A 576,716-nucleotide genomic window follows, 5' to 3' on the forward strand; every position below is an offset into this window, starting at 1 on the left:
CTTATTAATTATCTATTTTATGTATTATAGTGTATATATGTCAATCCCAATCTTCCAATTTATCCATCCCCTCTCCCATAGAGTTTTATTCTCAAAGTGTATCAGTGTGACCTTTCCTGAACAGTCATTAGCCATCACATGCATGCACGATGCGTGCTACGTCGCTCAGTCATGTACGACTCTTGTGACCCCATGGACTGTTGCCAGCCAGGCTCTTCTGTCCATGGGATTCCCCAGGCAAAAATACCAGAATGGGTTGTCATTTCCTCCTCCAGGGGATCTTCCCAACCCAGGGATGAAACCTGTGTCTTTTCTGTCTCCTGCATTGGCAGGTAGGTTCTTTACCTCTTGCGTCACCTGGGAAGCCCCTAAGCCATCACACTACGACTAAAAATGGAAGAGAAAATACATGGGAACATGAACCATTATTCAAGAAGAAAAAACTGACTACCCTTCTGGTTCCAGTTACTAGGGGGTCTTTGCCCTGCTGAGCTCACTGTGTCTGCTCCCAGAGTACGACTCCCAGAGGACTCAGCCTACCGACCCTCTAACTGTTGGTCTTTGGGACCCACTTCACTTCTTTCCATCTGTTGCCTCCCACCAACTCTCTGCCACCTCGGTCCTCAGTCCACAGCTGGGGGTGGGGGTGCAAGGCAGTAGGACCATCCCTGAAACAATGTGTGCAAGTCAGATGGTGATCGCAGCCATGAAATTCAAAGACACTCGCTTCTGGGAAGGAGAGCTATGACAAAACTTGGCAGCATATTAAAAAGCAAAGACATCATTTTGCTGACAAAGGTCCATATAGTCAAGGCTGTGGTTTTTCCAGTAGTCATGTGCAGATGTGAGAGTTGGACCATAAAAAAAGGCTAAGCGCTGAAGAACTGATGTTTCCAAATTGTGGTGTTGAGAGTCCCTTGGACTGCAAGGAGATCAAACCAGTCAATCATAAAGGAAATCAGTCCTGAATATTCATTGGAAGGACTGATGTTGAAGCTGAAGCTCCAGTATTTTGGCCACCTGATGGGAAGAGCCAACTCACTGGAAAAGACCCTGATGCTGGGAAAGATTGAAGGCAAAAGGAGAAGGGGGCGGCAGAAGATGAGACAGTTAAACAGCATCACTGACTCAATGGACGTGAGTTTGAGCAAACTCCAGGAGATAGTGGGGGACAGGGAAGCCTGGTGGTTTGCAGTCCCTGGGGTTGCAAAGAGTTGGACACAACTCAGCGACTGAGCAACAGCATGACTTACCTTTGTTCAGATATTGACAGGACACAAAGCTCATTCACTACACTACCTGTTCTACTTAGCCCACCAGTAACGGTGGTGATGGTGGTGGTTTAGTTGCTAAGTCGTGTCTGACTCTTGCGATCCCATGGACAGAGGAGATTGGCAGGCTACAGTCCATGGGATTCTCCAGGCAAGAATACTGGAGTGGGTTGCCATTTCCTTATCCAGGGGATCTTCCCAACCCAGGAATCAAAGCCAGGTCTCCTGCATTATAGGAGGACTCTTTACCAACTGAGCTACAAGGGAAGCCCACCGGTAACAGTGGTTCCTACCATTTTAACTTCTTTTTCCTGGAGGATTGGCTGAAGGAATTGATTGACAAAGCAGTTGAGTTAGTTACAAATGGGTTAAAGTTTGTGATCTCTGTAGTTCCGCCTTTGGGTGAACAGGTCCACTAGTTAAGGAAGCAAGATAGGATCTTGAAAGTCTCGAACTATTTATATCTGCGCTTTTCTTTTTCCGGCTTCCTTTGCAACTCCTCCCTTCAGAGAAGGCATCTGAGTTGCTGGAGGCACAGTAGGAAAGCAAATGCAGAGGAAACAATCAATAGCCCCTTGGGCTGGACTCAGCAGGAAAAAGCTAGGGAAGCAGCAGAGTCACACTGAGAGACTCAGGAAAGAGGATGCAGAAAGAAGGCTCCCCCTTAGGTATGCCCAGACCATGGGAGAGTCCACCAGGGCTGGGGCAGGAGGGAAGAATGGGGCTGGGGGTGACCTGCGCAGAGGTGGTGGAGCAGAGGTGCAGAGCAGGTCAGTCCCCGGGAGACCCTGCTTGCAAGTATTGGCCCTCCCCTACTCACCCTCAGTTGACAGTGTGAAGCATCTGGTATTGAGGGGGGGCCACCAGTAGTTTTCTGGGGCTGCCAAAACAGATGACCACCAACTGGGTATCTTCAAACAAAACAGATTGTCTCACAGTTCTAGAGGCCAGGAGTCTGAGGTCAAGGTGTCGGCAGGGCTGTGGCCTCTACCTCAGGCTCTGGGGAGGATGCTTCCTGGCCTCTTCTACATGCTGGCTTCCTCAGTGGTCCTAGGCTTGCAGCTGCGTCGCCCACACCAACCTCTGCCTCCATCATCACAAGGCCCCGTCCTTGGTGGACATCTCTAAACCTCTCCTTAGAAGAACACCAGTCATTGGTTAAGGCCCACCCCCTTTCAGCATGACTTCATGTTTACTTTCATTTTTTTAACGTGTTTTTATTTTATTTTTTGGCCTCATCGAGAGGCATGTGGGAATCGAAGTTCCCTAACCAGGGACTGAAACTGTACCCCCTGCCTTGAAAGCATGGAGTCTCAAATATTTATTTTTATTTATTTATTTATTTGTTTGGCTGTACTGGATATTAGTTGTGGCATGCAGGCTGTTAGTTGCGTGGGATCTAGTTCCCTGACAAGGGATCAGACTCGCGGCCTCCTGCACTGGGAGCATGGAGTCTTAACCACTGGACCACCTGACCTCATTTAGAAAAAAAAATTTTTAAGACTTAAAAATTGAAATATTTTTGATGTACAATATTATATAAGTTACAAGTGTACAATGTAGTGGTTTGCAATGTTTTAAGTTTATACTCCACTTGCAGTTATTATGAAACATAGGCTACATTCCTTGTGGTGTATAATATATCCTTATAACTTATTTGTTACATAATAGTTTGTATCTCTTAAGCCTCTGGGGCTTCCCAAGTGGCGCAGTGGTAAAGAATCTGCCTGCTAGGAGATGCAAGAGACGTTGGTTCGATCCCTGGCTTGGGAAGATTTCCTGGAGAAGGAAATGGTAACTCACTACAGAATTCTTGACTGGAAAATTCCATGGACAGAGGGACCTGGTGGGCTACAGTCCATAGAGTCTCAAAGAGTCAGACATGACTGAGCAACGGAGCACGTACCATATCAAACCCCTACCCCTTGTTGCCCCTCCCCCTTCCCTCTTCCCACTGATAACTACTAGTTTGTTCTCTATGTCTGTGAGTATGCTTCTTTTTTTGTTATATTCACTAACTTGTTGTATTTTTTAGATTCCACACATAAGTGATGCTATATCATAGTATGACTTCCTGTTAACTTGAATGTATCTGCAAAGAGCCTATTTGCAAATGAGGTCACATTCACAGGTTCTGGGGGCTGGGACTAGGTCATGCATTTTAGGGGAGGGAGGGACACAATTTAATCTACACCAGGGCCCTTCAGGGCCCTGCTGAAGCTAAAACTCCAATACTTTGGCCACCTGATGCAAAGAACTGACTCATTTGAAAAGGCCCTGATGCTGGGAAAGATTGAAGGCAGGAGGAGAAGGGGATGACAGAGGATGAGATGGTTGGATGGCATCACCGACTCAATGGACCTGAGTTACAGCAAGCTCTGGGAGTTGGTGACAGACAGGAAAGCCTGGCGTGCTGCAGTCCATGGGGTTGCAAAGACCTGGACACAATTGAGAGACTGAACTGAACTGATGGTCCTTCAGGGAGAAGATGACAAATGCCAGTGTCCTAGGGCACCCAATCTAGCAGGCTAGGCTTGTGTGAATAGCAACGAGGAGGCCAGTGTGGCTGGAGCAAAATGGGCCCGGATGAGAGAAGCTGGGAATGAAACTGGAGGAAAAACACACGTAGATCAAAGAGCACTTTGTAGGCCCCTGGTTAATCCTCTGGGTTTTCTCTGACCTACTTGGAGGCCAGTGGGGGAATTTATTGGAAGGACTGATGCTGAAGCTGAAACCCCAACACTTTGGCCACATGATGCAAAGAGCCAACTCGTTGGAAAAGACCCTGATGCTGGGAAGAATTGAAGGCCAAAGGAGAAAAGGGTAACAGAGGATGAGATGGCTGGATGGTATCACTGACTCAACGGACATGAGTTTGAGCAAACTCTGAGAGATGGTGAAGGACAGGGAAGCCTGGTGTTCTGCAGTCCATGGGGTCGCAAAGAGTCAGTCATTGAACAACAAGGCAAAATCTTACTAAGTTTTAAAACCATCCATCTTGTGGCTCTAATGAGGATAGACTGTCAGAGGTGAGGAGACAAGTATGAGACAAGTATGAGGAAACTAAACCAAGATCCAGGTGAGAAATGGCAGCTTCTGGATGAGGGCAGAAGCCCTGGAGGTTGTTAGACATGTTCAGAGCCTGTTTCTATGTTCAAGGTAGGATTCACTCACAGAGTCCACGTCGGGTATGTAAGGAAGGGAATCAAGGACCATTCCGGGGGCTTTCCTGGTGGTCTGGTGGTTAAGACTCTATACTTCCCCTGCAGAGGGTGCGAGTTTGACCCCTGGTTGAGGAACTAATATCCCACATGCCTCAATACACGGCTGAGGGGAAAAAAAAAGAAAAGAACGATTCCAAGAGATACTATACTGCTTTGGGAGACATCCCCTATGTTCTCTTTGCTGCAAGTAATAATAAACCCTTCTTTCTCCTGATTAAGAAAAAAAAAGAATGAGTTCATGATTCTTGCCTTGAACAATTGGAAGGATGGAGTAGCTATCAAGTGAGATGAGGAAATGCAAGAAAGAAGAAGGCTCCAAGAAATGAAAGCTTAGCTTGATCTTGACCCTTGTAAGTGTAAGATGCCCATTTGACTTCCATATAGGCATATATGGGTCTCCAGTTCTGGGCAAAGGTCTGGGCTGGACATATACATTTAGCAATGGCTAGTGTATAGTTTCATTTGTTTCTTTTTCAGCCATGCCTTGAAGGATCTTAGTTCCCTGACCATATATCAAACCCTTGCCCCCTGCAGTGAAAGCCTGGACCCCTAACCACTGTACCACCAGGGAAATTCCTGTATATTTTCATTTACAGTTCTAAGTACAGACGTAGCACCCAAGTTGTAAGTGTAGAGAGACAAGAGAAGAAAGCTGAGGTCTGGGCCTTGGGCAATCCAAGGTTTGGAGATGGGGAGACTGAAAAGGAAAGCAGTTCCCAGATTTCCCCCCAGTTTAAATGTTTGTATTTGTTATATTTAACTCTTTAAATAATTGAAATTGTATTTTGTGCGGGGTGAGAAATAACATTCCACACTGATTTCTACCTCCCTGCCCCCTAGAAAGTCACAGTAAATAACTTTCATCTGGAAGGACTCTTCCAGGTCTAATCCCCCAGCTTAATAATTATGGATGGGCCATTCCGCCATGCATCCATGTCTTCACTGGCAAATTGCAGTACTGGACCAAAGTAATTCAAGATGACCCATTCAAATCTGTTCTCAGAAATGCAGTGCAGCTTATTTACCAACCTCAAAGGAGTGCCATGCAGTTAGTGAAATGCCAGGCATCAGCAGGCTTCCAAGCACCTGCTAGACCCTAAGTGATGCTCTGCTCCCAGGAAAAAGGCTGGTATGGAAAGGGAACAAATATTTGTGCAATAGACCAATTGTTACAGATGGTTCAGACATTCTTATCTTTTATGAATAAGTAAAAGTTCTGATTTTGAGTTAAGATGTGAATAAAGAATGCTCTTTATAAGATGCTCTTTTTAATGAGCTTCAAAAGTCGACTTGTGATCCTCCATAAGGGATGGGTTGACAAAGGGGGATATCAACCAGAATCTCAATAATCTGGCTAATGTATCCCTTGTGCATTTCCTCAGTGCAAGAAACCATCCTATAGATGTTAACTGCACCTTATTCTTTTGGATGATTTATTGCATTTATATAATTCCTTTAGAATTTTTGTGCTTTTGATTGATTTCATTAGAAACACAAAATATTTTACTACAGAAAATACCTTCTAAGATTTTTTACATTTCTTTAACTTTTGGTTTTTTTTATATGAAGGCTCTTATGAATGTACATTAATGACAAGGAGATGCAACTTGGATTATTGATTTCTGAGGTTTATATTGAAGGTGCCATGATTTTAAACATCAGTTTGCCACATTAGAATGCATATAGCATTTATCTGAAAAGGTGATAATTATCTGAAACAAGGAAATGCTGAAGGGTATCTGGTTAAGAGTCAGGCACGACTTAAGCAACCTTGCACACATCTGGTCAAACCAATGAAGCATTTGTAATCTGAAGATTCCATATCCCCGAATCAGATCTTTGTCAACAAATAATGGTAACACAAAGATATCTGTGAAATTATTTATAAATTAGCCAAGTTAAGAGTGAGCCAAATGGTCCTATAAAGACTATAACCTTTTAGATAAGCACTATTAAATAATGAACTGTAAAACAGAGAGAAACATAATATATAGATGGGTAATGATTATAATGAACATTCTTAATAGTCTTGGCATCCATCAGAAAACCTATAACTTCTATGACATAGTGAAGAGACTGTTTTGGACTCAAACCAAAATACTTTAATTAAATGGTAATATTTTACCAGATAAAAACCAAGAATGAACTACTTTTTATTGCTGTGAGGTATAAACAGAATTCATAAGAAGGGATTTTGAGGAATGTGCAATTAAATCTCACTCGGGGGAAAGAGCTTCATTGGCTGGAAGCAGTTTCTGCATTTGTGAATTTGAAGGTGAACCAATACACTTTTTGGAAGAGAAATTTCCTTTTCCAGAAAGAGCCAGGACCTCTTTTTGTTGTGCCACCAAATATACAAAAATAAGAGATGAGTTATTTCAAACATTTGTTCAATTGAAGTTTTTTAGAAAAATGTTTTCATGCTGCATAGTTTGGCATTTAGTTGAGAAATCAATCTGCTAAGTTTCACTGCTCAGAATCCTCTAAAAATAACGTGATTTGGGAAAGTGTAACTGATTAATGAACATGAACTTGCAAAGACAAACAACTGATACTTGATTCTCATGAAATTGAACATCAGATAGTTGGAGGGAAAACAACAACATTTATAAGTTTCATATCTTCTTTAAAAAAATTCATTTATTTATTTACTGGGCTGTGCTGGGTCTTAGTCATGGCATGTGGGATCTAGACCCCAGATTAGGGATTGAACCTGAACCCCTGGCATTGGAAGCATGGAGTCAGCCATGGGACCACCAGGCAAGTTCCTGTAGATTTTGTGTATTCTATGAATATAAATATATATATATATATATATTTACTGTTTATTTCCAATTAGAAATATGTTAGTTACCTAGAGCTGAATTTAGTCCATGAAGATTTATCCAATATGTGTTCAAATATTAAAATACTTAGAATTGTATATGTCATTGTTTCAGGGTTCATGTTTATATGAACATTTGGTGATTCTGGGGAAGAGAGAAAGAGCAAAAGGGGCAGGGTCTCTGTCTCTTGGTCCCCCCTCCCTCGCCTCCAGCCCTAAATTATTCTGTAACTTGATGGCTACTGCAGGTGAGGTCATTTTTCATATGACTTTTAATGAATTGGCTGTTTCACGCACAGCTGTTTTCATGTCATGAGACAGTGGAGTGAAAGGTTCAAGGCTGAGGGAGGTCCCATTCACTCATCAGCAGAGAGTCATGCAGAAAGCCTTGTCCTTGGCAGGAAAAAGAGAAGCAGCTTGATTTCAAAGTTCTCACTCAGCAGAGAGAGTAAGCCTCTAAGTCAGCACCCCTTGGATGACCTTTCCCTCATGCAGTAGTGTGTCACCCTTTTCTGAATCTTGGACCCCCTTTGAAAACCCAAGCATTATGGAGCCACCTAATGTGAACAGTCAACTCACTAGAAAAGATCCTGATGCTGGGAAAGTTTGAGGGCAGAAGGAAAGGGGGGCGACAGAGGATGAGATGGTTGGATGGCGTCATCAACTCAGTAAGTTTGAGTTTGAGCAGACTCCAGGAGATGGTGAAGGACAGGGAAGCCTGGTATGCTGCACTCTGGGGGGGTCTGAAAGACTTGGACACCACTTAGTGACTGCACAATGACTACAAGAAAGTGTGTATGTCAGGCACTCACACAGACACACTCACGCAGGCATGCATGCACACACACATGCACATTCGCATTTTCTTCATATAGTATCTGGGGCTCTGTGACATCAGAATCAGGTGTTGCCAGGCTTCCCTGGTGTTCAGTGGTTCAGAATCGCCTTGCAGTGCAAGGGACACCATTTTCATCCTTGGCTGGGGAAGATTCCACACGCCATAGAGCAACTAAGTCCGTGTGCCACAACCACAGCAAAGCCCACAGGCCACAGCTACTGAAGCCCACGTGCCTAGAGCCCGTGCTCCACCGGAGAAGCCCCTGCAAGGAGAAGCCCGTGCACAGCAACACATTGCAGCCCCTGCTCACCACAGCTAGAGAAAGACTGCATGTAGCAAGAAGGACCCACCACGGCCAAAAATAAGTAAATAAATATTTTTTTTAAACCACAAGCATCAGATGTTTCCTTAGATGTTGAAGAAAAGCATTTGTTCCTGGCTTAAAATGTGAACCACACTCTTGAAATCACTTTTTAAAATAAACAAGTATGGGACTTTCTTGATAGTCCTGTGGCTAAGACTCCAGGCTCCAATGCAGGAGGCCCTGGTTTGATCCCTTGTCAGGGAACTAGATTCCATGTGCTGCAATTAAGACAGAGTGTGGCCAAATAAATAAATAAAACATTTAAAATACACGAGTGCTGTGCACAAGCCCAATTAAAGGACCTGTCCTTGACTCACAGATGTGGAAAACAGACTTCTGGTTGTGGATGAGTTTGGGCTTAGCAGATGCAGTCTATTATATATAGAACTGGATAAAAAACAAGGTCCTACTGTATAGCACAGGGAACTATATTCAATATTCTGTGATTAAACCATAATGAAAAGAATATGAAAAAGAATATATATGTGTAATTGAATCACTTTGCTATGCTGCAGAAATTAACACAACACTGTAAATCAACCATACCCCTATAAAATTAAAAAAAGGACCTGTGCTTAATGATGTTACAAAGTCTAGACCAGCATCTAGTCTGAATTAATAGGTGGTTTCATACCATTACTTGTATCTTGCCCTTCTGTAATCAACATTTATTCTGTGGCCCTGTGATTCTAGGAACACTCACCAGGGAATGGGGAAGCTGATGAGAGAGGCCAGTTCCCCATTGCTGAGCCTCAGTTTCCTCATCGAGAACAAAGACAAAATTTGGATTAGTCAGCAGTTCTTGAAGTGAGGTCTGGGGACCCTTATTGGGGTCTGTGGGGTTAAAACCATTTTTGCAACAAACTAGGATATGATTTGGTTAAACTCCAGGAGTTGGTGACAGACAGGGAGGCCTGGTGTGCTGTGATTCATGGGGTTGCAAAGAGTCGGACACGACTGAGCAACTGAACTGAACTGAGGATGTGATTTGCCTTTTTTCAGTCCCATCCAATGGGCAGTATGCAGTGGAGTTTTCCCAGAGGTTATGTGACCTGTGATGATGCTATTGTCCTGACATCTAAAGGAATGTGCATTTGTAGATTCTTTGAATTCAAATTTTCTTTTAATATTTTGATTATCTATTTGGCTGTGATCTTCCATCTTCATTGCGGCGTGTGGGATATACTTTCCTGACGAGGGATTGAACCCTGGCCCCCCTTATTGGGAGCATGGCATCTTCACCACTGGACCACAAGGGAAGTCCCATATTTGTGTATCCTTATGTTTCAAAGACACTGGATACAATTCATATTGGAGAGAAAAAACCTATCTAAACAAAAGTTCTTAGCATCACTCTAGTAGTTTCCTGGGACTGTTGCAACAAAGGACCACAAACTGGATGGCTTAAAATGACAGATATTTATTATCTTGCCACTCTGGAGTCTAAAAGTCCAGTATGAAGGTATTGGCCAGGTTGATTCCCTTTGAGAGCTGTGACAGAGACTGTTCCATGCTTCCCTCCAGCTCTGGTGACTGCCAGCAATCCCTGTAATCCTTGGCTTGCAGATAGAGCATGAGCCATCGGCCTCCATCCCCCTGACATTCTCCCTGAACATCTGCATTTTCACATGGCCATCTTCTTATAAGGACATGGGTCATATTGTACCAAGTACACACCCTACTCCAGTATGTTGTTCAGTCACTAAGTTGTCTGACTCTTTGTGACTCCAAGGACTGCAGCATTCCAGGCTTCCCTGTCCTTCACTATCTCCCAGAGTTTGTTCAAATTCATGTCTGTTGAATCGGTGATTCTATCTAACCATCTTATCCTCTGTCATTCCCTTCTCCTCCTGCCCTCAATCTTTCCTAGCATCAGGGTTTTTTCAATGAGTAGGCTCTTCACATCAGGTATACAAAGTATTGGAGCTTCAGCTTCAGCATCAGTCCTTCCAATGAATGTTCAGGGTTGATTTCCTTTAGGATTGATCAGTTTGATTTCCTTGCTGTCCAAGGGACTTTCAATAGTCTTCTCCAGTATGACAATTAGAAAGCATCAATTCTTTGGCACTCAGCCTTCTTTATGGTCCAACTCTCACATCTGTACATGACTACAGGAAAAACCAAAGCTTGGACTTTTCAGACCTTTGTCAGCAAAGCGAGGTCTCATCTTTTTCTTTTTTCTTTTCCAGGAGAAGGATTTATTAGTACTTACAGCAAGTAAGAACACTACCACCGCAGAGCTTTTCTAAAGCAGTGTCTTGCAGTATGACCTCATTTTAATTAGTTATCTTTGCAATGACCTTTATTCCAAACAAGGTCACATTCTGAGGTGGCAGGGGTGAGGATCTCAATATCTTTTCTGAAGGACACAATTCAACCCAAAACAGTCACTGATAATATCTAAGGTGCTGAAACCAGAGTCTGATGAGGTGATTATGGGGGTTCTACAGTCATGAGGCATTATGAGATTCTAAGATAAATTTTCATGGATTTGAAATACTTGGCTTCTGTTAAGTTTGTACTTTTCTCACCTTGCTTATATGCAGAGTACATCACGCAAAATGCCTGGCTGGATGAATCACAAGCTGGAATCAACATTGCCAGGCAAAATATCAGCAACCTCAGATATGCAGATACCACTTTAACAGCAGAAAGTGAAGAGGAACTAAAGAGCCTCTTGATGAAAGTGAAAGAGGAGAGTGAAAAAGCTGGCTTAAAACTCAGCATTCAAAAAACTAAGATCATGGCACCTGGTCCCAACACTTCATGACAAATAGATGGGGAAAAAGTGGAAACAGTGACAGATTTTATTTTCTTGGGCTCCAAAATCACTGTAGATGGTGACTGCAGCCATGAAATTAAAAGACACTTGCTTCTTGGAAGGAAAGCTATGACAAAACTAGACAGCATAATAAAGAGCAAAGACATCACTTTGCCAGCAAAGGTCCATATAGTCAAAGCTATTGTTTTTCCAGTAGTCGTGTACAGATGCGAGAGTTGGACAATAAAGAAGCCTGAACCCTGAAGAATAGATTCTTTCAAATTGTGATGCTGGAGAAGACTCTTGAGAGTCCCCAGGACATCACGGAGAGCAAAACCTAAAGAAAATCAACCCTGTATATTCATTGGAAAGATTGATGCTGAAGCTGAAGCTCCAATACTTTGGCCACCTGATTTGAAGAGCTGACTCACTGGAAAAGACCCTGGTGCTGGGAAAGATTTAGGGCAGGAAGAGAAGAGGGTGACAGAGGATGAGACAGCATCATGGACTCAATGGACATGAATTTGAGCAAACTCTGGGAGACAGTGAAAGGCATGCTGCAGTCCATGGGGTCGAAAAGATGGGGCAGGACTTAGTGACTGAACAACAACATCTTGCTTTTAAGGATATTTGTATGTTTACATTACCCTGAGGATATAGTTCAGTGCTAACATCCTTGACTAGATGAGACAATTGCTGTTATCATTCATAGGAACCATTTAATTGATTTGTAGATGTTTATATTTACCTCAGAGATCAAAATATCAGTTAAAAAAAAGTGACATAAACTTAATGTATAGCTGTCAACAGTGCCCCCGGTGATTAGAAGCACTGATACCAAAGTCTTTTTAAGGGGATTGAAGTCAGATAAAAGATTCTCCACTCTGAACAGGGGTACATTTCAAAGGCGCTCTCCAGGTGGCTCAGTTCACTTCAGTTCAGTTGCTCAGTAGTGTCCGACTCTTTGAGATCCCATGGACCATTGCCAACTCCCAGAGTTCACTCAAACTCACGTGCATTAAGTCAGTGATGCCATCCAACGTCTCATCCTCTGTCGTCTCCTTCTCCTCCTGCCTTCAATCTTTCCCAGCATCAGTGTCTTTTCAAATGAGTCAGTTTTTTGCATCAGGTGGCCAAAGTATTGGAATTTCAGCTTCAGTATCAGTCCTTCCAATGAATATTCAGGACTGATTTCCTTTAGGATGGACTGGTTCAGTGGCAAAGAATCTATCTGTCGATGCAGGGGACCCAGGTTGATCCCTGGGTCAAGACCCCTGGAGGAGGAAATGGCAACCCACTCCAGTATTCTTGCCTAGACAATCCTACTGACAGAGAAGCCTAGTGGGCTACAGTTCATAGGGTCATAAAGAATTAGACATAATTCAGTGACTGAGCAATACAAATTAAACATTTCAAAGAGCTGGTTTCTAAACTGGATCTTAAATCCCATTTTCAGCTTTGAGATTCTATGCAAAGCAAATGGAACCTTTGTTTACTGGGAAGGGCACTTGACACTTCTCTTATCTGTTGCTGAGCTTATCTAGATTGCTGAAAAGATCTTTGTAAACTGAGCACCAGGATTTGTGTTTAAAAATGTGGAGAAGGAAGAAAATGGCTTTTCCTAATACTATGAGGAGTCTGTGATTACCTTAAATTAAAAAAAAAATTGAACTATAGTTGATTTACAATATTGTTTTATTTTTGGGTGTACAGCAAAGTGATTCCTTGAATATTTTTTAAAAAGCGTTTTGTTAATACAGGAGATAATAGATTTTGAAAAAATTTTTTTCTTCATATTTGCTTCAGGTTTTTGTTCTGTTTCATTCGTTTTTTTCTTTTTGGTCACTCAGCTTGTTGGATTTTAGTTCCCGCCCTCCCTGCTGGCTCAGACAATAAGGAATCTGCCAGCAATGAAGGAGACTCAGGTTCAAGTACTTGATTGGGAAGATCCCCTGGAGAAGGACATGGCAACCCACTGTAGTACTCCTGCCTGGAGAATTCCATGGACAGAGGAGCCTGGTGGGCTACAGTCCAACAGGGTCAAAAAGAATTGGACACAATTTGAGTGACTAACACTTTCACTTTTCCCCAGGATAGAGGTGGTGATCAGTTGTTTCAAATACTGCTGATGGATCAAGAAAGTGGAGGACAGAATTGCCTCTTCTTTCTAGTAATGTGGAGTTCATGCTGACCTCAAGAGGAAAAGTTTTGATGCAGAGGTTGAATCAACATGAGATTGGAGTGGATTTAAAAGAGAAGGGGAGGGACTTCTCTGGTGGTCTCTAGGAGTTGGTGATGGACAGGGAGGCCTGGCGTGCTGCAGTTTATGGGGTCACAAAGAGTCAGACACGACTGAACAACTGAACTGAACTCCCTGGTGGTCCAGTGGTTAAGGATCCGTCTTACAATGCAAGGGACATTGGTTTGATCCCTAGTCTGGGAAGATCCCATACGCAATGGAGCAACTAAGCCTGTGCGCCACAACCACTGAAGCCTGCATGCTAGAACCCATGCATCACAAGACAAGCCACTGCGATAAGCAGCTCACACAGCACAACTAGATAGGAGCCTCTACTCGCTACAACTAGAGAAAGCCCACGCACAACAACGAAACCCAGCACAGCCAAAAATAAATAAATAAAAGAGAGAGAGAATGGGAGGGACTTCCCTGGTGGTCCAGTGGTTAAGACTTCACCTTCCAATGCAGGGAGTGTGGGTTCAATCCCTGGTTGGGGAGCTAAGATCACACATGCCTCCTGGTCAAAAAAAAACAGAACATAAACAACAGAAGTAGTATTATAACAAATTCAATAAAGATTTACCAAGTAAATGAGAGAGAATGGGAAAAGAGGAACTGAAGGAAGCAAGTATAGGTCATTCTTTCAAAGGTGCTTTGCTTCCAAAGGGAGCAAAGAAATGGGGGAGTACGTAACATGTTAAGTGCAGTCAACAGAAGGCCTAAGGTGGAAGAAAAAAAATCTTAGCTTTATTCTAGTGAGAATGAGCTAGCAGACAGCAAGAAATTGATGCAGCAGGGAGAAGGGTAAGTTGCTGAGTGATGATGTTGCTCAGTTGCACAGTCGTGTCCAACTCTTTGTGACCCCATGGACTGCAGCATGCCAGGCCTCTCTGTCCCTTACCATCTCCTGAAGTTTGCCCAAGTTCATATCTATTGCATTGGTGATGCATCCAGCTATCTCATCCTCTAACGGCCTCTTCTCCTTCTGCTTACAGTCTTTCCCAGCATCAGGGACTTTTCCAATGAGTCAACTGTTCACATCAGATGAACAAAATACTGGAGTTTCAGCTTCAGTATCAGTCCTTCCAATGAGTATTTAGGGTTGATTTCCCTAAAGATTGACTGGTTTGATCTCCTTGCTGTCCAAGGGACTCTCAGGAGTCTTCTCCAGCACCAGTTTGAAGGCATTGATTCTTTGGTGCTCTGCCTTCCTTATGGTCCAGCTCTCATAAGTGCACGTGACCACTGGAAAGACCATAGCCTTGACTATACGGACCTTTGTTGATAGAGTAATGTCTCTGCTTTTCAATACACTGTCTAGGTTTGTCATAGCTTTCCTGCCAAGAAGCAAACATCTGATTTCATGGTTGCAGTGACCACCCGGAGTGATTTTAGAGCCCAAGAAGAGGAAATCTGTCAGTACTTCCACGTTTCCCCCTTCTATTTGCCATGAAGTAATGGGCCCGGATGCCCCGATCTTAGTTTTTTTAATATTTAGTTTTAAGCCAGCTCTTTCACTCTTCTGCTGAGTGATATCCTTGAGTAACGATGGGGGATGGAATCAAGGACAGGAGCAGAGGGTGGGGCTTTGACAGTACCACTGATGATGCATGTGTAACAGCTGGGAGGAAGCCAGGATGTGGGGGCTTAGAGAAGGATAGATGGATAGATGTGGGGAGGGGACAGTTTGCGGAGTTTCTCTACTAATTGCATCCACACCCGAGATGAACCTGGAAAGAAGGAATGAGGTGTTGGAGGTTTTAGGAGACAGGAGAGGATGTGAAATCACAGGCAAGAAAATTGGGAGAGCAACAAACCTGGGTTAGTATTGTATGATTGCCAAGGGCATTAAGAGGCCATTTGAGGTTGGTGGTTATGAATTTAAAATGAAAGCAGGTGGTGTGATGTCAGCCTCGTTAGGCTGGACAGGTGCAGGTGCCTAGTAGGCAGCAAGTTGGAATTATCACCATGGTTTTCAGTTTGCCCAGGAAACATTAGGAAGCAACAGGGGGGATATTGCTGAGGATACATGCAATGGAGAGGGTCGAGGGATTGACCATGGAATGTAAACAGGGATGGGGAGGAAAGACAGCATGAGGTCACTGGAGATATGGTATTAGGACTGATCCAGATTTGGGTGTGAAAGACAAGAATCTGAATTCTCAGACACACAGATATTTGCCATTACGCACACACAGCCTAACCATATGGTCTCGGAAAATATTTAAAATAAAAACAATGCCCAGCTTCCCTGGTGGGGCTCATTTGTAAAGAATCCACCTGCCAATGCAGGAGACATGGGTTTGATTCCAGGTCCAGGAAGATTCCACATGTTGCAGAACAACTAAGCCTGTGTACCACAACTACTGAGGCTGTGCTCTTGAGCCCACGTGCCACAACTACGGGAGCCCGAGCACCCTAGAGCCTGTGCTCTGTAACAAGAGGAGCCACCACAATCAGAAGCCCGTGCACGGCAACTAGAGAACAGCCCCCACTCATTGAAAACAGAGAAAAGCCCGTGTAGCAGTGAAGACCTGGCACAGCCAATAACTTAATTAATTAAAAGAAAAAATAAACAACGACTGTAGCTTTGCATACTTGATATTTGTATGTCTATTTTAACCTTGATTATTGTAAACATTATAGGGCAAAGCACTTATTTTAGATGAGATAGAAAATGATTCAATGTATTCTAGTAACTTTAGTCAAGTAATTATGTTTGTTCTCCTACATTAATTACAACAGTTTAGAAGGTGAGGAGTTCCTTGGTAGCCTAGTGGTTAGGATTCCAGGCTTTCAGTGCAGTGGCCTGGATTTGTTTCCTGGTCAGGGAACTGAGATCCTGCAAGCTGAGCAATTCAGGCGGGGGGCGGGGTGGGGAGGGGGAGGTAAAAGACATGGGCAAATAGAAATGCAAGTGAGCACAGACTGTTCATATAGGTCAACTCTCTAGATTCAGAAAGGGGTAAGTCCTCCATTTAAGGACCTAGAATGTCCTTAAAAGTGAAGAGATGGTAGGATCAATGGATTAGATATCCCACTGGAGTCAAAGTATTGTTGGAATGGGATAATAGAGGAATGACAACAGAGCTAGAAGGAGATGTTTATAGGATGAGATGCCAGACACTAAAATTAGGTGGAGGTGGCAGCATTTGGAAATATAAGGTTTGGGACAAAGAGCATTGGAGGACAGAAGTTCAAGAAGCTAAGTGGTTGGTATCACCTCTCACCCACTAGCAGGACTGCTATTAAAAAAAAAGAAAGGAAACAGAAAATGACAAGTGCAGGTGAGGATGTGGAGAATTTTGAACCCTGATACACTGTTGGTGGGAATGTAAAATGGTGCAGCTACTTTGGAAAATAGTACGGTGTTTCCTCAAAAAATTACAAATAAAATTACCCTATGATCCACCAATTCCACTTCTGTGTCTGACAGAAGTTGTGTCTGACTCCTGCAACCCCTTGAACTGTAGCCTGCCAAGCTCCTCTGTCCATGGGATTTCCCAGGCAAGAACACTGGAGTGGGTTGCCATTTCCTTCTCCAGGGGATTTCTCGACCCTGGGATTGAACCTGTGTCTCCTTTATTACAGGTGAATTCTTTACCAATGAGCCACCAGGGAATCCCATTCCACTTCTGTATATATCCCAAAAGAAAGGAAAGCAGGGTCTCAAAGAGGTAGGGTGTTTGTATGCCTATATTCATAGCAGCATTATTTGCAATAGCCAAAGGTCCAACTAGATGAAGCAACCTAAACATCTGTTGACCAATGAATGGATAAACAAAGTATGGTAAGTATATACAATGGAATACTATGCAGGCTTAAAAAGGAAAATTTGACACATGCTGCAACATGAATAAGCTGTGAAGAGTGCTATACACTGAACTGTGTTCCCTAGAAAATTATATCATCATATCTTGAAGCCTTAATCCCCTATGTCACTGTATTTAGGGATAGTGCCTTTTGGAAGTGACCAAGGCTAAGAGAGGTCATTAGGATGGGGCCCTAATCCAATGGACTGATGTCCTTACAAGAAGATGAAGAGGCAACAGGGATGCGTGCACAGAAGAAAGGCCACCTGAGGACACTGGGAGAAGGTGGCTGTCTGCAAGCCAAGGAGAGAGGCCTCATGAAAAACCAACTCTGCCAGTACCCTGATCTTAGACTTCTAGCTTCCAGAACCTTGAGGAAATAAGTTTCTGTTGTGTAAACCATCCAGTCTGTGTACTTTGTTAGGACAGCCCTAGCAAATCAATATAAGGGCATTATGTTAAATGAAATAAGCCAGTGACAATAAGACAAATACTATTTGATTTCACTTATGGAAGATACCTAAAGTCAATAGACCTGGGACTTCCCTGGCAGTCTAGTGGTTAAGACTCAGTGCTTCCACTGAGGAGGGCACAGGTTACATTTCTGGTCAGGGAAATAAGATCTCACATACTACATGGAGGAGGAAGCGGAGAGTTATAATTTAATGGATATAGAGCTGTGATTTTGTAAGATTTTCATTTTGTAAATGGGGGCCGGTTGCACAACAATGGGAAGGTATTTAACACTCCTGAGCTATGCATTTATAAATAGTTAAGATGATAAATTGTTAGGTATGTTTTACCACATACACACACAAAAGAAGCTAAGTTGTTAGATCATCTATGTGTATACTGAAACTATTAAGACAACAAGAATTAAGATGTGAGAGATTGAGAATCTTTTTATGTTTATTGGACTTACAGAGTCTCCTGTAGACCTTATCCTCTGCCCACTTTTCTACTGCTTTTTTTTTTCTTTTTCACATATACTTACAAGCTTTCTTTATATATTCCAATCACTAATCCTTTCATAGTAATGGAAATTACAATGATCTAACCAATCTGTGTGTATCACTTACTCTGATACAACATCATAAAGTCTTTATATTATAGTCAAATGTGTCTTTGAACAGTTTCTCCTTTTTGAGTCTTGTTCAAAAACTTCTCATGTATTTCACTTCAAAATTTCTTAATTTTGTATTTCACATTTGAGTCTCTAAACCATATTATTTGATTTCTATATTGGATTTTTGATCAGTATGAAAAGGCAAAAATATATTTTTGATATTCAATATTGAATTTGGCTTCTCTGATAGCTCAGTTGGTGAAGAATCTGCCGGCAATGTAGGAGACCCTGGCTTGATTCCTGGGTTGGGAAGATCCCCTGGAGAAGGGAAGGGCTATCCACTCCAGTATTCTGGCCTGGAGAATTCCATGAACTGTATAGTCCATGGGGTTGCAAAGAGTCAGATACGACTGAGCAACTTTCACTTTCATTGAATATATATTTAATATAGATAATCTACATTGAACAGTATGAAAAGGCAAAATGATATGACATGAAAGATGAACTCCTCAGGTTGGTAGGTGGATAATATGCTACTGGAGAAGAGTGGAGGAATAACTCCAGAAAGAATGAAGAGATGGAGCCGAAGAGAAAACAATGCCCAGCTGTGGATGGGACTGGTGATAGAAGTAAAGCCCGATGCTGCAAACAATATTGCACAGGAACCTGGAATGTTAGATCCATGAATCAAGGCAAGTTGGAAGTGGTCAAACAGGAGATGGCAAGAGTAAACATCAACAGTTCAGGAATCAGTGAACTAAAATGGACCAGAATGGGTGAATTTAATTCAGATGACCATTATACCTACCACTGTGGGCAAGAATCCCTTAGAAGAAATGGAGTAGCCCTCATAGTCAACAAAAGAGTCTGAAATGCAGTACTTGGATTCAGTCTCAAAAATGACAGAATGATCTTTGTTCATTTCCAAGGCAAACCATTCAACATCATAGTAATCCAGGTATATGCCCCAACCACTAAAGCTGAAGAAGCTGAAGTTTAACAGTTCTATGATGACCAATAAGACCTTCTAGAACTAATATATCCTTGTTTGTATCAGGGTGGCGAGGTTTTAATAAGTTGTCCTGGGCCTGAGCTGCATGTTTCCTTATGGGGCTGTTCTAATACCTTAGGATATCCTAAGGATATCCCAAAATATCCTTTTCATCATAGGGGACTGGAATGCAAAAGTAGGAAGTCAAGAATACCTGGAGAAACAGGCAAGTTTGGCTTTGGATTACAAAATGAAGCAGGGCAGAGGCTGACAGAGTTTTGCCAAAAAGAATGCACTGGTCACAGCAAACACCATAACATACCAGCAACACAAGATATGACTCTACACATGGACATCACCAGATGGTCAATACCGAAATCAGATTGATTATTTCCTTTGCAGCCGAAGATGGAGAAGCTCTATACAGTCAGCAAAAACAAGACTGGGAGCTGACTGTGGCTCAGATTATGAGCTTATTGCAAAGCTCCAACTTAAATGGAAGAAAGTAGGGAAAACCCACTAGACTATTCACATATGATCTAAATGAAATCCCTTATGATTATACAGTGGAAGTGACAAATAGATTCAAGGGATTAGATCTGATGGACAGAGTGCCTGAAGAACTACTGACAGAGGTTCATGACATTGTACAGAGGGCAGTGATCAAGACCATTCCCAAGAAAAACAAATGCAAAAAGGCAAAATGGTTGTCTGAGGAGGCCTTACAAATAGCTGAGAAAAGAAGAGAAGCTAAAGGCAGAGGAGAAAAGGAAAGATATATCAACCTGAATGCAGAGTTCCAAAGAATAGCAAAGAGAGATAAGAAAGCCTTCCTCGGTGATCAATTCAAAGAAATAGAGGAAAACAATAGAATGGGAAAGACTAGAGATCTCTTCAAGAAAATTAGAGATACCAAAGGAACATTTCATGCAAAGATGGACACACTAAAGGACAGAAATGGTATGGACCTAACAAAAGCAGAAGATATTAAGAAGAGGTGGTAAGAATACACAGAACTATACAAAAAAGACCTTAATGACCCAGATAACCATGGTGATGTGATCACTCACCTAGAGCCAGACATCCTGGAATGTGAAGTCAAGTGAGCCTTAGGAAGCCTCACTACGCAAAAGCTAGTGGAAGTGATGGAATTCCAGTTGAGCTATTTCAAATCCTAAAAGATGATGCTGTGAACGTGCTGCACTCAATATGCCAGCAAATTTGGAAAATTCAGCAGTGGCCACAGGACTGGAAAAGGTCAGTTCTCATTCTAGTCCCAAAGAAAGGTAATGCCAAACAATGTTCAAACTACCACACAATTGCACTCATCTCACTCACTAGCTAAGTAATGTTCAAAATTCTCCAAGCCAGACTTCAACAGTATGTGAACTGTGAATTTCCAGATGTTCAAGCTGGATTTAGAAAAGGCAGAGGAACCAGAGATCAAATTGCCAACATCCACTGGATCATCAAAAAAGAAAATGTAAGAGATTTCCAGAAAAACATTTACTTCATCTTCACTGACTACACCCAAGCCTTTGACTGTGTGGATCACAACAAACTGTGGAAAATTCTGAAAGAGATGGGAATACCAGACCACCTGACTTACCTCCTGAGAAATCTGTATGTAGGTCAAGAAGCAACAGTTAGAACCAGATATGGAACAACAGACTAGTTCCAAATTGGGAAAGAAGTATGTCAAGGCTGTATATTGTCACCCTGCTTATTTAATCTATATGCAGAGTACACCATGTGAAATGCCAGGCTGGATGAAACACAAGCTTGAATCAAAATTGCAGGGAGAAACATCAATAACCTCAGGTATGCAGATGACACCATCCTTAAGGCACCACCCTTATTTTGTGAAACACAACTGGGTAACTACCAGCTTTGGTTTTTCTCTATCACAGTATCACCTTCTGTGGAGATACTTGGACGTTTTTCCCTCTGCTGGACATCTATGAGCCTGTTGTTTTCATTAGTTTATTTCTTTATTTTTAATTATTATTTTTAACTTATTTTGTAATTTTATTTGGCTGTACCAGGTCTTATTTGGGGCATGTGGGATCTAGCTCCCTGGCCATGGATCAAACCCAGGCCTCCTGGATTGGGAGTGAGGAGTCTTAGCTACTGAACCACTAGGGAAGTCACTTAAAAAAAAAAATCAAAATTGTCTTTATTTTTCATAGGACTAACATTTTAAATTGAATATTTATTTATTAAAAGATTTTTTATTGGGATATAGTTGATTTACAATGTTCTGTTAGCTTCAGGTGTACAACGATGTAAATCTATTATACTCACACATATATCCAGTTTTTAAAAGATTCTTTTCCCATTAGCTTCTTTTCCCTCCATTTTATTCTTAATTATTGGGGCTTAAATTCCTTTTTTATTTGTGGTAAAAACAGCTTGCCCAAAGGTTTTATGTCATTTTGTTACCTCTTGCTGGCTCAACTAAGCCTGGTCTCTCTCTTTCAAGCTGGGATGAAAATTAATCACATGTTACTAGGTCAGATGGACTAGACGGTGCTTCAGTGTACAGTGAAGAGCTGTCTTCATTTTTCTTGGCTTTCTGTTTCTTTGAGTGATTAGAGTAAGAATTTGCTGTCAGTCTGAAGGCCGTGGGCTCTTTGGCAGGTTGGCTGGAAGGTCTTTGTTGGGGTGTGCTCTGGAGTCACTCTCATGGAATTTCTATCATTCAGTAGAATACAAACGTTCTATGACTTGTGGTCTGCTCCTTTCGGGTTTTTCTCTATCAGGAAGGCCAAATGCAAGACTTCCCTGGTGGTCCAGTGGCTAAGACTCTGTGCTCTCAATACAAAGGGCCAGAGTTCAATCCCCGGCTGGGGAACTAGATCCCACACACTCTGACTAAGACCTGGTGAAGCCAAACAGAAATAATAAAATTTTTTAAAAGACCAAATGTCCCTTGTAAAAGGAACTATGTAAAAAATGTATTGAATTACTTAGTTGCTAAGTAACTTAATTCTAGTCTTTTTTGACACTCACCATTCCAAAAGCATGCTCTGGGTGTTAGGCTTATCTGGAAAACTGCTCCTCTCCCCCCAAGACAGCCCCTGCCCCAGGCCCTTCCAAAGGGAGGCTGCTCAGCCACAGCTCCTGGGGTTTTTCCTGCCATCCTTCACCCCTTTTCACCCCTCTGTTACTACCTGCACCTCACCGTGGGGCATTGATGGGGACAGGGCTGGGTCTAAAATGATGAACTGGGCCAATCAGGTTTCTCCCTCCTAGGAATTTTAAGTAGGAAATACTGAAGTCATGAGGCAGCTGGGAGAAGCAGCTGTAGCTGATAAGTCATAAGCTCCAGAAAAACCAGAGAAGCTAGGAGAGGCCCCATGCAAGCTGCAATTATGAGGCAGTTGAAATCATGAGAAAGTGGATGCTTTGAAGTGAAGAAAAGCTAGTGTATAGGGGTGAGGAGGTCAGCTGGTGGTAAAGATGAGACCAGTGGGCCAGTGATGCTGATCCCTGGAGAGAGCTGGGGCTCCTGACCTTCCTGCGGCCCTGCTGGCCCTGCTTCTAGTCCCTTCTTTTCCTGAGGTTGTGTGGTTCAGCTTTGCTGGTATGGGAACATCCTATGGGAACATCTGCACACAAATCTCCTGTTACTTGAGATGCTGAGTCTCTGTTCTTTGCAACACAAAGAACAGAACTAAAATGCTTAAAAAAAAAAAAAAGGCTTTATTTCTTAGAGCAGTTTTAGGTTCACAGCAGAGCTCCTATGTATTCTTTCACCGCCCCCTCTCCCCACCACCCCCATCTGTATTATTCACATCTTGCCTTAATGTTACATTTGTTACGATGATGGCCCATTTGTTACAATGATGAACCAATACAGATACATTATTGTTAACTAAAGTTCTAGCTGAAGTTTGAGTTTACTCTGTTGCATATTTTATGGGTTTGTATCTGCCCTAAGGTTTGTATCCACCTTAGAGTATCATTCAGAATAGTTTCACTATCCTGAAAGTTTCCTGGTTCCACCTAGGCATTCCTCCCTCCCCCATCCCTGGCAACTGTTTCCAGAACGTCTTTTTCAGTGCCTTTTGCAGAATATCAAGACTTCCCTGGTGGCTCAGACGGTAAAGTGTCTGTCTACAATGCGGGAGACCTGGGTTCCATCCCTGGGTTGGGAAGATCCCCTGGGGAAGGAAATGGCAATCCACTCCAGGAATATTGCCTGGAAAATCCCATGGACAGAGGAGCCTGGTAGGCTACAGCCCATGGGGTTGCAAAGAGTCGGACACGACTGAGCGACTTCACTTCACTTCATATAGTTGGAGGAGAAGGCAATGGCAACCCACTCCAGTACTCTTGCCTGGAAAGCCCCATGGGCAGAGGAGCCTGGTAGGCTGCAGTCCATGGGGTCGCTAAGAGGGGGATACGACTGAGCGTCTTCACTTTCACTTTTCACTTTCATGTATTGTAGAAGGAAATGGCAACCCACTCCAGTGTTCTTGCCTGGAGAATCCCAGGGACGGGGGAGCCTGGTGGGCTGCCGTCTATCGGGCTGCAGAGAGTTGGACAAGACTGAAGCGACTTAGCAGCATATAGTTGGGATCCCACATTATGTATGTAACCTTTTTTCTAACTGGTTTCTTTTACTCAGTAATGCCTTAAAGAAGTTCCTTCAGGCTTGACAGTTTCTTTCTTTTTACTGATGAATAATATTTAATTGAATGATGTACCTGTTTTTCATTTGCTTATTAAAAAAATATTTATGTTTGGCTGTGCTTGGTCTTTGTTGCTGCGTGGGCTTTTTCTAGTTGCGGTGAGCAGGGGCTACTCCCTAGTTGCAGTACACGGGCTTCTAATTGCAGTGGCTTCTCTTTGTTGTGGAGCTCCGGCTCCAGGATGCCCAGGCTTTAGGAGTTTCTGCTTGTGGGCTCTAGAGCACAGGCTCAGTAGTCGTGGTACACGGGATGAGCTGGCCCATGGGCATGTGGGCTTTTCCTGGACCAGGGATCGAACCTGTATCCCCTGAATTGCAAATGAATGAAGAGGGCTTCTCTGGTGGCTCAGAAGGTGAAGAATCTGCCTGCAATGCAGGAGACCCTGGTTCAATCCCTGAGTTGGGAAGATACTCTGAAGAAGGAAATGGCAACCCATCCTCTGTATTGCAAGGTGGATTCTTAACCTCTGGACCACCAGGGAAGCCCCTCATTTGCTTATTGAAGGACATTCTGAATGCTTCCAAGTTAAAATGCTCTCTTAAGATGAAAAAGAAAGTAAGCAAAGAAGAATTTATTCTAGAAGTTGGAGTACTACCAGACATTTGGGGTTGAGAAGATCAGGAATGTGGATATTTTGAAATTAAGATGCCTTAAGTGTCAAAGAGAAAGAGGCATTAAAGCAACTGCCTCAGAGATGTACAAATTAGACACCAAAGGTAGATGACAGAGGATGAATTTTGCAGGATTGTGAGTTACTTGCCTGTTTCCTGTGTGTGTGTATATGCTTTGGATTGAAAAAATAATGAATTTGGGTGGCTAATAACACCTGCCAAATCAATGTTATGAGATTAAATTCTAATAACCCAAATAATGTGGTAGGATCTAAAATCTATTTTCGTTGGCCTCCTCCTTCCAAGGGCTCTTTGTGATCCACGCCAGCTTTCTTTGTTCACCATTTAGACAAAATAGGGTTTGTGGATAATTTTCAAGTCCCCATTATTATGACCTTATTCTCTCTAGAAAACTACATCTTCCCTCCAAGGTAAACTTAAGGAATTTACCAATAGATGCAGAGGAAACGTTTTGAAATGCAGCTTTCCCCAGGGTGGAATCCGCTGGCTCTTTGGATCGCTCAGTTAACAGTGGACAGCTGTTTATAACAGAAGTGTGGAATAGCCGTCTCCCTGAGACGGCAGGCAGACAAAGGAGGAGGACAGCTAATGATCAAACTTGGAATTGGGCCAAGACAACGAAAATCAGCATCTCCTCCCCTTCATTCTTTCACAAAGCCCTGTGTGACTTTTCAATCACCACACGTGGTCAGAAGTCAGATTTGGGGTTTAGAGCTCACCCAAAAGGAATCCTCGAGCCCTCGGACAGCATGCTGTGCTATTGGCTGGCTGCGTATGACTCAGAGAGGAGCATGCTCCACTCGTACTCACTCTGGTTGAAAGAAAATTCATCAAGTCAGGAGTTGAATTGAGAACCTTAATAGCTGCTCACAATTATCCATGTCCAAACAAAGGAAAAAGGTTTCTGATTTTGATCCTTTTTTTGGAAAATATGTTTCATTTTTGTATGTGTCTGCACGCATGACATATGCTTCCTGTAATTTGCAATAAGCCCCCAATAATCACCCACTGCTCCATCTCAAGTCAGGGGAGGGCACTTTCAAAGTCTACCATGGGTTTCTTGTCCTGAGGAAGGAGGCTGGAGAGGGTGCAAGTCTGGTTCACAAGAGGTAATAAAGTACAAGCCCACTGTGGGTGTGTAAGGTGAGTGCTGAACGCCTGCAGAAAGAGGGGCTGCAATGAGAAAGGAGTAAGTAGCCATTACTGCTGGTGGATGGACTGAAAAAGTACAATGGTATGAGTGTGGGGGTAGCTGAAGCTCATTATTGGCTGGTATCTGCACGACATAAACTTGAAAGGCAAATTCAAAGAAAATGCCTAGAAATGAGCTTCAGTTTGTTACCAGACTGGATAAAATACCCCGGTTTTGCTTAAGGCATTTTAGGGGAAAATAATTTACTTGTTCTAAAGCTTGAGTACTTCTGGTGAATTATGAAGGCTAGTTACTGGCCATATGTTCAAATAATTTGAATTCTTTTTTTTTAATTGTAAAAATTATACATGTTTGATATAAAAAGAAAAAAAAAAATCAAACAGAACAGAGTTGAATGAAGTAAAAAATCAGTCTCCTCTTCCTGACTCATTTTCATTCCATGCCTAGTGGGTATGTTTCCTGGTGGACAAGTTTCTAGATGTTTTGAAGCATATACAAAATGGTTAATTTTAGACTACAAATGGAATTATACTTTACATAATTGTTCTGTGACTGGCTTTTTTCATTTAACTCTGAATTGTGGCTACTATTCTTTATTAGTTGTCAGATTCACTGCATTGTTTTTGAAAGTTGTAAGGTATTTCATTGTATGTTTGTACCATAATTCATTTAAACATTTTTTGTTGATGGGTGTTGGGCTTTTTTCAGGTTTTCACTAATATAAATAATTTTGCAAGTCTTTTATATATATTTTTGTACATCTGTGCAAAATTATTTGTAGAATGGCTTTCTAGAAGCAGAGTCACTGGATCAAAGGGTATGGGTATTTATCATTTTCATAGATTGTGCCAAATTGTGTTCTAAAAAATGGAATAATTACATTTTTACCAACAGTGCATCAGAGGGCCTGTTTCCCCACATTCTCATCAATATTTTTGAAGTTAGAAAAAATTCCTAAGAGGTGATTTTAATTTGCTTTTATTTCATTTTGAGTATATGTTTACTGAACACATTTTTTTCCTGTGACTTTTTTTTTTTGCTCATACACAAAATTTTGTGTATGAGCACAAACGTATATCAATGTTGTTCCATTGATTTTTTTTTTTTCTTACAAATTTGAATGCCCTTTGTATTCAGGAAGTTAGCCCTGTTGCATGTGTTGAAAATATTTCCCCTCTGCTAGCTTGTTTCTTGCAGTGCCATGGTATTTTTTATGCTTTACAGTGATATAAAATATTTATGCAGCAAAATTTATTGATATTTTTTCTATGACCTCTGGGCTTCCTTTCATGCTTAGAAAGAACTTCCTCAATTTATGACTGGAAAAAGTTTTAGTATTACTTTAATACTTCTATTGTTTCATTTTTAAAAATTACAGAATATCTGACATGTACAAAAAATGAGCATAACCTATATGTAGGTTACAGAAGACAATAATAAACACAAGTAAACTCAACCTAAGAAATAGTGGTTTGGTGGTTTCAATTTTTACATTTAAAATATATCCATTTATAATTTAGGGAAAGAGGTTTAGGAATAACAGAAATCTAATTTAGAAAATTCTGTTTTTCTGAGTTGCTTTTGTTTACCCATAGAGCTATCTGATTACTCAACACCATTTATTAATCTCTTTTTCTCCTGGCTTATTTTAAATAATAGTATTATATCTGATTTGACTTCTGTATACAAACTAAATCACTTCTACTCATAGTAAGATATATAAAATAACTAACAAAAGTCCTTCTTGATATTATCAGGTTCAGATAAGTAACCTCCATATTCTAAAGCTTGCCAAAAAGAAAATAAACTTTTTCTAATTTCATCATGGGAAAAATAACCCACTAGAATTTGAACTCTTTCACCTTGAGCAAGTTATTTAACTTTTCTAAGCCCCAGTTTCTTGACCTTTAAAATGGAGATACTAATAATACACTTCATGAACTGCTGTCAGGACTAAGTAGGATAAGAAAGCAACATGCTTTGCCTGGTGCTTGGAACGTAATAAGCTTTCAATCAATGGTTTAATCATTGTTCTTATTACACTGTATTGTTACCTTATCAGTCTCTAAGTTCCTTGGAAGGAATCCTGTATTCTCTGGCTTTATGGTTGGACTACAATTCTTGCATGGGATTGTTATAGTTAAACAGGTCTGGTTGGCTAATTTTTGGCCAAATACCATAATATTATGCTTTATAACAATGTGGAATTTCAAGACTTTAAAATTTACATTTAAAAAAAAAGAAGTGAAAATGATGTCAGTCCCTCTCAGATTTCAAGAACTTCTCTCTTCCCTGCTGAATGGCCTGCAGGATCCACTGGTATCCTCTTAGAACCATCGTCCATTCCTCCACTGCAGAGCTAAACTTTATTAGAAATAGTGCTTCTGTAAATGTAGATTTTGATGGCAAGCGAAGCCATCTAACTAATGCACTTTACCCTTCATCATTTCCAAACTGATGTGGAATAGTTCCATCTGTATCTAGGAGGTTGAGAGCAGTATATCGAATTTATGATGTCGTAAAATTCAGTTCTCACATTATTAGAGATATGGTGGTATTAACTAGTTTCCCCATTTCATAGCTGAAGGAATTGCAGCAGAAAGGAATTTTCCTGCTTAAAGTTACTCTGAAAGGTAGTGGCAAAGACCCATTTGATTTTAGATGTCTGGGTCACCATCAAATAGTACCTGTTAGTTCTATTATTTTTTAAACTGTTGGATGTGGAAATTGCAATCTGAATAGATATTGCAAAGAAAATTATCACTTTATTTGAAAGTGATGAGTGAATTATTCTGTGTATGTTCTATCCCTTAATTATTCTATTATATACAGATCTGAGTTCCTTCAGGAAGAGTGTACGATATAAGGACCACTAAGCATTTCAGTGTATTAACAAACCAACAATAGGTTGATGATTCACCCTGGATTCTTGCCAGGGTCTGTGAAAGAACTCAATAAGCATGATATGCATTTCAAAAACTGCTAATCATAATTAAAAACTCCCCAAGCCCCTCAATCCTATAAATTATATTAAATAGAATCTGAACATTTGGCCTGCCCCGCAATTCCCTTATAGCAGTGGAGACCCTGTGATTATCAGTTTTTGGGAAAGTGGGACACAATATTTCTCAAAGGTGATATCTGGATTTTTTCCCCGTTTTTAGATTTTTTCAAACTTACGGCATAGAGTTGTGTACATTCCTCGCTTTCCGAAATCTCCTCTGTGTCTGTGTCCCTTCTTTTTTCCTTGATGAGACTTTCTTTTCAGGCTTCCTATTTTTATAATTTTTTTTTCCATATTAGCAGTGCAATCTACCAACCAATTTTCTTTTTCTAAATAATCTTTTGCCAAAGACTTATTCTGAAGACGTTAATGCGCATCAGAATTTCGAGTCTTCGAGCGAATCTTTCGAACCCACTCCGGTCCCCCCAGGGATATGAATCCGCGTTTTAAGTGGCTGAAAAGGCAAACTGTGACCCTGGTAATAACAGGAGCAACTGGACTCCGGCCACCCCGGCCCCTGGGACCTGCCCGCTGCGCGGGACCCGCACAAAGACGCAGCCAGCGGGGAGACCAGCCCACGGCCGGGACGCCGCCTGGAGCGCGCGCTCGAGCCTGGCCCGCCGCGTCGCAGGGGCTCGGCCGCTCCCCTCCTCTTTTGCTCATTTTATTAGAAATTAAAAAAAAAAAAGAGAGAGAGAGAGAGAGAGAGAGAGAGAGAGAGAGAGAGAGAGAGAGAGAGCGCGAGCGAGAGAGAGAGCGAGCGAGCTCAAAGAAGCCCCGCCCCCTCTGCCCGCCCTCCGCCTCCCATTGGCGAGGCCTCCTTGCTCGTCACTCCAGGTCGCGCCAATGGCAGGGCGCGATACTGCGAGGTGGGCCGGGCCCGAGCGCGGAGTGGGCGGTGGGTCGGTGCAGCAGCCCCGCAGCGGCTCGGCCACCATCGCCGAGGCGCCGCTGCTCCCACAGACGCTCGCGAGCCGCTCCCCGCGCTCCCAGCCTCCTCTTCCTCTCGCACGCCCGAGAAGCTCGCCCGGCTCGGGTCTAGCCCCCGCCTCCGCTTCCCCGTTCCTCTCCCCTCGTTCGCCTCCCACATTGTTTCTGCCTCGTTTTCTCTCCTAGTTGAGAGGAAAAAAAAAAAAAATCACCATCATCCTCCGGGAGCCCCCTCGCCCTCAGAAAAACAAAACCAGACATGAGCCTGGGCTCTCGCTCCTGAAGGACTGGCCAAGCGCAGAGGCTGGTGGGGCCCGCACGAAAGGTCACGGGAGGGAAGCCCCCGTAGCCCCTGGCTCTGTTCCCGCGGCCGGCCCGCCCTCGGCCCGAGTCCGGCGGCCCCAGCCCCGCGGGCCTGCAGCCCCGTCCCCCCACTTTCCCGGGAGCCGGCCGAGCACACCTCCATTGATGGTGTAGCGCATCCGGGGGAGGTGAGTCTCCGAGTGGCCCGCGCGCGGCGTCTGCCCGCAGTTGTGGCCCCTCGTCCTGGGCGCGGGGGTGGGGCGGGCCCGAGGAGTCGGCTTGGAAGCGGGGGTCCCGGGTGGGGGCCGCGCATGGCGGGGCAGGCGGGAATCAAGGGCCGGGGCCGCTCGACCCTCTGCCGGCCAGGTAACTGTTCCTTTCGCCTGCTGACCCCGGCTCTCCTTGCTGCTCGGTCTTGCTCTGCTTTGACTTGTCTGAGGTTAAACTCTTTCATGTGACTAAAATCGTGGGCTGAACTGGGGGGCGGGGGCGAGGAGGGAGGAAGTCCAGGACCGAAACTGCGAATTTCTTGAATGTTTGCGGATTTGGGGGGTCATCAGGGGGAGGAGGACTTAAAGTATCATTTTCCCATTAGGGGAAGATTCTTTGTGTTCGAAATCTCTGGTTCTCTGCTCTGTGTGCTGCTTGAATTTTAAAACCAAAATTCACTTGCAGTAGAAAAAGATTCTAACTTACCCTGTTTTAGTTTGTCTCTCTGAAGGAGAGTGGCTTTCATGTTTATTAGTAGTAGTAGTAGTGTTTTTTTTTTTTTTTTTAAGGTTTTGGAAAGAAGAAAAAGTAGTTTTACATAGATTGTGCATGTGTGTTGGGAGGGGGAAAGCCTTGCAGGTTTCCTTTCCTTTGAAACTGGTTGTTTGAGAAGTTGTTGAAAGGAAAACAAAATGATTCATTGTTGAATTGTCATTTTCCTCTGCCTCTTTTCCAAGGTTTGCTTACAGTTTTTCTGGATTACAGATTTCAAACATTGATTTAAGCAGAATGTGTCCTTGAGAAACTGGGCGCTTTAAATGTTTCAGTATGTGTTACTATTTTGAGGTACATTTAGAAAGTAGTTTTGTATGAATCTTGAAATAGCTTTCTCCAAAGCAATTTTTTAAACACTAGAAAGATAACTAGTAAAAGGGTAACTCACAGTGAATTGCAAAACAAACATTGTAACACAAGATTAATGCAGTCCTATGTTTAAGATTTGAAACAATTTTGATAATTGCTTTCCATTTAAAGTGAGACCTTTTTGTCTGGTGTACACTGGTTTCTTTCGTCTCAGTCTGTTGGGGGAGGGGAGAGAGGATGGATCTAGACAGTAATAAAATCATCTTTGAGTAGCTGTTGCCTTGCCTGGATCTGGTTGCTGAGTTAATTCCACCGTAAATTATAAACCAGTTTTGATTTCCGTGGCCTGGGCTGGATAGAAAGCTGGCTTCCAGCTCTCCCTGTTGTTGAGGTCGAAGGGAAAAGAGGCAGACACACACACACACACACACACACACACACACACACACAGACACAATACCAGGCAGAGGGCTCATTGTTCTTCCATACACACATTCATTCTCTCTCTCCCATATTTGGGACTAGGTTTGCACAGACAAACACAGCTCTTTTGGGGAGAGGGGAGAGGAGATTGGGGAAGGGTGAGTGCTTTTCTTCTTCAGCTTTCTCTCACCTATCTCCTGTCTGGCCTTTTTAAAATTGCAACCTCGTAAGAGGGAGAAGAGTATGTCGGAAACTAAAGGACACTCAAAAACATGTTCAGAGACGCCTCTTTCCCACTGTCCGTTCTTTCCTTTGCAGCCCTGGTTTCAACTGCTCTTTCTTTTTTGTGTCTGTAAAGATAAAATCCCTTATTATATGTCGTGGCCTTACAGTCAGCTTTTGAATTCCTCATTGCCCCTGACTTTGCTGGGGATAGTGATTTGTTCAGTTGACTGTTAGTGTAGTGACTGTGACCAGGGTCATCTTTTCTAGGTAGAAGTAGATTGTCTCAGTTAAGATTATAAAAATTGAATTTGAGGTTAATAGTTGGCAAAGTGTGTTATGTTTTGATATATTCGTGGTCTGAAGGTTTGATAGCCAGGTATACTGGCTAGTGAGCTGTCACTGTGTATTGTTTTGTAAATAGGGGTTATAAGAAAAGATCTGGTTTTCTGCTTCAGGGGCTAATATAGAGGCTTCTTGGAACACTGAATAGGCTGATAAGAGTTCAGCTGGGTTAAACCAGCTCTGGGCCAAGGATGCAGGTTGGTGTGTATTAGATGGGTGCAGAATAGCACCTTCTACTGGTTAATTGCCTTGAAGGATCCAGAGGAGGAGGATGGGGGAGGGGATTAACGGCTGAGGCCTAATGATTTTCTTTTGAACACAGTTGTAGTGCCTTCCTGCAAATGCTACTTCCCCGAGCTGCTCATACAGATGCCCTCTGACAGGGATGGCTGCATTGAGACTCTTTCCACTCCTGGCTGCCTTGACATTAATTTGCTCTATTATTAGAAGTATTTATGCATTTTGACTTCCAAGGACTCCCTGCCTTTTATGGGAAATACAATTTGTCTTGAAATATTTTTTTAAAAAAGGAGTTGCTTTGTATTCTTGGTGTTGGAAGCTCTACATAGGCTAACAGTCTTTTAAAAAGTTTTCAGTATCATTAGTAAAAGGTCAAATAGACCTACCCTATGGAAAAGAAAAATCCCAGCCCTGGACCCAGAGGTTTTCCTCAGAGATTTAATGAGAGGTGGGTGGGTGGGGAAGGAAGGGTAGGAGAGGAGCTCACTGAAATCAGCAGTTTTTCTTATGTAATACTGTGAGATGTCAGTAGTGTTTCCAGCAGTTATATAAACATAAATAAAATTACATCTGTTAGGTTAACTTATTCTATGCGTTAGAGTAAAAAAGAAAAAATAGAGTCAAGAGAAAATGTGAAGCAAGTGTACAGATTAACAGAGAAGCCCAAACTCCTGCTCAAAGGCTCTCAGCCAAGGTGTAGTCTCAGAGATAATCTGCTTGATAAATGCCTTGGAGAATTTTTATCCTTGCACATCCTACCCATCTCAACTGTTTTAAACAAAATGAACTGGCAAGGGTGGCAAGGGTGACTCGGTGTAGGATAAACATCTTCTGTTCCAGACTGGCTGCTCTTAGGAATGTGATTTCTGACTCACTTTGCTTTCAAAGCTTAGAGTGTAATCTTTAAAGGTGTGGATCTTTCACAGTGAAATGTGAACAGGTCAACTGTATTATTTATTCAGCAGTGATAGAGTCAGGTAATTTCAATCCAATATGTTCTCTGCCAGTGTTTTGTTGCAAGGTAACTAGAGTAACAGAACCAGTTCACAACAAATATGTAATCAAAATTAAGAAATAAATGCATCAGTTATTTTTTGAACTTTGATTTATTGTTTAGGCCGAAAGTTTTTAAAAAGTGAGACAGTAATCACTGTCAGGTCCTGCAACAATTTTGTGTAATAGTGAACAGAAATGTGCCAGGTGCTGTAAACTCACACACACACACACACACAAGAATATGGCTTGTGCCCTTCTAAAAACCAGTATATGTTGAATATTACTATGGATTTAGTAAGCACCCTTTGCTTTTAAAATTGGTTTTGACTCTTTAACATCATGTTCAAATTTCAGTAATCATAAAAAATTAAGTAGCAAAATAAGCTGTATATGCTAAATTCTTTGGGGAATTTTGTGCTCTTCTACTAACTCCTCTTGGCAGTTTCTTTTGCAGTTGATTTGAAGGTTAAGATAGCAGAAAATTCAGGTGTTTAAGTGAGTCATTAGTGTAACATAGCTGTGAACTTCATCACACACACACATACACACCCTAAGACAATGTACTATTGTCTGAGATAATCAGTTTCTGATAATGCTTTTCATCAGCATTATCACAGGGCTTTTCGACAACCAGCAATTCCTCTTGAATCATAGTTAAGTGATCGTTAATTATTAATACCTTGGTAATTATTCCATATTTGTAGCTCTGCTTGTCCTCTCAGTGTGATTTGGGGAGCTTGTTGGCTTGTGCTTAGTTTCTTGCCTAATAGAGTTTGAGTGTTTTTTAAATAATAAAGAGAAAATGCGCAAGATTGCTTAAGTCACTTTAACGAACATTTGGCTACAAATAACTCAAATATGCTGAAATACGAAATCTATTTACTAGATTGGATTTCATTTGGAATTTTGATTTGTATTACTTGTTGGTTTGGCAAGTAAGGTAAGACGTAATATGGGTCTGTATGTTAGGTAACTAGGTCAATAGAACTGCTAATACTGTATAAGAGGTTTTTTGGGTAAGGTGACCTGTTTGTGCCGGTGTAAAAATTGTTGTTTCTATTTGGTAAAATTTGCCAGTGTGTCAGCAGCATATCTCACTGTGGACTGTTTCCTTATATGGTTACGTTACAAAATGATGTGACCTCTAATTCATAGATCACTTGGTATTTGAGGACTCTTTACTGCTTATTTGTCTTGGGCTTTTGCATCAGAAGTAGAAGCCGTGGGTCATGCTCTGATTTTAAACTAGTTATACATATGATTTTCCGTAAGGGTTTAGGACAAGGAACAGGAAGTCTTCCAAATCATTCTCACGTATTAGGCAAAAGTGGCACAGAAATGTGACCCTTGAGAGCCAGGCCTCACAGAAGCACCGCAGGCTCAGGTGGGCCTTGTGACTGCTGAACACTGTTAGTAGGAGTGTGGGTACCGGCTAGCTTTTGTGACCAGATTCCCTCATTGTCTCCTCAGTGGGGAGAGTTTGTTGGCCATATACCCTATTTCAGGGCAATGCGTAGATGCCCAGACTGCGTAGCATAAGGAAACCACTCAAGAGGGGGCAGTATTTACAGCACGGGCTGGACTAACCTGGAGGAGAGCTTGTGAGCAGACATGGCCGTGCACATCTCTAGACAGTGTGGAGAGCCGCTCCTGCAGAAAACCATTGGAGCACACATGCTCGGGAGGGCATGTGTGTACCTGTTCACTAACAACTAGAGTGTCCACCAGCTCCCAGAGGCCTGATTCCTGATGCGCTTTCTCCTAGGGGTGGGAAGTGGGAGCGGGTGGGGTGGTGGTGGCACTTACTGTGCATTTTGAGTGTGAGCCGGCAGGAGTGTGGATATGTGTGGCGAAGCTGCTGGGGAGGCTGTGGAAACCTAGCCCCCCTGGGAGAAGCTGGCTGCCCTGGGGAAGTGTGTCCTTACTGGAATAGCCTGGCTCTATTCCTCGTGGGATGGGGAGGGTCTGGCCACTGATTTAAAAACGTTTGATGTGTGAAAACCTTATTCCAGTGAATTTAAAGTAGATGCTCCTTGTTAAAGCGAGAGGCCTTGTTGTTCCTGCCCATACCCTTTCCTTCCCCTCTCCCTTCTTTCTGGGTGGGTCACTGAACGTGGCTGGCAGGGCCACTGCAGGAGGTTGTTCAGAGTGAACAGTAATAGCTTACAGTTTCTACCAAAGGAAGGTGTTCCTTTTCTGCACAAGGCACTAAACTGCCAGAGCTGACCCACCTAATTCTCTGCTCTTCACGCTGTTTTATCTCTGGTTCCTTTGTATCTTTGTGTTTCTGCTTCCGCCTCCACTCAGGAGTCTCAATATATTCAGTTTCCCAGGAAAGAAGATTTGATAGGTTGTAAGTTACCATCATTGTTGGTAGAAGGTTTGGGGCCAGACCACCTCTTCAGCTACCGACCTGCCTTCTAGTTGGCGGAGTGGTCACCCTTCACCCCAGCTGTGAGGAGCTGAGGGGATGGGAGACATTCTGAACAGTGGCCTGTGCAAAGGGAAGTTTTTCTTCTGTTTTTTTTTCCTATCACGTTTTTTCCATCTTCATTTCCCCTGACATCTGGTGCAGCTGTTGCTGCTTTTGGTAGCTTATCGAACAGTTTATTTTGCTTTAAGAAGCTCTACAGAGTCATAGCTGGTAGTCAGTCACACTCTCTTTTTCAGGTGAGATCATTTCATTGCATTTGTCTTTTTTTTTTTAAATTTCCTGTTAATCTCCCCATCTACTTAGGTGCCTGCCCAAGTTGGTGTTTCCCCAACTGTAGTCATGGCATATTAATATGCTGCAAGTATTTTAAGTTTTCCGAGGTCACATAGATTATAATGCATATTAGCACTCTGAAGCCTTAAAAAGTAGGACTATTGTATGCAAAAGGTTTTTTCTTTTTTTCCTCCCTTCCCTAAAGAATAACTATCATGTTTTAATGAGAACCAATAGTCTGTAGAACAGTTTGAGAAACACACATAAAGCTAATCCTTTGTTAATCAGGTGGCTTGTCCTTTTTTCCTTAATAATGAAGAAGTAAGTTCTGGGTGTTACTGTTATAATGCCTTGCTGCTCTGTACTGTGTTTCTTCAAGCAAGTTTTGCACTCTAGTACTTCCAAGGGTACCACATAACCACTGTTTCCACCTTATACAGTTGTCATTCTGGAGTTATTTTTGATTGTTGCATCTGGTGTCCCTCATTCCATCTTTTAATTGAATCAGATCAATATATTTTTTTTAAACTCTGCTTCAGTAACTGAATTCTTATTCAAGATATAATCACTTTATTTTTTGACAACTGCAGTCAGTTGTATAAGCATAAGCACTGGCAAGACTCTCCTAACAAACAGAAACAGGTACTTAATTATGTAGTTCATTGAGGTAAGCCTTCAGTTCCGTTCAGTTCAGTCGCTCAGTCGTGTCCGACTTTTTGCGACCCCATGAATCACAGTGCGCCAGGCCTCCCTGTCCATCGCCAACTCCCGGAGTTCACTCAGACTCCCGTCCATCGAGTCAGTGATGCCATCCAGCCATCTCATCCTCTGTCGTCCCCTTCTCTTCCTGCCCCCAATCCCTCCCAGCATCAGAGTCTTTTCCAATGAGTCAACTGTTCTCATGAGGTGGCCAAAGTACTGGAGTTTCAGCTTCAGCATCATTCCCTCCAAAGAAATCCCAGGGCCGATCTCCTTCAGAATGGACTGGTTGGATCTCCTTGCAGTCCAAGGGACTCTCAAGAGTCTTCTCCAACACCACAGTTCAAAAACATCAATTCTTCGGCGCTCAGCCTTCTTCACAGTCCAGCTCTCACATCCATACATGACCACTGGAGAAAGCTTTCTTCACAGTCCAACTCTCACATCCATACATGACCACTGGAAAAACCATAGCCTTGACTAAACGGACCTTTGTTGGCAAAGTAATGTCTCTGCTTTTGAATATGCTATCTAGGTTGGTCATAACTTTTCTTCCAAGGAGTAAGTGTCTTTGGTAAGCCTTACGTCTTTAGTAAGACATAAAGCCTCGTCTTTCGTCTTTGGTAAGCATGTAAAGATGAAGAGAACAGCCTTCTAGAAAATTTCCCTATACCAGCCACTGGTGTATACTTAACTGTTAGAAGTTAAGATAGTGTTTTAGGGGATAAACAACAAGATCCTACTGTATAGTATAGGGAACTAACTGTGTTCAGTATCCTGTGATAAACCATAATGGAGGGCTTTGCTGATGGTCCAGTGGTTAAGAACACTCCTGCCAATGCAGGGGACATGGGTTTGATCCCTGGTCTGGGAAGATCCAACTAAGGCCATGTGCCACAACTACTGAGCCCCTCCCTAGAGCCTGTGGTCTGCAGCAAGAGAAGCCACCACAGTGATAAGCCTGCACACTGCAACTAGAGAAAGCTCGTTTGTGCAGCAGCGAAGAACAGCACAGCCAAAAAACAAACAAACAAACAAACAAAAAAACACTTTAAAACCATAATGGAAGAGAATGGGAATAAGAATGTGTGTGTGTGTGTATGTATGTATGTATGTAACTGAGTCACTTTGCTGTGCAGCAGAACTTAGCAAAATATTATAGATCATACCTCAGTAGAATAAGTTTAAAAAAGGATAAATGTTTCAGAGACACACAGCCCTACTGGCTTGTATTAGTTATGTGTTGTTGCATAGCAGATTACCTCAAAACTTGGTGACAGCACAGTGAAATTTACCCCTCACAGTGTCTGTGGTTGGTTGTCTGGAAGTGGCTTAGTAGTTTTGGCCCAGAGGTCGCTCCTGAGATGGCAGCTGGCACTGCTGTATCTGAAGGCTTGACTGGGGCTGGAGGCTCTGTGTCCAGGTGGCTTACACACTCGGCTATAGGCAGAAAGGCCTACAGGGAGCATTGGTTGCTTGCCGCAGGAACCTTTCCATATGGTGGGTGACTGCATTGCTAGGCACTGTGCTTCCCCCAGAAAGAGGGGAGGGAAGGAGGAGCAAGTAAGCAAGGAGGTTATGACCTGGTCTCAGAAATCACAGGGCTTCCCAGATGGCGCTAGAGGTAAAGAACCTCCTTGCCATGGGTGTGCATGTGTTCCCCATCCTGATCCTCCCTCACACATGTACACCCATGGCTGATTCATGTGAATGTATGGCAAAAACCACCACAATATTCTAAAGTAATTAGCCTCCAATAAAAATAAAAATAAAATAGGGCAACATATGGTGATCAATAAAACAAGTAAGCATAAAATAAAGAATTTCCTAGCCAACACAGGAGATGCAGTAGACTTGGGTTCAGTCCCTGGGTGGGGAAGATCCTCTGGAGGAGGACATGGCAGCCCACTCCAGTATTTTTACCTGGAGAATCCCGTGGACAGAGGAGCCTGGCGGGCTGCAGTCCATGGGATTGCAGAGTCAGACATGACTGAAGCGACTTAGTACACAGCACTCAGAAGTCACACACTGTCCCTTCCATCATATTCTGTTAGTTAGAATCAAGTGACTGAGTCTAGCCTACTGGCAAAGAGAAGGGAATTAAATTAAGTTCAGTTCTTGAAGGGAGGAGTATCAAAGAATTCGTAGATTTTAAAACTACCACAGGGATTCAAGGGAGAGAGAGGTAGAAGATTAAAAAAAATCTTTCCCCTTTGATTAGTTATCTTCAAGCAGTGCTTTACTTAAACTAGCAGGTAGTTGCTGGTTCTAAGATAAGAGTGATATCACCATAACCTCACATTATTCATCTTCTCCCTCTGCCTTTGCTGAGATACCATTGATTTCCTACCTTTCTGTTGTTCTTATATCACAGTTTATCTATTTCAGTTAAAACTGTGCTTTGGACACACTGCCTTAAGTTGCTTTGGTTTGGCTACTCATATTTCCTACCAGTTAAGTACCTTCAGTTCTTCAGCCTTGCCACTCCTTTTATCACTTTATCATGCACAGTAGTGCGTACTATTGGCATTTATATCATATTGTTAATCATATTCTTTCTATTAGATTGTAAACCCCTGGAAGGCAGAAGGCTTTCCCTTGACTACGCCAGTGTGTATACTCTGGATGTATTGCATGTATTCTGTAATACATACTTCATTGTGTTTTAGGATGCCATCAGTAGTAAGATGCACTATATTTTATGTACCTCTAGAAAAGAAAATAATGCTGGCAATTAAACTGCACAAATGGAAAACATTGTGAACCTTAGAATTATTGAAATATGGTCATCTGTTCAGGCATTATCATTCTTTTCGTAACTGTGTATTCCTTGGGAAGCATTTCTGAACTCCGATTTGGAGCACATTATTTCCTCCCATTGGAATGGTGTTAAAGGTTGTGTTCCTGCCTAAAGATTTAGCATGAAAAACTTAGCTATGACCAACAGTACATTAAAAACAGATGCTACCAGGCCTTCCCTGGTGGCTCAGTGGTAAAAATACACCTGCCAATGCAGGAGACATGGGTTTGATCCCTGGTCCAGGAATAGCCCACATGCTCTGGGCCACAGCTGTTGAACCTGTGCTTTAGAGCCTGGGAACTGCAACTACTGAGCCCATGAACTGCAACTACTGAAGCCCACTGGTCTAGAGATGGTGCTCTGCAACACGAGAAGCCACCACAACGAAAAGCTTATGCAGCACACCAGAGAGAGCAGCCCCTGCTCGCCGCAACTAGAGAAAAGCCCGCACAGCAGTGAAGACCCAGGACCACCAAAAATTAAATAAGTAAATAATTAAAGCAAACAAACAAAACAAATGTTACCATAAACCTGTAGTCATTGTAGTTCTCGTTCCCATAGACTACGTAGGATTATTATATATTTGATTTATAGTGTACTATATATATATGTGTGTGTGTAGTACAAATACATCACTTTACTTCATCATCAGTTTGAATTAAATTGTCAACTTTATCTTAAATCTTGGTGTTCCTCATGATTCTGTCCATTAACTTCTCCCTCAGTGCTGTCTTCCAGAGTGTCCTCATTCTACCTCATGCTTCCAACCTGTAGTTTTATAAATGCAGCCCTGATCTTTTTTCTGAGATCCAGACCCATGTTGCACTCTGTCTCCTTGGATGTTTTCTGGGCACTGAGCCTCAAAATTTACCAATCTGTATTTGTCCATCCTTGTACTGTTGCAACAAAGTAGTTAAGAGCTGTAGACTCTGACTTTAGGCAAGTTGCTTACCTTTCTGTGGCTCAATTTCCTCATCTGTAATGTGGGGGTAATAACAGTACTCATGTTTATTTTGAAGATCAGTGTAATTAGTACATATAAAGTGCTTAAAATGCCTCTGGTAAATAGTAGTAAAGTGTTAGTTGCTCAGTCATGTCCAACTCTTTGCGAGCCCATGGACTGTAGCCCGCCAGGTTCCTCTATCCATGGAGTTCTCCAGGCAAGAATACTGGAGTGAGTAGCCATTCCCTTCTCCAGGGGATCTTCCCAACCCAGGGATTGAACCTGGGTCTCCTACATTGCAGGCAGATTCTTTACTGTTTGAGCCACCAGGGAAGCCCCCTAGTAAATAATAAGTGATCCGTAAATATTAGACTATTTGAAAAAAATTGTTACTGTCATCTTTGTCATCCGTAGTCTAGTTTTTGACTGTGTTCCCTTTCTTCGACTACAGCGCTCAACAACGAGGAGATATGTAGGAGCAATGGGTTCAAATAAGCTCAAAGTTAGCAACTGTTAAGTTTTTGCTATTCCTTGAATATAGGAAACGCTACAGAACAGGACATGATTAAATACAAAGTGAATGACACAGACCGTAGAGTAATGGTGGGGTTTGGTGTGTTAATGAGTAAACAGATGTCATAGCTTAGCTGTCCTTCTTTCTAGTGATGTTCCTAAAGGAACTTTATGTAAGTAGAACCATGGCCAGTGGAAGATTCAGCATATTATTTTATTATTAATTGGGCTTTTGGTCAAAATACCAGTAGACAGCTATTCTGGTAAACTGGGATGTGTATTGCTAAAACTTAATGCCTAGGCAAGGAGTCTCCCTTCCTCCTAAATCTGACCTGCTTTCTCCTATGGCTGTGAAGACCCAAACATTAGTCTTTTAGGGCTTGTAGGAGAGAAATAAGCAAGAGCAAGATCGCCATCCCTGGTGATAAATGTGTGTGACCTTTAATCTGCAGTTAATATTCAGACTCATAAACAAGTCCGATCAGTGTTTTGAACTGTGACCCAGTCAGATTGGCATCTTGTGGGCCCAGCTTCAGCTCTCTGGTGAGCTTGGCTTGCGGTTGTCTGTCTAGCAGCCCTACATTCTGACTTTTCTTAGGTCAGCCCTTGGGTCCTGGGGAAAGGTGCAAAGTAGTTTTTAAATTTAAGGGTAAGATTACTCTTTGAGATGAAACTAAGGAGAAATGTCGTGTGATAAATATTTGCCATTTGGAAAAGTGGCCCACCAATAATGATAGCTACTGTGGCATTTCAGTAATGTGCTGATTTTAATTTTGATAACAGGAATGTAATCTCTGAGGAACATGATTATATATGATTATGTTAGCAGAGCAGAACTGAAGCCTGATCATATTGTAGACAGTCTGAGATGACTGTGACGACAGGGGAGGATGATTAACTTGGACGCTAGAGAGGAGGCACCTGGAACGTTGTCTGCAATGTTGCAAGCTCAGGTACATTGTTCAGGTAAACTCCAGGAGGGCAGAGGTCACAGGGCACCTTGGCTTTGGTCCCTTCAGAGTTCGGTGTTCAGTGAGGAACGCAGTAGGCTTTCATTGTTCACTTGTTGAATGACTGAATGAATACTTTTATTGGGTGGTAGTACCGATGTTCATGATAAAGGAGATTTGGCTTAATCTTAGGATCCCAGTGTATATTCAGGAAGCTGATTTTTGGATAAATTCTCCCACCCCCCGGCACCCTGTGCTGGGTCTTTGTTACTGTGTGTGGGCTTTCTCTAGTTGTGCTGAGTGGGGGGTACTCTGTGGTGGTGGCTTCTCTTGTGAAGCGTGGGCTCCAGAGCATGGACTAGGTAGTTGGGTGCATGGGCGTAGTCGCTCTGCAGCATGTGGAATCCTCCCAGATCCGCGATCAAACCCGTGTCCCCCTGTATTGGCAAGTGGATTCTCAACTACTGGACCCCCAGGGAAGTCTGATTTTTGACTATTGTTGTTCAGTTGCAAACTTGTGTCTGACTCCTTATGACCCCAAGAACTGTAGCATGCCAAACTTTCCCGTCGTTCACCATCTCCTGGTGTTTGCTCATACTCATATTCATTGAGTCAGTGATGCCATCCAACCATCTCATCCTCTTTTGCCCCCTTCTCCTCTTGGCCTCAATCTTTCCCAGCATCAGAGTCTTTTCCAGTGAGTTGGCTTTTTGCATCAGGTGGCCAAAGCAAAGTTTTGGATAAATTCTTCATAGTGACATTTTTATATCTCTTATATAGCATAGAAAAATATTTTAAAGGTTCATAGTTATTTGAATCATAAATGAGTTTTTATTTTAATCCTAGTAAGTTTAAAATATGCATTAGAAATTGTTTAATAAAATTGTACTTAGTAGATAGATACAGTATCCTTTCTTCTTAGTTTTGCCTTGTATTAAGTAGGATTTGGCAAAACAGTGAGTGACAGAAACCCAAAACAACTGCTTGAACAAGGTGGAGGTTTCCTTTCTTTCCTATAAATCATGGATTGCCCTGAGCCAGTGTGGGGCTTTCATGTTCATTAGGGGACCCAGCTTTCTCCTTGTAGGCAAAGATAGCCTCTGTAGTTCCTGTCATCAGTTTTGTATTCTCACCAGCAGGAAGGACGTGAGGGGGCAAGAACTGAGCTCATTCCCATCCTGTGAAGATACCTCCCAGAAGTCACACACATCAATTCTGCTTTGTCCCTCTAATTATAACCAAATCACAGGGCACAGCTAGCTGCAGTGTGTGCTGGAAAATTTAGTCTTTGCTGGAGATGGCCGTGTGCCTAGTCAAAAATCAGAGATTCTGTTACTTTGGAAGACAAGTATTGCAGGACAGCTGTCAATCTGTACTATAAATCCCAAGGGATAATGTAGTAACACATTTGGTAATTCAGTCTTTAATATTGTTTAGAAGAATATCATACTACTGTAATGAGTTTGGTATAGAAATTTTCCTAAAATGTTTTTTTGATCTAATGATGACTTCAGATTTTTATTGCCAGGTTAGTTTTTTTAACAAGATGAACAGATGTTCGATTTGAACATTCTGATCTTTGTAGCATAATCTGCCCTGTGTGTTTTCAAGTTTACATGGGATCCATTATAGTAGAAATAATTACTGAAATTTCCTAAGTTTCTATACACGAAATGTGATTAAAGACCTCTTAGAAACATTTAATTCTTATTTATAAATTAGAAAACTGTGTAGACATCTTGTTGCTATTAATATGATATTGAGAAATGCTTTTATAAACTCTTTAGTAATATTCCTGTCTAGCTTTATAAAACATCCACATTTTTCTTTAGTATTTTATCTGTATTAGCTTAGCACCTTTTTCTTAGCTTAGTGAAAATTTTGGAGTCTATGGAATCCTTAAGCAGTTTTTACACCAAGAAAAAAATTATAGTAACTTGGTTTATAGTTATGCTTGAAACAATCTATAAGCTTCTTGATAATTTTAGTTTTGCAACTCATAGGACACAATTTATCTTTCCATCTGGTATTGTATTTTATTTGCTCCAGCATACAGGTACACAGTGTGCAGTTATAAATTGTCATAGTGATTATTTCTGTCAACTTAGACCCAAAGTTATGAATGTGTTATAAAGTTATAGTGTCCAGGAACTTCTTAAACCCCTGAAGTGTTAAGAAATTGATCATACTGATTACTTTTTAAGGAGACATAGAAGGGCACTGGGGAGGAGGTTGGAGAGAGAGGGAGCCTTACCTTTTCATACTCCTGCAGTTTGTCATGGGCTTCCCTGTTGGCTCAGATGGTAAAGAATCCACCTGCAATGTGGGAGACCTGGGTTCAATCCCTAGGTCAGGAAGATCCCCTGGAGGAGGGCATGACAACCCACTCCAGTATTCTTGCCTGGAGAATCCCCATGGACAGAGAAGCCTGGCGGGCTACAGTCCATGGGGTCACCATCGGACACAATTCAGTGACTAAGCACAGCACACAGCACCGTTTGTCATGTGTAAATATTATATAAATACAGAAGAAAAATCTGTGCTTTTTATTTTTAGATTCTTGGCATGCTCTTTTTACTAGATACGTTAGTAACACATGAGTTTAATTTATGTGTGAGGTGGGGCATACACAATGACCTAGACACCGATTGTGTGCCTTTGAAGAATTTTCTCACCAAAGAGAGTAAGACATGGAGTGCTCCGTAGAGGAGAGTGCCTTAAGAGATGATGGTCCTGTGGTTTAAGAAAGAGCATTAGCTCTGGCTGGAGGCCTTAGGGAAGATTTGGTGTAGGAGGCGGTGTTTAACCTGTGTTTTGAAGGATTGGCAGGATTTGGACATGTGATAAGTAGCTAAGAGGATTTCAGGCAGGAAATTGCATGGAGCAAAGCCACAGAGGCTGGAAAACATGGGGAATGGTGAGTACTTTTGCTGCTCTATGAGGAAGATTATTGAATTGTATTTCAATTTCCTTTTTAAAAAAACAATCTTAAAAATGTTCTGTAGTAGATGCAGGCAGATGCTGTTCTTTCACCTCGGGTGGTTTATGTTTGAAGCTGTTGGGTAGCAGTTCAAATTTGGAGAGGAATGCTTCGGGCTGATTTCTCTAAGGAAGAACAGACTGGTCTGGCTGGAACCGCAAAACAACTGGAAAGACAGGTTGGGGTCACAGCATGGGGAGATTAACACCAGGGTGAGACTATTTGAGAGCCTGATGCATTCAAATTAAATATAAGTTGTAATTGTAAAATTAATACATACTCATTGTAATCGATTTATACAGTTCAGAGCAATGCCCACTTTCCCAATATTCTTCCACCCATTAATAAGCACTTGTGTACATGCTAAGCATACTATCTTGAATTTTGCTTTTTACTTAATATTCCAAGCACACATTTTTCAAGTCAGTTGTAATTATAATTCAGGTCTTTTTTTTTTTAAATAAAATTTGCATAGTGGGGCATTGTATGGATGCATGCTTTAATTTCCTGTTGATGGACACTTAAATTGGTTCTGACTTAAAAAAATCTTTGTACCTGTGCAATTGTGTAGGTGTATCTGTAGGGTAAATTCTTAGAAGTGGAATTGCTGCAGCAGTAGTTGTGTGCATTTTTAATTTTCAAAACTGTTAATGAATTGGATGTGCCAGTGTACACAGAGTTTTAGGGTTCAGATTTACCCATCTTATCACCAGCCCTGGACATTTGAAAGTTCTTGATCTTTGCTAACCTGATAGGTGAAAAATGTACAGTATTTTAACTTCTGTTAAAATAACTTTCGACTATGAGTGAAGCTAATGATCGTTTTGTGTATCATAATTTTAAAATACATGTTTTGTTGTGTCTTAGTAATAGAGCTGGGTGGTTTATATTAAATGGAACACTTTCCAAGTACCATTTATTTATTTAAAAAATAGCTTTATTGAGACATAATTCACATTCTATAAAATTTGTCCTTTTTAAGTATGCATATGTGAGTTTTAATCATTTAAATTCAAGTGCCAGCCATTGCTGTATTATTTGTAGTAAATAACTATCATGCTGAACTTGACGTCCTCTCTTTGTTTCCAAGTTCATCAGCATATTAGGCCCCAAATAGGAAGTGGGGAACGCAACTTCTCGTTATTTTTCCAGTCTGTAGATCTCTCTCACCTGAGAGTGCAGTCGGGCTGGCTAGGTTCTGAGATGGAATTATGCATGACAACTGCTTTGGAATCCCAGTGCTTTGGTACTGGATGGAGAGCAATTTCTTTTACATAACTTGTAGTTGAAACTGATCTCCAACTGGTAAAGGCAACGCAAACTTGTTGACTTATCCTGACATACAAAAAATATGAAATCTGGAGTGAAAAAGCTTCTGAGGTAAAAAGATTTAAAAGATATGGTATGTGTAAGATTAGTAAGACAGTTTTTTTCTTTTTTATAGGGATGATTCAACTGCTTTGTAGTTACTATGTTCATTTTTAATTTCAGAGATTTCTTAATATCTGCTAAAGTGTATGTAAAAGTGTATGTGTGTGTGTGTATAAGATGATTACACACTTCACTTGGAGAGTGGTGGTGATCTGACCTGTGTGTGTTTCTGTTATGTTTCACATAGGTGTTTTCATGTTGAGAAAAGCATACTGATACGTAAAAACTGAAGACTAAGTTTTTGAGTGAAATCTTTTCTGTCTTCTATAGCTCTGGCTCCCATCTCGTGGGACCCCAGGCAGCCCCTGTCTGAGGACTGTTACAAAATAGTAGCTCCTATTCCTGACCAAATCTGGGACCCTTATCTGTATATGGTTGTCTACTTGGAGAAAGGTATAGATAGAGGCTCTTAGTAATTTTCTGTTGATTTTGGTAGAAGTAATTCTTTCCTTTTGATTTTTATAAAATAATACTTTGGGCATTTAGTTTCCTGTTCTTCCTAGTAAAAATATCCTTAAAACTGTGATTCTTTTGCATTTTAACCCCATCATCTTCTATTATTTCTCCATATTTTTATGCTTGTTCTGTTCGGAAGGTTATTCTTGATGTTAGTTCTAGTCCTTTAAAGTGTCTCCTCATTTTCTCCTTTGACATCTCTTTTCATGTTACCAGTTTTTTCAAGTTTTAGATTTTTTCCTATTGTAAAGTCCCTTGGGCTTTGGCTTGTAGTTTTCATTAAAGTGGATTTTCGTAGGGAGACTGATGGGCTTCCCCAGTGACTCAGTGGGTAAAGAATCCGCTTGCAGGGCAGGAGACGCAGGTTTGATCCCTGGGTAGGGAAGATCCTCTGGAAGAGGGCATGGCAACACACTCCAGTATTCTTGCCTGGAGAATCCCATGGACAGAGGAGCCTGGTGGGCTACAATCTATAGGGTCACAGAGAGTCAGACATGACTGAGCAACTGAGCCACCACAGGGAGATTGAAGATGGTGCTGACTGACACTTGGGTCAGTGGTATGATTACTTAGGATGAGACTAATGTGAGCACTGAATGACTTGAATATAGCATTTAGCTTAGTTAATGGATCTTTCCATTTCGACTTGAGGATAATATTTTGGCTTAGAAGCACCGTCCTGAAAAAATACAAAAACAAAATTCTTGTGTGCTGTGTGTGTTTGGGTCCAGGTGAGACATGAGAACTGGGTGACCTATGGGGGAAACAGTGTTTATAAGTCTAGCAACAATGTTTTGCTGAGATGTGATGTTGATTTGATAGGAGAGAATAATTGAGTCTTTTAAATACACTGTGTGCTTCTTGCTTCACCACATTGTCCTGAACCATGACAACCAATGAGCATTGTATTAATAAGTAAGCTTGACTAGTTAGTGTGAGAGGACCTGTCTTGTGGCTTTCAAGTGTGATGAAGTGACCTGCTTCCTTAGCTGTCAAATGGGGATTATAGTACATCAACTGAAATGAAAACATGGATATGGAAATAAATTGAAAATACAAACCCTATAAATCTGAAGTGCTTCAGTTATCTTTTTCTTTCTCAGGAAACTCAGCAATTGCAGCCTACAACCCTTACTTAATCCAGAAATATTTATCCTTTGTAATGTTATCTCTAGAGAAATCCACTGTTTTCTTGGTGTGTTTCTCATACAAACACTACATGCAGTTGTATTTGAGTGCTCAGTTAGCACTCAGCAGTATTAGAGAACTTAGGTTTTTGTACTAAAATAAAGTTTTTCTTTTCATTTTATGACAAGTGACGTCAAAAAGGCATTTTTTTTTTGAGAATGGTAGTGCATTGTCTTTTTCTTCTTTTTCAACAAATACAGCAGTCTTAGAATTCTAGAAATCTGTAAATATATCAGTTCAGTTCAGTCACTCAGTCGTGTCCGACTCTGCGACCCCACGCCAGGCTTCCCTGTCCTTCACCATCTCCCGGAGCTTGCTCAAACTCATGTCCATTGACTCAGTGATGCCATCCAACCATCTCATCCTCTGTCGCCCTCTTCTCCTCCTGCCTTCAATCTTTCCCAGCATCAGGATCTTTTCCAGTGAGTCGGTTCTTCACATCAGGTGGCCAAAGTGTTGGAGCTTCAGCATCAGTCCTTCCAATGAGTATTCAGGACTGATTTCCTTTAGGACTGACTGGTTGGATCTCCTTGCAGGCCAAGGGACTCTCAAGAGTCTTCTCCAACACAACAGTTCAAAAGCATCAATTCTTCAGTGCTCAACATTCTTTATGGTCCAACTCTCATATCTGTACATGACCACTGGAAAAACCATAGTCTTGACTAGGTGGACCTTTGTCAGCAAAGTAATGTCTCTGCTTTTTAATATGCTGTCTAGGTTTATCTTAGCTTTTCTTCCAAGGAGCAAGTGTCTTTTAATTTCATGGCTGCAGTCACCATCTGCAGTGATTTTGAAGCCCAAGAAAATAAAGTCTGTCACTGTTTCCATTTTTACCCTGTCTGTTTGCCATGAAGTGATAGGACCGGATGCCATGATCTTCATTTTTTGAATGTTGCCTCTTTCGCTTTCATCAAGAGGCTCTTTAGTTCCTCTTCGTTTTCTGCCATAAGGGTGGTTTCATCTGCATATCTGAGGTTCTTGATATTTCTCCCGGTAATCTTGATTCTAACTTGTGCTTCATCCAGCCTGGCATTTTGCATGATGATAAGTTAAATAAGGTGACCATATATAGCCTTGACATACTCCTTTCTCAATTTGGAACCAGTCCGTTTTTCCATGTCCAGTTCTAACTGTTGCTTCCTGACCTGCATACAGATTTCTGAGGAGGCAGTTAAGGTGGTCTGATAGTCCCATCTCTTGAAGGATTTTCCACATTTTACTATGATCCACACAGTCAAAGACTTTGGTGTAGTCAATAAAGCAGAAGTAGATGTTTTTCTGGAACTCTTGCTTTTTCTATGATCCAGAAGATGCTGGCAATTTGATCTCTGGTTCCTCTGCCTTTTCTAAATCCAGCTTGAACATCTGGAAGTTCTTGGTTCACATACTGTTGAACCCTGGCTTGGAGAATTTTGAGCATTATTTGATAGCATGTGAGCTGAGTGCAGTTGTGTGGTAGTTTGAACATTCTTTGGCATTGCCTTACTTGGAGATTGGAATGAAAAGCCGACCTTTTCCAGTCCTGTGGCCACTGCTGAGCTTTCCAAATTTGCTGGCATATTGAGTGCAGCACTTTCACAGTGTCATCTTTTAGGATTTGAAATAGCTCAACTGGAATTCCATCACCTCTACTAGCTTTGTTCATAGTGATGCTTCCTAAGGCCCACTTGACTTTGCATTCCACCATCGTGGTTATCTGGGTCATGAAGATCTTTTTTGTACAGTTCTTCTGTGTATTCTTGCCACCTCTTCTTAATAGCTTCTGCTTCTATTAGGTTCATACCATTTCTGTCCTTTATTGTGCCCATCGTTGCATGAAATGTTCCCTTGGTATCTCTGATTTTCGTGAAGAGCTCTTTGCTGCTGCCGCTAAGTCGCCTCAGTCTTGTCTGACTCTCTGCGACCCCATGGACTGCAGCCTACCAGGCTCCTCCGTCCATGGGATTTTCCAGGCAAGAGTGCTGGAGTGGAAGAGCTCTCTAGTCTTTCCTGTTCTATTGTTTTCTTCTATTTCTTTTCATTGATCACTGAGAAAGTCTTTCTTATCCCTCCTTGCTACTCTTTGTAACTCTGCGTTCAGAGGGGTGTATCTTTCCTTTTCTCCTTTGCCTTTAGCTTGTCTTCTTTTCTCAGCTATTTGTAAGGCCTCCTCTGACAACCATGTTGCCTTTTTGCATTTGTTTTTCTTGGTGATAGTTTTGATAACTGCCTCCTGTACAATGTCATGAACCTCCGTCCATAGTTCTTCAGACACTCTATCATATCTAATCCCTTGAATCTATTTGTCACTTCCACTGTAAATATATGTTTTGGTGGAAAAAATATAATGAGGATGGCATCAGTAGGTTATTGTTTAAGTTAGGGATAGGAGTGTTTTTCCTGCCACCTCAGTTGCAGCCCCGTGAACTAGGTCTAGAGCGATCTGGTGTTAGCATGTATTCCCTGAAGTGATAAGAGGCTGTTTTTCTGTCTCAAGTTGCTTATTCCAGTCTAATCGCTCAGGAAGGAACCTTTGAAGATTTTTTACTTTCTGGGAGTCAAAGATTAATTTGTAATTAAAAAGGTTAATAGAGTCTTTTTTCCCTCCTTCTTAAAAAAAAAAAAAAAAAAAATGGCCCTGAGTCAGGGGAGAGTTGTCTGGTTAAGTGCTTACTTTTCCCATGAGGTGATCAGATAGTTTGTTTTCTCCTTTTGTTTGGATATTTGAGGTAATTTCTCTGCTTAAAAATAAAATTCTGTAGGAAGGAATCATGTTTTTATCACTCCTTGAGAAGAAGAATTCAGCTGTAAGACACCGCTGAAAAGAATCCAGCCTCTGGGGGAAGGGTTAGAGAATTGAATGTTGCTAAAGCATCAAGAATGGAGGAGGTGGACCTAGTTTGAGCTTATCTGTGACACCTGTTTAGTTTAGAAAACTCCAGTGAGTAGGTATGGCTGTGTTGTTGAGGTTTGGTTTTACTTTAAATGCAGTGACAGTCATGTGTCTTCCTTTAGCGGGTGATTGTCTAGCAGTAACTGAGTGTGCACTGTGGCCCAGGCACCGCAGGACCACTTACAGAGATGCTTTGTGAGGACTTTAGCCTCTGGTTTGTGGTGTTACTGAAAAAAGAACTGTGGCCATTTGATGTAATCTGGACAGGAGACCTGTTGTTTTTATTACATTGAATTAGCAGTCAGTCTTTGAATTTCTTTGTTTTAGTGGATGGTATAAGAGAAAGGGTCCATAAGGATAACAGATGGCTATGAAATTAGCCAAAAGCATAAGTAAGAGTATATTTCAGAGATGAGGTAAACCTATTGTGATTACCTGCTTTTTACTGATTTCTGTGGATTACTGACCTGATGTTTGTTTTTAGAGGTGCAGAAAAAGTTCTACAATTTGATACTTTTTCTATTATAAACTTAATGGATTACAAAAAGATAACTTAGACTCCATTAAGTGAAGAAGTCACCTTTCTGGTATATCTTTTTCTGTGAAGCTTCACTTTTTCTGTTGATGATAAATTCTGAGAGAGAATTGTTCAAAGTTTATATCATAGTGATGATGTACTCAGTTGTATCTGACTCTCTGCGACCCCATGGACTGTAACCCACCAGGTTCCTCTGTCCATGGGATTCTCCAGGTAAGAATACTGGCATGGGTTGCCATGCTCTCCTCCAGGGGATCTTCCTGACCTAGGGATTGAACCTAGGTTTCCTGCATTTCAGGCAGGTTCTTTACCGTCTGAGCCACCAGTGAAGCCTAAGGAATGATGTATTTTACTTGTGTAGATGGTTTCAGACAAAGTTTTTTCCCTTTATACTTTCTGTTTTACTTGATTTTTAGAAAATTATGTTTTCAAACTAATGTCTTTTTTCTTAAATATGGTATGTTCCCTTATCTTCTATGATTCCTATGGATGTGTTTAATTTGAAAACAAGATATTTCACAAGAATCATACTCTCCAAGTACCTATAGAAATGATAAAAAGGAAAGTACAGTCTTGTTTTTCCGAAATGATAGATAAGGTGATAAATAAGTGAAACAATGATTATCATAGAAAATATCTGTAACTTAAGGCCATAGCTTTTAGGAGGTTGCTCTCAGCTCAGTCTCCTTTCCTCTGGGTGGTTTACTTTTGGTAAAGGGAGCATCTGAGTGGCACGTTGGGCTTGTCGACAGTAAGTTATCCTAGTGCCTCTTGCCGTACTTAGGCCCTGGGAGCTCAAAGATAAGTAAGATGTGTCCCTCCTCTCAATAGAGTTCATGACCAAAAGGAAGAAACAGATATGGAGCAAAATCAGTGTAATACAGTCTGAAAAGAACTGTAGAAGAAGTGGAAACATCAGGTTCTGACAGCTCAGAGTGAGAAGTGTACATACACCCAGGACATTTATGTAGCGCTTAGTTTTTAAAACACAGGATATCTTTGCCTGTCTCTTGACAAGTTGGTCCTTCAGTCCCCCTTCTGGGAGCTGCATTTGTGGATGTGTGACCTGCTGTAAGTGGGTGGGGCTTTCCTTGGCACTGATGCTTTCTGGGGAGTAGAATGTACATCTCTTGGAAGAGGTTGGGCATCCTAACCCTGTATTATACTGAATCGCAAATACTTTTCTATGTGTTTTGTTTACTCAGAGCTGATATGACAATGATTCTGTTCATTTTTCCTGAGCCCCTTCTTTGGGAGGGGGGAAACTTTTTCAAATAAAGAAAGAGGAGTCCTGTAGCAGAAGGACTTAGCATTGCCCTTGGACTTCTCTGCCTTGGGAACTTGCGTACTCTTTTATGATTACATGCTACGAGTAACTTAGGTGCTGTTACTGTTTTACATATTTTCCTCTCTGAGTGGTGGGGGACACAATACTTTGTTTTTCAATTTATTCTCTCCTTCCTCCCTAAATATGAGGTAAATCCTGACCTTTTTTCTTCCTAGAAAATGACTGACTTAGTTTTTAGAAAAATTACATTATCTCTATATGGAGGATTTGAAGCATTGTTTAAAAATAAATGTATTAGTGTTAAAAAGAATGACACAGGGATCACCTTGGGGCTTTATTAATTAAACTCCAAGTGTTAGTCATACCTATGACTTCCATATTTCTCTTATACTGGCATTAAATCCATTCATTCACCAAATAGATTTATTATTTATTTGTATTATTATTTATTTGCTAGATAATGTGGAAGGTGCTGGGGAGACTTGCACAATGGTAATGTTTGCCTGCATTAGAAATGAATGAATGAGTGAATGAGTGAATAAATAAAGAAGTAAATCTGCTTCCTGTGCTAAAGGGGCATGTAAATTCAGTCCTAATCGTGGTGCTTAAACCTGAAGCTCCAGAGAGAAGCAGCTGGCACTGAATTCTGCCTGGCTTAACCTTCCATCCAGGATCTCTCAGCCAGCCAACAGATATTAGATGTGTGTTTCCAAGATTAATACTAAAGGAAATGGAATATAAACTTTGGTCTCACAGTTTAGAAGGCAAGCCTTGCAAAAATGTAACATTTAGAGTTCTCTAGTTCAAAAGTGAAACTGCTTATTGTATAGCATAACAAATACAGTTCAGATTTGGGCTAACTAGAGATTATTGTGGGTTAAAGAAGTTAACTAAGGATCTATTGAGAAGCTTAAGAGGGGAGCCTTGAAGAATGGGTGCTGTTTGCCTAGGAACTGGGAGAGCAGGTTAGGGAAGTCCTAGCAGGTCAGCCTGAGGCAGGAATGAGGATGATTGTACAGGGTTAAGTAAAGAGAGCCTAGTCAGAGTAGAGAGTCTATGGATAGATGGAGTGGGTTGATTTGGGAGGACCGAATGGTATAGGCATAGAATTCCTGCCAGCGCCTGATGGGAATGGGAGGTGAAGCAATAAAGTCGCAAGGCCTCCAGAGACTGTGGAGGACTATCTTAGTGTTTTGGGCCCCAGATTTGTAATGTGGCCATTGGAGTGCACTGGGCAGTCCTGGAAAGGACATATATGTGCTCATGTGCTGTTAAAGCTGCTTCCTGTCCTTGCTTGTAGTTTGGTCAGATGGTGGAATGGATTGGAGGAAAGAAATAGCTGCAGGCCAAACCGGCTTTTAGAAGGCCAAGCAGTTGGTGAAGAGTCACGCTTGGCTTTTATTTAGTATCATATCTTATAAGAATTTCTTACCCAAAATCTTGTCACTAAATGCTGAAGTTATTTTTTCTTAAAAAAAAAAAAATCAGAAATCATAGATTATATATGATTTTGTTTCATCTCTTCTCTTGCCTCTCACACCAGTCACCCACTCTGCTTCATCCTCTTCTTTCCTCCACACCCTCCCCCCTTTTTTTGGCTTCTTCTTGTTTTCTTCTTCAAGTCTCAGTTTAGGGAGCGTTTTATCTGACAGCCTTTCCTCAGTCAGGGCTGTCTTCAGCTTCGCTCTCCCTTGTCAGCTGTCTTACCTGGGACATATCACCACATTATAAGTGCCTGCTCAGCCTGCCACCCAGAGCTCAGAGCTCCAGCCCAGTCTTGGTCTGCCCAGGCGGGTCAGGCACAGGGTGCGTGCTTATTAGTAAATACTTGAGCAGTGTAAAGGTTGGGCTTACTTGTCGTTGTCATTAATTAAAGAAAAAGAAAACCTTGATATCTCCTAAACACTTCTCCATTTCTGTATACTCATTATTTATTATGGTTGTATTATTTTTGTAATGTATTTATTTCTATATATATATGTATATAATTTGTTTGTTTGTTTTTTTTGGGGGGGGCTATGCTGTGGTATCGATATGTGGCATTGGTGGGGCTTCCCAGGTGGTTCAGTGGTAAAGAATCCACCTACCAATGCAGGAAATGGGATTTCAACCCCTGGGTTGGGTAGGTCTCCTGGAGAAGGAAATGGCAACCTGCTCCAGTATTCTCACTTGGAAAATTCCATGGACAGAGGAGCCTAGTGGGCTACAGTCCATGGGGGTTGCAAAAGAGTCAGACACGACTTGGTGACTAAACAACCAGCAGATGTGGTATTGGTATGTGGTATTGGGCCTTTAGGTTATTTCCATTATTTTCATTATTCCATTCTTTTTCCTACTATATCTAGTACTACTACCATAAACTTTCTTGTACATACTGTACTACTTTTAAATGCTTTTAAATAAAAAGTGATAAGGAAAAACCATACACAAAGCACAAAATTATTTTTAAAAAGACTGGTATTTAAAATATTTATATATTGTGTCCAACTTCTTAGGGAGTGGCATATAAAAATCACATTTTTGATCCAGATCTCATTTTGAATAAGGAAAATATACCTCTGTCATTCAAATTAAACAAATTATAAAGTGAAGCAACTATGCTGCTTAGAGGAGAGACAGTGATGGAATGGATGGCGGATCCTGTGAAGTAGAGTTTTCAGGGACAGCTTCTCTGGGCCTTGAACAGGATAAAAACCATGCAGAGATTTGGGGACAGAGGATTTCAGTCAGAAGGCATGCCAAATGCCCAAGTCCTGAGATGCGAGCCTGCTGTGTGGTTAAGGATCAGTAGACCAGTCAGGGGTGGGTCTTGCAGGTCACCCTTGACCACGGTAAGACCTTGGGTTTTTTTTTACTCTTGAGTGTAAGGGATGCCAATGAAGGTTTTGGTCAGGGGTGTAGCAGGATCTGATTTGTCTTTTAAAGAGATCCTGAAAGAAAGGCTGTTGCATAGAAGACTGTTGCCATTCAGAGTGGAAGGAGGGGGGTGGGGAGGAGGCTGTTGCAGGAAACCAGGAGGCAGGGTTGGGGCTTGGATAGGGCGGGCTGGTGTAGGCCATGCCAGTGGCCAGGTTTGGACTTTGGAGAAGCACTGTGTCTGGAGAGATGAAAATTTTACCACTAGTTAAAAAACAGTTTAAGGTAATCCTCTTGTTGAATATGACTTAATAGTATTCAGAATGCCCTTTTCTTCAGAGTATTTGGTAGGTCTTGTAGAAATTAACTAAACTGGTGAAGTGGGGAAAGGAATCAGGAAAGGTAAGACCTGGGACTTGATTGTATTATTAATCCATTTGCTGATGGAACAAGACAAATTCCATAATGTCAGATGTTCAGATTTCCTTCTGTAATAGTCATTTATGTGGTATAAAAAGTATGTCTCAAGAGTGTATACTTGGATGAATTATATGCTGAATTCTAGTGCTTAGTATGATTGTGTTCAAGGAGAGCTGTTTAGTATTAACTGTGAAATATGCTGCAGCAATAATAATAAGGAATGCAGTGGGTGCCTTTCTGCTGTTATCAGATCCATTAACAAGTTTTGCCATGTTTGACTGCTCCCCATCGTTATGCTTTATGGTTCATACTAAGCTGTAGATGTAAATGACATCTATTCTACAACAGTTTCTCAAGGCCTTGTAAACAATGATGTATTTTGGGTAAATATTTGTTTGCAGCATATTAATGCTAGACAGTTAAGGTTTGCTTTGGTTCTACTCCTGTGTTCTACATAGGGTTGTAGCCAGGTAGAGAAAAGTATTTGACAGTGTACTTGAGGTTTGCGAAACTGCATTGACTTATGTGAGTGCTTCACACTTACGGCTGCTCTTCTTTATTATTTCAGCCATAGAGAGAAGCAGCTTAGGCCAGGGACATCCTTTAGTGTAGAAGGTTCTGTGAAAAGTAGGTGAAGCTATTTCACAGGCCACTAAATTGAAGTGGATTGCATCTCTCTCTCTTTTTTTAAAAACAAAATTTGGCTTTTGAAGTGGAAATTTATACTTGTGATATCTGCTGTTTGCAAGATAGTTAAGTATTGAGTATTTATTGGTTTTTGTTTGCTCTTTTAAGGGTTCGGGTCTAAAATTCAGTAAGAACTTTAGAATCCTCTTTTCCTTACTCACTTAAAGGTTTAAAACAAAACTTAAAACTCTTCCTTTGGGGTGTTAGGTCATTTTATTATGAGGAAAACTGGACTCTCCAGAAAAAGACATCATTCACTCAACAGATTTATTCAGCATGTCTATCAAATGGCTGCTATCTACCTGACATATTTATAGATGTTTAGGAGACATCAATGAACAAAAGAGAAAAACTCCCAGCCTTTCCTAGCTCCCGCCTGCCCTCCTCCCCCGAGCTGGCAAACCTCGCCCCTGTGAAGCTTATATTCTAGTGGAGCCATCTAGCCAGAAAAATAATAAATAAGAACATTGTGCAGTATATTAGAATGTGTTAAGTGCTGTGGAAAGAGCAGAGTTCAGAAGGGAAGGGTGGTGATTGTTGCGATTTATTGATAAATAGAGTCAGGATAGGCCTCATAGAGAGGGAGATATTTGAGCACAAGGTTAAAGGTGGTGCTCAGGTTAGCCATTTGGAGTTCTGGGGTTCGAGCATTCCAGGCAGAAGGGAAAGGCCAGCACAGAGGTGGGAGCCAGGAATACAGGGAGATTGGAGCAGGGCCAGACAGGAAGGGGTGTTAGCCTCCCCGCTGCTGTAACAAAGTGCCTCAGGCTGGGCGACTGAGAAGAGCTGAAATGGATTCTCTCATGGTTTCGGGGCTGGAAGTCTGAGACCAAGTTGTTGGCAGGGCTGGTTCCCTCTGTGGGCTCTGAGGTCCTGTTCACCCCATGCTTCTCTCCTGGCTGCTGGTTGCTGCCTGCAGCTCTTGGCGTATAGACTCACCACTCCAGTCCCTGATTCTGTCCTCACTTCTCTGTTTCTTCTCCTCTGTCTGTCATCCCTAAATCTAGGATGACCTCATCTTGACATTCTTAACTTGATTACATCTACAAAGACTATTTTTCCAAATCAGGTTGAATTCACAGGAACTGGGGGTTTAGGACTTCCACTTAAATTTTTGGGGACTACCATTCATCTGTATGGATGTGAGAATTGGACCATAAAAAAGGCTGAACATCGAAGAATTGATTTTTTGAACTGTGGTGTTGGAGAAGACTCTTGAGAGTCCCTTGAGCTGCAAGGAGATCCAACCAGTCAATCCAAAAGGAAATCAACCTTGAATATTCATTGGAAGGACTGATGCTGAAGCTGAAACTCCAATTTTTTGTCCACCTGATGTGAAGAACTGACTCATTAGAAAAGACTCTGATGTTGGGAAAGATTGAAGGCAGGAGGAGAGGTCGACGACAGGATATGATTGTTGAATGGCATCACTGACTCAATGGACATGAATTTGAGCAAGCTCTGGGAGTTGGTGATGGACAGGGAAGCCTGGTGTGCTGCAGTCCATGGGATCATAAAGGGTCAGACACAACTGAGTGACTGGACGACAATTCATCTGTATTGACTCTGAAGCTAAAGTGTAATATGTACTGGTATGGGGGTAGGGGCAAGTAGATCTCTGGTGCCTCAGGAGTCCTGTTAAGGATCTTGGCTTAAATTGAAATGCGAAGGAGTTGGAAGGTTTTGAGCAGAGACACGACATATGATTTGTATTTTTAAAAGATCACTCCGCTGTATTAGCAATAGACTGGGGCAAAAGGGTAGAAATAAGGAGATAGGTAGGAGACTATTGTAATAATAATCCATGTGAGAAATGATGGTGACTCAGGCCAGGATACTAGCAATGAGAGGGTGAGAAGTGTTTGGCTTCTGCATGTATTTTGAAGGTAGAGCAGCAGTATTTTCTGATGGATTTTGATGTAGGTTTGGGGTGAAAGAGGGGAGTCAAGAATGATTGCAAGGTTTTGAAACTGAGCAGCTAGAAAAGATGGTGTTGTCAGGAACCAAAATGAGAAGACTCTGGTGAGAAGAGTCAGCAACAAAAATTGCTGTGAAGAGATCAGCAAAAATGGAAAACCAGGAAAAACTGTAACTGATAGTAGATGGCATCCTGGAAGCTGAGTGGAAAAGTATATCAAGTTAAGAGAGGGAGATGTACTGGGGAAAAATTCTGCTAAACCAGGTCAGATTAGGACAGAGAATTGATCACTGGTTTTAGTACGGTGGAGGTCAGAGATAATCTTTACCAGGTTCATTTCAGTGGAGTCAAGGGCCTTACTGGAGTGGGTCCAAGAGAGAATGAAAGAATTAAATAGTTGCAGGTAGTAGAAATTTAGTGAAGAGACAAATTTTTTTTTTTTTTAAAGACAGGAGGTATAAGAATATAGAAGTATCTTAATGTCTCAATTTTGTAATTTCAGGGGACACTTAGGAGCTGCATGAATCCTCCCATGAACCTGCAGGTTAGAAATTCCTGGCCTGTAGCTTGCCAGTAAAACTATAGGGCACCAGTGTACTTCCTCCCTGGAGATTTTTCTTTTGTATTAAGAATTTTTGTGGTTTGGTAATTATTAACTACAAAAATTCCTAAGTGTCTTTAGTTTTCCTTACAAGGAATAGACCTTGGCACAAATCATTTACTTACATTAGAAAATTTTAATTTTACACTATACCGTTCTACACGAATTTAACCTTTATAATAATCCTGTATGTTTTTATTGTCCCCAAGTGGAGGCACAGAAAGTTTCAGGTAACTTGCCCAAAGTCACCCAGCTAGGAAGGGGCAGAGCCAAGTTTTCCACCCAGGCAGTCTGGCTTCAGTCTGTGCTCCTGAGCACCGCCCTGTGCTTCCTCTGGGGGTTCTGCAGTGGCTGCTGACATAGTGTGGCTGTGGGGTGAGGCAAGTGGGATGGAAGTAGGTGCTGAAGGGCAAACTTTGCTTTTGCGAAGCCTTTGAGATTTTCATCAGAAGGAGTCTGTAAAGTAGTAAAATAGTGTCCTTTTGGGTTTGTCTCTGGTGAGTAGAGTATGGTTGTAGTGGTTTTTATTCCAAAGACTTGAGAACAGCTGCTTTTCCTTCAGCAGATTGGTGAGCAGCCCATTCTTTTGTGTAAGAGTTGTTGGCTGGCATGGAGACCTATGTTTTCCATTTCCAGCAGGTGAAATTGCTCCCTTTCCACCTGTACTGTGTTTTCTGGTTCCTTTGACAGTTGGGCTTGATTTTTGGTGCACCCTGGGTGGCATTGTTCTCTAGGATCAGATGACCTAAATTGCTGGCTCTGTTTATTGTAGAGTGCTTGAAGTCTGCCTTTGGGCCCTAGAGTTAAAATGGATGGTTCTGAATCAGTGTGGCTTGAAGAGCTGATCGCCAAGAAACTCTCAGTCTGGGTGGATAGGGCAGATCGCGTTGATTTGGTGCAGGTTGCTTACCCCTTTCTCTGCCGTGTGGTCAGTCTCTGCTTGCTTAGGTAGCTCAGGCTTGTTCTTCCTGTAATCTTTGCTTGAGGATGGACCAGTGAGGGCCGAGAAGTAGAAGCAGTTCACAGAAGTACTGGAGCCCAGATAGACCATCATTTACCCCAGAGCACAAGTTAGAGTAATGATCGAGTTGATACTGGAACCCAGTTTTCTTAATGTCTAAGTTAATAGGATGTTATTTTGGAAATTCCCTGGCGGGTTGGTAATTAGGACTTGGTGCTTTCACTGTCATGGCCTGGGGTTCATCCCCTGGTTGGGGGACTAAGACCCTGCAAGCCATGCAGTGTGGTTCAGAAAAAAAGTCATTTAAAAAAGTAAAAGCACTTCTGTGCAGTCATATAGTCTTCGTCATTATAATGAATGTATACTATTTCATAAGTGTTACCAGTTTTTTATTACTCTAAATAACACTATGGATCTTTAAAAAAATTCAATAAATATCTAGTCGCTGTTTCACTGTTCTAGGCACTGAGGATATGGTAATGAATAAATAGAAATAGGAAGAAAATCTCTGCTGTCATGGAGTTTGTGTTGTAGCAAGAAGATGTGTCTGCTCATATTTACAGTTGTTTCCTTAGGATAGAGTGTAAGTGAGTTTTGATATTACAAGTGAAACTATTCAGTAGCTGTGTTTCTAAACATTAGAACAAACTTTCTTTTAAATTCTCTGTAAAAAACAGAAGTCTTCTACACTATTTTCTCTGATTTGTTTGCCCCCTTACACATAAGTGCTATCAAAAATTAAAATGAATAGGGATCTCTAAAAGGAAGTGTTTTAAGTATCACTTTTTGATAATTAAGGAACTTGGTTAATTGCTTTTTCTTCCCACTAATCAGCTAAAATGTATTAGTAAGTCATGATTTTTGGCATAGTTGAGAAATTTTTCAGTGAGTTTATTATAGATTTGACTGTTAAGGTTAAATTTTAGGTTATAAAGGTGACTAGTAATTTCTCATGCCTTGCACTGTCCTTCTTTCATTTCTAGTAATTCTCTAGCGACTTGGCAGCATCTTTAATAAAACTGGATGATGTGGATGCTTGGCATTCAGTGTGATGCAGTCTGCTCTGAGATGCCCCAGTTTGAACTTTCACTTGAAGTGTGCCTAACAAAGCAATATTCTGTTCAAAAAGGTATAACCAAGTCTCAGCTGGAAAAAAAAGTAGATGACTTGTTCAGACTACACATCAAGAACCAGCTTCCTGTAGCTGAATCAAGCAGAGGGACTTTTAAGACAACGGTCTGTGCAGGTGATCAGGAGTTATTTTGATACGTTGTCTAATAGTGTATACATTAGACAAGTTTTATATAATGACTGATAACTTGAGTTGAGCCAGTTCTTTGCTCTTAGCTTAGTATGGTGAAATTGCTCTAGCAATAGGGGGATTGCTTTAGCTGCTGTATTTTCTAATTACATCTAATATGGCTGGATGGCATCACTGACTCGATGGACACGAGTCTGAGTGAACTCCGGGAGTTGGTGATGGACAGGGAGGCCTGGCGTGCTGCAATTCATGGGGTCGCAAAGAGTCGGACACAATTGAGTGACTGAACTGAACTGAACTGAATACCCCATTCTTCCAGAGAGGTATTATTATTGATTTCCAGGTGAGGAAATGGAGATTTGGAGAATGGCAACCCACTCCAGTACTCTTCCTTGGAAAATCCTATGGATGGAGAAGACTGGTGAGCTCCAGTCCATGGGGTAGCAGAGTCGGACACGACTGAGCGACTTCACTTGCACTTTTTCACTTTGTTTCATCACTGCTAGTAGTGATATCAGATTTGGGGTTCAAATTGAGGTCTGGGCATTTGTAGCTTTTTCTACTATGTCCTACACCTTTCCTTAATATTAGGACAGATTTTGTTTTACAGTGACCCATCTGAAACTGATTTTTCTTTTTCTTTGTGGCTATATTGGGTGACTTGCAGGGTCTTAGTTCCCCAGCCAGGATTGAGCCCAGGCCATGGCAGTGAAAGTGCTATCTCCTAACCACTGGACTGACAGGGAATCCCAAAAAACTGTATTTTTCTTTCATTTAGAAAATAAAATATTCTCTTCTGTTTTGTTTTCCCATTTTATTGATATTTTTCTTTAAGAAGTTTTAAAAATTGAAACTAAGTTCAGTCCTTCTCTCTTTTTTCTTTCCTTTTAGTTCTGTTATTAAATTTTGATGATATAAAACACAAGAAACGTATTCAGTGACACTTGACAGTATTTTTTTTTTCCCCCCTAGGAGGGCAAAGAGGAAATCTGGATTTCTTAGATAAGCCAATACCTTCCAGAAATGGAAACAGCCATACAACTTACTGTTTCAAGTAGGTTGCCATGTAAATGTTGGCAGATAAAATATTGATGGCTTTCTTGCTCTACTTAGAATTCCTTCGAAGGTTTAAGTGCTTATTGGCTTCACTCCGAACAAATAGTTCTAATTTTTTACTTTGATGTTATTTTAACATTCAGTAAAAGAGAGCATACTTAAGGGGAAGGTCAAATATTGATGGTTTAAGAGGAATTGGAAAGAGGAAAACTTATTTTTAAAATTTGACAAATTGTGCATTACATACTCAAAATAGAATGAGACAGTTGTGGGGGAAGAAAGTACGTAATAACTTTAGGTGAATGAAAAAATTTAGAAAGTCACCGAACCATTTAAAGTGAACTCAGATTAGGAAATTGTGTATACGAAATGGTTTATCAATCTAGAAAGAATGTATTGTTGTGCTATGAATGATAAGCAGATATATCTGTAAGGCCTTTGGGATTATTACAGTTGGTATGAAAAGTATGTACCAATTGATGTTTACTTAAATCATATGTTGAAATTATTAACCATGTTTTCAATAGACAGATTTCTCAGTTAAGGAATCAAAATGTTAGCTTTGGTTTAAGAAGCAGTGTGACATGATGGTCAAGAGCAGACTGAAAGCCAGATGCCTGGGTTAAAATCTCAGCTCTGCTGATAGTATATTATATTAATGAGGGAATTATTTAACTTCTCTGGGGCTCAGTTTCCCTGTCTATAAAGTAGGGATAATAATAGTATTACCTTGTAGGAGTGCTGTGAAAATTAGATTAATTAATGTATACAAAGCATTCAAGCATTTTGGTGTTTATTGAATACTTACCCTATATATTTGATATAAAGTGCTGGGAAATACAGATGTAGGAAAGATTTAAAAAGAATTGAGAGAATAGATGAATATTATAAGAGAAGGTGTGAGGATTAGATTGTTTACATGATTGAATCTTGTTCTGCTGGATTAATGAAATAATTTTGAGGAAAAAGCAGGAGATGAGGGATGGACCGACCGTACATGAGTTAAAATGCGTGCCAATACTTGAGCAGTTTTATGAAAAAGTGGATGCTGTGAAGTGAAGAAAAGCTAAAGTGTAGAGGGGTGAGGAGGTCAGCTGGTGGGAAAGATGAGACCAGTGGGCCAGTGATGCTGATCCGTGGAGAGAGCTGGGGGTCCTGACCTTCCTGCGGCCCTGCTTCTAGTCCCTTCTTTTCCTGAATTTGCATGGTTCAGCTTTGCTGGAATGGGAACATCCTATGGGAACATCCGCACACAAATCTCCTGTTACTTGAGATGCTGAGTGAGTCTCTGTTCTTTGCAACACAAAGAACAGAACTAAAATGCTTTAAAAAAATATAGGCTTTATTTCTTAGAGTAGTTTTAGGTTCACAGCACAGAGCTCCTATGTATCCTTTCACCACCCCCAACCCGGTTCTGAATTATTCACATCTTGCCTTAACGTTACCTTTGTTACAGTGATGGCCCATTTGTTACAATGATAAACCGATACAGATACATTATTGTTAACTAAAGTTCATAGCTGAAGTTTGAGTTTACTCTGTTGCATATTTTATGGGTTTGTATCTGCCCTAAGGTTTGCATCCACCTTAGAGTATCATTCAGAGTAGTTTCACTATCCTGAAAGTTCCCTGGTTCCACCTAGCCATCCCTGGCAACTGTTTCCAGAACATCTTTTTCAGTGCTTTTTGCAGAATATCATATAGTTGGAGGAGAAGGCAATGGCAACCCACTCCAGTACTCTTGCCTGGAAAATCCCATGGATGGAGGAGCCTGGTGGGCTGCAGTCCATAGGGTCGCTAAGAGTCGGATACGACTGAGCGACTTCACTTTCACTTTTCACTTTCATGCATTGGAGAAGGAAATGGCAACCCACTCCAGTGTTCTTGCCTGGAGAATCCCAGGGATGGGGGAGCCTGGTGGGCTGCCATCTGTGGGGTTGCACAGAGTCGGACATGACTGAAGCGAGTTAGCAGCAACAGCCTGGAGAAGATAAGGTAGTTTGATTCTCCTCTGTATAATAGGATAGTAATCTGTTTTGATTCATTTTTTAATTTACTGAAGTTGAATAAGTTGGGTATAGTTTTTAAATTGGTTACCAAAACGAAGGGGGAGATATGAAATTCCTAGTTTATACAGGGAGTATAAACGAGAGTAAGTAGGGGTGAACTCTGAACCATTCTGACAGAAAGAAAACAGGACCAGAGGAGGGAAAGATTCTTTTGAACAAATGTATCTGATTATTCAGGATTGCTGTGGGCCGAGGTCTGAATAGAATGCCTTGAACTAGTTGATTTCAGACAACAGAGCAAGTTGTGACTGTATAAGTGGATGGCTTTATGGAGTGAAGGGGGAGATCACTGGAGTTGAGGTTACCTAGAAATCAGGAGACATGGGTTTAATCCCTGGGTCAGGAAGATCCCTGGAGAAGGAAATGGTAGCCCACTCTACTGTTCTTGCCTGGGAAATCCCTTGGACAGAGGAGCCTGGCAGGCTATAGTCCATGGAGTTGCAAAAGAGCTGGACATGGCTTAGTGACTAAACAGCAACAACAGGGATGAGGCGCCTGGCTGTTAAGACAGGCATCCTCTTGTTGCACCACCTAGATTATGGTGGACCCAGGTGAGAAGGAAGACTGAACAGATGTCAGAGACTCCTGCAAATAGGGGGGGAGACCACCCAGAGATTGTTCTGCTAGCATTCTGTGACATTTCTCTAATTCCCTTTTTTCTTTATCTCATTTGGTTGAATATCATTGATATCACACATATATACCATTTTTAATTAATGCTAACTATTTGTGATATGCTCTTCAAATTTTTTCTTAAAAAATGATATCACACTAGATATGTTTTGCAGTTACTGCTTATTGAGTAAATTATGAATGTTTTCATGTCATCCAATGTCAGTAAATTTACTTTCAGGATTATTTTTAGTAACTGTGCAATGTTCTGTTATATGAATTTGCTATAATTTATTGATGGAATTCAATTATTGTTGGACATTTCTAACATCTGCTATTTTCCTCACTCAAATGTATATTGTGTTTTGAAGTTAATATGACTTATAATGGCTGCATAGTATTATGGAATGTGGGTGCACTGAGAGTTGGTAGTAGTGAAGGGGTGTTTTTAACCGTTGACCTGACTGACACATCATTTATGAAGGCCAGCTTAGTTGTGCAGTTAAATGGCCACATAGATAAACATGTTCTGTGAGTATGAACTCTCAGGATTTGGGGAGTTGATTTTCTTTTTCTTTTGCATGAGAGGAAGTTGACTTTGTCAGCTTGGGTCTTTGTGCCATTTCCTGGACCAGAAGATTTATATTGAAGAATGCTGGGTGCTTAACAGGAAGTTATTTTGCTATGTTTACAGCAAGATATTCTTATTTGCCTTTCTTCATTGGAAAAGGGTAAATAATCACTGATTTCCCCCCCCCCCCTTAATGAAACATTAAAAGTCAAATTGGGTGTTTAAGTATCATGAAAATCATGACAATGACATAAATTGCCTTGAATTTTCTTGTGTGATGTCCTTGGGAATACTACACGTGTTTTGCAGAATGCTTTGATTGAAAATATTTACGCAGAAAATGAGCTTGCAGTATGAACACATTGAAATAACTAATTTATCACCCACTAAAATAAATCCTAGTGTCTACAGCTTCCAAGCACTCCTAAAAGCTGATTCTAAAGATAGGATTGGACTGGAAAGAATGACTACTGAGTTGTTTCGTATAACTTCTTCAGAACACTTTTCTGAAGTGAATTTTTTAACTTATTTGTTAACTTGTTCATTGTTTACATATCTCTGCTTCCCCCCAACCACCCCCCCCCCCCCCCACAAGACACCAGAAAGTAAGTCACAGTGGTAGCTGCTGTATCTGCTGTGCTATGCTTAGTCCCTCAGTCGTTTCCGACTCTTTGTGATCCCATGAACTGTGGCCCACCAGACTCCTCTGTCCGTGAGGATTCTCCAGACAGGAATACTGAAGTGGGTAGCCATTCCCTTCTCCAGGGAATCTTACCAACTAGGGGATTGAACCCAGGTCCCCCACATTACAGGTGGATTCTTTGCCATCTGAGCCACCAGGGTTACCAGTGTATTCCCAGTCACAATTAATAAAAATTACTAAGTGGATGAATGAATTGTATTAGATCTGTTTTCAGTCCATTTAAGTTGCTAAAAAATTGACTTCTGAAAAGAAAGTAATAGTCTAGATACATGTGAGTAAAATGAAATGAAGCAAAGAGTTTTATTTGGGTGTCCAGGTGATGTAGAAGAATAATCTGGGGGTCCTACTTTTCCCTAAATAGTATTCTTCTCTCTAAGTCACCTAGATAACAACCACAAGTCTACCATTTTGACCATCTAGACTTTCACATGTTTTTCTCAGTCTTCATTCTGAAATTGTAGTGTTTTTTTTTTGAATTGAAGTATAGTTGAACTGACTAATTGGAAAAGACTCTGATGCTGGGAAAGATTGAAGGCAGGAGGAGAAGGGGATGGAGGAGGATGAGATGGTTGAATGGCATCACTGACTCGATGGACATGAGATTGAGCAAGCTCCTGGAGTTGGTGATAGACAGGGAAGACTAGCATGCTGCAGTCTATGGAGTTGCAAAGAGTGAGACATGACTGAGCGACTGAACTGAACTGATAGTTGATTTACAATGTTGTGTTACTTTCTGGTATACAACAGAGTGATTCAGATATACACACACACACTCAGTCCATGGAATTCTCCAGGCCAGAATACTGGAATGGGCAGCCTTTCCCTTCTCCAGGGGATCTTCCCAACCCAGGGATCGAACCCAGGTCTCCCACATTGCAGGTGGATTCTTTACCAGCTGAGCCACAAGGGAAGCCCATATATATACATGAGCCCATATATACACATACATAAACATTCTTTTCCCTATTCATTATAGTTTATTACAAGATATTGAATTCAGTTTCCCATGCTATATAGTATGACCTTGTTGTTTATCTATTTTATGTATAGTATTTTGTATCAACTGATCCAAAACTTCTAATTTACCCCCCACCCCTTTTCCCCTTTGATAATCATAAATTTGTTGTCTGTGTCTGTCAGACTGAACATAAGTTCAGTGTGTGTGTGTGTGTGTTAGTTGCTTAGTCTGACTCTTTTTGAATTTTTCTGGATATATGTCCAAGAGTGGGATTGCAGGATCATACAGTAACTCTGTTTTTAGTTTTCTTAAGGAGCCTCTATATTGTTCTCTATAGGGGTTGTATCAATTTATATCCCACCCACAGTGTATAGGAAGGTTCCCTTTTCTCTATACTCTTACCAGCATTTATTTGAAAACTTTTTGGTAATGGTCATTCTGACTGGTGTGAGGTGATACCTCATTGTGGTTTTTCCAGTAGTCATGTATGGATGTGAGACTTGGACTGTGAAGAAGGCTGAGCACCGAAGAATTGATGCTTTTGAACTGTGGTGTTGGAGAAGACTCTTGAGAGTCCCTTGGACTGCAAGGAGATCCAACCAGTCCATTCTGAAGGAGATCAGCCCTGGGATTTCTTTGGAAGGACTGATACTAAAGCTGAAGCTCCAGTACATGGCCACCTCATGTGAAGAGTTGACTCATTGGAAAAGACTCTGATGCTGGGAGGGATTGGGGGCAGGAGGAGAAGGGGACGACAGAGGATGAGATGGCTGGATGGCATCACTGACTCGATGGACGTGAATCTGAGTGAACTCCGGGAGTTGGTGATGGACAGGGAGGCCTGGTGTGCTGCGATTCATGGGGTCGCAAAGAGTCAGACACGAGTGAGCGACTGAACTGAACTGAATAGTGATGTTGGACTTCCCCTGGTGGCTCAGATGGTAAAGCGTCTGTCTACAGTGCGGGAGACCTGGGTTCGATCCCTGAGTTGGGAAGATTCCCTGGAGAAGGAAATGGCAACCCACTCCAGTACTCTTGTCTAGAAAATCCCATGGATGGGGGAGCCTGGTGCAGGCTGCTGTCCATGGGGTCACAAAGAGTTGGACACGACTGAGCGACTTTACTTACTTACTTAATAGCGATGTTGAGCATCTTTGCATGTGCTTATTGGCCATCTGCATGTCTTCTTTGGAGGACATGTCTTCTTCTTGTTTGGATCTTCTGCCCACTTTCTGATTGGGTTGTTTGTTTTTTGTTATTGAGTTGTATGAGCTGTTTGTATCCTTATCGGTTATATCATTTGTAGATATTTTCTCCCATTCCTGTAGGTTGTCTTTTTGTTTTGTTTATGGTTTCCTTTGCTGTACAAAAACTTATAGATTTGATTAGGTCCCGTTTGCTTATTTTTGCTTTTATTTCTATTGCCTTGGGAAACTGACCTAAGGAAAACATTGCTGTGATTTATGTCAGAGAATGTTTTGCCTGTGTTCTCCTCTTATGATTTATGGTATCATGCCTTCTGTTTAAGTTTTTAAGTCATTTTGAGTTTATTTTTATGTATAGTGTGAGGGAGTGTTCTAACTTCATTGATTTACATGTGGCTCTTCAGTTTTCCCAGCACTGCTTGTTGACAAGCTGTCTTTTCTCCCTTGTGTATTCTTGCCTTCTTTGTTGAAGATTGATTGACTGTAGGTATGTGAGTTTGTTTTGTGCCCTATGTTCTGTTCCAGTGATCCATACATCTGTTTTTGTGCCAATACCATGTTGTTTTGATTACTATAACTTTGTGGTATTGTCTGAGGTCTGGGATGGTTATGTCTTCTAGCTTTATTCTTTTCTTCAGGATTGCTTTGACAATTCTGGGTCTTTTGTGGTTCCATGTAAACTTTAGGATTATTTGTTCTAGTTCTGTGAAAATGTCCTGATTTATTTGATAGGGATTGCATTGTCTGTAGATTTCTTTGGGTAATATGGCCGTTTTAACAATATTAATTCTTTCAGAGCATGGAATATCTTTCCATTTCTTTGAATCATAGTCAATTTCCTTTATTAGTGTTTTATGTGTATGTGTGCATGCTAAGTTGTTTCAGTTATGTTTGACCCTTTGTGACCCTGTGAACCATAGCCTGCCAGGTTTCTCTGTCCATGGGATTCTCCAGGCAAGAATACTGAATTGGGTTGCCATTTCCTCTTCCAGGGGATCGTACCTGCCCAGGGATCTAACCTTTGTCTCTTACATCTCCTGCATTGGCAAGTGGGTTCTTTACCACTAGTGTTTTATAGTTCCCAGCATGTAAATCTTACACCTCCTTGGTGAGGTTTATTCCTAAATATATTATTTTTTTCCTGATGCAACTTTAAAAGGGATTTTTTTTGTTGTTGTTTTTTAACTTTCCCTTTCTGATAGTTCATTGTTAGTATAAAGAAATGCAACTGATTTCTGTCTGTTAATCTTGTATCCTGCTACCTTACTGAATTTGTTTACCATTTTAATAGTTTTTGTGTGGAGTCTTTAGGGTTTTCTATATATAGTATCTTGTCATCTGCATATAATAACAGTTTTACCCCTTCCCTTCCAAAGTGGATACTTCTTGTTTCTTTTTCTTGTCTGATTGCTGTACCTAGGATTTCCAATACTGTGTTGAATAGAAGTGGTGAGAGTGGACAGTCTTGTCTTATTCTGAAATTGTAGTTCTTATGCTGGTGCTGCTTTGGTGTGTCTAGGACAGCACTGTGTGGTAGACATTATAATGAGTGTTAACTATGAGCTACATATGTAATAGAACATTTTCTAGTAACCATTTAAAAAAAAAGATGTGAAATTAACCTATTGTGTCCAAAAGATTATTTCAACATGTAAATAATGTCAAACTAATGCTTTTTTTACATTCTTTTTTTTCATACTAAGTATTTGAGATTCAGTGTGCATTTTACACTTATAGTCTCAGTTTAGATTACCATAATGCAAGTGCTCAGTATCCACGTGTGGTTGTGTCTACTGTATTGGACAGTGCTTATCAATCATTTAAAAACCAAACTGTGAACCAGAATGCTAATAATATAGGTGATAGCAAATACATCTATTTTATAGTCTTTCGGAGGATAGCTTTATTGTTTAATTTTAGTTTTTTGGTGGAGTGGGGCACACCACATAGCTTGTAGATCCCTTGAACTTGGGCCCAGACAATGAAAGTGCAGACTTCTAGCCACTAGACCATTAGGGAACTCCTCTAATAGGCTTTTTTTTTTTAAGAAAAAAAAAAAAAGATTATTTAGTGTCATCAGGTTTGTGTAACAATAGTAAAATAGTAATTTTTTGCTGCAGGTTAAACATTGAATTGGTGGAGACTTTAAACAAGGTAATAAAAATGCTATATTAATGGATTAAAAAAAAATCCAAGGGGAATTCCCTGGCTGTTTAGTGGTTAGGACTCCGCACTTTTATGGCTGAGGGCCTGGTTACAATCCCTGGTCAGGGAACCAGGCTCCCACCAGCCGCATGGTTCGACACTCCTCCCCCCTCCAAAAAAATCCAGGAACCCTGAAGTTTGGCTGTGTCTGGTCCTTTTGGAGTATTTTTTTTTTTTTTTTAATGTGTGTGCAGAGCATCTATCCATAACTGTACTATTAAGTGCTTTAAGGGAAAAGAGATCTGAAGCATATATGGCAAAATGTTAACATTTGTTAAATCTGGGTAGTTAGTACATGCTGGGAAAAATTGACAGCAAAAGAATAGGATGGTAGCGGATGAGATAGTTAGATAGCATCATCACCTCAGTGGATGTGAATTTGAGCAAACTCCAGGAGATAATGGATAACAGAGGAGTTTGGCATGCTACAATTCAGGGGGTCACAGAAAGTTGGACACAACTTAACTACTGAATAATAACAACAAAGTGAGTATATGGTGTCTCTTGTATTCTCTAGTACTTGTCTATATGTTGTAAACATTCCATGGAAAAATTTAAAGATATAAGAAACTTGATTCATAATATAAAATGTGAATGAGAACTTTATTTGTTGTGTTATAAATTCTGGAAATGATGCTATCATTGTAGTTTTACATAGTGACTGTATTCTTTCTTTTGCCTCCAGTTAATAGTGAGTTGTAGAAAAGTGACAACTTAATCCACTAAATGCATTCTTTGGATGAGACTTGTTATGAAAGGCATACCATCTGGATATGCTTTGCTTTCACGTTGTAGCTATAGCATTTTGAAGAATGCATTATTTCTTAGACATCCTGTTTAGAGAGAGATTTGACTTTTAGATCTTTAAGATGTCAATTAGTGGAGAAATTTTTATAGTTAAAAAGTTTTAAACTTTTTGGTAATTCAAAAGTAAGGAGAAGGGCTATAAGTAAACTGAGGCGATCTTCGTCCTGAACTTCAATCAGTAGGTGACATTTCCTCTTAGATCCAGGTTTGACCAAATGCTTCTATAGTGTTCAAAATATAAGTTTGCATTGTTGAGAAAGTAAAAACCTCATCATCCATAATTCCTTGGAAATGACCTCTTCCAGTCAGTTGTGTTTATAAAAGATTAAGTACCCATTCTGAGTCAGGTACAGTACCTGGTAACAAAACCGTACTTAATCTTCACAGTAATCTTCTGAGGCCAGCATGTTCTCTGTTACAGATGACTATACTGGGCTTCCGTGGTGGCTCAGAGGATAAAGCGTCTGCCTACAATGTGGGAGACCTGGGTTCGATCCCTGGGTGGGGAAGATCCCCTGGAGAAGGAAATGGCAACCCACTCCAGTATTCTTGCCTGGAGAACCCCACAGACGGAGGAGCCTGGTGGGCTACAGTCCACAGGGTCTCAAAGAGCTGGACACGATTGAGTGACTTCACTCACTCACTCACTCACTCACACTGTGCTCAGTGGTGCCAACTCTGGACTGCAGGACATAGAAGCTTTTGGTAGTGGTTGTTTCAGATTTTGTTTTAGAAAATCTTCATCATATTAGCATACTTCAAAAATACTAATAATGTTTTTACCCTTTAGAATAATTCAGAATTCAGTGTCTGAAGGTTTTCACTACGAGTTAGGCAGTTTGCTTTCATTTTGTGCCCCGGCAGTCATTTAATGGATTAGAGGTTCCTGAGAATTACTGTGGGATGGGACTAGAAGTGCAGTATTTTATTTTATTTTGAAGTGCAGTATTTAAATAAATCTTCTGAATGTGTTTTTGGTTTTTTTCTTTGTAATTGTTTCTTTCCTAAGGGTAAAACCCAACAGAAGTTTTCTCCCAAGTAAATAAAGTCTTTTACCAAACCATTGCCACAAATGAATAAAAAATGTCCAGAGTTTTAAGGTTTTTAAAAATAGTTTTAAGGTTTAGTTTTTTCTTGTAACCTAGATAGTTTAAATATCAGGAATTCTTTCTTCACTTTGTGATTGCAGCTTGTGGAGTTTCCTTTTCTCTTTTGAAGCCCTTAGCCAGAGCACAGGTCAGTAGACACTTTTGTAAACGGTTATAAAATAAATATTTTAGACTTTGTGGGTAGGGTGGTGTTTGTCACAACTACTAAACTCTGCCCTTGTAGCTCTCAAACTACCATGGATGATATGTAAACAAATGGACATGACTTTTATAATGCTTTACATTCAGAAAACTAAGATCATGGCATCCAGTCCCATCACTTCGTGGCAAATAGATGGGGAAACAATGGAAACGTTGACAGACTTTATTTTCTTGGGCTCCAAAATCACTGTGGACAGTGACTGCAGCCATGAAATTCGAAGACGCTTGCTCCCTGGAATAAAAGCTATGACAAACCTACACACATATTAAAAAGCAGAGACATTATTTTGTTGACAAAGGTCTGTCTAGTCAAAGCTATGGTTTTTCCATTGGTCATGTACATATGTAAGAGTTGGACCATAAAAAGGCTGAGTGTTGAAGAATTGATGCTTTTGAACTGTGGTGTTGGAGAAGACTCTCGAGAGTCCCTTGGACCACAAGGAGATCAAACCAGTCAATCCTAAGGAAAATTACTCTTGAATATTTATTGGAAGGAGATGCTGAAGCTGAAGCTCCAGTACTTTGTCCACTTGATATGAAGAGCTGACTTCTTGGAAAAGACCCTGATGCTGGGAAAGATTGAAGGCAGGAGGAGAAGGGGACAACAGAGGATGAGATGGTTGGATGGCATCACCGACTCCATGGACATGAGTTTGCATAAGCTCCGGGAGATGGTGAAGGACGGGGAAGCCTGGTATGCTGCAGTGCATGCGGTAACAAAGACTCAGACATGACTGAGTGACTGAACAACAACAATTTACAGAAATGAATTTCAGCCCAGATTAGTCCACCCTTACCTAGTCTTTAAACAAGACTTGATAAATACTTTCATTCTAACAATGATGACTCCTTCTCTAAAGTATTCCATTGAGTCTTGGGGTATCAGATGGATTTCCTTTGTCCTCCTAGTCCACACCCATGTTTGGAAATCTTGTATTATGTGAATTGAAACAAAATCAAGGATCAGTGTTGTTACATGTATTCACAAGTTAGTGGATGTGTAGATTCACATACTTGTTTTATCTTTTGTGCTATAAGCTTAGGACTCTTGGGCTCTAAGCTGGTCCATAAATTTCTTCCTTTCTTTAATAGAAAAGTCTATTTGTAGCCACTAGCCTCATTGACTACTAAATTTAAGTTAATAAAAATAAAAAATTAATTTCTAAGTTCTTACAAGCCACATTTCAAATGCTCAGTAGGTCACGTAACCAGTAGCTGCTGTATTGGACAGTACCGATACAGAATGTTATTACTGAAGGTTCTGTTGGACAACACTGGATTAGATTCCTGACTTAGGAGTAAGAGGGGAAAAGGCATGAGAATAATATTAAAGCATAACAGTAAATGATATTTTTATTATCCTCTAGAAGAGATACATTTTAGACTTCTTTATTGGAAAGAATTCTTTTGCATGGTCAGGATTAGAATCCAGAAGTACTTCTCTTCACGTACAGAAAATAAACAAATTTTCCTTTTAGTTATTCCTTTTTTTTTTTAAAGGAAATTTTATATTTTTTGGCCATGTCTTGTGTTGGTGGGATCTTATTAATAGTTCCCCAACCAGGAACCTGTGCAACGCGTGAAATCCTAAGCACTGGACTGCCAGGGAAGTCCCTCCTTTTAGTTATTTCTGTGTTTAAAGTACAGTTGAAAATCAAAAGTCTGGAAGCATGTTTATACCTTAGAGTGACCGAGTTCATATAATATTGTTTGGAAGAAAGTCATACTAAGTAAGTAATTGTAAAGAAGAAAGCATCGTTTAGCTGATGGATGCCTCTGTGAGCTCATGGTCTCCACACCCAGACCAGGCCAGGGCCAATGCCAGGTGGTCCTCCTGTCCCCTCCTCCCTTACCCATCACGTTTATTTCACCTGGTCATTAGACCTAGCACTTCTGTTCCCCTTCCTCTTATCCTTTCTTTCCACCTTTTGAACAGGTGACCTCTCTTATTTCACAGAGGAAATAAAAGCCATCAGACTGGAACTTCTCCATTTCCAGTCACCAGTGCTACATGTCAGTCATACCTGACTACTTAAAATTAGTGGTGTTCAACATTAATCGTCACTTTATTAAAGTTAAAAAATGTAAAACCTGGTTTTCCTTAAGCCCCAAATTTAATTTATAAATGTCATTAGTCTGTTCATGTATTCAGTACATTTTATATAAAAATGTAAGAAAAATAACTTTCAAGATAACTATTGATTAATTCAGTTTGAACAGACTTAATTCCCTTTAACCTCCAGTTCCATTTATAAACATAACTAGCAGTAAATTGCATTTAAAAATTGAATAAACACATGCCTGACTGGGAAAGCTTATAACCTCTTGAAACAAAACCTTCTCCGAGTGCTTATACAACGTTTATAGAAATAGTTAAACTTAAAAATACAGTAAATTTCCCTTAACTTGAACATGTCTTTCCTTGTTTTCCTGTTTCAAGAAGTGCTTCTCATATATCTAAGCTAGAAACCCTGCATAGTGTAAACACCCTCTTGTATCCCCACTGTCTGTAAACCAAGTATTGTTTCTTTTTCTTCTATCTCCTCCCGCTCCTGTTACTCTAGTTCAGGCCACTGTCTCTCTGCCAACTTGTAAACCAGGCTGCTTGTCCAAATCTTATGCCTTTCTGATGTATTCTTCACCACTGTAGTCCTTTTGATATTTTTGTTTCATTTTATAACAGCCCTAATAAGGCATAATTCCTATAGCAAACCATTCACTCTTTTAAAGTGTACAATTCAGTTATTTTTAGTATGTTCATAGAGTTGTGCAACCACCACCACAATCAATTTAGAACATACCAGTTCAGTTCAGTCACTCAGTCGTGTCTGACTCTTTGCGACCCCACGGACTGCAGCATGCCAGGTCTCCCTGTCCATCATTAACTCCTAGAGTTTATTCAAACTCATGTCCATGGAGTCAGGGATGCCATCCAACCACCTCATCTTCTGTCATCCCCTTCTCTGGCCTTCAATCTTTCCCAGCATCAGGGTCTTTTCAATGAGTCAGTTCTTCATATCAGGTGGCCAAAATATTGGAGTTTCAGCTTCAGCATCAGTCCTTCCAATGAATATTCAGGTCTGATTTCCCTTAGGATGGACTGGTTGGATCTCCTTGTTGTCCAAGGGACTCGTAAGAGTCTTCTCCAACACCACAGTTCAAAAGCATCAATTCTTCGGTGCTCAGCTTTCTTTATAGTCCAACTCTCACATCCATACATGACCAATGGAAAAACCATAGCTTTGACTAGACAGACCTGTGTTGGTAAAGTATTGTCTCTGCTTTTTAATATGCTGTCTGGGTTGGTCGTAACTTTTCTTCGAAGGAGCAAAGCGTCTTTTAATTTCATGGTCACAGTCACCATCTGCAGTGATTTTGGAGCCCCCCAAAATAAAGTCTGTCATTGTTTCCATTGTTTCCCCATCTATTTCCCATGAAGTGATGGGACCAGATGCCATGATCTTAGTTTTCTGAATGTTGAGTTTTAAGCCAACTTTTTCACTGTCCTTTTTCACTTTCATCAAGAGGCTCTTTAGTCCTTCGCTTTCTGCCATAAATGTGGTTTATCTGCATATCTGAGGTTATTGATATTTTCCCCAGCAGTCTTGATTCCAGCTTGTGCTTCATCCAGTCCAGCATTTCTCATGATGTACTCCACATATAAATTAAATAAGCAAGGTGACAATGTACAGCCTTGATGTACTCCTGTTCCTGTTTGGAACCAGTCTGTTGTTCCATGTCCAGTTCTAACTGTTGCTTCCTGACCTGCATACAGATCAAGACCTGCATATAATCACCCCTAGAAGATACCCTGTGCTTATTAGCAGTCACTCCCATTTCTTCCCCATTCTCCACACCACTGCCCGCCCCCCCCCCCCCCCCCCACCCTGCACCCCCTCAGCCATAACCAGCCACTTTTGGTCTCTATGGGTTTGCCTGTTCTGGCCATTTCACGTAAATGGAATCATACAGTCTTTTGTGACCAGCATGTTTGCCTACCATGATGTTTTCAAGATTCATCCTGTTGTAACATATATCCGTATTTCATTCCTTTTTATTGCCAAATAACCATCCAGTCTATGGATATACCGCTTTTTATTTATCTGTTCATTAGTTGGTAGATATTTGGATGGGTTCTGCTTTTTGGCTGTAAAAAATGCTTCTGTAAACATTGACGTACACAGTTTTGTATAGACATGGTTTAGATTTCTCTTGGATATACACCTAGGAGCGAAATTGTTGGGTCATACAGTCCCTTTATGTTTAACATTTTGAGTAGCTGCCAAACAGTTTTCCAAAGTGTCTATGCCATGTTACAATCCCATCAGCAATGAATGTTCCAGTTTCTCCACATCCTTGATAACGCTTTTTGTTAATCTATTTTTTATTAATCAAAAAATTTTGAGGCGCTTCAGTGGGCCTTGGTTAGTTTGGGTGAGATTTCTCCAGTTGCAGTGAGCGGGGGCCACCCTTCATTTCTTTGCGGTGGCTTCTCTTGTGGCCGCCGGGCTCTAGAGCACAGGATCGGTCGTTGTGACACAGGAGCTTAGTTCCTTTTCAGGATGTGGGGTCTTCCTGGACCAGGGATCAAATCCTTGCCTCCTGCATTGGCAGGTGGATTCTTATCCACTGTACCACCAGGAAAGTCCTATATTCTTTTTTTTTTTTTTTTTTTAATTTTTGGATTGTAGCCATTCTGGAGGATGTGAACTGATTTTAGTTTTGGTATGTTTTTCCTTAATGGTGTTTAGCATCTTTTCTTGTACTTACTAGCTCTTTTCTATCTTGTTTGGAGCCTTTTGAGCTTTTAAAAATACAAACGTGAGTGTACTAATTACCTGGGTAAAGCTTTTTCTCTGGTGGCAAATGTTCTTCCCTTCTTCCTTGCCTTTTCAGCTCTTAGTTATTTAACTTTTCAGGCTTCAGTGTAGATGTTATTTCCTTCAGGAAACCTTTCCTGACCCCTTTTATTAGCACTCCACCCATCATGTTGTGACTGTTTATCTTCACTTCCTTTCCCAGCAGTCAGTGGGGATTATGCCTGACACATGGCTGGATGAAGGACTGAATACATGGATGAATGTAGCTTAAAAAAAAAAATCCAAAAAACCAAAGTTAAAAAAAAATTCTGCCTTGGAATCAGTATCCCATAATTTTTGTGCATGCTTTGTTTCCCTTCATGCTTTTACAGGTGACTCGAGGGTAGGATCATATAGAGAGCAGTGATGCATGGCTGTCGCTCTGCACAGACAGAGGCCAGATGAAACCTTTGTGCTCTCTGCTCGGTGGCAGTGGCTACTGCCTGCCTCTCTGGGGCCGGGGGTGGTAGTTGCTCTTTGATCTGGAGGTGGCAGAGATAAGGGAGAGGGAACGTGGAGAATGGGGACCACAGAGCTTTACCTAGCTGACTCATGCTTTGATTTGAAAAAATTTAACTGCAAAAGTCTTTTCATTCCTTTAAAACAAACAAACAAAAAAGCTGTAATTTGAGCCTATACCAACAAAGGCCTGAGGTGCCCTGGTTTTAGTTGTGTGCTTTTAGTCTTTTCTTTCTCTTTGTTGAGTATATTTTTCCTCCTTGCCTATTGAAAGGATAATGTTTCCTTTCCATGTTCCATCGAGTCAGTCCTGAGATGCGGAGCCTGATCTAATAATTTTCTCTTATAAAAAAGCCTCCAGGGGGTAATCCCAACCTAGGGATTGAACCTTTATCTCTCATGCTCCTGCATAGGCAGGCAGATTCTTTACCACGAGCACTACCTGGGAAACCCTAAAAACCCTGCATTTAAATTAATGTGTCAGGAAGAGGCAATAATTAACAGTAACATAATAAATCTTAATTTTTCTCAGGAAAAATTATAACTTTTCAGTGATATAAATACTTGTTTTCTTTGATAATCTGTACTAAATATCTTCTTAGATTTTACCTTCTGTTGAGAGAATAATCCCATTTTGTGTTTTATATGGTATTAAATATTCAGCATCTTTATAGAGTGTATTTTGGTTGACGTTCTGCTTGGAAGTGGAAAAAAAAAAAAAGCTGAATCCAGCTAAACAGCTAGCAGTATTTTCTACTAGTTCTCTTAATCCAATGTTTGATCAGCTGGGGAAAATTAAGAACACAGACAGGGACAATGAGCTTATCCTGTTTTCTTCTCATTGTTTTATATGTGCTCTTCTGATAAGATTATGGGAAATCTGTGAACTCTTGGTCCCTTTTGGTAGAGCATCACATTAAGTGTTGGATTGATGATGCTAAAGAGAGTCTGACTTTGGCAGCCTTTCACTTAGTTATGGGCAGAGGTTGAGAATTTCCAGTGGTATTTCTTCCGTGTTAATTTTAGAAAAAATTATTTAGTGAAGAAAAGATGGAGCAGTAACTTGCTAATCTATAGAAAGAGTATACAGAATAGTAGTTATTAGAAATGTTTCATTTAATAGCAGTAGGAAAATATTTACTTTGTGACACTTGCCATTTCTTGACATTTTATTTTTGTATGTGTGTTTTATATTGACCGGCAAGTAGCTTCATTATCTTTCACCACTGAAAGCAGTGGTGAAGAAAGGTAAGTGACTTTCTTTTCTTTTTTTTTTTTTTATGTATGGCAAAACCAATACAGTATTGTAGGTAAGTGACTTTCTAAGGAGGGAATTATTTTCAAAATTTCAAACCCATTAAAACTAAAGAGATTATTTTCAGTGCCAAGTTAATATAAATTGCACATTTTTTTCCTAGTGGTAAAGTGATACTAATCGTCAAATGGAACTTTCAGAAAGATACACTAGTTCAGCAAAGCAGACTAATATTTTAGAGAGAATACTACCAGTAATAAAAAGGACAGAATTATGATAGTTTGATGCATTAATTTTAATAACTTCCCCCCCATAGCTCTTGAGTCAAGATGAGAAAAGTTAAACAGAAATATGGTTCTCATTTTGATTGTACTGAATTTATTATATAAAATGCTTTCCTCCCTTCAAATGCAGACTTGGGCTTTAGGTCTTTTTTGTTTAAATGAGTGTAGGTGAGTGAGGCTGATTTTCTGTAGCAGTGGGTCTTTTCACTGGATCATTCACAGCAGCGCAATAAAAAATGTAAGAATTGGAATAGAGCCATTTAGGCAGTAGTTATTTCAGTTACAAGTGGTCTTCTGCTTTTTAAAACAGCAGATTGTTAGAGATGATCTAATTCTGTTTTATGAAATGGTTGCTCATAAAAATACTTGTCCCTTGTCCTATAGCTATTATAAAATGTAAGTTCTTTTATTTACTTTTCTCCTTTATAATAGAGTACTTTTGTTCCAGTGGTCTGCCACAGATTTGGGGGGTTCTGCATTTTATGAATATGTGATAAGTCCATTCTATGAAGGCAGTTTAGTTTTGCTGATGTGCCTGCTTAGAAAGTCCTCTTTTTTTGCTCCTTTGCAGGTTGTCAATTAAAGGGTCTGCCTTTTAGATTTTTAAATTCTTTCTATCAATTCCATGTGCCACTTGGTATGTACCATTTTGTTTTTGCCTTACAATGCTTTTCAACCCTCCCCAGCGGTGGATTGTTCATGGAGCTAATGAAGCTTAAACCAACGGGACCCTCACTTGCCTGAGCCCCTAGGCATTTTATATATCACATTTTGTAGTCTTTTTCTTAAAGAAGTCCCTGCAATTATGTAAACACTAAACCCCACAAAATCTGCCTTTTCTAAAATAAAAGACTATTAGAGGAGATGAAAAACACATCTAAATGTATGTTAGCTTTAAAAAGGATTTGAATAGAATGTTTGAATGGGTTTGTGTGTGATGTCAGATTTAATTTATCATGATAACCATCAGTAGTGCACCAGATGTTTTGACTGTATTTAGCTTCATATTAAATTAAGCATAGCCAGTGGCCTCTGAAGTCCATCTGTACTGCTGCCAAAGGTATTGCTGAAGACAGTGCCGTTCCTGGCTGTCACCTCTGCTAGCTGCTCTTCCCCTCTTGCCTTGATATTTAGGCTTCCAAATAGCTCTCACAAAAGCTGAGTCTTTGTATTTGAAATTTGCATTCTGTAAATCTGCTATACAGAATCAAGGAGCTGATGTTTCTCTTCTCATTCCAATAGGTAGTCATTTTTAATTTTTGCTTATTCACTGGAAACAAATGAAATAAATAAGATTAGTTAGGACTTTATTGAGGTCTGAAGTCTAGTGAGAGAGAAGCCAATTATATACAAGTAACAGTGTAACACATGTATGTCTGAGATTTTTCTGTACCTGCTACTAATCATGGGGAAAAAAAATCAACTTACAGATTCTGTCATATAAGTGCATATTGAGATCTGAAAACCCCTAGTTTTGTTTGCACTCAGAAAGATGTGTATTAAAAATCACTCATAACCTTTATAAGGATTTAAATGAATACACCCTAACTTTTACTTGATTCCTACTTCATCAGCGTAATCAGAGACCGCATGGATTCTCTTCCCAAGAGTGAGGGTAAACCATACGTCTGTGGTGTTCTTCGTGTGACGATCATTAAGATGGCAGACCCTGCAGATCAGACAATTTCCTCTCATTCATGCGCTCACTCTTTCCTAGAAAAGCATTTAGACATCTCTGAAATTAGACCTGTAAAGCCTGTGCTAACGCCAGAACAAATATCTTGGAAATTTTATCATAATGTTGCTTTTTAAGGTCCTAAATGTCCTCTATTTAAAATGAAATTCTTTTGTATTAACCTCCTTTCATATGCTAGCTTTCACCAGACTGCAGAATTGCCTGATTTGACTTTCTAATGTAACTGTAATGAATCTTCTGGGAAGCCCAACGATTGAACACACGTACTCTGCGACTCCATTGTAAAATATTCAGTCAGTCCTGTCGATGTTGCTGATTAAAAAAGGGGGAAAAAAAGAGCCAAAACAGAAAAGAATTAGGAGTGGGAGAGAAAAATGATAAACTTCCTAACATACATTAAAGCTTAAAATTAAACATATTTTCTCAGGGATTTCAACCTTTACTAGACATCATGATATGCAATTATACCTTGCTTGTCTGTATCCAGGGGCACCTTAATAAAAACATCAAGCTAGGGGGAGGCAGAGTCAGCTTTGTAAAGCCAGAATGAGGGCATACGATTACATTCAGTTTTGACACGTTTATCTGAAAAGGCACTTGGAAAAAACCTGTCTATTTGCACAAGCAGACAAATTGCTCTATGCATTAATGTTGAGTCCCCTGCAGAGTTAAATATTTGCTAGCCAATAAATGCAGCACCTATGCATGACAGAGCCCAAATGTTTAACGGTGGTCTCTCAAATATATGTTCCTTATGACATACTTGGGGTCATATTTAACAGCTGGAGAAGCAAGAGGAAGGCTTTTCTATGATGTGTTGTTGTAACTAGTTTATCCCAGGTATTTATAATTGTAGCAATATGTGTTTGGCTGATCCCTGTGAAAGAAATTGAACACCAGAGTTTAATAATTAAGGATTTATTAGTTAAAACTGAATGTTGTAATGAGCCAGATGCTGCTGCATTGAAATAGCCATTTTCATTAGCATTTTTAAATCGAAGAGAATTGAATTTAGATTTGGAATGCCTTGACTTTGATGAGTAGTTAATGTTTCAAAATCTTTTAAAAATCCATCAAACAAAAGGTAAATTTCCTTTAATCTCAATGAGATACCAGCATTCACCCTGAAATATAGGTAAGTGAATGAAAGCCTCTAACTTTTAAAAATAGGAAATTCTGTGTTTTGAATACTGTAAAATAATCTTAAATGCTTTGTGAAAAGAAATGGTACAAAAACATGTGGAGAATGAAGAATTAATTTTACTTTTGACTGGAAAAGGTATAAATCACTCAAATGGAAGAGGCAGTGGGACTGGGAATGGGCACGTGCTTTTTTCTCTCTTATCGAGGGGAAGCATTTTTAATAATAGCTTGAGTGGATTGATAAAGCATCCAAAGGAAAGTCCCAGGAGAGGAAGATTATGCTAGAGAGAGAGATTTCTCTATGAATCATTCACGCTAACCTCTTGCTGAAGCACAGCTTGCATTTTTAATGAAGGATGATTGCATTTCATAAACAGACTTTAAAAATTAAAATAATATTGATCCTTCCTCATTTAGGCCTATTAAAATAGCATGTTATGCATCTCTTTCTAGTAGCTCAGGACAGATTATTCTTATTATTTTTACTAGTACATACACAGTTTATTTCTCATCAGAAGTTTCTTTAAATTGGACTTTGATGAACAATCTTTTTGAAAAAATTTAAGCAATAGCTATGAAAGTGAAATTTAAGTATTGTGACTTGGTTTAAAGTTTGGTGCTTTAAATGATTTTCAAGATAAACTATCTCTGGTAAATTTCATTTACTTTCCTTCATTTCTTTTGATCACATCAATTTCCTACAAAGGAAATGGATTTATTAATTAAAACATTGACTTAGATTAGGAAAGGGGACTGGCTAGATTTCAGGAACCCTTGGTTTACTTAACACCCTCATGACTAAAGGCTAGTCACATTATCCATCAGTAATCAGTGTTTTTACTTTTAAATATATCCCTCGGTGAGATAAACTATGTATTAGGTTACCTTGAAATCTTCTGAATGACCAGTTTGCAGTTATGTATTATTTTGAAGACTCTTCTCTAAACAGGGTCATAGGGATTGTGTGATTTAATACCTTCCACATCTTATTCTGCTGGAGAATGATACTGATGGTGTTGCTTTCCTTTTTTTTTTTTTTTTTTTGTTTAATGAGAATGTTCCTAATCTTGAACTAAAAGATTTAGTTCAAAAATATAAAACTGGTAAGGAAATACTTCTCTTAGGTAGTTGGATCAGAAACACAAGACAAAGTCAGAATTCAGCACCACATGATAATCTTTTTGGTGATAGCCAGAAACATTTTTATTTTTATTTTTTGAAAAATGGCACAATGGTCATACATAAGAGCACACTTAGGAGGCAGGCTGGTTGGAGTCAACTGCTGTCTCTAGCACTTACCAGCTGTGTGACCCATAGGCACATTATTTGGCCTCTGTTACTTTTCGTTGTCTGTAAAATGCAGATAATAATACTGGCCCTTCCTCAGGCTGTTGTGAGGATTACTTGGGTTACCCCAGAGAGCTCTGTAATTTTTGGCTATTACTGTACTGTATTATTTATTTCGATTTTGTCTTTTTTACTTTTTTTTGCAATGATTAAAGAAAAGTTATTTGGGAAATGTTCTTACACTACAGTTGAATAGAGGAAATTCTGTTATGCCTTCTGGGAATCAAGTTTTTTTATTTCCAGCTTTGCCTTTTATTTTACATCGTTAGTCTTTGTGCATCACTCGATGGTGATACTGATCATTTAGTTACTTTTTTTATTTTTTCAGTGAAAGGGACCCTCAGCTAAAGATTAATCAGACCTTCTCTGACTTGATCTATGGAATTATCATGAGGACTCTGTTCAGCTTGCTAATTGCTACAGGAATAAGCACAGTAGGATCTTAGAATAAAACCATACATATTGTACATGTTCTTTTGCTTGACAGATTTTTATCCTGGATAGGAAGGGATCCGCTGAGCCACACTAGCCAGGTTAGCATAATTTTAACTTTGTTATCATTCAGGAATCTTGTCCAGAAACATGGAATTTGCCCCTCTCTCTCCTGCCCTCTCAATTCTCTGTCACAGACGTTTGCAGGTAGGGGCCAAGTAATGAAAACATGCTTCAATCAGAGAACTGCCTTCATTGCCATGTTGCTATTTATCTGGAAATAAAATGACTCTGCTGTTTTTTAATTAAACAAAAACAAAACGGTAAATTATATGTGGGCAAGGCTGGTTGTTGTGTTGTGTTGGGCTGCTAGTTTGTGTTGACCCTGGCAGGGGCAGCACATTGAGAACCAAGGCCAGCTAGGGCGTGTGGCTTCTCTGGGTGCTCCAGGGCAGGAGAATGATTTGTTCTTACTGTTTTACCTGTTGATAGTAGCTGAAGGAGTGGGTATTATGAGAAAATAAAAGAATCAAATTTTAGCTGAATCAGTAGCATTTCATTAACGCTCTCCTATTACCCCTGTACACTGTCTTGTCTGATGACCTTTTGTCTGAAGAAATCTTATGGAGAAGAGTTTTTTTTTTCCTCCTTGGGAATAATCTTGACCTTAGGTATTGTTAGGAAACAGAGTTTGTTTTGGGATCCTTCCAATTCCTTTTATGTGAGTGACTTTCTTACTTCCCCCACCAGCCCAAAGCCACTCTCTCTACCCCAACTTGTTGCTGGCAGCTTGTTGCCTTATACCTACCTGCGTACCTCTCAGGCCTCCACGTGGCGGCTTTTCCACCTCAGCTTCTAGAGACCAGATTTGAGGGCTTGGTATTTTCTGCTCTCAGTCATCTGGTTGAACCATTACACAATCAGATGTCTTACCTGTAACTTCCAGAATTCTTCTCAGTAAGTGTTAGTTGCTCAGTCATATCCGACTCTTTGCAACCCCATGGTCTGTAGCCTGCCAGGCTCCTCTGTCCATGGCATTTTCCAGGCAAAAATACTGATGTAGGTTGCCATTTCCTTCTCCAGGAGAATTTCCCGACCCAAGGATTGAACCTGGGTCTCCTGCATTACAGGCAGATAGATTGTTTACGGTATGAGCCACTAGGGAATCAGTAATATAAGGTATAAATAAATAATAGGTTGCCTTCACTGCATCCTTCTTTGTACCAGGCACTGTCCTGTGCTTTCTGACAGTATGTTAGGACATTGATCATTGTGACAAGACTGGGAAGGAGATACTGTTGTTTCTTCATTTTACAGATGAAAAAACAAAGGCAGAGAGAGTAGTAATTTATTCATTTTAATTTTTTTTATTGAAGAATAATTGACTTTACAGAATTCTATTGTTTTCTATCAAACTTCAACATGAATCAGCCATAGGTATACATATATCCCCTCCCTTTTGAACCTCCCTCCCATCTCCCTCCCCAACCCAGAGAGTAGTAATTTAAATAGAGTTATAGAGGTGGTAAGTAGGTAGTTGAGCAGGGTTTCAGACCCTGGGGTCGGGATCCGGGATCCATAGACGCAAAGCTGCATCCCTGTGCTGAGCTGCCTCTCTGTCAATCTGCATGGATTTCAAATTGGTGGAGTTATAGTTGTCAAGGTGACAACTGTGTGTATATTAAATGTGTGTGTTGGGGAGGGATAGGAAGAGAGGTGTGGAGGCTTTTTGCTTTGTTGTCTCCTCTTCAGGCCCAGTGTTGCCTGAAATCATTTTTTCTCCACAATTTACCTGCTTGTCCTTACTTTCTTTCCTTCATATTTTTCTAAATATCTGTTTAAGAGAACATTTGATTTAAAGACTTCGTATAATTTTGAGCAGGATACTTAACCTCTTCCAACCATGCTGCCTGATTTCTAAAATGGGCGTATCAGTAATACCTGCTTTTAGGATGCAGTAAGGAGCAAGTGAGAGGATTGAAACAAAGTGCTTGGTTCAGTTCCAGGCACATCTTAACTGTTTTGTTTTTGTAGCCAGAGGGTGGGCGGAGGTGGGGTTGCTGGATGTTTGTAAGCAAGGGCTACTTGAATGTCTGTATCTTTCAGGGTTAATGGGAAATGGTCCTCATGGGCAGCAGAAGGCTGCCTCTTTCAGGAAGTGTGCTCAGGTATTTCAGGCACTTCGGAGCACCTTTTATTGGAGACAGACATCACTGATCATTGCTTTTGAAATGATATGTTCAGTATTATAGTAGCTTGACACTATGAAAGACATACTGTGAAGCAAAATCTTACTTACTTGAGGGCATTTCATAGTTGATAAGTAATAGAGATTAATTTCAGAGGAAATAGGAAAAAAGCAGGTTTATTATGCATATGAAAATATATAGTCACATCAAGAGAAGAGGATTCAGAATATGAAAGAAAAATTGTTTTTATGTGGTGACAGTAGCCAGTTTTCCCAGTCTCCAGATAAATATTAAGTTTGCCTTTGCCAGAAACCTTAAAATAGCAAGTATTTCTCAGTGTTACAGATAAGTGAGAAAACACCTTTATAGCAAAAGCAATTTTGTAAAATATGTCTTTATTCTTACTTCTGGATACTTAAAAAGTAATTTTTTAAATTAGTTTCAAAAGGAGGATTTATAAGCAAGCTTTCTTAGGCTGTGTTAATATCAGAGCTAATATTTGTGACCTTTTCCCACTGAAAAATAAAGGTGTTATTTAAAAAGAAACTCCCCAAATTAAATGAGACCTTAAAATCCTAATTATTCATAATTCTAAAGCATTCAGTAGTATTCTTTAACAATGAAAATCTCTGAGTTTTTTTCCTGTTTAATGTAGCCATTAATCCTGAAAGCATGGAGGATCACAAATGTTGGCAGATAATATAGAAAAGATGTGTAGGAGGAATTATATGAAAAGCACAGACTGAGTATATCTTTTCTACAGTCCAGTTTGCAGACTGTATTCCTGTTTTAAATGTTTAAGTTTTCCGTCCTTAACTGCTATCTTTCTCCTTCTCTCCTAGCCCCACTGTATTTCAATAATGTATGCATATATTAATCAGTATTTAAATTCAGTTTTGAAAAATGAAATTAAATTATTATTTGTCCTCTTCCCACTCCTGCTGCCCCCAGATATCCCTACAGTGGGAAAACCTTATTGGTAATTGGCATGACAGTTTCTTAGTATTTTTTTCTTTGCTTCTATTATATGTAGCTTTTGGCAGTTACAGAAGATGTCCACAGAATCCAGTCCTCCAGGGAAATTCCCTGGGGTGTCTGACTGATGGATCCTGGTTGTGCAGTTACACTAATCTGTGGGCTGTGAGCTGGAGGGAGCTGCCACACAAAGCTGGGGTTCCTGCACCCATCACTAGTTCCCAGCTTGAAGCTTTTTTGTGCTGTTTCTTGGCAGTTTATTCAAAGAAACATTTGTTACATTTCTATCTATTTGGTGCCTACATAGTTTCAACTGTCACAGGCAAGGAAAACAGTATCCTAAGATTCTGTGCCTAACCATAGCATGTATTTGTAGCAACCTAAGGCATTTGATTTAAGAAATTATGTGATTCTAGCAGTAGGTAAAATATATCTTTGTTCCAACTCTACTTTTAGAGGCAGTATTTATATATTATTAAAAAGTCTGTGCTATTTAATGTGAGCTAGTCAGTGGCCAGAGTGTGATTATATTTGGTGGCTAAAATTAAAGTTTTATGGCAAAAAGGGGAAGAGAACGTAGCATTACACAAACCAGAGGCTGAGCCTGCTAGGTTACCATGACTGTTTGTAGGTGACCACTGCAACCTCAATGAATGGGTGTTTATCTTATGATGATCCCTGATAGGAAAGTATTTTGTTTAGCCCTAAAGTATTTTTCTTTTTAAAGTCCTTGGCTTGTGAAGAGGGAATATTATTTTGAGGGCACAAAATGATGTAACATTTTAGAGTTTAATTGGACTGTGTAGTAGTTCTAAAAGGGACTAGAGTTGGTTAGTATGGAAACTTAAAAAACAGAAAAAGAAAACCACAAAAGTTGATTTGTCAATTAGTATTATTCTGGAGTAAATTCAACACTGTACATTGCCTGACAAGAAATCTCAGGCATTGGCAGACTAATTTTTGTCAGTCAGCTGTCATAGAATTCTAAAGTTAAAGAAGATCAAATACTAAAGCTAAACTGGCAGTGTGGGTAAGAATGAGCTGCTTTAGTTAAGTTCTTTGCAGATGTTAACAGTTGTATAAAGGAATGTTTCAAACTTACCTGAGTGAAAAGATTGTTCACCATTATTAGGGTCTTTTTTGGATACAAGTGGCATTTCATAGTTAGAGAAAAAAGACTATAGTGGCAGACTGTTGAAAAGGCCGAAAGGGGAGAGGAGTTAGGACACCATCCTAGGATTAGGATGCTGATGACGTTCAGAGAAGGAAAGTATATAATTTACTGATAGAAGATAGAAGCAAAACCTGAATCTGGGCAGTTTTGAGTCCAGAATCCAGGCCCTTAACCACAACCTGAATGGGCAAGAAGCCCCTGAAAAAGCCTGAACACTGCTCACTAAAAGAATGCTTGTTGGTTCTTGAAACGCCACTGGGGTTCTGGCTCTCCCCTGGGCTGTAGAGGCAGCATTGTGCCAGTCTGGTCTGCTCAGTCATCTTCTCTCACTGGACCTGCAGCATTCATTCATTCTTTCAGCAGATCTGTATCAACTAATGACCGTATGTATGCCCAGTGTGGCTCTAGGAGTGCTGGCCTCCTTGTTACCCTCCAGTCTTCCACTTTAGTCCCTCTGAAACCCATTCTTGATGCAATGAGAGTGATTTCAAAAATATAGATCACATCAGTCGCTTACTTAAAACCCTTTAGGTATTCCTTATCCCACTCGGTGTAAAATCTAGATTTCTTCTTGTGGCCATAGCCAGATGCTGGCATAGTTGGCTCTCCCAAGTCTTTATGTCACCTCTGACCACTCTCTGCTTTGTCCCCACTCTGTTAGCTTGAGCTAACAGAAGGGATTGAATCCTTGGCCTCCTGTCTGCTCTGCTGTTTCAGGAACCGGCAAGTTGACTCACCCTGGGTATGTTTATCCTAACCCCCATCTGGAATGCTTTTATATGTAAGGTTTTTGCTTTGTTTGCTTCCCCATATGATTGAGGCCCTCCTTCAGCATTACTCCTTTAGGGAGCCCCCCCTGGCCCCCAGCCTAACCTAGCCATCATGCTGCATCACCTTGTTGTTGTTCAGTCGGTCAGTCATGTCTGACTCTTTACAGCCCCATGAACTGAAGCATGCCAGTCTCCCTTGTCCTTCACTCTCTCCCAGAGTTTGCTCAAACTCATGTGTTGAGTCGGTTATGCCATGCAATAACTGCTGCCCCCTTCTCCTCCTGCCTTCAACCTTTCGCAACGTCAAGGGCTTTTCCCATGAGTCAGCTCTTTGCATCAGGTGGCCAAAGTATTGGAGTTTCAGCATCAGTCCTTCCAATGAATATTCAGGGTTGATTTTCTTTTACTGTTTATTATTTTCAAGTCATTTATTGTCTGAAATTATGTTGTTTGCTTAATTATATATTGCTTGACCCCCTCCCCTGACTGTAAGTTCCATAAAAAAATTATCTGGGATTGAATACCTTGTGCCAGGTATATTTCTCAAAAAATAGTAAGCTCTCAAGAAGTGTTTTGAAAGTGAATAAACTTACAGTGATCTCCCCCGTGTATCTCTTATTAGAGTCAGCCCCTAAAGTGGAGTTGTTAGTAATGAGCTGGTTGGGAGCACTAGTTCTGGGTTTCTAATCTTGACACCATTTACTAACTGTGTGACCTAGGACATGTGTGACATTCTCCTTGACTCCTCCAGATTTCAAATTCCATATCCCAAAGTTGTGATGAATAATAATTATATTCGTTTCATGGGGTTTTTGTGATGCTTACAGGAGTAGATGATTAAGTAGTAGTTGTTATTGTTCAGTCACTAAGTCATGTCTGACTCTTTGTGGACCCCATGGACTGCAGCACACCAGGCTCCCCTGTCCTTCAGTATCTCCTGGAGTTTGCTCAAAGTAAAACAGTACCTGGCTTCTCTAGTGGCTTAGACGGTAAAGAATCTGCTTGCAATGCAGGAGACCTGAGTTCGATCCCTGGGTCAGGAAGATCCCCTGGAGAAGGAAATGGCTACCCACTCTAGTATTTTTGCCTGGAGAATCCCATGGACAGAGGAGCCTGGCAGGGTGCAGTATTTTTGTGTGTGTGTTAGTTGCCTAGTTGTGTCTGACTCTTTTCGACTACATGTACTGTGGCCTGCTAGGCTCCTCTGTCCATGGAATTTTCCAGACAAGAACACTGGAGTGGGTTGCTGTTTCCTTCTCCAGTGGATCTTCCCAGCCCAGGGATCGAACTCATTGCAGGCAGATTCTTTAACATCTGAGCCACCAGGGAAGCCTACCAGGGTTGCATATAGTAGATACTCAAGAAACCAGACATAAATATCATAGATTGATTTCTCTTTCTTTCCTAACTTGTAACTGGTAGCAAAAATAATGGATTTTTTAAAAGACAAACATTTTCTGGCCCGAGCCAGTCTCTTAACAGGCTAAGACAACCTCTCCTCCCCAACCCCTCCTCACCCAATGCATACACACTGTGTTTTCGCAACACTGCATGCAGTGGTCTTTTAAAAACCTACGGCAGATCCTGTGCCTCCTTTGCATGAGTCTCTGCAATAGCCTGACATGGTACCTCATTAAAAACCAGCATTCTTAGAATGGCATCCAGCCCTTACACCTTCATCCCTACCCATCACTTGCACACTCCCTGTACTGACTTTCTTGCTGCTCTGTCTTCCTTCTGCCCTGAGCACTGTTAATTATAACTCAGATCATGATTACAACTTGTATTAGTACTGTGTTCGTTGACAGGTAGCAAAAATCAACCACAGACAAAAAAGATTGTGAAATTTGTGTAATCTGGAAGCTTGGTGGGGGAAACTGGATGGATCCAGCGATTCAGAGAAGCAGTGAGACTCTCTCCTCCCCCATCTTATTCCTGTTTTCCTCTGTTAGCTTTACTCTCACTAGGCTTTCCTCACATTGTATCAGAGGTGACTGCCTGCAGCTCCCACTAGCCAGAGAACCCAGGAAAAAGAGATGATTGTTTCTCTTGGTTCTAGTAAAAGTTCTAGGGGGCACTTCCAGGTGGACATGCTCGGGACACGGGCTCATTCCTGCACCAGTTGTGGTGGCCAGGAGGGTTTAGCACCCTGACTGGCCCTCCCTGTTTCCAGCCAAACTCCTTATTATTACGTCCCTGAAAGAGAAAGAGATTCTTTTCTTAAAAAGAGGCAGGAGGAGGGTGGACAAACAAAAACTGTCATCAGACTGTTATTTGACATGACAGAGATACAATCTGTTTCAGTAGAAGTACAACCAAAGTACTGTCGTGATGCTCAGGAAGCTATAGATAATTCTGATTGTGAGGATCAAAGGAATCATCTTCCCAGAGATGACATTTAAACTGGGCCTTTCAAAAGTAAGAGACGTTGAAAAACAAGAAGAGAAATGTGCTTTATGTGCTGGGAAAGTGTGGATGCCAAGGTGAGGCGGTTGGAACACAGAGCAGTAATGGCTGAGCCCAGAAGTTTTATCCTTAAAAGAGAGCCAAGGAGTTCAGACTTAAGTCAGTGGAAGGTGGAAGCTGGTAGAGGAGTGATTTCATCAGACTTGTGTTTGCAGTGGGTTTAGCCAGGTGATCAGGAGGGCTGAACCAGGCCAGCTAGTGTAATATAGAAGGGGGGTGGGGACAAGCTGGAAGATGCCAGATATCAGTAGATGGGGAAATGTCATCCTGTCAATAATTATGATAGCCTAGGGTGAGACATCAACAGTGCCGTTGATTAAAAAAAAAAAACAGTCAAGTTGTTCTAATATGTGGTGTCTGTTGTTTGGCATCTGGGTGATTTAAAAGAACGTCCGTTTCAGACTATGTACATTTTTCTCGTTAATGCTGTGATTCCTGTTTGTTTTGTCTCAGCTGGATTTTAAAAGTCTTTCTAGTGTGGAGGCTGTATGTTTTATTCCGTTTGTCTCTTCCCACAGAAATCCGTATAGAATTGTGCAGTTGGTTTCCTTAAATATTGAATATGCATTTGTTAACCCCTACTTCTGTGTTTGCTTATTTTGTTTTATTGCTCCATTAAAATCTGAAAATGATTCTTGACTAAATAAATATTGTGAGCTATTTGCTCAGTCTATATTCTGTGCCCCCCCCCCCCCCCCCCCCCGTTTATTTGGGGCCACACCATGGGACATGTGGGATCATAGTTCCTTGACCAGGTATTGAACTCGAGTCATTGCATTGGACACACCGAGTTCTAACCAGTGGATCACCATGGGATCCTCCTTATTTATTTAAAAAATAATTTTATTTATTTATTATTTTTTTTTTGGCTGTGCTGGGTCTTCATTGCTGCCCAGGCTTTCATCTAGAGGGGCTACTTACTCTTCATTGCAGAGCACGGGCTGTAGAGTCCATGGACTCAGCAGTTGTGGCTCCCAAGCTCTAGGGCACAGGCTCAATAGTTGTGGTGCACAGGCTTAGCTGCTTCAAGGCGTGTGGGATCTTCCTGAACCAGGGATTGGACCTGTGTTTCCTGGCTGGCATGTGGATTCTTTATCACCAGGGAAGCCCCTCCCTATTTTGTTTTAATGGCCAAGTGGCACATCCAGTAGTCTAATTTTCTCCATCAGAGTTAGTTGATTCAGGATGTACCCATTAACAATACAATGTGGAGGACTTTAGGTAATGAGAGTATTTAAGAACGCAGCTACCAAGACTTTAGTGTTTATAAAGAGTTGTAATATCAAGAGAGTTATATCTGGAAAAAATATTCTGTTACAAACAAATATAAGGCCAGGATTCTCTGTATAGTCAGTCTAGACCTTGTAAAGTTATGAGAGGTATGATGTAATATTCCTAACTAACCATATATAATTTACGTTTTCCACTTCAGGGTTTTTTCTCGTGATAAAGCAAAACAGAATTCGTTGCTTTTTGTTAAAATGTACTTGAGACAGTGATTTTTGGGTGCAGTTTGAGGAGCAGTTTAGTTTGTAAAGTCCTCTGGTCTTTAAGTTAAAGAGAATCACCTCTTAAATATATGTCCATTTCCACTTGGAGAGCTTTTCATTTCCCATTTCAGTATATTAAGATCAATTTCTGTTTTCATTTATTCAGCCAATATCTGTTGACTACCTACTGTGTTTCGGGAGCTGAGGAAGTAGAGTTGAATAAACTAAAACATTGTTTTATTCCTAAATAAACAGAAAACAGACAGTAAACAAAAGAGTACAGACATGTTTTTGATGGTAATAAGAGCTGTGGAGAAAAAAAGGGCTGGAAATGGAAAAGGGAGTGCTAGGGTTTGGCTGAGGGTGTGGTAATGGTGGGTTTGAAGAGTGGCTGGTTGGAAGGGGTTTTTGAACAAAGAAGTGAGTCATGCAGATGCCTGAGGAAAGAGCATTCTTGCTAAAGAGTATATCTCTGAAGTCTTTTTTGTATTTCATCTTAATTGATTGGCTTTCCTTGATTAGGCTATGGATGCACGTATTAAGAAACTTTATAGAAGATGAAATACATCAGTTGGTGTAAAACAGTTAAAAATAATGACATGAATGTATGTCATTGGTAGATACTTGAATCCTTTTTGTTATTTTGAACTAAGAACTAAAAATATGTGTGGAGTGTAGGCATGCACATCCTTGCTGCATGTATGTGAAGATTTTACCAAGGCAGCCTTAGTAATTACATGGTGAAATGTTCCTCCAGAGGAAGTTACGATTGGTCATTGGAGTTCCGCAGCTAGCCTGTGTTAATTATGCTTTCGCTGTTAGAGTAATACTGTACTGAGTTGGGGGAGTGGAGGATGGAAAAGTACAAGACGTTATATTCTGCTCTGGTTGGCCAGACTGTCGTCTGTATAAATAGAGGAAACGTCCTTCATAGTGGTGAAATAATTGGACATTCCAATTCACCTCTATGGCTTTTGCTCCCTATGGCCCCGATCAAGGTTTTGGAGAGTGATCAGAGAGATTCCCTTTTGGAGTGGGTGTCAGAGAAGGCCTAGTTTTGATTTCAGATGGATTGAAAGTGCTTGAGAAGACTGTTTACATTGCATAATGATTCTAGAACTATGGTTGGGTAAACAAGTTACTGAAAACGAATATGATGTATTGATTTTCTACTGTGGAAGCATGATGTGCTAGGAATGTTGTGTTGTAATATTTGATTTTCATTATTGGGTGTAAATAAACTGAATCCTTTGATATACACAGTATATTGGAATTGTGCTGTTCACTTTGAAAACTAACAGTCTTTCCCCTTACTTTATACAATATAGTCATACCAGTTTCTATTACAGCTGGTTGAATTAGGTTCCTTCCCCACCCCAAGAGGAGTAGACTTTATTTTTTACTTAGTTGTTAGGTATGTAACAAAGGCATTTTCTCTTGCTTGGAATGATACATGGGCAATCTTATCATGTGTACGCTGATCAGCATGTCAGGTATAATGTTTTTCAAAACCAAAATCTTTTCCTTTTAAGCTGTTATTCACATCATAAACTCATCTTCCTACTTCATTCAGGATTCATTAACTGAACTGATTTTCATTGAGTGCCTGCTTTGTCCTATACATCTCTTTGTGATCACCGGTAAGGAAGAAAATTTTTCTCTTTTGGTTTTCATAGAAATAAAAGTATGAAAGGTAGTTAACAGTTGCAGTAATGTGCATGCAGTATGTGTTCTGAATATGGAAGAGGGTTGTGTTGGGTGTGCTTCGCAGAGGCACCTGGCTTGGAGCAGGAAGCGTCTAAGCTGAGTCCTGAAAAAGGACTGAGCAGTGGGTGTGGCAGCATGGGGACAAAGGGAAGCTTTTCCAGGGAGAGGAAGCTGCCCAGAGGACAAGCAGAGTGGCGAAACAGGGTCTCCTCCTGCGGCAAACAGCACAAAGCTCCCATTGTTAGAGCATGGAGTTTGAGGGGGGAAGATGCAGAGAATTTTCAAAACCATTACTGATTTTGGATCTCTCTTATGGACACTTGATAAATGCCTGGCAGGTTTTAGGCAGTGGATTGACAGAAGGATTTACCCTTCACCAAGATCACAGTGGTTGCAGTTGCAGGAAAGAGAGAAGATATATCTGTGGTAGGAGGCTTAGGGCTCTGATGGCAATGCTGGTAAGAGATGCTGTGAGCCAAGACTGGGATATTGGCAGTGGGCGTGGCGAGAAGCGGACGGATGTAAGAAAACTTAGAAAGTAGAACCTACAAAACTTGATTGAAGGAAGACTCAGAGCTGCTCCTAGGTTTCCAGCTTGGGCCCGAATGATGGTGATGATGGTGGTGGTACTTGTGCCATCACTGACTTATCGCCTCTCACCTTTAAATTGTCCCTCAATGTGAACCCTTTAAATACTTTCTCTTGGCCTGCTGGTGAGATGTTGAGAGACAGACTGAAGGAGGAAGGAGTTTTACTTGCTGGCTCCAGTGTCTTGCCTGGCAACCTTCTGCAGCCTGTGGGCTTCTTCATTGTCTAGGTTCTGGCCGCTTCCCTCACCCTCACCCCTGCCCCTCAGGTAGTTTGGTAGCAGAGTGCCTCCAGTGAAACAAGTTTCTTTGTCATTCGGGAGGATGGATTTCCAGAAGTTCTGCTGGATATGAGCCCTCTACAGCAAGGCCTGCATCTCAGCCTGAGGACTGGGGGAACTCTCCTGCATGTCCTGTTTCAGCCCCAAAGGCAGTGGTGGTGATGTATTATGTTGTGTAAGATGTGTGGTTGTATTTTGTGCCATCTGTTCCTTTATTCTTTAGAATTCTTTTTATTTCTTTTATTTTTAGAATTCTTTTTACTTCTTACTGGCCAGTTTCTTATTACATCAATCCTTTGTTGAATGAATAATCATTCTTTATTTGAAAAACTTTTCTTGTTCAAATTGGTATGTGGTTTCATTCTCCTGATTGGACTCTGGCTGATGGAGTGCTGTGATGTGATCCCAGCGAGAGGGACAGACAGGAAATTTGGTTTGGTTTGAGACATGCTAAGTTTTGAGTACAGAACCCCTATGGCAAATATAGCCAAGAGCTGGTGGTATATATGGGTTGTGGAGCTCTGGACAGAAGACTGACTGTGTTAGAGATTGTTCAGGGAGTATGTGAGGAGAGAGCTGAAAGTAGGGCTCATGATAGAGTCCTGGAGATCACTGTCCTGATGCTGGTCAGATGAAGAGGAGCTATTATGGCGCCTGAGGAAGACTGGCCACAAAAATAGGAGAATAAGGCATCAGTGAAGGAGGGAATAGTTATTAGTGCTGAATGTTACTGGAAGGTCAAATAATAGAAGGAATGGAAATTGTCCAAAAATAGCAAAACTAGCAAAGGCATATGCAGCCTTCAAAGTATTTATTTGCTTGTTTATTTACAAAGTATCACTGGAAATTCCACCCAACTGAATTTACCAAGGGTCTTGGTTCCTTTTAGCATATATAGAGTGTGGGTTCTGGAGCCTTGCTGCTTGGGTGAGAATGCCAGTTCTACCACTTACTAGCTGTGTAGATGGTTTATTACACCCTCTGTTCCTATTCCATCTGTATGTAGATGAAATAATATCCTGTTCCCAGGGCTGAAATGATACATTGTTCATAATGTATTATTCCTTGGGTTGTAGTGAGGGTGAGATGAGTTAATGTATGTAAAGCCCTGAGCACTGTGTCAGGCACACTAGACCTTCGTGGGTGAGACTGGTATTGTTGGTGTGATGGGAGAAATGACCAGGGCTCCAGGCTCTACCTTGAGGGCATGGGGAGTGGGAAGAGGCTTATTAATATTATACAGTGAGAGATCACTGTCCTGATGCTGGTCAGTCACCTGACCCATAGGTGTCCAGTGATGGCCCACATAAGGTGCCAGAGGGATTCTGATGAGGAGTCCCAGAGGAAGTGAAGCCTCAGTTGGACCTTGAGGGGGTGTGCTTTTGCCCTGTGACAAGGGGATAGTGGCTCTGAGCAGAGGGACCAGCATTGGCAGTGGAGGAAGGAGAGTGCTTGAAGTACTGGAGTCCCCTAGCAGGGGATTCCTGGCTGGCCCTGGTGTTGAGGTGGGTGATAACAGGGGTGGACATAACACCCTCAGAATAGGTGTCCAGTTCACATCTCTACTTTCCATAGTGTATCTCACTCTTGTTTCTAGGTTTATTACTCATTGCTTTTTTAAAAAATTTATTTCTGCTGAACCATTGGTAGTTCACAACAATCTAAAACTATTTAAGACATTTATTTGGTGTCAGCATTTCACATAGGCTTTTCACTGACTATGAGCGTTGAGTGTTGTAAGTTAAAGTGTTCTGGAAGGGAAATTGGGATATTTCAACTAGTGCCACTTAATTGGATTTTACTCTCAAGATTGAATAATTTTGCCTGATTCCTGGACATCACAACTGTTTATAGTTCACATGGGTTCTCTTTACCTGCAGTTCTTTTTGCAAATTTCAGTAACTGAATAAATATAAATTCCTCAAAATGCTATGACTACTCTTTCAAGAACTTACATTTTTGAAGATTTAGGAAATAGTGATTGATTTTTGATTCCTTGGAGGGAAAAAAAAGTCCTTCCCCAAAGTTTGTGAAGATTTGGTCCTACCAAAGCACCATCCTGAGATAAGTTGGGTGTAATATTTTCATGCAGACCCTTACTACAAACAGCAAAACCCAGCTAACAACATATGAGCATATTCTCCATGGAAAGATTAGAAGATGCATCATTGGCTATTTTTTTTTTTGCCCCCTGCAGAAAGAAGAGTTAAACTATTCTTAATTGGGTAGGACTTTGGGGAATTATACAGGAAGAAATCTAAGAAGGAAAAATGTCAGACTGTGACCCTTGGATGATTTTCGTTTTTGTTTTCCCCTTGCTTCACTTAGATTTAGCAGATACCTATAGTGAAGTTTGTTTTTGGTGAAGATGAAGTGTTTATGTAAATGAGTGTTGAGAGACCGAAGAAAAGACTCTTGGGGTAGTTTTACTTTGCTTAACTTTTCCTTGTATAAAATCACAGAAGTTGAAGTGTGATTCTTTTGATAATTACTCTTTTACTTCTTTGGGTTACAAACCAAGGGCAAGAGCAATTTCTAGATTATTATATTTTTGGAATTATTTCATGTACTCAGTCCCTAAGTCATGTCTGACTCTTTGCAACCCATGGACTGTAGCCCACCAAGATCCTCTGTCCATGTGATTTTCCAGAAAGGAATACTGGTGTGGGTTGCCATTTTATATTGGTGATTTATTGAAAAGTTGAAAGAAAAATATACTCATTATAAAAACAAGTATAAATTTGATGTTGAAATATAGAAGAATCGAAAGAATTAAATAGTGAACACCTCATACCTACCACTTAGATTCTGCAGTTGCATTTTATTGTATAATTAGCTTTCTGTATTTGTGGCTTCTGCATCTGCAGTTTCAACCAACTATGGAAATATTAAAAATATTTGGAAAATAATTCCATAAAGTTCTCACCCAGCAGCTATTTAAACAGCATTTACTTTATATAAATATTAATGAGTAAACTAGAGATTATTTAAAAGTGTACAGGATGTGTGTAGGTTGTATACAAATACTGTGCCATTTTATTTAAGGGATTTGGTAAAGTCCTGAGGATACCAAGGAACATCTATTTGCTATATGATATGCATTTACTGTATTTACTGTACCGTGTAATCATATATCCTCTATCCATATCTTTATTTGTGTTGAAGAATTATCATAGCAGCATTATAGCAGAAGTTATAAATATAGGCTGATAGTTAAATGAACATGGTATACCCATACAGTGGAATTCTGTGTAGCAGTTAAAAAGAATGAGGTACTTTGTATACCCTAACTTGCTTGAAACAACCTCCAGGATAAATGAAATTAACAAAAAAAGATTGTGAAAGGATATGTGAAGTATATTACTATCTTTTGTATAAGGGAAAAACGATATTTATACTTATCCTGAACGCTTAAACAAGAAGCTGATAAAAATGGGTGTACGTCTGGCAGCCCCCTACAGTGTTGTGTATGTGTGTGTGTGTGTATATATATGTATATGAAACTACTGCCTGCTTATATTAACTTGAATTTCATGTGCCTCCCTCACATATTTTCAGGATGTCAAGATGTTAGATTTTGAGTTCAGTTCAGTCGCTCAGTCCTGTCCGACTCTTTGCAACCCCATGAATCGCAGCACGCCAGGCCTCCCTGTCCACCACCATCTCTCGGAGTTCACTCAAACTCACGTCCATCAAGTCGGTGATGCCATCCAGCCATCTCATCCTCGGTCGTCCCCTTCTCCTCCTGCCCCCAATCCCTCCCAGCATCAGAGTCTTTTCCAATGAGTCAACTCTTCACATGAGGTGGCCAAAGTACTGGAGCTTCAGCTTTAGCATCATTCCTTCCAAAGAAATCCCAGGGCTGATCTCCTTCAGAACGGACTGGTTGGATCTCCTTGCAGTCCAAGGGACTCTCAAGAGTCTTCTCCAACACCACAGTTCAAAAGCATCAATTCTTCGGCACTCAGCTTTCTTTATAGTCCAACTCTCGCATCCGTACATGACCACTGGAAAAACCATAGCCTTGACTAGATGGACCTTTGTTGGCAAAGTCATGTCTCTGCTTTTCAATATGCTATCTAGTTGGTCATAACTTTTTTTCCAAAGAGTAAGTGTCTTTTAATTTCATGGCTGCAGTCACCATCTGCAGTGATTTTGGAGCCCAAAAAGATAAAGTCTGACACTGTTTCCCCATCTATTTCCCATGAAGTGATGGGATCAGATGCCATGATCTTAGTTTTCTGAATGTTGAGCTTGAAGCCAACTTTTTCACTCTCCTCTTTCACTTTTCATCAAGAGGCTTTTTAGTTCCTCTTCACTTTCTGCCATAAGGGTGGTGTCATCTGCATATCTGAGGTTATTGATATTTCTCCCGGCAATCTTGATTCCAGCTTGTGCTTCCTCCAGCCCAGCGTTTCTCATGATGTACTCTGCATATAAGTTAAATAAGCAGGGGGACAATATACAGCCTTGATGTACTCCTTTTCCTATTTGGAACCAGTCTGTTGTTCCATGTCCAGTTCTAACTGTTGCTTCCTCATCTGCATATAGGTTTCTCAAGAGGCAGGTCAGGTGGTCTGGTATTCCCATCTCTTTCAGAATTTTCCACAGTTTTTGTGATCCACACAGTCAAAGGCTTTGGCATAGTCAATAATGCAGAAATAGATGTTTTCTGGAACTCTCTTGCTTTTTCCATGATCCAGCGGATGTTGGCAATTTGATCTCTGGTTCCTCTGCCTTTTCTAAAACCAGCTTGAACATCTGGAAGTTCACGGTTCACATATTGCTGAAGCCTAGCTTGGAGAATTTTGAGCATTACTTTACTAGCGTGTGAGATGGGTGCAATTGTGTGGTAGTTTGAGCATTCTTTGGCATTGCATTTCTTTGGGATTGCAATGAAAGCTGACCTTTTCCAGTCCTGTGGCCACTGTTCAGTTTTCCAAATTTGGTGGCATATTGAGTGCAGCACTTTCACAGCATCATCTTTCAGGATTTGAAATAGCTCAACTGGAATTCCATCACCTCCACTAGCTTTGTTTGTAGTGATGCTTTCTAAGGCCCACTTGACTTCACATTTCAGGATATCTGGCTCTAGATGAGTGATCACACCACAGTGATTATCTGGGTTGTGAAGATCTTTTTTGTACAGTTCTTCTGTGTATTCTTGCCACCTCTTCTTAATATCTTCTGCTTCTGTTAGGTCCATACCATTTCTGTCCTTTATTGTGCCTATCCTTGCATGAAATGTTTCCTTGATATCTCTAATCTTCTTGAAGAGATCTCTATTCTTTCCCATTCTGTTGTTTTCCTCTATTTCTTTGCATTGATCTATTTCTTTGCATTGATCGCTGAAGAAGGCTTTCTTATCTCTTCTTGCTGTTCTTTGGAATTCTGCATTCAGATGCTTATATCTTTCCTTTTCTCCTTTGCTTTTCATTTCTCTTCTTTTCATAGCTATTTGTAAGGCCTCGTCAGATAGCCATTTTGCTTTTTTGCATTCCTTTTCCATGGGGATGGTCTTGATCCCTGTCTCCTGTACAATGTCACGAACCTCTGTCCGTAGTTCATCAGGCACTCTATCTATCAGATCTAGTCCCTTAAATCTATTTCTCTCTTCCACTGTATAATCATAAGGGATTTAATTTAGGTCATACCTGAGTGGTCTAATGGTTTTCCCTACTTTCTTCAATTTAAGTCTGAATTTGGCAATAAGGAGCTCATGATCTGAGCCAGTCAGCTCCTGGTCTTGTTTTTGTTGACTGTATAGAGCTTCTCCATCTTTGGCTGCAAAGAATATAATCAATCTGATTTCAGTGTTGACCATCTGGTGATGTCCATGTGTAGAGTCTTCTCTTGTGTTGTTGGAAGAGGGTGTTTGCTATGACCAGTGCATTTTCTTGGCAAAACTCTATTAGCCTTTGCCCTGCTTCATTCCGTATTCCAAGGCCAAATTTGCCTGTTACTCCAGGTGTTTCTTGACTTCCTACTTTTGCATTCCAGTCCCCTATAATGAAAAGGACATCTTTTTTGGGTGTTAGTTCTAAAAGGTCTTGTAGGTCTTCATAGAACCGTTCAACTTCAGCTTCTTCAGCATTACTGGTTGGGGCATAGACTTGGATTACTGTGATATTGAATGGTTTGCCTTGGAGACGAACAGAGATCATTCCGTCGTTTTTGAGATTGCATCCAAGTACTGCATTTCGGACTCTTTTGTTGGCCATGATGGCTACTCCATTTCTTCTGAGGGATTCCTGCCCACAGTAGTAGATATAATGGTCATCTGAATTAAATTCACCCATTCCAGTCCATTTTAGCTCATTGATTCCTAAAATGTCGACATTTACTCTTGCCATCTCCTGTGTGACCACTTCCAATTAGCCTTGATTCATGGACCTGATGTTCCAGGTTCCTATGCAATATTGCTCTTTTCAGCATCAGACCTTGCTTCTGTCACCAGTCACATCCACAACTGGGTATTGTTTTTGCTTTGGCTCCATCCCTTCATTCTTTCTGGAGTTATTTCTCCACTGATCTCCAGTAGCATATTGGGCACCTACTGACCTGGGGAGTTCTCTTTCAGTATCCTATCATTTTGCCTTTACATACTGTTCATGGGGTTCTCAAGGCAAGAATACTGAAGTAGTTTGCCATTGCCTTCTCCAGTGGACCCCATTCTGTCAGACCTCTCCACCATGACCTGCGTGTCTTGGGTGGCCCCACAGTGTATGGCTTGGTTTCATTGAGTTAGACAAGGCTGTGGTCCTAGTGTGATTAGATTGACTAGTTTTCTGTGATTATGGTTTCAGTGTGTCTGCCCTCTGATGCCCTCTTGCAACACCTACCGTCTTAACTTGGGTTTCTCTTACTTGGGCATGGGGTATCTCTTCACGGCTGCTCCAGCAAAGCCAGCCACTGCTCTTTACCTTGGACGAGGGGTATCTCCTCACTGCCGCCCCTCCTTACCTTGAATGTGGAGTAGCTCCTCTCGGCCCTCCTGTGCCCACACAGCCACCGCTCCTTGGACGTGGGGTAGCTCCTGTTAGGTTTTAGGCGGCAACAAAAATTGGGGCTTCCTGGATGGCTCATTGGGTAAAGAGTCTGCCTGCAATGCAGGAGACACAGGAGATGTGGGTTCCATCCTTGGGTTGGGAAGATCCCCTGGAGGAGGAAATGGCAACCCACTCCAGTATTCTTGTCTGGGAAATCCCATGGACAGAGGAGCCTGGTGGGCTACAGTCTGTGAGGTTGAAAAGACTTGGACATGACTGAGCATGCATGCATTATAATAATAAACAACAATTGCAGTCAGACAGCTCAAGTTTGAATTCCTGTTCTGTGGTGTATGTGTGGTATAAATTCAACTGTCAATCAAACAAAAATAGTAATACTTGTTATAGAGTTATGAAGAAGTTTAAGCTTAGGTCACCCATGTAAAGTGCCTAATATAAGCACAGTGACTTGCACACAGTGCTTGAGAGTCAATAAATATTAGATATTATCAACAAGTGTACAGTTTTATAGGCAAGGCAAAGAATAAATGTAGTTATTTTATATAGATGTTTCTATAGGGATATAAGTGAAAGGGAAATCCGAGAAGGCTATATAAAAGAAGGTATTTTGTAAAGCTTAAAAAGTTGAGAGTAAGATAAATTCAGGTAGCCATTCCAAATATAAGTCCTCTTTGTATAAAATGAAAAAACAGTGAGTGAGTTGAAAACTAGTAGTTCTTAATGGCTTGAACCGGTCTAGGGTATGAGAGGGGAAATGGCAGATGCTGATGATAATGATGACGCTGCTGATGCTAACCCTTATCAAGCACTTTGGGAAGGTCCTGCTCTCAGTGCTTTTTGTTTTAATTAATCCCTGTAGTAACCATGATATTGGTACTGGAGTTAACCTGATATTACTGATGAGGAGACTGGGGCAGAGAGGTAAAGTTACTTGCCGTGATCATATAAAATCATAAGACCATGGTTATGTGTACCTGTTACTCATTCTGCCCATGACTGTAGTGGCTAGGAATAGGGCAGACCTTGAACAGTGTTTGAATTCACTATCATAAACTTTGGGAAACCTCTGAAGGATAGTTCTAAGCAGTAAGGTGAAACTCTCAGATTTGTGCCTGAGAATGAACAGCAATGGTTTAGGGGAGATGTTGAAAGTTTTGCTTGTCTTTTCTTGCCCTTTTCCTTCCCTCCCATATCCTTTATGCTATGAAGAAATTGTACTATAAATTGTAGTACTTCAAGAAAACTGGAGAAGCTCTTTAAACTGATCTTCATTTTGTTAATGAATGTTGAAATAGTTTTAGGATTTCTCCAGCTGTTTCAGAATAAAGATAAGGATGAAAAATAACACATCCTATTATGTACATATTTTGGGTTAAGCTCCTGTATTATCAATTGTGGTGTAACAGATAACCCCTAAACAGCAGCTTAAAACAGCATTCAGTGTTATTATTTCACACATTTTGGGGTCAGGAATTTGGGAGTGGCTTACCTGGGTGATTGTGGCTTGTGGTCTCTTCTGAGGTTGGAAGACTTGACTGGAGCTGGAGGATCTGGTTTCAAGATTGCTCACTCTCCTAGCTGGCAAGTTTTCTGCTGGCTTTTGGCAGAAGTCTTGGTTCCTTGCCATATGCAACCTCTTCGTAGGGCTACTTGAGTGTCCTCATAATATTTAGGAGGTAGGGATCTAAGAAAGAAGAAGCTGCAATGCCTTTTATGACCTAGCCTAGACATAATAATTTCTCCAATATTGCATTGATTATTTGTATGCTCAGTTGCTCCATTGTGTCCAACTCTTCACGACCCAGTGGACTGTAGCCTGCCAGTCTTCTCCGTCCATGGAATTCCTAGGCAAGAATATCGGAGTGGGTTGCCATTTCCTTTTCCAGGGGATCTTCCCAACCCAGGGATCTAACCCAAGTCTCCTGCATTGACAGGTGAATTCTTTACCACTGCACCACCTAGGAACCCCTATATAGGTCGGTTTTATTTAGTTATGGGATGACATCATACATGGGTTTGAATACCAGAAGGCAGAGGGCAGTGGGAGCCATTTTGGAAATGGACCAGCATAGTTCCCATGAAAACATGATTGAATAGAATAGTAAAAGCTAGAACTTGATTAGGTAGATGAAAAGATGCTAAACATTGTTCCTCTTCTGAGAACTGCAAATTAAAACCTTGAGATAGCATCTTTCAGAAAGAATGGCTATCATCAAAAATACCACAAATAGCAATTGTGAGGATGTGGAGAACAGGGAACCCTGGTTCACTGTTGATGGGAATGTGCAGCCACTGTGGAAAACAGTATGGAGGCGTCTCAAAAAATTAAAACTGGAATTACCATATGACCCAGCAACTCCACTCCTGGGTATTTATCTGGAAAAAACCAACAACTCAAAAACACTAATTCAAAAAGATGCACGCCAATATTGATTAGCATTATTTACAATTGACAAGTTATGGAAGTGCCCTGTTTCCATCAACAAATGGGTCTAGAAGCTATTCCCTCCCCTTCCCGCATGTTGCCATTTGCAACAGTCTGGATGGACTTGGAGGGTATTATGCTAAGCGAAATAAGTAAGGGAAAGACACATATTGTATAGTATCACTTGTGTGGGATCCAAAAAATACAGCAACCTAGTGAATATAACAAAACGGAAACAGACTTTCACAGAGAACAAGCTGATGGTTTCCAGTGGGGAGAAGGCCAGGGGAGGGGCCAGTTAGGTGTAGAAGGTTAAGAGGTATAAGGTACGATAGATAAAATTAATGAGTTATGAGAATATGTAGTACAACACAGAGAATATTGCCAGTATTTTATAATAACTATAAGTGAACTATAACTTTTAAAAGTTGTGGATCACTGGGTTGTACCCCTGACACATATAATATTGTATACAAAAAATATATACCTCAATTAAAAAAAAGGTAAGAACTTGAAGGAGCCCTATCCTGGTGGTTCCAAAGTATGGACCTGGAATCAGCATCACTTGGGCTTCTTAAAAATGTGAAATCTGACCTGATGAATAAAGACTTAAATTGATGCCCAACAATTTTTAAAAAATAGACTTTATATTTTAGAACAGTTTTATTTGATTTATAGAAAAATTGAGCTGATCATATAAGCGAGTTCTCTTATATAGTCTGGGCACCATGTGCACACACACAGAGGTTTTCTAGTATCTTGCGTTAGTGTGGTGGTATATTTGTTACAATTAATAAACCAATATTGATAACACTAATATTAACTAGAGCACATAGTTTACATAAAGATTCACATTTACTGTTGTATAGTTCTGTGTGTGTGTGCGTGCACACACACATGCACTCAGTCATGCCTGACTCTTTGCAACCCCATGGACTGTGGGCCGCCAGGCTTTTCTCTCCATGGGATTTCCCAGGCAAGAGTACTGGAATAGGTTGCCATTTCCTACTCCAGAGAATCTTCCTGACCCAGGGATTGAACGCATGTCTCTTACATCTCCTGAATTGGCAGCCAGATGCTTTACCACTAGTGCCGCCTCGGAAGCCCCATAGTTCTCTAGGTTTTGACAAATGCATAATGCCATGTATCCACCATTAGGTTATCAAGCAGAATAGTTTCACTGCCCTCGCTCCCCTGTGCTTCACCTATTCATCTCTCTCTTTTCCTCCCTTGAACACTTGGCAACCAGTGGTCTTTTTACATTCTATAGTTGATCCCTTTCCAGAATGTCGTATAGTTGGAATCACTCAGTATATAACCTTTCAGACTGTCTTCTTCCACTTAGCAGTATGCATTTAACCTTGCTCCATGTTTGGAGTAGTGTGTGTGTGTATGTGTGTGTACTCGTTTCTTTTTATTGCTGAATAATGGTCCATCATACGGATGTATCACGGTTTGCTTATACCTTCAGCAGTGGATTGCATTTCAGGTTTTGGTGATTACAACTAAAGCAGCTATAAATGTCTGTGCACAGATTTTTATGTGAACATAAGTTTTCAAGTTAGTTGGATACATACCTAGGAGTGCAGTTGTGGGATTGTGTGGTAAGATTGTATTTAGCTACATAAAAAATAGCCATGCTGTTTTAAATGTTTGCTGTAATGTAGGTAAGGTGAAAGGTATTTTATCCTCTGGTAGTTTTCTTGATTTTTTTCCGTCCTCTGCTGTCTTTGGGTTTCCCTAAGAATTCCTTCTTAAAGAAGCTGTCCTGAAGCTCTAAGCCACCGTTATTTATACTAAAACCCAGTTGATTTGGTGGTAAAGCACTGGGGAGAGGAAACGTTCTGTAATCTTATGCTAACTCTCAGTTTTTTAGTGGATCCTAAATTCATGGTCTGTGACCTTCAGAAGTTTCTTACCCTTTCCCCTCTTCTCTTATGTTAAGACAGGAAGATTAGAGGGAGTTGGCAGGAGCTGACTAATTGCCTTTGCTCTGGTATCCCTTAGAGAACAGAACCGGCCTTTGTTCTAGAGGCAGCACTGGGCTGTTTCAAAATGGCCCATATGACTAGAGGATTTTTCTTTAATCTTCATGTGAGATTCTGGTGGGTCTCCCTGAATGTGGATCTCCACATTTGAGAGTTTTTAACTCTCAAGTTAGTCCTTACTTGGTGTTTGGAAATTTGTAAAAATTATCATTCAAGTGTTCCTACAAATTACTGGCTCCTATAGCTTTTCCTTCAGGTCAGTTGATGTTGTCTGTGGCTTAGTATTTTCCATTTCTCCAGATTTTGGAGGTGGTATGACCTCAATTCTCTGATAGATCTAAGAAAAGTGGTTTCAGTTTTTCAGCTTTTTCCTTGTAGTATAGATGGGAGTAATGGTTTCCACACTCTTTGTGAGTCAGGGCTGAAATTGGAAGTCTGGTGCCCACAAATCTTTGCTTAAACAAATACCTATAGGTGATTCTGATGAATGTTAATGGTTGAGAACCATTGATTTAGCCCAGTTTCCTCATTTTACAGATAAGAACACTAAAAAACAGAGTGGGAAATGACTTTTCTAAGATTATGCAGTGTCAAAACCTAGACTAGAATCTGGGTCTCTTGACCAGATCATCTTCATTCTGTTTTCCATATTTACATGTAGTTCTTTTTAAAGGGGACTAATCACATTTTATAGGTTTTGGAAAATATCATCATTTTGATGGTTCACTGATTTAAGTTCTTGATATTTACCTCAAATTCATTCTGGAATCTGGATATTCATACTCCTTGTCATAACTGTTGCGAAGCTCACTTGAAATGTTCCCTTTGATATCAATCTCAAACCACCTCAGGAGTGAGCTCTTCATGTCACCTGTAGTCAAGCAGCATCTAACAGAAAGCCCTAAAGTTCTTCATTCAGTCTTATACCATGTAAATGGCATGAATCAGCTGCATCTGTCACTTCTTCCTTCCCATACTGGAAAAGGTCAGTTTTCATTCCAATCCCAAAAAAGGGCATTGCCAAAGGCTATTCAAACTACCGTACAGTTGCTCTAATTTCACATGCTAATGATGTTATGTCCAAAATTCTCCAAGCGAGACTTCAGCAGTACATGAACTGAGAACTTCCAGATGTACAAGCTGACTTTCAAAAAGGCAGAGGAACCAGAGATCAGATTGTCAACATCCATTGGATCATAGTGACAGCAAGGGAATTCCAGGAAAACGTCTACTTTTGCTTCATTGACTACACTAAAGCCTTTGACTGTGTGGATCACAGAGAACTGTGTAAAATTCTTAAAGAAATGGGATTACCAGACCACCTTACATGTTGCCTGAGAAACCTGTATGCGGGTCAAGAAGCAACAGTTAGAATCTTACGTGGAAAAACGGACTGGTTCAGAATAGGGAAAGGAGGTATGACAAGGCTGTATATTGTCACCCTGTGTGTTTAACTTGTCTACAGAGTACATCATGTGAAATGCCAGGCTGTATGACTCACAAACGAATCAAGATTGCCAGGAGAAATATCAGTAGCCTCAGATATGCAGATAATACCACTTTAATGGCAAAAAGCGAAGAGGAACTCAAGAGCCTCTTGATGAGTGTGAAAGAGGAGAATGAAAAAGCTGGCTTAAAACTCAACATTCAAAAAACAAAAGTATGGCATTTGGTTCCATCACTTCATGGCAAATAGAAGGGGAAAATCTGGAAGCAGTGACACATTTCATTTTCTTGGGCTCCAAATAACTGTGAACAGTGACTGCAGCCATGAAATTAAGACTCTCCTTGGAAGAAAAGCTATGACAGATCTAGACAGCATATTAAAAAGCAGAGACATCACTTTGCCAAAAAATGTCCATATAGTCAAAGGTATGGTTTTTTTCAGTAGTCAGGTATGGATGTGAGAGCTGGGCAGTAAAACAGGCTGAGTGCTGAAGAACTGATGCTGTTGAACTGTGTTGTTGGAGAAGACTTTTAAAGAGTCCCTTGGACTGCATGCAGGGAGATCAAACCAGTCAATCCTAAAGGAAATCAACCCTGAATAGTCATTGAAAGGGTTGATGCTGAAGCTCCTTTATTTTGGCCATCCGATGTGAAGAGTCTACTCATTGGAAAAAATCCTAATACTGGGAAAGATTGAAGGCAAAAGGAGAAGGGGATGGCAGAGTCTGAGATGGTTGGATAGCATCACCGACTCAATGGACATGAAATTGAGCAAACTCCAGAAGATAGAGAACAGAGGTGCCTGGCGCACTGCAGTCTATGGGGTTGGAAAGAGTTGGATACGACTTTGCAACTGAACAACAACAAAATTTTTGGTATGGAGTGGATAGCAGCTCTAATCCTTTTTTCTGCAATCCAGCCCCTTTCCTGCACTTGTGCACATGACATGCTTCTTAACGTCTGGAAAAGGCTCAGAATATTTTTGTTTTGACCAGAAATTGACAGGGCCAAATAATATTTTAGCCTTTGCAGGCCATGTGATCTCCGTTGCAACTACTGAGCTCTGTTCTTCTACTGAGAAAGCAGCCAACCATATGCAGTATTTCTGTGTTCCAGTAAAACTTTATTTTCAAAAACAGGCTCTGTTCTAGAGTTTATAGAAATCGTATTTTCATTTTTATATCCCAAAGGAAGCTATTATTATTTACTGGATTGGAGCCTCTGGATAATTTTTATTAGATTACTTTCAAATGTAATAAGTTATAGTAGATATTTTGTTGTGGAACATTGCATCTTAATTTTGGGTTTTTTAAGACATACATTTCTGATATTGAAAAGATACAGATGTTTTTTTCTTGAAGGTTTGAGTAGGGTTGCTACCTTATGATCTTGTGAAAATCTAGATTAAAACAAGGAAAAACAAAACAAATCCCAGCCCCCAGTTATTTACTGTAACAACTGAGACAATCTATACTACTAGTGGTGAATAGCGAAGCATGTCTTTTAATAAGTTCTTAAAGGATATTAGAAACTCTCAAGTTATGGTGTGTTATAGGTGCCCACAGAGTTATTAGGTTAGAGGGGTGGTTTTAATTTACTTGGAGTCCTTGGTGTAGGTTGCTTCTTGATGCTTAGAAAATGTGGATATTGGTGTTTGTGCTTTGCAGCTGGCTTGGGTCTTGGTTGCCACAGCTTCTCATTAGCTCCTTAAGATCCCTTTAGGGCTCTGGTTGCTTGGCTAGAGAAAGGGCAAGAATTGCTGGGAGTTGAGGACAGATGCAAGCTGAGAAGCCGTCCCAGGGAGCACTGGCTGTCTGGGACCAAGGTTTGTATGTTGTGTCAAAGGTAGGAACTCCAAGTTTTGCTGAAGAGAACTCCTGGTAACTGGGCTAATATATGCTACACATCGTCTTTGTTTTAGAAATCTCTGCAATTGGGATTAATTAAAAATTTTAAAAGTGTAAATTATAAAATTCTGTTTTGGATTCTTTGCTGACCTTTAATAATGGTGGTAATTGAAACATTGTAGGTTTTGGTAAAGACTACTACCAATCCATTAAAAAAAAAAAAGTCAGTCTGTGGTATTGGAATACTGAAAGCTTGCTTATTACTGAACTGAACTAGTTTAAAAAGAATATCACAAGGAGACTCTAGAGGGCAGTGTAATTCAGCTTGTTCGTGCTTCTGGCATTAAGTTTAGCTTTGGAAAAATAATCCATGTGTTCTGAGCTGTTTCCCCACCGCACGGTGTCCCAGTTTGGTAGAATGTGAGTTTTGGAAACAGTGCTCCCAGAGGTTTGGCTTAGAGGATATAATATATCATAATTATTGGCCCTAGGGAATATCTGTGCTTGGTTTAAAACATATTCTCTTATTGATTGAACTAAATTGAATTGAATTTGCTTTTCAGGCATTTGTGGAACATTAAGCAAAATGAATGGTATATCTTGTGTTTTCAAATATTTTGGGGTAGGAAGTAATGTACCCTCTATTAGAGAGTTCAGACAAGTGGGAAGAGTTTGACTTATTCTTACAGTGGTTTTAACATTTCTTAAAAGTGGAAAGTTGAAGTTGGATGCTTGATTGGCAAATGTCTGAATCAAGGTTAAACTTTTCAAAACTCTTCAAATGTTTGCATTTAGCTAGATCCAAAGTCCAGTCACTATTTCCATCTAAGTTTTAAGCTTAACACATATTTTGGGGAAATTTGTATTTTTTTTTTCTGTATTCATTTATGCATAAGTCATGAGGTAGGGATTGAATCTGTACCCCCTGCCTTAGAAGCTGAAGTCTTAACTACCAGACCATGAGGGAAGTCTCAGATTTGAGGTTTTAAACTATTAGTTGTTAATGTAGGAAATGGATTTTGTGATTGCATTTCCTGGTGTTATTATACTGTGGAAATTAGTATATTTAGTGGTTAAGTGTGACAGATGTACATTTGGAATTTTGAACTTTTAATTTTGACCTAATTAGAATGACCTTAAAAGTGTACTTTTTTTTTTTAAGGTTTTCATTTTCTTTATCTGATCTAGGATAATTCAAGTTTTCCATTCATGATTGAAATGAATGTGTTTGCTAGAGCACTTTGAAATTCTTGGGTGAAAGACCTTCTGTAAGCTCAAATACTGCAAATTTAAGAAACATACCATTATGGGGATTCTTTTTCTAATATTTGTTCAGATTGGTTTATAGATACTAACTGAAGTATCGTCTTTTTAAAAAAAACATTTATTTTTAATTGGAAGATAATTGCTTAATAATGTTGTGTTGGTCTCTGCCATACATCAACATGAATCAGCTCTGGGTATACATATGTGCCCTCCCTCTTGAACCTCCTTCCGACCTCATCCCACCCCTCAGGTTATTATGGGACACTCATTTGAGCTCCCTGCGTCATTCAGCAAATACCCACCGGCCATCTATTATATTAATACATATGGTGATGTTTATGTTTCAGTACTACTCTCTCAGTTCATCCTACTCTCTCCTTCTCCTCACTGTGTTCGCAAATCTGTTTTCTATTTTTGTGTTGCTGCCCTGCAAATAGGCTCATCAGTACCATTTTTCTAGGTTCCATATGTATGTGTTAATATACCAGAGTATTTTCTTTTTGTCTAGTTATTTATCTCCCCATTGCTCTTTACTTCAGTTTTGGAAGAACCTTTATTTTTACCTAGTTCTTAAAGAAACAGATCAAAAATTACTTAAATGACAGTGTCCCCCACATTTTCAGTAATGTTGAAACTGAAATACATTTGGAAAATAGGAAAATAGGCGTGAGTACTGTGTATTAGATTTGATTACTGGTATTGGGTAGTAGCTTCACCTGTATTGTCACCTGAATGCATCTTTCTTCCATATTAATCATGGAGAATAATATACTCTTCATGTATATAAAATATATAACACATCAAAGCTTTTACCTGAAATTGGTATTTAAAAATTTTCTAAGAATTTCCATGGTATATAGGTAAACCAAAGAGCTTTTTAAAAAAAAATTATATGAAGTTACAAAGAATGTTCCTTGGGGGAGAAGGTTTGAGGTTGAATATTTGTTTACACTGTATCTAGAAATAGAAGCTTTAATATGTAGAGAAAGCAACTAAATCCTTGATTTTACAAAGGATTCAAGACACATCTGCTTAATTCTCAAAATTTGAAATTAACAGACATTAATTTTTTTTTGTTTTATTCTAGCAAGTTAACAGACTATTACTTTGGTGTAGATAGTATTACTCAGTTTATTATTTTTTTAATGTAATTTGTCAAAGTCTCCTCTATTCTGAAATATATATGAGAAATTTTCCTTAATCTAACTTTCCTTAATATAAAATACATTTTAAGTTTATTCCATTCAACTTATATATTCTATTCAATATATGCACTCAATTTATTACTCACACTTTTGAAAACTTTCCTGTGCAGAATAACTCACCCCAGCCTTTGGAATAAATTTTAGTTATTGTTTTCCCCTGACTTCATTCAATCCATTGTTTTGGTTTCTTGAGTTTACCCATTTCTCCATATCACTTCTCCATTTTGTTGATTTTGTATTTGTTCTTTTTGATGGCAGTAGCTCCTTTGGCTCAGGAGAAAAGATTTCTCAAGTCTGATTGTAAAATGTCTTGAATTGTCTTGTTTTACATGGATACACACCTTTGGTTATTACTTAAGAGAATCACATGTTATGGTTATATGGCAACCTCAGATCTGGGATATTTCATGAAATGGAGATATCAGCTGGTCAATGCCAGCAAGAATTTATTTTCCAGGTCCGGATCTGCCCATCCAAGTGTCCTTTCAATAATCACACACCTTTTGACCATGTTACTGTCCACTTTCCTATAATAACATGTTCCGTGAATCTCTGGCAGGAGCTAGAACAGGGGTGGGCAAGCTTTTTCTGAAGAGGGCCAGATGATAAATATCTTGTGCTTTGTGGGCCATGTAGTCGAGTTGCAGCTATTCAGCCTTGCCTTTGTAGCACAAAAGCATTCAAAGACAGTATGCAAGTGAATGGATGTGACTGTTTCCAGTAAACCTTTATTTATGGACACTGAAATCGGATTTTATACAATTTTCATGTGCTATGGAATGTTCTTTTTTTTATTTGTCCCCCCCCCCCCCACTGTTTATTATTATGGAAACCTTTCTTTCATTTATGGGCTGTACAAAAGCAGACAGTAGGCTGTTTGACCCTTGACCCATGTTTTGCTGACTTCCTGAGAAGCAAAGAAGAACCCAAAGAAGGAGGCACACAGAACTGGTTGCTTAATTTCATGCAGATATCCAGGGTTGCTTTTGTTACCATCAAAAATAAAATAAATGGGACTTCCTGGTGGCTCAGTGGTAAAGAATCCATCTGCCAGCGCAGGGGGCATGAATTTGATTCCCGGTCCAGGAAGACCTCACATGCCACAGAGCAGCTAAGTCTGTGTGCCACAACTGTTCAGCCTGTGCCCTGGAGCCTGGGGGCTGCAACTGCTGAAGCCCTTGTGCTCTAGAGCCTATGCTCTAAACAGGAGAAGCCCATGCACTGCAATTAGAGTAAAGCCCACACAACAAAGACCCAGCGCAGCCAAAAATAAATACATAAAAAATAAATACATTTCTTAATATGAGAGGAGATATAAATGGTGTAATTCTTAGTGGTAACTTCAGCGTTTGGGTTTAGTTATAATAGAAGATTAAAGGTGGTTTTCTCCTTCACATATTAAATGTGGAAAATTGTGACGAGCTGTGGAATAAAACTTTTCACTTAAACATTGTCAAAAGGCTAGCATACACAGGAACTGTATAGATTTGTTTGATATGAAGGTTTCATTTAAGGGAAAGAACTGCCTTCCAGGCTGTTTTAGCTTGTGGTTTCGATCTTACTGTGTTCTGTCCCTGCCTGATTTGTGCAATCTAGTGATGGTGATTCAGAGCTCAAAAGCAGGTTGTCTCTAATTTTTATCCTTTCTTAGCATTAGAGTTTTCGGTTTTTAAATCTGAAATAAAAACCAAACTGTTGTCTCTACAGGTAGGCATTGCTTTCCTTCTGCTTAAACTTAAAAATACAGCCTGTTTGTTGGCTTTTGTTGGCACTGCATAGTGCTTGGACACTACATATTTCACAGCAGACATTTTTCCCACTTAACACTGTGAGCAGTTGGTTAATTTGAAGATCTGTTACCGCTGTTGATCCTTGCTATGACAAAAATCAATGTACACAGCACAGCCTGAATTAATAGGGCTCAAACTCATTAGGCCATGAAAATGGTTTAATCAACAGTGGACCCTTTAGAGACCTTGTCAGATAGTATTTTATAACAGATTCAAGGGAAAAAAAATGGCTAGCACCTAAAAATATTCTTTGTTTCAGAGTTTATATTCTTCCTTTTTAAAATTCTCTTGAATGACTTCTAGGGTTGTCCCTATGCTCTGTTTAGAGGAAAAAACCCCTATATTTATATTTATTATGTTGGACCATAGCCATTCAATATAATTACTCATCTCTTAGTAAAAGCCCTTTCAGACACTGAAACACACTTTGTTTATTAATCCGTATTTCTCACTAGAGGGTATATTCTGTATGAGTGTTTAGATTTTCTTCCTCTGGATTCTCCTGCAGTTTTAGTCTTTTCTGCCTGCTCACCCTTACTTCCTCCTCGACCTCCTTCAGTTTGGTAATAGTTGGCTGATTTGATGTTTGTGGGGTGTTCAGAATTTGATGGCTGCCTTAGTGTGAATCAGCAATCCTTTCTAAGCATCCTTTTCCTCTTGTGAAAGTTCTTATTGGCTTGAACTGTGGGAAATTTGTGAGAGGTAGCTAAAGATCAAAGGGGAAACCTATATTGACTGATAATAAATTGAATTTCCCTGTTAGATAGCTTTTTATTTTGGGTAAATAAATACTTGGGTATTTACCCAAATAAATACTTGGGTATTTACCCAAATAAATACTTTGGGTAAATAAATACAGTAAATACTTGTATTATTGCCATCATCATTATTTACAGTTTGAATGAAAAACAGCTAATGTGAAGATTAAGCAGGAAAAGGACATTATCAGGATTGACTTATGGAAAGATAGCTTTCTTAGTTGAGAGGAAGTTAGATGCAGGGCCAGGTGAGCAATGGTAGAGGTAGTAAGGCCAGTGTTAAAGGTTGAATTGCATCCATTCCAGATTAGCATGTTCAAGTCCTAACCCCATAGCTCATTGTGTGTTAGTTGTTCAGTCTTGTCTGTTTGTGACCCCATGGACTGTAGCCCTCCAGGTTCCTCTGTCCATAGAATTCTCTGGGCAAGAATACTGGAGTGGGTTGCCATTTCCTTCTCCAGGGGATCTTCCTGACCCAATGATTGAACCTGGATCTCCTGCATTGCAGATGGATTCTTTACCATCTGAGCCACCTATGTATGTATATATAATTATCTTCACTAATGTCCCCCAAGGACATAAAATACTGCTGGACTTACAGTTGTCATTCAGAAAATACATGAGTCATAGGTGTAACATTATTCATAAATACCATCATTGGCATCATTGTGATGTCAGCTAATTTTTAATTTATCATTTACTACGTTTCAGTCATGGGGGCAAGTTTTGTTTTCTTGAATAGGAATCCTATTTAAATTTTTTTTTTTAAACATTTATATAGTGATTTATTTTTTATTTTATTTTTTTGTACATGTACAGGAATTTTTATTTTTTTTTCTAATTTTAAAATCTTTAATTCTTACATGTGTTCCCAAACATGAACCCCCGTCCCACCTCCCTCCCCATAACATCTCTGTGGGTCATCCCCATGCACCAGCCCCAAGCATGCTGTATCCTGCGTCAGACATAGACTAGCGATTCAATTCTTACATGATAGTATACATGATAGAATGCCATTCTCCCATATCATCCCACCCTCTCCCTCTCCCTCTGAGTCCAAAAAGGAATCCTATTTAATTTTGACAGTAAATACAGTATATTTTTAATGTTGCAAATCATGTTGCAAATCATATATACATATGATGAGGCAGCCAAGACTGAATATTTAAGTAACTTGCCCCAAATGTGCTCTTATTTGGAAATGGGACCATTGCAGTGTAGTTAGTTAAGAAGAGAGTGAGCCCAAATCCAACATGCCTGGTGCCCTTATTAACTGGGAAATCGAGGCACAGAGATAAACACACAGAAGGGAAACGATGTGAAGGGAGACAGGCCGTCCACACGCCAGAGAGAGGGGACTGGGACAGACTCTTCCCTTACAGTTTTCAGAAGAAGCCGGCCCTGTGGACACTTTGACCTCTGGCTTAGAGCCTTGAAGATTTTCTATTGTTTGAGTCCCTCAGCTTGTGGCAGTCTGAGGGCAGAGACCTGGGAAACTGACACAACCAGCTAGGGAGATGGTGGCATTCTGAACTGAGGCAGAGGTGGTGGTCCTGAGGAGAGGGAGACAGAGGTGTTTAAAATGCAGAACCAGTGTGTGCTGTGTGTTAAGTCACTTCAGTGGTGTCTGACTCTTTGTGACACCATGGACTGTACCCTGCCAGGCTCCTCTGTCCCTGGGGATTTTCCAGGCAAGAAAACTGAAGTTGTCATGCCCTCTTCCAAGGGATCTCCCTGACCCAGAGACTGAACTTGAGTCTGTGTGTCTCTTGCTTTGGCAGATGGGTTCTTTTCCACTAGTGCCACTTGGAAAGCCTGAGGAACCAGTAATCCTTAGTAACTGATAGGCTGTGAGGAGGTGGGAGAAGTAAGAGATTGTTTTACTTGGGTGGATGATGCTACCATTAAGTGACACTGAAAATACGTGAGGAAGAAAAGGTGTGAAGAACGGGGTTGAGTTTGACGTGCATGTAGGACCTTGAGGGAGGGGCCAGAGGCAGGCGGTTGGATGATTCTGCACCTGAAGTTCAGGAGGGAGGTTGGATCTGGATCGATAATGATCATTTATGGAAGCAGGACTTGAGAACATTGTGCGGAAATTGCTTAGAGTGTACAGTGAAGTCTCTGAAGACACCCTGTAGGTAGGTCCTCCGAGGAATACTCAGATTTAAAAGTGGCAGGCAAAAGAGGGGTGGTTGTAGAACAGAAAAGGGTGCTGACTAGAGACTTGGGACAGGATGGTGCTTAAATGGGAGGACGTACATTAGTATATAGCATTGCTTAGGTGGTTTTGTCACAGTGCTCAGCAGCCCATCTGTAGGAGCTAATATTTTTCATGCTTCTTAAGTGTCAATTCTTGTGCCAAGATTTCATATGCATTAGCTCATTTAACCTTCAGTACAACTCTAAGCTAGGTATTATTATTCTTACAGATGTGGCAACCGAGACATGGAATAATTAATTAATTTGCCTCAGATTACACAGGGAGTGGGCTGTACAGTTGGAATTTAAATCTAGGTGGGCTGACTCCTGAGCCTGAATTCTTACATACTGACCAGGATGCCTCCTAACCCAGAATCAGGTTGAAGATTTTCTGGGTAGATAGGAGGCAGGAACAAAGGACGCTGAAGGATGAAGATGCTAGGAAGAGCAGTAGAATACAAATGGAATGTTCAGTTTTGTGTCAGAAGTAGTGGTTTGGGGTTCTCGCTGAAAGCCAGGAAGCTGGCGGAAAAGATTGAGGTTACAGGAAATGTGCTGGCAGAAAGTTACATGGCCCTACGGCCTCTCTTACAGGTTATAACTAATGCTTGAAGCCAAAGCCTGAACCAAGGTCTTAAAATCTTTTTTTCAGGTTTCTGTGCTAACCCCCTCAACTTGAAGTGAACAAATGGAATTAAATATATTGTGATTTTGATGGAAATAATTTGAGGAGTAAGGCAGAAGACTTGTTGTAGAAATATTGTATATCTCTATTCAAGTTCTCAGTGAAGTATGTGTGTGTGTATATACACACACACACACACACATGCACACATATGAAATGTTTATAAGATAAATACAGTAGTTTTGTTTATAACATTCTATGTGTTTTTTCTTAAATTTATTCCTAAGACTGTTGTTTGTATTGTGAACCCCTGCCCTGAATTTCTAATTGATGTGCCTGATTTTTATTTATTGCATAGTGACATTACTAAACTCTTATTCTGATACTTTTCTAGTTTATTATCTTAAGATCATTCCCCGTTAGGCAGTCATATTGTCTGCAGATAGTGATTGTCTCTCTCTCTTTTTAAACCTCTTTTTCTTGTCTTACTTCAGTTAACTGGAACTTCCAAAAATAATGTTAAATTAAAAAAAGCAGGGAAGGGACTTCCCTGGTGGTCCAGTGGGTAAGACTCCATGCTTCCACGCAGCGGGTGCAGGTTCTACCCCGGGTGTAGGAACTAAGATCCCAAGTGCCGTGTGGCATGGCCAAAAACAAACAAAAAGCAGAAATAATGTTAAAGGTGGCACTAGTATACATCCTTGCTTTATTCAGGATTCCTCTAATATTTCACATTCATAATGATGTTGAATATTGGCTTGAATTGTAGCTTTAAAATCATGTGATGGGAGTTTTTTTTTTAAACGGCCAATTTTATCAGTTACCGTTCTGGCAAGGCTTCCTTTAACAGAAATAATCTTCATCTCTGCCATTGTGTGGCCCTCTTGGCTGAATTAAGGACGGACTTTGAACATTTCCTGAGGGAAAAGGTTCCCACTTAGCCAGTTCTCTGACTGCTGCATCTGTGCCATTTAGCAAGGCGAGCTCATGCAACATCTTGTCATGAGCTGGATGTTCATGGAGTCTCCCAGGAAAGACAGGATGACTCTCTCCAAGTAGTTCATTTGGATGAAGTTGACTAGATCCATTCAGATTTGATACATCAATGCCTTTGTACTCAAAGCTAGCCAAATTACTAGACCAGGGACTGCTGCTGTGACCTGGAATCAGGGTTTCCAGTACTGGAACAGAAGTAGCTTGTCTCCTGGACCACAGACTGATGGGTCAGAGCCGAGGCCTTTGTATCTTGCTTGATGGCAGCCTCATCATTTCCTCGAAGGTTCGGAGAGTGAAGGGTGGGGATGCTACATGTCCTGAGCTGTGCTGAGCACTGTGGCTTCTTAATCAAAGCAAAACCAGGCTCAAACTATCCCTTTCCCCAAGGTTTAATTTCATTCTTCAGCATCCAACGGGGTGTTTAAGAAGTTTGCAGTGGTTGAGGGACAAGCCAGGTGATTAAGTTCTGTGGCCCACCTTTTTAAGAAGAAGGTATAAAGGAAAGTAAATTTTAGCAAGTTTCCTATTTGCTGAAGGTTCTTCTTTAATAGAGTACTCCCTACATTTGTGGGAGGTTTTCTTTTCTTTATTTTTCCTCTTCTTCATTTTGTTCTGCTTTAAATGGCTCAATTGTGAGAAATAGTACTATGTACCAAGTAATGGGTAAATGTATGCAGATACTTGCTGTCTATGTTTTTGGCAGTACCATGTCCCAAGGAGGGAAATATGAAATACCCCTTTTGAGAGAGCTGATCAAGAAGATCGGGTGAGGAAGTTGAGCCTCGGTTTTTTTGATTTGTATTTGAATTGTGAAATTTTCTGTTATCATACAGTTCATTTAGTCAGTTAAAATATACAGAAGTGCTTTGGAGCTGACTTATTTTGATATCACTCTCCAGAGGACTGGATCTGCTTTGTATAATCTGAGTCCCTTTCTCAACTCTAGTATTCTCTTTTTCCTTAGGCATTTTCACCAAATATTATGGTAGCCTTAAGATATACTGTGTGGGTGGATTTTAGTGAGGCAGAAACCTGACTAAAATACCGAAGAAAGATAAGGAGGTGAGACAATTGAATGTGCTAGGGAGAGTGTTAAGCAGATGACTGGCCTTTGCTGGACATGAAGTTACCTGAGGCCATTACAGAGCATTTGATGGCTGTTGTTGAACCTATCAAGTCATAAACCCAGCAAGTTGGCTCTCCCTTATAGTAAGTGGGACATTGTCCTGAGGATGGAATGGACCTCAACAAATAAAGATGGTTGAGACTTAAGTAAGGGGCTTAGAATTTCTTGCCCCTTCTTCTTTGTCTCTAAGCTGTACACAGTTGAGTATTTTGTGGTCCGTCTGTCATTTCTGTCCTCAGCTGTGTCCCGGAGGAGCTGCCTGCCCCCTTCTCCTGTTCTTTGACCCCTACCAGACTTGACACACATCATCTCACCAGGGCCCTCCAGCTCCAGCGTCTTTTCTTAGCCATTTCATTCTACCTCAGGCAGTGTTTAATGTCCATCTTTTGTTTCTCTTAATTTCATCTTGGTTATCTCAAGAAAATATTTCTTTTCAAAACCTGACTCTAATTATGGCAGGTTAAATATAGAAAGTTGAACTAGTCATATCTGCACTAAGGAAGAGAAAGCTGTGCATTTACAAAGTAAAACCGGTTGTCAGAAAGAGCCTCTTCTCAGCCCTTGAAAATACCCAGAAGGCCCATTTAAACCCTGTGCAAGTATCAATATCTCCTCCTTTGTCAATTAAACATTTTTGCCTCAAATACCAACATTCAAAATAAATAGAAAATGACTTAATTTACTTCAAGAGTCTTACAGGTATCAGCAGTTATTGTTTCCTAAAAATTTTCACTGGAAAAATACAGTGAACTTCTTAACGGATTTAGTAGGTTAGTGACCTGACCTAGAAATGTAACAATAATTTATAAAATGGTTTCTGTGGAAACATGTAGTTTAAATTATGAATCTGCAAGTGAACTCATGGATCATACTGAGGTTATAAATTGAGAACAGCTTGTGCTTTATGTCATATCTAAAAAGTGGTCATGTTTTTACATCTTTCTCTGGAACCCTCACTTTCACTTTTCACTTTCATGCATTGGAGAAGGAAATGGCAACCCACTCCTGTATTCTTGCCTGGAGAATCCCAGGGACAGAGGAGCCTATTGGGCTGCCGTCTATGGGGTCGCACAGAGTCGGACATGAATGAAGCAACTTAGCAGCAGCAGCAGTCCTGTTGATACTGTAATCTTATAACATCTCAGTTAATAGTATCAAATCTAATTTTCACTCCCTTACTTAAAGCCTTTCAATGACTTCCATAGCACCCAGTGGGGGTGAATGCAAGATGGCAGCCACTGTAGCATGTCATGTCTTAGGAATCCTGCTTCATAAAACTAACATGTGCCAAAGAGACTGAACTGCTCTTAATATGCAGTGATCATCCCACCTATTAGTAAATGTGGTATAATCAGGGTCTTGGAACCTTAGTGATCACTTTAGCAGTTCTTTTTCCCTGGTCAGGAGTGGTGGGATGACCAGTTTGTCCCTGGGACCTTTCTTGTTTTAAAATGGGAAATCCTGTGTCCTGAGACCCTCTCAATCCTGGGACAGTTGGTGGGAGAGAAAGGAAGAATGTGAATTTTCAAGAAATAAAATGTTTTTTATTGAAGGATAGTTTATTTACAATGTTGTGTTAGTTTCTGCTGTATAGCAAAGTGATTCAGTTATGCATGCTGCTGCTGCTGCTGCTAAGTCGCTTCAGTCATGTCCGACTCTGTGCGACCCCGTAGATGGCAGCCCACCAGGCTCCGCCGTCCCTGGGATTCTCCAGGCAAGAACACTGGGGTGGGTTGCCATTTCCTTCTCCAGTGCATCAAAGTGGAAAGTGAAAGTGCAGCCGCTCAGTCGCGACCCCATGGACCGCAGCCCACCAGGCTCCTCTGTCCATGGGATTTTCCAGGCAAGAGTGCTGGAGTGGGGTTCCATTGCCTTCTCCCTCAGTTATGCATACATGTATAATATTCTCTTTCATGACAAATGTGAATTTAAAAATTTATCAGATATTTTCTTACCGCTGGGCCTTTGCACCTGCTGTTCCCTCTAACTAGAATGGGCTAGTTCCTTCTCATTCTTTTAAGCCTCGTTTAATTGTTCCAAGAACTTTTAGAAATAGGTTTAGCTTGCCTGCTTTGGGTACTTAACTGCGCCTGTCCCTGAATAACACTGATAACTCCTGACTGTGATTGCTTGTTCAATTAAGAAGGCAGAGCTGTGTGGGACACTGATGTGGTCCTCATGGTTGCACATTAGAAACACCCGAGGAGTTTTCTAAATTTTACAAACAGTCCACACCTCGTGGCAGCCAAGATTGAGAATGATGAGTACTGAAAAGGGTATGACCCAGGTCAGGTGCCTGTTTCCTACCCAAGAGAAAGAGGTTTTAAGAAACGCTTGGATAGGGAAACAAAAACAAAACTCCCAAACTGTTCCATTTCAACTCTCCTCTTGGAGGGTCTCCTCTTGGAGAAGGATCTCATAGAAATTTTCAAATGCATAGATTTTTCCTGGGCAAGGTATTAACCAGAGTGCTTCTCTACACAACATTCACCAATTCTCAGTTCCTTTCCGCCTGTTTCATTCTGTACCAACCCCAAACTGGGGTTGTCTGTAATGCCTACAGAGAGGTCTGAGACTGTTGAGGGTCTTAGGAAAGCATGGCTCACAGGTGACACGAGAATATATTGTTAGCTGTCCAAGCTATGGTAGCCTAGGGTAGTGGTCTTCAGAGTGGGGATGCTACTTCTCCAAAGAACAAGATGTGCAAGATGGTCGATCCGTTAAGGTGCAGGAGAAGCAGCAAAAGTCTTTTTAAAATTTTAGTAGCACCTGGATATATTTCATGTACAGATATATGTATCTTGGAATGTGTGCTTCTTGTCTGATCTTGCAGGTTTGCAGTTACTTTAAGAACACTCTTGGAACTTCCCTGGCAGTCCAGTGGTTGGACTCCATGGTTCCAGTGCAGGGGGCACGGGTTTGAGCCTTGGTTGGGGAGATAAGATCTGTGCCCCTCAGCATAGCCCAAAACAAAACAAACAGCCCCTCCCTCCCTAAACCCCACACTCCTGTAGTGGCCTGTGAGGTCCTCTCTGACTTTATTACTAGTTCATTGTCATCTCCCTGTCCCATCCCTCTGGCCCTTTTGCTGTTCCTGAGACACTGCTGAACACACTAGCCTTGGCCCTGGAGATTCCAGCTGTCTGGAATGCCTTTCTCTAGAGATCCCCTTGGAGCTTTAGGCTAACTGCCTGACCTCCTTAAAAGGCTTGCTCAGGTGTCATTTCGCTCAGGTGTCCTAGCTTGAGCACCTAGCTTGAGCACTTTGGGCACCTAGCTTGAGCACTGTTTTTAATGTGGTAGCTGGCGCCCTGCCCCCTGCACACTCTTCATCTTCCTTAGCTTGCTCTAAGGTTTTTCTTCCTTATTAGCTCATTGGATACACTGTAGTATATCTGTGGGTCTTTTGTTTCCCCCTGCAGAACCTGTGGCCAGGACTCTCTTTTTGTTTTGTTCACAGGTGTGTTCCAAATGCTTGTTAAGAACAGTGTCAGTTCGATACATTTTTGTTGAATGATTAAAGCATCTGATGCATAGTAGGCTCAGTAGTTTTTTTTTTTAATGGCATGAATAACATATTTAGGAAATTTGGGAATACAAAAAATGAATAAAACATGCTTTATGCCCTTAAGTATTTCCAGTTAGCAGTGGAGACCAATATGTAAGAAAATAACTTTAAACCTGTGAGAATTGTAGCAGTAGAATATGTGGAGGGTAAAGAGGTGGCATTAAGTTGTGGTTAACTCGCCGGGGGGTGGAGATACTTCAAAATCAGTGCCCCTGAAAGGGATGAGTCTAAATTTAAAAGCCTTAGCCATGCAGGAACCTGCATAAACTCAGAACTTGTTTGTCCAACGTGAAATGAGGAGGAAGATTCCTAACATCAAGATTACTATTTTATTTTTTGTTTTTAAAGAGTAAGATTAGTAATAGTCTCCTCTTGGAGAAGGATCTCATAGAAATTTTCAAGTGCATAGTTTTTTCCTGGGCAAGTTATTAACCAGAGTGCTTCTCTACACAACATTCACCAATTCTTGGTTCCTTTCCCCCTGTTTCATTCTGTACTTTCCAAGCCTTAGTTATTTCAAGCAATTGATCAGTCAATAAGTATTTATTTGTTAAAAACTCACCTATGTATGGGTGGAAATTGCTTTGTTGTTGTTCAGTCGCTCAGTCAGGTCCGACTCTTTGCAGCCCCTTGGACTGCAGCACACCAGGTTTCCCTGTCCTTCCTCATCTCCCAGAGCTTGCTCAGACTCATGTCCATTGAGTTGATGATGCCATCCAACCATCTTGTTGCTTACTGGAAATACATTGATCTCATTAAAACAACAACAAAATCCTTGGCCAATTAATTGTGTGCCTTACCCCCACCAAGGGTACACATTTAAATAAATAAGTGTTTTAGAAAAAAAAAATCAGGGCTTTTAATCCATTAATGATAGATAGGCCTGCTTTTACTAGTCCAGAGGAAATGGAAAATTATTTGAATACAGTACTTGTGACTCTGTAGAAGCCCTTTCTTTGATAGACACATCTTATCTCTAGCTTGAAGCAGATGGCACATCTCCATTGTTTGTTCCTCTGTGTTTGTTTTATGTAAACTGGTATTATTTTAATAATTTCATATGTTCTGCTTTGGTAGGTATGTGTAGAAGATTGCCTGTTGGAAATGTATCTATCTGCTCCTCCCCTCCTCCCTCCTACCTCCTACCTCCTAAGGTGTCTAAATACCCCCTTAGGCTTCTTTGGATATTTAGTAATATCTTGAGGACATAAATTGGGAGCACAGAGAATCAGATCACTTAATTTCATCCAGTTCGCTGGCTGGAAGGCTTAGACAATAGCATGTTGAGATTGCTTGCCTCTGTATGCAAGTCTTGTTCCATGGGGATGAGGAGGACTGGGAGGGAGGAGCCAAAGAATAGGTTTCCTACTGAGACAGGGGCCGCCTGTTGTGATCATTGCTTTGCTTGCAGGACCCAGCTGAGTACCTGTCCAGACACTCCTCCTATGTTCAGATAAAGTAGCAGCAGTGGTAACAGAATGAAAAGCAAAATGTTGTCTTTCCTGCCCTCTCTCACATTCCGCCTCCCCACTTTTATTGAGTAATGTTCTCTGTAAACAAATAATGAATTGCTAACCTCACTGAGCTCCTTGGAAGAAAAGCTATGACAAACCTAGACAGTGTATTAAAAAGGGATGTTACTTTGCCAACAAAGTTCCATATAGTCAGAGCTATGGTTTTTCTAGTAGTCATGTACAGATGCGGGAGTTGTACCATGAAGAAGGCTGAGTGCCGAAGAATTGATGCTTTTGAACTGTGGTGCTGGAGAAGACTCTTGAGAGTCCCTTGGACAGCAAGGAGATCAAACAAGTCAATCCTAAAGGAAATCAGTCCTGAATATTCATTGGAAGGGCTGATGCTGAAGCTGAAGCTCCAATACTTTGGCAACCTGATATGAAGAGCTAACTCATTGGAAAAGACCCTGATGCTGGGAAAGATTGAAGGCAGGAGAAGGGGATGACAGAGGATGAGATATGAGATAGTTGGATGGCATCACCAACTCAATGGGCATGAATTTGAGCAGACTCTGGGTGATAGTGAAGGACAGGGAAGCCTGGTTTGTTGCAGTCCATGGAGTTGCAAAGAATTGGACACGACTTAGTGACTGAACAACAACCCCCCAGTGCAGGAGACGTTGGTTCAGTCTTTGGGTTGGGAAGATCCCCTGGAGGAGGAAATGGCAACCCACTCCAATATTCTTGCCTGGGAAATACATGGGCAGAGGAGGCTGGTGGCCTCAGTCCATGGGGTCGCAAAGAGTCAGACATCACTTCGTGACTGAACTGCAATATCACTGATGGGGCAGTTTGGGCCCAGGCTGATTGTTTTCATCAGTTTCTTACCAATGAGTCCATGGTGGAGTTTGTGCTCACAAACTCAGTGTTCATTAGAGCATCTCTTGTGGGCCCTGCATTTGGCTCAAGGCTTTGCTTGAATCATTTCATTTCATTGTTGTGATAACTGTATGTAGGAGGTACTGTTATAGTCACATTTTACACATGAGCGTATACTTGCCCAAGATCACTCTGTGAGTGAATTGTGGAGCAAGGACAGTGTTGGCCATCTGACTCCAGAGCTGGCACCTTTCACCATCAGACTAAAGTACCCAAAGACTGGACAGCTTGGTCAAGAGCTGGGGCTGAAATGTTGCCTTCTGCTCTTAGAGGAGCCGTGAGGAGAGAGCCTCACTCACCGCTAAGATCCCCTGGAAAAATACCCAGAATTACATCTCACTGCTGGTGAAATGAAAGAACTGTGTTAGCCCCCAGAACTGAAGAAATTTCAGCTGACTTGGTGCCTTGTTGGAGGTCAGAGGTGATTGACTTCCACCATTGCTTTTTTCTCATGAACTCCAAGGCTGTTCTGCTTTTACCCATCCAGCTGGCTTGACTTTCTGAATTTTGCGACTCAAGCACACACAATGTAGTTGGCACAAAGGCAGGTTCTCTGTGAATTACTGGACTCTTTCTCTTGAGTGTGGAAACAGGCCCACTGCCTCAGCTGGTGGGGACTGAAAAGCAGCAGGGGGAGACACTGCATTTTCATCTGACCTTATTTCTTAAGAAAATCTTTAAAGCTGTAGAAATCTGACAGCTTTAGAATTTATAATTTTAGGAATTTATGTGAAAGGCCAGTACTCCCTAAGGTAAGCTCACTTCTTTTCCTTTCATGTGTCATACCTGCTCTTGTTCTTATTCTCACACTCTCTCTGAGCAAAGAAATGGAGGCTATAGCGGGGGTAGTATTAGTAAAACAGATGTTTCATACTTGAAATTGGATGCCCTTAGCGGTCTTATGTGTTAACCACTCTTAACAACTGTGTTTACTATTGAAACTGGAAATACAGATTTGATTATAGCTTAACCAGCTTTATTTTTGTACTGCTCTCCTGTAAATGGATTATTTTTAGTTTAAATTTTTGCTGCAAGCCCTTTTCCACTACTTAATTGACTCTTCAGTTACCACTTGCAGTACACATGTCAGCATTCCCATGGACGCTAAGCACACACAATGTAGTTGGCGCAAAGGCAGGTTCTCTTTGAATTACTGGACTCTTTCTCGTGCTTTTAATGCTGAAAGTGGAGTCCTTTCTGATTTCCTTCTAGTTCTCTAATGGAAATCTAGGGAGTGTATGTGAGTCTCCCTTTAAAGTCCTAATAGCTCTTGGTGGTCATCATAAAATTACTCATCTGAAAAATAACAGATTGCAAATGAAACAGGTGTCCCAGTAGTATTTGTTTTGCTGCCACCTAATGATACCTCTGTTTGAGTCACCGAATACTTCCAGAGCATAACCTTTACAGTGGGCTCCCACATCTTAATTTGCCACTTGGCACATTTAGTTCTCACAAACTAGAAGCAAATTTTGTTTCATGAGAAACTGCTTGCCAAGTTTAATTTAGGTTGTCTTAGAGGATTATTAATGAACGTGTGAAGTGTATGTGAACACTTCTTATTGACGAAACAGTGACATTAAAATTCAGCAACAAAAGAGAAAGCGTGGTGTTTGGGAGATACTGAAAAACACCACTGTTAACATGATGATAAGCTTGCAGTTTTGCCTCTGACTAGTATTTGAGAACATTCTCTATTTTATCAGTCTTATTCTCTTAAAAAAAAAAAAAACCTTTTAGCTGTTTATGGACCATATCTTTGAATAAACAAATGGGTAAAATGCTTAAACATTGTTTAGAAAATTTATGTTAAATTCTTTGAAACTAGATAATGTGTACTTTTGCTTTTATGGCATTTATCTTTTAAAAGCTTTTACTATAGGTAGTTATATGTTTCTCATTTTATGTATACTAAAATTATAATGATTGAATCTGGTTGTTTTATCATTCATTTTTTGATTTCTTGGATTGTTTCTGTATTTTTCCTTTAAAACACAAAAAACTGAGTTTTTGTTGTTTAAATGGATTGCCTAAATTTCAAGAATCTTGCCAGCAGGTGGCAAAATGTAGTACAACTTTATGTATGAAGAAAAATAGATTTCAGTTCTGCTACCTGTGTTTAGGATCTATCTTTTGGCTTCTTTGGCTGGATTTCTTTCCCTCCCACCACCCTCTGAAATTTGCAACTCTGTTCACCAGGTGACCAAAGCACATCCTGAAACTTTAATGGTGTGTGACAGTGAATTTCTTAAATAACTAAGGTTTTCAGCAACATTTTTGTTAATATTTGTCTTTCAGCAACATTTTGTTACCTTCAAGTTAGGTAATATATATACATGGACTTAATGAATCAAATGTGGTACATGATTTATTCATTTTTTTTTTTTTTAACACTTTGCTCTTCCATCCTTGGGTCTTACTCCCCAGAGAGCCCATTGTAACTTTTTAAAGCATTTCTTTTGTTAACTCAGTGTTGAGAAAGGACATGCTTATGTTTTTATTTTATATTTTAGGTATTATTTGCTGACCTTGCCCAATGAGAGATGAGAGTTTATCCTTTTTATATCACCTACTTTCTCTTCCTCCATCTTCCTAATGCAGTTAAATACAGTTTGCAATTAAATCAGTATAGAATATTTCTGTTACAAGGACAATGTATATATTATTATAGCTGAAGCACATATTGTATTATGATTTAATTTTCTTTCTTGTACAATGTCATCTTCTTTCCTGTTATTAATTCATTTCTTTCCCCCACCTCCCACCCCTTGGTTTGTTTCTTTGCTTAATTTTGTAGATTCCTATCTTGAAATCAGCCTCATAGTTTCCAACAATACTATATAAAATTCCTTTCAATGTAATGGAAACTATGGGAAACCTATAAATCACTCTTGGTGATATCCCTCCTGGAACGCCTTCTCTTGATTTAATGTCTAGAACTGCCACATGGCTCTTGGAAGGTATCTTCCCTTTTGTGTCACTCTGGACATCATCTTAGAGGCTAGTTTTTGTAGATTTTTTTGGGGGGGGGGGTTCCTTTTCATTTGTGAAACAACTTCCTGAGAAACAATGTCTAGGAAGTAAATGTTTCAAGGCTGTGCATGTCTGAAATGCCTTTATTTTTTACTCATGCTTGATTCATAGTTTGGTTGGACATAGAATTTTAGGTTGGATACTATTTTTCCTCAAAATTTTGAAAGCATTGCTTTATTGTCTTCCAATATTCAGGAAAAAAAAGCCTGGTCAGTATAGAGCATACACTAAACTGAAAACTAGGCTTAAGTTGTTATTAAAGGAGTGCCTTTTGAAAGATAAGGAGGACACCTAGTTGGTTGAAAGTGAAAATCACTCAGTCATGTCTGACTGTTTGCGACCCCATGGACTATACAGTCCATGGAATTCTCCAGGCCAGAATACTGGAGTGGGTAGCCTTTCCCTTCTCCAGGGGATCTTCCCAACCCCCAGGAACTGAACCCAGGCCTCCCATATTGCAGGCAGATTCTTTACCAGCTGAGCCCCCAGGGAAGCCCAAGAATACTGGAGTGGGAAGCCTATTGCTTCTCCAGTGGATCTTCCCAACCCAGGAATTGAACCAGAGTCTCCTGCATTGCAGGTGGATTCTTTACCAGCTGAGCTAACAGGGAAGGAATGCCATTTTAGTTCCATATGTTAAAAGAAGGTAGTTTAATCCCCTTGACAGTTACAGGTACCTTCGCACTTTTAATGTTTACTTCCACAATATAGCTATAGGGGATTAAACTACCTTCTTTTAACATATGGAACTGAAATGGCATTCCTTCCCTGTTAGCTCAGCTGGTAGCTCAGCTGTGGGACTTCCCTGGTGGCTCAGATGGTAAAGCATCTGCCTACAATGCAGGAGACCTGGGTTTGATCCCTGGGTTGGGAAGATCTTCTGGAGAAGGAAATGGCAACCCACTCCAATACCCTTGCCTGGAAAATCACATGGACGGAGGAGTGTGGTAGACTACAGTCCATGGGGTTGCAAAGAGTCAGACAGGATTGAGCAACTTTCACTTTCATATATAAAATAGATAATTAATAAGGATCTCCTGTATCGCACAGTCCTTCTCACTACCCTGTAATTACCTATATGGGGGCTTCCCTGTGGCTCACATGGTGGTGAATCCGCCTGCAATGCAGGAGACCTGGGTTGAGAAGATCCCCTGGAGGATGGCATGGCAACTCACTCCAATATTCTTGCCTGGAGAATCCCATGAACTGATGGGCTGTAGGTCCATGGGATCATGAAGAGTTGGACATGACTGAGTGACTAAGCACAGCACAGACCTATGTGGGAAAAGAATTTTAAGAAGAGTTGATATCAGCTTCCCTGGTGGTCCAGTGGTTAAGAATCCACCTTGTGATGCAGGGGACACAGGTTTGATCCCTTGTCTGGGATGATCTCATATGCTGAGAAGCAACTAAGCCTGTGCACTACAAGTAAAGCACACAGCGCTTTAGAGCCCGGAATCAAAACTCCTGAAGCTGGAGCACCTAGAGCCTGCAACAAGAGAAGACACCACAATGAGAAGCCTGTGCACCACGACTTAGAGAGTAGCCCCTGCTTACTGCAACTAGAGAAAGTCCTCATGCATCAGTGAAGACCCAGCACAGCCAAAGATAAGTAAGAATGGATATATGTAAATCTGATTCACTTTGCTGTACAGTAGGAACTAAAACATTTTGAACCAACCATACTCCAATAAAAAGGTGCTAGCTCCTTGGGAGAAAAGTTATGACCAACCTAGACAGCATATTAAAAAGCAGAGACATTACTTTGCCAACAAAGGTCTGTCTAGTCAAGGCTATGGTTTTTCCAGTAGTCATGTATGGATGTGAGAGTTGGACTATACAGAAAGCTGAGCACTGAAGAATTGATGCTTTTGAACTGTGGTGCTGGAGAAGACTCTTGAGAGTCCCTTGGACTGCAAGGAGATACAACCAGTCTATCCTAAAGGAAATCAGACCTGAATATTCATTGGAAGGACTGATGTTGAGGCTGAAGCTCCAGTACTTTGGCCACCTGATTCGAAGAGCTGACTCATTTGTAAAGACCCTGATGCTGGGAAAGCTTGAAGGCAGGAGGAGAAGGGGACAACAGAGGATGGTGAGATGGTTGGATGGCATCACCGACTCAATGGACATGAGTTTGAGTAAACTCCAGGAGTTGATGATGGACAGGGAGGCCTGGCATGCTGGAGTCCATGGGGTCACAAAGAGTCAGACACGACTGGGTGATTGAACAGAACTGAACTGATACTCCAATAAAAATAAAAATCCCTTAATTACATATGAAATAGAATTCACAAATGATAAAACAGTTTTTTTCCACACAGTTTATTGTGTTGATAAAGCCATTTTTTAAACTGCTAAATAAAGGCTAGAATCATGAAACTGGAAACTGGAGTTTCATGATAAATAAAATATCTTTGATGTTGGATCTGTTAGGAATTTTAAAAAAAGCTATAATGGCTTTAAAAGCAAAACCCAGCCATTTTGTTGAAGATAAAAAGTTTTTTAGTTAATCTGCACTGATTTGTTTTTTTAGCAAGAATTTTCATTTAAGAAAGATTGTGATTCTTATATTTGATCATAATAATTACTATGATAAAAATGAGGTAATCAAGAGAAAACACATATTAAATGGCAAGTGTCAATTCTTAACCCAGTTGCTAATTGTTGCTAGGTGGTTGTCTTAGTGTTGGTTACTATGGCTTTCCTCTTGCCTTTATAAATGATCACAAAAGATAAATTGTTTCTCATCCTACACCTACTAAATTAGTTCCTATGTACTGTTGAAAGAGAGATAGCTAAGAAGATTTATAATTCAGATTCTATAGCAAGTCTTATTTTAGGATAATGTGCTTTTCTAGTTGTTTAGGCACCTTTTTGGCTTTTTCCCCAGGGATGTTAGTCTTTGGCCGGAAAGAATAAACTCTAGTTCTCCATAACACCTGACTGCAAACTGCAACCATAAAGCCTTAGACTGTTAAAACAAACATTTCTCAACCTTATAGCAGAGACTTCCTGTTTTTAAAGCTTTTCTGACCTTCCTAAGAAAAAGACCAATACCGCTGAGGTTACATCCTGTGGTTATTATCATTAAAAAAAAAAAAAACTATTGAATTTTTCTCGTGTATAAATGATTAATGCACCAAAAAAATGTAGATAGCACTGGACAGTGCTATCTTTGCTAGGCCTTCAATAAAAGATAATAGAACCAAGTCAGCTTTTAATGCATCTCTGTTTGTTCAAGGTCTGCTGTAATTGGAGTGTCAGGAAAATCTCACATTAAAGGGACCTACCCTATTCTGGGGAGTTTGTAAAGGAAGCATTTGGCAGTCATTTCCTTTTGCTTGTGAAAATGAACATGCTTTACATTATAATCGTTTAAACATAGAGTCTGGTGATGGGGCATGCATAGTTTCGCTGTAGAGTTAACTTGCTCTGAAGATTAGAGGGAATGTTCACTGTTTAGGTTCTATTGTTAGAATGAATCACATGAAGTAAATGTTAGAAAGTTAGCCCGTGCCTTCCTTTGTCCTAAGTTGTATTTCCTGCAGCCCAAATATTTGCTTTATCTAGTCAGTTAAAATTAAACTCGAATGGATGTTCAAATGAATGTCTCCCTCCAAAGAAAAGAAAAAAAACCATCCTGTATTGTTAAGGGCAGACATGCTTAGACTCTGGCTTTTTATTTTTGTTTTAATTGATGTATTAGATGTTTGAGTAGATATTTTGAACTAGAGTCTTCTGACCTTTTTTAGAGAGAAGTGATTGGTTTTTAAGCAGAAAAGTACAGGATCTTTAATGCCACTTGTGATGTTGAATCTGGCAAATGGTACTTATTTAATGTTTTGAAACATTTGCATTTATATTTTCCCTTAAATAACTGTTGGTGATTTATATTTTCCCTTAAATAGCTTCAGTTTATTGGAGGCAATAGTACAAGAAAAAACAGCAAAAAAATTTTTTTTTAGGAAAAGGGCAAAACAGTGTTTTGGATTTGTAAGCATTGTCTGTTTAATATTTTAAATTCTTGATATGGTGATTCCAGCTGGGGATTTTAGTTGTCTTAAGATTACTTCCTGTAAACTTGGCTGGATCTCCACACTGATTTTTATCACATATTGTCAGGCCCTATTCTAAACATCCTGTCAAGGTCCTGAGATTCTGAGCTGTTTCTTCTACAAAACTCTTTGTTTCTTATTCATAAAACTTTTCCAAATGAGAAATCTCTCTTCTTAACTGTATTTTTGCCCTCTCAAAGTATCACTCTCATGGAACATTATAATTTCATCTATACAATCTGAGATCGCTAGTAAAGTTTTAAAAATAGAGATGAAAATGTCCTTAAAAATATTTAAAGCAGATGCTGTCTTAGAGGTCTGTCTTCTCTCAAGATATGTTTCATATCCCACATCCATGAGAGTGCCACACACTTGCAAAAACTAAAACCTCCAGATCTGGCCTTTGATCAGCTTCCTCTGTCAGAAGAGTTTGCAGTGAGTGCACACTGGAGCCAGCGCTTCATTTCTGCTCACTGTTCCTAGAAAAGCAGGATTTGGTGTGCTGCATGCTGTTTGTTTTTTTCCTCCTTTCTTTCTAGGAATGTATTTTAATAATGATGATTTTGTTCTCTATGAAATAGCATCTTAAATATTTATTAGCAATTTATCACTCAAACATATACTTGAGTCTGTATTGGGAAGTGTAAAACAAAAGTAAGCTTGTAGTTTAATGTCCAGTCTTAATCTTGTACCTATGCATTTAATTTGGAGTATGTGATGTTCATAGTTTTACCCAAGGTTAGCCTCCCTGATTTGTAGAATCTGATTTATTTCTAGTTATTTTAAAAGAGTATATTAAGTTTCCAACAGTATCCAGGTTGAAATTATTTCAGATTTATTCTGAAATGTAAAAGAGTAGCTATTAAGATTCTGGCATTAGAGACATAAGAATTCACTTTCCCCCAGTAATTTGGAATATTTGCTAATTATTGCATCACATATGTGAATGGTTCTCTGTGTGAGTCTTTTTCTGTATGTACAGTGATCATCGTTATCCTAGTTGGTTTGTATTCATGTTTCTGTTCTTCTGCACCCTTACCTACGGAGCAACTGTGTGATTTAGTCGTTAAATGTTGGCTGAATGGAAAGTGATGTGATTAATGAATGGGATAGGTAATTAGGCAGGCTTCCTAGGTGCAGTAGTGGTTAAGGAATCCACCTGCCAGTGCAGGAAACTCAAGAGATGTGGGTTCAATACTTGGGTTGGGAAGATCCCCTGGAAAAGGAAATGGCAACTCACTCCAGTATTCTTGCTTGGAAAATTCCAAGGACAGAGGAGCCTAGTGAGGTACAGTCCAAGGGGTCACAAAGAGTAGGACACGACTCAGCAACTGAACTTGCACACATAGGTAATTAGGTACAAAGGTATTTTTATTTTTTTTTAATTTTTTAATTTTAAAATCTTTAATTCTTACATGTGTTCCCAAACATGACAAAGGTATTTTTAAAAATCGTGTTAGTAAACCTTGATTTACTGTTAAGACTTGCAAAGTATGTATTAGATGGTAGTTAGCTATTATTAAATAATATGTTATTCAGTAGTACTAAAAACTGAAAAGTATATTATGTTTCATGTGCTAATAACTCTGATATCACATACATTTTAGGGTATGTCATAATTTCCTTTAAAAAGAAAGGGCATACTATTAATTCTTATACCAGAGTAACAGGAGTTCATGAGACTAGTTTGGGGAGGCCAGGACGTGTTGGGGAAGAATATTCTTATTTTGTTGAGGATGATTTGAGAGTGTCTGTGGAATGCCTTCTGGCTGAGTCCAGAGAGAATTAGCAAACTGAATCTGTGGCTAAGGAGCAAGCTCAGGGCTAGAAGAATGAAACATTGTCATAGAGGTATCTTGAGAGTAAATCTTCTCACCCATGAGAGATACCAGGGTGTGATAAGAAGAGAGTGGACACTGACTGCCTGTATTCAGGAGCAGTCATGGCAAGAAACAGAGGGCGATCAGGTCTTAGGAGATCCAGGAGAGTGTGTAGTGCAAAGCTCAGGGGAACCACCAGGTCACAAACAGGGGAACGGGGCCTGCTCTTGGGCAGAGTGCTGTAAATTGGTCTACTTTTTCTGGAGAGCAGTTTGGCCCAATCTTTTTGACTGAAAAGTGCACATTCATTGAGCTAGAGATTTTAGTATAGGAAGCTATACCAAAGTGACAGCACAAAGTTTGTTGCAGTAATTAAGGACTTGTTAATTACGGGACTTCCCACACAATAGAATTTTGTGTTAATGGTCTGCTGCAATCTGAGGGAAGCAAGATGTCATATAGGAAGAATAGTAGAATTTTATTATCGTGAAATAAAAATCAATAGAGTGAGCCCCTAAATGAATAATATATATGTTCTTAAATATTTATGGAAGTTTGTGTGCAAATGTTCTAGAAGAGAGTCTGGAGAGAGAGACTACAGCTTGTTGAATGGGATTGCTTGGGTTTTCTGTAGGAACAGATAATAATCAATACATCCAAAAGGGCTTCAAAAAGAACTATATATTGGTATTTTTCTTTTGAAAAGTTTTTAGAAAAGTTTTGTTGTGTGGCGCCGTTTTGTGAATTGAAAGAGGGAAAGTAGACGTTTGCTTAACATCGTATATCCATAGTCTCTATAGTCATTCAAAACAAATTGTCTGCATCCTAGGAGAGTATGCAAACATTGCTAACGATACCAAGACAGCCCTTGACTTGGTCCTTGTTTGCCTGATTGATTTTGGTAATCTTTTGACATTTTGACTCTTAGGTGAGCCAAATTACTTGATCTGAATGATTTTATAAAAGAATACAAACGAATTGCCAGTCCAGGTTTGATGCATGATACTGGATGCTTGGGGCTGGTGCACTGGGATGACCCAGAGGGATGGTACAGGGAGGGAGGAGGGAGGAGGGTTCAGGATGGGGAACATGTGTATTCCTGTGGTGGATTCATGTTGATGTATGGCAAAACCAATACAATACTGTAAAGTAATTAACCTCCAATTAAAATAAATTTATATTAAAATAAAAAAATAAAAACCTAAGAAAAGTTAAAAAAAAAAAGAATGCTATAAGAATGGATGTTGATTGGCTCCACTGGAGACAGACCTCACTAATTCTTGCTAGATGAATGTTATTTTTAAACTTTCCTGTAAAAATGTCATCTCCTTCCCCTTTGGTGGTTTTAAGGTGTGGTCCAAAGCTGCTGTCTTTCGACCATGTGGCCACAAGTCTTCTGTCTATGACAGAAGCTGGGTGGCAGAGAGAGGAAGGCATGGTAGTTGTTCAAGGTTAAGGTTCTGGAATAACCTGAGCCCTGTTCAACTATTACCTGCTAAGGTTATACTTGACATTTCCCCTGCATACTGTTCCTGGTCATAGCTTTAATGTTAGTTTAACTAGACTTTGTATTTAATTATAAATGTTAGGGTAAAGTCAGATGTCAGCTCACTTTGCTGCATGCTGAGGCCTGTAGAATACGGAGTGCTTTGCTTCTAACCACATCTGTTGTCTCCTCTCATTATCTGTTAATAGTACTCAACTTGACAGGGTTGTTTTGATAAATGAAGAGTGTTCTAAAACCCGGAGCTGGAATTTACATGGAATGGAACTTAGAACAAAAGGAAGACTTGAGACATAGACAAGGCTGGGGTGAACTCCCGTGGGAACCAAGCAGTGCCTTGTGAAATGCTGAAAATAACAATGAAGCTTAATTTGGAGGTGATGATGGGGAATACCCAATATTTTTTCATTCATCTCATACTTTGGCTTTTTCTTGTGTGCTGGTGTGCAGAACATCTGAGAAACTGTTGTAAGAACTTCCCTTTCTTATCTACAGATCCCTTAATTTACAGGCTCACATTAATGATATTTAAAATGAATTCTTCACTTTGAGGAGTTGGGGAGGGCAGTTTTGGAATGTCTGTCACCAATGACTAGAAGTCCTCAGGGCAAAAAAAATTTTACAAAGTCTTCCATATCAGGGAAGTAGAGTTGTTTTAGAGAGGAGATAACTGAAAATAAAGAAAAAGCTAGGTGTAAACTGAGGGGTCAGGATCATACCCCTTCCCCCACTTAGAGCAGAATTTGGTGGTACTTTTGCATTCAGAGAAACTTAAAGACAAACTAGTGTATAATGTACTTTCAAAATGTTATATTCTGTTTATGTTGTTTTCTGTGTGCGTACAGGATTTGGTAGTCTATCCAGCTTACCCTTGTGGTTTGCCCCTTGCTTAAATGCCACATAAGTAGGAAGAACTTGTGTTGAATATATTAATGATGACATCTGTACTTCACTGACTCAAGATAAAAAGTATGGCTTGCAGATAGGTTGGGTCTTAGTGTTTTTGTGAGTTATCCTAGGCACAGTTATTTACATCTCTATAAACTGGAGATAAAAATCTTTATTATACTTTTAATTTTTTGATTTGCATAGATGCCATTTGAGAGAGGCTTTTTTTTGTGCCAACAACTGTGCAGAGAATATGCAAATGAGTAGAACAGGGTTGTTGCCCTCAATTCAGTTACTCATTTCAAAGATGTGTGTGCTTGATACCAGGTATTTGATGATGAGCAAACATACAGAACTTTCTCTGATGGAACATTAATCAGAAAGTCACACCAATGAGTTACAAACTGAGATAAATGCTCTCAAGGAATGAACTCAGTTCCCTGAGAACTTATTATAACAAAGGAACTTGACCTAGAATGGGGCCTCAGAGGAAGCTTCTCTTGACATTTGACATTTGATACTTGACTTGAACTCTGAAGGAGTAGGCTTTTTAAACTGTATGTGTGTGTGTGTGTGTGTGTGTGTGTGTGTGTGTGTGTGTGTGTAGGGGGGCGCTTGGGGGATTGGGGATGGCAGGGGATATTTCTTTTCTAGTGGGAAAAGGTAGTGATGACTTTGGTAGAAATCCTAACACCTTGGGGAAATTGAAAGACTGATGTAATTAGAAAGGGGGGGGGCTGGGTATAGATGGATTAGCAGAGGGTGCAAGCCTGGAACAGAAGAACAGAAGTGCTGTCATAAGATGCTGTCAAAACATTTAGAATTTTTGTGAGACTAGGAACAGTATGAATTTAGAGCAGTTTGGTTGTTCTCACTAGCCCTTTCCAACTTGAGATAAACCAGCACTTTTTATTGTGCTGTAGACCAGAAACAAAACAAAGAAACACCTATCTCTTCTGGTCCTACCTTCTATCTAGACAGAGCTGGTGGGAAAATGTAAGTGTGTCCCAGTACAGGAGTGGCTTTTGTCGCTAGGCTTTAGGTTTGATTTCATTTCTGACATGGATGGAGTGATCTCAGAGCTGCTTGGTTATGAGGTGGAAGCTGCAGGTCCCCTCAGGTGATCTTAGCAAGGAAGGTGTTAAGGGGAGCTGATATGCCCTTGTGTGAGGATCGTCTCTGATTTGTCCTCATCACAACAGCATTTCAGGTGGCAAAGGCATTATGCCTCCTTAGCTCTTGCTTTCAGGACACGTGTTCTGTTAGTAGTTTTGGAGAGAGATTTCTGTCTCTGTAGAACAACCTGAGTTTTTAAAAGAAATCAGAATGATGTTTAATAGCAAATGTGCAAGTCAGTTTGGTTATCTGTGCCATTGAGGGCAGGATCTAGGTTCTTCTCTATACTTCTCCTCCACCCCTAACGCTACCCTCTTGTTGAGAAGCTTTGGGCAAATCACTTAATCTAACGTGTGCCAGTTGGAAAGGGTACCTATTAATTCAGCAACTGGGCTTTGGAAGATCCAATAACATGTATAAAGCTGTTTGAGAGTTATATGAAACTTGCCTGGAAGGTGAAAGGTGCAATAGTAAGACACCGAAAGTGATCAGTTAAATTTTGAGCCTGTAGCTTTCAGATTTGAGTTGACACTGAGTGAATTTAATAATTTGAATTTATATTCCATAGGTATGTATTTTAAAAAATTTTGCTGTAGAGTATCTTATTCAGTAGGACAAAATGATTGTGGCTGTTATTACTAGGGAATACATGTTTTGAACATAGTTTAAACTTGGGTAAATTTGAGCAAGTTGATAGATATTTACCAGATTGCGGGTGAAGGAGAAACCATTTGAAATTTACTTTTGGTAGTTCTATTTAGATGCCCATAACAATGGAATTAATAAGGGGTCTGGAATCTGGTAGCTGGTGGATAGTATGTTTATTTAAGGCCACATGGCAAGGAATGTGTATTTATTTTGCTTCTTTATTAGATGGATTTCAATCAAGTCCAGTTTAAACTCTGCCTTGTCTAGCAGATGGATCTTTATTTTCTTTTGGAAAGAAGATTGGAGAGACTTTTAAACAAATAACTTACAGACAGTTCTTAACCTGTAAGGAAAATTGGGGTCAGAAATGTTGTTTAACATCAAACGATGATTCTTGCTCTCGTGCTTCTTTGAAACAAATGTTCACCGTGTCTGTGATTGCTGGTGATTTCATCTGCATTTGTTAGACGTCAGAGGTGGTTGGCATTAATATTCCTGGCAGAAGCAGAGGCAGCTCTAGGATGTGTGAACTGCTGATCACTCACGGGGATGCGCTGCCTCTTTAATATCTTGCTTGCAGATGCATTTTCTAGCTGACCACGCTATTAAGAGCTGCCATCAATCACACAGTCTCCCAGTTCCGGCTGTTGGGAAGGGAGGGGGGTCTGGAGGGAGGGGAGGCTGGCCTAGTTGGTCCGGAGATACAATTGCCGCCGCTTTGTGTGTGTGCGCGCGCCCGCGGTGGCGGCGGGCAGGAGCTCGCGCGGAGCGGGCCGCGTTCCAGCCCGGGTTTTGCCGGCCGCCGCCGCCGCCGCCGCCGCCGCCGCCGCCGCCGCCGCCGCGGGAGGCTGCTCTTTCTCTCCCAGCGTCTGGGTCACAGGCATGTGGCAGTGTCGGCCCGGCCGCCCGGGCTGAAGGAGCGTGAGCCGCGGCGGCCGCTTCCTCCAGCCGCGGGCGGGGCCCGGCGGCCACCGCCTCCCGGAGCTGCCGCGCCGCGGGGACCTGAGCCCGCGCCCGGCTGCCCTGCGGCCGCCCTGGCCTCCTTTTGTTTAGCAAGTGCATTTCACGCCCTGAGCCCCAGCCTGTCCCGCCGGTGCCCGCCGGCCTGAGTTTGCGAGGGCGCTCTGCACCGGAGGACGAGGAGGAGGAGAGGAGAGGAGGCCTGAGAGTTCAGCTCCAGCTGCGATCCGCCGCAGGGAAGTGGCCGGCCCCTCTGGCTGCGAGAGGAACGCAGGTCTTGGGCCAGGAAGTTGGACAGCTGCGGGCGCAGGGGCTCTCGAGGTGGGTGGACGCTAGTCTGTGGATTACTCCAGTGTGTGATGACCCCAGAAAGGGGAACAGCTCGGGGATTCCCGGGAATGGCGGTGGCTTTCCAGGAATCAGGAATAGGTATTGGTTGTGTCCCATGGCAGTTCTGTTGGGCTCACTAGTTTGTTTTGTTTTTTAAATTGTCAAAACTCTAGAAATCCCAATTAAATAAACCAATTAAGAAGCTTGTTTAGGGCAGAGAAATACTTTTATTTTTTTAAAGGAGTGTATGTGTGTGTGTTCTTTAACAGGAAAACTGAATATGAGCAGTGTATAATCCAAAAGCCGCTGTTTTATTAGAAATTTTACTGCTTACAGTGGAGCAAATTTAGGTTGAAAAAGAAAGTGAATTAGATGGACTTGGTTATAAAGTAATTTAGGACTGCTTAGGTGACAGAAATAGTTTGTTTCCTGGATCCACAATACCCTTGTTTTACCAGGTTAGCTAAAACACAAAGATGGTTTTGAAGATTGGTCTAAGTTTAAACTTATTTTTTTTTCCTCCCCGGGTTTGAGATGATGACTTCCCAACCCCTCCCCTGTTTGCTCAGATCTTGCTCTGTGGTTGAAGCTGTGGGGAGCCCTGCTTGGCTACTTTCTGTTTGCTGAGAAAGAAACTTGCAGTTGGTTCCTTGGGTGTACTCTCTCGGTCTTTCACCTTTCTGGCCCACAGGTGCCTATGCTCTCTTTGGGGGGGGTGTTTGGCCGAAGGCCTCCTCTCAGTCATATGGAAATTAAAAAAAAAAAAAGGTATGTGAATGAGCACTGAGGTCAGTAGATTAGTTTTCCCCTTTGATATGTGTGTCTTTGCTTTAAGTTTGAGCCACTGAGTGCATATTGAGAACAGAGTTGACAGAGTCCTTAAAATTGTGTGCCCACAATTCTGGCCTTTCGTATTTTCTTTTTCGTTTTCCTTCCTAGGAGCTCCAAATTTAAAGTAGACACGATTTGAAACCATACAGACGGGAACAATATCCCATGTAAGCCCGTTGATCTGTGGGCAATTATTTCCAGATGCACAACCCAAACTCTCCATTTTTATGTGCGTGTTAGATTTGGGCTCTGAGAGGCAATTGCCTTTCTGAAAATGTACATTGCCTAGTTAAATAACACAAGGCAGACATTTTAGAGGCTTAACAGCAACTTCGCAATAGTATGGGAGCTGCAGTTAGAAGCCTTGTGTTTGTTTTTTTCCAACTCTGTAATTTAGTAGTGTTTAAACTATTTTATAAAGATCTCTGGGACCAGTGAAAGGTGGTTTTCAGTCCAGAGCACTTGAGTGCTCATTGTATTCTGGCAGGCCCTGGTGCTTGGCAGGCTGTGCTTGAAATGTTATTTGATCTGGTTGCATGAGAGAATGGACTACGATTATCTTTCTGCCTTCCCTGTGGCTGTTGAAAGCGATGCATCAACGAGTCCTGTTCAGTAACATATTTAAAGACTTAACCTACATCCATTCACTCTTAGAAGGTTTCCAGCAAAAGGCTGTTTAGGTTTTTGTCTTGTTTTGTGGTTTTTGCATTTATGAATTGAGGCGAGAGCTGACGTAATGTAGCTGTACCACTTCCTTTGTGTGTGTGTGTGGGTTTTTATAGCCTATAGGATACGTTCCAGTCTACGTGGTTGTGATGATTCCTGAATGCTAGAATATGTATGTATTTTCACATGCAAGTGCCCTGAGCCATGTGCCAATGTATTTTTTAGCTTGTAGGTCTGCTGAGGGGGAGTGTCATGGTGAACCCCAGCCAACTTATCTGGAAGGTCCAGTGAAAGGCCTGTGTGTTATGCAGACTAGCTCTTCATTTTAATTAGTGCAACTGTGTACAGCTGTTGGGTCAGACTGCATTGGCTGCTCCTGCAGGGTAGTTTTATCTTACACTGGAGGTTTTATGGACTTGTCTGGCTGTGTTTCTTAATCCCTCTCCCACCGCCACTGTGCTTGCTTTTAAGCAAATGATAGAACAAGACAAGGTTTTGTTTACTCTTGTAATAGTTTACTTGTGAGAGATTTATTTTTGGTTTTGAGGAAATTGGTAAACCATGTAATTTAGCAATAGGTATTACCTTTACTATGCTTTTCCAAGGTCAAAGGGTTTTGCTTGCTATTGTGTTAGTCTGAGTAGCCAATGGAACCATCCATTTTATAATGACATAGGAAGCCTGCTTTTTTTTAAACTGGGTCTTTGTTTGCTATTCTAGGATTAGTTTGTAAAACTCAGAATAAATGTTAGTTCAGTGGAGATAACATGGCTACAATGTTTCTCCCTGTCTCTATCTTGTTACACTTACCAAGGGGACTAAGAGAACTTTTGATGCATAGCAGTTTGGCCAGGGGCTAGATGATTAACACAAAGATTCAGAAATGTCTCTTTTCAGGGCTGTGTGTGGCTACCTGTGTTATTTTTAAATGTGCTTTTGGCTCTAAGTTACTGGAAAGTATCCAGTAAGAATGAGTAGCTTTGCGTCTCTGGCTTTTCAGGCTGTAAAATAGACTGTGATCTTAATGGTTTGGTCTCTTTACTGTCTGCCTTTGTCTTGAAGAGATGCTGACCACTGTGGTTTCCAAGAGTGTCCACCATATTTTTAAAATAAGGAGAAAAAGTCAAAAAGCAAAATTGACAAATCTGTTTATATATAAAGCTAATCTGATGCTTTTTCAGTGGCCTATTTTACTGATGGAAGAACATGGGGGATATGTTGTTTGAGGGATTTGTGGGGGTAGTGTTGGGGACTGGGGTGTAGTTAGCGGAGAAAGGAAGCTGGTTCAGGTTGAGATATTTTTTTAACTCATTGTAGAAATGTGTCCTTCTTCAAATAACCTGAAATGAGGAAAGAGAGTGCAACATCTAGAAAATGTAATAATTTCAATGTAACATCATAAAATGTTTCCTCAATTAAAAGAAATCAAGACGTTTAGATTGGCACCAAAGAGTTCTGAATCAAGGGAAAAATAGAAGTATTAGTAAGTATCCTAAATCCAGACAGGTTATTTCAGAAGTTTATTTGTATGTATTTGACCATATTTTTAAATTCCAAATTTTGATGGTGATTAGCATCACCAGAATCTTTTTAATTCTCGATATAGTTGATACACTTACATATTTGTAATAAAGGTAGAAAAGCAGTAGTTAAATTTAATTAGTAGAAAAAACCCAGCATATTCATTTTTTAATGCTGTCACTTGGAAGTGCCACTGGTATAATTAATCGATTTATTCATTATGAGTTGGTGGTAAATAGCTCAACTGTGTTCTAATTTCAGTTCTACCACTCTTTCACTGTGAGACCTAGGAGAAGTTATCTGTTAGCCTCTTTGTGGGAAAAATGATGTCTACCTCAGAGGGTGTGCAAAATGCTTAGGAAAGTGCCTGACACATGACGACAGCTGGTGCTTAATATAGCGAACACTGTCTATGCTCTAGGTACTGCTTTGGTGGCTAAAGATACAAACTAGATGAAGCCCCTATTTTCAGCAGCACTTACGTTCCAGTGAGGGAAGACCAAACAAAGAGGGTGTTGATTCACAAAACTTCCAAAGATAACTTCAGGTCATGCCAGTGAGTTTTAGTTTAATATGTTTATTCTTTAAGCCATTGTTTTCTTTTTCCTTGATAAAATTATTTCTCATACTATTTGATGATATAGCCATTGTTAACAAGTTTTGGTTCATAGATGGAATAGAGAAGGAGGAAGAGACTTTTTCTGGGAAAGGGAAAAAAAAAAAAAGGAACAAAAAAGAAACATAGTGATTTGTCAGTTTAATCATCCAGTAGTAGAAGGGAAATGTTAAATCATGGTCCATCCATAAGAAGAAATATTATGCAACCACTAAAAAATTATCATGATACAAAAATTTAATGTAAAGCTCAGTGGGAAAAAACCATAGATGCAGTGTGATTCCACTTATGTGCACATCCACATTTACTCACAGAGGCTAATAAGAAAAAAGATTAGAAAGGAATATACCAAATGTTAATAGTGCTCATCTCTGGATGATGGGATTAGGGGTGACTTCATTTCCTTAATATTCTGACTTTGAATGAATTGTTTAATTCTTGCAGGTCTAAATGCCTCTGAGGTATGAGGAAGGAGACCTAAGGCTTAGAGGAGTTGAGCAGTTTGACCGAGGCCTGCAGCTGGTCAGTGGGGAGGTCAAGATTGCAAGCCAGAGACTGAACCCTGTTCTTTCCTTGACCACCCCCCTCCCACCCCCGCTGTTTCATCCTATTAGAGATGACCTCTGTGAAAGGGCTTCCCCTGACCTTTCTGCTCACACCTGTGGCCCAACCAACTTTGAGAGTTGTTTATGCTACCAGAGGGCCCTCGATGAATTTCACACAGGAGGAACCAGTGCTGAGGTGATGCTGTGCATGAAGTTATTAGAAAGGGAAAGCTGATGTTACGGCAAGAGGAGGAAATGGAAGAACGATTTGAGTGAAAGAGGTCTGAAAAGTAAAGCAATACAAAGGGGATAAAGGGAGGAGGATGGTGCTTCAAGTGTGTAGGGGGTGACAGTAGAATCCCATGTTCTAGGTTTGCAACTAGAGAATGAGAACTGAGAAAACACTGTTGAAAAAAAAGTACCAACCAATTACATAATCAGGAGTCAGTGGTACTCCTAAGGAGTTTTTGAGCAGAGCAGCCCAGGAGGCGGAGGATGGCCTGCGATGGTGGAAGCTTGTTTGCAGTTGGTAAGGAAATGTTGAGGAGTTTGGTAGCCAGGGAAGGAATGATGGAAGCTGGCTGAAAGAGGTTACAGGTTAATGGCATTAACTGGTTGATGCATTAAAGAGGTTAATGGCAGTTGTGTCTGTAGGTAAGATTTTATGATGATTCACATGACAGTTGTGTTCAGGTTTTCGCGATAAAATGAGGCAGTGGATGTGAATTGCTTTAGAAAGAAGAAAATATTTTGATTTTAGAGGATTAGTCAGATGTTTACTTGTGAAGAGTTTAAAGAATATGGTAGATAAGTCTGGGGGGATCCTTTATAAAGCTAAAATATTTTTGCCAGTATAGATCAGAAATAATCTCTTGGTTCTAAAGACAAACAATTAGAATCTGTTTGTCATGTCTTGTTTCCACAAAGTGAATCAGCTTTTGCAGTTGCAGTTAAAAAAAAAGGGTCAGTTTGTATGTGACTGTTTCGCTTCCGAGGAACAAAATAGAGTTGAATATATCGTGCATTTGAAAAATTGCTTAAGTCAGACGCCTCCAGATGGTGTGTGCTGCTGTGTTCACAGCTGCATTTACCTCAAGCTCCCCAGTTTGTCTTCTGATAATTTAAGAATAGCTGGTTAGAAACAGTGATATGGTCAAGTCTCTGCTGGTTTTGAACCTCAGCAGCAGTAGAAACCTATGTGCCTTTAGTAAAATGCTACATGAAATTACTTCCTTCCTTCCTTTTGCATTGTTTTCAGGATTTCTTCTTGGGCTGATTTATACTTTGCACAGACAGCCTTAGTACTTACACATAGCTGTCAATGACCAGGTTCTTTTCATGTAGTCTCAGGGGTGAGATTGGAGAATGGCTTTTGATTAGCTTTAAATGATGTTTTTGTTGTCTTACTAATAACCTTTTCAATATATCAAATAGATATAGTTGATACTTTTAGACATATAGTATGGTGAGCATTTTGTATTTTTTTTTTTTTTTGATGTTACCAGCCAACAACAACAAAAAGACAAAAACTCTTTAAATACTCACATCTGCTTCCCAATATAAGTGTGTTTTCCTTTTACAAGGATTTAATAAAAGTTATTTTGGAAGAACTCAGATTACCAAGTCTTAATTTTTTTGGCCATACATCCTACTGTTTGTATGCTTAGTGGAAGAAACAGTTTTCATAAATTAGATGTAAAATGTAGGCAAATAGTTTGAAACATTATCTAGGAATTTTAAATATGTGAGCAGGGATGGTAAGACAGACAAGCACATTTTTTATTAATTGACCAAAATAATGTAGAAAAACATACCAAGATCAAACCATTTAAACAGTTGTTTTCTTCTTTTGGTTCTAGGTATTACCTCTTACTGTTGTCTTTTTTGTGTGTGGGTATCTTCTTATTAGGGCTTCCCTGGTGGCTCAGATGGTAAAGCGTCTGCCTACAACGCGGGAGACCCGAGTTCAATCCCTGGGTTGGGAAGATCCCCTGGAGAAGGAAATGGCAATCCACTCCAGTACTATTGCCTGGAAAATCCCGTGGACAGGAGTCTGGTAGGCTACAGTCCCATGGGGTTGCAAAGAGTCGGACACGACTGAGTGACTTCACTTCGCACTTCCGTATCTTCTTATAATGAGAAAAATTATGTAGAATACTTTTAACCAAAGTGTATACTCTCTGACTGGGCTTCCTAGGTCGCCCAGTGGTAAAGAATCAGCCTCCCAGTGCAGGAGACATGGGTTTGATCCCTAGTTCAGGCAATCCTCTGGGGAAGGAAATGGCAACCTACTCCAGTATGCTTGTCTGGGAAATCCCATAGACAGAGGAGCCTGGTGAGGTGCAGTTCATGGGGTTGCAAACAGTCAGGCATGACTTAGTAACTCAATAACAGCATATTCTTTTGACTACTTACCTGGGCAGTATCTCTTTCATGGGCTGTTCTCTTTCCATAGAGCATAATTCTCACATTGACTAGATAAATAGATAAGGGTAAGTGTTCAGCAATGGAATGTTCACCTTTTTAAAAAACACATTAAATGTGCAGTGAAGGAAGTAGAGCAATTAGTGTTCACTCTGAAGTGTGTGTGTGGGGGGGGGCAGGAGCAGGGTAAGTTTTGATCTTTGAGTGGAAAGGAAGAATAGAAAGTGCTGGAAGAAAGTAATGTCTAAAGCAGTCTCACCTTTTTTGGGGAAAGCTTTCTTCAGTTTTGTGAACAGGCTTAAATTGATTGCATGGACATTTATTATTGGATAAGTAAATATTTTATTTATGTGATACATAAAACACTAAAAATTAAACCACTGTTTAATAAGTTAATTAAATCAATAGAATTTATTACAGGGAACAGTTTTAATTTTATAGAAAAATGGAGTGGAAAGTACAGAGTCCCCCCTTGTACAGTCTCTTTCCACCCTGTTGTCCCTCTTATTAACATCTTGTGTTACTGTGGTACGTAGAGTTGATGATGCAATATTGATACCTTGCTGTTAACCAGAGAAGCAAAAGGCAAAGGAGAAAGGAAATGACACATCCAAATGAATGCAGAGTTCCAAAGAATAGTAAGGAGAGATAAGAAAACTTTCTTAAGTGAACAATGCAGAGAAATAGAGGAAAACAATAGAATGGGAAAGACTAGAGATCTCTTCAAGAAAATCAGAGATACCAAGGGAACATTTCATGCAAAGATGGCCACAGTGAAGGACAGAAACTCTAAGGACCTAACAGAAGCAGAAGAGGTTAAGAAGAAGTGGCAAGAATACACAGAAGAACTGTACAAAACAAGGTCTTAATGACCAGATAACCACGGTGGTGTGGTCACTCATCTAGGGCCAGACATCCTGGAGTGTGAAGTCAAGTGGGCCTTAGGAAGCATCACTATGAACAAAGCTAGTGGAGGTGATGGAATTCCAGTTGTGCTAATTCAAATCCTAAAAGATGATGCTGTGAAAGTGCTGCACTCAATATGCCAGAGAATTTGGAAAGCTCAGCAGTGGCCACGGGACTGAAAAAGGTCAGTTGTTCGTTCCAATCCCAAAGAAAGGCAATGAATGCCAAAGAATGTTCAAACCACTGCACCGTTTCTCATTTCACATGCTAGCAAGGTAATACTCAAAATCCTTCATGCTGGGCTTCAACAGTACGTGAACCAAGAACTTCACGTGTACAAGGTGGATTTAGAAAAGGCAGAGGAACCAGAGATCAAACTGCTAACATCTAGTGGATCATAGAAAAACCAAGAGAATTCCAGAAAAACATCTACTTGTGCTTCATTGACTACACTAAAGCCTTTGACTATGTGGATCACAACAAAACATGGAACCTCTTGGTTACCTGTGTTCCTCATTTGGCAAAAGATTTCATTTTACGGAGAGAAAGAGATACTTAGAATTTTTTTAAATAAACTTATTCCGGCCTAAGGTCCATATTTGCTTTTGGTGGTTGTTCAGTCGTTCAGTGGTGTCCAACTCTTTGCAGTGCCACGCAGCACACCACGCTCCTCTGCCCTCCACTGTCCCCTGGCGTTTTCTTAAATTCACATCCATTGAGCCTTATTTGCTAGATACTTATAAAAGTAAAGATTTGGATTAATTATTGCATGACCAGAGTAATCAGAGCACTCAGAGATGAGGACCGTTTGATCTTGCCTTTGTATAGTCAATGGGGTCACACAGAGTTGGACAAAACTGAGTGACTTTCACGTAGATTTTGACTTTTGGAGGTTATAAATTGCAGCAGTGAATATTGAAGGGTTTTACTATTAGGTAAATACTGCACACTTCTGAAACAAGGTTAGAATTACTTCCCAAGTATGGTTTATTTAGAATATTTTTGACTTTGCATCTGTCCGATAGTTACTTATTGGAGATGAATATCAACCTAACTGTGCCCTGTGCTTCCCCACAGCCTTGGTGTTGAAGATGATTTGAATAGGTTCTCCTGGGGGTTACGCAGATCATTCATTCCTTTATCAAGGGTTCTTAACTTTCTTTTTGTCAGAGACTCCGTTGAGTATTGGTGTAAGCTGTGGTTTTTCCTGCAGAGCAGAGCTGTGAACATTTGCCTGCATGTCCACAGCAAGCAGCTGCAGATCATTTATGGAGCTCCTGCAGCCTGTCCATAGATGGGAGCTCATTTAGGAACTCCTCTTCTAGGGAGCCTTAAGTCTCTGTTTAAATGACCAAGAATCCTGTGTATTTTTTATTTTGGGTAGATTTGCTTTACTTGAATAGTGTGGTTTGAGTTCATTGACCTGTCTGGAGCCTGTGGAATTGCTGTTTGTGTGTCCTGAACAGTTTATCCAGGGCTTCCTGAGGGTGCTCTTGGCCACGGCAGACTGCTGTCTCTATGAGGACACAGAGGAGAGCCTTTTCTCAGCTCTCAGTTCCAGAAGGAACTGACCTCCTCCTGAGCCTGTGGTTTGTTTCTGACTTCCGGATTTAGAATCCTGTGACGAATCAAGTTTCTTCTGAGTTATCTGCTTATAAAATGTTGTCTACATCTAACAAAAGACATAAATGAACCGAACATCTTTTTCATGGTTTCATTTTCTCAGTCCTCCCTCTCCCCCTTCAATTTTCTTTTGTCCCTAAAAAGAGAGAAACAATATAGTAGTGTACAGTTAGAATACAGGCTCTGCACCCCCATGTGATCCCTGAGACCTGCAGTGTGGCCTGAGGGAGCCGGTTTCAGCCCTGTGTGCTCAGAGTCCTCTTCTAAAAAGTGTTCCTACTTTGTGTGGCTCCCATGAGGGTGATACCAGAGAGTGCGTAGAGCAGTAACTGGTCCGGGTACATGCTGTCTACATCTTAGCTACTTAGTTATGCATCCAGTTCCCTCATCTATTTAAAATTTTATATTGTATGAATATCAGTAAACTGCCTTAAGTAAGCCCTTTTAAAAGTAAGCCATGTTTTACACTCCTCTGAAGATTTGTATTTGTATAAATAGACATTTTATGTATTTTTATATAAAATTTATACAAAGGTTTAATTTCTGCCTGAAGACAGTCATTAAGCATGTCATGGAGGAGAGTGAAATAGCGACTGAACAACAAAGGAGAGTGCTAGGGGCTGAGGATTCTCCCCAATTTCAGATTGGCTTCCTAGGTGGCGCTATTGGCAAAGAGTCTGCCTGCCAACGCGGGAGGTGTGAGATGCCGATTTGATCCCTGGGTCAGGAAAATTCGCTGAAGGAGGAAATGGCACCCCACTCCAGTATTCTTGCTGGGAGAATTCCATGGACAGAGGAGCCTGGCAGGCTACAGTCCACAGGGTTGCAAAGAGTTGAATACAACTGAGCGTATGAGTACACACACCCAAATTTCATATGCTTATCCTAACCCACAATATTTTGATATTTGAAAGTGAAGCTTTGGGAGGTAATCAGGTTTAGATGGGAGAAGGCAATGGCACCCCACTCCCGTACTCTTGCCTGGAAACTCCCATGGACGGGGGAGCCTGGTAGGCTGCAGTCCATGGGGTTGCTAGGAGTCGGACACGACTGAGCAACTTCACTTTCATGCATTGGAGAAAGAAATGGCAGCGCACTCCAGTGTTCTTGCCTCGGGAATCCCAGGAGCGGGGGAGCCTGGTGGGCTGCCGTCTGTGGGGTTGCACAGAGTCGGACATGACTGAAGCGACTTAGCAGCAGGAGCAGCAGCTTTAGATGAGGTCATGTGGGTGGGGCCTTATGATGAGAATAGTGTCCCTGTTTGAAGAGAAAGAGTGTGACGTCTCGCCCTGCCAAGTGAGGGTACAATGAGAAGGTGGGAGACTAAGTGCCCTGAGTTGGCAGGGACCTTGACCTTGACTTCCCAGTCCCCAGAACTGGGTGAAATACACTACTTTTCTTCAAGCTGCCCAGTCTGTGGCATTCTGATATTGCACTGGAGCAGACTAAAACACAGTAAATTTCATACATGAAGAGTAGAAGGTGATCATTAGCTTATCACAGAGACAGCTTTTTGAGAGGGAAATGGGGATGATGCTTCTGTTTGCAGAAGGCTTTACCTCTACTGGCTAGCCTTCCTGACCTCTGGTTGGTTCTCACAATACCTTTAGAAGGCAGCAGAGCAGATGCTGGCTTCTCACGTGAGAGAGCCAGGTCAGGAGAAGTCAGCTGAGCTGCTTGTGTTCACAGTGTCCATTTTAGAAGTTCCCGAGCCTCTTTAATAGCTGTGGTTTCTGACTTCTGTATCTATTGTTTTTTCCATGAACAGCTTAATATTGTCAGTTCAGTCTTTTAATTCTTTTCCTTAGAAGAATATAACCTTTACTTTTAGTCTTTACAGGGATATTATTTTCAAAGTGGGGAGTTTTCTGCATTTTACATTTCAACTTGAGAATTTTTGAAACATCGGTGGTGAAGTAGTTGAATTTATTTATCTTTACTGTCTTTTCAGGGAGAAAAATAGAATTTATAAGTTCTTTGGCCTGCTGGTTAGATTTGAAGTATAAAATTCCTGTGAAGTAACATTAACTCTAAGAAATGTGATATTACCTGAATTCATACTTAGCACATTTTATTCTTCTATAGGTCTACATATAGGTTTGCCTTTTAGTCTTGCTGGTGAGATTCTAATATGTAGGAGTTATTTGGGGCTATCCATGGTCAAAAGATTGCTGTTTGTTTTGGTCAAGGTGCTTTGAGTATGTCTTGATCAAAGGGATGAAACAGGAGGGTTAGAACCTAAAACTGTAATTAGTTAAAAGCGGCGGGAAACCCTCAACTCCAAACTTCCACCCAGACTCTGTCCTTCATTCTGAATGAATTCTGAATTCCTGAAAATATTTATGAGCCATCAGAATATACTGTATTTGCTCCATTTCCCATTAAATTTTAGCAAAGTAGAATTAAAAAGCATAAAATTTTACTTCCTGGTGATAAAGTGATTCATGTGAGATCAAAAAGTTGGAATAGATTTAAAAAAATTGAGATAAAATTTCCTTACCAGATCTATTAAACAGTTGTACAAGTTAATGGTTTTTAGTGTATTTGCAGTCTTGGGCCAGCTCACTGGTGACTTTATCTGCAGTGCAGGAGACACAGGTTTGATCCCTGCGTTGGAAGATCCCCTGGAGAAGGAAATGTCAGACCGCTCCAGTATTTTTGCCTGGGAAGCCCCATGGACAGAGGAGTCTGGTGGGCTACAGTTCATGGGGTTGCAAAAGAGTGGGGCACGACTTAGTGGCTTAACAGCAACAGCATCATCATAATATAACTAGGAATAGGTTTTATATGGCAGTTTCTGGTGATTAATTGAATGTTCCTAGATCATCTTTTATGTGTAAATTTGTTCTATGAATAAGAATATAACTTATCTATATGATTTAGTATTACAGTATATAGTTGGCTTAAGGCATTCAGACCCATCTCTTGTTTATACTGGTCCGACATAAGGAAATTAACTTCAGCCCAAGGTTATTAAATCCTTCAGTGACTGATGACTGCTTTCAAGGGGATTATAAGCAGTTATGAATATAATGTGAAAAGAGTTGTAGTCTCTTTTAGCATATTATCCGGAGAAATTGCAACTTTTCCAGAGCTTTGTTTCTACATTTGATGTGCCCAAAATATGTTTATGCATTTTCCATCTTGAGCAATTTGTGTTCATTTGTTAGTGGAAAGGCTGATGGTGGGTGTTTCTTAGATTATGGGACTTTTCTTCATGCTTTTTTCCAGTTAGTTCATGAAAATCAAGTGGGCCCTTAAGGCTGCTTTTTCCCTTTCCTAGTCCGTTCACTTGCCTGCTGTCCTAGCTGACTGTTTCATGCTTCTTCCCTGTCTTAATGCTCGGTTTTCTGCTTCCGTGAGATAAACCAAGCCAGTCCAAAGAGGACTTCTGCTGACACCACCACCTCTCCAGCCCAGCTTGCAGCACACAACTTGCCTTCCCCACTGCCCGGAGATAGAGCATCCACCCTCTCCCTCACATAGTCATTTTCCGTCTCTCACATCAGGCATGTTTTGAACTCTGTTGGATCATATAGATTTTCTGCTTTTCTCCCATCTTAAGACAAATACAAAATCAAAATCTTCCCCCCCTTTGACCCCAGCGCCCTTATTTCTCTGCTCTGCCTTGCAGCAAAACATCGCAACATGAGTTTTCTGCGCTCAAGGTCCCCAGCTCTCCTCACCTCTCTTAAATCCATCACCCACCATTCCAGGGAAGCTGCTCCGGTAAAGATTGACATGTCCTTGGCACTGCCTGTTCCCTGTCCTGGAATCTGTCCCCAGATATCTGTGTGTTCTTCCTTTCACGTGTCAGTGAGGCCTACCTTGACCCTCCGTCTCTGTTTCCCTTGCCCTGCTCTGTTTTTTCCCTCTAGACTATCCTCCTCTTATATACTATGTATGTTTATTTTCATTACTTATTCCTTGTTCTTCCCACTAGAATGTAAAGTACTGAAGGGCAGGGATTTTAACTGTGCAATTTACTGATTTATCCCTGGCACCTGGAACAGTAACTGACACAGAATAGATGTCAGTTTTCTGCACTGTGCCCTAGGACTTATGGCTCTAAGAATTATCTAAATGGATATAACTAAAATCTTATCTCTAGTCCAGGTCTACTCATCTGCTTTCTTCATATGTCCACTGTGGTGTCCACTTGCATCTAAAACTCAACATGCCCAAATGGAACTTCTGATGTTTCCCCGTACCCCACACACAGGGACTTCCGAGCCAAGGTGGCACTAGTGGTAAAGAACCTGCTTGGCCGTGCAGGAGTTGCAGGAGACCCGGGTCCGATCCCTGGGTCAGGGAGATCCCCTGGAGGAGGGCATAGCAAGCCACCCAGTATTCTTGCCTGGAGAATCCCATGGACAGAGGAGCCCGGCAGGCTACAGGCTGTAGAGTTGCAAAGAGTCAGACAGGACTGAAGTGACTTAGCATACACACCCTACATATAGCTGTGGGGTTTGTTCTTCAGTTAGTAGGATCTTACTTATCACCTCTTTTCTTTGGTTGCTTAGTTCTATCTGGCACTTTTTAAAACAGTTACATTTTTTGAAATATTGAAAGAAATTTAAAACAGTGATGTACCAATGAAGTCAGTGTCCATTACTTGATTTATTAATTTAATCAATGACTCCCCCCCCCGCCCCCCAACCACTGTTCCATAGAATCATTAGTTAGTTTTTTGATGTTTGATACTTGGAAGTATGGTTTTAGCTTTTAAAGTAAAGAAGTAAGAATACTTGTTACTGAAAGTTTGATTTATAATTGCAATCTGCTTAACAAATATAAAATACCTTTTTAGAAAACTTTTCCAAGTGTAGTGGGTGAACTACTGAATCAGGAAATGTGTACTTAGAAGTTCCTCTCAGGGAGAACCAAATCAGTCCTCTTAAGATCCAAACTTGAAACTCGTTTTAGAGGGACACGGAGTTAATGACATCTCTTCTGTAAATGTTGATTGGTCTTATAGTGTCGTAAATAACGAGACTGCTTTCTTCCAGTTGGACTTCAGTTGGCAATTACATTTGCTGTCTACCAGCAAATCATGAGATTTCTTGCGTATGAAACTCTTTAAAAGAATCTTATCCTTGCAGAAAATGTATGTTGATGGTTTACAGGACAGTGCCCAGGCACTGTAAGCAGACTTTGTTAGGTATAAAAATTATGATTTGTTTAATATTACTATATTCATATTTGCTTTATTATTGCATTTCCCTCAATGATAGAGATCAGAGAAACTCACAATAATGTTTTCTGGTTTTTTGTGGAACAAGTAAAGGAGCATAACAATCATTTTTGGCTAATTTAATGCAGTGGTGGTGTCATAAGGAGAATCGCATTGTGATCAGACTATGCCAAGATAACCCAGTACATCAGTGAAAAATTTGGTTGACATTTGATAGATGGGAAAAGGAGAAGGAATTTGCCTGAAGTTTTTACTTTTTAATGATGGAGTTTCCTTTTTACATCCAGTGCACTGATGTGGGATCTGTTTTTAATAGTAATAGAGAAAGAATCTTTGATTTACAGGTCTGGTAATATACATTTCCTTTCTCTGTGACCCTAAAATACTCTCAACTTAATCCTCAGCATATTGAGGTGGGATCATAATTCCCATTTAACAGAGGAGAAAAATAGCTGAGAGGTCAAGTCATCTTACTCACTGCCCCTCAGTATTTGGTTTGATTGCCATGTCTTTATCTTCTAATGCTTTCTCTTCTAAGATTAAAATCAAATCTAAATATATTGATGTGCAGTTTTTGCTTAACTCAATTATTAAGTTCAGTTTCCTTTAACTTCTGTAATACTCATTTAAACAATTGATAAAAAAGTTTTTCTGATTTCCATGGCATTAGAAAGAGTATATAAAAATTTATTGAGAAGCTAAAAGCTGAATTTGTTAGATTTATCAATTGGGATCTGAAGAGGATTAATTTAGAAATGGGCTTTAATAAAAAACTGATTGCTTAAATGGAACCCATCAGTGAATTATGTATTGTAACTCAGGAGATCAGCTCTATATTTGGACTAGTGAAGGGGCTTCTAATTCAGCTTTGCTTTTTATGCATTTTGTCTTCTGTGTTCACTGGCATTGCAGGAGGAGAGGTTCTGTGTATAGCCCTTGTCATAATGGGCAGGTAAGACTGCAGGACATAAGATTGTGGCTCCTCCAGAGACAGTCAAGTACTTTTGTACTTAGGTGGACTTCCCTGGCGGCTCAGATGGTAAAGCATCTGTCTACAATGCGGGAGACCTGGGTTCAATCTGTTTATCGTTCTTGTTTGTTTTTTAAAATTTCCTAGTTGAAATATAGTGTTTTGTTGTTGTAAATCTGACAGTGCTAATATATCATTGTTTTCTTTTTTCCTTCAGAAATTTTTTATTAGAGTACATATGAGTTCAGTTCAGTTCAGTTGCTCAGTCGTGTCTGACTCTTTACGACCCTGTGAATCGCAGCACACCAGGCCTCCCTGTCCCTCACTAACTCTTGGAGTTTACCCATTGAGTTGGTGATGCCATCCAGCCATCTCATCCTCTGTCGTCCCCTTCTCCTCCTGTCCCCAATCCCTCCCAGCATCAGAGTCTTTTCCAATGAGTCAGCTCTTTGCATGAGGTGGCCACAGTATTGGAGTTTCAGCTTCAGCATCAGTCCTTCCAATGAACACCCAGGACTGATCTCCTTTAGAATGGACTGGTTGGATCTCCTTGCAGTCCAAGGGACTCTCAAGAGTCTTCTCCAACACCACAGTTCAAAAGCATCAATTCTTCGGCGCTCAGCCTTCTTCACAGTCCAACTCTCACATCCATACATGACCACTGGAAAAACTATAGCCTTGACTAGACGGACCTTTGTTGGCAAAGTAATGTCTCTGCTTTTGAATATGCTATCTAGGTTGGTCATAACTTTCCTTCCAAGGAGTAAGCGTCTTTTAATTTCACGGCTGCAGTCACTGTCTGCAGTGATTTTGGAGCCTCAAAAAATAAAGTCTGAAAGTCTGATACTGTTTCCCCATCTATTTCCCATAAAGTGATGGGACTAGATGCCATGATCTTCGTTTTCTGAATGTTAAGTTTTAAGGCAACTTTTTCACTCTCCTCTTGCACTTTCATCAAGAAGCTTTTTACTTCCTCTTCAATTTCTGCCATAAGGGTGGTTATCATCTACATACCTGAGGTTATAGATATTTCTCCCCGAAATCTTGATTCCACCTCGTGCTTCTTCCAGCCCAGCATTTCTCATGATGTACTCTGCATATAAGTTAAATAAGCAGGGTGACAATATACAGCCTTGACGTACTCTTTTTCCTATTTGAAACCAGTCTGTTGTTCCATGTCCAGTTCTAACTGTTGCTTCCTGACCTGCATACAGGTTTCTCAAGAGGCAGATCAGGTGGTCTGGTATTCCCATCTCTTTCAGCATTTTCCACAGTTTCTTGTGATCCACACAGTCAAAGGCTTTGGCATAGTCAAGAAAGCAGAAATAGATGTTTTTCTGGAACTCTCTTGCTTTTTCAATGAGCCAACTAGCCAATCTGATCACACGGACCACAGCCTTGTCTAACTCAATGAAACTAACCCATGCTGTGTGGGGCCACCCAAGACGGATGTGTCATGGTGGAGAGGTCTGACAGAATGTGGTCCCCTGGAGAAGGGAATGGAAAACCACTTCAGTATTCTTGCCTTGAGAACCCCATGAACAGTATGAAAAGGCAAAATAATAGGATACTGAAAGAGGAACTGCCCAGGTCAGTAAGTGCTCAATATGCCATGGAGATCAGTGGAGAAATAACTCCAGAAAGAATGAAGGGATGGAGCCAAAGCAAAAACAGTACCCAGCTGTGGATGTGACTGGTGATAGAAGCAAGGTCTGATGCTGTAAAGAGCAATATTGCATAGGAACCTGGAATGTCAGGTCCATGAATCAAGGCAAATTGGAAGTGGTCATACAGGAGATGGCAAGAGTGAATGTCGACATTCTAGGAATCAGTGAACTAAAATGGACTGGAATGGGTGAATTTAACTCAGATGACCATTGTATCTACTACTGTGGGCAGGAATCCCTCAGAAGAAATGGAGTAGCCATCATGTTCAACAAAAGAGTCCAAAATGCAGTACTTGGATGCAGTCTCAAAAACGACAGAATGATCTCTGTTCGTCTCCAAGGCAAACCATTCAATATCACAGTAATCCAAGTCTATGCCCCAACCAGTAACGCCGAGGAAGCTGAAGTTGAACAGTTCTATGAAGACCTACAAGACCTTTTAGAACTAACACCCAAAAATGTCCTTTTCATTATAGGGGACTGGAATGCAAAAGTAGGAAGTCAAGAAACACCTGGAGTAACAGGCGAATTTGGCCTTGGAGTATGAAATGAACAGGGCAAAGGCTAATAGAGTTTTGCCAAGAGAACACACTGGTCATAGCAAACAGATGATTTACAGTGTTGTAAAAAAATTTGTTTTTGAGGTAGAGGGGTTCATTTCCTGGCATGTGGGATCTTAGTTCCCTGTCCAGGGGGAGAACCTATGCCCTCTGCAATGGAAGTGCAGAATCTTCTACTGTCAGGGAAGTTCTTAATATATAACAGTTTGACAGGTGATTTTATAAGGTTGTGTATTTCAGCATTAATTCCACCATGTGACAGGAAGGAAGGGCTTTTTGTTTATGTCTAGGACATTATTAAAGTTAGACTTGATTTCTTGTTTCATGACACTGCCATGATGATACTGGCTTTTCTCACAAATGTCTGTAATTAAAGAAGATGAAGTTTAAATATTCCTAATGTACTATTTGATGGATTGATTCATTGAAAGTGCACTTCATCACTGAATTATGCTTTAAAGACTTTTGGCACTCTTTAAATCATGAAGAAATTTAAGTTCTTTAGCATGACTCTCAGTGGACATTTTATTATCTATCTTTTATTACTAAGATCCTGCAAGGGCAGTTGTAAAAAGCTAAAAATTGTATTTTTAACCTTTTAAATGGTATTGTTAACTTAGCACTGTAGGAGGGCCTATGGCATAAACCTTTTTTTTTTTTTGGCCATGCACTGGCAGGAGTAATCAATACCACAGGTATCTTTTTCTAAGCTTTCATCTCATATAGTGGAAGGTTGCATAGCCGCCGCCAGGAGGGACCCCAAGGGCGCCTCTTCACGTCTTCTTGTTCACTGCACAAAAAGAGTCCTTTGTTTTTTAATTAAGAGTACGTTTAATAACTCCAAGGAGTTATAGTTGTGATTTAAAAACATCAGATATGCCAGTACATTTTCTTTTTATTTTCTGGCATAAATGAGTATTTTTTGTTTCATACCTTTGTAAATACCGTTGCTGGTTTTCTGTCAAAAACGGCACCAATAACTCTGGGGATAGGTTTTCCCTGAGACAATCTACAGCACATGATTTATAGCACACTTCAGTGTGTGTTACTGAAGAGGTTTGTGGAAAGGTATTTTTCCCCTCGTTTCCCCTTTTTAGCAGGGTTCAGCAGTTTAATTTCTCTAGACCTTAATGTAGACTCATTAGATATGAGCAGTGCCCTTTGGTGCCACGCTGTATGAGAGAATTAGGGGAAAAGTGCAGAACAAGCCTGAAGAGACACGCAGAAAAAGGGACAGCAAGGGGGCCGAGGTGCATAAGAGGGGCTTACATGCTCAGTCAAGTCCGACTCTTTGCGACCCCATGGACTGTAGCCCACCAGGCTCCTCTGTCCATGGAATTCTCCAGGCAAAATATTGAAGTGGGTGGCTATTCCCTTCTCCAGGGCATCTTCCCAACCCAGGGATGGAACCTGGGTCTCCTGCGGCTCCTGCATTGACAGGAGGGTTCTTTACCAATATGCCGCCCCTTGGGAAGCCGCACAAGAGGGATGTTTAGTTGTGAAACATGTGGTGTGTTGAAGGGTTGCCACGTGGCCTCGTTGGGCCCCCATATCACCGTCTGTTTGAATGTTCAAGCTTCAGTGTTAATCCTACAGGTTTTGGGTCCCTAAAGTGAAAGGGTTAGTCACTCAGTTGTGTCCGACTCTTGGCGACACCGCAGACTTAAAATATTGTTAATTTGTAACATCTGTTGCATTTGGTTTACAAAGTCACTCAGTTGATGTTTGCTGAATTTTATAGTCTTATTTATTTTTTGTTCTTTCAGGTGAAGAATTTTAAGTTAAAGAAAGTGAGGTTCAGAGTTGGTGCATAATAGAGCCTCACTTCTGGTTGGCATCTTTGGGCTTCTGCAGTGCTCATTCTACCACATCATAGCACTAAGTAGTTTTATTTCCCACTTTTTAAGAATTGTTTTTTTCCTTTAAAAATTTTTTGGCCACATTGGGTTTTCATTGCTTTTGTGCAGGCTTTCTCTGGTTGCAGTGAGTGGGGCTTCTCTTGTTGCAGAGCACAGGGTCTAGGGTACCTGGGCTTCAGTAGTTGAGGCAGCTGGAGTCTGGCACACACAGCTTCAGTAGTTTTGGTGAACAGGTTTAGCTGCTCTGCAGCCTGTGAAATTTTCTGGGACTGGTTATTGCCTGCTTTGGCAGGTGGATTTTTCACCACTGTGCCACCTGAGAAATCCGTATTTCCCACTTTTGAATATGTTGTCTTCCTGAGACTCAGATTCTTGATTTCTCTTTGAATTGAGTTAAGGCATGTGAAAAAATCTCTCATCATTCTAATCAACTGTTGGTTAACAAAACCTGATTGAGGCTGGTGTACCTATGAAGCATACATCATTACTTGTTTCTATAATTTTTGTTCTAGGTTATAGTTTAAGAGTCAGCATTTTTCTTAAATAATCATTTGATTGCTTCACGTTTCCAGATAAAGAGACATTTGTGAGTTAGTATACTGTTCTCTTTGTTTTATAGGTAACATTAATTGTCATCATCTATATATTAGGCTTATTGTCAATAAATAGTGAACATTTTGATCTCAACAAAACCAGGAAATACATTCATAAGACACAACATGGTCACAATCGTTTAGAGAATTCTTGACAGATTACACTCAATTGGACAGATTATTAAAATCAATACTACAACAAAAATGTACATAGGGAAGTTGCATTTAAGCACTGACCTCTTCCCCTGCCCCCAAACAGCTTAAGGAGCAAGGTCAAAGGCTGTGCATTTGATAGTGAAATTTGTTTTGAAATATGAGGAATTTCTTATATTCCATAAATGATGTAAATGAAGTGAGATGTAATTTACTTGCTGTTATTAGTTGTGAAATTACAAAGAATACAGCGCCTGACTGTAGACAGTCCTGTTAAGTTCAGTCAGGTCTGACTTTTTGCGACCCCATGGACTGTGGCACGCCGGGATTCCCTGTCCATCAGCAGATCCTGGAGCTTGCTCAGACTCGTGTACCTTGAGTCGGTGATGGCATCCAACCATCTCATCTTCTGTCGTCCCCTTCTCCCGCCTTCAATCTTTCCCAGCATCAGGGTCTTTTCCAGTGAGTCAGTTCTTTGCATCAAGTGGCCAAAGTATTGGAGCTTCAGCTTCAGCATCAGTCCTTCCAGTGAATGTTCAGGATTGATTTCTTTTAGGATTGACTGGTTTGATCTCCGGTAGTGTAGTGAAAGGAACAAGGCCCTATTTCACACATGAATAAACAGACTTAATCTCACCATATGACAGTCACAGTAACAAGGGACAGCCTGGGGGTGAGGAAGGAAGACTTCAGACAGAAGTCTCTGTCACTGAGCTAGAATAGTTTAAGATTCAGAGTAACTGAGATTTGTGATCCAGATAAGCCCCCAGTCTCATTAGACTCAGCATGCTTGTGCTAAAATGAGAGTGGAGTATACGAAAGTATTTTTGGTGCAGAATTTATTGTACTGAAGTGCCTACTTTTCAGACTTAGAACAATTTGAGTTGTTGTATTTGTCCAAACCTCTCAATATGAATATTCAGTCAATTCAGCTCAGTCATATCCGACTCTTTGTAACCCCATGGACTGCAGCACGCTAGGCTTCCCTGTCCATCATCAACTCCCAGAGCTTGCTCAAACTCATGTCCTTCGAGTCGGTGATGCCATCCAACCATCTCATCCTCTGTTGTCCCTTTCTTCTCCCACCTTCAATCTTTCCCAGCATCAGAGTCTTTTCCAGTGAGTTGGTTCTTTGCATCAAATGGCCAAAGTATTGGAGTTTCAGCTTCAGCATCAGTCCTTCCAATGAACACCTGGGACTGATCTCCTTTAGGATGGACTGGTTGGATCTCCTTGCAGTCCAAGGGACTCTCTAGAGTCTTCTCCAACACCACAGTCCAAAAGCATCAGTTCTTCAGCACTCAGCTTTCTTTATAGTCCAACTCTCACATCCATACATGAGTACTGGAAAAACCTTAGCTTTGGCTAGACGGACCTTTTTTTGGCAAAGTAATATGAATATTGGGATGTGAAAAAATGTTTCCTCTTCCATTCCTGGTCTACTTCCTTAATGGTACCCTTAAAATTCCCACTGTGACTGTCTTTTTTTTCCCTGAAGTCTGTGAAAATCTACTTCTGTCTGTGCTGGTCTTATAGATAAATTCTATTTTATTTTCTTGATTTACTGGAAGGCCTGTGATACAGAACCTTGAGTGTTATCCAATCTCAAATTTTGTTTGGTAGCACATTTTAATTTCTGGCTGAACTTAGGTATTAATGATTTTAGGTTTTACCTCCCATTTTATATTTACAGGGGAAGTAGAATAATGTATAGAGAATGATTAAGCTGTGTAAATATTTGTACTTTCCACAGTGCTAGGTTCTAAAGTCAAATATTTGTTATAGAAATTAAAGGTTAGCTAAAGAATCAGCTGTTTTACCTTTTAAGATGGATAAGATGTGGTTTCTAAACCTTCATTTTCAAAGTACCTGACAGAAATATTAAGGAAAGACTCCCTGGTTACCATGAATAATTTAGTGTATGAACAGTGAATCTATGAGATACTTCTAATTTATTCCTTTTATGTAAAATTCATTTCTGGTTCGGTTTGAAAGTGCTTGCACATTCTAAGAGCTGTTGGAGAGGAGTGTCACTTACTGTGGGTTGGATCTCAGTTTACTCCTCCTCCTCCCCACGCCCCTTTTCTTTCTGGATGGTTTCTGTTTGCTTCTTTGTAAGTTAGAAATGACAAATAGTTTTAAAACCCCAGGAAATGCATTTCTAGAGACCTCCCCTCCCTGTTTTTAGCATTTCTGTCTGTGAAGTGAAGTGAAAGTCATGTGAAGTAAAGTTCAGTCATGTCTGATTCTTTGCAACCCCATGGACTTCTCCAGGCCAGAATACTTGGTAGCCTTTCCCTTTGAACTGAGTTCTCCGGCCTTGCAGGCAGATTCTTTACTAGTTGAGCTACCAGGGAAGCCCATTTCTGTCTGTACTTTTAGTTATTTTATGATGACTTTTCAGATTTGCATTTTCTTGTTTGTTCTGCATGATTTCCTATTTCCTTTCTCAGGTGTTTGAGCTATTGGTAATTTTGTCCTATGTTCACCATTTGTAGCAGATGTAATTTTTTCTTGATTGTATTCCTGCAAAGTTGACCCATATTAGTAGGAAGCAGTTTTGTTCTTTTATTTACCGGTTTTCTTTTCCTGTGTTAAAGTGTTTGCAATTCCTGATCTGGAGTGGATGTGAACTAAACATGTGTTCTCTCACTTCTAAATGGGTAAGGTTTATCACATCCAGGTGGGAAAATGAGATTTTGTCTTTTCCTTTTATCCTGCTTTCCCCTTCCCCCAAGGATCCATTTAAGCATAGATCCTTTATTTCAGTCTTTCTTTGTTTTTTACCTTGAAGTCTATCATGCCTCAAGATCTAAAATTTACATAATCCTCCTCCTGGTTCCCCACTTTTCTGTTATCCATAGGACTTAATGTTGTTTTGGAATTGCTCCTTGTTGTCAGAGTCCTTCTGGAAACATTTCTTCTGGAGTCCTTTGCATTCAAGCCAGGATTCCCTGGGGGAGAAGTTGCTCCCACCACCCTACTTTTGTTTGCTTTCTTAGATTCCTAAGTGCTTTCCTTGGGAAGGAATAGTTGTTCTCATTTTGGCCTCCTTTCCTGAGGCTTCCCGGGTGCTGCTAGTGTTAAAGAACCCGCTTGCCAGTACAGGTAGGCTTAAGACACGCAGGTTCGATCCTTGGGTGAGGAAGGTCCCCTGGAGAAGAGCATGGCAGCCCACTCCAGAATTCTTGCCTGGAGAATCCTGTGGACAGAGGGGCCTGCAGGGCTACAGTCCATAGTCGGACACATCTGAAGTGACCTAGCACACACGCACATGCATGGCTGATGGCCGACCTTTCCCCCAGAGATCCCTGATACCTGGGGCTCACAGGATGGAAGGAAGTGCCCCAGAGAAACACAGCTCATACACTCGCTCACATTATGTTTTTTTCCTTCCTTTTTTTGGGTAATGAAATAGTAACCCAAAACCCAGAATAGTCATCACTGAATAAGTTTACCTAGCCTTCTCTTCTGCCCCTCTCCCCCAGGTCTCTAGGAAAAGGGTGTTTTCAGCATTAAATCCATCACCAGATCCTTATTATAACACCCCCTTCAACATGCATCACTCAGAAATACAGGTCTCCCCAGATTACTGCTTTAAAGCAGTTATTTTACTATTGCATTATGGAAGGATATTTAGGATTCAAGTTTTAGAGAAATTTTTATTAAACTGACCCCACCCAAGGTTGAGTTTTCCCTCCATTTGCCTCTTTCCTGTGTCTGAGCAGCCAGTGGTAATACAAGCAGGTAACAGGTATAGCTAGCGAAGCACTTGGGATGGTTTGAGATATTTCAGTCATTATTGAGAAATAACTGATTGAAAACATATGCTCGTAAAAGCTCTAGTTTTGCAGAAAAACAGAACTCTGCCTGTCATCTTGTGTTATGAATTCAGAGGTAACTTATCAACTTCGCAGAAATTGGAGTTTTGTTTTTATTATGAGGAAATATGTGCAGCCTCTCACATACCCACATGGCAGTTGCACAGGATTGGAAAAATCCTCTGAGAGCAGATAGACTTATGATTTTATCCAGACTGTCATTACGTTGGGCCTGTCTGCCAGAAACTGCAGGCTCTGAACTGAGAGTGATGGCATAGTATGTGGAGTGAGTCAGAGGAGGCGGCTTTAGAAAGGGAGTTTACAGAGGAGTGCTGACAGCGGAAGGTAACGGGACCTGTGATCCTCAGACTTGGCAGCTGTGACCGTTCTGGAGGAAAGCTACCAGAGTGGAGAAAAGCATGTTCTTGCTCTGTTTTCTCCTCCAGTCAGGTTGTGTAAATTGCTGAAGGAATGTTAGGATAAATGTTAGAATCTAAAGCCTTAGATGGCTTAGGAATTTTTTTCCCATTCCATCTCTTCTAAGAATCATTATCTGTTGTTAAGGGTAAAAGCCTCTGGGTTCATATTTATGCATATTATTCTTCTTAAAGCAGTCAGAGTTCATTAAAAGGGAGTGGTTATTGATGAAAGGGGAGTCTTAATATTTTTATTTATATGCATTTAGATCCAGATCAGTGCTAATAGAATTTTCTTTGATGTTGGTCATGTTCTGTGTCTGTGGTGTCCACCATGGTACTACTAGCCACACAGGGCTGGTGAGTACTTGAAATACAGCTAGTGTGACTGAGGAACCGAATTTTTTATTTTATTTAATTTTAACTATTAAAATAGCCACATATGGCCAGTGGCTACCGTATCAAACAACACAGCTCCAAGTTAAAGCTCTTAAGTGATTCACATGGCTGTCAGTGAATAACATCAGAGGGCGTTCTCTTGCGTACAGACATGTTAATAGTTCTAAGAACATAAGCTTTTGTTTATTTATTTTTTCAGAGAAAGTTGGAATGAAAGTGGGAGTATAAAGGTACATCTACTGGTGTGTGACAAGGAGAATTACAGTTTAACTTTTCAAACAATACCCCCAAAGGTAGCCTTTTTTGTGTATTTAAGAAGACTATTAATGAGAACCACATTATTCTGCTCTAAGAATCTGTGCTCTTTGATTATAAGAAGAAAACTTGTTAGTGAGTAATGAAAAATGAAGTCTAATTAATAAATGGATTTTGTTCATTCATCAGATAGTTGATTGCTTTCAAAGTTAACATGACACAGATTCCTGCTCTCAGGAATCTGAGCAGAAACCAGGAGACCATGCTTGTACTGTGAGAGCCCTTTAGAGAGTTTGTGATCAAGGGTTAAGGCATATATTGATGTGGCCTGTATTTGGGGAATCAGATTCCTATCAAGAACTCCTGATATTAGTTAAGTGCAGTTAAGTTGTAGAATTTCTATTACTCTTATCCACAACTCATTCTGTTCTAAAGAAGAGCGAGAGTTGGCATTGATTATTTATATAGTTTGTAATGTGATGAATTGCTCTGGATTTTTACTGTATTTTCTACACAGTTCTGAAATTCTGTAATATTCTTAAAAATGCTTCTTACCTGTTCGTATCATATCATTTGTTTAAAAAAAAAAATCAAAAGTGACAGACCTACAGGGAAGAAGCAACACATCATATCCATCTGGTTAAAAAAAAAGCAATCTAAAACAAAACTGTAAATTACCAATTGCTGAAAATGGCACATGTGTCTCTAGGTAGTTAGTTGTATTGTTAGTCAATTTGCACATTGCAGGATAAAGCAGGGAGGAGAATAAAGAAAGGGATCTATGCCTTTTCCCCAAGGTCCTGTAGGTGTGATAAAATTAACTTGAATCAGAAGTGACAGTTTTTCCATTGACAGCATTTGAGAATAAATTTCTCTGTCTTCTGAAGTGAGAACGAAGATTCCTTTTGAGAATGCGGTTGTAACCCTATGCTCCATTTACATTTCAGCCTTTCAGGTTGCGTTCATCAGTTGCTTTTGAAATTTATGTTCTCTCATGCTGCATATTGCCTTGCTTGCATTTTCCAGGTGTTCATAAAGGTCACTAGAGACTAGAACTCTTCAATATATTATGCGTTTACATTGGACAGTAAACTGAGCCTCTGGTGCTTTTGTGGTTGTGGAGTATGGAATGAGTATTTTGCTGGTAGGTTTAATTTTTCCTTGAAAACAAAACTGAGACTTGTCAGGGAACTTGACTTTGAACAGTTTGAATACAGATCTTATTTAATCAGGCAATTCAGTTGCTCTACCATCTTTATCTTGCACTATATGAGATGAAAGCTTAGAAAAAGATACCTGTGGTATTGATTAATCCTGCCAGTGCATGGCCAATAAAGTCTTGTTAACGGATGTACCTGCTTCTTGAAGAAGTGCAGTTTCTGCCCTCTTCAGTTCTGCTCAGTGTTATGGTTATTGTCTATAACTGTGACCTCGACAGTTGCTCTCATACTTTTAAAAATTTAATTTGAAAAGCTCTGAAGACCCAGCTTTTCTTTTTTTCCCCTTCCCTGTATTACTTTCCTTCTGATGATAATGTTCAGGTCCATAAGTCAAAAGGTTCTTTTATAGTCTAGCGGTAGTTACAGGGCAGTGTTAATAATTTATAAATGTCGAGATGAGCCCTCTCTTAGGCCAGGGGTCTATAGGAAAAGCTTCAACTTTTGTACATATTAGTTAATAACAGTTTGTGTTTTAAATGATACTGCAATAGATTTAATTTGGATGTGCTTTGATATAAACTAGAGAATCACATTCTTTCACCTCATTCTTTAAAGAAACATGCTAGTTAATTTTTCTTATTTTGACACTTATTTTTGAAGCCCTTTATTTGTTTCACAGATTAATGGGTTTCTCGTTTATGGCCTTCTTTCCAAGATCTTGACCGATACTTGCTTTAGAGGGGTATTGGAAACCCGATACCGTCTTAATGGCATTCTCTTCTCATTCTCAGGAGGATCTGGTCTGAGAGGTAAATGAGTTTTTTATTTGAGAATCTGTTACATCCTGAGCCGGACTGTGGTATATTATCTGTGGTGTGAGGCCCTTACATCATCCTCTATCATCCTCTAAAGCTTCTTGTAGTAAACAAATTAAGCTGCTACATTGTAATAGGGACTGTTTTATTCTTGGGTGTAAGACTGTTCCTCTTATCAAGGAGGTAAAAATAGAACATTCTATCCTCCATAGGAATTTATTCTACTTATTGCTGATTACACACACACACACACACACACTACTTATTGCTGATTACACACACACACACACACACACACACACACACACACACACACATTTATTCAGGGGTTTCTTTTTTTGATAGATAAACTTGATATTTTTCCTAGGAGTTATTTTTATTTTATGAGGAGACTCTTTGCGAACTGTGAACCTACAGTGGGCTTGCTGACTGGGGCCAAAAGCCAGCTGTGTCTGGTGCGGGCATCCGGAGAGGCCGCTGCTGGCACCGCGGGGGTGCTTCAGGGCCCCCATAGGCCTGTGCCATGCGCCTCCCTTAACAGTTTCCTCCCTCCTACCTGCAGTTTCCCCATTTTCAGTTTCCAAAATGGAAAACGTGCATTCAGCTTATTGGTGTTGCACTTTTTGCGACACGTGTCACATATCGCTTGACTGCTCCTGGCAGTCTTGGGTACCACTTTGGCCATGGAGAGACCTTAGTGCTGAGAAAAAGTTACCAATGCAGGCTTCATTGCTGACGAATGATAGCAGCTAGATAATTACATGTAAGAATCCTTATTTAGAAATCTAGACTCCGTTTCTGGGCAGTGACCCTGCCCCTCCTTTTCTGGCTCTTCCTACTCTTGAGTGTTAATGTGGTAAGTCATTAGGTGCCAAAAAGTCTGGGGAATCTGCAACAGTCAACTACAGAAGAACATGCTCGCACTGTCAAGATTACCTGGAGCTCATGCTTCCTGCTGTTACACATACATTTGTTGTTGTTTAGTTGCTAAGTCGTGTCCAACTCTTTTGCACCCCCATAAACTGTAGCCCGCTAGGCTCCTCTGTCTATGGGATTTTCCAGGCAAGAATGCTGGAGTGGGTTGCCATTTCCTTGTCCAGACAATCTTTCCAACCCAGGGATCAAATATCCATCTCCTGCATTGGCAGGTAACTCTTTAACCACTGAGCCACCAGGGAAGCCCCCCTCCACATATATAGAAGATATTTGTATAGTGTACTGGGTAAACTGGAGATATTTTGGAAATGTCTATATAGGACTTTGTGAAAAATTCATTACGTGTTTTCTCCCTCATTCTTTCATTGTCAAATATAGACATAATTTTCTTGATAACACACATATATTTTGAGTCCAATTAAACCTTTCACATCAAGTATTTAAAAAGAAAACGCTCTCATCCCCTGACCCCCCTTTGACTCAGCACTTCTTTAGGACTCAAATTATGACACCAACTAAACATCACTGTATGAAAAGGCAAAAAGATAGGACACTGAAAGATGGACTCCCCAGGTTGGTAGGTGCCCAATATGCTGCTGGAGATCAGTGGAGAAATAACTCCAGAAAGGAAATCAGTCCTGAGTATTCATTGGAAGGACTGATGTTGAAGCTGAAACTCCATTTCTTTGGCTACCTGATGCGAAGAGCTGACTCATTTGAAAAGACCCTGATGCTGGGAAAGATTGAAGGTGGGAGGAGAAGGGGACAACAGAGGATGAGATGGTTGGATGGCATCACCGACTTGATGGGCATGAGTTTGAGTAAACTCTGAGGGTTGGTGATGGACAGGGAGGCCTGGTGTGCTGCAGTCCGTGGGGTTGCAAAGAGTCGGACACGACTGAGCAACTGAGCTGAACTGAAACATCACTAGTGAGACTATTAAATCTCATTTTTTTTTCTGAAATTGAACTTTTGTTTTGAATTCATATACTTATTTACTATGCTTTTTCTTTTTTTTTCATGTGGAGCCTATAGTAAGAAAACTTCTTAAAATCCATTAAAGCCCCTTCATTAATTTTCAGAGTGAAAAGGGTCTCCCCGTTCCACCTTGCCCAAGCTCTTTGAAATGGGGTGGGGAGTGGAGAAGGTGTTCCTGTCTTGTATGTCCTCCTAAAGTAGAGACAGGCGAAGCTGTAGCAGGCTGGGTTTTATGAATTGCAGCATTTGGTAACACCATTAATATATAATTTGCCTGTAGGCAACTGTTGCAGATGTAGAGGGCTTCTCTGTGAATTAAACAATGTGTTGTTTTTACCTCAGGATTTCCAGAAGGTAGTCTGAGACAGTCTTTCCATCATCCTGTCACTGACACTTCACCCGCATTTCACGGGTGTATTTGGTCTGTCTGCAATGTCTTAACTTGTTTCTGAGTATTCTCTTGCCAGCCTGAATGTTTCATCTCCTGTAGTTTGTTTCTAGATCATGCATTCTCATGGTTGTTGGTGTAGGGATTGCATATTGAAGACTCCCAGCTTTCAGTCTCTAGTCCAAAGCTTTTTGACCTCTCAACCTGAACCTGCATTTCTGCTTGGATATCGCTAGGCATCTCAAATGTTCCAAACAGAATAGCAGTTTTCCTTTTTCCTTATCAGTGAAGGAAGTTCTGCTCTTTGGCTGCTCAGCACAAATTGCAGCCTCCACTCTGCCTCTTCCCTTTGTCTCACATCGCATGCAGTGTGATAGCAGATTCCCAGGGCCCTTCTTGCACAACCTGCCCACAGTCTGGCCTCTGCTTGCCCCTGCACGACTGACACCTGGCCTGAACTCAGAGTTTCCTAACTAACCCCTCAGCAGCCGGAGGGAGTCTGTTCAAATTTAACTCAGATCACTACTTCTCTGTGCCAGAACCCTACAGAGGCTCTTCTTCTTTGGTGCCGCTGTTTCAGCCACTTTGGCCTTCTGATGCTGTTTGGATGTGCTGGCGTGCACATTTCAGGCCTCTGTACTTACTTTTCTCTCTGCTTGAAATGCCTTCCCCCAGATAACCATATTTCCTGCTGCCTTACTTCCTTTAGGTCAAATGACCCCTTATCATTGATTACCTTGAATAAATCCACACCCTCCTTTTCCCTTTTGCCCAACTTTGTTTTTCTCCATAGCACTCACTCATCACCAGCTAATGTACTGTATGTTTTCTTGTCTTGTATGTTGTCTGCCCCCTCCCCTACTGTACTGTAAGCCTCTGTGGTTAGAGCTTGTGTGTGTTCTGGTTGTGTATGTGTCTGTAGCTCCTGTGGTAGTGCTTGGCCCCTGCTGCTGCTGCTAAGTCGCTTCAGTCGTGTCTGACTCTGTGCGACCCCATAGACAGCAGCCAGGCTCCGCCATCCCTGGGATTCTCTAGGCAAGAACACTGGAGTGGGTTGCCATTTCCTTCTCCAATGCATGAAAGTGAAAAGTGAAAGTGAAGTCGCTCAGTCGTGTCAGACTCTTGGCTTGGCCCCTAGTAGGTACTTAATAAATATTTATTGAATGGAGGAATTCACAGCGACTTTGGACATTGGTGTTTCTTTGATGATCACTGTTACAACTATAGCATTTAAGTGTTACGGTCCAGTGTCCCCGCCCTCCCTGGTCACTACCTGGTCGCTTGCTTGTTCTTGGCATCTTGAATTGAATAATTGAATAATTCAAGATGCCAAGAACTAGTGGCTCTTTTGCTTTTCTCTTTGAAAGACATCAGGTTAACAAAGATGGCAGGGTAATACATCTGGTCAACCAAGAGCACATCATGCACAGTTAGAACAGCTCAGTCCAAGAAAATGGCACACTGACTTTGGGTTTAGATTTACGCTTTTGGTCAGAGCTACTTTTCCTTTTCATCTGAGAGTCAGATTTTAAGTGTTTTTAGAAGGACTGCTCTGGTGGGTTTTATAGTTTTATTTTTCCCCTGATATAATTTGTACCCATGGATTAGAAGTGTATTATGAATGCTTTTGGCTTTTCATATATGTGTGAAGTGTGATTGTATTAAGTTAAGTATAAAATCCACCCTGTCATTTCCTTTCATCAGCCTCTGAGAGTTTATGTGCCGTGGTTGCAAATTAACTGAATCTGGAGGCTCTGCAAACTGAAAGAAACCCTGTCTAACTTATCTGCTTTGGAACATGTTGTGCAGAGGTAGTAAGCCTGACCAAGCATTCCTGCATATTAAAGATTACTGTGGTCCAAGGAAGGTTCTCTTTCATTCTTAGTGTTACATGAAATAAAACTTCTCCTTTGTGTTTAATTAACTCCTCTGCTTTTACAGCATTAAGAGGATGATTTTCTCAATTGCCGAGGTGGAGCCAACCCTTGTGAATTTTATAGCTAGGTGCATTTTTTTTTTTAAGCTATAGCAAGGCCTGAGCTTTTTTTAAAAATAACTTTGTAATGTTACTGTTTGTGTGTGTTTGTGTTTTAACAGCTATAATGAAATATAATTCACATAATTTACCCATTTAAAGTGTACAATTTAATGGCTTTTCATATTTTCACAGATACGTGCAGGCATCACCATAATCAATTCTAGAACCTTGATATCATCCCCAAATGAAACTCATAAGCATAGCAACCTCCACCCCCACCTCCAGGTCTGCTTTCTGTCCCCAGGGATTTGTCTTCTCCGGACATTCCATAATTCATGGGATCATACAGTTTGTGGTCTTCTGTGACTTCCACTTTTCACGTCACATGATGCTTCCCAGGCTTACCCATGTTGAAACATAGATCAAGATTTCATTTCTTGTTCTTGCTGGATAATGTTCTGTTTTATGGATATACCATATTTTACTTATCCATCTGCTTGACTTTTATGTTTCTCTTTTATCCATTTGGTTTTCTATCTGTGACCACGCTTTGAGAGAGTGTGTGCTAAGCCACTTCAGCCGTGTCCGTCCGACTCTATGACACCGTGGACTCTAGCCTGCCAGGCTCCTGTCCATGGGATTCTCCAGGCAAGAATACTGGAGTGGGAAGCCATTTCCTTCACCAGGGGATCTTCCTGACCCAGGGATTGTCTCCTGCATTGACAGGAGGGTTCTTTATCACTAGCGCCACCTGGGAAGTCCTTGAGAGAGTGAGTTCAGGAATTCTTTCATCTTTCCCATTAGGGGCTTGGCTTCATAGGCATTTGGTTCTTGGCATTGAGGGCACCAGTTTTTCTCAGTTAGTTGTGTGCTAACAGAAGCATTCATTTGGCCCCAGGACCAGAGCAGGTCACTGCTTAAGTAACAGTACTCTTGATAACCTTCAGGGCTTGCCAGGAAGCATCAAGATTTTCAGAATATTTACTTCTGTTTTCCTAATTCAGCTTCACACATCTGTGTAATTTCTATGTCAGGAAGTGTTTTGAGTTAGTCCAGTCTATTTCAGAGAATGAAGAACATGCCATATTATATAGTTTTTATACAGTGTTCTCTCATGCATTCCATATTGGTCCAGCATAATTCTAAATAAAGCAACACAGCTGCTTAACCCTTTGAAATCTCTGTGACTGACCAACAGTTTTATTCGTTTAAAGGAGCAGTTCTCACCTGTGAACAGCTTTGCCCCCCCCACCCCCCTCACCCATCCCAGAGGCTATGTGGCAGTATTTGGAGATATTCTTTGTTGTCCTAATTGGAGCAGTGGGTTGTGCTACTAGAGTCTATGTGAGTGGAGACCAGGGATAATGCACAGGACAGGCAACCCCCTGCCCTACCCTCCCCCAGTAATCTGGCTGAAAATCTTAATTGTGCCACCGTTGAGAAGCCATGGTTTAAAGTAAGCAGTGAGTATTCCTTAACTACTTAGTAGAAGAGACACAACTATAGGCAACATGTAAGGCAAAACATTTCGTAGGTAATTGGGGAAAACTTTTTAACAGTATAGAAATCAATTGCTTGTGTGGATCAGTTTGTGTGTTCTTTAAAGAACGGAGGGTTTTTAATTTTTTAAGAGGGGGGATGCGGGGGAAGCCACTTGGGCATCTCATCTTTGGGAATTCCTTACTGTTGCTTCAAATAAAAAGATTATGTATTGTTTGTTATTTAATTGGGTTGTTGATCATAACCTGGAGTTTTGCTGTTCTGGGTACTTTCCCCACCTTTGCAGGTTGTGTGTTTTGTTGTTATTGTGTCTTTTTGGAAGAAATTAAGATACTTGTCAGAGTTCACCAATCTTAGTTCTGTTTTTTCCCCATAGTCTTTTCAGGGAGTTGAAGAAGAGCTGCTCTAAGCATTACACCCGCTTGTGATTAAGACGTGTTCATTCTGGGTCTCTTTCTGTTTTGATACCACAAAGGCTGCACTCTGAATTTGACTAATGCGTCCCATCTCGGTGATTTAGGTTCTCTTAATAAGACGTGTTCCAGGAACGAGTATCTCAACTCACTGAATATTTAAACAGATCGAGTTTAAATATTTACTACCCCCAAATGTAGAGAATCTTTGGAGGTGCACATATAGCCGTTTACTTGTAAATGGTTGAATTTGTTTGGGTGGGAGAACTTCACACTGGTTTATTTTCATGTGGGAGAACCACTCTCAGGACCACATTTGCCTCAGGTAAAACCCTCTGACCTCTGCGTGGGCTCCCAGATCTGCTGACCTCCTATTTCCCATGCATTTCTGTCAGTGATTCCCCAGCCTATTTTGAAGTGTTCTCCGCAGCAGCTTGTTGTTGATGAGTTCTTGTCCAGGGAGTCAAGTGTTGGAGTGACCTTTCCTTTTCAGAGCAAAAGTCAGTCCATTTTCATTCCCAGGCTGTTGGTATAAAAGGGACAGGAAAAAAAAAATCGATTTTCCTTTGAAAGCATTCACCTAGCTGCCTCCTTCTTTCTTTGTGTTCTGCTGTGGGTAGATCACTCAGGTCTTGTATACTTGGACCTAAAGGAGAAAGTAAAAGCATTTACTGAGGCACAATAAATGTAGAAATGGCAAAGGCAGAAGTTCTTGAGGATCTTGGTTCTTAATTTAGGCTTTTGGAGGTAGTGGATTTGAAAGCAAACTTGTTGGAATGGCACAACAACTCTTGATGGAAAGTATCTTCTGCCAGATGAGATGAATGTTCCCCAAAATGCTATTTTCATCTTAGGAGTCTGCAGTAACAATGTGTGCTTAGCAACTGTATTGGCTTGGCTTTTAAGGCCGTGTAATTGAAGGCAGTGTAGCCTTGTGGTTAAGAGGATGGGCTCTAAGTCAACACTCTGGGTCTGAGCCAAAGCTGGATGATCTGGGTCTCCTTGCTCAGCCTCTCAGTGCTTGCTTTTGCACAGGGAAAATGCACACAGCCACAGCATCTACTGAATAGAGCTACAGCTAGGGTGGTCATGTGACCTGCTTTTATGTTTTTCCTGAACAATTATTAATCTTTTTGCTCTCAGATGTGTCCCAGTTTGGAAGATAAATTATATTCTCATTCTCATTATAGTGAAGATTAAATGAATTAACATTTGTAAAATGCTCAGTGCATGTTAAGTGCTCAGTGAGTGTTAGCTGCTTTATTGTTTTAGGAGCCTCTATCATCTGTTTCCCTCTCCCTCTCTACATAAGCTTGCTCTGACTAGTTTTACCCTGTATCTGCCATCAAGGACAAGGATTCAGTCACTCTTTTTGCTGGACCTGTAATGTTTCCTCCTCCTTTTGGTTCCTTCTCATCCTGTTCATGGTTTATAAGCCAGCTCAAGCAGTCCCTCAGTTAATTACTCCTGGAATACTTTCTTTCCCAAATAAAAGTCTCATCATAATGCCCTCTTAATTGCCCCAGCTTATGTGTCAGAGAGAGGGCAGAGAAAAGTAATTTATTACTCGCCTGTGTGTGCCAGGTGGTGGGTTAGGATCTGAGAGTACAGCACAGGGCAAAAATAGTCAGGGTCAGCTCCTCATGGAACTTCTAGCTGAGAGGTACACACAAACAAATGCGAAGTTACAGTGGTGGAAAGCGCTGCATTAACCTAGTCCTCTTGGGCAAGAAAGGACATCCTGGGGAAGTTGCTATTGAACTGGGACCTGAAGGAAGAGTAGGAGATACCTAGACCAGGAGAGGAGAAGAGCACCACAGACAGAAGGAAGAACTGGAACTGTCTCAGTCCAGGTGGGGGAGTGTGTTCAAGGAACCGTGGGAAAGGCAGTGGGGTTAGGCAGAGTGTAGGAAGTGGGTGGGGGTTGAGGCCAGATAGAAAGATAAGGGCAGAAAGAAAGGATCCTGGAGAGGATTTGTCTTTGTTGTTGCTGTTGGGCTTTTCTCTGGTTGTGGTGAGCAGGGGCTGCTCTTTATTGCAGTGTGTGGACTTCTCATTATGGTGACTCTCTTGTTGTGGAGCATGGGCTAGTTGCCCCGTAGCATGTGGGATCTTAATTCCCAGACCAGGCAGGGATTGGACCCATGTCCCCTGCACTGGGTTTTGAGTTTCTAGTTAACAGTCCCAGATTTGGTTTTAGTGACTGGAAGTGACAAGTCATTGAGTATTTTAAGGTGAGGATTGACTAGTCACATTAGCCTTTTGAAAGCAGAGACCTAGCTTCAGTGTAAAAAGAGGATTGTGAGGGTTCAGAGGAGTGGATTTCAAGAGGAGCCAGTTTGAAGTGGCACAGGAAGGGTACACTAGTAGCTTTTTGACTAAGGTTGAGGTGTTGGGGTTGCTCCCAAGTAGATGTGTTTAAGAGAAATTTATAAGGTGACAGTGTCATGCTTTGTTGATGATGGAGGCGCTGAACGTGAGGCTTCAATGTCCAGCTTGCCTAACAGGATGGTCAGGGGCACCAGTCATAAGACAGGCCATGTGGGGCCAGAGCCTGCCTTGGTTTTGATATGTTGAGGGACCTTTGAGACATCCCAGAGGAGACTTCAGGTGGGCAGTTTTCACAGACACCTGCCTCTGCAGGAGAAGTTTGGTAGGCATGTTCATTTGTGGATTGCCTGTGTGGATGTGGTACCTGAGGGCTGATGGACACAATGAGATGGACTGGGATAAAGTAGAGGATGAGAAAAGAGGACTCTGCAGTGCCTAGAGAGTAGTTTCTCTAGGCACTACTCCATGAATAGTAGGTCCAGTACTAGTGGTGGAGGAACAGTGGAATAGATTCTAGGAGATGACTGTGCTGGGAATGCCCAAAGAAAAGGGCCTTTGCAGAAGGAGATGGTGTGATTAACCCTGTCAGAGGATGCCTGATGGTCACGTGATGAGAGGGACAAAAACTCTAGTGGATTTGATGTAGAGAGGAGGCTGCGTCAATAGGAGTTATTCCAGTGACTGTTATGCTGTAGTCATGGTCCTTGTCAGTCAGTGGAGAAGGGATGTAAGTTAACAGCAGGTACCAGTGGTGGGTCAGTGAGGGCCGTTTTACAGGCAGGATAGGAAACGGTGAAGGGTGGACTTTAGGTGGGTCTGGGAGCTTCCTGGAGTTGGGCAGCAGGAATGCCAGAGGCTTGAGTAGAGATTAGGCCAGCAGAGGGGAATGGTCAGCTGGAGCATTCAAGAAGGGTGAGGTGGGCTGGAGAAGAGAAAGGGTGTCAGGAAAGGAAGGCCTCTGTGCTCTTTGAAAAGGAATGGTGGGCACTTAGCTGTTCATTATGTGGTGAATTGTATGGTGTGTGAATTATAGCTCAGTAAAGCTATTTTTTAAAAAGAACTGGTAGAGGGTCAGATGCTTGGCTGGCTGCATTGGAGGATGAATTGGAAGGAAGGCAAAAACAAAATTTTGTAGTCAGAGAGACCAGTTAGAAGGCAGTTGTAGTAATCTGTGTGAATGATGGTGATGGCTTGAAATAGGCACTTTCTGAGTCAGTTGGAGCAGTGGATGAATTACAGAGTTATTCAGGAGGCAATTGGTAGACCCTGAGAGCTGATCAAAATGCCTAGTGCATGGTTGGTTGGGTATTTGACAAACGTTAGCATTTCTTGCTGTGGTTGAATGAGAAAGAATTAATTGATTCACTAACTGCATTTGGCGTAAGGGTCAAGTGTCCTCCTGAATCTGGCTTGAGCCGCTGAAATGAGTAGAACCCAGGGATCGGGCACTTAGGTGGGACGAGCAAGTTTTCAGTGCTAAGTGGGTTTCACATGATCCAAGAAGAGATATTTTAGAATTTTTTTTACTTCATTTGTGGTCAGTTTTATGTGATTTATTTCTTAATCATGTAATAGAGTCCCCCCTCCTCCCTTGTAGGAAATAAATTCTTGAGGGTAAGGGTGATGTTTGGCTACGTTTATATGTTGCATAGTATGATATATGATTGGATATTATCTGCTGTAGTCGAGAATAAGTCATGACTGACCTAGGTATATATTATTGATAGTTTACATTTATAAAGCACTTTGCAATCTCTTAAGTGTATTTGCTGTGTATGCATATACTTAATTTTCACAGCAGCTCTGTGAATAGCTAGTTATTATTCCTTATTTTTTTTTAGTCGCTAAGTCATCTCTGACTCTCTTGTGACCCCATGGACTGTAGTCCGTCAGGCTCCTCTGTCCATGGGATTTCCCAGGCAAGAATACTGGAGTGGGTTGCCATTTCCTTCTCCAGGGGATCTTCCTGACTCAGGTCTCCTGCATTGCAGGCAGATTCTTTACCACTGAGCCACTTGGGAAGCCCAGTTATTATCCCAGCCCTATAGCAGTGAAACTGACTCAGAGAGAGAGTGATTTCCCCAAGGCACCAGCCCTGGCAGTGCCAGAGCATGAACCTTTGCTTCTCAGTCCACTATGCTTGCAATTCTACCAAGGGGCCAAACCTCCTGGGACCACTGAAATAGTGACAAGAAATGGTTTCCTTAAATGAGATTTGGGCCCTGAGCATGATTGAAATTTGAGTACTTTATCCAGATTGCTTCTGGTAAGTAGTGTAAGGTGTTTGAATGTGGTTGTTGGCTTCATTTTGAAGAGGCAAACGATGTTTGTGTACAGGTTTATTTAAGTAACCTGAAACAGTGAAGAATAGTTCTGTATCATTAACTGTTGAATGAATGACTTTAATTGATTAGATTACACTGAAACTAAGCCAGCCTACCAAATTTTATCAGTTAAGATAAAATCAAGTGCAGTCTGATGAATCTGGGAACTAGTGAGAGGACTGTACATTTATTTTTATAAAAAATCAGTCCTCTTTCTCATGTCACTCCAAACCCTCTGGCTTCCTGAGGTTTGAATGTACCTGAATCACTCCAGCCTCTGGACATTTGCAGTTGCTTTGTCTCTGTTGCAGTGGTCTCCGTGTCTCTTCTGTATTCTTGGGACAAAGCTGCCTCCCTCACCATTGTTTAAAATTGCAGTCCTCTTATACTCCCTTGTTCCCACTGGACTCCCTACGTAAGCTCCTTTAGTATAGAGATATATCTATATATTTGTATATATGTTCATACCTTTCTCCACTTCTGGAGCATCAGGTCCACAGGCCAGGGATGTTTGTATGGGGTTCTCTGCTGTCTTCCCCACACGTGGGCACATAACTAGTGCACTGGGTATTCAGCACACTAGCATCGTGGGCATTCAGTTGACATTTGTTCAGTGAAGAAGATTGTTTTGAATCTGAAATGTCTTTTAGATTAGAGTTCTCCTTTTGTTACCTGTTAAACTGTCTTTTCCTATATTTCCTGTTGAATTGGGTTGAGTAGTGGATTGACTTGATATTTTCAAAATTTTCTTCTTTCTTACTGGGGAAGAGTACCTTCTGTTTGGGTGGGAGAGACTAAAATGAGTGTGTTTCCTAAACGTGTCTGTGCTAATTATCAGCAAGGATATATGTAGGAAAAGTTGGCCCCTGTGAAGATATAGATTGTAATCTGAGCAGTAGGTTGACATCAGGTCAGGTGGATTCACCTTGGCGAGGGCTGCTTCAGACTCCACTACAGATGCTGTCTTCTCAGTTCCCCTTCTGTAGCCTGAAAAGTGGGGTGATGACTCCTGTTTGGTTCACATCACTGAGTAGTAGACAGAATCCAGTGAGATCATGGCAGGGACCTGCTTTGTGAACCCCTTGCTGTTATACAAAGACACTATAGTGTTATCTACCGAGTAGAACATTTCCAGTGTCCTGAGATGACAGCTGCCTTTCTCAGAGCCACTGGATCCCTTACCTCAAATGTTGCATTGTATGTTGGTCATTTTATAATGAAGCTGAGAAAAATGATTATTGTGGTAAATGCAGAGCGAAAAAAAGTCCCCACTGTGCTATATTTCAGAGACGAATGTGAACAGAAGTTGAATTGACTTTAGCTTTGGATTATCAGTATTCTTAGTTATCTGAAAGCTGGATACACATACACACAGAGGGTTTCATTGTATGGATGCTTTATCTACTGATTATTGATTTTTTTATTGCTAACTCTTGGCAGAAACAACTCAAAGTTTTTTGTAAGTAGAAGTATACTATATGATTTTGTAGGGAGTAATGTTGGATGTACAATTTGGACTTACTACTTTTTTTTCTGTTTAAGTGCTGAAATAATATTTTTACACTGTTTTCTGGAGCAGTTATCCTGTTAACCCTGGGGAAATTATGTTTTCTTGAACTTCTCTGAAGTATGTCTGTCCTGAACTGAATCTGAGAGTCTTTCAGCCTAAGCTCGTTGTTCTTTTTAGACTCCCAGGAGACCTTGGTATGTTTTTAATGTCAAAGAGGAATGTTTTAACAACCATGTTAGCTGATGGTTTTCTTTCTTGCATGATTGGCTTGTTCGGGCTCTAAACTTAAGCCCAATGGAGAAAGTAATATGTCTTTTTGTGTATTTCCAATTGCTAACACTAGTGGCCTCCAGGGACTTGGGGGTTTATTACTGTCTGCTTAGCAGATGATTCATTGAAGCAGAACTTTTGTAGGCAGTAGAATAATTTTTCATTTTCTGGAAATATGTTTAGAAAATTGAAATCCTATCTGAGAGTGCATTTCCTCTATAGAAGGAAGCAGTTTAGGTTTGTGCTTCATACTGTCACACTTCTGACTTTGCTTATAGATTGTTGGCATTATTGCTCCTTCATGGGTCTCTCTCCTAAAGCTGGTTGTTAACTTTTTTTTTTTCCTCCCTGAATGTCTAAGGATATTTGAAGTGCTAATGGGAAGGTCTCTTCTGGTATCAAGTTTGACCTAAGAGGTTTGGAGAGAATGCATGAGTGTTTATGGCTTTGGCATGACCAAAGAGAATTTTCTCTGCATTTGAGGCATGTGATTACAAACTGACTTGGTTGTTGTTGTCTGAGTAAAGAGGACCAGTCTTTGTTTGTTTGCATGTATTGTTCCTATCTGGCCTGAGTAGCACAAGAAACCGATGTTCTCCTGTTGACCAGCTGTCTCTTTCTGTGTGAGAGCATCAAGGGCTGGGACCATGGGCTCTTCCCTTGTGGTATCTTTACTTCTGAACTCCTGGCAAATAGACAGTGTTTGGTACAAACTTGAACAAGTGAGATGAGATACTGGGGAAGATGCTAAAAGATTGCAGAAGAAAAATTACTGGTTATTATGACTGTTCCAAAACTGACTTGTAAATAAAAAGATTTAAATTTTTTAATAATAATTGGGTTGGAGTTTGGGGTTCACTCTTCTCATTATATTACTGTTCAGACTTTCCTTTTGGGCTTTAGTTTTAGAGAGACATTTAGGGAGACTATTAATAGTGGGTATTTGGAAGAATGTATAAACCACCAAATAATCTCTAAGATGGAAGGTTGTTTTGGGAACTTCTTTGTTTTGTGAAGACAGAGATAATATATATCTGAGAAACCATTTTTCTTGGAAAATAACTAGAATAGTAGACTTAGAAGATGTAAAAAATTATAATAGAAGGCACAGGAATCTTGCTTTGAGGTTGTTATTTTTGAGTTAACTCTTATGTTTATTCTTGAGAGAAGCTTTGGAAATTTGGAAAAGTGACTAGAAAGAGTCTTCAGAAGACAGTGCACTGTGAGACGTCCTAAGACGTTTTCTAAGGCTATCCAGATTACATACTTTTTTTTTCAGGTGGAAATAATTTTTATTATAGGTTCTTTCCCTTTCAAATTAATATTGTGGTTCACAACACTCCTTTTGTATTTTTGTTGTTGTTCAGTTGCTATGCTGTGTCCGACTCTTCGCGACCCCATGGACTGCAGCACACCAGGCTTCCCCGTCCTTTACTATCTCCGAAAGTTTATTCAAATTCATGTCCTTTGAGTCAGCGATGGTGTCTAACCGTCTCATTGTCTGCCCATGCATTCTTTTGCCTTCAGTCTTCAGTCTTTTCCAGTGAGTTGGTTCTTCCCATCAGGTAGCCAAAGTATTGGAGCTTCAGCATCACTTCTTCCAGTGAATATTCAGAGTTGATTTCCTTTAGGATTGACTGGTTTGATTTCCTTGAAGTCCAAGGGACTCTCAAGAGTCTTCCCCAGCACCACAGTGATTGTGCCCCTTATATGTTGTTTACTGGGATACACTTTACTTTTTCATTTTAAAAGGAAAAAACAGTTTGTATATAGAAAGCATCATTTGCCCTTATGCATTCAGATATTGTTCATTATTAGTGTGATAGAAAATCCCAAACCATATGCTAGCTGAGGCCAGCAACTGTTTATGTTTAAATTTTGTATCACTTGTCCTTTTTTCCTGTGGCCAGTTAGAACTTTTCAGTTCTAAAGCATGAGTAAGGAAGAGAATCATTGAACAAAATATTATTTTAGGAAAGGAAATATGAGAAAATGTTGCAGGAAAACCAATTCCACTCTCTCTTTTTTTCTCCTAGCATTTTTGAAACGTTGGGGTTGTTGGAGTGGTTGGATTTTCCCTGGAATTGAGTGAGAAATTCAGAAGACTGAAGCCCAGGCTCACTGTCTACCTTTCACGGAGGCCCAGCCGTGAGAGGACAGAAGAAGGCACGTGGCGAATCATGACAGCTGACAAAGACAAAGACAAAGACAAAGAGAAGGACCGGGACCGAGATCGGGACCGGGAGAGAGAGAAGCGAGACAAAGCGCGCGAGAGTGAGAACTCCAGGCCCCGCAGGAGCTGTACCTTGGAAGGAGGAGCCAAAAATTACGCCGAGAGTGATCACAGTGAAGACGAGGACAATGACAACAACAGTGCCACCACGGAGGAGTCCACGAAGAAGAGCAAAAAGAAGCCCCCGAAAAAAAAATCTCGTTACGAAAGGACAGACACCGGCGAGATAACATCATACATCACGGAGGACGATGTCGTCTATAGACCAGGAGGTGAGGTGCCTTTGGGTCTTGACGGTGTCTATGTCAGCCTGTGGATGCAGGTGGGCATGAAACCCAGAGGAGTGGGTAGTGGTTTGGGGCAGGAAAACTCCAGGTAGTCAACAGCTCCAGGCTTCAGTCAGCTGGGTGCTGGCCCTTCCCTGTGCCCACTCCGGGGCCTGCCTGTGAGGTGCTCCTGTCTGTGTCTTCTGCTGCTCGTTCTCACACTTCACCGTCTACCCAGAACTTTGCCTCTTTTCACGTCCTGCTTTGCCTTTTGTCTTCAGCACAGATTAGACTGTGGTGAGGCCCTGCAGAGTAGAGTACATGGTGGGACAAGTAAGCCTTCAAGTTTAGGGGAACGGGTCATTTTACATTGGCTACAGGAGTGACCAGAAGCTAGACAGGGGTTTTTAGTGGGCTTCAGACCAGGCTTTATTCCTCCTGATGACCTCCTTTTTCCTAGAATTAAGCTTCAGGGCCTCTAATCAATGATAATAGATGAAGCCAACTAACCTGCTTTGTTTTCCAGGAAAGGTACTGCGTCCACTCAGTATATTGAGGTTATTTGTAGCAATTGTTCAGAGAGAGATCAGACACAGCTTGCAGATAAGATGTAGGGAAGCAGGTGGTTCATAACCTGTTGAACACCAGCAATAGCTTCCTTTCTCATTTGATACATTGTATATATTTGGATACTTTCCTTACAGAAGTCAGTTAAAAAAACAACAACAACTACTAGCTGAAATCAGTTCCTTTGAATTGCTTACAGTGTTGAGGAATGACATGAGTTGCATGAGATGTAATTAACAAGTTGGAAGCCTCCCAGTTTGATATTTTTCTAGGAGCTGGAGATTAAAGAGATTATGTCATTAACCTGGTACAGTTATTTTGCTGAGCTGTACTGTAGCTGTGCTGAACTTCATATAAAGTACTCGATTTTTCCCCCCATATAGAAATTAGTTTTGAATTTTGAAAAATAATGTTTTCAAACTTACATAGATTAGCTTGTATATACTATATTTTTTGGCTGATGACTAAGTGAGAAGATATTTATGTGATATAAAATTATCAAAATTGAAGTTTCTGGGGGAAATTAGAGCTCTGTTGTGGAGATTTGGTAGTTTGTAGGTTACCGTACTGACAGGGTCTTTGATTCACCCTTAACATGTTGGACAGTCAGAATGTCCTAGCCACCTAGGAACATATATCAGTATAGACCAACTGCACGTTGATTGCTACAGACCTGTGTACTTCTAGATCACGAGAAGGAGACAGAATGCATTAACTTCTTTAGATATAGGTTACAGGATGATACCTTAAAAATAAGGGACGATCTTATTTGTTATTGTGTCAGAAGGCTGGCTGTCTTGTGTAGAACTGAGGGCCAGCTTTTCTCAGTGGAGAGTTACTCTTTTTTTTTTTCTTCCCCAAAATGCTTCTCCAAAATACTTGTAGTCTGAAATATATGGGAAGTGCTGCATGTATTGTCCCTCATGTGAGACTGTCATAATTAATAACTTGGAGAAGCCCTGCAGTTAAGGAAACTTCTTTAACATTAAAACAAAACAAAACGAAAAAAACAACCTGCCATTTCCCCCATTTATGGGGCTATGGCATCCTGTTTCTGCTGAATATCTCCTTAAGAAAAATCATTTTTGAGAAAACAAGTTTGAGAACTGTTGCACATTCATATTGCATATTCTACAGGATGGTGGGAAATCTTTTCTTCTTGATGTTTAGAAGACTGTGTGGAGGGAGGTTGGTAATGGCTTATTTTCAAAACAGTAGGTTCTTGTTTTGGGGAAGAACTGTGTACTTAAGGGAGGCAGACGTTGTTTCAGTAAATCTGAGGACCTTTGTGAAATGTGAAAAAGATATTCAGCCTCTCTGGAAGCTGTTATAAAGGATTGAAAACAACAAAAATGGCTTGAAAATTTTCTGTGGCGCTCCAGCAGAACCACTTGCTGGGAGACGCCCCTGTGCTTGGCCGGGTGACACTGTGGCCTGTGGTTTGCGTACTGCCAGGTCTATAGATGTTTGCCTCTTTGGTAAGGAGACGGTCTTTGACCTTCTCAGTAGTTTTGTTTCTTTGGGGGTTATTATGCATTTGAAGGTGAATGACTTCTACCAATAGCTTCTTTCTCAGTGGAAGATGTTAAAATATTGCCTCTTCTTTAGGTTTACCCACACTGAAGAATTGGAAGGTAGGTTATTGTGACTAGATTCCCAGGTGGAACCGTTTTTTTGTTTGTTTGTTTGTTTTCTTCTTCTCCTTTTCTTTGTCTTTCTTGGTGCCGAGTACTACAGTAACATCTTTGGTTGGTGATGAAAACCCTTACATGCACCCAACTGCAGAGACTCTCTTTGGTTAGTTGTATCTTAAGGGTTTCAGTAGGGACTTTACGGGGCATCATAAGGGATTCTTCAGTGTATTATTAGTTTTTGAGTGGTAGACCTTTTATGGGCTTCCCTGGTGGCTCAGTGATAAAGAATCTGCCTGCAGTGCAGAAGTTTCAGGAGACATGGGTTCGATTCCTGGGTCAGAAAAGTCCTCTGGAGGATGAAATGGCAACCCATTACAGTATTCTTCTTGCCTGAAGAATTTCATGGACAGAGGACCCTGGCAAGCTCCAGTCCATGGGGTTGAAAATAGTCAGACACAACTGAGCACAGTGTCTTTTCAGACCTTTTATGCTCATTTAAAATCACAGATAAATTTTTTCCTTTTCTGAATTGGTTTCAGTACTCAAATTAAGTCTAAATTACAAATGCCTCCCAAACTGTCATTAAGCTTGAGCCTAGCGGTGAGCAATAACATGAGGATAGAAATGGACTGTTATGTAATATACGTGCTTGTCCTTGGGGGATAGGCGTATGTTCATACTGTTTGGTCTGAGAAGGCTGAGGTTTTATTGAGGAAATGAGTATTTAGAATTTGTCGTAGCTAAGGTTTAGTCTCATGCCTGGTTACAACCAGTTCTTTTTGATCCTGCTCCTCATCTTGTCAGCTTTATATTGCTCTTAGAAGTACAGCATGATGGACTTTTAGTTACAGTGTCCACGTTACCTCCTACCTTAGGGTCTTTGTACCTGCTGATGCCTCAGGTTTGTGACCCACCCCCACCGCCCTCCTGCCCCAACCCAACACACAGACACACTGAACTACTATCCTCTCTTTAGTACTCTATTCCAGTGCCATCACCTTCTTCCCACGCGCCAATTATCCAGATTTCCTTAATAGGTATAGTCCTGGAGTCATGTAACTTTCCTTCTTGCACTTGTAACAGTAATAATTTTCTGTTTATTTCTGTTACTATTTTAGGATGTCTCTCTCCTCCATAAAGGTATCTACTCTGTTTTTACTTATCATTGAATTCCTGAGATCTACAAGAATAGTGTACATGTAGCATGTATTCCATAATATTTGTTTTTTGTTGTTTGTTTTGGCCTCACTGCATGGCTTGTGGGATCCTAGTTTCCCAACCATGGACTGAATCCAGGGTCCTGGCAGTGAAAGCATGGAGTCCAAACCACTGGACCACCAGGGAAGTCCAATACTTGATGAATAAATAAGTTTCTGAAAGTTTTATTCAAAAATATATTGACTGATTGATGATGTCACAGAATAATGCTTCTGGAAGTCCAGTTTGAATAATTTATTTCCCAGTGAATGATTTAACAAGCTTGTTATAAAAACCAAAATCAAAACCTTGTGGAGCTCTGTGTATACTTTGCATCTGTGTCTAATCTAACTTCTTTGTTGTCCATCAGCCATTATTCTATTTCTGAGATGACTGTCATGGTGACAAATTGATTTTTTACACAGCTGTGTGCAGTCAGATTTCTCTTATGGGCATTTTCAGCATAGAGTATTGGTTTCTAAAGTTTGCTGTGGGTGGCATATAAATTTCTTTCTGCTTTTTTCTTCCTTCTTTTCCCTTGCTTTATTGAGATATAACCAATGCATGACATTAAGAAAATGTGTAGTTACATAGGGAACTAAATTCAGTCAGGAGGGAAACTGCCATTTGTCACAACATGGATGAACCTGAGGTCATTATGTTAAGCAAAAAAGTCAAAGAGAAGTACCACATGATCTCTCTCACTTGTGGGAGAAAAAAACCCCCAAAAATGCCAAAAAACCCCCAAACTCGGCAACAGAGAACAGATCAGTGGTTGTCACATATGGGGAGGTGGGGGATAAGGAGTCAGGGAGGTGGGTGAAGGCAGTCAAAGGGTACAAATTTCCAGTTATAAGATGAATAAGTTCTGGGGATGTAATGTACAGCATGTGATGGGAGTTAAAAATACTGCTATGTATATTTGAAAGTTGCTAGGTAAATAGATTAAGTTCACATGATACACACAAAATTCTCTAGGCCAGAATACTGGAGTGGGTAGCCTTTCCCTTCTCCAGGGGATCTTCCCAACCCAGGGATTGAACTCAGGTCTCCCACGTTGCAGGTGGATTCTTAACCAGCTGAGCCACAAGGGATGCAACACACACACACACCCAACAGCGTGTGCACAAAATTAGTGATTTTATATATATATATATATATATATATTGCAAAATGATTATACCACAGTGAGGTTAGTTAGTATAGCCATCATGACACAATGACACATAGTTACAGTTTTATACTTACTTAGGAAAAAAAGTTAAAGCATGGAACTTTAAAAAATGTATAGTTTCCCTTTAGTTCAGATTTCTGTTTAAAGAGGGGAAGGGAGTTACCAACTTTTTAACAAATGATATGCTACCATTGAGCTCCTGATTCTTCACTGAGTGATCGATCTCTGACCAGTTAAGAGGCTGAATTCGGTTTTAAAGTCTTGCTTTTCTGAATAACTGAAAGCTTATCTTCTGCAGTCACTCACACAAACATTCCTTCTCAAAGTAAACCTAAAGAAAACTCTGGCATTTGGTGTTCTAGGACATACATTTTTGGAGAAAATAAAAGCTCATTTGATCTGCAGCTTTTTATCCGTGTCTTCTATCTGTAGAAGAATTTTTAGGTGAAATTGACATGAAAAGGAAAGTGTCTACTTGAGGCATTCTTATTTGGGAGGGAGTGTGAGTTTTTCTGATTGCAAGAATTTTTTTGTGTTGCAAGAATATTTCTTGTGTCACAAGAAACATGAATCCTAGCATAAAGGCACCTGTAGGGTTGATAATGATTTAACTTGTGTGACAAGATAATTTGCATGTAATAAACCTAATATTAATCTGCTTAAAGCTTTTCAGTGGATCCCTTTTGCCAGTAGGACAGAGTCTAAAACCTTCACATGGCACACCAAACTGTGATAAGATTGCCTATCTGTGCATCGTCTTTAGATATTTTTTGACAGGAAAGAAACACAGGCAATGTGTGAGTTTGCAAGGGCTGTCATAATAAAGTACCACAAGCTGAGTAGCTTAAACAGCCAAACAATAGAAATGTATTGGCTCACAGTTTTGTAGGCTGCAAGTTCGAGGTCAAGGCGCTGGTAGGTTTGGTGCTCCCATTGAAGGTACTGGAAAAGGATCTATCTGTTCCACACCTCTCCTAGCTTCTGAGAGTTTCTCGACTTGTCTGAGCATAGCTTCAGTCTTCACATCGCATCTCTTTGTGTGCCTGGTTTTGGGTCTCACCAAATTTATCCTTTTTATAAAGACACAAATCATTGAATTAGGGCGCCACCTCATTCTAATTAAAAGTGATCACATCTGCAGTGATCACTTTTTTCAGGAAGGTCAGTCACATTTTGAGGCACTGAGGGTTAGGACTCAAATGTATAAATTTTGGTAAGATGCAGTTAAATACATGGCAGGCAGGAAGAGCGTTGTTGCCAGGAGGACTCAGGTTTGAGTGACCTGAGTCTATGACCACTTCAGCTCTCCTTAGTTGTGTGTCCTTGCAACACCTGTGAAAAAATATTTATTTTTAATCATGTTTTAGTATACTTCTCATTGTGGATTGCATTAATTTTTTCTTTCTGTTTCTATTGAAATTTTACTTTGCCTTTTCTTAAGCCTAAAGAAATGATTGCCTTTTAGTGTTTATTAGGAAGTTATTCAAATCCTGCATATGTATAGGAAAGAATTTTAGCACATAAAAAGTTATGACTTTAGGAGGGTGGAAGTATAACTGCTAAAGTTGTTCTAACCAAAAGAATGGGAAGTGATAGAAGTTTGGGGACTAGTTAACTCTATCTTTTTCTGTTTTGTAAGGAAAGGAAGGGTCTTTGAGTATAGTGAGACATGTACCCCAGAGCTTGCTGGAGTGTTTGGTGTCAGCCACAGGTCGGCAGCCTCTTAGAAATGCAGTCTCAGGTTCCACTCCAGATCTACTCAGTCAATATTTTTGTTTTCATAAGATTTCCAGGTGTTTTAAATACGCATTAAAATTTGAGAATCATTGATGTAGACCAGTGCTTCCCTGTCTTTTTTCAAGTTAGCGCACAGATAGAAAACGAGTGCATTGCCTTGAGGGTTGAGAAGCCCAGCATCCCAACACACTCACAGCAGACTGGAGTTTAGGCAGATCCAAAATGGGGAGACATCTACTTCTGACTGAATACACTAAAGCCTTTGACTGTTTGGATCACAATAAAATGTAGAAAATTCTTCAAGAGATGGGAATACCAAACTACCTTACCTGCCTCCTATGAAACCTGTATACAGATCAAGAAGCAACAGAACCAGACATGGAACAACAGACTGATAGCAAATTGAGAAAGGAGTTCATCAAGGATGTATATTGTCACACTGCTTATTTAACCTATATGCAGAGTACATCATGCAAAATGCCGGCCTCGGTGAAGCACAGCTGGAATCAAGATTGCCGGGAGAAATACCAATAACTTCAGATATGTGAGCCTGTGTACAAATTGTCAGTTGTGAGGGAGAGAAGGAGCTGTAACTGTGGATGGTTACACCATTATAACCGTGGATGCCCACCGTTTTTAAAGCACCTGCTCCTTTCCAATGGTGGACTTCCTGTACACGTGTTGTTTCTGCTCCTTAAAATCTCTGCACAAATGAATCATTGCTTTCCTATAGTATCTATGGGGAAACAGGACACACAGCTGGTTTGTAAGTCCGCATGGGCCTGGAAGAATTGGTTAAAGCCCAGAATGGATTGACCTTTGATGCTTTTGAACTGTGATGTTGGAGAATACTCTTGAGAGTCCCTTGGACTGCAAGGAGATCCAGCCAGTCCATTCTAAAGGAGATCAGTCTTGAATGTTCATTGGAAGGACTGATGTTAAAGCTGAAACTCCAATACTTTGGCCACCGAATGCAAAGAGCTGACTCATTTGAAGAGACCCTGATGCTGGGAAAGCTTGAAGGCAGGAGGAGAAGGGGACGACAGAGGATGAGATGGTTGGACGGCATCACTGACTCAATGGACATGAGTTTGAGTAAACTCCGGGAGTTGGTGGTGGACAGGGAGGCCTGGCATGCTGCAGTCCACGGGGTCGCAGAGAGTCTGACATGACTGAGCAACTGAACTGAACTAAACTTGCTAAGATTACTGAAGATAATGAAAATAAGAAACACAGTTATGCTGAAACTAAAGAAGGGATAGGCCTATTTCTTAGAAAATGCAAATAAATAATTAATTTGCTCCTTTTCTTTCTCCTACTCCTGAAGTCGGTACATGTTGCCTGCTTCTGAAAGTTGTTTCTCTCTCTTGCTAGATGTATATAAGGATTAATTGTTGCAAAGGTAAATGGTTAACAAGTATGAGAGGTATGTTGAGCAGGGTGAGGTAAGGTGTTGCAGAATATTTAGGATAAATTTTGATTACTGAATTTGAAACCTTAACCCAGCAACTGAAAGGGAAAAATACATGGTTTATGTGATCTAATAAATGTGAGTGTATTATATTCATTAAGTTTTTTTTTTTTTTTTTAATGGAAACTGGAGAACATTGGCCACATCTCACATGAAAATAATTTGTTGGTAGAGTAACTCACAGACTGGGTGGACACCTGTCTGGATCGAGGACAGTTCGGATTTTGGGTTAGCAGAAACTCCTGACCATTCCATCTGGGTGCTGCCCCCAGAAGAGTGTCCTTCAGCATTTTCCTCCTTGCTGTCACTCAGCTCCAGTCACAGTCTCAGAAGAGTAGGTTGGTTGGTGGAACTTGAATTGTATGTCTGTGTCTTGTATAAAAGAAAGACAGATATCTTGATTTATCGCTCCCCCTAAACTCCATCTGGTGGGGCTATGGTAACTTCCCCCAGTGGAATACAGGGGTGGTGGGGGCATAGATGAGAGAGGTCCTCATGTGCGACTTATCAGGAGACTGTCACTGTGGCTCCAGATTCAGGGAGAACTTCTAACAACATATGGATATTTATAAATAGTTTGTTTTGCTATGCATGTGCTGGGTAAATAGAGGAGCAGTGTCGGCACAGTGTGTGATTTGTGCTGGTTCATATGCACCTTTCTAGGCGAGAGGTGTGTGAATAGAGGGACTGGGATTAGAGTGTGCAGTTACATGGGGTAATATAGGTTACATGTTAGCAGAGAGGGAAAAAGTAGGTGAGAATTTAAACCTTCAATTTGGCTGTTGCCCTGGTGAGAGCCCTTTCATTTCTTTCTAAAGTGAAATGAATAAATGATGCCTACCCCCAGGCTCCGTCTCTAGAGAGGTGCCTCCACTTTCCATGCCTGCTGTGCTTGCCTGCACAGAAGCCCCAGGTTAACCTGCACTGTTTTGGTACCTTTGAATCAGCACCTGTTGTTTTAATGTATTTTAAATATTCCCTAAGGTATTCTTCAGCCACTCTGGATCCCTGCTTGGACAGCGCTATGTTATTTCTTGATGATATGCTTACTGATTGAAAAAAAAAAATCTGATTTTAGAAGTGCAAAAGTTTGAGTAAGCTGCTCCTTACTTAGCCTGTATTTTATTTTTAATATACATTTTTTTTTAGTGAAATATAAGATTTTCCCAGATATACACACACACATGACAAGCAGCGAACCAGAATGTATCCTTAACCTGTATATTCCAAAAGAAACAGAAATGTTTTGTATGTGGCCATTTTTGGATGAAAATCACCCTTACTCATGGCAGGTATGTGTTAGCAGGCATGTGTTAAACAGTAATCCTTTGAAGGCATTTTTTATGAGCAGTTAATCATCAAACTTCGAGATCTAGCTTTCTGGCCATGTATTCACCTCGGTTTCCTGGGTCCCAGTTGTAGCTTAAATCCAAAATCCTTTGACACCTCCTCCCCCCAGGACTTCCCCTCTGAGTGTCTCTCCCCATCTCACAGTCCCTTTACCCCTAGATATTTCATACCTGGTTAAAATACCACCGTTCTCATTTCTCTTGTCTTTTCCTTGCTGGTCCACTCCAGAAGGACATGAATCTTTTTTCCTTTTAGTTCATTGATGTACCCCAGTCTGGGACATTCTAGGCACTTTGTTGTTTGTTCCTTAGATACTTAACAGCATAAGCAGGGTGATGACTCCACGTGTGTTCATGCTGTGTTTCACGGACAGCCTCTTGAGTAGCATTGTCTTAGCTGTACTGCCTTTAGGAGGTGGGCAGTAAACACATGTACAGAATCGCTGATGTCAGGACTTTCTTCAGAGGGGTCCTGAGCTATTGAGAAAGTTTACTTTGGCTTAAAAAATGGGCATTCAGTTGGTTAGAAGTTATGAGTTAGAGGACATGGCTCTAGTTTTTTTTTGAAAGTTCAGCTTACAAAACTTATCCCTTTTATAAATTAAATATATTTTAACAGTTAATTTTAAGAGATTTTTGAATTGTGATTGGTCTTGTTTATAATTAATAGTTTCAGCATTGACTTGCTTATTAAGTAAAATAAATTCAATATTTGATTTTTGTTGTTTAGTCTTTTAACACAAACCTTTAAAGTACTTAGCGCTTCTTATAAATGAAATTAATCAAAACCTATAAATAAGGTGCCTTAGATTTTCAGGGTTGTGCATAAACTCACTTAGGTTTCTGGATCAGTTTCTTACAGAGAAGCAGTGCAGGGCAGTCTACTTTTACCATGGGAGAGGCAGGTGCTGGCAAGGGACAACCTCTGTGCCTTTGTTTCTTCACCAGTAAAATGGGGATCAGAGTACGCACCTCAAGAGCCGTAATGGGGATTACATGAGTATACCCACACATACACACGGGGCTTCTTTAGAAAGAGTAAGTATATATTGCATTGGGCAAAAGTTTGTTTGGGTTTCCTGTAAGATCTTACCGAATTAAATGGCCCTAGGTAGTACTTTTTTTTTTTTTTTTAGTTGTAATTTCAAGAATATTGTTCTAAGCCACATTCTTTCAACTATAAAAAGAATAAAAATATCATGTCTTGATTTCTTATTAACTTCCAAAGTGTTAATATAGTTTTGATTCTCTTAAATCTTTCTTTAAATAATTCTAAATCTTCTCAGGGACAGAAGATGCATATCAATTTAAGGAGATAATTACCATCAAATTGAGGTTACTTAATTTTTAATCCTCCTAGGTTGAAAAGATAGTACCTACTAATGGAAGACATTTATAGTCACTAAGTCTCCCTCTTCAAAACTGTAAAAGGAGATGGCTTCTGACCTCAGTAATCTAATTCTTTGACTGTTCATAAAAGCCTGCAATTCTTTTATGGTTGACTGCCTGACTTTTTAAAAAATTTATTTTGAAAAATTTCACTTTTGGTTGTAAAAACTGTTAAAACATGACAGGACCCTAAGATATGTGTGCTTCCTCTCCAAAGATGAGGGACTTTGATCCCAATTAGGATCTCATGTTCTCTTTTCTTAGGAGTCTGTTATCCTTGTGGATATTTAAAATGTTCACTGAAATGTTTGCCTGCTGGTGGTGATGACAGCTCATGAAATTATTCGTGACACAAGAGTGGGCTCAGGCAGAAACTTTCCTAGCAAGATGCTTTGCTTGTGCAAATGCTCAGAAAACATCTCAGTGAAGTGTGGAAGCCACACGGAACTTCTGGCGAAGGTTATTTTGAGAGGGGACATTACTCTGCTCTCAAACACCTCTGCTCTGACGTTAATGTGGCTACCGTTGAGCGTAAGCTCTGGCTGTTCAGGGCTCCTTTTGGATGGATTGGTCATGATGCAGTCCCAGGTCTGCGTACTTGAGTGTCTGAATCCAAATTGGACTTGGCTCCAATTGGTTACAGTTTGCCAAGGTTGATAGAGACCTTTTCTTTTGGTGGAAATGGTTACCAAGCTTAGTTATTGCTCCTTCGGACTCTCTCTGAGTGCTGTGGTGAACACAGAAAGCCTTTCTGTGGGGGTGGGGGGGGCGTGTCTCAGTAGAATCTGCATTTTTCTAGTTCATTTAAAGCATGTTTATTTTTTAAAGATTTTTTTTTTTTTGATGTGGACCATTTTTAAAGTCTTTTTATTGAACATGTTGCAATATTGCTTTTGTTTTATATTTTGGTTTTCTGACTGTGAGACCTGTGGGATCTTAGTTCCCCAACCAGGAAATTGAATTCACGTCCCCTGCATTGGAAGGCAAAGTCTTAACCACTTGACGGCCAGGGAAGTCCCTTTAAAGCTTTCATATGAAGGTAGATAAAAGGGAGCAGGATGCAGGGCTTGTCAGGAATGCCTTTGAACTCAGTATTTTTTAAAAATTTATTTATTTTTAATTGGAGAATAATTGCTTTACAATGTTGTATTGGTTTCTGCCATACATTAGTAGAATGTTCAACAGTATGAATCAGCCATAGATGTACTCAATATTTTGATAGAGACTTAAAAACATCCTCTTTTTAAAAATTAACGATGTGTCACTTGTTAGTGTCTTGTTCACACGTCAGAGAGCAGGCATACCCGTTCCACTTTCGTTTCTCTGTTGTCCTCTCTGTCAGGTTCGCAACATGGTTTTCACAAAAGAAAAGGTATAAGAAAAAGGATAAAGGAGAAATGAATGGTAAAGAAGTTCAAAAAGAATAGATCACCTGGATATTAGAAGGCAGATGGATTTCATGTCCTGTTCCAAGTGATCCAGGCTAAATTCAGTCCGTTTGGAAGGAGTGCGCCAATCAGTTGATAGCATTGTTCTTGGGTGCAAATGTAGGAATCTTTGCCATCTCTGATCTAGATTCATAAAGTGAGCTGAGTTTTCAGCCCAGATGGAAAATGTGACAAGAAACTTAGAGAGCCAGTGCTAGAGGCACTCTCTTATCCTCACAGGCATTGCCTGAAAGGTTCTTTTGTTATTTTCAGGTCAGAATGCTTGATACTAACTACTGGAAGAATTCTCGAGCATTTTATAGCAGGAGGTTTATGAGCATCAGTCCAGTTCAGTTCAGTCGCTTAGTCATGTCCGACTCTTTGCGACCCCATGAACCGTAGCACGCCAGGCCTCCCTATCCATACCAACTGCCGGAGTTTACCCAAACTCGTGTCCATTGAGTCGGTGATGCCATCCAACCATCTTATCCTCTGTCGTTCCCTTCTCCTCCTGCCCTCAATCTTTCCCAGCATCAGGGTCTTTTCAAATGAGTCAGCTCTTCTCATCAGGTGGCCAAAGTATTGGAGCTTCAGCTTCAACATCAGTCCTTCCAGTGAACACCCAGGACTATCTCTTTAGGATGGACTGGTTGGATCTCCTTGCAGTCCAAGGGACTCTCAAGAATCTTCTCCAACACCACAGTTCTGAGCATATGTGTCATTAATAAATAAGAGACCTTTTGCAAAATCTGTGGGGTAAATTTTACATTGTCAGCTGAGCTGCTTGTTTAGCAAGCACTTCTAGAGTAGTGGTTGGCAGACTCTGTAAAGGGCCGGAGAGTAAGTATTTTCAAATTTGCTGTAGGCTGCACAGTCTCTGCTACTACTGAGCTGCTCTTGTGGAATGAAAGCAGTGACGGCTAAGATACAAGTGAATGAGCTGGCTGTTCTAATACAGCTGTATTTATATACACTGAAATTTGAATTTCATGTAATTTTTGCAAGTCAAAAAATATTCTTTTTGTTTCCTCTCCAACCATTAAAAAATGTAAAATCCATTCTTTGCTTGCGGGCCTTACAAAAACAGGCCATGGGTCAGATCTGACCTGTAGGCCATGGTGCCGACCTTGGTGCCGACCTGTGTGGGTTTCCTGCCTTGGCCTCTGGTTCTGCCTGTTTCTGTAATCCTTAAAATTCTTCCCTTGCCTGCTGTTTTATGCTACATTAAAAATCATTATTTACTTTCACTTATCCAGTTAAATTAAAAAATACTTTTTACTTGTCTGTATTGTTGAAACCATTTAGGTATTAAATTTGAACTTTTTGTATTTCCTATCAAACTCTACAAGTCATGAAATGATCCTTTAGAAATAAGCTGTTTGTTGGGATGGTGGCATTTTGAAACTGTGTTTTTTTTTTTTTAAAAAGAATGTATGTAGGTATCCTCTAAAAAGAATCTAAATAGAAACTGAATGAGAAAAGAAGGCCAGTTACTTAAGGTGTTAGCATTATATTCTGGTACAGACCATGACTATCTTCAGAGGTGTTGTGTTATTGCCTTGAAGCTGTGTCTGTGTGTTGGGGAGTCTTGCTTGGTCACTGGTCCAGTGTAAAGCAAGCTAAGAGCTTTGCAGTGACTTCTGTTCCAATGGCACCTAGAAAAACTGGATAACTCACCAGTGTGGGGAGAGATCCAGTGGGAGGCAGGGGTTCTTTTGTTTGAATCTCCAAGCTGGATACTAAAATCAGCCTGGTGGACTGAGACGAATAGAGTCCCAATCACAGTGGAGCAAAATTTATATTTACCTGGAGTCTAATTGGACTGAGATTTCCTGCAGTTCTGTTAAAATCCTTGGCCCTTTGGTTAGTGAGCAAGTGTTTGAACTCTTAAGCTCTGGAGGTTTAGCTTTTCCTGGCTCAATTAATTGTTAAATGTTCCCTTTATTATAATTATACTTTGATGCCTTGCTTTGTGGTAGCTGAGGAAATTGCTGAAAAAGTTGTTTAATCTGTTATACTCTATCAGTTTTGTAAAATGGTCTTTTTAAAAGGAAACAATTTTGATTTGAAGTGGCATGGTGGTATTTGGGTTGGATAACATCATTTAAACAGAAATGCAGGAATTTGGCTTCATTCTTGACGGAGATTGGCTTGTATTTGACTTTGACCCATGTGTTTGTCAAGTTTCCAGATATTGCCTTCTATTTATTCTGACAGCTTCACCAGCTGAGAAAACCAGACTTTCCACAATTAAAAATAATGTCTATGAATTTAAAGAGGAAGCAGTATATTGTTCTTGGAATTACTTTAAAATGTATGCGTGTAAAATGATTTCTTTCCCTTTTGAAAAATGTTTAAATATCTCAGAATAGTTACTGGGGTGCCTAAGTTTTGATTTGGAGCTGAGTTCCCTAAATATCAGAAAAAGAAATTACAGGCTTTTCTTTTCTATTCCTTAATACACTTGTGTTAGTATACACTTCAGAATGGATTTTAAAGAGCATAAAATAGATGGAGGAAGATCAGTAAGTCACCTGTTTTTTTTAAGTTAATGCTTAAAATGTGTGGAAATGGATAAACTTCCAAGGTCACTTTACTGAGTCTATTACATTCATACACAGTGACTCTTTATCATTATGTTTGTGTTAAATATCCAGTACCTTTAAATCTTTTTCATTATTTCATTAAATATGCTCAAACTGGCTAGGTAGCAGCATACTGTATGTTACATATGAAGTATATTCCACCATTTGTTCACTCATTTAACCCTTAAATTTATTTTCTCACATACCTCTAAATTGCCTTATTCATCTGCTTTTTCAGGGAATGCCTTTTTCAATGATGTCCAGTGTGATAATGTGTAAGTGTAATGTGTAAAATGTGTGAACCAAACTGTAAAAGGCACAGATAGGGTTGTTTTATGTTCTGTTGGAAGGCTGTGGATGTTGTCCTGCTTTCTTTGTGTGCTTGACAGATGGTGTGCTGTCGCTTACACTGATCAGTAGAGATGCAGTGAAAATACGGTTTTGGGGGGCATTAGATTGTGGCTGTAAGTCCCTTTTAAAAAGGAGAAATGGATTGAGTTTATAATACATGCTTGTACTATTATTTCAGTGTGTTGCTTTTCATCATTCTCAGCTTTTACGTTAATGTTTTAATCTGTAAAGCTATGCATAGCTGTTCGCTCTGCAGCAGGCCATTATTGTCATTAGGGGTGTTTAGTTCTTAGACTTCACTTGTCCTGAACATCCCTTTGGTGCTAGTATTATAAAACATAGGCACTGTACAGTTACCAAATTGAATGAGGGAATGTTAATACTTTGTATAATTATAATTTTTTCTCTTCAGTAGCGGGAAAGAAAAGATCACAAAAAGTCACATTTGATATGTTGTTTTTTTATATTGTCAGGAACAGTTGAACTGAAAAGTGGTGATTTATGATTTAATTACCTCTGTTCACACCTGAAGTTTTCAAGTTTGTATCTGAGAATTAACTCTGGCAGCACTTAGACTTGGGGAAATTATGCTCCTTCCTTATAAAGAATTCTGTGCCTTATATTTCCAGTTAGACAATGGAGACCTGATTTCCAGTTTGCTCTCTGTACAGGCGAGAAAGGCATTTTGAGGAAGAGAAAACCTGGACTATCTTTCAGGCCCATAAGCTAGAATGCTTTCAGAGTCTGCTACAGCTATCCGAAAAATACATGTTTGGCATCACTGAGAGCAGTCTTTTTAAACATTGCATTTGGCATTCAGGTCAGGATCCGTGGAGGCTAGTTGTTGTAGCGACCATCAGTTTTGTCGTGTGTTTTACTTCTGTTATCTCCCAGCTGCCAGGATTCTCAGTGCTGTGGCATCTGATAAACTGACATACAGATTTTCAGCTCTCTTTTCTGCATCATTTCCGTTACTCAACTTCTGTAATGATTAGAGAGACTCCATTTGTATGTTCTCTCCTTGCAATTTACCTGCTGCTTTTCGCCTTTGCCCCATGAATGCATTTATAATATTTGGTTATAGGTCTTTCTTTTTATTTCTCACCCATATTTTCCTTCCTGCATTTTTTCCCCTTGGTTTTGACAAACAATAATACTTTCTTTTTAAGGGAAAAAATTGAAATTCAGATATGTAAAAGTAAAGCCACTAAGTCATTGTTAATATTTTGTTGTATGGTCACTTTCTTTAGTAAGTGTGTGTAGGATTATGCTGTTCACTGTTGTGCGATAATGTTTTCTAACTTAACATGTCTTGAACTTATTGCCATGTCAGGAATTATTAGTCATTGTTACTTCTCATTGAAACTGGAATTCTAACCTGGGGTCCATGACCTAGGTGACTGAATAGAATTCAGGAAACCGTGAACTTGAGTGGATAAACAAATTGTATCTTTATTTTCACTAACTTATTGCATTTAAAATGACCTTTAGCATTCATTTCAATTATGAAGGTAGGCAGTAAGCCATAGTAATACTTGCAGTGCCTGTTACACCAATATAAATTACAGATATTCTTATGACATCACGTAGAGAAAAACATCTGAAAATAATGTTTATGTTCATCACTACTTTGAAATTATGGAGGCTATTAGAGGAATAACTTAGTAAGTGTTATTATTTAACAAATCTATAAAGAAGTAAATGTATTACATTGCAATTTTTTCCTCATTTTGTGACAAATATTTCAATACATGTTTTTGTGAACTTAAAACTTTTTTTTTTTGGTGGAGATTGACTGTATAGATTGTTAAAGGCATCCATGATGCACAGAAACATTAGACATACCCACATCAGTTGATAGATACCATAGTATAACTAGCTATATATAGTTGGATTTTAGGCTATTTCCATTATAAACAACACTGCTAAATATTTATTCATTTCTGCTCACTTTCTTAGAAGTGAAATTTCTGAGTTAAAGTGTGTATCTGGACTGTAGCAATTATTAATGAATTGCTATTACAATTCTTTTTAACTAGCCCTGGTGTACTGTAGGACTTTGGCCTCTGCAAGTGACTGAGTTTGTGGTTTTGAAGGTGGAAAAATGTTCTGGGTAAAGCAGGAGACTCATCGTCATCTTTAGGTAGTACCTCTTCACCTCAGAGAACGGCTCTGACACATTTGTGCACTCTGTTTTTTATCCACAGTTAATGGTGTGGGAATGAAGAGGTAAAGCTGTGACATTGTGTCTTCTTTCTAGTGTGAAGTAAAATATTGGGTGTATTCTGAGAACTTGGTGTAGTTTGAATTCTGGTCAGCCTTAACTTTTATATATTATATAGTGTTCCAGAAAATTTGGTTATCAGTGGTCCTTGTATTTTTGTTGGAGGAGCAGCCACATATTCTCTCTAAAGAAGTCCTAAAATCAAAGTGGAAGAGAAAGGAGGGGGCCTGAAGGGTGCCTTTAGGACACCATGAATCTGCCCTCCACACAAAATGCCGGTCATCTTGTAGGAGAAGCAACGATCTTTTATTACTACTTGTGATTCCTTGGGGTAGCGTCATGAGGAGAACTTGACTTAGGGCTGCAGATGTGGGCTTTGTTCTGCTTTATGTCATCTGCCTCTAGGACCTGATTCGTAATCCCACTGGAACGTAATCGTTATGCTGTCCATTCAGGCTATTTGAGTCATTCTAGCAAGAGTGTTCAGAGAAGGCAATGACACCTCACTCCAGTACTCTTGCCTGGAAAATCCCATGGATGGAGGGGCCTGGTGGGCTGCAGTCCATGGGGTCAATAGGAGTTGGACAAGACTGAGCGACTTCCCTTTCACTTTTCACTTTCACGCATTGGAGAAGAAAATGGCAACCCACTCCAGTGTTCTTTCCTGGAGAATCCCAGGGATGGGGGAGCCTGGTGGGCTGCCGTCTATGGGGTTGCACAGAGTCGGACACGACTGAAGCGACTTAGCAGCAGCAGCAAGAGTGTTAAGTGTTGTGTTTCTATACATTTGCTGGGGTCATCTGTTTCTTCCTAGCTTTCCTTACTTAAAAACATTAGAATATTTCCCCTAAATCATTGTTTTAGATGAATATAGTTCATTTATTTATATTTTTTGACATTCTTTTACTTGTTTTGTTTTTGGCTGCATTACATGGCTTGTGGGGTCTTAGTTCCCCAACCAGGGACTGAACCTGGGCCCTTGGCAGTGAAAGTGAGGCGTCTTAACCACTGGACTCCCTGAGAGTTCCCCATGAATATATAATAATTTAGAGATAATTTCAAAATAATTTAGAGATACTTGTGTACAGTGGCTGGAAGTGCTGAATTGAGAACTAGTGAATTTTTGGTCTGGTTCTTTAGATACATCAAAGAATTGGCTTCTCCATTCTGAGTGGCCTCCGTTCCCATGTCATCTTGTGATCCATCTTGTGCTCCACCTTAAGATGGTGTGTTTGTATTCAGGCCACCAGGAAGACTAAGAAGAGAAGCGGCTCCTATTCTCAGGATTCAGTTTCCAGAAGTTCAAACACTGTGCCTGCTTATAGCCCATGACCAGAATCTAGTCATGTGACTATACCAACTTTAAGGGAAGCTTGCAAATGTGGTCTTTTTTCTGAGAGGCCATTGGCCTGTTAAACATCAGCTCTTCTTTAGGAGGAAGGCAAGAATGAAATTACACACAGCTCACAGTCTTTGTCACTGGGAGTAAGAAACAAGCACAATTAAAATTATCAAAGACATAAAATTTTTTGTTTTGATGTCTAGCTCTAATGTGCTTCCCTGATAGCTCATTTGGTAAAGAATCAGCCTGTAGTGCAGGAGACCCTAGTTCAATTCCTGGGTTGGGAAGATCTGCTGGAGAAGGGATAGGCTACCCGCTCTAGTATTCTTGAGCTTCCCTTGTGACTCAGCTGGTAAAGAGTCCACCTGCAATGCAGTTGACCTGAGCTCGATCCCTGGGTTAGGAAGATCCTCTGGAGAAGGGAAAGGCTACCCATTCCAGTATTCTGGCCTGGAGAATTCCATGGACTGTATTCCATGGGATCGCGAAGAGTCAGACAAGACTGAGCGACTTGCACTTTCTCTCATTCTAATATTAGATAGTGAACATGTTAAGGGAAGGATAGTGTTTTTATTCACCTCAGTATCTGTAGCACTTAGAAGGTGGTGCCAGTAAGTCTGTGTGAATGTATTATGAGTTTATGATTTTCTTCCCTTAGAGTATGTTTATCTTCTTTTCTTAGCTTTAATGTAATCTTGACAAGATTTGCCTGTTGCCACTTTGGTTCAGCTAGCTTAAGCAGATCCCTGGGGGAAGAGCCTGGTAGAGAGCATGCGTGCACACTCAGTCAATAAGTCATATCTGACTCTTTGTGACCGTATGGTCTGTAGCCCTCCAGGCTCCTATGTCCATGGGATTTCCCAGGCAAGAACACTGGAGTGGGTTGCCATTTCCTGCTCCAGGGGTCTTTGCAACTCAGGGATTGAACCCATGTCCCCTGCATTGGCAAACAGATTCTTTACTGTTGCGCTACCAGGGAAGCCCCAATGACTCAAGAGGTAAAGAATCCACCTGCATTGTAAGAGATCCAGGTTGGATCTCTGGGTCCGGAAGACCCCTGGAAGAGGAAATGGCAACCCACTCCAGTGTTCTTGTCTGGGAAATCCCATGGACAGAGGAGCCTGGCGGGCTACAGACCATAGGGTCACAAATAGTCAGACACAACTGGGCATGCATACACACAACCCACCTTTGGTTAAAATGAAGTCTTCATCTGTGCCCCTTCCCCCGCAAAGTTCTGATTTATTTTGTCTCAGCAGATGTTTCAGAACGTGATTTTTTTCAAGGTACAAATTACAAAAAGCACAACTCTCATTAAGTGTTACATTGGCCCAGAGCAGCTGCACTCATTTGCTGAAGTGTGTTGAGTACAGTTTCATACGGAGCATCCAGAGCTGCTTCGTCTTGAATGATAAATGAAATCTCTCATCACATTTCAGGAATCAAGAGGTATTTAGATACTGTAAATCCTGCCACCTTGCTCAGATCTTTGCTAATTTTGATGATAAAAGTGACAGGTGGATGGCAGATTACCAGGCGAGATCCTGCCAATACCCTCCCCCCAATACTTTTTAGCCTAATAATGATATATATTGTTATAAAGCAAAATTATTACATGTAGAATCCTGAGGTGATAATTAGAAATTATCACATAGGTGAAACTCTCCCCCACCCAATACCTGTTGAATACTTGTAAAATGCTATTTATAATTCACAGTGAGTTAAAGATCTTTAATGAAAATATGAGGTCTCAGTACTTCAGTCACATGGAAGTGACTAGATAGTTTAAATTATTCTTAAAATAGCTTCAGTCTTTGACTTTAATTTTTGAAGAAACATGTGACCAACCAATAGTAACTACAGTAAAACCCCACATGAAAGCTGTAATGATTTAAGGGAGAAGGGAAGAGGTATGGGTAGGGTAAGAAAGTCAGGGAACAGGCTTCACTTGCCCGTAGGAGTTTATATAAATCAAAGCAAACGATTAAATTTGAGGCCCGCTGAAATGGTAATATTGTTTGGGTAAGCTAGTGGAATTTCCTGGGGTTTGGTAGATGTCAGCTGTGGTATCGAGTGTTTTATTAATCAGCTGATAATGGAAGAGCACGCTTGTTTAACTTTGTGCAAGGTGCTGTGGAGGTAAGAGAAGGCAAGACCCGAAAGGAGACAGGATGCTAGTCCTTGATCCTTCATTTTATGGGGAGAAATTACACTCATTCAAGTGATGGTCTTTGTCAGAAACAGGCAGTAAGTGGGCAGTGCCGCCTGAATTGGGGAGGACATGAAGGACCATGGGAATCTTGATTTGGGACTTGAGGTTGGATGGAATTGCAGTTGAGCACCTCTAATAGGGGCAGCAGCCTGAGGATGGGGCATGATTGGAACATGGTTATAGGAGAATTAAAAACCAGCTGAGCGGATGTAGATATTGAGCTGAAAAAAGGATTGAAAAGGATAGCTGTGGTTTTCCTTCTCTTGTTTTTGTGTGAGTTGCAGTCTGGCACTCTGTGACCCTGGTGTTTATGGTTTTGGGGCAGCAGAGTCTCGATGCTTACCTTATTACTGTGTGGGTTTTGATTTGAAAAGTTTTTCTGAAGGTGCTTTTTTGCATGGTTGTTCCTCTTTTAAACATCTCTTACACAGCTATGTGGGTGCTTAGGTGAAAGTCAAGTCACTCAAAAAGAAAAATCACTCATGGGACTGTTGTGTTATCTGGTTAATAAAGCTCAGAAGTAAATTTCCGTTAAACAGAGTATCAGTTCAGTAATGGTATTTATTACTGTGCACTGTGTGCATTATTTACATGTCTAAATCCATATGGTACGTTTAGCCTTCTTTTAATAAATTTCACTTATTGTTGGCATTGTGACTGATTTTAAATATGTAAGAAAATAGTCCAGCAGTTTGCAAAGGAATATATAAGGTAGAAAATTTTAATCTTCAGTTTTGCTAGTTTAAATCTGTAATAATTGAGCATCTCTCTGTTGAGACTGATAAACTTTCATTTCCCTAGTCTTTAGTTATAATCTAGGTCCTAACTCTTTCTGGAAAGTTGGTAGTAAATATTTGAGAGAGAAGAAATATTAAAAGAACACATACATTCGTCTTACCAAGAAGGCTTATAAGATATAGATGCCTGTAAAGTACAAAGAATAATTGGTGTGGGAAATTTTGTAGCTTGATGCTTGAATTGTGGAACAGTTGCTTTTACAAAATTGGGAACTGTGGACTACAATTAACTGTTATTAATTTCGTTGAGTAGAAATATGTTCCATTTACTGTACAATCAGGAGCCAGGCTTGAATGAGTTTAAATTGATGAAATCTAAATTATACTGACAGTCCATTAAACAGTAGCAGAAAACCCGTAAAGAAAATGGATTCACAATGATACCAGTTTATAATAAAATCATTTGCCAAATAAGAGTTATAGCCAGGCATTGTGAATTCTCCTGTGTATTTCCAGTGAGCACTGCAAATTGGTTGAACCATTTATTGTAAAGCCTAGACTCCCAGCTCATTGCTTTCTGAAAAGGAGCAGTGTTGCTTGAAATCCTATGCAGGATGTGACCCCAGCAGATCAGACTAGCAATTTGTTTGTTGTCAGCCATGTGGGAAGAGAAGCGTCTTCACTCCAACCTACCTGTCACTGGCTGTTTTTTCCTGTGAATGCTAGGCATAGAGCTCCTGAAAGTGTTGGTCTCTCTGTGTCGGTTCTTAAATGTATGTATTTCAGCCACATTTTAGTTGTAATCTTTATGGTAAGGGCATTTCCACCAGCAGTCATCCTCTGCTTAATAGGGATTTTATAGCAGAATTTATTTTTGACAGGGTTCACTGAATTGGAGTGAATAGACTTGTTACCTGCCTTCTCAAGCAATAGAAAGGGTACTGGGGTCGGGGAGCAGCAAGAATGAGAGTGCTCTTGAAATTCCTTTCCTTTGCGTCTCTGCTGCCCTGAGACACTGCTTCATAAGGCAGATGGCCCTCGCTGGTTTTGAAAAGGGAGACCCCCTCCTCCCAACCCTGCATGCCTTTCCCCTTCTTCTAGATTTTCTGTGTTTTCTTCCAGCACCTAAGCTCTTTACACGTCCACTAGAGAGATCGGCATCATTTAACTGGAGTTTGGATGTAAGGCTGGCTAGAGTCTTTTCCATAGTAGGGATTCAGTATGGGTCACAAGGAGGGCTTTTAAGGAACACTTTTGGAATAAAATGTAGTGATGAGAGTGCTTAAAATATTCTTTACTTCAGTAGTAAGAGTGTCAAACCATGGCTTTTATTTAGCATATTAGAATAACTAATAAGATTTCTGCTGTTGGCAGGATCATCTTGCTTTTTTTCTTGTTTTACAGAATTTTCAAGTCCAAGTTGCATGGGTTTGATTTGGGAATGGGGTGAGGTCTTGCAACGGCAGTTATTCCAGAACATTCATTGTTACTTCTTAGTGTTAGAAAGATAATCGTCTCGAATCATTTGTTAAGCTTTTGATGCTTTAGAAGATTTTCTAACTCCTAGAGAAGAGAGAGAGTGAAATGGAAAATTTAAACAAATTTGAGATTAGTTTGTTTTGACCTGCTTCTCTACCCCCTCCTACCTGCCAGCTTGATTTTTCTCAGTTTAATTTCCTGTTAGCAATGAGGATAAAGACAGGTAAATATTGGCTAGATGTTTACAGTGTTGTTTCTAGACAAAAGTCTGTGTAAACTGTGTAGTTCTAGTTGGAGATTTGTAGACAAATGAATGCATGGAAATTTGAAAAGGAAAGAACCAAGGATATGTGTTACCTGAGATCTTAGAATCTTTAAGAAGATGTTATTAAGCCAATTTTGGTGACTCTTTTCAGGGTCAAACATAGGGTAAGGGTAATGACTAACAAGATTTCCTTTTAACAGAGGTGCTGTTTTCCCAGTTTTTGTTTTCTTTTCCCTTTTAAGTTCTCCACTATTCCCAGACAATGCTAATATTCCTTCCCCACAAAAGAATCTAGCAGAAAAAAGTAGGTCATCCTGCAAATGAGTTGTTTCTTAGAGAAGTATTTATTAGAAAACAGCATCATTTATGTTGATATTGCTTAAGAGCATAGTTTTATTGCTAGGATCTAATATAGCTTCTTCTCTGTTTTAATATTTTCATTCAATTCATTTATTCCTCTATAGTTTTTAAGTGTTTATCATACCGAAGGCGGTATATTGTTTATAGAGGTGAAGTATAGTGACAGGTTTGACTAGGGGACCAAAATGAGAGGCTCTGAAGGAGGCTACATGGTATGCTGGGATTGGGGTTTGGGTCTTGGGGTTTCAGAGTTATTTCATGGGTGTGAGTGTACAAACACACACACTTCTGTATGTTGGAGATTTGGAAACATCCATATTAACTAGCAAGATTTTAATATTGCATATTAACATCCATATTAATTAGCAAGATGCTCGTGGACTTTATTTTGCAGTGTTAGACTGCTTTTGGCTGATGGAGTGGTTTGGAGTGTGTCGGGTGGAGGAATCCTGTGTAAGAGGAGGGGAGAGCCAGAGAGCCGAGTAGTCCCAAGGGTCAGAGTCCTTGGCCAATGCTGTGCCACCTAGCTGGGGTCTCGGGAATTTGTCGGTGAGAAAGGCTTTGTTCATGAGTACTCTTTATAAGGAAAGGTTTTCTTCTGGAAATTATTTAGGGTGGCATTGTCATGCTTCACAGAGCGGTGAGAAGATATTTCAAAGGTTAACAGGGAGAAATATGTTCCCGGAGAAGGAAGTTCTTCCTGGGCCGGAGCCCCAGTCTGAGCTTTGCCCTCTGTGTGCCCGGTGAGTGAGCAGTCAGTGTCCACTGTGCTTGTGAGGAGGCTGTCAAGAAGGATGCTGGCAGGTTCTTTGTGTTTCAGGATGACAAACTGCCTGAAGCTTCAGGCTGTGGTTTTTACTCTTGAGAGGACCCTGCTACTGCTAAGTCACTTCAGTCGTGTCCGACTCTGTGCGACCCCATAGACGGCAGCCCACCAGGCTCCCCTGTCCCTGGGATTCTCCAAGCAAGAACACTGGAGTGGGCTGCCATTTCCTTCTCCAATGTGTGAAAGGGAAGTCGCCCAGTCGTGTCTGACTCTTGGCGACCCCATGGACTGCAGCCTACCAGGCTCCTCCGTCCATGGGATTTTCCAGGCAAGAGTACTGGATTGGGGTGCCATTGCCTTCTCCATGAGAGGACCCTACTCTTGCTCTATTTTCATGAACCTGCTGATTTGTTGAGGGTTGAAAAGGCAGAGAGAACTTTCTTTGCCTCTAGAATCTGCCTTTGAGTTTTGGCTGACTTCCTTCTCCAGCTTAGCAAATGCTGTGCTGTTTGCAGATGGCACAAGAGATTCTTGGACACAAAGCTATGTTGAGGTTGTGAAAGATGGCCAGAATCGCCCAGTTCAATATCATTGCCCAAATCATGGACACAGGATTTGAGGTCACTTGTTCATGTGATCAATTTCCAGGCAGAGGCTGCATGTTAGAAAATAAATCTTAACTTCGACCCATGGTTTCATTCCTAGACACCCTCTAGTAAAGAGAAGAATTTGTTATCATGTGTTGTTTGGAATAATTGATATTGATGGTAATAGCGTCACTCATTTTTTTCTGGCCCATTTCAGGCTTGCTGATTTTAAGATTAAAAAAAATATATATATTTGCCCTGCAGCAGCCATTAGCTCAATCTGGTAAATATGCATTTTCATCTCGGCAGTTTTGAAAATGTGCATTATGTACTTAATGGATCGCATCAGTTTTGCTCAGTTCTTTCAGAATTGCTAGCTTGCTTTTTCTTCTCTAAAGGTTCTTTTTTTATTATTATTCTTTTTACAGTACTTGTGTTGACCATGGGGAATTTTCAGGTTGAAGATCATTGATCCAACGGAGTGAAACCAGTTTTCTAACCAGCTTCAGACAATCCACACTCTCATAAATTACATGAAAATTTTTGGCAAATCATTTTGGCCTTAAAAGGTTACTGGGCATATATTCAACTGAGATTTTAACATTCTTATTGACTTACATTCTCATTTCCTTCCCAAATAAAACCACTTTATTTTGGTGCTAACTGTAAACACATATATAAATTTACTTTCTTAAACAGCTGCTTAATTAGTGAGACAGTTGGAAAATACTTTAGAATTATTTGGCCTTTTTTAACCTTATTTGAAGGATTTCCAGGTGGCACTGGTAGTAAAGAACCTGCCTACCAATGCAGGAGACGTAAGAGATGTGGGTTCAGTCCCTGAGTCGGGAAGATCCCCTGTAGAAGCGTATAGCAATCCCTCCACTGTTCTTATTTGGAGAATCCTGTGAGCTGAGGAGCCTGGTGGGCTACAGTCCATAGGGTTGCAAAGAGTCAGATATGACTGAAATGACTTAGCACGCATGCACACAACCTTGTTTGAAAATCATTAAAAGCAATAATATGTAGACCTGTGTGTGTGTGTGTGTGTGTGAGAGAGAGAGAGAGACTTAAATTCCAAATTGCTTCTTAGAATATATTCTCTTGTAGTTGGATTCTCCTATTCTTTTTACTGGAAGGGTTAGAAAGAAAATTTAAAAAATTAAAAATTTAAAAGAATAATTTTTCATGCTTTTATTTTTAAAATGACTTAGAAAAGTCAGATCAAAGCAGTGTATTTTCCCCCCATTCATATGGCAAGTTTGACATGGTGTTAAAATTTTTAGTTCATGTCAAGAATTTAATGACCTCTGACCTTGGTTATTCTGAGTGTTATCATTTATATAAATAAACTCTTAAGTTTTGTCACTTAGTTTCGAGGATAATTTTGAAGATATTCTCAATCTTTTTCACGTACAAGGTTCAAAATACTGATAGAGATCAAACGTGGTCCACTGGAGAAGGGAATGGCAAACCACTTCAGTATTCTTGCCTTGATAACCCCATGAACAGTATGAAAAGGTGACCTCCCCAGGTTTATAGGTGCCCAATATGCTACTAGTGAAGAGTAGAGAAATAGCTTCAGGAAGAATAGTCTGAGCCAAAGCAAAAACAGCACCCAGTTGTAGATGGGGCTGGTGATGGAAGTAAAATCTGATGCTGTAAAGAACAGTATTGCATAGGAACCTGGAATGTTAGATCCATGAATCAAGGTAAATTGGAAGTGGTCACACAGGAGATGGCAAGAGTGAGCATCGACATTTTAGGAATCAGTGAACTAAAATGGACTGGAATGGGAAAATTTAATTTAGATGACCATTATATCTACTACTGTGGGTAAGAATCCTTTAGAAGAAATAGAGTAGCCCTCATAGTCAATAAAAGAGTCTGAAATGCAGTACTTGGGTGCAATTTCAAGAATGACAGTGATCTCTGTTCGTTTTCAAGGCAAACCATTCAATGTCACAGTAATCCAAGTCTAATGCCCCAACCATTAATGCCGAAGAAGCTGAAGTTGATATGAAGGTTTTCATGGTTCTCTGAAGACCTGCAAGACCTTCTAGAATAGCAAAAAAAAGTTGTCTGTTTCATCATAGGGGATTAGAATGCAAAAGTAGGAAGTCAAGAGATACCTGCAGTAACAGGCAACTTTGGCCTTGGAGTACAAAGTGAAGCAGGGCAAAAGCTAACAGAGTTTTGCTAAGAGAATGCACTGGTCATAGCAAACACCCTCTTCCACAACACAAGAGATGACTCTACACATGGACATCACCAGATGGTCAATACCAAAATCAGATTGATTATATTCTTTGCAGCTGAGATCAAATTTCCAGCTTCTGTTGGATCCTAGAAAAAGCAAGAGAATTCCAGAAAAGCATCTACTTCTGTTTCATTTACTATGTTAAAGCCTTTGACTGTGTGGATCACATTAAACTGTGGAAAATTCTTAAAGCCATGGGAATACCAGCTTGCCTTACCCACCTCCTGAGAAATCTATTGGCAGGTCAAGAAGCAACAGTTAGAACTGGCCATGGACAATTAGACTGGTTCAACCGGGAAAGGAGTACGTCAAGGCTATATATGGTCACCCTGTTTATTTAACTTATACGCAGAATACATCATGTGAAATGCTGGGCTGGATAAACCACAAGCTGGAATCAAGATTGCAGGGAGAAATATCAAAAACCTCAGATATGCAGGTGACACCACCCTATGGCAGAAAGCAAATAACTAAAGAGCCTCTTGATGAAAGTGAAAGAAGAGAGTGAAAAAGTTGGCTTAAAACTCAGCATTCAGAAAACAAAGATCATGGCATCTGATCCCATCACTTCATGGCAAATAGATGGGGAAACAATGGAAACAGAGACTTTATTTTCTTAGGCTCCAAAATCACTGCAGATGGTGACTGCAGCCATTAAATGAAAAGACACTTGCTTCTTGGAATAAAAGCTATGACCAACCTAGATAGCATATTATAAAGCAGAGACATTATTTTGCCAACAAAGGTCCATCTAGTCAAAGCTATGTTTTTTCCATTAGTCAGTATGGATGTAATAGTTGGACCATCAAGAAAGCTGAGTGTCGAGGAATGGATGCTTTTGAACTGTGATGTTGGAGAGAACTCTTGAGAGTCCCTTGGATAGCAAGGAGATCAAACCAGTCAATCGTAAAGGAAATCAGTCCTGAATATTCATTGGAAGGACTGATGCTGAAGCTGAAACTCCAGTACTTTGGCCACCTGATGCGAAGCGTTGACTCCTTGGAAAAGACCCTGATGCTGGGAAAGATTGAAGGCAGGAGGAGAAGGGGATGATAGAGGACAAAATGGTTGGGTAGCATCACCAACTCAATGGACATGAGTTGTGCAAGCTCTGGGAGTTGTTGATGGACAGGGAAGCCTAGCGTGCGGCAGTCCATGGGGTTGTAAGAAGTCGGACACAACTGAACTGAATTTAATGACCTGTTTTACATATAACTTACCTTGTAGTTTGAAACCTCATATCTGGATTTATAATTTTTGGATCAATTTGGTTTGCCATGGTAGCTTTTTAAACAGAGGTAACTTTGTATCATTACTTTGTTGACTAAGGTCCGTCTAGTCAAGGCTATGGTTTTTGCTGTGGTCTTGTATGGATGTGAGAGTTGGACTGTGAAGAAGGCTGAGCACTGAAGAATTGATGCTTGTGAACTGTGGTGTTGGAGAAGACTCTTGAGAGTCCCTTGGACTGCAAGGAGATCCAACCAGTCCATTCTGAAGGAGATCAACCCTGGGATTTCTTTGGAAGGAATGATGCTAAAGCTGAAGCTCCAGTACTTTGGCCACCTCATGCGAAGAGTTGACTCATTGGAAAAGACTCTGATGCTGGGAGGGATTGGGGGCAGGAGGAGAAGGGGACGACTGAGGATGAGATACCTGGATGGCATCATGGACTTGATGGATGTGAGTCTGGATGAACTCCAGGAGATGGTGATGGACAGGGAGGCCTGGCGTGCTGCAATTCATGGGGTCGCAAAGAGTCGGACACGACTGAGTGACTGAACTGAATGAGAAATGAAAGAATATAGATTCTCTTGCCTCTTCTGGAAAGCTTTTTAAATATATGTTGCTGCTGCTAAGTCGCTTCAGTCATGTCCGACTCTGTGCAACCCCATAGACGGCAGCCCACCAGGCTCCCCCGTCCCTGGGATTCTCCAGGCAAGAACACTGGAGTGGGTTGCCATTTCCTCCTCCAGTGCATGAAAGTGAAAAGTGAAAGTGAAGTCACTCAGTCATGTCCAACTCTTTGCGACCCCATGGACTGCACCCTACCAGGCTCCTCCGCCCATGGGACTTTCCAGGCAAGAATACTGGTTGCCATTGCCTTCTCCAAATATATGTTAATAGCTACTTTGTGTCTTTATAAGTAAAGGGTTTATAGTAATAATGATTCTGTTGATTATAATATATATATATTAAAGCTTTTTTGTGTGTAAAAAGAATAGAGTTATTCTTAATCCGTATTATCTAACCATCTGTTACTTACTTCGATTCTGTCTAGTCTTACCAACATCAGTATCAGACATCAGTCCTTTGGGGGAGTACAGAGAATGCAGAAATGAGTAGTTTCTCAGCTCAAAATTGATAGTGGACAGTGTAGACCATCTTGACTGCCAAATAACTGACTACACGGTGGATGTAAATTGTCAATATATTTATACAATATTAAGGAAATATTTTATCAGGGTAAGGAGATATTTCTTTATAGAGGAGCTATGAGAATTCAGTGCCACTGGAGGTAACTCAAGGCCGCAGGTGCTTGTAAGAATAAAACAGTAAAGAGGGTTTGATGTGGTCGGGCTGTGGGCTTTGGTGCAGTTGAACAGTGAAGCCTAGGGAAGGTAAGGTGTGATATGTGATCAGAGCATTAACTGCAACAAGCTTTTTTGTCACATGAGCTTTAAGAAAGTGGAGATCATTAGTCAGGAAGGGACCTGTTAGTTTTGAAGTCAGTGACTAGAAGCTAGGTATGACAGTGTTGGACTTTCAGGTGGTGCAGTGGTAAAAGAATTCACCTACCAATGCAGGAGATACAGGAGACTTCGGTTCGATTCCTTGGTGGGAAGATCCCTGGAGAAGGAAATAGACACTCCAGTATTCTTGCCTGGAGAATCCCATGGACAGAGAGAAGCCTGGCGGACTGCAGTCCATGGGGGTCGAAAAGAGTCAGACATGACTGAGCAACTGAGCGTACATGACAGTGTTCTGTTATGAAAGACCAAAGAGAGTGCCTTGGTGGGAGGCAGTCGGAGGAAGAGGGGTATGGGCTGTGGTTTGTGTTCAGACTGAGTGAGGTGAATAAATAATGGATGTCTGGAGATTTGAAGTGCTGGTAGTGGATACAACAAGGATTGGAACACGGAAATTAAGAACCTTGGATTTTCCCCACATTTGCCCAAGTTGGAGCTACAGTTTTATTTAAGGAATGGGTTTCTTCACTTTTTGCTGGAATACCAAATTAGGATTAGGAAGAGAAATATTTACCACAGTGGGAAGAATTCTCTTCATCCCTTCAGGTGATTAGCATGCTCATGGATGTTGTCTGAATATTGAGCAGCTTTTTTTCCCCAGCATCCTAGACTTTGGCGCAAGATAGAAAGCTCAGTCAGCACTGCCATTTCGCGTGCATTCAGAGATTGAATTGCTGTTCTGGAGCCTACATCTGAGTAGAGAAATCAGTTGGGAAATTCTGGATGCCTAAATGTTTAACTTTCAGATTTCTTCCTTTTCTGTAATGACTGTGGGCCTCAAAAATCCTGCTGTCTTTCAGAAAGTTTCATGGAAGGAAGTGCCCCTCTGTCTTCCTTGTCTACCTCTTGGTGGGTCTTACTGGTGCCTGTGGTGGGACTAGGATTTCCACTGGACTGGGGACTCCAGACCTTTGCTTCTTGAGGGGCTGGGTATGTTGTGTTCTTAACATGCATGAACTGGAGAAATAGAGGAATCTGCCTGGTTTGAGAAAATTCTAAGTCATTGTTGTGACGGGTCGTGAGGAAGATAAAACATGGCATTTTAAGTGTGGGCATTATGGTCACTCTCCCTGGAAAATGTGATTGACAGCAGATGCCATTCCTTCTCAGTAAATAACACACAAACTTTCCTGTCCTGTGCTTTATGATGATCTTGGGCTGTAGTGTGGAGAGCTTTTATATTCCTTTATAGGTACTGCTGCCCCTAAAACCATTACTTCTAAAAAAATAAATATATCTTAGCCTGTCATTTTAGAAAGTAACCTTTAGACTCCAGCTGTTGAGAGCATCAGAAATAATTACCCAGCTACTGCCTTGTCAAATGTAATTTAACAAAGTGCTCTTCTTCCCTGAGGAAAATCTAATTTGGTTTACTTCATTCTATTTCTGATTGGCTGCCTTCGTTTTCTTTACGATTAGAAAGTAAAATATGTTTAGGTTAAAATTCAATAGAAAGTTACCCATGAGATAGTAGATGGTTTTCTCTTTCTTTGTTTGTGTGGGTGAAAAGGTTATTGTAGTAGCATGTTCAAGCTAGTCTTTTTCACATATTTCATTTATTTCCTCACAAAATATTTATTAAGAATAAAGCAGTAGTTGGCAAAGCTGTTTGTCTTTGTGAAGATGGGGAGCATCTGTCTGAATAAGATATTCACGATTTTGTTTTGGTGTGTAATTACTTGAGTAAGTAATTCCCTTTTTCGAAGTTTCTTCATCTGATTATGGATAATCCCAGGGGATTCCCACTCCCCTTCTTCAGGGCTGCTGCGAGCAGTAACTGAGGCTTTACCAATTCTTTAAATCATCAGCAAGTGATCAAAAAAAGAACTCAAGAGCTGTTTCCCTTTAGCTTAAAATTATTTGTAATTTAATATCACCTTTAAAATTTTTTCTATAAAAGGTATGTGCTTTGTTATTTATTTATTTATTTATGCAGTGGCTTTATGGGCCCTGTCCTGGTTTCCTTAAAGGTAAATGACATTGTTTAAAATTTTCTTTTTCTTTTAAAGACTGTGTGTATATCGAGAGTCGGAGGCCCAACACACCGTATTTCATCTGTAGCATCCAAGACTTCAAACTGGTAAGCATCTTTGCACGTGCTGTTGATTCTGCTCTGTGCTCTCTCCCAGTTCCATCGGCTGTCTCTGTTGATTGCTTCTCTCCGTGTTGACTTGGTAACCTGCTCACCTTTAAAGTGCTGACTGCTTGGTGACTGCAACACTCCAGTAAGGCAGTAAGCAGCTTTGTATCAGTAACACTGAATGTTAGAAAGCTCATCCTGCAAACAAATATTTCTGAAATTTTTATTCCTTTAGTAACTGTTTTGACAACAATTTCAGAGATTCCCTTGAGTGGTTTTTTTCTTGGCCATTGTGAAGAACCTGAAGTGAAGTGAATTTGGGATTTCATGATGAGTTGGGGAGAGAAAAAGAATGTAAATGGGTCAGAGATTATGATTTTCTGTGGCATACTTTCTTAGGTATGTTAAGCAAATATGGAGAGTATCTTGAACCTTTTTTGGGGGAGTCTCCCAGGAGTTGGGGTTGCGAGAAGGAAGCCTGGCCTGGTGATGGAATAGCTACACTACTTTCTCACTGAAAACCTTTCACAAGTAAGGTTAAGTGCTGGGATTGTCTGAAATGAAATCTTGCTTTCAGTCCACTGGTTGTCAGACTGGGGACTTTGGATCCTTCAATATTTGTAGAGAGTTTGCAGAGGTCTGTAAATAAACATTCTCAGTGTTCAATAAATGTACCTTATACATGTCTGTATAACTCCTTTTCAAATGTATCAATATGCTTCTGTGATTTTTAAAATTAACCTATTTAATGACAAGACATAGTTAAGAATCACTATTATTGTTTAGTATTTTCCTCAAACCATTGTAATGTGAAATACTGTGATTTCGGGATCTTTTGAAACATGATAAGAAAGGATTCTTGTACTTGAAGGTTATGAGCCACTGTGTACATTCCTGGGTTTAGAGGCATGCCAATTGTTAAGCTTTGTAGAGATACACGTCAGTGTCTGTGAACGCCACATTTCCAAACCCCTCTGTGACTTCTGATAACAGTTGTGCTCTGACATACATTGTACGTGATATTTCTCTCTAAGGAAAATGATACTCTGAACTGTGCATCTCTTTTGTAAAAAAAAATAACACATTTTGAATGATTCGAAATGTCCAATTAGTTTATCCTATTGAGTTAAAAAGTTACCTGCCATTTACTTTTCTTTATTCAAAAGTTATCACATGAATAATACATGTGTTTTGCTACTTTAAAACAAAGTAAAACAGGCCATTTATGTCTAAGATTTCTTTATTTTTGATAGATCGCTTTTACCTTCTGGTTGTTTCACAAGGTGGCCTTGCAGTTTAATCTTGTAAATCAAATGCTTTCTGTTCAGAGTTTATGTCAACATGAGGTTTTACCATTTTTAGAGGTCTCTGCTGTTTATTATATGTTGCCTTCCAGAGATTTTTTTTACAGATGCTGCACCGACATCTGTGAATCTGGGTGGCGGCCTTGTTTCATGAAGAGTTAGCTTTTGCTAGTGGTGCTGCCATTGCTCTCTGCTCCTTGTCTTTGTGTGTAATTTTTACCAAATGTGTAATGCCAGTGCACCATGGAAAAGATATAGCCGTCGAATCAAATTGCAAAGGTTTTTCTTTTAACTGTTAGAGTCTAAGTCCCTTTTGTACACGTTTTGCACAGTAGCAGGTGCCTTCATGTTTGAACGGCATCTCTTATGAAATGCTGATTACAGTGTGATAGCTGCTGTTTGGGGCAGAGGTTCCTGCTGAGCTGTAGTAATTGCTCAGGGTATTAACAGCAATAAAAGCTGAGGCTTCTGTTGTCAGGATTGGTCTGGTGCAGCACATTAAAATGATGTGGAAAGTAGGGTGCTATAGGTTTAGATGCCTTTTTCTAAGTCACGTATGCTATGTGATGTGTTTCTGATTGAGTTCTGTATTTAGCACGTATTCTTTGTTTTGTGTAAGAATAACAAGGATGATGAAGAAATACGTGCTCCTGGAAGAATATAGTTATTGTCTGGTTACCCACTTTCTTTCCTTGTTTCTGAATACCACTTATGAAAAGATAACCTCACAGATGAACATAACCATAGACTTTCTGTCCTTCAGCTTACCCAACTAATAGGCGGAAAGATGAACAGAAGGAAATGTGCTTTGTTTCTTTGCAAGATTTTGCAAAGAAGAAACCAGGGTTGGTTTTGCACACAGCAAATGCCACACATGGCAGGTGGAACCGTGGAAAGGAATAATCCAACAGCTTTGACATGTTGTTGATTAATTACATATTTTATCTTTTTGGATTTGAGGTTTAACTGAGAGATGTCTTTCTTTGTTTATACCATAAATTAGAATCAGTCCTTTTATCATGGTGAGTTTCTGAGTACAAGGTGTGTTTGGGGACCATCAGAGGCACTGGGGGAAGGCCTTTTGTAGGGGAGGAAGCTGAAGCAGAGGTTTGGAGTAGCTGTGCAGAGAAAGAAAGTGAGCTCTCTCCCTGAGTCTTGCTGCACTGGTGCTTCTTCCTGTTGGATTCTTAGATTACCCTCCTTGTTTTCTTTCAGTGAAGGGCCCCCTTCTTGGGCCAGCTGGAGGAGCTCTCCATTGACCTTATCCGAAAGAGTCTGGGCTCACAGCGGCAAGCCTTTTCTTCTGCTGCACTCCCCCAGCTTTTCTCTGTCACCATGTGGCTGAGCGTACACTGAGGGTTTTGTTCCAAGCCAGTCGGTATCCCCAGGGGCAGTATGTGCCAGGGTGAGTTCAGATGTTCTGGGTTATTGCCAGGGCCTTCAACAGGCAAGGCTACTTTGTGTTCTCTGTTGAGTGTAGCTATAAGGGGACTGAGGAATGTAAGGCAAAGGTCCTCCCCTCAGCGGTCTTGGGTTCTGCCTGGACAGACAGCTGCGGTATGGTGGATGTCAGCCCTTGTTTGAGAACACTCGTAGGACTGATGTGGAGGAAGGATTCCCTTCTTTAACAAAAAAAGCAATAAAATTCTATTATTATAGGAACCCAGGCCTTAGCATAGTAGAATTAGTTTGCTGTCTAGAAATAATCATGGATTTTGAGAATGCTGGATGGAGATTATTGAGATTGGTAGGTTCCATTCAATGTCACCCCACAGAGTTCCTCATCTGGCTCTAAGAGTGATGCTTCCTGCCTGATCCTTCACTCCCAGATGAGTGGCTGAAGCCATTCTTTTAATATCCTGCATGGGAATTCTGTGTGGATTCCTAATAGTTTCTGTTACTCATTAAACAGAAAAATTATGTTGCTTGTTTCCTTGAGTTATTACAGTTATCAATTCTTCAGCTATTTGTTACATGAAATTTATTTTCAGGTCATATAGATAATTATTACAGATATTATTTTGAGCATATACCATTGGTTCATTTTTGCTCCTATGTGGTTTATTAAATAGAGACTCCTTGGAGTTGGGGACCTGTCTGTAGTGAATTTTCGCTTTTTCCAGTTGACTTTTAGGGCTCAGGGTGTTGTTCCAACTCTTCATGGATGCATATGCTCTGGTGTCATTGTCGTCCCTAACAGCTTCTATTCTCAGTGCTGATCCTGCATGTGGAATAGTTAAAGATGCCTCCCACTCCTTACCTTGGCAAAGGCATACCTCCATTACTGCTGTGAATGTGGGGACTGAGTTATGTAAGATGTAGTATCTGGTGTCTCTGTTTCATAGCCAAATGTGAGTGGCTGAGGGAGGAACGTTTGGAATTTCTTCCTAGTTCCTGGCCTAGACCCATAACCCTACCCCAAAAGGTGATCGATCGCCACAGTGCAGCAGTCAGGGGCTTCAGCTTAGCTGAAGCTTACTGTTGAAATTGCCCTCTCTCCACCAGAATTGGGTTTCTCAGAAGACTGAAAGCAGTTAGCTGCTTTTCCTTTTTTAAAATGAAAGTTTAACTAAGAATAAGAATAAGTGGCTATATCTTCTTGTTTTTCGTTAGAGACCTTTATATAGGCAGTGCTGGGAGGTAAGGGAGGCTTCACTAACAGGCAACCTGTCTGCATACATGTGTTATACACCACAGTTATTTAATCCCAGCTTGGCTGATGTGACCACTCAGCACAGAATATATGGTGTATGGGCATTCATTGTAATGTTAGGTCAACTTTGCCTTGAAAACTCTTAGGGGAGGCAGGAAATGCACATTAATCTGAACATGGCTAATTGAGAAGATTAGATGCTATTCCGGGATTGAGTTCAGGGGATGGCAGAGCGCCTGGGTGGAGAGCTCCACTTGGAAATGAGCTAGTCTGTTCGTCAGTTGTTGTTTTCCACGGCACTGGGCAAGACATTACGCCCTCCTCACCTTGCTTTATTTAACTATAAAGTTGGTATACAAAGTGCCCACCCATCTTGCACATGGCTTGTTTTTAGATGAAAAGATCAAACCTACATCCTGGACAGTGCATTGATGATTGTGACATTGACATTTAGTTGGTGCTCTAGGTTTAAGCTTGGTAAAAACAGATACTTCCTCTGTTTTATTCATTGATTTATATATTGCATGACTTACTTAAGATCCATAATAAATATTTACTGAATACTGAATGAAGTTACACTTCAGTGGAAAAAGTTAGTTGGATAAAGTTACCAAAAAACTTTAATAGTTGTTTGATACAGTGCATGCGTTAACTACAGATTAGTCTTTCGTTTATTAAGCAGGCCAGCGAGATCTGCTTCTTTACTTTGAGTTAGCCTGCAGTGTGTGGTATTTTATATATTTAAATAATTCTAAAAATACTTTATAAAATTTTCTTTAGGAAGTTTATGTGAATGTAGCCAAGATCATAATATTTTTTAGGCATTATTATGTTCCACTTTGAATTTTCTATATCACTGACTTATAGCAAAGATAAATGATGGCCTAGTCTTATGTAACCATCCCAGAGAAAGCAGCTCATAGGAAAAATGCCTTTGGATGTGATGGTTTGTTTCTGTGTGAAGCAGTGGTTGTTTTCTCTCTAGGTTTTTTGTGGTGTCTTGAGTTAAGCCTGCCAAATTGAGTCTTTCTGTAGTTTCTTTTTCTCTGTGCCCTCTTTGTTCGTTCCCTGTAGAAAGGTCAGTACCACTTGCTTACCGCTTTGTGACTTGAGTGTTGTGTGGGATAATGAAGTGAAGACCTTGGAAGTTTGTTGCTAAGTATTTTCTGCTTATAGAGTGAGGAGCCACATCTTAGATAATGGAAAGCACAGCAGAGACGGTTCTTTGAAGAGTCGTCCCTTTTTGTCAGGTTAGTTGTTCTCCCCGTCGGGAGTTGGGTGCCTCAGTGCCTTTCTTATACAGTGGTCCCGGGTCAAGAAAAGTTGATGAGAAGAAGGGAATTTTGCCATTTGCAAGAGCGTGAATGGACTTGGAGGGTACTTTGCTAAGTGAAGTAAGTCAGGGAAAGACAAATTCTGTGTGATCTCACTTATATGTGGTATCTTATAAAAAGAAAGCAAGCTAGTGAATATAGTAAAAAAGAAGCAGAGAACAAATTAGTTGCTATCAGTGAAGGGAGGGGCAAGATAGGGGTAGAGGCTTAAGAGGAACAAACTATTATGTACAAAATAAGGTACAGGGATATCTTGTACAGTACAATATACTTAACATCCTATGATAACTATAGATGGAGTGTAAACTTAAAAATTAGGAATCACTGTATTGTCCACCTGTGTCTTGTATAATATTGTACATCACCTATACTTCAATTTAAAAAAGGTTTCCAAAAAAAGGAGGAGGGTTGAGTTATTGATTTGATGCCAGAGTACTCTTCTGAAGGCCACACCTTCCCCACTTCTATTTTTAAAATAAAGGTCTTGGTCACTTGGTTGCTATCCATACATATTGTGATAAACTGTAATGGGGTAATGGACTTCCTCCATGCTGTGTTTGAAGTAAGCCACCAGTAATAAATATGTGTGCAAGGACTAAATGTCCTTTTTGCACGAAGTTTCTAATTTAAGAGTGGGATGAAGTCACTTGGCCCTGAGTGTGATGGTCAATCAGATGCAGCTTTGCGGGAACCTGCCGTGCTTGTCCCCACCCTCACCCCAGTTACGGGACAGTCATGTTGAAAGTTATTTTGAATCCCACAACATTTTCACATGATACATGTCAGTTCTTAAGTGGGAGAAGTGGTGACACAAGTGAAAATCAGAGTTCGGCTTTGGGAATAAGTAATCTCAGGGCATCTTATTGGCCCCATTTACCCAGCTTCTGAGTGGTGGGTTTTCACTCATGATTGACAGTCATTGTAGGCTTCGTGGGATTTAAAGTTTTAATGGTTCATGATTATTGTGTGATTGGGTAATTCATTTTCTCCTAATGTATTTGGATTTTTAGGACTCTGTGTAGGAAATCATTGAAGAAGTTTAATTATGTTTACTTCCATAAAATACTTAACTAAAAATGTTATTTTACTAAACCTGCTCTGTATATGTGAAATTTTTTCAATGCAGAGAACTCTGGGTATTCTGTTTTTTGTTTTTAAATAGGAGCTTAAGGAAGTTTTAGACAATTTGATGTTTGTAGAGAGCTACTGTGCTAGAGTACTGGTAAATAGCTGTCATTCCAACTCTGTTTCTTAGAAGTGGAAATTTGTAATTAGTGTATATGTGGATGTTTGCTTTAAGGGCCAACTCAAGATTATACAAGAAAAAACTCATTAGAAGAACTGAAAAAAATTAGGACAACTGAGATACTATCAGTGTCTTTTGATTCATAAATGAGAGTAATGAAATGCTTTGAAATGATGCTTTTATAAAAATGTTTTAATAATTACTTGACCTTTGCATATTAAATAATGCCAACATGCTTAGAAATGCTTTACTAAGGTGTTTTTTGCTTAAAACACTTGATTTGAATGAATAAGGATTTGAGTGGTTTGATTAATTCCTAGTGTAAGAGATTAATAAGAATTTCAGTTTTTCAAAAATGTTGATTTGGTGCTTACATTAAAAATTCTTGAAGTATTGTACATCCTAGTGCCCAGTTGAATCTTTGATTTGAAATTTGCAGTGTTGCTATGGGCAGGAGGGAGGTGTATGGTAGAGATGATTATGGCTACTAACACTTGATGTTCACAGAGGTCATTTATATAGTGTCCCCAGGGCAGTATGAATCAGAGACTGACTGCCCAGAAAGCATACTGTGTGGGAGTCCAGGGACCTCTGGAGGGTCATCTGAAGAGTAAGAAAAACATCATGATAAAGACACTCCCCGTATTAGTTCTTTTTCTTGGGATTTGTCTTTTTGTTTGTTTTCAGAGACATTTAAAAATAATAAGTAGTTAATGGAGCATATTAAAATCTTGGACTATAAAAGCTGTTAGGGATTCTTTTCTTCTTGAAAGGAATTATGTGTAATAGGACTCCCTAAAAATGATTTAAAGTGAAAAGTTTGCTTACCTGTAATTTCTAAGCAGTTTTAAGAACTGAGATTTGCTTAAGTATTTGGATTTTATGGGGTTTTTTAGTTCGTTAAAAACTACATGGAATTGGATTGGTTACATTTTTGGAAATGTTATATACTCCCTAGAGTATTCGAAAAAGGAACATGTTCAAACTATTACCTGAGCTATCTTTGTGATACTTACCAGGACTGTGCTGGCTTTCAGAAGTTGCTCCCTAATCTTTCATTGGTTTTAAATGTTTCTTGCGGCGGGGGGGGGGGGAAGAAAGACATATGTATGATATGCACCAAACTGGTTTGGCTCCTAAAAGACCTAATGTCTTTCTTGAACTTTATGCTCCAGCCTGTTCATTATACTCACCCTGTGGGCATTGTGAGCAAACTCAAGCTTGTTTGAAGGGTGTTCTCTTTTTTGCTGGTGTTAAGCCTCTGTCTTCAGCTTTACAAAATGAAACTAGGACTTTGAGAAAATGGTAGGATCTCTCTTGAGGCCCCCCACTCCCCCATACCTTGAACATTTACTTATGAAGTATGTGTCTTATGCCTCTAACACCTGTCCTTAGAAAACTCTTCTGAAAGCTCAGTTGGTCCGCTTGTGGTTCATTTTATAGTTGTGTTTATCTGACACCGTTGCATTTTTGTTTCTATTATAAGCAAAGCATGCCACTGTCACTGCGCTTTGACACTGTGTCACATCTTAACTTGGTTATTTCGAGGGGCACACACCATACTGCCTTACGACAGGCCCACACGAAAGCGTGGAGCCAGAGGGTCATACGTTTGTTCACACTGGAGTGAGAAACAGCTTTCATGGATGCACGAAGCTTAACTTGAGCGGTAGAACAGATTCTCTGAGATTTTGGAGACCATCTGCTAAAGGATTTGTGCAGAAACCCGCTGTGTGCTGCGTGCCCCTAATAACCAGGGTCTGAGGGGACATCAGGCATGTTAACTGAAGACTGTTTTCTCTTTTAGGTCCACAACTCCCAGGCCTGTTGCAGATCTCCAACTCCTGCTTTGTGTGACCCCCCAGCATGCTCTCTGCCGGTGGCATCACAGCCACCACAGCATCTTTCTGAAGCCGGGCGAGGGCCTGTAGGGGTAAGGAGAATCCCGTTTTTAAAAGCTATCAATATTTTATATCCCACAGGGTATAAAATAGGATCATTGCCTCCCTCCCCAGAGCCCCTTTAAAAATGTGCTGTATTGTCTGTGTTTTTAAAGGAGTAACAAGTACATGCACAGAGGAAGCAAATACGGGACTTGCCTTACCCCTCTAGGACAGTTCCAGACACTGGGGGGTGGTGGTGTAGGGCACTCTGGCACCAGCAGAGAGCACGCTGGGCTGCTGCAAGGAGCAGGAGCTGGCAATCAGCAGCGAGTATGGATGTTGGCAACTGAAATGGGGGAAAAAGGGGTAAGTGGGTCCACGTATGGAGTGTGCCATTCCCCAGGATCCCTGGGACTTGTGGCCCATGGCACTGAACTGTGTGGGGTGCTGCCCTCCTGGGGGATGTTTGGTAGAGTGTTGTGCAGAGGTAGCTGGGCTTTTCTGCAATGCCAGATATAGAATCAGTGTGTGACAGGCTTGGGTTGGCGTGTAGAGGTGGTTCTCTCAGCTGTGCCCCTGAAATCCTCTGTTCCTTGGTGGTGATGCGGGGCCTGCTATGAGGCAGAGCAGGATGAAATGTCTTTAGCGCTGTATCCCTTGGAGCACAGGGCCTGGTGTTAGTGGTCCACAAGGGTTATTTTCATGTCTTATCGTCTTTGAGAGCTGTGTGTACACATCTGTGTTCGTTTTCCTTCCTTAATGAGGATTTAATGCTAAAGTTTTCTGAAAGACTGGTGTTTCTTGTTCTGATTGACTGCTGTTAATCACTAAAGAAGTTTGAGACCCGTCTTTCTCCTGTTTTATGATCTCACCAGGGGGCTTATACTCATGCTCAATTAGAAAATAACAAGAGAATAGTCACCACACGTACTCACACGATTCAGGATACTGGCACTATGTAATGACTCATTCAGTTTCCCTGTAGAATATTATTACCTTGAGACTCAGAGAAGAGAGCACTCCAAATGGGCTGTAGCAGCACATGGGAAAGCTTTGGGAAGGAAGGTAGGTATTGAGGAGCAGGGTGTGTTTCTGATACACTGCTAACATGGGGTGGGGAGAGTGGAGGAGCCCTGCACGTGTGCATGCCAGCCTGTCCCTATAAGCAGCCAGCCTGTCCCTATAAGCAGCATAGGCATTGGGCCTGGTGAAGCGAGAGTTGTGAGAAGACTGCAGAACATCAAAGAAGAGCACAGGTTAGTGGGTCCTGGGAAGCAGACATGGGGATGTGAAATGGGGCCGGATTGTAGCAGGTTAGAAAAGGCAAGATTTTATATGCTGGGCCAAAGAGAGTCTTTGCAGGCTTTTTCATTCCAGGCAAGCTGATCACTGCTTAAGAAGATTCATTGGGTAGCAGTGTGGAGAGGGGAAAACACTGTGAAAGTTCCAATTAGGAGGCTAGGGCTGTCATCCTTGCATGAAATGAAGAGGACCAAGACAATGGAGATGGGGTATAAATAATTGTAATAAAATCAGGAATAATTGTCACAACAACATTTTCATGTTTAGATAGTTGCTACTGTAATTTATCAAGAATTAGACCAGAGAAAAGGTTCACATTATGGAAGCCTTGAAATTCCTGATATATAATAGTCAATCACAATGGAAGATAAAACCCAGTGTAGTGGATAAAAATCTAATTTTAATCCCTGGAGAGATATTGGCATCTTAACGAACAAATTAGCAGTCCCTTCTTGCCTATTTCAGAAGCTCCAGCCTTTACCAATTACCATCTTGTTTGTTTATGTGTGTGTGTGTATGAAATGGTTTTTATCTTTTAGACCAATACTATATCTCTAATCAGTGTGGATGTCATTGTTAGACTGTTTCATTTATTGCAATACTAACTAGGATTTGCTGAATGGATTTAAGGTTTTGCCCATAATAACATTGATTTTTGGTAAACTTTTTTTATTAGCATTAGTGATGCCTAGTATTAATTTATTTAATTTTTTAGCAGTAAAAATATTATGTCCACCAGGAATTTAATTAAGTCCATGATCGGTGGTACACTCAGATACCATCCTGTGGAAGCTGGAGAAGATTCTGTAGTAAGATGACAGATCTTTTTTCAGTCAAGACAACATTGTGTAAAGCTAACGTATTGATTGTTCTTTAACAACGCTTCATGCTGCCAAAGTCATTTGAGCTGGATCTGAATCGGATCCAGTTGGCAAAGCTCCCCTCCATGTGTGGAGCTCTCATAAATTCTGCAGGCCCACAGATCTGATACACTGTAATGAGAGAGCTGCTGGGAGAAAAAATTGATTACAGGGCTGCAGACAATATCATTAACGTTTCCTGCCATGATACACCAGATGTCTTCTCTAATAGACTGTTTTTGTTAATTTAGTTTTTATAGGATAGCATTGATTGCATCATAATTTAACTTTTCTTTGCATATTCAGGTATCTGTGATCTCTGATGGCATCAACTCATATAAGGTTTAATTTTTATTAATTTTTATCTGTTCATTTTAAAAGCATCTGTGTCAGAAAGGCAACATTTTTACTCATTCCTGAGAATCGGTTAGCTTGGATGCCTTCTAGCAAAAAGTACTGATTTACTGGTAGTGGGTAGGGAGGGAGGTGAGAAGTCAAAGGAAGCATTGTCCAGATCCTCCCCAGACTGGGCAGATTTATCTGGACCCCTAGCTGCTCCCCATATCGGGGTTTAATTTGCGTGACAAAGGCTCTGTCCAGAGCAGAGAGGGGCAGCCATTTAAAGGGGACTTGAATGCATGCTCATGTCCACTGTGGTAGGTGTGGCTCTGCAGGCTGGAGTGCTTGTCAGGCATACCTGTCCTCTCCTCACTGGAAGTTCAGTGCTCCCTATTGGGATATTTAGTTACTTAGGATTTTTATTCTTTACTCTTACCTTTTTGTGCATTTACGACCTCTGTGGAGTAGCTAACAGATATTGTTACAAATATGACCATGTTTTGATAGTGGGTCGAGCTATTTTATGTCATTAAAAAAATATTCACAGCAGTTTTGTTCACAATAGAAAAATACTGGAAGCAGCCTAAATGTTCTTTGATGGGTGAATGATCAAACCAAGTCATTATTATTTTTTTAGCTACTAGTTTTGTTTTTGGCACATTATCCTTCAGAGAACAGATTTTTGTCTTGATGAGTTCCTGTGTAACATGGACACGTTAACTAACCATCTGACCCTTAGTTTTCTCACTCATAAATGGGTATGCTACTACCACTGATCGCAAAGGGCTGTTGCAAAGGTGATTGAAATAATTCATTAAATTGCTTTGCATGATGTCAAGCATATGATAAGCATTCATTAAGCAGTATCTCTTATTACGTAGAGTTTTATTGTACAAATTCAGGTTTAAATAATTGATTGGTTTTTTGGATATTCTTAATCTAAAGTCTTTAGGTCCCTAGATGGTTTTGTTGAGTTTAAGAGGGTCTGTGAACTTCCTGAAATTGCTTGCAAAGTCTTACACACACATGTATTTTCCTGGAGAGAGTTTATATTTTTCAACTATGAATGATAATCAGTAGATTCCTAAAATTTAAAAATTAAGTTTAAAAACTGCTATTCTCTAAAGTCTCTTGAGGTATGGGTCACTTGAAACCTCAAATTAGGAAAGTAACCTTTAAAATGACATAAAAATTGAAAATTTTTCTTTAATTGAGGCTGTTTTCCAAATAAAGACTATAATTAAAACCCCAAAAGACAAACAAACAACCCGCAAACCAGCTAACTGTTTGCTAAGGAGGCGAGCTAACATGGGGCAGTCACTGTGTGCCGAGGCACTGCTGCTCTGTTTATGTGGCTTTCCCCATATGGTCTCCACAACAGGCGCTTCACATACTTGCGATTTGGGGTACCATCTAATAATTAAAAGTAAATATTTATCATAAAATGCTGTTTTAAAAGTAAAGCCAGTGGAGGAGATGCAAGAGTCACAAGTTCCGTCCCTGAGTTGGGAAGATTCCCTGGAGTAGGAAATGGCAACCCACTCCAGTCTTCTTGCCTGGGAATTTCCATGGACAGAGGAGCCTGTGGTGCTGCGGTCCTTGAGGTCACCAAAGACTCAGACACGACTGAGGGCCTGAGCACACAATTGCATTTCTTAGCTGCTTGATGCTTATGAAGAGTTGTCGTCTGGTTGCTTGTTTTGCCCTCTAGGAGGTTTTAAGGATATCCTGCTTTTGCAGAGTTTAATGTAGTTTCTCCATTTGCCTTCAAGTGGCTCAGAGGTTAAAGCATCTGCCTGCAATGCGGGAGACTTGGGTTCGATCCCTGGGTGGGGAGGGTCCTCTGGAGAAGCAAATGGCAACCCACTCCAGTACTCTTGCCTGGAAAATCCCATGGACGGAGGAGCCTGGTGGGCTATAGTCCACAGGGTCGCAAAGACTCAGACACGACTGAGAGACTTCACTTTCACTTTCACTTTCATGCCCCAAATAAGCCTTTCATGTTTGACTGTGGTAAAAGTGTTAAAACCAGATTTTCGGAAAAAATGCCAGTACAGATGCTATATTAATTTTGGGATTAGTCCATCTACCCTGAATGAAAGATGATTACTAGCTGTCAGATTTTAATGTAACAAGTTTAAAAAATTCTGAAAACACCCAGTTGACCAGCGTTAGTGAGCACATACCCACCTCCAGGTGAATTCCTCTCCTTTGAAGCTGTTATTTCCACGCCCTGCTCTTCCTTAGAAGCTGCAGGACAGCTACTTTGTTCTTAAGGCTATCTTCCATATACTCATCTGCTCCTTTTATACAAAAGAGGCCTCAAGCCACAGTTTCAGAACATATATTTGAATAGCCTCAGAATTTAAAACACTTCCACTGTTTAAGCAGTCTTTGCTACCGTAGATTTGTATGAAATGTAATGGATACTTTTAAGTTTTATTGAGCTCTCCCTTCTTTCAGGGATAATGCATCACCCTTGGTTACTTACAGGCACTGTGAGACCCTTTCACTTCTTTTAAGGGCTATTTTATGCCGTTTGAAAAACGTATAAGCAAATATGTGGTGTGCCCGGGCTTTACAAGTTCTCCGGAAGCAGTTTTACTGCGAGACGTTTCAGGACGTGGAGGTAAAGCGTGCAGTTTGTCTAGCTTACCTTTGTTTGTAGTGTTATCCCTCATTTTAGGAGAACATAGTATTTTTAGTGACAGCGTTTCAAATAAATGTCAGGGTCTTCAGCTTTTCTAAGTGCCTGGTGTGAGGATTAAGTAACTCACCTAAGGTTAATCAGTCCTTTCCAGAATCTGAAAATTGTTATGCCTAACTCCTCTGGGTTAGCATTTTCTGTTTTTATCTTTGATCTCCTGTTGTACTGTTAGATCGAATGGCAGATGCTTACCATTTTTTCCTTTTTTTATTCCTTGTAAATAGACTTTATTTTTCAGAGCAGTTTTAGGATCACAGCAAAATTTGAGTGGGAGGTACAGAGATTTTCCATATACCTCCTACCCAATATGTGAATGCATGCATGTGTGCTAAGTCACTTCAGTCGTGTTCAACTCTTTGCAACCCCATGGACTGTAGCTGCCAGGCTCCTCTGTCCGTGGGATTCTCCAGGCAAGAATACTGGAGTAGGTTGCCATGCCCTCCTCCAGAGGATCCTCTTGACCTAGGGATCAGACCTGCATCTCTGTGTCTGCTCTGTTGGCAGGCAGGTTCTTTACCGCTCGTGCCACCTGGCAAGACCCATACATGAATAACCTCCCCCATTAGCAGTACTCCCACCAGAGTGGCACATGTGTTACAGTCAGTGAGTCTCCACATCATTATCATCCAAAGCGCACAGTTAGCTTTAGGTTCACTTTTAGTGTGTCGTGCATTCTTTGAGTTTGGACAGATTTCCAATGCCGTGTATCCACTGTCACAGCTACACACAGAGTAGTTTTACTCCCCTGACAGCCCTCTGTGCTTCGCCTCTTCAGCTCTCCCTTTCCTCCTAACCCCTGGCAACCACTGATCTCTATGCTCTCTCCTTAGTTTTGCCTTTTCCAGAATGTCATATGGTTGGAATCATGCAGGATGTAGCCTTTTCATGTTTGCTCCTTTCATTTAGAAGTATACACTCAAGATTCCTTCATGTAAAGACATGAAAAGTCATGCATAACAGTTTCTTTTTCACAATAAACAAAATTCCATTGTTTGGATGGACCACAGTTTATTTATCCTTTCATCTACTGAAAAAGATGACATCCTTCTTCCAAGTTTTAGCAGTTATGAATAAAGCTGCTCTAGCAGCAGGGTATTGTGTGGACATAAATTTTCAACTCCTTCGGGAGCCTAATTGCAGGATTGTATGGCAAGAGTGTGTTCGATTTTCTGAGAAACAACCACACTGTTTTTCAAAGTAGCCATATGAGTCTGCATTCCTAGCAGCAATGAATGTAGGGTTCCTGTTGCTCCACATCCTCAGCAACATTTGGTGATATTGATCTGGATTTTGGCCATTCCGTTAGGTGTGTTAGTGGTATCTCACTGTTGTTTAAGTTGGCATTTTCTTGATGACATACAGTGTGGAGTATCTTTTGTTAGGCTGTCTGGTCTGTTTTGAAATCATGCTGTTTATTTTTTATTGTTGAATGTTCAGAGTTCTTTGTGTTTCCCAGGTGGCGCTACTGGTGAAGAACCCTTCTGCCAGTGCAGGAGACAGAAGATACTTGGGTTTGATCCTTGGGTCAGGAAGATCCCCTGGAGGAGGGCATCACAGCCCACTCCAGTATTCTTGCCTGGAGGATCCCATGGGCAGAGGAGCCTGGTGGGCTACAGTCCATGGGGTCACAAAGAGTTTGACACAACTGAAGTGACTTAACACGCATGCAGGAGTTCTTTGTGTATTCTGGATAACAGTTCTGAGACGTGTCTTTTGTAGTCTGTGGCTTGTATTTTTCTTGTCTTGACAGTGTCTTTTAGAGAGCAGAGTTTTTTTTTTTTTAATCTATCAGTTCTTTCCTTCATGGGTTGTGCCTTTACTGTTGAATCTAGGAAGTGATCTTCTAACCCAAGGTCATCTAAATTTAGTTCTTTGTTTTCTTCTTCTAGGATTTTATAGTTTGCATTTCACATTTAGGTTTGTTACCCATTTTGAGTTGATTTTTGTGTCTAGGTTATTATTTTTTGGGCACATGTATGTCCAGTTGTTTAGCACCATTTGTTGAAAAAAATTTTCTTTTCTCTATTGCATTGCTTTTGCACCTTTGTTAAACATCAGTTGACTATATTTATGTAGATCTGTTTCTGGGATTGCTAATCTATTACATTGCTCTAAATTGAGAGTAAAATGCAGACATCTTGACTGTTTACTCCTAAAGACTTAGGTGTGTATTCTTTTTGTAAGAACGAGGACATTCGTTTATATAGCGACTGTATTGTTATCAAAATCAGAAAATCTGACAGCAATACAATACTGAGTGAATCTATAGACAGTCACATTTTGCTGTGCATCCCAATAATGCCCTCTACAGCAATTTGCTTTTCTGGCCTAATATCCAGACCAGCATTACAAATCTATTAAACGTGTCTCTGTAGTCTCCTTTAATCTGAAACAGTTCCTTAGTCTTTCTTTGCCTTTCATGACATTGACATGTTTTTAAAGAGTCCAGCTCAGTTTTCCATAGTTCCTTGCTTCCTAGTTATTAGATTTCGGTTATGCGTTAATTTTGGCAGAGCTGTCTATATTGTGCTCTGAGTCCCTTACATCAGAGGACAGATGATGCTACTCTGTCACATTGTTGGTAATGGGAACTCTGATCACGTGGGTGAGTTACTAACTTTCCCTTTGTAAATAAGAAGCAATTTACAGGGAGAAACTTTGAGACCTTGTAAATATCCTGTGTGTGTGTGTGCCCGGTTGTTCAGTCCTGTCCAACTTTTGTGGCCCCATGGACTGTAGCCCACCAGGCTCCTCTGTCCTTGGAATTTTCCAGGCAAGAATTTTGGAGCAGGTTGCCAGGGACTTCCCAGGTGGCGCCATGGTAAAGAATTAACCTGCCAATGCAGGAGATGCAAGAGACATGGGTTTGATAATCTGGGTTAGAAAGATTGCATGCATAAATGTCCTGTTTGCCATCAAATTTTCACCCACTAATATTAACATCTCCCCTGGGGTAGGAAATGGCAACCCACTCCAGTATTCTTGCCTTGAAGAGTCCACGGACAGAAGAGCCTGGTGAGCTACCGTCTGTGGGGTTGAAAAGAGTTGGACATGACTGAGCATGCACATGCATGCAGTATTAGCACCTATTTTAGTTTTTGCCCAAATCATTGTGGTGATTATGGAATGGACACTTACTCTCTTTCCCCTCAAACTCTGTCATTGAAAAATACATCAGAATTTACCTATCATTAACTCAGACATGGGATTTTTGAGTGAAGTGAAAGAAAGAAAAGGAGAGAGTAAGGAAGTGGGAAGGGAGAGGAGGAAGCCCTCAGAACATTTGAGCCCTTAGGGTCTTTCCATTTTTAGCAATACAAGGACTTTATGAATTTTCATTATTTTTGTAGAAAGAGGAAAAACCTGTGATGGTATTTTGTTCCAGTTTTTTACATTCCAGAAGAGAGGAAAGCTGCTTAGAAGTAATATATCATGGCCGTGATTTTATATATATATATAGTGTGTGTTGAAATAATGGTGTTGGTTTGATTCATGTTGGCAGCATTTACTAATGATCAAATTACTTTCTCTCTCTGCACCTTGGTTTCCTCACTTGTAAAGCCAGAATATTACTTCAGTAGTTCTGGAGCGAGGCCCAGGAATGCACAGTTTTTCCAGGCACTCCCCAGGATATTGTGATGGGCAGCCAGCTTTAGCACATGGAAATCTGCCCCCAGTGACTGCTGTGGACGCACAGCTGATGGTGTCCTGTGTAGGATGCAGAACTTCTGGTGCAGTTCCAGGAGCCCTTAGTGTTTCTTAAACTTCAGTGTTTTATGCTCTTAAAATTTTGTTTTTGTGGTTCTCCCATATTACTTAATTTCCTACCTCCCCCAGCACACAAATTATATCCCTAAAACAACATTAAAGGACAATTTATAAATAAATTCAAACCAAAGTTAGAAAACCAATGAATTTCTAACTGCCAATATTAATTTGATAGAAGTAGTTTGATGGTATTATTATTTGATGGTATTTTGCTGAAATGGAACAGCCACTTGTGACATAAATTTGTTACTGATTGCTTGTTGCCCAGATTATTGGGGGCTAGGGGATGGTGTATGACATTTAGATTACTGGGTTCCTTGTGGTGACTCAATTTTTCTCTTGTGAAAAACCTGTTTAAGTCTTAAAGTGTAGCTGCCATGTTGTGACTTTGCCCTTACCTGGCACCACTGTGGCATGTTAGGTTTATTTTATTGACATACTTAGCTTGTGATAGTTATACTAGTACTGCTTAGGTTTTTTGGGAGGGAAGGTTGTTTGTATTCGATACTTTACTTTTTTCCCTTTAATTTTTAGATAATTTTAGATATACAAATAAGTATCATTAATATTAATAGTAAAATTAGCACATACAACCTTTACCTAGATTTATCTATGAATAGTATACCTCTATTTTTTAGAATTAATTTTTATTGGTGTATTAGTTACTTTACAATGTTGTATAGTTTCTACTGTACAGCAAAGTGACAACTGTATGTATACATATATTTCGTCTTTTTTGGATTTCCTTCCCATTTGAGTCACCACAGAGCACTGAGTAGAGTTCCCGGTGCTCTACAGAAATTTCTTATTAGTTATCTATTTTATGCACAAGTGTATATTTGCCAGTTCAATTCATAAGTGTATATTTGCCCAGTCTCCCAATTCAACCCACTCCCCAGTGGAACTACTTAGTTTTTAATTGTATGTAAACATTCAGAGTCAAAATCATGTTAAAAAGTTTAAGGTACACATTGAAATGAAAGTGAATTAGCCCTGTCCTGCTTCCAGCTTCCCCTCTCTTGCTCCTCTCTGAGAGTCAGTCAGGTAGTGTCCCTGACACCATGTGGGGCTTCTCTGTGTGTCCAGTGTCCCCAAGGGATCTATGGGAAACTGGCTCTGGGACCCGCCTCAGACGCCAGCATATTGGACACTCAGATCCCATCATCAGCCCTTTGTATCCACGATTCCACAGCCTTAGACATGGAGGACTGACTGTATGTCTTTTGATCAAGTCCTGCATATGCATGGATCCACACAGTTCAGTACAGTTCATACCCTTGTTGTTCAAGGGTCAACTGCATAATCAGTTGTTTTGGCACTCAGTCAAGGGGCCGTCGGCAATTCCCTGGCAGTCCAGTGGTTAGGACTTCCGCTGTGGAGAACACGGTTCAGTCCCTGGTCAGCAAACTAGGATGCCACAAGCTGAGCAGTGTGGCGGCTGCCCACTTTGGCCTCCAACCCCCTCAATCAAAGGGTTGTGTTGCACTCATCTTTTTGTTTACAGTGCTCAGAGAAGTTCTTGGCTCCAGGAAGCTTCTTAACCATTGAATTAATACTTTGCTTCGTTTATAAGATAGGACAAAAACACATTAGGCTTCCTTATTGGCTCTGATGGTGAAAAAGTCTGCCTGCCATTACTAAGATGTGGGCTTGATCCCTGGGTTGGGGAAGTTCCCCTGAAGGAGGAAATGGCAACTCCTCCAGTAATCTTGCCTGAGAAATCCCATGGGCAGAAGAGCCTGGCGAACTTCAGTTCGTGGGGTCGCAAAGAGCTGGACACGACTGAGCGACTAAGCATACATATTACTATTATATTTTATCAGATAAATAGAGACATAAAAAGGAATATATTAAATGTGACTGAATGGGAACATTGATATGAAAGTGTAGCATTTAATACACTCAAGAGACTGGCACTAGGCAGGGAAACATCGTTTACATGCTTGTGTTTTTTAGAAGCAAGTGACTTTTGGGGATCTTTCTGCTTTGTTTGCCGCTTCCCCTAAAAAAAGAGAGAGTTGTGGGACCAGGAGAGTATTCCTGGGTATAGTTTTAGTGGTTAGATATCAGTATACAGCTCGAGTTTAACTTCTTTCCTCACCTGCTCTAGTTCTCATGGGCATTGCATATAGCACACACCTTTACACAGGTGTGTATCAGGTTTTCAGCTAACATAGGATGAGGCTGTTCTATTGTGTTTTTATTTGGTGTCTGATCTATGATGCTGGCTTTGGCTTTTTGAATCTTCATTAGAGGAGAGCTTCCCTTATAGCTCAGCTGGTAAAGAATCCGCCTGCAATGCGGGAAACCTGGGTTTGATACCTGGGTTGGGAAGATCCCCTGGAGAATGGAAAGGATACCCACTCCAGTATTCTGGCCTGGAGAATTCCAGGGACTATACAGTCCATGGGGTCACAAAGAGTCAGACATGACTGAGCAACTTTCACACTTTGACTACTGTGATCTTACAACAGAAAAGGGATTCATTGCTGCAGAGAGGGAGGCGTTGTTGTTTTTGGGTTGCTGTAGGCTGAAGTCCATGGGGTCGCTAAGAGTCGGGCACGACTGAGCGACTTCACTTTCACTTGTCTCTTTCATGCATTGGAGAAGGAAATGGCAACCCACTCTGGTATTCTTGCCTGGAGAATCCCAGGGACAGGGGAGCCTGGTGGGCTGCCGTCTACGGGATCTCACAGAGTCAGACACAACTGAAGCGACTTAACAGCAGCAGCCCTTGGTTCTAGCCTCTTGACACCGCTGCCCTTCCTTGAGACCCTAATGGAATGGAGCCTGCTGCTGCTGCACTGCCCCAGGGCCTTGTAACAATTTACAGTTTGGATGGAAAGCAGAACGACCTAAAAAGGCAGCTGTAAAATGCCTTGGGGTCCCCTAATGGAAGATGTGTGTGGTGACCTTGGATGGCTGCAGCCCTTAGGATCACAGTGCCTTGATCCAGAGAATCCTGGAGAGGTGCTTTGGTATCATATCCACTCTGGCTCCCAGGCTTACACCCAGAGTGGAAGGTAGGGCTCGCTATCCATAGCAACACAGTTAAAGCTGAGGGGTGTTAGGGGAGCCCTGCGATATATTATAACTGGAATGTGGGACATTCTCTCTGAGATAAGAACAGTTGGATTTGTACTTCAATAGGAAATTGCAGGCTTGTTTTCAGTCTAAATTTTGTTTTGGTTTTGAATATTTTCCTGGCACATAAAGATGCAGGAATACCCTTAAATGTAGCATTACCACTAAATTTATTATTTGGTTAAATTTTCCTGGAAGTTTAGGGACTTTATGTCCTTCTGTGTTGGAATGGGGACATAGGGGTTGATACCTATACCACTTCCTTCTGGTTTTTCCTTCTGTTAGTAGCATCTTGGATGTATTAAAATGTCTACAGACATCCAGACATCAGTACACTAACCATGATGATTGAATATCAGTCTCTTCTTAAGAGATTTAGCAGATTTGTTCCCAAGATCAGAATTCACAAAGATACCTGATGCACTGTTAAAATTATTTTAAAGAGAAACAGTTGGCAGATGATGATAGTTATGCTTAATCTGTAAACTTGAAATGCTGCTATGTGTCCTGTGGGTTAAGTGGGGAAGACACATCCATGAGACTAGGAATTCTCTAGAAATGGATGAGGAGTAACAGAAAATACAGGGGTGACAGTTTAAGGATTGCATCACAGAAAAGGGACTGTGATTAAATTCCCTGACGTCATCCCTGAGCTGAATGGCTAAAGATAACACTCTCTCCTTCTGTTTGTTAAAGACAAGAATCAATACTCACTCCTTGATGGGCTAAATTCTTAAAAAATAGCCCTTCCGATAATTTTTCATTATCTGGGATTTGCCTCTGCTGGTGATCTGCTGGCGACATAGGGGTATTTATTTGCTAGGCATTTTGTGTGAAAATTATTCCATTGGTGGTGGAGCCCTTTGGATAATTCCCTTCCACTTTACAGTGCTCTTGAATAGATTTGTGATTTGCTTCTGCCTAAGTGGTTTTGTGTCTTTTGGAGTTATTAAACAAAGTGGTGGGGATATATTCACATGTATTCAAAACCTTGTTTGTTCTGTTTTCTCTTCTGTAGCTGTGGGCAGGTGGTTCCCGGATTGTTTCAGTGATAACCTTAGCAAACGGCAAATGCCTCTAGCTTGTTAGGTCAGCCTGACACATTGATTAATGTATGCTGAATTTTGTATTCTTCCCTTATGAAGAAAATTATTATATAAGAAATTGACTTTTTAGAGGTAGTTTACTGAGCCATCAGGGAAGCCTTTTCAATGAGAAGGGGGATATTAATTATTAGGTGGCTGACAACCAACCAACCATCTGAAAACAAAGTGGTGGAAAAGAATGCAGCCCCATACTGTGAGCTTCAGGGAGAGAAAAAAGAAACTAGCCCTGGTTAGTGCTGGCAGTGTCCCTGGTCCCAGGATAATGCAAAGGCCAGGGCATGAGGCAGAGCACTCATGGGTGGCCCTTTGCCATATCCAGCAGACTGGGTTGCTGATGCAGCTTCGTCCTGTGGATGCACAAGAGGAGTGACTGTTCCATTGAACTCGTGTGTAGGGTTGGAACCTGGGTGAAGTTCGTTGCCTTCTGCCCTTCTGCAGTCTGTCTGAGAGGAGATAAGACTCTGCTTCAGTTTCTCAAAATTGGTGGTTTTGAAAAACCAAAGTATATTTTGGTTTTATATATTTTTATTTAATATTTATATTAAATATATTTATATTCTCTTGGTGGAGACAGAACCGTTTATAAAGATTTTTTATTCAGTCTCAGAGCCTGGTTAGCCGGATGAAGCCATGTTGAGAGAGGTTAGTCCTTGTTGCAGAACTGTGAGCTAAGGCAAAGGAACACTTGTAACAGTCACAACTCTATGTCCCTGGAAAAACAGGTCAGATTAGAGAATCCCTTTATCTGTGTGGAAGGGAGAGGGTTGAGAGGCGAGGGAAGCTAATGAGGAAAGTCTGGAAAGAGAGAGAGCATGAAAGTACATGACTGGCCTCAGTGACAGGATGGGGAGTGGCTCCTGTGCATGGCACCTGGCCTCAGGGGGCGCACGGCTGCCCTGGAGAGGCTCCTCTGCAGGAAAGCTCATGGGTCCAGTGGATGCAGGCTGCCTCCTGGGGGTCAACTCTCCCTCCTGGCCATGACGGCCCAGCCCCCCAGCTCCCCAGGTGTCTGTGCTGCAGGGCAGGGCAGGGGTGCCTTCCAGGTGCCACCTGTCATGCTGCCGGCAACCGCTCTCCTGCTGGTGGTTAATTATTTTCTCTTCTGTGCCGTCTCTTCTCCTGCCATCATCTTGTATTGTGCTGCTTTTTTGTGTCATTGATTTTCTGTTTCCTGGACGAGGTGCACAGCTCTAGCTTCTGTCCAGTCGGTTCTGGTTGAGGGAGTAAGTACAGGGCATGGGTGGTAGTCTGTCCAGGAGCCTAAGAGATGGGGGGCTAGGCTGATTCTCTGTCCACTGGCCGACCCTAGTGAGGAAGCCTGCAGAGTACACCCTGTGTCCTGTCATCTCGAGAACACAGGTTAGGTTTTCAGCTCGCTTTATGAAGCTGTCTTGAGTGCAGTTGAAATTCTTCTGAGCATGTTGCTTTCTCCGGAAGAAAGAAAGACATTGCTCTTTTATGCTTGGGGAGAAAGGCCAAAGTGCTGAGACCCAGACAATTTCTGGTCTTATTTCTTGGTTGGATGAAAAGTTGCCTTTCTGCTTTTCTTGAGGAAATGTCATTATCCTAACAGTGATTGGTGAACACAAGGCAGTTAGTTGAGCAGAGGAATGGGTTCTTTTGGAAGATGGACTAGAAAACCATCAGCAGGATGGGTCATTTAAAAAAAAAAGGATTGATCATTTAAAAAAAAAAATCCACTGAAGTGTTTGTTTACAAAATTACAGTGTAACTCCTTTGCTTTGCAGACCCGGTTGTTGTCCTGGTCATGTTGGCTGACTGTGTGCTGTAAAATATAACTGACTGAGAAGTGGTGTGCTGCCGGCCTTAGTGCTCTCCTCTGACAGTAACCTTGTAACAGTGAGATTTCAGGCAAAATGCCTTTGTATCTAAATCTTTTAGTCATGGAATTTTAGCACGCTGGTTTTTATTCTACCCAGTTTTTTAGTTCTGTGCATTTTTTCTGCCCATTGGCTTATTGTTTGGGTTATCATCTTAGGTATCTAGTTTAACAAGAAGCAACATGAATGTCTTTGAAAATTCAAATGCCTGTTTAAAAATGAGCAACGGTGGAAATTAAATGGTTACGAGCTTGGTATTTTAGCTCCTCATGGAAGCAGTGAGAGGTGAAACTTGGTTAGTTTTCCCTTTCCAGTGGTGCATGCCCTGGACATCTGTTGAGTTTAATAATGCCTTTGACCTTTGGGGTCCTGAACTTGAAATTTCTCCTAGGTCTTTGGGGGAGGGGGTTGGTGCTAAAGTACTGTCACATACTCTGTCATCATTGTTTCCATAGATACATCATTCCAAGTGAAAAATCTCGGAGGCTTGTTAATTCATTAGAGAAATTTGTTTTCTTATTCAAATTGGGTTTTCTCTGCAAGGGAGATAAACTATAGTGTGGCTCGCTAGCTTTCTAAGGCACAGGCTGGTTTGTGTCTGGGATACTGGCTGGAGACATTTTGTGCTTGGGTCAGCTCTTTTTCTGGGCAAATTTTACATCGCACAAACTAAAACTACATATTTATACACACAGGTGTTTATGAAAAAGAGGCTCAGTTCCCAGAGAAGTGCATCATCTTATTTTGTGTTACTGCTTAGGCAGCTGACTAGTAACATTATTACTTACTGACAGGTGCTTTTTGCTCCCAGGGATGGCAAGCCTTCTCAGTAAAATGCTAGATAAGAAATGTTTTTGGTTTTCTCTTCTGTGTGGCCTCTGCTCATACTGGTCACAGACCGTCTGTGACAGTGTTGCTGTGTTTCAGTAAAGCTTTGTTTACAGAAATAGGTGGGCTGGATAATCGGCTGTGCGCCTGTTGTTTGCTGACCCCTGTTGTTGTTTAGTCACTCAGTGGTGTCCGACTGTTTTTGACCCCCATGGGCCATAGCCCACTAGACTCCTCTGTCCATGGTATTTCCCAGGCAAGAATACTGGAGTGGGTTACCATTTCCTTCTCTGGGGATCTTACCTACCCAGGGATCAACCTCATTGGCAGGTGGATGCTTTAATCCTGAGCCACCAAAGTATTTTCTCTGTGGCCTCAGGACTATGTAAGGGGCGTGTGGTTTGCTGAGTTAGTGGGCAATTCCTTTTTTCTTTCCTCTGTTATTTTGAACTGGTGAATATGTTATTTATTTAATTTCTCTCTATAACTTCCTCCCCCTATCCCCATCCTGACCCTAATGATTTTTGTAGAGTACACTAATAGGTATTCCTAGCAAGAACTCATTCTCACTAATGATCCTGGAGGATTTTTGCAGTATATTTACATACAAGGAACAATTAAACATTTTTTTCAGCTTGTTTCTTCTTTGGTAATTAGCTTATATCTGTAGAGAAATTTTGAAAGGTAAATGTACATAATAAAAGAAGTTGAAGTTCATGTCCTAATTTTTCTTGTGTGTCTTTTTTGGTTAATTTTTTAAATTAAAAGATACTGTAGCAAAATATTAGGACAGCAGAAAAACCTTTCTATCCCTACTTAATAAAAAATAGGACTTCTGTTTGATTTAGTATTTAACAGATAAATATTGATATGGGCAAATACTTTAATATTTGTTGCTAATGAAACAAAACATTTGAAAGCCACATAGACAAAGGAAATTTACCCAAATAAAATGTAGTCCACAGTCACAGATGACATGTCTGATCCTAGCCATTAGCTTTTCAATATGCTTTTGCTCACAAGGCATCCTGGGAAGTGAGTGGGGATGGTTATGTGCCAATCTTTCTTCACCATTGAAGAACAGCTGGAAACTCATCTGATTGACAGTGGTTTTTGCAAGTCTGGTTTATATTAAAGGACAGTATTGTTATTATCATAAGTATGGAAACTGTTTTTAAGAAACATTATTAATTATTGACAGATTCTGTTCATATCCAGATAGAATATTAGGGTTTCAAATTTTATTTGAGACTAGGGTTTGAAGATTTATGTCATAGCCTAAACAAATGTGCTGTGTATTATTTGTTCTTAGTTGCTACAGTGCTGGCTTTGTTGTTGTTCAGTCACCAAGTTGTGTCCAACTCTTTGTGACCCCACGGACTGCAACATGCCAGGCTAAATTATTGTAAAATTGTCTGTGACTTCTGCACGTGCCCTGCTCCCCCATATCTCCTTTTCATATACACTTTGTTATAGATGAATTGGTACACTCTCACCACAGCCATTAAATCTGTCTTCACTAGTTGACTGTAGTGTTTTTGCTGTATCTTACTACCCAGTGTCATACATACTTTATGTAATTTGTTGTGAATACACATTCCTGCTCATTTCTTTTGCTTGTGGTTATGACTAAGTGTTAATAATTTCACTTTGCTGAGAGGTAGATTGCTCTTACAGAAAGAGTAACCAGCTGGCTTCTGTTTTCAACTCTGCTATCAGTGCTTCATGGGTGTGTTATTTTAGGCAAGCTGTTTAATATTTTAGAACATAAGTTTCCATCTGTCTGTCAAATTGAGGTAATAACTTTGTCTTGCTTACTTCACAGTCGGGTTATTCTCTTGTGAGAACAGGAGGTAACATAGCACTCTGGAAGCTTTGTGGTAGTCTACAAATGTAGGAGAATCTGTCGACTGGCTGTATGTAATGAAAACCCAGATCATAGCAGTAAAAAGCCTGTATTCTTCTGTGAAACCAGGTCCTGGATGTGCGTGCAGGGTTGAGAGTGGCCGCGATCGCCACTGGCTAGTTCCCACTGTCTGCACTGTTGTCCTCGGTGTGTGGTTTCCATTCTCAAGGTTTCCTGGCGGTCGCAGGTGGCCATTGCAGCTACTGCGGTCAGATCCATGTTCTCTGTCAGTGTGACTCAAATCATAGGCCACGGACTGAAGTGTTTGTTACTAGTCCACCATGTATTAAGTGCAGAAAGTAACCATTCAGAAACTTTAGAGCCATTTCACATCGCCACACCATTTTATTTGTGTTTTATCAAAGTGTCACCCTGCAGTGGGTTGGGAGAAACGTTCTCCACTCTGGCCAGGCACCGAGAGAGGAGGGCCCATCAGAGCTGATCTAGTGCCACTGCCTGATGACTTCAGTTTGTGCAGGTCTTCAAGGGGGGCAGTTACTGGTTCTGACTGTGCTCCAGTAACAACAGGAGTTCTGTTAGTAAGCAAAACAGGAAGAGTGGAGGCTGAGTTAGGCAAGTCTGAAACTGTAGCACCATTCAACACAGTATCACATCCACAGATGCACTCAGTTCCCGAGTAGCAGTGACCCCAGATGTCATTTCTGGGGATTAGGAGAACTAATGCCTATCTCAGATGGGAAAACATATCAAGGATGCCAAAAGCAGAGTACAGTGACATAACAGATTATATAGTGATCAACTGTAGAAAAGAACACTTGCAACAGATTTTAAATTTACTTATATTTTCATAACTTAGAACTAAATTTGTGAACTTAATTATGTGTAGTTACAGTTTATCTTAAACCAACATGAATTATCTTCTTGCAAATATGATTGTTTGATTCTCCTAGGATAAGATACAGAAGTAGGACTCTTTACAAAGATGACTTTTTAAAGGTATCTTTTCGTTGGTTTGGAATTGGCGTGATCCTCTTTCATATGTTGTAGTGCATACCAGTGTGTGTGTGTGTATGTATATATGCAGATGCAGACAAGAAGTTGTAGGGGGGTTTATTTGTTTTTAATTTTAAAAGTTTAAAAAATTACTTGGCCATGCTGCGTGGCATGTAGGATCTTAGTTCCCCAACCAGGGATTAAACCTGTGCCCCCTGCAGTAGAAGCATGGAGTCCTAACCACTGGACCACCAGAAAAGTCCAAGTAGGGAAGGCTTTAAAAGTCAATTAGGGCTTCCCTGATAGCTCAGTTGGTAAAGAATCCGCTTGCAATGCAGGAGACCCTGGTTCGATTCTTTGGGCGGGAAGATCCGCTCGAGAAGGGATAGGCTACCCACTCCAGTATTCTGGCCTGGAGAGTTGGACATGACTGAGTGACTGTCACTTTCACTTTATTAGAATGAAGTGGCTTGTTATTTAGTTTAATTTTGTTTGTGTTTTCCAACTTTAATTTCATTGTCCTCTTTCATTGAGAAGAGGAAGTATGGAAAATGTCTTCACTATGAATGTGATGCTTCATGTTGGCATTGCAGTATTTCTTCCTTTTATAAAAGTCTGTGTTTCCTTCCAGTGAATTAAGTCCTCTTATTGTGTAGCATTTGCTACTAAGCACATTTCCAGGAAGGGATTTAAAAAAGAATGATAGCTGCATCTTTAAGAGAAAATCAGAGTTCTTACCTGCAGTTGTTTGTGAGAGGTGCGAGGCATAAGTGAATGTCTTTAAAGTAGCTAAAAAGCTGTGTGTTTGCCATGGTTTGTGTGCATTGCTGAGAAGGTGCCACATGATGGAACCCCTGCTATTGGTCTTAGGAGGACGTGTCCTAATGAATCCATGGATTTGGGATTGGCTTTTACAGATAGGTGTGGTAGAAGGGAGAAGACCGTGGGTTCAAGGCAGAGAAAGTTTCCACTGATGGGTTGTTGGCTTAGAGCGCTTCTCGTCAGGTAGGTACTTTTCAGTCACAGCAGCTGGATTTGAACATGGCAAGATGATGGACGAGGTCCCTTCATTGACTGGTAGAAACAGTTTTGCATCAAAAACTGGTGATTGTGCTTGGCTTTTCATCCAAAGGGGTTACTTGGGATTTTTGTTTGTCCTTTAATCAGTGAAGATAGTGCTAATGGTGGATTTGCTGTTACTGTTAGCGAGGAAGCTTGCCTTGGTCACAGACAGTCAATGGCTGCTGGGAAGGTCAGGGCTTCTCTTGCTTTCAGACCATCTGTTGTTTTGACCATTCTGTTTGAAGCATATGTACCTTTTCCTCTTGTTTTATCCCAGTAAAGCCTCTTCACACCACCAAGTTATTCACAGAGAAGAACTTGCCTTAACTGCCATCACAGGTGTCTTGATCTTTGCTTTCTTGCCGCCCTGAGGAAGTGGGGACAAGACATGGTGGCTCTGATGGCAGCGTCGCAGGGCGCTCTTGCAGCCCTCTCTTCAGCTCTCCGTGGGAAGAGGTCTGCTGGCTTCCTCCTTTGTAGAGAACAAACATTTGGGAAGCTCCACTCAAGCCCTCACATCTGAGATAGCTGAATGACTTGCTGTTGCTCCGGACACTGACAGAACAATACCGTTGAGTCTGGGTGGTTTGGAGAGTAATTGGTTGGCAACTCTTTCTACTCAGCAGTTCTTCCACTGTTCCAGAAAAAGAAACTGCTGGAGTCTTCTGGGTGAGCATGTGGTTGGTGGGAGGGAGGCAGGGAGTGTGAGTCAGCCCGGCTGAGGAGGCTGCAGGAGCGGAAGTCAAGGAACCTTAGAGGCTGACTCAGTTAAGGGGAGCAAATGCAATTTGAGGACTAGACTTTCCAGACCAGCAAATTGACAGTGTGTTTACCCTGTTGCCTGAAATCATTGCCTTCATCTCTCCTTCCAAGTGTGAACTCATTAAGATGGGAAGAGCTGCAGCTTTCACTTTGGAAAGCTTAAAGGCATGGTTATATGTCTTTTGCAGCAGCATCAGAATTCCAGCTCTACTGGCATGGGCTTTGAGTGAGTGACCTGCAGGCTGCATCATAGTTCACTTTCCCCTAGTCCTCAGGACTCCTCTGGCCTTCTGCTTCATTCTGTACAGAATCATGACACTTGTTTCCTGAGTTCATTTACTTCCCTGAATGATATTAAGCTTCGTGAGGGAACCAGCTGTGTTTTAAACATGGCTGATATTCTCTATGGTCCCTAGTGCTGTTCAGTGTAGATTGTAAGCTGTTTCCTGATCTGATGGGTTTATTCTCTGTCTCTGAGTGACTGGCTCCTCACCCTGCAGGTCTCAGCTCAAGTGTAGTCTACTCCAGACAGTTTTCCTGATTACCCCATTCATGGCTTCATCCTTTCCCCTACTTAGTCATTCTCTAAGATGTTGCCCAGTCTGCTTATCTTTATGACACTGATCATCACCTGAAATTATCTTGTTGGTTTACAGGCAGACCTTGGTGATATTGTAGGGTTCCCCCTCAATCAGATCACTGCAGTAAAGCAAATGTCACAATACAGCGAGTCACACCAATTTTTTGGTTTCCTAGTGCGTATAAAAGTTATGTCTAGTGTATACGATTGTCTTTTAAGGGTTCAATAGCATTATATCTTAAAAAGTACATTCTTTAATTAAAAAATACCTTATTGTTAAAAAGTGCTAACCATTTGCTGAGCCTTCAGCGAGTCACAGATCACCATGACAAATATAATAATAATGAAAATGTCTGAAATATTGTGAGAATTACCAAAATGTGAACAGAGATGTGAACTGAGCAAATGATGTTGGAAAAATGGCACCAATAGACTTGCTTGATGCAGGTTTACCATGGCCTTCAATTTGTAAAAGCAAAATGCAATTATCTGCCAGGTACAGCAAAGAGAAGTACAATGAAATAAGGTATGACTAGTTTTTTTTACTGCCTATTACCAATAGAACAGTAGAATTTTTTCAGTAGTTGGCTTGGTTTCCCTTTCTCAGAAAACAAAAGCTCTTTGAGGACAAAACCCTCAATTTTCTTATTTTGTGACTGTTGCAGGACCTAGCACACTCTAGTTAGACATTCAATACAGAGTCGCTGAATGGATATGAGTGAATGAATGAAAATGTTAGTGAATATTTACAATTCAGCATGCTCTGTTTGATTTTAACCTGGACCCATGGTTTCTTAAGCTATGTTCTGAGATGGTGCATTTGGTTGTCGGCAGGGAGGATGGTCAAAGGAAGACTCTGTAAGAAGCTCAGGCCTGCTTCTACTACAAGGGTGATTTGGATTTTACTTTTTAAAATTTCTGTTTGGAAAAGATAATTAAAAGGCCCCTCTCTACTGTCTGTCGTCTGTGCCTCCTGAGCCCTGCTTTAATGGGGTCACGTATCACACCTCATATGCCAGCTGTGGGCTCCAAGCCAGAGTCATGTGAAACAGAGCATGGGCCCTCTGAGGGACTGGACAGGGCAGCTGCCCTTAGAGGGGGTAGGAAGGGTGGGTCTGGGGACTTCTCTAGCCAAGATACCTTACTGGGACTTTTGATGCAATTTAAAAGAGGCAGACATGTTTCTGAAAAAGAGAAGTACTGGAATATGTCAGATTTGCTGGTTGGATAATCTTTTTTTTTTTTTTTTTTTACTCCCTCAAGTTAAATGAGGATTTTTACTGACTTATTTTAAATTACCCCATGTGTTAATTTCTCTTTTTAAATGTTTCTGGAATTTCCTTGGTGGTCCAGTGGTTAATAACCTCTTAACCAATGGAGTGGACAAGATTTTGATCCCTGGTCAGGGAAGATTCCACATGTCTTGGGGCAACTAAGCCTATGAACCACGACCGCTGAGCCCTAGCACCTAGCTGGTGCTCTGCAACAGTGAGAAGCCCACGGCACTGCAACTGGAGAACAGTTCCTGCTCGCTGCAGCTAGGGAAAGCCCTTGCACAGCAGTGAAGACCCCGTGCAGCCAAGAATAATTAATTAATTTAAATAAATGTTTCTACTCCAGGGGATCTTCCCGACCTACGGATCAAACCCACAAGTCTTGTGTCTCCCGCATTGGCAGGCAGCTTCTTTATCACTGTGCTACCTGAGAAGCCCACAGTTCAGTCAACATTCATTAAATGATTACTGTGTGTATAATAAGTCCATTGTGTAGGAGGAAAGAGTTGTGGAGTGGGCAGCTCCAAGGGATTGGAGGAAGGAGGGAGATGCTTGCCTGTTTTGTTTATTGCTACAGCCTGGCGTGCTGCAGTCCATGGGGCTGCAAAGAGTCGGACACGACTGAGCGACTGAACAACAACAGCCCTAGGGCTGTACAGTGTGCACATAGTGGGAGCTTAATAAATTTTTGTTGAATGTAAAATTATGAATCAGGTGTGGCCTCTGTGCTCATTTGATTCGAAATGAGCCAGAGGGATCACCACATACTTGCAGAGAATGGGGACTTGGGAGTGTTAGAGTACGTCCCATGGGCAGGGGTTGGCAAGGGTACCCTCAAAGTGTAGCTTTTGAGTCAAACTTCAAAGACTTTGAAGGATTTAGATGGGAAAACAGAAAAGCTTTTTAGGCACAAGATAGAAGCAGAGTATTTTTATTGAATATTGGAGTCTAGCTAGTTTTGGTGAAGGGAGTGGTCAGAGATAGAGCTGGAAAGATACGCCTGTCTCTGAAAGTATTGCTGAGAAACTGGATTTGTGGCTGGCAAACCATGAAAGTGTTAGTCGCTCAGTCGTGTCTGACACTTTGGGACCTCATGGACTGTACCCTGCCAGGCTCCTCTGTCCATGGAATTCTCCAGGCAAGAATACTAGAGTGGGCTGCCATTCCCTTCTCCAGGGGATCTTCCCAACCCAGGGCTTGAACCCTGGTCTCTTACATTGCAGGCGGATTCTTTACTATCTGAGCCACCAGAGAAGCCTGGGGAACCATGGATTTTTTTTTTCTTTTCTTTTTTTAACCAGTTGAGTACACGATCAAAATTATGCTTTAAGAAAATTAGATTAGCGGTAGGAAGAACTCATTGGGAAGACAGGGTGACAGGACAGCCAAGATTTCCTGCTCACTGACTAGCTGCTGGGTGTGTGAGAAGTGAAGTGAAGTCGCTCAATCGTGTATGACTCTTTGCGACCCCATGGACTGTAGCATACTACGCTCCTCCATCCATGAGATTTTCCAGGCAAGAGTACTGGAGTGTGGGGTGCCATTTCCTTCTCCACGGTGTGTGAGAAGGGGTAAGGAATTCTTTAAAGGTTTTGAGATCCAGACACTGGAAAGGGCTTGTTCCGTTAGGAATGGTGGCGTTTGTTATGAGTATGGGAAAGAAATTTAATGCTGAGTTTCGTTGTACTTGTTTATACTTTAAGATTGTTCTTCAACCTCAGTTTCCTGGTCTGTGTTCTTAGTCCAAGGATGACGTTCTCATCCGTCTGTTGTCTGTTTTCCTGCTTGGCAGCTATTCATTGCTTTTGTAGACTTTCCATCTGCTTTCTTATATCTTGTCTCTAGTTCCTTACATACATTTTCTAATTTAGTTCTTTTGGTTTGGTTGCTATTTTGTCTTTTAACTACTAACCACATAATTATGAAATGTATACATTTGTGAACATTGGTAAAATGCATCTTTTATCTGCTGCACATAGTGCATCTGTAGCATCTGGTCTCCAGCTGAAATCTGCCCGAGACGACGTTCTTTTACTTCATTGTGATGAGACTTGTGCTCTAGGTGTGCCCCACTTTTCCTCAGTGTCCTCCTCGGTTACTGGAGCTTTCAGCTGATGCCTTTTCTTAGGCAGAAGGCAGGTGAGCTTGGTTAGTGGTTTCTTTTAAAACAACAACAACAACAACAACAAAACTCCTTACTGTAAATCACAAATACAAATAACCACACAAAGCATATGGTATAGTGTAGTGAATTATAATGTTCAGCTACCTCACAGGTCAAGAAATAGGACTTCACCAGCCATCTCCCGGTTCCTCTGTGATGACAGTCCTCTCCTCCCCTACAAAATTAACCACTGCTCTGATTTTTGAAGTAGTGGTTTCTTTATGATCTTTTACAGTTTTACCTCTCAAATGTGGTCTCTGGATACTATAGTTTTGTTTTTCCTGTAATGTCTTTTAAGTCACTTCCCTGGTGGCTCAGTGGTGAACAATCCACCGGCCAATGCAGGAGACACAGGTTCAATTCCTGTTCTGGGAAGATCCCCTGGAGTCGGAAATGGCAATCCTCTCCAGTATTCTCACCTGGAAAATCCCACGGCAAGAAAGAGAAGCCTGGCAGTCCATGGGATTGCAAAGAGTTGGACATGACCGAGCAACTGAGTGTGCACACACATCTTTTAAGTCTGTTACAATCTGTAGATTTCCTGCCAACCTTCATCCCTGTATTTTCCAAACACTTTCTTGAAGAAGCCAAGCTATTTGACCTGAAGAATCTCCCACAAACTAGATATTGTTGATTGCTAGGGGAGTAACGATGTGCCTCCGTCAACTGCATTTCCTGCACATTAATAGCTGAATCCAGAGGTTTGTTCACACTTCTGATCCATTTGGGCAAGATTGCAAGTAATGTAATTATGCTTATACCAGGAGGCATAGGGTGTCTGTTTGCTCCCTGCACCCCCATCCCTGGGTTATTACCTGTATCCAGTAATTCCTTGGGAGTTGCAAAATTATGAGATTCCATCATTTCATTTTCATTTATTAGCTAGGATGACTTTGTATAGCAGTGTTTCCTGGCCATCTGTGATTTGCCTACCCTATTATACCATTTACTTAGGAAAGACCAGATAAAAGCTTGATTCTTTCTCTTTATTTACCCTATTTTCAAATGCATGGGGTACCCTTAAACACACTAATGGGTTTCAAATAATTGCAATTGTTAATCCTTATTGAAGCCCAGATTGTTCCATGGTTGGCCGCTGGAACAACCTCTTCAAGTGGCTTCCAAGTTGTTTGATGTGACCCCAGTGGTCTGATCATGTCCCTGCTGTCTGTGTGTTCAGATGCTCCATCCACATTCGGCATTTCTTCTAGATTGTGTGGTTTCTTTTAGTGATACGTGATCTTCAAGAACACATTCAGGTCCATTTGGGTCACATTTCTACTGGGTTGGTCATTATATCTGGATCTTTTGATTTATATATTGATTAAATAAGAATTTCTAAAATTTCAGTGAACAAAGCTGGGAAATATTATCTATTTTATAAATTGCATTTCTAATTCAGATTCAGAATTACAGAGTTTTTACCTCATCCATATTCCATCCGGGGCTTCGCAGGTGGTGCTAGTGGTAAAGAACCCGCCTGCCAGTGCAGGAGACATAAGAGACACTGGTTCGATCCCCAGGTAGGGAAGATCCCCTGGAGAAGGAAATGGCAACCCACTCCAGTATTCTTGCCTGGAGAATCCTATGGACAGAGGAGCCTGGAGGGCTACAGTCCATAGCATTGCAGAGTCAGACACGACTGAAGCGACTTAGCACATATTCCATCCATATCTCCTTTCTTCTACACAGAGCTTCCTGATTCTCAGGAACACAGGAGTACAGAATATCCTGTGATTATTTACTTTATCTCATCTTACTTATACAGCTGTCTCAGAATAACAATATTAATACCACCCTCACCGATTATGATTACTGAAAAGAATTTTTTAAAAACTGATTTTTGTTTGTGCCCTCACTATGATCCCCTCCTCCCATGTTTTAAATTATAGTACTGTCTGCATTTTCAGATTTCATAAGCAGTGCATTCTGTAATCTTTTCTGCATAACCCTTATTTGGTCTTAGATCTTCAAGTAACGATATATTTTCGTCTTTAACCACTAGTCCTTACATGTCTCTCTAGTCATTTTAGTTGTCTGGAGAAGCATAGTTTCTGATTTCTTAGATGCTCAAAACAGGTTGTTTGTGCCCAGTTTAATATTTTTTGAATATATTGTGAAGTGATCGCCACATTAAGTCTTGTTAACAGCTGTCACCATACATGTACCAATTTTTTTTTCTTGTGATGAGAACTTTTAAGATCTGTTCTCAGCAGCTTTCAAGTTTGCGGTACTGTATTAGTAACTATAGTTTCCGTAGCACGTTTTCTTTTCCTGAGTGCCTTAAATATGCAACTACATTTTCAACGGTGAAGTCCGTTGAAAATTTAATTATCTGTGTTTTATAATTCACGTGTTAGCTTTTCCTAGATGCTTGAAGAAAATTTTTTTCCTGTCATATGCAATAATTTTAACAGAATGTAGCTTAAGCTTGGTCTTCTGGATTGGTGTGTTTAACTATGTGGTGTCCTTGTGAAGTGTGAAGTTTCAAATCTTTTAATTTTAGGATAATTTTCTTGAATTACACGTTTTAGTGTTTGTTTTTTTCCTTTGATTTGGTTTTCTTTTCCAGGAGCTTCTGCTATCTTTATGTTTGTTAGTTTTTCCTTGCCTAGCTTTAATATTCATCATTTTCTCCTGAATCCTTTTTTTTTTTTTTTAATTTCTGTTTTGACTTTAAAATTTTCTTCTTCTTGCCTTCTCTTTCTTGTAAGATATTGCTAGCTGTGTTCATTTACTCTTGTATTCCTTCTGGGTGAGTCTTCATTTCTAAGTTTTCTTGTGTCTGATATATATTTCTTTCTAATGTCTTCTATCATTTATTTTATTATATCTTCTAACCTGTTTTGAAACAGTTTGTTTCTGTGTTGGTTTCATGTGTATGTGTATGTGCGTGTGTGTGTGTGTGCGCACGTGTGTGCAAGTGTTTTTTGCTGTGCTTTCCTTGTAGGATAACTGTCCTACTCCTTATTCTGCCCTCCCCCCCACATTAGTAATGTTGTATGAGATTTAACCTCAGTACTTTTGCTTATTTTTACGCACATTTGGTTTTATTCAACTTTTATAAGATGTGTGTGGTTCCAAGTCATTTGTTTGGCTTCGTGGAGCTCCCTTGTCTGTTGTTGTGTGATGTTAAAAATAGGGCCCTTACATTTTGTGAGTTCCTGACTCTGTTCCCGTACTTTATTTTCTTTTGGCTCTTCTTTTTCCTTTCCTGTTGTTCCTGTTCTCCTTAATCTGTACTCCATTCCTGATAGTTTCTTGTTTGTTATGGGGCATTCTGCTGGAGGAAGCTGTGTGAGTTTTTAGAATTTATCTATGGTTAGACTGCTTAGCCTTTTCTGGTCTCTCTGTACTAACCTGCATCCCCATGACAAAACCCCTGCAGTCGCAAGCTGTTGTTAGCAGATTGACTCACATCATTACTTGTTGGAGATTTTGAGATCCTCCAGATCGTAGGTTTGTGAAGTATACCATTCCTTCAGCTTTCTCCCCTACAGATGTTAGTCTCCACAGGTCTTATGGCTGTGGGTGGTTTAAGCTCTCCCACCTGCTTGTATGTGGGGATTCATGAAGATACCTTGACACCCCATTTTGTGGTGTTGGCAGCAAGAGTTGCCTTTCTAGTGGCTCTGCTTTTACGGTGGGGAGTGAGGAAGCAAATCGTGCTGCTGTCCTCCTACCAGTCCTGGTATCTTAGTTTCTATTGAAATGGTTTTCTGCAAGCCTAGGATCACAAACACATGAATTCCTAAAATGTGACCTGCTGTTTGTTGTGGTTGCCCCCATTCCTGTATAAGCTCTGAGAAGAGGGATGGGTACAGAAGACCAGAGTGAAGGAGCAGTTTATCAATTACCAGCTGAACGTGGCCCCCTAACCCCACTGAGTTTCCCCATGCTCTGGTCTCGGTCATATCAGAGACGTAGATACTCAGTTTTCTTCTAAAATTTTTTTCTAGTCCAGGTTCAGGCATACAAGAAGTCTGTCTTCCTAAATAAATGCTCAGGATTGACCTGTGAAATCTCACCATAGATGGTGGGAAGATGCTATTTCCCCCCTCCCTCTCACCACCTCACTCCAAATGTAAGTTTTAGAACTTTGCATTTTCCCTTTTGGTGTAGCTCCTAGAAGGTGACTTAAAACATACCAACTTTTCAGAAATTTTTTACTTTGAGCAAAAGGAGCAACTGGTTTGATGACTGGGATTGGAGATTTGAGGAAATGTTTTGTATCATTTCTGCTATATACATTTATCTGATGTAATATATCAGCATGCAGTGGTAGCTGAGATTTTTACATGTTTCACTAACATTAGCCATTATAAGTGTCACAACAATTCAGTGTGTATGCATACATATTAAATAAGTATACATTTATAAAATATAGTTATAATTCAGATGGGAAAAATCTCAAAAAATATAACCATTGGGTCAACATTACTATTGGTTTTTTTACATAAAACCTTTTATATGTTTACCATACAGTATGTTAAGAAAATGCTGCTTTCCAGTTTTGAAGATACCATACAAAGTGAGATTAAGATGCCAGTGATCTCAAGGGCTAAGGTGTAAATTTAAATGAATCTATACATATACTATGAAACTGTTTTCAATAGGAAAAGAAAATCTTCAACAGATAGGCTGAAACAATTGAATATCCATATGACAAACAGAAACAAAAGCCAGAATTTAACCCTAACGCACACCATACATGAGAGTTAATTTGAGAACAATCATTGACTTAAATGTAAAGTAAAAATTATATATCTTTACAACCTTGATATAGATAAATATTTCTTAAAGAGGAGGTAGAAGATACTAGGGGCTTCCCTCGTGGGTCAGACAGTAAAGTATCTGCCTGCAGTGCAGGAGACCTGGGTTCGATCCCTGGGTCAGGAAGGTCCCCTGGAGAAAGGAATGGTTACCCACTCCAAAACTGTTGCCTGGAGAATTCCTTGGACAGAGGAGCCAAGAGGGCTACAATCCATGGGGTTGCAGGGAGTGGGACAAGACTGAACCCCTAATACAACACTTAACAAAAAATGATACTGACAATAAAAGAAAAAAAATTCATCAGGAGATATTGTTAATATTCATAGAGGAAGCCTCAGACAGTCAGAAAATGTTTACAACATATATGTAAGAAAGGAAGTGAATCTAGAATATATTAAAAACCTCAAACAAAAAACTACTGCAACTTAATAAGGCAATTCAGTTTTTAAAAATGACTTGAATATAGAGACACTTTAGGAAAGAGGATATATGACTGGAGGATAAGCCCATGAAAAAGTACTCAATATCATTAATCATCAGGAAAATGTAAGTTAAAACTATTAATACAATAAATGCCACCATAGAGCCACTAGAATGGCTAAATGGAAATGGCTGACAACTGATTGATTGTCAAGGATGCCTTTCTGGCAAGGAGCTCTCCTACTTTGCTGGTGGGAATGAAAACCATACCATCACTTGAACAATTCTTTAAAAAATTAAATATAGAGATCTATCCTGGACTCTATAATAGAAATCAAATCAGTGGTTGCCTCTACAGGTAGGGTAGAGATTGGTTGGGAAAGTACTTGAGAGAACTTTCTGAATGGATCTGGGTTATAAGGGGTCTATGTACATCTTCATAAAAACTAACTGAACAGTATACCTAAGGTCTCTGCATTTTTTTCTGTGTAAATTATATGTCAATTTAAAAAATTCAGTGCAGATTAAAAAATATGCAGTTTGGTAATGCTGTTTTATAAAATTACAATTTTTGGATGTCATCCAAAGTTTATTTGCATTGCATTTTAATTTTATTGTGCAGTACATTAGAGTAAAACTTAAAGGTTTCACATTTGGTTTTGTTCACCTGTCTCAAGCTGGTTTCACTGTATTGCATGAGATGAGTTTCAAAGTAAAGGAACCAGATTACATGGTAATGGCTATTTGATTATGCTGTGAACTGTTCAAGTCACCTTGGTTTTTATTTGTGAATTTTTTCCTACATGTTTAGGATATCTAATACCCACTCCTAGTAATTTGGCTACCGTTATCCTCTGTAAGGGGCTATTTACATAGGGCTCTGTGATAGGTTGATGGACTTCAAAGAAAAGATCTTGCCAAATTACATCACATCATCTTGTTAATTTTTGAAGTGTCTTTCCATTTTACTATTTATATTTGGTTAGATTTAGCCTCTCTTATCTTTTGTGATAGTCAACCTCTAGATTTCATATCCTTGCTACTTTATTGATTTTTTAATATAAAAATTCAACAGTGCATGAACAGTTTATTAATAGATTTTTATATATTTATCAAATAGTCCACTTTATGAATGTGTCCTTTTCATAAGAAGGGAAATATTGTACCTAGATAATATTATGTTTTTCCCAGAGTTAATTGGGAGAATTGTATGAATTCGTGCTCTGAGTTCATGCTTTTACATTTTTGTGGACTGCTTTATGGGAAAAAAAAAAGACAGAAAGATTTTCTTAAGAGTTCATTCAAATGTATTCACAAGAAAATGTCATAGCAATGTATATTTTTTTTGAAATGCTGTGAGTTAGGAAGTATGTTATATCTTGCCTTAGGAAAAATGGAGGATAAATATGGCCAGGTTCTTAAAAGACAGTGGATTTCTGCTATGTGAGAAGCTTCAGTGTTGATGAGATCTGAATGTAGTTTTTATGAACTTTCATTAAAATATGAGTCTTTGTACACTCTACTTCTTTAAATGTGTTTCACCTTTCTTACGTAATTCTGGTTATTTCGTATCTGTGATAGAGAGGCATGTCAGAGTATAGACTACATGTTGGAACATCATGGCTGGATCAACTGAAGATAAATTAGACTCTGTTTATGACACCTTTGGGAAAGAGGACCAAGATTCATGCCATTTTCTGCTTCTAATAGAAGACAGTGGTCATTATTTCTCTGCCTCTATTGTGTAATAGAGGCACAATAATGAAATTTTTCCAAAATAGCTGAATCTGGGATTGTGGTATCATAGACTGAGAAATTTATATGTAACTCACACACAAATGGAAAACCTAACATGCAGTACTGTTATTCAGAAACTGTGATTTAGTTTTAGTTACTATTTTATTTGAAACTGGCTTTATTGGAGTCAGCATTTTGTCTAGGGATAATCTGCCCTTCGGATGATTTGCTTAGAGGATAGGACCTCATGTTGCTAGGATAATGTTAGAGGACTTTTCCTTGCTGTTTATATTATAACAAGTGGGTGGGTGGGTGAGGACCTTGCCTTTAGCTAGTGCCTAGGAGTGCCCTATTATTCACTGAATTATGGCCAAGTGAAGGTTTTCAGATTTTGTATTGTAAGTTACCTCTTGAGGGCACCTTAATGTTTCATTGTTTGGGTTAGTCGCACCATTCATATAAAAGGCTGAGTGGGGTACAGACAGTACAAAATCAAATGTTACATTGTGGGGTGATAAGTGTAGTGGTGCTTAAACTGGGAGCCTGTGACTGTTCAGACATTTCATGCAGTAGTTTGCATGGCATGTACATTTTCTTGGGAGACAGAAGGTCTAGCAGTGGTTAAGATCCATTGTTCTAGAGCCTGATTTGAGATGTAGTTACCAGGTATTGATTTCTGCATAAATGTGAAAAGGCAGTTGCCTCTCTCAGTTCCCCAGGCAGTTGATTCCATTCTCTCCTCTTCTGTATGATGATATTAAATCTTTCTGGGCACTGTTTCATTTTGTGCCCCAATAGTTATTTACTGCCAATAGGACACTTCCTCTGACATCTCGTTGGGAGAGCTGAGAATGCTTTCCCATAATTCACCTTATATGTAGTGATTCCGTCAAATTACAGAATATGGTGGTGGTGGTAATAGATAAGTGGTGACTGTATTATGTGGTAATTGCTTAGAGTCAGCTATTAAGCTTCTTTCGACAATAAAAGCTTTTCTGGGCTTAGAGAACTAGGGGAATTACCATGATCCTAGTTTTAAAGGTCACTGTTTGTGATGGGTGGAGAGTTCTCATGTGTCTTTCTGTAAATCTGTGAAATTTAGTTTGCCCTGGTCCAGGTGACTGTGCATGAATAACAGGCAACAACACCGGAGCTCACAGGCTTGAGTTTGGTAACTGGCTTAGATTTGGGCTCCAGGTAAAGACTTTAGGGGCAATTTCTCTGTTCTTAAAAACTAGTAAATTAATAGGTCTTCTGTCTGGGAGGGCTCCTTAATTTCAGTGGGACACTGGCCAAACACACGGACTTAATGGTGTTAATATAACTTTGCTTCTTTGTTAGTAGCCTTGACCAAAGCTTCCTTTTTATGTGTACTTATTTTTCTCATAAAGGATCTTTTACTATTTTGTATTTTAACACAAGGGGCAGATGTCTCTGGCTCTGAGCTGGGCTTTGCAACATGTCCTGCCTTTTGAATGTTTCTTTCAGCTTGGGCAGCTCTCTTTGTTAAAAGGCCAAACCCCTTAGTGAGATGTTCTGGGAAAGAGGACCCCTTGATATTTGAAAGGTGAGAAATCCATTTAAGCCATGTGATGGCTACCGACAGCCCTACTGCTGGGTTCTGCTTGTTTTAATGTAAGTGATAGATGCTCTGGCTGGTCGTGTTCAGTAATTGGATGTGAACTCTGTAAGTGACATTTCATGGCAAGTGTGAGGGCACTGTGGATGGCACTCGATTTCTGTGTTGCTGCCTTAGGCTTCAGGGTAGAAACAAACCATAATGGAGTTTAATTATTAGAACATATATTCAAAGATTAGTTCAGTGCGTTTGTAATACCCTTCGTTGTTAGGTAACTGTTTGATTATTGTGCATGACACTGAGTGTGTGTGATTTATAATGCCAGTGTGTACAGTGCAGCAATAGAAATGCTAATAAGGCTGTGGGTAGGGAGGGCTGCCATCAATACTTTGTCAGCAGCTCGCTGCCAAATGGTCTTCTAGGAAAGACATGATCTGTAATCAAAGAGGATTTTGTGGAAGTAGCAAACATAGACAAAAAATGTTATGATAAAAAACAGTGTTCACTGCTTTCTTTCAGGAAAGGCTTCAGTTACACCTTATGAATGACATTTTCCCTTTTTAAGTGTGTCTACAGCCTTGATAGTTTATCACAGGATCAGGAGGAATTGGTCATAATCTACTTTCATTTCAGGGCCGGTTTTAGAAGGCCGCATCAAATGTAACATCTTACTAATATATTCAATTAGAATTTCTCTAGGTTCATCTTTAAAGGCTCTGTGCCCTCTAGTATCAGCAGCACTATGAGCATTTTTGAGGTGAGGTGGTCCCTGGATAAGACGCTGTGGCATGTGTGGAGGACAAAGGAGTACGTGGCTTGCTTCTACAAGCAGTTGGGAACATGTAGGGGTGTTTCTACAGTTGTCCCTCAGGAGATTGGTCCAAGGCCCACTGTGGGTACCCAGATCCTCAGGTGCTTACGTCCCTTATGTGCTGGGAGACCAGAAAATTCACGTCACTTGCTTGATGGCTCAGTTTACTTCATTGCTGTGATCTGAAGTGTACCCGCAATAGCATTGAGGTATACTTGTATATGTACCATGTATGGGGTTATATGTATGTGTAAGTTCTGTGTAACTTCTGTGCATATCAAGCAATAAAATGTTGTAAGCACTCCAGAAACCTTGCTCATGCTCCCTCCCAGACACTAACCCTATAGTAACTACTTTTGTGAGCTCTGACATCATAAATTAGTTCTGCCTGCCTTTGAACTTTATATGTAAAGGGTGTCGTGTGATATATATTTATCTGTGTCTGGTTTCTTTGGCTTAGTATATTGTTTGTAAAATGTATCTATGTTTTTGTATGTTAGAATAACTTATTTTTGATTGCTATGTAATAATGCATTGTATGAATATACTGTAGTTGATTCTAAACTGTTAGTGACTGTTTGGAAAATTAGAAGGATTTTAAAAGATCCCCTTCAGTAACTGAGCAAACAAGTAGATTATAAGAGTAAGAAGATAGGTTTCCTCCTCCAAGGGATCTTACTGACCCAGGGATTGAACCCGCATCTCCTGAGTCTCTTGCATTGGTAGGCGGTTTGTTTTTTTAAATCACTGAGCCATCATGGGAAGCCCGAATATTGAACAGCGTAGTTTAAAAATTTGAGTTAGTTGTCGTAAATACGATTACTGTGTCCAGTAACAGAAGAAACTATACTCAGTTACTGAAGAATATGCATTCTTCTCAGATACCTGTAGGCAGAAATGACTATGTTGGATCTTAATGCAAGTCTTAACATATTTTAGAGGATTGAAACCACATAGATCATGTTCTCTGAGCATAATGGAATTAAGTTAGAAGGAAAAAAACAAAATGATTATCTGGAAAATCTAGAAATGTGTGGAATAAAGCAGTGCACTTCTAAATATCTATAAGCCAAATAAGGAGTCCCTTGGAAATGAGAAAATACATTACATTGAATTACTAAGGAAATTATGAGTTATCAGAATTATTGGATGTAGCTAAAGATATGCTCAGAGGTAAATTTTTAGCCTTAAGTATATATGAAAAAAAGAAAGGTAGAATAAAATCAGTATCTTTATAGAGAGATTTAAAAATAATTTAAATCCAGGAAAAGGAAGGGAATAATGAAAATAAGAGATCATATTAATGAATTAATAGGGAGGTGTGCATTAAATAGTAATATCAGAACTTGCTCCTTTGGAATGACTAAAGAAACTTAAATTCTTATAAAGATGATAGAGAAGAGACAGAAAAGGCAGCGAATTACCAATACGAAGAATAAAACTGGGACAGCAGTATAGATCCCACAGGCGTTGATATCAGAGGATATTATGAAGGGTTTGCGGTTTTTACACTTAACATAATCAATACCATATTGATTTCCCCTGCAATCTCTTTATTCAGTATTATGCTTGCATGATTCTCCATTCCCTAGTTCATTCATTTTAAATGATACTATTACCTCTATGTACAATACTGCATGATTTGTTGAAAAATTTAATACTGACAGATTACTTGGGTCATTTCTAGTTTTTCACTACAAGTACAACCAAGGCTGCTACTCTAAGCTTTTTTTTTTTTTTTTTTTTTCATTTTTTAACCCTAACCCTAACCCTTTGAATATTCAGCTGTGGCACCAAACATTTGGAGACTTACACAGACATGAATAAGAATCCTTATAGGGGAATTTCCTGGTAGTCCAGTGGTTAGGACACCATGATCTCACTGCCAAGGTCCTGGGTTCAAGTCCCTTGTAGGGAAACTAAAATCCCACAAGCCTCATGGCATGGCCAAAAAAAAAAAAAAAAAAAAGCTTAGAGTAGCAGCCTTGGTTGCAGGGGAAATCAATACGGTATTGCTTACATAAAGTGTAAAAACTGCAAAACAATACAGTATAGTTTTAGTTATATGTACATACGAGGTAAAAGCATAAATAAAGCATTGTATTGGAATGACCACCAGTAAATTCAAATAGTGGTTACCTCTGGGAGAGTGACATGAAACCTGTCCAGAAGGACTGTACAGGCAACTGCTTCAGGTTTGGTTGTGTTTTATTTGTTAAAATATGTTTGGCCCTTAGTTTCTTACTTTTTTATACCTTTATGTCTATGAAATTTTCTTAATAAATTTTATAAGAGACAAAGGTAAAGAAGGTGGTTTTTTGTTGTTGTTGTTGTTGTTTGTTTGTTTGTTAAAAAAAAAAAAAGACTTCCAGAATTTTTGTGAGCAAAGCTCAGCTATGGCTGAGAGACAGACTTGAGTTTCTGTTCCTGTGGGTTGGGAGATGGGTATGTGGATTTATCAAAGTTATTTAGCCCCTTTCTCTGTAAAGAAAGAAAGTTTATGAACGTGAAAGTCGGTCATTTGAACAAGTCACTTAGTCGTGTCCAACTCTCTTGCAATCCCATGGACTATAGAATCCATAGAATTCTTCAGGCCAGAATACTGGAGTGGGTAGCCTTTCCCTTCTCCAGGGGATCTTCCCAATCCAGGGATTGAACCAAGGTCTCCCACATTGCTGGCACATTCTTTACTGAGCTGCAAGTGAAGCCCTCTGTATGAAGGCTTTCTCTGTATCATGCAGTCAAGTCACAGTACATTTCTTCCTGCCAATTTCAGGTGCTTTTGAGAGGACGGCTAGTTTTCAGGAAAATGATATCCCAAAAGACTAAATGCAGTATAAAAAATGTTACTTGCCCAGGATTGTATGGTTACTAAGTGGCAGATTTTACTGCTAGTGGCTTTTTAAAAACACTTAACTATTTTCTGACTTTTGTTTGGAGGGGAGGTGGCTTCCCTGGTGGCTCAGAGGGTAAAGAGTCTGCTTGCAATGCAAGAGACCTGGGTTTGATCCCTGGGTTGGGAAGATCCCCTGGAGAAGAGCATGGCTACCCACCCTAGACCTTTTAGGGGAAGGGTGGAGAGATTGACCAGAGGGTCTGTCCGTACACTGGAATGTTCTGTCAAGACTGGGTCTTTATCTGTTCTTTTCTTCTCCCAAATCCTTAGTGCCTGTCCCTACAAGAACAGCCTGATACCTGGAAGAAGCTCATTAAATACAGATTACATGATTTGAGGAAATTATGCTGTAAAATTAATTTGAAAAATTTCATTCACTTCAGCACTATTGTTTCTATAACTGTTACCATATACTGGGAGTTTTAGGAGGTCTTTTATGTGTCAGCCTAGTTTTATCTAGTAAATTATTTGATTTTGAAGAGCATTGGGTTGTTGTCTGTATGTTCTCCAGCATGAGCTGGAAGAAAGAAGCGTCACAGCTGACTCAGAGTTGTCTTTCTCCGTATTAATTTCTCTGTTTGTTAAATGGAGGAAGGAACTTCGATTTTTTTTTTTTTTTTTAGCATTCTCTGGCATAAAAGCTTTTTCAGCAGAGCAGATTCATCAATTAATTCTAAAGGAAGTGAGTCTTTTTGTGATAATGGAAATATTCCTTATCTTGATTGTGGTGGTGGTTACACAACATGTTTGTCACAGTTTTATTGTGTATGAGATATACTTCAATAAAGCTGGTTTAGGGGGAAAAAAGATGAGCCAAAACAATAAGGCAAAATCCCCAAATTAAAACACTTCTGAAAAAGGATAGAGGATGAAAGATTTTAAAAGATCTTCCTTCAAAAAATATTAACATTTATATAAATTGTATTGGTGCTTGAGCATGATGGGGAATCTTCTTGGCAAAAATTAACCCATTTTGAAGTGAATTGTAGCTCTGGTCATAGGCTCTTTTGATTTTCTTCCTTTCTTTTCTTTTTAAAGCAGCATTTCCTCAGAGCGGCTGTACTTGACGGAATACCCTGATCAATCATCTGGGATTAACTCAGCCCTCTCATTTCCTGCTTTCCATCTCTCTTCCAACAGGCCAGTGGGCCTTTGTTGTCTGGCATGTGGACTGAGATAAGCTCTCAGGGCATATTTGTATTAGAAGAATGGTTGTAGATGGAACAGTTAAAAATAAGACCAGTAGGTATTAAAGGTTGCAATCTTTGTTTTGGTTTAAGTCAAAAGGAAAGAAAAATAAATATGATTGATACTTAAGACAGACTGGTTTACATAAAGTGAAATAGGAAAACATGAATTTTTAGGGTTCCTGTTGATTTTTCCGCTTTTAAACCAAACTATTTGAGGTTGTTTATTGACAAGCTTAAAATATGGTAAAGAACCTGCCTGCCAATGCAGGAGACTATGAGAGAAGTGGGTTTGATCCCTGGGTCAGGAAAATCCCATGAAGGAGGGCATGGCAACCCATTCCAGTATTCTTGCTTGGAGAATCCCATGGACAGAGGAACCTGGGGAGCTGCAGCCCATGGGATTGCAGTCAGACATGACTTAGGCGACTTACACACACACACGCAGAATGTATTAGCTGGAATTGGATTTGTATTATTATGTATGCTGATATTATTTGAATTAAATAATTTCTGAACCTATATTAGTGTTCCTTAGAAGTGCAAATACTCAATTCTAAAAATCTTTGTGCTACTAAAAGGTGTTTTATTTTTTGGTGTTACAGCTGTACATTTTGCAGTTTAATTCAGAAAACAATGGTACAAAATAGTTATTGCCTAGAAAGAGGAAATGCTGGATTCATGTAAAATAGTTATGTTCATCTTGATAAAAGATGATGATTCAACATAGTATGGTAAGCTAGAAGGTTTCTTTTTGTTTCTTAAAAGTTGATGTTTCATGTTGCCAGTTTTCTTGGGTAAAAGGCAACACCATATTTGAAATGGCCACAGAGTTGCCTGGAATTAAGAATTGCTGAATAAGTTACCCAAGTTACTCTACCTACTTTTTCCTAGCAGGCTTTCAGCTTAATAGGTTCACCACTGGTTTAAAGTGTAACTGTTTAGTATAGACCTGTTTGTATTCTTGTTTAAATCAAGCTTTAAATATTTCTCAGTAGCCTAAGTTCAAATTTTAGCAAGAAAAAATCTTAGATTGAAATGAGGCCTCTTACCTAGATTTTCTTTAACTTCCTGCTCACTATTGGAATGTCTGTATAACTAAAAATAAAATCTGTTTAATATCTGATTTCTCACTACATGTATGCTTTTCAAACATTTCCAGCTATGGTTCCATTTGCTATTAATAAAACTGTTTCAACTACCAGACTCTGAGAGAGAGGCATCTGGGGCCGTTTGTGCAACTTGTTCGCTTCATCCTGTAGGGCAGCTCTTCTCATGTGTGGTTGGTCCATGGTCTGCAGGGTCAGTTCGCTTTCATGATGACACCGAGACATCATTTGCCTTTTCACTCTTCACTCTCTCATGAGTGTACCGTGGAGCTTCACAAAGTCTGAATGAGGTGTGATTGCAGATTCAAAGGACTGCAGAATCAGATGTGAGAATTTTTTTCCTTAAGCCAAATGTAAGAGATTTATAAAAACATAAATATTGCTCATTTGCTTTAAAAGGATAGTTACTTACTGTAATTATTTACATTAATGTAATGAGGTTATATCATTTAATGAATTAGTAAAAATGTCTAAAATTTTTCTTTAATTTTCTAATATAGCAGATGTTGATAAGATATGACCCACATAAACTGAAGCTCTTTGAATGCCTCATTAATTTCGATGAGTGTAAAGAATCTTGAGTCTAACAAGTTTGAGAAACCACTTTCATAAACCACATGTTGACTCGGTGATATCTTGTCAAGATATTTCAGCATCAGTTTTTAATAGTACAATCTGTGTGATATCTGTTTAATCATAGTAATCTTAGTGATTTTTATTTCTGAAGTAATGTGATAGTTTAATTTGTGAAGCTTCTAGAGAATTTTGGAGGTCTACAGGCCAGGGTCACCCCCTCCCCCTGCTCTTGAACTTCCTTTTCACTCCTGCCCCACCATTGATGTGTGATAGAGTTGTATAACTTTTCTGGCCGTGTCATGTGCAAGAAGTGACTCACTCCCCCAGAATGAGGAATATCGCTGTCACTGTCACCACCATCATCAAACAACCAACGTATTGCAGATGTGTTCAACTTTGTAGTTTGGGGGCTTGATTGTTTAAGAAAGAAACTCAGTGGAATGCTTAATTCTCTTTAATTAGGGATTATGAGCAATTTGGCAATTTCTTATGGTGCTGTCTACAAACAGTGATTTTTATCTTGGTGGGTGAAAGAAATCTTTTGGGCCAAATAGTAAATTTGTGGTTATGGATTTTTCTGGTGTAATCAAAGCTGCTGGAAAGAATACTGGCTTTTAGGAAGGGATTTTTGCTGCAGATTTGGGGGAATCTGTGTGTGTGTGTGTATGTGTGTGTGTGTGTGTGTGTGTGTGACATAAACTCTATTCAGTTTAAGAGGACAAGGACAGGAGAGGTTACCTAATGATGCTATGTGCTATCTTCTGAGGCCAAGAAAGATGAATTTCCCTCTGCACTCAGTTTTGGTCTCAATGCTGCAAATTTCATTGTTCATACATAATGTCATCCTCCATAGAAACTGTCTTAAGTTTTGACTCCATAGTTAGCAGTAGAGAGATAATTTTGTTTTCATGCATCTTTTTGGTTCTACCATTAATAAATCATCATTAAGAGGCAGTGATTTTGAAGATTTATTTCTGATCATCAGAGCTGGTGTTTCAACATATTTTTAGTTGCATCATTTTTCTGGGGATTCATATTAACCAGTCATCTGCACATTTTGGTTGTAAACACTGTAAAAAGTCTTCTGCCTTCCCTGAGTTGTACTGTCCTGCTTCACCATCTGATTACAGGTGATGTACATCCTCTTACACAGGCCCAGAGGCTGATGCAGTTTCTTGAAAACAGTCTTTTGGATTGAGTGCCACAGGTTTGTGAATTGAGCTTGTCACAACCTTGATTCTAGGGCCTTTGAGCAGTAAGCAGCTTAGTCAAATGGATATGGTTTGTTTCTGTTTCTTTTGTCTATTTTATTCACCATGCTAGTTCTGAGTAGACCCCTGTGTAGTTTCAGGTTATGTCCATTTGCAAATGCCAATCAGTACATGGTAAATAGCTGCTTGTAGAGTCCAAAGGCCCAAGAAAGGAGCTCTGATGGCTGATGCTAGGAAAAAATAGAGGGCCAGCTCAAGAAGAGAGAAAGAACTTGCTCTTCCTTCTTCTTTTGGTTCCTTTTGGGTCCTTAAGAGATTTGGATGATGCTCGTCCACATTGGTAGGGCAAATCTCTTTGCTCAGTCTACTGACTCAATTTCTGTGCTCGTCCAGAAACACCTACACAGGCACACCCAGAAATAGTGTTTTACCAGTTATCTGGGCATCCCTTAGCACAGTCAAGTTGACACATAAAAGTTTAGCATCATACCACTAAACAGGTTTCTGTGTTAGAAATTCAAGTGTTGTGGCCTCTATAAGGGAGATGTGCTCAGTCATAGTTCTTGCACAGGTACATTCAGTCACCACTGGGTAGTGGATATATCTGAGAAAGTTGGAAGAAGGGCATTTTAGGACAGAACAAGTGTGGATGCTTTGTTTACTCAGTGTCAGATGTGCTCGCCCTTCCTCTATGCTTTCAAATAAAATGAAGCAAAATGTTTAGTTACTGTCTCAGTATATTAAGATATGTACATGATTGTGTGATTATCTGTAGGAGATACTTCAAGCCCTTTCTCCTTTGAAAACAAGACTCTGGAGCCAGTGTTTCAGCCTTTTCCTAACCTCCTGGGACCCGTGCCAGAGCCGAATGCTGAGATGGGTGGACCTTGATGGCCTGAGCCCTGGTGGCGTTTATGTGTTCCTGTAACTCTGATGGCATTTTGAATTGTTATGGCTATAAAGCTCTTTAGCTACAGATATATAGAAAATTTTACATTGCTTGTGTCTTATGTTAGGAGCAGAGTAGTGGTTTAAAATAATGTTACAAAATATTTCCTACCTGATTTCAGTTGGACTAATCTTAGTCCTGATGTTTATCAGCACAGTTGAGTAATGATGATCTTGTGGTTGGTACGGAAAGCTTATCTATGGACCGATCCGCCTGTGCTTGTGCCTGGAATCCTGTCCGACTCTTTGCGACCCCATGGACTGTAGCCTGCCAGGCTCCTCTGTCTGTGGGATTTTCCAGGCAAGAATACTGGAGTGGGTGCCACTTCCTCTTCCAGGGAAGTCTTCCCGACCCAGAGATGGAACCCATCTCTCCTGCATGGCAGGCAGATTCTTTACTGCTGAGCCACCTGGGAAGCCTGCCTGGAGTTGTGCTTGGCCTTTGAAGAAGAGTAATCTTAGACCCCTCTCTCTGTCCCTAGTCCGCTCCCCAAGTCAGGAATGGTTGAAGCTGTTAAGACTGTGTCCTAAGGGCTTGCGTGGGTGATCTTCCCAGCAGGCATCACCTGTGATGGAGTGGCCTCAGCAGGGTTGACATTCTACTCCATACTGGCCATGCAGCACCCTGGGAGGGTAACTCTTTACTGTACTGTCTTCGTTTTGAGGAGACGCATCACAAGTTTCTTCAGAGGGAATCTTCTTAAGCCATATCATATACAAATGTTAACTGTTTTTATTCCCCAAATTTCTGGAAAAACTTGACTGACTATTTTGAATTTTTATACAACAAGGATTTTGGTCTGATTTCACGTGACTCTGAATCGGGACCTTCCATTATTTGAAATGTGAGCTCCCAAGAACTAAGCAATTAAAATTTTGAAGGAAGTGCTCTGTTGTCTCCAGAAGATTATTTTGACTTTGCAAATTGTTCATTTGATGAATCCACCTTCATATCCTAGTTAGGTTGTCTTTGGCCCTGATCCATCTATCACATCTGATAACAGTGGGGGGACTAGAATGGCCTGTTTGGAGGGATCTGGGAGTTATGATACCTGCCAAGGCCTGGTAGGTGATTGATGGACAAAGAAGGTCCTTCCTGTGTAATGCAGGTGAGTATGAAGTTATCCTTGTTCCCATTCTGGTTGGAAATAAGGAATATTGAAAAGGGAATCTCTGTACTTGTCTAATTGGTCATTAGTGAGTGCCTGTCCTTCTCCACCCACCCCATCCCACCCGCCTCACCCCTGCATTTCTCTTATGTTTTTATATTGCATAAAAATTTTTCCCAGGAAAAATATGGTCCTTGGAAGGACACAGATTGGCTATTTAAAATAAACGAAAGTACTGTGTTAACAATCATGAAAGATCACTAGGAAGGGAAATTGACTTCTTGACCTTGAATCACATATATTTACATTTAGGATGGGCTACTTGTGTGCTGTTAATAGAATGAACCAGTGTCACTTCAGCAGAACCTCCTGTTTGCCTTCGGGTCTGGTGTCTGCCTTTTTCTCCAGTGTTTGTCAGTAATCTTACGCTGAATGTTTAATTTCAGTTCTGACTTTTACATTCATTAATTCTAAACCTATTGCCTGACATGCAGAGATCTGGAAATCCTCCCTATACAGAGAGAAGATGCTCAGTCATGTCTGACTCTTTGCGACCTCATGGACTGTAGCCTACCAGGCTCCTCTGTCCATGGGATTTTCCAGGCACGAGTACCGGAGTGGGTTGCCATTTCCTTCAAACACCTTCCAGTCGAGCTGTCTTTTCTAAACCCACATGGTGATGAGTTTTGTGTTTTGTTAGACTCTTTATCTCCTTAAATTTAAATGCATCCCTCATTTCAAGAAATCCGGGCCAGGTATGTGTACAGATCCATAATTCAACCCAGAATCGGCCTGTCTCCTTTCCTGCTCAGGGCCACTGAGACTTCACTGTAAGCAGATTGAATGTGCTGCTGTTTTGTGGTTTTCATGCTGGTGCCTCCTACCACCTGGAAGCAGTCAATACATTTCTTTCTCCTTAAAGAAAAATTGGTGGAAATACTTCCTTCCCAGTGGCTTCTTCTCTGTGTTCAGAAGTATATCCCAGGACACCTTCAGTTGGGGGGCTTTTCACCGCTTCCTTCTTCATTCAGCATTGTGTTAAAATGTCTCATTCATAAGCACTTTGACCATTATGCAGACTTCCAGAGTCAATGATGAGGCATATTTGTTAGAAATACTTGATATGCTTCTTGAATTGTTGCAAAAGTGAAGAACTTTCCCCCTAATTTGCTACTTGGTGTGTTTTTGTATTGCTGTTAGGAGCATAATTTTGGATCTGTGAAAAGCAAAATTTATAACCAGCCTCTTAACTTAACTTCTCTCTTCATCTGTAAAACAGTGATAGTAATATCTAGCATTTATTGAGAGCCAATCCACTCTACTTATATTCATTTATTTCATTCTCACAACCTAATGAGTTATAAACTATTATTTTCCCTCATTTTATGTGTGAGAGAACTGAGCCTTGGAGAAGTAATTGGCCTTAAGTCGCATAGCGCAGTAAGTTACAAAGCCATGAGTCAAACCCAGGTGGTTTGTGTTGAATCAGATGATCTCCAAGTTCATGCCTGCCTTTAATTGTGATTTTGAGCAGGTCTTAGTCTAGTGAAAAGGGTAAAGAAGATGGAGATTTCTGGTTGAGCAGTACCCATGGATCTGAGGCGGCTGAGGGAGCCAGTCCTGTGCTCTCTACTCCCTTCTGCTCTTCCTCAGTGCACATCATCAGCTTCTGTGGGAAAGGATGTTTTAATTCCTAAGACTCCTGAGGATGGTAGTGTTAGGTAACACCATTGTGTGATACAAAGGAAGCACGAGGGTGCTTTCCTCGTCCCACTTTATCCACTTGGTTTCATCTGGAGAAGAAGTCTACACATAAGCGAATAGGGGAACCAGACCATGGAATCATCCTGTTCTGTCCCTCACTTGTCAGATGGCAGATGACTCCACCAAGGTCACCCCCAGCTGACTAGTGACTGCGGACAGCACCAAAATCCTAGGTTACCTGATTTTAGTCTAGAGTCTCTGAAGCAGCACAGTGCCTCCCTTTATAGACGTCTCATCTTCAACCAGATTCCCAGCCTATTTAGGAAGATTGTGTCCATTACAGCTATTTACATCCGTTGGGAACTTCTGTCTTACGCTGAGCCTGCCTCCCTTTGTTGCGTTCCATCTGTGGAATCCGGAGTCTGGAGGCTTTGGTAGCACAATGCCGCCACTCCCTGGTTGTCAGGTAGTATTGCACTGGGAAATCCAGTAGGCTTTCAGCTCCCTTTGTAAAGGCTGATAATAGGAGTAGTAAATCCAAGTGCAAACAGACCAGAGTGGTAATTCTGTGTGGGTGGAGTCATTAAGTGTGTCTGGCTCAGAAGATAACACATATTATACCTCAGAGCATCAGAATCACTGGCTTGGTTCTGAAAAAGAGGCATTGTCTAATTGCCCATTGTTAATACTTTTAAAAAGTTATCTCCGTTCCTTTACATTTTCAAATACCTTATGTTTTTTCTGCATCTTCTGAGATGATCATGTGGTTTTTGTCTTTTGTTGATGTGGTTGTGTCACATTGATTGATTTGTGTTTGTTGAACTATCCTTGTGAACCTGGGATGAATCACACTTGGTCATGGTGTATGATCTTTCTTATGTGTTGTTGGATTTGGTTGGCTAATATTTTGTTGAGAATTTTTGTGTCTATATTCATCAGAGATATTGGCCTGTAACTTTTTTTTTTTGTGGTATCTTTGTCTGGTTTTGGTATTCATACGTCTTAGATGTGTTGCAGAAATACATAAAAGTATAAATTTTAGAATAGTGTTGCTAGAATCGCTGGTTGATCTGAATTCCTTTGTGCTCTATCAGGTAATTCATTCCTGTAAGTGTTGAAGCATCTGTTAGTAGCTAAGTGGGTAGATAGACATCACTGTCATCTCCTGGAAGAATCCATATTCTAGAGAAGACATCACTGACAATTCTTAGTGAAGTTCTTGACGTTTTCTGTGAAGCATTAGTTGGAGTCACTTACTATCAGAGGAAACAGTGCTCTTTGGGTACCTGTTCAGCTACAGTGTTTTTATGTGTCCTTTTAGGTAGTTTTCCATAATCCTGTTTTACAGAAGGGTAGATGAAGAGAATCTTAGTAATGTGCTCAGAGTCATGTGACAGGGAAGTGATGGAGTGGGGATTTGAACCCTGACAGACATTCCTTCACCTCCCTGTAGTCCATGTTCCCAGCACAGCAGTGCTTGAACCAGGGTTTAGTCTTACCATTGTGCTTTAGCTTTCCTTGAAAAGGAAACCATTAGACCATTGGTTTTCAACTGGGAGTATTCTGTACGGGAAGGGGAAGTTTGGCAGTGTTTGAAGACATTAGGGGTGCCGCTGGCAGTCGCTGAAGGCCCAGGGATGCTGCCTCACATCTAACAGGGTGCTGGGCAGGCTGTGCAACAGGCTCATCTGGGTCCAGTGTCCATGGTTCTAGCTCAAGAGACCCTGTAGGGAACAGTGTGTTTACTTAAGTGGGTTTATCCCTGAGAACTGCCGCCCAGGCTCAGCCCTCCTGCCCTGGCGTGTCTCCTTCTGTCCCTGGTGCCTGCTCTCGTCTTGGTCTTGCTCTTCATCGCCCTGCCTTGGGAAGAAGCCGCAGCCGTGTCCCACTGCTCTCCCACGGCCAGTGTTTTGGATCTCACTGACTGTGCCTTGGTCAGCAGTGCAGATAGAAGGCCCCATTTGTTAGCAGCTGCTGAAGGCCAAGCTCCTGTGAGGTTCAGGTTCCTCAGCGTCCCACAGAATGCTTTCCTGAGCTGCAGGCAGGTGGACCACGTGCGTTTATCTTGTGTGTGTCTTGTGCCTTCTCTATCTTTGTGTCTTTCTTAGATCTTCTCTTTTGCCTAGAAAAAAATTCACTGAAGTGTTTCCCATTTTCCCCCAGGTCAGATGTTGCTTCCCCCATAATCCCTTGCTGGAAGTAATTGCTTCTGTCTGTAAACTCCTGTCTATATATAAACTCCTATACTATATGTAACATGTATTCTTTTCATGCAGCCTACTGATTTGTCCTCCTTTTCCTACCTGCAGTATAAATAGTATAGAATATAAAAGTGCAAAATGGATAAAAACTAAAAAGTACCCATTATGTAGGATTATTCTTTGCAATCTGTTCTACTCAAACTAGTCATGATGCCCTGTATTTGACACAGTTAATTGTGAAAGTAAGAATCTTAGTGTGTATGGTATTTACTTTGAAACAGTTCTTCACATTTGAGTTCAGTCAAGACTTCTGGCAGTTGTTTTCTTTTTTCATTCTGGTTCTTCAAATGGCTTAGGTATTTTAGCAAAAATAGTTAAGAGCCATCCTGGCCTTTTAGTGAAGACTTCATATCTTCTCATTTATTAAACCTGAAGGATCTGACTTCATTAGAGAAAGCTCCTCTAACCTACTTTAGGCTTTGGCCATCTCTTTTATAAACATGAAGCGTTTCTCGATTTTTTAGCTCTCATTCATTTCTGACCGTGGACTTGGGATGAGAAGGTAGAGGCTGCTGAGAGGACTGGTGTTGCCCTCACCTTGGGGAGGTCTATTACTGCCCTCAGCTCGGTTGGAGAAGTGTTTCTGAGGCCCTGAAAGCCGTAGTTTACTGCCATGCTGAGATGCTTCTCAGCCAGGAGCACGGAGGTGGTCCCCTCAAGCTCTCCACAGCCTTCAAATGGAAAGAGACAGTATTTGGTCCTTTACTCTTTGAATGAACTAGAAACAAGCTAACTTTCAGGGATAACATGGTTAAGTATGCCACACACATCTATAGGACCCTGATAATCATCAGACTCTTTCTTATTCATAAATATTTGTGTTAAGGTGTTCTATTCTCAGGACATCCCAAGATGATCTCCCCTCCACGAACTCATAGTATCTTCCTCACCAGTGATTTGCTGTGTTCATTGCAATAGAGCAATAAATGACAGAAAAAGGGAGGGAGGATATAATTCAGTCTGGGTGATTGGCAGTCCTTGAAGAGATCTGTTAGGTCTTGCTTGGTAAATTCTTTCTGATTTATTGCCCTTAATGGCCTTGACAGTGTGCTGAAAACAGTTTATAAATATTTGCAAAACAATTAAATCTTAAGGTAGAAAAAGTATGTATTCATGTAGTACTGCATACATAGTTAATGTTAAATTTAAAAAAGTATAACACTGAATGAATTAGTTAATTAAACTGGGGCAATGTATAGATTCAGGTTTGGTTTCCTTTGTTTCCTGAAATAAGTTACTTTGAGGGATAGAATCATAAGAGTATTTTGGCTGGGATTTTTCAAAATGTAAAAATTGACCTCATAATTAACTTGTCCATATTTTTGTGGTGCTGGTAGTAATTGTGTGTCCCCTCCTCTGCCTGTCCGCCTGTTCCCAGGGGCTTTTGATCATGGGTATGGTATGCGCCTGTGGGCGCCTGCAGTCCTGTTCCTAATGCTGTTAGATTTTCCTTTTCAGAGTAAGAGGGACCATCTACTCATGAACGTCAAATGGTACTACCGTCAGTCTGAAGTCCCAGATTCTGTGTACCAGCATTTGGTTCAGGATCGACATAATGAAAATGGTAAATATCTCCTTCTGGTTTGACCCTTACACTTTCTTAGCTTTGGGCAAAGTTCTTTCTAAGAACATTCATTAAATAGAGATAACCACTGTCCAGAATTTTCACTGAAAAAGCATTTTATAAATAAAGACTTTACTGGAGTGTTCACTTTTTTGTTGGGTTCTTTTACTGTTTCTGCCTTAAAAGAGAAGCAAAATGATCATGTGCAGGTAACATCTTCTCCTTGAACTTGGAGTAAAGATACATTTTCAGAAATAAAAGTAGCTTTGTCTTCTTATTCCTTTTTCTCACCTAATGTTGAGCTAATGACACTTAAAATCCTATAGAATTACATTTTGTTTCTTTTAAATAACTGTATTTTTGAACTTCTCTGAATTCAGGGTTGTGAACTTCAGTTTTCAAAGCAGAGCTTTCCTGAGTATTTTGAACTTTAGTTTGAGTATTGACTTTTAGAACAGTAGGAAGGTAGTTCAGAGCATCTTTTATTTTTTTCTTCCACTCGCATTGTAGTTTCTACCCAATAACTTCATTGGCATATGAGTGTGCATATGTAATATATACATATGTAGTGTACATATGAATGTACATTATATAAATGTACATTCCATTTGTTCAGAAGTGTAATAGCTTCTTTTCATTGACTTCTTGTTTTGAAAGGTGCTAGGCCTCATTTTAGCTGATTGACATTTGTTACCCATTGTTTATATGCTTTAGGGGTTGTCACTCCCCACTTCCGGATGAGGAAATCAGGGCTCAGAGAGGCTGAGAGAGTTGCCGAGACTTCCTGTCTTCTGAGTGGAGGACCCAGCGCAGGGGTCCAACTCTCTGGCCCTTATATCTGTGGTTGTCTCACTCCTTCACACTGCTTTGGGAGATGAGTTTTGAGTCAGCAAACCAGTGGTCAAAAACAGTTTTCTTTTCCTTTTTTTTTTTTTTTGGATTAAAGTCACATTAGAGGTCAAGCCTGTGAGTGCAATAATATGCAAACAGCTTTGAAGAATAATAGTCTTCTATGCTTTACCATTTTTTTTTGAGACTATTAAAAGTTCTATTAAAGCAGTTAAATGATTCTTTTTTAAATATAGTTTAGTAATAAAATGTAAGATGCACAAGATCAGTAACTTTTTTTTTTTTAGTGGTTAGCAAGTTGCTAAAGTATGATAGTTGTTTCTTTTCCCTTCTTCCATTTTGTGCTTAAGCATTTCAGCAAATGGTGGGGACTTAACTAACGGGCAAAAACAGATTCGGCAGGACACTTTTTCCTGTTACTCCTGCTGTATGTTATTCCTCTTCTAGATTTTGCTGACCAGGACTGGTTATTTATTGTGCTTTTTATAGTAGAAGTTGAACCTGAAAGAAAAATTTTGTAGAATTTTCCTATTTTGGGAAACTCAGTTATAATATTCTCCTAATTAATTTTTTCTTATTTTCCTTTTTGGACAGACTCTGGAAGAGAACTTGTCATTACAGACCCAGTTATCAAGAACCGAGAGCTCTTCATTTCCGATTACGTTGACACTTACCATGCCGCCGCCCTCAGGTAAGCACCCAAGATGCGTGATCCTTCTGTGGAGAAGAAGTCGTCAAGCATGCAGGTACAGAGTCTGAGCTGTCCGGATCTCATCTGATATCGTAATACCAGTCACACTCCATGTGTGGTCTCAGCAAGCTGGCACTCGGTGTGAACTTTGTGGATTGTTGAGGTCTCAGAGGTGGCCTCTGTCTTCACTAGTCTGGGTGGAGGGAAAATCTATATTTTTTTCTTCCTTCCTTCCTCCCCCACCCCCTATAGTTATATATTTTATTTCCTTGAAAATTTATTGCTGAATTACTTAGGGTGAGGTGTTAAACAGATTGGGCTTCCCTGGTGGCTCAAATGGTAAAGAATCTGCCTGCAATGCAGAAGACCCATGTTTAATACCTGGGTTGGAAAGATCCCCTGGAGGAGGAAATGGCTACCCACTCCAGTATTCTTGGCTGGAGAATCCCATGGACAGAGGAGCCTGGCGGGCTACAGTCCGTGGGGTCACCAAGAGGCGGACATGACTGATTATTATATAGATTATTGCCTGAAGAATCAGTCTCTGCCACTAGAAAAGTGTTCGTCGCTGACTTGTGTTTGACTCTGTGCGATCCCATGGACTGTAGCCTGCCAGATTCCTCTGTCCACGGGATTCTCCAGGCAAGAATACTGGAATGGGTTGCCATTTCCTCCTCCAGGGGATCTTCCCCATCCAGGGATAGAATCCACATTTCTTGTGTCTCCTGCATTTTGGAAGGCAGATTCTTTTCCGCTGTGCCACCTGGGAAGCCCGTTACTTGGGAATGGGGAAAGCATATTGAAGATTTTATTCTGAGGTAACGTTGCTGCTAGTCTTAAAGTCTTTGTTAATAATGCCAAAAAAGTGAGCATAAGCTTCATACCTTTTGGTATATTCTGTCCCTTTCAAGAAAAAAAATACCTATTTATTCTGGTATATTTTGTTTATGAGATGAAGACTTGGGGCTTCTTAAGTGGTAAAGGAATAAGACAAGAGATTTTATTATACCTTTTCCCCCATCAGAAATAACAAAAATGGTGAAAGAACCACTTTTTTTGTTTAAGAATACAGTTTAAAAACAAATCATAGGGATTTGCTGGCGTTTAGCTACAATGAGATAGAGCGATTTCTCTATTATATTGCTCAGATGGTATTCAGCAGAACCATCTGGAGCCTCTTGTATAAAGCTGCGTAGCTCAAGCCAGTTATTTCAAGGCAAAGTGTAGCAACTTTTAACACAGGGCAGGTTTGGGCAAACTTTTTTGGTCAGACAGTCTTTCATGGTCTCTAATTGCAGCTACTCAGTTCAGCCATCATAGTACAAACGCCAGAGGCAATGCGTAAACAAGTGAGATGGCTGCGTGCCAATAAAACTTTACTTGCAAACACCGAAGTCTGAATTTCATTTAATTTCCACATGTCAGGAGATGCAAGTCTTCTCTGACTTAGTTTGTGGCCATTTAAAAATGGAAAGACCATTCTTAGATCTCAGGCTGTACAAGAGCAGGTGGTAGACCAGCTCTGGATTGCAGACCGAAGTCTGCCAGCTCCTGCTGTAAGCAAAGGCGTGTATGGGGTTAGATTTGGCTTCTTACAGAGCTTGAGATACATTTGGAGAATTCCTGTAGTGTTTTATAAATTTCTTTCAAAATTCCCCCAAGCTTTTCATGTCTTCTTGGGGGTGGGTTTCCAATCTTAAACTTGCATGATGAACAGAGTGAATTAATGGAAGGTTGGACAGATTGATGGAACCACTGAATTGTCAGCCAAGACAAGTGGATTGATCCTGGGATAATTTCTTACCTGTTTTACATGCTTCCCACCCCCACACCCCCATCTTATTTCATTGATTCAGGTGAATGATTTATAATCAGTTTAGAGTTTAAGTTAAGTAAACATGTGATATAAGTTACTCTGGTTATTCAATGGATTTTTATACATTTGCTTACAGCAAATTTATTTGAAAATTTATCAGAGACTGATAGATCTGTATAGTCATTTTATACTATTTTAGCATTTTTAGAAGAACCAGTTGTTCCAGATAATTCTAGGTGGACCCAGATGAATGAACTTTGACTCGGTTTATAATCAGTATCTTCTGTAATTGTGTGTGTCATCGTGTCTTCAGTGGCCACCGAAGAGCTGGAGTGCTATTGCGGTGATTCCTTATCTCCTTTTCGCTGTGTATGCGACTAGAACCCTTCTTGATTAGCTTTTTTTTTTTTTTCCTCATGTGGCATTTTCCTTTAAAGAGGTCATGAGATGGTTTTATAAAATTGTCATCTTAAATTTGATTTTTGTCTGCTACAAACAGAGCATCTCTTGGGTGACTTGACAGTTGGGTTTTTTTCCCCAAGGACACCAGATGAATGTGAGCATCACCACATGGTTACTGGTGATCTGGTCTAGCAGCTGCTCTGTAACCCTTGTGGGTGTGTTGACGTTTGTCTGCATCTGGGGCTCATCTGGGGGTTCTTGCTTTTGCTTGATAATCCTGGTTTGCAGTGGCAGAGTGCTCACCATAGGATCACTCTGATAAAAGCAGAGTTGAATAGCGTGCCCCTAGGAATCTCTATTCCTTTTCTCTTCACTAAAGCTAGATTACTTTAATTTTAAAGTATGGGTGTGGGGGTTAGGCTTTCATTTTTCAATTCCAATTCTTCATTCACCGTTTGACCATTGAAAGAATTTTTTTCATTCTCCACAGGTAAAAAATAGTACTGCCAAAAATAAACTTCAATTTTGAAAGAGGACAAATAAAATAGTCCATAGGCACATGAACGAGGATCAAATGAATGTACTGAAAAACCCATGGAGGACAAAAAAGAAAGAAAAAGGACGATAGTGCTTACTTAGCACCATTCTTCTCAGAGATCAAAGTGCTCAGTTGTGTGGATTCTTTGGGCTCACAGAGCCTCTGAGGGGGCTCTGGCCTTCCATTCAGTCAGGAGGAAACCCATGTATAACTTTCTCTTTCAAGCTGGTGCTGGGGTTGGGCTGTAAAGGCCCAGAGAGCTTTGTCCTTTCACCATCACAAATCAAAAGGAAAACAGAACTCCTAGGCAGCCTCTCTGTGTAAATGGAGCCTGTAGCATTCCCCCCGTGCCCCCTGCCGACCGGATTTATTCCCAGAAGAGATGGTGGGATCTTCACAGTAGTAGAAATCTGAGTTAAGGTCCAGCATTATTGCTGTGCTGCTGTTCTTAAATTTTTGCCTTGGCTATCCCCCATTCCTACCTTTGAGGCTAAGTTTGTACAACTGTTTATTTTCTTTTCTTCTTTACGTTGATCAATAACCAGGTAGTAATACTATGTTAGTAGTCTTTTTGAGTTTTCCTTACTCCCAGGTTTGTATTTTTGGCTGACACTGGTGTGATAGGAAAAGATCCAGATGGAAATTAGGAGACTTTAGCTTGAATCCTGGCTCTGCTCCCTGGTTTCATGACGAAGGTCACATTTGTTAACCTTAGTGCCTTCTTTTTAACAAACTTAGAAAAAACGTCATATGATTAAGTGACAGAACCCTGAACTGGTTCTGTATCCAGGAAAGTACAGAGCATGAAGAAGCCTCTTGCAGAATATCTCATACTCAGTAGCCTGAGTAGTGCTCATGAATCTGAATTGGCTTCTTAAAGGCATAAAGCGAAGAAAATAAAAAGTGAAATGAAGTACAGTTCTGTGTTGAGTTCTTGGTGGTACAGTTACTTCATTTCTCTGTGGCCTCTGGGATGACTTGAGTGGATTCTCAGATCACTTCAGGCATGGGGAGAAGTGTTCAGCCCTAGGAGCCATCTCCAGATGTTCTGAGAATCAGCAGATTAGCTAGATTAAGCTAAATAAAAAAATGTAGCTTGCAGTTTATTTGCTGTTATAGTTTTTTTTTTTTTTTGCCCTAAGGATAATATTTTATTGACATCAAAGGATCAAGAGTGATTGTTTTTTGATTGGATTATGAACATGTGACCCAGACAATATTTTCAGGTCACTTGTAACAAAAGATTCTCAAGTATTGATAGAGGAGGGCAGACAGGAGGTCACAGCTGTCTTGTCAGCTTGAGAGCTATTTTCCAGCCTTCTGATTATCTGTGACCTATTGGGAAAAAAATATCCAAGGTAGGTCAGGTTATAAGATGTCATCTAACCTAGGAATTCACTGACATAAGAATATGTTTTAGAGTGAATTTTCTGGAAGCCCTGGACCAAGAAACCTTAAATTATGTCTTTTGGGCTTCTGATTGCCCCTTTTTCAACCCAAATCAAATTATCTGCTTACTTTGTTATGGACAGCTGGAATCACATGTGTGTAGTAATTGAAACAGATTAATGACATCATGGTATAGTTCCTCAGCCCTTCCTTAGAATTTGCAAAGTTCCTTTAGCTCCAGCAAGTTCCCTCAGGGCTCTCACGAAGCCTCAGAGCTCTTAGTGTTGCAACTTAAGACTCATTTTCCAGCTTCAGTCCACAGTTCTTTTTATGTGAAATGACTGACCTACAGCATTTTTATTCTTTTTATTGTTCTGTCTGTACATGCTTAGAACTTCATTAGATACCATAACTTGCCAACCATTGATTTCTTTATTCATCCATCATTTAACACATTATTGAGCTACTCATAGGGGGAAGGCTCTGTAGGTGCTGGGAACACCTCACTGAGTAGTATGCTGTCTCTGCCCTTGAACACGTCATAGTCTTTTAAAAATTGTATTGTTGGGAGCTACTTTTGGACACAAAGAAAAGTTACAAATACTGAATTTCCATGTATCTCTCTCCCAGTCTTCATCTGTGTTAGCATCTTATGTAATTACAGTATAGCTGTCAGAACCAAGAAATAGCATTGGAACAATGCCATTGAATCAAAGACCTTACTTGGTTTTCATGGTCACCTTACTTCATTTGGGTTGCTAGAAACAAAAGACGATAGACTGGGTGGCTTATAAACAAGAGAAATTTCATTCTCAGAGTTTTGGAGGCTAGAGGTTCCAGGTGTGTGTGTTTGTGTCTTAGGCTGCCTGTGTGTGTGAGTTCTGGTGAACACCTGGCTCTGGTGTGCAGACTGCTGGCTTCTCCCTGTGTCTTCACATGGTTCAGAGCAGAGGGCATGGTCTGCCTAGCACCACAAGATTCCTCGTACCTCCCCTTTTCTTTTTTCTTTTTGCCATTGCTCACTGCATGTGTGACCTTAGTTCCCCAACCAGGGATCAAACCCACGCCCCCTGAAGTGAAAGCAGAGTCTTAACCAGGGAGGTCCCTCTCCTCCCCTTTACTGCTAACTTCTTTCTTCTACAGTGAAACACTCAGCTCTTATTTTTTAAAAATATATTTATATTTGCTTATTTTTATCCAATTCTTTGATATACTTAGTTTCAGAATTTGTTACCCATGCACCTGTGAGAAACAAATTTATTGACTGCATCTTAGTCTTAAGTCTTATGTACAATCCCTGGGGTCACAAAGAGTCAGACATTTCTGAGTGACTAACACATTTTTTCACATAGTGTATATTATGGACAAGAGCCTGTTTTCTCAAATCATTCAGGTCAGTTCTGTTTTTCATAGCTCCCTAGGTGTGCTTGTATTATTTATTTATGGTATAGCTAGGTTCACCTTTGTTAGACTTTTATTCCAACTTTGGTTCCTCTTCGTTGATTTGAGATGTTTAGTTTTTGGGTGAGGGAGGGTTTGTGGACTATTGCTGTGGATCCAAGGTTCAGAGCTGTAAGAAGATCCAGTCTTGAGCCCCACTGCCATGTTCCCATTCCCCATTTCTTCCCTCCTCTTGCCTAGCTACCTGGTATAGATAACTGATCCCTTTACCTCTTAGTTTATCCTTCTTGTATTTTCTTTTCACAGATGAGCAAGTACATGTCTATTTTCTTGTGCCTTCTTTCTTACGTGTAGGCTAGCATACTCTTTTGCACTTTGCTTTTTTTCACTTCGTGGTTCTAGAAATTGCACCATGGCAGTTCATTCCGCTCATTCTTTTCCACAGCTGTGTAGCATTCCACTGTATGGCTGTGCTGTGGCTTACTCACCTGCTGTCTTGTGTGTGCAGGCATGTGGGTTGTTTCGATCATAAACGGTGCTGCAGTGAGCATCCTTGTGCAGATGTGATTCCTTATTACTGGACGAGTATCTTCAGGGTGGATTCCTAGGAAAGGGGTTGCTGAATTGAAAAGTTTATGTGTATATGTTTCCCGCCCTGAGAGCGTATACCAGTTTGCATTTCCTCCAACAATGTCTGAGGCTTTCTGTTTCCCAACAGAATGTGTTATGTTATTTTAAAAACTTTTGCCTGTCTGACTGATAGATGAGAAACAGTATCTCAGTGTTGTTCTACTTTACTTTGCTAACAGTGAGTGAGTTTGAGCATTTTTTCATTTCTGAAGGATATTTTTGTCTATATTTCTGTGAATTATCTGTTCACGTCTTTTCTGTGGGTTTTTATCTTTGTCTCTCCCTTTCTAAAAGTTATTAATATGCCTGTTGCAGATATTTTCTCCTACTTGTCCGTTTTCTTGTAATTTTATCATTTTAAAAATTACGCAAAGCTTATTTCTGTTTAGTCAGACTTACCAGTCTTTTCTTTGATTCCCTCAGGACTTTGAGTCATAGTTAGAAAGTACTTACTTACACCATTATTTCTTTTTTTTTTTGGATGGGCTGGGGGAGATGTGTTAGGTTTTTGTTGCTTCTCTAGTTGCAGTTCAAGGGTTTGGTTGCCCTGTGGCAGGTGGGATCATAGTTCCCTGTGCAGAGATTGAACCTGCATTTGCTGCACTGGAAGATGGATTCTTCACCTGTGGACCACCAGGGAAGCCCCCTTACCCCACGTTTTATAGAGGCATTCTACCCGACTGACCCACCCAGTACCGTTTACTGTCTTTACCTCAGTGGTTTGAGATGTCCCCTTTATTTCCAGTATGTATTCTGGACTTGCTATTCTGTTTCCTATTGTCTGTTTATGTGCTGGCGCTACACTCTTAATTATAGAGGGTTTATGTGTGTGTTCAGTCATGTCTAACTCTTTGCAGCTCATGGACCACAGCCCGCCAGGCTCCTCTCTCCATGGGATTCTCCCAGCAAGAATTCTGGTGTGGGTTGCCCTGCCCCTCTCTGGGGGATCTTCCTGACTTAAGGACTGAACCCGCATTTCCTGTGTCGCCTGCACTGCAGGTGGATCTTTTACCACTGAACTACAGGGGAAGCCCACAGAGGCTTTATAGTATGTTTTAAAAGTTTGGAAAAGTGCCATATTGAAGTTTCCTATCCATGAATAGGGGATATTTTCCCATTTGTTTGTGTTTACTTTTGTGTCTTTGAAGGTGAAGGTGAAAGTGAAGGTGAAGTCTCTCAGTCGTGTCCGACTCGTTGAGGCCTCATAGACTATAGTCTAGCGCACTCATCCGCCTATGGGATTTCCAGGCAAGGGTACTGGAGTGGGCTGCCATTTGTGTCTTTAAGGAGTATTTAAGAAGGTTTCTTAAACACTTAGGACAATTAAATTTTAAAAGTGGCAAGGCAGAGAGGATTTAGTGGCAGTAATGTTGTATATTGTTGTATTTAGAGCAACCACTGAAACTGTTGAACCATGGTTCAACAGAAAGTGAACTGTGAACTTCCAGATGTTCAACCTGGATTTAGAAAAGGCAGAGGAACCAGAGATCAAGTTACCAACATCCATTGGATCATAGAAAAAGCAAGAGAGTTCCAAAAAAACATCTACTTCTGCTTTATTGACTATGCCAAAGCCTTTGGCTGTGTGGATCACAGCAAACTGTGGAAAATTCTTCATAGAGCTCAGAATACCAGACCACCTTACCAGCCCCCTGAGAAATCTGTATGCAGGCCAGGAAGCAACAGTTAGAACTGGACTTGGAACAATAGACTTGTTCCAAATTGGGAAAGGAGTACGTCAAAGCTATATATTGTCACCCTGCTTATTTAACTTATATGTAGAGAACATCATGCGAAATGCCAGGCTGGATGAAGCACAAGATGGAATCAAGACTGCTGGTAGAAATATCAACAACCTCCTATACGCAGATGATAACCCTCCTTATGGCAGAAAGTGAAGAAGAACTAAAGAGCCTGTTGATGAAAGTGAAAGAACAGAGTGAAAAGCTGGGCTAAGACTCAAAAGATGATCTTCAAAAAACAAAGATCATGGCATCTGGTCCCATCACTTCATGGCAAATAGATGGGGAAACAATGGAAATAGTTTCCATTTCCATGGAAACTGATGGGGAAATTTTATTCTCTTGGGCTTCAAAATCACTGCACATGGTGACTGCAGCTGTGAAATTAAAAGAGACTTGCTCCTAGGGAGAAAAGCTATGACCAACCTAAACAGCACATAAAAAGCAGAGACATTACTTTGCTGACAAAGCTCCATCTAGTCAAAGCTATGGTTTTTCCACTAGTCATGTATGGATGTGAGAGTTGGACCATAAAGAAAGCTGAGCATTGAAGAATTGATGCTTTTGAACTGTGGTGTTGGAGAAGTCTCTTGAGAGTCCCTTATACAGCAATGAGATCAAACCAGTCCATCCTAAAGGAAATCAGTCCTGAATTTTGGAAGGACTGACACTGAAGCTGAAACTCCAATACTTTGGCCACCTGATGCAAAGAACTGGCTCATTGGAAAAGACCCTGATGCTGGGAAAGATTGAAGGCAGGAGGAGAAGGGGACGACAGAGGATGAGATGGTTGGATGGCATCACTGACTTGATGGACATGAGTTTGAGCAAGTTCTGGGAGTTAGTGATGGACAGAGAATCCTGGCATGCTGCAGTCCATGGGGTGGCAAAGAGTCAGACATGACTGAGTGACTGAACTGACTGTAAAATTATATAGAGCAATACACTCAGAACACTGTATCAAGATGGAATCTAGAAAACCTTCATATAACCCATAAAGGAAGGCAGAGGAAACGGAAGAACTAGAAACAGAAAAGAAATCTAAAAAAGAAAAAAATTCTATGCCTATGCAACAGACATGATAATCCCTCTGTCTCACAATCTTTTTCCCCCTCATTTTTGTTTAAGAGTGGCAGTGATAGCTGTAAACAAACGTGCTACTCTGAGCTGTCTGTATAAGCTTGTGGGCCTCTCTCTCCATGAGTTTCTCTGAGGTTTGTATATCTGGGGTGTATGAAGACTTGCTCAATTCTGGGTCTAGTTTGAGGGAATGAATTTCTGGCCAGGGTTTCCATTTGTTTCTCTGCTTGTATGAGGAGGTTCTCTCTTTTTTTTCGTCCCCTTCAGATGGCCCTCTCCCACTAGCCACAGAGCTGTCTAGGTGGTCTGGTGCCCAGGGCATACCTGTGGGGCATCACAGCAAAGCACTTCCCAAGAAAGTCTTTCCCAGGAAACTCTTGTTGCTGCTGAACAGAAGGACCCTCAAGCATGATGCTTCTCTGTCTTTAGAAGCATCACGTTAGATATGGGGACTGCAGGACTGAGGAGACTGTGAAAGCAACTGTTTCAGCGAGGTGGGCGTGATGGCAATTTTCTCCTAGCAGTCTCTCTGCCTCCATTTCACAAACACTGTCAAATAATGTACTGTTCTGAGCTAGAGCATGAAGAAAGGAGAGCGCTGGAGAAAAAATACTGAGTGCTTAAAAAGGTACATGCACACACACTTTAAACGCAAGCTCTTCAGCGCCAGGTGACATGAGACATATCTCAGAATGGATTCCGGCCAGTTAGAACCAACTGAGTGCTGAGGGGCTTCCTGCTCAGGCCAGCCCTGTCTTCACCTCTGCCCAGTACTCAGGGCTCCTGAACCGGCAGGGACAGCTGCAGCTCCATGCTGATGACACTTGCTTTATTTTCTCCCAGTACTTTATATATATATATATATACCAAAAAATTCAGAATTCAAGTTTACATTTTCATAAATTTTGGCAAATTTGTTTGACCCCAAACAAGACACAAGATGTTCCCATCATCCTAAAAATTTCCCTTCAGCAGCTCTTCTCTCTAAACTTCCCTCCCCAAAACAGCCACTGTTCTGATTTCTCCCACCATCAATTCCTCTATGCTCTTCTAGAACTTCATATAAACAGAATCATACAGTATGTAATTTTTTTGTGTGTGGCTTCTTTTACACAACTTTTAGTTTTTTAGATTTTTCACAATGTGCTATCATCAGTAACTCTTTCCTATGTATTGTTATCTAGTAATCTCATTATAAAATATATAGTACTTTGTTTACCTGTTTCTTTGTTGATGGACATTTTGTACCAAGGCTAGTGTGAACAAACTGTTACAAACAACAACAAAAGCACAATGAAGGAAGCAGTAATGATAGAAGCAGAAATTTATGAGAAAAAAACATTAGGTCTAATTAATCAAGTACTTTAAAGAATTCTGATATTTTATTAAAAGTACATTATGACCAACTGGGATTTATTCCAGGAATGCAGGGTAGGTTTACTGCTCAAGACTCTGTTAATACCATATACCATGTTAGTAAGTCTAGAGGAAAAGCTTATCCCCAAAACTATGGTTGTGATGCAGTTATTCTAAAGTAGGTGTCGTGTTTAATGGGAATACCTGAGAGACATTGTCATTGAGATCAGGAAGAAGGTGAAGATGTCCTCAGTTTCCACTGCCTTCCACGTTTTCATCGTGTTAGCCGAACAGTGCAGCTGGAGACTTCCATTTGTTGTTCAGTCGCTAACTCTGGACTGATTCTTTGCAACTCCGTGAGCTGTGGCTCTCCAGGCTCCTCTGTCTGTGGGATTTTTCAGGCAAGCATACTGGGATGGGTTGTCATTTCTTCTTCCAGGGGATCTTTCCACCTCAGGTATTAAACCCTCATCTTCTTGTCAGGTGAATTCTTTACCACTGAGCTACTAGAGAAGCCCTCAGTAGAAGCTTAAGAAAGGGTGAAGAAGAAGTGAAACTATGTTTATTTCCATATATAGTTAGCATTCGGGAAAACCTCAGAGAATCAATGATTAAACTATATCATATGCTAAAAAATTGAGTAGCAGGATATAAAAGTAACATATGAATATCCATACTCTTCCTATAATTAAACAGGAAACAGTTGAAGGACATAGTGGTAGATAAAACCCCATTAGTGCAGTTTCATAGTCATTTACCAGATGACAGCCTTCTCTTCTCAGTGATCTGGGTTTTCCCTGAACCATTTGTGTTGCCCCTCCAGTAAAGAATCTGCCTGCAAGTGTGGAAGATTTGGGTTCGATCCCTGGGTTGGGAAGATCCCCTGGAAGAGGTCATGGTAATCTACTTCAGTGTTCTTGCCTGGAGAATCCCCAAGGACAGAGGAGCCTGGTGGGCTACTGTCCATGGGGTCAAAAAGAGTCAGGCACAACTGAGCACCTAAGCACAGCACAGCCGTGTCCTTCCCTGGGAGCATTTTGGTGGTGTTTTTGGGTGTCACAGTGATGGCGCGTGTGGGTGCTTTGGGGCAGAGGCTAGGGATGCTGCTCACTATAGGAAAGCTGCTGTCAACAAAGGATTTTAAGTAAAATTTAAAGTTCATTTCTCTTCAGTTGCACCAATCACATTTTAAGTGTTCAGTAACCCTATGCTGTCTTCTAATCAGTTGTATACAAAGGAACTTTAGGAATTCAATAGTATTTGTATTACATTTCTAAAATGGAGATTGTCTGAGATCATCTTGTCTTCTGCCCAATACTGAGGCTTTGGTCACAGGTTCCTTAAGCTATTTGGGAAAGGAGGGTGTTGCTTTTTGATTTGGCAGGAAGTGAATGAACATCTGCCATATTGACATCCCTCAGTTTCTTTCACTAACACCTTGGCCAGTAGCAAGTGTGTGCATATTGTTAACGTTTCAGCTAGTGGATCCTTGTGGGAATGGAATGCCTACTCAAGCAGTGGGAGGTCACATCCCTGGAAGTGTCTCACATGTGTTGTTGATGAACCTTTGATCCACCAATTCTCTTTACTCTGATTTTAGCCTTTGGCTTCCACTTGATGTTAAAGTTGCCTAAATGGCTAAGGGAGTTGAAATTCTTAAAACCTCCTTGCCTTCTTGGGAATCCTGGAAGTTCTCCCAACACTCCAGTGTGTGCATAGGTGTGTTTCATGGGAAGGTGGGCACTACCTCATGGTGTGATGTAAATGACATTTACATTTGGTGCCTGGAAACTCTGCTTCAGGAGTTATGTAGAATGCTCAACTATATTGTGGTCTAACTTATGTTAGTAGATGAACCTGCCTTACTGCTCTTTATTGCAGTATTTTGATGGAAAGTATTTTCCAATGTAGTCATTTAATGTTACCTGAAGATTTGGGAAGTGTGTATTTCTATATTCAAACACATGTATATATTTAAAAAGTTAAAATTTCTCCAGGTTTTAATTTCCAAGACAGTGAATGTCTTCCATACTCAGTTACACTTTCTCCTTATCTTAAGGCAGCAGGAGAAAAAGGCCCATTTTGCTTTGATGATTACAAAGACTTTAGATGGGTTTTTGGGTAAAGTAGTGTGACTGTGGTTTAAATTTTCCCCAAAAATGTTTCATATCCTTTTATCCCAATCCTGCCCTTAGTTTATCTTTGTTGTTTAATTTTATTATAAGACTTAAAAGACTGAGATAAAAGCAGTTATGTTGTGCCAGCAGCCAGCATGAGGAATCCCGCCTGTGACAAGGTCATGAGGAAGGAAGCCTGACAAAACGCAAGGACGTTAGGCTTCAGGGGTTCCCCCTGGAATTTCCTGAGCATGTACCCCCAAAACCAAAAAATCTGCCAGCTTTTTTACTCTGCTCTTCTGATATTCTCTGAAAAAAGTCAAATCAGGGCTTTAGTCTTCTGCATTTGAAAGGGATGTTTCAGTTAAACCCCTCTGATAGCTCTCTAGCTTGCCTAACAGGTTCCCCCAGACCTCTTACAGCTTGTGAATTGCTTACAGCCCCCAACTGCAAGAGGCACAAAGCTTAAAAGCATCTTAAAGATACAGAGCCTTTTCTAAAGAGCTAAAAATCATATTGGTGACGGGTTTTCACTGTTGACTTAATGATTGCTGCCAGACCTCCATGTTCTTTTATCTTTTAGGCACCTGAGAGAATGTTAATCAATGTAAATGGGATATGGAAAAAGATATATAATAGTTTTGATGTTAGCAACACTAGACTTTTCAGTTAAATATTTTTCTTTTGTTATAAATCACTGTACCCCTTTTACTTGTTATAAATTGCTGTGTCTTTGCTATATAAGAATGTAACTTTATTTAGTGCTTTCTGAGAGTGGCACCAGACTTTGGGAAGATCAACACAAATAAGTCTTCTGGTTGATAAACCCTTATCAGAAAAAAGGCTGTAAAATGTTAATTGGCCCTTTTGGCTGGAAGATGATGTAAATCACCTAAGATTTGTGTATACAACTAGGTATGCAGAGAGAAAAGCCTGGTTTTGATAAGAATCTGGGCTGCTAACGCTGCATAACTTTGTGTTACTCATTGATCTCTATGTATAATCAAAAAGTATAAAAGGCCTTCTGAACAGTAGAGGACGGGCCAGTCACTGGACTGGTTTCCCCCATGTCTCCTCTCTAATTTCTGGCTGAATTCCCATCTTGGGCGTGGAGGCTCACCATGTCTACTTACTTGTCCCGGCTTTTAAGATCCACGTGAGGGGGAGCCCAAGGCGGGGCACCCCCTGATATTCAAGAGGACGCCAGTGGCCTAACGTAGATGGTGCAAGCTCCTTGTCTGGAACTTTATTGGTTTCCCACGTAAACCAAGTTATTCAGCCTTCTTTCTCCACTTAATTTTCCTACTACACTATTTCTCCCTAATCTAATCTTATATTAATAAATAAATAAGTTTTTTCCTCGCCTACTCCGTCTCTTCTTCAGATCACCCTGGTTTCACCGGGGCTGGACCCCGGCAATGTTGTAAAGTTGTAGGTAAAAGCAGTCATGAAACAAAAAATATATATATTTTCGGACATTTTCTTATTTCGGGGGGGAACTCCCATTTTTCTGAATAGATAATTAATGAGTTTGTCACCATATTCTGCATTTTCTTCTAGTACTATGAATTGAGTTACATCTCCCTCACTCATACCTTTCCAGCAGTATTATTTTTTTTTTATAAGGGAAAGAATATTTTTTATTACATACCTCTTACCAGTTCAGTTCAGTGCAGTTGCTCAGTTGTGTCCAACTCTTTGTGACCCCATGAATCACAGCACGCCAGGCTTCCCTGTCCATCACCAACTCCCGGAGTTCACCCAAACCCATGTCCATTGAGTCGGTGATGCCATCCAACCATCTCATCCTCTGTCATCCCCTTCTCCTCCTGCCCTCAGTCTTTCCCAGCATCAGGGTCTTTTGAAATGAGTCAGCTCTTTGCATGAGGTGGCCAAAGTATTGGAGCTTCAGCTTCAGCATCAGTCCTTCCAATGAACACCCAGGACTGATCTCCTTTTGGATGGACTGGTTGGATCTCCTTGCAGTCCAAGGGACTCTCAAGAGTCTTCTCCAGCACCACAGTTCAAAAACATCAATTCTTCTGTCCAGCAGTATTTTGATATACAAAGCAGTTGATGGTATTGCTAACATTTTTTGTTTGTTTATTTTCAGAGGGAAGTGTAACATCTCCCATTTTTCTGACATATTTGCTGCTAGAGAGTTTAAAGCCCGAGTGGATTCATTCTTCTACATACTAGGCTACAACCCTGAGACAAGGTAAGTGCATCACATGGGCCCCTAGGTTGAGAACTTTAGCTTCTCACGCGCGCGCGCGTGTGTGTATTTGTCTGCACTTCTGGGCATATACTCCTAAAATGAAACAGAAAGAGAGAGAGACACAAAGTCCTGTAGTAAATCTCTTTGAAAAGAGTTGTAATTAATGTCTGTGGTATCTAAAGCAGCTTGCCCCCCCGCCGCCTCACTCATTGTTAAGAAAAGGAAAAGTGAGAAATTTGGGTTTGCAGAGGGCAAGATAAAGACATATGTTTTGTTGATTTGTATTTTGAACTTATTATGAACTGTACTCTCATACACATTCATTCAAACCTTCCATTATACCGTACTGAAAATACTAGGACATTGTGGTTGTGTTGATTAGTAATTTGTTCCCTTAATAAATCCCCAGGAACACTCACTGAAATATCTAGTAATGCTGCTAGTATAAGATGGATACATCCATTTCTCAGCCATCTTGGTAAATAGAATTATTACTTTTTGAATGAAAAGTAACAGAGTCAAAATACTATAATTTAACAGAAGAAATTGTCTCCAGTAGGCTGTAATTTTAACTCATCCCATGGGAGAATGTCTGTAAGACTGTATGTATTCATATTTATCTTGTATCACTCATGTGACTGTGTGTTTTATTAAGGATTTTAAAAAAAGAGAGAAAGTCATTAGATGACCAGGTAGTCTATGCTTGCTCAGGACAATCAAGCCATAATCTGCAAGTATAGCGATTGAGAAAGAAATGAAAGATGCTTGGCTCAAGGAAGTTAGTGGGAGAACTACCTTAAGTATAATTGTAGGATTTGTGTTGTTTTAGTGAAAACTTGTTTCTGGGAGATGCTGAGAAATGATAGATAACATTTAGAATGTTGCTGTTTAGCTCATCAAACTAGGGTCAATAAAAGGCAACGTATTCTTTTTTGTGGTTCTAAGAGGCTGCATTAAGCTCTGTTGGAACATACATATTAGTCTTTCTCTCCATATGTATACTAGACAATAGCTATGGGGTAGTAGTCACCTTTTTTGCTTACCTTTAAAAAAAGGAATGAATTTGAGCTTCGTTTTAATTTTCAAAAGTATGCACTATTCCAATGACAGAGAAGGTGATCAGCATTAATATTTAAATAGCACCTTCTGTTTCAGAATATTTATTTTATATATGTTTTAATTAGCTGCCTGGTCATATCTTTTTGTTGCCCCAGTGAAGTGTGGGACACTCGAACTTGGTCTTCTGTCTGGATGGACAGTTGTCTGTTATTACAGTGATGTTGTGTTTATTTAACTTTTTGATAGTAGCTGTCATATTGCACAAGTTAGATTGTTTGAGGGAATTTTGTGTTTTAAGTGTTTAGCTCTTGGGTTCATAACAGCCAGTCAGATTCTTTTTTCACTAGTTTTGGTTTTACATCTATTTTTTGCAGAATGCTTATTTAGAGTGATTTGTAACTTACCTGTGTTAAGCTGGAGACTCAAACTCTTGTCTCATTTTTTTACATGTTGCTGGCAGTCGTTATACTTTATTCATACTTGCCATCAATTTTGCTTTAAAACCTGGGTTAGATGTGTGATAGAGGAATCTATTATTTTTTACCTCAGCTGAAAAGGCAACACCAAACCATGCCTGTAGCAGCACTTTTACAGGCTCTGCATCCTGAATTACTCTAGTGCTTTGGCCTTAGTCCCATTTGTTCATTTCTGTTCTTGTTCCCTGTGTCCAGCTTGTGTTTGGTGTAGTGTAAGAGCTTGGGGGTTGTTGGATGAATTGAGCAGTTCATTAAATAAAATTTTTAATGTGTCCTTGTAAGTGGTAAGTTGGTGGCAGGTCTCAAAAAGTGAATGCGAATGTTTCCAGTGAGGAGCCAACGTGACCCAAGCTCACTGGTTTCACCGTGAACACTACCTTCTCCCTCTGAAGTTCTAGGTTTGATGTATACGTCCCATAGTTTCTCAAATCATCAGAAGTGTGCGTGCGATTTAGCAGAGTTCAGAAAACTGTGTGTCTTCTCCTCCTGGCTTATACACAACCCAGTCCTTAGAATGCTCCGGGCGCATGCTCTTTGTTTCTGCCTTTGTTTCAGGTTTGTGAGGGAGGGGGCGGTGTGATGAGCTGGTTTCTGTATGGTTATCTATCATTTGGATGAGCGGGACCAGCATGGGATGGTGTCTGCCAGGTGTTGTGTGCTGACTTAGTGCCCCGAGTCATCTGCGGAGGATAATCAGACTGTTGTAATAATCCTGTGAGATGGTGCACCGACTGATCAGTAAGACCACTGGAGGTTAAAGAATGATTCTGTGACTCCGAACTTTGATGACTGTTTCCCTCCCTTTAATTAGTGTGGGAACCCTTTAAGTGAGCAGCTAAAACTGAAGTTTAAGATGAAGTTATTTCCATAGCAAATTTCTGATAGTAGTTAACAGTTGATTTATGTAATTTTCCGTAATTTATTTAGCATCTTAGCCAGCACTGAATGTTAGGTTTTTTTTTCTTCTTCTGACATTTATCATAGATCCTTTTATAGGCTACTTTGCCTCCCTAACTTGATTATTACATTCTTGAGAGTGCTGAAAATCAAAAAAATTTCTAAGTTGGGTACTAAAGCTCTTTTGACCATGAAGTCAGAGTTGGCCTGAACTGATATGAAACTTGTTATACTCCTAATATAGTTCACTTTGCTTTTTGCACAACTTTTACTACAAATTACCAATGTGATAGGATAGGGGTCATTGCTCTGACACTGCTGGGGTATTACGTGATATATAAACTATGGAACTTCCTAAATCCAAGAAGTTCTTACTTCTGAATATCCTCTAGTCCTAAGGATCTTAGCTCAGGGATTGTCATATTGTGTTCTTGCTAACTATGACATTTAAGGAACTAAACTTGAGCAAAAAATACAGAAGTAGATGTTTCTAGCTTTAGTGAAGAGTTATTAGTCATTCAGTCATGTCCGGCTTTTTGCAACTCCATGGACTGTAGCCTACCAGGCTCGTCTGTCCATGGACTTCTCCAGGCAAGAATATTGGAGTGGGTAACCATTCCCTTCTCCAGGAGATCTTTCTGACCCGGGAATTGAACCCCAGTCTGAGCCACCAGAGAAGTCCTTTTAGCTTTAAGTATGGATGGCATCACCGACTTAATGGACGTAGGTTTGGGTGGACTCCGGGAATTGGTGATGGACAGGGAGGCCTGGCATGCTGCAGTTCATGGGGTTGCAAAGAGTCGGACACGACTGAGCAACTGAACTGAACTGAACAGTACAGACTACAAAGGGGTGGCAAATGAGAGAGAACTTGGAACCTTCAGTAACTGGAGTTTCCTTTCGGAGTTAGTTTTAATGTTTCTGCTCTCAGGGAGTGCTCACTTTTGCTCCATAGATAAATTTCACTCCAAATTTACTTCTGCATTCAGCATGCCCTGCAACATAATCTCACTATGTTCTCATTTTCTTTGAAGAGACTTATCTAAAATCTGGTTAGAAACTTTAAATAAAGTCAATAAATTTCAGCTCAGAGGTCCTAGTATATAACACCAAGTTGCCCGTATATATGTATTTGGCCAAAACACCAATATCCTTGGTGGAACTAAAGTAGGATTGGTCCTTGCTTAGAAAAACAGCCAGGCATAGAGACCATCCATCCATTTCCTGTCCCTGTTGTTTGTTTGTCTAGTACCTCATGGACATTTAATCTGACTTCTTGATCCTTTTGTTAAGACCAGCAGCCTGGAAAGAGCTCCCCTTTTGGACCCAGGCAGCCGGGGTTCTGATCTGTGCTGCCACTTCATCTTTGTGTCCATAGGTAAAGCTTGTACTTCCTGGACTGTTTTCAGCTTTAGTAAAATGGGGAAAACAAAAACAGGGTAGCTTTTGTAAACTGTTATGATTTTTAGTTGCTTCTCAGGAATTGTAAAAATAATTATAAATTTTCTTTGGAAGAAAAGATTGAGAAATATCTTTTTTAATACCCTGTAAAATGTTAAATCCAAAAGCTAAACATGAGCTACTTCCTAAGAAGTCTCCCTTCTACTAGGTGGATTGTTAACTGTGAGATTGATTTTGCTGACGTGTAGACGTCCGAGCACTGGGGATTCTTGCCTTTCCTTGGAATATGATAAAATCTTTGAAAACATACAGTTGCTAAAAATGTATGGTAAATTCCTTCATTGACCATGATGAAACTGACTCAACAGTTACAATAAGTGTGTGAGTGATGTTGATGTGAAATAATACATTTCTAGTCAGAATATTTTATTGAAAAATTTGCAAGGCAAAATTGAAAAAAAAAATACTGAGAGAGCGATTTGGGCTTTTTATAGCAAATGAGCGTGTTCTCCATGTAGCTCGGGGTGGGGATTATTGAATTTTTGTTCTTTCTCTCATCTTCCCATCCCCCCACCTCTGTAGGTTCAACCTATTGGCCAGTGCTCTGTGTGTGTGTGTGTGTGTGTGTGTGTGCCGCACACGCGTGAGGATTTTGACCTTTTCTGAGTCTATACCTTTCATTTCTTGAAAAAGTTTTCCTTACCTTTCTGCCTCAGACCAGTGAGTTAGGAGGGGAAGGAGGAAATAGTGAGTGGGGTCCTAGGAAGAACAGATTTGCAGAGTGGCCATGTGAAAGAGGTGCCTTAATTCTTAAATTATTAAGCATGGATTTTCCTGGGATCCAGTCCCTTTGTTTCCCCTTGCTAAATAAGAGTACCTTGTGTCTCTAAGGTGTGTTTAGGAATAGTAAGGAAAAAGGGATAGGAAGGTGAACATGTTATTTAAAATGTGGCATTCTGTGTATCAGCTGGCCCTTGGGCAATCCCACTCTGTAATACTGTTTTATACAAGCATCAGTGGACTATTCCAAGACTTAGGCTGTAGCATGAAACATCTGATTATATTCTTGGTTCTTTGCTCCTTGAACATGAGTCATCTCTTGGTAATCAGGTAGAAAGCAAGTAGATCACCTGAATTCAGCTGTGCCCTCTCTGTTTATCTTTTTCCAGGAAGCATGGGTTTTTTTTTTTAAAGCAGAATTGAAGCTTAAGTATTATTATCCTTACATTTAGTAGTAATTACAAACAGAGGCACTTGCAAGAATTTGTATTTAATATTCCCCATGATGGTGGCAGTCATGTTATTAATCATAGCGAAATTGTTTACCTGACACTGTACTGAGTGTTTTACTTGCGTGATTCATTTTATTTTACTTTGTTTGGAAACAGTCTTGACCATACAGAACTGTTGCAAGTGCAGTAAAAAACCTCTCTTTAACTGAACCATTTGAAAATAATTGTCACCAGGAGGTTACATCACACTCTAATCGTCTGTGTATTTCCTGTGAACAAGGGCATTTTCTTACATAACCCCAATATTGCCTTCAGAATCAGGAAATTGTCAAGGAAATATTGTTGCCCTGGAGTTCTCAGACCCTTCTGAAGTTTTTAAACCAAAGGCTATAGCAAAAGGAATCCAGTGCAGCATTATGTGTTTAGTTGTCATAGGTCTGTTTAGTCTCTTTCAATCCGGACAAGTTTCTCCTTCGTTCACCATGATATTGGTGCTTTGGGAGATTTTCAGATAATTGTTTTATAGACTGTTGCTCACTTTACATTGATGATACTTCTTTCTCATTAGATTTACATCATATATCTTTAACAGGGACACTACAAATGTAATGTGTTCTTTTGTTTATATCCTGTCATGTTATACAATGCTAGTTTGTCCCATTACTGGTAATGTTCATTCTCATTTGTTGAAGAAGGTGGTATTTGCCAGGTTTTGCAGTTGTATAGTTTTTCTTTTTCCTTTTATAATTGATGACCATTTTGAAAGGCAGTTGCTTTGAGACCCTGTAGATACCTTCTTCCTTATTTATTTATATCAGGGTGGACTAATGGTTGCCAGTTAATGTGTTGTCATTGTTGTTTAGTTGATATGTCTTTTGTGACTCTTTGCAATCCCATGGACTGCAGCAGCCAGGCTCCTCTGTCCTTTGATATCTCCCAGAGTTTTCTCAAATTCATGTCCATTGAGTTGGTGGTGATAGCTAACCATCTCATCCTCTGCCACCGCCTTCTCCTCTTGTCCTCAATTTTTCACAGCATCAAGGTCTCCTCCAGTGAGTCAGCTCACATCAGGTGAGCAAAGTATTGGAGCTTCAGCTTCTGCATCAGTCCTTCCAGCGAATATTCAGAGTTGATTTCCTTTAGAATTGACTGGTTTGATCTCCTTATAAGGGGATTATAAGGTTATGATTTGTTACTATCATTCATTTTGAGGTCAGATTTTGGTAAATAATACTTAGGAACCCTGATCAGGTGCTCCATGTGTTCACTGCTTTGTATCATGTTCTCAGGCCTCCAGAGTGAACAGGGCTTGGAGGCTGAGGGTCAGGGAGATGACGCATGCTGTGTTTGTATCTACATTTCTGTGTATGTGTGTGTCTGTGTGTTTATCTATGTGTGTCTGTCTGTCTGTCCATGAGTTCATACCAAACTTTCCAATTCTAATACCACAAGATTCTTGCTAATTTTTTTGTTTTTTTTTTGCTTTTTCCTTATTTGTAATTCTCTCATCTTTAACAGTAGAAAACTTCATCTCAGTGTCCTATCTTTACTTCCAGTTTCCTGTCCCAGACTGCTCTCTCTCACACATGGATAGATTTTGACTTCTTGAGCTGTAATTTTAGTAGGTTTATCATTTGATATTTCTTAGTGCGACCTCTAGGAATCAAATTTGTAATATCATCTGTTCAAGGTGTGTGGGATAACAACTCCTACTGCCATGCAGTGAATGCTTACTTTGTCTTAGATTAATTATTTCGTTCCTATAAAAGCTTAGTTAGGTTGACATTATCTTTATTTTATAAATGAGGAAAAATTGATATTATGTTAAATAGATGCCTAAGGCATACAGTTAGTAAACAGGAAACCCCAGTGCTGTTTGACTCAAAACTTTGTGCTGTTAATTTCTATGGTTTCATCATACATTGATTCATATACAACATATTTTCTTCTGGCTGTTTTAGGAAATAAATTGTTTTTCTAATAAAGAGAAGCATGTACTTACTAGAGAATAACTTGACAAATTAAAAAATTAAAGAAGCAAAAAAAACTGTTATAATGGTAATTCTATAAATCATATTGTGTTTTTCCTTAAATATATATCTGTGTGCTTGTATAGGCATTTGTGTATATATTAAGATTATAATTAATATGCTGGTTATACATAATGTGCAGGTAATCACATATTCCTCTATTCGTTCATCTTCTTCTGTTAAGAACATAGTTCCATGTTATGAAACATTTTACAAACATTTGTGACGAGCACCTTGTATATACCATCCTGGGGATGTGCCATAATTTTTCTATTCAATTCATATTATTGGACATTTATGGTTTTTTCATGATTTAAATAGCATGATCAAATAACATTGTGATCATGCTTTTTCAACATAAATATTTGTACTTCAGCTGAAAAGTGACAGTGTGAGTGGATTTCCCTTATTTCAGTGAATTTGGATCTGAGACATTTCAAAATTCACTCCTGTTTTAGTGAAGTCATCTTTTCTACTCATAATGGCTCATGGTCTTTGTACAGCTTTTGGGGACAAAAAGCTGGAGCTGCATATACATATTCTCTGGTTTGCTTTTCCTGTGTCATCACATTTGAGCTCTTGAAACATTCACCAGAGGTGGCAGAAATTCGAGACAGTTGAGAGACAGCAAATGTGTTTGGAAACACAGCCTACTGAAGAACTTTAATAAAATAGGACCAAAACCCAGATTTGATCATTCCAAAAACCCTTTTGTAGTGAACGTCTACAAATACTGCATAAAATACCACAGAACTTTTAAATGCAGAGCTGAGCTCACAAGAATGAAGAGAAACTGAAGAGTTCAGGAGTCGCAGTGAGAGGAATTGAGTCATTGCTCATCTTCATGCAGATCTTTGGTTTTGACACTCAGCAGGTATAGGAGATGAGGTTCTGATTTCAGGGGTTTAGGAAGTTGGAGCTGAGAGCCTGTGTAAAGTTAGAGTCATTGAAGGCCTATTCTTTTGGTGGAAGGGTAAACTAGTTAACATATCTGGGACCAGAGGAAAATGACAGAGAAACATGTCTAGGTTTGGGACTCCAGACCAAAAAAGGAACAGGGGGAAGAGATGGAGAAGTCCTCTCATAATTCGTAACTTTGGGCCTTGCTCCCAAGACAGTTGAGGCTTAAATTTGCACTCCTGAAAAATACAAGAACTGTCATGAGAAGATAATATAGAAAGCCACCATGGACACCTGACAGAAGCAAGTGCAATTTGGGGGGAGGTACATGCCCTAATTCAAACGTGTAGACTATCTACAGATAAAATATCTTTGACTGCTGAGCTGTCAAAAATTACAAAATGTTGGAAGAAACTGTGTGTCATCAACTTGAATAAGATAAAATAAATAGTAAGAATGTCATTGCTAGAACTGTCAGAAAGAGACTGAATACTAGGCTGAAACAAAATAGCACTTTTATTTCTTACATAAGCGAAGTCTGAAAGGAAGCAATCCTAGGCCGGTATGAGGCTTTGCATCACCTCTGTGATCCTTAACTTTAGCTGTTAGTTTGTGCTCAAGGTGGTGATGGAATGGTAGTCATAACACCCAGATTTAAGGCTGGAATGAAGAAGTAGGTAAGAAATGCATGTCTTCTCCCTTTAAAGGCAGTTTTCATAATTTGTACAGAACTTCTCCTTTTGTTCTCATTAGGACAAGAAAAAAAATTAAACTCACGCTTTACAGGTGAATTCTACCAGCATTCTAGAGAATGGAGAAAAATGGTGTAGGTTCCCCAAGTTATTTTATGAGGCAAGTAAAACCTTTATTCCAAAACCAGATAAAAAAGTAAGATTTATAGATCACAAACATGCATATAAAATTTTTAAATAAAATGTGGTGAAACGAAATCTGGCAAAGTATTAGAAAATACTTACTCAAATTGGGTTTATAGAATACACAAATAGTTTAATAATAATTTATCTGTAGCATACTTTACTATTTTTTTAAAACATATTAAAGAAGAAAAAATATACAATCATCTTGATGGAGAAAAAGCACTTGATGAAATTCAACACCCATTCAGTATTTGTGGGGACGGAGAGGGGGTACCTCTTAGCAAGTCAACTGTAGAATGCAGCTCCCTCATTCTGACAGAATAGTTACTGAAAACCTACTGCAGACACCATCCTTGAAGGTAAAGTGTTGGAAGTATTTTGTCTAAAATCAGAAACAACAGAAAGACTCCCATCACCATTAAGGCATGAAAAAGAAGCTATGTGAGGATTGGGAATGAAGAAATGAACTTTTATTAAAATGATGCAGTATTTTTACCAGAGAAAATCTGTGAACTAATGATTAGATGTGTTAAGATAAACCAGCATGCATGCTGGCTATAAGGTCAACATAAATATAAAACTCAGGTCCATTTCCACACACCAGGGGCGACTTCAGAATACAATTTAAACAGGCTGTTTCTGAAACCTTCTCATCTCTTGAAGCGAAGAGTAGTAGTACTACAGTATTGAAGAGTAGTAGGCGTAGTACTCTTCAGTATTTTAATCAGTTGTGCTGATTAAATGTCAAATAGGGTATCTTTCTTTCAGTGAGTGTTTTTCTCTGGAGTTTCCTGAATGTTAACTTTTCATTGCTATTTTTTGCTTTTTAACTTCTTGTTTGTAAACAAGACATTTTTCTATTTCTGGAGAGTAGCAAGCACTTTAAAGTCTAAGAAATTTCCATGTTATAGCTCTTACTTTACCTTTGATAAACATAAATTTTCTGCTCACCAAAAATTAGAATTATGGTGGACAGAGTGATTATTCAGTCAGTTTTTATCTAATAGACCTTTTTAGTTTTAGAAAGAATCTATTAGTGTAATATGTGCATTTTACCTGCTTGGTGCCCCTTTAATCTGTTTAGAAGTGTTCATCTTTGACTTGTTGTTCACTAGGAATTAATTGGAGAGAGGACTAGGAGGTCTGGGATCCGGAGACAGTGTAGAGGTACCAAGGTCACAGGGCTTCTGGGAAGACCCAGCGCTAGGCCGTCTGTTGTGCAAGTTGCGAGTATAGCTCTGCAAGCAGCCAGATGACGAGTTGGACAAGCGTGGTGGCAGAAGTTGAGGTCCAGGCAGGTTGTCAGGAGTAAGAAAGCATCTAGTAGGACTTCCCTGATGGCTCATTTGGTAAAGAATCCGCCTGGAATGCAGGAGACCTGGGTTCGATTCCTGGGTTGGGAAGATCCCCTGGAGAAGGGATATCTACCCACTCTAGTGTTCTTGGGCTTCCCTTGTGGCTCAGCTGGTAAAGAATCTACTTGTAGTGTGGGAGACTTGGGTTCGATTCCCTGGGTTGGGAAGATCCTCTGGATAAGGGAAAGGCTACCCACCCCAGTATCCTGGCCTGGAGAATTCCATGGAGTAGAGTCAATGGAGTCACAAAGAGTTGAACACAACTAAGCGACTTTCACTTTCAGTGTTCCAGACAGCTGGGGGAGAAAATAAGTCCTGGGTCTTGGAGGCCCGTAAGGACTGAGCAGAGTTCCAAGGTGTCCCCAGCATAGGACCATGCTTCAATTCAGTTCGGTTCAGTCGCTCAGTTGTGTCCGACTCTTTGCGACCCCGTGAATCGCAGCATGCCAGGCCTCCCTGTCCATCACCAACTCCCAGAGTTCACTCAGACTCACGTCCATCGAGTCCGTGATGCCATCCAGCCATCTCATCCTCAGTCGTCCCCTTTTCCTCCTGCCCCCAATCCCTCCCAGCATCAGAGTCTTTTCCAATGAGTCAACTCTTCGCATGAGGTGGCCAAAGTACTGGAGTTTCAGCTTTAGCATCATTCCTTCCAAAGAAATCCCAGGGCTGATCTTCAGAATGGACTGGACGGATCTCCTTGCAGTCCAAGGGACTCTCAAGAGTCTTCTCCAACACCACAGTTCAAAAGCATCAATTCTTCGGCGCTCAGCTTTCTTCACAGTCCAACTCTCACATACATGCATGACCACAGGAAAAACCATAGCCTTGACTAGACGGACCTTAGTCGGCAAAGTAATATCTCTGCTTTTGAATATGCTTGGTCGGTGGAAATCAGGACCATTTCTAGAATTGGAATGTGTGGTTAAAGGGGGTTTATTAGCTTAATTACTTTTCAGGTCTCAGGGCTCCTTAATTTTCTCCTTGAGGAGGAGGGCTGACCCCATATTCTGAGGTTGGATTGAACTTAGAGCTGGGTCTTCAGTGGACTCAGTTTGAGGTTTGTGCTGTGGTCTGTGGAATGGTTCCCATGGATTTTCAGAGTAATGATGAATTTATTAAATTATTATTTTATTTGATTTCTTCAAGTAAGCAATTTAGGAGCTTTTATGGGGCTTCTCTTGTGGTTCAGTCGGTAAACAATCTGCCTGCAATGTAGGGGACCTGGGTTCTATCCCTGGTTTGGGAAGATCCTGTGGAGAAGGGAATGGCTACCCACTCTAATATTCTTGCCTGGAAAATTCCATGGACAGAGATGCTTGGCAGGCTTGGAGTTGCAAAGAGTTGAACATGACATAGAGCCTAAATGCACAGCTGCGTTTTAATTCAGTTGTTCTTGTCTTTAGAGGGCTTTTTTTCTCTAGGCAGTTTCTAGTCACACACACATTCATACCAGTAGGGAAGATGCTCTTCCAACGTGTAGCTACTTGCTTCACATTGTAGGTCAAAGGTAAAACTTGTTTAAGTGAATTCTCATGTTACAATTTTTTTAGCATGACAAGAGTTTTTCATTTAATCTTAGTCTCAGTTCAGTTTATCTGAAAGCATAAACAGGAGATCCAAGGAAATGGAATGGATCCTGCGTTTACTTTGGGAATCCTGAGGACCCTGTATATCCTTTTAAGCAGCTTTTAATTTTTCCGCACTTGATTACATTAATGGCAAACAGAATTGGTGCTATTCTTTCCTACCCTCTCTTGTCCTTTATAAATTTGGGGGGGTTTCATGGTGTTCCTTTTCTTTTTAAATTATAACTAAGTAATAACATTCAGAATCATTTCTTAGTTTACAAATGGAAACTAAGCCCACATATACATCCAGAACTGGGATTTCTTATATGGCTGACAGCCCAGCTTTTCTTTTGTTGGAAGTGGAGGTCAAAGGTGAGGGCATAAAATGTGTTTTTCAGGATTTTAACCAAAAATGTCTGGGCTGATACAGACTTGGATACTTTTCAGTGCTCAGTATGTCTATGTGACTTTAGAAATCGCTTCTGATTTAATTTTAAATGAATTTTGCTTCATGGGCAGTGTTCCAAAGAGTTGCCTCCAGTTCTGAATCAAGAGAACTAAACTGAGATTTTTTAGGTGTCTGGGCGTTTGTTGGCCTCTCGATTTGAACCTTCGTGGTGTTTTTATTGTTAGCAGTACATTCCTTTTGCTAAACACCCCTGGTTGAGTTTGTATCACTTTAGATGTTTTATGTCTTATTTAGGCAATTTTAGAACTTCTTATCTAAGGGAGCTTATACTCTTTGTATAAAATCCAGTATTGTTGAGCCGCTCTGCAGCTATACTGTCCACTGTGTGCCTGTGGCTGCAGTGATACCCAGTACTCCAGAACTTGGCCAGAACTGCTCGTGTATCCTTTCCCCAATGTTTACAGTTTTCCACAAGAAATTTGTGGGGTTCTTTCCCTAATGTAGCCGCTACTCTGTTTTTAGGTAGATGCCAATATTCTGTTCATTAGTCTCAGGTATAATCATGCATAACTGCTTTTTAATTCTATTTCTTCATCTTGCTATTTAAAACCATAATTTATCTTTAAAAAAAAAAAAAAGACCAAACAGAACTTGCTGTTGTCTGGACAGTGCAGGGTGTTTGTCTGCAGCCTGTGGGTGGCGGGCCAGCGAGGCCCCTGGAGTTGGCTGTCTGGGATCCCCTTTCCACGGCCCCACTTCCCTTCACACTAGCTTGGTATGCGGGAGAAGCTGCAGTCTGTTGGCTGGGCTTTATTTACGGAAACAGCAGGGTTGAGATTGATTGCGTGGAGAGACAGTGTATGGATGAGGGAGGGTCACAGCACATGCTCAGTCCTGTCAGTGTGAGGGGGAAGTTTCTGCGTTCTGCGTGAAGGCTTAGGTCATAGCACAAGCTCAGTGCAAGCTCCGCGAGGGCTCTCAGACCGCATGTGCCTCCATTTTGAGTTGTGAGAGTAGAAAAGGGCAGAGTTTCCACAGTAAGTGGAGGTGCAGGGACACAGCTAGACTCACCAGAGCCTCTCTTAGTCATGGATGATCCGTTCAGCCCCTGCAGGTAGGCGTTCTCTCTCTGGCCTCCCCGAAGGAGTGTGATGGTTTGGGCTGTCGTCTCTCACTTCTGAGGATGTGTATGAATCATCTCATCATTCCTAGTGCATGTTTCTGAGAGCCTTGCATTCAGCCCCGGCTGGCCATGTAGGTGGTAGTACAGAGTGTGCGACCAGAGCTGAGAGTGGGGTCTGCTCAGAGACGCACGAAGCAGATGTAGAGTGTCGTGGATCTCTGTCCTCTTTCCCTTTCCCTCACCCCTTCCTCTCTGGTGCCGATTTAAAGCGAGCCTCACTGGGTCCCTGCTGTGGAGCCCGTTCACCTTCGGCAACTGCAGAGCAGACCTGCAGGCTGCCAGGCTACGTGTGGCTGGTGGGGACGCCTGGGCCCAAGAGCTGCTCTGTTTGGATGTTTTAGGGAGGGTGGTAGGTGGGCAGCTATTGGTTGCTTTGAAGGTGGGTGGAACTTGTTTTGGTTGAGAGCCTGTTTGCCAGAGCAAATTATAATTCTTGCGATCTTTTCGCAAAGTCTGAAATAGTACGTACATTTTGACGTGCAGGTTTTAGATTGTGGTTGCAACAGTATCAGGTAAAAATGGATTTTTAAAGAAATGAATGGTTATGGCATGGTATTTTCTATTGCTTCCAAAGGAAGCAATCCATTCTTTCTTTTGGAGCTGGTGGAAAATTTCTTGGCAATTAAAAAAAGAATCATATTCAGTGACATTTGTGTTAGAAACTGAGGTTCCAGGTTTTTCGTTTGTAATCTTTGTTTTCGGAAAAGATGGCATTTGTTCTGTATGTGTATTTTGTCGTGTGACTTTCGAATTCCGTAGGAAAGGAGTGACAGGAGGAGTCACTGCCTGAGAAGGTGGAAGCATCGACAAGGCCAGGCCTTGTGCTCCCTGTTTGACGGCCCTGGGCACCAGCCTTTCCTCTGAGGAGCGGTTGTGCTTTTTGTCTGTCCTGTTTGCAAACCAGGCTCAGGTGGATGGCTGTCACCGTTATTGACTTAAGGAGCCAGTCATGATAAGCAGATACAGGACAAGTTGAATTCTGACCCAAGTAGATAAGAAGTTTTTGAATTTTATCAATTGTCCCTTTTTGTTTCTTCTCTTTGTCCTTCTGATAGAAGTTGGAAAAAATTTTGAAGTGACACTTCAGTTTTGTGCCTTTGTGAGGATGACAGGAAGCATACGACAGAAAAGACTGTGCAGATGAGAGACTCTCACAGGACCAGGAAGAGTGTCCTGTACATCAGTGACGGAGGAATTCTCCCTGTGAGCTCCTCCTGTGTGAGCGCAGAGCTGTGCATGGTTAATACCTGTGTGAGGAGGCCCTGGTTTGGGTGGTAGGGTTTAGGAAGGCTGACAGTACGTTCCCGTCAACAAAAATATTATTGAGGTATAACCTGGCTCCTAGCAGTTTCACTTTGGGGTTGGGGTTAAGGAGGTGAATCACACAGGGATGACTGAAGGTTATTGCACTTATTACCTGCCATTTTTAACTCTCTCTTCCCATTCCTTTGAGGGCTGTCATTGCTTATGTTAATTGGGGGCCGATGGCCAGTTTGACCTTTCCCCATCTCAGGTAGCAGTGCTTCTGGAACTTGCTCTTCTTCAGTTCTCTTAGAAGCACCTCTGCTCTTCCATTCTTACCTCTCCTGTGAGTGTGGAGTCCTCCGTTCTTGAGTTTGGAGGAGCTGGATGCTTCAGCCTTGCTTTCACATGTGGGAGCCCTGCAGGACTCAAGTTTCTGCCTCATTTCAGAAAATCCACTGTTTGAGTTAGAGGAACACTTGTGAAGAAAACAGTTGTGGAACTGCCTTTCTGTCATAGGTTCTTTAATTCTCCTTAAATTTTTTTTACCTTCGGCAGATCAGATGTGTACAAGAAGCTATAGGGGTAGCTGGACCACCTCTGGCTGGGTCCTCCCACTTGGCTGGCCGCTGGTCTGTGGGAGCTTGCGTGTGGCCAGCTCATTAGACCATGAGGTCTTGTAGTAACTACTGGAATCTGTGGGGACCCTCTATTGTTAACAGTCGAATTTCTGTTTCCAGTCCCCTGAAGTAAGTCATTAGAGCACTATTTTATGTGCTGTGCATTTGTACCACATGTTCCTGTCTTGGGAAAATACTTGGGAGACTACTTGCTGACCAGCTACCTTCTGCTCTGAGGCTTGTCTGGTGGAGGTGGAGGTGAAGGTGCAGCACATGGGGAGTCGCCCCTTGTTGGGGATACTGCCTCAGCCCTGGGTGGTGTGGACTTGGAAAGGAGGCTGGTGAGCTGCATTGTGAAGTACTGTTGCCATCCTGCTGCATATCGGGGATACTGGGGAAGACACCATATGTTACCAGAAGAACGTGAAAGTGAAAGCTCCCCCAGATATTACCATGTTACTAGCTTTTCTTGTCAGCATCTTGAATCAGAGTCTGAGGTTGATCCTTACATTTAAAGTGTTCCTCTGTCAACATAAATTTTGCAGAGCCTGAAAATCTGCTTATGATAGATTGCTGCCTTTGACCACTTGCTAGACTCTGTTGTGTTAGCCTAAGAATTAATCGAAAGAACCTGACACCTGCAACCTGGTATCCACTGTGTCTGTGAATCTTCAGTCGTTTGTTGGTCCTGATGCTTTTTCCTTCTGAATTAATTTTTCATTTTATATTTTGGTCACTACTGAACTAAGTTGTCCTTCAAACAGAAAAACATTTATTCTAAAGCTGTAAAACATCATGTCTGACAGAGTAAAAAAAGCAGTATGGGCAAAAGGGAGATTTGAAATTATGCGTGTGTTTGTGAATCTCCTCCCAAACTGATGGTCATCTGCCTTCAGCAGTTTGTGACAGGCAAGGAGTCAGGTTCTTGAATATATCTTTAAAGCAAATCTGAAAGAAAATGAATTGAATCTCTTTAAGCTCTGTAAAACTTTGGATTTAAACTAAAAGAGTTCATTTTAATTCAGTTGGGATAATTAGACTTTCTCTCAGAGTTCTCTGAACTATACGTTTGCTTGTGACTCTTTGATTGATTGTCTTCCTTACCGGACTGTAGAGTGCCTGAGATGGGCCTCTGGCATGAATATGCTGAATTAAATGAGTGGCATCTGTGGTAAGAGAGAAAACTCCATCTGGAGCTGAATGATATGGTTCAAATTCTACTTAGTAAGTGACATTTGTCAAACTGAACTTCTGTTTTCTCATGGGTGATGGGGGTAAATATTCCTCACAGTTGTTATAAAGATTGGAAGCAAGCCATATGAAAGTGCTTGACACATAATTGCTTAGTGTATTTTTGTTATTAATTCAAAGTTCAAGTCTCCAATCTTATGTAGGTGTGGTTAGCTTAACAACATCTGTAGTTTTTGGTCAACATGTTCTATTAAGACCATCTGAGGAATTGTGTTAGCAATTATGGTAATTAAATTAATGACCAATATGTTTGGCCAGTTTTAAAAGAGGCTCTACTTCCATGTCATGTAGCATTTGGCACATTGTTCTCTTCTGAGCACTTTCTCACATGCAGAGGGAGGAGTGTGTGTAGGCTAATACTTGTGTCGCCACCACAGCCGCCGCACTGTCGCCTCTCCCTCCCCAGATTCACACCGCTGCAGTGGCCAGGAGCAAGGGCATGGTCCTTTTCTAAAAACAGCATTTTCAAGAGACCTCCCAGGAGGAACAGAGAGACATTCAGATGTGTGTCATAGACACACTTTCTTTGGTCCAAGGTCTGTCTTTTTCTGGGGACACTCCGTTCCTACGTATTATAGTTTGATACCAGTGTATGGAAAGCCAGCAACATTTTTGGTCAGGAGATAGGCTTAATCTTTGAATACTACTCATTATAAATTATGGTGGGATTTTAAAATAAAGTTGTTTTCTGAACTGCCATGTGTGTGTTGTGAGAGTGTGTGTGTGTGTGTGTGTGTATGTATGTATGTGTTGGGTGTATGTTGAGTGTGGTCCTTACAACTCTTTCCTTCACATCATCACAGCAGGTGATGACAGTAAAGTCCACGAGGAGCCTGAGGTAGGGTGGAGTCACGTGTTGTGGACAGATATGCTGCCTGGTGGGGGACAAGGGGTGGAACAGACAAATAAAAACTTTAGACAGTGAAACAAGGTCTTGGTAGTGATTTGAAACTAGATACTTTCTCACTCACTATTTATTTTTTTCTCTAAGTTTATTCTATTAAAAAAAAAACTGATACTATTCTGGGATTATGTTTTTCCCATTTCTTAGAATTCTGACCCTTTTTTTCCCCCCAGACTTTAAACTTTTTACTTTGTCTTGGGATATAACTGATGAACAATGTTGAGGTAGTTTTAGATGTGCAGGGAAAGGACTCAGCTTTACATATATATGTTATCCATTTTCCCCCAAACTCCCCTCCCATCCAGCCTACTACCCAACATTTGAGTAGAGTTTCCTATGCTATACAGTAGATCCTTATTGGTTATCCATTTTGAATGTAGCACTGTCTCACGTGTTATTTTAAAAAATTATTTTACCAGTTTTTTCTTGATATTCATATTATTGTGTGGAGGCCATATTTATTGCATCTTGTTATCAGCATGGAAATTCTTCTTATTCCTTTAGCCAGTGCCTAAATTCTTGGTTCTAGATTTTAAATTATATTAAAAAAAGAGCAGCTTGAGGTCCTTTGTAGTTAACTCACCGGGACCCCTCGAAAGAGCACCTTTATCTCCTCCACCTTGGTTTCTTCTGTTCAGCTAGAAGGCTGGGATCAGGGGGCCTCTTAGGAAGCTTCCATCAGAGAAAATTTCAAATACTATGATTCTGGATTTTAATGAATTCCTATCTTGACCTTTGCATTTGTGTATAGATTTGAAATGTTAACTCTTCCAAATGTTGACTGATTTACTTTTAATGAATCCTGATTTTTGTTCCTTCTGGAAAGTTTATCAAGCCTGTCTTAGATTAATTTGCTTGGGAGGGGATTATACTCTCACAAATGAATTTTAACATTCAATGAAGCACTGAGTTGCTATTTAGTGGCTAAATGAGGGGCTCTCCTAGTGGCTCAGACAGTAAAGAATCTGCCTATAATGCAAGAGACCCAGGTTCAATCCCTGGGTCAGGAGTATCCACTGCCCAAGGAAATGGCTACCCATTCGGGTATTCTTGCCTGAAGAATCCCATGGACAGAGGAGCTTGGTGGACTGTATAGTCCATGGGATTGCAAAACGTCAAACACAGCTGAGCAACTAACACTTGCACTTTCATGGCTAAATGATAGTTGAGTTAAAATTTTGGAGTCATTTATTAAAATAAATTTTTAATTTTATATAAATTAAATATTTAATAAGGTCTTAATAAAATTTCTAATAAAATGAAATTTAGTGAGTGCCAAAGGCTCTGGGAAGTAGTAGTTGAGCTAAAATCAGACTTGGTTCTTTCCACATGGTCCTTTCAGTCAGGATAGCCATCGAGAGACATAATTACACAAGTGAAATATAAAATCCTGACTGTGACAGAGACTGAGGGAGAGGTCAGTGATGCTTTGGGAACCCCTAATAAAGGAACTGCCTCCCTTTCTCACTCTTGCCAGTGCTTGCAGCTAATAATAGTCCTGACTCCTGTGTGACAGACCTGTATCAACTTCTTTTCATGGATCATCTTTCATTTTCATAGCAGCCTTGCAAAGTAGCCTTTATGAATTTGATTTCATAGATGGGCTCAGAGAGATTGAATTGTGTCCTGAAGATTACACTTAGAGCTGACAGAACCTTGATAGTGAAATTTCAGTCCAGCTTCATTTGACTCTAAAGTCTGTGCTCCCCCCCTGCACCCAGGCATCTGGACTCAGGTGTGCCTAACAAGTCTTAACTCCCGGCAGTGAGGGTGCTCAAATCACAGGGCATCCTGGGGACATGCAGAGCACAATGATTTTACTCACGTTTTTGGATCTTACACTGAATGGTAATATGTTATGGAGTAGAATATAAATGAAGGTGAAAGAGGAGAGTGAAAAAAGTGACAAACCTAGACAGAGTATTAAAAAGCAGACATCACTTTGCCGAAAAATGTCTTGTCTAGTCAATGCTATGGTTTTTTTCAGTAGTTGTGTACAGATGTGAGAGTTGAACATAAAGAAGACTGAGCACTGAAGAATTGATGTTTTCAAATCGTGGTGCTGGAGAAGACTCTTGAGAGTCTCTTGACTGCAAGGAGATCCAACCAGTCAATCCTAAGGGAAATCCACCCTGAATATTCATTGGAAGGATTGATACTGAAGCTGAAGCTCCAGTACTTTGGCCATCTGATGTGAAGAGCTGACTCATTGGAAAAGATCCTGATGCTGGGAAAGATCGAGGGCAGAAGGAGAAGGGATTGGGAGAGGATGAGATGGTTGGATGGCATTATCAACACAATGGTCATGAGTTTGAGCAAACTCTGGGAGATGGTGAAGGACAGGGAAACTTGGTGTGCTGCATTCCTCAGGGTGGCAAAGAGTCAGACATGATGTAGCAACTGAACAATAACAAAAACAACAACAAGAATATAAAATTTACATTTTTTCAAAAGAAACTATGTCAGACTTCAAAGAAATTTCAGACTTATTGGAAAGACTGCTTTAGACATATGTGTTCATGCTGAAGAAATCAGAGACACCCACTATGCTGTTGTAGTCTTCCTTCTTATCAGTCCTTTTTCAGTCCTGCCTACCACCTTTCTGAGAAGTGATTCTGGTAAATTGTCTTTTGATTTCCTAAAATTTGATGTATTTCATTCTGGACCCATAGTCTATCTCTGTCATCACTTTCTGAATGAGCTAGTAGCTAGAGATTCTAGTTCTGTTGATTTCATGTCAGTCTTCCTGTTGGGCTTGACACCCTCCAGAAAAGATGAGAATGATCTACTGTCCGAGCGTTCTGATCTGAAGGACGGATAAAGGAAGATGGTACTGTGATTTCGTTCATTCACAGCACCAGCCACAGAGCAGGGTCTGACTTGAGAGTTACTGGTCCCAGCCTTCGGGGACTGTGCCGGGGGAGGCTGTGTGTTATATTCTGGGTATGGATTGTGATGGAAAGTAGCCATGCAGGCTGCCTGTCAAAGGCCTCTGTTCTACCAGCTTGTGTCTTCTCCCCAGGACCGTAGGTCCTTGTCCCTCTTCTTTCCCTATAGATGCAGGTTCTTGTCTTAAGCAGTCACCATGATCACATAGAGATATTTGGGGGTCTTAAGCAAACATTCACAGACCTTGGCCTTCCTCACTCCATCCCTCTCTTGAGGGGAAGGTGTGGTGTTGTCCTGGCTGCTCTTTTTTTTTTTTTTTTTTTTACAGCCAGCGTGCTCTTCTCAAGGAGCTTCCTGCATCTGGCCAGGCACCCCCACCTCATCTCTTCTGCATAGATGCTTCTCCCTGTTTGATATTCAGTCGAAGGCTCCCTGCTCCTTTCTGTCCATTCCCTGTTTACTTCTTAGACTAAAACGTTTCCATGGTAACAGGTTACTTTTCAAAGGGAACATCTTGTCATTTTATTTAATCCACTGCAGCTGAAGAGGACTGAAATATTAAGTTGTAGTTGCCATGGACACTGCTTTGTTACATCAGTTTCTTTTGTGTCAGATTTCATATACAATGAATTTCTTTCTATTTTTTTAAACTCAAGGACTAAACACAATGACTTACCATTATTGTTGTAATTTGGCTTCTGGAACTATTTTTTCATATTCCAGAGCAAAGATGTGTAGAATAATGGGGATTAAACTCAACTGTTTTTTTTTTCCAACTGTTTTGAAATATGTATATTATTTGCATTAGTGGCACAGAGAAATACTTCCTTTCTGATGAGGATGGTAAATTTTTTTTTTTTTTTTGTAGTGTGCTTCACAGCTAAGTATGTCTCAAAAAGGATGACCCCACACCAGATATCTCTAATAAATACAAAGAAAAAAAGGAATATGAATCTCATTGCTTATTAACTATGGCATTATTTCTTCAGTAGTTTTTTCAGCTGTTTGCAGTATATTTTTTAAAATTTATTTTTAAAAATTTATTTATTTGGCTGGCATTGGATCTTAGTTGTGGCATGTATAATATAGTTCCCTAACCAGGGATCGAACCTGGGCCGCCTGCATTGAGAATGCAGAGTCTTAGCCACTGGACTACCAGGAAAGTCCCTCTACATTCTCTTCTGAGGGGCTCTATTTGTCATTTGTTCAACTTTTTCATGTCTGGCTTTCTTTCTTATCCATAGTCTATCTGGATGCACCATTCAGTTAACCTCTTCTTTTGCTTTAAAACAACTTTTAATTTTTTAGTTTTATAGGAAGAATGTCAGAGAAGGCAATGGTAACCCACTTCAGTACTCTTGCCTGGAAAGTCCTATGGACGGAGGAGCCTGGTAGGCTGCAGTCCATGGGGTTGCTAAGAGTCTGATACGACTGAGTGTCTTCACTTTCACTTTTCACTTTCATGCATTGGAGAAGGAAATGGCAACCCATTCCAGTGTTCTTGCCTGGAGAATCCCAGGGACAGGGGAGCCTTGTGGGCTGCTGTCTATGGGGTGCACAGAGTCGGACACAACTAAAGTGACTTAGCAGCAGCAGCAGTAGCAGGAAGAGTGTTCCCATGTGTCTTTCACTCACATCCCCAGTAGGTATGTATAGAACTCTAGTGCAGCATCAGAACCCAGACCTGGGATGTTGGTACAGTATGTGTATAGTTCTGTTACATCTTATTGCAGGTGTAGCTTTGTCACCACAGTCCTAATCAGGATCTGTTCTGTCATCACAGAGATTCCACTCCTTCCTTTCTCCTCCCACCATTCCCGACACCTGGCAACCGTCTCTATAATTTTGCAGTTTTGACAATGTTATATAAGTTGACCTTGAACTTTGATGGATTTTTCTCTTTTAACATGATTTGTAGATTTAAGAAAAGTTTTTTTTGATATTTTGTCTTACTTTAATACTGGAAATGAACATAGAACTGAAGTATGGAAAGGGCTATGTCTTCTCATAGTAATTCTGTTTTTAATTAGTTGTGTAATATTGGTTCAGTAACTTAATCACTCTGCCATATGGAATGTGGAGCTTTGACATTGTAATCAGCTAAGCTTGAATTTGACTCCTGGTCTTCCAACCTGTTACCTGTGTAATCATGGGCAATTTATAAACTCTCTTAGCTTCAGTTTCCTTATCTGTACAGGTAGTAATAGCACCCTGTATAGGGTCATCATCCTTAAGGTTAGATAAGACAATGTCTGAAATTTGCTGAGCTCAAAATTCCTGGTACATTGAAAGTGTTCAGTGTGCATGTTAGTTTCTTTATTGATGTTACAATTACTACCATTACTATTATCTATTAAGTCAGGATACTGCCTCATAGAGTTGTCAGGGAATAATGAAATAATGTATACCTGGCACTGTTGTTGTGTTTGTTTAGTCTCTAAGTTGTGTCTGACTGTTTGTGACCCGATGGACTGCAGCCCTCTAGGCTCCCCTGTCCATGGGATTTCTCAGCCAAGAATATTGGAGTGGGTTGCCATTTCCTTCTCCAGGGGAATCGTCCTACCCCAGGGATCAAACCCACATTCTTGTGCATTGGTAGGTGGATTCTTTACCACTGAGCTACCAGGAAAGCCTGTGCCTGGCATAGAGAGCATTTAGTAAGTAGTAACTAGTATTATTATTTCACTTGTATTTGTCATACAAGTATGTTGTTCAGTTGCCCGGTCGTGTCCGACTCTTTGAGACCCCATGCACTGTAGCACACCAGGCCTCTTTGTCCCTCACCATTTCCCGAAGTTTGCCCAAGTTCATGTCCATTGCATTGGTGATGCTATCCAGTCATCTCATCCTCTGACTCTCTCTTCTCCTTCTGCCCTCAATCTTTCCCAGCATCAGGGACTTTTCCAGTGACTTAACTGTTCACATCAGATGACCAAAATACTGGAGTTTCAGCTTCAGCATCAGTTCCTCCAGTGAGTGTTCGTTCATTTAATGGCTTGCCTTGAAAAACAAACTGAGATCATTCTCTCATTTTTGAGGCTGTACCCAGATACTGCATTTCAGACTCTTTTGTTGATTATGAGGGCTACTCCATTTCTTCTATGGGATTCTTACCCACAGTAGTAGATATAATGATCATCTGAATTAAATTCGCCCATTCCCATCCATTTTAGTTCACTGACTCCTAAGATGTCAGTGTTTATTCTTACCATCTCCTGCTTCACCACTTCCAGTTTACCTTGATTCATGGACCTAACAATCTAGGTTCCTATCCAGTACTGTTCTTTGCAGCATTGGATCTCTCTTTCATCATCAGACACATCCACAACTGAACATTGTTTCCACTTTGGCTTAGCCGCTTCATTCTTTCTGGAGCTAGTAATTCTCCTCTGCTCTTCCCCAGTAGCATATTCCCCAGTAGCACCTTCAGACCTGGGGGACTCATCTTTCGGTGTCATATCTTTTTGTCCTTTTATACAGTTCATGAGGGTCTCACAGTAAGTATACTGGAATGGTTTGCTATTCCCTCCTCCAGTGGACCACGTTTTGTCAGAATTCTCCACTGTGACCTGTTCATCTTGGGTGGCCCTACACAGCATGGCCCATATCTTCATTGAGTTATGCAAGCCCTTTTGCCACGACAAAGCAGTAATCTGTGAAGGGGTATACAAGTATAAGATACCTAAATTTAAGGTAACATGAGGGGAAACTTTGAGGCAAGGATAAAGAATCCCTTGCATTATCCTGGGATATGACTTCCATCTTTGGTTTCTTATTGCATATGTAGTATCCATCACCTACATGTGGGATTTACTACTTATATATTAGCTATTGTTGCTTATTGAAGGATTAACCTTTCATTTTCTCGATTAGGACCCTTTTGAATTTTAGCCACCAGCATATTTTTAAGAATTTGTTCCAGTGAACATTCATTGGACAGTGTTGTTGTTCTTGTTGATCCGTTGGTCAGTTGCTAAGTCATATCTGACTCTTCGTAACCCCATGGACTACAGCCTGCCAAACTCCGCTTTCAAGCACTGTCCCCTGGAGTTTTCTCAGGTTCATGTCCATTGAGTTGTGATGCTGCCTAACCATCTCATTCTCTGCCGGCCCCCTCTCCTTAAGCCTTCAATCTTTCCAGTGTTAGGGTGTTTTCCAGTGAGTTGGCTCTTCCCATCTGGTGGCCAAAGTATTGGAGCTTCAGCTTCATCATCAGTCTTTCCAATGAATATTCAGGGTTGATCTCCTTGCAGTCCAGGAGATTATCAAGAGCCTTGTCCAGCACCCTAGTTCAAAAGCATCTGTTGTTCTACACTCAAGTTAATCCCAGTCCCCATGACCTCAGAAAGTGGCTGCAGACTTTACTTTGTTTTCCATTAATATGGATGCAATATCCATTCTCTTCCTGTGAATTTCTCTGTGTAACAGTGTCAAGAGTTCTTAATCAAGTTATATGTGTGAACATCTCTTTTATTCAACAGAAGTATAATATTTCACATTGATGGGCTGAAGAAGTGTAAGCAAACAGGGTAATAGGTAATACAAAACAGGAAACAACTCAACCTTCGTAATTAGTTAGCCCCCAGAATTTTCTGAATTTCGTAATGTATGATTTGAATAACAGTGCTTCTCAGAGCTGGTTTGTGGGCCCCATTATTACTTTTATCAGATCCTGCCCTTGAGTCCTTGCTATGAAATGGGAAGCAACATGAAAGACCAGAAGGTGCATACCAGAGGACTCGGTTTGTTTCAGTCCAGAATTTAACTAGCCACTTCTTTCATGGAGCACCATTTTTATTTGAAAGAATAACTGATAGATTGTGGATACTCACTTGGGTACTTGGTGGACATTTTCTTGATAATGATCTTGGTGAGCCTGCCATTTTAAGGAAAACAGCTGTTTTCCCAATGCAAGATTGGAGCTTTCAAGTAATAAATAGAATTTGGAAAAAGTTTTACCCACCACTCTGAACTTAACAGCTTCTATACATTAACAGACTTTTCTTACAAGATGTATGGTAATACTAATTAATGTGATTTTTGAAAAAAACTATTACTATTTGGAAGATCTTCAAACCTTTTTGTTGTTCAGTCGCTAAGTCGTGTTTGACTCTCTCCAACCTCATGGACTGTGGCACACCAGGCCTCCCTACCCTTCACTGTCTCCCAGAGATTGCACAGACTCATGTCCATTGAGTCCATGATGCTATCCAACCATCTCATCCTCTGTTATCCCCTTCTCTTGCCCTCAGTCTTTCCCAGTATTAGACTTTTTTCCAGTGAGTCAGCTCTTCTCATCAGGTGGCAAAAGTATTGGAGCTTCTTGAATTGACTATTTTCCATCTAACAAATGCATGATAAAATCATGAGTGGAAAATCCTTTCAAAGACCAATAAGATTTTAACGTACAAAAGTCCAAAAAATCATTGATAAGGTTTTAGAGTAACGCTGTGCAAAAGACCTTTAGAAAACAATCTCATGTTGAGTTTTGGTGTAGTATCAAAAAGAATATCCATAATTATCAAAAAGACTAGTCAAATGGTCTTTCCTTTCTTGGTTATGTAATCTTTGTGAGGTTAGTTTTATTTTTTTTCATATACTTCAATCAGAAGAACTCATTGCAGCAGACAGAATGTGGAAGCAGATACAAGAATCTAGCTGTCTCCTATTAAGTCAGATCTTAAGGAGATTTGTGAGAATGTAAAACAGTGCCTCTATTTTCATTGTTTTCTTTTTGTTTAAATAAAATTGTTTTTCATAAGAATGTGTTATATTGTGTCATGAGCCTGTTGTTACATTAAAATAAGTAAATATTTTGAAATTTCTCAAAAATATAGCTTCCTTAAGACTTTAATAACTTAGAATGTAAAGGTTACCTAAAACCAGAAAATTTGAGATTTGCTGTATTAAGTAAAAGGAAAAATATAGTAGTCAACATAAGATGACTGAATGTTTTCTACAGGCTGGTGATATTTCATTTAAATAATTCTGGTGATTTTTATCAAGTTGTGCATTCTAGCAGTGTAGAAATACTCATGTAATCAAGGAATTTCCCATTTGCCTTGAATGAGTAGTAATGCTAGATAAGTACTGTATTCGATACTGGGAGAATACAGAAAAGGGATGCAATCTCAGTTTCTGTACTGGACAGTCCCAGAATGGGTGGAGGCAGATGTCCATTAGTCATGGCAGAATGTCGCCTGCTGGCATGAGGTGGGAACCTCAGAAGGAGCAGTCGGGCATGGAGGTGGCAGCCAAGGACCTTTGAACATAGAGCATGGCTGCTGTTGGGAGAAGGAAAGCTGAGATGTTCGGGGGATTCCAGATCTAGCTAAATATTGGCAGTTTCCCAGGAGGAAGCCTACTTTTCCCCTTCATTTTAGTTCATATTCTGACAGTTTTTGTGTTAGATGCATCCAGTTTTCTTTAATAGCGTATATCACTATCTACCTCTTTTTCTCTTGGACTTAAAAATATTTCTGCAGTTGATTCTCTATCTGTGAGTGCCTGGAGATGGTGGGCTCATGCCATTGTCTTGTCTGTTTACCTTGAATCCTAATCTCGCTCAAATACAACTTTGTTGTATGTCTTGCTGGGAATCCCTAATGTTTAAAAATTGCATGTTATAAATACTTTTTTATAAAAATTGATTTTTAATTTTAAAGGATTCTTTGCTTTATCTTGTGCTTTCCAGTCTACTCATTAATAAGTACCCTTCGTTGATATAAAAGAGAGAAACAGATTTCTCATTTTGGCTCCTAAGAGACCCCAACATTTTTTTCTCACTTGTGTCATTATTAGCAGTATTAACAGTTATTAGTCTCCTATTTTTATACAAATAAGTGTGACATAAGGAGTTATTTATGAAGTATTTGTGGGATTTTAGTATTGGGGATTTCCTCTGTAGTTCAGCTGGTAAAGAATCCGCCTGCAATGCAGGAGACCCTGGTTCAATTCCTGGGTTGCGAAGATCCGCTGGAGAAGGGATAGCTACCCACTGCAGTATTCATGGGCTTCCCTGGTGGCTGAGACTGTAAAGAATCTGCCTGCAATGTGGGAGACCTAGATTCGATCCCTGGGTTGAGAAGATTCCCTGGAGAAAGAAACAGCTACCCACTCCAGTATTCTGGCCTGAAGAATTCCATGGACTGAGGAGCCTGACAGGCTATCGTCGTCCATGGGGTTGAAAAGAGTCAGACTCTCCTGAGCGACTTTCAATTCAGTTATTGTGACGCAGTTGTTTTTTTTTTTTTCTTTAAGATTGTTGATGTAGACCATTTTTAAAGTCTTTATTGAACTTGTTACAATGTTGCTTCTGTTTTATGCTTTGGTTTTTTGGCTGTGAGGCATGTGGGATCTTAGCCCCCTGACCAGGGATCCAGGCCACAACCCCTGTGTTGGAAGGCGAAGTCTTAACTGCAGACCGCCAGGGAAGTCCCTGTGGCACAGTTTTGAGCTACATACAATAATGCTGGTTTATTAACTAAAAGAAAAAAGCAAAAACCCCACCTTTGAAATAAAAATGAACCAGGATTATTTGTCCTGAAATTATCCAGGACTTAGCAGTGTGTGGCAGTGATGGAAAGATGGCTTCCATAACCAACCACTTGAGAACCCTGGCCCAACATAGACCTTCTGGAAGAACCTGAGAGTTGAGCTATGGGGCACATGTTGCTAGGCGGGCTGTGGCTGAAATTTTCAGAGATGATACATTTGGGCCAGACCTGCTTCTAGGCAGGCAAGCCTTTGGAAAGTATTTAGAAATAGAGGAGAGAGCTTTTGGCAACGAGTTTTTGCTTTTAGCTAGTTACAAAACAGAAATGGTAGGTAACAGTGACTGCTTTTTTTTTTTAAATAAAAGAAGTACTCAGATTAAAATAGCCTCATGGCCTGTGTAGCTCCTCTACATGCTTCCTGAAACAGCTGTTCATGATCCTATGTAAAAGCCCTGGGACGTCAGCTCTGCATCTCGGGTGGCTAGTGAGTTAAAGGCAGCCCCTCGTGTGAGCCTTTCTCTCACCTCTGCCTCTGCCCTTTTTTTCAGTTTCCTGCCTCAGTGGGGTTTTGGTCCCACTTGGGAATCTGCCTCTGCCCTGATTTTGGGTTCCTCATCTCCTTTAGGGCTCTCTCTGGAACTTCCCCCCTTCTTGAAGCCTGCCTAATTTTGATCACTCCCCTGAGCATTTCTACCGTTCTGAAGTGAATTGGGCTTACGAACATAGTGATTGGACCTGTTCTGGTGTCTGGGGCACACCTGCTGCCTCCCTAGGTAGACGGATTGTGGATTGTAATGATCTTAAGGATCAGACCACTTTGTTTTTGTTGGTCTTCTCTCTGGCTTGGTCATACTTGCTGCCCTCTTTGCCAAAATAAGACTTCATGAGAAAAATTGTCAGATTGAAGGAAGTGCTGGACCTGAAAGAAATAAGTTTTTCCGAAATTCATTTTATAGATTCAAGGCCAGTGGGGGTGTGTGTGTGTGTGTGTGTGTGTGTGCGCACGCATGCGGGGGTGGTGGAGGTATCAGATTCATGGGAGAAAAGCCAGAAACTGGGCTTGCTTTTTGGTCTTGGCTGCTCTGCTCTTCAGCTTAGTCCAAGTCAGCACATAGTCATCAAGTAGCTCTCACTGCAGAAAAGCCTTCTCTGCCCACTAGTGAAAACTCACAGGTGACTGTAAGACTCAGTTAGGATGTGTCACTGGGCAGGGAGAGGGTTTTCCTGAGAGAGTCAACAGATGGCCGTGATGGGAAGAAGTCAAGGGTAATAGAACTCTGGGAGGTGGGGCCTGCATTTCTTCATCCACAGTGTATATACCCTGCATGCCCTGTGCAGGGCCTGGCATGAAAAGACCTTCAGTGAATATTTCCAGGAGTGAAAAGGGGAAGATACCCCACAGTTTTAGGATGTGTGAGGTGACATGGGAGGAGATAAAGAAAGGTTTTGGTGAAATGCTGGTTTTCTGAAGGAGCCTGGGTGGTTTGGATTTGGCACCAGGGAGGGTGAGTGCAGCAGGTGCAGTGAGAATGTCATGGGAAGGAGATGGTCCATCACCCCTTGGACCTGCTGGACTCATCCCCACACATCCCTGAACATCTGTGCTCCACTTCACTTTGTTAAGAAGGTCTATTCTGACTGCCCTGTATAAGGAACTGTAAAAGCTCATTCGTCACTGCCCCTTTAGTTCCATGACCCGTATCAACACCTGACCTATTATTTGTTCTTTTGCTTTTTAACCCAAATTAGAATGAAAATTCCCGTAAGCCAGGAATATTGTTATTTTCATTGCTTTATCCCCAATACCCAGGACAGTTGCTGTCTTGCAGTAGGTACTTAAAAAATATTTGTTGAATGGGGGAATGAATGAATGACCCAGTATATACACTAGGAATCATAAACTATCTTGTTTATATTTCAATTAAGTTTATAGTAGGGCACCCTAAAATATTTTGAGAAGACGACGCATGGATTGCAATTTGTACTATAGGAATGTCCATCTCTCTGTGGGGTGAAAGAAGAATGGTATAGAAACTCAAGGCAGGAAGCTGCAGTAAAAGGGCTTTTAGAAGAAAAAGGCTGCATGTGGGGTTGGGGCGGGAGTGTATATGTGCAGGCAATGTTACAAATAGTGGGAAAGCTAATTCTTTCTGTGTTATGCCTCTTGAAAACATGTGCTTGTTTATGTCAGAACTATGCTCTGCTGACCTGATGTGCTCTTTTCATGACAGGAGGCTGAACAGTACCCAGGGAGAAATTCGTGTTGGTCCTAGCCATCAGGTAAAGTGAATTTTAGTAACTTCCTTAATAGGTTTTTATTTCTTATTATTCAGCTGGTCCTTTATTCTTTTGAGCAGCAACTTAGAACTGTTTTTATGCTATTTGGAATTTTATATAAATGCAGAGATTTATTTTTTAAAGACTACCACATACTTTAAAAAAATTATGGTAAAGTATATACAGTCTAAAATTAACCATTCTGACCACTTTAAAGCGAATGGTTCAGTGCCCATAAGTACCTTCACATCGTTGTGCAGCCAATCCCCAGAGCCTATTCAGCTTCCCAATCCGAAACTCGGTTCCCATTAAACAGTAACTCCTCATTCTCCCCTCCCCTCATTCCCTGGCCGCCTCCCTTTTTCGTGTGTCCACAAATCTGACAGCTATAGATACCATATCAGTGGAATCAGCCAGCATTAGCCCTCCTGTGTCTGGCTTGTTTTCTTAGCATAAGGTCTTCAGGGAGCTCCCACATTGTAGCATATGTCAGAATTTGATTTCTTTTTATGGCTGAATTATTCATTGTATATATGGTTGTTAATCTGTCAGTGAACATTTGGTCACTGTGGGCTTCCCTGGTGGCTCAGCTGATAAAGAATCTGCCTATAATGTAGGAGACCTGGGTTCGCTCCCTGGGTTGTGAAGATCCCCTGGAGAAGGGAAAGGTTACCCACTCCAGTATCCTGGCCTGGAGAATTCCATGGACTATATAGTCCATGGGGTCGCAGAGTCTGACACAACTGAGTGACTTTGACTTCACTTCATGCTTTCATTTAGCTTTTTAAAAACCCCATTTCCTTTAGAAAATTCAAAGTGATTAAGGTGTTTGTCAGCTGGAAGCTTGTTGAGTCATGACCTGTGCTCTCCATGTTTTACTAAGACTCTGCTGTTCTGTTTGTCATCTTGTCTTTTGATCTCTATATCAGGTAGGATGCTTTGACAGATAGGGCCAGAACACTCTGGCTGAACATGGCTGTTCATGGTCTCAGGTATCATCGCGTCTGGTCAGAGAGGACCAGGCTCCGCTCCGCTCTGCTCCTCTCCAGTTCTCGTGATTTGGTGTTCAGCTATACCCATGGGCTGCCTTCTTCCTTAGGCCAGGAGCTGAACTTGATTCTAAGATATACTTCTTCCGTTCACATTATCTCTGATGTCAAGCTTCATTGTACGTCCTGTGGTGTGATTATAATTTAATTGGCAGCATTTCTTCTTCCTGAATGCATTTAATAGTGATTCTTACAGTGAATGAAAATGCAGCAAATGTTGAGAGGAGGGAAGGGATACACACTGCTCTCCTTTCCCCTTAGTAGAAGGAAGATTTTCCTGGAACGTTTCCATTAGTCCCCACATGTTATCGCCATGGGTGTGTCATGTGCTTATATCTAGACTTGGGAAAATTGCTGTATTAGCATGACTGACTTGCCCCTTGAGTTGAAATGGATGTTGATATTGACCCATGGTAGCCATCACATCCTAGAGACATGATGTGGTGTCAAGTGAAGAGGCAAGAAGAGTCACTGACTGGAGGAGGGAGAGGGGGAAGATGGGAGACTGTAGAGCTGAAGGATCGACAGCAATAGGAGATGGAGGGCAAGCTGCAGTGTCACTCACACCTGCCATTATGGCTCTTGTTCCTTGCTGGAACCAGATGCATGTTCTCATCTTTGAAAGTCTGCAGCTGGAAGATTCATATATAGGGGACTTTCTGTATGTAGATTCACTGTCTAATTGGACTTGTTACTTAGGTTCACACTTTAAGATGGTGATATGCTAATCCTGTCATCCCTTCCTTTATTAGCTGATCAACTTTTCTCTTGCCAATTTTTGATTCCCTGCAACACGTAGAAAAGGCAGGTAAATGCTTGAATCTTTCCCTCTTTTTACCAGTTGGATCTCTAACAACTTCCAGTAGTCACCAATGGGTTTAAAATTACTCCCATGCTAACCAGATGTTGTTATTCTTACTGATGAGATTAAATTATCCATTTGGGATCTAGTAGGTTCCTTTTCCTGCTGTCTTCTGTGTCCTTTTCACTGGACCCCCATGATCTTTGGTTTAGAGTATATTACCTAGTATGATGTGATTTTTTTGTTTCCTTACATATGTTCTCTGCCCTAGATCTAGAACTAAACTTTTATAATGACCCCTCATTGTTTTAGTGTAGGGCTTCCCTGCTGGCTTAGATGGTAAAGAATCCGCCAGTAATGCAGGAGGCTTGGCTTTGTTCCCTGGGGTGGTTAGTGGAAAGTGACATTTTTTGGTTTGCTGCTGCCCTGTTCATTATTACTGGGATAGATACTGTTTTCAGGCCTTTTCAGAACAGATTAGGAAATATGCTTCCCCCTCACCCCTTTTCTTTTTTCCTTAATTTATTTATGTTTTAGAGATAAAATATATCATGGTCTCTTTCTAATACTAATTCAAAATTTTATCTAGGCCTTATATTTAATCCTATAGATGAAATGTTCAATCACTCATATCTGTATCTTTTCCCCATGTCAGAAAACCAATTTTTAAATGACATCAAAATAATTATTTGTTTGCCTTAGTCCTATAATACTTACATAGCAGCTTAGAATAATGGTACTCACACTGCTATAAAGAATATGATTATTGGAAACAGCTTAGCATTCAGTTTTATTTTGGCCGTAGAATGTATCCCACTAAAGCTCTTTAGGCAAATTAGTATGTTTTAATGTTACCTGAAATGATTCCTCAGTTCACTTCAGTCACTCAGTCATGTCTGACTCTTTGCAACCCCATGGACTGCAGCCCGCCAGGCCTCCCTGTCCATCACCAACTCCCTGAGCTTGCTCAAACTCATGTCCATCAAGTCAGTGATGCCATCCAACCATCTCATCCTCTGTCATCCCCTTCTCCTCCTGCCAGGATCTTTCCCAGCATCAGGATCTTTTCCAGTGACTTGGCTGTTCACATCAGATGGCTGAAGTATTAGAGCTTCAGCTTCAGCATCGGTTCTTTCAGTAAATATTCAGGACTGATTTCCTTCAAGATTGACTGGTTTTATATCCTTGCGGTCCAAGGTACTCTCAAGAGTCTTCTACAACACCACAGTTCAAAAGCATCAATTCTTCAGTGCTCAGCCTTCTTTATGGTCCAACTCTCAGATCCATATATGCATGACTACTGAAAAAACCATAGCTTTGACTCCTACTGTTGGTAAAGTAATGTCTCTGATTTTTAATATGCTGTCTAGGCTTGTCATAGCTTTTCTTCCAAGGAGCAAATGTCTTTTTATTTCATGGCTGCAGTCACCATCTGCAGTGATTTTGTAGCCCAAGAAAATAAAGTCTGTCACTGTTTCCATTGATTCTTGGAGAGGAGCAAACTCAAAACATAGTTAGGTGGATTTAGTTGATTTTGCTTTAGAGTTTTTAGGGGATTGTTATTCTTTAAACTTTGTTTTTGTAATTATGTAAAATACATGGCTCCAAAGTCAAACATGCAGATGAATTACGTTCAGAAAGTTCACCTTCTTTCCCTGTCTCCTCTTTCCCTGTTCCTTCCCTCCCTGATAGATAATTGTTAGTATTTAAAGGTTTTGATTTATCATTCTTATTTGTATTCCGCCCCCCCCCCCCCCCCATGCCCTGTTCTTAGATAAACAGTAGCATAAAATAAACACTTCCGCCACCTTTCTTTTACCTTCTGGCACTCTATCCTGGCATTCCCTCTGCTGCAGTATGCAAAGCCCCTCCTCATTCTCTTCTGCCACCTCTTGGGACCCATTGGCATGGGAGAAGCAGCTTATTCCAGCCCCCATCAGCTGCAGTTTGTGCTGTTTCTAGTCATTTCTGTTACAAGTAACGCTGTGATGAACAGGTTATACATGGAGATTTTTATTTTGCCCAGTTTTCTTTGAGATATTATATTATCCCCAGAAGGAGGAATGGCTGGCTTAGAGGGCACTTGTAATTCTAAGACTATTACAGCGTTCCCCGGCATAGAGATTGGACCATTTTGTGTTCGTGCTGACAACTTAACGTGAGTGCCAACACGCGGCCTCATGTGTCATCACACTTTGGCACTGTGTCGGTCTGATAGGTCAGCAATGGTATCTCAGTGTCATTAATTTGCATTTCTCTTGTCAGCACAGTTGGCCATCTTTCCCTATGATTCAGAGCCACCTGCATGTATGTTCTTTTCTCTAAGCAAATTATATTTCTAGTCCCCTTTTCTCTAGGAGGGATTGGTTCTTCTCCATAGCAATAGTATTTTTTTTTAAATTAATTTAACAAACAACTATTTGAGAGTTACTGCTGCAATTACTGTACGTGGTGCTAGGGAAACAGCTTGGTACGAAATGCCTGAGACCTTTTGATACTAGTTGCTGTTGTGCTTTAATTTTAAGGAGAACTCACTGTGGCTCCCAATTCAGTACTGAATTAAGGAAGCACACCATTTTGAGGGGGTGCGGTCAGCACCTGACACACAGGGAGAGGCTTGGGAGGTAGACTGTGAAGCAGAGTATGTAGACAGTAGCCTGCCAGCTGCATGGTTGACTCTTGTTGAGTTTTGCCACACAATTGTTTTTAAAACTTGAATAACAAACATTTAAAGCCATGAACTTTCACATTAAAGTCAAGATTTCTGGACTTTGGGGAAACCTGGAGTATGTATGAGCACTGGTTCCCACTCCTGCATGGCAGCGTTCTCCAAACGGGACTCTCTCCATCTCACCCCAGTCCCTTCACACCTAACACCTGCATGCTCAGAGTGGGAGCCGTTGTCGTGGATGGATTTGAGCACTTGGAATGCGGCAAGTCTGAACTGGGATGTCGCTTTCTGTTTACTGTGGACAGCAGAACATTTAAAGTGAAACACGAGGCCCTCATTTTATTTTTGTTGGCTGTACACTCTGCCTGCTTCAGTCGTTCACAGTTTTTGCCTGTTTCTGCGGACAGTGGAGCTTTTAAACTGCAGCTCTAATTTAAAATATTAAATTAATGTGACCACGTTATTGATTTAAGAAAATTAGAATGAGTGTGTTTTGCAGATGGGTGACTTTTCATAGGCCTCTGAACAGTCATGAGGCCTGTTTATACTTGCTCTGCTCCAGTAGAGGAGGGTGAGACAATGCTGGAGATACTGGGTTGGCCAAAATCTTTGTTTCAGTTTTTCCGTAACAGCATGCCAAACATCTGAACAAACTTTTTGGCCAATCCAATATTTGACTTTCTAACAGAATTGACTTGGAATCTTCGTTGTTGAGGACTGTATTACAAATCTTTCCAAAATTTTTTTTTTCTAATTGAGATGTCCTTTATGTATAGTGACCTTAGGTATACTTGAATCTTAGGTATACTCTTCAGTCCTCTGTGACAGTTCATTTCAAGGCACAGAACATGGGTCATCTCAGAAACTCCTGCCTGCCCCTCGTCCAGCAGCCCTCTCCTCCTGGAACCACTGCTCATTCAATTTCTGTCACCATCATTTAGTGCTCCTGATTTTATTGTTGTTACCTTTATGGATTTTTTTGTATTAATATGTCTTCTAATATGTGACTCATTGATCTTGACTCCTAAAAGTAGCATTGGTTTGCAGAGTAGTTCACTCATTGTTTTAGTATACATCCTTAGGTTAGACTCCATTTTATAGATATATAAATATTTTGGTAAACGTGTTTTATTGGATGTGTGTAGTTCTCCCTTCTTTATCAAGGACCTCTTATTCCCAAAACATTTTTTGTTTTGTTACTCCTTTATTCACATGTGCCCACTTCTTTTTCACTCTGTGGACCATGCTGCCACCAGGTTACATTGATACTGTTAACAGTTCCTTACGTAGAGATCAAGTCCATTATGAAATCTCCTGCGGTTAAACGATCCCAAAGTGTGCGATGGGCCAGCTTCAGTGACTCATGAGTTTTCAGTTATTTCAGTCCTGCTGAAAGAAAGAGGCTCAATTAGCTACTGTATCTGTCCCCAAGGCCTGCCTGCACAGGCAGCTCTTTGAACATGCCTTGATTGTGACTTCTTCATCCCTATCTTACAGGCCAAACTGCCCGACTTGCAACCATTCCCTTCTCCCGATGGAGACACTGTGACCCAGCATGAGGAACTGGTCTGGATGCCTGGCGTTAATGACTGTGACCTCCTCATGTACTTGAGGGCAGCAAGGTAATAGGAGTCCACATCCTCCTGCTTTCTGAATTGATGAGTGGTCAGTGAGCTTTCCCCTTTCCCCTGAAGTTGTGTTTATATATTGGGCATTCTCTGGCTTTACGTTTGGTTATGCTGTTTGTAATCAGAGCCCTGCTCCTTCTTATTGGAAAAACACAACTTTCGATAGTGAGGTCACTTTTTTCCTCCTTGGTGTTTGCCCCAACTCAGATTTTAGAGCTTTTCAAAAAGAAAACATTGTATGTCACACATTCTAGTATCAACACTTCTTAATACACTTGAGTAATTGGCTCATTCAGCACATCTTAAAATCCCATTCCATATTTCTTTGCTCCATGGCTGTTCATTGGTATCTGACCTAAACTTTGCATTTTAAGGGCTTACCTATATGAATACTTGCTAACCTGAAAATGCCTAAATTACAAAATGAGAAGTTCACGTCTGTCCCAGACATGTCACAGCGCAGGCAGGGCCTTCCTTTGTCTGCAGGGGTTTCTGGGACTCACTCACTGCAGTATCAACAACAGGCAACAGAAATGTTGAAGCAAGGTGGTGATGCAATTGTAACTCTGGCTGCTGTGCGGTCAGCAGTGTAACTTGGAGGCTACAGCAGAGATGGGGGCTTCAGGGCAGGGGTGACTACTAAGAGTTTTTTTCACCTCTTCCACGTTTGCTTAGAGATGGTTAATGTACAGCATGAGACGGATTAAATAAACTTTCAAAAGATTCAGTTTTACATATTTTCTGGAGATTGACCTTTCAAAAGTTTATAATCCAGCTGACCATTCTGGCAGATAGTTTTAGATTATTCACACCCTCAAAACTAAAGTCTAAGTACTGATAAAGCATGGGAAGAAAAACAAATGGAATCAAATGAAAATAACATTTCTTTTTCTCGGTGAGTAAAGAGTGCACTGCAGAGAAACTTAAAACTTTTTTTTTAAGATGAGAGCAGAAGCAGGGCTGAGAACTCTGGCTTAATCGTGCATATAGTGGTGGAATTTGGTCTGGGCTGGGGGCTGAAATGTCTGCCCTGCTGTGTTCTCTTCCCGTCTCTGCAGGAGCATGGCGGCCTTTGCCGGGATGTGTGATGGAGGCTCCACAGAAGATGGCTGTGTGGCGGCCTCACGGGATGACACCACCCTCAACGCACTGAATACGGTGAGACCTTTGAAGTTCTCTAGGTGGGAAGCAAATTCTTCTTTCTCCTGTGCCGGCCATAGGGAGTCTGTGGTGATGGCCCATGAAGGGGTCTGAAGTCTCAGAAGCCAGTGCTGTGGGGTGTTGCTGGTCTTGAAACATGGGAGTCATGGTCCCGGTGGTGGGCTCCATGACCTCACCAGTGATATAGCACCTCCAAATTCACCTTGTGACCTGCGCCTGTGCTCCAGGACTGTGGCGAGCCTCTGCCAAGAGCCTGGTGATAGTGGTCAGAGTTCACTGAGCGCTCACAAGCCTGGTGATTACTGAATCCTCACAGCGCCCCTCTTAGGGAGGCTCCATTATTACCACTGTGTGGACACAGGCAGGTACATTGAGAGCAGTGGAGTCGCAATCCATGGTCATACTCTTAAGATGTGAATCCAGAGGCCCTGCTTTCCAAGCCTTAATATATTCTTTGAACAAATTTGGTTTTTATAGATTTGGCTTTGGAACAATGTAAATATTTCAGATGTTTATAAAAAAGTTCAATTAAAAATAATAATAACCATTAAAAACTAAAGTAAAATGTAACCCACGAGCATAACGGTACTGAGCTGGTTGCTTCACATATCCTGTGTGAGCAAATCATCTGCTTTAATCCTATGACTCCATAGCAGCTCGGAATAACCCAGCTTGAGCCCCTGCTAGCGGTAGGATTCCTGAAACCAATTTACTTCTTAGGACACTCCTTTTTGACCTCAGAGTATATCCTATGGGGCTTTACAGGAAAATGAGTGTGTCATATAGTTCCTTGAAACAGTTCTTCTCCTGTGTGTTCATTAATGTGGAATGATCAGATCTGAAGTAATAATGAATTTTTATGGATTTCTGATCTGTTCACAAAGAGTCTGCATGGTTCTATATACTTACATAGGATATTGAACATGAAGTTGAGCAACTCTTGGTGATGATTAAGTGTCATTTAAGCACCCTTTTTGTTTGTCTTTTTCTTGAGAGGTTCCTGTAATTGGAAGCGACTTCTTTCAGTCATCTCTAAATAGATTAGAATCCAAAGCACAGGAAGACCAGGTGACTTGTATGATTGTTGTCAACAATCCAAAAAGTTAGCAACAGACCCTGATGTAGGGATCTTTCTGCTGTACAGCTTGTTTTTGGGGAAACGTGTAGATATCTGAATGACATAGCTAGTTGTTATTCCTGGTCTAGTTGTGTTTCTTGAGTGTGATATAACATTATAATAGTCTTTTATATGTTGGAGGTTGAACCACCTTACTGGGCATATGCCATGTTCTAAATAAGTGAATAATTTTCATATTCCCATTTACTTTCTCACCTATTTGCTACTTAGAACTTTTGTGGTTATAAGGAATCCTTATTCTGAACATACAGTGATAGAGCCAGAGGGGCCTTTGAGATTATTTTGCAGATGAGAAAACTGAGACTCAGAGATGATTACTCTGCCAACAGTGACTATGACAGATGTAGCTGTGAATGTCTGTGAATTCAAAATACCCTTAAAAATGTGTGTATATTCAAAGCCACTCTTTGAAATGAGCTAGTTTTCTATTGGGTTTTGGTTTAAAAGCTTTATGAAAAAAAAATTCTCCTTTCATGACTCTGCTGATCAGTTGGATTTTGAGTAACAAAAATGTTGCCATATTTAATTAAATGTCTATTTTTGACACTTTTCCTGATTTATCTGATTTATTCTCTGTCTTATTCCAACCCATCTAAAGATTCTGTGGAACATAGTTTTGTACAGAAATAATTTGAGCTATTTTTACCTGTGGTCCTTTTACCTGTGGTCCCTGATATGTGAAGCAACCTTCTGAAATTTTCTTAAGCATTGCCAGAGGGTTTTGGTTTATGGTTTTTGTTTCTGTGAAGCTACCTTCTCATCGTTTGAAATTCTTCCTGCCTAGGCGAGCCCAGGGTGGCTCAGGTGTCAGATTATGCAATACAAGTTCATTTAGCTATCAAAAGACTGAGTTGTGTGCTCATTTTATGATGAATGGAAACATTTAGTGGCTGTTTTAATTTTTATACTTTTGTTGTACTGGTTCATGGAGCGTTTTAGTTGCAGGCATCTTCTTTAATGAGAAGTGAAGTGATTGGAAAAATCTTGAGAGAAGTTAATGTTTATTTCACTTTCCTTGGAATAAGAGGGTTTTGAGTTATGTTAAGTAATAAAAAGATAAATTCATTGTCATGTGAGAAGTATTTATTATTTCTTAGAGTATAGCATAGAGTCAAAATAATGTAAAGCTTTTATCAACTTAGAATAAACCTGTGTCTATTTCCTGTTTCCCAGGACAGTGTAGAAATTTAAAGTATATGGAATCTGCAGTGCAGCTACATTATAGTATGTTTAGTAGCCCAATAGGACTGTTTGAAGTTCAGTTCAGTTCAGTTCAGTTCAGTTCAGTCACTCAGTTGTATGCGACTCTTTGCGACCCCATGGACTGTAGTACTCCATGCCTCCCTGTCCATCACCAACTCCCTAAATAAATAGTTTAATGTTTAAAACTGCAGTCACTAATAGAACATTTTTGAACTGTTTGTTCTTTATTACGATTATGCGTGTGGATGCTCAGTCATGTCCGACTCTTCATGACCCTGTGGACTGTAGCCCACCAGGCTCCTCTGTCCCTAGGGTTTTCCAGGCAAGAATACTGGAGTGGGTTGCCATTTCCTTCTCCATATTACCATTATATGGACCTATTTTAAAACATAAGCTCCTCTGGGTTACTTGTTTGACTTTTTTCTTCATTATTCCCAAATGAGAGTTTTAGTGTAGATGAAAAAAATTTATTGGAATGTAATTTTTCTATAATAAATTGCTCTCATTTAAAGTATACAATTTGATGAGTTTTTTAAAATGTGTATACCAATGAAGCTACTACAGTGTTCAAGGTAGAAATCATTTCCAGCATCTCCAAAAGTTGCCTTTTAAAATCCTTTGCTGCTTCTAGCCTCAGATAACCACTGATACATTTTTCTCATTATAGATCAGTTGCATTTTCTAGAATGTTGCATGAATTAGAATAATACTGTATATAATACTTGGGGTTTGGATTCTTTCAGCACAGTAATTTTATAGCAGATGTATGTTGTCACATTAGTAGTGGTGCATGCCTTTTTTATTGCTAAGTAGTGTTCCAGTCTGTGGATATCCATAGTATTTTATCCTTTCACCTGGTGATGGATATTTGGTTTTTTTCCAAGCTTTTGGCCATTAGGAATTGTTACACAAGTCTTTTTTTAGGACATATATTTTCATTTCTCTTGAGTAAATACCTGGCAGTGCTGGTAGCTTTTTAGAAAAGTTATCAAACAGGTTTCCACAGTGGCTGTACCATTTTACATTCCTGTTAGTGGTGCGGTAGAATTTCAGTTCTTTAGCATACTCCACAAGACTTGATGTCTTTAGTCTTTTGAGTTTTAGCCATTCTAATGGATATGTAATATTACGTCCTTGAGGTTTTTAATTTAAATTTCCTGACAGCAGGTAATGTTGAGCATCTTTTTATGTGTTCAAGCCCATTTGTATAGCTTTGGTGGGGGGATATCTCTTGCCCAATTTAAAAAATTGTATTATTTGCCCTTTAGTACAATTTAGTTGTAAGAATTATTTTCATATTGAAGATAAAAGTGCTTTGATATATGTACTGTAAATATTTCCTCCCATGGTATGACTATATATGTATATAATGCTGTATTTCAGAAAGTATGTAATTTTGCTAAAATCTGATGCATCTTTTTTTAATGAAAATTTCTTTGATCATCTCATGATTACAAGGTTTGTTGTGAAGTTTTAGTTCTTACATTCATTTCAAAATAATTTTACATGTGATACGAGGTAGAGGTGAAAGTTCTTTCTTTTCCACACTGAGGCCAGTTGTGCAAGCCAGATTTTTTGATAGTCTTTTGTCATTTAATTGCCTTTATGCCTTTATTGAACAACCACTCCTTGTATGTGTTTGTTTTTTTAAGATCCTATTCTGTTTCACTGATCTGACATCTCTCTTTTTACTAGTACTTCATTTTTTTTAATACTATAGTTTTATAAGAACCCAGGTGGTACATCTTCCTATTTTCTACTTGATTCAAGATTACTTTGGCTGTTTTTAGGTAGTTTACATTTTCGTGTAAATTTTAGAATCAGCTTGCCAGTTTCTGTTTTAAAAAAGGCTTTGATGTTATTTTGATTGAGATTGCATTGGATGTATGAATCAATTTAACAATTTGAATCTTCCAATCCATGAACTTGATAATAGTATCTCTCCATTTGGGGGAAAATAGGTATTCTTTAATTTCTTTGAGATATTGTAGTTTTCATTGTACAAGTTTTACACTTATTTTGTAAAATTTATCCCTTAAGTAGTTATTGTTTGAAGATTCTATTGTTAATAAAATTGTATTTTTAAATTTCATTCTCTAAATGTTCATTGATAGGATAGAAATACAGTCAGTTTTTATATGATGACCTTGTATTATACAAAGAATGCAAGGTTAACACTAGTAGCTTTCTGGTTAGTTCCTTAGGATTTTCCATGTGCACAATGTCATGTCATCTGCAAACAAAGACGGCTTTACCTCTTTCTGATTTATGTGTTTTATTTCTTTTTTTATGCTTTATTACACTTGCTTGAACCTCCAGTACAGTACTGGATAGAAATGATGAGAATAGACATATTTGCTTTCTTTCTCATGTTAAAGAAAAAATACTCAGTTGTTCACTGTTATGTGCAATGTAGGATTTTTTTGTTATTTAAACAAGCTGAGAATGTTCCCTTTTGTATCTAAGTTTATTAAGGTTTTTTACCATGAATGAACATTTAATTTTGTCAGATGCTATTTTTCTCTTGTGTATCTGTTGAGATGATCATAGGTTGTTATACTTTTTTTGTTCGTTTGGTAAATTACATTGATTTCAGACTTTGAACTGACTATGTTCCTAGGTTAAATCCTGCTTGAGTATTATGTACTACTGGATTCAATTTACTGTTAAAAACTGTCACCTTTGTGTTCATGAGGGACAGTGAACTGTAGTCTTCTTTCTTTGTAATACCTTTGTCTGGTTTTAATATCAGAGTAATACTGATTTAAAAAATTAGTTAGGAAATAGTTCCTCCTACTCTTTTTCTTTCTCTTAAAGAATTTATAAAGGATTGATCTTGATTGTTAAATGTTTGATAGAATTGACAGTGTAGCTATTTGGGACTAAATTTTTTTAATGGAAAGTTCATACAGTAAGTCTCCTTCATCTGAACCTTCAAGTAGCAAACTTTCAAAGATGCAAGCATGTGTTTGCATGTCCAGTTGTGTAAGTTAGTTTGGTGTCTGGTGTACCTTGTCATGTACAATCACTCCGCAAGTGATTGTGCTTTTGTTTACTGTGCAGTACTATATAGAGCACAGCAGTATGGTATCTTTATTTCAAGCCCAGGGTGTCCAGAATCAAGTGTAAAAGCAATGGTATAGAGCCGATTGTGTTTGTTGGGTCCTTAGCGCCGAGGAATTGATGCTTTTGAACTGTGGTGTTGGAGAAGACTCTTGAGAGTCCCTTGGACTGCAAGGAGATCCAACCAGTCCATTCTAAAGGAGATCAGTCCTGGGTGTTCTTTGGAAGGAATGATGCTAAAGCTGAAACTCCAATACTTTGGCCACCTCATGCAAAGAGTTGACTCATTTGAAAAGACTCTGATGCTGGGAAGGATTGGGGGCAGGAGGAGAAGGGGACGACAGAGGATGAGATGGTTGGATGGCATCACTGACTTAACGCACATGAGTTAGCGTGAACTCCGGGAGTTTGTGATGGACAGGGAGGCCTGGCATGCTGTGATTTGTGGGGTCGCAAAGAGTCGGACACGACTGAGAAACTGAACTGAACTGAACTAGGCTAACTTTGTTGGACTTAAGAACAAATTGGACTCACAGACATGCTCTCAGAATGAAACTTGTTTGAATGTTAGAGACTGACTGTACTGCTCACCGCACAACAGGCCAACGAATAGAGAGACGAGGTGTCAGGCCAAGGAACAGTGACTATTCGGGAAGCCAGCAGACTGAGAAGATGGTGGAGTAGTGTCCCAAAGAATCACCTCACTTGAGTTAGAACTCAGACTTCTTTTATACCAAAAAGGAGGGGTGGGAGCAGCTGATTGTTGTAAACTCTTGGTGCCAGAATCCTTTTTTCCTGCACCTGTTCATGTAGATCTGGTCACAGTGTTTTTATAAGCCTCCAACAAGACAGTTGTCATTTTATGTTCTGCAACTTTTTTCTCTATATGAATGGGAAAGTGTTATACCTTTCAAGGTCAGAGCCTCAAGAGTAGGCTTTCACATATATTTCAGGCTGTGGGCAACATACTTAGAGGTGCACAGCCAGCACGCCCACGCACAGGCACCAGAGTCAGAGTGTCAGAGCTGAAGGAACAGGTCTGATATGGAGTCAGGTGTGTTCTTCCCTGTTATGAAAGGACAGACAGACATAGGCCTATTCAGACTTTATATTTTATCATGCGTCACTAGTAATCTGTTGATCTCTAAATGTTTTGGTCATTTCATCTGGGTTATCAAATTTATTGGTAAAAATTTCAAATTATTTCAGAAGATTCTTTTTAATGTTCATAAGAACCTATAATTTTGACCTTTCTTTCATTTTTAATATTGCTTGTTTATTTCTTCTTAGTCATTCTTTTCTTTTATTTTTTTTAATGCTAGGTGGTTTATTTTATTTGTTCAAGGACTCATCTTGCAAGGATTAAAGCAAGCATGGGCTTTGATTCTGGGAGCCCAGATTCACAGACTTAGGAAGACAGAAGTGAACTGTGTTCCATGTTCACAGACGCAAACTAAAGGCTTGTGGTTAATCACACTGTAGTTTTAAGTTTCTACAGCCTTGCCTCCAGAAGTCACAGTTCCTTTAAGTTTTTCTGGATGCCTCAGAGGGTATCTGCACTATTCTTGAGTTGATCAACCTCTTTATCCTTCAGCTTCTGGTTAGTAAAACTGGTTAACCCCCGAGCATTCAGAATACATGGAAGGCTCAGGAAGACTTCATTCTCAATGCCATACATGCCCTTCACCATTGTTGACACTGGGTGATTCCTGGATAAATTTTTCAACATGGATTCAAGAAGATCAGCCACACTTAATTGAGTAGCCCAGTTGGTGTATTCTTTTAGCTTGATGACTTCATAGGCACTCTCAACTACCATCTTATGCACTTCCTTCCAGTTTTCACTATCATTGTCTATTCCCATTTCTGGATTCACTTCCTGGAGAGAAACGCCTGCCACATTCACTCCACTCCACACAGCCACGCTTGAGTTGCCATGTTCTCCCAAAATCCATCTGTGGCAGCTGCTGAGATGAATGCCAAGTTTTTCAGCCATCAGTTCAGTTCAGTCACTCAGTTGTGTCCAACTCATGGCAACCCCATGGACTGGGGCACACCAGACTTCCCTGTCCATCACCAACTCCTGGAGCTTACTCAAACTCATGGCCATCAAGTCGGTGATGCCATCCAACCATCTCATCCTCTGTCATCCGCTTCTCTTCCCGCCTTCTATCCTTCCCAGCATCAGGGTCTTTTCAAATGAGTCAGTTCTTCGCATCAGGTGGCCAAAGTATTGGAGTTTCAGCTTCAGCATCAGTCCTTCCAATGAATATTCAGGGCTGATTTCCTTTAGGATGGACTGATTGGATCTCCTTGTAGCCCAAGGGATTCTCAAGAGTCTTCTCCAACTCCACAGTTCAAAAGCATCAATTCTTTGGTGCTCAGCTTCCTTTATAGCCCCTCTCACATCCATACATGACTACTGGAAAAACCACAGCTTTGACTAGACAGACCTTTGTTGGCAAACTAATATCTCTGCTTTTTAGTATGCTGTCTAGGTTGGTCATAGCTTTTTTTCCAAGGAGGAAGCATCTTTTAATTTTCAGCCATAAAACAGCAAAATATAGCAGAATCCAGATTACATCCACTTGCAATCACACAGTGCTTGGGTAATCCACTTGGTTTCCAGGTAACAAATGTGAGAATGTCTGCTGGGTTGGAAACCACAATGATGATGCAGTTGGGATTGTACTTCACAATCTGAGCAGTAATGAGCTTGAAGACATTAATGTTCCTTTGCACCAAATTCAGGTGCCTCTCCCCCTCTTACTAGAGAACTCCTGCACTTACCACTACGATCTTGGAATTGGCAGTGACAGAGTAATCTTTGTCTGCCAAGATTTTTGGTGTCTGAAGGAATAAGCCCTTGTGCTGCAGGTCCATCATTTCTCCTTTGAGTTTATCTTCCAAAACATCCACAAGAGCAAACTCAGCAGTCAGAGACTTTCCCAGAATGCTGATGGTGCATGCCATACTGACTTGTCCAATAGCTTCTACAGTGATCTTATTGTTTGGAACCTTTCCCTCTTCTTCTGCAACTGGTGCAATCAGTTTTTCCATAAGAGTTGCCATTGTGCCCAGAGGAGAGAGAGTTCTCCAGACAGTGGTAAGGGCAGCACAAAGAAGACAAAGCAGCGTGCATCTCCTCTCTTCTTAGTCATTCTTAATAGAGATTTATCGATATTATTGATATTTTCAGGTAAGTAGTGTTTGGTTTCATTGATTTTTTTTCCCTCTGTTGTTTTCTATTTCATTGATCTCTCAATCTTATTTCTATTGTTTTTTTTTTCCACTTATTTTGAGTTAATTTGAATATTTTTTCCCCTAGCTTCCTAAGTTGGAGTCTTAAATAACTGACACAAATTCAATTTGTTGTTCTTCTATTACCTTTTAGTTAAAATTTTTTAAAAAAATTTTATGTGTGATTTCTTCTTTTACCTGTGGATTGTATAGCATTAAATTGTATAATTAGCATGGACTTAGGATTCTTTTGCCCTCTCTCCTTCCCTCCTTTTGGAATGTTATTGATTTCTAATTTAGTTCTGTTGTGATCAAAGAGTACCCAGTGAGTTTTCAATCTGTTGAGATCTGAGACTTGGATCTTGTCTCAGCATGTGATTTATCTTGTGAATGTTCCGTGTACACTTGTAATGAACTTGTATTTTGCAGTTATTAGGTGTACTGTTTTATAATTGTCAGTTCCTTTGGGATAGTTGATATTACCATTCAGATCTTCTCTGCCATGTTTATTTATTTTTGACTGTGCTGGGTCTTTTTTGCTGCATGCCGACTTTTCTCTAGTTGCACAGAGTGGGTGCTGCTTTCTAGTTGTGGTATGTGGGCTTCTCATTGCGGTGACTTCTTTTGTTGTGGAGCAAGGCCCTAGAACATGGTGAGCTTGCTTTGCAGCTTGTGGGATCTTCCCGGACCAGGGATCAAACTCCTTTTGCCTGGATTGGCAGGTGGATTCTTAACCACCAGGGAAGTCCATTCTTTTATCTAGTTGTGTTGTCAGTTACTGACAGATGTATTAAAGTCTTTCACTGTGATTGTGAATTTGGTTATTTCTCCTTCTGTCTCTGTTAGTTTTGCTTCACGTGTGGGAATTGTATCACTAGGTGCATGAATATTTCTAATACTGATCTTGCTCCATATATTAAGCCTGTTCCCCTTTTGGTACAATCCTTTTTGTGCCTAGTGATACCCTTTGTCCTAAATTCAGTTTTGTCCGAAATTCATACATTACTCTAGCTTTCTTATGCCTCTTGTCTGCATGTGGTGTGTCTTCTTCCAGCTTCTTACTTTGAATCCTTTTGTTTGTTTAAAGTACCTCTTCTGTGTACTTTAGCTTTCTAGTTGTTTGTTTCTTGCCTTTTTATCCCATCTGGCAAGCTCTACCTTTTGTTTGGAGTGTTTAGTCCATTTTAACAGTGCAGATGATTCTCAGGTCGTATGAAACTTGAGCCACTTACTTTTTTAATAGCAGAACTAGTGTCATTGGAGAATCACAAGTAGTTAATATATTATTACTTTTATGGCCACACAATGTTACTTTTGATTCAGCGGTAAACTTGCAAAATAGGCACACAGTTCTTTGTTTGCTCATTACCATTAATATGTATTTCTTATCTTTTCTTACATAAAAAAGTTTTGTACTGATATAAAGGAAGAATACATAATAAACATGTTGGCCTCTCTTACTACAAGAGGGTATTCTTAGTAACTATGGGCATACTTCTTAATGTATGTCAGCAAAAATACATTTTTGTTGTTGTTCAGTCACTCAGTTGTGTCCTACTCTTTGCCACCCCCATGGACTGCAATGTGCCAGGCTGCCCTGTCCATCACCAACTCCTGAAGTTTATTCAAACTCATGTCCTTTGAGTCTGTGATGCCATCCAACCATCTCATCCTCCATCACCCTCTTCTCTTGCCTTTAATCTTTCCCAGCATCAGTCTTTTCCAGTGAGTCAACTCTTCACATCAGGTGAGTCAAAGTATTGGAGTTTCAGCTTTAGCATCAGTCCTTCCAGTGAGTATTTCAGGGTTGATTTCCTTTAGGATTGACTGGTTTGATCTTGCAGTCCAAAGGACTCTCTTAATAGTCTTCTCCAGCACCACAGTTCAAAGGCATCAGTTCTTCATTGCTCATAATATGTTTTATTATTTTATTTTAAATTGTGAATGCCTGAAAATGCAGAATTGTTTTATTTATAAACTTAAATAGCATGTTAACTAATATGTTAAAATATGACAAAGCAATGATGCTCTCTCTGAAAGATGGAGATAGAACTGTTTCTATGTGTTTCTCCTTAAGGAGTTTTCTTGTAATTAAAATATTATTTTAATTATGTTTTTATTTTGGCTGTGCATGTCTTGCTTGCTGCACAGTCTTTTCTCTAGTTGTGGTGAGCAGGGGCTACTCTGTAGTCATGGTGTATGCCTTCTCATTGTTGTAGCTTCTCTGTTGCAGAGTATGGGCTCTGCACCAGTGGCTAACTAGTTGTGGTGCACAGTCTTAGTTGCTCCACGGCATGTGGGATCTTCCAGGAATAGGGATCAAACCTGTGTCTGTTACATTGGCAGGTGGATTCTTTACCCCTGAGCCACCAGGGAAACCTTATATGCAGTTTTATTTAGGCTTATCTGTACACATTTAGCTTATATATAACTCTTTTTTTTTTTTTTTAAATTTTTACTTTATTTTACTTTACAATACTGTATTGGTTTTGCCATACATTGACATGAATCCACCACGGGTTAATTGCTATGTAACGTATAAATGGCCTATAGTATTCTAATGAGAGTAATTCAGCCATCTTTAAATGCTTACATTTATTTGATCTCTTATTAATACAGAATAGACCTTTATATTTACGCTTGGAAGCTACAGCAGAGCCCCATAGTTTGAGAGTAAGTTTTCCTGGAAGATAGCATTCTGACTTATTTTTATTAAATTGATATTGGATTTTATTCTTTGAGCTCAGATATCTTTCCCATTTCCTAATAAAATTCATATTCAGTTTCTTTCTCAGAAACTTATTTGCATGCTTATGTTTACTTTCACTAACACTAAACATATAGATGTTCACTATGTATAAGTAAAATTTATAATCATGCACCAAAGATTTCACCTTTGCCTGGACAGTTTTATTCCCTGAAATATGGACGGCTGTTAGACATTTGGATTAAGCTTTTTACATATTCATGAGAGTATGTATGTGTTTGTTTACTTATTTATGCACACCCACATCTCCTTCAACAGAGGATTAAAGGCTTCCAATCGCTTAATAGTTAGTTTTTATCTCTGATCTATAAATATCACTATTTGTTAACCGTGAGTATTAATCATTTTTGTTTTCTGAGCTATATAACCCAATGCCTGGTACATGGTAGAGATAGACACTAAATATTTGTTGAATGATGGAATAAGTAAATCAGGTTCAAGTCCAAATCACATTTGATCACCCAGAACTTGGTGTTGTAAAGTTGGCACAGCAGAGTAAGCCTACACTCAGAATTATTTTCATGTTCCTCTCTTTCATTCTAAAAAGTTTAAGTCTTTAGAACTTCTCTCAGAGATTTTCTGTTTGTTCTTTATAAATGGACTTCGCTGAAGCACTTGGCCCTGAATTTGCTTTGCAGTGCTCCAGGCTTAAATGGACAGCTCCCAAATAATGCTTTGCCAAAAGGCCCTTTTATTATCATTTGTCTGGTGGCTCAGACGGTCAAGAATCTGCCTGCAGTGTGGGAGACCTGTGTTCTACCCCTGCGTTGGGCAGATCTCCTGGAAAAGAGAATGGCTATCCACTCCAGTATTCTTTCTTGGAGAATCCCCATAGATAGAGGGGCCTGGTAGGCTACAGTCCATGAGGTTGCAGAGAGTCTAAAAAACATGATTGAGTGACTAAGCACACAAATTATATGATCAGGATTCTCCTAAATTGATTCCACATTCACACCCTTTTCTTAATTCTCCTCTTTTTATTATTCTCCGTTCGGATTAGTCACCATTACTTGGTTGGAGGGTGGTAGTTTTGTTCTGTCAGGATTTTGGATGAAAAGAGTATTAGTTGATATGCTACATGCTTTCTTTTTATGGAAATCCAATAATTTTATCTGATTATTTCCAATAATTTTTAAGAACACCTTATGTGTATCAGTTTTGACAAGCACCTTTGCTAGTGTTTTATTTATGTCATAGCAGGATATTGGAATCTTCCTCATATTGTTAATGATAGTAGAAATAAAGATGCAGAAAAAGACCATGTAGTTGAAGTTTTCTCATATAAGTAAGACCTTTTCAACTGATTATCATCATTTGTTGTTCATTCACTATGTCGTGTCTGACTCTGTGACCCCATGGACTACAGCATGCCCGGCTTCCCTGTACTCCTCTATCTCCTGGAGTTTGCTTGAATTCATGTCCACTGAGTTGTGATATTAGCTAACCATCTCATCCTCTGTCCATGGTGTAGTTTTTATATACGGGTATGTGTATAACCATTTTTGTTCATAACCATTTCATTTCTCCTGTGGTCAGCTCTGTCTGCATGTCTTTTAAAATGTGGCACATACACTAAAGCAATACTTGGCCAGATTTGATCAGCATGTGGTGACAAGAAGTTATCTTCAGTTACCCTGAAAGCTTGCCTCGGTGCAGTAAGCTTTTATGAAAGTGTACGCATCACATGCTCTTTTTCCCCTTGTGTTTTGTCTTTGTCTTATTTCATTTTTCTGTGGGTAAATGCCTTTGCTAAGCCATTCTCTCCCCTGCTCAGCTTTTTGACTGAATTTTCAACCAGACATCAAACCTTAAGTTTATCACTGTTACTCTCATTTTACTAGGTATCAGCTATTGGTCAGCTGCCTGATGTCATTAATAACAACAATATTAATAAGCTGTAATAAAATTAGAATGTACTTGTTGGTTGAGTGCTTATATGTTAGGTGAAATTTTAAGTGTTTCTTATGAATGATTTCATTTGATCTGTATAACAATTCTGTGAGAGAAGTGTGGTTAGCACCTGCAGTTTATTAAGCACACTCTGCCATATACACGTTTTAAACTTTATGTGTCGGACTATGAGGACAGTCCAGCTGGAGCCCAGCACCTCATCGCAGTCCTCTTGAGAATCTGCACTTTGGGAGACTCACTGTTTAGCCAATTGGAAACCCTTCCTGCTGTCACCTGACTGTCTCCCCTGCATGTCTCCCTCTGTCCTCCCAGGGTCTCAGCAAACAAAAGCTTTTACTTTGGTTTGGCCAAAGTTAGAAAGTTCCTTTGCTAATTTAAAAAAATTTCTGTCTCATAAGATTTTCTTTTCCGTGCTAAATACTGATAAAATGTTTTGAGGCTTCCGTGGTGGTTTGAAAAATGTCTGCTATAACATCAGTCAATTGGAATTTTAGCACCTGTGAACCTATATGAAGCATTAATATCAATATGGTAAGTATTTAGCAAGTCAGATAAAAGCCCTTAGCCCTTTTACATTGAAGAAGAGGCTTTAATACAATCATTCATTCATTTATTTATTCAGCAATACATGTGATGAAGTCCCTGCTCTTTGCAAAGCCCTTATGGGAGAGCATTTGATGAGTGTTGAAATCTAAGTAAGCGTTTAATCTTAGAACAAATAGGCCCATGAGTTTTAAAAGGCCTCATATATTAACATAACTTCTGAAATGTAGAATATTAAGATTTATAGTGTTTGTACTAGTATGTGTGTTTCTTAATACTAGTTTGAAATATATTTCAGAATAACTTTTTTTTTCGCCACAGCTCTCCTAGATAAATTTTTTTACCCCAAAGTTTGAAGGTCAGTGTAGTAGTTTCCTGTGGCTGCTCTGGCAAATTGTGTACTGTAAACTTGGGAACTTAAAGCAACAGATTTCTTACAGTTCTGGAGCCCAGAAGTTCAAAATCAGGGTATCATTTGGGCCATGCTTCCCTCTAGCACCTCGGGGAGAATCACTCTGTGCCTCCTGCAGCACCGAGCAGCTTCAAGCTCTGTGGGGCTAGTGGTCACTCTTTCTCTGCTTGCCTTCACTTCGCCGTCTTCTCTGTGTATCTAGGTCTTCTCTGTCCTGTGTTTTTCCACGTCCCCTCTTTTTGTAAGGATGCTGGTCATTGGATATTGGGCCCACCTGAATAACCTAGAATTGTCTTCTCATCTTAAAATCCTTAACTTCATCACAGTCATGTCTGTAAAGACCTTTTTCTCAAATAAGGTTGCAGTCGCATGTTGCCAGGGTTTGATGTGGAGGTGTTCTGGTGGTTGTTTTTCAGCCCCCAACAGCTGGGTTTTACTGTTGTATACAGTGTTACTAAAATAAACGATAGTACTTATTTTTAATTTTCTGTAATAGTTTATTTCCTTCCCCTTTCTATCAGTTATAATTTACTTAGATTTAAGTGTGAACATTATCATCTTGAGAATGTAAAAATATTCTAGTAGTGACTGTGATATTTCTGTAAAATTCTAGGACATTTGATTTATAAAATACTGTCATATTTGTATTAGCATAATGTACCATGTATTTGGCTTTCTTTGTACAAAGAATATATTTATTTAGATGAGAGAATTATCATCTATGGTTATAGATTATCATAGATTATCTGTAGAATCTATAGATAACCATAGATTATCATCTATGGCTAACCATGTTAACTGACTTATCCTGACCTGTCAGGTTGCTGAGTATTTCTTCCGTGGCTCTACCCTAGATGGTTCCAGCCTGCCCCTCAGGGGCTGTTGGGGGCAAGGTCTTGTGCTGCTGGTAGATCTGGTCTCGGGTGGCCTGGGGTCAGCCCTGGCTACCTTTGAAGCTGTTCCTTTCTAAAGTCTCTGCTGTCTCTTCCATCTCCTGTCCTTCAGCTCTGCCCTGGCCAGCTCTCTTCTCTATAGCCAGTCACTCTCAGAGCTTCTTACATCACCACACCACCTGCTCAACCTTGCCTGTCTTGCCGCCCTGCCTTTGGTTAGCTTCCTCCTTGACCATAGAATGGGTTGGGTGTGCATTCCAGTGTGTGTGTGTGTGTGTGTGTGTGTGTGTACGCACACGTACTCAGTCATGTTCGACTTTTTCAGCTCCCTGGATTGTAGCTCTGCCAGGCTCCCCTTTCCATGGGATTTCCCAGGTAAGACTACTGGAATGAGTTGCCGTTCCTTTCTGCAGGAGATCTTCCTGACCCAGGGATCAAACCTTGGTCTTGGTCTCCTGCATTGTTGTTGCTGCTAAGTCGCTTCAGTCATGTCCAACTCTGTGCGACCCCAGAGACAGCAGCCCACCAGGCTCCCCCGTCCCTGGGATTCTCCAGGCAAAAGAACACTGGAGTGGGTTGCCATTTCCTTCTCCGATGCATGAAAGTGAAAAGTGAAAGTGAAGTCGCTCAGTAGTGTCCGATCGTCAGCCACCCCATGGACTGCAGCCTTCCAGGCTCCTCCGTCCATGGGATTTTCCAGGCAGGAGTAGTGGAGTGGGGTGCCATTGCCTTCTTCGCGTGCATTGTTGGGTGGGTTCTTTACCACTGCGCCACCTGGGAAGCCAGAAGTGTTCCAGCCTACTCCAGTACTTTGGAATACTAGTTCTTCAAGGATTTGGGGGAAGGATGGCTCTAAGTTTTTCTCCCCTTTCCACTCCTTACCCCAACCATTTCACTAGCGAGATACACGTTTTCTTGTGTTCTCCAGTCTAACTTCACTTGATGCCTCTGAGTTACCATGCTGGCCGCCATCACACAGAATCTTTTGGGACTGTTGGCGAGTTTGAGGTCTTTGGTTTGTATCGTATTTGCCAAGTTTGGTAGTCTTCCACAGTCAGGCTCTTCTGCTGCTGCTGTGTTTTGAAATCGTACAGTTTTTTTCCTTTGTTCTTTCAGACCTGTTAGACTGAGAAATCCAGAATGGTGAGGAGGCTAAGCCTCTCAGGCTCAGGGTGAGGCTTCTTGGTTCTGCAGGGCTGCAGCTGGAGGCACTACTGGGGTTGCCCAAAGCCTCGTTGCTTATTTCTTAGTCACTCACTTTGTTCTTGGCTGAGGTTTCTAGATAAAAGAGCAGCCACTCAGAAGCCTTCCCACCTCTGTAGTCTTGCATGCTTTGCTGTGTGCCTCTTTGATTTTCTTTGTTCCGTTAATTTTATCATTGCAGCCAGAAAGAATAATGCACTATTGTTTACACAGCCTTAAAATTACTTGTCAAAAATCATCAAGGTTAAGGTTACTGAGCCCTGTGGATGGGAAGCAGTCATTTCTACACTTAAATTCTTCTGAGTAGGAATTCAAGCACTTTTTGTAAATGGTTTCTCTTAATACTGATGCCGTTGATCTTGAGGTTGTTTTTGTTTATTTATTTTAAAGAAATTTAATTGTTTGTAGGACTCTGTGGCTAACCTTTCACGTGTACTTCCTAGTTGACTTGAGCATTTAGGAATGGGTTCACTAATGTCTGCATAAGGGAATAGAGCTGTTTCTCTGTCACCCTCTAGGTTAGAGCTTCCCTTGCCATTTTTCTGTTTGCAAGGCTGTGAAGATTCTAGGAGTAAGTGAAAAAATTTCCACTGTGGCCCTGAATAGTTTCTGCCTGCGATCTGAGATAGGTCTTTCTAAGTTGACAAATGATGACGATTCCTGACTCTGCGAGGAGTTTTCCTCTCTGTGGCTGGAGTTACACTCCTCATTCTGTATCATTAATCTGGGTCTTCTTATCAGTGGATTTGTGTGCTGAGTTCTGAGGAGCTGGCCTCCCTTTCCATGCACTGGACTGGTAGCTTTGATCTGCCACAGCCCAGCATCCTTTATGTCCTGGATTAGAGCTTACACAGAAAGCAGGAGGAAAGGTTTTGTTTCTGGGAAGCGAGGTTATATACTATGAGCTCTGTAGATAATTATGCATAATGTCATTTAAAGACCCGTGGCATGAACTAGTCCAGCTTTTGCAGAGACCTGAAAGTTAAGACATTAACCTTAAATCTCTAAGGTGTAAGTGAAGCATCTGCAATAGCTGGTCAGTGTTTGTCCTGGGCAGTTTGGCGTACTTCAGTGGCTATATTGTTTGTTTACTTTTCTAAATGAGTTTATTAATATTTCCATTTATTTATTTATTTTTCTATAGAATATCCTTTAGAATTTTACCTTTCAAAAACATCTGTGGAACTTTCCAGATGGTCCAGTGGTAAACAATGCGCCTGCCAGTGCAGGGGACACAAGTTCGATCCCTGGTTGGGGAAGATCCCACATGCCGCAGGGCAGCTAAGCCTGTGTGCCACAATCACGGAAGCCCACACGCTAAGTCCCCTTGTGGAGACAAGAGAAACCACTGCAATAAGAATCCTGAGTGCTGCAACTAGAGAAAGTCTGCATGCAGCAACAAAGACCCAGCCTAGCCAAAAATAAATAAAAATTAAAAACAAAATCTATAAAGAGAAAGAAGATTAAAAACTGAGGGGTTCTGAAAAACAACCCAGTTCAGCCCCTCTGTTACAGAGGAAGAGTCCAGGGGCCACACTGCTGCTCAGAGCAGGGTCCTCCAGGCCCCTCTGCCCAGCCTGCTACTTCCTCCCAGGACAGCCTGGCACCTCACTCCTGAGAGCTCCCCAGGTCATCAGGTTCTCCGTTGTTTCCCTTCTCATCCCCATCTTCCGTCCTGTCTTTTCTGCGCTATAGGATAAGCTCACCCCTATGGTGCTCTAAGGCATACTCACTCTCCTAGCGCCAGAGCACTTTCCCGTGACACTCGTCGCGTCCCATCCCTTCTCAGTCAGCTTTCCTTAATGGAACATTTCCTCTTTCCGGAGTCAGGCTCAGTGACGACCACATATCTTATTTCATCCTAAACAGGCATGAATTCTATGTTCTTCCTTTCTGCAGCTGAGATTCTATGTTCTTCCTTTCTACAGCTAAGAAAACTGAGGTTTAGAAAAATAATTCGCTTCTTATCACACAGCTAGTGGCAGGACAAGTGTTTGAACCTAAGCCAGAGCCAGGAGCTTTCTCTCATTTAGATCTCACCTCTGTGGGACCCCGAAACCTGCATCTTTGGTGCCAGCATCTTCTCAGGTTCTCCTGTCCAGGTGTTTATGTTTGTAAAGACAATGTCAGATTAGATGCTAAAAACAGACAAATGGTCAGAAATGGCTAAGACTTGGTTTGTTCTATATTTTAAAATAAGGTACTGGCCTCAGCTGATAAGCCAGGATTTGGTGTTTGCTTTCTAATCACCTGTGGTTGAGCTCCCTGCTCTGTGGGTTTAGAATATCTTCAAAAGCACTGTAGCCAGGAGATTGTGACCTGTTTCCTACACATATGTGAGAGCTGTGAATGAGAAATGATACAGTGTTGTACTAGCCATGGGAAATTGTTATAAGTGAATTATTGCCTAGACATAATAACTGCCTTTTATTACCTCCTCCTAGAATAGTGTTTTTAATTTGACTGTTGCTCTTTATTAAGTATAGGCATGCTCAGTCCCTCAGTGGTGTCCAGCTCTTTGTGACCCCATGGACTGTAGCCCGCCAGGCTTCTCTGTCCATGGGATTTTCCTGGCAAGAATACTGGAGTGGGTTGCCATTTCCTCCTCCAGGGGATCTTCCCAACCCAGGGATCGAACCCGTGGCTCCTGCATGGCTGGCAAATTCTTTACTGCTGAGCCACCAGGGAAGCCCTAAGTATAGGCAAAGTTAATCATATTATGTATACTGTTGATCTTTAAAGTCTACTTTGTGGAATCATCTTGCTTTTTCAACAGAACAAATAGCACCCTAGTCACTGACACTCTTCTGTTTTTATTATACATTTATTTCATTTTGTTTATATGTGTGTGTTTTCTCTACTCTGAGCTACTCCTGACTAGCCACCCCAATGTAAGAAAAGACCTTGTGCTTGCCCCAGCCCTGCAGCTGAAGGAGTCCCTGAGCTCAATGTTCCCAGCAGATCGCCAATCTTGACATGCTCCAGTAGAGGTGTCGGGGGCAGGGACTGAGTCTTAGGGGTCCTGGACACTGGGCTAATGTGGAATCCTTGCTCTGCTGCTTTGTATGGAGGTGGCCCCAAGCACAAGTTTGAACCTCTTGGTTTTGTTTCCTCATATGTAGCACTCTTGCCTCAAAAGAGTGGTGTGAAATGATGAAGTTATATACTGAGTAAGTTCTTAGCATCTCTGGAGAAGGGAATGGCAACCCACTCCATTATTCTTGCCTGGACAGAGGAGCCTGGCAGCCTACAGTCCATGGGGTCTCAAAGAGTTGAGCACGAATGAGGAACTGAGCCCACACGCAGATGTACAAGTTCCTAGCACAGGCAACACTCAAGAAATGTTGGTTCTCCTCTCTCTCTTCTCCTTTGTGACCTCAGGAGCCGACATAATTTCTAGAACGTTGTACTTATTCAGAATGTGTTAGAGGGGAAGAGTTATTCCAGCGAACATGTGTTTCTTTCTAAAAATTAACTGAATCTTTCCTTCAGCCCTTACTCTCAGCAGTTAAATTCTGTGTCTTTACCTTTATCTCTCAAATGTGTGCCTATAAGAGTATTTAGAGAAATTTATCCTCTCCAGTGCTTAAGTAGCATTATTAGGAGTGACAGTGGCCAAACAAAAATAAGCATCGTGCTTTCAGTCTTAACTCTAGTTTTTGAATGTATGTGTGTATCATGTTCTGCGCTTTGTACTAGGTCACTGGGCTTTATTTTCTTGGGCTCTGGAATCACTGTGGATGGTGACTGCAGCCATGAAATTAAAAGATGCTTGCTCTTAGGAAGTAAAACTATGACCAATCTAGACAGCATATTAAAAAGCAGAGGCATTGTTTTGCCATCAAAGGTTCATCTAGTCAAAGCTATGGTTTTTCCAGTAGTCATGTATGGATGTGAGAGTTGGACCATAAAGAAAGCTGAGCACCAAAGAATTGACGCTTTTGAACTGTGTTGATGGAGAAGACTCTTGAGAGTCCCTTGGACTGCAAGGAGAGCAAACCAGTCAATCCTAAAGGAAATCAATCCTGAATGTTCATTGGAAGGACTGATACTGAAGCTCCAATACTTTGGCTACCTGATCCAAAGAACTGACTCATTAGAAAAAACCCTGATGCTGGGAAAGATTGAAGGTGGGAGGAGAAGGGGAAGACAGAGTGTGAGATGGTTGGATGTCATCACCAATTCAATGGACATGAGTTTGAGCAAGCTCCAGGAGTTGGTGATGGACAGGGAAGCCTGGAGTCCTGCAGTCCATGTAGTCGCAGAGAGTCAGACATGACTGAGCGACTGGACTGAACTGAACGAGGTCATTGGTGATAGAGGAATGAATGAAAATATATAGGCATTTGTGAATTATATATTATAAGAGGACGTTTTCAATTGTCAGATTTCAGACAGCTTTCTCATGTCAGTGAGGAATAATTCAAATGATTAAAACTACATGAGGAATTTTAAGATCGTTTCCAGATTCCACATTTTTTTCCCCTTTCTAAGTTATTTTGGCAATTTCTTATAAATAAACAGCGTATTTTGCAGAGCAAAAGACATTGAAACCTAATATTATCCCTAATGGACTGCAATTAATTAATATTTAGCATGAATGCAGTCTAACCTCAGATAGGCTTTTTCTGCAGTTATTATAATGGCTGTAATTGCAGAAGAATACTTTGGCTTAGCAGTAGCTGCCAGCTGCAGTGCCATTTGATCTAAAAAGGTCACAGTAAAAGGGACATTTAAATTAAGTTATAAATTACAATTGAAGAACAATATTTTGATGTGTGAGACCAGGGATGACAGAGCAGGAGATGTAATTCATGGGTTCATTATAGAACAGAGGTGCCTGACAGCTGAGCCGTGCCAAGGGGAGAATTTATTTGCAGCATCACGCAGACAGAAAATGGCAGCTCAGATGAGAAGCTGGAGTAGAAACTCGAAACCTTGTGGTAATACGCAGAGTTTATGCTAATCAGACTGCCCCAGATCCAGCGATGTTTAATGATTGCTGTAATATAAATGAGATGTTTGGACATGTGCACATTTTCAGTCTTATTTAAATTAAGACCTCATCCTTGCTCTATAAAATAACACAGTTTATAACCAGGCATTAAGGTTGATTCTCTCACCTCCCTGTCCAATGTACAGATTTGCTGAAATTTCGGAATTGTTTAGGCAGGAGAGTTAAAGCTTGAAACAAGAATTCTGTCCATGGCAGCTTTGAGGAAGGATATAATTTAGTGTTTATAGCGATCCATGAGAAGTTCAATCATGAGTTAATTAAACAGTAGGCAGTCATTAAGTATTATTTATTCTTTCGAGAAGCTTGCCAGTAAAGCACTTATATATATTAAATTATAGAAAGTAATAAGCAGGGAATGATTTGTCAGGCTGAGTGAGAGGAGCAGGTTTAACTTGGGCAATTACGCAGAAATGTGTTTTTCTTCTTGTGGCCTGACCCTTCCTTCCTACTAATCACAGAGAGATCAGGGGCTGTCACAGGACACTCGAGGCTGTGTAGTCCCCAGCACCGTGTGCACCTTGAACCAGCAAGTGTTTAAGAATCTTTCGTAATAGCCGGCCCCTGAACTATTACTCCCCACGATGGTACTGCTGGACAGTTTACAGCCGTTTGGCCTTTCAGGGTATCTTGTCACATGGCGTCTCATTTATTGCTTTTCATGGTCCTTTGACACAGTGAAGGGCTGATGATGTTAGTCCCACTTGACAGAGATGAGAACCTCAACTCAGCCAGTTTGTAATGAAGCTTTAAGGCATCTGTCTCCCTGCTCAGACTTGATGCCGTGCTCACACTTATGAGGCTGCAGAGGCCTTGACTGTGGGAGCAGTTGTGTAGGCGGGCTGCTGAGCACCTGAAATCTTTGAGTTGTTCAGAGCATTTTATGCAGCAGCCAGCTGTGTCCAGTTACAGAGGGTGCCATGTCCCTGGTGTTGTCATTCTGTGTTGCCATTCAGTTTGTTAAGCAGAGCCAAACTAGGGGTTCACTACTGGAAGCTGCTATTGTTTTTAGCACCGTCACATGCCCAGTCCACTCTGCTAGTGTGCTTGGGCCATCTTAGTCATCTTTGGTGGCACTTATGTGACATTTAGAGTTGCTCAGGAGCTCTTGTTGAATGAATGGAAGGACAACAGAGAATGTGATGACAGCAGCCTCCCTGTGGAGCTGGGGTGTCCCTTGGGTCTCAGGGCAGCAGAAGGCATGGCCAAGGAGAGTGGACAGCTGGTTGGGGAAGAGCCACCTGGACTCTCTGACAGTGAACAAACCAGAATTGAAGGGAAGAGCTGAAGCTGAGCAATCTGTGGAGCAAATTCTGGGAACCAGCTGACAGACTACTGGGAAACTGCAAAGCAAAGAGAATTCCACGATGGGGTGACTTAGAGGCTAGTGCATTGGTGAAAAACCACCATTTTGTTATCAGATCTCCCAGATACTGACCTGTGGTTTAGGGGAAGATGACTTTTATCGCTGCTTGTGCCTAAGTGAAGACCTGCAGTTCAGTGATGTGGAAGCGGCAGATTTACAAGTGCATGCTTCCCTGATCATCTAATTAAAACTCACACACGCATACAGACATGTGCACACGCACACCCTGTTTTTGTGGAATGACTTCCTGCTCTACTGGCTGGCGGGTCATGGTGACAGCGTCAAATCTGGGTTCTTCTCTCTACGGAGCTTGTGGAGATTAGAAGCTGACTGGATAAGAATGCTCTGTCCTGGTGCCTACTTTTTGCACTGATGTTGACCCAGTAGCTCCAAGATGGTACATTTCTCTGTACATTAAAATTGCTTTAATCCCAGATTTTCCCGGTATGTCTTGGCTGCAGATGGCCAGAAAGGTCTCCTTACCTTGCTTTAATTGCTCTTCAGAGACTACAGAGTGAAGCTGTTTGAGTGTCTTCATTACGGTTTCCTTGAGCAGTCTTCTCTAGGGTAATGATAGAAAATCTTATTCACAGTGAAGAACCTTTTACCTTAGCCATATTGGGCACTGAATTTACCATACTGGTGTACCTGTGTGGTCGTGATCAGGTTTTTCAAATTTGGAACCCACCTATTTTTCACAGGTTGAGATTGTTGCAATTCTTCAGAGCTTGACACAGTATTAGAGGGGAATATTTTCAATGACAATCTTTAAAGATTTGAGATAGCCAGTATTTTGGTAAACTTACAAACTCTTTAATTTACATGAGGCATACAGTTGAAATAACTAGTTAAGCTCTAGCTCAAGCATTATTTTGCCTCCAGTCTGAAGAAAAACAAATCTTCATAATCCTCCAGAAAACAAACCCTTTTTAAGAAGTGCTTTTTTGTATATTAAGCAAAGAAGGTAGAACCCAGCAACCCAGCCTTTTAGGACCCTAGGGTATAGATGTGACTTTAGGGTGAACGTGTCACATGAGAACAGTTCTTTAATCTGCTTCTCAACCCAGCATTTCTGACGTCCATTTCCTGTGCTTCTCCTGGCTCTGTCTGTCCCTCTCACCCAGGAGAGCGTCTGGCACCGTTTAGCACTCAGTACATGTTTGCAAAGTAGTGAAGGATGTCCTGAACTTCCAGTAATTTTCCCAAAGTATTTGATAGATATTCAAAGAAACAATGTGGGCTGAAACAACTGTTAATATGTTAAAAAGTCCATCTTTAGCAAATATAACTGAAGTGTTTCTTTAAAAATGTAATGCTCTCAGAACTTCCTCAGACTCAATTGCTATAAAGTGGGAATAACTGTTTGCAATGTTAAGAAGGGGCTTGTTGAGAGAAGGGTCCCTTTGGGCTCTCTGGGAAGAGGGGATGCCAGAACAGAACCTTGTACTGGCCTTCACGAATTCTTGATGACAGCACAGACACTCCCGACTCCATATGTTCAATCAGTATTTGTCACTGTTGTTAAATAGTGCCACACTTTTACTTTTCAGGTGTGTTTTTGGCAGAGATGGAGGAGGTGGACACTCTGGATACTTGTTGGGTTCATGGAGTGGAAAGGTCAGGAATAGGACTATTTTTAGAAGACAGGCTGACAATGGATCCCATGAGCGGAGGCAGTTACCTGTTATTCAGCTTACCACATATATCACAACAGCTTTGTCGGGGAAAGTGTGATCTGAACAGAGGAATCACAGATGCGAGGATGTGTTTGAGGGAAAATTGTCTGCTAAAGCAGCTCATGAGAAATTTGACTGGGGACGCCATGCAAGCAGGAGCACCCTCCTTGAAAAACCAAACAACCCTGAGTGCAGCAGGTCCCTCAGAACATTTCTTCCAGCTCATTTAAAGCTCTTCTTGGTTCACCAAAAGGCAGGAATGTCATAGGGATTAATGACTTCATTCACTTGTTCAGTTTTGGAATGGGCCCTGTGTTCTTATGAGTAATTTCCTGTTATCAGCCATGTAAGATTTAATTTTTTTTCTGTGTACTGTACTGGAGATTTAATCAAATTTCATTAATTATTAACATGAATAATTATGTGAAACATAAGTGGTTTTGTTTATAGTTTAACAATTTTTTTTCTGTCTCTGGAAAGGCTACTCTCTAATCTAGAAAATTAATGAAAATTGGATAGAGACTACTTCCTTCATTTTTTTCTCCTTCCTTCTAAAAATAAACAGCTAACACTCATTTAGCATACTATGTGCCAGGTACTGATAAGCAATTTTACATGTAGTTTCTAATGTTATCCTCACAATAGCCCTGAAAGGCAGATGCTATTATTTTATGCATTTTTTTAAAATGACAAAATTGAAGCCCAAAGAGGATAAGTAACTTGTCCTGGCCACACACCTAGTAAGTGGTAGAGCTAGAATTCCACTCCAGATAATCTGGCTCCAAAGTCCATAGTTTTTCATCACTTTCTGTATAATTACCCCATTTACTGTAATTACCTCTTATAAAATATTGTTAAATTGCCATGAGCTTTTTATTAAGAATTCATGATTTGATCAACTTGAATTGATTTCAGAGTATCACTAACATGTCGTTGTTCAGTCGCCAAGTCATGTCTGACTTTTTGTGACCCCATGAAATGCAGCATGCCAGGCTTCCTTTTCCTTCACTATCTCCTGGAGTTTGCTCAAACTCATATCCATTGAGTTAGTGATGCTATCTAACTATCTCATCCTCTGCTGCCCCCTTCTCCTCCTGCCTTCAATCTTTCCCAGCATCAGAGTCTTTTCCAATGAGTTGGCTCTTCACATCAGGTGACCAGAGTATTAGAGCTTCAGCCTCAGTCCTTCCAATGAATGAATATTCAGGGTTGATTTCCTTTAGGATCGACTGGTTTGGTGAAAAAAATAAATAGCCATGCAGTTTTTCCCTTTGTTCAGTTCTGATCCTTGCTGTTAAGCTCTCATTATAGATCCTAATTATATTATAGAACTTGGCAAATATCTGCTTGTTCTGGATCTTAGGCAAAGTATGAAAATCTAACTATTTTTTATTTTATATACTTCTGAAAGGAGACCAATTAAACAGTTTTCAAACATTTGCAAATTCTAATATTTTAGTATAGTATTTCATTTATTTAGTATAATATTTATAGTATTCTATTTTTTAAATCCTCTAACAATGAATGTCATAATTTAAGTCGCTCAGTCGTGTCCTACTCTTTGTGACCCCGTGGACTGTAGCCCACCAGGCTTCTCCATCCATGGGATTCTTGAGGCAAGAATACTGGAGTGGGTTGCCATTTCCTTCTCCAGAGGATCTTCCTGACCCAGGGATCGAACCCAGGTCTCCTGCATTAGAGGCAGACGCTTTAACCTCTGAGCCACCAGACCTACCACAATGAATGTCATAAAAATGCATAAGTTCATATCCGGCATCCATATTTTTTTTGTGTACACTCACCTTATCCACATCCAACCACCACCAAAAAAAGGTTCAGCGTTAATCATTGAAGTAGGTGTTTTTGTTTTTTTTAAGGTAGTTGTCTTAGTAATTAATTTCTAGTCTGGATATCTGTGGGTAGTCTGGACTTAGAGTAAATTGGGATCCTCTAAAATGTGAGACTAACTTGGGAAATTTTGATTTTTAATAACTTTTTGTTTTGCCGAATGAATAATGAAAATGGATATTTAACTTCCAATAGCAGTCAAATAGTTATAGGAGAGATTTACTATATCCAAAATTTTTATTTATTAGTTTATCCATTCATCCATCCAAACAAACAAACTGACTTACTGGTAAAGTTTGCACCTTATTTGTACTGAGGATTTGCAAATACTGGTGAATTTTTCAAATAAGGGATTGAAGCACTTGTAGAAAGAACAGCATGTCCCCTGCGGGCTGCCATTGTGTTCACTGCTATGTCCCCAGAGGTTGGGGTGTGGCCTGCACCATAATAGGTACTCAGCTAACATCAGATTGAATGAACCTGAACACACTGAGGTGGAGATTTGGGTTGAGTCTATCGAGGGACCATAGTTGAAGGCCTTTATTTATTAACTCAACAAGTATCTCTGTGTATCACCTTTTGTTATGCATGGTGTTAGTTCCTGGAGGTATAGGTCTCAGCCAGAAAATGCTCCTGTCAGAGTAGACTTTGGAAAGAAAGGGCAGTTCCCGGTGAGAAATCTGGAGAGACAGCCACAGTTTGGGAAGGTCGATATGAGCAGGCGGATCATTCTCTCTGCTCCTTCTCTTCATTGTCCTGGTGGTCCAGTGGTTAAGAATCTGCCTGCCAATACAGGGGACATGAGTTCCATTTCTGGTCCAGGAAGATTCCACATGCTGCAGAGCAGCTAAGCCAATGAGCCACAACTGTTGAGCCTGTGCTCCACAACAAGGGGCTTCCCTTGTGGCTCAGCTGGTAAAGAATCCACCTGCAATATAGCAGACCTGGGTTTGATCCCTGGGGTGGAAGGATGTACTGGCCTGGAGAATTCCATGGAGTGTATAGTCCAGGAGGTTGCAAAGAATTGGATATGACTGAGCGACTTTCACTTTCATTTTCTGCAAGAGTAACCCCTGCTTGCCACAACTAGAGAAAAGTCTGCACATAGCAATGAAGACCCAGCATAGCCAAAAATAAATAAATCTTAAAAAAAAAAAATTCAACAATTTTGACCAGAGAGAAAGTCCAGTCCTGAAAGGACCATGTAGATAAACTAGCATCTTCATTTATGTGCTGAGAAGTTAGTATACTGTTACATAATTAGATTTAAAGTTTTTATATTTAGATACTTGAATTTTTTTTTAGTGAAATTATAGGTGAAAGACTTAAGACGTGCTAATGGGAAAGAACATAATCTGTCACGTCTTTAGACCATTTTGAGGGAAATGCGACAAGAGCAGGGGTCACGTAGGCTGGGTTTGAGTCTTGGCTCCACTGCTTACTGGCTTAGTATGGGTGAGTACCTTTACTTGACCTTTCCATGCCTCAGTCTCCTCATCCATAAAATGGGTGATGAGGGTTCCTACTCCGTAAGATTAACTGAAAGAATACTTTCCTCATAGGATTAAGTAAGATAAATGAGTGTGTGAAAGGTGCTTTAGCAACAGCCTAGGCTAACATTTATGTTCCATAAATGTTAACTGTTGGTCTTCATCTTGTTCCTGTCATTGCCAGAATGTTCTCTCCCCTGCTTGTATCCTTCTCCCAGAACAGCTGGATCTGGGGGGTGGTTGGATATAAGCCAGTTGTGACACTGGCTAAAGTGACTCTGAGTCTCGTGTACCTGTCTCATGACTCTTCTGTTAGAGTAAATGAAGGATCCCCTTTTTATTGATTTGCTTCCAGTTCTGTTTTTTGGTGCAATGAACAAACTAAAATTGTCATTATTGTTTTAGCTCCATGAAAGTGGCTATGATGCTGGCAAAGCTCTGCAGCGACTGGTGAAGAAGCCTGTGCCCAAGCTGATCGAGAAGAGCTGGACCGAGGACGAAGTGGTGAGCGGGCGGGAGTCAGCCTCGGGTCTGCTCTGGGGCATGAGGGGCGGCTGGGCCTGCTGCTCACCACGTCCCCAGGATCCGGTCATGGCTGCAGACTGCCTGTGGCATCTGTCAGTCAGGATAAAGAGCCTCTGAACCTCATAATTGTATGGAGAGACTTGAGTTTAGTCAGCATTTGTTTTATAGAAAATGGGAAAGATTTCCCCAGGTGTCATGGAAAGAGAGAGGAAATTAATAGTTGCTCTTTAAAAAAATTAGGTTGGGTTGGTTGGTTTGTTTGGGTGCAGGCTAGCTTTTGATACCTCCTTCTGTTAAGATTCGTGGCTTCCCTGGTGGCTCAGAGGTTAAAGCGTCTGCCTCCAGTGCGGGAGACCTGGGTTCGATCCCTGGATTGGGAAGATTCCCTGGAGAAGGAAATGGCAACCCACTCCAGTATTCTTCCCATGGACGGAGGAGCCTGGTAGGCTACAGTCCACAGGGTCGCAGAGAGTCGGACACGACTGAGCGACTTCACCTCACCTTCTGTTAAGATTCAGTCATTTTAGAACCAGCTGATACTCTTTAGATTAGGGCTGCACCTTGTTTTTGTTGTGAAGTCTGGTAGGGTCTCTAACGTGCAGAAGAACAGTAGTCAAGAACAGGAAACATAGACTTTAAATCAGTATCGGATCTTTCATATTCATTCTGTTACTGCTGCTTCTGCTAAGTCACTTCAGTCGTGTCCGACTCTGTGCGACCCCATAGACGGCAGCCTACCAGGCTCTGCCGTCCCTGGGATTCTCCAGGCAAGAACACTGGAGTGGGTTGCTAATTCTTTCTTCAATGCATGAAAGTGAAAAGTGAAAGTGAAGTCGCTCAGTCGTGTCTGACGGTGGGAAGATAGAAATGTACCCAGAAGTACATATTTTCAAACTCGTGGATTTTATCCCAGCAGAAAGAGTTCTAATGAAGCTCTCCATCCCCCACCTTGTGACTTTGGGGAGAAGAATTGCTACACAAGGCAGGGAGATTTCTTGTGCTTTTGCAAATACAGTCTTCAGTATGAGCATCACCAGTTGACATTTGCCCTTGAGGCTGACTGAGATTAACATGAGGGCTGGCACTGATACACATATTGATTGATTGTGAGTTCCTTGCCTGTATTTAAAAATAGCCTAAGGGAGAGTGTTTAGAAATTGTGTGGCTTTCCTGGTCCCACTCGTTCATGTTTTCAGCAGTATGTATCAAGTGCTTGTCATGTGCCAGGTGCTGTGTTAGGCACCATCAAGGGGAACACAGGGCCCCCCCTCGAGATGGGGGAGACCACCTGTAAATCAGTGTGTGCTGAGGAAAACAGGGGGCAGGGGGCAGGGGGGAACCGGGTGGGGCCTGGCTTCTGTGAGGAGGCAAGCCTTGGATATTGAGGGCCCTAAGGTGAAAGTGCACCTGGTGTGTTGGAGGAAAGGCAGGAATATGAGGGGAGAGCGGCAGGAGAGGTGGGGGATGGGGAGGGTCCCCAGAGCACAGGTCGGGTGGCCTGTGGACCTGTGTTCGGAGTCTTGCTGTTTGCTCTGCATGAGTGGCTTCTGAGCACAGGGACTCCATCTGCCAGTGGCCCTCTGGCTGCTGCTTCAAGCAAGAGTGGCTTCAGGGCTATGTGAGAGCCCAGGCCTGGGTGACCGAGCGGCACAACAGCGGTGGTGGGGAGAAGTGGTGAGATCCTGGGCGTGTGCCCAGGGAGGTTGTCCGTGGGATGCTGTGGGTGAGGGCAGCAGGGGTTAAGAAGAGTGAGGGAAAAATCAGGAGGCAGCAAGGAGGGCCTGAGATGGCGAGATGGTCCTTGAAGCTTCTGTAAGAGAGCGCCAGCCTTCTCAGCGGTCCCTCACTCAGTTCATCGGAGTGTTGGTGAAGCCGATGTTGCAGCTTTGAAATAGAGAATGTGGAACTTGACCCGATTAGTAAAGAGATGCAGACAACTCAAACTTTTGTCTTTGAGACAGTGGGCAAAGTAAAAATGTTAAACTCAACTGTGTTGAAAAGTCACATATTAAAAAACTAAAAACAGAGTTGCCATATGATCCAGCCATCCCATTTCTGGGCATGTATCCAGAGAAAACTCTAACTTGAAAAGATACATGCACCGCTGTTCACAATAGTCAACACATAGAAGCAACCTAAATGCCCATAGATAGATGAGAGGATAAAGATGATGTGGTGTGTGTATATTTATATACATACATACATTAAGGCTGAGTAATATTTCATTTTATATATAAAATGAAATATAATGAATATATATATAATATATATAATGAATATATATATAATATATTTATAATGAAATATTACTCAGCCATAAGAAAGAATGAAATAATGCCGTTTGCAGCAACATGGATGGGCCTAGAGATTATCATGCTAAGGGAGGTAAATCAGAGAAAGACAAATATACGATATTACTTATAGGTGGAGTCTAATATGACACAGGTGAGCTTATTTATGAAACAAAAACAGATTCATAGATACAGAAAGCAAACTTATAGTTACCAAAGGGGGAACTTGGCACGGGGGAGGGATAAATTAGGTGTTTGGAATTAATAGACATAAACTACTATGTATAAAAAAGGTGAACAACAAGGTCCTATATATTGAATATAGTTCCCTGTGCTGTACAGAGAACTTATATTCAGCATCCTGTGATAAACCATGAGTATGGTGTGAAAGTGATTTGGTATGTGATAAATCGTAACGAGTATGAAAAAGTATTTATGTTTATATTACTGAATCACTGCTATACAGAAATGAACACAACATTTTAAATCAAGTATACTTCAAATTTTTTTTTTAAAGTCATGGATATTGTTTCCCGCTGTAGACCTGTTTATGTGAGAAGAAGTAAGAGATTTGATGGGTAAAAACGTTAAATTCTACACAAAGCCTTTGTGGAAGATAGACATAAGGAGATGAAAAGGCTGGAACAGTCGTGGACAGTGGCCCATCGTAGGCCCTGTCAGCATGGATGTGCCCTGACAGCTGCTTCCCAGACTCAGGCTCCTCACTTGGTCTGGTCTCTCCTCTCCTTCCACCGTCATGTGCCCACCATCGCCCTGCCATTGTCCCTCCCTTTTCACTCCTGCCTCCCCAGCTCCTTTCTCTCTCCCCCTCCATTCACTCCTCCATTAATCTTTCATTCCCTGTGGACCTTTCACATTCCTGCTGAGAAGAGCTGGCTTCCTTCCCCAACAGCATTTGCTTATATCAGATGCAGCGTGGGCAGTGTCCCCTCTGCTGCCTCTTGGAGACTTGGAGCAATGGTAGGATGAAGGAGGGTCGGGAACCTGACACATGGGGAAAAGCCCAGCTTGATTCTGAAAAGTGAAGCAGGACTCCAGAGTGCCACTCACTCCCAGCCTGGGATGATCATCTCTAACCGCATACATCCTTGTCAGTCTGGGCTCATTTTTACCATGTTTGTTTTAGTGTATGTTTTAAGAAATGTTTTGGCAGTCATCCAGCCCTTGCAGAGCCCAGGGATCAAATGGTTCCCTTACTCATAGGAAGTTAAGTTCACTTTCTAAAACCTCAACAGGGAATGAGAAGGGTGACTGAGTAATTGTTAGGCTGAGGGAAGCCTCACCTGAACTGTCCAGATCACCTCTCTGAATTGTTTTATGTGGCAGTGGGGCACATAAACCAGCACTGCTCTTAACCTGGAGCCTGGTTTTTGCTGTGAGTGAATACCTGCTCTGTGCGTGCCACCCCTCCTGCTGGAATTCCCACATTTTCTCACCCCAGGAATCAGAAGATTTAAGCAAAATAAATGGGCCCCAACTCAAATAAATACATGAACCTGCCTCTTTTGTCCCTCCTAATGTTCTGTATACCTGGATGCTCTAGTTATGTTTAAATTTCATTGGCTCCAGTATATGAGTTTGACCAGCTGCCCAGCATCTGACCTGACTGCAGCATCGATGCACTTGCTTTCCTTTGCACAGACATGAATGGAGCACCGTGTGAGAGGGTTGGCAGGGAGCACCTGCCATGGGACCCCTGGCTGTGCTGAGAGTGGGAACCTCCTGACCCTGTGGGTCTTCTGCCCTGGGAACAGGCTCCTCTCTCTCTCTTGCTAACCGAGACCCTGAGGTTCAGCGGCCAGGCACTCCGCTGCTGAACTAGGTCTGCATCCTTTATTGGCCGCTCCTGAAGCCTCTGTGCTGCCATCACCAGCTTTGTTCCTCACGGTCTTTATTTCTAAGTTGATTGTCCTTCTAGTTTGTAGACTTATGAAGAGTGAGGACTTTCTGATGGTGAGAGTAATGTCTCTGCCTTTGAGGCCCTTGAGTGTTGACAACTCTTTATTTAAGATGATTGGTTTTAAACTTCACTCTAATTGACATTGTCCTCAATCCAGCATTTAATGGTTAATAATTATGCATCAGCACCAAGGAGAAAAACACTTATATGAATCCAGTGATGCATACAAAAGTAAACCTTAAAAGTTTACTTTTGAGAGAAGTTCCCAAATTATGGTTAACACTATCACCAGACCTCTTCTTCTGAGGTCTTTCAGATAACCATTAATTCTGGAGATCTTAGGCCTCAGAATTAAACAACAGGAGGCCTTTCATTTCGCGCTTCCTCTCAGTAATTCCTTAAACACTTGGTGTGTTGTTACAGATATGGTATTTCTTATTGAAGTTGCCTTAGGGCTGAGATACTTTAAATTCTATTGAACTGAAGCCAGATTTGTGCCAATTTCTGTCAAATTCTAAGCCAGATAATGACAAAAGAACTCTGCTTTAGAGGAGAGACTGTTGGAAACACCTTGGTAGCTAGCTCATGGGGAATTCTTTCAGGCTAAATAAACCAGGTCAGATCAGAAGAGCATTTTTGCTTTAATTCATGAAGCTTATTGAACCCCTGACATGGGCTAGGATGGAGCTCACGACAGTGACTGGCTGCTGCCTTGGAGAGTGATGTTGCTGGTTAACCAGTTTCACTTACAGCATGCTAAAAATATTGTTCCTTTTCAGGAAACCATCCAAATCAGTAGAACTCAGGAAGAGAAAGAGGAGGAAAGTACAGATCAGAACTTAAAGAAAAAAAAAAAACCTTAGATTATTAGGTTTTTAATTAAACATGATGAACACATTTAAATATAACACAAAAGCCCCAGGGCTGAACTGCGCCTAATCGAAACAGATTAAGCCACCCTTCCATGCTTGGGTAGTTATTAATTCTGTTTGTTTATGCATGCAAGCTGAAGGGAGCATTTGCACCCTTGTGTTGTTGGTTATTGCACTGGGATTCCATTGCTTGCTTGGTGCTGTGCTCTTAATTAGCATTCAGCTGTTGATTATGGAAATACTGGGGGTGCTAATTGAATTCCTTTCAAAATTCAGGGCCTGCATTTTCCTTGTGGAGTTTGGCCTGCCTTGCAAAGTTGTAAGATTGGGTGCCTCACTGAGCTGTTTCACCCTTTGCTTCCCATCCACTTTGCTGTGTTTCAGGAATTACTTTCATGTTGAAATAGCTTTAGGCATAATTCCAGGTGTTACGTAAGGGAGAGGTTGTGTTGCTTTGGATGTCCCTGCAGAGTGCTTCTGTTTCATCTTGGGTAACTGTAACTTTTGGAGGTTTCCCTGGTGGCTCAGATGGTGAAGAATCTGCCTGCAATGCGGGAGACCTGAGTTGAATTCCTGGGTGGGATCCCCTGGAGAAGGGAATAGCAACCCACTCCAGTATTTTGCCTGGAGAATTCCATTTACAGAAGAGCCTGGTGGGCTACAGTCCGTGGGGTTGCGAGCAGTCGGATACAACTGAGTGACCAACGCTTTCACTTTCAACTGTAACTTCTATCTTGAAATATGTGTGTGTGCTCAGTCCCTCAATCGTGTCTGACTCTTTGCAGCCCCATGGACTGTAGCCTGCCAGGCTCCTCTGTCCATAGAATTCTCCAGGCAAGAATACTGGAGTGGGTTGCCATTTCCTACTCCAGGGGATCTTCCCGACCCAGGGGTGGAACCAGTGTCTCTTGCTTCTCCTGAATTGGCAGGCAGATTGTTTACCACTAGCGCCACCTAGAAAGCCCCATCTTGAAATATGGTTCCCTTTAAATATTTCATATCAACATTGAGGTGAACAACCTAGATATAGATAACCTCTGAAATTTTTTATCCAAAAAGAGTTAATCCGTGGGGACAATAAACCTTAATTGGTCATGTACATGGATTTTACAGATTCATAAATTTTAAAACATCCGAACCATCTTTCAGTTTAAAACTCCATTTATCATAAACATAAATAGAAGTCTTTCTTTTGAAATTGACATGACATGGGAGACTAATTCTCTGAATATCTGTAATCCAATGAACCCGGGCCACTGGTCAAGGAATTACTCAGATGGAGTACACAAAGCCCTTGGCACAGTGTCTTTCTTTAGCAGCACCTTCCGAGGCCTTTGTTACGGCCTTTTTGGAATGTTTGCTCAATAAAACATTGTTTTCATTGTTCACTATTTTCAAGCCAGGCATCTGGATGTGCCAGAAGACAGAGCTGCTTAGTGGGGCAAAAATACAGTGAATTTTATTTACTGTTTGTGTGGCAGCTGTAGAAAATGGAATTCACAGCAGAACCGAAGTTAAGGCCCTACAGCAGCAGGAGGTGGTTGAGGTGAAAGCCAGGTTGGGGCAGGGTGGGGCGGGGGGATGGCGCACCCAGAGCCCAAGATTACCGACCTGAAGATGTAAACTTTAGGATGTCCGTAATCTTCGTGTTCGGTTTTAAATGTATATAACATTCAATATAGGAGAAGGCTTAATTGAATTATATTTATTTTAGGAATGGTCCAGTTTCCAGAGTTGTGGAACATTTTATATAGTCTTTCAAGAAATGTTGATGAACCTGTAGGTCATCCAGTATGAATCCATTCATTTTCTTTTTCTTTTTTAAATTTTATGTGGATCTTTCTCTCTTGTGAGAACATTATTATAAAAACATTAAAGGGAGGTTGAAACCTCATCACTGTCTCACATTTTCCTTGTTTCATTCTCTCTTCAAAGCACTTTATTTCATGTACCTACATCATTTTATGTCATTGTAAACTTATATAAATTGAATTGTAACATTAAAATTCTTACTTTCTAAAGAAATCTTAGTCTGAAAATTTTTACGGTTTGCTTAGAACCCAAAATATAGATATGCTGTATTTAGTGCAACTCATAATAGGTACTCAGTAAATTTTAAATTGGATGAAAATAGTTTTTTCTCCCTACTGATTACCCTTCCTCTCATTTTAAACTAAATTGGTAACTGTTTCTTATGAACAGCTTAATTCTTAGATATGAGAGTAGAAAAAAGAAAAGGAAGAATTATAATGTATGCTGCCATACATTGTATATATAAGTAATATACATGTTGCTCATGTTACGTATTCTTATTTTAGTCCATAGTAAGAATCAGGCCTTACTATTAAAGAAGGGAGATGTAAATTTGGGTAAAATTTGCCTAATGTTTCAGATATTAGTGAAACTAAACTGTTTTTTCTGTAATTGACTCCCATCAGCCTTTGAATCAAACTCTTGTTTAAAGAAGTCAGTAGTGTGGATAGAGTGGAGTTTATTGTCAAGTCCTTTTGGAAATGAGACACCAAATTAAAAATCAATTATATGTGTAGAAAAGTTGGTGTAAGGCAATCAATTTTGTCAGTTAGTTTGCAGAAAGATTCCACTGTGTAACAAGCTGTGAAGAGAACTATACTTTAGACTCCTTTAGTAAATGAAATAAGCCAAGCATTGAAAGGGGAGAGATGTTTTAAAAATTTATTTCAGTGTTTCATATCAGTAGAAGTTGCCTCTGGGTTAAATCTACAAATTCAGCTGTGACCTTGCCTTTCACATACATGGCTTTATTGGCTTCCTCTTTATGCTGTGCTCAAAGTTAGTATGCCTGTTTCTCTCTTTTTAAACAAAAACATTTTTTTTTCATTTTCTTTAACAAGTATGTTTTCAAGTTCCTTATCCCAAGCCCTAATTTTAGTGTGGTTTTTTTTTTTTTTTTTTTTAAATAAAGCTAACAATGCATTGTGCTATTCTCTTGGGCTCTGTGTGTGTGTGTGTGTTTTCATGTTCATGCATGTGTACGTGTTTGGGCCTTGGGGCAATGTAGGATAGAACAGAGACCTGGGAAGTAACCCCACATGGAATACAAGCATAGCGTAAATTAGTTCTCACTGCCCAGGCTAACCTTTTAAAATCAAAGAGTAATTTCTATGGGACATTTTTCATTTTTGCTTGAAGTGGGGGAGTGTTGGGGAGAATCTTCAGCCTGAAAGATTAATAAATATGAGAGCAGTGGGTTATTGAAACCATGTTTCCATCTCATTTTCAAGGACGTAAAAAAAAAATGAAGATAGCATGCACTTTGAGCCACTCTCCATCATCTTTCTCTGTTCATTTTAAAAATGAGAGCAAGGCATAAGGGGACTTGAGAGATTGCATTTGTTCTCCGATAGACAAAGTGGTTACTTTATAAATGAAGAGGCTGGAAAAACCCTTTCCTTCTGCGGTTTCTTAGCAACAGAACTGAAGTCAATTTTCTTTGTGTATGCATGGAACACTTTGTGTACAGTGACATTGGAGCCTTACATTTTCACAGGTGAAACCACACCTCATTAACCTGGTAGCTAGAATTCAGGATTAGGGAAGGAAACAGGAGGTTTAAAAAAAAAAAAGATTCCAGTGGGGGAGACCCTACATTGAGAGGAAGTAACTCATGAAAGAGGAGAGTGAAAAAGTTGGCTTAAAGCTCAACATTCAGAAAACTAAGATCACAGCATCCGGTCCCATCACTTCATGGCAAATAGATGGGGAAACAGTGGCTGACTTTATTTTTCTGAGCTCCAAAATCACTGCAGATGGTGATTGCAACCATGAAATTAAAAGATGCTTCCTCCTTGGAAGAAAAGTTACGACCAACCTAGACAGCATATTAAAAAGCAGAGACATCACTTTGTCAACAAAGGTTGTGTAGTCAAGGCTGTGGTTTTCCAGTGGTCAGGTATGGATGTGAGAGTTGGACTGTGAAGAAGGCTGAGCGCCGAAGAATTGATGCTTTTGAACTGTAGTGTTGGAGAAGACTCTTGAGAGTCCCTTCGACTGCAAGGAGATCCAGCCAGTCCATCCTAAAGGAGATCAGTCCCGGGTGTTCATTGGAAGGACTGATGTTGAAGCTGAAACTCCAATACTTTGGCTACCTGATATAATGAGCTGACTTATTTGAAAAGGCCCTGATGCTGGGAAAGATTGAGGGCAGGAGGAGAAGGGGACGGTCACCGACACAGTGGACATGGGTTTGGGTGGACTCCGGGAGTTGGTGATGGACAGGGAGGCCTGGCGTGCTGCGGTTCATGGGGTCACAAAGAGTTGAACACGACTGAGCAACTCATGAAAGCTGTCTCCTTTTGGCCCACTTGTGTCTTTAGTCTTTTTGAGGTAGAAGTAGTAATGGCCTTGGTGGCCCCCAGTTTCTGTGTTCACTGAGGTGCTGGCCTGATTTTTTTTATTCCCCAGTCGTGTTGTGTGCTTATTCTTCTCCTGATAACCCTGCCTACTGCCAAGTGATAACTTACAATTATGTTTCAGCACTTGCTTTAGGACATTTTTCCAAAGTTATGTCTATATGGGTAAATTCTAGTGCATTATCCGCACCTGTGTGACAGAGCACTGAGGTGTTAGGAAGCAGACTGTGTTTGGTGATCAGAAAGAAGAAAGACAGTTTCTGCAGTCGGATCTCACCTTAGTGTTCAGGCTCAGGTCTGTGTCTCCAGCTTTGGACTTGTTGAGTTTGGCGTTGGGGCTTGGCAGAGAGAAGAGATGGCAAGTGAGCCTGAAGACGGGATGAGTCCTTCATGCTGTTCACCAGGATACTCGTTCAGTTTTCATTTTAGATTACTGGTCAGAAGTCGTTCATTTATTTCATTAATGTCGATGGAGCACCAGCACAATGCCAGGCACCACTGTGTGTGTTAGTGATAACAGCAGGGAACAGAACAAACAAACCCCCTGTCCTCATGGAGCTGACATTCTAGTGGGGAAGACAGATTGAAACAAGACCTTAAGTGACGTACCTAGTGTGTTTGCCAGGTGCTAGAGTCTTGTATCCCCAGAATGTAGCCCAGGGCCTGGAGCAAAGTTGGTCATCAGAAAACATTGTTTGACTGGGTTGAATAGTAGAGGATGTTCCCCCTCCCCCTAAGTCCCCAGATCCTCAGACCACTTCAGTGGAGCTGGCCCCTACCACTGAATACAGTCAAGGAGGACTTCTCAGTCATCCAGCGTGAGGCCAGAGCATCTTCAGACTCCAGCAGTGTTATGAGGACACTTCCCTGCTCTTTCCTTCTTGGTAGCTTCCCTTGGAAGGAGCAGCCAACTCCTTCCAGTTGTCTGTTATTTTATTTTCTTGTTGTTCAGTCGCCAAGTCATGTCCAACTCTTGGTGACCCCATGGACTGCAGCACTCCAGGCTTCCCTGTCCCTCACCATCTCCCAGAGTTTGCCCAAGTTCGTGTGCTTTGAATCAGTGATGCCATCTAACCATCTCATCCTCTGTTGCCCTCTTCTCCTTCTGCCTTCAATCTTTCCCAGCATCAGGAAATGAGTCATTTCCAATGAGTCAGCTGGTTCAAATCAGGCAGCCAAAGTATTGGAGCTTCAGCTTCAGCATCAGTCCTTCCAGTGAGTATTCAGGGTTGATTTCCTTTAGTATTGACTGATTTGATCTCCTTGCTTTCCAAGGGACTCTCAAGAATCTTCTCCAGCACCACAGTTTGAAAGCATCAGTTCTTCAGTGCTTTGCCTTCTTCATCGTCCAGCTCTCACATCTATACATGACTACTGTACTTAGGTTTGACTATCCGGACCTCTGTCGGCAAAGTGATGTCTTTGCTTTTTAACACACTCTTTAGGTTTGTCATAGCTTTCCTACCAAGAAGCAATCATTTTCTAATTTTATAGACTCTGATTTTAAGAGTCTGTTCCTTGCATCACGTAATACTTACTGATACGTGTGGTTGCAACATTCTGCTGTGAGCGAGTGACAGAGGGAGAGAAGGGCACTGCCCAGTATTCATCTAACCACTTGGACTAACCCACCTGCCCTCAGAACTCTGTGTCTTGGGCGGTCTTGTTTTGCAATCACAAAGATGTGACATGTGGGTAATTAATATATTTTTCCTCTCAGGATTCCTCTAAACCTCAGGTGTGCTCCCACTATTTGGGCACTTTAGGAGTGTTTTTTCCCCTTGCTAGAGAGCTGGACTCCGTGTAATTGATCCCAGCAGTAGGAAACAGAACTGTCAAGTGGATACACCACAGAACCCATGAGGAGGAGGAAGAGGCAGAGAAAGCTGCAAGTGAGAAAGAACCGCTGAGTCAGAGAGTCCTGCTAAATGACTGAAATTACATCATGTGGCCTGAGGGCTGAAAGCCTACCAACATCACGTTCAACATTTAAAATCTGTGCCTAGAGCCTGTGTTTTGTTTTTTTTTTTACCGTGTATACTCTGTCATTCTGGATCATTTTATTAAATGGTCAGAAATTACGACCCTGCAGAACTAGGAAGATCTCTGACGTACAAATAGGAGGAGGATACCTTGGACACGGAGAGTCACTGCTGCTTTGCTGTGTTGTCCCACGTCCTCCGGGGGCACCGTGAACATGACCGAGACAGACCCTGGATGCTGGGGGAAGTGGAAGCTCAGGGTGGCCGCTCCCCCTCCTCTCTGGACACTCACTATGAGTGCAGGTGGGGGCACAGGCAGGAGGAGGCCCGGTGGTTTTGGAGAAGATGCTGGCCCAAGAGCAGAAGGCCCAGGTGACAGTCCTCAGACTGGTGACCACAAGGACATTGGGTCTCCACTTGGGTCTTAGTTTTCTTATCTGAGAAATAGGAAGAGGAGGAGGAACTTTGTGATGGCTGACAGGTTTGTGTAACCGGAAGCTGGATCTGATGCCAGTCTCGGGCTACTGCCCACTTCCAGCCTTTTACTTCCAGGAAAACATGGGCAGATATTTTTTCTAAATCATCTCTGGTTAAGAAATATGAAAAGGTGGACACCTGCATACTCACGCGTCTTCTTAGTACTAAGGGTTCTAGGTTTCCCCTTGCAGCTAATTTGTAGGTTTTGATTATGAATTTATTTTTTTCCTAATCTTTCCCATCAGCAGTAATAAAGGAGAACCTTCTAGACTATAGAGATGCACAGTAATGAGTATTATGTGCTCTGCTAGAGTGGGAGGAAAGTCTGGTCTGTGTTCAGTGGCTCTGCTTCACATTGCTTCAGTCTTCCTCCTCCTCTAAACAGCCCCGAGTCTTCTCTGGGAGCCTCTGGTGTTGGAGTCTGTGGAGGTGTCACATTTACTAGTAAGCTGCTTTCCAAACAGGCACTATTAGCATAAATTAGCCATTTTCTTTTTCTGTCTGGGCCTCTCAATTTTTGGGTAACAGAGCTAAAGAGTTTCAGTTATGTATTTTTGAAAAGAAAGTTTTAGAAAATGAATTTGACCATGGCCTTTAGTAAGGGAACCAATTGACCCGGACCCCAGACCCATATGATATTCACCTACAAGTCAAAAAGCTTTACTTGTGGAAGGCCCTGGGCTCTGTGCTCCCCCGTGTCCCCAGCAGAACACCACCTGGGCCCCTTGATGGCATCAGACGAAGTTGTTCAGACTCCTGAAGCTGCTTAAAGAATGGGGTGGACTCTGCGTACTTGGTACCTTCCTTCCAGTGCTTGGAAATGACATTCTCCAGTCTTTAGCAGTAATAAAAGTTAGAAGATGCTTTCAGATCATCCTCAAGGACAGCCCAGCTTCTTTGTCAGCTTCCCAAGTTTTTGAGCCCAGAGCAGCCTGACCTTACTGGTTTGTTTTCCTCATTAGAGCTCTGACTTTGTGATCAGCTCACATTTTTCGTTCTTCTGTTGTTCTGTCTCCTCCTCTCAACTTTCTTTAAAACCCCGTGTCAAACATTCCACGGATCTGTTTTCTTGCTTTTAGGCTAATTTTCAGAGGGATCATTCAGTTGTTAAGCATCACACTATGTTTTCCTCAGCTGGTTTGGAATAATTTTAGGCAGTGGAGGATTCCATTGTTACGAGGACATGCATGCATACAAGGAGAGGCCCTTTTCCTTCTGATGCATACAAAAGGGTTCTTAGAGCCCCAAATCAAATGTCATCATCATCAGTGTCTGGGTAACCAACTTTAGATGTTCCTTAGATAATATTATACAGGGAATAGGAAAGACAAAGGGCTTCTTTTTCACCTTCTATCAAATTGAATTCCGCTGCATTTCCATATCTGCTATGTGCAAGGCTCTGCTGAGTACTGGTGAGACCCCTTCATCCTCTGTTTACTGTTAAGTAATGTGTTTTGTAGTTAGCTGAGATTTTTAGAAATAAGATTTTAAAATGGTATTGATTTCTTTATTTGACAGGAGGGGAACTTCTTGGGGACTTTAGACAAATAAACATCATCTGTTCTTTAACTGCTGAGATCTCTGCAGGAGGCACCACTCACCTTGATAATTGCCTGGCAGTGTGGCATCCTTGACTGATCCTGGCCGCGGCTATAAATGGGCACTTGAGTCGGACGTTGTCGCCACAGGCACCAGAGAGGAGACAGCAGGCCCACAGGGAATGCCCGCTTCTTGTGCCTCACATCCGCCTGATACTGTGAGCTGGGTCCATGGAAGACCAAGGGGTGAACCCAATCTGCTCTGTTTTCCAGCAGGGAGATTGGGTGAGGCTCTGAGGAGGAGGCACCTTGAAGTATAGATGGGGATTCAGCAGGCGGACACCCTAGATCTTAATGGAAGAACAAAGGTTTAAAGAACGTGGGTGGCTGGTCAGTAGCTGGTTGCCCAGTTGAAGGATGCTGTAGGTGGTTGAGTGGATAAAATGGCTGACTTGAAGCCATCCACTCTTCATGGGAAGAGAAGTTTGTGTTGAATTTAATAGGAAATAAGGAATAATTACCTATATTTGAGTGTGGGGAATGGCAGGACTGGGACCGTCGCTGAAAATTCATCTGGCAGTGACAGGGACTGGTGGTTGGAAGTGGTAGAGAGGGAGTCCTGGTTCTGAGACTTGGCTGCATATTAACATCACCTGGAGAACTTGAAACGTCCCAGTGCCCAGACTGCGCTCTGAGTCAGAGTCTCTGTCTGAGGTGGGACCCAGGTGCCCATATTCTCAGCCCTGAGCACCACAAGACTGGGTGAAGTCTGCAGTCCTCGTGAAAGATTTTGAGAGCTCTGAGTTTATAGCAGTGGTGCTCAACCTTGGTTGCACACTCTGGAACCACACAGGAAAGTTTAACACACACACACACACACACACACACACACACTGGAACCACACAAGGAAGTTTATCACACACACACACACAGGAGACATGGGTCTGCCCCAGAGACTCTGATTTTACTTCCCCCTGGGATATAGCTAGGGTGCTGAGGTTCTGCTCTGCAGCCGAGATTGAGAAAGACTGAGGTGTGGAGGCCATGAGAAGCAAGAGCAGGGATTGAAAGAGGCCCGAGGAGCTATAGTAAGACCTTTATTATGTGCCAGGTGCCGTGCCAAGAACGTGGCATGAGGTGACTCATTTGTGGACATTCTGCACATGGAGAAGCTGGGTCACTGCCAGGAGGGAGAACTTTCCTGAGATCACAGCACGGTTCATAGAGCCTGCTTTGCCAGCCCAGCCTTGTGGTGCCCGAGTCCAGCTCGTCACCTGCTACACTGCTTGGCCTCTCTGGAGAAACCCAGCTGATTGGAAATAGGGAGCAAGGAAAAAGTTGAGAGACGCTGTTCAGACATTGTGTTTTGGTGCGAGAGAGGAGGCTGCTGGTACAGCTGATAAAACCCTGCAATCAAGAGTAGTTGCTTCGGGGAGGGGAAGAGAGTTTATGTTGAATTTGAAGTGATTGTAAAAGATACAGGTGGGTGTCGCAGTTAGGTATGGAGGTCTAAAGTTAGAAGAACTTTCTCATTTACAGAGGGCGTCATAGTTAAGGAAGCTGAACTTGAAGAGGTTAATTAGCTTGCTGAGGATCACAGAGCTAGCAAGTGGCAGGGCCAGGATCTGCTGAGGTTGCCAGGGGAGACAGTGCAGCAAGAGAAGAGACTGAGGGAATTTTTATGTTGAGGTGCAAAAGACTGGACAAAGTGATGGAGCCACTTAGTACAGAGTCAGGAAAGGAATAGTTCGAAAGGCAGGAGGAAGATTTGCGTCCTGTTTCATTTGTTGTTAACCATTACGTTTGACTTGGTAGGATATGAGGAATGGTTACATCTTTTTTAATGTGGGCAGTGATAGGGCTGGGGTTGACCTTGACCTAAGTTAATTGGAAGATTGGGTAGAAAGTTGGTCCAGGATGTGGAGGCATGTGTAGTAGTGTTGATGGTGTTGCTGGAGTAACTGTTAGTCCAATCCGGATCCAGAACTCAGGGAACCAGGGCAGAAGTGGCAGCAGAGTTGAAGGGCTGGAGGTCACGAGTCAAGGAGAAGAGGCTTTTGTGGGGTTCGGTGACTGTGCACTAGTAAAGAAATGAAGTTTTCTGGTTTTATATCTTAGGTGTCTTCACAGACATCCAGTCATAAGTGGATGGCTAGGATGGAAGATAGGAGAGGGCACCAGGGATTGTGGCTGCGAGCAGCTCTGGGCAAGGTTTTTCACGTTCCTGAGAGCGCTGTCAGAAGGCAGGGTAGAGAAGGGGCCTTTTAGCTGGGTATCGGCTCACTAATAGGCAGCGAGAGGCTGGCTTGGTTGGTTGATGTGATGATGAGGGGAAAGGTTGTGGATGATGCTCTCAGACGGGCTTGTCTTTGCTGGAGTTGAGGAACACACGTAGAACCCAGCTGCTGGCCCTGTCACTGGAGAGGGGAGGATGATGCTGTGTGCACCCTGTGTGAAGATGCTGATGAAGGGGGGCACTGGGGGTTATGGCACTTGGAGGATGGGAGGGGGGGAGAGACAGTAACTCTCTAGGATATAAAGAACCAGTTGGGGGATGCTGGGGTGAGATGTCCCAAGCCAGAGGTAGGGGTTGGGAGGAGAGTAATGGGGAAGGGGTGGGAAGGAAGCGTGTGCTGTGGGTGATGGTGCTGGGGAGACTGAGAGGTGGCCCCCGAGCGCTGGTCTGCTGAGTGATGTGCTTCCTAAGGGGCAGTGCATGTCTCACACTGGCTTCCTCGGCAGTGAGGCTCAGCTGGTGGTAAGTTGAGCTGAGCTGGATTAATACATAGAGCTTGAAGGTGGAGGCAGGTAGTGACTAGGCAGGATTCTATGACTAGAAAAATATCTAGAATGTAAGACCACAGGATGGATTGTTGGCTTCAGAATATATCGCGCTGTTTGTTTCCTTGGTCACTCAACAAATATTGGTCATTGAACTGTGCACAAGGCCCTAAGTTCTCCATATAGAAGTTAGCAGTGGACACATTGTTCTCATGGCACTTACATTCTGGGGGGGAAACAGAGACAAATAAATGAACGGCAGTAAGGTGATTAGGGTAGATGCTGTGAGGACAGTACATGAGTGGCACCCAGGCTCTGCCTTCTTCAGGGAAGCAGCGCTTCCTGTTCCGAAGCACCTCCTGCTGAGCAAGTCTGGGCAGACCATGCCCCTGAGAGCTCAGGTCAGTTCAGGAAGAGCGATAGGTGTTTTTCTAATAATTCATGTTACTTGTTCCCCATCTGGTGATCTTCGGGGTCGTGTCTTAATTGCCCGTAAACTGTTCCTTGTCAGAACTACATAAAAAACCTCAGGACTCAGGATCTTTTGTTGAGCTTAGGACAGACTGAGTTTTGGTGAAAGGAGAAGTGGGAACTTTGCTACAAAAGCAAGAGTCAGGTCGTCTGCTTGAAGTTCATGTGTTTGTCACGTGAAGTCCATGTGTTTGTCATGTAGAGATGTGCATATTCTGTTATGGGGGACATAATAGAGTATTTTCACGTGCCAAAAAGACTCTGTAAACCTTTATTCATGACTTTGGATTCGGGGAAAGACTAGACGACAAGGGTCTGGTGCTTGTTGAAACTTCTCCTGGTGATCTTCTGCCCTCTTTGGTTGAATGCTCTCTGTGGCTGGGAGGGGAAATAGGGGAGAGGCTGTGGCTAAACCCAATAGGCGGCTCCATCCAGCCTCTGGAGTTCCTGTCACATTTCACTGTAGTTTTTTTCTTTGATGGCTCCTTGGTATGATGTATTTTTATCAAACAGACATTAAAAGAAAAAAAGGCATGAGGGAGCTTAATAAGTAAAGGATTCATTTCCTCATCATGGAGAACTTTTCTTTCATCCTTTTATTAGACCACAAGAGTTTCTTCCCCTCTGTTCACCATCCTGAACAGTGTAAGGTTCCCCCCCCACCCCCACCCAATCACACCTTCCCATGGTCAAGGCAGTGGGACAGAGGCCATGAAAGCCAACCCCAGGTCTTCAGGCTGTCCTCAGGTTAACCAGGAAAAGAAATCCGCTGCTGGTGGGAGAGATTCCATCTGAATGCTCACTGTCATTGTGTCCTGTGTGTGTGTGTGTGTGTGTGTGTGTGTGTGTGTTTTTCCCCTTTGGTTCACAATTTGAAGAAAACCAAGAAATTCTAGTTTCTCCTCTTTATTTTTTTGCTACCCCCTCCCATCACTTCTACTATTCTCAGATGACTCCCCATCTGTCTAAAGAAAACCACCCACTTGCGACATCATTAAAGTGTGGTGGGAAAAAGCATTAGTGTGGGTAAGCCTGCCTATTTCTGGTTGAGTCTGTGCCTGGAACCAGTTTTCATTCTTTGGAGATTCATTGATTTTCTTTTGAAAAATCAAGTATTAACTAAATAATTAGAGCTCTTCTGGCCCTGAAAGGCTTAGGTGCTGATAATAGAATTTGTCATTGAAGAAACAAAATGCCTGACTTGTATGTGCAAAAGACTCTGCCAGATGGCCCCACAGGACCTCCCCACTGCATGGAGAGAAATTCAGTGATGGACGTGGGTGCCTAGAGCCTTGTGCCAGGCGGAACGTGGGAAGTTCTGTCGTGGGGTGCACAGAACGATGGAAGAACGGAGGAAGGTGACAGAACATGGGCGTGCAGTGGTGAAAATGTGTTCAGGGTCCCACCAGTGGTCAGTGAAGATGCTCAGAAATCCCAGCCCCCTAGTCCAGCCCCAGAGCAGCTTCATGGCAACATTGCCCAGGATCCCTTCATGGCTGGAGATGCAGACGTGGGAGAGGGCAGGGCATGTTCAGGAGCAGCGGGGGCCTGGCTTCCGTTGAGGCAGGGGCCGCTTAGGGACCACCCCTTCCTTCTCCCTGCATTTCTCATAGACATTTAACACGGCACTGTGTTCCCCCTGAGCTGAAATGAAACCTCAGAATCCACTTTAATACAACCTTTAACTCAGGTGCTTGTGTCTGGTGGGGTCTGAGGCCCAAATGATAAAACAGAGGTCCCTGAGCACTATTAACTGAGCACTGAGGAGTCTGAAGTCTTTATTCTTCTAAACAGAGGAGTGCCATAGCAGTTTTGGAATTCAGAGAAAGAAGGGCCTTTACCTCGGGGGAACAACAGTCACATAGTGTAGGGTCTTCAGTGGTGCCGTATCTCTGGGTTCTAGAAAGTGTTTCTAATAACCCTAGAAACACTCGATTCTGTGAGGTCAAACCAGAGTCTGATAAACCTAGTTGAGATGTGGCATATGCCTGGTACCCGAAGAATGCTGGTCTTTCTTTTAGGTACAAAGTTAGAAAATATTTCCCCATAAAGCCCCTAAAAAAGCTTTGCTTAAAAAGTCATATACTCCCTCCCTAGTTTAAGTTGGCATGTACTCTTTTCATCATAAGCATGTGATTTCTTACATATCATAAATACTGACATTTGGAAATAAGACTGTCCCATCGCTCTTTTAAATATATCCACTGCATTTGAATGCTATCATTATTTATAACCATTATCATATATTTTAAAAAATATACGAATGGGCTCCTTTTTAGCAGTTATATCTGACAGTTTATCTTTCTTCACATTAAACCTATAACTAGTAATTTTCCAGTCTGCTTCTCCTTGATGTAAAGCATTTTGTGCTTGAGAGTGTGTTGTCAGATCACCTTTTCATACTCCCGAAGACAGAAATGTGTGTGCTGTTATTTTCTTTAGCAATAAAGCTCTTAAGTGTTGAAAGAAAATCCTCTCTGATTATGTTGTAATAATTATAAGTGCACAGTTGATCAAAACAAGATATTAGTTGATAAAAGTTTTAGTTTCTGCTTAATGTTTGTTGGAAATTAAATAACTCAGTTTTTTAAACACATTAGCTTTTATATGAATATTACTTATTGTTGGGATGAGACCGTATTCTGCATCATGTTATTCTCATTCCTCACTTATTTGTAAGTGCTCAGAAACCTTTTTACATAAATAGGATTGATAGTTTTGTCACTCATTTATTGAATTCCTTCCATAATCAAAAACTATAATTTATCATCAGACATGATTTTCATTGATGTACCAGATGACACCTCTGTGAGCTTCTGCTGGGAAGTACCTGACCTGCATGAGGCTTCCAGTTGTGACCTTGGCATTGCTCATGGTGTCTTGAATTGACCCTCTGTTCAGAGCCCGGAGTTCGTGCATGAAGCAGTGTTGCCTGTTGGCCATCTGGATGGAAAGAGGGAGGCCTTTGTGGTGAAGTGAGAGGAGGATGATTGTGAAGGAGGAGGCAGGAGAGCAGAGTTGTATCTTGCCCACAAGGGTGTATTCTCAGGCAGATGAATTTTAGGAAAGAAGATATATGAAAGTTGAAGTTCTGGAATTGAATTCCCTTAAAACTGAATCCACATACCCATTAGAGTGTCTTGGGGGGACTTCCTGGTGGTCAAGTGGTAAAGACTCCATGCTTCCAGTGCAGAGGATGCAGGTTCAATCCCTGGTTGGCTGCACAGTGCAGCCAGTAAATAAATAATAAAATTAGGGGGAAAAAGTCTTTGGAGTCTGTATACACTGGTTTGTAAGTTATAGGCTTACATACGAATCTTGCTTGCCAGGCCCACTTCTGGGCATTGTGATAACCCATGGAGTCAGGCCCCCATAGGATCTGGGTTGACCTTGTGGTGAGGGCCAGCCTGGGAGCCTTCCATTGGTCAGCCTTGGGCAGGAAACAAGGCTACGCATTGCTTGGTGATGTAGCGATGAATAAATTACTGTCTTTGCTCTCCAAGAGTTTATAATCTGAGCTCATAGTATAAAACAAAACATTACCCCTGTTCCCCCAAAAAACTTGAAAAAATAAAAATCCTCTGTGAGTTCTTATTTAATGTTATTAAATAATATATGTATATTTGCATTTTTAGTGTTTTGATAACGTTTCCATTGTAATATCACTTTATTTGTTGTCGTTGTTTAGTCCTTCAGTTGCGTCCGATTCTTTTTGTGAATCCATGGACTACAGACCGCCAGGCTCTTCTGTCCATGGGATTTCGCAGGCAAGAATACTGCAATAGGTCCCCCTTCAAGGGACTGTCCCGACCCAGGGAGTGAACCCATGTCTCCTGCATTGGCAGGCAATTCTGTACTGCTGGAGCCACCAGGGAAGCCCTCAGTTTATTTTAGGCATTTTAAAACTGTTTTTTAAGAGGTTAGCCTTTACTAGACTGCCAGCAGGATCCATGGCACAAAAAAGATGAAGAGCTGTGTTCTGAGTGCTGCCCTTCTCCAAACACTGCATCGGTCAGTTCCCAAAGAGTTCTGGATGATGCAGAGTTTTCAGTGGGACTGTGATGTGAGGTGACTGAGTCGATCCTGCCCCATAGATGTTTACCATGTTGCATTAGACTTTCAGATTCAGACCTGGTACAGTCAGCCTTCCACACCTGCCAGTTGTGCATCAGTGGGTTCAGCCAACTATAGATCAAAAATATTCAGGGGAAAAAAAATTCCAAACAACTTCCAAAAGCAAACTTGAATTTTTTGCACACTAGCAACTGTTAACATAGCACTTATATTGTATTAGAAGTAATCTGGAGATGATTTAAAGTATAGGGGAGGACATGCATATGTTATAGGCCATTTTCTAGAAGAGACTCGAGTATCTGAGGAATTTGATATCCTGGAGGGTTCAGGAACCAGTCCTCTTAGGATGCTGAGGGACAGCTATCTCCTCAGGCACTGTAAGTCAGCTTGCTGCTGCTGCTGCTGCTGCTGCTAAGTCGCTTCAGTTGTGTCCAACTCTGTGTGACCCCATAGATGGCAGCCCACCAGGCTCCCTGGTCCCTGGGATTCTCCAGGCAAGAACAATGGAGTGGGTTGCCATTTGCTTCTCCAGTGCATGAAAGTGAAAAGTGAAAGTGAAGTTGCTTAGTCATGTCTGACTCTGCGCGACCCCACGGATTGTAGCCTACCAGGCTCCTCCATCCATGGGATTTTCCAGGCAAGAGTACTGGAGTGGGTTGCCATTTCCTTCTCCAGTAAGTCAGCTTACAGTCCAGCATTAGGGAATCACCACCAACCCTCCCAGCCCAGCCACCAGGGGGCGTGGTTCTCGAGGGTCACTGGCCTTCCTTGCCCTCCCTATTCCACAGTGAGAAATCCATGTGAGAGGGAAAGCTTGTCATCTCCGGACTGTGTTTCACAACAATTGAGAATGGTCTTGGTTTTATTATTAAGTAATGTGAGCCTGTGACTGCTTAGTTATTGTTTGGTTTGTTTCTTTTAATTTCTCAACATTCATTATTTTCTTCCCAGAGCTTTCTGCACCAGCTGATTTGCTTCACGCACCAGGTCCCCTGACTGGAAGCTGCAGAGCCGTATTTAGGTCAGGGTTCTTGCATGCTGCTGACTTTATCTCATTTACAGTATCACATTTCTGTTGCCATACACTGTGTGATCTGGACCTCCCCACCACTTTTTAACAATTAGTAATTGAGCAGGAAGTGTGTTTTTATTACAGTGGCCTTTTGATTTTGATTTTACAATCATGTAGTGTTTAGCAGAGAGCAGAGGTGGGGAAGTGGCCCTCTGAAACACATTTTTGACAGAGAGAAGTCTGTTGTTTCAGCCACTTGGCTATCTGTCAGCAGTTCTCAGACTTCCCCCTTGTGTTGGTTGCCTGGCAACCTGGGGCTGGAGCAATCAAACCGTGGCCAGTGCTTTTCCAAGCCCAGACTGGGAGATGATTTATTGGTGGAACAGTAAGAACAGTAAACCCAAGCCTCAGAAATGGATCTTATTTTTTTTTCCTTCTTTTTTAAACCAGGGGTTTATACAAACCACATCAAGAAAAAATATAGAAGAAAAAAATATCAGTTGGAAGGTTTAGTTGTAAAAATTTTTAAGCATAAAATTAAGGCCTGTAGTGAACTTGTCATTCTGTGTCAGCATGTGTATAGGATGATATTTTTATTTAGTTGCACTATTACCCTTTGCTTTCTTTTATTGTACTGTAGCACCGAACATTTTACAATTAACACTTTGGAGAGGGGCAGGGGGCATAAATTAGGATACTTGGGATGTCATTCTACCATGAGAAACCCAGCCCAGGCAATGTTCGTGGCCTTCCAGGGGTCATCTGTGAAGCCTTGATAGAATCAGGCTTGGAACCAGAGCCCACCTTGCCTGATGCCTGTGTCTGTCTTCTCATTTAATGCAGTGAGCATAAAATGTGGATCACTCTGCTGCTTATTTTTTCAACATTAGCCGAAAACTCCCAAGACCCTGCATCAGTGTCTGCTGTGTTAGTGGGTCCTTAGATTTGTCCTCCTCTTCCTAAGTGTGGAAGTGATCCACACCAGGGAAAGCTGATGGTGTAGGACAAGTCAGTTCTGAACTTCAGGGGCTTCCTGCTTTCACCTTCTTTGCCCCTTCCTCCTCATTTCTAACTTTGTAGCTTAGAAAATTATCTCATGTTGATTAATGTTTGCTATAGAAGTGAGTGTTAGAGCTCTTTTTGATAGTTCTCCTTCATAAAGTCTCAAATACTTTCCAGTATTGCAAGTGAATGGAGAAGGAAATGGCATCTCACTCCAGTGTTCTTGCCTGGAGAATCCCAGGGACAGAGGAGCCTGGTGGGCTGCCGTCTGTGGGGTTGCACAGAGTCGACAGGACTGAAGCGACTTAGCAGCAGCAGCGTTGCAAGTGAAGAATATGGGGGGAGGGGCAGACTGCATGGGGGAGGGGACAGAAGAGCCTCAGCCTGATTTAGCAGGCTAAGCATTTCCTAAGTATTTCTTTTTGTAAGATTTTAAGGAAACTTTGGAACTCAAACCTTACTCTGTTTACAGCCCAGTGTACCCAACTGTGTATGTAAATGTACTATTAGTGTGTTTGTGCTCCACGTAAATGGGGCTTCTCAGGTGGCGCAGTGTTAAAGACTGCCTGCTAATGCAGGAGACAGGAGACCTGGGTTTGATCCCTGGGTCAGGAAGATCCCCTGGAGTAGGAAATGGCTGCCCACTCCAGTATTCTTGTTTGGGAAATCCCATGGACAGAGGAGCCTGGCAGGCTACAGTCCATGGGGTTGCAAAGTGTCAGGTGCACACTTTTTGCACACTGAGTGCACACATGGGCACAAGCACACACACACATACACACATTCCTTGTAAATACATGGATTAAATCTGTGTGTGTAATTTACACACAGCTGTGTTCACACTCCCTTAACAGCAGTATTTGCAGTGAGAGTGAGGTATCATGGCAGCACTGTTCTAAACAAAAAACCGACAGAGCAGCCCTGGTGTGGGACCCTCTCTTGATGCCTGTCTTGTGACAGGCTACCCTCAGGGGATGGTAGGAGACCAGAAGGTGCCTGTTCTAGACTGAGACCGGGATCTGCCCGTTGAGGAGTTTTGCCTTTTGTGATTGAAATACACTTCCTTTCCTCCTCCATCCCATGCATTTCCTAAAGGATACTTGATTTTCCTCCAGATTTGGAGGGCATTTAAAGTGACCGAAGTTAAATACGGAATCCCAGCCCTTGTCATGTTACAGAGAAAGGGAGACAAAGTCCAGGAGCTGCCTCCATGGCCCTGGAGCCAGATAGGGCCTCAGTTTTGTCTCTGTGGGAGGTGGGCAGAGGTGTGTTGTTACAGCTTCTGGATTTGATTGAGTTCTTCTGGAAGACATATTTCACAAAATTTGGGATAAGAGGCCAGTATGGTTTCACGTCATTTAGGACTGTATGATATCATTGACCATAATCCTAACAATACATTTATTTTACCTCCCTAGTAGAAAACTCTAATGCTTTAGGCACTTTAATGTTTTATCGAAAGGGAGGAGAGATCATTGGAGGCTCAGACTGCGGGTGACCATTGACTACTTGAAATATACTAGCCCAAGTTGGTGCTGTTAGTGTAAAACACACACTAAATTTCACAGACCAAATAAGAAAAAGAGAATGTGAAATATTCCATCAGTCATTTGTATATTGATTACACATTGAAATGATAATGTTTTGGACATATTATGTTAAATTTATTATTTTACATGTTTCTTTTTTGAAATATGGCTATTAGAAAATGACAGTTACGTACCTGGCTTTCATGTGGCTCACATTCAATTTTTATTGGGCAGCCATTGATCTAAATGCCTTTCATTATGATTTTTGCAAAGGCTCTACTTCTTTGTTCTCCTGTAACTTGTAGACAAGCCACATTCCTTTCTTCAGTTGAATCATCTTTCTTGCCTTGCTGAGATCTACTTTGTTAAAGAAGGTGAACTTTTTAGGGACTTACTGTTTATGAGCCACCTGACAAGGACATTTATGTGGGCAGTATGGTGATATGGTAGGGAGGAAGGAGTCGCTAATGCCCCTTTGGGTTTGTTCTTAGTGTTGGGTTATTTTTAATATGGGTGTAGCTGGGCAGCCATAATTGGTGAGAGGTATTTAGCTGGTGGTATTTCTACATCTGTTAATGCTGCTGCTTAACTAGCCAGTTCTCATTTGACTTGAAAGTGCATTGAAGCGTGCTGCTCTGATATTCACCCTGTGGCGATGCTTTGTTAGGCCCACAGTAATAAAAGGACTTCAGCTACTCAGCGTTATCATCGAGACTCAGGGGGTCACGTAGGCAGAGAGCAGGATGGCTCAGTGGCCTTTGCTCATGGGCACAGTAGCTGTGTAAACCAAACATGAGGTTCTTTTCCTGTTGGGCGTGTGGTCTTTGAATGAAAAATGGAGTGACCTTTTTTTTTTTTTTGGTAATAGCTTTATTGAGATATAATTCACATACCTTACAATTCACTCATTTTAAATGGACAACTCTGTGGTTTCTAACATATTCACAGAGTTGTGCATCCATCACCAGAATCAAATTTAGAACATTTTCAGCAGCTCTAAAGGAAGCCTCGTAGTTTTAGAAATCACTCCCCAGTCCTCCCAGGACTCTACCTCTTAGCAACCACTAATCTCCTTTCTGTCTCTCTGTTTGCCCATTCTGCATGTCTCATTTAAATAGAATCATATGTTTGATTTTTTTTTCACTTGGCCTGATGTTTTCAAGGTTTATCCATGTTGTAGTATGTATCAGTATTTCATTCCTTTCTATTGTTTGAATATTGTTGTCATTGTTTAGTCGCTAAGTCATGTCCAACTCTTTTGCCAACTCATGGACTGTAGCCTTCCAGGCTATTCTGTCCATGGGATTTCCCAGGTGAAAATACTGGAGTGGGTTGCCATTCCCTTCTCCAAGGAGTGGCTTTTTTTTTTTTTTTTTTTTTTTTTTTTTACATTTGTGATCAGCTGGAAAGGTTTTGAGCAGAGGTATGTTGAAAGAGACATTGTGGGCTTGACACTGTGGGCTTCAACTCTGGGTGCTGAACCAGCATCACAGAGTGGGATGGTGTGGTTGTCTCTAGTGAGACTTGTACATTTAAATGGACAGGAAAGTTGGTGTCAAATCATTCTGTAAGTAGTAACTAGAGAGTCAGAAACTTAGCAGTGAGCACAGGTCAGGAGTCAAGCTGGAGGGCAAATAGCTGGAAAGTAAACAGCCTTGGAAGAAGGCTGAGCCAGCTCACCTCCCAGTTGCATTTGTTTAGTCATTCAGCCAGTGATACTGGTCACCTGCTCTGAGTGTCACGGGATGGTCAGGGTGCTGGGGATTCCCTCGTGTACTCAGTAGCCTACATAGCTTGTCATGTCATGTCATGTCCTATGGCATTGTGAGCTAGATGTTAACATAGCTCAGGTGTTAACACAGCGGAAGGTTATAGGACTATAGGGTCTGCGGACTGTCTGAGGAAGTCTAATTGGAAGATGGTTTACTGGTTAATTAATAGTTGACTACCATTGAGGTTAAAGCTTTTAGTGGTTTTTGTAATGAATCTCGTATTGGTTTCCTACTGCTGCATAACAAATTACTCTCAACAATAAAGATCACCCCAACTTAAGAATGATCATTTATTATCCAGTTTCCAGGTAAGACAGTTGACAATGTATCATGCATTAACAGGGTCTCTTTTTGGAAGAATTTTAGCCATCATCCTGTCTCTGTGTAGGAGAGAGGCTGCCTGCCTGACTGCAGCTCCCAGCAATGGAGAACTTGAGGCATCCACTTCTGAGAATTTACAGATGGATGGTACAAAGCCCCGACAATCATCTTACACACAAGCATACAGGAGCCTGAAAGAGGCCTAGTGACCGAATCAGGGATGTAGTTATTTAGTGGCAGAGCCATGTACTCCAAGCCAAGGATTTTGGTGGGAAAATTTTTAACATGGATATACAACATTCAGTTTCTGACACTTTTGCTGAAATTCAGAGAGCAAGTGTATCTAGGTATACAGGTGTCCCTGGTGGCTCGGATGGTAAAAAAAAAAAAAAAAAAAAAAAAAATACACCTGCAGTGCAGGATATCTGGGTTCAGTCCCTGGGTTGGGAAGATCCCCTGGAGAATGAAACGGCAGCCCACTCCAGTATTCATGCCTGGGAAATCCCATGGACAGAGGAGCCTGTGGGCTAACATGTTCAGTTTCCTTCAGAGGTTTTTGTTTTTTTTTTTTAAGAAAAGATAGATAATACCCTGTCCATGGGGTTGCAAAGAGTCAGATACAACAACTTAGTGACTGAACAACAACAAATACCTTTTAATTCCTCTGATACATAGACATACAAGAAAATGTTTTCTGCACCTAGATTCCAAGCAATTAATCCTATTTCTAATTCTTATCTCTTTACCCTTCCTTATTAGCTATGGATTGGGGCAGGATATATACCAAAACTTGAGTTTCTTCATTTGTGCCATGGACTCAGTGACCCTTGTGTTGGAGAGTGTCTTGAGGAACTTCAAGGAGGATGTAGTCTGGGAGCCCCCAGTGTCCACGTTGAGACTGTGATGTCCTGAGAGAATGGAAGATGTTACTTGGAATAGAGAGCATGGGTACTAGTCTGAGCTCGGGAAGAATGCCAGGTCTCGAGAGAGAGTTAAGAGTAATCAGTAAAGATGTGGTTATTATTTTAAATTGTCCTATTTGCTGTTTTTCAACTATAATTAGTTGAATGGGACTTAACTAGTCATCCTGGAATACTGTGTATAAATTCAGAATTTACTTAGGAAGTAAAGTCAGGAATCAGGAACAACATACTAGAAAGCTTGGGAATGCCCACCTGGCTGGCTGGCATGTCTCCTCTAGGACATGTTGCTTCTGCAGCTGTTTACTGAAAACATCCTGCTTTACTCCGGTCACCCTTTCATTGATGTCTTAAATATTTTAAACCAAAACCCAAATGACACTTTTCAAAGCAGTATCAATAGTCTACCTCCAGCCGGAAATGTGTTTTAGGTCTGGGGTGATGGGAACCTGTAACAGACAGGAGTATATGGATGAAATTCAATAGGTTCTTCTCATCTGGTGGTTGGTCAGTGAGAGCCACTGATGCACAGGTAGGTGTCGTGGACTACAGATGTTTCGAAGGCTTTGATTTCTTCCGGGCATCAGTCTTCTCTTTTCTCCCCTTACCCCTCCTTAACGTAGGCCCATGTTTAGGGACCATCTTCAGTTTTCTTCGACCGCTCTCTGCCTTCAGGAGAGCAGTGGACATCCTCTTCTTCCCCCTGCCTGGCTTGTGCGCTACACTTTTGTCTCTCTGTTGGGGGGAACTGTGGTTTGCTTACTTGCAGATCTGCCTGCTCTTCAGCCCTCTGAGAAGCAGCAAGTTATTAACATAAAATTTTACGCAGAAAGCAGGGCAGAGGAGAAGGAGCCATCTTCACAGTGGGACTCATTTTAATACCTACAGTGTTTTCCCAACAGTTACATAAGAGGACTGAGGAGAAGTCGCTGTTCAGAAGTCCCGGTGAGTTTCTGACTGTGATGCACTAGTTAAAATTCAGCAGCAGGAGTTAATTTTGAAAGCTCTCAGCCAGGGGTTAATGCCGAGGAGTTGTCTTTTACCATTTCTGTAGCATCGCTCCTTTTCTCTGCCACAGACACAGGTCAGGTCCAGGAACCGGGACCAGCTGCATGGGGAGTTGGATACACACACAGGGGAGATGAGCACACACCTCATTCTTTGGCTTTATCCCCCCAGTACTCTTCTGTGTGCAATCCAATCTGATATTAAGAAGAATTTTTTGGAGATAGGTAGGGCAAGTATCTTTATGGCCAATTTAGAAGATGAACAAACCAAGACAAGACTAAACTAAGTTTGGAGACTATAGCCTTTACCTGTGCATTCAGAGACCCGTGGGAAGCACTTAAAATCTTGAAATGCAAGTGCAGGCAGCAGGTGCCATCATCTTCCTGATCCACACCCTCTCTTGGACTCCATTCTCAGGCTTCACCCCATCCCTGAAGTTTCCAGATGGTTTACTTTTGTCATCCTTGATCCTCCTCCCCTGGTTCAAGGATTTGGTGACAGACATGTTTTTTTTCCTCCTTATCTGTAAAATGGAGATATTAGGAGCCCCTGCTTCGCAAGGCTATTGTGATGCTTAAATGAGTTCCTGTAGAGCCCTTCAGACAGTGCCAGCTGTTGGCTGCCATCATTGTTGAATAGGGTGGTATCTCTGTACCCTTCTCACATCTTGACACAGAACAGTGACGCTGCCTGCCCTAGGCCAGCCCTGCGCGTGGGGGATCAGCATCTGGACAGCTAGCGAGGCTGTCGTCGCCCGTGGGCACAGGGCTTGGGAGGCTCAGACCTGGGGCAGGCTCAGCAGTGATGAGCGGAACTTTTGAACTGGTTCCTTTATCGTAAGAGAGAACATTATCGCATTTTGACCCAATTACGTTTATCCCTATTAAGTATCTTCCATTTCAAAAGTGGCTGTGCCTAAACAGCCATGTCATAATTTCCTCTCTGGAACAGAGGAGCAGACCAGATCTAAGGCTTCTAAGTTTGAATCTCATGTTCTTTCCATTCGCCCAAAAATGAGAAATAGAACTCTGCAGATTCTACTAAAACCCAAGTTTACTAAATACTATGTTAAGGTAACTCACTTCTTTTAAAAGCCCATAATTAAACGTTCTCTGTCAGGAACTTAAGGGGGCTTCCCCACCTGGCAGCTCAGTGGTAAAGAATCCGCCTACAATGCAGGAGACATGGGTTTGATCCTTGGGTTGGGAAGATCCCCTGGAGGAGGGCATGGCAACCCACTCCAGTATTCTTGCCTGGAGAATCCCCATGGACAGAGGAGCCTGGCGGGCTACAGTCCATCAGGTCATAAAAGAGTTGGACGCAACTAAATAACAACCAGAGCTTATATGTAGTAACTTTTGATGGTGATATGAAATATCAGCTCAGTAACAGAAAACTGTGGCAATGTGTCTAAAATCTGGAATGTAAATAATTATGTAACATGATAGAAGTGCTAATGATCATACAATGGCCCTCATATCACAGGTTATAGACGTATCAGATTAACCTGTTGTACACCTTGTAACAGAATGATACACATCAAAATATATTTCAGTAAATAATATAAAATCAAACTTGAAACACAGTCACAAACTTAGTTGTAAAACAAAGCAAAGAACAAACTCCTTGCCATAAATAAACCTGTATTTATATTTGGATCTCATCTGGCTTTGGGGATTGAGACACAGAAGAGGACTTGCTCTGTGCTCCAAAGGAACATACCAGGTTGACTAGAAACAAACAGCACCAGAGAAATCAGGGCCAACAGCCCAAGAACCTCGGCTCATGAATCTGTGAATGGCTGGACTGCAAGCCTGTGGCACATAATAAGCAGGGCTGCCTGGCACATGGGGTGGTGACCCAGCCACAGCGCCTGCCTGTTAAATGAACAGTCTTTGTTCTCCTTCACCTTTGACATCTTAGCATTCCAGCATCTATTCTCCATCAGGGACAGAACAGCTAATGGAGAGGGACGTAACTCATGAGGCCAGTTGACGAGACCTTAAATTTAAGCACGGGAAATGTGGAATTTCAGCTCAACTGCTAGAATGCTGTTAAGAAGCAGACTGTGTCTGTGAACTTTCCTTTAGAAGCTTCTAGCACCTATAAGTCGATCACGTTAATTATGAAATTCAAATCTCAAAAGCTTCGAGGTCTTTATTTGCAGAGAGATGAGTTAATAGAGGGAAGGAGACAGCAGCATCAGTAGCCTGTTTAACATACTGACTGACCTATTCTAATCATTGACTGCTCTGAGTGGGTTGGCTTTGTTTCGATTTTAAAGGCTACTCTACATTTCTGGTAAACCACAAGGTAAAGGCTGGTCTCTGAGAAGCAGATGTTTTGTCAGTTCTGAGGCCTTGTGGCTTTCCATAGAGAAGTAACAGTACAGGCCGCACAGAGCTTTTACTTCCTTTTTTTAAAAAAGTGGGGCCAATGGTGCTTTGCACTTGATAGCATAGTGCTTGATATACATTGACAGCAGTGGTCTGTGTTTACCACCAGATGTCAGATCCATATTTCTGGAAGTAGTTTGAAATGTCTATAAGACAAGTGTTCCCCGTGGGCTTGGACCATAGATTTAGCTATAGAAATAGTGGTGAGAATCTTGGATGGTATTTAGAGCCAAAGGAACAGTGGAAATCGTATTGGGAGGGAGTTTGGAGAACAGGAGCCCTGAAACAGAGCCTTGGGAAGACTTGGATTTCTAGAGGCTGAGTAGGGCTGGGGTTAAGGTAAAATGAGGAAAAAGAGCAGAGTTTGGTGTCATGGAACCAATAAGATCAAAACTCTGTTACCAAGGTTCAAAACAGACCATTTGGCACTGAACAGTCTGGTTCCACTGTGATCACCCTAGCTCAGGCCCCTGTCATCTCATGGTTTCACTTGTGTATTAAACACTTGGGAGTTCCACCCGCCTAATGCTCTAGGGAGGCAGGGTGGTATAAGATTCCATTCCTGTCTTTTCAGAGCTTATAGACTATGAGTATACGAGCCTTTAGACCAATAAACACCAAGTGAATCGGGGATAGTTGGGGAGGTCTCATTTTGGAGTGGGAGGGGTTTGAGCTTAAGTTTGAGGAGAACTGGAGGTAGACTGTGGAGAGAAGTATTAAAGGTACCGCAGAGTCAGAGCTCGGACTAGGATGGTGGCAGCGTTGGCCAGGTGACATTAGTGGATGTCTGTGTGGTAAGGTAGGCTGGGGCGGGGTCCTGGTGCACCTGCAGGTCTAAGGGGTTAAACATCCCCCCTTTGCTGAAGAGGTCCAAGAGCTAGTTTTAGTGTGCAAGGGCATGATGGTACAGGACTCATGATGGAATCTGTGGTTTTGACAGTTCCTTGGCAGAGCCTCGTAAGTGGCCTGATGGAAGAGATGGATTCATAGACTGGTGCATAGGAAAGAAGGGGAAGGGTTTGGCCTGGGACTGGTGCTTATATGGGTGGGAAAGGAGGGGACGGAAGACCTTTCTTTGGAAGAACAGCAAGGACTGGGTTTGATTTAGGGGGAAACAGGAAGGGCAGAGTCACAGATGACGGTGCCATGACTGAAAATGGATTACCTGTAGACCCTTAGCCCTCTTTACCGAGACTGTGGCAGTGACGTGGGGCATGGATTTTAGAGCCCAGGTTTGGAATTCAGCCTTTACCGCAGAGGAGTTGGGTGACCTTGGTCTGCCTGCTTAACTGACTGTGCCTCAGCTTCCTTGTTGGTAACATGGAGATGATAACAGTACTTCCTTGTAGGGTATGAGGACTCTGAGGCTCCGGGCACACAGCAGGTATTTAATAGCTATGTTTAGGAGATTATAACAAGTAGAAGACTTAGGGTCTGACCTCAAGTTTGTGGAAGCCCCTTCCCTGCTCTTCCAGATTCAGCCTTTCTCAGGTGCTCCTTCACTTGGCCGACTTCTCCCAGTGAACCTGTTGTGTGTCCTCTGGCTTCGGGCCCTCCTTCAGATTGCATGACCCTGCCATTCTGCCACCTTCCTCATGCCAGAGCCCACCTCAGCTTTCTGTAGACTCTGTCTGTTACCACTTCCCACTCTGCCCCTGTCTTTTCTGGAGGCCCTTCCCACCCTTCCACACCAGCAAATGCTCTGCTCTTCGAGATCTGACCTCAGTGACTGTGACAGTCTGTCCCTCCTCTCGGCTTCCTTGCAGCACCGGTGAGCTGCCATTCACTACTTCATGCTTCGCTTCCCTGAGACTCAGATCATTCTCTAATCTAATAACCTCACACACATTTATCTTACCTGCTAAAAATGAATTCATTTGAATAAAGGTCCATGACTGCCTGTTGTTATTTAAAAAGTTCCTCCCAGTGTTAGGTGCTCACTAAATACTCAACTCCTGACAGTAGATTAAGAAGTTAATTCTGAAGGCTGAGGTTGAGTTCGGGTCATCCCCAGCTCACGGTGGGTTCCCTCACCAGCCTCTCCAACTGCAGTGCAGCTAGTCTGCCCCTAAGGCCCGTCCCAGGCCACCCCACCCCTGGCGCAGTTTGCTGTCCAGTCTTTTCATGGAACAGTCATGCCGGCACGTCTCTGCTGGCCTTACAGTGAGGACCATAACTCTTCAGCCTGGCCTAAAAGGCTCTGCAGCCTGGCCCTCTCCTGCCTCTTCGGTCTTATCTGTGGCACTGTACTTTGCACACCCTGTCGTCCTTGCAGTTCCCAGAATGTCCCCTGTGCCCTGCTGGCAGTCCCACTGGAGCCCACCGAGCAGGCTGCTGATTTTCCTGTCACTTCCTCTAAAACACCCACTGAGTGAGTGCTTCCTCCTCCTGGCCCCACCTCCAGCCCTTTGTTCCTCCGTGGCTTCTCTTTGGGGCCCAGAGATTGATGTGTTTCCCTGTTTGCCAGCCTGGCTTCTTGAGGGCAGGCGGTCTCATTCCTCTCCAGATCCCAAAGGAGATCCTCTGCACTTAGCCCAGGAGGCGTGCTGAGCAGGAGGATGACACTTGTTTCAAGAAACAAGGGTCACTCTTCTTCAGACTAGAAAAGAGCTGGCTTCTTTCTTGTGCCTTGACAGATTGTTCCTTTTGAACTATACGAATTATGTTGAAAACTGACAGTGATGAGTCATATCTTAGAAAGGGGTGAAATCTGAAAATGCAGAGCCTCCAGGAATGGAGTAGGAGGTTGCAGATCGGTCTTGCAGGCCAAGTCTGGCTCTTCGCTGAATTTGCCCGGCTGGTCTCCACCGCGGGGAGTGGGAGGGACGCTCCTCCCGGTGGGCAGGTGATTTATTGGCTGGGAAGCTTCCGCGGTGACTTAGTTGTGAAACGGCGCCCTGCTAGGTGCCGGCTAACGCCTGGGCCGGAGGGACCGCGGGAGTCCTCGGGACCAGCCCGCAGCTTCGCAGCCCGGGGGGCGACGGGCGTGCGCCGCTGACTCGGCCCGCCCGGGGGAAGCCCAGGGACTGAGCGGCCCGGGAGGGGCCCCGAGCGCCCTCTCCTCGTTCCCGCCGCGGCGGGTAGGAAGTTTCCGTGCTCCGCCGCCCGGGTCGGATCCCGCGGTTTGGAAGGAGGAAACCGAGGTACGGCGCCGGGGCCCCGCGCGGAGCCTCGGGGCGGGGGCCAGAGCCGGGCCGGCGGGCGGTGCGGCGATCCAGGCCGCCTTTTGCAGCCGCCCGCGGCCGCGCCGGGCTCTGCGCGCCGCTCCGGCCTCCTCCCCCGGCGGCGGCGACGGCGGCCTCAGCCCCGCGCCCCCCGCGCCCCGCGCCGCGCGGCCCCGCCGCGGTCACACGCCGAGCCGCCCGGCCGCCTCCGCCCTGCGCTTTGTGGAGCACGAGCCGAGTGACAGGCGCGGCCTCTCGCCGCCGGGACCCGGAGCGCGGCCCGCCGCAGCCCCGGTACCTGTGGCTGCCGGCGTCGGTGCGCGGGACCCGGCTTCGCGCCCGAGGTGGGGGCCGGGGAGCCGGCAGGGCCCGGCTGCGGCGGGGAGGGGCTGCTCGGGAGGAATGGGGCAAAGTGAAAGTCCCGGACCGCAGAGGAAATGGGGGGCAGGGGGGCCGGGAGGGGGCAGGGGTTTTGGTGGCTCGGTTTCTACTGCCCAAGACGGCGGGGCAGGTCGGCGGGGTCCGGGGTCCGGGGTCCGGGGTCCGGGGTCCGGGGTCCGGGGTCCGGGCCCCGGTGGTCTTCCGCCGCGCTGGTGAATTCCTGGGGCTAACGAAAGGCCTTTTAACCCTCTTGAGTGCCCTTCTGGAGGAAAGTCTCCAGGTTTGGTTGTGTTTACCTCTTCTGCTCGACACTCTGGGAAGCTTCGTTCTCAGGTGGAGACCACTTGTGCTGCTTGATTAAGAAACCCGGAGCGTATTTATACCTCCGTTGTTTATACCTCCGCGGACCGCTGCGGAGACTGGAGGCACCCAGGGCACAGATCGCCTGTGGCCTCAGACACAGGATGTCCTCCTAGACCTGTCTGGTTTGCGGGACCGGGGACCGGATGGAGGCCGTCGGGGGCCTGCGGGGCGGGGGGTCCCAGCTGTGCCGCGGAAATATTCCCCCAGTCAACATTCCCGCTCAGACTTCTTTGCGGTGGTTGTTCTGCTGATTGCAGATTGCTTTGCTTTGCTGACATCCTGTTTTGTTTTTGGTTTTTACATCCCATTTGTTGTTTCTTTTTTATCACAGAAACGCTTCGTTAAGGGGCTTAGGCAGTACGGCAAGAACTTCTTCAGAATTAGAAAGGAGCTGCTTCCCAATAAGGAAACAGTGAGTACAATTGGACTTTATGTAACTTGATTTTTTTCCCTCTTCGCTCTTGCTGCTTCTCCGCACTTGATCTTATGAAATGGTTTCCTTTAACCCTGTGTTGTGCTCGGACTCAGGCGGGTCTCTAGGATCCTATTCGTTTTACTTCACTTTCGGTTTTCGCTCACGATTCTAGATAGTAAAGTGACAGATTATGCTTACCCTCACCCCACCCCCAAGAAAGTGGATTTCAGAACCGAAGAATCTCTGGCATCAGAGGGTTGGTGGGGGCAGGGGAGCCTGGGGTGTTGGGAAGTTAACATCTAATTTTAAATACAGTGGCTGAAATAGAAAATACCATTTATCACGAGTTTGGATTTGGTTATCAAAAGTCATAACAAATAATAGAGCTAAGAGGTTTGTAGCTCAGTATATTTTAAATTCTCATGGGACTTCTATTTATTTAACGTTGGTGTGCTTTGAAGAGTAGTTTTAACTAATTTTCCAGCCCTAAAAGTTTGTACTTTTTTTAAGTGTGTACTTTTTATTGGAGAGATATCAAGGGGCCTATAAATTGCTTGAAATGAGGCTTTAAAAAATTCCATTGGTACTTCACAAAGCTGAGAATCAGATCTGATGACGGCTCTTGCTAAATTTGGGGGGAAGAGGGTTTGCTGAGAAATCTTGGGAGTGAAGTTACATGAAGAGGATACCACTCCAATTAAAATAAATAAGTTGTAAAATTTAAAAAAAAGAGAGAATGCCAGTAGGAGAGTCATTCAGTCTTAACCTGACTGTACCTGTAATTTCCTTCAGGTGATGTTGGAGGAGAGTGGGGGAACCCTTGGCTAGGCCAAGGAGTAGGGAAGACTGGAAGTGGAGTAGGACCAGCCTCATCAGTGTCTATGGGCCCTAGAAGTGACTTTAGGACCTGGGGATGGGAGGTGAATATTTAGGCTTTGAGCTGCTGCTTTCCCCAAACCCTCCAGCCATACCCGCTGCTTTTGGTAGTGGAAGGAAGAGACTGTTTTGGGAGCAACATCCATGCCAAAAGCTGTGGGGCAGTTTGGATTTTGGTTTCCTAGTTGGGTATTGTTTATTGATTTCCTCTTATTCAATTTTCATTCTTTTCAGGTTTTTTTTTTTTAAACAAAATGTTTCTGGACATGGTTTCTGTACAACACCTTATAAACAGAGCTCATAATAGGGAAGCAGGTTCTGAGATTCCAAGTATAGCCTCATGTATATCTGTTTGTGGTTTGCATTAATCAATCATAATTAGATGAAACTTTCAATAATTATTATACATCTGAATATGCTGAGATAGGTCATTTTGAGGATAGAGGAAAAAAGCTGTTTATGGACAATGAAATATGAAATGAATCTATATAATCAACTTACATTTTACTTTTTCCAGAACAGATTGGAAAAAGGTATTTAATGTGGAGCTATGGATGAACTACTTTTATGTTTTCTGAGGATTTCAGTTATTTGAAGTAAAACCTAAAAAGACTTTACCCAGGTACAGGAATTTTGGTTTGGCCAGATTGGAATGAAAATAAGAGATCATTGAGGAGATAGATCTGAGTTGATGTGAAGGCCCAGATTATGACCTCAGCCTGAGTTTTCTCTCTCCTTGTACTCTGCGAAAAAAGTTTCAAATCATGAAAAATTTGATACATTATCCCTTGACAATTATTTTATTTCTCTCTTAAAAAATAAACTTAATAGCAAGATTAGGCTTTGAGTCTAAAAGCTAGTGTCTAACATTTGGAAATGCCAAACAATTTGCATTTTATCTCCCTTGAGGAAAGGGAGCTGAATGACCTTTAACCTAGGGAAGGGTCTTCTGATCTGTGTTTCCTCCTGCTTTTGGTTGGCCCTTCTTTTTCCTGGTGATATCTGACTCAGAGTTCTAAAAACAGCCACCTTCTGAGCCGGTTTTCTGGTCTTCTCCAGGTGCCTCTTTCCTGAGACCCTTCCCCATCACTTCTCTGCCACCCCTGTTTCCCAGCCATGTGGCTCCTTACCTCCCACCTCCTCTGGCACCTCCTCTGGCACCCAGCAGTCTTCCTGTTTCCAACCTCTTCCTCTGGGCACCATCAGGGGAGAGTCATTTGCAGGACTGGAGAATGGATTAGGGCTGACATTGGCAAACCATTCCTAGTGTCCTGCTGCTTTTGCATGCAATTAGAGGTTGGTAGTAGGATAAATCTAAGTATTCTAGTCAGCTGCAAGAGGCACTACTCATCTTGTATTTTCCTTAGTTATCAAAATGGCCACACTAGTCAGCTAATCATTCACAACACATAGGGAGGGAAGGGCAAAGGTTATTTTTTCATTTTTGCTGCAGTAGAAGAGAAAATTTTCAGGTACGTGTTCTTGGTTCAGGTAGAAATCTTCATATGGTCATGCCTTTTAAAAAAGTGTGTGTGTGTGTAGTGAATCTTGCTAATCTAAATACTTTCCATATTCTTTTCTATTTACCAGAATTATTAACTCATTTCTTTGCTATTCTCAACTGACTGGAAACTTCAGAAGGGTGTCAGCATCCAAAAGAACACGCCTGATTGGGCATGGGCGCAGGGTCAGCAGACCTGTGTTCTATTCTTGGCCTTACTGGTAACTGTAGTACTTGATGATCTCTTTTAACTGAGCAGTCTGCTTTGAGTTGTTCATTGGAAGGTTCAAATCCTGTGAGGTCAAATCCTGACCAGGCCCCATTTTTTTCTAAAATGGTGTGTCTTTGCATGCGAATTTTACAGGCATCCTAATCTCTATAAAATGTCTGCACATCTTTGGCTGTTGCTGTGCCAGAGACCATCTTAACTGCCACTTAACCTGCCACAGGGCCTTATGCAGATTACTCAGGCTCTCTGTCCTTGATTGTCTGTGTCTGTAAAATGGGCTGATGCTTCTGTCACTAGAATTGTTCGGATAATTTACATGAGATAAGATCTATAAAGCGTGCATGAAAACATTTGAAAACAATTGTTCATCCTGTCTTACCCCATATTAAAGTAGCTAAATGCTATGAAAAGTACAGACTTGTTTTCTTCTCGTAAACATATTGAACCTATATAAAATGAAGTTACCTGTTTTTCGTTCATCTGTCTTACAGAAAAGCGCTTTCATTGAAAACCAGTGTGTGGATGGCACAGCCTGGTTAAAAAGGTGTAAGTCCTACGTCTTGGAGCTTCGTTGAGGAGAGTTCCATCCCCACCAGGCCATTCGGTGCCGTCACACATTCAGAGCTTGCTGGTGGTCATGACCAGCTTCCCCAGCTCTTGGTTTCTGGTGTTGATTACTCAGGAGCTAAATCTGGCTTTTCTCTGAACACTGCTGCCCACTGAAGTGGGAATAGTGGCTGTGATTGTGGAAAACCAACTGTTTATAGAGGCTTAGTTGAGTGGGTGTTACATGTTAACCTCATGGTTCGCAGGAGTATAATTGCAGTAGTTTAGCGTCACAGTTGTGCAAATATCCTGTAGCTTCTTTCTTCCAGTTCTTGCTTTCTCTAGAACTGTTTGCCTACCTCATTGTGCTTATGGGATGTATATAAGTAGTAAAATATGGTAAGGAATTTTTGCTGAGCATCTCAGTTTCCCCTTGGCTGTATGCCTCTTCTCTCTCAACATACTGTTTGGTCTAAACAACATCAGAGTCTAGGGTATGAGTACAGTTGTATAAATCACAGCAAGCTTCTGAGAAATGGATGGGGAATGAGGCCTCTTGGGTTCTGCTTTAAGCACTGCCGTGTCATCACTGGATTGATGAATCACATGACCTTTGATACTAATGTAATGACTGAAGACCAAGGTCTCTTGTTGAGACCTAATAGAGTTGAATCTTAATTACTAGGAGAGGAATCCATGTTGTATATAATACAAAATAATAGGTGGTCCCAAAATAATTTTTTGTTTGATTTTTTACACATTGTACTTTTCTTCAAAATCATGAGATGATTATTCAGGTGACGGTGACATATATGTTTCATGCTGAGCACATCCCTTTGTTTGAACCCAGGACTTTCTGTGTCTGGCATATGGGTGGTTGTCCCTGGAGTCCTGGCTGGCCTTTGTGTAAAGCTCTACCTGCTGTTGGCGTGGACAAGTTCAGCCAGCATTGCATCTAGACAGGGAGGGAGCGCTAACTTCGTGACCTGTCTCTGCTGTAGCTGACTTTACTGAGAAGACAGTTTGATCCACCCTGACTTGGTAGAGAGAAGAGGTGACCCCAGAGGATTATTGGCCTCTGAACAGAGAAGGGGACTGTCTTTCTCATCTCTTGAGTTTTATTTTTGAGTACCTCACCCAACAGAGATGAAGTTCGTGTTGTCAACCCAGTTACTGGTACATTAAAATTTACTATACCAGAAATTCATTTTCATCCACTTCCCATTTTCAAAGCTAGCTAAACATTCTGTGTAGCTCAGTTTTAGAAACTTTTGTATACCACTGAGCATGGTGATGGTGAGATGTCTGTAAAGAGAAGCAAAGAGCCTGCACTGCAGCAGGAAAAGTGAGCCATTTGCACGGTTGGCAGTTTGTGCTCAGGGCCCTGGCGGAGGGCCAGGCCCCGCAGTGACCATGGGGGCTGGGGGTTTCTGGGCGGCTAACTGGAGGATGTGGTATTTGAACTGAGCTTTGGAGGAAGGATACAGGCTGAGGCTGGAAGGATGGAGGAAAAGCGACTTCCCAGCTGTAGGAAATATCATGAGCAAAGGCATGGAGACAGGAAATTGCAAAACGTGCCCAGCAAGTCCATGAGTGCTGTTGGGGAGAAGTCTGCATGAGCTGATGCCATGGCACGTGAGCCGGAATTATGACTTGGGGGTGGAGCGAGGGGGAACTTGCACTTCCCCAAAGAGTTAAATTTGGGGACCCACCAAAGGATTCTGAGAAAAGAGGTGAAAGCATGGGAGCTGAGCATTCTCCAGCAGTAGTACCAAGAAGGTGGAGACCAGAGAGGAAGGTTCTTGCTAATTCAGTGTAGTAGTAGGACAGAAAGTGAGGAGCCGAAAATGGTTTGTAGAAATGTAAGGCTTTTATCTGGAATTTCTCTGTTGAAAACTTAACTGGGTTCTTTTTTTTTTTTGCTGATTTTTTTTCTTTTGAAGGGGACTAAAGGGCCAGCTGGTTTTGATGCTTTGAATTTTTTAACCTTGGGTGATAGGATGAAAAGTATTGGAGATTTAAAATTTTAATTTGAGAAATAATATGAAAAATCAACCATCTTTCTCAGCCGCATTTCTGAGAATGAATTCTATGTATGTGCTTAACTTCTGAACATTAAGTTGTTCCATTCTTCAGGCAAAGTATCTTTTGCATAGAGCACATTCCCTCAGCAAAGAAGAACCACTTTTGAGAAAGGGCTATAAGATGGAGTAACTGGGATTCTGTTAATACTGAGGTTGAAACTGACTGTAGTATTTAATACGAGCGTTCTGCATGAAGTTTTATTTAACTTCAGGTTATAACCTTAGATAAACAATTTTCTAACCTCATTAATGCTTAATCTAATGTTATATAACAAAGTGTGGACTTCCTGAATCGGTTGATACTGTTGAGGACACAAATGTGTTATAGCCGCATAACATACTTGGTTGTAAGCCAGAGATCTCTGACTGCAAATGCTGTGTATACTTGCTGCTCTCAGTGTGGTCCTCGGACCAGTGTTATCCTCATCACCTGGAGCTTGTTAAAATTGCAGCCTCACAGCCTCCTGTCCCTTCCTATTGAAGCAGAATCTGCATTGTAATGAGCGCCCCAGGTGATTCGAATGCAAAGTAAAGTTCAGGAAGTCCTGCTGTTTACAGTGATGAGGCCCTGCAGAATCTCAATCCTATCTGTCAGATTCATTCTTAAAATAATGTTCTTTTCATTCTGTTAAAACTGTAGATTATTTCACTGTTAAGTAGAGTTTGATTTCCCTTTTCAAAGGATTGTAAAGTATTTCAAGGTATTTGGGAACTTCCTGGGTGGTCCAGTGGCTATGACTTCAGACTAATGCAGGGGGCCCGAGTTTGAACCCTGGTCAGGGACCTAGATCTCTCACTTGCACAACTAAGAGTTCACATGCCACAAGTAAAGATCCAGCCTGCCTCACCTGAGACCTGGTACAGCCAAATAAACTTATTTTAAAAATGAAAAGTACCTGGGCTTATTTTCATTATCAGTAATATAATTTCCTGATACAGCTTCCCTCTTCCCATCTTCCAATTTTTTCCTCTAGAAACACAGTTGTAACTCATGCCATATTTCCTCTTTTTTGGGGGGGGTGGGGGGGCCTGCATCTTGTCGCCTGTGGGATTTTAGTTCCCTGACCAGGGATCCAACCCAGCCCACATCAGTGAAAGCACTGATTTCTAACCAGTGGACCTTCAGGGAAGTCTTGATGCCATGTTTCATATAAACACTGTTGTCCTCTTTATCTTTTGACGTGCAGTCATAGTGAGTTTTAGCTAAAAAATGGCAACCCACTCCAGTATTCTTGCCTGGAGAATCCCATGGACGGAGGAACCTGGTAGGCTACAGTCCACGGGGTCGCAAAGAGTCGGACACGACTGAGCGACTTCACCTTCACCATAGTGAGTTAGGTAGAGTAACCCCTACTTGTTTCAAATAGAAACCCTTTCATGTGGAAGGATGACCATTGCCTATTAATATAATGTTTGCGTGTTTAACACTACAGTGTTTTTAGGTGTTTCTTTCGCTGGAACCCCAATATGTGAAGGAGAAACATAAATATTTTGAGAGGTTGGCAGGAAGTGGGTGCGAGGACTGACAGGTGCCATACCTTTCTTTCCCTTAATAAGTTGTCCTGGGGTAGACGCAAATAGTTGGGATTTTCCATTCAAGGCAGAAGTGATCTCCCATACAAACAGGCACTGCATTTTGGCAGCAGGTACTTTGATCCTGTAGTTGTTCCCATTAAAATGGAGCAGAGCTTTGACTCTATTTGTTGAGAGTCTAAACTGTATGGATATTGGACTGGGCAGTTTTGACTAGGGAAATCTGAGGGAGAGTGGCTGATGCCCTTGTGGCTGAAGCAGTTAAGAAATTTGCTTGTAGGAAACTTGCTGCTGATGTTATGGGGGAAGGGAGGTCTTTAAAAATTAGACGAGTTTAAAATTTTTATTTACTTATTTTTAGAGTAATTATTTTTAGTTTTTTTGGAATCAGTTTTATGTGGCATCAGGTTAAACAGATTCTATCAAAACTCCCAGAGCATTAGATGACTTTTTAAACCAAGGGTCTTGGATATTTGCTATTCCCAGTGTAAACATCTTAGCCTGTCTTTGGAACCATTAGGACTGGTGAGAATGGCATGAGAGTGCTTCAGTTTCATGGGATCTATTGCTTGTAGAAACTGCACTCAAATGAAAAACACCGTGGACTTCTGATATTGAACACAGTGTTGCTTTTAAGCATCAGTTGTTCATTTGCTGTTGTCATTTGCTGACATATATTTCTTATGATTTGGTGGGTCTTGGTTACCTGGTAGTCTTTAAGATGAAAACATATGTGACTTTTAAGGCCTAAATAGACTCATTTATTTTATTAGCTAGTAAAGCAAATGGAAGGTCTGAAAGGGTCTTTAAGAAGACTTTAAAGTTGTGGTTATAGTCAGTGTGTTTATCTCCTTGGAGCTCATATTTTATATTTTAAGTGGATTTTTTTTTAAGCCTTAATAAGACGTGACCCCATCCTAACTTTGAAAATCCAGTTTGCTGATGTTTTTTAAAAAATAAATCTTGTCTGTTAAAAAGTGACATTAAAAATAAGTTTTAAAATGTATCAGCAATCATAATTCTTAAATAATTTTTTTTGATTCATTTTAATCTTACCTGAAATTATGCCAATGAGTAATACTCAGGAAAATAGAGTAAAAATTAATTGTATTGTTTTGAAACATGATGCAAAGCCTTCACCTTGATCTCTTTCACAGCTGCTCACCAGTGGTGGGCAGGATACCTCGCCCCTGAAGAATGTTTTCTGTTGTGTGTAATTTGAAAGCCAATCGTATTTTGGAAATAGTAAAGGCAAGCACAAGGGACTTGCTTGGGACACTAAGATTCCATTAAGCTCTGTTTTCTTTTGGAGATACTTAATTTTTAAGTTTCCGTTTTAATGACGTTTGTTATTTTTTCCACTTTGTAAATATGATTCTTCTGTTCAAATCCTTCTGAATCCTCTATATGGTGGCACTGTCATTCCCAGGATTTGGCCTTTGAGGAAACTGAACTACCTTCACAACCTGGCAAGATTAAGAGTGTTTGGAGAGAAGGTTTTTGGGGAACCTTGGTACCCAAGACCTGTGTGCTGTGGGATATCTGGGATGCGTGAATGGATGCTTGCCCTCCTGCAATTCACAGCCTAGTGAAGAGGTGGTAGCTTTGTGTTCTTTCCTGGAAGGTTCTGGGGCTGCTGTCGCCACCAGGATCCTGAGCTTCGTTGTGGAGTTCTGTGTGGGGTTCACGTCTGCAAAAGCCACATGGGCCTCTTTCTCTGTGGGCTGGTGGCCGTTACCCAAAGAGCCCAACTTCTCTCAGCAAAATTATGTCTTTCTGCCCTTTTAAAATACTGATTTCCTTTGTTTTAGTTTTGGCCTGTAGACTCTGCTTCCTTTTTTCACTGATGCATTTCTTTTCTGCACATATACATGCATCTGTGTATTTATACAGAATGTAAGGCCTTCTGGCAGGGATCTCATTTTAATACCTCTTTATTCACCTTTAGTGCCCTATAACAGGCCCTGATTTAATATTTATTCAAAACTAAGTGTGTGTGTATATGTTCACACATATGTGAATGTTGGGATAGAAATGCATTGTGTGTGTACCTGTGTCTTAAAAGCTTAAAAGCCCTCGATGTATTATAGGAAAAGTCCTCCTCATCTTTTGCTCTTTGTGTTGGTTTTCATGATCTGCTTAGATGCTCTTTTAAAGACCGGGTGAACCCTGGACATCCCAGGCCTTCCACCATGTAAGGGACAGGGATCCTTATTAACTCTGTCCCAGGATAGTAAGACTGTGGCTCGGGGTTCACTGTGCACATTGGACTTCCCTGTTCTGTTTATCATGGGCAGTAAATCAGCTCTACTATTTGCACAGCAATTCTGTTTTCTAGATTATTTATAAGATTGAAACCCATTGTTTATTTTTCTCAGCAGGTTTATTGAGCGAGTCAAGAATAATATATTGTCTTAAGCAGTAGAGTAAGCCATTAGCCTATTGCAGCTTGGCTTCAAAACGTAGAGTGTGTGCCTGTGTCTATTTGTGCATGTGTGTCTGTGTGTATGTTCGTGTACTGGAGGTGAGAGCCAAGTAAGGTGGAGGAGGTTCAGTGTTGCCAGATCTTTGCAGCTTTGCAAGGTTCTTGTGACTGTTTGTGGATTTATTTATTTTTTCTTCCTTTTAGTCAGTTAGTGAGTCACCATCATATGCTGTTTTATTATCTTGAAAACAGTCTGGAATTTTTATCCTGTGTCTTTGCCGTATGAGTGAAACACCACTGGGCATGTTTTGAACAGTATTAAGTTGAAGTTTTTCCTGTGATGTTTGGTTATGTATTTTCAGCTGCAGCTATTGTCTCTTTTGTTCCCAAGTGCAGGAGTTTGGATTTTTCTTGAGTTTGGCAAGAAATGGTGATTTTGATGTGTTTGATTATTTTCGAGGGCTGGAAGCAGTGTAGGTCCCTTGCCTCTGGGATTTGGTGACTATTGATTTAGGCACATGCCTCCTAACATCAGAACTTGGTTCATTTTCCCACAAATGCTCTGTTTTGGGAATGGGTTAATGAGGTACATTGAGCCAGGTCAGAGGTTTGTAGCCTTGAGTTGTCGAGAGAGGTGTTTAAGTTTTGGAGGGAAAATATGGAACTTGTGTGATAACTGAATTCATAAGGAAATCAGCCCTGTGAATCTGTAAACACACCAGCAGCAGAGTAAAACCAGCAGCAAGTGAACTGCAGACATTCTGGAGAGAGTGGGATAAAAAGCAAAACATAACTTTTTGGGGGCTACACTGTAAGGTTTACAGTTCCTTGACCAGGGAGTGAACCCAGGCTCTTTCCTAACCACTGGACTGCCAGGGAATCCCCAAAACTTTAAAAATAAATTTCTATATTTGCTCTGTCCTCTGGAGTGAAATTTACTTATCAAAACTTGAAGCCCTATTTTTGGCCTAAGCCTGTCAGGTGACTCAGGAGAAAAGTCTGTGCCCATATTATGTCTACCAGATGTTTAGACAGAATGATCCAGTTAAAGGACAGAGTGATTCTTATATAACCATCTTGTATTCATATTAAAGTGTACAAATTAAGAATATGCACCCACTCATGTGTCCAGTCCGGAGAAGGCGATGGCACCCCACTCCAGTACTCTTTCCTGGAAAATCCCATGGACAGAGGAGCCTGGTAGGCTGCGGTCCATGGGGTCGCGAAGAGTCAGACACGACTGAGCGACTTCCCTTTCACTTTTTACTTTCATGCATTGGAGCAGGAAATGGCAACCCACTCCAGTGTTCTTGCCTGGAGATTCCCAGGGACGGGGGAGCCTGGTGGGCCGCTGTCTATGGGGTCACACAGAGTTGGACATGACTGAAGTGACTTAGCAGCATGTGTCCAGTCTATTTGTCTTTTAGACTCAGACTAAAGCATACTGTTTTCTTTTGTACTGTGTTCTAATTACTGATTTCCCAAATGCTATGTCTATAAATACCTAACGTTGTTAGGACATTTTTCTAGAAATCGGTGACTTCCAGCGTCTAGGTAGTGAGGATGTATACAGTTTGTGGTTTAGTCCTCACACAGTTGATCAGCCTGTTCCGCCAGCTCTCTGGGTGTCAGGAGATGAGGGCAGGGTTTCTGCTCCGTCCCGGTGGTCGCTCCCACTGTAGTGCATGTCAGCATGAACCCAAGTGCTAGCCTGCATGCTGTGGACCATGCGTGGTGCCACAGGAAGAGCATGCCTCCTGGAAGATGTACCTGGAGGACTGGAAGCTGTTTGAGGGCTAGGTGTTTTAAATGTTAAAAAACTTGTTTGAAATATCTTGCCAGAGGAAGTCCTTGAAGTATCCTTGCTGAGGAATTTTCCAAATACCAAATCCCTCTGGAGCATTCCCAAAGACTGCACTTCACTGCTCCTGAGAGCCCAGTGACAGTGGACCCTTAGAATGCGGTTTAAGGTGGTTTTTGGACGGGTCTATCATTTGAAACGCCTTCCTTTCATTGAGCAGGAATCGGAATCACTTCACCTCTGGAGGTTGACCCTCCCTCTCAGAGGGCTCTCAGATGGGTCAGGGCTCCAGATTGTGCAAGTTGGGTCCATCCCATACCTTGGGTACTCAGCTTGGGGAGCTGAGGGGCTGCCTTGTCTTTGCCCAGCGGTCCCTGGGCCCCACCTCTTCCTCACCTGGCCCCTCCCTCTGGACCAGAGGCAGGCACCTGTGCTTATTTCAGGGCATACTTCCTAGCATGACAGAAAGCTGCACTGCAGGCTTTGTTTAGCCTGTTCAGTTGTGCACGTCTTGAGGTTAGCATCTTTACCCTGGCTCTCATTTCCCACAATGAGAAGGTGTTAAGATTACCTGATACAGCAGTGCACACTAAGACCAACCATCAGCAAGGCCGTTTTAACACCCAGAGTAAACTTGAGTAGAGTTGTCCAGTAACAAACCACAGCATAACCATGCAGGAAGCTGCAGGTTCTTCTCTTGTGGGAAAAATCATTAGCTTCAATCATGGCCCCAGATCCCACCACAGGAGCCTATCAGCACTACCCCACAAGTGTAGTACCCCTCAAATGGACTACCCCTCAAGCCCATTACTTCATGTTTGGTAAACCGCGGCTGGAGATAAACTAGCAGGCCTTTAGCAGACAGACCTAGGGATTGAAAGCAAAGCTGAAGGTCTCCCCAGTCCCTCCAGGGAATAAAGCCTGGAAGGGGCTGTTTGTGCACTAAACTGCCAGCCCTGTGTTTCAAGGGCTGATTGCTGTTTCAATGATTGCTCTGGTGAGTGCTGTCCATTCTCCATATTGGACTTTCTGATTTTCATTGAGCCTTACCCCTCCCCAGACCCCTTCCCCCTCTTTTCAGATTGGTCGGTGGTGATGGTTTAGTCCCCTTGTCCTGTCTGACTCTTGTGACCCCATGGACTGTATCCTGCCAGGCTCCTCTGTCCATGGGATTTTCCAGGCAAGAATACTGGAGTGGGAGGCCATTTTCTTCTCCAGGGGATCTTTCTGACCCAGGGATGGAACCGAGGTCTCCTGCACTGCAGGCAGGTTCCTTACTGATTGAGCCACCAGGGAAGCTGGGTTGGTTGGGGCACACCCCAGCAGTGTGCTCCGTGGCGAGTGCACCCCGGCCCCAGGGTGACAGCCTCACCTGTTGTAATCCGCTAACCCAGTCTGAGTCAGAAGCCAGCATTTTGATCTGTTCACTTCTGCTGCATCACGGACTCCATGGACATGAATTTGAGCAAACTCTGGGAGATAGTAGAGGACAGGGAAGCCTGGCAAGCTGCAGTCTGTGGGGTCGCAGAGTCACACACGACTTAGCGACAGAACAGCGACAACAACAAGGTCTGTCATGCGGCTTCACAGCCCGTCTCTTGAATGAATACAGATCCTTAGGTATCAGGTTGACCATTTCCTGTTCTCAGATGCTGTACTCCTGTACTCCCCCTGCTGGTTTTGAGACAGGTGATGCTTCCTTAGGCTCCGCACTGAAGATGACATGGTCCATTTCCCAGGCCGTCAGCTGTGTGTGTAGCACAGGAAAACCAAGAGAACTCCCTCTGGCTATGGGAAAGTTCCTTCAGTTTCTTAGGCAGGGCTAGCCAGGAATAGATGCGGTAGAGATTCCTCTGCCTCACATCCCGCTCCTAAAATACTGCCAGACCCTGTAGCTGGTTTGGGGGCGTTTCTCTATTTGTTTTTCTGCTCACTTCTTGTTTTCCTTCACTGCACCCGCCCCACCGCACGCCCCCCGCCCCCCGCCTTCAGCCCAGCCCCCCTTCCCCCCAGCACTCTGCGGGAGTCATTTTTTTATAGCACACATAGCCTTTAAGCCAGAAAGAAAGTGTGTTGCTTATAACAGAATTAATCTCTTTTCTGCTTTTATTTTGAAAAGTCCTCCCTGTTGTTTAACGTGGAGGATATTCGTGCTGAAAGCCTGTTCTGAGTAGGCATTTGTGCATCCCAGAGGAACTTTTGATTTATTTCCTTGACTCTGCCCTCCTTTCTCTGTGGTTCAGAAACCTTTAATGGTCTGTGAAGCCCTGAGACTTCGGTGCGGAACAGTAGTTGGTTTAAGAGCCCCTCCCACTATATAAAGGCCTGCCGGTTTCCACATGCTGGGTTTTTGACTCCCTGAAAGGCTGACCTCTCACAAATTTTGGTTCTACAGCTAGGTATCCTGGGTTGGGGCCTTGATAATGCTTTTGAGTTTTTGTTTTTTTTTTTTCCTTCTCTCCCTGTTTGAAAAGTTGTGATGAAAATTCTGGGCTCTTGGCCAGCCTGTGGGATGTGCTGCAGTAGGAATGTTTCTGGTGCCCTTTGTTATGGTTCAGCTTTGATTAGGTTTATTTCCCGTAAGCTTGATTTTTGTCCCCATTCCCCTCCCCTTTTTTATGGCTAAGAAGGTTAACTTAGCCAAGGTTAAGCATTTTATTGCGCAAGCTGCTGCAGCCCTTGCTGGGTCACCGTGCCAGGCTTCTGTGAAGAAAGAGACCTGGGGAAGCAACCTTTCCCTCCATGTTTCCGTTTCTTCCTCGCAAGACTTCTCCCAGGCCTTCTCCTTTTAACTCCTGCTTTCACATATGCAAGCTCTGTCGGTCCCCCCGCCCGCTGCCCCTGTTTCTTCTACTCAGGGTGTTCCAGGAAGCCATGGTTCAACTTGTCTTGAGATTTTGTTAAGCCGAAAATCATGGTAGGCCTCTCTGGGGTTTCTTTCAGGTGCTGGGGGAGGAGGCCCCCAGAGCAGCAGTCAACAGACACTCCTTTGATCCTCCTTGTGGTTCTCCGTTTCAAAAGAAAGAAGTGGTTGCAGCTTTAGTGCCCCTGTGACTGTGGATTTATAGCTCTTTTCATCCTTACAAATGAGAGCACTTTACAGACATTGCTGCTTGGCTCCCCCCATTACCCCTGCTGGGGAGGGGGGGCTGCGGTATTGCTGAAGGGAAGGAAACTGAGGCACCCCCACCCCAGGGGGACCTCACAGGCAGGGCGGGAGTTGGTGTGAGCCCAGGGTAAAGCCTTGGTGGTGTGGGTGCTTGCCTTTGGGGCCATGGTTGCTTTTTATAGGAGGAAAGGGAGACTTTATTACCATAGAGGAGCTTTATTCTCAGCAGGGTTCCTTGGCCAGTCTGCAGTGGTGAAGCATGGGGACCTGAAATCCCCCCGTGTCCCGGAGCGGCTGGCATCCAGCCCTGGGTGAGTGGCGCCAGCCCTGTGCTGGAGGTGCTCTTTGATCACTGCCCCAGAATGTGCTCAGTCTCTTTCTCTTGGGAAAAATTTGGTCCTGCTTCCCTCTGGGTTAGGTCCTGGGAGCCTGTCAGTCCTGTCACAGGAGAAGGTGGAGCTTGCTCACAGCCACACAGCTTCATCTTTTCCAGACTCTGCACTGAACCCGTGTGAGCCTGTGTCTAGCTCACCCTGGTCCCCCTAGACTCCGCAGACAGCACCCCCAGACTGGTCCCTCCCAATCAGGAACTTGCCATCAGTGTCGCGCTTCTCACCAGCGTCACTGTTGCCCTGCTTTGATGGAGTCCTTTGTGAGGCTTAGCTTTTGTGTCTAAGTGTCTCTGGAGCTAATGGAGGGCTGTATAGGGTGATTGTGTTTCTCTTCATTACTTCTCCCAGAGTCCTGTGAACTTGTTCTTGCTCGAGCTGAAAATTTGGCCTAAAGTTATATATGTAAACAATACCTCTTAGATTTTTAAAGAATCTATTTGGACTAAAAGGAATAGAAATCGCCAACTATTCTAATTATTCCCAGCTCTTCCTTTCTTCTCTCACAGACACACAGTTTTTTAAACTGCAGTATCACATGTATAAAATGTTAGGGTTATTCTATGCACAGTTCCCTTTTAGACCTTTTAGTTTGAATTAATTTCAAACTTCCAAAGAAAGATTGCAAGAATAACATCAAGAATTCCCATATATCCTTTACCCAGATTCCCCAGATGTTAACATTTTATTGCATCGCTTTCAACTCTACCTTTTTCATTCTTCCTTTAAAAGCCTATGTGGTTTTTTCACCCTGAACTATTTGAGGGTAAGTTGCAGACCTGTTGCCCCCTTTCTCTGGCAATGCCTTATAGCACCCTCAGGATTTGTGGAAAGGATATTAACTGCCTGCTTCTCTAGCCAGGCCAGACCCTCCTTCCCCCTTCTGCAATGGAAGGACCCGTAGGTTAGACACTTTGAGACAGGCAAGAGGTTCTGCTTAAGATGTGTTCATTTTTTAGTAACCTATGTGCTGGTGTCAATACCTTTAAAACAGGGCCCAGTTTTTCACTTCATAAATAGAAACAAAGCGTTCTGATTCCTCATCAGAACTGAACAGTGTATTAAAAGCTCTACATGGTGATCCAGCAGGGTTTATCCCAGGAACGCAAGGATAGTTTCACCTCAGTTACATACCGCTGCATGATGTAGCTCCCCACCCAGGCTTAGTGGTTTAAAACAGCCGTCGGACTGTGTTCATGGGCCCTGTGGTTCAGCAGACTGTGAGGGTGATTGTCGTTGCTCTCTGCTTTCTGAGCCTTCAGCTGGGAGGACATGGATGGCTGGGGGTGATGCCGGGAGCTCACAGCTCATCCTGGCTGTGATGACAGAATTGTCTCTGAGGCTGGGCTTGGTGGGCACTGTCAGCGGGAGTACCACTGTGGTTATACTGGGCTTGGGCTTCTTACAGCGTGCTGGCTGGCTCTTCAGGAAAGCGAGGCAGAGTTACATGGCCCTTTCTGACATCGATTTAGATGTCCTGCCATCATTTCTACCACATTATATTGGTTACAAACAAATTACTGAGGCCAACTCAGATTCAGAAGAGGAAAATTAGACTATCTTTCGATGGAGGAGTGACAGAATTAAGCATGTGGGCTGGGAGATACAATTAAACAATTGTGTAAAAAGGCATGCAGTAAATTGTAACATTCTGCATAGTAACAACTCTTGGCATCCGAGAAGATAGGTAACGCTTGAACAGTGGGGAGATGGTTGGGGGCAGCAACCCTCCTTGCAGTGGAAAATTTGCGTATAACTTACAGTTGGTCCTCCATGTGCACAGCTCCTCTCCATCTGTGGACTGAGCCCCTCTCAAATGATGTTGTACTGTAATACTTACTGTGAAAACAGTCCCACATACGTGACTCCGTGTACTTCAAACCCATGTTGTTCAGGGGTCAACTGTAGTAAGAAATCTTAATCTCAAAACGAGTACCTACCAAATACCTACATTAAGCATCATATTTAAAGGTGATAATTTTATGTACTTCATTTAAAATAAAGATGTTCAAACTGTCATCACTAAGATGAGAAGTGTACTCAAATTTGTATATAATGTCATCAGACAAAGTATACATGACACCTAGACACAAGGAATAGAAGAGACAAAACTGTGATTTGCAACTGATATGTTTAACTACATCGAAAAGCTAGACTTAATTATAGAACAAATGAAAATAGAAGGAAACTGCTATAGTTAAAAGATTAAACTCATCCATGTTCCTGTGGACCAACAATAACCAAGTAGAAAATGTAATAAACTAAAAATACCAATGTCAGTATCAAATACCAATCTCAATATAAAAAAAGCAACCCAATCAAAAAATGGGCAGAAGAGCTCAATAGACACTCCTCCAAAGAAGACATACAGATGACCAATAGGCACGTGAAAAGATGCTTAACATTGCTAATTATTAGAGAAATGCAAATCAAAACTAAAATGAGGTATCATCTCACACCGGTCAGAATGGCCCCATCATCAAAAAGTCTACAAATTATAGATGCTGGAGAGGGTATGGATAAAAGGGAACTCTCTTACATTGTTGATGGGAATGTAAATTGGTGCAGCCACTACGGAGAGCATTATGGAGGTTCCTTAAAAAGCTAAAAATAGCTACCATATGATCCAGCAGTCCTCTTCCTGGGCATATATCCAGAAAAAGCAGAAACACTAATTTGAAAAGATAAGTGCACCCCAATACTCAGAGGAGCACTATTTACAATAGGCAAGATATGGGAGTGTCCTGTGTGTCCATTGCCAGATGACCATTGTGTGTGGTATATGCACACACACAGTGGAATAGTACTCAGCCATAAAAAATAATACTATTTGCCGCAACATGGATGGACCTAGAGATTGTCATATAAGTGAAATAAGTCAGACAGAAAGGGAAATGTCATATGATCTCTGTTATGAAATCTAAAAAATGATACAAATGAAGTTATTTACAAAACAGAACCAGCCTCACAGACATAGAAGACAAATTTACGATACCAGAGAGGAAATGTGGCTTGGGTGGAGATAAATTAGGAATTTGAGATTAACAGATGCACACCACTATATATAAAATAGATAACCAACAAGGACCTGCTGTATAGGAGAATGTGATTCCTATGCCCTCTCCTTTGAGCCCCCAATCGAATTATGTGCCCCTCTTAGGGCATTTGTCTGGCTCTGTTTGGTCTTACAGAATTAACATCTTCAGCCTTCTCTTTTTGGACTGAACTCTTGAAGGCCAGGACTGTCTAGCTCATATGTATTTGTCTCTGTCATATTGTCTTGCACATAGTTGTTCGAGAAATAGCTAATACTGCCTTTCAGTTGAAGGCTGAGGTCAGTCTTTTTGAAGATCAGTATGAATTGGAGAACAAAGAGCCTGAAATCAGAAAGGACAAATTTCAGAAGGTTGTGAGGATGGAAATGTGCTTGTTGAAGTTAGTGGATAGTGTTCAGGGAAGATGTTAAAGACCAGAAGACCTGGGAACTGATCGCGATAAACGTCAAAGGACCACAAGTCCCCATGGCTTAGAGAACTGTGTGTGTTAGTCGCTCAGACGTATCTGACTCTGTGACTCCAGGGACTGTAGGCCCATCAGACTCCTCTGTCCATGAGATTTCCCAGGCAAGAATACTGGAGTGGGTCACCATTTCCTTCTCCAGGGGATCTTCCCAACCCAGGGATTGAACAGGCAGATTCTTTACTGTATGAACCACCAGGGAAGCCCTTAGAAAACTGAACAAGCATTAAACTGAAGAGCAAAGTTAGGTTCTCTGCCTTTTGATTACAAGGTTTCAGATATATTGAGTTTTTTGCATTTTCATTCTCATACATGATTTTGGTAAATATTTTCTGTGGTAGAAAGCCTAGTCTTTAAGCAAACTAAACTTGAAGTCTGGGTCATAGCCCAGCTCTCCCACTCATCCCCTGGGGGCTTTTGGTAAGTCTCTCAGGTTTTAGACAATTTAGATTCCTCCCTAGTACGCATGGGAAAATTCCCTGGAGAAGGGAGTGGCTACCCACTCCAGTATTCTTGTCTAGGAAATTCCATGGACCAAGGAGCCTGGCAGGCTCCATGCGGTCTCAAGAGTTGGACACGACTTAGCAACTGAACCATCACCACCTAGTAAGATGGGGGCTCAGTTAGAACCTCCCTCAAGGAGTCATTGTTGGTTGGTTGGTCAGTGTCCATGTCTTTGTGACCCCCATGGACTGTAGCACGCCAGACCTCTGTCCTTAACTATTTCCGGGAGTTTGCTCAAAATCACATCCATTGAGTTGGTAATGGCATCCAACCATCTCATCCTCTGTCCCCGCCTTCTCCTTCCCTCAGTCTTTTCCAGCATCAGGATCTTTTCCAGTGAGTCGGCTCTTTGCATCAGGTGGCCAAATCTTGGAGCTTCGGCACCAATGAATGAATTCATTCTGATGAATATTCAGGGTAGATTTCCTTTAGGATTAACTGGTTTGATCTTGCTGTCAAGGGGATTCTTGTAAGTCTTGTCCAGCACCACAATTCAGAAGCATCGTTTCTTCCACATTAACCCTTCCTTATGGTCCAGCTCTCACATCCCACACATGACTACTGGAAAAACTAACTTTGATTACACAGGCCTAACTTTGATTTATACAGGTCTGTTTAGGTTTGTCATAGCTTTTCTTCCAAGAAGCAGTTGTCTTAATTTTGTGGCTGCAGTCACCGTCCCAAGAGATTTCTTGGAGCCCAAGAAAATAAAATCTGTCACTGCCTCCACTTTTTCCCCATCTATTTGCTATGAAGTGATGGGACCGGATGCTGTGATCTTAGTATTTTGAAGGAGTCATAGTGGAAGTTGAATAAGGCAGGCAACAGTGATTACAGGTGATCTGAATTGAGCTCTCACTCTGTGAGGGCACTATTATAAGCACTTAAACAGATGAACCTCCAGAACAGCTACTGAGGTGTGTGTTCACTATTAAGGTAAGTGCTATTTTCACGTTACTCATGAGGAAATCAAGGCAGATGGCGGCACAGTTCACGCTGAATCAGCACTTAAGCCCGGACAGTGCGGCTGCAGAGTGCCAGTCCACCGCTGCGCCAGGCTGTTTCTGCGGCAGCATCTGTCACACGGTGCGTCTTCCGAGAGTGTCAGCCGCTGGTGCTTCCTCCCAGGGACGACACGCCATGGCTGCCTCACTGGGCGTGTACAGTCACATGGCGCATTGGAAAGCGCAGTTGTAGTTATTTGTCCTCGTTACCTTCTGAATTTCTTCATACCTTTAAAATGAGAAGATGCTACTGAAAATGAATAAACCAACACTTCCTGGAGAAAGCAATGCTGTAATGACTGAATATCATGGGGCTTTTTCCTCCTTTTTCTTAAACTTGACTTGGACTACTTTATAGTCCAAGGGTGCAGGTCTCCTTTGGCATTTTGGAACTTGATAGAGGTTTTGTGAATGCACTAAATACCTTGGAATTGTTTACTTTAAAGTAGTTAATTTTATATTAAGCAAATCTCACCTTAAATTTTTTTTGAGTTAACTTGAGTTTGACTTTTTGTCTTTAGAATTATATAATTACAAAGAGGAGCAATGGGCAGTACTTTATATTGTTAGAATTAAGCTCGATTTATTAGGCTGCTGGCTGCTTTAGTTGTCCACGTTGATGAGAAGGACAGGAGCACCCTGCTTGTGGCTGAGCAGTGTGTTGACTTCTGTTGGATTCCTTCTAGACTCCATCACTCAAGTCAGAGGATGAGGTGAACAGGGGGCTGATTCCAGGAGGACAGGCATGTTTTAATGTGAGTTTTCATATGTCACAAATCGAGTTCACATCACAGTTTTCTACGTGATTGACTTTTTGAATTTGGGTGTGGGCAACAGACCTCACATTGAATTCAGATCTAGAAGCTGGGCTTCAGGTTCATGCCACACAGAAACCGCATCGTCCCAGAGTGAAGCCCAAGTGACCCCTCAGAGCCCAGTCCCCTGGGCCTCCCTGCAGACTCTGCTGGGAGTCCATGTGTCCCTGAGGACAGGACTTAAGAAGTGATGTTTTACCAGGAGATTTTCTTTTGCCCAGTTGTTCTGTGCCTTCTCATGAGTCATTAAGGCGTTTAGCCCTGGCTTCAAGGCTCCTGCTAATCTCCCCGGAAGTGAGCTCTTTGTCTGGAATCCACTAGAGGTGGGGAGTTAACGGAGTGGCCGTCCTTTAAGCATAGAGAGAGGGATGGTGGTCCCTGGAGCAGAGTCACGAGTGCTAAAGTGATCATTGGAGCCTTTCTTCTCCAGTCTGTGTCCCTGTTTTGCTTCGGCCTTCACTGTCTAATTCTGTCCAAACAACTCATCGGCTCAACCAGTTGAGCCTCTAATCCTTCCTTCTGTGCACTCCATTGCAAGCATTCATTTGAAAGTTGGCTTTCTTTTTTGTTTTTCCTTCCCAGTTTAGAAACACAGATGTCTTACATCCCTCCACAAAAGAATTTTGGAAATTAACCTATTTACAGAAAGCTCCAGGCAAGTTTGACATTGTGTCTCAAAGCACCTTGTTCAAAGTCTTCAGCAAATACACTGCTCTTCTAAATCAAGCACCACCACCACCCCGCCGCTGCTGCCCCCCACTTCTCTTCCTCAGCCCCAAGTGTCCTCAGATGGCTGCACAGCTGAGCAGGAAATAAGACTCCTTTTTTCTCTAAACTAGTAATGCGAACAAGGCCAAAGAGGAAATTGCTCATTCTTTGGTATTATTAAGTTTATTTTTAGCTTCCTAGTACTTGATTTATTTTGGAGGGAGGACAGAGTAAAACAGTATCTCATTAAGGGAAGTACTGGACACCTTATCTAAAGGTTTGTTACTAAGTTAAGAAACTCTCCACATTGAATGCTTTCTGACTGGCCCTGAAAATGTATAAATTTTACTTACATTTATTTATTCAGTCAGCTAGTCACTCAAAAAACATTTGAGTTCCCATCTAGAAGACTTTTTTTAGGGAGATGCTGAGGGTGTAAAAATGGGTAAGATATTTTCTTCTACTCTTAAAATGTTCATAGTCTGCTATGAAAAACCAGTGTAACTCCATGTGGCAACTGCTATGTGGAAATGAAATAAATGTGCTTGTTTTAATGGTTTTATGGTTTACAGGCCAGTTTCACATATTTTATCTTATTTCATCTTAATAACAATCTCCTGAGGCACTTAGGTAACTGGCCAAACTGGGAGCGAGACCTGAGACTTGTCATTGCTTTGACTTGCTCATGCCTCCTCTCAAGCACTGAGTGCTGTTAATAGAAACATTTCTCTTCCTGGTGTGCGATCCTTGACTGATGAGTTTGTTGTCTCTTCCGTAACCTCCTCTTCCTTCTCACATAAAATTTCTGGCAAACGTTTGTAGATTCTTTTTCCATTCCCTCTGACCTTGGACAAGTTACTTGATGACTTTGTGTTTTCGTTTTCTCATCTATAAAATGGAGATAGTGGGACTTATATCCTGGCACAACTGTGAGGCCTAATTGAGCATTTGATGGTGGTCAAAATGATCTTACCTGTATCTAGTTGTCAAATCTGAAATGTTATGAGACTCTGAAAAACAAAAAATGTTACTCAGAACTGCAATCCAGAATTCTATTTAGTATGTTTAGCTGGCTCACTTCTTTTTTATTTTTTCCTGGCTTGCTTTTAATCAAGATTTCCATTATACTCCTCAGCTACTAATGGGGAAAGCTCTGTGTAGCAGTGTTGTGTGCCCGAGGTGAATTGTGTGAATCTGTGTTGGATTTGGGCTCTGTCCTGTCTGTGCAGGTAGAGTACTGAGCTTGAATTAGACGTTGAAATGTGAAATTTCAGAATGAGAAACCAAGGGCTGCCCTTGGGCTGTGCTGTGGAGTATCATGTCTGCCTAAGTCACAGGTGACAACGGCTGCCTTCAGTCCTCAGGGCAGAAGACGGAGCCTTGAGCTTCTGTTGGCCAAAGCTTCCAATAACCCTTCAAATTACACACAGAAAAATGAAGGGTGTTTGAGAAAGTTGTCTTCCATTTTAAATATCTTTTCTTGAGGTATTTTAAACTTCAGTTTATGTGGTTTCCATTTTTAAAAAATTATTTATTTTAATTGGAGGCTTATTACAATATTGTAGTGGTTTTTGCCATACATTGACATGAATCAGCCATGGGTGGGTGTACATGTGTTTCCCATCCTGAATCCCCCTCCACCTCCCTCCCCATCCCATCCCTCAGGGTCATCCCAGTGCACCAGCCCTGAGCACCCTGTCTCATGCATATGGTTTCCATTTTTAACAGGACATTAGTATCCATAATTAATTTAAGTCCATTAAACTTTTATAGATGAAATCATCTCTGGTTTACTTGGTTGCTCGGCAGTGGATGCACCAGAGTTAAGGGTTAGTGTTTTATTTTATCTGTGCTAGTCAATTGATGTTAATAACAGAAATTAATAAAGACTTTGTGCTTGAATCCCTTTATCAAGAGGGGCCCAGTATGCCAGTGATAAAGAATATTTTGTAGTATTATTATTAAAGCATCTTGACCTGTTAGGACCAGAAATCAACCCTATTTCATAGATAGAATTAAATGAGATGTGAAAGAGTGTCCAGCTGGAGCAATGTAGCAGGTATTGAAAGGAGGTCCTGTGGCCACTGCTTGTGGTCATTCTGTGGCTCCCTCTGGAAAAGCCCAAAGATGCAGGTGCTGTGGCTCAGCCCTCCCCACAGATGACGCCGCATCTTCCTCAGCATTTTTTTTTCCTCCTTAATGGGGATAGAGATAAGAACTCTTGTATTTGGATCCTTCCAGAACAACTGGTGAATTAAGGAAAAGGCTTAAAACTAAAAAGTTCACAGAAATGCCTGGAAAGGTAAGATAAAGCAGCACAAAGTGTAGGACAGTTTCTGGCAGTGCAGTATCATCCTGGGGGGCTGGGTGGCCACCGAGGAGCCACTCCTGCGGAGGTCCTGTCTGAGCGTCTCCCCCTTCCTTCTTCTGAACAAGCCCCCCACGCGTTTCGTCCCATACTTCGTGATAAACGTCATTCCTTTTCTTAGTGTACATCCTCGCTGGGTGTAGTGGGTAGCGTCTCCTCACTAGGTGATATCAGACTGCTGTTTTTGTCCATGTGCTACACAGTTTAGGATTCTGATGTTGTTTTCTATGAAGTAAAGGTCTTAGAATGATCATTGAGATGGCACATCACACTCTCCGCAGCCATGTCTATGCACATCATTGCATTGGTCAGACAGCTGCTTCACGAAGGGCTAACTTTTCAGAGAGGATGGCGCGCGTGATAAAAATGTTTCACCACAGCCTTCCTCTTTGCATTCTGGCTTATTAACGTGCCCCTAACTCTGTAGGGTCACCACATACCTTAGAGATGGCCTCCACTGCTGGTGGAATTATGGATAATTTGGGTCCATAATTAAAGGTACTGACCTGAAAGGAAGCATAGGGATGATGTGGATGGTGGTCAGAGCAGGTATTGAGTGTTTATAGGAAAGAGCCAGTGTTTTTATCTTTGCTGGATTTTCAGAAAGCTAGAAAAGAAAAATGAGACCCAGGGAAGAGGGAAAATGGTGCTTTCTCAGCTGGTTACATATATTCAGTATCCAAGTTGGGGAAAATATCAGACTAAAAGGATAAAGGATTTGGTTAGGTTAGACTTTGGATTTTTCAATTGTTTGATATTTTGCCAAATTTTATTTCTTATAGTGAACTCAAGTTTTTTTTTTAATCTCAAAAAACGAAGCATTATGCTTAACTTTTACCTTTTTAAGCATATTTTGTAGGTTATTTCTTAAAAGATAAGCCAAATTGACATTAGAGTCTCTTACACTCATTCATTTTGCAAATATTTATTGATGATATGTAGAATACTGAACATTGCATTATATGTCCCCCATTCCATGAAATTTTAAATCTGTAAGAAGACAACTAAGTAAAATAATCCTTTAAGTATATAAGTATAAATCCTGATATGTCCTACAAAGGAAAAGTAGTTAGAAATATAACAGAGTGACCTGACTTCAGGGAAGATATGTCTGAAGATGTTTCATTTAAATTAGGGATGAAGAGTGAAAGTGAAAGTCACTCAGTCGTGTCTGACTCTTTGTGACCCCATGGACTGTACACTCCATAGAATTCTCTAAGCCAGAATACTGGAGTAGGTAGCCTTTCGCTTCTCCAGGGGACCTTCCCAACCCAGGGATGAAGAGGGAAGGATGGAATCAGAAGAGCCCACTCAGGCCAAAGGACTAGCTGATACAAAAGCAGTCAAATAGGATGAACTTGGAACTCAGGTGGATCTTCAAGAACACAGATATAGTGGTGGTGCCTTGAGCTAAAACGAGAATGGAAGGGAGCAATAGTAATGATGGGAGAGGGGTCAGATGACAGCGACCTTGCCAACCTGGCAGTGAGAGTAGTGTGTTCTGAGGGCCTCTGAGGTGCTAGGCACTTCTTGGTCCTTTGTTGTCATCGTTGAGTTGCTAAGTTGTGTCCAACTCTTGGGCGACCCTGTGGACTGTAGTCCACCAGTCTCGGGATTTCCCAGGCAAGAACTAGAGTGGGTTGCCATTTCCTTTTCCAGAGGATCTTCCCCACCCAGGGAGCGAACCTGCATCTCCTACACTGAAGGCAGATTCTTTGCTGCTGAGCCACCAGGAAGTCTTCTTGGTCCTTTACATGCATTGATTCATGGCCCTCCTGGGCAAGAGGCCAGGTAACTTGTCCATGTTTATAAAGTGGCATGGTCAAGATCTGATCTCAGGCAGTCTGGCTTCATAGTCCCTGCTCTTGAACTCTTCGTTAGGTTTTTATGCTAAGAAACATGATAAGCCATTAAAGAATTTTAAACAGGGAATTCACCTCAGATGTGGAGTTTTCTCCTTTTTATTTGTAAGTTGCAGGATGGAAAATGGGTTGTAGCAGGTCAAGAGTGGACACTGAGAAGCCTAGCAGCAGCCTGGCCCTTGTGTGCCTGTCTGCCACGCTGGGCTTCACTAGAGTAGATGTAGCCACTGAACCAGAAAACAGCACCTTCAATAAGTGAATGGGAAGGTGAGGTTTCTGAATGGTCTGGGAGTGAAGAGCAGAGCATGATACACCTCACCCAGCAAATGCTGGGGGTGAGGGTCTAGAAGCTTGTCTCTCCAGGTGCATGTTGACTTTTCTAGGTTTTGTACAAACATTTCTGGGTTGACTTGAGGTCATAGTCATATTCTTCACACCACTTGAGCCTACGTGTCCCGTCGATTAATTGGGAAACTGTTAACAGCTACAGAGTAGTCATTTGGGGCCTTATCTAGAAGCACAGCTCTGCTTATTGTAAGCTGATATGTATCATTTTAAAGACTAACCTAGGGGAGAGGTCCCTCATGTCCTCCTTCCCAGCTCTCACGTGGTTTCTAAGGAGTATGGTTTTATAAGCACTAAGCTTTCCTTAAGACATGACAACACTCAGGGAAACAAATCTGACACTGGGGAGAATAAGAGGAGAGGTCTCAGACCCCAAGCCCACCTCTGGTTTAGAAGAGCTCGCACACACAGGTGCCAGAAGTCAAATGTAAGCAGCCCTGCGGTGGATCTGCTGTGCGCCTCTTACAGCATCCTTAGTGTGGAAGTGCCTTTGGGGACAGGAAGTGAGAGCGGGCTGATGAGGAGCTCTGAGCAGTGCTAAGCAGGTGAGGCTTCACCCTGCTGTCTTAGAAACAGGATGAGAAACCTTTCTAATCTGGCGGAGTTGGAGGGATTGACAATCTTCTGGGTAACTTTTGTTCTATTTGATATTGAGGAATTACCAAAGAATTTCCATAAAATACATGTTAGGTATAAAAATCAGAACGTATGCTTTCCTGTGAACTCCCACAAAGCTGATGGACACGGGAGCGGTCCCTCCCCAGTCCAGTTCCCCTCCTCCTCTCCCCAGAGGCGACCAGGTCCTGAGCAGTCTGTTAGAATCCCCTTCCTTTTCTTTATGGTTTTGCCTCAGATATTTGTGTCCTTCCACAGACTGTTGTTTTGCATGCATTCTGCACCGTGTGTAAGTGGACTCATGAAGGAAGAAGATGCTTCTGCACCTTGTTCTTTTCATTCACCTCTATCCTGGGGTTCCCCCGTGTCGGTAGTTCTGCAGGATTTCCCAGTATTGTATGAACATAACATGTTTTACTCTTCAGCTGTTGATGAACATTTCAATTTGTTCCAGATTTTTTGTTCTTGCATACAGCTTTTCTGTCCATGTCTCCTAGTGAGTGTGTAAAAGAAGTTCTTTAAGGATACCTAGGAATCAAACATCTGGGTAATAGGCGTGCCGATTTTCTCTTTCACTAAAGCCAGTTATTTCCAGCTGCTTGCCAATGTTTTGATAGAGTAAGGCATTAAAATGTTTGCTAATATTGTGAGTTTAAAATATCTCAGGGTAGTTTTAATTTGTATTTTCTTGATTAATACTGCTATTGGGCACCATGTCATGCATTTATTAATCATTTGTTTCCTCTTCCGTGAAGGCCCTCATTTTTCGATTGAATTTTTTTTTTTTAATTTGGAAGAGTTCTAGATGCACCTTATATTTTTAAAAGTTCATGTTGCAAATATACTTTCAGTTTATGATTTATCATTTTATTATAGAACTATATGTTTAAAATTTTTATGTAATTAAATTTATCAGTCTTTATGTTTTGAGCTTGTATATAAGAAATCTTTTTCTTTGTTTATAGGTAGTCTTCTATATTTATTATCTTTGAAGAGTTTTATATAATTTATGTACAAGTTTATATATAATTTTGCTTTTTATATATGTCTTTAATCCCATGAAATTGGTTATTGTACATGTTACGGAACAACTTTTATTATTATTTTTTTAATGCACATAACTAGGTGTCCTGGTACACCTTTTGAGAAGTCCAGCCCTTCTCCACTAATTTATATTGCTCACTGTGTCAGAAATGAAATTTCTAGAAGTGCATGAGTCCATTTCTGGACTCCACTGGCCTGTTTGCCTCTGGACCAGCACCTCACTGTCTGGCTTTAGAATGATTGTTGGTGTTTGGTGTGGCAAGTCCCCCACCTTGTTCTTTTTCAAGAATATCTTGGTTATTGGCCCTTTACTCTTCTTTAACATGTTTAGAATCAGCTTGTCTTGCTGCATAACCTCATCCCTTGGCATTTTGAATGAAATTGCATCAGATTGGGTCTCATTTGCATTTCGGGCTGTCCTTACTCCCTTTCCTGACTTTGCTGGCAGTCCCTTCAGGTCACATTATGGAACATTTCTCCACACTGTTTCCTGCGTCCTAAGCTGCAGGCTGCCCTGCAAAGGATTGTTGTTCAGTTGCTCAGTTGGGTCCGACCCTTTGTGACCCCATGGACTGTAGCACGCCAGGTTTTCCTATCCTTCACCATCTTCTGGAGCTTGCTCAAACTCATGTCCATTGAGTTGGTGATGCCATCCAACCATCTTACCCTCTGTCATGCCCTTCTCCTTTTGCCTTCTATTTTTCCCAGCATCAGGGTGTTTTCCAATGAGTGGGCTCTTCTCATCAGGTGGCCAAAGTTATTGGAGCTTCAGCGTATCAGCATCCATCCTGCCAGTGAATATGCAGAGTTGATTTCCTTAGGATTAACTGGTTTGATCTTGCAGTCCACGGGACTCTCAAGAGTCTTTTCCAGTACCACAGTTTGAAAGCATCAGTTTTTGATGCTCAGCCTTCTTTATGGTCTGTACATGACTACTGGAAAAACCATAGCTTTGACTATATGGATCTTTGTTGGCAAAGTAATGTCTCTGCTTTTTAATACACTGTCTAGTCTTGACATAGCTTTTCTTCCAAGAAGCAAGCATCTTATGGTTTCATGGCTGCAGTCACCGTCCACAGTGATTTTAGAACCCAAGAAAATAGAGTGTGTCTCTGTCACTGGAAAGGATAGCGTTCTTGTTAAGTTGCTTAGTTATGTCTGACTCTTTGTGACCCCATGGACCTGTGGCCTGCCGGGCCCCTCTGTAGGTTTCAAAACTCTTGTGTAATGTCTCTGAAGTAAACTTTGCTTTGAAAATTCAGCCCTAAGAATTTGGGCCACTGCTCAGTTTGCTGCCTCCAGAAAAGAAACTGGCTCTTGGGAGCTCTGCCTTGTCTGTGTTTCAGAGTCTAGTCCTGTGGCGGGGGAGGGCTTGTGCAGCTTTAGCATCTTTGTGGGACAGTGTTTCAGGAACTAAGGGGAACTCAGGAGTAGTAATCCCAAATGTGGGAAGTAAATCTTGGCTTGGAATTAGAAAGCTTACTGGGATGTTTTCTTGGTTCTGTTTTCTCAAGATTTACTCAGGGCACAACAGAAATTTTTTTTTTTTTTCTGTCATTCTAACTCAAGAATAATTTTTAAGGAGAGATTGGCTAACTATAGTATCACAAGTTTTCTCAAATATGCTGGTATTGACCAGTCGGGACAGAAGTGCATGTTAAATTCAGAAAAATTCCTTGGCTCTCCTGGTTAGAGGCTTGAAACCTGCTGCTGCTTTGCATTTCTTTTGACTCCTCTGAGCCAGGATTTTTGGGGTGGACATCTTCCCTTTCGGAGATAGAAGCTCACCCAGTAGCTGCTCAGGCTTCCTCAGGCCATAGTTTGCGTTGCATTGGGTTGTGTTGCCACCAGGATCTAGAAGTACAACCTTATCTGATAGTCTTAAGGTTCCTTTTGGCATCCATGGAATTCCTGCACTTCCTTTGTGAATTAACATGAGGCAAGCTTTAACATTTGTCTAGGAGACCTGTCCCACTACCACTCGATTTTTAGCAATTTGTTTAGATCTTCCTTGTATGTTTTTTTACTTACCAGGAGCTGTACTTTTTTACCTGAGGCTTTCTGGGGGACCTGACTCTTTCATCTGGGCAAAGGGCAAGCAATCTGCCAGGGACTCTGAAAGGAGGGTCCACAGGGCATCATTAAAGTTACTTAATGACCAGTCAACTCAGTCATTATACTGTGTCAGGTATTGGTGATATTCATTCAACACTGTGTGTGTGTAATTCCTTTTGATTTGACTTTTAGCGAGTGGGTAGGTTGAGTTCTAAAATATAGTTAGAACTGTTCAGGAGCAACATTTTCCCCCTCTGGTTCCTCTGAAGCGCTGCATAGGCCCAAGACCACACTTGACCTAGGCTTGCTGGGAATACTGGAAATGGAAGGTGCTGGATCGAGAACCTGATGGCTGATGGGAAAGCCCTGAGGAGCTGCTGCTCTCAGGGAGGCAGGCCCTGGAGAGAGTGTGCACAAGCGGGGCTTACCAGAGACGCTTTGGGTTCGCTTTCAGACTGCTGTTGAAGTGGCTGTAGTAGTTTCCTCATTTGAGAAGTAAGCCCATGATTGTCATGTTGATGGCCAGTTGTTAACCCTGTTATGTGGCAGCACTAACCACGTTCCATTCTCACTCCTGCCGGGGGAGTGAGACATGAAGTTTAGCTGGGACTCCTTAGAAATTAAGTCATGGGACTAAAACGCAGACAACCTGAGTGCTTTATTAGCACGTTTTGGAACAGTTGAGTAGAGGTGTACAGAGCTGTGCTGTTTCCTGTCACTAGAGGGAGCAAAGAAAATGTCTTCAGAGCATCTGGTTGTGACGTCAGCTCTTCTGATCACATGTGACAAGAATTCTTTAAGTGGTACAGATCAGGCCAGCCTTCCTCTCCTCTGGGATTAGTTTGTAACCTGGTATCTCTGCTGTTGTCTGGAGCAGCTAACACTTGCTTCTTTATTTACTGTCCTGTGTGAATCACTGAGGAAGTGATTGCCTGAGTTCCCAGGAGAGGATCCCTACTTGTGTTATTAACTCCGTGTTAGGATGTAGGTGCTTTAGTATCAGTGTAAGCCAGCAGTTTTTAGTCAGCAGTTTGTGACAGTTATATTCCACATTTTCATAAGAGACTCTTCTTAAAGTTCACTAATGAAGTTCATTGTAGTTAATATTGTTTGGTGCTTTTGAGAGTGGAGTTATGATGTCATGAAGTTAAATAATGGGGTGTTCCAAGTCCTCCAAGCTGGACTTTCCCATCCTGTCGGTCAAAGTTAATTCTACATTTAAGTGTGGGGACAACTGATAAACCTGCAGATTAGCAGGCCCATTCTCTTAGTTCATTCCTGCTGAACTGTGTAGAGATGCCACATGTTCTCCATCTCCTAATGATTGTCTAAGACTAGAAGCTGGGGCTGAGCAGATACAAGACTTTCTAATTTGCCTCAGGGGGGCTTTTAAGTGGGTGTATATTCTGATGATTCTATTTGGAAACTTTGGGGAGAATGCTTACCTTTGACCTGTGCTGTCTTTGGTACCATGAACTTGCCCCAAACACTGTTATCATTTACTACACCTAACAGTTCTTTATTCTTTGACAGTATAACGTGCCTGTAGTTTTGGGCGGAGGACGTGATAGACGAAAGAAGTCAGTTACAGAAACATTCTTTGGAAGACTGTGTTTTGTGTTTTTTTTAAATTCAGTTTAATTAAACCAGTCCTTTTGAGTTGAACTTAGCTTGAAGTTTCTCGTCCTTTTCCCAAATGGAAAGAGAATAAACATCATAGATGTCATTTTTTGAGCATATGTGCCAGACACCTCTTAGCATTTCAGGCCTAACCACAACCTGATAAAGGAGGGAGGAGCTACTGTTGAACCACCCCTGTTTTACAGAGGAGGTTAACTAGCCTTCCCATGGACACATAACTAGTCGTGGAGGACTGGGAAAAACTTGGTACAGCACTCGGGATCCCAGCTGCTACAGCCTGTGTTGCGCTGAGGCTGAATTCTGGCTCGTTGTGCTGATCATAGGTTAATGGGTGCAGGCGAGAAGTGGTCCTCTGTGGCAGAAGGTATTGACCTGGGATACGTGGGCCTCATTTGGCCACACTGGTGAGGTTACTGGCATCACCAGGGCTTGACTGTGTGTGCCTGTGGCTCCCAGGGATGGGCGTGGTCAGCCCACACACAGCAAGTTCACCTCTTAGGCCAGTGCCTGCACTTGAACCGTTCAGATCTCTGCGGCTTTATGAACACAGTTGCACTCTTCTCTCTGTCCAGTTCAACTCACTTCTGCTTTTTTTTTTTTAATTGGAATGGGAATTTTAAAAAATACTTAATACTTTTGCTGTTTCTAAAAATACTGAGTTTGTTTGCTTTTTCTTACTTTAGGACTTTGTGTTTCATTTGTGACTGTGATACAGTAATTTTCCACTCAGGCAAAGAACAGACATTGTAGCCACCACCACCCGACTCCAGTGTCCTAACAAACATTTGTGTGTCTTTTACAATAGGCCAAGCACTGTGCTAAATGTTCTGTATGCGTCGACTCTTCTTAATGTCAAAATTCAGTGAGTGGGATGCTATATTTTTCTCTGTTTTTAAAAATAGAGACCAGGGCCCAAGGGACGTCTCTTTGGAAACCCTGCTCTGCCGCAACTCTACAGCTTTCTCAGCAGAGTACAGCCCTGTGGTTGTGGGCTCAAGTCTGAAGTCACCTCACAGAGAAGTGCTTACCTTTCTTCTCCTTCACTGCAAAGGGTTTTGACCTCTTTTGGGAAGTGAAGCAGAACTGGATAAAGGCCATTTCTGAGACTTTCTGCAACTAGAAATGTTTATGGTTTTAAAGCTCTTGAATGAATGTTGTTTGTTGACTTCTTAGGGTCATTTCTGGGACTTGGGTTTTGGATAGTAAGAACGCAGAGCTCATCTGTCAATGTCCCCCTTTGTAGGAAAGTCCAGGCCAGTGTACAAGAGTGACCTTTTATCAACATGTGGGGCATGAAGGAAAGATTATTTCCCAAGTGTGGACAGAGGACATCTACATGTCCCAGGCCAGTCTCAACATAATGTTGGGAGTTCAGGTTCAGATGTTCCGCGAAAGTACTTTGCCCCACCTCTTAGCCACACCCCCATCAGTCTGGGGGAGAGGGGGAAGCCAGAGTGGGGTGACTGCAGCCACCCAGGATGGTGACACTGGTGATTTGTCCCCAGAACAAGAGCTGTATAAGTCTGCATCACATTACACAAGAGGAGAAAGATCCCAGGCAGCCCTGGAGAGTCTTCCCTACCACATAGCTTGTTCTAGAGACCTGGCTCCATCCAGCTTGTTGAAGGGGCGTGTGAGATCACCAGGGACACCTCTGCTGTCCTCTGGGTAGTCAGTCCCATAGTGGCAGCATGATCTTGCCAGGTTCCCTTTAGGGTGGGAGACGCTGCCAGGAAAACAGCTTCCTCAAGTAGCCGAGCCAAAGGAGCCCCCCCCAGAGGACCCATCCATGCACTCTCACAGGCTGCACACCCATAGCACCCCATGCACTCCCCAACCTCCTGTGGGAACCAGCACCCCCAGACCAGGAGACCTAGATAGGAACTGGGGGAGTGAACCCTCGGAGCCCTCACCATGAACTGTGATGAGGAATCCACAAGTTGTTTTCATAAACTGCAGCCCAAGGTCCTGAGGTCACATCACACATGTATTCTGAGCCTCAGTGAGCGGGTTCACGTGAGTCACCAGCATGATGCTCGCAGACTGCTGGCCTCAGAGCAGCTGTGGTCACGGTGCCTGGCACCTTTGCTTAACCTGGGAGTGCAGACTGTGTGACCTCTCGCTTGTCTACTGGCAGCCATGTGGAATGGCACAGGCTGTTTCCTGTGGGGGCTTCCTTGACGTTCTGCAGACAGCTGTCTGTCCATCCTGTGGTCCCCTCCCTCTCCACCATGCCCGCCCAGGTGAGCTCGGTGTCTTGCACCTCAAGTATCCATCAGGTGTTCAGACTTGGGCTGGTGGTTCTGGGTCACAGTGAAGCAGCTGTGAGGAAACTGGCAGCCTCACTGACAGGGGCCTCAGTGGCCAGTGACTTCACCACTTTCGCCTCTTTGGCACCTGTTCTTCCCCTGCAAGCAAAATCTGGGGTCCCCCACCTCCTCTGCCGGTGATTGATTGTCAGCTTCTCTCATGGCTGAGGGGTTGGAGGTCCCCTGCCTCCTTCCCTGGGAGCTCGCCCAGGACTTGGGCACAGGAACTGGGGGGGGGCACCCCCAAGCCCAAACAGCTTGCATGTGGGGAGTCACTGTTCCTCCACCTCCTTTCTGGAGGTCTTCTGTGCTGAAAGCTGCCATGAAGCCACTGCCAGTCGCGTTTGTGAGCCAGGAGCACAGAGAAGCACAGGTGTGGTTTGCAACCCTGTCTGGATTTTTCCAAGATCTTTGAAAATTCAGGTGAAAGACCTGACACATTTCACGTCTGAGAAGGGGGATGCAGTACTGTAATTGGGTTTTTGTGCTTTGAAGAGTCATCTTTGCCTCGTTACTTTTATTAAATAAATGTGATACAATGACAGAATTAAACATCCCTTTCCCTCCTTTCTTTGCAATGAGGAAGTCTGCCCTTTATTTCAAAATTCAACTTGCAGAAATGGATTGTACTTGATAACTTGCCACGCATCCATAAAAGCCGTAAAATACAAGAGGCAGTGTTGCTGGAGTAGCTGTTCTCATTTCCTGGCAGTCATTACATGCTTCCAATACAAAAACATTTTTCTCTTAACTATCCTTTCTGAGCTCAAAAATGGGTTTCCCTCCAGCCCCTGGTATTCAATTATCACCTCGGGAAATGCACAGATATAACTGATGATCCCTTTAAAACGTCCTGCAGCTGCCACTCTCCCCCATCCCTCATCTTTTGTCCCGTTCCCGTCATTGAATGTTATGTTGCCAACGTATATTTTATAGGGTGACCCTGATGGGTGTCACTTTGATACTGTGCAGGGATAATAAGATTGCACACACAATGAAAGGCCAATAAATAGAAAAATGTTTACGAGATGGAGAATGGCGGTTTTAACAGTTTTATGGCTTTCTCTTTTCTCCCTCACTCTTCTCTCTCTCCCGTTGCTGGCAGAACTGTGGTTTTGTTACAGGAACTAGAAAACATTAAGAAGGGTGATGCAGTGATAGAACCAACGGCAGTGAAATCCCACTTGCCCTGTTGCTGAACTCCAATAAAATAAATTCAGGAAATAATGAAGTATTCAGCTTGTGGGAAAGAAAACTGATTTCAGTGAATGAATTCTTGAGGTTTTACAGAGAAAACGAGATTCCTGGTATTGATGGTATTATATTTAAAATGTTAACAAACAGTAAAACCAAAAATAAAGCGCGCCTCCCCCCCACCCCTCAGTGGGCAGTTTTGTTGGGGGTCTGTGTGAAGTGAAGGCCCATCATGTGGCTGCGTTAGGACTACCTGGCTTTTGTGCCAGGGGCTAGTGTGGGGCCCACACATGGCCGGGAGCCCTTTGGTTCAGTCTGGAGTTTAGACCAATTGGTGAGGGTCTTGATCTGTGTCTTCAGATCTGTTATTTTTTGTTACTGTGTTTTGTTAAGTGGCAGTACCTAATGCCTCTTGCTCAGTTGATAGATAACTTAAAAAAAAAAATAACTACATTAAAACATTACTTATTTGGGACTTCCTGGTGGTCCAGTGGCTAAGACTCCATGCTCCCAATGCCAGAGGCCTGGGTTCTATCTCTGCTTGGGGAACTATATCCCACATGCCTCAACTAAGACAGGGTACAGCCAAATAAATAAATACATTAAAAGTTATTTATGTAAATAGATACATTAAAAATTATTTATGCAGTTTTTTGGCTGTGTTGGGTCTTCCTTGCTGCTTCAGGGCTTTCTGCAGCAAGCAGGGGCTATTCTCTGCTTCTCTTGTTGCAAGCACAGGCTTTAGGCACTCAGGCTTCAGTAGTTGCAGCACGAAGGCTCGGTAGTTGTCCTATGGCATGTGGGGTCTTCTTGGACAAGGGATCAAACTCATGTCCCCTGCTTTGGCAGAAAGACTCTTTACCACTGAGCCACCAGGGAAGCCTAATAGATAGATTTTCCTCATGGAGCTGCTTGGAGAGGAGCAGCCACAGTGTGGAGGTTCAGGGGGTCCATCCAGGAGCCGTGAGTCACATCCGTGATTTTGAGCACCATTGGAGGTTGTCACTGCCTTACTTAGATGCTTCTAGCTGGAGCTGGTTCACTGCTTTACTTAGACACTTCAGCCGAAGCTCATTTTGAAAGATGTTTTGTTACATGTGCAGAAGGGCCCCAGTTCAGTTCAGTTCAGTCGCTCAGTCGTGTCTTACTCTTTGCAACCCCATGAATTGCAGCACGCCAGGCCTCCCTGTCCATCACCAACTCCCAGAGTTCACTCAAACTCACGTCCATTGAGTCGGTGATGCCATCCAGCCATCTCATCCTCTGTTGTCCCCTTCTCCTCCTGCCCCCATTCCCTCCCAGCATCAGTCTTTTCCAATGAGTCAACTCTTCGCATGAGGTGGCCAAAGTATTGGAGTTTCAGCGTCAGCATCAGTCCTTCCAAAGAAATCCCAGGGTTGATGTCCTTCAGAATGGACTGGTTGGATCTCCTTGCAGTCCAAGGGACTCAAGAGTATTCTCCACCACAGTTCAAAAGCATCAGTTCTTCGGTGCTCAGCTTTCTTCACAGTCCAACTCTCACATCCATACATGATCACAGGAAAAACCATAGCCTTGAGTAGACGGACCTTTGTTGGCAAAGTAATGTCTCTGCTTTTGAATATGCCGTCTAGGTTGGTCATAACTTTTTTTCCAAGGAGTAAGCGTCTTTTAATTTCATGGCCGCAGTCACCATCTGCAGTGATTTTGGAGCCCCAAAAAATGAAGTCTGACTGTTTCCACTGTTTCCCCGTCTATTTCCCATGAAGTGATGGGACCAGATGCCATGATCTTCGTTTTCTGAATGTTGAGCTTTAAGCCAACGTTTTCCACTCTCCTCTTTCACTTTCATCAAGAGGTTTTTTAGTTCCTCTACACTTTCTGCCATAAGGGTGGTGTCATCTGCATATCTGAGGTTATTGATATTTCTCCCAGCAATCTTGATTCCAGCTTGTGCTTCTTCCAGCCCAGCATTTCTCATGATGTACCCTGCATATAAGTTGAATAAGCAGGGTGACAACATACAGCCTTGACGGACTCCTTTTCCTATTTGGAACCAGTCTGTTGTTCCATGTCCACTTCTAACTGTTGCTTCCTGACCTGCATACTGGTTTCTCAAGAGGCAGGTCAGGTGGTCTGGTATTCCCATCTCTTTCAGAATTTTCCACAGTTTATTGTGATCCACACAGTCAAAGGCTTTGGCATAGTCAAGAAAGCAGAAATAAGATGTTTTTCTGGAACTCTCTTGCTTTTTTGATGATCCAGCAGATGTTGGCAATTTGATCTCTGGTTCCTCTGCCTTTTCTAAAACCAGTTTGAACATCAGGAAGTTCACGGTTCACGTATTGCTGAAACCTGGCTTTGAGAAGTAATTTTGAGCATTACTTTACTAGCGTGTGAGATGAGTGCAATTGTGCAGTAGTTTGAGCATTCTTTGGCATTGCCTTTCTTTGGGATTGCAATGAAAACTGACCTTTTCCAGTCCTGTGGCCACTGCGGAGTCTTGCATATTTGCTGGCATATTTAGTGCAGCACTTTGACGGCCCCAACCTGATCTAAACTCAGACTTCCTCCTGGAGGAAGAGACCAGGAAGGACTTCATGATGAAGTGGCATGCGATGACCCCTTGCTTGGCACATGTCTATGACATTTGTAGCCTAGAGCTTGAAGTGGCCAAGGGCTTCTGAGCAGGAGCCACTGGGTGGCCCACGTGTGGCAAGCAGGTCTGGAAGGGTGCTCATACCCATGGCCTCCATCCTGTCTTGTCCCTGGAAGATCCAGGGACAAGACTTCCAAGAACTGGAGTCTATTCTCGGAATGTGTGGGAAGGCAGTACTCTGGGCTTGTGCACAGGTGCCTGCCACGTGTGTCTCTGATATTGGTCCCCCAAGAATCGCTTCAGGCAGGTGTGGTTTTGTAATTCATGGGTGCTGGGGTAGGAAGGCTGGCTGCCCGTTGTGCTCAGGGATGCATAGTGCTCTTCTGTGCTCTTCAGCTACCACTACCCAGGGTCCAGTTAGTGGGTTTGAGATACTATTGAACTGAGCTCTTTAGATAAAAAAGATAACCCAAATTCAAGCCTCAGACTTCAAAAAAAGATTATTTCCCCTTAGTTCATAGCAGACTGATTAAGAGCATAAGACTGTGGAGTGAAGACCCCCAGGGCTGCCGACTGAAGCTATGACCATTTTGTGGCTTGTCATCTTATTTATAAAGCAGGGATGATGACTATATTAGGGTACTATGACGACTAAACATACGAAGGTATGGAAAGTGCCTGTTTGTAGTGCCTAACTATTGTTATTGTAGATTCAACAGCCCAGTAAAAGGGTGGTGAGTTGGTTTGTGGATAAAGCAACTGGTGAGGAAGTGGGGGCACTGGGTTCCTAAGCCCGCCCTCCCGCCAGCTGTGATACCTACCCAAGAGCAGCCAATTGGAAGCAACCGCGCAGGTGCGAGGATTCTGTCTTCATTGGACCGTGGGAAATGAAAAGCAGGAACACTGTGGTCGGTTCATGTTAACACTACCTATCAAATTAAAGGACTCTAGTTTAGAGATTGTCTATCTTATTTATACTTTTTAGAAAAGATAAAATGTCATTTCTTTTGTGAAATAATGTTGAGATCAGGTAGTTACTTTTAATGACCTTACGTGGCAAAATAAAATGTTAGCAATCTTGCGTCCATTTCTCAAAAGCTGGCAATGTTGCTTCCATTTCTCTGAAGTTTTGTGCTTTTAGTGTTTAGGTAAATTTTAGTTCTCAGAAAATACTCATTCCATCAGGTGTTTTTTGAACACTCATTATGTTTGAGATGGTCCCCCGGACTCTGGGGTGGGCCTGCAGATGGGGTGGACATAGACTTGGCAGCTGGACAGGCTCGTTCATGGCTGCAGCCCAAGGGAGAGCCAACGAGTACAGGACAGAGGAGTGGGACGACATCTCTGAAGGCTAGAGCCCCGCGTGGTGAGGAGGGCTCGGACAGACATCAAGAGAACAGAGTAGTGAGGGCTCACGGGGCTGCATCCTGCCTGTGAAGGAGAGCACGGAGGAGCGGTGAGCTGGCCGTCACGTTCAGTGCAGGCCAGAGAGCGCACACACTGTCTTCTGGGGACAGAGGGAAGGGCTGGAGGAGGCGGCGAAGTAGGTGGGCGGTTCCCTGCAGGCCTTGAGGCGCCTTCGGTGATTTGGAGGCGGAGGTTGACAAGATGAGGGCTGTGCTTTGAGAGGACTGGCCTGGTCTCTGTGTGGGAGGGGCCAGGCCAGCTCAGGGCCTCAGATCTGAGCTTCCGAGGGACAGTGTGGGACCAGAGATGGGGTCACAGGTGGCCAGGTGCGCAGCTGAAGCAGCGCAGAGCTTAGGCAATCTCATATGGTTTTGAGTTTAACCTTGGCCTGTCCCCTTTCCTTCACAGTGTTCAAATGTAGTGGTAGTGATTGTTTTAAAAGGAAAGAAAAAAAGATTTTTCCTCCCCTTTACCCTGCACAGTTGGGATTTACAACAAGGGCAGTGAGAGTGCCTGGTTCAGGAGTGTCTCTGAGTGTCTCTCTGTGGTCTCATCATTATAACCGGCTAAACCTAGGAGACCTTCACAGACTTCTAAGAGTCTTCCCTTTCCTCCCTTCCCTTTGTCTCCAGGAGAGGAGCTGCAATGGGTATGGGTATGGAGGGTCGGGAGCCTGCCCCAGGCGTGGGTTTTCCTCAGTGTGGCCATGCAGTCAGGTGGCTGTGGTTCTGCTGCACCTTCGAGCCTGTCATCTTCCTTCTGAATGTACCCCGAGACCACAGAGGCGGAAATAACCATCAGCAGGCTAGCAAGCTGACGGTGTTGGGGCTCCTTCGGGGATGAGGGGATCTGGTTGGTTAGCAAAAGAAGAAACCAGGAGAGCATTGCTTTAATTATCAGACTCATTGCTGGAAGACAAGCAGTTGCCTGCTGGAGAGAGATCGCTAAGAGCAGCTACCCCCTGCGCTCAGTGGATGGTCAGACCCCGTGCCCGGCTCTCACCTCAGCTGTTCTGTCATCAGGTCCAGGCCTGGGGTCCTCAAGGAGCAAGAGAAGAGTGACCTGCATGGGAGTCTGTGCCAGGAAGTTCTACTGACTTGTTTCACTACCCTCGGATCAATCCGTCATTTTTGCCAAGAAACAGTGCAGCTGTAATTCACAGGCAGAGGTGGCCGTGGAAATCAAAGGGGTTAGAGCAGCTCTTCCCAGAGGATGCGTCCCAGGCAGGCTCCCTGGCCCCAGCTCCAGTGGCCTCCCTGTGGCTTCCTGGGGCCCTGGGCTGGGGACCGAAGCAGCTCTGTGCTGTGTGTGTCTCCTTTTCCTCCTGCCCCCACTGGGCTTGGGGCCTTGTTTCATCACCACTCGCTGCTTCCTGGACCTTCTCCTTGCAAAAACACACCTTTTTTTTTTTTTTTTAAATCCCTTTAAGCTTTATATCTCTCTGTTTCTGTCCAGAAAGTAAATGGTGAGTTTCTTCACCCTTTTTACCTGGACCTCCAAAGAACGAGCCAGACCATGACTGAAGGGCATTCTCCAAACAGAAATTTTAGCAACGTAACCCTGCCCGCTCTGCTTCTCACTGTCCGTTGGCATATTGACTTGAGGCTTTCTGTACCGATCACTTATCTGCAGTCTCTCTGTGTACTCAAGTTAAAATACTTACTTAGCATCCCAACGGTTACTAGTAGGTCTTAGAGAAAGAAGAGAACTTCTAAATGTTTACTGTCTGACCCCTGCAGTGGGGTGTGTCCTTGGCATGTCAAGGTCACTTGCTGTTTCGTGGCCCCTGTCCCACCACACCGACTGTGGGCCTGGAGGGCCTGTAAAATGGCCTCAGAAAAAGGCTGTATTTTAATGCCCTTCTCGCAAGCAGCTTCCAGGCCTGCCTCCCCACCCCATCTCTTCTGCTCCCCCGACTTCTTAGTAGGCAGTGTTAAAACTTCAGTAAAGAGGAAATTCCTTTTCGTTCACAGCAGAAGGGAATTTGTGGGTGGCTCTACTGGGCACCCAAAATCACTGCAGATGGTGATTGCAGCCATGAAATTAAAAGACGCTTACTCCTTGGAAGGAAAGTTAATGACCAACCTAGATAGCATATTCAAAAGCAGAGAAATTACTTTGCCAACAAAGGACCATCTAATCAAGGCTATGGTTTTTCCAGTGGTCATGTATGGATGTGAGAGTTGAACTGTGAAGAAAGCTGAGTGCTGAAGAATTGATGCTTTTGAACTGCGGTATTGGAGAAGACTCTTGAGAGTCCCTTGGACTGCAAGGAGATCCAACCAGTCCATTGTAAAGGAGACCAGTCCTGGGTGTTCATTGGAAGGACTGATGCTGAGGCTGAAACTCCAATACTTTGGCCACCTCATGCGAAGAGTTGATTCATTGGAAAAGACCCTGATGCTGGGAGGGATTGGGGGCAGGAAGAGAAGGGGACGACAGAGGATGAGATGGCTGAATGGCATCACCGACTCAATGCACATGAGTTTGGGTGAACTCTGGGAGTTGGTGATGGACAGGGAGGCCTGGCGTGCTGCGATTCATGGGGTCGCAAAGAGTTGGACACGACTAAGTGACTGAACTGACTGACTGACTACTGGTCACCTTCTAGGGCTGGTACTGGGTTCTCAGTAGTGTGCAGGGACCTGGGTTAGATTACTTCTTGTCTCCTGCACCTGCCCTGCCCCTCCGTGCATGTACAGAAAGGACACTGGTTTTCCAAGACCCTCCTTAACACAGCATAACAGAAGACCAGTGGTCAGCATTGTTTCTTTCTGCTGGTTCACGGAACCATGTTGTGAGAGTGGAAGAGAAAGGAACACTGTCTACCCTGACCTGAGCGCAGGGTGTGCTGCATGTCCAGGGTTATTTATAAAAGACTGAGGCCTTCCTTGGCTTGTAAAGAGAGAACCTGATTGCAGATGGCAAGCCTGGATTCTGAGCCAGGGTCCCTGGACCTCTTCTGCCACCACCTTTGGGTGTGGAGACTGTGGATGGTTGTAGCAGTAATAATTTAGTTATAATCACAACAAACTGGACTCAATCTGGGGTGTGCCCTTAAGGTTCAGTAATGGGGTGAAAAATAGATGACTGCCTTTTTCAGCCTGTGCACCAGCCTCCCAGAGGGCCTGTGTCTGAGGAGTTAGTGCCGGGCTGAGGGGGGAGAGACCCCGGGCCTGGGGAGTGTGCTCCTTGATGGTCTTGGAGACAAACATCCCCCCTGAGAAGGAATCTTCGATACTGGCAGTGCCTGCAGCACCTTCCTCTTTCTGTCTGTACTTCTGCTTCCCCAAGGTCCCTTACAGAGAATACAGGTAGCTCATCTTACTTTAGAAAAGAGATTATCCTTTTATTGTGCAGGACAGGTACAGGCTCTCCTGTCTTAGCAGTGCGATGGCTGAATGAGGGAAAGGAAACAGCAGCTGGGTTCATGGGCGGTGTTTCAGCTTACCAACCGCCTGCAGATTAACTGACCTGGTCAGGTGGTCTCCAGCAGCAGGATTGTCAGCTCCCACTCCAGCCCATGACCCACATCCAGTGGCATCCATTTGGGCCCTGGAACAGGTCTCCTGGCTCATCTTCCCCACCCCCCACCCACCCACCCTCGGATAAAGCATTGCTTCCCTAAAGTGGGTTCATACCCGAGAAGCTCCCTGTGAGAGGTGAGCAGACAGATGCCACTGAGCAACCCTAGCCCTGCTCTTTAGCTGGTTGCCCAGGGCAACACAGGGAGGGGAGCCGGCCCAGAGGGGTGGGGAGTGGATAGGGTGTGGGGAGAGCACAGAAGTGGAGCCATGATTCCTCCTCATGATTCCCAGTGGCCGAGCCTGGGTTATAGGCACGCCTGTGGCTGAGCCTCTGTCTGCCCAACTCTCATTTCTGTGTCTTGGTTTCTCTCTCTCCCCCAGGCCCCTGATCCACCCAGACAGAGTGCTGCCCTGAGCAGCTTATTTCTTCCCTTCTCTTCTGTGCCTGACACTCCCCCACCCCTTGTTTTTCTTTTGGTGGAAAGTCAGAAAGACCTAATACAGCTAGTTTTCTAACCCCCAGAGAAGAGCTGCTGTATGGGAACCTGGCTCAGGGAGGAAAGTGAGTCCTTAATCTAGGGCCACATGTCTCATTGCCATTGGCTTTCTGCATCTGACTTGTAGGATACCCCCCACCCCACCCCTGCAGCAACAGAAAAGGCAGGGGAGTTGGAGAGGGCGAGAGAATCTGCTAAAAATATAGCCCTGGGCCATGAACACTCCTCCCGCAAGAGCTGCAGCCGTGACGGAACCCCTGAAGATGACTTCACCCCTCTGCTTCTTTGCCCAGGCACTAAACCACTGCCCCAAGATGAGAGGCATGTTGACTGTGAGGCCTTGTTGTGAGATGAGCTGAGAGCACTGGGGACAAAATGATCATTACGGGCCATTCATGTCGACAACATTTGTGCCTCTGTGTTTGCTTGCAAGCACAAGCAGGAGCTAATTTGCAAGGCTGCCTTTGTGGAGCTGCCTTTTGATCAATGATTGCCTGTGTTAATGTTTCAGTAAGCTATTGATTTCTGCAGCAGCTTTTGTTCCCTGAATTTATGTGCAGTGGGTTTCCACAGCACACGCTATGCATGTTTGATTAAAGTTCAATTGACTTCATTCCTGGGGAGGCCTCGAGCTGCTTCACTCCCTGTTTGTAGAACCAGAGCTTTCCCCGGCATGCTCTTTTGTTTGTGCTCAAGACCTAGCCACCCATGCAGTCACCAGTATGCTGCTTCTAATCCTCCTAGATTTGCTCCATTCCAATGTTTAATCCCTTCCTAGACATTAGAGTGGATGAGAGGCAGCTAATAAAACCTGGTCTGGAATTCTTTTTTTTTCCAGTCAACTTGCTGATATATTACTGGTGTGTATACCATATGGATCTTAAAAATGCACTCAGAGGACACAGGTCCAGTGAGTTTTGACAACTGTACACGTCCATGTAATAACACCACAGTCAATTTGTAGGACAGCCTCATCACCCAGAAGGTCTCCTCAGGTCCTTTTATGGGCAGTCGCCCACGCCTCACGCACCAGACAGCAGACAGCCACTCATCCTGCCTGGGCCCTTCCGTGTGGGCTGCTGCCATTCAACATGATGTCTGAGATGCGCCTGCTTGTTGTAGCTGTCAGTTGTTTTTACCTTTTTACCGCCAAGTAGTATTCTCGTGAGTGGGTGTACCAGAATATGTTTGTCCGTTCTCCCATTAAGGCATTGTTGGGGGCTTTGAAGAGTGAAGTTTTTATGAATGTGTGTGTAAAGTCTTTGTGTGCACACATATTTGTATTCCTTTGGGGTAAACACCTAGGAGTGAAATTAGTTGCTAGGCCGTGTGGTCCATGTTCAGCCTTCTGTATGTTGTGTGTTAGTCGCTCAGTCCTGTCCGACTCTTTGTGACCTCATGGACTAGCCTGCCAGGCTCCTCTCTCCATGGGAGTCTCCAGGCAAGAATACTGGAGTGGGTTGCCATGCCTTTCTCCAGGGGGTCTTCCTGACCCACGGATTGAACCCAGGTCTCTCGCATTGCAGGCAGATTCTTTACTGGCTGAGCCACCAGGGAAGCCCATTTGGCTTTCTCAGAACTGCCAAAAGAGTTCCGCAAAGTGATTTGACCATTTTACATGTCCATAGTGGTATATGAGATTTCTTGTCACTCCCCTGTGTTCCCTGAATTTGGAAATTGATATTCTTTCATTTTACCACCGCAGTCCATTTTGATCTTTGATACTCAGAGGATGGCATCTGTCCCGGGCTCCTTGTTTAAGAGCTATTACTTAAGGTTGACGTAAGTTGACACTTAGTTTAATGTTAGGTGTGTGTGTCCTGATCTTTCTCACGTACTCGAGGAGGACCAGTGAAGGCTTCAGGTTGTGAACCTGGGCTTTTCCTGAGTCTTTTCTGTCTGGCATCCGATGTTGGGCCTGAACTCTGGCTTCTGTTTGAATCTGCAGGTTATACCATTTCTTAATGCCATTTGAAACTCTTTCATGTTTGAGGAACAGAAATGATCCCTTGTGTCCGTGAATTGCAGACCAGGACCGCCCAGAACCGTCAGGGTGGCTTGTTCACAGCCTACAGGTCAGACCGAGGTGTGGCAGAGACGAGGTGGTCTTGCCTCCCTTCCAGGTTTCTCTCCCATTTTTATTTTGTTTTGCCTCTTGCAGCTTGCCATTTTCCCTCAAGTCTCAGCCCTGTCCCTGGGCCCCTGAAACAACTTCCACTGAAGGTAGAGGTGGGAGGAACAGGAACCTTTGGGTTTCTCATTCTTCTTTCCAGCCCTGGGACTGGGCTTGATTTACTGCACCAGCTGCCCTTCTGAACTGATGAGGCACCTGCAGCTCTGACAGTGTTTGAAGGGTGACAATGACCTGCCTTGGCTTCTGGTCTGTTTCCTTATAGGAAAACCGGAACCAGGTCACTGGTGTCAGCACAGATCTCTTAATCACAGTGGATTTATGAGTTTGTGCCCTCCAGTGAGCCAACAGCAAAAGATCAGTATAGATAAATGACTGGCTAAGTCAGGAAGGTAGGAAGTAAGAGGCAGGAGCCAGGAGGTGTCTTAGGTCGGGACCTCAGAGGCTCAGGACGCTCCCCTCAGTATGGGGCATTGGAGGCTGTGTTTGTAGACTAACTTCTACTAACATGTAGAAGGCAAACAAGGAAGAAATTCAAGGGCAATTGCTACATTGTCCTGTGGTGTTCAGGTACCCATGTGGAACTGGAAAGAGGATGGGGAGTGGCTTACTTGCTCCTGGGGGTGTTTTCAGAGAAACCGCGTGTGGCTGGGCATCCATTGGTCACGGATGTGTCACGTGGTACCTGCATTGCTTCGTCTCTTTCAGTCTCCTCAGCATGGGTCTTTCCAGCTGGATCTCAGGTCACTGGTGGACAGTCTTTGCTTCTCCATTTTGGCTCCTGCATTCACAAAGCAGAGAGCCTTCCATGAGGTGGAGTGGACCTTGGCCAAGTAGCTCCAACCCTCAGATATAGGGACCCTCCCATGTTCAGGAACACACCCCAAGATATGGTACTGACTTTGCAGAGTAGTGATGTCATTAGAGAAGATCAGTGTGATCAAGGCTCTCTGACTGTTTTAACTATTTTTAAATTCTAAGTAGAGACACTTTTTCTTAAAGCAAAGACCCTCAAGATACTGGTCTTTTGTCAGCCAACTGCCATTGCTGCCCCCAACCCCCGTGTGTATGTATATGTGCGTGCACACGTGTGTGTACAAGTATGTGTATGCATGTGTATTCTGTACATGTGTGTAGGTATGTACATATTGCATGTACGTGCATGTGTGTACGTGTGTGTGTGAACGTATGGTTGAGCCCCTTGAGGCTGGGAGGGCCACAAGTGCCCTTTATTAAAAAGTTGCATTTGGACTCATTTCGGCTGGCTTTGTTTTTAAAAGCTGTCTTGGCTCCATTTCTTCGGGGCCTTCCATGAAAAGAGAAGCTCCTTTGGCCTTACACACCGACCTTGTGACGTGTGGTGTCTCCTCTCTACCCAGCACCACCGTGTGCCGCATCCACTCTCAGTCTTTTTGCCAGGCCTCAGCTTCGCCATCAGCATCCTGTGCTGGCTCGTCCGGGGTGGTCATTGGGCCTGGCCGGGGGGCGGTATAGCACTTTTCCTGGGCTTGGGCTCTGTTCTTCCCAACCTCCCTCCTGGCCCCAGTTCCTGCCACCTCAGTTGTTTGCTTCAACTGGAATGATCTCCCTGGCTGGGCATTTCCATGTTTCCCCATGTGGATTCACTGACTTGCTGTGCAGAGATGTTCCCTGTGTGCACTTGTGCATACACACACACACGTACATACACATACCTGGAGGACAGGAGTTCTCCTTTCTGTTGATGGTTTATTGATGCACTTCCAGTGCTCAGAACTGCTCATAGTAGGCACCCAGCAGATACTTGTTGAGTGAATAAATGTTCTTGATGTCTAGAAGTTACGCTCTGACGGGCTGGCAGACAGGCCCCACTGGCCCATTGCACAGGCAGCTCCACGGGTGTGTCTCAAGTGAGCCCAGGCCTCCAGGGCAGCTGTGATAAAGGCAGCCTCTGCTCTAAGGCTGTGCATCTGCCTCATAGCCAACCCTTCTCTCCTGCAGGGAGAACTGATCACCTTCTATTACTACTGGAAGAAAACCCCGGAAGCAGCCAGCTCCCGAGCCCACCGCAGGCACCGCAGGCAGGCCGTGTTCCGGAGGATCAAGACCCGTACTGCATCCACGCCCGTCAACACACCCTCCAGACCCCCGTCCAGTGAATTCTGTAAGTGGGGGCTTTGCACACGCCACAAGCTCCCATGTCCCAGCTCTGGGTGGACCTGCTCTCACAGCCGTCCTTGGCAGAACTTGTGTTGGGGCCGGGGTGGGGTGGGGTGGGGCGGGGGCAGTGGTATATGTGTGTGCATGTGTGTGTGTTGCAAAGCCTGATCTAAGAGTTTTACAAACTACTTGTGCATATAGACTTTTCTGAAACTTAATATTATCTGTAAGTCCTGGCCTTGACCTTGGCCTGAGGCGGTTTTTAACTTTGGAGGATGATCTCCCTTAGCAGACAGTGCACTGCACTTGTGGTCACAATACGATCAGTTTAACATTTTCTTCTTCCTCCTACTTTTCTGAAGTCCTCCTCTTGGTCCCATGTGATCTGCAGTCTGACAGTGAAGCCCACACCTTCTTAACCTTTGAAAACTAGATTCATGGCTTGTGATCCTGTCTTGGCCCAGGGCACTCAGCCTGAGGGTCACAAACGGGAAACAGTAGGCCTGGAGGGCGCTGAGTCTTGATGGAGAGGAAGGCCCTCAGAAAGTCAGGAAGGGCATCATGGATGCACTCGCCCTGTTCAGATCCACCATCTGTGGGCATCAGTGCCAGCTTCTCCAGGATTGAGGTGTGACAGCAGACCACCAGAATGACAGAGCAGATTGTTGGGTACCATCCCTTATACATGAGTTCTTCATTCTGATGACTGGCCCTGAGAAATCCGGAGTGGTCCTTTGTAAACACTGCCCCAGCCAGCCTGCTGGGCCGCTCTGACTGTTGGCCCAGAGCCTGGGGCAGGTCAAAGGTAACAGGGGGTCCAGTCTTGGCCCAGCATGATGGTGTCTCCCCCACCCCTTTGTGTGCCCATCATGCCCAGTGGACCTGAGTTCAGCCAGTGAGGATGACTTCGACAGCGAGGACAGTGAGCAGGAGCTAAAGGGCTACGCCTGCCGCCACTGCTTCACCACCAGTAAGTGGGGCCGGTGGGAGGGGGCCCTTCGCTGGAGCAGCCAGGCTCAGGCACTTCCTGGTTCTGAAGGTCTGGGGAATCAGATTGGAGACTTGACATCTGCATTGTCTTCAGGGTTACTTAGAAAGTGGAAGACTGTCCTGTTGGCTGTCAGGCTGGAGCACTGACCAGGGGCTGGGACAGACTTGCTCAGGGTCAGGGCAGAGGCACCTGTGTTTCTGGGGAGCCTGCTGCCAGCTCTTCCTGCCTGTTCATCCTGAGATGAGTAGGGTGGTGGACAGTCCTGAGATCTCTCCTTCCAGGAAGAAGCAGGGCTGCAGCACCCGAGCTGTTGAGTGACAGGTGTCAGCCGAGGCCAGGGCCACATGGTCCTCGTGGTACCACGGTCAGCCAAGCCCACTGAAGGGCCTCTCTGCTTGGATGTCTGTACCCCGAGACGTTGGTGTCTGAGGTTGGCAGCCACACTGCCTCCCCTCCCTCCTGCAGCCTCCAAAGACTGGCACCACGGGGGCCGGGAGAACATCCTGCTGTGCACCGACTGCCGCATCCACTTCAAGAAGTACGGCGAGCTGCCCCCCATCGAGAAGCCCGTGGACCCCCCACCCTTTATGTTCAAGCCCGTCAAAGAGGAAGACGATGGGCTCAGCGGGAAGCATAGCATGAGGACGCGGCGGAGTCGTGGCTCGGTGAGTCCCTGGCCAGGCAGCCTGCGCGTGTCTCCCGCCAGGAGGAGGCTGGGAGTGTTTCATTTCAGGCAGAGAAACAGACCCTGGAGGGGACATGCCTGGCCTGCGGGGGAGAGCCCTTGGTTCTCTCCTCTCTTGCATCTCCTCGGGGACCTGGTGGAGCAGCATGAATCACTGTACCCCCATCCCTTCTGAGCCCTGTGGCCTTACGGAAATGTCCTCAAGGCCTAGGGGTTTTAGGAGCTGAGCTGCATTATTTGACAGCTCATCTCATTGGGTCACTTCCCATCCTATCACGTGAAATTGGCCAGTGTGCATGTGTGTTTGGTGGGAGGAGCAGGCAGTTCCATGGAGCAGACAGAAGAGGGGGAGTGACTTAAAGCTGACCTCAGGTATAACATCACTCAGGCCAACCTCTGCCCCTCAGACAGCCCTGTCCACTTCCAGCTTGTGTCATTCAGGACAGTCCCTGGAGGAGATGAGAGCTTCGAGTTTAAGCTGAGAATTGCTCTTTTCCATGTAAACTCACCCATTCACCCCCTCCTTGCTTCACTCCATGTTGACTCCTGTGCAGTGAGGGACAGCCAGGGGTGCCTATGGTTTGCTAGGGGCTGGGATTTGACCTACCCTGGAGGCTCCTGCCTGGGAACTGGGCCCAGGTGGCCCGTGTGGGGACTGGGGTTGAGTCTCACCAGCCTCCGGTTGGGGTGGGCAGATGTCTACATTGCGCAGTGGTCGGAAGAAGCAGCCAGCCAGCCCTGATGGTCGTGCCTCGCCCATCAGTGAAGACATCCGCTCCAGCGGCCGGAACTCTCCCAGCGCGGCGAGCACCTCCAGCAACGACAGTAAAGCAGAGACAGTGAAGAAGTCAGCCAAGGTGAGCTGCCAGGAGGGCAGGTGGGAGGGGCTGCTGGAGTCTGCACTCAGCTGCCCCGAGTCCCTCAGTCATTTAGGGAACCTTGCAGGCACCAGCAAGGCCTCACCTGGGGTTGCGGACTGGGGCTTGGAAAAAGGGGTCCACGTAATTCCCAGCACAGACCTATGGGGCCACCTCTTCCTGTCCCCAGATACTTGTTCCTTCCTGGCCCCACTGGCCCCTTCCAGAGCTTTCTTGTTTCTGGGGGTAGAGCATGGTGTAGGGGGAGTCCAGGTGTCAGCAAGTGGTTGTCATTCCCTGAGGCTGCTGGGCCATCCTCCCTTGGCCTGAGGCCTCTCGTGGGCTTTCCCGCTGCAGAAGGTGAAGGAGGAAGCCACATCCCCTCTTAAGAGCACCAAGCGCCAGCGGGAAAAGGGGACCTCGGATACAGAAGAGGCCGACAGGACCAGCTCCAAGAAGACAAAAACCCAGGTGAGGCTTGAGGCTGAACCACATTGACTGCCCCCAGCAGCTCCGGTCCCTTGAGAAGCCCCCTGGGCGGTGGCCGTGTCCTGCGTCCCAGGGAGGGGCCTAGAGCACCTCTAAGACTGGCCAAGTCAGGGCAGGAACTGTGGTCCCTGCTTGCTGCCTCCTCAACCAGACCTCGCTATGTGGTGGGGCAGGGGGTGTCCAGCTCCCCTAGACCTTCCATCTTCCTTCTCTGGCCCCAGGAGATCAGCCGGCCCAACTCGCCGTCCGAAGGCGAGGGGGAGAGCTCGGACAGCCGCAGCGTCAACGATGAGGGCAGCAGTGACCCCAAAGACATCGACCAGGACAATCGCAGCACGTCCCCCAGCATCCCCAGCCCCCAGGACAACGAGAGTGACTCGGACTCCTCGGCCCAGCAGACGACGCAGCCCTCTGCCCTGCAGGCTCCTGGAGGGGCTGCCCCAGCCCCCTCCTCTGCCCTGCCAGGGACTGCCCAGCTGCCCACCCCGGGGCCCACAGCCGCCCCCGCTGCCCCCTCACAGGGCTCCCCCTCAGCCTCCCAGCCTCCCACCCAGCCACAGGCCCCCTCAGCTGCTGCTCCCCATGCCCACATCCAACAGGCGCCCGCTCTCCACCCACAGCGGCTGGCCTCACCGCACCCCCCGCTGCAGCCACTGACGGGCCCGGCCGGCCAGACCACCGGCCCACCCCACACCCAGCCCCCCCTGCACAGTCAGGGCCCGCCTGGCCCTCATGGCCTCCAGGCTGGGTCCCTACTGCAGCACCCAGGGCCCCCACAGCCCTTTGGCCTCCCTCCCCAGGTGTCCCAGGCAGCAGCCCACCCTCACACCTCCCTGCAGCCCCCTGCCCCTCAGTCGGCCTTGCAGCCTCAGCAGCCCCCCCGGGAGCAGCCCCTGCCCCCAGCACCCCTGGCCATGCCCCACATCAAGCCCCCGCCCACCACGCCCATCCCTCAGCTGCCGGCGCCCCAGGCCCACAAACACCCCCCTCACCTCTCGGGGCCCTCTCCTTTCTCCATGAATGCCAACCTCCCACCCCCTCCTGCTCTGAAGCCCCTGAGCTCCCTGTCCACTCACCACCCCCCCTCAGCCCACCCCCCGCCCCTGCAACTCATGCCACAGAGCCAGCCACTGCCCTCATCCCCTGCACAGCCCCCTGTGCTGACTCAGAGCCAGGGCCTGCCCCCCGCCGCCACCTCCCACCCTGCCACAGGCCTCCACCAGGTGCCCCCTCAGCCCCCGTTTGCCCAACACCCCTTTGTCCCTGGGGGCCCCCCTCCCATCACCCCTCCGACTTGCCCCTCCACCTCTACTCCTCCGGCGGGACCTGGCCCCTCGGCCCAGCCACCTTGCTCTGGTGCCGTTTCTTCAGGAGGCAGCGTACCTGGAGGGGCACCCTGCCCACTCCCCACCGTCCAGATCAAGGAAGAGGCTCTGGACGATGCTGAGGAGCCCGAGAGCCCCCCTCCCCCGCCTCGGAGCCCATCCCCTGAGCCCACTGTGGTGGACACCCCCAGCCACGCCAGCCAGTCTGCCAGGTAGAGGTCCCGGGAACCCAGGCGTGTCCAGGGCAGGGGTAGCTGGGGCCTCGGCTGGGACCCACCGTGACACTGGGCCTTTTGTAGGTTCTACAAACACCTGGACCGGGGTTACAACTCGTGTGCACGGACCGACCTGTACTTCATGCCTCTGGCTGGATCCAAACTGGCCAAGAAGAGGGAGGAGGCCATCGAGAAGGCCAAACGAGAGGCCGAGCAGAAGGCACGAGAGGAGCGGGAGCGAGAGAAGGAGAAGGAGAAGGAGCGAGAACGCGAGCGGGAACGGGAGCGCGAGGCTGAGCGAGCGGCCGTGAGTCGGGAGGGCAGCCTGCTCCGCAGGCGTCAAGGGCTGGTCCCCGCGCCCGCCTTGAGTGGGCCACCCCTCGCTGCCTCTCAGCACCCACCTGCCTTACTTCTGTGTCCACGATATGCCGACCCCTCTGGGTCCCGGTCCCCCGTCACGGCAGGTCTGGACCAGGGGTAGGGTGGGGGACCCAGTCGGTTAGGCCAGGGGCCAGGCGTCTGCCCCTCACGGCCTCTTTACTCTTGCAGAAGGCGTCCAGCTCGGCACATGAAGGCCGCCTCAGCGACCCCCAACTTGGCGGTCCCGGCCACATGCGGCCTTCCTTCGAGCCCCCGCCCACCACCATCGCGGCTGTGCCCCCCTACATTGGGCCCGACACGCCGGCCCTCCGGACTCTGAGCGAGTACGCCCGGCCCCATGTCATGTCACCTACCAACCGCAACCACCCCTTCTACGTGCCCCTCAACCCCACCGACCCGCTGTTGGCCTACCACATGCCCGGCCTCTACAACGTCGACCCCACCATCCGTGAGCGGGAGCTGCGGGAACGCGAGATCCGAGAGCGGGAGCTCCGGGAGCGGGAGCTGCGGGAGCGGATGAAGCCGGGCTTCGAGGTGAAGCCCCCAGAGCTGGACCCCCTGCACCCGGCCGCCAACCCCATGGAGCACTTCGCCCGGCACGGTGCCCTCACCATCCCCCCTGCCGCTGGCCCCCACCCTTTTGCGTCTTTCCATCCCGGCCTGAACCCCCTGGAGAGGGAGAGACTGGCCCTGGCCGGGCCCCAGCTGCGGCCAGAGATGAGCTACCCGGACAGACTGGCGGCCGAGCGCATCCACGCCGAGCGCATGGCCTCTCTGACCAGCGACCCCCTGGCCCGGCTGCAGATGTTCAACGTGACCCCGCACCACCACCAGCACTCCCACATCCACTCGCACCTGCACCTCCACCAGCAGGACCCCCTCCACCAAGGTGGGCGCCTGCCGTGGGTCTGCGGGGGTGAGGGGTGCTGTCCGGAGCAGAGCTTGCAGCTCCTGGCATGTGTGGGGGTACCCAGCGTGCCCCCTGGCTCCAGAGTTACCTGGGCCCCTCTGCTCGCCGACTCCTGATGAAGCTTGGGTTCTCAGTCCTGTGCCTGCAGTGGGGCTGGGATGGAGGAGGCGGCCTGTGCTCACTGGGGCTGCTTGGGAGCAAGAGACAGGGCTGGAGGAGCAGGGCAGAGCCTTTGGGGCAACATGGAGGCAACTAGGACACCCGGGGAAGCTGGGGGTTATCATCAGTGAGAGCTTTTCTGCTCCCCCTCGGGGAACGGGGCTTGGGCTTCTGCCAGCTTTGAGCTGGATCACCTGGCCAGCACTGCCCAGTCTTGTCCACTTCAGGAGCAAGAGCTCTGGAAGGCCCACTGGTTGGCGGCCAGGGGTGCAGGTTGGTCTGAGGCTGACACCGGCACAATTGGTGTCCCACTGGGCGGCTCTGCAGACTGGCCAGACAGGGTGGGAGGTCAGGACCTGCTGTGGGGGCCCCTGGGCCCCTTCTGAGCGGGGAGGGAGACAACGGACAGGGTGGGCCCCAGAGGGAAAGAGGGCAACCTCCAGTTTCCTACACATGTTCCCAGCCCTACCTGACACGGGAACCAGGAGCTGTCACATTCACCCCATAGTCCCAGCACCAGGAACGTTTGTGGTTAAGCCCTGGGGTTAGCAGCAGGTGGGCCTCAGTCCCGCAAGAGGACAGGCGAGTGTTCTTAGCATGTTCGTTCACCTGACAAATGTTTACTGAGGACCTGCAATGTGCCCGGCACAGCCGTAGAAGCTGGTGACACCCCTGTCCACGTTCACCTTCCAAATCTGGGGGCAGTCGATAAATGTGTCTGAGTTTGTGAGGAGCAGTTAGTGTTCTGGAGGAAGACTGAGCAGAGAACTGGGAGGTGTTGGAGCCGGGGAAGGAGCGTCCTCAGGCCTAGAGAGTGTGGGTGCAGAGGCCCCAGGGCCAGAGAGGGTGACTCCAGGGAATAGACAGGCGACGTGCTGAGAGGGTCACTAGGAGAGGCCAGGGCTTTCTGAGCCCCATCAGGCAGCACCTGCTTTGCTTTGGTTCCTGTGGGTGAAGAGCCAGGGAGGCAGCTTGGGGCAGTGGATCTCACAGGCCCAGGACGGGGCTGGGGCAGTGGCAGTTGACTCCGGGGCACTGCAGATCCAGGGTCCTTGCCAAAATGAGATTGGGGCTGCTGAGGAGACTGGGGAAGAAAGACGTTGTCAGCTCTTCACTCTGTCACTTTCTGCATCTCCGTGCAGGTGTTGGGGGTCGGGGAGGGTGACAGCCACTCTGAGTTAGCAGGTCAGGGTTATTTATGGCCTGGTGACCAGAAGCCAGCTGTGGAGAGGAGGAAGTCGCTGTGAATACCACCGAGGAGGGCGAGCGGCTCCCGAGCCCTGTGCTTCTGCCCCTTTTTCTAGGTTCAGCAGGCCCCGTTCACCCGCTGGTCGACCCACTGACCGCTGGCCCTCACCTGGCGCGCTTTCCCTACCCTCCTGGCACCCTCCCCAACCCTCTGCTTGGACAGCCCCCCCATGAGCACGAGATGCTCCGTCACCCAGTGTTTGGTAAGAAGACGCCTGGGGAAGGAGGGGCCCAGGGAGGGCTGGGTCAGGGGTCTGGTCTGATGTCCCGTTCATGCATTTACTGTGTGTTCAGCACAGGCCTCTCCTGTGTGGGGGGGAAATACCTGGGAGCTGGGCGGGCAGACCCCTGCCCCCGGGGAGCTGGGGGTGAGGCTGTAAATGCACAGCAGGAGCCCAGAAGGAGTAGGAGGGCTGAGGGCAGGCCTCTGAGATGACCAAGCAGTAGGCTGAGAAGGAGGGGCCCCAAGGGAGTTGGGGGGGTTGCGCAGGCATCGCACTTCTTTCTCCCCAAAAGCTCTGCTCTGCTGGTCCCTGCCCAGTAGGTGACCTCTTGATCCTCCCCTCGGGAGGCTCTCTCCTGACCTGACCTCCTTGGCAGCCTCATCCTGGCCACTGCCTTGGCCTTGCTATAACAGAGGCTGTTTGGTGTTTGGCAGGCACCCCCTACCCCCGAGACCTGCCTGGGGCCATCCCACCCCCCATGTCGGCGGCCCACCAGCTGCAGGCCATGCACGCCCAGTCGGCTGAGCTGCAGAGACTGGCTATGGAGCAGCAGTGGCTGCACGGACACCCCCACATGCATGGTGGCCACCTGCCCAGTCAGGAGGATTATTACAGGTGAGGCGGGGAGGGGCTGCGGGGGAGGCCAGGCCCCTCCGCCTGTGGGTCCCCAACCCCCGCCCCAGCCCAGCTGCACTCACCCTGCTCCCCACCCCATATCAACAAGTGCCAGGCTGTTTTCCTGCCAGTCAGGGGACTCCTAAGGGTCTTGGTGGTGGGGGTAGAGGGTGCAGGGTGGGGAGGGGGTCAGCAGTGTGGCGGCTACTCAGGCATCCAGACCCTCCAGCTGCAGGCCTGCCCAGGCCTGATACCTATGACTTTTCCTTTTTTTTTTTCCTTCTCTTTCTAGTCGACTGAAGAAAGAAGGTGACAAGCAGTTATAAGTTATTTATTTGTTAACGTTGGCTGTGGAAACCCCAATTCTTGGGGGAGAGAAACAGGACTTTTTACATACAATAGGAGCTCTAAAAGCAAAAAGAATATCTTCTAAAGATTTCTTTATATATTTAAAAACCCCACAACTAAAAATGTATCAGCATACATAGTGTTCGTTTGTAGAGAGGATTCCTTGAGACTGGTTTGGGTCTCCCTGCATGACAGTCCCCCAGAAACTTAGTGAGTCCTGGACTGGACTGAACACCCAGAAAGTGCCCCTGCAGTCTTGGGGTTTGGCTTTAGCTTTCTTTTCCTTCCTTGATTTTTCTCAGTAGGTGCTAGATCCCAGCTCACACCCTTCAGTGCGTGCAGACACACTCAGTTGCGTGTGTCCCAGAACCCACACGGTCTGCAGCATCTGAGTTTGGAATCCAAGAGCTATAATTTTTAAAAAATCTTTTATTTTAATACATTGTAGGAGATCTTCATAATTTGAGGAGGTTCTGTGCATGGCTTTTTACGTCTGTAAATAAATAATTTTAGAACAGCCATTTTTTTTTTCCTTCCACGAACTACTATTCTGATCTATTTTTTCCAGCCATGTCACTAATTGTGAATTCCTACCAGCTATTGACAGAATACAGAGTTGATTTTTTAATAAAAAGTTATATATAATTATCCCTTTAATTAAAGGGAACAGATGGGCGTTACTAGTTACAAAGGGGCAGAGGAGGCTAGGGGCTAGGTTTGGGAGCAGCCAGGGGTTTGCAGGGACAACATTACAAGCCGTTTCTTTGTGTTGCTGCTTTGGTTCTCGCTCCTGTCTGTTCCTGCCTCCTGCTTTGCCAGTGGTGCAGACTGCGGTGAGCTCAGCCGACTCGCTGTGCACCAGGAGCGCAGGAGTTGAGTGTCCCCCGTTCTGTCTCTGCAGGCGCGAAAGCACATGTTCCTGTGTGTCTGCTTGTAGATTTCCTTGTAGATTTCTGTACACGCGCATTTGATTGGTCTGGATGAACTGCTTCCCCCCCCACAAATATTTGGACTATTTCATAAACATCCTAGAAAATTGAAGAAAACAATTCTCACTAAGCACGTGTGCTTGCCAAAGGATCTGTCAGAAGCCTGCTTTCTGGTGTGTGTGGTCATTCGGATCTCCTTGTGGGGAGGCCGGGCCGTCTTTGCCCTGTTTTTTGGGGTCAGGGCCTCCGGGAGGTGTCCCAGTTGTGGGTGGCAGTCCTGTGTTGCATCCTTGTATCACCACACTTGGTGTCCCGCTCTGCCTCACAGAAGCAGGACAGGGGTCGCGGACATAGAGTGGGAAGCAGGCTCCACGTGGCGCCCCCTCCGAAGGGACAGGAAGCCCCGAGCCTGCCTCTGCTCTCCAAGGTGCCCACGTGATGCCCTTTCTCCACAACAGAGGTTGAGGACACTGGGGGGCCGTTATGCACCTCTTGATGAGACTTTCTGCCTCTCTCAGACCCTTGAGGGCCTTTTCTGCCGTGATGTGCAGGGGTCCCAGCCGAGAGTGAAAGGAGAGCAGGAGTCCCACCTGGGGTCAGTGGACACGAAGCACGTCCCAGACCACAGAGAGTTGGGACAAGAGGCTGGCACTTTGACCTAGAAACCAGCAGGTATTAGCTCAGATTCAGGTTCTGGATTCAGACCTGTGGTGAGGGCATTTCCAGTGTCTGTTAAACCATGTTCAGTTTCATTTGGGACAGGTAAGGGGTGGTTTGGTCTGTTGAAAATGTTTGTAGTAGTAGATTTTTTTCTTTGGCTTTTCTCTCATTCCATTTCTGCCTTAACCTTAGCTCCTTGAGGGGATACAGGCTCAGATGGAAACTTGGTCATCACTTTCATGGCCGATCGGCCAGGAGCAGCCATGTCGCCAAGGCTAGCAATGTGCCATGGTGGTGGGCTCAGTGCTTCAGGCTCCACGCCTCTGAGCCAGGCCCCTTCCTGCTGCTCCCGGCTCCAGCACAGACACCCCCGCCTGCCCAGCCTTCCTCTCCTCCCGTTTGGTAGGCCACGATGCCTACTGTTTACTTACACCTTCTTGACCTCCTCTCTCCATCGTCCATTTTTCCAGAGAAGAGAGAGTGGAGTACTTGGGAGTCTGTATTTGAAAGCCGTCTGAAGGCGTTTCTCGTTGGGTTTTGGTTTTCTCCTCACATCCCCAGGGGAAGCACTGAGATTCTTCCATTTAAAAACCCACAGCCTGAAACCCTCACTGGTCAACTCCGGTGTGTGTAGGAGGCCCCAGACCTTCGCGGTGTCTTTGAAGCCCAACCCCCTGGTTTCCGTTTGGGTTTCCTGCCTTGGTTGGGAGTTGAGTTTTGCGTTTCCGTGTTTCACGTGTATCTTGTTCACTGTCGTCGAAGTCGAGCTTCACTGCGGCAGCAGCAGAGCGGAGTGTACATTCTGATTTGCTACGTTTATATATATCTTGAAGCTAAATGTATATATGAGTAGTTTGCCATGAGATAACACAGTGTAAACAGTAGACACCCAGAAATTGTGACTTCTGTGTTCTCTCCATTTGAGTATTTTGTAATTTTTTTGAAATATTTGTGGACATAAATAAAAACAAGCTACACTACAGCGGCTGCTGTATCATTTCTGGGGTGGGCAGGGGGTCGGCAGTTTGTCCTGCCCTGGGGCTCCCAGGGTGGGGAGGGGGCAGAGGGATGGTTGGGTTCTCGGTGTTGCCAGCACACTGGCTTACTCTCTGGGACAAAGGGTTTCCAGTGGGCACACTGCCCTTGGGGGAGGCTTCAACCTGCTGACGGGACACTTGGGACCTTCAGTGACTCCCCAGGCAGAACAGGCCCTGTGTTGGGGGTGAAAGGTGATGGCCTTGGAACCACTGTACTCTCTCTTAGCTCCTCCCCCTGCCTTTCACCCCACACCTCTAATTTGTGGGCAGCTTGATAACTCAGTTGGTAAAGAATCCACCTACAACGCAGGAGACCCTGGCTCTCCTGGTTCGGGAAGATCTGCTGGAGAAGGGATAGGCTACCCACTCCAGGATTCTTGGGCTTCCCTTGTGTCTCAGCTGGTAAAGATTCCACCTGCAATGCAGGAGACCTGGGTTTGATCCCTGGGTTGGGAAGATCCCCTGGAGAAGGGAAAGGCTACCCACTCCAGTATTCCGGCCTGGAGAATTCCACGGACCGTATATATCTGAGCCACCAGCCAGGACAGTTGCTTCTGGCTCTGGCCTCTCCTCCTGTCTTGTCCCCTCTCCATCTGTACCCCCGACACCTGCCGGTGCCCCCATCCCACCTTCAGCTGCTGCAGGTGCCCTACTGGTCCACAGTGCATCCAGGACCTGATGGGGGATCTTAGCCTCCTGCTGCCAACAAACACTCCAGGTGGCCTGCAGAGAGTATGTGTGGCCTCCAGGGTGCAGCAGTCACCAGGGTGGGTTCAGCCTGTGATTTTTCAAGAGACCAGAGTGTGGTTTCCTGAAGTTTCAAGACTGTCTCTGGAAATGGTACACTCACCTTTTTATCTGGGATCTGGTCGCAATGATGAGCAAGAGCAACCTGGAGCGCTTCTCGTTAGTAAATTGCCCTCAAGCAGGATCGCTGGTGTCTCAGATGGTAAAAATTCTGCAGTGTGGGAGACCTGGGTTTGATCCCTGGGTTGGGAAGATCCTCTGGAAGAGGGAATCGCAACTCACTCAAGTATTCTTGCCTGAAGAATTCCATGGACAGAGGAGCCTGGCGGACTACAGCCTATGGGGTTGCCAAGAGTCAACTGAACGACTAACACACCACCACTCACGACTGTGGTTCTGGGTTGTGGATGAGAAGATGGGGTGGGCGGAGTGGGGAGTAGGTGGAATCTGGGTGCTGTCTTTGCCAGTCTCTCATCTAGATGGTGCTTTTCATGAAACTGAAGTGTTTAGTAGTCACAAATTTATGAAGTGGAAGTTTCAGGAAGGTTGAATGATAAGACATGTCTGTGAAAGGAGATACAGATTGATGCCGCAAAAAAGACCCTCATCAGAGCTGCGCAGGCTGTAACAGTTTGCCAGATGTGGGTGCCGATGGCCAGTGTCCCCATCTGGCCATGTACCTGTCCTGAGGCAGAGGGTCCTGCCAACAGACGAGCCTGCTGGATTTGTGAGCCTGAGAGGAAGGGTCTCACGTCTCACAACTGTGCCCCCAGCCAGGGTCTCCACTCTGCAGCTGCCCAGACCACCTGGCCCCAGGTGTTCTTCCTGTTCTTCAACCCTGTGGGCGGCCCCTCGACCTGGGCGCGGTGGCTCAGCAGCCCCTCTGGTTCCCCACAGCTAGGAAAGTGGCTCTTGGCAGGGCCGGATGCATGGCTGCCACGTAGATACAGGTCCGGAGTAAGTTCATGTGTACGGGGCACATTATTTAGGCATCACCTGGATTTACATAAATCAGAGTCACTTATGTGCAGGACCAGGAGGTACAGCAAAGAGATCGGCTGCGACCTCCCAGGCAGACATCGAATGCCAGGGCTGGAAGCACAGCTGTGCAATGGTGGCTGTGAACAGCCGCTGAGTGTCAGGGACCCGCATCCCAGCCGGGAGCCCTTTGACAACCTCAGGCCTTGCAGTCCCTGCTCTGCCCACACGGGGAGACCCAGGGTGGTGTGAGGGTACCAGCAGAGACCCCTGTTCCCACCGTCAGCCTCTCCTGGCTGACCCAGTTGGTGCAGGTGTGTTCCTGGACTCAGAGCTATGGGACCAAAACAGGACCGGTTACCCAGAAGCCTGGATCAAGCTGATGGGCTCTGAGACCAGTGCACCATCTGCCCTGCACTGGAGCCCTGAGCAGGTCCTCCCACAGATCTGTGGGCACCCTGAGGGACCGGGGCCCTTGGCCTCCCTTCCCCCTCCCAGGGAGGGACAGCCAGATGAGCCTGTGGGGAGGTAGCCAGCGAATGTGGCTGCCCAGTTGGGCTCTGAGGATGCAGGAACCAGTGAGCCATCTCTGGGGTCCTGCAGTTCAGGCTTGGGTCTGGCAGGGCTGCAGTTGCCACTGTGGATGGAGCAGTGCAGGCTTTCCCCTGGGACTCGCCTGCCCTCATTGAGGGCTCAGAATCCTAGGGGTCCTTTTTTTCCCTGAGTCATTGCTGGGTTCCAGTTGCCCCAGCGAGCTTCCCTTCCTGTGTAACTGTTTCCTCTTGGCCTGAGTCCCCTGCAACCCCCTGACTCAACCCTGTGCGTGCACAGGCGTCCCGCTTCCCCCTACCCAGATGCCTCGTTCCTGGACCAGGTTTCAGCAGAGGGAGGTGCTGGCTTCTTTCATTCTGTTTGCTGGATGAACAAACAGGCCCCTCAGAAAAGTTTCCTTAGTGCACCGGCCAAATATGCTGCTGAATTGTGGGCACAGATGAGCAGCTGGAAGGGACTTCAGCCCCATCCGGGAGCTGAACCCACTGCTACCCCTGCCCCAGCTGTGCCTGCTCCGGGATCTCTCAGCCTCTCCAGCTCCAGTCCTGGTTTACATAATTCACTGGGTTTGGGTGAGAAGGGGGCATCTGCTTTACAACAGGGGTCTCTGGTGACCCCCTCCAGTGTGGACAGCCAGTGTGGGGAATGAGATTAAAAACAGCACTTCGAGGCACTTCTTAGCAGCCCCTTTTGGCCCAGGGGTGATCCCTGAGGCTGGCAGACTGTTAACCGGCTGGTTTCTTCTGGGCACCCGACCACTGCTTGTCACTCCCAGGCCCCCTCCGCTCCCCTTGTTAATCATTGCACAGCCTCTGCTGCAGGTCATAACTCCAAGTAGATAATGAAACTCGGTCTTCATTGCCACACCTGGTCCTGCCACCAGGTGGCAGTGCCTCCAAAGCGCAGGCACTGTCCTTCTGGGTCCACCAACCCCGCACCCCCGACCCAACTGGCCCTAACTGGTCAGAGCAACATGATGGGCACAGCTGCCCATAGACCAGACTCTCCTCAGAGGCTGCTTGTGGTCGGTGTGTCCTGTGTGTCCCCCACACCATGCGCTGAGGGTGCAAGTAGCCTGGCCCCAGTGCAGCAGGTATAACGGTGACTGGCCACGTCCCTCCCTACCTGGTGTGCACAGCAGAGGGAGAAGGGTCTGCCCAGGTGCACCAGGAAGGGCTCAGCCAGTTAGTGGTGTCCACTGATGGAAGGATGGCGAGAAGCCCCATGGCGAAAGACCTCGACACCTGCAAGAAGTTGGTCCATTCAGGTCCATAAGCAGGCACTGGTGGGCACTGGTGGGTGGGTCAAGTCTGAGGGCAGGATGGGCGTTCAGTGGGGGCATCGGCTCCTGGAGGTTCCCACCTTATCGAACACACCAACCCCATCCTCTCCAGCATAGCTCGCTCCCGACTCTGCTCATGTTCTCCCAGCACTTAGTGTCATCCTCAGGCCTAGACAGGGTATTATCTGTTTTTCCTCCTCACATCAGCTCCATGACAGCAGAGACCTCACAGCAGACCTCCAGGACCTACCACTGCCCACTCCCAGGACACTCAGTGGGTATCTGTAGGGTGCATGTGTGGATGGATGGATGGATGGATGGATAGATGAGTAAATGGATGGATGGATAAGTGGATGAATGGGTGGATGAATGGATGGATGGATGATGGATAGATAGATGGATGAGTGGATGGATGGATGATGGATAGATAGATGGATGAGTGGATGGATGGATGAATGAATGGATGGATGATGGATAGATGGATGGATGAGTAGGTGGATGGAAGTATAAGCGGATGGATGGATGAATGAATAAGTTAGAGAATGAATAGGTATGAGGTCGTCTGACCCCAAAGCATCCTCTAATTCTGTTCTGGGAAGCAATGTACAGTTAGGCAAGGCTCTCTCCACCCCACCCTGTAGACACTTGGGGCCAGATCCTTTTTTATTCTGGGCAGTTGTCCTGTGCGCCTTAGGGTATTTCTAGCATTCCAGGGCATCAGCACCCACCCACGTTGTGACAACCCAAAATATCTCCAGATGTTGCCCCAGTGTCTCTGGGGCAGGGGGTAGGAGTGAGAGGGGGGTTCAGGGTTGCCTCTGGTTATACGTGTATACATAAATGACTCTTACAGTCCCTATGACAAGTGGGCCAGTGCCCAGGTGGCCTATTGCCCCTCAGAAGAGCCACACTAGAAACCATAGGCTCTGCTGTGGCCATTTATTGTCTTATCACATATTTACATCCCGACAGGAGACCTGTCCCGCCTCCGTCCACCAGGGCCTCTTGGGTTTCCGCAGCCTGCCTGCTCCAGACCGGGGCACAAGCTCAGACGTTTAGCAGGAGGGGCCGGTGCTCCTCGGTGGTGGTGGCATCACTGGGAGGGATTTCATAGACGACAAACAGCGAGGAGTACAGGCAGCCGAGGAAGGACACGAGGCTGGAGAAGTACATCACCCCGTTGGCGCTGCCCACGGCCGAGGTCAGGGGACCCAGCACCAGGGACACCAGGATCTGGGCCAGGAAGTACTGGCAGCTCAGCAGGGAGATGTCGACGCCCATTCCCCGCCGGGTGCCGTCCGCGCTGGACCCTGCGAACTGACCGAAGACGCATGTCAGCCAGACCAGGCTCCCTGAGGACCGAGACCTGGCACCCCATGCCCGACAGCTTCCTGTTTCCAGGCCCCTGGTGCGCAGGGAGTCTGGCCAGGACTAATAATATTTGTGAACAGAGATGACAAGAAGAGGAATCCACGACCAGCAGGTACAGCTGGGGACACAGGCTCCTCCTTGTCTCTCTCCCCTCAAGGCCGGCCAGGCCACGCTCCCTCCACCGTAGCTCATCCCCTTTCTGAACCCTTGTTGCTACAATGCCTGGCACACTCAGAGTCCCCCTCAGGGTCTACAGCGCCTGCTCCTCTGGCCCGTGGCCTCCACCCTGGACTTCGGGCTCCCTGCGGCCCCACCCAGCACCACAATGGGGGATGGAGGACACAGGGACTCTGAGCAGAGCCACCGAGTGGTGGCAGGAGTGACCCTACCCCCAGCTTGGGCCACCCGCATCACGCAGACCATTGCTGGGTGCCACCCGGGGGCCAGCCTGGCCTGGTCCCACGACCAGATGTAGTCACCTCTGGGATGCTGCCTACCCCTCCCAGTCCCACCCAAGGCTCTGTCCCCGCAGCCCAGCAAGGGGGTCTGTGAATTGGCATTGTGTGTGTACTGGGGACATCATCTTGGCCCGTGGGGTCCAGCCAGCTCCACCCTGATCCATCAAAAGTGGCCCGAGGCCCCACATCCCCTCCCATGGGGCAGGGCCTCCCCCCACCAAGAACCGTGTGTCTGGTGAAGGGGTTCTGGGGAGCTGACAAGCAAGACAGCGACACTCAGGCCACGAGCACGGCTCCCAGGCCAAGGTCCCTGTGCCACCCTGGGAGAGAGCCAGCCCTTGGGCCCAGGCCTGGGCGAGGTGATGAGGTCCAGGGTTGAGGGGCTGCAGGAATGGCCGGTATCACAGTGGTCTTCAGTAGAGAGTCTTAAAATCTCAAAGTCACAGCCAAAGACCTCTGATGGGAACACTGCTTGATCACAAGAAGGAATGAGGCAGGGACTCACTCTGCACAGCATGGATGAACCTCAAAACCACTAGGCTGGGCCACATGTCGTGTGGTTCCATGGACGTGACATGTCCAGAACAGGCCAATCCCCGGAGACAGAAAGCAGATCAGTGACTATAGGGGGCTAGGGGAGGGGAGGCCTGGAAGGGTGATACTTGGGGGCTTCTTTTGGCCAGGGGTGGGGGTAGGGGGATGGGGGTGAAAGAAAGTGAAAGTCACTCAGTCATATCTGACTCTTTGTGACTCCATGGACTATATTCTTTAGGCCAGAATACTGGAGTGGGTTCCCTTCTCCAGGGGATCTTCCCAACCCAGGGACTGAACCCAGGTCTCCTGCATTGCAGGCAGCTTCTTTACTAGCTGAGCCACAAGAGAAGCCCAAGAATCCTGGAGTGGGTGGCCTATCCCTTCTCCAGCAGATCTTCCCAACCCAGGAGAGCCAGGGTCTCCTGCATTCCTGGCGGATTCTTTACCAACTGAGCTATCAGGGAAGGGCAGGGTGTGTGTGACAAAAATGTTCTAGAATTGATGGCATGAGTATGCTAAAAACCACTAAATCGTACACTGGAAATGGGTGAATGGTGTGGTTTTGTGCTGAATTCTTCCTCACTAAAGCTGGTAAAGGAAAATCCACCCTGAACAAAACATCAACTTTTACATAAAGATGGGATCTTTTTCCTGGTTTCTCCTTTTGCCTCTCACACCACCAGGGCATGGCTTGGTCCTGTCACTTATCCTCTTTAAGTTCCTGACTCGCTCAGTGCGGACTTTTTGGCCTCGATTCTCATTCTTTAAAAAGACTGTGTTCACATATTATTGACCTCGTTCACAAAGGGTTTGGTGCCCAAGGCCAGATGCTCCCAGGTGACCCTGAAGCTTGGCAGAGGGGACCCCCAGGGGGTGGGCCTCTCCTTGCCCTCGCCACCTCCTGAGTCCCTATGTGGGCAGCTTCCCTCTGGGGTTTATGCTCTGCTGATGCATCCTGATAATCTTCCCCTTTCCATGCAGGAAGTCCGGGACCCTGCTCAGGTGGAGACTCACTTGGACCCAGGGCCGGAAGCCAGGAAAGCCAGGGCACTGACCTGCTTGCTCTGGTAGTAATCGCACAGCAGCGAGTAGGGCAGGGTGCATAGAGTGGAAAACAAGACCCCGTAGGTGACACAGAGAGACAGAACCAAGTAGAGGTTCCTGGAGAGTGTGGCAAGCCCGGTCCCCAGGCCGAAGGCCAGGTACGCGATAAAATACAGCGTCCGGACACTGAGGTGCTCCTCCAGCTTCTCCAGGACAGCTGTCAGGGGAGAGAAAGGTGAGCACAACCCACCCAGGGCCCCAGGCACCCCCAGGCTGGCAGGTGAGCACCACCCCTCCTGAACCCCGGCCATCCCCAGGCTGGCAGGCAGCTCACCCTCTACCAGGAGACCCACTCAGGGACCTGGGGAGCTCAGGGACCACTGATGGGGTGTCCAGATGGGTGGCAGGACCCAGGGTAGCCCCGTTCACACCGGCCCAGGCCAGGCCCCCAGGTGCTGCAGCAGGTTTGGGTAGAAAGGCCAGAGGCGCCAGAGTTCAGGATTTAGAGCTGAGCCCTGAATTCCTGCACAAATCCTACTGCTTCTGCCTCGTTCCTAATGTGAGGACCCTGACAGCCCCACCCCAGTGGGCCAGCCTTGAGGGACCCTGAGAGGCCTGGGAGCTGAGACTCCACAGGACACCCCTTGCAATGCCCTAGGTGGGTGGACTTCCCCACGTCCAGGTGCCACCAAACACCCAAGCCCCCCGGGATCTGCCATTGAGAGCCAAGAAATTCTTTCTTAATATGGTCTCTCGACCCCCACAAAAGGTCACGGTCCCAGTGGTGGGGCTGGAACTCGTTAACAGGGCCCATGATTTACAGTTCTCAGGTGGGGTCAGGCCTGCAGCCTATTTCTGTACCGCCCGGAGCTAAAGACAGTTTTTATATCTTCAAATGTTTAAAACAAACCCGAAGCAGATGAATAATTTGTGACATGTAAAAATTATACAAAATCCAAATCCCTGTGAACATCAGAGAAGTTTAGCTAGAATTTAGCCCCACGTGGTCATCACACCTCATCCACCTCAAGGGTGGCCCCAAGGGGCCCCAACGGAGCCTGAAAAGCCGGAAGGCTGGATTCTCTGGCCTTTTGCTGAAAATGTGGGTGAACCCCTGAGATGAAGTTTGGGGGCTGCACCCCCCTCAAACTGCCCTGCCATGCTCCCACTGGGATGGCCCTGGCACCCTCAGGAATCCAGCACAGCATCCTAGGGCCGTGGGTCACCCAGGGTCAAACCTCAGGGTCATCGTGGACTCCCTGTCCCCACCGCCCACCTCCATGTCACTCTACCTGCCTCTCTGATCTCCCCTGCACATCTATCCCCTCTGGACCAGCCACCACATGAACTGACGTGGCAAAGACTTGAGGGGGGGCGGCTGGCGGATGGCACACCCACCTGAGGTGACCTCATGGTTTCTCCCTGAGCCCCCACTTGGCTCTTGCCTACGGGCCTGAATGCTCTGGCCAGGTGCCCCCTCAGGTCTGGACACACACCCTCCCCACATGGCCCTGACCCCGACCGACCCCCATGATGGGCCACTGAAAATGGAGAAAAAGACAGCGCTGACGGCCCCCAAACTGGGCTGCTGTGCCTGCAGCTATGAAGACACAAGCTTCCTTCACTGCCTGTCCTCTCACTACCCTCCTGGAAGGCCACCAACCCCGCCGAGCCTGCCCCCCCAGCCTGCCCCCCACATCCCCCAGCTTGCCCCTACTGCCGAGCCTGCCCCCCTAACCTGCCCCCAACACCCCCCAGCCTGCCCCCCCAGCTGAGCCTGCCCCCCCAGCCTGCCCCCCACATCCCCCAGACTGCCCCACCTGCCAAGCCTGCCCCCCTAGCCTGCCCCCAACACCCCCAGCCTGCCCCCCAAGCTGAGCCTGCCCCCCCTAGTCTGCCCCTAACACCCAGCCGAGCCTGCTTCCCCCATGAACCTGCCCCCACAACCTGCCCCTAACACCTCCCCAGCCAAGCCTGCCCCCACCCCTCCCGGCCTCCCCACTCCAGCCCCCGACCCCCACCCCTGCCCCATGGGTACCTGAGTAGAAGGCGGCACTGAAGGCGTATATGCACATCCCCCAGCAGCCCACGGTGACGCCGCTGTTGTACTTCTGATATGCTTCTGATGTGTGCGGGGCCTTGGGGTCCCCCTGAAACACCACTTCGCCCATGAAGTCCGTGTAGAAGAGCAGCATCCCCTCGAAGGAGAGCCACCCTGGGGGGGACACAGGTGGTGACTGCGGGGCAGGCGCTGGCTCAGTGCCCCCACCCCCCAGCAGGTGGTTCTGACCCACCATCAGTGCAGCACGTGAGTTTTGTTGATTCAAAGGTTAAAGAGGGAGGGACCTCCCTGGTGGTCCAGTGGCTAAGACTCTGAGCTCCCAATGCAGGGGGCCCGGGTTCCATCCCTGGTCAGGGAACTAGGTCCCACATGCCACACAGCTAAAAAAGATCCTGTGTGCCACAAGTAAAGGTCCTGTGCAGTCAAAGAAGCAAATAAACATTACAAATTATTTAAAATATTTTAATAAAAAATTTTTAATTTTGTAAAAATAAATATAAAAAATATTTTTAAAAAATATGAAGAAATCACCTTTATCACCCAGAGATACCTTTACCTCTGTTAAAATTCTGTAGGTTTCCTACCCTTCCTATTTTAAAAATTAATTATTTAGTTAGTTCCTTGACCAGGGTTTGAACCGAGGTCCCCTACATTGGGAACATGGAGTTTTAACCACTGGACCACCCAGGAAAGTTCCCCTACTTGTCTTTTTTAAAGTAAATATATATCCTTATAACACATGCCCTGTCGCGAGAAGGTTTTGCATTCTGTTCTTTCTCTGAATCCTATCGCCAGGAGGAAAGTTAACCCCCACCTTCTCTGGTTTTCCACTTGCTCCTTTGCTGGGAAGAAAGAAAATGCCAGCAGGGCTCCAGTCACAGGCGGGGCAGAGGGTCGCCTGCTTACCTGGGAGAAGTACCTTAGGAAGGGCAAGTGTTGATGGAAACCTAATTTGCTCTGTTACAGAGAAAACCATAGGGGTGCTTCCTCTGGTTTCCACGCCCATTCTCTCTCATAGGGGAAGGAGGTGGTGTTTACTGGGCCTTTGGAACCCCAATAATTATCATGCACGTGTCCTATGCCATTAAATACTTTTAAAGAGCCCCACCTTAATGGCAGCAAAATATTTCACAATGTGGATTCACCCTAATATACTTACCCCTTTCCCCATTGCTAGGTGTTTACCCTTTTTCCCATCTTGGTCTTTGGCTATTATAAATCATGCTGTGATCAATACCTCATACAGGTTTGATTCACGATCAAACCTCTGACTACATCCTTGCAACGAATACCAAATAGGATCCTTGGGATAAAGGCTATGGGCATTTTTGAAGATTCTTGTCTGTTGCCAAATTGCCTTCTAGAAAGTCATTCTGCTTTACATCCCACAATTGTTTGAGAGCTTAGGTTAAGATCAGAGGGTCACCAGCCCAACAGTGAAGAGACCCTGGAGGGAGTGGCATGCTAGGTGGGGCTTCTTGGTATTCATCTGAAAGCTGAGCCCGTGAACTTGAGACCAGCCCCAAACGTGTGTGTGGGTGTGTCTACATTTCGGCTCTAAGAGTCAGGGGTCCAGACTGGCTTAAGACACAAATTCCTCCAGTGGGAAAGTGATAGCCCACTTGACTGTGAGTTGCCTGAGGAGCTTTCAGTCCTGAGGATCTGGGCTTGGTGGAGACCCAGAGGGCCTGGTTAATCTGGGAATGCCTGGAGCAGGCTCCTCCTTGCTCCATCCCTACCTCATCCTGCCCCTGGTGGTGTCTGGGGAAGCCCAGTGGGCTGGAGAGGCCTCCGGGCATTCCTAGCCCCGGGTCAGGGCCTGTGCCCCACTGCAGGGCCACCCAAGAGGGGCACGACAGGCAGGAAGCTTTTCCAGGAGCTCACCCAGGAAGTGGTTGACACAGAGGTGGCGCAGCGCCCTGGGCATGTTGCAGATGGTGAAGCAGAGATGCCTCATGGACAGCGGCTGCCCCGACGGCTCGCTGGAGCCCATCAGCTCACTCTCGTATTTCACACCATTCAGTAAAATATTTGCCACCTGTAAGAGAAGCCCCCCAAATCCCTCATCAGAGCACTACACCCCAGCCACCCCATGTGTGCATGTTAAGTCGCTCAGTCATGTCCGACTCTTTGTGACCCCCCAGACAGTAGCTCGCCAGGCTTCCCTGTCCTTCACCATCTCCCAGAGCTTGCTTATACTCATATCCGTTGAGTCGGTGATGCCATCCAACCATCTCATCCTCTCTTGACTCCTTCTCCTCCTGCCCTCAGTCTTTCCCAGCATCAGAGTCTTTTCTAATGTGTCAGCTCTTCGCATCAGGTGGCCAAAGTATTGGAGCTCCATGCGTGTGTGTTAAGTCACTTCAGTCATGTCCAACTCCTTGTGACGCTATGGATTGTAGCCTGCCAGGCTCCTCTATCTATGGGATTCTCCAAGCAAGAATACTGGAGTGGATTGCCATGCCCTCCTCCAGGGGATCTTCCCAACCCAGGGCTCGAACCCGCATCCCTTACATTTCCTGCATTGGTGGGCAGGTTCTTTATCACTAGCACCACCTTTTGCTTCAGTGAGAAAGTGAATTAGGAACACAGACCCAGAGGCTGTGAGGGTTTGTCTTCCTCGACAGTGTGAACCGGGCACCAAACACCATCCTACTGTTTGCCAGCCACCCTGCTGAGGCCCGCGGTCCGAATGAGAGAAATGACCTTATATCATATGACTTTATGACATTTTAAGAGACATATAATATTAGTCTCTTCAGAGACGGGGGCAGCTGAGCATAAAATCTCCCTTCGCTGTGCCTGCCTTTCGGCCACAGAGGGTATGCTTGCCCAATGTGAAATACATTTGAAAGAAAAGAAATATGGATTGGCTCAAATTCAATTATGAAGTCCCGACTTTTCCAGAAGAGAGGAGGTAAAAGACTGATTTCAACATGACGGGTGGATGCCTGCCTACGTGGGGGCTTAGGGGGGCCCAGGGAGCCCAGGCAGGGAGCTGGGTACCCAGACAGCCCCACGTCACCAGCATTGAAACAGGGACGAGTGGGTTCAGGGCAACGCTAAAGGGACAAATACACTGTTGGCTCCATTTGCAGCCTCTTCCTGGAAGGACAAGGCCCCCCTGGGGCTGGAGGCGCAGACACCAGCCAGGTGAGCTGTTGGCTTTGGGAGGCACACATCTCGAGCGAAGGGAAGGTACCTTACTGTGGGTCCCTGCAGGAGCTTGTGCTGGGGGGGTGGGGGGGGACCTGGATGCTCCAGGTGGAAGAATGGAAAGGAAGGAAACAGCCCACAATGCCAGTTCTGAGGGCAGCCGCCGCACCAACAGAGCTTGTCACCCATAACCGCTGGAGCAAGACTTCACCTGACACCCCGTCCCCACTGAGCCCAGATGTGTTCACACTAAGCTCACGATTTTTACTTTCCTGCCAGAACCAATTTGAAAATGGAACATTTTAAAAGGACGAAAAAGAGACTTTCCACTAGAACTTGAGAACTGTATCCAGAAGCCAGGTGGGGTTTGGGGCAACAGGATAGAATGGCCCAGTACTGACAAAAGGCCTGATGAACTGCTCTACGGTCATCAAGAGTGAGCATGACAGGCCCTTGACCTGAGCACTTAGAGAAATCGCTTTCCTCTGCCAATGACGGGTTTCTTCCAGTGACTTTCAGTGCTTCAAACCCTTTCTGGATCGGAGCTGGCGGACACCGCCCACCAGGGCCTAGACACTTGTCAGCAGGACGGGCATCCACCTGTGCAGAGTGCTTCCTTGAGGTGGGATGGCATGAAGTTTAAGATACAATAAAAGAAGACTCTAGGACTGACTCTCAGTCATGCAAAGGAGATGCGTTGAACTTCGGAATTTAACAGCAAAACCAACATGAGAGGCTATCTCCCAACATCTCTGGTGGGCCTCCTACAAGATCAGGTGTCTTCTTAGGCACAGGGTCAGGGGGCATGCCTGACTGAGATGAGGCTGGCACTTCTGGTCACACAGGCAATTGTGTTCAAGGGGCATGTCCAGGTCACTTGCTTCAGAACTGCCCTCCTGGGGGCTTGTGCAGGTTAATTTCTGCTCAGGAAACTCCATCCCCTGGGTTCCCTGAGGGCAAGGGGGCCACAGGGCCCTCACGTCTACTTTAAAAGGACAGAATAACTCTCTCTTTTAAAGTCTTGATTGAATTTGTTACAAGATTGCTTCTGTTTTAATTTTTGGTTTTTGGCCCCAAGGCATGTGGGATCCTAGCTTACACATCAGGGATTCAAACCCACAACCCCTGCACTGAAAGGTGAAGTCTTAACCACTGGACCACCAGGGAGGTCCTAAGAATAACTCTTTAATGTATTATTCTTTACAGCATCAGACTTTACTTTCACCACCAGACACATCCACAACTGAGTGTCCTCTCCTCTTCGGCCCAGCCACTTCATTCTTTCTGGAGCTATTCATGACTGCCCTCTGTTCTTCCCCAGTATCATAATGGGCACCTTCCCATCTTGGGGGCTCATCTTCCCGTGTTGCATCTTTTTGTGTGTTCATATGGCTTATGGGGTTCTCACGGTAAGAATATTGGAGTGGTTTGTCATTCCTTCCTCCACTGAACCACATTTTGTCAGAACTCTTTACTGTACCATCTGTCTTGGGTAGCCCTGCATGGTATGACTCATAGCTTCATTGAGTTACAGAAGCCCCTTAGCTGTGGCAAGGCTGTGATCCTCTTCAAGATCATGGCCTCTGAAAATGGCTAAAATCCCACATATTGGCTGGTGGCCTTGCACCCAAATCCCTCATACAACACAGACAGCCTTCCGGAAGGTTCTCTGCTTTTCCAGGACATTCCGGCACCCTTTGGGATCCAGAGTGTTGACAGCCTCCCGGCTGGCCGGTTAAGGTTGCCCACCCGGGGAGGCCCCAGAAACAGCCACAGGGTTGACCTTTCGTTTCTGTCCTTCAGGAAGCCTGGGCACGTTGCCACTGGTGCACTGGCCGCAGTGGGCTGGATGTGGTGGGGAGAAGACTAGAAATGACAGCAGCACATATGATGCTGAACTCACAGAACCACCTCTGGGCAAACATAAGCGTGTTCAAAAGAGCCGCCTCTTTGCTGTGGCCAGTTTCTTAGAGTGCTGCAGAGACCCTGAGTGTGCCTGGGCTCTGGCCAGTTTCTTAGAGTGCTGCAGAGACCCTGAGTGTGCCTGGGCTCACACGGGCCCCAGAATCCCCACACCGACTGGATGAAGAGCATGAGGCTACTGGGGCTGGGCGTGTCCTTGAGCCTCATCCATTAGACCCAAGTCTTTCCTGACTGGTTCACCCGATGGGCCTCAAATTTCCTATCAGGTCATCTATCTAACTGAAGAGGGGGGACCATGTGCATGGCGCCCTCTGACCCCTGGCTCCTCCCCCCACCACGCCCCAGCCCCGACGTTTGCTTTTACCTGTTGACTGAAGGTCACGTTCCTTCTCCGGCTGGTGTCGGGGCCGCTTCCTCCGGCCGCATCCGGGATGGCCAAGGTCTGGGGTCTCTTCAGGATCCCGGCCGACCGTGGCTTGGAGGTGTCCAGGGAGCCCACCCTCAGCACATCCCCGTCGGGGCCGGCAGCCAGGGTGACGTCCCGCCGGTCCCCAAGGACGCGGTCCTGGCGGTAGAAGCTGTCGGGGGCCCGGGGGAAGCTGACGCTGATGGCCTGCCTCGGGAGGCTGCCGGGGATGGCCAGGTAGCTGTCGTGGCCGCCTGTGAAGCAGTCGATGAGGACACTGTCGATGTTGGACGTGGCAAAGGACGAGGCAAACTCGTTGATGCCCGTCAGGGAGCTGTCTCTGCTGATGAAGCTGCCGTACTTGGGCGTGAGGGGGCTGAGCGGGGAGATGGGGCTGGAGAAGCTGGCATAAAGGCTGGGGGCTGGGGGTGGACAGGGGACCGTCTGGCCTGCACCCTCCTCACACAGGACAGGCGGGGACGGAGGCAGTGGGAGGCTAGGGCTCTTCATGGCTGGCTTCTTCTCGCCTGGGGGCCGCAGGGGTCTCTCGGGGATGCTGACCAGGGTCAGGACGGTGGTAATGCTCAGGATGACAGCTGTGAAGATGTAGATGACTCGCAGCTGCCCGCCCAGGGCTCTCCCGAAGCTGGTTTTATCCCAGTGGATCCCCCCGACCACATATCCAAACCCTCCTCCGAGACCTGGGGAGAAAAGCAGCGGTCAAGTTTCCGCATGGGTTAGGGAAGAAAGCCCCCAAGAAGGTGCTCCCTCCTTTACTCGACTTGAAAAATCAACTCCAAGGACCTGGATGGATTAGATAATCCATCTACATCCCAAAGAAAAGAAGAAGAAAATGGCTGGGGGGCGGTCCTTGTTGCCTGCGCTCAAGGGTCGCCTGCTGAGGCATGAGGACCACCTGCCCTCGTTCTGTTCCCCTCTGCACACAGAGTTTTATGAAGACCAGAGGTGAGTGTCGACTCCAGGTCACCTCTCCCCCTGGGGTCCCACTCCTCCCCCAGCTCCAGGACCATGTAAACTTGGAGACCTGGTCCCAGCACAGACCATGGCATGTGTGCACACGGGAATCCAGGGGCCACCCTGGTCTTGCTTATCTGATGACATCATCCTCAGGCATGCCCACCATTAACAGTCACCCCTAATGGGTCTCCCTGGTGGCCAGCTCTCCAGGTCCTGGAGCCTTTGGGGAACAGCAAGGCTGCAGGGATCTAGTCCTTTCCTCTGATCTCCCTCACCTATTCCACGGCCTTGGGGACCTGGCAAATGGTCAATGTTTCACGCAACACAACACAAAAATGTGGTTGAAGTCACATTGCCCCCAGCCAGCAGCAATGAATATTTTCACCTTCAGAAAGTGCTGTTTGCTCCAGCCCACCTCTGGGTTTCCAAAGATGTGCCCTTTGACTTTGAGTGCAGCTGTATTTTGACCAGGCTACTGGTTTACTCCTGGTGATGCACAGGAGGCTGCATCTGACCATCATGTGTCTTGGGCTACCCTCTGAGTGGGGAGACCCAGCCATATCAGGGGTCAGCCTTCTAGACAGAATCTCAGACATGAGTTTGAACAAGCTCCGGGAGTTGGTGATGGACAGGGAAGCCTGGCAAGCTGCAGTCTATGGGGTCGCAAAAATCCTGAGCAACTGAACTGACAGGTTTATCCACCTCTCTACAAATGACCCAATTTCATTCCCCCTTTATTGTTCTTAACTTCCCACATTTATGGTCCTAACTAGCTTCCTCCCACCCCTTCTGAAGACATAGCTGCAGATTTGTGACCCTTAATATGGTCAGTTTGCTGGGAGAAATATCAATAACCTCAGATATGCAGATGACACCACCCTTATGGCAGAAAGTGAAGAGGAACTAAAAAGCCTCTTGATGAAAGTGAAAGAGAGGAGTGAAAAAGTTGGCTTAAAACTCAACATTCAGAAAATTAAGATCATGGCATCTGGTCCCATCATTTCATGGGAAATAGATGGGGAAACAGTGGAAACAGTATCAGACTTTATTTTTTTGGGCTCCAAAATCACTGCAGATGGTGACTGCAGCAATGAAATTAAAAGACGCTTACTTCTTGGAAGGAAAGTTATGACCAACCTAGATAGCATATTGAAAAGCAGAGACATTACTTTGCCAACAAAGGTCCGTCTAGTCAAGGCTATGGTTTTTCCAGTGGTCATGTATGGATGTGAGAGTTGGACTGTGAAGAAAGCTGAGCACCAAAGAATTGATGCTTTTGAACTGTGGTGTTGGAGAAGACTCTTGAGAGTCCCTTGGACTGCAAGGAGATCCAACTAGTCCATTCTAAAGGAGATCAGTCCTGGGTGTTCTTTGTAAGGAATGAAGCTGAAGCTGAAACTCTAATACTTTGGCCACCTCATGCAAAGAGGTGACTCATTGGAAAAGCCTCTGATGCTGGGAGGGACTGGGGGCAGGAGGAGAAGGGGACGACCGAGGATGAGATGGCTGGATGGCATCACTGACGCGATGGACATGAGTTTGAGTGAACTCCGGGAGATGGTGATGGACAGGGAGGCATGGCGTGCTGCAATTCATGGGGTTGCAAAGAGTCGGACACGACTGAGCGACTGAACTGAACTGAGTTTTTTAAAAAATAAAGTGACGCTTGCACAGCTAAGGAACCACTCATCAACAGCAAAGAAACAAACAGCCCGGTTCAAACAGTGGGCAAAGGACTTGAAAGACATTCATAGACATGATCTGTGAATGGCCAATAAGCACATGAAAAGATGCTCAATATGACTGATTATTAGGGAAATGCAACTCAGAGCAACAATGAGATATTACTTCACATCCATCAGGATGGCCACTATTAAAACAACTTTTTAAAACCCAGAAATCAATAAGTTGGCAAGAAAGTGGAGAAATTAGAACCCTTGTGCAGTGTTGGTGGAGACATAAAATGGTGCAGCTCTTGTGGAAAATAGTATGAAATTCCTCAAAAAATTAAACATAGAATTATCGTCTGGCCCAGCAATTCCATCTCTGTGTCTAAGCCCCAAAAGAACTGAAAGCAGGATCTTAGAGAGATATTTATACATTCATGTTCATAGCAGCATTATTCACAACAGCTAAGTTATGGAAGTAACCAAAGAGTCCATCAAAGGATGAATGGGTGAGCAAAGTGTGGTCTATGAATGCAGTGACACGCTGTTCAGTCTGAAGAAGTAGAGAATTCTAACATACACCACAACATGGGTGAACCTCAAGGACGTTACACTCCGTGAAATAAGACCATCACCATGACAAATTTGATTTCGCTCACAAGAGTTACTTCAAGTAGTCAAATTCATAGAGAGAGAAAGTAGAATGGTGGTTGCCAGGGGTTGGGGAGAGGGGAGATTGGAGTATTATTACTTAATGGTCCTGAGTTTGTTTTACAAGATGAGAACGTTATGGGGACGGACGGTGGTGATGATGACCCAACAGTGTGAGAGTATCACAGAACTACATGCTTAAAAATGTTACTTGTATTCTAACATAATTTTTTAAAAGGAAAGAAAAAAAATCAGACATGTAGAGATCTTCCTGTGCTTACAACAGGATTAAATCCTGATAAGTTCATCATAGGTTGAAAATATCATGGGCCGAAAAAAATGCACTTAATACATACTCATATATATCAAATAGATAACCAGCAAGGATCTACTGTACAGCGCGGGGAGCTATACTCCAATATATATAGTCACTAAGTCGCATCTGTCTCTTTTGCAGCTCTGCGGAAGGTAGCCCGCCAGGCTCCCCTGTCCATTTCCCTGGAATTCTCCAGGAATGAATATTGGAGTGAGTTGCCATTCCCTTCTCCAGGGGATCTTCCTGACCCAGGGATCAAACCCAAGTCTTCTGCTTGGCAGGGGGTTCTTTACTGCTGAGCCACCTGGGAAGCCCATATGTATGTATCTGAGTCTCTTTGTTGTACATCTGAAAGTAACACAACATTGTAAATCAACTATACTTAAGGTTTTTAAAAAAGGAGAAAAAAATGCATTGAATACATCGAACCTACTAGATACCATCGCTTAGCCACACCCGCTTTAAACATGCTCAGATTATTTCCATTAACCTGCAGTTGGGCATCTAACAGAAAGCTTATTTATAATAAAGTGCTGACTATCTCATATAACTGATTGAAGTGAAAAACGGATCAGTTGTAAGTGTAGGGATGTCGACCCTTAGTGGTGGCTGCCACTGCCCAGCATCATGGGAGAGGCGTATGCGCATGCTAAGTTGCTTCAGTTGTGTCCAACTCTTTGTGACCCCATAGACTATAGCCTGCCAGGCTCCTCTGTCCATGGGGATTCTCCAGGCAAGAAGACTGGAGTGGGTTGCCATGCCCTCCTCCAGGGGATCTTCCCGACCTAGGGATCGAACCTCCACCTCTTATGTCTCCTGCATTAGCAGGCGGATTCTTTACCACTAGCGCCACCTGGGAAGCCCCATGAGAGAGGGCTGGACTGCTTATCAGTAGCCTGGGAAGAGAGCAAACTCTAAATGCTTTTGTCAAGGGCAAAGAATTGTAAGTCAAGCCATCATAAGTTGGGGTAAAAAGGTTTATACACACACACACACACACACACACACACACACACATATGTATGTATGTATGTAAGGTAAAAAATGAATTCCTTCTTCTGACCTTCAAAGCCCTACCTGCCTGGATCCATGCAGAAGCTCCCTGGGCCCACATGCATACAGTAGGGTAAAGAGAGACTGATAAACAACTGCATTTTCTAGAAAAAGCAACTGAGGCTTGGAGAGGTCAAGCAGTGACCCAAAGTCCCACCATGAACAGGAGGAAAAACACAAACAGGAGGAAAACACAGGGTTTCAGCTCCCAGAGCTCAGTGGGAGTGCTGGACCACCCAGTCTCTTTATATAGGCTCCCCACATGTAACAACTTGCCCTTGATTTTTAGAGATCTTTTCCATCACTATTTTATTTTTTTGGCTGTGCCACAAGGCTTGCAGGATCTTAGTTCCCCGACCAGGGATGTGAGTTCAAGGTTAATGCATCAGTGATATATACAAAATAAGGTGTCTTTAGACAGAAACACATAAAACAAGGTTATATATTGATCCATTGACCAAAATGATGTGATTGGAGGTTTGCAGGAAACTAACCCTGTATGTCTCCATGGGGATTTGGGGTTGGCTAATTCAGGACTTATGGCACTTTTGTAGGATGTAACTACACGAACAACAAGAACCAACACTATATAATAATATCTAGACACAGCTATATACACATATATTCATGCATAGCTACATACACACTGACATGCATATATATCAACAATATCGTCCATTAAAAATAATGAAATAAGGCCATGCACAGCAACATGAATGGACCTGGAGATGACCATACTAAGAGAAAAACAAATATCATGTGATTTCACTTATATGTGGAGTCTAAAAAAAATGATAACAAATGAACTTATTTACAAAACAGAAACACACCTACAGACATAGAAAACAAATGTATGGCTACCTAAGCGGGAAGGAGACGGGGGAGGGATGGATTAGCATTTGGGATTAACATATACACACTCCTATACATAAAACAGATAACGATAAGGACCCACTGTATCGCACAGGGAACTGTACTCATATCGTAATAACCTACAAGGGAGAAGAATCTGCAAAAGAGTGTATATTTTATATATCTATATATAGTATATATAACTGAGTCACTTTGCTGCGCACCTGAAATAACACGACATTGTAAATCAACTATACAATGAAATAGAGATAAAATATTTAACGTCTGATGTGTATATCATTGACACCTATGGTTTGAGAGATGCACTTTCAACCACTTCTCTGCTCAAGGGCTTACCTGCCAGGAGGGCATGGATGTTCAGGCCCCGGTCCTGGTCGGCTGGGCTGCACACGTCCATCATGTATGCGTGGCTGGGGTTGTCGGCCGAGTCCGCGCTGAAGTCCATCAGCACCACGCCGCACACGGTGAGAAGGATGCCCCACTTATGGTCACTGGCCGTGTCGGCCAGCGCCGTCCCAATGTCCCTGCCGTTGAGCAGCAGCGAGAGGCCCAGCAGTGCCCCTGGGGATGGAGAACAGAGTCACCCGGGAACGCAGACCTGCCGGCCCCGGCAGCCACCACTTTAGGCTAGAATCTTGAGGGCCCCGAGAATTCCTTCTTAATCAAACCTCAGAGAGCTTAGATCAGGGTTTTTATTCCATCAAGCATAGCGGGAATGATAGAGAAGACCTTATTAACTCTTTTTTTTTTTTTCTGAGTTGCGTGGCTTTTGGGGTCCCAGTTCCCCGCTCAGGGATTGAACCCCAGCCACAGCGGTGAAAGCCTGGAACCCTAACCACTAGCCACCAGGGAACTCCTCTATTAACTTGTTTTAGAAACATGTTCAGAGAGACTTCCACAGTTAACCAGGGCCAGGTTACAGGGTGCTCCCGGCTCCCACACCAGTGACGTGAGCTGGATTACTGGTTTTGGTCAATACTCTTTTAGATTTTCCCAAGAGAAAGCAGTTGGGGCCTTTTTTTAAAAAAATTATTTCTTTTATCCATTTTATTTCGATGCCAAAACAACAGACCTATAGCCAGGACAAGAATGAAGGGGCGTCTCCTTCCAAACCTTGAGGTACATCGGTCACTCCAAGCACCCAACAGAGGCTGCAGTAGGAATCCTGAAACAGAGAAGGTCAGAGGTCAACACTGGGGTCCCCACCACATGTGGGGACCGACTCGGACACAGCCTCCTCAGAGTCCTGAAACACTTGCATTCACCCATCTCCAAGGCATCTAAAGAATCAGATGATGAAACTCCGAGCCAGCAACAAAACCCTAAGCTAGAAAACTAAAGATAAACAGACTCTTGGAATCACTAAGCTTCTCCTTAAATTTTCTACTCACGCCCCCATGAGGCATGGAGTTGCCATGACCTCCTTGGGAATCCAAGGAAGTGCAGGGTCTCCTAGACCCAAACCGCCCCCCGCTGTATTGCTTGGGTCCTCCAGTGACAGCCTGGAGTCTACGTGGTACCACGTCCTCTATCTGATTCAAATAAGATTGCTTGAAAGATGGGGTCTGACCAGCCACACCTGGGTTTTCTAGTGTGCGCGCATGCTCAGTTGCTCAGTCGTGTCTGACTCTGCGACCCCGTGGACGGTAGCCCGCCAGGCTCCTCTGTCCATGGGATTCTCCAGGCAAGAGTACTGGAGGGGGTTGTGATTCCCTTCTCCAGGGGGTCTTCCCGACCCGGGGATGGAACCTGTGTCTCCTGCATTGGGAGGCGGATTCTTTACCTAGAGCCCCACACAACTGGGTGGGCTCAACTTTGGGTCCTCTCTTGTGTGAGGTTTCTGGAAGCTTCTAGGGAGGCTTCGGAGGCCGGTGGTCTGCGCAGGACTCACCGAGGATGGGGCTGATGAACCACACGAGGCTGTAGAGCTGGTCGGGCAGGCCCATCTGCAGCAACACGGGGGTCACATACGCCGTCTCCATGGCGTAGCTGAACTCAATGCCGAAGAGAACGGAGCCGTTGAACAGCAGCTCCCGGAAGGACCTCTGGGGGTGCAGGTCCCCGAAGTCCACCAGCTCGATTGGGCAGGGGGTGTTGGGGGGTGGGGGTGGTGAGGGCCGGATGCATTTCCTCCTCTTCGGGTGTCGTTTGAAATTGTTGGCCCGGTGGCTGATGTGCTGGGTCACGGACCCTGAGTAGCCGGTGGCTGGGGGCCTCCAGAAGTCCTGGGGGGCCAAGGCGGGGAAGAGGGCCTCTCCCGGAGGGGCGCTGCTGGCCGAGGGGATCATCGTAGGGGGGGCCGGTGGGTGCTCCTGCGGGGAAAGCCCAGTCAGGGGGCAGCCGTCACCTGCAGGGCCTCTACTATTAGAGCGAGTTTATCTGGGTGGCTCTGCCTTCATCCCCCGGGGCTCTGCTACTCTGTCCACGTGGGAACGGAGTTCACACAGGGGCCCCTTAGAGCCAACACTGAGCCCCCAGAGTGGAGCCTTCAGTACGGACAGCGCTCCTGGACCTGGCTTTCACATCAGGGTAGCCTACCTTCCCAAGGGGACAAGAGTTGGTCCGTCAGGTCCTTTAGCTTGTCCCCAAGCTACAACTCAAAGAAACAGTTCCCCAAACAGGCTCCACCAGGAGGGTCCAGCAAAGAACTAGGAGGAGTGGGGGCCACCAACAGCCCTGTGGCTGTTCTTAGGCCCCAAAGGACATAGGGCTCTTCTAGGACCTGTGGCTAATTTTGCCCTTCCCTGCAGGCCCCAGGGGAGCAGAGAAGGGTGACCAGGCACCCTGGCAGGGGAGGGCAGGGGAAGGACCCACGGGCACCCTGAGCGCTAGTATGTGGTGAGGGGACAACCTCTCCATCTCAGGATGGAGGGCCACAGTGGGTACTCTCCCTAACACCCGAGTTTATGCTCCACCCTAAACCAAGGATCTGAACCTAAAAGGAGCTGTATGAGTTTAACTCAAGTCTTTTCCTTTTACATCAACTGGACAAATGAATTTTCAGTTGAGCCAGGAGAACTGAGACTTTTGCACTGTTTGAAAACGTTCTCTTTAAAGAAATAAACAGAACTTCCTGAATCCTGCACGTCACAGACAACACACTGAATAGGGATACAGTTTACAAAAAAAGAAAATGAGCAACAAGAAGAACTTGGGAGGGTGAGAAATAGATTTTCCTCCATCTGCAAGCTTTTCTTTTTTTTTTAGGAATTGTGTAACACCCTCAGCCTCAGCAGAGAATTAGCAGGCTTGCGACCTTACAGACATTCCTACCCACTCTGTTCCCCACCCACACACCCCGGGGTTTACAATCTGCACCCCTAGGCATCCAGCAGTTTTCACTGCTTAGAAATTAATCTAGATTGTAAATATTACAGGAATAGATTCTAGTTTGCTGACCTGTGTGTTTTAGCCAACGTCAGTTTTACTAAGCACAGGGAGGGGGAAGCTGCTAAGATCAGAGGGAAAGAGACAGATAAAAACACAGGAGGGGGACGTTCTGGATTGGGGTTGACCTCTCAGATGTAGCCCACTCCATCTGCCTCACAAAAGCAATGTCTATGTTTCATCTTTAAAAAAAACACAACAACAACTTTTTGGCCTCATCTCAAGGCATGTGGGATCTTAGTTCCCTGACCAGGGACTGAACCCGTGCCCCTGCAGTGGAAGGGTGGAAACTTAACCACTGGACCACCAGGGAAGTGCCCTTAAGTTCCTGAGAAGTAGGCCCCAAACCTGAGATGTCATTCCCAACATTGATAGGTTTCCTAACAAGAACTCTTGTTATTTACCAAAATAAACAGTAGAGGCTTTCTTTCAAAATAGTTCTTAAGCTTTAGAAATGAAGCCTTTATTTCTGACTTTAACCTACCATATGCCCTCTGTCAAACTCTTGCTAGTCGATAACTTCTTTATGAATCACTCTGAAATCTCTTGTTATGTCAGATTTGCACCCCAAACTCCTCCCAACCTATCCTGCCCACTCAGGGATTGTCTTCCTTCTCTTCAGAAGACACCATGATAGAAATGTTTTGTTCTATAGACATCCCAGCAGGATTCAGAACATCATATTAATCCAACAAACTATCCATCCACCAATCCATCCATCCATTTATCCATCCTCTCTTCCATCCATTCATCTATCCAGCAATCCATCCATCCATTCATCCATCCTTTGATCTATTTGCCCACCTACCTTTCTACCTTACCATTTGGCTTAGTACTAAACATCAAGACACTGAATTTATAGAGATAAAAGAAAGACATAGTTCTTGCCCTCAAGTTAGGTGAAAGAGTGGAGGAAAGACATTCTAAGCAGTGGGAATCATCCATGAAAAGGAGCTCTGTGCACCAGCTGGGCACAGTGGTGGTTTGATGGTGAAACCCATCAAGAAGGGATTAGCTGATCAGCAAGCTCTGGTAGGAGGTGGATTTCACACCAAGGTGACAGGGAATGACATAACCAGTGTGCTCTCATTTCTAGAAAAGGCTTATCTCATGACCTTAAAAAAAGAATCCCACGCTCTCTTCTACAGTAAGAGCAGAGGTACCTAAGAACTATGTAGACAAGTAATACTTCATTAAAAACATAATCCATTTAGGAAGATTAAGTCAAGATTTTTTAAAAAATTTTAAACCAACTATCTTGTTTCTGTTCCTTACAGGTCTCACTCAGGCTCTTGTAAATAGTAAATACTCCAGAAAAATTGGCTGGTCTTGCCTTAAAAAACCCAGGTGGTTGTCAGCTATCCATGGAGCTCCATTCATTAAGATGACAGAAATATGGTACCAATGAGCCTATTTGCAGGCAGCACTGGAGACATAGACAGAGAACAGACTTACGGGCAAGGGCAATGTGGGAGGAAGGAGAGGCTGATGTGAATGGAGAGAGTAATATGGAAGCTTATACACCACCATATGTAAAGTCGACAGCCAATGGAAATTTGCTGTATGTCTCAGGGAACTCAAACTAGGGCTCTGTAACAACCTTGTTGCTGTTCAGTCACTCAGTCGTGTCCGACTCTTTGCGACCCCATGGACTGCAGCATGCCAGGCTTCCCTGTCCTTCACCATCACTATAACAACCTAGAGATGGGAAAGGGTAGGAAGTGGGAGGGAGGTTTAAGAGGGAGGAGACATGTGTACACCTGTGGCTCATTCATGTTGATGTACGGCAGAAATCAAACCAATATTGTAAAGCAATGATCCTACAATTAAAACGAAACAAATTTTAAAATATCACAGAAATAGAGGACCTGCTGGAACACTGAAGACTGTCTCCTTAGAAGTTAGAGGAAGACCTTAGCCCAGACGTGTTAAAGACTTAACCTGACTCCGGCTGTCTGGTCACAGCCTCACACCTGCCTCACTGGCTAACTCCTTCTCTGCCTCTCTTCCTGCCCCTGCAGGCACATGACACCTCTCTTTCCTGTTGGTATTTTACTCCCATAAAATGAACTTCGGTGAAAATATATTAGAAATCCTTTCATTTTAGAATGAAGGACCATGAGCCCAGTTTGGAAGACTTTTAGCCTTACATGCATAGGGTAGAAGTATATTTTTGAAAAGGGGAAACTCTGTGACCCTCTTAAAATGGACAGAGGAGCCTGATGGGTTATTTTCCATGGAGTCACAAACAGCTGGACGTGACTGAGCACACAGGCTTAAAATGGGCTACCTACATACCCCATGTCTCTCCTTGTGATGCAACAGTGTCACCATCACCACCTCCAGCTTTAAAACACAGCCTGCAGTCTGTCCTAGCCAAAGGGAGACCCCCGCCCCTCCCCGACCCTACACTCCTCCTCCCTCATCTAAGTCAGAATTAAACCTGAACTTGAAAAAAGCCTTCACTATGGATTCATTTTCAAGTTTCAGGTTTACCACTTTTATTTTTAAATACATATATTAAAAGTTGCCTGTGAAAGCTTATTCTAAAGTAAAGTGAAGTGGCTCAGTTGTGTCCGACTCTTTGCGACCCCATGGACTGTAGCCTCCCAGGCTTCTCCGTCCATGGGATTTTCCAGGCAAGAGTACTGGAGAAGCTTGCCATTTCCTTCTCCAGGGGATCTTCCTGACCCAGGGATTGAACCCAGGTCTCTAGCATTGCAGGCAGACGCTTTACCCTCTGAGCCACCAGGGAAGCCCAAGCTTATTCTAAGGACTGTTTAAAACTCATTTTTAAAAAATTCATTTTTTAATGTTATTAAAAAATGAAAGTAAAATGTAAACTAGAAAATGGAATTTTAATACACTAACAAGTATTCATCAGACATCTTGATCATACTATATTACCATTACTTAGACCCTCCCAAGATCTGCACATGTTCTTGGACCCCCACAGGTTGTATGCTGGGTCCACTGTCCTTCTAGAATACAGAGGATGTTTCAAAGAATAAATCCCTCAAGTTGATTAAGTAGCAACTGATTAACAAAGATAAACAATGTCCATGTAATTTGAATGCTTAAAATTACCCCACTCCTTCTACTATTTCTCCAAGTTAATATTTCAAGGAAATCTTCCCAGATCAGTGAAGGACTTTGTGGACTTCAGTGAAGTCGCTCAGCTGTGTCTGATTCTTTGCGACCCTATGGACTGTAGCCCGCCAGGCTCCTCCATCCATGGGATTTTCCAGGCAAGGATACTGTAGTGGATTGCCATTTCCTTCTCCAGGGAATCCTCCTGACTCAGGGATTGAACCTGGGTCTCCCACATTGCAGGCAGACTCTTTACTGTCTCAGCCACCATCTGAGAAATGTGGACTTCAGGGGATGTATTTAGTGAGCTAGTTACTGAATCCTAGCCCACTTTTCTCATTTTTGAGCGGTGGCAATCTGGCAGCCCAAAGCCCTGGTGAGGCACACACTGAACTTGAGTTCATTAGCACCGGGTCCTACTTCCCTACAAAAGCTGAGAAAACACAAACATTATGGTAACCCCAGCAATAACTTATGAAGTTATTTCTTGTCAAGGGCAGGATGAACGGATTGCCATCACCCTCTCATTTCAACCGCAGCATGTTGCCCTTGACAAGAAGGCAGAAATCCTTGGTGCTCATCATAAACTTAACCCTGGGGTGCTGAGAGGTTACACCAGGGCCCCAGCCATTCAGAGCTTTCAGTCGCCGGTGGGAGGTGGACCGGAAGCTGATGACACCTGCCCAGGTGACCTGGGAACAGGCCTCAGGCACCAATAAGCGCCGCGTAAGCCTGGGGGCAAATCCCAGTGTTTGTTTGATCTCTTTCCTTGCAACTGTGAAATAAATCTCACCCAACTGCTACCCACCCGTCTCAGGGCGGGAGAGCTCTGCACTCAGGGGGCGAGATGGGGGTGGGGGGTGGGGAGGGGGGCTCCACTGACAGTTCATTTAATTAGACAAGAGGAACAAAGGTCTCCGTGCCAACCTCCAGCCCCAATCCTGGCACTCTGATTACCCTGGGGCCTAAGCTGCGGCACTCCCAGCACAAAGCCGGGAAACTGTGCGGAGGGCACAGGAGGAAATGGAGGTACCTGTGGTTCCAGCCAGGAGGCATCCCTTTCCGAGGAGGACGGGCTCCTGCCTGCCACGCGCTGAGCTTGGGTCCCGGCCTGGCCGCCCCCGGCCCGCCGCTGCTCCTGCAGCATCACCCCGCGGGGCGGGGCCGTGACGTCACGGCTGCATCCTCGCCGCCTGAGGCCGGTACCCGCAGAGCATCCTTAAAGCGGCACCGCCTGGCCAGCCGGCCGCCGTGGAGGCGCTGGACCTTGCGCAGGGCCCCTCAGCTCAGCCAGCTGCGCATCCCCCCAAGTTTAAAGGCCAGCAGGGTCTGCAAAGAAGGCCCCAGAAACAGGTTTGCTATGACTTCTGAGCTGAAGCTTTCTAGCCTTGGTAGGTGTCTTCCTCCATGAAGAACAATATTAAAATTTTATTTTACAGCTGTGTTGGTTTAAAGATTAGTATATTAATACTACATATTAAAACATTTCCCCTCTCCTAAGAATTCTTCCCCCCCCCCTCCTTCTGATTTTAAAAGAAATGAACCCATTTTTGAGGAGCCCTCGAAGCCCTGTGTGCTCTGGACCCTGCCCACTGTACAGATGGGATAAGCTGGTCCTGCCCAGAAGTATTATACTGCGTTCACTTGTTCCCTTAACACATCTCAGGTGCTACTCTGTGCCAGCTCTACCCCAGGGACTGCAGATAAGACAGTGAACAAACAGGCCAAATGTCCTGGCCCTGTAGCATGACATTGTCATGAGAGATACCTCAAACAAGAAAAAGGGTAGAAGATAGTCATCCCCAGAGAAGGGGCTTAGGGAGAGTGGCAGTGGGTTGTGGTCGGGGGGGGGGGGGGGCACTGCAGTTTATTTATTTATTTTGGCTGCACTGGGTCTTCCCTGCTGTGCGTGGGCTTTCTCTAGTTGCAGGGAGTGGAGGCTACTCTTGGTTGTACTGCACAGGCTTCTTATTGGGGAGGCTTCTTTTGTTGCAGAGCACAGGCACTAGGCTCACGGGCTTTAGTATCTGTGATTCATGGACTCTAGTGCCTGGGCTCATTAGTTGCCATGCAGGGGCTTCATTGATCCTTGGCATGTGGAATCTTCCCAGACTAGGGATCAAACCCATGTTCCCTGGGTGGTGCTATTCACTGCACCACCAGGGAAGTCCTGCAGTTTAAATAGGGTTGTTGAGGAGTCCCCACTCAGATGGTGACATTTGAAGAAGACTCCAAATGTCTTCTTCAGTGAGGTGAGGGGGTTAGCTGTGCTGGTATCTGGGGGAAGGTCATGCCAGGCTAAGCAAATGCAAAGGCCCTGGGGTAGGAACTGGACTGAACCAATGACAAAGCAAATAATTATTCAGCCTGCAATGAAATCACAACACAGAAAGAGCTACCAGGGGCAGACATGCGGCTCTAGGAAAGCTTATAATAGGGGCATGTGACCTCGATGGGAGGGCTGGCTGTCCTTGAGGGAGTGACACTGGACAGGTCTGTTACCACTGGGTGGCGAGGTCAGTGTGTGCAGAGCTCTTGCGACAGGAGGGCCCAGGGTGAGCTGGTGAGCCTGGGATGCAGCAGTGAGTAGGGATGGGCAGGAGAGGCAGCTTGGGTTCAGCCCACAGACCTTGTGGTCTTCTGTCATTTTTCAAGAATAAGAAAAAGCTTAGAGCCTCTGCAGCAGGCTTCCCAGATGGCACTAGTGGTAAAGAACCCACCTGCCAGTGCAGGAGACGCAAGAGACACAGGTTCAATTCCTGGGTCAGGAAAATCCACTGGAGGAGGGCGTGGCAACCCACTCTGTTTCTTCCCTGGAGAGTCTCACAGACAGAGGAGCCTGGTGGGCTACAGTCTGTGGGATCGCAAGGAGTCAGACTTGACTGAAGCGACTCAACCTGCATGCGTGTGCATCAGAGTAGGTGACATAAATCATGACCACATTTGGCAAAGACCCTGAGCTCAGAGTGGAAAGTGGATTGATCAGGGCCCAGGTCGGGGCACCAAGGAGGAGCTTACAGAGCTGTCCGGGTGGGAGAGGATGAGGGTGATAGTGGAGGGACAGAGGTGGTGGCTGCCCAGGCACTTGCAGGTAAAACCAAGAGGACTCGGTGACCCACTGAGGTGGGCAGGGTATGGGGCAGAGGGAAGGAGGGGTCAAGAAGTTTCCAGCTCGAGCGCCTGTGCATAGCAGGGGAGGCTGGTCACAGGCAAGTCACACGTCGCCTTTGAGGCGGGAAGATTTCCAGGGCCTTTGAGGCACTGAGGCCACTAGAGATGTGGGTCTGGGGATCAGAGACAGTCTTTTGAGAATCACTTGCACACAGAAGCTGAACTATGGACAGTGACATCACCAGGGAGGGGCGTAGCACAGAGCAAAGAAGACTCATTGGTCCCTGGCCAGGAAGGGGGGAATGAGAGAACAGAGTCCATCTTATCATATCTCCAAACAGGAGTAACAGTTGGAAAAAAAATACTGATGTGTTTTTCTATTTTGCATTTACACACAAATGACCTGCTATTTTGTTAGCTCAGTGCTCACAGCTGTCACTTATAAACCTCAACATCCCAACAGCTTAACACAACAGATGCTTATTTTTGGCTCCTGTGAAGTCCAAGACTTCCCTGGGGACTCAGATGGTAAAGAGTTCGCCTGCAGTGCAGGAGACCAGGGTTTGATTCCCGGGTGGGAGGATCCCCCTGGAGGAGAGAATGGTAATCTACTCCAGTATTCTTGCCTGGAGAAACCCGTGGACAGAGGAGACTGTCCTTGGAGTCGCATAGAGTTAGACATGACTGAGCAACTGGTGAAGTCCAAGGCGGTGTTTCTTATGGACAGGAGTCTTCCACGTGGTCATTCAGAGACGTTGGCTCTGGCAAGAGGCCCACATCCCACTCACTCCATTGGCTAGGACTCAGTGACTAAAGGGAGGCTGGGATCCCATGGCCCCTGCCCAGGACGTGGAGGAAGTGTGTGTGTGTGTGTGTGTGTGTGTGTGTGTGTGTGTGTGTGTGTGTGTGTTGGGGGTGGGGGGAGCTGACATCTGCTGCTTCTTTAGCTTTTATCATCTTGGAAGAGGGGAAGGGAGTTGGGGACAGGTGGGGATGCTAAGAAAACAAAAGCTACTATGTTATTTTTGATATTCAAAGGAAGGTTCTGCAGCCAGAGAAAATGATTGAAATCTGGGTACTGTCAAAAAAGAAAGGACTTTAAAATTCCATTGACTTTTTTTTTTTTTAACTTTACCAGGTTAGAAGCTTCCTTTCTTAACCCTCCAAGGCCAGATGAGAGCTTGCTGTTACTCCCTCTTTGTGGACGAGGTTCTCCATCTCATCATTGGGTCTAGACAGGAGCCCAAAGTGGGAGGAGGGAGACGGGGCAGAGAGAAAACATGAGCAAAGCCCACCGCCTGTCCCTGGGCACTGGGGGAGGAAGGGAGAGGCAGGAGGCTGGGAGACAGTCAAGCTGATGGGGACCCATGAGGAGAGCACCCTGAGGACCCCTGGGGTAAAGGCTTAGCCCACCCCTCACCTTGGGAGTTGTTTATAAGGGGCTGAGTCGCCTGGCTGGAGGGATGAGCAGGACGGGTTGAGTTGCTCTACTTCCGGCTGAAAGCTGCAATGGCCCTTTGAGAGGGATGACCTGAAGGGGGTGACCCTCCACTTTGGGGTGGAAGGGCAGTCAGGACAGGAGGTAGGTGGAGGCTGGCAGAGAGAGGCAGACAGGGCCCTATGGCTCAGATAAAAAAGAATCCACCTGCAATGAGGGAGACCTGGGTTCAATCCCTGGGTTGGGAATATCCCCTGGAGAAGGGAAAGGCTACCCACTCCGGTGTTCTTGCCTAGAGAATCCCATAGACAGAGGAGTCTGGTGGACTACAGTCCATGGGGTTGCAAAAGAGTCGGACCTGACTTAGTGACTACCTTCATAGCAGAACCCTGGGAATCGGGGGTCTACCAAATCCCATTGGCCTCTGCAGTGCACACTGGTGAACCAGACCTCCAGCCAGGAGGTCACACAAGCCCCACCCTGCCCTCAGATTCCCCTAGAGAGGAACAGGAGGATAAAGCCATTATCCTGAAGAGCCTGGTGCGTGGGTGTATGCTCAGTTGTGTCTGACTCTCTGAGACCCCATGCACTGTAGCCCGCCAGTAAGAACTACCTGGGAAGCCTGCCAAGAGACTGAGTCAGACCCAAAAGGACAGTTCAGAGAATCCTGTTGAACTCAAGTTTGTATCAGGTTTGATCAAAGTCAGTGCCTCCCCGTTACACCCTCCAAGCCCCACTGCTGGTGATGGTTCATGAGAAAGCTCACTTCAGCCACAAATAAATAACTGGATGCCAGTCCTTTGCACCCCGAAAATGGTGGGAACAGCTCAGCCCATGGGCTGGGGCTTCAGATTTAAGAGAGGGAAGAAGGGGGAGGGTGTGAGACGACCTCAGGTGGGTCCCTACGGCGTGCTCACCTGCCTGCCATCCCAAGCTGTCCACCAGGTGGTGGGAGAGCCCCACCTTCCAGACTTGCAAAGAGCCTGAGCACAGGGAGGGCCAGTGGGGGGAGCCAGCGGCATTTCTAGTGTTTCTCTGGCACAAAAGGGAAGAGATGGTGCTTTTAAAGCCTTTTCCAAACTTGCAAGGATTCATGGTGCTAAGGCTCATATGTTTTTGACTTTGTAAGCAGACTTTTTCTGCAAAACACACAACTGCATTTTTAAAAAAATAAATAACATTATTTTAAATAACAGATCTCTTGCCAGGCCTTGTGTTAGTACTTTTACGGACTTGAAACCTCATTTAATCATCCTCCCTTTAGGAAGTGGGCATTACCCACACCATGTTTTTTGGATCCGGAAGCCTGAGGCTTGGTGAGCGAAAGCCACGTGGCAGTCAGGATTGGAGGTGGACTCAACCTGGGACTCAAACCCAGAACTGAGTGACTCTGGGGCCCATGCCTCCCGCAGCACCTGAGGACCTTGGCTCAGGGTTTGCTGTCTGGCTTGGGTGTTTATTGAGCACCTGCTTTCCACTGGTCGGTCTAGGAGAGTGAGGGAGGCAGCTTCATCAATACCAGCCCAGGGACTCCCCTATGGTCCAGCAGCTGAGACTCCGAGTTCCTAGTGCAGGGAGCCGGGTTTGATCCCTGGTCAGGGAACTAGGTCCTGCATGCCGCAATTAAATTTCATGAATGCTGCAACAAGGGCTTCCCACCAGCTCAGGGTTAGGAATCTGCCTGCTAGGCAGGAGACGTGGGTTCAGTCCTTGGGTGGGGAAAATCTCCTGGAGAAGGAAATGGCAACCCACTCCAGTATTCTTGCCTGGAGAATCCCATGGACAAAGGAGCCTGGCGAGCTACAGTCCATGGGGTCACACACAGTCGGACACAACTGAGCGATTAAGCAGCAGTAGCATGCTGCAACAAACATCAGAAGATCCACCTGCTGCAACCAAGATCTGGTGCAGCCAAATAAATACGTATATATATATATACACAAACCATCCGGAGACCTTCCCAGCCTGCGCTCCACCCTCCTTCCTCAGCCTCCCCCAAGACTGCGGCCCCGTCAATGGCTTGCCCCAGGAGTGGCCTTTCGGCTCCCAGTTCAGAAGGACTGACAGAACTGCAGGTGTGTGTCTGTATGTGAAAGCATGTGCTTCCACACGTGTTGTAGAGAAAGGTGCCTTCTCTTCTCTAACACAGTTAACAGATTACTGATGTCCTTCAGTCAACACTGCTTTTCGTTTTTCTGGGTGACTTCCGTGGATCTGATGTGCCCTCCACACACACGCGCGCGTGTGCACACACATGCACAGAGTTTGCATTGCAGAGCCCAGGGGGACAGGATAATCTGACTCCTTTTGTGTCCTCCTGCACAACCTGGCAGGCAGAGGGCCAAACACAGGGTGGACACTTCAAACACATTTATTTGATCTACACAAAACGGGGTCAGCTGAGGTTGTGTGGTTATCCCTGTGTCTACACAGGTAGATTATGGGTTAAAACCAGTTGTTGTGGGCATCCTGGGAACTTCATCAGACTATTTCCAAGCATATGTCCTTCTTGTAAGGAGCCTATGACACCAAACCCTGGACTCTGGGCCACCCAAAGGCTGGACAAAGTGGGGTGGGAGGGGGTGCTGCGTGTCTGGAGTCTAAGCTCAGCCAGAGCGAGAACCCAGATCTGGATGTCAGGAGTGTTGGAGCAGAAGGGTGTTTATACTCAGGTTTTAGAATTGAGGCACCCAGGAGGGCTGTGGACTCCATCTGTGGGCTGAGACACAGCTTCACAGGGACATAGGGTCGTTTGAGAAAATGCAGAATGCCCAGTTAAATTAAAATTTCAGATAAATAGCAAATAATTCTCATGTATGGGTGAGTTCCAGGCAATACTTGATATCAAATATTTTGATATGCCCCACCTGGCAGCCCTGCTGGGTCAGCTCCTGGACCCTGGTGAAGGAAGCCACCCTGGGGAGCCTAAGACCTTCTTTCTTGAAACTGCTAGGTAATCAGGACCCCCAGACTTGGGCTTCTGACCACAGCTGGCCACGTTCAGTTTGATTCACTGTCCCCTATGCTGGTGGCTCAAATGGTAAAGAGTCTGCCTGCAATGCAGGAGACCCGGATTCAATCCTTGGGTCGGGAAGAATCCCTGGAGAAGGAAATGGCAGCCCACTCCTGTATTCTTGCCTGGGAAATCCCATGGACCCAGGAGCCTGGTGGGTGACAGTCCATGGCGTCGCAAAGACTCAACATGACTAAGCGACTAACACTTTCACTTTTTTTACTTTGAGAGAGCAGTAAGCATCCAACATTCATGAGAAGTGCCAGCCAATCTTCGGGTGGGTCTTGAGAGTGGAAACTCTTGGATTGTACTCACTGGGATCTTGAGAGTTTCTGGTGCCTTTGTGCTTTATCTATCTGTTCAATATATTAAAATTCTGAATCTACTAAACAAAACCTTCTAACACTTAACCACAATTTATACAACTAGTACATTTAAGACCTATTAAGTTTTCAGATGATTTTAATCTTTTATCTTCATGCCCATATTTTGTGTTATGAAATATGACACAGAACGGTGCACAAAGCAATGATTCATCACGCATGTGGAGCTGCAGCCAGGTCTAGATAGAATACTTGCCAGTTCCCTGGAAATCCATCTTCTGCTGTCTCTATCACGAATCTCTTCTGTTCTCAATCCCTGCCAAGAGGTAATCACTTTTCTGATTTTATGTTCATTGCTTTCAGGCTTTTCAAAAATAGCTGCGACAGATAAGCCCATGTCTTTGTTTGCGCCCCCTTCCACTCCTGCCCAAGCTGGTAGGACGTGATTCCAGGAAGCCAGAGTTAGGAGAGTAGGGTGCAGAAGGGAGAGAAGCTGGTGACAAATGCATGCATGAGTAGGCCACCGATGTGGGCAGCAGGGGCTCAGTCATATTGGGGTGCCCAAGAAGCCGAATGGAACTCATTTATCATTGTTCTGCTGCAGGATGGAGCACTGAGACGTTTATTTGCCAACGTTCAGTCTCTTCTGAAACTGGAAAGAGGAGGAACTACAGCAAAGACGAACTAAAGAGCCTCTTGATGAGGGTGAAAGAGAAGAGTGAAGAAGCTGGCTTAAAACTCAACGTTCAAAAAACTAAGATCATGGCATCTGGTCCCATCACTTCATGGCAGATAGAAGGGGAGAATGTGGCAGCAGGCACAGATTTTCTTTACTTGGGCTCCAAAATCACTGTGGACAGTGACTGCAGCCATGAAATTAAAAGACGTTTGCTCCTTGGAAGGAAAGCTATGACAAACCTAGGCAGCATACTAAAAAGCAAAGGCACAGTTTTGCTGACGGAGGTCCATATAGTCAAATCTATGGTTTTTCCACTAGTCATGTACGCATGTGAGAGTCAGATCATAAAGAAGGCTGAGCACTGAGGAATAGATGCTTTTGAACTGTGGTTCTGGGGAAGACTCCTGAGAGTTCCCTGGACAGCAAGGAGATCAAAACAGTCAATTCTGGAGAAAGTCAACCCTGAATATTCACTGGAAGGACTGATGTTGAAGCTGAAGCTCCAATACTTTGGCCACCTGATTCTTTGGAAAAGACCCTGATGCTGGGAAAGATTGAGAGCAAGAGGAGAAGGGAGTGACAGAGGATGAGATGGTTGGATAGCATCACTGACTCAGTGGACATGAACTTGAACAAACTCTGGGAGATAGTGAAGGACAGGGGAGCCTGGCACGCTGCACTCCATGGGGTTGCAAGGAGCTGGACATGACTTAGCTACTGAACAACAAGTCTGTTCTAGTGGAGGGGTGCCCTAGGGACCTTAACTGTTGGCACTGTAGCTGTAGATTTTGGAGGAGGGATGGGCTGTCAGGGTGCTGGAGAAATCTCAGCAGCTTGCAAAGGGAAACTCAGCTTGCTGGGAGCTATTTACTGCAGCAGCAAGTGAACTTAGATGAGCCTGGGCTATCACAGCAATGCTAGTCAGATTGCCAGTCTGCTGCAAGATGCAGGGCTGGTACCAGGATTTAAATCAGGGCACTGCTTCCTTGGGCTTCCCTAGTGGCTCAGTGGTGAAGAGTCCACCTGCCAAAGTAGGAGCCGTGCGTCTGATCCCTGGGATGGGAAGATCCCCTGGGGAAGGAAATGGCTACCCACTCCAGCATTCTTGCCTGGGAAATCCCTCAGACAGAAAGCTTGGTGGGTTACAATCCATGAGGTCGCAAAGAGTCAGACATGCTTAGCAACTAAACATCACCACACTGCTTCCTTCATCTGGAGAGTCTTACTGCAAAAGAGGGAAAAAAGACAGCTGAACTAAGTAAAGAGTTTATTGATGCTCTGGTGCAAACTCCTTCTTTACTGATGGACAAGAAACTGTTTGCAGACTGGCCACCCTGAATCATTCTGTACAGCTGCATGAAGCCTTAAAATCTAGGGTTTAATTTAGCATTTCCCTTTTTTCCCTGCGTTTACTTTCCTTTTGTTTGCTTGTTTTTGTTCTTATTTATTTATTTGGCTGTGCCTCACGGCTTGTGGGATATTAGATCCGCAACCAGGAATTGAACCTGGGGCCTTGGCAGTGAGAGCACTGAGTCCTAACCACTGGACCACCAGGAAATTTCTAGTTCAGCCTTTTTAAAAAAACTTTGTGTAAATAGGATCAGAAGTATGCATTCTCTTGTGTCTAAATTTTTGTTGTTGTGGTTCATCATTTTGATTTTGCAAGTTGTCCATGTAACCTAATTCATTTTCAGAACTGTAATGTGTGGATGAGATATTTATCCATCCTTCCATTAACAGACACGTGGGCTGTTCCTATTTTAAGTTTACTATAATAATGCTACTGTGGACACTGTAATACACGCTTTTGGTATACATATGTAGGTGTTTCTTTAGGATGAAAGTGAAAAGTGTTAGTCGCATAGTCATTTCCGACTCTGGACCCCATGGACTGTAGCCCTCCAGGCTCCTCTGTCCCTGAGATTCTCCAGGCAAAAATACTAGAGAGGATAGCCATTCTGTTCTCCAGGGGATCTTCCTGACCCAGGAATCAAACCCAGGCCTCCTGCATTGCAGGCAGATTCTTTACCGTCTAAGCTACCAGGGAAGCCCTTTCTTTAGGGCACACATCCAGAAATGGCATTTCAGGGTAAATGTATTGAGCTTTAGTAGATAATTCAGCTTTTCAAAAGGCTGTACAAATATACACCCATAATGGCACTGTGTATTGCTCACATATTTAACACACGTTGGTTTTGTTAGTCTTTTAGCCATCCAGTAGATGTATACTGGTATTTGATGGTGGTTATAATTTACATTTCCCTGTGACTAATGAGGCTGAGCATCTGTTCATATGTTCACTAGTCATCTCAGTATCTCCTCTTTAAGATACCCGATCAAATCTTTTCCCTATATTTCTATTGGGTTAGAAGTTGATCTATAAGCATTTGTTTTGTATTTAAATTTAAACCTTTTGTAAATTCTCAGTTTTAATGTAGTTCAAATAATCCATTGGTGTCCTCTTACTGATTTTTGTTTGTTTTAAAATATAGGTATTTATATGTTCTAGATGGCTTCTTAATTTTTTAACTTCAAAAAAATTGGAGTATAATTGATTTACAATGTTGTGTTATTTTCTGCTGTACAATGAAGCAAACCAGCCGTATGTATACATACATCTCCTTCCTCTTAAGCCTCCCTGCCTGCCACCCCACCCCTCTAGGTCGTGACAGAGCACCAAGCTGAGCTCCTTGTGCTATCCAGCAGCTTCCCACTGGTTAATTTACACATGGTCGAGGATGCATGTCAATGCCACCCTCCCAATTCGTTTCACCCTCCGCTTCTCCTGCTCTGTGTCCACAAGCCCCTTCCCTATGTCTCTGTCGCTATTCCTGCCCTGCAAACAGGTTCATCTGTACCATTCTGAGTTTGTGTATGTGTGTGTCCTGTTTAAGAAATCCTTCCTTACCTGAGGTTGTTAATATATTCCTTTATGTTATTTTCTAGAACTTTTATTTCTGACCCTCTGTGTATAAGCCTATAATTTATCAAGAATTGGAGTTCATTTTTAGTTTAAGGTAAGTATCAAGCTTAATTTTTTTTCATAAGAATATCTGCTTGGCTGAACACCATTTATTGAAGAGTGTACTTTCCTCACTATTCTAAGGTGTCATCTTTGTCACAAATCAAGTACCCATATGTGGGGTCTGTTTCTGGACTCTATTCTGTCCACTTGGCTCATTAGCCTGTATGTGTACATAGCTTTATGGTATCTCCATCTGGCAGAGTAAGTTCTCCAACTCTGTGTGTCTTTAAAATTTTTTTGACTGTTCTTAACCCTTTATTGTGCATGTTTAATACTCACTTTTAATATCTATAACATATATTTATTTTAAAAACTTCAGGATTTTTAAACTTGGAATTTTAGAATGATAGATTGATCTGGAAAGATTGAAATATCTGCAATACTTAAACTATGAAGGGAATGACAACCCACTCCAGTATTCTTTTCTGGACAGTTCCATGGACAGAGGAGCTTGGCGGGCTACAGTCCATGGGTCGCAAAGAATCAGACACGACTGAGCAACTAACACACAATCTATGAACATTATATATGTGTATATATGTGTGTGTGTGTGTGTGTGTGTGTGTGTGTAGGGAGAGAGAGAGATCAATAGCTCCATTTAGTTAGCTGCTTTAAAATTTCTCTCATTAGTGTTTCATCATATACAGGACTTAATTTCTTTTATCTATTCCTAGCAACAGTTAGAACTGGACATAGAACAACAGACTGGTTCCAAATAGGAAAAGGAGTCCGTCAAGGCTGTATATTGTCACCCTGCTTATTTAACTTCTATGCAGAGTACATGAGAAACACTGGGCTGGAAGAAGCACAAGCTGGAATCAAGATTGCCAGGAGAAATATCAATAACCTCAGATATGCAGATGACACCACCCTTATGGCAGAAAGTGAAGAGGACCTAAAAAGCCTCTTGATGAAAGTGAAAGAGGAGACTGAAAAAGTTGGCTTAACGCTCAACATTCAGAAAACAAAGATCATGGCATCTGGTCCCATCACTTCATGGCAAATAGATGGGGAAACAGTGGAAACAGTGTCAGACTTCATTTTTTTGGGCTCCAAAATCACTGCAGATGGTGACTGCAGCCATGAAATTAAGAGACACTTACTCCTTGGAAGGAAAGTTATGACCAACCTAGATAGTACATTCAAAAGCAGAGACATTACTTTGCCAACAAAGGTCTGTCTAGTCAAAGCTATGGTTTTTCCTGTGGTCATGTATGGATGTGAGAGTTGGACTGTGAAGAAGGCTGAGCGCCGAAGAATTGATGCTATTGAACTGTGGTGTTGGAGTAGACTCTTGGGAGTCCCTTGGACTGCAAGGAGATCCAAGCAGTCCATTCTGAAGGAGATCAGCCCTGGGATTTCTTTGGAAGGAATGATGCTGAAGCTGAAACTCCAATACTTTGGCCACCTCATGTGAAGAGTTGACTCATTGGAAAAGACTCTGATGCTGGGAAAGATTAAGGGCAGGAGGAGAAGGGGATGACAGAGGATGAGATGGCTGGATGGCATCACTGACTCGATGGACATGAGCTTGAGTGAACTCCGGGAGTTTGTGATGGACAGGGAGGCTTGGCGTGCTGCAATTCATGAGGTCACAAAGAATCGGACACGACTGAGTGACTGAACTGAACTGAAATAAACTGAGGTACTGCTATTTTTTAATGGTATTGTAAATAGTATCATTTTCAAGTTGTTTCTAGTACCTAGAAATAAAATTTTTATATATTTACCATATATTTAGCAATAGTGTTAAATATATTAATTTGCTTAGCTCCTTTTAGCTTTTCTATATTAATAGACATGTTGCCTGTGAATAATGGCAATTTCCCTCTTTATTTCCAATTTTAATGTCTTTTTTTCCTTTTTTTCTTGCCATATGCATTGTCTAGAGCCTCCAAAACAACGTTGAATAGAACTGGAGTTAGCAGACATCCTCATCCAATCCTAATCTCAAAGGGAAAGCTTTTAACATTTCACCTTAAGCATGATGCATGCTGTAGGGGTTTTGTAGACATTCTTATCATATTAAGGAAGTTCCCATCTATTTCTAGTTGTTAACAATTTTTCCCATGAATGACTATCGAGTTTAATCAAAGGTTTTTAAAAAAATCCATCGATAGGTTCACAATTTTTCTTTATTCTGTTAATGTTAATTTTCACATATGAAATAAAATTACTTTCTGGGAAAACCCCCACAACTTAGTTGCGATATATTGTTCTGTTTATGTACTGATTGCTTTGCCTTGCTAATATTTTGCTTAAGAAAGAGATCAATCTGTAAATTTCCTTTTAAAAAATGTCTTATCAGGTTTTGGTTTCAAGGTCATGCTGGCCTCATAAGACAGATTAAAGAGGGTTTCTCTCTCCCCTTTTCCCCTCTGCTTTCAGGAAGAATTTGGTTAATATTAGCATTATATCTTTGTTAAATGTTTAGATCAACTCACCAGTGAGCCAGCTTGGCCTGGAGTTTTCTTTGTTGGAAAATTGAAAATTGTGAATTCAATTTTCTAATGGTTATAAGCTATTCAGATTTCCTATTTCTTTTTGTGATTCAGAATATGGGTTTTCCAAGGAAATTGTCCACTTTGTCTTAATTTTAAAACTCTTTTTGGCACACATTTGTTTATAATATCTTCTTTGACCTTTTTGATGTCTATAAGAGCTGTAGTAATGTCCTTGTTATGAGCTGAATTCTGTCTCCCCCTCCCTCTCCAAATTCATATGTTAAAGTCTAACTCCCAATACCTCAGAATGTGACTGTATTTGGAGATAGGGCCTTTTAAGTTCAGTTCAGTTCAGTTCAGTTGCTCAGTTGTGTCCGACTCTTTGCAACCCCATGGATCGCAGCACGCCAGGCCTCCCTGTCCATCACCAACTCCCGGATTTCACTCAGACTCACGTCCATCGAGTTAGTGATGCCATCCAGCCATCTCATCCTCTGTCGTCCCCTTCTCCTCCTGCCCCCAGTCCCTCCCAGCATCAGAGTCTTTTCCAATGAGTCAACTCTTCACATGAGATGGGCAAAGTACTGGAGTTTCAGCTTCAGCATCATTCCCTCCAAAGAAATCCCAGGGCTGATCTCCTTCAGAATGGACTGCTTGGATCTCCTTGCAGTCCAAGGGACTCCCAAGAGTCTTCTCCAACACCACAGTCAAAAGCATCAATTCTTTGGTGCTCAGCTTTCTTCACAGTCCAACTCTCACATCCATACATGACCACTGGAAAAACCATAGCCTTGACTAGATGGACCTTTGTTGGCAAAGTAACGTCTCTGCTTTTGAATGTGCTATCTAGGTTGGTCATAACTTTCCTTCCAAGGAGTAAGTGTCTCTTAATTTCATGGCTGCAGTCACCATCTGCAGTGATTTTGGAGCCCCCCAAAAATAAAGTCTGACACTGTTTCCACTGTTTCCCCATCTATTTGCCATGAAGTGATGGGACCAGATGCCATGATCTTCGTTTTCTGAATGTTGAGCTTTAAGCCAACTTTTTCAGTCTCCTCTTTCACTTTCATCAAGAGGCTTTTTAGGTCCTCTTCACTTTCTGCCATAAGAGTGGTGTCATCTACATATCTGAGGTTATTGATATTTCTCCTGGCAATCTTGATTCCAGCTTGTGTTTCTTCCAGTCCAGCGTTTCTCATGATGTACTCTGCATAGAAGTTAAATAAGCAGGGTGACAATATATAGCCTTGACGGACTCCTTTTCCTATTTGGAACCAGTCTGTTGTTCCATGTCCAGTTCTAACTGTTGCTTCCTGACCTGCATACAGATTTCTCAAGAGGCAGGTTAGGTGGTCCGGTATTCCCATCTCTTTCAGAATTGTCCACAGTTTATTGTGATCCACACAGTCAAAGGCTTTGGCATAGTCAAGAAAGCAGAAATAGATGTTTTTCTGGAACTCTCTTGCTTTTTCCATGATCCAGGGATGTTGGCAATTTGATATCTGGTTCTTCTGCCTTTTCTAAACCAGCTTGAACACGTGGAGGTTCATGGTTCACGTATTTCTGAAGCCTGGCTTGGAGAATTTTGAGCATTACTTTACTAGCATGTGAGATGAGTGCAATTGTGTGGTAGTTTGAGCATTCTTTGACATTGCCTTTCTTTGGGGTTGGAATGAAAACTGATCTTTTCCAGTCCTATGGCCACTGCTGAGTTTTCCAAATTTGCTGGCATATTGAGTGTACCACTTTCACAGCATCATCTTTCAGGATTTGACATAGCTCAACTGGAATTCCATCACCTCCACTAGCTTTGTTCGTAGTGATGCTTTCTAAGGCCCACTTGACTTCACATTCCATGATGTCTGGCTCTAGGTGAGTGATCACACCATCGTGATTATCTTGGTCATGAAGATATTTTTTGGACAGTTCTTCTGTGTATTCCTGCCACCTCTTCTTAATGTCTTCTGCTTCTATTAGGTCCATACCATTTCTGTCCTTTATCGAGCCCATCTTTGCATGAAATATTCCCTTGGTATCTCTAATTTTCTTGAAGAAATCTCTAGTCTTTCCCATTCTATTGTTTTCCTCTATTTCTTTGCATTGATCGCTAAAGAAGGCTTTCTAATCTCTTCTTGCTATTCTTTGGAATTCTGCATTCAGATGCTTATATCTTTCCTTTTCTCCTTTGCTTTTCACTTCTCTTCTTTTCATAGCTATTTGTAAGGCCTCCTCAGACAGCCATTTTGCTTTTTTGCATTTCTTTTCCATGGGGATGGTCTTGATCCCTGTCTCCTGTACAATGTCACGAACCTCATTCCATAGTTCATCAGGCACTCTTATCTATCAGATCTAGTCCCTTAAATCTATTGCTCACCTCCACTATATAATCATATGGGATTTGATTTAGGTCATACCTGAATGGTCTAGCGGTTTTCCCTAATTTCTTCAGTTTAAGTCTGAATTTGGCAATAAGGGGTTCATGGTCTGAGCCAGTCAGCTCCTGGTCTTGTTTTTGTTGACCGTATAGAGCTTCTCCATCTTAGGCTGCAAAGAATATAATCAATCTGATTTCGGTGTTGACCATCTGGTGATGTCCATGTGCAGAGTCTTCTCCTGTGTTGTTGGAAGAGGGTGTTTGCTATGACCAGTGCATTTTCTTGGCAAAACTCTATTAGTCTTTGCCCTGCTTCATTCCATATTCCAAGGCCAAATTTGCCTGTTACTCCAGGTGTTTCTTGACTTCCTACTTTTGCATTCCAGTCCCCTATAATGAAAAGGACATCTTTTTTGGGTGTTAGTTCTAAAAGGTCTAGCAGGTCTTCATAGAACCATTCAACTTCAGCTTCTTCAGTGTTACTGGTTGGGGCATAGACTTGGATAACTGTGATATTGAATGGTTTGTCTTGGAAACGAACAGAGATCATTCTGCCATTTTTGAGATTGCATCCAAGTACTGCATTTCAGACTCTTTTGTTGACCATAATGGCTACTCCATTTCTTCTGAGGGATTCCTGCCCGCAGTAGTAGATATAATGGTTATCCAATTTAAATTCACCCATTCCAGTCCATTTTAGTTTGCAGATTCCTAGAATGTCAACATTCACCCTTGCCATCTCTTGTTTGACCACTTCCAATTAGCCTTGATTCATGGACCTGACATTCCAGGTTCCTATGCAATATTGCTCTTTACAGCATCGGACCTTGCTTCTATCACCAGTCACATCCACAACCGGATATTGTTTTTGCTTTGGCGCCATCCCTTCATTCTTTCTGGAGTTATTTCTCCACTGATCTCCAGTAGCATATTGGGTACCTACTGACCTGGGGAGTTCCTCTTTCAGTATCCTATCATTTTGCTTTTTCATACTGTTCATGGGGTTCTCAAGGCAAGAATACTGAAGTGGTTTGCCATTGCCTTCTCCAGTAGACCACATTCTGTCAGACCTCTCCACCATGACCCGCCTGTCTTGGGTGGCCCTATAATCAAAGTAACAAGGCACTTCCCTGGTGGCTCAGACAGTAAAGAATCTGGCTGCAATGAAAGAGACCTAGGTTTGATCCTTAGGTCAGGAAGTTCCCCTGGAAAAGGGAATGGCAACCCACTTCAGTATTCTTGCCTGGGAAATCCCATGGACAGAGGAGCCTGGCAGGCTACCCCTGGGGGTTGCAAAGAGTCAGACATGACTGAGTGACTTTCACATTCACATTCAAAGTAACATGAGATCATATGGGTGGTCCCTAATTCACTAGGACTAGTGTCCTTATAAGAAGAAACATTAAGACATAGACATCCACAGAAGGAAGATCATGTCAAGATTCAGGGAAAACAAAGCCCCCTACATGCCAAGGGCAGAGACCTGGAACAGAAACCTTCCCTGAAACCAACCATGCTGACCCCTTGATTTTGAACTTCTAGCCTCCATGACAGAAAATAAATTTCTGTTGTTTAAGCAATCTAGCCAGTGGTTCTACCTTATGGCTGCCTCAGCAGTCTAATGCAGTCCCATTTTTTATTCTTGATATAAATTATTTAGTCTTTCTTCTTAATAAGTCTTGCCAGAGTTTTATCAATTAGTCTCTTCAAAGAACTCACCTTGTTGATCCTATCTTTTTTATATTATTTGGTTCACTAAGTTTTGTTTTAATCTGTATTTCCTCCCTTCAACTTTCTTGGATTTAATTTGCTGTTTGTTTACTAACTACTTGAGATGAGTAATTAGATTGTTGATGTTTTGACTGTTCCTCTTCTAATATAAGCCTTTCTCTAAGCATCACTTAAGATGCATCCCACAAATTTTGACATGTCATGTTTTCATTATTGAGTTAGACATTTTGTTAAGACAGCCAAGTGAGAGTTAGAGGCATGGATGTGGGGCTCAGCCATGTTGAGATTTGGATTCTGGTATTTGGAGATTTTTTAAAATGTATACATATCATTGTATTTATTTATTTACTTTTGGCTGCATCTTTGTTGCTGTGCGGGCTTCCCTCTAGTGGTGGCGAGCAGGGGCTACTCTCTAGTTGTGGTGCGAGGGCTTCTCACTGTGGTGTCTTCTCTTGTGGAGCAGGGGCCGAGCACCCGGGCTTCAGGAGCTGCGGCGTGAGGGCTCAGGAGCTGAGGTTCCCGGGCTCTAGAGCACAGGCTTGTAGTTGTGGTGCGTGGACTTGGTTGCTTTGCTGCATGTGGAGTCTTCCTGGACCAGAGATTGAACCCATGTAGCCTGCATTGGCAGGCGGATTCTTTACCACTAAGCCACCGGGAAAGCCTTGGTGATGAGTTTTGAACAATGAAACAGGTGTGATTTCAGGTACTATTCTGCTGCTAACCAGTGGAGACGGAGCAGGGAAAACTGAGTGTCCTTTGACACACTAACTGCCACTTAAATACTCTCTCCACACTCTCTCTTCCCCCGTTGGCGTCTCCTCATTCTCTAGGCTTAAAAATTTTATTTATTTACTCGTTTGGCGGTGCCAGGTCTTCACTGCAGCATGCAGGATCTTTTAGTTGTGGCACATGGGATCAATTTCCCGACAAGGGATGGAATCCAGGCCTCCTGCACCAGGAGTGTGGAGTCTGTCACTGGACCACCAAGGAAGTTCCTGTCTCGAATTTTAAATTCAGCTGCCTGCTGAATTTTCCACTTAGATATCCAATGGGCACCTCAAACTTACGAAGTCCTAAACCAAAACCTTTGCTTCCTTCTCCTAGCTCTTCTCCTTGCTCAGTGAATCACCAAGGGAAACTTAGGTCACTCTTAAGAGCCTGTAGAGATTTGGGAGATAGATGAAGATTAGCTGCTTCTCCAGGGGGAGTCCCTTAGTGCAAGATGGACTAACACTTTCAAAATATTGAGTTGGCCAAAAAGGTTGTTTGGGCTTTTCCATACGATGTTATGGAAAAACCCGGATGAAGTTTTTGACCAACCCAATGTCTGTGGAAAGTATTTATGACCGTTTCACACATCATGAAACCTAGACTTTCTGCTTTATTTTCTGGGCCCTCCATTATCTTCCCACTGTTCACTCAGACTCATCATCCTCTTCAACTTGAACCATCTGCCTCATAACCCTGGACCCACACTTGTCTATGAATATACACTGTTCTTCCCTGGTTGACTGCCTTTCCCAGGGATGTATTCAAATCAAATTCAAAACCAATTTTTAAAGCTTTGTCTTACTTTTTCAAATGTCATCTGTCTCCTGTGAACTTGTTGGACTCCGTTCAGTTCAGTCGCTCAGTAGTGTCTGACTCTTTGCAACCCCATGGACTGTAGCACGCCGGGCTTCCCTGTCCCTCACCAACTCCTGGAGCTTGCTCAAACTCATGTCCATCAAGTCGGTGATGCCATCCAACCATCTCATCCTCGGTTGTCCCCTTCTCCTTCTGTCTTCAATCTTTCCCAGCATCAGGGTCTTTTCCAAGGAGTCAGTTTTTTGCATCAGGTGGCCAAAGTATTGAAGAATATCCAAGACTGATTTCCTTTAGGATTGACTGGTTTGATCTCCTTGCAGTCCAACACTCTCAAGAGTCTTCTCCAACACCACAGTTCAAAAGCATTAATTCTTTGGCACTCAGCTTTCTTTATGCTTCAACTCTCACATTCGTATGTGACTATTGCAAAAACGATAGCTTTGACTAAACAGACCTTTGTCAGCAAAGTAATGTCTCTGCTTTTTAATATGCGCTCTAGGTTGATCATAGCTGCTTGCCTAAGCCACATAATTTAGATAAGTGTACAGTGGCTTACACTGTTCAATATCATGTCACCTATGTTTATCTTTTGTCCCTAAATAAGTTTACCAGTCACCTCTTACAATACTTAACACATTTTCAGTTCTCAATATTCTCCACTTGTTAATGGAGAGGGATTGATTTAGAACATCAAAAACTACTTATTCTAGCCTTAGAAATCCTCATCTTCTCTGCATAGAAGGCCTGGCCCTTGCATTTGATTTCTGCCTGCACAGTGACTGGACAAGACCATGAGTCTCCTTGGGTCCCCATTCCTATCTTTTGGCCTTGATTTTTTTTTCCCTCCACAGTGTGGCCTGAAATAAGCCCCAAGGAATAAACAGGGCTTCTTTCTTCTTATTTTTTCTGTTCTTTTGAACAACAGTTTTCACACTTTGGTGTGATGGAAGTCCAATTGGGTGCTTTTAAACACGCTTGCTACTGGGGCTTCCCTGGTGGCTCTGTGATAAAGAGTCTGCCTGCCAATGCAGGAGACACAGGTTTGATCGTTAGTTGTAGAAGATTCCACACACTATGGAGTAACTAAGCCCGTGTGCCACAACTACTGAGCCTGTGCTCTGTAGCCCAGGAACCACAACTACAGAGCCCACGTGCAGCAACTACTGAACTCAGAGTGCCCTAGAACCTGTGCTCCTTACCGAGAGAAGCCCGTACACCTCGCCTAGAGAGTAGCCTCCACTTGCTGCAACTAGAGGAAAAGCCTACACAGCAATGAAGACCCAGCACAGCCAAAAATAAGTAAATAAAATTGTATATTAAAAAAAGCTTGTTACTATTCCCCCAGAGATTCTAATTCAGTACATCTGGGTTGGCAAGTTTAACACATGTCCTGGGTTGGCAGGGACTTCCCTGGTAGTCCAGTGGCTAGGACTCAATACTCCCAATGCAGGGAGCCCAAGTTTGATTCCTGGTCAGGGAACTAGATCCCACACACTTCAACTAAGAGTTTGCATGCTGCAACTGAAGATCCTGCATGCCACAGTGAAGATGGAAGCGACTAAGGCCCAGCACTGCCAAATAAAGAAAACTAATATTAAGCAAGCAAATATCCTGGGCAGATGGAACTGTGACCATACTTTGAGAAACCAAGCTCCTGTGAGTTGTGAATGGTTGGGGTTAGGGTTAGTCCATTTGCAGTCATGAAAATAAAAGATGCTTGCTCCTTGGAAGAAAAGCTATGCCAAACCTAGACAGCATATTAAAAAGCAGAGACATTACTTTGCCAACAAAGTTCTGCATAGTCAAAACAGGAGTCATGTATGGATGTGAGAGCTGTACCATAAAGAAAGCTGAGCACCGAAAAATTGATGCTTTGGGAATGTGGTGTTGGAGAAGACTTAAGAGTCCCTTGAACAGCAGGGAGATCAAACCAGTCAATCTTAAAGGAAATCAACCCTGAATATTCACTGGAAGGACTGATGCTGAAGTTGAAGCTCCAATACTTTGAGCACCTGATGCAAAAAGCCAACCCATTGGAAAAGACTCTGTCTGATCTTGGGAAAGGTTGAAGGCAGGAGAAGGAGGCGACAGAGGATGAGATGGTTGAATGGCATCACTGCCTCAACGGACATGAATTTGAACAAACTGAGAGATAGTGAAGGACAGGGAAGCTTGGCATGCTGCAGTCCAGGGGATTGCAAAGAGCTGGACATGACTTAGCAACTGAACAACAACAACAATCCTACTATTAATAGTTTTAAGTGATACTGTTGTACTATATTTCCTTTTATATTTCCCCCAAAGATCACCAAAGCTTGAACAGATTTGAAGCAACCACCTTTGGACCCCCAGGTACCCTCTACAGAGGTGGGTTAACACCTATAGTCCCAGGTCTACGTGGGCTCCTAGATATCATTTACAATTGTTTGAAGTGACTGATAAAGCTGTAAGATTCCAACAAGACTGGAGCTGTGGAACTGGGATCCTGGTTTTCGAAGCATGATCACCTCAACAACTGTGGGGTGAAAAGTTGAAACTGTGGCTCTGACCCCAACACCTGGCATTTAGCAGATGACCTCCTGAGAGAAGGCTTCTGGTTTAGATCATGGTTTGAACTAGCACTTAGCTGGTCAAATACAGCTCAAGGGAAAGGGATGCTTAAAGGTTGCTCTTAATTTTCTAGCTGGAAGCTTAGAGGAAAAAGAGGTGCACATTCATATAGTTTGTGTGTGCCAAGAGTGCGTCTGCAACGACCCACACTGAACTACAGTCGTGTCTGTAGTGGTGCTGTGATGGGACAGGTGACATTAACCTTTTAATTCAGACCCTCAGAGGGGTGGGGAGGGGGATTTTTTTTTACAACAAGCATGTGCTCCTTTTGCAATAAAAATAAGTTCCAGAGCAAAAACCCCAGCACAGTCTTAAAACGTCCAACACAAGTACTCCATGTTCTTTTTGTGTGATAAAGAAGAAGTGAAGCCCGGTGTTTTCTCCCTTGGATTACTGCATTTACGCATTACCGGGACGTTTTAACATCGAGCTGTGATTTAGAACCGAGTCCCAAGATGTCTTGTGACTAAAGAAAGATCTTTGAAGTAATTACGAGCTTGGAAGGGTACTATTAAATAGTTCTTGTTATCCAAGAAGGAACTCCCTCAATAATTAATAGGGCAGTAGAACTGAAAGATTTCTGGATGATGACTCTGGGCTAATCATTCTTTCTTTTTCTTTTTTTTCACATAATTTAAAGTATTGTCTCCTGACTTCTCATTTTCCCAACAACATCAGTCAGTTGCTTTTGAGCAACATCAGTCAGGTGCCGAATAGAAGTTACAGCTCTCCAAACATCACTCACTGTATCACTGTATCCACAAGTAGGGTTTGGATGCAAAGGGCTTTGTCTTCATTTAAAGTTGACAAACCAGGGTGCATGGGGACCCTCCCACCTCCACAAATCTCCTCTTGGCTCTCCCACCATGATGTTACCCCTGTTTGTGAGTCATTTGATATCAATTAACTGCTTTCCCCTTCAGTGAATCTGCCTCTTAAAGCGCATTCATCCTGCCTGTATTTACAGTTACACTGCCCAACATTTCAGCTGCCAACAGACAGACACCTCATTATTTACCCAACTTGAATCGGGACTCTTTTTCTGTTTCTTGGAAACCTCCCTCAGGGGCGCCATAATCCTTTCTCTGATGAAAACAGTTGCTCCTGCTGAGCGAAATTCCACTTACGTCTTCAACACAGCCCACGTTGTCCTTGTTCCTAAAGAGATTTTTTTTACTCCATTAAACTTGCTTTTTCAACGAGGCTCAGTGGATCATCCTTACCCATTCAGGAAGCATCTGGTCAGAAGCAATTGTTTCTTTCAAATAAAATTAGATTCTCTACTTGGGGCCCATGTTTTGAAAACAGCCACCTTGGTAACCTTGAGGTCTGCCTCTGGGCAGCTAGAGGAAGGTGATGACCCTGCTCAGCTTGGGACAGCTCGAGCCCCAAACAGGCCAAGACAGTGTCTGCTGCTGGGCTTGGTCCTCGGTGGCCTCAGCCTGCAGCGACTTGAAGCAGGACTTCAGTTCCCTGGTCAAAGACTGAGGTCAGGCTGGGGCAGTGAGGACACTGAATCCTGGCCACTAGACCACCAGGGAGAGTGGCCAGTGACAAGGCCCTGGGCCCTTTGGCTTCGTAGAAATGATTTTTTACAAAGACGGGAAGTAGTGAAACAAGTAAAGTGTTTATTAGGAAGAAAAAGAGTATGTGTGGATAGACATATGGGTGGACTCAAAGAATCGTGCCCTTGTGGTAGTTTGCATCCTTTTATGGGGCTTTTCTTCTGGGTTTTCTTTGACCAATCATTTTGCTTTGCCTGGTTCTGAGCACATATTTGGTTTATCTCAGGATCCTCCCATGTGTGCACGCTCATCTCTTAGCCAAGATAGAGTCTAGCAAAGATATGTATAGGTAGTTGGCATCACTTACTATGGGGTGATGCCCCTCTCCCTTTTGACCTCCAAGAATGCTTTCAGTCCATGTATAGTCAGAAAGTTCTCTTTGACCTTGAGAAACACATGGTCTCTTTCTCTCTTATCTGGGCAGGGCTCAGCTTCTCCTCCCTCTTGCTCTTGTCTTCATCTTGGAGTATCTGTCCACAGGGGCCCAACTCCAGCTGCTCAGCCTGCGGCCCATCCACCTCTTATCTCAGTCTCACCATTAGGACTGGGCCACCTGCTGATTCCTCTAAGAATCAACACTGGAGAACTTTGTAAGGCAATTTGCTGGTTTGTTTCCAGACACAGACGATTCCAGAGGCTGGTGAGAGAAGCCTCTGAAGGTTGTAAGGATTTTTCTTGACCACTCAGGAGCTTTGAACAAGCTCTGGAAGATGGTAAACAACAGGGAAGCCTGGTGTGCGGCAGTTCTTGCGATTGCAAAGTGTCAGACATGACTGAGTTACTGAACAACAACAGTAGGAGCTGGGATGGAGTCATCTTTTCAGAGTACAAGAGCAGAGAGGATTCTTCATTTTGGAAAAAATGGAACTGGCATCCCCAGGGAATTCTAGAGATCCAGTCAGTCTTCAGACACCTGACTGATTTGTTATAAGAACTCTTTCTTGGAAAATAGCATTCAAGGTGTTTGCTTAAAAACTGAAAATGTAAAGTTTCCAGCCATATATTTCAAGAGGTCTACTATATATCTATGTACCTAGCATTTTAAATTGCTTTAAAAAGTTATTTCCAGATCTATTTCTAATTGTATTTCAATCACGACCAAGGGCTTTGGGGTTTACAGACAACTCTGCTCATGCATCACATAGTCCCAAATGGGAAGGTTCTACAAGAGGATGTATTAAATAGTGCAACCTCAGCACTTCACAAGTGAGGAATCCAGATCTGGAGAGAAGAAGTAACTTGCCCAAGGTCACTAGGCTTTTATTTTACTTTAATCATTAGAAACTTTTTTATCGGTATATAGTGGCTTTGCAGTGTTCTGTGATTTTCTGCTGTACAGCAAAGTGAATCGTATACGTATCCATGTATGTATACACACATCCTTTCTTTTTGGGTTTCCTTCCCCTTTGGCTCACGACAGAGCACTGAGTAGGGGTCCCTGTGCTATTCAGTAGGTTTTCGTTAGTTATCGCTTTTATACATAGTGATGAATGTACGTCAGTCCCAGCCTCCCCTCCCGCCTGCCCCCTTTAGTACCTGTCAGTTTGTTTCCTACATCAGTGACTCTATTTCTACTTTGCAAAGAAGGTCATCTGTACCATTTTTTCTAGATTCCACATATAAGCGATATTATACAGTATTTGTCTTTCTCTCTCTGACTTGCTTCACTTGTATGACCCTTGTCTCTAGGTCCATCCGTGTCTCTTTAAATGGCACAGTTTCATTCCTTTCTATGACTGAGCGATATTCCATTGTATATGTGTACCACATCTCCTTTATTTATTCCTCTGTCGATAGACATTTAAGTTGTTTCCGTGTTCCGGCTATTGAAAATAGTGCTGCAAAGAACAGCAAAGCCAGCAAAAGATCTCCAAGTTATCTTCTCCCTCTAGAGCCCTTGTTTATTCCTTGACACCAGTGATTCTCAGATTCTCGACCCCAACAGACCCAATACCCCTTCATTCTCCTGATGACATTCACAGGTGTGTGTGTGTGTGTGTGTGTGTGTGTGTGTGTGTGTGTGTTAGCCGCTCGGTCGTGTCCAACTCTTTGTGACCCCACGGGCTGTAGATCACGAGGTTCCTCTGTCCATGGAATTCTCCAGGTACGAATACTGGAGTGAGTAGTCATTTCCTTCTCCAGGGGATCTTCTCTACCCAGGGACTGAATCCAGGTCTCCTGTATTGCAGGCAGATTCTTTACCATCTGAGCTACCAGGGAAGCCCATTCACAGGTAATGTAACTCATTTCAATCAGTATAATGACCTACTTATGACATCGAGGAGGAACAAAACAAGGCCGTTTTTCTCAACCAGAAAGGTCCTTTGTTACAGAATCTCCTAGAAATCTCCCTACCCCATTCCCTGGGAATCTCTGGACATCAGTGGGATGGGGTCAGTCTCTTGGAGCCCCTCCCAGCACCCTCGCCTGAGGCTCCCAGTTCTATCATACCTGCCCTAAGCTCATCTCTCCAGGGCACAGCCAGAGCTCAGAGGGCTCCATGTGCTTTGCTGCTTCTCTGCTTCGAAGTTTTCCTCCAGTTATCTGTGCAAATGTATACCACTTGGTGCCTGCAGTGATTGCCTCCTTGTGTACCACTGTACTGAAGACTCTCAAACCCTGAGAGTGCCTTGGGGTACCGTGCCTGCCGTGTTCCTCTCCTGAGACAGGATGGGTCTCTTTATGCATAATTACAAGAATCAGATTTACCATTCCAACGGATTGACTTCTGCATTCAGAGCTCAGAATGACATCCACGCATTTTGGTATGATTATGCCAAAGCTCCAACTTTCAATTTCTTCTGGGTGAGTACCTACAGTTCCTGGCTTTTTATATGTTACAAACAATATTTTGCTAAAAAATCATCTTTGTATTGATTTATGCAAATCTCTTGTTCCATTCGCCAGTAGCTATTTCTTTCCGTCAACTGTGCTTGGAAATAAAATGATGGGTTCCTGATCTCATGAATGCAGTTACCCTTTAACATGAGTCACATGACTCTGCAGAACAATGGAACTGAACCATTGGTCACACTGAATGATTTTAAAAGAATTTACACTTAGAATATACACTTAGGCCTTCCTTAAAGATCTTCATGGGCTCTGTTTTCCATGTCAACCCTGTTTCCATCATTTGTCCTCTTCAACGTCATCTCCAGGCAGCACCAGGGCACAGAGAAGCAGACCACTTTCAGGGGATGGGTTTATGATTGCTTAATCAGCATAATCCCACCAAGGAACAAATGCTTCTCCTGCAAAGGATTTTTTTTAAACTAAACATAGGGGTTTTTATTGCTGGGTATTTGTTTGGACATTTAAAGTAATTTTTAAAAGTTAAAGAACTTTAACTTTTTTGCATTATCAACCTTTCAACTTTTATAAAGCAGTTGCTAAGTCGCTTCAGTCGTGTCCGACTCTATGCGACCCCATAGACGGCAGCCCACCAGGCTTCCCCGTCCCTGGGATTCTCCAAGCAAGAACACTGGAGTGGGTTGCCATTTCCTCCTCCAATGCATGAAAGTGAAAAGTGTAAGTGAAGTTGCTCAGTCGTGTCTGACTCTAGCGACCCCATGGACTGCAGCTTACCAGGCTCCTCCGTCCATGGGATTTTCCAGGCAAAAGTACTGGATTGGGATGCCATTGCCTTCTCCATATAAAGCAGTTAATTATTGCAAACATTTTGCTTCTTTCAGATGCTGGAGAAGTCCTTGGAAACATGTATTCCTCATTCTTTAGCCACCAAGACCTTCACACATGCAAATGTGTAAATTATAGTGGACCTATTTGTTTCTTGCGGTCATCTAAAAATGTCTTGAGTCATAAGATTCCATCTGTGCAGGACCAAACCTCTTACTTTGGGTCAGACTTAGAAACAAGCAATTGTATTAGACTTAGAAACAAGCAGAGAACTGGCTAGAGGAAAATTTTCATCCACAGAAGATCCAGGTTTCATCTTGAGCAAAGTTGTCTTGTGTAGTCAAAAGTGAGTTGATTTTGCAAAGCTTTGTGTGTCTCCTGATAGCTCTTAGTACAATTAAACAACAAAGACAACTGTTTTCTACAGTTGTCTACATATATGGGATCTAGAGAATGTTAGAAAACATTCACCAAGCCATTACTTCTTATTGGGTACCCAGAAAGATTATCTTTCTCAGTATCCCTTGGGGTGGGGTGGGATCATGTGACCGAGTTCTGACCAATGGGAATGTGAGTGGAAGGGATTGGTTACTATCAGTTCAAAGCCTTTAAGAACACGTGTGAACTCCCTGCATCCTTTCTCTCTTATTCAGGGGCTGTTAACAAAGATTTTCTTGATGGCTGAGATGGAAGACGGAAGCAGAGAGGATCCCTGAGTTACTAGTGGAGGGTTGGAGGAGGACCACCTCCACGGGATTGTTTTTTTGTAGTTGCATTTGACCCCTGAGCTTTGGGGTTATTTGTGACCTATTGATGATAACACACTTAAGAGAATACACTTTCAGAGGGGTTAAAGGGAACTTAGATGCCTGAGTCCTGCATTATATCCCTAGAGACCTCCTTGGCTGTTATCAATCTAGTCATCAATAACCAATGAGAACAGCTATTCTTGGAACCATCTCATTAACATGGATGGTTGGGGTGCAGTTCTTGGAGGTTCAGAGATCTCGCAACTCAATCAGGAACTAGGTACTGAGTCCCCACTGTTAGCCAGCTCACCGTGTTCATTTCAGATCTGAGAAGGCATCAAAGGGAAGAGTCAGAGCTCACCACACTTCATGTCATGAAGACAAAGAGGAGGACTTGCTTTCCACCACAGCTGGTAGTTCTTGATCACCATGTGAGTAATTGGCCACTATTGGCTACACAGCTCCCCAAAGCTAGAGGGGCTCAGCTGAGCATGCCCATTCCTTCTCCAAATGTGCTCATCAGAGAACTCACTTCTCGGCCTGCGGGGCTGTCCTAACGCCCACCCCCACCCCCCATATACCATTCTCTGCTCTTGTTGGGGGAGCCTCAGGACTGCTTTAGAGTCCTAAGATCTTCTCCAGTAGATTTAGTCTCTGCAGACTTTGAAATGAGTTAAAAAGAGTATTTATGAAGATAATGCCCAGAGCACTTTGAATCCCTGACTGAGAAAACACATCATCCACTATGTCTCTATCCTAATTATTTCCAACAGTGTTTTCCTTTTTAAAATTTTATTTTTCATTTTTTTCTCTTCCCCATGCAGCACGTGGGATCTTAGTTCCCCAGCCAGGGCTTGAACCCTTGCCTTCTGCACTGGAAATAGGGGGACTTAACAACTGGACTGCCAGGGAAGGCCCAGCAATATGTTCAATAGAGCTGCTGAGAGGCCCTGTCAGATTAAATGGCAACATAAAAGGTCCAAGCCAGCAAAATAGAAAGGCTCTACATCTGAATACCAACCCTTTTCTCATCTTCATATTTTTGGGGAGTCCCTGAAGTGCAGGGGTTAATTTCTTTTGCAAGCTAAAGTCCAAAGGAATCGATGCTTGAAAAATCATATTGTCTTGCCCTATGAGGTAGAAAACGTGAAGGAAATGAAATACAAATGTGTCCTACCCTTTGTCTCCTGCTGACCCAGAGGTTGCCTCTGCTGGAGAGTGATTGTAGCATGACCCCGCCCTACCCCATTCAGGAAACAAAACCCCCTCCAGCTCTTGTTCAATACCTTTTTCTGCTGTTGTTTTTTGGCTGCGCTGGTTCTTTGTTGTGGTGCTCAGGCTTCTCATTGCGGCACATGGACTTAACTGTCTGCATCATGTGGGATCTTAGTTTCCTGACCAAGGATGGAACCCATGTCCCCTGCATTTGAAAGTGGATTCTAAACCACTGGACCACTAGGGAAATCCACAGCAGTTGTTATAAGGAAATTTCCAGAATCCAGACCATGCAGGGTGACTGCCCAAGGCATGTGAATGAAGGAGGCTGGGAGGAGTCCCTTCCTGCTTCCAGCTTGGCCAGAATGTCCATTAATCCAGGCTCCCTGATAGCATCATGGCCTGTGACTATCAGAGACTATGCCTGACTGTACTCAGGAGAACACCTCACCTCTGAACTCCATCTCCCATTCAGAATGTGGAATTAAAGATATTCTTGCCTCTTTGTAAAGTATAGGCATTTCAAATGGTGGCATCACCCAACACAGTTTGAGAACCTCCCCTGCCAAGGTCACTACTGACGTTCGTAAGGCCTTTGTTGGCAACCCCTCTCCCCACCCTGGAGCCCATCCTCAGCTCAGTTCAGCTTTCACCCTTGGATCCTCTCGTTTGTTCCACCCTCCACACAGTTATTCAGCCCTGCAGAGCTGGTCTCCCATGCCCTGTTTGTCTTCCTGGGCTGGGAGCCCCTTGAACTTAAGGAGGGAACCACAGGCACCTCTGTGTCCCCAGATCCAGAGCTGTGCCTAACACAGAGTGAGCAAATGAGCTGGTCTTGAATTGGCTTAGCATTCTTATTCTACCTTGGCTCCAAGAAATGAGTTCTAAGGAAAGGGTTTCACTTCCATTTTTGCCTCACTCTGGCCAACTTTTATGGTCCTCTTTCTCTGTCTTCACTGTGTGTGACCTACATGAGTCAAATACATCTTACCTACCTTGTCAGCTGTCAGCAAGTTACAGAGTCCAAGCTTGCCTTGCTCTGCTTGCTGCATGACAGGCCAATAAATCGGAGACAAAATGGTGAGGCAAGGAACATGATTTTATTCAGAAAGCCTGCAGATTGAGAGGATGGCAGACTAATGTCTCAAAATAACCATCTTATTGAAGTCTGGATGCCAGGTTCTTTTATGGAACAGAGAGAGGGAGGAGGTGAGGAAGTAAAGTAAGAAGGCCATTAACCTTGCAAATAGCTCCAGGAATGGCCAGCCTATGGGAAAAGGCTGCTAATGCTTATTGAAAAGGTTAGTCACTCAGTCATGTCCGACTCTTTGTGACCCCATGGACTGTAGTCTCCCAGGCTCCTCTGTCCATGGAATTCTCCAGGCAACAGACTGTTTATCATCTGATACACCAGGGAAGCCCTTGGGAAGGGATGTGTTAATTTCTTCCTTCCTATCCACAGATGGATAGGTTTAGGAGGTTTCCCTGAACAAAGACACTTTGGTTTAACGTTCAGTCGGAGGGGAAGGGTTCCCCAAGGCAGGGCATTCCATAGAGACAGTATCCTCTCAGTGAACAAAAGCAATGGGAAGCAAAGGTTAAAGTAAAAGGAACAGATCCAACATGGAGTCAGATTTTGTTCTTTCCTGAAACTCCCACACTCCCTAAAAATACCATGATGTTTCAACATCGAATCTTTCTGGAAAGGATCCCACTGGAGAACATTTGCTTTGGAGGTCAAGTGTTATGAGGAAAGGAAGGTAACCAATCATGATGGGATTCAGCCCACCTGCCCCCGGAATGCTGGCTTGTCTCATGGAACTTCACACCTTCCCAACTGAGTGCTGTTTCTTGCAGGAAAACCAGTGAGAACACTCTGTGATGAGATCTTATCTGATCAAAGGGTCAGAATCCCAACACTGAGCCAAGTAAACATAACATTGGCTCTGATGTTTTCTGTAAACAAACTCATAAATGTCCCTCACCTTCCAAAGGGTCATGTTGTGAGTCTGACAGACTTTCCGACTCACTCTTAAGCCACCTTGGCTGCCAATTTTCCAATTTTAAAATAGGGAAGCTTCATAAAAGGCTTCATTTCCATTTGCCCTGTGGAGGAGTATGGAATACATGGTGAGTCGGAAGCTATGAACAAAACAAGTTTATAAAAATTCCAAGTAAAGCAGCACTTCTGATGAAATTGGCCAGATGTAACATGGCCAAGATGCCAGCTCTGTGTGGGTGGATGTAATGGAGCCACATGGGGCCAGGTCTGGCGAGGATGGCAGGAGACATCTGGGGAGACACGTGGGCACAGGAGTGGACAGCTTGGAGGCACCATGGCATAACAGATCTTCCCAACAACTGAGCATCATAAGAGAAATAGGAAGTTCCTCCGCACATCATCTCTCCCATCTCCTGCCTTCCTGAAACTCAGGACAAGAAAGTAGATGTAAAATAATAATTTCTATTAAGTTCAATCTTATGCTTCACTAGTAAAGGAGTTAAGTCCAGTACATGCCACCTCCAAATACACCACTTTGTTATCTTGATTATTTTGAGCTGAAAGCATTTTAAAAAATAGCGAAAGCAGCCTGCATATCTGTCTAAAGACAAGTGTCTAAGAGGAACAGAACTCAATTGTCCTAAATTCCCTTTTCCTTTCTGGGAGTTTCATGAACCAGGAAGATGGACTCTTTTCATAGGAGAGGGAGGTAGAAAGTGACACTATACTTGGACAAAGTTTCTCACCAACTATCATTCTTCCAATCTGTTTTCTCATTCCTAGATTTAAAGTTGTCATTATTATTTTGTTATGTGTGAGTGCCCAGTTGTGTCTGACTCTTTGTGATGCTGAGGACTGCAGCCTGCCAGGCTCACCTGTCCATGGAATTTTCCAGGCAAGTATACTAGAGTGGGTTGCCATTTACTACTCTAGGGGACCTTCCCAACCTAGGAATCGAATCTGCACCTCTTACATCTCCTGCATTGGCAGGTGGGTTCTTTACCACTGCGCCACTTGGGAAGGCCGTTCCAACCTGTTTCCTAAGGGCCCTTCATCTTTCCTGAAAGGGCAATAACTATATCCTGAGATATCCACCTCTCACTCCCCTTTCCCCTATGAAGATGGTATGTAAGCTTTCAAATATCATCTCCATTTTGGGTATGGTATTAATTATCTATATTAAATTAGTATAAAATTAATCATTAATTAAAATTAATATATGTGTGTACCTAATCATTTTAGGTAATATTAAAAATTAATAAATGTATAAAATTTTTCTCCTGTTTATTTCACAGACTCAACTATCAAGCCTAGGAAGGTATGGGGGACAGTCTTTCCCCTGGCACTTTCTGAGAAGTGATTAAGGTACCATTTATACTAGACTTAAATAAATAAAAGTTGCAGAATGTAATTGCTAGGATAACCAACAAAAGAACAGTAAAAGAATGTATAACCAAGTTCATCAAGAGAGGAAATGAAATAATAAAAAATATCTAATCCAAAAGAAGGAAACAAAAAGGAGAAAGATTAAGCCATTTATGTATTTAATAACTGCATCAAATGTAAAGACATTAATTCCAATGAAAAGATTGTCACTAACTTAAAAATTATCAAAGCATATAAAAAAATCTCAACTATATGCTGTTGACGAGCAACCCAACTTACATAGAATGCTATAGAAAAATTGAAAGCAAAATGGATTGATAAAGATATACCATGAAGAAAAGAACCAAACAAAGCTGATATACCAATCTTAGTAACAGGCAAAATAGACTTTATGTCAAAGACAATTGTTACAGATACAGTAGAACATTTCATAATGAAAAAAAATCACTTCTGTCAGGAAGATAAAAGAATGCTAAATTTAAAATACTTAATACTACAATCTCAAAATAGGGCAAAAGTGGGCAGAATTACAAGGAGAAATAAACGAACCTGCATTTACAGTGGGAGTGAAAAGTTTTTAATACACTTCTCTCAATAACTAACAGGCAAGAAGATTAAGGCTTGTTGTCGTTAGTCAGTCTGTAAGTCATGTCTGACTTTTTGTGACTCCATGGACTGAGGTACGCTACACGTCCCTGACCTTCACTGTCTCCTTCATCCTCCGTTGTCCCCTTCTCTTCCTGCTTTCGATCTTTCCCAGCATCAAGGTCTCTTCCAGTCAGTTCTTCGCATCGGGTGGCCAAAGTATTGGAGTTTCAGCTTCAGCATCAGTCCTTCCAATGAATATTCAGGACTGATTTCCTTTACAATTGCCTGGTTTGAAATCCTTCCTGTCAAGGGACTCTCAAGAGTCTTCTCCAACATCACAGTTCAAAAGCATCAATTCTTTGGTACTCAGGCCTCTTTATGGTCCAACTTTCACATTCATACATCACTATTGGAAAAAACCATAGTTTTGACTCTATGGACCTTGTTGGTAAAGTGATATCTCTGCTTTTTAATATGCTATCTAGGTTAGCCATAGCTTTCCTTCCAAGGAACAAGCGTCTTTTAATTTCATGGCTGCAGTCACCATCTGCAGTGATTTTGGAGCCCAAGAAAATAAAGTCTGTCATTGTTTCCATTGTTTCCCCATCTATTTGCATGAAATGATGTGATTGGCTGTCATGATCTTCATTTTGTGAATATTGTAAATGGTATGTACAAAAACACCCTGTAGCAAATATTGTAGGTCCTAGCCAGATCAGTAAACTTAAGAAAAAAAAAAAAGATATGAAAATTCAAGTGTAGGGTATAGACTATCATTATTCCAGACCTCATGATTGCCTGGGTACCAAAGAATTTAAAATATACCAATAAACTATTAGAATGAATAAGTGGATTTAGCAAGGTCACTGCAAAATCAATGTAGGAAAAAACAATTTTTTTATATTCCAGTAACAACTGGAACATTCCAATCCCAAAGAAAGCAATGCCAAAGAATGCTCAAACTACCGCACAATGGCACTCATCTCACACGCAAGTAAAGTAATGCTCAAAATTCTCCAAGACAGGCTTCAGCAATATGTGAATCATGAACTTCCAGATGTTCAAGCTGGATTTAGAAAAGGCAGAGGAACCAGAGGTCAAATTGCCAACATCTGCTGGATCATCAAAAAAGCAAGAGAGTTCCAGGAAAACATCCATTTCTGCTTTCTTGACTATGCCAAAGCCTTTGACTGTGTGGATCACAATAAACTGTGGAAAATTCTGAAAGAAATGGGAATACCAAACTACCTGACCTGCCTCTTGAGAAACCTGTATGCAGGTCAGGAAGCAACAGTTAGAACTGGACATGGAAAAACAGACTGGTTCCAAATAGGAAAAGGAGTACATCAAGGCTGTATACTGTCACCCTGTTTATTTAACTTATATGCAGAGTATATCATGAGAAATGCTGGGCTGGAAGAAGCACAAGCTGGAATCAAGATTGCCAGGAGAAATATCAATAACCTCAGATATGCAGATGACACCTACCTTATGGCAGAAAGTGAAGAGGAACTCAAGAGCCTCTTGATGAAAGTGAAAGAGGAGAGTGAAAATGTTGTCTTAAAGCTCAACATTCAGAAAACTAAGATCATGGCATCTGGTCCCATCAGTTCATGGCAAATAAATGGAGAAACAGTGGAAACAGTGACAGATTTTATTTTTCCGGGCTCCAAAATCACTGCAGATGGTGATTGCAGCCATGAAATTAAAAGACGCTTATTCCTTGGAAGGAAAGTTATGACCAACCTAGATAGCATATTCAAAAGCAGAGACATTTCTTTGCCAGCAAAGATGTGTCTAGTCAAAGCTATGGTTTTTCCCGTAGTCATGTATGGATGTGAGAGTTTAAACAAAGCTGAGCGCCAAAGAATTGATGCTTTTGAACTGTGGGTGTTGGCGAAGACTCTTGAGAGTCCCTTGGATTGCAAGGAGAGCCAACCAGTCCATCCTAAAGGAGATCAGTCCTGGATGTTCACTGGAAGGACTGATGTTGAAGCTGAAACTCCAATAGTTTGGCCACCTGATATGAAGAGCTGACTCATTTGAAAAGACCCTGATGCTGGGAAAGATTGAGGGCAGGAGGAGAAGGGGACGACAGAGGATGAGATGGTTGGATGGCATCACTGACCCAATGGACATGAGTTTGGGTAAACTCCGGGAACTGGTGATGGACAGGGAGGCCTGGCATGCTGCTGTCCATGGGGTCACAAAGAGTCGGACAAGACTGAGTGACTGAACTGAAGTGAACTGAACAACTAGAAAGTGAAATTTAAAAATAAGATGCCATTTTTAAAAATCATTGTTCCCAAAACACCAAAAGCACAGGAATATATCTAAAAAAAAGATGATTATATTCTCTACGCAGGAAACTACAAAGCATTACTGGAATTAATTAAAGAAGATCTAACTAAATGTTTATGGACTAAGTACTCAATTCTGTAAAGATGTCAGTTCTGCCAAACTGATCTACAGATTCAATGTAATCCCAACACAGAGCTCAGCAGGACATGTGTGTGTGTGTGCATGCGTGTGTGTGTGTGTATTGAAAAACAGATTCAGAAATGTATATAGAGGACTGCCCTGGTGGCACAATGAATAAGAATCTGCCTGACAATGCAGGGGACACAGATTCAATCCCTGGTCCAGGAAGATTCCACATTCCTCAGAGCAGTTAAGGCTCTGTGCCACAACTACAGAAGCCCACAGGCCGCAACTACTGAGCCTGTGGGCCCAGAGTTTATGCTCCGAGATAAGAGAAGCCATCACAATGAGCCCACACACCTCAGCTAGAGAGTAGTCCCTGCTCGTCACAACCAGAGAAAGCCGGTGCACAGCAACGAAGACCCAGAGCAGCCAAACAACAAACAAAAATGTATGTAGAAGTACAAAGATCCAGTAGTGTTTAAGATAGTCCCAGAAAATAAAAGTTGGAGAAACTACTCTTTCAGATGTCAAGAGATTTGGGTTGTTTCCAGTCTTTTGCTATTACACAGTGTGCATTGAATTGCCTTTGCATATCTTTTGGGCATTTTTGCAATCTTTGGGATAGATTTTTATGAGTGTGCTTCTCATAGCTCAGTTGGTAAAGAATCCGCCTGCAATGCGGGAGACCCCAGTTCGATTCCTGGGTCAGGAAGATTCCCTGGAGAAGGGATAGGCTACCCACTTCAGCATTCTTGGGCTTCCTGTGTGGCTCAACTGGTAAAGAATCTGCTTGGAATGTGGGAGACCTGAGTTTGATCCCTGGGTTAGGAAGACCCCTGGGAAAGGCTATCCACTCCAGTATTCTGGCCCTGGAGAATGGGGGTCTCGAAGTCGGACACGACTGGGCGACTTTCACTTTCAGCACCTTTTCATATAGCTAAAATCTGCTTGCATTTTTGTTTATCAAATCATGTATTGATATCTCTAGTTCACTATTCTATGGAGATATTGCTCATTTTTTAAGAAATTCTCTATATATTAGTTATTAAGTTGAACCATATGAAATTGCTATCTTGTTAGGTCTAAAATGGTCTAATACCAGCAATTTCAGATAATTTAACCAAATGTATTAATCCTCTTATTTGCAATAAAATTTGTAAATGTTCTCCCCACTTTGTTGTTTGTATTTTTACATACTTTATGGTGTTTTGGGCTATGTAATTTTATATTTTTATGTAAACATATCAATCAATCCTTTTCCTTACTGCTTCTGGAATTTGTCATAGTCAGGAAAGTTTCTGGGTTATAACTCCTAGGTTTTATAAAATTTTCCCCCTATTTTCTTCAATTTGCATCTGAATCTGTGATCCTGTTAGAATATATTCTGGTGCATGGTGTAAGAATGGAATCAGTTTTGTATTTTTTCATATGCCTTCTCAATATCTCAATGTTATGTATATCTCAGTATCATATATTTAAATTTTTAAACTGATTTGTGAAGTCACATTTATGTATAGAAATTTCTATGCTCAGTTGGGTTTATTTCTCAATTTTCTGTTCTATTTGGTTTGTCTGTTTATATATGCAATGACACCACAATGTTTTAATTGTAAAAGCTTTAGGATATATTTTCATATCTGCTTGTGTTAACTAACCCTTCATCATTGTACTTCTTTGGGGGTGGGATTTTCCTGGCTATTTTGCTCGTGTATGCTTCCAAATGACTTTTATAATTAACACGTCTTGTCCTAGAAAAAAAACATGATAATATTCTCATTGGGAGTGTGCTAACTTAGGGAAGACTGGGTTTTCCATTTCTTCTCCAATCAGTTCTGACAGGCTATATTTTTTTCTAGGAATTTGCAAGCTTTCCCAAGGGTTGCCAATAACTTTTGTCCTCTCTTATTTGCCTGTCTTCTATTTTGTATTGGGTGTTTAACTCATTCATTTTCTTCTCTTTATTTTTACTTATACAGGTGTTAAATGTTACGATTTTTGCTCTCTATCTTAGGCATTTTATCATGTTTTTACCATTGTTATTTCAAAGCATTGTATAATTTCATTTTATATTTGTTCATTAACTTGACAGATCAGAAGTTTTAAAATTTCCAGGTGAAAGGTCTTTTCATGTTTCATATGTCATTAACTTCTAGTTTGATTGTAAGGTCATCTCATAAATAAGGCTCAGAGAGGTTAAGTGATCTGCCCAAAGTCACACATTTAGCAAGAGGTGGGGCTTGGCTAGAAACACAGAGTCCACATCCCTTCCGCAGTCTCAACCTGCCCCTAAGGTCCGTAGGTATCTACACTATTTAATCAGCACCAACACAATTCCAGCAGGTGTCACAGTGAGACAGTAAAGCTTCATGGTTAAAACTGTCATGGAATATTAAAATTTAATTTCCATGGGTAGGAGATTAAAATCTTGATAGAAGTAATAATTAAGTGGGGGATTTTTCTTGAAATAAACTCATCGCTCTTGATCTGGGTTCTGAGAAAGGCTTATGTAAAGGTAGTTTACCTAGGAGTGTATAAGCCTGGAAAACAGAAGTGAGGGTCACAGACATGAAAGGGAAGAAAGCCAGTTCAGTGATGTATTATTGAGTCGGCCAGGTGATTCCATTTCGTGAAACTCTCTCTGGAGCCTTATAAAACAAAACCACTCTCAGAACTGTCCTCCCAGGGAGAAACGGGGGAAGACTATATCCACCAGGTTCTGTCCACCATTGGTTAGGGGTAGACCCCAGACAGTATTCTTGCCTGGAGAATTCCATGGACAGAGGAGCCTGGCGGGCTACAGTCCATGGGGTCACAAAGAGTCGGACATGACTGAGCAACTAACATTCACTAAACTCTATCTCCCCACACCTCTGAGCTGGGCATAGATCAAGAACAACTGGTCCCCCTGCATCACCTGTTACCAGAGGCATTCCACCTGGGCTTGAGACAGGTGTGGTCCTCCTCCTGACTCCCAACCCTTGCTCTGGGGAAAGTGGGTAGAAGTCTGCTCAAAACTAATGAGAGAAAGAGGGGAGGTGGAGAGGATTTGGAGTGGAAGCCAGAAGTGTCCAATGCAAGTAGGCACTTTAACAAACGTGTTTTGATGCAAATCTTCAAAATTGGGGATCTACTGAAAATTATGGATCCCTATTTTGATAGGAATGACCCATTACAATGGATTGGGTTCTGAGAATTTCATTACAAACTGGAAGTAAGGCATATTTTACTCAGTTTTCTTTATTCTTGTGAGTATTCGCTTGTGTGTGTGTGTGTTTATCAGGGTGAGATGTCCAGGCTGCCAGCAAAGACCTGACTATAAGTAAAGGAAGGATAAAATGAAAGGATGAGAATCTCCCCTGACAGAGAACTTTCCTTGAAACATGGGAGCCATGCTGGCTTTTTTAATTAAAAATTTTTGGCTCCTCTATGGTATGTGGAACCTTAGTTCCTTGACCAAGGATCGAACGCATGCACCCTGCAGGGGAAGCAGAGTCTCAACCACTGGACTGCCAGAGAAGCCCCCAGGAGCCATGTTTTAGTAAGCATGCTTTCTTCCTCCTAACTAGCTTATGCTTTTAAGAGTAAGTGGAGACCCACCCAAACAAGGACTCAGTGACATGTATATACATTTAAAATAGAATCTCTTACCCTGTAAGTTTATCCTCGACTCATGGTTATTCTTACTTTCAGATTCTAGGTTAATGTTTAAAAATCTACACATATCTTCATAGTATTTATGACTCACTTGTACCAGTAATGCAGGCAATGAAATAATGTCCAGCAAACAGCTTACTCCACATTATATTAACACATTTTCTGTTCTCTATTCAGAGGCTTGGTACAATCTGCCTAATTCTCCCCAGGAAATAAATGGAATGGAGTCATTTCATTCACAATAAAATGTGAAAGTTATTTTTCCACCTGATACAAATATTGCATGGTGTGACAGCATCAAGCTGAAATTTGAAGTTACTTAATAAATGCCAGGTGCTCTTAGTATCAGCAAGTGGTGAATCAGCGAAGACACTGCCTGTGTAAGTCCCTTGGGGGTCTCCCTAACAGGGGAGAGGATCATTTGCCCCTGAAGCTTACCCTTAAACCATTTGTGTTCTACCATGTTATCGAAAGATAATATTTTTTTGGCAGTTCTGAGCCTTTCAAGGAGAAGGTTACAAAATATAGGCTTAAATTCAAGAACATATGTGGACTCCAGAATCCATGTAAAAGCAAGAGAAAAGTTTCCTACTGCCTTACTAGTCTCCCTGTGGAAAATTACAGAAGACCTAACTGGGAATGTCCCTTAGAGGAAACCTGTGATCGCTGTTATGATTATTGTAATAATCACTTCTCAAGAACACGGCTCCTCATGGAAACTGAACCAGTAATGATGCTCATAAAGTCTTTTGGCTGCACTTGGCTGTAGCTGATAAACTTGGTCAAATCCAAGAGGGGAAAATCCTATGGAAGACCCCTGCCCCCCACCCCCATCCTACCACCAGTGATCCCAAAAGACACATCCAGAAATGGTCAACACAGAGCAAGATCAACCTCAAATCGCCCCGGGAAGCGGCCGTCCCAGGACTGAAAGGATGACAGAGCCTTGTTAAGTCTCTGGGTGTTACTGAGCCCTTGACTCATGTGTGTCATAGTTCATATGAATAAGACTTTCCTGGATTAACTCAGATATAACTAAATTGCCCAGCGAGGAGGAGCAATTTTCATTTACAGAAAACTATTACAGGCCATAAAACCCTTTACCCATGACGCTCACCAATTACTGGTGAGCCAGGACGCTGACATCCTTCCTGTGCTATCCCACGCAGCAGGGAGGCCAGCCTTCCCCACCGCCCCCAGGCACAGGGGTGGGGGTGGGGTGGTCACTGCTCATGTCCCAGTCTTTCTCAGTGTTACAAAGAACATCTTGTCACGCATTTATGGATGATGCCTGTTATTCAGGGGAAATGCATACATTTGTTTAAAAGGTCTAAGTATGCAAAGAACAGGCTTGTGACTGCCAGTGGGGAGGAGGGTGGAGGACAGAAGGATTGGGAGTTTGAATTAGCAGATGCAAACTAGTGTATATAGGATGGATAGACAATAAGATTCTACTGTATAGCGCAGGGAACTGTATTCAATATCCTATGATAAACCATAATGAAAGAGAATATGAAAAAGAAAAAACATATATGTATAACTGAGTCACTTTACTGTAGAGCAGAAATTAACATGACATTGTAACTCAAATAAAAATAAATATAAGTAATAAAAAATAAATAAGGTATTAAAAAAAGAAGTTGGACTTTGTGGAAGTGATGATTAGCATCTGTACCCTTCCCCAGAACTATGTTTGCAAAAACAAAGAAAATAAACCTTAAAAAAACCCTCTTTTTTTCTGTACTGTATTCTGGGAGACACATTGAAATGGCTATGTCATCATTCCAAGAAAAGCATTCTGATTTCTTTCCTCCGATGGACTTAGACTGGAGGATCCCAACTTCGTGCGTTCTCAGATCCTGTGTCTGGTTGCTTTGCACCCCTGGCTGAAATCTCCCAGCCACCAAGACAGGGGTTATGGTTGGTCTTCAGCTTCATCTGAATTCTCAGGCCAGCCAAGTGATCCCATCACCCTCACCTAATCAGAACTTCCAACAAGGACCATTTCTGTCAAAAACTAAGCTGCCCTCCTTCCCTCTCAATTTTTAGAAGGAGACGTGGCTTCCTATTTCATGCAGAAAATGGCAACCAATAGTCACCCTTGGCTGCCAGCTACCAAGCCTACCAGCCTCCTTGAGTTTCATCTCCTTTTTCATCCTTCCCTTCATCCTTTCCAAGGCCAAGCTCTCCATCTGTGTACTGGTCTACAGCCCCTTCCTCTCCAAGATCCCCCTCATTGTCTCTCTTCTTGTGCCTTCAACATCTCTGTCTCCTGGCCCTGGGACCAGCACTCCTCCAGCCACTTCCCCATCTCCTTCCCTCACAAGTCAACTGAAGGGCACACTCGTCTGTCGCAGTGACTGCTATTGGCTCCTTGTCATCCAGTCCCCTTCTTTCTTTTGGAAACAACTTCCCTTGGCTTTGGCTGGTCACGTGCTTGTGACTATGTGGTCAGCCTCTCTTGCCCTCTTGCCAGCTGGGGAGGCCATGCCACTGAGCTCTGGCCTGGGGTCCTCATGGGGGTGGTGTGGGCTGCTCTGAAGTGTGTCTCAGAGGAGTGGCTTGTACCCTCGCTTCCTTGTTCCCCTCCCTGAGGACTGGACTGTGGACCTGAGGTTGTGAGCTGCCCTTGACCAGATGGACACAGGCAACACCTGGGGAGGGTTGGGCTGGGGACAGAGCAGACTGTAGAAGAAACCACTGGTTACAAAACACTTTAAATCAACTATACTTCAAAAAAAAAAAAAAAGAGGACTGTAATTTCCAAACCTAATTCTCAGGAAAAAAAATTTTTGTCTGTGCTCACTGTCTATCCCTCTCTTCCATCACTCACTCCTCAACCTACTGCAACCAAGCTTCCCCACCACCAGGCTGAAAGTGCTCTCATCAAGGTCACAGAAAAACCACCAGCAAAATCCAGTAGGCACTTGTCCATCCTTGGACACCCTGCAGTTTCTGACCATTCCCCCAGAGTTCCCCGCTGATCGTCATCTCTCCCTTGGCCTCTGTCTCATGGACTCTCCCACCTTCCTCCAGCTCTCTGCTCTCTTCTGTTCTCACCGTGCACCCTCCCAGAGTGATTCTCCGCTGCCATGCATTCAACCAGCAGAGACAATGGCTCTGGCAAGTTTAAGCTAAAATGGAATTGATGAGGAGATGGAGTAGCTCAAAGGATCAAAGTAAAAGTGAAGAATCAGGGACTACCCTCGTGGTCCAGTGGTTAAGAATCTTTCTGCCAACGCAGGGGACCCAGGTTCAATTCCTGGTCCAGGAAGATTCCACATGGCCCGGGGCAACCAAGCCTGTGAGCCACAACAAGTGAAGCCCGAGTGCCTAGAGCCTGTGCCCTGCAACAAGAGAGGCCACTGCAGTGAGAAGGCCATGCACCGCAACTACAGAGGAGCCCCTGCTCGCTGCAACTAGAGAAAGCCCGCTCTCAGCAGCAGAGACCAAGCACAGCTGAACATAAATAACTACATAATAAACTTAAAAGTGAAGCACCAGGCGTGGAAAGAACAAAAGCAGGGATCAGGGGAATAGGAACAAAGCGATAATTTCATCAGGTTGTCCCCTCTGGGATAACCCAACTCTGTCCATTTGAAATGTTTGCACAATTCTGCTAAGAATTTCAGTTTCAGAGAGAGAGAATACTTGATCAATCTAACTGGTGTCACAAATCCAGCCCTTGGCAAGGGAAGGAAGAGCCTTTTAATGGACAATTTTATCAAGATTGCATCCAACTAGAGAGGATTAGATTCCTAACCTGTATTGTCACACTGTGAAGTGAAGTGAAGTGAAAGTCGCTCAGCTGTGTCTGACTCTTTGCGACCCCATGGACTATACAGTCCATGGAATATTCCAGGCCAGAATACTGGAGTGGGTAGCCTTTCCCTTCTCCAGGGGCTCTTCCCAACCCCAGGGATCGAACCCAGGTCTTCTGCACTGCAGGCAGATTCTTTACCAGCTGAGCCACAAGGGAAGCCCCAGAATACTGGAGTGGGTAGCCTATCCCTTCTCCAGTGGATCTTCTCAACCCAGGAATTGAACTGGGGTCTCCTGCATTGCATGTGGATTCTTTACCAACTGAGCTGTGAGGGAAGCCCGGGAGCCAGAAGGTTGAGTGCCAACAAGACAGTCATTCCAAATCATCCCTCTCTGCCCAACAACCATGCATTCTGCTTCATACACAAATAATTATAGAACAGCCTGAAATAAAACACACTTACTATATGTGCAAATGAAAATGAGCCTCTTTATTATCCAACACCCAATAACTCATACGCAAATGTATCCAGTCTCAAGTTCAGAATCTGGAGGAAAGTCTGGTGTTCCTCTGGTTCTATCACAGCTCCGTGTGGATATACTGCAGACTGGGCTTCCCAGGTGGCGCTGGCTGTAAAGAACCTGCCTGCCAAGTCAGCAGATGCAAGAGGTGTGGGTTTGATCCCTGGGTCAGGAAGATCCCCTGGAGGAAGGCATGTCAATCCACTTCAGTATTCTTGCCTGGAGAATTCCATGGACAGAGAAGCCTGATGGGCTCCAGTCTATGCAGTCACAAAGAGTTGGACACGACTGAAGCAACTCGGCGGCAGCAGCATGCAGACTGTGAGTTAGAAGGTAAGTTTAGCACCATGAACATATTCTATATGTAACTGTGAAGTGAAAAAAGAAAAGGAAGGGGTGAAGACTCCTACTTCCATTCCTGGGTCCCCAAACATACATATTCCTGCCACAGGGATAAGGGCACCAAGCGTGAACCTTGGAATGGAAGCTGGACGCCCAACCTCCTTGACGGCACTCACTTTCACAAGCTCTGGACTCCCATCTGATGCAGTAATTGAGCTCTCAGAAGACCATGTCAGCATCTGCGTTAGCTGGTATTCTACCAAGGACCAGAGCCAATAGAATGTACACATTTAGGTACAGAGATTTATTATAAGGGATTGGCCCAGATGATTACGGAGGCTCATAAGCCCATAGATCTACAGCCGGGATGTTGCAGACCCCAGGTGAGGTGATGGTGGAGTTCAAGTTCAAATGCTAGCAGGCTTGACACCCAGAAAGAGCCAGTGATTCCGTCTGAGTCCAAAATCAGGAGAAAAATCAAAGCAGTCAGGCAGGAGGAGTCCTCCCTTACTTGCCAGAGGGTTGACCCTTTTGTTCTATTCAGGCCTTCAGCTGATTGGATGGGGCCCACCGCATTAGGGAAAGCAATCTGCATTATATTCAGTGTACTGATTCCAAAATTAATCTCATTATGAAACACCCTCACAGACACACCCAGAGTAATGTTTGACCAAACATCCAGGCACCTTGTGGCCCAGTTAAGTTGACACAAAACTAACCATCATAGCATTCTATAAAGCCAGTGCTTTGGGGGCTTGTGCACGTGGTAAGACAGGCAACTCTCAATGGGGTGAGTCTGGGTCACAGACATTGAGGGTCAGAGCCACCACATCATAGCCTGTCCAAACTGAAGTGCCTTCGCTGGCTCTTTGGCCTTTTGCAAACTGGTGGCTTTTGGCAACTGGCAAGCTAAAGATGCCATATGAAGTCTCCAAAACCCAGCAATGCTCCAAGCATGTGCCTCATTCTCACATGATGGCAGGGACTCAAAGAGCCGTGACTGTCCTTTTGTAACAAGGAAGAACAAATCTGACTCCACATCGGATTTGTTTCTTTTACTTTATCCATTTTCTTTTGTTGCTTTTGCTACAAGCTAATCACTAAATGGATGTTACTTATAAGCTTAAATCATATAGAATAGCAGCACCTTAATGGCAGAAAGCAAAGAGGAACTAAAGAGCCTCCTGATGAAGCTGAAAGAGGAGAGAGAAAAACCTGGCTTAAAAATCAACATTAAAAAAACCATGGCATCTGGTCCCATCATTTCATGGCAAATGGGAAAAATGGAAACAGTGACATACTTTATTTTATTCGGCTCCAAAATCACTGCAGATGGTGACTGCAGCCATGAAATTAAAAGACAGTTGCTCCTTGGAAGAAAAGCTATGACCAACCTAGACAGAGTATTAAAAAGCAGAGACATCACTTTGCTGACAAAGGTCAATATAGTCAAGCTATGGTTTTCTCAGAAGTCATGTATGGATGTGAGAGCTGGACCATAAAGAAAGCTGAGCACCAAAGAATTGATGGTTTTGAGCTGTGGTTCTGGAGAAGACTCTGGAGAGTCCTTTGGACTGCAAGGAGATCAAACCAGTCAGTCCTAAAGGAAATCAACCCTGAATATTCATTGAAAGGACTAATGATGAAGCTGAAGCTCCAATACTTTAGCCACCTGATGCAAACAGCTGACTCACTGGAAAAGACCCTGATGCTGGGAAAGATTGAAGGCAGCAGGGGAAGGGGATGACAGAGGATGAGATGGTTGGATGGCATCATCGACTCAATGGACATGAGTTTGAGCAAACTCTGGGAGATAGTGAAGGACAGGGAAGCCTGGCGTGCTGCTGCAACCCCATGGGGTTGCAAAGAGTTGGACATGACTGAGTGACTGAACAACAACAACAATTACAGAATGGCCAATCTCTGAGAACCCTGCCTCACATGTAGTGAGCATTAAGCTAAAACACCTCTGTTTAGCTCAAAGGAACACCCTGACCAGGCCAACCTATGAAAGGCTGCAGGAAGGAAGAAATGAACACATCCCCTCCGGAGTCTGACTGGAACCAGGAAGTGTTTGAATTTGCTCCCTCCCACTTCAGTATAAAAGAAGCCTGAATTCTAACTCAGACAAGATGGTTCTTTGGGACATGAGTCCACCATTTTCTTGGTCTGCTGGCTTTCCAAATAAAATTGCTGTTTCTTTACCCAGTACCTTATCTCTCGATTTATTGGCCTGTCTGCAATGAGCAGTATGAGCCTGGACTCAGTAGAACCTTCACTTTGGAGGGCAAATCCTGGCACATCACAGATCACAGGACCTCCAGAAATTTCACAGACCCTTGTACCTTCATAGGATTTCATCTTCCACCATCGGTCACTTAATGTTTCTCACCAAGTTGTCTATGATACCTGCTACCTCCTACAGTTACTGTCTAAACTGGTAGCTGTGGGGTTATGACTGTTCATCCTCCCATCCATCCAAACCATCCATGAATTCAAGATAAAGAGTACTTTGTAACACAGGACACAAGGATTAGATGACAAGGCAAACCAATCAAAAGAGAAAAACCAAAATGCATCATGAGCAAGAAGAAGAATCACTCTCCTTATTTTACCATCACAGATTTGGAATACGCTTGCCTCCTGTTTATGGGGCTTTCGAGAAGGCTTTTGTTCTGTCCCACTGAGTTGAGTTAACAAGGGTAATGAACTTGGAAACTGAAAAGAATTACTGTCTGGGCAGCTCTTTCAGGTTCCCAGAGATCCTTTTCATGTGTTCTGTTTCCTGGTGGCAATAACATTTGTTTACCCTGAAAATGAGAGAAGACACTTTTATGGCAGGCCGTCCCCATGGTGCGCTGCTCCGAGTTTACCAGAGGCTCTGAGTTATCCCCTCCCATGAGGAGCTGGGGAACCGGGTGAAAACGGTTGACTCCACCAGAAGTAGATTCAATGAGAGAAAAGAGAAAGGGACAGATTTATTCTCATTCTACTTGTCCTCTGGAACACTCGTTTCATCAGAATGCAAAGAGTTATAGCCCCAGAAGAGAAGAGAGTCTGCCACATTGACTATTTGGCCTGGGTGTTGAGGTTAGGAGTTTGGGAACATTCTCCCCTATTATGCGATTCTGAAAGTCGATATACTTTGCATTTTTCAATTTATAATCTTTTACAAAAAAATCTGGCCACAGCCCTTGGCACATATAATCTTCGCTCCCTAACCAGGGATTGAACCAATACCCCTTCATTCAAAACTCAGAGTCTTAACCACTGGACTACCAGGGAAGCCCCATTTTTCAATTTCTAATGTTTCATCTATGAGTTTACAAATATTACCCCCTTCTTGAAGTAATCAAAATTTTCATGACTGATCACATGTTAAACATTTCCTAACCTCCACAATGAGACTATTCATATCCTGTGGAACAAACAAAAATGATTCTCAAGGGAGAATGGGAAGCACAATTTCACATCCATGTTGAAGCCATTGTCGTAACATCACACGGCTGCCCATCACCCGAGAAGCATAATTTTCATTATAGGATCCTTATCCACAGAGGCAAGTGGCATGTTTGGAACTTGATTTTACAAAAGTTGTCACGGACGAGTTTTAAGATGTTAATTTTTGTGATGAGTATCTTTTCAGACATTTTAATAAACCCAATAACTAAATTTTCTGTTTAAATCTTTAAAAATGGTTTTTGCTAGAAGGAGCCAAACTCCTTTGGCAGTCCAGTGAACTCTGGTTTCTAATCCAGTTTGTACTTGAGATAATAGATGGTTTATTTCTGAGATAATAGATAGCTCCTGGGGAAAACAGCAGAGTGCATGCAATGGGTATAAGTCCTAAGTAGGACCCAGCAGCGGATATTTGTTAGAAGACAGACATCCTGTTTCCTTTTTAAGAATAAAGGGGAAAATCCGTCTTTTCTGAATACAAAAGCCAGCATGGAGACCTTCCTTACTTGGTGTGGCGACACACTATAATTCTTCTCCTTTCTGGCTTCTTTCTCATGTTGGAGAAAGAGTGAAGGAAAACCAGAAAGGAAAATCACTGTCTTTTCTCTGATTGGTTAGGGCCATTTGAGAAGCCTATTCTTACCCAAGAAGAAAAGCTACTGGCAGATTAACAGAGCTACAGGCAAAGGCCGATCATAGCAACGGACTCCCCCCAAAACCATCCTTGGGAGGGCAAACGTGGACGGGAAACATCCTGATGAAGCTCTGAGAGAGGAACTGATAGTAATTAAGGACAAATGTGGGGAAACCGCATTGTAAATTAATTTAAAATCTGTTGAAGTGCTTTAAGAACTTTTATTGTGAAAAATGACAAATATAAAAATAAGAGAAAAATGTCACGAACTCATATACCCATCATGCGCCTTCAACAAAACCTCCATCCCCCATTATTACTGTGAAGCAAACCCCATATACAATTTCATCAATAAATTTTTCATTCTTGTTGTTCAGTCGCCCAGTCATGTCCAATTCTTTGCGACCCCATGGACTGCAGCATGCCAAGCCTCCCTACCCCTCTCCATCTCCTGGAGTTTGCCCAAGTTTGTGCCCATTGCATTGTGTGATGCCATTCAGCCATCTCATCCTCTGATGCCCTCTTTTTCTTCTGCCCTCAATCTTTCCCAGCAACAGGGACTTTTCCAATGAGTTGGCTGTTTGCATCAGATGACAAAATACTGGAGCTTCAGTTTTAGCATCAATCCTTCCTATGAGTATTCAGGGTTGATGTCCCTTAAGATTGACTGGTTTGATCTCCTTGCTGTATCAATATATATCTCTAAATGGTAAAGATTCTTTAAAAAAAAAATGAGATAGCACACTCCCCCCAAATTAACAAGAATTCCCTGTATTATTAGAGCTCATATTTGGCCATTGGTTCAGTGGAAGCAAGATATTCTAATAAGATGAATACATTGCAATTATCCTCTTAAAAACGAGTGGATTTTTTGGCGGGGGGCGGCAGGGGGTGGTGGTGGATTAATTGCTTATACTAAAACCCTCTACACACAAAGAGCAGGAGCCTGGTTCTTTGCCTGAATTCCTGGGTGTGTGAGGGAGAAATAACATGGCTCTTGCTTGGAGGTGGTAGAGAAGGTGACTTAGCTGAGATGTAGCTCAGGATCCCAGGTCTCTCCTGGTGGAAGTGGAGTAGTGGTAAATACTGGCGATCATTTCTTGGCAAAGGCAGAGATAACGCCCCCTCCCTTGGGGAACAGGGATCAGATACACCGGCACGGACCCAGTGCCTCATGCTCTGTCATATTCCAGGGAGCCAGGTGGCACCTGCCTGTCTTGTTTCCCAATGGAACCACCTCACAGGGATGATGGAGAACTTGGCGGGTACAGGGCACCACGTGTGGCAAATGGCTGCTTCCTTGGGGCCCTTGACCTTCAGTCACTGGAATTCCCAAAGCCTCAGTGTCTTGCACCTGCTTAGCTTGCCAGAGCTCTTGTTTTCTTTCTGATGGGCAGGAGAAGAGACGAGATGTTCCCTCGGTAAAGAAGGTGAATGCCCTTTTCCAGGTTATATTAGATTACGGCTTGGACTTGTAAATTCCCAGTCCAGAGAATGTTGCTGTAACTTGTGATGGGTGAAGAACATAGACTCCAGGCCAGATGGTGGGAACTCCCTGGATTCACTGCATGTGGCCCAGGACAAGCTACTCAGCCTCAGTTTCCTCACCCATCAAGGGATGAGTCAGGGCGTATAAAGTATCCGGCTTCTCTGATGGCTCAGAAGGTAAAGAATCTGCCCATAATGCAGGAAACACAGGAGATGTGGGTTCAGTCCCTGGATTATGAAGATCTCCCGGAGGGGGAAATGGCACCCTACTCCAGCATTCTTGCCTAGAACCTGCATGAACAGAGGAGCCTGTCAGGCTATAATCAATGGGGTCGCAAAGTATTAGTGTCAGTTGTTTAGTGATGTCTGACTGTTTGCAACCCCATGGACTGTAGCCTGACAGGCTCCTCTCTTCAAGGGATTTCCCAGGCAAGAATACCGGAGTGGGGTGCCATTTCCTTTTCCGGGGGATCTTCCTGACCCTGGGATCCCAGCTGGATCTCCTGCATTGCAGGCAGATTCTTTACCATCTCAGCCACCAGGGAAGCCCCTGGGATCCATGGGGTCATAAACAGCTGGACACAACTGGGCACATGAGCACAAAGTACCCCATACTAATCAGACAAAGTGTGAGGTGCTGGGAGGTGCTGGGAGGTGCTGGGAGGTGCTGGGCCTGCCTGCCTTGGTGTGGCTGGCATTTGTTTCACTCCTTACCTTCTGCTGCAGGCGCCTTTACTTTCTCTTGTTTGTATTTTTATTTATTTGGTTAAGCTGTGCGGCTTGTGGAATCTTAGTTCCTCCACTGGGGATCAAACCCGTGGCCTTAGCAATAAAAGCATGGAGTCCTAACCACTGGACCGCCAGGGGATTCCTGCTTTTACTTTCATTTACTTTCTGTAAGACTTAGTCCAAGCCTTTCCTCTTGACCTGGCCATCCTCCCCCTGTTCCTCTGGCTTTTCCCAGTTGTCAACACTTGAAATTCATCTTCCATTCATCTCACTCATTCTCCATTCATCTCTCCTTTCTTCATTACAATGCCTCCTAACTGACATCTCTGCCTTCTGTCTTTTCTTGGCAAGCCCATTCTCCACATTGTCATCTGTTCCTCTCTGAGACCATCCACTTCAATACCCTTGCCACTATCCACACCAGACACTCTTTGCCATAGGTCTCACCTTCTTGATCTGAAAGTATTTTGTTTGTTTTTTTCTTTGTAGATTATCTCATGGATGTATGTGCTATTTGCCCACTCAAGCTCTTTCCCAGTGCCTAGAGATCCAGCCCTGGGCAATACAGAGAAGGTCACTGTACTCCAGGAATTTATGCTCTAGTGGACGTCGGTGCAGCAGATTGGCAATCAGGAAATACATACATGAGCAAGATCTTTGCAAAGAGTGACAAGTGTGCAAAGACCTCTTTCCCAAAACACACCAACCCAGGATGATGCGAAAGAGAAGGATAGAGTTGTTGCCGGGAGACAATTTCCCAGCGCTGTAGATGTCCTGCCTTTCTGCATGTCTTGGGAACAGGGGCAGCCTTTGCCCTGGATTCTCTTTGCAAGGATGTTTGTTTAGTCAACACCCTGGAAGACAGGGATAGTGTGTCCCTTGGGGGCAAAGGGCAGGGTTGTTTACTGTTTGACGTGATAAAGTCACTCTCAGGGCAGAGATGAGGCAGGTGTGTTTGCACCCATAATAACAGATCTGGGTTCCCTAAAGTCAGGGTGCCCCCAGTGCATTGAGCAGGCAGTTTGCCCCTGGACTGCTCCGTTCAGCTGCCTGGGACTTGACGAGCAACAGAAACCAAGGCAAGCATGAAACTCTGCTGCCTGCTGTGCTGTGAGTGACAGAGCCTGTCATCTCTGAACTGGACGTCTTACATCCTCTGCCAGCATCTGTGCGACTGCAGGCTTAGTGTCTCAGGCCCTTCATCATTCTCCTGCTATATGCCTGACTCTGCCTTAAGTACTGGGAACACACAATATTGAATAAAATGCTCAAATATTCCTGAACTCATAGAATTTATACTTTATTGCGAAGAAAGACATATGGGGGGATTTCCTGGTGGTCCAGGGATTAGAACTTGGTACTTTCACTGCCATGGGCCTGGATTCAATCCATGTTCAGGGGCTTAAGATTGCACAAATGGCATGGTACAGCCAAAAAAGGAAAAAAGAAGAAAAAAAAACTATGTAAATCTTAAATAATAGAGATAAAATCTTGTACTATGTACATAATATATAATGTGATAGATGATGGAAAGAATGAAATAGGGTGTGCTGTGAAGTGCTGGGATAGGAGAAAAGATTTATAATTTAAAAAGAAAATTTTCTTGGCAGTGTCAAGACTTGTTAAGCTTTTTTAGAATGGTTATATATCCTTTCCTGTTCCTATAATATTTCTCTCTTCTCTTTCATAGATTATTTTAATTTTGTGAGTTCAAGGAATTTATCATTCATTACTATAATGTCAGCTCTGATAGATAAAGCATCTCTTTCTTTCATTAAAAAATATATATACATATACATACATATATATACACTACACAGCATGAGGGATCTTGGTTCCATGACCAGGGATCAGACCTGTGCTGCTTGCACTGGAAGCATGGAGTCTTAACTACTGGACGGCCGGGCAAGTAAGTCCTTTATAATTTTAGTCAGATATAAAATCAGAGGCAACTCAGTATTTGCACAGTTGTTCTGGCTAAGGGAGGGCACTTAGGGTCTATTCTAGGTGTAAAAGGAACCACTGAATGTCTGTGCAGGGCAACATAACATCTGATTTGCTTTGCTAAAGATCACCCTAGCTGCAGGGCAGGGAATGGATTATAGCTGAGAAAGCAAGGAACTAGAGACTACACAAACAAGAGATGCTGATGAGCAGAGATTGGAAAGAAGGGGAGGGAGATGAGTATGTTTTGAAAATAGAACTGATGAGTTTTTTTGTATGGCTTCCCTGGTAGCTTGGACGGTAAAGCGTCTGCCTACAATGCGGGAGACCCGGGTTTGATCCCTGGGTTGGGAAGATCCCCTGGAGAAGGAAATGGCAACCCACTCCATTTTCATGCCTGGAAAATCCCATGGACCGAGGAGCCTCGTGGGCTACAGTCCATGGGGTCGCAAAGAATCGGACACGCCTGAGTGACTTCTCGCTCCTTATCTCTGGAAGGTTTCATCAGAACTTCTCTGCACTGTATCCAGTTCTTACACAGGTGAATGTGTGTATTGGTGTGACATTCGGAAAACTAAGATCATGGCATCTGGTCCCATCACTTCATGGCAAATAGATGGGGAAACAGCGGAAACAATGTCAGACTTTATTTTTGGGGGCTCCAAAATCACTGCAGATGGTGACTGCAGCCATGAAATTAAAAGATGCTTACTCCTTGGAAGGAAAGTCGATAGCATATTAAGAAGCAGAGACATTACTTTGCCAACAAAGGTCCATCTAGTCAAGGCTATGGTTTTTCCAGTGGTCACGTATGGATGTGAGAGTTGGACTGTGAAGAAGGCTGAGCGGCGAAGAATTGATGCTGTTGAATTGTTGTGTTGGAGAAGACTCGTGAGAGTCCCTTGGACTGCAAGGAGATCCAACCAATCCATTGTAAAAGAGATCAGTCCTGGGTGTTCTTTGGAAGGACTGATGCTGAAGCTGAAACTCCAGTACTTTGGCCACCTCTTGTGAAGAGTTGACTCATTGGAAAAGACTCTGATGCTGGGAGGGATTGTGGGCAGGAAAAGGAGGAGACAACAGAGGATGAGATGGCTGGATGGCATCACCGACTCAATGGACATGAGTTTGAGTGAACTCCGGGAGATGGTGATGGACAGGGAGGCCTGGCGTGCTGCGATTCATGGGGTCGCAAAGAGTCAGACACGACTGAGCGACTGAACTGAACTGAACTGAACTGAACTGATATGCAGGAGCCGTACTTAAAATATTTGATAGTGTCTTAGACATAAATAGAATGATAATGTGTGCGCTCAGTCTTTCAGTCATGTCTGACTCTTTGTGACCCCATAGACTGTAGCCCACTCCATTGTCCATGGGATTTTTCAGGCAAGAATACTGGAGTGGGTTGCCATTTCCTTCTCCAGGAGATCTTCCTGATCCAGGGACTGAAACTGTGTCTCCTGCATTAGCAGGTGGATTCTTTACCACTGCACCAACTTAAACATGACATTTTATAAAATATGTAAATAAATACTATATGAGAATTTTAAATATGCATCTTAAATTTCTAAATAAATGGAATTATATATTTTAATAAAATTGATTATAAAGTGATACATTGTAGCATAAACAATTCATCAAGTAGATCTAGTTATATCTAAATTATTTGTTGATTTTTACACATTGTGGGTATAACTTTGGTTGTTTTTTGGGCATGGGTATCACTAGCTATATAATACCACTAGCAGCTCTGAGCTATGATTTGATATTGGGGATGATACTGCCAAGAAAAATTGTGAGAAACTTCGAAATGTGCAAAAAAATCATGGTCTATATCTTCACTCCTGGCTTAGATGCACCTTTATTTCTGAGTTAGCTCACAGCTCTGTAAGTTATAGAGACCAATAGAAATACAATTGCTTTTTGTTGATAGAAATGCAAACAAATATTGCCCAATGGACCTACAATAAACTATTTCCCTGGGGATATTGACCTGCTTTGCCTCAAACTACACATCTGTTTCAGCATTCCTGATTTTTTTATACAGGGTGTGTTCTCTGAATTTTCCTCTGAGCTGATTGTAATGTCCTTCTGCTCCCTTCCTTAATTAATGAGTTAAGTAAAATCTTTGATGGGCTTCCCTGGTGGCTCAGACGGCAAAGAATCTGCCTGCAATGTGGGACACCCATGTTCAATCCCTGGGTTGGGAAGATCCCCTGGAGGAGGGCATGGCAACCCACTCCAGTATTCTTGCCTAGAGAATCCCCATGGACAGAGGAGCCTGGTGGGCTACAGTCCATGGGGTTGCAGAGAGCTGGCCATGACTGAGAGACTAAGCACAGCAAAATCTTTGACATGAACTTGGGCAAATTCTGGGAGATGGTGAGGGACAGGGAGGCCTAGTATGCTGCAGTCCACGGGGTTGCAAAGAGTTGCACACGACTGAGTGACTGAACAACAGCAATGAAATCTTTGACAGTTTCCCTGGTGGCTCAGTAGTAAAGAATCTTCCCTACAATGCAGGAGATGTGGGTTCAATCCCTGCGTTGGGAAGATCCTCTGGAGAAGGAAATGGCAACCTACTTCAGTATCCCAGGGACTGAGGAGCCTGGTGGGCTACAGTCCAGGGAGTCAAAAGAGCTGGACACAACTTCAGAGACTAAACCACCACCACCACCAAAATCTTGGACATGTGTTCATCTAATATCTGTATGAATTAAGATAATTTTTGGCATTTTTAAAATACATCGAATTCTTCCAAGGCCTTCTCCGTTAAACAGATAGCTGTTGGGTTATCTGTCATTTCCACAACTAGAGATTTTTTTCTTAACGTTGGTGATATTGGTCAAGATGCTGAAAGTGAAAAGTGTCTGACTCTTTGCAACACCACGGACTGTAGCCTGCCAGGCTCCTCTGTCCATGGAATTCTCCAAGCAAGAATACTGGAGTGGTGTGCCATTTCCTTCTCCAGGAGATCTTCACAACCCAGAGATCAAACCTGGGTCTCCTGCATGGCAGGCAGGTTGTTCACCATTTGAGCTACTGCTTAATCCTCTCTCAATTTCTACTGAACAGAAAGCAATACCATTATTTTTTTTTAGTTGTCTTTATACTGCTTGAGATTTTTAAAGAATTCAACATCTTTATTATCAATAAGTCATAAAAAGGGCTTCCCTGGTGGCTCAGTGGTAAAGAATCCTCCTCCTAACACAGGAGCCATGGATCTGACAACTAGGTCCGGAAGATCCCCTACAGAAGGAACATCCTGGGATGCAAAGTTAAGTGGGCCTTAGGAAGCATCACTACAAACAAAGCTACTGGAGTTGATGGAATTGCAGTTGAGCTATTTCAAATCCTAAATGAAAGTGCTGCGCTCAATATGCCAGCTCAACATTCAAAAAATGAAGACTATGGCATCCAGTTCCATCACTCCATGGCAAATAGATGGAGAAACAATGGAAACAGTGACAGACTTTATTTTCTTGGGCTCCAAAATCACTGCAGATGATGACTGCACCCATGAAATTAAAAGATGCTTGCTCCTTGGAAGTAAAGCTATAACCAACCAGCCTAGACAGCATATTAAAAAGCAGAAACACTACTTTGCCAACAGATCTGTCTAGTCAAAGCTAAGGTTTTTCCAGTAGTTAGATATGGATGTGTGAGTTGGATCATAAAGCAGGCTGAGTGCTGAGGAATTGATGCTTTTGAGCTGTGGTGTTGGAGAAGACTCTTGAGAGTCCCTTGGACTGCAAGGAGATCAAACCAGTCAATCCTAAAGGAAATCAGTCCTGAATATTCATTGGAAGGAAGGACTGATGCTGAAGCTGAAACTCCAATACTTTGGCCACCTGATACAAAGAACTGACTCATTGGAAAAGATCCTGATGCTGGGAAAGATTGAAGGCAGGAGGAGAAGAGGACCACAGAGGATGAGACGGTTGTATGGTATCACTGACTTGATGGACATGAGTTTGAGCAAGCTCTGGGAGTTGGTGATGGACAGGGAAGCCTGATGTGCTGCAGTCCATGGGTCGTAAAGAGTTGGACACGACTGAGCAACTGAACTGAACTGAAGGGAATGTAATTTCACAAAATCGCATTAAGGATTATACGAGCAAACATGAAAGACTACAGCTGTATGCTATTTTACATAAGGATATTTTATGATTTATCTTTTTACCTGTTGAAGGATGTTCAAGTTCTTTCCAGCTTTTCACTCTCAGGAACTATGCTACCAGCAATATCCATAGTGTGTTCACATCTCAGGAGTCAGGAGTTTCTCTAGGTTTCACTGTAGACATGTGGAACTGACTGGTAAATAAACAGATGCTTTGGGGTTTTGTTTTAAGTTTTTTTGAAGTATGACTGATTTACAATGTTGTATTAGTTTCAGGTGTACAGCAAAGTGGAAAAGAATATATATCCTTAGGTTATTATAAGATATCGTTATAGTTCCCTGTGCTAAACTGTAGGTCCTTTTCGTTTATTTTATATATAGTAGTTTGTATCTGCTAATCCCAAGTTCCCCAACTATCTCCTTTGGTAACCATAATTTGTTTTCTATGTCTGTGAGTCTACTTCTGTTTTGCATATAAGTTCATTTGTATCATTTTAAAAAATTCTACATATGACTGATGTACGATATTTGTCTTTGTCTGACTTCACTTCGCTTGGTGTGATAATCCCTAGGTCCATCCATGTTGCTGCAAATGGCATTCTTTTTCATGGCTGAGTATTATTCCATTGTACTGTTGTTGTTCAGTCACTAAGTCTTGTCTAACTCTTCTGTGACTGCATGGACCGTAGCCCGCCAGGCTCCGCTGTCCATGGGATTTTCCAGGCATTAATACTGGAGTGGGTTGCCATTTCCTTTTCCAGGGGATCTTCCCAACCCAGGGATCGAATCCACATCTCCTGAACTGCAGGTGAATTTGTTGCCAGTGAGCCGCCAGGGAAGCCCTTTCCATTGTATATGTGGTGTACACTGTATATGTATATTGTACATATATATATATTATATGTGTGCATGTGTGTGTGCTAAGTCGCTTCAGTTGTGTCTGATTCTTTGCAGCCTTATGGACTGTGTAGCTCGCCAGGCTTCTCTGTCCGTAGGATTCTCCAGGCAAGAATATTGGGGTGGGTTGGCATGTCCTCCTCCAGGGAACCTTCCCAACCCAGGGATTGAACCCACATCTCTTAGGTCTCCTACATTGGCAGACAGGTTCTTTACCACTAGTGCCACCTGGGAAACCCATATATTGTATGTTTATATGTATATTTTATTGTATATCTTCTTTATTCACTCATCTGTCCATGAACACTTAGATTGCTTTCATGTCTTGGTTATTGTTTTGGGAAATATTGCTGCTATGAACATTGGGGTGCTTGTATCTTTTCAAATTACATTTTTCTCCAGATATGTGCCCAGGAGTAGGCTTGCAAGATCATGTGTCAGCTCTAATTTTAGTTTTCTGAGGAACTCCCATACTGCTCTCCATAATGGCTGCATCACTGTACATTCCCGCCAGTAGTTCCTTTTTCTCCACACCCTCTCCAGCATTTATTATTTGTGGACTTTTAAATGATGGTTGGAATGACATTTTAACTTTACTAGATGCTTTTGACTTGGTCCCCGAAGTGGTTGCCCCATTTACAAACCCACTGTAGTGTCTCCAGGCTCCTGATTCCCCATGCCTTCCTCTGGTCTTCCCCTGATGACCAGCCACTGGGTGGGGCAATTCCATGAGAGGGACATGGCAGTCTGCTGAGTGAAGGGATGCAATCCAGGATGATCCATGGGTATCAATTTGTGGTGAGTTCACTCTATTCTCCCCTCTCCCTTCCCGAGAGTCCCCCTGGGGTTGCGGGTAGGGCAGATGAACACAAGTTATTTGGAAGCCACCTCTTCCTTGTATTCTGGAAAAACCTAAATTTCTTGGGGAGAGAGTTGGCTGCCCTTGGTTGGAAGGAGTCCCTGAGACTGGTAAGCGGATGGACAACAACTCCATGAAGAGAGTGGCCCTGTGCCTACTCCTGGGGGCAGCTTGGGCACCAGGGCACCTGTCTGGGCCATGACACTCATGTCCAGGAATGACGGTGGGCTAGATGAGGGTGTCCTGAGTTACCAGGTGTGGCCTTTGGATGGGAGGGACTGCTGCTGACTTTTCATCTGGCTAGGGTACTGGGCTGGGATGGGGAGAGGTGCGGGAGCTCCAAGAACGAACCACATTGACCTTCCCACTTGCTGACAGGACAGAGGCTCACGGGTGACTTTGACCGGTAAGGACTAGGGAAATAGACATTTCCGTGCAATTTCCGTGCATCTGAGTGCGTGGGTAGATGTCACATCGTAAACCAGCCATCTCGGTGCATTGTAGAATGTGTGCCCTAAAGAGGAGTGACCTGGCATCGTATCCACTCAGCCAGGTCAGGGAGGACTGAAAGGGGAAGTATTGGAAGTATTCCGGAAGGAAGAACCGAAGGAGGAAGTGTTCCCAGAAGGATGAAGAGGACTCTTCACTTAGAACAGGATGTGAAGTTAAGGGCTTCACCTCTGTAGTAATAAATGGGGAGACATCAAAGGACTGTTTTCCTTCTTTGTAGGGATGTGACATGAATAAATAGACTTGCATTCTTGAAAGATGGTCCTGGCTGTGGTGTGGACAACAGATCAGAAGGCAGGCAATGAGGCAGGTGACTGATGAAGGTAGCCTGGGCCAGGGTGATGGGCATGGAGTGGGTGTGGGGAGACCAGGATCAAAACACCTGCAGTCTGATGCTGCCCCAGTGGGGAGGTGGTGTCAGTTATTCTCAGGAAGAACTCAGGAGGAGCAGGTGTGTGTGGGAAGCTGAGAGTTCTGTTGGGGCATGTCTGATTCCAGAGCATTTGACCGTGGGGACCTAGCAGGAGGTGCGGGGACCCAGCCTGAAGCTCTTGAGTGGAACCAGGCTCTGCCTACACAATTGAGGGGTCATCAGGCTACGTGGATAATAAATAAAACTCCTGGGCTGATGACATCACCCAGGGAAAGCCAGAAGAAAAGGGGACCTTGGCCCAGACATGATTGTTCATGTGCTTTTAGACTATATCAGGAGTTTCCTGGTGGCCTAGTGGTTAGGATTCCAAGCTTTCACTGCTGTGGCCTGGGTTCAGTCTCTGGCTGGGGAGCTGAGATTCCACAAGTCATGAGGTGTGGCTACATAATAACAACAGCAGTAATGACTGGCTGCTTCTACCTTTCAGTTCAGTTCAGTTCAGTTCAGTCGCTCAGTTGTGTCTGACTCTTTGCAACCCCATGAATTGCAGCATGCCAGGCCCCTTGTCCATCATCAACTCCTGGGGTTTACCCAAACTCATGTCCGTTGAGCTGGTGATGCCATCTAACTATCTCATCCTCTGTCGTCCCCTTCTCCTGCCTTCAATCTTTCCCAACATCAGGGTCTTTTCAAAAGAGTCAGCTCTTCGCATCAGGTGGCCAAAATACTGGAGTTTCAGCTTTAACATCAGTCCTTTCAATGAACACCCAGGACCAATTTCCCTTAGGATGGACTGGTTGGAACTCCTTGCAGTCCTAGGGACTCTCAAGAGTCTTCTCCAACACCACAGTTCAAAGACATCAATTATTTTGCACTCAGCCCTCTTAAGCTTCTACCTTTAAAAATTGTTTTTATGAAAGTCTAGTTGACTTACAAGGTTGTGTTAGTTTCAGGTGTACAGCAAAGGGACTCAGTTTTAAGTATATATACAGATATATGGGCTTCCCTTGTGGCTCAGCTGGTAAAGAATCTGCCTGCAATGAGGGAGACCTGGGTTCAATCCCTGGGTTGGGAAGATCCCCTGGAGAAGAGAAAGGCTCTTTCTCTTTCCAGAATACCCCAGTATTCTGGGAGTCTCAAAGAGCTGGACAAAACTGAGCTACTTTCGTACATTATATATATATGTGTACATGTATATTCTTCTTGAGATTCTTTTCCTTTAGAGATTACTACAAAGTATTGAACATAATTCTCTGTACTATACAGTACAATCAATCCTTGTTGATTATTTATTTTTAATTGAAGTATAGTTGATTTATAATATTGTATTAGTTTCAGGTGTACAGCAAAGTGATTTAGTATTTTATATATTTATTATATATACATATTTTCAGATTCTTTTTCCTTATAGATTATTACAAAATATTACATATAGTTCTATGTACTGTACAGTACACCTTTAATGGTTATTTAATTATTTATTGACATATAGGTAATTTACAATGTTGTGTTACCGCTGCCTTTTGACTGTCATCTCAAACACTGTATTAACAGTCATTTTCCCCAGCCTTATATTACAGAGCATTTCATATAAACATAACCACCACACAAGCTAGTCCATTTTTCTATGATCATGAACATCATCCAAAGTCCGAGAAAAACCGAGTCACAAGCTGAAACTGCCATTGGTACGATGGTTACGAATTTCTAGTTACATGTTGCTTCAATCATGGGACTCTTAGCTCATGTTTAACTTAAAAAGGTCCTCATTAAATGGGAATGGGAAAATACATTTATTATTTATTTCTAAGCAAAAAGTCTTTGATAATGTAGTGAGGCATCTTTACGACGTGCTCTGACACGATCTTTCTAAATCTGGACTCACAGGGTCTGGCTCTGAAGAAATGAGATCTACTGTTTTTACAAACACACCAGAACTTACGTATTCCAAGGGTGTTTCCTCTTCAAAGCGTGAGGATTAGTCAAATGATCACGCCCTTTGGAACGACGTCACTGAAACTCCTTTTGGAGGCAAGAGGCTCTCCTGATAGCTGCTACAGGGGTTCCTGCAACCCTTTTGAGGAGGACAAGGGGACTTGAATCTTGGAATCAGCCAAGTCACCTGATGCCATTTGATAAGCAAGAGCAAAGACTGAGCCAAGCCACATCAGCTCAGCAAACCCGTGGTGTTCACACCCCACCTGAACCTTCTCCTCCCCAATTTTTACCTTCTCATGAAGAGCATCACCACCCACCAGCCTGAAAACTAATTTCATTAAAGCATTTATCTAAAATTTAGGCATACTTGTGTTTCCTCTCCTTTCTGCATGCGCAAACCTGATCCACTCTTGGTCTACTTAGCTTTTTCTCTGACATTTACTCCAGAACCCAGCACCACCATCCTCTCACTGCCCCATGCCAAGCCAGGGGTCACTAACCTCCTGATGAGGCTGTGGGCTCCAGCTCCCTCCATCCCTTCTCACCAGGCATGTTCTGCTGTTCTCCAGCTGACCACCCTTCACAAGTCCCATCACCATCACAAGCATCCAGACAAATTCCCCAGTAGAACTTGTTCCTGGCAGAGCTGCACCTTCTAAGCTTGGTCTTGGTTCCTTGCATTTGCTGAGGTTTCTGCCTCCTTAGAGAGATTGCAAATGCTGTTTCTGCAGCCCTGGGACCCCCTGCCTTCATCCTCTGTGCGCCCAGCTCCTTTGCACTGGAATTGGTTTCTTAGGGCTGCTGAAACAAATGACTGAAAACTGAGTGATTTAAAACAGCAATTCGTCTCTCAGAGTTCTGGAAGTGAGAAGTCCAAAATCAGGATGTTGGCAGAGTTGCATTCCTTTAGAAACCTAAAGGGAAGCTTCCTTCCTTGCCTGGTGCAGCTTCTCGTGCCCCCTGCAGTCCCTGGCTTGTGCTGCATCGGTCTGGCCTCTGCCTCCATCTTCATTTTTAAACATTTTATTCACTTATGTTTTTTTGGCTGTGCTGGGTCTTTGTGGCTGCGCACATGCTTTCTCTCGTGCATGGGCCTCTCGTGTCACAGACCACTGGCCCTAGAGTGCACAGGCTTGATAGCTGTGGCATGCAGGCTTGTTGCCCTGTAGCATGTGGAATCTCCCTCAACAATGGGTGAAACCGGTGTCCCCTGCACTGGCGGGAGGATTCTTAAGCACTGGACCACCAAGAAAGTCCTCTGCCTCCATCTTCTCATGGCATTTTCTTTGCATTTGTCTCTTTTTCTAAGGATACCAGTCATACTGAGTGACGGCCCATCCTACTCCAGCTTGTGTGCACAGTTGCATCTGACTCTTTGCAACCCCATAGACTGTAGCCTGCCAGGCTCCTCTGTCTGTGGAATTTTCCAGGCAAGAATACTGGAGTGGATTGCCATTTCCTCCTCCAGGGGATCTTCCTAACCCAGGGATCGAAGCGGCATCTCTTGTGTCTCCTGCATTGGCAGGTGGGTTCTTTACTGCTGCACCACCTGGGGAACCCAACTAGCCACTGGACCACCAGGGAAGTCCCACTCCAGTATGACCTCATTTTAACTGTTTCTATCACAACCTTATTTCCAAATAAGGTGACTTTCACAGGTACTAGGTGTTGGACCTTTGACAGATCTTGAGGGGTGGGCAGGTACAATTCAACCTCTAGTAGTAGCCTTCAGATCTCAGACTAGACCTCTTTCCTCCAGGAGACTGAGCTCTGCAGGGTGAGCTGTGTGTCTTCGGCTCAGCCTTTAGCCAGCTTCCTCAGCAGTCTTCTCAACTTAGCTGAACGTATGTGTTCAGTTGTCTTATCTTTGTGTCCACCTTTCACTTGAACGTAAGTTAAGCTTCTTGAGCACTGGGTCTATATGGCTGCTCTTTCTCCAGAGCCTGGAAAGGTATAGGCACAACATTGATGCACCATGCATTTTTATTCGTGAATTTCAAAATATACACACTATTGATAGTATGTATAATATAGATAATTGGGCTTTCCCAGTGCCTCAAGGGTAAAGAATCTGCCTGCAGTGCAAGAGCTGCAGGACACTCGGGTTCAGTCCCTTGGTTGGGAAGATCCCCTAGAGGAAGACACTGCAACCCACTCCAGGATTCTTGCCGGGAGAATCCCATGGACAGAAGAGGCTGACAGGCCATAGTCCATAGGGTTGCAAAGAATCGGACATGACTAATGAGAACCTACTGTATAGCTCAGTGCTCTGTGGTGACCTGAATGAGAAGGAAATCCAAAAAAGAGTTGATATACATACAGACGATTCACTTTGCTCTACAGTAGAAACTAACACGATACTGTAGAGCAATTATATTCCAATAAAAATTTATTTAAAAAATGAGTTGCAGGCGAGAGAAAGTAGCAGTGGCCTGAAGATTGGAGAACATATCATCACAAGACTGTAACTTACATCCAGCTCACGCTTCATCATTTTGTCTTTGCAGCCTTATCTCACCTCATCTGCCAACAACTCAGCACAATAAGCCAAGCAAGTCTGTATATCTCCCCATTTTATATAGAAGTCAAGCTCATAACAAAAGGAGATCCTGTTGTTGAGACAGGACCACAGATTTGTTGAGCCGAAAGGAATCTCATAAGATGGGTCTGATCTCCTTGTTTTACACAGGAGGAAACAGGAGCTGGAGAACTGAAGCCATTCACTTATAATATCTTATCTGCTTGCTAGTAGAGCTATAATTAGATTCTTTCCATTTCTCTCTTTTTTTTTTTTTTGGCTGTGCTGCTTGGCATTCAGGATCTTAGCTGTCCAACCAGGAATGGAACCCATGCCCCCTGAACTGGAAGTGCAGAGTCTTAACCACTGGACCACCAGGGAAGTCCCCCTGAGCTCTTCAACTTCTCATCAGATTCCAAGAGAGTAATTCCAAACAAGTTTGGGAATGGCAGACCCATCCCAATAATGTGTATCCTCCCCAAATGATGACGTGGTTGGATGACACTTTTGGAATACATGAAGCCAGACTGCCTGGGTGGGAAGCTCGACTCCACCCCTTCCGGGCTTGGTAAACTTGAGGGACCTCGTAAATAAATTCACACCAAGACATCTGTGATTCATGTGATAGCTACCCAGGTTGAATCTACTTTTGAAAAGAAATCGTTAGCTCCAGGCAAAAATCTCTGCTGCTGGTGCCTCATGTAATATCTGACACAGAGTCAGTGCCCAATAAACAGGGAATGGATGAACAGGGCTGACACTCAGGTACAATTGAACTTGGACGTGAAGGAGGTTCTGGAGCAAGAGGGAGCCACCCAGAATTCCTCAGTTCATTCATAGTTGTGATGCATCACCTATGCCACATGTGCGTAGGACTGTGTAGTCCTGAAAACTCGTTTCAGGAAGGACAAGCACAAGCTAATGAATCAGTGAAACTTGGCATCATAACACAAGTGATAATTACAGGACAATAAGCTCCATTATATCAGTTTTCAGGGAGTTACAATAGACTATTCCATTGAACACATTGGCTAATAGATCCCTGTGGCCAAAAACTCATAAAACACATCAGGCAGGATTTTATGAAAATATGTCCATATTTTTGGGTATAACCTGGGATTCCATATACACTTTTAACTATTTTTGTAAAAAGTTTTATTTATTTGACTGTGCCAGGTCTTAGTTGCAGTACACAAGAATTTTTTTTCTTTTTTTTAGTTGTGGCATGTTAATTCTTAGTATTGGCATATGGGATCTAGTTCCCCAACCAAGGATAAAACCTAGGCCCCCTGCATGGGAGCATGGAGTCTTAGCCACTGGACCACCAGGGAAGTGCACATTTTAAATTATTGTGTGTCAAGAAAATAGCTTGAAGGAGAACCATTAGAATAATCACAATGAGGGGAGATTGTTGTTGGGGTTAGAATAAAAAAGTTAGCTATTTTTTTTTTCTTTCACCTATTAAGAGAGGATGGATCAAGGGAAACTAGAAAATAATTTCTGAAGGATTTTCTGTCCATTAGACAAGTATTTATGAAATGCCTACTTGGTCTGGGAATATCTAGGGTTCAAAATGCACAAGATAGACCAACTCCTGTCCTCAGGCAGTCGTTAAATAATAACATGACCTTGTTTACCAAATTTTGGGAAATTACTTGAAAGGATTATCTCATGAAGCTTGGCAGGGGTACATTTAGAACAAACAGAAGAATCTTCCCACAATGCCCAAGACCAGAGAGATGCCCAAAGGATAGTTGGTAATTAACAAAGAAATGTTGATACGCTTGATACCCTTTACATTTTGTTTTTGTTCAGTCTCTCAGCCATATCCGACTCCTTGTGGCCCCATGGACCACAGCATGCCAGGCTTCCCTGTCCTTCATTATTTCCCAGAGTTTGCTTAAATTCATGTCCATCCATTGTGTTGGTGATGTCATCCAACTATCTGATTCTCTGTCACCCGCTTCTCCTTCTGCCCTCAATCTTTCCCAGCACAAGGGTTTTTTCCAATAAGATGTCTCTTTGCATCAGGTGGTCAAAGCATTGGAGCTTTAGCTTCAGCATCAGTCCTTCTAGTGAGTATTCAGGGTTGATTTCCTTAAGGATTGATTGATTTGATTCCCTTGCTGTCCAAGGGACTCTAAAGAATCTTGAAAGCATCAGTTCTTCTACCCTCAAGCTTCTTTATGGTCCAACTCTCATATCCGTACATGATTACTAGAAAAACCATATCTCTGATTACATGGACCTTTGTCAGCTAAGTGATATCTCTGCTTTTTATTATGTTTTCTAGGTTTGTTATAGCTTTTCTTCCAAAATATCCTTTATAGGTGTGTGTTAGTTCCTCAGCCATGTCCGACTCTTTGCACCACATGGACTGTAGCCTGCCAGGCTTCTCTGTCCATGGAATTCTCCAGGTGAAAATACTGGCATGGGTAGCCATTCCGTTCTTCAGGGGATCTTCCTGACTCAGGGCTCCTGCATTGCAGGCAGATTCTTCACAGTCTGAGATACCAGGGAAGCCCTATCCTTTACATGTGAAGCTCTCTCAGTCGTGTCCAACTCTTTGCGACCCCATGGACTGTAGCCTACCATGCTCCTCCGTCCATGGGATTCTCCAGGCAAGAATACTGGAGTGGGTTGCCATTTCCTTCTCCAGGGGATCTTTCCAACTCAGGGATCAAACCCAGGTCTCCTGCACTGCAGGCAGACGCTTTACCATCTGAGTCACCAGGGAAGCTCCTTTCCTTTGCATAGGTAATATCAAAACTTCACAGGCAATTCAGAAAGAGATATAAATGGCCTGTTGAATTTAATGCAAATTAAAATATGTGCAAAATTAAATGCAAATTAAAATTTAACAATCTGGAGTTGCTAGTAAACCTTCAGAGTTAGTAGGTGAGCAGGTGGAAGAGACTAATAAACTTGAAATTGATTCTGATAAATCTACACTGGGTGTCTACTGATCCATTAGTGAGAACCAGAATCTTGGAGGCTATGGAAACTAACACTTGAAAAATAACTTGTCAGAGTTTCCCTGCATATGAGTTTATTTAGTCTAAGTCAGAAGATTCACGAAGCCATTCCTTGAGACCACCGTGGGGAGACAGAGAAATGCTGAGTTGACTTGTTGGCACGGTCCAGCTGAACTTTCTTATGTAACAATGGCCTCAGCTGGTTCGTATGAGAACTTGTGAAATGAAAGCTCAGAGTGGCCAAAACAAATATGTAGCCAGATTCAAGCTGACTTGGCCAATGTTCCTTTAACATTCTCATCTTATGAACACAGAAAACTAATAAAATACAAGGCTGTGCATTCACCATAAATCACGATCGGGAACTGTTGTTTGCCCGCATCTCTGTTATATCATCTTCACTATCAAAAGCTTGAACATTCCATAAAGTCCATGGAAAGCATTCAAAACTGAAATGAAAACAAGCAAGTCAGGAATGGGGAAATGCATGCTTTCTGTTCTCTGCTGGGTGTAGCCAACAGTTTTCTCTTTCGTAAGTGTTGTTGGATCTTTCTAGCAAACACCTAGAACCCTCTCCTCTCCAGAAATCAGGTATTGGTAGATCAGGAGGTGTGTTTGTTTGGCACTCTGTTCCTTTATTCCCAGAAGAAGGGAAACGGGACAGAACACTCTGTCCAATAAACAATTGCCCAAGGTCTTGGGCAAAAGAAATTAGGACAGGAAGCAGACAGACTTACTCGTTGCCCCAGGTAACTGCCTGATAAGGCAAACACGCGTGTACAGTGAGTTCCTGTCCTCCTGTGATAAATATTTATGTGCTCAGCCCTGTGTTTGAAAGCACTAAACCATTTCTGTCTGAACATTGACCTTCGGATGCAAAACATAGGATTAATTTTGCAGGTGATGTAATTAATTTTTGTGGCTCTAAGCTGCACTGGGAACAAGAGAAACTGTTGTTTTCATGAGAGTTTAGAAAGTGATTCAGCAGGTGTGAGCAGCTTTCAGGTTACATTGTCAGTTTATAATCTGAGACTTTTCCTTTTTTTAAGTCAGGGATGGAATCTTTAAATTGAAGTATAGTTGATTTACAAGTTTGTGTTAATTTCTGCTGTACAGCAAAGTGATTTAGTTATATATACAAAAACATTCTTTTTATATTCTTTTCCATTATGGTTTATCACAGATATTGGATCTGGTTCCCTGTGTTTTACTGTAGGACCCATTGTTTATCAATTGTTTATCAATTTTTTATATAATAGTTTGCACCTGCTAATCCCAAGCTCCCAATCCATCCCTCCCCCACAATCTGGGACTTTTTTTAATCGCTACTGGAATTCAACGATTTTTGAGAGACAATGGTCTGGGAGTATTATAAGCAAACTCACATTCTCTTGATAAAACAAGAGATAAAACATTATTCTGGGTTAATGCACAAAATTTGTATTGGGTTGGTCAGGAAGCTTATTTGGGTTTTTCCATAAGATCTTGCCCCAAAAAATCCAAATGAAATTTCTGGCCAACTCACTATTTTTTCTTGGAGATGAGGGTTTTATTTCTAGGATATTGGTTTAGCATGGCCCCAAATTTCTGTGACCAATATATGTTTCACTTTAACGTTCTTAAAATGTACAGGCAAACTATTCTCCTATGGTCAGCTAAATTAATCCCACCCCAAACAAAAGTAAAAGGCAAACAAGTAAAAATATTTGTCACAAAAGCCATCATCATCTTTCCAGGAGATACAAGCCGGAGACTCGGGTTCCCCCGCATCACTTCTGCCTCTTTGATTCCCAGTGTTCAGTGGATCTGAAGATCTTATTGTTTTCCCCCTGGAAATATATCAAATCCACAAACTTCCCTTTTTCTGCCTCCTCCAACTTGCTATTTGCACAAGCGCCTCCAAGCACTAATTCACCAAAACCAAACTCAAGGTCCTCCCTGCCAGTGGGACCCTTGCAGAGTCCCATTTCTCACTAAAAGGCATCCTCTCTGGATCTACCCTCCAGGACCCGAGTTTATATCCTGGGCTTCCCCCCACCCCGCTCCCTGACTTGCCCTTCGCCAGGTCTTGTGAATTGACCTTCTTGAACACCTTGGAGTCATCCATTCATGCCATTCTGTGTTCACTGCTTTTTCTTAGTGTGAAAGTTGCTCAGTCGTGACCAACTCTTTGTGACCCTATGGACTGTACAGTCCATGAAATTCTCCAAGCCAGAATACCTGAGTGGGTAGCCTTTCCCTTCTCCAGGGGATCTCGCCAACCCAGAGATCGAACCCAGGTCTCCTGCATTGCAGGCTGATTCTTCACCAGCTGAGGCATAAGGGAAGCCCATTTTTCTTAGGACACACTCATCTCCCACCTGGACCACTGAATGGCCTCCCAGGACCTCTGGGATTGCTGCCCTGGCTTCATTATCCCCAACCTAGCCAGATACCTTTCCCAAACATAAACCTGATGGAACCACTTCCTGACTGAAAATCATCTGTGACTTCCCTTTGTCCTGAACATGAAGAGGATCCCATCTCCACCCTGGCAGGAGGAGGGGCTTGCACCACCATCCCTCCTTCTGCCCCATGGTGTCTGCCCAGAGCTCCAGCCACACTGGCTCTGCAACAATGGCTGCCCAGCTGACTCTCCAGTTTTTCCCCTCTTCATCCACCTCTAAGAACTTATAGTATCTGAGATTGGCTTATTAATTAGCCAGCACATCAAAGGTGCTCAGTGAGTATTTGTGGAATAAATGAATGGCTGAATAGATGAACCTATTAAGGAAAGCACCAGAGTGATAGAAAGTGAATTCATCCAAGAAAATGGCAGAGCAGAGAGGAGAGAAGAAAACCACAAGATGTGGAGCAGAAAATGGCAACCCACTCCAGTAACCTTGCCTAGGAAATCCCATGGACAGGGGAGCCTGCTGGGCTACAGTCCACGGGGTCTCAAAGGCTCAGAGGTGACTGAACACAGTCATCATTACGAGCAGTGTAGGCCACACGAAGCACATCAGTGGCTCCTAGTTTGTGGCCTCTGGTTAATGTCTTTCTTTCCCTTTTGGCTCTCTACTCCACAGGGGCACAAGCCTGTGGGTCTTCTCTGCTCTCCACAGTGTTTGGATTCAACAAAGGGAAAACTAAAAATAGAAGATAGATCCACCCTCCCAGTAGAGTACCAGGTTCAGAAAGGATACACTGGCAAGGAGACGGCATTCTGTCACTCCCTGCCTCTTTTTGGATGGCCCGCTGGAAATGTCACCATTTCTCTTTAAGCCCTACTCCCAGTTGACCCCTGCAAGCCTCCTTGATCTCTGCCCTGAAGTCATCACAATGGCCAGAAGGGTCCTGGCCAGGGCGGGGCCCTCTGTGACATCACCAAGGGCCCAGCCCTGCCTGGTCCTCAGTCCCCAGATGCCAGGGCAGACAAGCACACAGGAGCCAGTTCCTCTCTGCTCACCATGCGGTCTGTAATACGGTTCATTTTCTGGTCTGCGTGTGTCTCCTCTTTGTGTGCTTTTGTGTTTTACTGTCTGAGAGATGACACCATAGAACTCCCCGGGAAGGTGCCCTGCAGAAGGCACTTTCAAAGTCAGCAGAATCTACCAGAGCATGACCGAGGCTGGCTTGGGAGCAAGTTGCATTGGCTTTTTCTCCTCGTTGTGCTGTTTGTGATACAGATGTTTCCAGGAGACAGTGACGAGAGTACTGTGGAGACTCTTCCTGCCCTCCAGGGCAGTTCACTTGGCTCTTCGGGAAAGAAAAAGAAAAAGGCTTCCCCCAACAAAGACTATATGTTCGATACCTTAAACCAGCTTGAGACGGACCTTGTGAAGTTTGTATCCAGGGCGCGGAATCTAAAACTCGCCATGGCAACCGGCAGTAAGCTCAGTCTTCCCAGTTTTGAGGTACCTGCTGATAAACACAATAACATTACACTATATGAGCTATGGGGCGACGAAGACTTCGATGAAGACTCCGAGTAAATATGTGTATCAAAGTAGAAGAGGAAAAGCTGAGTGTGGATAAAGTGTATCCAAACTAATAAAACTGTTCTGAAGCAAAAGCAAAAAATAAATAAAACCACAAGATGGAAGCCTAAGCCTCAGGTGGTTGTCGCTATATCTATATTCTTGGGCTTCCCTAGTGGCTCAGCTGGTAAGGAATCTGCCTGCAATGCAGGAGACCTGGGTTTGATCCTTGGGTTGGGAAGATCCACTGGAGAAGGGAACAACTACCTACTCCAGTGTCTGGCCTGAGGAATTAGTCCATAGTGCTGCAAAGAGTTGGACACGACTAAGCGACTTTCACTTTACTTAAGAAAGAGGAAATTGCTTCTAACCAATGGTCAGATGCCTTAACCTGGATGTCTAGTCTCCAAGCCTGATTCCCACTTCCCTTCACATTTCAGCTCAAACCACCTTCTTTCATGTCCTTGTACATAACCAGCTCCTTTGGCCCCGGGGCCTTTGCACCTGCTAATATCTTTGCCAGGAATGCTCTCCAACTCCACACAGCATCTTTAGTTCCTTTAAAAAAAATTTAATTTTTGGCTGTGCTGGATCTTCATTGCTGTGCAAGGACTTTCTCTGTTTGCAGTGAGCAAGGTTCTCTAGTCCTGGCAGTGCTCGGGCTTCTCACTGCAGTGGCCTCTCTTGTGGACCACAGGCTCTAGGTGTTTGGGCTTCAGTAGTTGCTGCAAGTGGGCTCAGTAGTTGCTGCTTGCAGGCTCTAAAACACTGGCTCAGTAGTTGTGGCACACAGGGCTAGTTGCTCCACAGCATGTGGGATCTTCCCAGACCAGGGATCAAACCCATGTCTCCTGCATTGGGGGGAGGATTCTTAACCATTGGACCACCAGGAAAGCCCTAGCTATTTCCTATTCATCTTTGAAATCATAGTTACAATGTCACTTCCTGAGAAAGGACTTCCCTGAACCCTAGATTAGATCAGATCCTCTTTATCACACTCTGGTCCTCACTTTCGCATCACTTATCCCAATTCGTTATTATGTATTTGAGTAATTCTTCCACACTATCTACCTTTCTGCACCAGGAGTGCAGGGATTGTGTTCTTGTTTCCAACCTCACCTTGTAGCCCAACATCCAACTCAGGGCCTCATCTAAAAAGGTGCCCAATGAGTATTTGATGATTTTATGTAACAAAAGAAGTGTTGCTACTCATAACACCCTCTATTTACATGATAGTAAAACTCTAATAGAAAAAGTGGGCAAAGGATAGCAGGCCATTTGATAAGGAGAGGTACAAATAGCCAGTTTTATTTGTAATAAGAGAAATGCATATTAAAATACAGCAAAATTCTGAACTTCCATGATGGTCCAGCAGCTAAGACTCTGTGCTCCCAATGCAGTGGGCTCGGGTTCCATTCCTAGTCAGGGTACTAGATCCCACATGCTGCAACTAAGACTTGGTGAAGCCAAATAAACAACAACAACAAAATACAGCAAAATACCATTTCAATATGCCCATTTGACAAACTTTTTAAAAAAGTAATAGTAACATCTACATATTCAATGCAATCTCTATCAAAATCCTAACAATGTTTTTTGCAATAATAGAAAATTCATCCTAAAATTCATATGGAATCTCAAAGGACTCAGAAGAGCCAAAGAAATCTTGAAAAAGAACAGATTTGGAGGCCCCACACTTCCTGATTGTAAAACTTCCTATAAAACTACAGGAATCAAAACAGTATGGTACCATCAAAAGACAAGGGCTTCCCAGGTGGCACTAGTGGTAAAGACCTTGCCTGCCAATGGATCCCCTGGAGGAGGGCATGGCAACCCACTCTAGCATTCTTGCCTGGAGAATCCCATGGACAGAAGACCCTGGTGGGCTACAGTCTGTGAGGCTTCAAAAGAGTCGGACATGACTAAACAACTGAGCATGCACTATATCTTTTTGATGTTTTGAAACACATTTTACAGCCTAGACCTATTCTGAGAGTTCTGACAGCTTTCCTAAGTGGGGCTGTTTGGATGACAAAAGAAAAAAATATGTATACTAATAGCCTTAGGCTGTTACTGAAGCAAATTTAAAATCCTACTGCCATGGAATTTGCAAGAGTGAACATACAAAGATTTAGTGTTTTTAGTCTAGACTCTTTGGAAGCATCTGAAAGTCTGTGCATAATCATTACCTTTTATTATGGATGTATCAGGCTTTATTGCAGAAATAATGTAATCATTTGCTAGCTCTCCACTAGCTCTCACTGCTGGAGGCAGGAAGGTGTGTGGGGAGCACTTGTATTTCAGAGAGATTTTCCTCCAGCATTTTCCAGTCTTTACACCCAGGGAAAGGTCATAAAATTGATATCCGGCACCAAATCATTTTTACAGTTGGAAACAAACTCACTTGGTTATGAAACAACCAAAGCTACTGTATCCTCATGTGAGGACTAGATCAAAACCACAAGAAATCTCAACACCCCATTTGCTCCCAGGGTTTTCATTTAATTTATTTTTTAGGCTGCAATGTCAGCCAGCAGAGTCAGAGTTTATTTCCTCTGCCTTTTGTGCTCAAGAGCTGCTGACATACATTTGGGTATAACTTGGAAGACCCTCCACTTCCTGGTTCCCCTAATTCCTTTGCCCCAGGGACATTGGAATCCTGTTTCTCTCTCCAATACACAAATCCATGCAATTGAAAAGGTTGCCTCAGCTATAGCAGAAGCTTATCAACAACACCCAAAGTGGGGGTCTAATTTACTTTCTTCATACACATAATCAGTTGTTCAGTTCCAATTGATATGATCAGATATTTTATTGCTAATCTACTATTAAGGGAGGAAAATTATCCCTTTCCTTCTACTCTTCTGTGCTGTCAGCTGGGACTCTAACAAATGCTTAACAGGAGAAAAGCACACAACTTTATTAAATACAAGTTGCATGAGATACAGGAGCCATCATAAGGAAAGAAAGACCTGAAGAAACAGTTAAACTTCAGCATTTTTTATACTCAGTTTAATCAAGAGTAGAAAATTGTGGGAAAATGTAATAGAAAAAAAGAGTATGAGCCCAGGGTAGTGAACTAGGGGGACCTTAGCAAAGCCTATTCTTTGAGGTTCCTTTCAGCATCCCTCTATCATTGGAGTGGAAAAGGCTCCTTTTCTCCAGGTACAGGGAGGGGACCTCTCACATGAGGGTCTTATGACCTGCTTCATGGGAAAGTCAGAGTCCTTCTGGCACCTGTCATTTCTCAAATCTTTTCATTTAAAAATATTCACTATGCCAGGGACCTCGCTGGACGTCCAGTGGTTAGAAATTTGCCTTCCAATGCAGGGGACATGGCTTCAATCCTTGGTTGGTTGGAGAACTAAGATCCCACATGACAGGGAGCAACTAAGCCATGTACTGCAACCAGAGAAAACCCTTGTGCACCACAAAGACTCAGTGTAGCCAAAATAAATAAAAATAAAAACATTCAATATGCTGAGGTGCTGTAGTCTGTAGTTGTAGGCCCCGAGCCCTCTCAGGACAATGCCCTCTCTATTGCATGATCAATACTCATAAACCTGTGGGTTTATTTTTGAGCTTTGTTCCTTTGTTGTTCAGTCATTAAGGCTTGTCTGACTCTTTGTGACCCTATGGACTGCAGCACGCCAGGCTGCCCTGTTCTTCACTATCGCCCAGAGTTTGCTCAAATTCATGTTCATCGAGTAGATGATGCCATCCAACCATCTCATCCTCTGTTGCCCACTTCTCCTCCTGCCCTCAATCTTTCCCAGCATCAGGGTCTTTTCCGAGAGTTGGCTCTTCACATCAGTGGCCAAAGTACTGGAGCTTCAGCTTTAGCATCAGTTCTTCCAATGAATATTCAGGGTTGATTTCCTTTAGGGTTGACGAGTTTGATCTCCTTGTAGTCCGAGAGACTTTCAAAAATCTTCTCCAGCACCACAATTAGAGAGCTTCAATTCTCCGGCACTTAGCCTTCTTTATGGTCCAACTGTCACATCTGCACATGACTATTGGAAAATCATAGCTTTGACTATATGGACCTTTGTCAGCAAAGTGATATCTCTGCTTTTTAATACACTGTCTAGCTTTGTCATGGCTTTGTCCTTTAGTGTGCTTGTTTCTGAGTCAATATGCCACATCTTAACTCCTGTACATTTATAATAAGTCCTGACATTTAGAAGGACAAACCCACAAAATTTCCACCTTGCTCTGTTTCTTGAAAATGGTTTTAACTAGTTTTGGCCGTTTGTTCTTCCACCTATATTCCAGAATAAGCTTGTCAATTTCTCAAAAAATCCTTTTGGGGCTTTTGATTGGTGTTGCATTGGACTTATTATTTTTTAAAGATTTATTTATTTATTTACTTTGGGGGGCTGTGGTGGGTCTTCACTGCTGTGCTTGGGCTTTCTCTAGTTGCAGTGAGTGGGGGCTACTCTTCATTTCTATGTGTGGGGTTCTCATTGTGGTGGCTTCTCTTGTGGTGGAGCTTGGACTCTAGGTGTGTGGGCTTCAGAAGTTGCAGGGTGTGGGCTCAGTAGTTGTGGGGCACTGAGTTAATTGCTCCAAGGCCAACTGAACAACAACAATTCTATTTACTATTACATATAATGCCTTAATGAACATCCTTGGACCATATGTCTTTGTGCAGTTGTACAGGTACACCTCTAGGATAAATAGGAAAAGTTCCAGTTGTGAACACCATTGTCTAACCCCCAAACACCTTTCCCTGAATCACCTTGCCCTTCATTGCAGAAGACCTAAGAGGATTGTATTTTCCTCCATCAAGACCCTTCAGGACACACGGCTCTTCGTAGCTCCTTCCCTCCTGGGCAAGATGATGAACCAGGGGGACAGAGGGCAGACAGCCAGGCTTCTGGCACTTCTCCCATGGACCCATTGGTTCTTCTTGGCCCATCTTAGCCCCACAGACTTTGGACCTGATTATTTATCTAGACTCACAGGGCCCTCTGCCCCTTCCTCCTCCATGGCCTGCCTACTTGGGTGCCTGGTACCTGTGAGGTTCTCCCCACGTTCAGGGACATCCTGGGGCTTGGACTTCACTCCACGGTATCTGCTAGCTCTCCCTTTTACCAAAGGATTCTCAAAGTCCTGCTCTGGGCCTCCTGCATCTGTTATATTTGTTTTCTTCTTCTTGTAACAACTGATGTCCCCCTACTCCTTGGTCTGTTTGATCCTATCTCCATACCTTCAAAGGGGATCAAAATATGCCACCCTCAAACAGGCATTTTGGCACAGGTTTATTTGGGGCTGAAGGCAACTGAGAAAAAGTAGCCCCAGGAAGGGCTCTCTGTGCTCTCACTATTTGCCTAAAAGCAAGGCATAAACTCCCCTTGCCAGGTTGTCCCCTACCCTTCTCCTATGCTAGACCAACTCTTATCACCAGAGATAGAGACAGTACTGAAGTGAGTCTGCACAAACAAGCCTTACTAAGCCACCTTTGCCTGCCACTAGGTCTACCCATATATTTGTTGTTGCTTAGTTGTGTCTGACTCTATGTGACTCCATGTACTGTAGCCCTCCAGGCTCCTCTGTCCGTGGGGTTCTCCCAGAAAGAATACTGGAGTGGATTGCCCCTTCCTTCTCCAGGGGTTCTTTCCAGACTAGGGATTGAACCCATGTCTCCTGCACTGGCAGGCGGATTCTTTACCACTGAGCCACAGTGGAAGCCCCCATATATTTACCTCTCTGCAATTTACTGGCCCTAGAAGGAACTGGGGTTCCTTTGCCCTGGTACTTCTCCACTATATATTGTTGGTGTTGGTCAGTCGCCCAGCTGTGTCCGACTCTTTGTGATCCCATGGACTGCAGCATGCCAGGCCTCTCTGTCCTTCACCATCTCCTGAAGTTTGCCTAAGTTCATGTCCACTGCATTGGTGATGCCATCCAGTCATCTCATCCTCTGGCACCCTCTTCTTCTTCTGCCCTCAATCTTTCCCAGCATCAGGGACTTTTCCAATGAGTCAGCTATTTGCATCAGATGACCAAAATACTGAAGTTTCAACTTTAGCATCAGTCCTTCCAATGAGTATCCAGGGTTAATTTCCCATAAGATTGACTGGTTTGATCTCATTGCTGTTCAAAGGACTCTCAGGAGTCTTCTCCAGCACCATAGTTCAAAGGCATCAGTTCTTCAGCACTCTGCCTTCTTTATGGTCCAGCTCTCACAACTGTATGTGAACACTGGGAAGACCACAGCCTTGACAATACACACCTCTGCTGGCAGGGTAATGTCTGTTTTTCAACACACTGCCTAGGTTTGTCATAGCTTTCCTGCCAAGAAGCAAATGTCTTCTGATTTCAAGGCTGCAGTCACCATCCACAGTGATTTTAGAGCCCAAGATGAGGAAATCTGTCATTACTCCCACCTTTTCCTCCTCTATTTGCCATGCCGCCTTTTGTTAAAGTGGTATTTAAGCCACCAAGTCTAGCCATTTCTTTGGGGTTTCAATTATTTTCCCTATGAGTCTGTCTTTTGTCAATGTAATTCACACACTCTAGTCACAGAAGCTAAAGGGTGGAGGACAACCTTTCCCTCCCCTACGCGTTCCATGCCCCACTCTCATCCACAACCCAGTGAGTGCTGCCTGAGCACCCACAGATTATGCTTAACTGTCCAACACATTCTCTACCCTCCAGCCAGGGCAATCTCTGCAAGCGAAAATCAGATCATGTTACCTTCTTTTTAAAGGTCCTTTTATGGTTTCTCACAGAGAAGGCAATGGCAACCCACTCAAGTACTCTTGCCTGGAAAATCTCATGGATGGAGGAGCCTGGTAGGCTGCAGTCCATGGGGTCGTGAAGAGTTGGACATGACTGAAGCGACTTAGCAGCAACAGCAGCATGGTTTCTCAATGTACTGAGGGGGGAAAAAGAGCTCAAGTACTACCTGCTTCAGCTCCTGTTCTGTTCTGCTCTGTCTCACTTCATGGCTTTGAATTTGCTGCCTTCTCTGCTGGATACCCTGATAGCTCAGTTGGTAAAGAATCCGCCTCCAATGCAGGAGACCCTGGCTCGATTCCTGGGTCAAGAAGATCCCCTGGAGAAGGTATTCTTGGGCTTCCCTTGTGGCTCAGCTGGTAAAGAATCTGTCAGCAATGCTGGAGACCTGGGTTCGATCCCTGGGTTGAGGAGATCCCCTGGAGAAGGAAAAGGCTACCCACTCCAGTATTCTGGCCTGGAGAATTCCATGGACTGAATAGTCCATGAGGGTCGCAAGAGTCAGACGCAATTTTCACTTTTACTTTCTGCTGGATACATCCTCCCCCATCTCTCTGCAAGCTCAGCTTCATCCCCAGCATCTCACCACCCTATTAAAAAGTAGGTGTTATTCTTTATCAGGACACCTCCCTTCTTCCTTTAATGTGAATGCATCACATCTCCCCTACTAGAATGTAATTGATTTTTCTTGGAGGAAGTACCTGCCCTCCATAATAGGTGTCTACCAACCTGCCCCACCTTTTCATCAAGTGTGGCAAAAGCTCAGCCCAGCAGACTACCTACCCCACCTCTGGAATTTGACCTTTGACCCTCACGGTATGAGAATGCAGAAGCATAGCAGGACAGTGGAGCAGATCCATTTCAAAGGAGAGGCCCTGGTGAGAATCACCTTTAGCTGCTGCTCTTTTGACCGCCTATCCGTTTTTCACCACCCCTGCCTGTTCAGCTTTTCCTTTCAATCTGTTTTGCCCTCATCTTGCCCCCAGCCTCCCTCTCTGACCCATTTGTTGTTGTTGTCCAGTTGCTAAGTCATGTCCAGCTCCTTGCAAACCCACGGACTGCAGCATGTCAGACTCCTCTGTCCTCTACTATTGCCCAGAGTTTGCTCAAATTCATGTCCATTGAGTTGGTGGTGCCATCCAATCATCTCATCCTCTGTCACCCCCCTTCTCTCTTCAATCTTTCCCAGCATCAGGGTCTTTTCCAATAAGTCAGGTCTTCATGTCAGGTGGCCGAAGTATTGGAGCTTCAGCTTCAGCATCAGTCCTTCCAATGAATATTCAGGGTTGATTTCCTTTAGGATTGACTGGTTTGATCTCCTTAAAGTCCAGGGGACTCTCAAGAGTCTTCTCAAGCACCACAGTTCAAACACATAAGCTCTTTGATGCTCAACCTTCTTATGGTCCAACTCTCACATCTATACATTACTACTCGAAAAACCATATCTTTGACTACACGGACTTTTGTCAGCAAAGTGATGTACTCTGCTTTTTAATACTCTGTCTAGCTTTCTTATAGCTAGTTTTTCTTTTGGTAAAAGGGGATGTGTTACTGGTGAGCATATGGAACAGCTCCTCATCCACTCAACTTTCTAAAATTAATACTTTTCTAAACGCTGGAGACTGTGTTTCACTTCTTGGCTGAGTGTGTGACCAACAGGAAAATGTGGACATGGTCCCTGACTTGCACTTTCTGGATAAAAGATAAATACGCACATTTACAGAGACCTGAAAGTGTCCATCCCCGCAGTCCCTGAGGGAAGGGCAGCTCTGCCCCTGGCCACGGTGCTTCAGAGCTTGGCACGCTGCGAGGGACTCACCAAATGTGTGTCTAATGCCCTGGTGCTTTACACTTTTTTCACTTATTCATTTTTGGCTACATTGGGTCTTTCTCTAGTTGTGGCAAGTGGGGGCTACGCTCTGTTGTGGTGCTCGGACTTCTCGTTGCAGTGGCTTCTCTTGTTGCAGAGCATGGGCTTTAGAGCACGTGGGCTCAGCAGTTGCGGCACATGGGCTTAGCTGCCTCACGGCCTGCGGAATGTTCCTGGACCAAGGGTCAGCCCCGTGTCCCCTGCATTGACAAGTGGATTTTTACTCACTGGACCACGAGGAAAATCTTAATGGCTTACATTTTATTAAAAAGACTAACTTTGAAATAGAGCAAAGTCTTCTTTCTCTTGGTGCAGACCTACTCTAGAACTAGAAACATGAAATTCAAATTAGAAGACTATCTCCAAGTGCCCAGCTGCAGATGAAGTTGCTCTAGATCCTTTTGGTCATCTCTGCACAGCTCTGGATATGGGCAACTTTTCATTAGGTTAAGCCAAAGATCATACTGCAATTGGAGTCTCTACCCTTATGTGTGGTCACTCCTCAAATATTTAGAGGCATCTTACCCATTTCTCCAGGACAACCAGCACCACCGCCACTACATCCAGCCCTCACCCGAAGACACTCACTGTTTCAACTACCCCTGGGGTTCCTTCACTGAAGACCCTTCCACCTACTCTAAAATAGTGGGGTCCCCAGAGCTGGGTCCTGGGATCTCTTCTCTAATCACTCTAAGAGTTCTTCTGTCTCCCGCATCCCATGACATAACCATGGTTGGTGGCGCATGTTCTCCAGACTTATACCAACATGGCCTTGACATCTGATCCAGATGCACCCCAGACCCACATCTCCAATCAGTCCTCTGACTGCTCCCCTCAGAAGTCCCACCTCTTCTCTAAGGCCACCCGTTCCCACCTGCCTCTCTCTCAGTGAGCAGCATCCCTTTCCCAGCTGCTCAGACAGAGACCTGGGGGTCCTGCTTCTTACTTCCTTCCCCCTTGCACCCCAACCCTTTGTCAAATTCAGCAGCAAGGCTTACCAATTCGATCTCCAAGATTTCTCAAATGCATCCCGTCTCTGTCCCCACTGCCATCACTCAGGTAGAAGTCATCAGAATTTCTCACCTGAGCTATTGCTGGAGCCTCCTCTCATTCTTACCTAAAACTCTCTGATGACTTCCCAGGGGACATAGAATAAAATTCAAATGTGATCTGCCCTTCCTGCCTCTTCAATGCCCTCGGCTGGGTCACTCCTCTCTGATCACAACTGTCCACCACTCTGGTCTTATTTTGGCTCTCTGGGCAAACCAACCTCTTTCTACCACAGGACCTTTGCACATGCCATCTGGGCCTCTCCCTGGACCGCTCTTCCCCTCCTCTCAGCATGATTTTCTCCTGCTTCTCCACTGGACCTCTGCCCAGAGCCCCTAGCTGCTGCCGCATAGCACCTAGAATAATCTGTCCTCACATCTTTACACAGCTTCCTTGGTGGCTCAGTGGTAAAGAATCCACCTCCCAATGCAAGAGATGCAGGTTCAATCCCCAGGTTAGGAAGATCCTCTAGAGTAAGAAATGGCAACCCATTCCAGTATTCTTGCTTGAGAAATCCCATGGGCAGAGGAGTCTTGGGGGGTAGGTATAGTCCACGGGGTGGCAAAAGAGTTGGACCTGACTGAACAACTAAACAACAACAAACACTTATTTCAAGGTAAAAAGTGTAAAAGAAACAACGACAAAGGAGGCAAGGATGGGGCGGGGGTGTTGGCTATGGGGAAGCAGGGGACAGAGCCCATGCCATGCCTGCCCATCAATACTGTGTTCTAATGAGGCCACCACCTGCAGAATCTTGGCTGGCAAAATCTCTCAGCAGCCCCTGCTGCTTCCACAAATGCACATGATAAGCCAAGTGCAGGTCTCAGATCTGTGCCCTAGCACCAGAGCCAGAAGCTCCCATCTCACCTGCTGAATAGGCGGATAAGGCTGCCTTCCACCAACACTCCCACCTACACAGGGGCCACCAAACAGATGCTGGGAAACCACAGAAAGGGACAAAGTCCTCCTTCAGGAAGAGTATGTGACCCCAGCCTGGATAGTTTGCATATATCTCTACCATAGCAACACCATAACACCTGTGATGTCATTCATTCACTGATGCCTGCCTCTGTGCATGCTTCATTCACTCAACAAATATAAACAGCATCACCAACTCAGTGGACAAGAATTTGAGCAAACTCTGGGACATAGTGGAGGACAGAGGAGCCTGGTGTGCTGTAGTCCATGTGGTCGTAGAGTTGGACACGACTTAGTGACTGAACAACAACCTGGGGCCAGTTGTGCAGGGGATGTTGTAGATGACAAAGCAAGCAAGAACCCCTGCCCTCCCAGAGTTTTGTCCTGGCTGCCCTCCACGTCCAGCAGGTTTCCTCTTTCTTGGGCTAAAGATTCCCCCCGGACGAAAATACAGAGACACTATAGCAAGTGACGAATTCCACTTCCCTGATTGCCAGCCACACGGCACCTTTATCATCAGCCACACTTCCTAGGAGTCTTGCCTTCATTGTTTTTTAGTTATTGTGTTATTATTAGTGTTATTTAGATTCTGGCTGTGCTGAGTCTTTGTTGCAGAGCGTGGGCGTTTATCTCTAGTTGCAGTGTTGGGCTTCTCTTGTGGTGGTGCTCGGGCTTCTCTTGTTGCCGAGCACAGGCTCAGTAGTGGTATGCAGGTGAGTTGCCCTGCAGCATGTGGGATCTTAGTTTTCCAGCCAGGGATTGAGCTTGTGTCCCCTGCATTGGAAGGAGGATTCTTAACCCCTGGACCTCAGGGAAGTCCCTTATTTGTTATTTTTTTAATTGAAGTATAGTTGATTACAATGTTGTAATTTCTGCTGTACAACAAAGTGACTCAGTATTATGTATATAGCCTTTTTTATATTCTTTTCTATTACTTCTCACAGGACATTGACTACAGTTCCCTGAGCTATACAGTAGGACCTTGTTTATCCATCCTGTATATAATCATTTGCATCTACTAACTCCAAACTTCTGATCCTTCCCTCCCCGACTCCCTCTTCCTTTCTGCAAACACAAGTCTGTTCTCTACATCTCTGAGTCTGTTTCTGTTTGATAGAGATGTTCATTTGCAGCATATTTTAGGTTCCACATATGTGGTCACATATGGTATTAATCTTTCTCTGTCTGACTTACTTCACTTAGTGTGATGATCTCTAGGCCCATCCATGTTGCTGCAAATGGCTGTCTTCATTGTTTTCAAGTTTCCCTTTCTATTGTGCTTTGCATTCCTGAGATTATTCTTAGAGGTCGTATCAGACTCTTGTATTTTCCACGGTCAGGGCACCTTTCCTTTTAGGTACCTGTCCCTTAAAAATTCTAGCTCCCCTGTGGAATGATGTCTGTAGCCACTGCCCATGTCCCTCTCATTAGAAAGTAAGTCATTTGTAATCACACAGCTGGAATTTCCATTTTTTTTCTGAACTGATCTTACCTTTTGAGATGCACAGGTTGGAATCATAAGGCTCCACAATGTCTTTTGAAATCTCCCAAACTAAAGATCAGAAAACACACCTACTGCTATCCTTCTCAACGATCATGAACACTAAAGGTTGCAAGATGCTTATTTCCAGGGTTTCTATCATTCCTGCTTGGGTAAAGCCCCTCCATACAGTGGCCATTTCTGGGGATAGTTCCTTAGAGACATGAAATGGTTCACAAGGTAAGTCAAGAGCTTGTCAGAAGCTCCCACAATCTAATTTCCACATGGCACTGAAAATGGGCTTCTTAAAAAATGTGAAGCAGGTTATGTCATCCCTTGCTGAATACCCTGAAAGCCCCTGCCATTCTCACCAAACTCTTCCAATGCAACTCTTTCCCCATTCCTTCCAGTCTTCCAATGCTTTCCTGACCCAGGACCTTTGCACCTGCTACTTCATCTGTTCTTCTCTTCCCTTAGGTCTCAGGCTGAATTCCAGTCTTTGAACAGGTCCAACTCTTTTCTACCCCCAGGACCTTTGCACCTGCTACTTCATCTCCTTTTCTCTTCCTTTAGGTCACAAGCTGAATTCTAGCCTTTGAACAGATCCAACTTTTTCCTGCCCCAGGACCTTTGCACCTGCTGTTTCATCTCTTCTTCTTGTCCTTTAACTCTCAGGCTGAATTCCACATCCTCCAGGAGGCTTCCTTTGATTATCCTTGGTTAATCAGGTCCAAGGACAAGGTCCCTTGTGGTTACTCTTATTTCTTCAGAGTTGCAGTGACTGTATTTATTAGTCTGCTTACTTGTCGGTTTTGGTTTCGGTTTTTGCTTGCTTCCTGCCATTGAAAGGTCAGCTCCAATAGGACAGGGACTCTGATGTCTGTCTTGTTCACCACTGTGTGCCCTGTGTCTAGCCTAGAATCTGACGAAGGGCTGATACTCAATAAAATTTGGTTTGTGAAAGAATCTGATTTAAGACCCACAGACTTTGAAAACAAACATATGGTTACCAAAGGGGAAATGTGGAGTGGGGGAAGGGATAAATTAGTGGGAGTTTGGGATTACATGTACACACTACTATAGATAGATAATCAACAAGGACATACTGTATAGTGCAGAGAACTCTACTAAATATTCTGTAATAAGCTATAGGGGAATAGAACCCAAAAAAGGGTGGATATATGTATACATATAACTGGATCACTTGGCTGAACACCTGAAACTAACACAACATTGTGTATCAACTATGCATGTGTGCATGCTACGTCACTTTAGTTGTGGCCATCTCTCTGCAACCCTATGGACTGCAGCCCACTAGGCTCCTCTGTCCAGGGTATTCTCCAGGCAAGAATACTGGAGTGGGTTGCCATGGCCTCCTCCAGCGGATCTTCCTGACCCAGGGATCAAACCTGCATCTCTTGCATCTCCTGCTTTGGCAGGCAGGCTCTTTACAACTAGCACCACTCAGGAAGCCCATAAATCAACTGTATGCCAATATAAAATAAAAATTAAATAAAAAACAATCTAATTTACATGAAGAGGCTTCCTTCAGATGTCACACCTAGATGCTGCTCTCTGCCCATTTGGGGAGCTCTGTCCCAGGATGGAATACCTCCTGGGTCCAGGTGCCATGACAGCAGCCACCTTCTGGCTTTCTCTTCTTCCTGATGAGTCCCTCTTCTCCCTGCATCCCTCAGGCTTATAGCCAGGTCTCTCCCTTTGGGATGGGGTGAGTCTTGCACAGCTTTTCTCTGTGAGATCCTACTTCCGGGCCATGAGCATTACTCTGCCTGTCCTAACTATTCCCTGCGTGAATCACTGGGCACTTCCTGCCCTCCAGTTCCTTCTACATCCCTGCCATCCTCCACGGCAAGTCACTGATGCCTGGGAGTTTTCCTCCTTCCTCTGCAATATTTAGCTCCAAGCTTGCTTGGGATGCAGCCAGTCGTTGGGCAAACACATTCTTGACCCTGCCCCATGTGCTCACTTCTAGCTAAGGGCCTTTTTTCCCTGATATCTTAAGATGTGCAAGATCCAGGAAGTCAAAAGCCAAATAACCGGTCACCTCCCTCATCTTTTCTTTCCATTGTTGCCATTTCAGCGAGGAAATTGGAGAAACGCACCCCTGCTTCCTTCTGCCTCAGGCCCAAGACCCCAGTCTCCTGAAGGCGCTACGTGGACCAGCGGCTCCTGGGTGGACACTGCAGCAGGTGGGCACATGGACGGGTGGTGGCTCGGGGACGCAGCACGTCTCCCGTGGCCATGTCAGGTCCACTCGGCCTGGCTGCTCCCCTTGACTGAGAGCACTCCACTCCCGTGACTCATCCCTCTCCCAGAGGCCTTCCTGGTCCCCGCTTCTCCTGAGATACGGCTTCTCCCATCTCAGGGAGCAGCCCGGCTTTCTTCTCTCTTCGACATCACAGTCCTCTGCTCTCTTTGATCATGTCCTGGCTTTGAGAGGGTCCGCATCTTCAACTGCTTGCTTCCTCTGTTCTTACTGCGTCCGTTTAAAAACAGAAGACTGAGGGCAGGACCGTCTCTGCCCGGTTCATCCCTGGAACCCCAGCACCGAGCACAGTCTCCATTCCTTATAGGCGTTCCAGACCTTAGTTGAATGAGTGAATCAGCGCTTTCTCCCTTCTAAGAAGTAAACCTAGTCCTGAGCTGATCCACTGTCTCTCTGGACCCAGTAACCAGTCTGCATTTGTGGCCCTCCTCAGGAAAACGCACACTGCCCACTGTCAGTCCTTGGAATGATCATCACAGTGTCTTGTCGGGGAGGGGATTCCCAAGATTGTGATTCTCTGTGACTGTGAGATGAAACTTTGCGAAGCGCTTGCTTTGGTGCTGGGCATGGTGTACAGAGGCAGGTAGGATGACTGGATGATGACGATATAGAGGAGGAAGGCAAGAAAGAAGACAAAGGTGATGTTGATGATGAAGGTGACGATGCTGAGCTAAACTGCATTTGTTTCTCAGACTCTGGTTCATCTCCACCACCCCACCACCACCCCCATTCCAAGGAAGCCATAAGCCACTTCCTTCACACACACTCACATTTTTCCTACCCATGATTAGGAATAAAGGCTTGCCTACTATTAGCAAATGATGACCAGTTAGCACAGCCAGTAAGAACAGGTAGGTGGTGAATCACCTGGAAAATGGGAAAAGAATTCACATTTGTTTTAAACTTCAAATCTCTGCATTTGGGATCGCTTATCTGTTTGTTTCCAGACTCAGGAAATGAATACTATTGGGGCTTCTGGAGAGGAAACAAACCTAGAGAGAATTTTCAAATGCTTCCAGCTATGGTGATAAATTGGACATTTCTTTCTTTCTTTCTTTTTTTTTTAATCTTCTTTGGACATTTCTTTCTTAAAAATTATATTATAAAATCTTACAGATTGGATTATAGGACTACCCATTTTACTTAGTCTAATTAGAGAATAGTTTTGGGGAGAAAAAATTGTCCTCTTCCCTCTTAAGTTTCAGAGCTAGGGCCTGCAAATTAGGCTGATAAAGGCCAGATTAACAGGAGAAAAAGGCATACAAATTTTGTTTGATGTTAATATTTTAATTTTTACGTGCATGGGTTAATATTTAAATTTTAACATGCATGGAGGACTTCCTAGAAAAGAAACGAAGTGGTTAAACTCAGAGGGCTTATATACCATTTTAGCAAAGGGCAATACATTTTTGAGAAGAGAAAAGACAGAGGAAAAGGGGTTTGGGTTTCTAGGAGTGGTGAATGGCAGAAAGGTAAACATACTGGAGAAAGTACTACAGGATAAAGTAGGGTTTTGTTTATACAGACTCATCTTGGCGCCATCTCCATCTCCAGTGATAAAGGTTGCTCCTGTCTTCCTGGTACGAGGGAGGGAAGAACATCTTCACCAGGGAAATTTATGACCTACTTTCAGGCAAAGAGCAGGACAGCAGATTGCCTTTCCTGTGTCTGCTTTTTCTCAGCTGCCTTCAGCTCAAAACAATCCTTATGCCAAAGTGGTGTGCTTTGGGATGGTGTGTTTTGATCTCCTGTGATATTTTAAAAGAAACTTAGTTCTAACTGCCCTCAAAACTACAGAAACTCACAATAGGGGGAAATAGAATTTTTTTTAAAGATATTTTTTAAATGCAGACCTTTTTCTTTTTAAAAAAAAAAAAGTCTTTATTGAATTTGTTACAATATTGCTTCTGTTTTATGTTTTGGATTTTTGGCCACAAGGCTTCTGGATCTTAGCTCTCCAACCAGGGATCGAACCCACACTCTCACTGGAAAGCAAAGTCTTAACCACTTAACTACCAGAGAAGTCCCTGGGAAAACAGAAGCTTACCCCCTGGACACCCTGGCAGGTTTATTTAGGGAATACAGAAGAATCATTTAAATCAACATTAAATTTATAATATACAAAGGAGGGCTTCTAAAATCTAGAAAAATGTTTTTGTGTCACATAAATTAGGTATTTTTCCCTCTGATCTTCCCTGCTCAGCAAAACTTACATAATTTACAACATGTATGTAAATTATTACATACTTCCATCTCGTGAGGCTGAAATAAATTACGGTTGACGTGACTGCTATTATTTAAAAGAGTAAATCAGTTAGGAGGAAAAAACATCTTATTTCTAGGTTTTCTGAGAAGCTAGGTTTTAGAGCCCCCATGAATAGATAGGACCTTCCAGGTGTCTTTAGCCCATGACACCCCTGGGTGGCCAAGTCACAATCTTGCAAACTCAGCCCTAGGGTTGGGTACCTGGGTTCTCATTAGGTCTGTCGTCCCCTATGGAACTGTGAACAGCACAGAAGCTACAATAGTATAGTCCTGGGGACTTCCCACGTGGTCCAATAGCCAGGACTCCACACTCCCAATGCAGAGGGCCAGGGTTCAATCCCTGGTGGGGGAACCAGGTTCCACATGTTGCAACTAAGAATCTATGTGCTAGAACTAGAAGATCTTGCATGCCTCAACTAAGACTCAGTGCAGCCAAATTAATTAGTCAGTTAAAGAAGGTAGTTCTAGGCAGAAGGGCTTCCCTGATAACTCAGCTGGTAAAGAATCCTCTTGCAATTCAGGAGACCCAGGATCTGCTGGAGAAGGGATAGACTACCCACTCCAGTATTCTTGGGCTTCCCTTGTAGCTCAGCTGGTGAAGAGCCTGTCTGCAGTGTGGGAGACCTAGGTTTGATCCCTGGGTTGGGAAGATCCCCTGGATAAGGGAAAGGCTACCCACTCCAGTATTCTGGCCTGGAGAATTTCATGGGCTGTATAGTCCATGGGGTTGCAAAGAGTCGGATACGACTGAGCAACTTTCACTCACTAGACAGAAAGCATCAACTCCAGACCTAGCCACTTTCTGTAGTATCATTGTTGATGAACTTTAGTGGATGCTGAGACTGGCATATTTGTTCATGTCTAGGAACACGATGAGTAATGCTTGTTTAGCATGGTTCCTTCAAAAGCCCAAAGTTAACATATTCTTCCCATGTCCTGAAGCATAAAAGTAGAAAAATAAAATCAATTTCATTACAGGTATATCTCAGAGATTCTGTGTTTGGTTCCAGACCATTGCAATCAACTAGAATCCTGATAAAGCAAGACACATGGATTTTTTTGGTTTCCCTGTGCATATAAAACTAGGTTTACTGTCATCCATTAAGTATGAGGTCTAAAAAACAATATACATAACTTGATTACTTTATTTAAAAAAAAATGCTAACCATCATCTGAACCTTCAGGGAGTTATAAAATTTTTGCAAGAGTAACATCAAAGATCACTGACCATCATAACAAATACAATAATGACAAAGTTTGAAATGTTGAGAGAATAACCCAAATGTGGCATGGAGACATGAAGCGAGCAAATGCTGTTAGAAAAATGGTGCTGACAGGATTGCTTGACACAGGGTTGCCACAACCTTCAATTTGTAACGCAATATCTATAAATCACAATAATGTGAATTGCAATAAAAAGTATGCCTGTATGTTGTTGTTTAGTTGCTAAATCGTGACCTTTTGCAACCCTGTGGACTGTAGCCCTCCAAGTTCCTCTGTCCCCGGGATTTCCCAAGTAACAGTACTGGAGTGGATTGCCTTCTCCAAGGGATCTTCCCAACCAAGGGACTGAACCCACGTCTCCTGCTTTGGCAGGCCGGTTTGTTACCACTGAGCCACCAGGGAAGCCCATATCTCAAGATACATAAGCAAGTTAGGCCAAAACCACAGAAAACTGAATAGCTAAAGTAGATAGTAATACCTACTGAAACATTTAAAACACTTTTTGCTCTCAGGACCTTCATAATTTTCATAACTGTTCAATAGAAGCTTTTTTTGTGGCAACATATACCTTGTGGGACCTTAGTTTCCTGACCAGGAATCAAACCCTGGCCCTTGTCAATGACAGCACTGAGTGCTAACCACTGGACAACCAGAGAATTCCCAACAACTATTTAAATTAATGAAGCATACAGTAATGAAGTCAAGAGAAGAAAGCACTGTTTTCAATGACCAAAAGTTCAAATCAGATTTTAGAATGGGTGTTTGTCTACCTGCTTTAAGATGGGTCGACATCTTAGGTCAGGACCAAGTGCCTGCACAGAGTGGATGCTTTGGCTCAGCATCCAGCTGGGTAAAGTAGACATTCCCTGTCTACAGGGTACAAATGAAAAGATGAAGCACTTAACACTAACCATATGCCAGCCCAGAATGGTTCCCCAACAGCGGCTGTGAAGTTCCAGAAACTGAGGGTTGAAAGGGATCCAGGCCGAGGGCTGTCTCTCAGCTGGAGGCTAGTTTAGGCAGAAAGTCTCTTCGCCTCCAATTCTCTTTGTTAATGATTCTCCTGCCCTTTGCACATCCATCCATCTACCTGCAAACAAAACACAGGGAAGGAACCCCCAGGCTGCTGGTTTGGAAGCAGGGGCCCGGGCAAGTCACTGAAAACTATAGAATATCTGCCTGGGACCCCGGGTCTGTAATCCCCCAGGTCCCACCCACAGACCCATTTTCTGGGAAGAGTAAGAGCAAAATCAAACAAAAGAGCACTATTCTCTGATCCTTTCTTTCATATTCAACTGCTGGGCTAATGCAGTTTTAGAGTCTAGCGCTGAATGAGGATGACTTCAGCCAAATCCAGGCTGTTTTAGCATAAACATAATATAAATTCAACAGGCCCCGACTCATGAGAGCGGAAAATCTAACTGCTCCAGGGAAATAGAAAAGAACCAAGATGGCGTTTATTCAGTGCTGAGTTTTGAGCCCCAAAGATGGCCCTCAAAGTTTGGCTCCATCAGGCTTGAGACAGCCAGTTACACAGGGAATCCAAACACTTAAGGCAACTTCGGAGTTTTTGCCAAAGTTGTCTTCCAGGAATGTTTAAGTCTGCACCCTCTCTGGGCAATCACTGGGAAATTTCACTGGGTTGATACATGCGAGTCAATCCTAAAGGAAATCAACCCTGAATACTCACTGGAAGGGCTGATGCTGAAGCTGAAGCTCCAATACTTTGGCCACCTGATCCGAAGAGTCAACTCATTGGAAAAGACCCTGATGTTGCAAAAGATTGAAGGCAGGAGAAGAGGACCACAGAGGATGAGATAGTTTGATGGCATCACCGACTCAATGGACGTGAAATTGGGCAAACCCGGGAAGATGGTGAAGGACAGGGAGGCCTGGCATGCTGCCGTCCATGGGGTCAAAGAGTCCGACATGACTTGGTGACTGAACGACAGCAATACATACGAGGGGGCCGCATGTGGCGGCTTTGAAACCTGTTCTTTATGTTACACCTGCACTTTCTTCTATTTCCAAAGTGTTTCTGTCCTTGGCTGTGAGCCCAGGGTGCTAATCGATCAACTCCTCAAGGATCCCACCCTACCCCGCAAGGGGTAACTCCTGCCACCCTAGAAGATTCTCTGGTTCTGTGAAGTGGGGTTCCCTGTGAAGTGGGGCTCCACCGAACCATATGGAGCCCCAAGAGACTAAGAGGATGTGTATATCTGAGCCTCACAGTCAAGCAAAAGCTAAACCATCACTTTTCTCAAAAGTCTGAGACTTCCCTGGTGGTCCAGTGGTTAAGACTCTGCACTCACAATGCAAGGGGCCGGGGGTTTCATCCTTCCTCAGGAACTAGAGTCCACATGCCACAACTAAGAGTCCACACGCTGGGACTAAACACACACGTGCATGTCCCAACTAAGACCCAGCAGCTGAATAAAAGAAAATAAAAAATATTTTTAAAAAGGTCTGGTGTCACTGATAAGCTCTCAGCAGGTAGCAACCAGTCAGGGAGGACGAAGTTGATCTGATTTTACGCCTGGACTGGGGGGGTTGAAATAACAGCACACTGAGGAAGGGCTGGGTGGCCAAGGTCATTTTCCGCCCGCAGGCACGGGGCGGGCGGGAGAAGAGTCTCTGACAGCAGCACCGACTGCAGCACTGAACTTGGTTGGGTCTGTCCCTCTTCTCGCCCTGCAGGGGCTCCCCCAGGTCACAGGCCAATCCCTGTTATTGGATCCCTGATCAGAAAGCCGGGACTCCCTCCAGACCTGCGGCTACTCAGACCAGCACTTCCAAGAGGCTCAAGTTCGGGACCCGAGTAAAAATACACAGGGCCTATAAATAAGCCGGGGAATTTCTTCAAGGCCCCAGTGCCACAAGGAGAAGGTGGCACCGCACAAGTGCTCACTCGAACATTTCTCAAAGTGTAAAAATAACTTTCATAAAGGCGCGAAGACGCCTGGCTCAGAAGAAAGGAATGGAGCGGCGCCGAGAGCCCACTTCCTGCGCCGCAGCCGCTGGGCCTCTCAGCGCGGGGGCGGGGCGCGCTGACGGCGCGGGGACGAGGGGGGCGGCTGGGGCACCCCCACCGGGCGGGCCGCATGACTCACCGCGGCGGCCCGCGCCTTAAAAGGGCAATCGCTTCCGGTGGCCGACTGGAGGAGGGGCCCACCTGACTCCCACGGGGGTAAATGGCCCCAGTTTGCAAAGGGCCCCACGTGCCACTCCAAGACTGAACCTGGGATCATACCACATTTTTCAAACTGGTTCCGCCCCTCCCCTACTTTTGTCTCTTCTCCTGGGCCTCCTCGGACCTGGTTCCAGCCTAAAGGTGTGCTGGAGCAGCTACTCGTCCTCTCTGAGCCCCATCGTTTAAAAAGCCCACTCTTTGGGACTTCCCCTGCTGTCAAGTGGATGAGACTCTGCACTTCCAAAGCAGGGGCTGTGTGTGTGAGTCGCTCAGCCTCGTCCAACTCTTTGCGACTTGTATGGACTGCAGCCTGGCAGGCTCCTCTGTTCATGGAATTCTCCAGGCAAGACTACTACAGTGGGGTAGCCATTTCCTTCTCCAATGGATCCTCCCTGACCCAGAGATGAAACCCTGGTCTCCTGCATTGCAGGCAGATTCTTTATGGTCTGAACCACCAGGGAAGCTCCAATGCAGCGGGCGCTGATTCAGTACCTGGTGGAGGAACTAAGATCCGTTATACCTTTCAGTGAGTACCACCCACCCCTCCCCCCTTCCCCCCTCCCCTCTTCCCCCCTCCCCCGCCAAAAAAAAAAAATCCCACCCTCTTTTTCCTTTCTTTCAGCCTCAGTTGTGGGTAAATTATCATTTGCAGGTAAATTGCAGACTGCCTGTCTCCTTATCGCTAAGGACAAGGGTTAGCTAAAGAAAAAGACTGTCTTGAGGATGCCCAGTGACCTCTGAGCTGCCCAGTCCAATGGCCTGGCAGAGTTCATTTGCTTGACCCTTCTGTTCCTTGTTCTCTCTGTCTCTCCCTCCTCTGATTCTCCCCTTTCCTGGGCTCCTCTTCTCCCTCCCTTCATAGGTGATCTCTCCAGGGTCTTGCCTCCCAGTCTCACTTTACCACTTCTTCCCGGAGGAGGTCAAGGACTCTCACAGCATTAGCTGTCACCCATCGTCTTCCAGCCCTGAATCTTAGCCTGTCGTTCCTTCTTCAGTCCCTAAGTCTGGTCTGACTCTTTTCGACCCCATGGAGGGCAGGACACCAGGCTTCCCTGTCCTTCACTATCTCCTGGTGTTTGCTTAAAGTCAAGTTCATTGAGTAGGTAATACCATCGTCTTCAATCTTTCTCAGCATCAGGGTGTTTTCCAGTCAGTTGGCTCTTCACATCAGGTGGCCAAAGTATTGAAGCTTTAGCTTCAGCGTCAGTCCTTTCAATGAATATTCAGGGTTGATTTCCTTTAGAATTGACTGGTTTGATTTCCTTGCTGTCCAAGGGACTCTTAAGAGTCTTCTCCAGCACCACAATTTGAAAGCATCCATTCTTCAGCACTCAGCCTTCTTTATGATCCAACTGTCACATCCATACATGACTATTGGAAAAACCACAGCTTTGACTTTCTTAGCCTGGATCCCCTTCCAAACTTCTACTTGAACGTCCACTGATTCCTTGAAATTCCTTGGAGCAGTGCCTGATTCCTTGAAACCCTTCCACTCCTTGTAAACTGGACATGACAAGGAACTGGGTCATGGTCCCTGCACCCTACCCCCATGTCCCTCTTTGCAGGGCTCCCCAAGGTGAACCTCCCTCACTTTGAATTCTGCCCCTCCAGGCTCTTGCCTAGTTCTTGGTCACATGCCCTGGAATCCTCATTCTGACTTTCATCTACGTCCTTCATTCTCCATCCTCATTTACCTACTGACTGGACTTCCCACCTGGAGCCCCTTGCCAACATCTTTGCACCGCTATGAGAGCTGCCTTCGATGTTATCCAAGGTCTCTCTTGATTGCAATTACTGCCCTCAAGCTTCTCCCACTGGGTTCCAAAGAGCAGACTCTTGGGTCACTGAAAAGGTATTCAAATGTTGTGTGTCAGGGAGGGGCATTTTCTCAGAAAAGGCTTGTTTGTTTGATCACATTTTAAAAAGAATTTGTGGTCTCTCCCCTAAAAGAAAAGAACCAAAGGGTTTTGTGTTAAGATCCAAAACCCCATAAGCCACTTACTGCAGCTCAGTCCAGCTTTCCCAAACTTGCTGGTCACAAGAGTGCCCCGAGGCACCAGGTAAAAGTCCAGGCTCATTGGCTCTTGCCCTGTGGATTCTGATTCAAAAAGTCTGAGTGGTGGAGTCAGGATGGGGGTGGAGGGAGCTCAGGAATCTGTATTTAACGAGCAAACAAGTCTAATAGGGAAACACTGGGCTAAAAGCAGCCAAGGGCTTTCTTGCCTCCAGACTTCTGCATTCAGTGTGTGTCCCTCTTTCCAAAATTTGTGGAGATTTCATTGATAAATTCATGTTGATCGTTCAATGTGCAATTCAGCATTGGTGCCTCTGTTGAGGTCTTCCCCATCTTTTTTTTTTTAAGTATTTATTTATTTGGCTAATCCTGATCTTAGTTGCTACATGATCTATAGTTGTGGCACGTGGGATCTAGTTCCCTGACCAGGGATCGAACCTGCATTGGGAGCTCAGAGTCTTAGCCACTGAACCATCAAGGAAGTCCCTACCTACATTATCTTTTAATGTTCTCAATCCTTTACCCACACTGAGACAGCTAGGAAAGACCTCTTTAGACCTATTCTACTGAGTTGGCAAAGAATCTGCCAGCTGTGTGGGATACGTGGGTTCGACCCCTGGGTAGGGAAGATCCCCTGGAGAAGGGAAAGGCTACCCACTCCAGTATTCTGGACTGGAGAATTCAATGGATGGTATAGTCCATGGGGTGCAAAGAGTCGGACACAACTGAGTGACTTTCACTTTCACTTTCTTCTAACTTGGAGCACTGGCTTGGATTATTTTTTTATTAATTTTTAAAATTAATTTTCTATTAATACTCCCTCACTTAGCATGTGCTTAATAAATGTTACACTAAGTGGTGAATCAGAGTGCAGTTATTAAATAGAAAGTGAAAGAAAGTGAAAGTCACTCAGTCATGTCCAACTCTTCGGGACCCAGTTCTCCAGGACAGACTACTGGAGTGGGTAGCCTTTCCCTTCTCCAGGGAATCTTCCCAACCCAGGGATCGAGCCCAGGTCTCCCACATTGCAGGCAGATTCTTTACCAGCTGAGCCACAAGGGAAGCCCCGGTTATTAAATAAGCTCTTGAAAACTGTGTGCTAAGTCGCTTCAGTCGTGTCTGACTCTTTGCGACCCCATGGACTGTAGCCCGCCAGGCTACTCTCTGTCCATGGGATTTTCCAGGCAAGAATACTGGAGTGGGTTGCCATTCCCTTATCCAGAGGATCTTCCCAACCCAGGGATTGAACCTGTGTCTCTTACATCTCTTGTATTGGCAAGAAGGTTCTTTATCACTAGTGCCACTTGGAAAATTACGTAATGTGCCATCTCATTGGCTATTCTTATTTATCTGCCTTTGTGCCCTGAATGAGAATTAGCTCTCAGTCTGTACAAAAGGTCCGGCAGAGTCTGGACGCCCACCTTAGGGATGCTGTCCAAGACCCTCCCAAGCCTAACATGCTGCATTTCTCCTCCTCTTCAACTAGGACGTTTCCATAGGTGATCTTTCAGGGAGTTTCATTCTCCCACTCAGCAGGCCTGTTCTGAGTGCCTCCTGGTCCCAGGTCCTTTCTAGGTACTAAGGAGACTGGGAGGAAAACACAGTAAACACATCAACAAGAAAATAAACAACACTAAGTCAGAGATAGGGCTTCCCTGGTGGCTTGGTGGTAAAGAATCCACCTGTAATGCAGGAGATGTGGGTTTGATCCCTGGGTCAGGAAGATCCCCTGGAGGAGAAATGGCTACCCACTCCAGTATTCTTGCCTAGAAAATTTCATGGACAGAGGAACCTAGCGGGCTACAGTCCATGGGGTCTCAGAATCCGGCATGACAGAGTGACTAACAACAACAACAAAGTCAGAGATAAGAGCTGGGGAGAAAATAAGACAAAATGAGAATTGTGTGCGTGAGCGTGGAGAAGATCTCTCCAAGGAGAAGATGATTACATGGAGATCTGGAGACCCCGGTTTTATTCCTGGGTTGGGAAGATCTGCTGGAGAAGGGATAGGCTACCCACTCTAGTATTCTTGGGCTTCCCTTGTGGTTCAGCAGGTAAAGAATCTGCCTGCAATGCAGGAGACCTGGGTTTGATCCCTGTGTTGGGAAGATTCCCCTAGAAAAGGGAAAAGTTACCCATTTCAGTATTCTGGCCTGGAGTTGCAACTTTCACTTTTCTTTCACTTGGATAAGAAAGGAGGTGGTTGTGTGAGGCTTTCCCAGGAGAGAGAACAACCTCCGGGTTGGAGTAGCTGAGATCCCGCAAAGCAGCTGGCGTGGCCGGAGCAGAGTGGATGAGGAGAGAGACAGGAGAACCAGGTCAGGACCAGGTGGCACAGGAAGGCGCAGATGGGGAGGTTGGAACCGTAAGTCATGCCCAGCTATGAGCAGGCCTCTGATGGAATTCTGTTTAGCTTATTAGACAGTTATCCCTGCTGCTGTGTGGAATGTGAATTTTGTAGAGCTGGAGTGGAGGCACGTCACACAGAGGGAAGGTGTTTGAGTGGTCCGCCAGAGTTGGTCTACCTTTGGCCACGGTGACAGCACTGGAGACAAGAAGTGACAGATGTGCTTTGTGAGATAGCCCACAGGTGTGTGTGCTAAGCTGTTCAGTTGTGTCCAACTCTGAAAAACTATGGACTGTAGCCCATCAGGCTCCGCTGTCCATGGGATTCTCCAGGCAAGAATACTGGAGTGGGTTGTCATTTCCTCCTCGGGGGATCTTCCAGACCCAGGGATCCAACCTGCATCTCTTACATCTGCTACACTGGCAGGCAGATCCTTTAGCGCTAGTGTCACCTGAGAGCCTGTGGCAGAGTCAGTAGCTGTGCAAAGGCTCTGGGGCAGGGACCTTAACCGAGCAAGAGAGCGAGGAAGGTAGGGTGGGCCAAGTGTAGGTGGGCTTGTTTGTCTCAGAAGAGAGAGACATTCTTTGGTGATGTTTGGGTCATCTGTGAGGATGAGAAAGCAGGTCAGAGGCTTGCAGGGGTTTGATAAAGGTCTTTATAATTGAACTATAGTTGGTTTACAGGTGTACAGCAAAGTAATCTAGATCTATCTGTTGTTGTTCAGTTGATAAGTTGTGTCCCACTCTGTGACCCCATGAACTGCAGCACACCAGGCTCATCTGTCCTCCACTATCTCCCGGAGTTTGTTCAGATTCATGCCCATTGAGTCCATACTGCTAATTATCTCATCCTCTGCTCCCCCTTCCCTTCCTGCCCTCACTCTTCTCCATCATCAAGCCTTTTCCAGTGAGTCGGTTCTTTGCATCAGGTGACCAAAATATTAGAGCTTCAGCTTTAGCATCAGACCTTCAAATGAAGAGCTGTCTATCTATCTATCTATTCTACGCTACCTATCTATATTCTTTTCCAGATTCTTTTCCATTTTAGGTTATTATAAGACATTGACTATAGTTCCCTGTGCTTTACAGCAGATCCTTGTTGTTTATCTATTTTATATATAGTAGTGTGTATCTGTTAATCCTGTACTTCCAATTTGCCTCCGTTCCCTTTCCCCCTTGGTAACCATAATTTTGTTTTCTACCTCTGTGAGTCTGTTACTGTGAGAAAGGCATTTTAAAACACTATTTCACAGAGTATTCCTGATCTGAGGAAAAGTTATGTCACTAAAAATGTGTATTTGACCTAGAGATGGTAAGTTCTATTTGATGGTTTATATTGATGAACCAAGTTCTGAAATCTCTCCACTACCCCAAAAACAATCATTTAAATCCGCCCAGCAGGTATAAGCCCTCATGGTCCTGGCCTCCTTGCTCAGGATATTCCTGGATAATTCTATGGAGGGTGAGGAAGAATGGCTCAGTCATTCATTCAATTGTCATTTTATCCTGGTGTCAATCCCAAGCAGTTTAAAGTTTGCCCCAAATGGCTACAGTCAATTCAGAAGAGATTTTCCATACCTCCCGATCCAGGGACCTCGCCCATGACATTCTTCTTTTTCAAAAAGAGAGAATAACCCATTAGGCTAGTAAGAGTCAACTACTCTCTGAATATAGATGACTCTCCCCGTTTTTAAAAAGCTATTAACTTGGAGCACCTAGAAGAAAGTAAGCCCAACCTCCTTTTCATCCCTGCCCCAATTTTTAAGAGTTCAGTGGGGAGAAACCATCACATTGCAAAGCTTGTGAAAGTGAAAGTGAAGTTGCTCAGTCGTGTCCGACTCTTAGCAACCCCGTGGACTGTAGCCTACCAGGCTCCTCTATTCATGGGATTCTCTAGGCAAGAGTACTGGAGTGGGTTGCCATTTCCTTCTCCAGAGGATCTTTCTTCTCCAGAGGATCTTCCCGACCCAGGGACCGAACCCAGGTCTCCCGCATTGGAGGCAGATGCTTTAACCTCTGAGCCACCAGGGAAGCCCCAAAGCTTTTGAAATGCCTGCCAATTAGAGAAAAATTTCTGTGACCTCAGGGGCTTCCCTGATAGCTCAGTTGGTAAAGAATCTGCCTGCAATGCGAGAGACCTGGGTTTGATCCCTGGGTTGGGAAGATCCCCTGGAGAAGGGAAAGGCTACCCACTCCAGTATTCTGACCTGCAGAATTCCATGGATGGTATGGTCCATGGGGGTCAGACACGACTGAGCGACTTTCACTTTCTATAACTTGAAGCAGTGTGTGTGTAAAAGCAAAATCAAAAACTAGAGGGAGGAAGGTGCTTATATATATCATGCTTTAAAGTGAAAATAATTTTTTTCTTGATAAAAAGGTAACTTAGACCTGACATGAAAGGGAGAAAAATATTCTGGCAGTCAAGGCACAGAAATTAAAATTTATTTTCCCTGCAAACTCTAAAAACATTTATTTTGGAGAATGCCAGTGGGGTGCATTAGTACTCAATATCAGAAGGGTAGATTTATCCCAAGGAAATAATTTGAATGAAAAAAACTGAATTGTATGCATACAGATGCTTATTGCTTCATTATTTGCAATATTTTAAAGTTAGATTTATTCTTGACAGAATGGGAGTAGGGTGTCAGGTGTGAGTCAAACGGTCCAATGGCATTTAGAATTGATGAAGGTGTGCAGGATGGATTAAGGAGTAGGTGAATCAGTATACACAAGAGATGAGGAAGGTTTGACTAAGGCTGTACCCTCAAGGTTAAAGAGGAGAGCTTAGTCAAAGAGATAGTTCAGGATCATTTACATGTGTGTAGTGAGAGGGGAGGGAGGAATCTAGGATGACGCTCTGTTTGGGTGGATGGTGGCGTAGCCTGAAAGATGGAGAGTGTAGGTGAGTAAGTCTGGTTTCTGTCTTTCTGCCTGTCTGACTATTTGGGGGCTGGAGTGAAGGGGTGGAGGGTGTAGGCAGTTCTAATGCCAAGTCTGAACCACCCACAGAATAGCCAGGTAATGCTATAGCGTCCAGTCACTCAGTTGTGTCTGACTCCTTGCGGTCTCATGGACTGTAGCGCACCAGTCTCCTCTATCCACGGAATTTTCCGGCCAAGAATACTGAAGTGGGTTGTTACTTTCTACTTCAAGGGATCTTCCTGACTCAGGGATTGAACCTGCCTCTCTTGGATCTCCTGCACTGGCGAGTGGGTTCTTTATCACTAGTGCCACCTGGGAAGCTCCGTAAACCAGGTAATGAAAGCTGAAAGGACTCAGTGGAGAATGGAGGTCTGCTGAGAGAGGAAAGTGGCTGGAGATAAGTAACAATAAATAAACATTTTCTGTAAGTTGGGTGAGGTCATGTGTGTCTCCTTTCTTCTCTCATTTTTAAAAAACATTGTATTTGTATTGGGGTATAACCGATTAACAATATTATGGTAGTTTCAGGTGAACAGCGAATGGACTCAGCCATACATGTACGTGTATCCATCCCCCCCAAACTCCCCTTTTATCTAGGCTGTTGCGTAACCTTGAGCAGAGTTCCCTGTGCCTACACAGTAGGTCCTTGTTGGTTATCCATTTTAAATATACCAGTGTGTACCTGTCCACCCCAAACTCCCTAACTATCCCTTCCCCCATCCTTCTCCCAGCATCCATAAATCTATTCTCTGAGTCTGTGAGTCTCTTTTTGTTTTGTAAGTTCAGTTGTATCATTTCTTTTTAGATTCCATATATACCTCCTTCCTTCATCTTGGTCTTCATCTCCTTGAATCTTTCAGAGGCAGCTGATGTTATCTACTACCTTCTGGAAAGTCTCTTCTCCATCAGCCCTTGAACTCACATACCCTTCATTTTTTCTTTCTACCTCAGTTTCTTTCCTTTTTGTTTTAAATTTTATTTAAAATTAAATATTTCTCCCCAAGTAATCCATTTTTGCTGTTGGGAAGAAAAACTAGAAAATTCAGATGGTGGCTCAGTCGGTAAAGATGGCCTGCAATGCAGGAGACCACCTGAATGAAGGAGATGATGGTCCCTGGGTTGAGAAGATCCCCTGGAGAAGGAAATGGCGATCCACTTCAGTATTCTTGCCTGGAGAATCCCATGGACAGCGGGCTGCAGTCCACGCGGTCACAAGAGTCGTACATAACTTAGTGACTACACCACCACCCACCATGGAAAGAAAAGTTAACTCAATATTCTGTAATAACATATGGGAAAAGAATCTGAAAAAGAGTAGTATGTGTATATGTATAACTGAATCACTTTGGTGTACACCTGAAACTCATACAACCTTGTAGATCAATTATGCTCCAATATAAAACACTTTTTTAAAAGAGAGTAGTTAAAGCCACAAAGCATTTTGACATACACCCTTACAACTCTTACTGAATTTCCTCCCCGTCACATACATTCAGTGCAGCCTCTTCTGATGAACATTTGTCACAATTAGAACTAAATATTTGCATGCTGTCTTTCTAAAAAGCTGAATTGTTTAATGAATGTATTCATATGAACAAATTCTTTAAACACAAATAAGACCAACTGGTAGATAATGTTTTATAGTGTATTTTCCTCATACATTAATATATCATATAAATTTTTTGTGGGGGGCATACTACATGGCACGGTTAGTTTCCCAACCAGGGATCAAACCCGTGCCCTGAACGGTGAAAGAGTGGGGTCCTAACCACTGGACATCCAGGGAAGTGCCATCATCGTGAATAATCTTTACACACCCATTTCAATCCCTGTGATCCTTTTTAATGCTACCTGGTATTGAATTCAACTGTATGGCTGAGCCAAAGTTTATCTCAGCCTTTTATTACTAGATATTGATGGCATTTTCAGATTGCCTCTAATCTGCTGCTTTGTATGTACATCTCTAGGTAGATGCTCTGCAGGTCTCCTTTTATTTTTTTCTCAAAATAGAACTGTTGGGTCAAAGAATAAGCCAAGTTTTCAGTTTTGATGGAGGTTGGAAAATTGTCTTCCAAAAAGTCTGTCCAACTGCACATCCACCATTTTGCTTTTATAAAACTCCTTTTGTCTCTATTACAAAAATAGTGCTTATGAACTATAGACAGGACGCAGATAAGCAGCTAGAGGAGTTGTGGGTAGCCTGCCACTCCAGTGCCGGTTGATAACCCCTGTCGGGTAACTGTCCCACACTTGTCTATGTGGATGCCCTCAGGAGTCAGACGGTGGCTCAAGTGCCAGGTTTACCGTTACTGACAGTATGGCTTCAGGTGAAGACTTAATGTCTCCTCCAAGCTTCTGCTTTCTCACCTTTAACTCAAGATGGCAGTAGCAGAAGGGCTGGTTGTCAGAATGCACAGCAGAGGCTTGTGGCTCAGCGGTAAAGAATCTACCTGCTCGCGCAGGAGACACGGGTTTGCCCTGGGTCAAGAAGATCCCCTGGAGAAGGAAATGGCAACTCATTCTAGTATTATTGCCTGGAGGATTTCATGGAAGAGCTTGGATTCGACTGGGCAGCTAAACAATAACAGTAGCAACAAATGGCAGCATGGAGCTCAGCCACCGGCATGTTACAAGCTCTGAAGCCATGCTCCTCCATTTCTGCTTACACTTTGCTTTCCTGCCCTCAAGATAGAAACAATCTTCCTTTGTATCAAGTGGACACTTCTGGTCTCACCTTTTACATGAACCCCAGGCTTATAGGTCTGATCCCAGACTGTGAATACCACCCATGGTATTTTGCTGGTGTTAAGTTTTCTTTTGGTCCCAATTAGATTAGTTATGAGTTGCTCCTCCTTACCATGCCTGCCCCCATCTTACCCACTATCAACTTTCCTCAGAGGCTCCCAAGCAAAAGCCACCAGAACACCTCCCTACCCCTCCCACAACTGGGTGCCAAACAGTTCTGTTATTCCATGATACAGGGTGGGGTCGGAGTCAGGCTGACCTCGATTGAAATGCTGGCCTTGCTGCTGACACATTATGTGTCCAGAAGCAGTTCCCTCCCTTTTCTGAGCCTCAATTTCTTCATCTGTAAGATGGGCTGATAGAACTGTCACTTAGGACCAAGGTTCTGATGGTGAAAGGAGACAGGAAGTGCTTAGTATCTCTAAGGGATGAGCTCCGATGCGCTCTATCACCGTAATTACTGTTTCTCACCTTCTCTGGCCTTTGCTATCGCTCGAGCGCAGTCCCAGTCCACCTGTGGCACAGACACAGCCTCCCACCCTCAGCTTTTCCCAGGCCAAGTTTCTGGAGCCTTTCATCTACTCGAGACTCTCAGTGGCTTGTGACCATCTACAAACAAAAACCTGAATTGTCTCTGCACGGATCCCTGGCCTGTGCCTGTTTCCTCCAGCTTGGTCACTCTGCCACCTGCACACACCGCCCTTGGCTGCCACCTCCCCATCTCTGTGTTCACCTCCTGTCCAGCTTCCCTGCACACTTCCCACTTCTCTGTGGTGGCCCCATCACCCGAATGGACACCAGTACCCCATCTCAGCCTCTCCCAGCCCGGTTCAAACATCTTTCCTGCAGCTGGTCCTCCCAGCCCTCCCCCCGGACATTCAGTGCCTCCTCCCCTGCACCCCACCCTTGCCCTCCCTCCACCCCACGGCCCTCGACTGCGTGCCATGGAAGGTCCATTCCCCACCATGACTCTGTGCCCTCGTGGGAACAGATTCACTTTCTGTCACCTCTGTGTCCACCACCCCCGCCCCATCTCCCGTGCACAAACCCCCAGTGTTTGCCTATTAACCACATTGTTAATAAATAACATTCTCCCAGGATTTCGGTGTTCAAAAGTTTACTCACAGGCCAAAGTTTTGCAGATATCATTTACCTTTTCGAGACTTACTCTGAGATGACAAGTGCGTAGAATTTTTTTAAAACTGAGATACCCCCACCCGAACTGATACGGGTGAACTAGGTGCCATGTACTTGTGTGCCTTGACTATAGCGTCCCTGTTTTCATGATGGTGAGGTGAGCGCAGAACGTACGTCACGTATGTCTTTCTTATCCCTGCAAAGGCTGCTCATGACACTTGCCCTCTTCCTCTAGGGCAGGATAACCCAGCTGCACTATAAAGAGAGGGTGGGGCTCAGATGTGGACTCAGGTCCTTCTTTCCTAAAGGCATGTAAGTTTCAAGTAAATCTGTCCGGTCCTGTTGGGAAAGATGATGCAACGTGACGAGAAAGGAAGTGGGGAGTTGCCTTCCTACTACGAGCAAAGGAATGTCACGTCGCTGAGTGCTCTCACATTCCCAGAAACATGTCGTGGTTGAGAAGGAGGCGGATGACTCAGAGTTCCCTGGGCTGTTGAGCCTGAGCATGGCTAACAAGGGTAGGGTGGCGGAGAGTGCTTGGTGCCAAGTCGGCGTGTCCCCCAAGTCTGGGGGCTGCTCTGGCACTGGGCGTGCAGAGACCA

The 576,716-nt window shown here is 42.9% G+C and overlaps 4 protein-coding genes and 1 non-coding gene across 7 annotated transcripts; 2 read left to right on the forward strand and 3 right to left on the reverse strand.

The window, feature by feature from the left end:
* The first annotated feature begins 29,890 nt into the window (after nt 1-29,890).
* On the forward strand, nt 29,891-446,750 carry RERE (arginine-glutamic acid dipeptide repeats). Of its 3 annotated transcripts, none has more exons than XM_052653908.1 (23): nt 29,891-30,297; nt 182,749-183,217; nt 215,081-215,151; nt 223,496-223,621; nt 271,888-271,993; nt 273,437-273,533; nt 288,118-288,222; nt 318,247-318,295; nt 324,312-324,436; nt 325,501-325,600; nt 353,776-353,874; nt 388,894-388,974; nt 435,574-435,736; nt 436,610-436,702; nt 437,189-437,388; nt 438,104-438,265; nt 438,623-438,736; nt 438,976-440,291; nt 440,379-440,601; nt 440,844-441,564; nt 443,049-443,195; nt 443,651-443,831; nt 444,124-446,750. In XM_052653908.1, exons 2-23 carry the CDS (start codon nt 182,893-182,895, stop codon nt 444,155-444,157), a joined length of 4,638 nt encoding a protein of 1,545 aa, XP_052509868.1. In that variant the 5' UTR covers nt 29,891-30,297; nt 182,749-182,892; the 3' UTR covers nt 444,158-446,750. The 3 variants fall into 3 exon arrangements, with proteins under 3 accessions (XP_052509868.1, XP_052509869.1, XP_052509870.1); XM_052653909.1 differs by lacking the exon at nt 29,891-30,297 and adding an exon at nt 140,969-141,081; XM_052653910.1 differs by lacking the exons at nt 29,891-30,297; nt 182,749-183,217; nt 215,081-215,151; ... (2 more) ...; nt 273,437-273,533; nt 288,118-288,222 and adding an exon at nt 301,452-301,544.
* On the reverse strand, nt 309,609-309,681 carry TRNAE-CUC (transfer RNA glutamic acid (anticodon CUC)). The gene has a single exon. It is a non-coding gene; the product is annotated as a tRNA-Glu (tRNA).
* LOC128061542 (L-lactate dehydrogenase B chain-like) lies at nt 332,551-334,079 on the reverse strand. Its single transcript, XM_052653911.1, is given in 2 exon segments — nt 332,551-333,012; nt 333,567-334,079. Coding segments are annotated over 2 exon segments (975 nt in total).
* A 4,661-nt stretch (nt 446,751-451,411) lies between the features above and the next one.
* Nucleotides 451,412-474,480, reverse strand: SLC45A1 (solute carrier family 45 member 1). Its single transcript, XM_052654026.1, has 9 exons — nt 474,367-474,480; nt 468,748-469,168; nt 467,929-468,021; nt 467,193-467,417; nt 461,277-462,019; nt 457,718-457,871; nt 455,810-455,986; nt 453,783-453,988; nt 451,412-451,681 (listed from the first exon to the last, which is right to left on the reverse strand). The coding sequence occupies exons 1-9, from the start codon at nt 474,478-474,480 to the stop codon at nt 451,412-451,414; spliced, it is 2,403 nt and encodes an 800-aa protein (XP_052509986.1).
* A 68,929-nt stretch (nt 474,481-543,409) lies between these two features.
* Nucleotides 543,410-543,934, forward strand: LOC128061156 (protein FAM209-like). The gene has a single exon (XM_052653408.1). The coding sequence runs from the start codon at nt 543,410-543,412 to the stop codon at nt 543,932-543,934; it is 525 nt and encodes a 174-aa protein (XP_052509368.1).
* The last annotated feature ends 32,782 nt before the right edge of the window (nt 543,935-576,716 follow it).

This window comes from Budorcas taxicolor, chromosome 16, assembly GCF_023091745.1.
Source record: "Budorcas taxicolor isolate Tak-1 chromosome 16, Takin1.1, whole genome shotgun sequence".
NCBI classification, from domain to species: Eukaryota; Metazoa; Chordata; class Mammalia; order Artiodactyla; family Bovidae; genus Budorcas; species Budorcas taxicolor.

Excerpts from the sequence above, each read along its gene's own strand:
- RERE (XM_052653908.1), top strand. The coding sequence starts at position 182,893 with ATGACAGCTGACAAAGACAAAGACAAAGACAAAGAGAAGGACCGGGAC. Across the intron at positions 215,152-223,495 it reads GCATCCAAGACTTCAAACTG|GTCCACAACTCCCAGGCCTG; the intron begins GTAAGCATCTTT and ends TTTCTCTTTTAG. Across the intron at positions 438,737-438,975 it reads CCAAGAAGACAAAAACCCAG|GAGATCAGCCGGCCCAACTC; the intron begins GTGAGGCTTGAG and ends CTCTGGCCCCAG.
- SLC45A1 (XM_052654026.1), bottom strand. The coding sequence starts at position 474,480 with ATGCTGCAGGAGCAGCGGCGGGCCGGGGGCGGCCAGGCCGGGACCCAA. Across the intron at positions 469,169-474,366 it reads CCTCCTGGCTGGAACCACAG|GAGCACCCACCGGCCCCCCC; the intron begins GTACCTCCATTT and ends CTTTCCCCGCAG. Across the intron at positions 453,989-455,809 it reads CAGTGCCGCCTTCTACTCAG|CTGTCCTGGAGAAGCTGGAG; the intron begins GTACCCATGGGG and ends CTCCCCTGACAG.
- LOC128061156 (XM_052653408.1), top strand. The coding sequence starts at position 543,410 with ATGCGGTCTGTAATACGGTTCATTTTCTGGTCTGCGTGTGTCTCCTCT.